The sequence below is a fragment of the Kogia breviceps genome, chromosome 1 (assembly GCF_026419965.1).
Source record: "Kogia breviceps isolate mKogBre1 chromosome 1, mKogBre1 haplotype 1, whole genome shotgun sequence".
NCBI classification, from domain to species: domain Eukaryota; kingdom Metazoa; phylum Chordata; class Mammalia; order Artiodactyla; family Physeteridae; genus Kogia; species Kogia breviceps.
The window spans coordinates 159,406,198-159,982,913 of NC_081310.1; the positions used below are offsets into that span (position 1 = coordinate 159,406,198).

The window sequence follows — 576,716 nt, forward strand, 5'->3', positions numbered from 1 at the left end:
CCTGGAAGGTTTCAAACAGGGAAATGATAAGATCTAATGAACATATTTAAAAGATCACTCTATTATAAGGATAACAGATGTAGGTGCAAACATGAAATTGGGGAGATTAGTTAAGGAGCTTTAGCAGTGGTCTAGGAAAAAGGTGATGGTGGCAGTGAAGATACTGAGAAATGGTCAGATCTGGAATATATTTTGAAAATAGAATTGGAATTTCAGATATATACTGGAGGTTGAGCTAGCAAAACTTGCTGATAATTTGGATGTGGGCTATGAAAGAAAGCACAGAATCAAGGAAGAAAAGCAATGAAGGCCTGAACAAGGCATCCTCTATTTGTGTTATGAGATGTTCAATACACAGTCATCGTTTTACACTGAGACACAACTGTGATTGTGGCTTAGAAACTCTTTGACTGAAACAGTTGTCTATTTGTCATTATGTGTTCATGTGGGGTATCTTAGCTTTCTCCATGTACATGAACCTTCTAAGAGCAGGACACTGTACTAGGTCTTTCAGAAAAGTTGCATCATTTAACTTACCCTAAACCTTAGGAGTTAATATCCCCATTTTACAGAGAAGGAAACTAAGACTTAATTTATGATTTCACTGAGGTTACATATTTAGTAATGGGCTGAGCTGAGACTTGAAGTCAAATTTTACTCTAAAGCCCATGCTCTTGTCACTGCAATAATTCAAAGGTACAGAATCAGAATTCCCCAAACTTTTCTCCTCATTAATTGAAGCCTCTGTTGACCTTCATGTGCCCTACTTTAGAGCCCAAGGCTGGCAAACAGGACAGCTTTGTTCTTTCTGTAGCCCATCTGCAGACTTGCCTTGCGATTGAGGGCAAGCTTCTTAATTTGATGGTGTCTCAGCATTCCCCCATGTTAAAGCAGGACTTGTAATTAGTGATGGAGACAATTCTTTGAAATCTGCAGATGAAAGGACCTGCAGCCTTCAGTGTAAATATTTTCTTTCCCATGGTGTTCTTTTTGTTTTGTATAGCTTCTGGGGCCCTTCATAAGGAAAGGAAAAAAAAAAAAAGAAAGAAAAAGGAAGGAGATAGGACAAGTGTAAAACTGTATTTGCTTGCTTGCTACAAGCCAGTGGAACTCTGGGGACATAAATGTAATAATCTCCCTTACTCTACAGAACTCAAGAAACATTACTAATAAATGAATAAATTTTATTCAAAGAAACTTTAAGGTAGGCCTTTTTTTTTTTTTCCCAATATTCAGGTTCCTTTAATAGTCCCACTGAAGATGTTTTTTTTTTTTTTTTTTTTTTTGGCTCCGGACACGCAGGCTCAGCGGCCATGGCTCACGGGCCCAAGCCGCTCCGCAGCACGTGGGATCCTCCCAGACCGGGGCACGAACCCATGTCCCCTGCATCGGCAGGTGGACTCTCAACCACTGCGCCACCAGGGAAGCCCCACACTGAAGATCTTTAAAAATGATTTCTATTTTGTTTCTGGCTTCTTAAATCCTAAATAATCTCCAGAAGGAGCTAACGCTTATGTAGTGTCTGCTGTGTGCCAGGTATCAGGCTAACTGCTTTCACATGAAACCTCGTTTAATCATCATAATAGCACTATTGGGTAGGTGCTATTATTACCTTCAATTTAAAGGAGAGGAAACCATGGCTTGGTATAGTTCTTTGACTTGTCCAAGGCCACATAATTAGGAAGTTGGACTAAGCTGGGTCGTCCCAGTTCTAAATTCAGGCTCTTCCCAGCACACCCCCTTGCCTTGAAAAATTAGCAATGACGACAATTTTGAACTGTGCTATCACAGTTTGGGTGTGTGTGGCATTTAAAAATCTCTTACTGCTTGTTCTTTCCAGTCCCTGGCACAGGGACATTTATTTGTGTAGCACAATTGTTGTTATTGTGCAGCCTCACATATTTTTTCTGCCCTGGGCAAACATGAACAATAATGGGCTATATTTGTGAAACCAGCAGCTTGGAAGCATGAGCTCCAGATTACCATTACAATTGTAGTATATATTTTTTTCTTTTTTTTATAGCTTAGCACTATTTATATAGAAGGGCTTTCTCAAAGTCTCATGCCAATAAACTGGTTCTTTGTATACTCAGAGGGCTCCTCACAGTTTTCTTTCCCCCATAGTTTCGATCAATCAGCCTGCATTTCTAAAAGCTGACATCACAGACATGCAGTGTTCATGAAGAGCTGATATGACAGTCATCTCCCAAAGTTGGAAAATAAAGAAATAAAAGTAGCAGTGGTTTCTCTTAAGGATGGATTGGGGAGGGGCTGTGGAGTTAGAGTAGGGTAGAAAGATGGAAAGATAGGCTGATGACAAAGCTGTTCATGATCTAAGTTCTCTTCTTCAAGATCATCTTGGGTTTAGGATTCTATAAATCCATAGCCTCATCTTCAGCTTTCCATGGTCAAAAGCTCCATATTATGAAGTCTTCTTGGGAGTGATCAATGTCTGCAGGACACCAGCAACATGCCCTAGTAAAAAGCACATTTGAGTCAGAACACCTATGTATAATTCTTAGCCTTGTCGCTATGAATTTGTACAAATTCCTCTTCTGTAAAATAAAATTAATAGTAACCCCTATAGTGAGGATTAAATGAAATAACGTACGTGAGAGCAGCAATTGTTGGCTATCAGTAACCAGAAGTAAGTCATCGCACACAACTTTACCTAGGGAAACAATGACAGGGATATATGTGTCAGCTGTTCAAAGCACTCCTTTCTAATAGTTAATGTATCTGCAAAACTGACTTAGTAATTGGAGGTTGTTTGACAGGTAGAGTATTAAATGGTGATGTTGAAGAATGGTATCCTTATAGGGACTTCCCTGGTGGTCCAGTGGTTAAGACTTCACCACAGAGGGTGAGGGTTCAATCCCTGGTGGAGGAGCTAAGAGTCCACATGCCTCGTGGCCAAAAAACCAAAACATAAAAAAAACAGAAGCAATACTGTAACAAATTCAATAAAGACTTTAAAAATGGTCCACATTAAAAAAAATGGTATCCTTATATTAATAGCTGCCACTTACTGAACACCCATTTCAGGCCAGGCTCTTTGATAAGACATTTATGCATGATTTCTAGACCTTACACCATCCCTACAAGGTAGGTATTATTATCTCCAATGTACACATGAAGAATATGAAGCTTACAGACCCAGAGACATTAAGTTGCCGTACAAAAAACAGATAAGTCCTTTTTGTCTGCTCCATGAAGCTCATTCTTTTTATAATGAATTAGATCATAACATGTCTTCTATTAGCTATAATTTACCCTCCTAAAATAGATCTGGGATATGACCCAGTGCTTTGATGAGATCTGGGACACGAATTTGCAAACTCTCATTGGTGTGTCATCTAAAAAAACATCCAGTCCCGGAAGTTCTAGGCCTTTTCCAGAGTTTGGACCATCACTCCCATCCCCCACTATGTCAAGTTTTTAATTTAAACCAGAACCAATGAGCAAAGAAGGTAGCCAATACAAATTATTGGTGGTCTGGAAGGGAGCCTGGGGAAATTCCCATACAAGTAGTCTTCCCTTGTTTAGGGGTCTGATTATCATTATTATTTTAACCAAGGCCCAAACCTGCTCTAATATGGTTTGGAGGAGTCTCCTTGAATAACAGGTGAATTTGTACTCCCAGTAGCAATTTATTCCATGACTTTAAAATTTCTTAACTAAATCCAGGTATCTACTACATCTTTAGGTATTTCCATATATGTTATCTCATTCATCCTCAAAATAACCCTAAGGTCGTACAATTAGTAAATAGTTGAGACAGGATTGGAATCTGGATGTTTCTGATGTCCAAGCCCTGTTTATTCCACTATGGTATACTTCTTTGGTTATTGGCTGTATAACCTTGGGAAAATCACTTAATGTCTATGACCTTCAGTTACCTCATCAGTAAAGTGGGTATGATGATTACTACCTTTCATAGTTGTTAAGTTCAAAAGTGTTAATATAAATTAGAAAATTAAAGTAGAAACATCAGTGGTGGTTATAGCTGATAAATGTACCAGGTGGAAAAGGAGTAATTTAAAACATTATTTCCCCTTCTCCCTTAAGTTAAAAAGAATAACAGCAAAAAGAGGCCAAAGGAGACTCTCATGAGTAAGTTGTTGCTCACCAGACCTGCATGGTTGGCTCTTCGTTGTCTGGACCTTGTAAAAACGGGGTCTGAATACAGTCAGGAATTTCTGAGGGCATTTCTGGGATGGTTTGTCTGTGGTGGTAAAGGTCTAAAACCTTACATGGGGCTAACTCCATCCTTGGCCTTGTTCATTTGGCCCTCCTGTGTGTCAAACGGGGACTACTACAAGAATGCTAACAGGGGTGTGGGCCTGATAGAGTTATGGTTTGTTGTTGTGGGAAGCCACCATGACTGAGAAAGAAGGACCCATTCCGGGCAAAGACATTTATTGAGGCCTACTCTGTGCTAGGCCAGATTGTGAGAGGGATGTCGTTGTTAGTCAGCCCTCTATTCTCATGGATTTTACAATCTAGTGGGGGTATAGAAAAGCCCTCAACTAACTCTTAAAAACAAGGCAGAGTGTAAGGATCATATCAGAGCAACTAAGAGGTGGGGTGGGATTTCCTAGAAGGTTTCTTGAAATAGGTGGCATATAAGCCAAGCCTTTAAGGATGAGGATTTCAAGTAACTGATCGGTTATTTCAACTGAAGAAGGCAGCATGAGAAAGTGTAGGCTGTGTTATGTTTAACCTGGCAGGAACTAAGGCCTTGTACTTAGTACATAACACATTCTAGTGTCTGAGGGAACAGAAATATATCAGAAACAGTCCTTGCCATTGAGGAGCTCTCAGTCTAGTGGGTAGACAGATGTAAAGTCATTAGAGTGATGATGACTTCATAAGGTAGAGAAGAAATGTTAAAAAACAACTCCGACTTGGGAGGTCAGGAGATGCTTTGCAAAGGAGGTGATACTTGAGTTGTGTCTTGAGAAAGCAGGAGGGGTTTGCCAGGTGGACTAAGGGAGGAATTGGAGTGCTGCAGGCCCCTGAGCTCTTTTATTGAACAGTCTGAGTATGGTAGGCAGCAAGTGGGCTAGGAGAGTATTCTTTCCCCTTCCCACCTAGATTTTCATTTAAGAGTCTTCTCTTTCGATATGACCCCCTAATAGCCGATGGTTAAAATGAAAAGTATTGGAGTCTGACCTGGATGCTAATCCACCAGCTATCTAATCAGCTTTACGACCTTACGTATGACACATATTTGTGTTTCCGTTTCCTCATCTGAACAACTCATTTATGTCTCAGTTCCTTCACTTATACAATTTAAAAATAAAGCATCCAGCACAGACTCTGGCATATGTAAAGTACAGCTGTTATTTCCTATCATTATCTCATTTAGTCCTCATAAGCAACTTGGGCTTTGGGTATAATTTCCCCCATTCTTCCGAAGCAGAAGCTTAGAGTGGGTAGGTGACTTGCTTAAAGTTCCCAGGACAATCTGGAGTTGTCTCTGCCTCACAGCTCCTGCGACTTAATTTCATCTCCGCGCCGGGTTTTCTCAGGCGGCCCCAGCTGCAGGCTCCAGTCCTGCGGCAAAAACTCCGGCGCCATGATTTGGGAGCCGCCGCGGCCTGCGCCCAGAGGGCGGGGCCAGGCGGGGCCAGGCGGGGCCAGGAGGGGCCAGGCGGGGCCAGGCGGGGCCAGGCGGGGCCAGGCTGGGCGGGGCGGGCGAGAGGAGGGAAGTTGTCGAAGTTAGGGGAGACGCCCGCCCACCCGCCCGGGCCTCGCCTCCGGCTGCTCCCTCCGCCTCTTCCCCGCCCCGAGCCCCCGTCAGCCAGTCCTTCCTTCCCCTCCCGTGCATGATGGAAACACCATGGCTGCGGCGGCCCAGCTCTCTCTGACACAGGTAACGCCGCCCGCCGGTCCGCCTGGCTCGGACGGCCGGTATCCCCGGCCCCCTCCCCCACAGTCCTATGGTTCACCGACCTGGCAGTTTTTCTCCGCCCCTGACGGGGTGGCCGATACTGAGAGCGAACGCGCGCGCGTGTGAGTGTGAGTGTGTGTGTGTGTGTGAGAGAGTGTGAGTGTGACGGGGGGAAGGACGCCATCCCGAGACGGCAGCTCAGCCGCGGCAGCCGCGACCCCGCCCCGGCCGGTCGGCACCGCAGCCCCGCCCCACGCGGCGCCCCCTCCTCCTGACCCTGCCGTGCCCCCCGCCCCCTTGGTGTGTGCCCGCTCCTCTCACTCCAGTTCGCCTTCACCCACCCAGGAAGTTTCCTCCTTCTAGGCCAGAAGCACCCCAGGTGAGCTCCTGTTGAGCTCTCGCGGATCAGCCTCATCCTCGGGTCAGCCCTTGCCCCACACGAGGCGCGCCCTCGGGACAGGCAGAGTCACCTTCCTGAGCCAGGCGCTCAGGGTCGCCTCCAAGCCAGTCTTTCCTCTCTAAACCGGCCTTTTCCCAGCGGAGTCCGACGAAAACCCTTCTCCAGCAGTTTTCTCCAGTCAGTCTCTCTTCCACATAAGTCTCATTCTACCAGAGCGCGTACTTACCTTGCTAGCCCCTTCCTGGATTCAGCCTCTTCTCCTCCTGATCAGGTTTCCTGCTGGGTCAGATCCTCCGATTCAGTCTTTCAGTTCTGCTACCACTCCTACCCGGTGGGTTCTCTTTCGCTGTCCAAGCGGAAAACAGGGAAACATCCTTGAACAGGTGTGATGGTCCCACTAGTCTTGGTTCTGGGAAGGACTTAAGAGGTCACGTGTACTGGGGGAATCGTCACCAAAACCTGTTCTTTTCTCTTGCCATTCTGCTTCCTTCAGAGTCAGTCCTCGTGCTTCCCAGAAAACCGCTCAGCATCACTCTGGGAGCCTGTTCCTCCCTCTCTGTAAAGAAAGCCAATTGTAATCTTCCCGTGATGTCCTGAATGGTGAGGGGGATGTGCACCTGTCAGTCCCTTCCCGCTTTTTTGACCAGATCTCACCCCAACCTTACCATCTCAGCCTGTTCCCTGCAGAGCTGGTGGCCATGGATTTCTCCGTTGGGGCCCACACCAACCTTCCTGCCTGCCCTCCACCTTGTAGTCTCCTTGGCCTGGATTTGTCAGGGCATCTAAGGCAGAACACCGGGATAGGCTATACATTGGGGCGGGAGAGTTTCCTGTGTTGGGATCAAGAGACTTTGGGGGTCTTTTGCCTAACATTCGAGGATAGAGATACTGAGTGAAAAATGTTCTCCCTAGGAACCAGGAATGACGTTAATAACTTGTGCCTCAGGTAAAATAACTAACTTCAGCTTGCAGGAATTTTCAGCTTCATAAGTGAAGTCTGTTTCTTTCCCAGTTTATTTGGTGTTGCTTATCCTATTTTGACAAGCAGATATTGGGGAAGAATACTTGGAAAATGGTGATTTAATCTTCGTAGCGAATCTCTTTGGAAGTGTCCTCCTGAAAACTCAGATTCAGGGAATGGCAACATTGACTTTTGGGTGTTCACTTTTTAATAGTCTAGTTAGTGATATGCATTAAGCAAGATCCTGTTGGCAGGCTGTTGCTCTGGCTCTGTTGGCCAATTCCAGCGGGAGTTCTCCCCTCTTGAAGATTTTGTTCCTCCGAGCACTTCTATAGATTTGCTTCTTAGTTGTGTGCATACTTTATTCTCTCCCTGGATAAGAGCATGTTTTCAGTTTCTGTTTACTATCATCTCTGGATATTTTTTTCAGACTCTGTCAATTTTATAGACAGTTAAGTAATTTAAATATGTTCCTCTGGTTATATATTTAAATATTAACATCTACACAAAGTAAATACTGAATCAGGAGTATTATCCTTCATTGTTTCACATATAAGAGAACAAACACTGATGGTTCATTTATACTGAATAGCCAAATAAGTCAATTTAGAATATTTTGATTTTAAGACATTAAGAGGCAATAAGGTATGTTGTAAAGGCACAGGAAAAAGAAACTTCCCAAGTGTTAATATACTCTAATGTGCCTCCTTGTTATTTAAAAACTTGGCTGATTTGTGTTTTTTAATTTAATTTTTTAATTGAGGCAAATAAACTGAGATAACAGTGCACCCTGGTTTCACATTCATTATTGATTTGTTTATGTCACCATCACCCCCCTGCCCCAACACACATTTAGACATAGCTATACTCAAGTGAGATCCTCCAGGGCAGTGACATCTTTCAACTCATCTGTTTCCTTCAGTGCCCATCTGGAAGAAAGTGATTAATAACTATTTGTCTTATGAATGACTGAAAATTCAAAAGGGCTGTATGACAGTTACAAAGATTAAACTGATGCTGAAGTTAGTTTCTGCCTCTGATCATGAGATGATCATAGTTTTGGAGTAGGTTCATTCATTCAACCAATATTTGTTAAGTACCTTTTATGTGCTATGTACTGTACTGGGATTGTCTTGTATATAATTTTTTGCCTTTATCAACCAAGCAAAACTGACAGTTGTGGGAAAAACACCTGAAAAATATTTTAATTTACTCTTTCCTTCCTCTTTCTCCTGCCTGTCAACCAATCCTCCAACTCCCCAACCACCAAAATAAATTATGTAAATTATCATGGTCTAGCTTCTAGACAGGCTAGACTATTAGAATAAAGAAATGTTATTTCATTCCCAGCTCTGCCAGGAGCTAACTGTATGGCATTAAGTTTCCAGGCCTCAGTTTTCTTAGCTTTAATATTCATTCAACAAATATGTACTGACCATTTATTATGTACTAGGAATTATTCTAGGTGTTGAGGATATACTAATGAACAAAATAGATGACAATTCTTGGAGCTTGGAGACAAAAAAAACATGGAGCTTACATTCTAGTTGGAGAGTTTGAATTAGCTGATCTAAGGACCTTTCCAGAGAACATTCTTTTTATAGATCATATTCTATGATTTGGAGATCTAGTGGTGACTTTCCTATGGTACTTTAGTGCTATATAGCTTAGTGGTTTTTTTAAAAAAGATTAATTTATTTACTTATTTATTTATGGCTGCGTTGGGTCTTGGTTACTGCATACAGGCTTCCTCTAGTTGCAGCTAGCGGGGCCTATTCTTAGTTTCAGTGCACGGGCTTCTCATTGTGGTGGCTTCTCTTGTTGCGGAGCACAGGCTCTTGGTGCGTGGGCTTCAGTAGTTGTGGCGCATGGGCTTAGTTGCTTCGCAGCATGTGGGATCTTCCCGGACCAGGGATCGAACCCGTATCCCCTGCATTGGCAGGCGGATTCTTAACCACTGCACCACCAGGGAAGTCCAGCCTTAGTGTTTTTTAATTTTAGTTTTCTTCGCTAGGTATTCTATTCTTGTCAATAAGAAGTAAAACTTGAGTGAGAAAGATCTTGTGGTTTTTGCTTACAGTGTTAGATTACAAAAAGATATTAATGCTTCCTCTTTTTAAACTTTGCTGATTGCCCATTTCTTCCTTAGGCTGTATCTCTAATAATAATGATAATAATACTATTAGCTTCCCTTTGGGTGTTACTGTATGCCAAGAATTTTACTTCACTTAACTTAAGACTCCATTTTACAAATGAGGGAAATAATTTACATAAATTAGTAAGTGATAGATCTAAGATTTGAACCAAAGTCTGTAGGACTTCAAAATCTGTCCACTGTACTTCTCTGTGTACTACATGCTCGGCATATCCATTGCTCCCTTGTATTTTTTATTCGTTTTTTCAGTATTTGCCTTGTTTTCCTAATTAGGTACTAAACTTCCTGAGTATGGAAGCATTATCTTTTGCCTCTGAATCTCCAGTAGCTTTCATGGCTTCTTCTCCCCCCCACCCCGGTACGTGGGCCTCTCACTGTTGTGGCCTCTCCCATTGCAGAGCACAGGCTCCGGACGCGTGCAGGCTCAGCGGCCATGGCTCATGGGCCTAGCGGCATATGGGATCCTCCCGGACCGGGGCACGATCCCGTGTCCCCTGCATCGGCAGGCAGACTCTTAACCACTGCGCTACCAGGGAAGCCCATGGTTTCTTGACAGTACAATTGTGGGCACACAAGTACTGCTCTTGATGATGAGGAAGGTTTTATTTTTTTGAAAGATGGCATAATATGAGTATTTTAAATAATCATCAGTTCAGCTTTTTACTGAAGTTTTATTGTTTTAATTTAGCAAGGATTCTTTTTTTAATAATAAAAAAGCCTTTAGAATGGGACTTAATTAAAACAGTCTTAATTTTTGATCAAAAACAATACATGCTATAAGGATACTTTTTTTTTAATGCTTTCTTTAAATTGCAAGAGTGATAAAAAACTGCATTACAGAAAATTTTAAATTGGAGGGAAAAAAATCTCCCATAATTTCAGTTTTTGGTGTTTATTTTCAATTTCATTAAAGTAGACAGTATGTGTTAATATGGGTATCACCTTTGCGGTCTGGTTTAACAGTTATGATGGTAAATACAGGGCAGAGTGTGAAAATTACAACATGTTCTCAGAAGCAGAAAAGGAGTATTTATTCAACATGACATATCATTTGAGTTCCTACTATGGGAAAGGCACAATAATGATATTTTTCTGTTTTGCCTGCAATTACAGTCCAGTATATTCAGGAAATCTTGTTTCCTTGAGCAGTATTTAACAGTTTTCAAAAATGGCTTGGAATGTTCAGCATTTGGGAGGAGCTGTCACAGTTAAAATTAATTAGGAACAGTTGGTTTGTCCAATAGAGTGTATTCTTTTGTTTTCACTCTATTTGCAGACAGAACAATGATAACAGACTAACATGTAGTAGAAAAAGATTGAGCATCTTTATTTAGTAACGAATCATAGTTCTAATCCCCTCTCTCACTAATAGTCTAATTTAAGGTCTCAATCTAAGGTGTTTTACTTGCTCTTCAAGGAATTTTAAACACAGTTATATGCTTCTTTGTTTTGTGAATTTTGGACTTAATAAAATTGGAACTCTGGAAACCAAAATCAGGAAAATGGCTTAAGCAAGAGAAGGGATGGGAGAGGGAGGTATGTAGGGAGGGAGGGGAGGAAAGATCCATTGATAGAGGTCTGGGTAATTTGGAGAATTGGTAGAAATAAATGAAAAATTAATCTAGGCAGAGTTCGTTAGGCAAACCCATATACTAAAATTTCATTTTAAAGTAGTGGAACTCTCATCAACAAGATAAAATATTAAGTCTTCATTAAAAATTACATTTATTAGAAGCTTTTATTAATCTGAGGGATGTTGTAATTTGAATGCTGTATTACAGTACAGTGGAAACATTTTATTTAGACAAATAATCTAATCCACTTAAGCATCATAGAAAAAAGACTGGAAGAAAAAAACACCAAGATTTTATGATAGCATGTTTATAATTTTTACTTACCTTCTTTTCAACAGTGAGCATGTATTTCTTCTGTAATCAGCCAACTTAGCATTTCTATGTGACAACGTTTTTGAAAATTCATGCTTTTAAATTAAAATCAATAACTATATGTAATATTGATATCAACTATACTTCAATTAAAAAAAATAAATAGCTATATGTTAAGTAAAAATTTGTGTTCTAAGATGGCATCTATATTCACATTTTATCTTAAACATTCCCATCTTTGGGTTTAGAGAAATTGGCCAGAAGAATGATAAAAATTATTATTACAATTGGTTTGGAGAATTCAGTCAGAGGACTAATTTATAATTTTGTGTGCTGCTTTATAATTTATGAAGTATTTTATGCTCTCTCATTTGATCTTCACAATAATCAGTAAGCTAGACTATTATTATCATTATTTCAAATTAGAGAATACTGAGGCTCAGAATTTTGACTTAGGTTTATGCTGGCTCTTTTACTTACTGACTGTAAAACTTATGTTAAAAAAAAATTCACACATACCAGTGAAAGTCTCCATCCTGCTCTTGGCCTTCAATCCCATTCCAAGAGGCAGTCATTCTTGATGTTTCTTGTGTGTATTTCCAGCAACAGTCTGTGATGTAGATGCAAAAAATATATATATATATATATATATATATACACACATATATGCACAAACACACACATATATAAGATATGCTATATATATAGTGTGAGTATATGTATATTTCTTTTGAATAAGGTGCATATTTTGTGGCTTATTATTATTTAGCATAATTGATCTAGGAGATTGTTCTATATGAGCACATACAGATTTCCCTCATTATTTCCAACACTTGAGAATATTCCTTTATATGAATATACTGTAATTTAACTAGCCACCTAATGATAGACTTTTATATTGTTTCTGATCTTTCGTTTTTACCAACAGTGCTGCAGTGAATATTCTTTTATACATCTTTGTGCACATGTGTATGTGCATTAATTTTTAGTAGGTATAATTTGGGGCCAAAGGATATTTAAATTTGGATAGATACTGCCAGTTTACATTCAAAAAGGTTATACCATCAACAGTGTTTGTGCCTTTTCCCCATCAACATGGTATATTATCAAGTTTAGGTCATTGTTAACCTGGTATATAATAATGATGTTTGTTGAAAGTTGGGCTCATGCACTGTGCTTCCCTATCACATAAAAGTGAGCTTTTTAATATTTTGTACAAAAGTAAGATAGAAGTGAGGTATAAGAAACTTTGTGATATAAATAATGCTTTAATGAATTGCAAGTGCAATTAAAAAATAATGGTTGGTACTACAAAGCTCCAATAATCAAAACAGTATGGTACTGGCACAAAAACAGACACATAGATCAATGGAACAGAATAGAGAGCCCAGAAATAAACCCATGCACTTACGGTCAGTTAACCTATGACAAAGGAGGCAAGAATATACAATTGAGAAAAGACAATCTCTTCAGTAAGTGGTGCTGGGAAAACTGGACATCTACATGTAAAAGAATGAAATTAGAGCATTCTCTAACACCATATACAAAAATAAACTCAAATGGATTAAAGACCTAAATGTAAGACATAAAACCATAAAACTAGAAGAAAATATAGGCAGGACACTCTTTGACGTAAATTGTAGCAACATTTTTTTGGATCTGTATCCTAAAGCAAAGGAAATAAAAGCAAAAATAAACAAATGGACCTAATTAAACATAAAGCTTTTGCACAGCAAAGGAAACCATCAACAAAACAAAAAGACAACCTACTGAATGGGAGAAAATATTTGCAAATGATATGACTGATAAGGGGTTTATATCCAGCATATATAGATAGCTCATAACTCAACATCAAGAAAACAACCAACCTGATTAAAAAATGGACAGAAGAACTGAATAGGCATTTTTGCAAAGAGGACATGCAGATGGCCAACAGGCACATGAAAGGATGCTCAACATTGCTAATCATAAGGGACAATGCAAATCAAAACCATAATGAGATATCACACACTTGTCAGAGTGACTGTCATCAAAAAGAACACAAATAACATGTTGTTGAGGATGTGGAGAAAAGGGAACCTCCATACACTGTTGGATGTAAATTGATGTAGCCACTGTGAAAAACAGTATGGAGGTTTCTCAAAAAATTAAAAATAGAACTACCGTGTAACCCAGCAATTCCATTCCTGGGTGTATATCCAAAAAAACACAAAAACACTAATTTGAAAAGATACATGCACCCCAATGTTCGTAGCAACATTATTTACAATTGTCAAGATATGGAAGCAACCTGTGTCCATCAACAGGTGACTGGATAAAGAAGATGTGGTATGTATGTATGTGTGTGTATATATATATACACACACATATATACACACACACACACACACACACACACACACACACAATGGAAATATTACTCAGCCATAAAAAAGAATGAAATTTTGCCATTTGTAGCAACATGGATGGACTTGGAGGGTATTATGCTAAGTGAAATAAATCAGACAGAGAAAGACAAATACTGTATGATAGCACTTTTACATGGAATCTAAAAAATACAACAAGCTAGTGAATATAACAAAAAGAAGCAGAGTCACAGATATAAAGAAGAAACTAGTGGTTCAGTGAGGAGAGGGAAGGGGGAGGGGCAATATACTGGTAGGGGATTAAGAGGTACAAAATATTATGTATAAAATAAGCTACAAGGATATATTGTACAACATGGGGAATATTGCCAGTATTTCATAATAACTATAAATGGAGTGTAACCTTTAAAAATTATGAATCACTATATTGTACAATTGTAACTGATACTGTACATCAAGAACACTTCAATTAAAAAAAAAGAAAAAATAATAAAGGTTGGAGCTCTTTTAAAAACCTGTTTTTACGCAGTACAACTATGCAAAGAAAAGTAAGCCTCACTTCCTCTTTAGATTGGGAATTTTGTAATGGGGATTTAACAGTACCAGGAGTTTCCCATCTGAAATAATCAAGCTGCTTATTTCTTGTTATGTCTTCCGTAAAAATTTGGCCAAGAACATACTTTTGGGGGGAAAACTTCTATTTTTTTTTTTTTTTGGTGGTACGCGGGCCTTCCACCATTGTGGCCTCTCCTGTTGCGGAGCACAGGCTCCGGACGCACAGGCTCAGCGGCCATGGCTCACGGGCCCAGCTGCCCCGCAGCATGTGGGATCTTCCCGGACCGGGGCACGAACCCGTGTCCCCTGCATCGGCAGGCGGATTCTCAACCACTGCACCACCAGGGAAGCCCAAAACTTCTATATTATAATACTTTTTTTTTAAGATCACAGCTTCTCAACCTTGGCACTGTTGACATTTTTGGCCAGATAATTCTTTTGTGTGGGGGGCTGTCCTGTGCATTGTGGGATGTTTTGCAGCGTCCTTATCCACAAGATGCTAGTAGCACTCTTCCCAGCTGGGGCCATCAAAATATTTCCAGACATTGCCAAATATTTCCTGGGGCACAAAATTGCCCCAAGTTGAGAATCACTGATTTAAATATACTTTTTAAAGTTAGTGATACACTAAGGCATTTGGGAATTACAGAAATATGTGCTTTATTGGGATAGGGACAGAAGGAATAGTTTATCTTCATATTTTAATTTCTAAACCTGCCATGAGCCATGAATGACTAATTGTGCATGGATATTGAGCTTAAAAAAATGATAAAACAACTGAAAATTGTGAACTTAATTTTATGTGTGATTTCTCTGCCTTTCTTAGCGTGGTCTTATTTTAGTTGTGGAACAATTCTATCTAGTGGGCTAAATATTAATGCAAAGATCCTGGAAGGAAAACGTTCTTATGCCACTATTGAGAAGGAAGAGGACTGATGTTATGTAAACTACTAAGCAGTAGGTACTTTTAGGTGATTTACATATATTATTTCACTTAATATTCACAGCCTTTCTATGAGTAGGGATTAATCTTCTGCATTACTTACTCAGGGTTGTGTTGTGAGTGGTAGATTTGAGATTTGAACCTGGGCATATCATAAAAATGAATATTCACATGATATTACATTCCTCTATTGTTATGTAAATGAGCAAATTACTCAGAGAGTGGGATCTGTGTGTGAGTGTGTGTGTGTGTGTGTGTGTGTGTGTGTGAGAGAGAGAGAGAGAGAGAGAGAGAGAGACAGAGAAGAGTTCAGTTTGGGGATAATAATTATTAATAATAATGCATGTTGAGAACTTATGATTTGTCAGGCACTGTTTTCAATAATCCTTACAACCTGTTAACCAGATCATCCTTATTATTCTTGTTTTATAAAGAGAGAAAACTTAGGCACACAGGTGAAGTGACTTGTTCAAGGTCAAGCTACTGCTAAGTGGTAGAGCCAGGGTCATAACCTAGGTAGTGTAAACAGCTTATATAAATTGAACAAGTCTGTATTTCTGAGGGCAACATAGCTCTGACAGAACTAATTAATGGTGCCATTCCTTGGTTATAGCTGAACATATGTTCTAGGCTGCAACATCTTACAAAATCAACTTTTCATTGCATAGACCACATCTCTAAAAAGTGATTGTTGTACCAAGTTATAGTGGAGGGTTTTTGTAGACATGATAGAAGGTAGTTTTACATTTTGCTACCTCTAGGAATTTATTGCTTATGAAAACCTAAGCTTATTTAGGTTAGTATACGTCACGCCAGTATTTATGTTTAAGCTAATAGTCTCTTGGACATGGTAGTTTGGACTTGGAGTTCCTTCAGTATCATATTACTAAAGATCATACCATGTATCAGAGAAAATTTTCCCTAAAAAACAAACTATTTTACTAAGTAAAATAGAACTGCTAGGTCTGGGGATTTCTGGTGCTCCAGATATGAACAATTGTTGAGAGCTAGGGTGAAAAAATGGGAGTCTTGGGCTTTGCAGTCAGAATGTCTTAGGTTTCAATCTTTTATTTGATTGTGTAACAAGTTTCTTAGCCTCTTTCTTTTTTTACCTATAAAATGGCAAATAAACTTAACCTGCGGGATTTGTTGTGAAGAATATGTGAAATGTTTATAAATGTCTTGGATCAGTTGAAATGGTAGCAGCTATTAACAACAACAACAACTACTACTATGATCATTAGCCAAATGTTTATAATAGCTAGATTTTAGTTATTTATAGGGCTGTTAATTTTTATGTAATGTGACACTTAATTAAAATTTTCATAAATCACTGATACCAAGGATTATTGGTAACTTCATTCCATCTTGTATTCACTAGGTACAACACAGTTACATCATTATGCATATACTAAAAATATGAAGCTTACATGTATTAAAGGTGCCTCCATTATTGTTGGTCCACCCTCTTTTATTTCAGAAAACATTTACTGAATGCCTCCTGTGTCCCCACTGTGTTAGGTCTTGGACATACAAAGAGAATAAGACCTAGGTTCATGCACTGAAGTACCTTTTAGTCTTTTAGGGAGATAAACATTGACTCTGGGGTGATGAGTACTATGATACAGGATGGTAGAAGAAAGGCACTTGGGTGCTGTGGAGTATCCTGATTTATGATGAAACTTTTTGTGGTAATTTAGTTTTTAATTTTTCAGTGTTTTACAGTGTCCAAGATTGCTACTGTGGATGACATTTATTTATTTACTTATTTGGCTCTACCGGGTCTTAGTTGCGGCAGGCAGGATCTAGTTCCCAGACCAGGGATCAAACCTGGACCCCCTGCATTGGGAGCAAGGAGTCTCAACCACTGGACCACCAGGGAAGTCCCAACATTTTAAATTGTACTTAAAAGGACAACATAAAACCATAGGAATATTTGATTCAAGTCAAATTGTATTTTGGTGCATCAGGTCCACATTGGCAAAATATCATGTCCATTTTCTTGTAATTTATTCTCTGCTTTTTCTTTGTAATAAAGCAAGCATTTTTTAACCTAGAGCACAAGACATTAGGAAGGGGTTTCAAGGATAGGCTGAAAGGATCTTTGACCTGCTCTAAAATAGTATGTAAAATAGTAAGAGTATCACGATTTTTTATAGTGGGGAGGACACTAGACTTAGTACAAGACAAACCTGGATTTGAATTCTCCCTCTGCCACTTGTACTCTCTCTGGGTGACCATGGCAAGTTACTTAAACTCTCTGACTTCCTTTTCCTTATGTATGATGTATATACATTGTTGGAATGTAAGAAACATTGAATAAATAGCAGTGCTGTTATTATTATTGGTACTTATATACAGAATTCATATGAATATTAAAAATTTTCTTATTTCCAAAATTCTTCACTCATTAAAAAAACTTGTAACATGCAGAAATATAGCAAGAAAAGCATGGATCACCATCTACGCCATTCTTTAAATTTTTGGTTTTTTTCTTTACATTTTTTTCTCTTTACATGTTTTTTTTTAAACATTGTTGTAACCTCTCTCTTGCATTCTCTCTGTCTCACACACATACACACACACATACATACATATATACACATATGTATAGCTTTATATTATATTTTTTTAACTTAACATATAGGTGTTTTCTTCCTATGTAGTCTTCATAGCATCTTTTTTGTTTGTTTTTTTTCCGTCTTTACTGGAGTATAATCGCTTACAATGTTGTTAGTTTCTGCTGTACAACAAAGTGAATCAGCTATATGTATACATATGTTCCCATATCCCCTCACTCTTGAGCCTCCCTCCCACCCCTCTAGGTCATCATAAAGCATCAAGCTGATCTCCCTGTGCATAGCATCTTTTTAATGTCTTTGGAATAGATTCATTGATTGGATGTTTTATAGTTAATCAAGCCCTAATGACTACAGATCTTTTATATATCAATTATAATCAACGGTGTTGCAAATAACCTTTGATATGCCATTTGCTGAATTCTTTTTTGTAGAGTTATAAATAGTATTGACTACAATTGAGTTATTTTTCTGTGTATACCTTTGAATTTTGAAGTTAAACTTGAGTGATTTTCGTTTAGTTCATAAGATCTTGAATGGCAAAGCAGACAGCAGCAGTAATTTACTCAAGAGCAATAATCTCAAAAAACTACTGTGAAGGAATTAAGTTGAGTATATTTAATTTGGCTGCAAAGACCATTTAAAGATTATAAAGTTCACTTGGCATGGGAACTTGGCATTAAAAGTTGTGAGCCTGAAGAAGATTGAATGATTTCAGTTTGCATACCTCTTCTTTTGCAGGCTAGGTTGCTTTCATTCTTAGTCCGTTCTCTACATTCTGTTCTTTGTTTTTTGCTTTTGTTTTTTTCTGGCACACTTTTAGGCAGGGCCATGTAAGATCTGGGGGTAGATGGGACCATCTGGCACTTTAGAACAATTCAGAAACTTAACTCTGTTGATTGTACTTTGAGCTAGACTTGCCTGAAATGTCCTGGTTTGTCTCTGTGCTTGGCAGGGTTTTTCTTTTATACCCTCATAGCTTTTTACAACTACTTTCTTTCTTATTTTAGTATAGACATTTTACGAGTACTAGTGTTTACAGATTGAGGTAAACAAGACTTATTTTCCTTTAACCTAACCAAAAAATTAATTATCTTTTGAACTATATCTGCATTTAGAAATATGAGCCGTATCAAATACTTTTATTTTATTTATTTTTTAAAAACTTTAAAAATATATTTTAATTTATTTTTGGTTGCGTTGGGTCTTTGTTGCTGCACGTGGGCTTTCTCTAGTTGCGGTGAGCGGGGCGAGCGGGGGCTACTCTTTGTTGTGCTGCGTGGGCTTTTCATTGTGGTGGCTTCTCTTGTTGCGGAGCGCGGGCTCTGGGCACGTGGGCTTCAGTAGTTGCAGCATGCGGGCTCAATAGTTTTGGTTCTCAGGCTCTAGAGTGCAGCCCCAGTAGTTGTGGTTCACAGGCTTAGTTGCTCTGCGGCATGTGGGATCTTCCTGGACCAGGGATCGAACCCGTGTCCCCTGCATTGGCAGGTGCTCAGCTGCTGCACCACCAGGGAAGTCCTCAAGTACTTTTTTTTTTTTTATATTTATTTTTGGCTGTGTTGGGTCTTCGTTGCTGAGTACGGGTTTCCTCTAGTTGCAGTGAGCGGGGGCTACTCTTCGTTGCAGTGCACGGACTTCTCAGTGTGGTTCCTTCTCTTGTTGCAAAGCATGGGCTCTAGGTGCCCAGGCTTCAGTAGTGGTTGCATGAGGGCTCTAGAGCGCAGGCTCAGTAGTTGTGATGCACGGGCTTAGTTGCTCTGTGGCATGTGGGATCTTCCTGGACCAAGGCTCAAACACATGTCCCCTGCATTGGCAGGCAGATTCTTAACCATTGTGCTAACCAGGGAAGCCCCAGTCCTCAAGTACTTTTTAAAAAAAAAATAAATTTATTTATTTATTTTTGGCTGTGTTGGGTCTTCGTTTCTGTGCGAGAGCTTTCTCCAGTTGTGGAGAGCTGGGGCCACTCTTCATCGCGGTGCATGGGCCTCTCTTGTTGTGGAGCACAGGCTCCAGACGCTCAGGCTCAGTAGTTGTGGCTCACAGGCTTAGTTGCCCTGCGACATGTGGGATCTTCCCAGACTAGGGCTCGAACCCCTGTCCCCTGAATTGGCAGGCAGATTCCCAACCACTGTGCCACCAGGGAAGCCCCTCAAGTACTTTTAATAAAAGTACTAGAGGTACTGAATTTATAAAAATGTTTAGAAATTGTTTAGTTGTTAAGAGATGTTCTTTGAGCTTCCTGCCTTATTATTTCATTCTTTTTATTTTTTCTTTGGCTGCGTTGGGTCTTCGTTGCTAAGCGTGGGCTTCCTCTAGTTGCGGCGAGTGGGAGCTACTCTTTTTTGTGGTGTGCGGGCTTCTCATTGCGGTGGCTTCTCTTGTGGCAGAGCATGGGCTGTAGGTGCGCAGGCTTAAGTAGTTGTAGTACACGGGCTCAGTAGTTGAGTCATGTGGGCCTTGGAATGCGTGGGCTTCAGTAGTTGTGGTGCACAGGCTCAGTAGTTGTGGCTCACGGGCTTTAGAGCACAGGCTCAGTGTTGTGGCTCATGGGCTTAGTTGCTCTGCGGCATGTGGGATCTTCCCGGACCAGGGGTTGAACCCCTGTCCCCTGCATTGGCAGGCGGATTCTTAACCACTGTGCTACCAGGGAAGTCCTATTTCTTTAAAATTAAAAAAAAATTACTTTTTAAACAGCCATATTGATGTACGATTCACATATTTTACAATTTATCCATTTAAAATGTACAATTCAGTGGTTTTTAGTCTGTTTATAGTCATGTGCAACCATCACCATGGTCAATTTTAGAGCATTTGTATCACGTGAAAAAGTAATCTCTTACCCTTTAGGTATCATCTCTTCTCCATGCTTCCCCCAGCCCTAAGCAACCACTAATCTACTTTCTGTCTCAATAGATTTTCCTATTCTGGACTTTGCATGAATGTAATCACATAATACGTGGACTCTTGTTACTAGATTCTTTCACTTAACATAATGTTTTTGAAGTTTATCCAAGTGTAACAAGTATCAGTACTTCATTGCTTTTTATGGCCGAATAATACTCAGTTTTATTGTTAAACCACATTTTGTTTATCCATTGATGGGCATTTAGGTTGTTTCCACCTTTTGGCTATTATACATAATCCTGCTATAAACATTCATGTATAAGTTTTTGTGTGGATACATGTTTTCATTTCTGCTGGCTATATCATGTCATATAGTAACTCTATGTTTAATTGCTTGAGGAACTGCCAGACTATTTCCAAAGCAGCTGTACCATTTTATATTCCCACCAGCAGTGTGTGAGGATGAGGATTTCTCCACATCCTCTCAAATAATTGTTACTATCTGATTGTTCAATTCTGGCCATCCTAGTAGGTGTGAAATAGTATCTCATTGTGTTTTTGATTTGCATTTCCCTGATGACAAATGATGTCCAGCACCTTTTCATATGCTTGTCAGCCATTTGTGTATCTCCTCTGGAAAAATGTCCATTCTCATCCTTTGTCCATTGTTTGTCTTTTTATTATTGAGTTGTGAGAGTTCTATATATATTCTAGATAAAAGTTCCTAATGAAATAGGTGATGTGCAAATATTTTCTCTCATTCTGTGGATTGTTTTTTTACTCTCTTGATAATGTCCTCTGATGTATAAAACTTCAATATTTTATGAGCCCGTTTTTTTTCTTTTGTTACTTGTGCTTTTTCTGTGATATTTAAGAATCCCTTGGCAAATCTCAAGTCATGAAGATTTATCCCTATATTTTCTTCTAAGGGTTTTATAATTTTAGCTTTTACACTTAGGTCTTTGATCTGTTTTAAGTTAATTTTTATATATGATGTAAGGTACTACATTATTTTGCATGGATATACGACTGTCACAGCACCATTTGTTGAAAAGACTATTCTTTCCACATTGAATGATCTTGTAAAAATCATTTGACTCTTAATTCTATTCCGTTGATCTGTATGTCTCTCCATGTGTGGTATATATACTGTCTTGATTACAGTTGCTTTATGGTAAGTTTTGAAATTGGAAAGTGCTAGTCCTTTAACTTGTTTTTCTTTTTCATGATTGTTTGGCTATTCCATGTTTCTTGCAATTCCTTATGAATTTTTGAATCAGCTTGCCAGTTTCTACAAAGAAGTCATTTGGAATTCTCATAGAGATTGCACTGACTTTGTGATTAGTGGGAGTAATGCTATCTTAACAATGTTAAGTCTCCTGATCCATGAACATGGAATTTTTTTTCCATTTATTATATAATTTTGTTCAACAATGTCTCGTTTTTAGAGTATGAGTTTTGTACTTCTTTGTTAAATTCATTCTTAAATATTTTGTTCTTTTTGACTTACTCTTATTTGAATGGAATTGATTTCTTAATTGCATTTTTACATTGTATATTGCAAGTATATAAAAATACAAATAATTTTTGTATATTGTCCTTGTATTTTGCAACTTTCCTGAACTCATTTGTTAGTTCTAATAGTTTTTTAGTAGATTCCTTGGGAATTTTTATATATTAGGGCATGTCATCTGTGAATAGAAATAGTTTTACCTCCTCTTTTCCAATCTGGATGCCTTTTATTTCTTGTTCTTGTCTAATTTCCCTGGCTAGAACCTCCAGTACAATGTTGCATAGAAGTGTCGAGAGTGAACATTATTGTCTTGTTCCTGACCTTTGGGAGAAAGCATGCATATGTGTGTGTGTGTGTGTGTGTGTGTGTGTGTGTATTTTTTTTTATTTGAAAGAGGTTTAATTCACATTTTGGTTATGTAGCTCAGGGTTTCATGAGAGTGGTCCTGTACTATCAGTGTTACCTGAGAACTTCTTAGAAATGTAAATTCTTAGACCTCAGCCCAGTCCTATTCCGAATCAGAATCAGAAGTGCAAGGGATGGGGAATTACTTAGCTTTTTGCATGGTAAATGTAGTTCATATTTTAAAAAACTAATAATGCTACTAATGAGTAATACATATAGGGTTTTAAATATATGAAGCATGTAATATTCACAAAGACTGCTTATAGTAGGTATTCCCTCCCTCCTTCCCTTTCTTCCATGGAAACAACTCAGAGAGGTTGTCAGTTTCCTATTTTGGGGAGTGGTTAAAAGAGTGAGCTCTGGCATTGTTCTTTTTTTTTTTTTAAATTTCAAAATCATTTATTGAACTTTATTTTCATTAATAAAATATCTCATTCTAGCAAATCATCAAACAGTAAGTAGAAAACAGGTTAATAAAACTAGTTTTCTTTTGATATAGTTAAATATATCTATCTATTTATTTATTTATTTTAACATCTTTATTGGAGTGTAATTGCTTTACAATGGTGTGTTAGTTTCTGCTTTACAACAAAGTGAATCAGTTATACATATACATATGTTCCCATATCTCTTCCCTCTTGCGTCTCCCTCCCTCCCGCCCTCCGTATCCCACCCCTCTAGGTGGTCACAAAGCACCGAGCTGATGTCCCTGTGCTATGTGGCTGCTTCCCACTAGCTATCTATTCTACGTTTGGTAGTGTATATATGTCCATGCCACTCTCTCACTTTTTCACAGCCTACCCTTACCCCTCCTGACATCCTCAAGTCCATTCTCTAGTAGGTCTGCAACTCCATTCCTGTGTTACCCCTAGGTTCTTCATGACCTTTTTTTTTTCTTAGATTCCATATATATGTGTTAGCATATGGTATTTGTTTTTCTCTTCTGACTTACTTCACTCTGTATGACAGGTGGCTTGGAATTCTAGTTCTGCCATTTGCTAGCTGTGTAAATTTGGGCAAGTCATTTAATCTCTTTGTGTTTAAGAGTCTTCATATGTAAGGTGTAAGAGTGTCCATAGCATTGTGAAAGTTAGATGAGATAATACAAGTGAAGTGCTGAGAATAGTGCCTGGTCCATAGTAAGTCCTTAATAAATATAAATATTTGCAATTACAATTATTATTGGTTAAGAGCACCCAGCCATGGTGCATTTCTCATAACTTTCTGCTATATGTTTCTTGCTGTACCTGAAATTCATTCCTTTCCTTTGCTTCATTCATTTGACAAATACTCAGTACCTACTATCTGCAAAGCACTGGTGTCCGTATTATGACATTACATAGTGAGCAAGACAAGTCACTGGCACCGTGGGTTAATGTTTCTAGTCAGGGAGACCTATAGAAACAAATAGATAATAAATATGTCAGATAGTGATAAAGAGCTAGGAAGAACAATAGAACAAGATGAGGGAAGAGAGTACCATAAGGTGGCACTTTAGATAGGGTGGTCAGAAAGGCCTCTCTGAGGATGTTATATTTGATCAGAGATCTGAATGAAATAAGAAGTGAGACATATGAATGACTATCTGTGGGGATGTTCCAGGTAGAGGGAACACCAAGTACAAGAGCCTTGAGATAGGAGTGCTCTTTGCAGTTGCTTGACTGGTTCCTTTATGATTTAGTTTAGGTGTCACTTGTAAGTGACTTCCTCAGCTTTTTCTTAGTTTGTTATGAAATAATTCAGACATGGCTTTTCTTTGTATGTCTCCCTTAGGTGTCACTGATGCCATAGCAACTGTGTTTGCTCCCTCTTGATGTACTTATTACAATGAATTGTTAGTCTTTTTTTTCCACTGGACTGAGTTCTCAATGGTCAGGGATGATAGTTTCTTATTGATACTAATTTTATTATTCCCAGTATCTAGGCATATAGATGTACAATAGACGTCTAAGTGAATGAGTAATGAATGAACAACCAAGTTTCTTGCCTTCTTATTTCCTCAGTATATTTCTCTCTCTACTTGTTTCTACCTGGTAATAATGATAGTAAGTACAATTTATTTGAATACTTTTTTGTTTGTCTGGCAGTCAGTTTTTAGTGCATCAAATACATGTTTGTATTTAGCCATTGTGTTATAATTTTTCTCTTTTTTTTCCTCTATCTTAAGACTAAGGTCCAGGAGGGGAAAGAAGTTGTTCTGTTTGTTCATCTCTGTATCAGAAGCGCCTAGTATAGTAACATATCAGCAATTGTTTGAATGAGTGATACGTTAGTATGCTAATACATTGAGTCTTCTACTGAATCACGTAGACTATATAGCATAAACCCTATTTGTATAATATTCCAATAAACCCTGTACTAGGAGCTTTAAGCAAAATAGGTCATATTAGGTATTCTTAACCCTCCTAACTGCTTTCCCTCAGTAGCACCAATGTTCATATAAGTGCTCCAACTAAAGTTATATTTTCTCAACTAGAAATTGAGACATGTGGTCCAGTAATTATACAGAATACTTGAAATTCAGACTGGATGAGTATTTTTTTAATACATCTTTATTGGAGCATAATTGCTTTACAATGTTGTGTTACTTTCTGCTCTACAACAAAGTGAATCAGCTGTATGCATACATATATCCCCATATCCCCTCACTCTTTAGCCTCCCTCCCACCCTCCCTATCCCTCCCCTCTAGGTGTTCACAAAGCACCGAGCTGATCTCCCTGTGCTATGCGGCTGCTTCCCATTAGCTATCTATTTTACATTTGATAGTGTATATATGTCAGTGCTCCTCTCTCACTACGCCCCAGCCACCCCTTCCCCTGCTGTGTCCTCAAGTCTGTTCTCAACGTCTGCATCTTTATTCCTGCCCTACCACTAGGTTCATCAGTACCATTTTTCTAGATTCCATATATATGTGTTAGCATACGGTATTTGTTTTTCTCTTTCTGACTTCCTTCACTCTGTATGACAGACTCTAGGTCCATCCACCTCACTAGAAATAACTGAATTTCGTTCCTTTTTATGGCTGAGTAATATTCCATTGTATATATGTGCCACATCTTCTTTGTCCATTCATCTGTCGATGGACATTTAGGTTGTTTCCATGTCCTGGTTATTGTAAACTGTGCTGCAGTGAACATTGTGTTACATGTCTCTGTTTTTTTTTTTTTTTTTTTTTTTTTTGCGGTACACGGGCCTCTCTTTGCTGTGGCCTCTCCTGCTGTGGAGCACAGGCTCTGGATGCGCAGGCTCAGTGGCCATGGCTCACAGGCCTAGCCGCGCCGCGGCATGTGGGATCTTCCCGGACCAGGGCACAAACCCATGTCCCTTGCATCGGCAGACGGACTCTCAACCACTGAGCCACCAGGGAAGCCCTTGTTTCTAGATTTTTTGATGATGGCCATTCTGACCATGTATGATACCTCAGTGTCGTTTTGATTTGCATTTCTCTAATGATTAGTGATATTGAGCATCTTTTCACGTGTTGGTTGGCCATATGTATGTCTTCTTAGGAGAAACGTCTATTTAGGTCTTCTGCCCATTTTTGGATTGGGTTGTTTGTTTTTTTGATTTTGAGCTGCATGAGCTGCTTTTATATTTCGGAGATTAATCCTTTGTCAGTTGCTTTGTTTGCAAATATTTTCTCCCATTCTGAGGGTTGTCTTTTCATCTAGTTTATGTTTTTTTTTGTTGTGCAAAAGCTTTTAAGTTTCATTAGGTCTCATTTGTTTATTTTTGTTTTTATTTCCATTTCTCTAGGAGGTGGGTCAAAAAGGATCTTGCTGTGATTTATGTCATAGAGTGTTCTGCCTATGTTTTCCTCTAAGAGTTTGATAGTGACTGGCCTTACATTTAGGTCTTTAACAGACTGGATGAGTATTATCTCTGTACACATGTGCCAAAATTATCCCTTCTTCCAATTCCACTGTAGAAATTCTTGTTCCTACTATCTTTCAGATAGACGTTAAGCAATTGCAGATTCTGGTCAAGGTAATTCTCTACGGAGACTGCATGAATGATTAGTAGACAACCCCCAGAGCAATATTTAAAAGAGGAGTTTGCTAAGTAGGCCAAATAACAGATTGGTGGAATGTGTATAATTGAAGGTAACACACTGCTAGTATTTTACTAAACTATGGATTGAAACGCAATAGATCTTTTCACATTATGTTATTGGTAAGCTGACAGTATTTTTCAGTCAAAGGTTCAATTTGACTGAAAAAAAATGCTTTGTATTTCCTGGCTTTTCAGTTTATTTCCAGGAAAAGACAATGAAACACTTACAAAGATGGTTCATCATATGGAAGTTGGTCAATACAACACTTTAATAGAATGAAGGAAAAAAAATTGTGATTATCTCGATGCAGAAAATGCATTGACAAAATTCACCACCCTTTCATGATTAAATTATTCAATAAACTAGAAATAGAAGGGAACTTCCTCAACATGATAAAGTTCATATATGAAAAACCCACAGCTAGCATCATACTGAATGGTGAAAGATTAAAAGCATTTCCCCTATGATCAGGAGCAAGATGAGGATGCCTGCTTTTTCCACTTCTTTTCAACATAGTAGTGGAGGTTCTAGCCAGAGCAGTTAGGCAAGAAAAAGAAACAAAAGGCATTCCAATTAGAAAGGGAGAAGTAAAATTATTTGTTTGTCAATAACATGATTTTTAAAAAAATTATTGTGGTAAATAACATGAGATCTACTCCCGTAACAAAATTTTAAGTATTTAGTAGTGTTGTTAGCTATAACCACAGTGTTGTATAGCAAATCTCTGGAATATGTGTTCTTTGATAACCCAGTATCAATTCTTTTGGATAAACACCAAGAAGTGGGATTGATGGATCATATGGCAGTTCTATTTTTAATTTTTTGAGGAGCCTCCATACTGTTATTTTTTTTATATGAAGAAAATCCTAAAGATTCCACAAACACACTTTTAGATCTGACAAACAAATTTAGCAAAGTTGCAGAATACAAAATCAACACACAGCCGTATTTTTATACACTAGAAGTAAACAATTCAGAAAGGAAATTAAGAAAACAATTCCATTTATAGTACCATCAAAAAGAATAAAGTACTTAAGAATAAATTTAACCAAGGAAGGCTTGTACAATGAAAACTGCAAAACATTGCTTTGACTTAATGTTTAATTAAGAGGGAAAATGGTGGGTAAATGTGTGCAGTAGTGATACTACAGGGAAAATGGTGGATAAATGTATGTAATTGTGGGTTAATAATAAATTATTCTTTTAAATTATCTTTATTTTGATATTAAGTTGTGTTAAATAGAAGGTGGCCCTTACAACTAAAGGTGTTTTAGAATTGGAAAATATGGTAATACCTCTCTGTTATGGAGGTTCAGATGATACAATGCATATGAAAGATGCTAGTAAGATGATGGTAAAGGTAATAACATTGATAATAAAGGAAACAAACCTAAGAATTAAGAGCAAAAGTCCTGCAATCAGACTTCTTGGATTTGAATGCCGGTGCCAACTCTTAAATAGGTATGGGAATTTGAGTCAGCTACTCAACTTATTGATGTCTCATTTTCCTCATCTGTAAAATGGATAGAATAGTTTGTGCCTTGTCAGGATAAATGGACTCAATGGGTAAAGTGGTTAAGACTAGTACCTGGTGTATAGGAAATACTCAAAAAGGATTCAGTATATGTTATTTACTATGAAGCTGTAAAATGACGTTTGTGTATATATGATTTTAAAATGTAGTGTATTTAAGTTCATACTTTATAATTTAACTTGCCTTATTTATTTATTTATTAAATTTCAGCATGCTTGTTTACCTTCAGCTAGCACAGGTCTACTTAACTAATCGTATTATTAGTTCTGGCCTATTAATCATCCCGCTCAATTGGGTGTCAACAGTAATCTCTGAGGGTTTGCCCTCTCGTATTTTGTAAGTTATTACATTGATGAAAATTCTTTTTACCAAGTTCTTTTCTGTTTTGGAAAGGAAAAATGGAATAACTAATAAACATGGAAAAAATGTTTTCTCAATTCATTTTAAGAAATTGATTTATTTAGGAAATGATGTTTACTTCAAATTATACTTGAGATAAAAAGGTTGTGTGGATATATTTTTGAAAATGTTAGGTCTATAATATGAAAAGAATTGAAATAGCAAACATTTCTGTTGGTTTATATTCTTTGGTTGGGTCTATATGGCTCCAAGTACCAGTCAAGAAGTATAAAACTCACTTTATCAGCCAGTTTTATTCATTTTTACGTTAGAACTTTTTTGTGCAAGTAATAGGAAATGGCAGTTCTATCTTAAGTGGAAAGGAAATATGTTAGTTTATGTAATCGATAGGTCCAGGAGTAGAGCTGGCTTCAGATGTGTTAGCATCACAGTGATACCACTACTCAATTTTTCCTGCATATCTTGTCTCCAGTCTCAGGTAGGCTTTCCCATTATAGCACTAAAATGAGCACTAAAACTTCAGGTTTGTATACTTTATAACTCCAAATCTGTTGGAAAAGAGAGCCTCTTTTCTGGTAGCTCCCACAAAAGAACTGTGATTTTTCTCTGATTGGACTCAAGTCACATTTCTACTTGGAATAGTTGTTATGGAAAGTGGGTTGAAGAGTAGGTTTGGCAGAAAAATTTGAGGTTACTGATTGTTGTGGGTTGAATTGTGTCCCCCCCTCCCAATTTATATGTTGAAGTCTTAACCTCCCAGTGCCTCAGAATGTGACTTTATTTGGAAATAGAGTTGTTATAGATATAATTAGTTAAGATGAGGTAATACTGGAGCAGGGTGGGCTGCTAATCCAAAATCACTGGTGTCCACATCAAAAGGAGGAATTTGGACACAGACACACACACAGGGAGAATGTCATGTGGAGATTGGAGTTAAGCTGTCACATGCCAAGGAACTACCAGAAATAGGAGAGAAGACTGGAGCAGATCCTTCCCTAGTACCTTCAGAGGGAGCTTGACCCTGCCAGCATCTTGTTTTTGGACTTCTGGCCTCCAGACTGTGAGACAATAAATTTCTGTTCTCCAAAGCCACTCAGTTTGTGGTACTTTTTTATGGTAACCCTAGCAAACTAATAACAGTGATCATGAATTTATAGTTAACCAGTGTGTCCTGTTGAGTGACTTTTTTAGTGGCAGCCTTAAAGAAGGAGGATAGATGGGTTCATCCAGGTTTGGATTTTTGCTATCCTGGTGTGTTCTAAAAGAGGAACAAGGGAATTTAGGTTAATGACAAGAGGCTTATTGATATGATGCACCGTAAAATATAAACTGAATGATGAGGAAAGTAAAGCAAAGAGGCGGTCCGCTCTGATGGGTCACAGTCGAAATAAAAGGGTCCATAGATAAGAGGCCTTATAAAGGTCAAAGGATGATAACTTGAAAGAGAAGGTTATGGTTGGAGAACAAGATGCTTGAAATAGTGGTTTGGGATATAGAGCAGCTTTGGATAACGGTAAAAGGGCCAGGAGTGATGTTACTATGAGAGTAACAGGATGACTGGGCCATAATATATCCATGTTGGTGGTACATTGTATAACTCTGTTTTGGAGAGACCACTGGTGTTAAGGACGTCAAGGAAGTAAGTAGCCAGGTTGTTGGATGGGTTGTCCAAGTCCATGGTGAAATCATCCAGTTTGATGGAGGTTTAGGGTAGAGAGGAAGACAATGAGCCATGTGCCAAAGCCTTAGATGAGTGAAGTAGAGAGACCAGGAGGTTAAAATATAACAGTGGTAAGGAAAGGGAGACACTAATTTTGCTGAAAAGAGAAGAGCCTCAAAAGAGTAGAGCTTTATTTTTTCTTTGTTTTTAAAGCAAAGATAATGTGGACAAGCTGCACAGGTGAGCAAAGAGGGTTTTAATCCCATTTCTAGAACCTGAGATAGGCAGGAGGTTAAAACTGGACAGCAGCCATTTGAGAGGGCTTCAAGGGAGGTGAGAGATTGTTTCATTTAGAGCAGGGGGTTGGAGGTAACATTCTGAGAAAAGACTGTCAGGCTTTCTCTTCAGGAGAGGACCAGCTGTTATTTCATGTAGGGAGGTGGAGGTTACATTCTCAGAAGAGGTTGAGGAAGAAAGGACTTGCTGACTTCCTTTTGTGCTAGACTGGTAAAGCCCTTGAGAGCAAGGAATGTATAATTCATCACTGTGCCTGTCTCAATCTTTGGCAAGTAATAGGTTGTCAATAAATGTTGAATCAATTAATTTATACTCCCAGCAATATTTGAGAATTTACTGTAAGAAGGAATTTCACTAATGATCATTTTATTCAACTCATATTTTTTGAGGACTGTAGGTATTGCAGATTTGATGGTGAGCGAGATAGATGTGATTTTCTGCTCTCATGGAATAAATATTATAGTGAGGGCAACAACAACAAGAAAGCAAACAGGCAAAATGAAAACAAGTTGTAACAGGTCTCTGAAGGAAACAAGCAAGGCTGAAGTAGAAAATTTTAAAAATGGCCTACTTTATGATGATCCAAAAAAGTCTCTGACTGGGTAACATTTAAGCTGAGTCCTAAAGAAAATGAAGACACCACCTGTGCTTTTCAGGAACAGAGAATGACATGTGAAAAGACTGAATTGGGACAGAGCTCTTTTAGAAGAACTGAAATATCAGAGTGAAGTTAATGGCCTTAAGTGAGTCTGGAGAGGTGAGCAGAGGCTGGATCATGCAGGGACTCAAAGCCACATCAAGGAGTTTGGATTTAATTTTTTGTCAAATGAGAAGCCATTGAGGGGTTTAAACAGAAGAATGTTATATTATTTATATTTACATATACTCTGCAATCTGTGTGGAGAGAATAGAGAGAAAAGAATAAAAGCAGAGAGGATGGATTAAAGGTTCTAATAGTCAAGATGAGATATTAACTACGATACAGAGAGAGGTGGATGAGTTCAACATATGTTTTGGAATTAGAGTTGATAGCATTTGCATATGATAGATTGAAAATTGAGAATGAGGGATATGCTGACTCTGAGGTATTCGGCTTGTGCACCTACATAGTTGTTGGTGGGAGAGGAATAGACTTTTGGAGGAAAAAAACACAAGTTCTATTAGATGTTTGGGAGACATCCAAGTGGAGATGTAAAGTAGATGGTATATAAGTTGAGAGTTCAGAGAAGACGTCAGAACTAAAGATATCAATTGATATTCATCAACATAAGTATAGTATTTGAACCATGGGAATTGATGTGATCATCTGGTTGCCCAGATGTGTAGAAAAAAGACAGGAGAGATGAGGCTGTGAATATCCTTTGTAAAAAGTAGGGACTTCCCCGGTGGTCCAGTGGGTAAGACTCCAAGCTCCCAATGCAGGGGGCCGGGTTCGATCCCTGGTTGGGGAACCAGATCCCCTATGCATGCTGCAACTAAGAGTTCTCATGCCGCAACTAGGATCCCACCTGCCACAACTAAGACCCGGTGCAGCCAAAAATAAATAAATTAAAAATAAATATTAAAAAAGGGTAAAGTGCTGTAAAACGCAGGAAGTGGTTATTTTGTTTCACTTGTTCCTTATTTGAATTTTTATAAATCCACATATTAGTTATTCATGCTTAAAAATAATGCTTCTCCCAGTGATTTCTGTTTATTTTGGGCTGGCTAGAATGACTTACATAGGACTCACTGTCTTCTGATGAGAGACCCAAACTAGTCTTTGTATTCATTCTTTGACACTTTGCCACCCAGATTTTTGGTCAGGTTGAATTGGATTTAACAAAAGCTAGTCCATTGTTGATTTGAGTTGCTGGTATGGTCTCTTTACACCCATTGTTTTTCAGTAGTATACAGCTGTACTGTCTTTTGAAGTTCTTCTGTCTACTTAAAGTCCCTTTAATCTTTCAATTCTGATAATCTACAAAGCAAATGTATTCTTGTATTCAGAGTTTGAAAGCTTTCTTTAGAATACTGTTCTTAGAGTGTTCCTAGGTCTTTGCCTGCTAACTATGTTATCAATTTATAAGGGTTTGTTATGGAACAAGCATGAGGTGTTAGCATGTTTGCAGAATGGAGCATTGCAACTTTTACTAGACTATAAGCAGTTTAGAGGGCAGGAGCCCTGTATGATTTTTGTAACCCCAGATATCTGAGCCTATTGTTCTATACTTAGAAGGCATCCAGTACATGTTTATTAAATTATTAAGTGAGTTATGAATAACAGAGCTTAGGGTTCATACTGTTCATTCTCTAAGGGAACTGCTCAGATGGCTGCTTGTGTTTTCTTGGGCTCCTCCCCACCAGCTCTAACAGTGAGGACTGCTCAGATGACTTCTTTTCTCTACCCTCTATACCCAGCTCCTTTTTAGTTTCTTTATTACTGACTTGCTCTTGACTCTCCAGACAGCTTCTGATTGCTATTTCCTTTGTCAGTTTGGATCACTGTCGCTCCTCTATTTTTTCATTCTTGTCTTCTTCCTTTTACTGTTTGTTTCTACCCTGTTTTCCTTTGTATTGTGAAATACACAAGTCTTTTTTAGACATCACAATCCTGTTGTCAGAAGGTTTTAATCTCCTTCCCTGCAAGCCGGTCACATGATGTAAACATATGTGTGTCAAAGCACAGGCTCTGCTGGTTGTATTCAGTTGGTACTCTGGTCGTAGGAGTTGCTATTCCATTATTAGCAGGGTGGTCGGGGTGGTATTGGAGGAACTGAAAGGATGTAGGGCTAGTTCCCCTTCCGGTTCCTCAGATCTCTTGAAAATGGAGTATTAGAAGGCTGAGTTCTAAAAAGCTGAAGTTTTGTGTGTGAATATGTCAAATACACTTGCATGGCAAATTACCCAGAAAATCGTGTGCTTTATAATGCTTACTTTTTTTTAATGTTCACTAGTACTGAGTTGTTAATCGTTTCTTAAATTTTTAGAGAGACTAAAACTAAAAAGATTTTGAGGGCTTCCCTGGTGGCGCAGTGGTTGAGAATCCGCCTGCCGATGCAGGGGACACGGGTTCGTGCCCTGGTCCGGGAGGATCCCACATGCCGCGGCTGGGCCCGTGAGCCGTGGCCGCTGGGCTTGCGCGTCCGGAGCCTGTGCTCCGCAATGGGAGAGGCCGTGACAGTGAGAGGCCCGCGTACCGCAAAAAAAAAAAAAAAAAAAAAAAAAAAAAGATTTTGAGTGGTTTGTTTGAAAGAATAAAATCTATTCCTTTGTCTCCTTTTCACTACCTAGACTTCTATATCTGTTTGCCTTTATACACAGTATTCTTTTTGTCTGGATTGCCACCTTCTCTCTACTTCATCATGGTCTTCGACACCGCCTTTTCGTGGGAATTTGCAAAAAGTAGTACAGAGAGGTCCCATATACCCTTCATCCAGTTGTCCCTAATTGTTGTAACACCTTGTATTCTTATAGTACAAGAGCAAAATCAGGAAATTGACATTGGCACAATTCACACACTTTATGCAAATGTCATCAGATTTATAGATACTTATTTGTGTGTATATGTGTTGTTCTGTGCATATGCAGTGTTTTCATGTGTGGATTCATGTAGCTATAACCATAATTAAGATAAAGAACTGTTCCATGCCAAAGATCCTTTGTGCTACTCCTTTATATTCATACTCACTCCCCTCTTTCTTTATTTATTCTTTGGTTATTCTCTGTATCACAGGACCTTGTGATTAACTGAGAAAAAGATTGCCATTTTGTTTTAGAGGATGTCTGTCTATTTTTACCTTTTCCACATTGTACTATAACCATTTACAATAAGCCTGATACTATTTAAAGTTTCAGTTCATTTTGTGCACAATAGAATCATAGACTCTCAAAGTCATATAATCCAGCACCTCCTCCCACCACATAACCCCTGCTAACATGAAACTAAAAGTTTCATGTGAAGCAACTCTTGATACTTGTTTATTAACCTGTGAATTTCCCTAATAACCAGGACATCTTCTTTCCCCGCCCCCCCCCCCCGCCCCCACTACCTGGTATACTTTGGTGTTAGATTACCTATGTGTTAACTTTTGCTAGATTATGCTGCACTAAGAAACAACCCAAAATATGAGTAGCTTATAATAAAAAAGGTTTGTTTATTGCTCACATTATAGGTTCCCTAGTAATCAGCTATGGTTCTACTCCACGATTCTTTTTCATTTCAGGATCCAGGCCGAAGGAGCACCCCCTATTTGTGACTTACTGTTCTCTTGGCAGAGAGAAAAGAGCAAGAGCTGGTGGAAACACACAATAGTTCTTAAAACTTCTACTTGGAACTGGAACGTTCTCATATTTCATTGGCCAAAGTAAGTCACATGGCCAAGCCAACAGTAGGGTATCCAGAGAGAGGCACTACAAGTCACATGGCAACAGGCAGGACTGTTAATACTCTTGTAAGAGGAGAATAAATGATTGAGGATTATAATACAACCTACCAGACCTTAGGATGGTATAACTTTTTTTCTTAGTAAAAAAAATATTTTTCTGCCCTGCAGCAGGCATATAGGATCTTAGTTCCCTGACCAGGGATTGAACCCTCACCTTGCATTGGAAGCACAAGAGTCTTAACCACTGGACCGCCAGGGAAGTCTTAGTAAAATTTGTTATACTTGATTTTTTCTTAATAAGAATAACAGCTCCACCCTTTTCTTTTTTTTTTTTTTTTTTTGGTTTTCGCTGCATTAGTTAGGATCACAGTGGCTTAAACAAGAGAGAATTTATCTCTCTCAAGTAACTGTCCAAGTAAGATAAGTGGTATAGGGCTAATATGGCAGCTTCATGATAGTGTCAGAGAACTGAGCCCTTTTCTCTATTGCTCTTTTATTCTCAACCATGTTTGCCATCTCTCAGTCTGGGTAGCTGCTCCATGTTTCACCACCAAATCTGTCCTATGGACAGCTGGAAGAAGGACCGTGAGGTAGAACGCATTCTCCTTCCCTGTAGGTACACAACCTGGGAGTTGGGCTATTATTTCCTTTTACATTTCATTGAGGGGATCTGGAATTGCAAGAGAGGATGAGAAATATAGCTTTAGGTAGATGTCCAACATGTTCAAGATTTAGGGGTATTATTACTAAAGAAAGAAGAGAGTAAAGGATGTTAGGGAACAATTAGCCATCTCTTTTAAATTCAGTTAATTTAATTCATACGAAACCTATGAAGAATAGGTGTCGTTAGCACTTTACAGATAAGGATGCAGGCTTTGCAAAGAGGTGAAATAAGTTGTTCAAGATCATACACCTAAGAAGTAGTGGAATGGGCTTTGAATTTAGGCCTGATACCAAAATGTGTCTTTTTTTTTTTTTACAAAACTATATTGGCATTCCAACATCTCTTATTTTCAAGCACTTAACATTTTTTTCAGAGTAGTAATAAATAGCTATTGACTCTTTAGAAGGAATTCTTCTTACATTTATGAATATTTTACTTTATGACAGCTGATAGGTGGTTATGATCTAGCCAATGAATAAATAATTGCTTTAAATTATAATAGTGTTAGAATTTTTAAAAGTCAGATTTTGATAACTTTAGTTTAAAAGTTTTCCTTTAGAAATTAATTTAGTTACTAAAAATTTATATGTAACTTTGCATACTGATGTCAGATTTTTACATTTTTCCCCCAACTGAAAATAGCTTTATTGTTTTATTCTAATTATAAAAGTAGGAAGTACTTATTATAAGAAACGTTTTCAGAGAACACAGAGTAGTATAAAGAAGAATGTAAAAATCATAATTCCATTATACAGAGATAATTGCTGTTACCATTTTAGCTATGCCTCTCAAAATTTTTTCTCTGTGCATTCATTATGTGTGTTGTGTACGTGTGATTTTTTTAATCTAAAATGATCATATTTCAGTTAAAAAGAAAAGCCAATTTTACCAAGATACACCAAACACACTCTTTGATCATCTTACTTGAAGAGTAAATTGGCAGTTTGGATGGCTTTTTCCATTCTCACTTAGCTGTATCGTATTAGTATGGTTAATTAGCACAGGCTGTACTTAACTTAGTCACTTAGTGAGCTAATGCCTTCTCAAATGTATTTATGTAGTAACCAGTGAATCTATAATGTGATGATTAATAAGGTACAGTCTGGAGTTCAGAATTTCTTACTACTTATGAAGTTTTTCTGGGTACTAAAAATTCAACTGAATTGTCTTTAAATAACTCTTTGTTATTGATGGAATGTATTTCATTTGCTTTCTCTAGCAAAGTATTTATACCCTTCTCTGGGAGTAGGGTGAATATGTAAGCTTTTATTCAAACTGGGACATGTTTGAGAATGAAAGGGACATTACAAATATTTAAAGTTTTATATGTTTTTTGACTTTTTTTTTTGGCCATCAAAATGGTTTTATTACATTGGTAGATTAGTAAAATAGTTCTGTTTTCAAAAATAAAATTTTATAAAATATTTGTTCTATAGTACAACAAAATAAAGTCTTTACATTGATTATGAGAATATTTAAAAACAAAAGCAGAATAGTTATTCTGGGTAATAGTCATATTTTTTGTCAGCTTCTTAGACATCTGTCTCTAATGTTGTGTCAGTAATACTTTTCTGAACAATGTCATTATTTTCCAGTGTAGTTTAACTAGTTTTAATTTTTTTTCATAAAATTATCTGCAGCATTTTTCAAAGTTACATTTTATGGTGTGTAGTTGTTAACCCTTACCGTTGACTCTTCTCTGTAACCAGTGCTATATATATATATTTTTTGGCCATGCTGCTTGGCTTGTGGGATCTTAGTTTCCCGACCAGGGACTGAACCCAGGCCTACTGCAGTGAAAGCACCAAGTCCTAACCACTGGACCACCAGGAAATTCCCAGCAGTGCTATTTTTAATTGCTAACATACTCTCTCTATATGTTGTGAACTACCTGGCTACCTCAGGAACAATTTTGCTAAATGGAGAATATTGTTAATTCTAATTTTTTTCTTCCTGAAAACTGTAAATTTATCAGCCCCAGTATTTTCACAGGCATTGTCTTTTTGCCTCTATTAAAGGTACTCTTTGACAAATTTTTTTTTTTTTATAAAATACTCATTCACACCATTCCATTACACACATTATTGATGGAGTATATTCTTTTTTTTTTAACATCTTTATTGGAGTATAATTGCTTTACAATGGTGTGTTAGTTTCTGCTTTACAACAAAGAGAATCAGTTATACATATACATATGTTCCCATATCTCTTCCCTCTTGTGTCTCCCTCCCTCCCACCCTCCCTATCCTACCCCTCTAGGTGGTCACAAAGCACTGAGCTGATCTCCCTGTGCCATGTGGCTGCTTCCCACTAGCTATCCACCCTACGTTTGGTAGTGTATATATGTCCATGCCACTCTCTCACTTCGTCACAGCTTACCCTTCCCCCTCCCCATATCCTCAAGTCCATGCTCTAGTAGGTCTGTGTTTTATTCCCGTCCTACCCCTAGTCTCTTCATGATATTTTTTTTCCTTAGATTGCATATATATGTGTTAGCATATGGTATTTGTTTTTCTTCTTCTGACTTACTTCACTCTGTATGACAGACTCCAGGTCTATCCACCTCACTACAAATAACTCAGTTTCATTTCTTTTTATGGCTGAGTAATATTCCATTGTATAGTGCCACATCTTCTTTATCCATTCATCTGTTGATGGACACTTGGTTTGCTTCCATGTCCTGGCTATTGTAAATAGAGCTGCAATGAACATTTTGGTACATGACTCGTTTTGAATTATGGTTTTCTCAGGGTATATGCCCAGTAGTGGAATTGCTGGATCGTATGGTAGTTCTATTTGTAGTTTTTTAAGGAACCTCCATACTGTTCTCCATAATGGCTGTATCAATTTACATTCCCACCAGCAGTGCAAGAGTGTTCCCTTTTCTCCACACCCTCTCCAGCATTTATTGTTTCTAGATTTTTTGATGGTGGCCATTCTGACCAGTGTGAGATGATATCTCATTGTAGTTTTGATTTGCATTTCTCTAATGATTAATGATGTTGAGCATTCTTTCATGTGTTTATTGGCAATCTGTATATCTTCTTTGGAGAAATGTCTGTTTAGGTCTTCTGCACATTTTTGGATTGGGTTGTTTGTTTTTTTGTTATTGAGCTGCATGAGTTGCTTATAAATTTTGGAGATTAATCCTTTGTCAGCTGCTTCATTTGCAACTATTTTCTCCCATACTGAGGGTTGTCTTTTGGTCTTGTTCATGGTATCCTTTGCTGTGCAAAAGCTTTTAAGTTTCATTAGGTCCCATTTGTTTATTTTTGTTTTTATTTCCATTTCTCTAGGAGGTGGGTCAAAAGATCTTGCTGTGATTTATGTCATAGAGTGTTCTGCCTATGTTTTCCTCTAAGAGTTTGATAGTGTCTGGCCTTACATTTAGGTCTTTAACTCATTTTGAGTTTATTTTTGTGTATGGTGTTAGGGAGTGTTCTAATTTCATACTTTTACATGTACCAGTACAGTTTTCCCAGCACCACTTATTGAAGAGGCTGTCTTTTCTCCACTGTATATTCTTGCCTCCTTTATCAAGGATAAGGTGACCATATGTGTGTGTGTTTATCTCTGGGCTTTCTATCCTGTTCCATTGATACATATTTCTGTTTTTGTGCCAGTACCATACTGTCTTGATTACTGTAGCTTTGTAGTATAGTCTGAAGTCAGGGAGCCTGATTCCTCCAGCTCCATTTTTCATTCTCAAGATTGCTTTGGCTATTCGAGGTCTTTTGTGTTTCCATACAAATTGTGAAATTTTTTGTTCTAGTTCTGTAAAAAATGCCAGTGGTGGTTTGTTAGGGATTGCATTGAATCTGTAGATTGCTTTGGGTAGTAGAGTCATTTTCACAATGTTGATTCTTGCAATCCAAGAACATGGTATATCTCTCCATCTATTTGTATCATCTTTAATTTCTTTCATCAGTGTCTTATAATTTTCTGCATTCAGGTCTTTTGTCTCCTTAGGTAGGTTTATTCCTACATATTTTATTCTTTTCGTTGCAGTGGTAAATGGGAGTGTTTTCTTAATTTCACTCTCAAATTTTTCATCATTAGTATATAAGAATGCCAGAGATTTCTGTGCATTAATTTTGTATCCTGCTGCTTTACCAAATTCATTGATTAGCTCTAGTAGTTTTCTGGTAGCATCCTTAGGATTCTTTATGTGTAGTATCATGTCATCTGCAAACAGTGTAAACTTTACTTCTTCTTTTCTGATTTGGATTCCTTTTATTTCTTTTTCTTCTCTGATTGCCGTGGCTAAAACTTCCAAAACTGTGCTGATTAATAGTGGTGAGAGTGGACAACCTTGTCTTGCTCCTGATCTTAAAGGAAATGGTTTAAGTTTTTCACCACTTAGAATGATGTTGCCTGTGGGTTTGTCATATATGGCCTTTATTATGCTGAGGAAAGTTCCCTCTATGCCTACTTTCTGCAGGGTTTTTATCATAAATGGGTGTTGAATTTTGTCAAAAGCTTTCTCTGCATCTATTGAGATGATCATATGGTTTTGCTCCTTCAGTTTGTTGATATGGTGTATCATGTTGATTGATTTGCATATATTGAAGAATCCTTGTATTCCTGGAATAAACCCCACTTGATCATGGTGTATGATCCCTTTAATGTGCTGTTGGATTCTGTTTGCTAGTATTTTGTTGAGGATTTTTGCATCTGTGTTCATCAGTGATATTGACCTGTAGTTTTCTTTCTTTTTTTTTTTTTTTAAACATCTTTATTAGAGTATAACTGTTTTACAATAGTGTGTTAGTTTTTCCTTTACAACAAAGTGAATCAGTTATACATATACATATGTTCCCATATCTCTTCCCTCTTGCATCACCCTCTCTCCCACCCTCCCTATCCCACCCCTCTATGACCTGTAGTTTTCTTTCTTTGTGACATCTTTGTCTGGTTTTGGTATCAGGGTTATGGTGGCCTCATAGAATGAGTTTGGGAGTGTCCCTCCCTCTGCTATCTTTTGGAAGAGTTTGAGAAGGATAGGTGTTAGCTCTTCTCTAAACGTTTGATAGAATTTGCCTGTGAAGCCATCTGGTGCTGGGCTTTTGTTTGTTGGAAGATTTTAAATCACAGTTTCAATTTCAGTGCTTGTAATTGGTCTGTACATATTTTCTGTTTCTTCCTGGTTCAGTCTCAGCAGCTTGTACATTTCTAAGAATTTGTCCATTTCTTTCAGTTTGTCCATTTTATTGGCATACAGTTGCTTGTAGTAATCTCTAATCTTTTGTATTTCTGCAGTGTCCATTGTTACTTCTCCTTTTTCATTTCTAATTCTATTGATTTGAGTCTTCTTCCTTTTTTTCTTGATGAGTCTGGCTAATGGTTTATAAATTTTGTTTATCTTCTCAAAGAACCAGCTTTTAGTTTTATTGATCTTTGCTATCATTTCCTTCATTTCTTTTTCATTTATTTATGATCTGATCTTTATGATTTTGTTCCTTCTGCTAAATTTGGGGGTTTTTTGTTCTTTCTCTAATTGCTTTAGGTGCAAAGTTAGGTTGTTTATTCGAGATGTTTCCTGTTTCTTAAGGTAGGATTGTATTACTATAAACTTCCCTCTTAGAATTGCTTTTGCTGCATCCCATAGGTTTTGGGTTGTCGTGTCTCCATTGTCATTTGTTTCTAAGTATTTTTTGATTTCCTCTTTGATTTCTTCAGTGATCACTTCGTTATTAAGTAGTGTATTGTTTAGCCTCAATGTGTTTGTATTTTTTACAGGTCTTTTCCTGTAATTGATATCTACTGTCATAGCGTTGTGGTCGGAAAAGATACTTGATACGATTTCAATTTTCTTAAGTTTACCAAGGCTAGATTTGTGACCCAAGACATGATCTATCCTGGAGAATGTTCCATAAGCACTTGAGAAAAATGTGTGTTCTGTTGTTTTCGGATGGAATGTCCTATAAGTAAATTAAGTCCATCTTGTTTAATGTATCATTTAAAACTTGTGTTTCCTTATTTATTTTCATTTTGGATGATCTGTCCATTGGTGAAAGTGGGGTGTTAAAGTCCCCTACTATGATTGTGTTACTCTCGATTTCCTCTTTTATGACTGTTAATATTTGCTTTATGTATTGTGGTCCTCCTATGTTGGGTGCATAAATATTTACAATTGTTATATCTTCTTCATGGATCGATCCCTTGATCATTATGTAGTGTCCTTTGTCTCTTGTAATAGTTTTTATTTTAAAGTCTATTTTGTCTGATATGAGAATTGCTACTCCAGCTTTCTTCTGATTTCCATTGGCATGGAGTATCTTTTTCCATCCCCTCACTTTCAGTCTGTATGTGTCCCAAGGTCTGAAGTGGGTCTCTTGTAGGCAGCATATATATAGATCTTGTTTTTGTATCCATTCAGCCAGTCTGTGTCTTTTGGTGGGGGCATTTAATCCATTTACATTTAAGGTAGTTATCGATATGTATGTTCCTATTACCGTTTACTTAATTGTTTTGGGTTGTTCTTGTAGGTCTTTTCCTTCTCTTGTGTTTCTTGCCTAGAGAAGTTTCTTTAGCATTTGTTGTAAAGCTGGTTCGGTGGTGCTGAACTCTCTCAGCTTTTGCTTGTCTGTGAAGATTTTAATTTCTCCATCAAATCTGAATGAGATCCTTTCTGGGTAGAGTAATCTTGGCTGTAGGTTTTTCTGCTTCATCACTTTCAATATGTCCTCCCACTCCCTTCTGGCTTGCAGAGTTTCTGCAGAAAGATCAGCTGTTAACCTTATGGGGATTCCCTTGTGTGTTATTTGTTGTTTTTCCCTTGCTGCTTTTAATATGTTTTCTTTTTATTTAAGTTTTGCTAGTTTGATTAATATGTGTCTTGGTGTGTTTCTCCTTGGATTTATCCTGTATGGGACTCTCTGTGCTTCCTGGTCTTGATTAACTATTTCCTTTCCCATATTAGGGAAGTTTTCAACTATAATCTCTTCAAATATTTTCTCAGTCCCTTTCTTTTTCTCTTCTTCTTCTGGGACCCCTATAATTTGAATGTTGGTGTGTTTAATGTTGTCCCAGAGGCCTCTGAGACTGTCCTCAATTCTTCTCATTCTTTTTTCTTTATTCTGCTCTGCAGTAGTTATTTCCAATATTTTATCTTCCAGGTCACTTATCCGTTCTTCTGCCTCAGTTATTCTGCTATTGATCCCATCTAGAGTATTTTTCATTTCATTTATTGTGTTGCTCATCGTTGCTTGCTTCCTCTTTATTTCTTCTAGATCTTTGTTAAATGTTTCTTGCATTTTGTCTATTCTATTTCCAAGATTTTGCATCATCTTTACTATCATTATTCTGAATTCTTTTTCAGGTAGACCACCTATTTCCTCTTCATTTGTTAGGTCTGGTGGGTTTTTACCTTGCTCCTTCATCTGCTGTGTGTTTTTCTGTCTTTTCATTTTGCTTACTGTTTGGGGTCTCCTTTTTGCAGGCTGCAGGGTTCGTAGTTCCCTTTGTTTTTGGTGTCTGTCCTCAGTGGCTAAGGTTGGTTCAGTGGGTTGAGTAGGTTTCCTGGTTGGGGGGACTAGGGCCTGTGTTCTGGTGGATGAGGCTGGATCTTGTCTTTCTGGTGGGAAGGTCCACATCTGGTGGTGTGTTTTGGGGTGTCTGTAGCCTTATTATGATTTTAGGCAGCTTCTCTGCTAATGGATGGGGCTGTAGTACTGTCTTGCTCTTTGTTGGGCATAGGGTGTCCAGCACTGTTCGTTGCTGGTCCTTGAGTGAAGCTGGGTCTTGGTGTTGAGATGGAGATCTTTGGGAGATTTTTGCCGGTTGATATTACGTGGGGCTGATAGGTCTCTTGTGGACCAGTGTCCTGAAGTTGGTCTCCCACCTCAGAGACACAGCCCTGACACCTGGCTGGAGCACCAAGTGCCTTTAATCCACCCAGCTCAGAATAAAAGGGAGAAAAAATAGAAAGGAAAGGAAAGGAAGGAAGGAAGGAAGGAAGAAAGGAGGAAAGGAAGGAAGGGAGGAAGAAAGGAAGAAAGAAAGAAAGAAGATAAAGTAGGATAAAATAAAGTTATTAAAATAAAAATAATTATTAAGAAGAAAAATTTTTTTAAGTAAATAAAAAACAGTGGGTCGGTCAGAACCGGAGGACAAATGATGAAAAGAAAGCTATACAGACAGAATCTCACACAGCAGCACACACATACACACTCACAAAAAGAGAAAAAGGGGAAAATAATAATATATCTTGTTCCCAAAGTCCAAATAATAATATGTCTTGCTCCCAAAGTCCACCTCCTCAACTTGGGATCATTCGCTGTCTATTCAGGTATTCAACAGATGCAGGGCACTTCAAGTTGATTGTGGAGATTTAATCCGCTCCTTCTGAGGCTGCTGGGAGAGACCTCCCCCTCACCTCTTTGTTCGCACAGCTCCTGGGGTTCAGCTTTGGACTTTGCCCCGCCTCTGCGCGTAGGTCGCTCGAGGGCATCTGCTCTTCGAGCAGACATACAGGATTAAAGGAGCAGCTGATTTGGGGTATCTGGCTCACGCCGGTGTGGGGGCAGGGTACGGTGTGGGGGCAGGGTACGGATGCGGGGCAAGCCTGCAGCTGCAGAGGCTGCTGTGACGTTGCACCAGCCTGAGGCGCACCGTGCATTCTCCCGGGGAAGTTGTCCCTGGATCACGGTACCCTGGCAGTGGCAGGCTACACAGGCTCCAGGAGGGGAGCTGTGGATAGTGACCTGTGCTCGCACACAGGCTTCTTGGTGGCGGCAGCGGCAGCCTTAGCGTCTTATGCCCGTCTCTGGTGTCCACACTGATAGCTGCGGCTCGCACCCGTTTCTGGAGCTCCTTTACGCGCCGTGCTTAACTCTCCTCGCACGCCAGGAAACAAAGAGGCAAGAAAAAGTCTCTTGTCTCTTCGGCAGCTCCACACCCGTCTCTGGGGCTCCTTTAAGCGGCGCGCTTAATCCCCTCTCCTTGCGTCCCAGGAAGCAAAGAGGGAAGAAAATGTCTCTTGTCTCTTCAGCAGCTCCAGACTTCTCCCGGACTTCCTCCCGGCTAGCCATGGTGCACTAACCCCTTCAGGCTGTGTTCACGCAGCCAACCCCAGTCCTCTCCCGGCTTACTACGGAAGCCCGAGCCTCAGCTCCCAGCCCCCACCGCCCGTCTCGTCTCGGCGGGTGAGCAGGGACTGGTGAGTGCTGGTCGGCACCGATCCTCTGTGGGAATCTCTCCACTTTGCCCTCCGCATCCTGTTACTGCACTCTCCTCCGTGGCTCTGAAGCTTCCTCCTCTGCCACTCGCTGTCTCCGCCCGTGAAGGGGCTTCCTAGTGTGTGGGAACCTTTCCTCCTTCACAGCTTCCTCCCACTGGTGCAGGTCCCGTCCTTATTCTTTTGTCTCTGTTTATTCTTTTTTCTTTTGCCCTACCCAGGTACGTGGGGAGTTTCTTGCCATTTGGAAGGTCTGAGGTCTTCTGCTAGCGTTCAGTGGGTGTTCTATAGGAGCAGTTCCACGTGTAGATGTATTTCTGATGTATCTGTGGGGAGGAAGGTGATCTCCACATTCTACTCTTCCGCCATCTTCTCTCTCCTGTCCTGACAAATTTTTAATAAGACAAATCTTGTCATATAATTTGTCCCTATTTATGATTATTTTACATAGCATATATACATATACATATGATTTATGTTCCACTAAATTTAGTTGCTGTGAAATCATAGACTCTCAGTAATTTCATGTCATTCCAGTACAGAATATACATTTATCCAGTTAAAAATAGGAAGACTTTTGATGGAACTTCTAGAATTCATTACAAAGTATAATGATAGAATTTCAAAATTAAATCTTGTATTCTGTTTGAACTCTCATCATTTAATTTGTTTAGTACTTCCCTTGCTTTTGAGGGATATGTTTCAATGTCTTGGCAAACTTTCTTTCTAATAATTTGTATTTGCTGAAAGCTTCAGTAGCTGAAGTTTAAAAATTTTTTAAATTTTTATTCATTAACTTTAATCTTTGATTAAAAATTTCCCACTGATTTTGAACAATATGCAACCAGTCATTAGAGGACTTGTTTTCAAAAAGATTCAATACTGAGACACTTAGGTTGGATCTGTAAAGTCAGTCTTTCAAAGATTCTAGCCTTTAAAATCTGATGACAGGTTGCAAGTAGGGAACATGTATTGCCATGTTTAAGTATTTTTTTTGTTTTCAATACCATTTTTATACTTAAAATTTAAACCAGGGATATGTGAAAACACTTGTAAATTTTGGCATTTGCAGCTAACTCATTAATGAGTGATGATGCCGCTATAGCTCTATGATAAATAGAAGTAGCCTTAAAATTTTTATGCAAATTGTCTATCTATCCATTTATTAGAGAAATGAAAATTTAGTACTTAATTTTATGTTAAACATATAATTTCTTCTCTTTAGCTCATTATTCCTGAAAGGGCTTACTGGATAAAAAAAAAGAAAAAAAGATTGTCAAACAACAAAATAAGTAAACAGTTGTAGACTTATACCATGCAATAAATGACAAAACCATCTCGAGTTTTTAGACTGTTGACTCCTCACACATACTTCATTTGCGCCTAACCTGTAATTTCTCACTTACTTGGCTGGCTAGTGGCCTGATGGATCTTGCAGGTCATTGCACATGTTACTATACTGACTGGCACATCAGTCAGTAGCACCAGGAGCCAGCAGAAGCAGCAGTGTAAAATATTTCTTGAACAGTCTCGAACGGATATAAGGAGATACCTGTCCATGGTTGCTTGTGTCTGAGGATACTTTTTCACTGAGTCTTTTGCATGGTGTCCTTGAAAAGGTGTTAGTTATGTTTTATTTGTAAAGAGTCAGGAAAAAAGTGGAATTACCGTTAGTCCTCTTTACAATTTCATCACTTGTTCAGTGGTTAGAGCACTTAGACACTACTAGCTTGGCCAGAAGTTAGATGTATACAGTAGAGGTGTACTAAATTCATCCTGGTTTATTTTAGTGTAGTGATTAATAAAAAATAGTTCATTTAAGAAAGTGAGAAATCTGAGACAAGTGGTAAACTGGATGGGATGCTGAGACAACAGATTGTACTGTCCTGAGCAAACCTGGGCATATGGGAAACAGCATGGTAATGTGAAAGAGGATGGAGCTTAGAGTGAGACAGTCCTGCATTTAAGTCCAGTCTCCGCCATTTAAAAGCTTGGACAAGTAACCTCTCTAAGACTAGGTGTATTAGGGTTCTCCAGAAAAACAGAACCAGCAGGACAGACACACACACACACTGATTGATTAATTTTAAGGAATTGGCTCATGTGATTGTGGAGACTGGCAAGTCCTAAATCTGCAGGGCAGGCTGGAGACCTAGGGAAGAGTTGATTTTGCAGCTGAGTCTGAAGGCGTTCTGGAGGCAGAATTCCTTCTTCCTTGGGGGGGCCTCAGTCATTTCTCTCTTAGGGCTTTCAACTGGCTGGATGAGGCCTACCCACATTATAGAGGCTAACTGCTTTACTCAAAGTTTATGGCTTTAAATGTTCATCACGTCTTAAAAAAATACGTTTATAGTAACATGTAGACTGGTGTTTGACCAAACAACTGGGTAGTTAATGGCTCTTGAATCTGTCCCCTTTTCCATCCTTGTTTTCTTTACTTTTAGCATGGCAGTTGAACAAGTTGTCTTCTATAACACTTTATAATCTTATCTGTAATCCTTATCACCATTCAGAACTCCTTACTATTCTCTTCAAACATAACTGAGATTTCTGTTGATTGCATGCATTTTTGCATGCTGTTACCTTTGTATAGAATCACCCTCTCCCCTTCTCCCTTACACCTCAAATTTCTGTACTGATGTCAACGCTATGAAGCCTTCCTGAACTTCCTTCCTGGTTCCAGAACACTCTTCACATTCATGTACAGGCTAACCTGAGCCTTCAAACATTGATACTCCTAAGCTGCCTTTCAGTTGAGATAATATATATCTGTTCATCAGCTGACCAAGGAACCCTTTGAACTGTGGTATGAATTGAATAGCACTCCCTTCCTGCAAGCGTTTCAGATCTGATATCAATATCATCTTTTTGTTCATTAGTTTGTATATTCATTTGATTATTTTACTGAAGTGGTTTTTGAATCATATTCATAGGTACCTTGGGCACTTGGTAGAGGATGAATGCTTAAGGCTTTGGGCTTTTCAGTTCGTCTTTAGCCAAATCATTTCACTCCTAATTTGTTATGTGTTGGGTTTCTGAGTAAAATTTTGCATGAGGGAAAGAGTTCTGATGTCAAAAGTAATTTTAAAATTCTTGTTTTATTTCTTGTCTACCTGATTCTTGGTAATCCATGTGGCTGCCTTTATTCAATTTCCCTTCCTGCCCCCAGAAAGAAACAATACCAAACTTTTGAAATCAAGGATATTTTAATCGTATTTATCTTTATTTCATATATCTGTTGGATGAATGCAAATATATTAATAGAAGTCATTGAATAGCATTTAATTTCTAATTATTTATTTATTTTAGTTATCAAGTGGGAATCCTCTATATGAAAAATACTATAGACAGGTAAGATGTTTGTTTCTTTGTCTTCTTAGATCGAACATAGATAGAATATACTTTCAACTCCTGATTGTATATATGCAGATTACCATCCAGCTGAATAAATTTGACATTTCTTGTTTTCATTTTCTTGTGCTTTAATCTCCTGCTTTGATTAATGCTTTTAACAAGCTCCCAGAAAAATGAAGGAAAGATAATTAAGCCCAAACACTTAATTGTCTTAAATATCTATCTTAAAAATCCATGTGGCATTAGATACATTCATCCAGATATAAACATCCAAATTAATTTATAAGCTAAATAGAAATGACTTTTATGTTGTTTTTAAGACTTATTAAAGTTTAATTTTCATGAAGTTAAAACCATGACTCTCATACAAATATAAAATGAACGTGTGTCAAGGATTTTTTTCAACTCATTAATTATTGGGAGAACCAGTGAGATGTAAAAATGGGAATATGAGTTACAGAGATTTATATTCTCTATCAGAGAAAATTAATTTCATTGGTATGGATAAGAATCATTTGCATTGCTATCAGGTTTATATAATTTAACCTCTACCCCTACAGAGTGTAAAGTAGCCGAGTTGATAGAAAGTCAAAGGTGCAAACCATAGATCAGATTATCTAATCTCCTGGAAGTGTAGACAGTCTTATTTATCAGATCATTTTTCTTGATAATCTCTTCACCTTGTGATCATAATTACAGAAAAGGCTGGTCTCCTTATACAAAGAAACTGGGTAATCTACATATTGCAGCAAGTGTTAATGAACCAAGTTCATTAACAAATTAACAAATTTGCAAGTTAATGTGTGACTTGTAAATCTAAAGCCATACACTTACTATTTAACAACTTCTAAGGCCAGCTGATTAATTTCTGCTTGATATTTCTAAAGAATCTCAGATTGTACCTTTAATTAATTTATTTATTTTTGCGGTTCGCGGGCCTCTCACTGTTGTTGGCTCTCCCGTTGTGGAGTACAGGCTCGGGACGCGCAGGGATGCGCAGGCTCAGCGGCCATGGCTCACGGGCCCATCCCGCGGCATGTGGGATCTTCCCAGACTGGGGCACGAACCCGTGTCCCCTGCATCGGCAGGTGGACTCTCAACCACTGCGCCACCAGGGAAGCCCCAGATTGTACTTTCTAAAGCCTCCGTTATTTATTCTTCTGTTTTAAGGCTAGGATCCAAACTTTAGAAATTCTCTTTTTCATATTTCACATGCAGTATAAATTTGAGTGCATTTACCTCATCTTGAAGTTTCCCGTGTCTGCTAAGTTTTCTAGCCTGCTAAGTGACCTTGCTTTACTGCTTGAGTGACTGGGATCATACAAACCATGTTGCCGGCCAGTCTTCTTGTGGGGCCTTTGTAGACATTAGTTGTACATAAAGTCAATCCCTGATCCTTAATGGTGGCTTGTTCTACCTGAATAAAAGAGAATCATTCTCAAATGTGGTCTTGTTTTTGTACAATTGGTTTACTCAACTATAACCTGATAAAAAGGAGAATAAATTGTTATTTAACTTATTTGATAACTATATGGCCATACAAAGTAAGGACATTCAGTTAAAGGATTTGTTTTTGATTTCTGAAGCGTCAGTGAGAATCAAATACCATTGAAAACTATTTCATTCAGTTTACAAAAACAGCGCCTACTAAATTGAGGGATTGATCTAGAGTAAGAAAGGGCTTTTCCACATATCCATTAGAAAATAAAATAGTAAAAATAATACCAACAATATTCCACGTAAATAATCATAATTGAATTTTCCTTAACACTTCATTCAGCCCTGTGTACTTAATTCTTGTTCCCCTGACTCTTGGGTCAGGAGTCTGCTTTCAAGAGATATATCTACTTCCAGAATGCAGAGTCCTGGAATTTTGACTTGGTCTACCAGTAGAGTCTGAAAGTTGTCTAAGTGATGTCAGCCCAGAAGTCTTTATCCAAAAGTCTATATTTTGAAGTGTTAATAGTTCAGAGTATGTGGTATCGTACTTTCCATGAGACTGAGACTTTCTTTGTTAACAACACAGATTGTGGCCTTTAGCTTATGGCAGAGCCTTTAGGCAGGCATCAGAGTACAACAGAAACTGCCTGTAGATGACAAAGACTAAATGGCTGTGTTTAATTATTATAATAACCAAAAGAATGGAAGATAGTAAAATTATTTATTGGAATACACTACATAAATATGTCATAAGAGCTTGGTCTGGGTTTCCCTTTCCCCTCAGTGCCTCTGTTTCTAGGCTATGGGGGGGTAGTTGTTCCTTTTTTATCCCACCCTGGTCAAGGGGTAGGCAAAGAAAAGGAGTTGTGGAGAATTCTAGAGGCAGAGTTCCCAACCCTTTCTGTACCTCCTTGTTACCCCAGATTTGGATTGGGCAATTCTTTCCTTTTTGCTGAGTACCTGATTTATCCCATGTTCTAGCACTTGAAAGAAAGGATTTCTCTTTTGCTTCTTTGCTGGGATTGGTCTGTCTGAAATGTTTTGTATATGATTTAGCAAACAATCTTTTAACTAAAGTGGAAGAACAGCTAGCTCACAAATATCCTTGTATCATGTTACTATTCCCATGACTTTTAAAAATTTACTTTTCATTTTTACAAATAGAACTTTACTTTAGGAAATCTCTATGGAAGTGAGAGTCGTTATTTTTTTTTGAACTGTTTTTTTGTTCTTGGTGACCTCATTCTGTCTTAAAGGAAAGTCCCCATCAGTTAAAATGATGCGTTTCCCTTAATGTGCTTTAGGAACTTAGCAGTTTAAAAAATTTTTTAAAGTTTATAATGCAGTCACTGTTGGTTTTAGAGCTGATATTGCCTTGATTTTTTTAAAATGTGTTGCAGTTTCTTAAGAGTAAGTATAAAAGCAGAAGTTAATTATTTAAAGATATTTGAAAAAAACCAGATAACTGTGCAGCTATTCCCATTTATCAGAAGACCTCTCCAGGAACTATTGCCCTTTTCCTCTATTGTCATTTAAGTTTATTGGAATTTAAATGGCAGCTATAGAAGACTTGGAATCAGAAGACATGTATTAATGTTATGACTCCACTAATCTGTTCTACTTCCTCTGAGTTTCAGGGTTTTTTTTGGTTTTGTTTTGTTTTCTTGTTTGTTTTTGTTTTTTAATTTGGCCACGCTCTGTGGCTTGTGGGATCTATGTTCCCTGACCAGGGATTGAACCCGGGCCCTTGCAGTGAAAGCACTGAGTCCTAGCCACTGGACTGCCAGGGAATTCCCTGAGCTTCAGTTTTATCATGTGTGTAATGGGCATGATAAAAAAACACTTTGTAGATTGACAGTGCTTTCTAGATGGTACTCTTCTCATATGGGTCTCCAATATTCCATGGCCTTTGTTAGTCAAAGGATTCCTGTTCCCTTTTTGAAAAAGTCAGTTCCCAAGTTACAGGGAGAAAGGCAGGTAAATAATCATAATTTTGTCTTTATGTTTGTTGTCAGCTTATGGTTTGTATCTTTTCAGGTTGATACGGGCAATACTGGAAGGGTATTGGCTTCTGATGCTGCTGTATTCCTGAAAAAATCAGGACTTCCAGACCTGATACTTGGAAAGGTAGTATTTGTTCATTGTAACTAGATATAATGACTATTTATTAGTGTAGATAAATTGGGTGCAAATTCAGAAAGATAACCATTAAGAAACTTAGAATTTAGAACTGTCATGGAAGCAGTTACAGTAATGCAGTGGAGGGAATTTCTGGTGTAGTGATTTACCCTCTTGAAAAATAAGGTGTTTTTCAGATTTTTAGAAAACAAATTACTTTTTAGTAGGATGAAATGAGGAAGTAATAGTACCTTTGAGTGATGTGGGGAGAAACATGCAGACTGGGAACCTTGCCACCCACTCAGAATTGGCTCTTTCCCTACTTCCTCTATTAGAACTGTCTCTGTGTTTAATATGTGGTAAATAGAGTAGGGGGTGAGAGGCTTAGGAAGGAGCACAGAGAGGTGCAAGAGTCCCTCTCTTGGCTTGATCTCCTTACAAATCCTTATATATGATAATGATATGTATTCAAACCCTGAAAAATAATCATTATTAATAATTTAATTATTCACAAATAAACATTAACTATTTCAGCTTACCCATAAGAAAGAATATCATCTTAATAAGGATCTAAAATCAAGGTAGCATGTTCTAGTAGAAAGAGTATTGGACTTGGAGTTAGAACCTGGGTTAATAAAAAAAGTCATTGGACTGGAAGTTAGAATATGGTCTTCAGTTCTTTCCCTGATGCCTGGGATGTTCTTGAGTAAGTCACTTAACCTCACTGGACCTTAGTATCTTTGTGTAGGGTTGCACTAAGTGATCTTTAAGGTTTCTTTCCACTTTTAATTCTATGATTCTTAAATCTGACTACCAAAGAGCGTGAGGTTGTAAATTGCAGGGATTTAATTTATCTTTAAGGTGATTTTTGTTAAAATATAGATTGATACTTTTTTTTTCTCTAAATTTCAGATCTGGGATTTAGCTGACACAGATGGCAAAGGTATCCTGAACAAACAAGTAAGATTCAGAGATTGACATGAAAAATTTTTGAGTGATTCAGAATAAAAAATAGCCAGCAATTTTTTGTATTTTTAAACTAAAAATTGGTTTTTACCAAAATGAGGGTTTTGCAAGGGCAAGTGTTACAACAGTGAAAATATTTCCAGTCAGTAGGCATTAAAATAACTAATTCCCAAAGGTTAGTGTTAGTTTGGTGACATTTAGTTCTCTTGGAGTGTTGTAGTCTGTTTGGGCTGCTGTAACGAAATATCACAAACTGGTTGGCTTGTAAACAGCATAAATTTATTGCTCACAGTTCTGGAGGCTGGAAGTCTGAGATAGGGTGCCAGCATGGTTCTAGTGAGAGCTTTCTTCTAGGTTGCAGCCTTCTTCTTTATTCTTACATGGCAGAATGTGCTAGCGATTTCTCTGAATGCTTTTTTGTAAGGTACTTATCCCATTCATGAGGGCTCCATCCTGATGGTTTATGCACTTTCCAGAGGCTCTACCTCCTAATGACTCTACCATTATTTTGGAGATTTTGAATTTCAATATATGAATTTGGGGGGACACATTCAAACAATAACATGGGATTTATTTTTCTTAGTTATTCAGGGAGACTGCTCTTTGTATCTTATTAATTAAGTTTCTTATGTGTACAGGGTTATAAATAAAAGTGGATTTTATTTTACTTTATTATTTTTCTTTAAATTTATTTATTTATTTATTTATTTTTGTCTGCACTGGGTCTTCATTGCTGTGTGCGGGCTTTCTCTAGTTGCGACGAGTGGGGGCTACTCTTCACTGCTGCGCACAGGCAGTGGCTTCTCTTGTTGCGGAGCACGGGCTCTAGGCACGCGGGCTTCAGTAGCTGTGGCACGCAGGCTCAGTAGTTGTGGCTCGTGGGCTCTAGAGTGCAGGCTCGGTAGTTGTGGCGCACGGGCTCAGTTGCTCTGTGGCATGTGGGATCTTCCTGGACCAGGGCTCGAACCCATGTCCCTTGCATTGCATTGGCAGGCAGATTGTTAACCACTGTGCCACCAGGGAAGTCCCAAAGTGGATTTTATTATTCATGTGTTAAGATGGTATTGTGCATTTGAAGGGAAGCTCTTGGCTAATCAAACCTGAGTACAGTGTATTCTGGTCTAGGTCTTATCTCTGACATATAAACCAAAAAATGGTTTACAAGCCAGAAGTAAACCTTAGACCAGAAATATGTGAAAGTGGTTGTGGGCATTGGACACCATCAGAGAACTCTAAAGTTCTGCTTGTTGGGGATGGATTTCAGAGTTCTACAGGATTAAATTCAAAGCTTGCTACATGCTAATACATTGGCTGAGCACTACTACTCAAAGCTAATTTTCCCTATGGGGCTAGCTGAAGCTAACTCAGAAAAGGGATGGGAAAAATTAGATGAGGGGGTCAGAATACCCAGTCTCTTATTTAAGGTTCCAAGGTTAGATTGTGGTCCTCATTGGACCCCTGGGCAGAAGGGCCAGTTTGGTACATTGGAGACATTGGAAAACTAAATTCACATGGGCATCCAGGGTGCTCTGTACTCAGTCAGCAAATATTTGCTGAGTACCTGTTTTGAGCCAGGTTTTGGCAATGCAGGGGTGAACGTGACAGGATGTGGTCCCTATCTTCATGAACTTACAGTAAAATAAATTCTTCACTGCTGTTCCTAGACTTTGGATGTTTAGTTTGAGTTGTCTTTGTTATATCCAGGTGGCTGGATTTATGGATCTGCAGTTATAAACTTTGATGTTTACATTGGAGGAATAGATTTTTGAATTAACATACGAAATTAAGAAAATAAACCAATACTTACTGAGTTTCTATGTGCCAAAAATGATAGTGTTTTCTTCCTATAGTGTGGTTTAAATTTTGTTCCTTACAATACATTGCAGGGTAGATATTAGCCCCCCTTTTAAAGAGTTTTTAAAAATTTGCCCAAGGCCTCACAACCCGTAGCAGAGCTAGAATTCAGTGCAATACTATTTCACTTCAGAGCCCATCCATACTATGGGAGTGGACCTGATAACCTAATAGTAATTGAGTCTCATTAGAATGAGAAGAGAAAAAGGGTTATAAAAGAGTTCAGCATTTAAAGGATGGAAGGAGACATTGATTTCAAAAATAGATGTTTGAAAGGTCAGAGGAGAACTAGGAGAGCTTTATGAAACTATGCCAGTAGAGGAGAGCTTCAGGGAGGATCATACTGTCCAGGCTGCCAAAAGAACAAGTAGCGGATGTTTCCCTGGTGGCGCAGTGGTTAAGAATCTGCCTGCCAATGCAGGGGACGTGGGTTCGAGCCCTGGTCCAGGAAGAGCCCACATGCTGCGGAGCAACTAAGCCCATGTGCCACAACTACTGAGCCTGCACTCTAGAGCCTGGGAGCCAAAACTACTGAGCCCATGTGACACAACTACTGAGCCCACGCACCACAACTACTGAAGCCTGTGCGCCTATAGCGCGTGCTCTGCAGCAAGAGAAGACACTGCAATGAGAAGCCCACGCACCGCAATGAAGAGTAGCCCCTGCTCGCCGCAACTAGAGAAAGCCCGTGCACAGCAATGAAGACCCAGTGCAGCCAAAAATAAATTTAAAAAATTAATTAAAAAAAAATTTTAAAAAAAGAACAAGTAGGATGAAGCTTTTTTAAAAAAAATTTATTTTAGAGTCTGTTGTATTTGGTAGCTAGGAGTTTATTTGTGACATAGGCAGTTGTTTCTCTAGCTAATGGTAGGAGTTGAAACCTGATTGCATAGAAGCTTGTGTGGTGAATGAAAAGAGAAGGGGTGATCTTGAAATAGCATTTTTTCAAGAAATTTATTAGTGAAGGCAAGGTATTGTATAAACAGACAACGTGCCAGTTTCTAGGAATAGGTTAAGTATTGAGTAAAAAGGTTGTAGGTGAGAACAGATGTGAGAAAAGCAGTAAAGGGTTGATTGCATCAGCAACTGTACTGGAGTATTGACAAGTTGCAAGTAATCATAACTAGAGTAAAGGGTTTTGTTATGCTTATTCTCAGACCTGATTTTAACTCAGAACAGCTGAAAACAAGTTGCTTCAGTGTCATTCCAAGGCTTCAAATGCCAAAAACCCAAGGACCTTTGGGAGAGATTTACAAATATTTTGAAGTCAAGCAGTTATATAATTGTTTTAGATGTTGCATAGTTATTCTTTGTAGTTTTTCTGGAATAACAGTGACTGAGTCACTTGAATGATTGGTCTAGTGTTAAAATTTATAATCTTAAATCCAAAGATGACTTTTTTTTTTTTTTTTTGCGGTACGCGGGGACTCTCACTGTTGTGGCCTCTCCCGTTGCGGAGCACAGGCTCTGGACGTGCAGCCTCAGCGGCCATGGCTCACAGGCCTAGCCGCGCCGTGGCATGTGGGATCCTCCCAGACTGGGGCATGAACCCGTGTCCCCTGCATCAGCAGGCAGACTCTCAACCACTGTGCCACCAGGGAAGCCCCAGAGATGACTTTTGATCACCTTTTATTTATTTTCTTCTAGGTGCTATTTTCTTCTAGACTTTTTTTCAAGATACTTTTTCTCACTTAAATTATAAAAATCATTTAACACCTTTAAATATTCTTTGAAACATGATTATTAATTTTGGTATACTTCCAAATATATATATTTATCAGTATATCAGCTTATTTAATTATATTCCCATTTATATTAATATATTTTGCTATTTATAATATTAGGAATATCTTTGTACATAGATCTCTTCTTGATTTTAGAGCAAGTATTTTTCAAGCAAATGTGCTGTTATATTCGCTGCAACAAAAAATCTTGGAGTAGTTGTGAATTGTTTTATATTTTCAGATTAAAGGTATGTGTGTAGATAGATGGATGGATGGATGAATGGATAGATAGATAATGCTCTTAACATTCATCCTTTTCTTTCTCAGGAATTCTTTGTTGCTTTGCATCTTGTGGCATGTGCCCAGAATGGATTGGAGGTTTCACTGAGTAGTTTGAACCTGGCTGTTCCTCCACCAAGATTTGTAAGAAATGCTTTTAAATTTAAATTGTATTTTAAAAAATGATACCACATGATTTGAAAATTAAAATTTACTGTATTAAAAAATTTTTCCCTCAACTCCTATCACTCAGCTACCCGATTTTCTTTCTTATGGCTACTGCTGTTATTAGTTTCTTGTGTATCTTCCAGTTATTATATGTGTATATAAAGACATATAAATACCTATATCCTCAGTTTACATTAATTGTAGCATACTATACACATGATTCTATGCCTTTTAAAATAACTTGATAGTTTCCGAGATCTTTACATAAAAGCTTCCTCATTCTGTTTTACAGCTGGATAGTATTTCCGTGCTTCTGTTTACCTTAATTTATTTAACTTCCTATTGGTAGGCTTTTAGGTTGCTTCCAGTCTTTTATTATTTAAAACATGCTGCAGTGAATAATAACCTTGAATCTGTGTCACTTTGCATGTGCAGAAATATATGTGTAACTTCTCAGAAGTGGAATTGCTGTTTCAAAAGTTTATGCATTGTAATCTTCACATATAATATCTACTTGTCTTCCATAGTGGTTGTATTAGTTCACAGTCCCACCAGCAATTGGTTGAGTGTACTTCTGCTAACATACTGTTGTCAAACTTTTGGTCCTTGTCAATTTGATAGGTGACAAATGGAATATCAGTGTAGTTTTAATTTGTCCTTTTGGTTTTATGGAGTGAAGTTGAGTAGTTTTTCTCATGCTTATGAGCCATTTACATTGCCTTTATGTGAAATGTCTGTTTGTAACCTTTGTGCATTTTTCTTTGGTTGTTTGTCTTTTCTTATTGAATTCTAGAGACTTTTTATATATTAGGGAAACAGTTCTTTGTCTATATGAGTTACAAATATTTTTTCCCAGTTTGCCATTTGTCTTTTGACTTTGTGGTGATTTTTTTTTTCCATAAAGAAGTCATTGTTTTTAATGTAAATGAATTATTAGGATTTAAGTTTTTTAATGGTTTCTTCGTTCACATTTACATTAGTCCTGATGTAAGGTATGTGTATGGATTCAAATTTATGTTTCAAGATGGCTACCTTTTAGACTTAATACAGTTTATTGAATAATCAATCTTTTCCATACTGATTTGAAATGCTGCCTCAATCATGTGCTGAATTCTCACATGTATTTTGTTTTTTTTCTGGATTTTTTCTGTTCATACCCATTGATCTGTTTATCCATATGCTGATCTCACATTGTTTCAACTATCATATTTGATAATTGTTTCAATTTATATCTGATAGGGCTAGTCCTCCCCACCCTACTGCTTTTTTTCAGAAGTTTCACAGCTCTTCTTGCTTGTTTTTAAATTCAGTATTTTAGTATTTGGTCTGAGTATTATGAATTTAACTTCAGTTTTGAGAATTTCTGTACTTTGAGGTTTAGTTGTGGAGTCAGAGGGTTAATTTAGGGATTTGTTGCCTAACTATACTATTATAAAAAATTTTCAAACATATTAATCTGTCTCTACAAGCAAATAAACATAATAACTTGGACATGGTGTTGATAGGTTCATGTACTTGTAACTTAGAAATCTTAAGTTGAGTTCTTGTTCCAGTCAGCTTTCCTTAAATAGTATAGGGGAAAAGTGATCAGTTAACAGGGCCATAAATATTTTTGTTACATTCAGATATCTTTATCTTTATTTCAGTTGTAATAGGATTTCTTCTATAAGACTTACATGTTTTAGTTAGTGCTCCACAGTCATTTAGTCATTTACTTAGCTCCACTAACTCAGCTTACTCAGTTTTTGTTTCATTTGTACTCAGATGAAGGTCTAATAGAGTTAATGTAAAATAGTGTCCTTTGTGCATTGAGATCCAACATTTTGTCTGAGTATTTTTAAATCCAAAGATTATCTTCTCTTCATTGTTTATTGATGTGAGGATTTCAGCCCTTCGTGTGCTATATTTTCCTTTTTAGCATGATACCAGTAGTCCTTTGCTAATCAGCAGAACTTCTGCAGCTGAGCTCCCATGGGCTGTAAAAGTAAGTAAACTTTGTAACTGTTCTCTCTTTTACTTCACTTTACTTCCTACATACATAATCCTTTCCCCCTACTTCCAAAATATATTGCAGTCTGCATTAGACTTTCATTTTTTACTGTGGAGGAAATACTGGTACTAGAAATTGCTTGAGGGATGTCACAGCTCTGTCAGTCATTTTACGACAGTTAGTATTGGCTTAATCTCATTTCTGTTATAGTGTAAACTAAAAATGGTGATCTCATAATCTTGTATTAACTAAAATATTTGATGAATAGGTAGTATACCCCACTGGTACTATTTCTTGTTTGAAAAATTCTACTTAACTAGATATTCTCTTTATGGCTCTAAAACACTTCTTTATGAAATCTTTTTCTAAAATGGGTGTTTTGCATTACAGTTATTTGGAGGCACCAAAATGGTTATAGCTATCTTATCAAATTTTAAAAATCGTAATTTAAAAATAGAATATAGCAGATCAAATAACCTGTAATAGATGTGTACAGTTTTGTCTGAAAACCATTTTGGTTTGTATGCCTGTGTATGCTTGTATGCTGTTAACTTTAAAGATCTGGCCTTGACTTGGAAAATCATGAACAATAGTTTTTTATGTTATACAAATAACTTTCTGGGATTTTTAGAAAATACCTTGTTATTGATAAAAAGAAATTTTGCTTTGGGAAAAATGGGGGAAACTTGATGTCTATTTCTGTGGCAATGATTTCGTTTTTTTTTTTTTTTAAATTTGTTTGAGTTTGAAATGTAACTAAATACCATGTTTAGAAAGTCATAGAATGTCACTAACTAGCTGTGTGTTCTTATAAAAGTTACGGTTTTGCTTTGGATCTGTTTGAGTGAGAGGGTTGGACTAGATGCTCTTCTCAAAGCCCTTTGATCACTAAAATCTTTTGATTTTAGAAAGGCAAAGATAGTATTCCAGCTACAAAAGGGATGGAGGGGATTCTAGACTTTTGAGTGGTATAACTTTTAAATTATTATTTACTATAATATATTTTGATGAAAGTGAAAAATGTTTTTTAAATGATAGTTTTAAAAATGTCTATTCTTTGAGGACTCGATTTTTAAAACTGCAGTTAAATTCCTTTCACCATTATTTAACTTTGATCTTTTTTGTATTATAGTCTGAAGATAAGGCCAAATATGATGCAATTTTTGATAGTTTAAACCCAGTGAATGGATTTCTGTCTGGTGATAAAGTGAAACCAGTGTTGCTCAACTCTAAGTTACCTGTGGATACTCTTGGAAGAGTAAGATATTAAACTCTAAATGTAACCTTTATGTATTTTAATTTTTTATCTACCAGGAACACTTAAAAATACATAGACCTTATTTTGAAGTTGTATTATAGAATTTTTTGTGTTTTGACTTAATATATAAAATTATTGCCAATTTATTTCTTTGGTTATTCCCTCTAACATATGAGTGTTTGAAATTAGCTATATATAATCCTTTTAGGTAGGTCCTTTTTTCTTTGAGCTGTATGCTCTGACCTTCTAATTCCTTGATTTAATTTCCAGGGACCATCAGTATTCTGCATCTGCCATTTACTCTGTGGCTGTATCATACAGCCTGGTTAAAGCAATAGTTTCATCTCTGAAATCGTAAATTCTACTCTCTGAAGAGAACTTCTTGTCTTTCGAGATTTCTTTCCTAGATACTTGCAAGACTAATTCTTTGACCTCATCAAGACCTTTATTTATTTATTTTTATTAATTAAAAAAATTATTTATTTATTTATTTTGGGGTGCGTTGGGTCTTTGTTGCTGCTTGTGAGCTTTCTCTAGTTGTGGTGAGCGGGGTCTACTCTTCGTTGCAGTGCACGGACTTCTCATTGTGGTGGCTTCTCTTGTTGTGGAGCATGGGCTCTAGGTACATGGGCTTCAATAGTTGCAGCACACGGGCTCAGTAGTTGTGGCTCAAGGGCTCTAGAGCGCAGGCTCAGTAGTTGTGGCGCACAGGCTTAGTTGCTCTGTGGCATGTGGGATCTTCCAGGACCAGGGCTCGAACCCGTGTCCCCTGCATTGGCAGGTGGATTCTTAACCACTGCGCCACCAGGAAGCCCGACCTCATCAAGACCTTTAAATCAGACTCTTTTATTTTCCCCATCTTTTGAATTTACTGTTTTCTTCATCTGTCTTGGATTTTTTGGGTCCACTGTTTCATGTCAGTATCCTTATCTTCCTTTGCCATGTTTTCTAACTTTTCTCCTGCCTGGTGAAAATCTAACCTTGCATGAAGCTAATTATCTGCCTTCTCTCGGGTTGCATTCAGACTACTGAGAAAGTCTAGGAAGATTGGTATCATCATAATTTCATGATCTTCAGCTGGATTTTCCATACTGCAGCCACTCTTGTGCTGTTTCCATCATGATTTCTCAATACCCCTCTTTATATTTCAAACCTTATCTACTCTCATTAAACCTCTGGTCCTTTCTTTAATTCCTTGCTTAGTCAGACTACATGGGGTCAAATCCTGGTTACACCATTTCTTAACTGTATGACCTTGGGCATATCATTAGAAAACCATGTCTCAGTTTTCTAATCTTTAAAATTAGCATGGCTCCCAGTTTGTAGGGTTATACAAATTAAATGTGATAATGTATATAAAGTACTTAGCACAGTGCTCAGTACATACTCTTTGAACGCTAGCTGCCATGATCATGATGATAACGACTTGCCACCACAACACCAATACTACTGGATCAGTGTTGTATAGTTTAGGTGCTCAATAAATATAATAAATATTAATTTAAAAGCTATTTTCTAATATTGTTTTTCATTAATTACTTTTCTATTGTGTGATCTGTGTGAGATTTCTAAACTATAAATATAATCGTGTTATTTTTTACTTAACAGTTACCCTCTTAGGTAGCTTCCCATTGCATTTAGGAAAAAGTCTAAACTCCAAGGCCTTCAGTGACCAGACACTTGCTTATTTTCACTCCTGTCTCTTAGCAGTATACCTTCTCTTCCTGTCCCAAGTAAAATTTTGTTGAATATCTTAAATACCTTCATTTCAAGGATTTAACATAGTTTATAGCTGGTCTAAAGCTATGGATTCTACTCTAGAGTTAGACCAAATATACCAGGGCCTTTTATATTTTATATTTATTTTGTATGCCCTGGACATTAGTTGGCTAATGATTAATAATACAGGGTTCATTGGACACTTATTTCAGATGATTAGAGGTTCTGTATTATAGGGAAAACACTAATGGACTTGGTTGGAAGTCTTCACATTGAAAACTGATTCTGTTACTTAATAATAGTTGTATGATCCTAGATAAGTCATGCAGCCTCAGATCTAAAGAGGTTTTATAGTACTACATGGAGTTGTTGCATGAATTAACTGAGATGTTGTTTTTGAAAAGCATTATAGTTGTTTAAAGTACTGTGTTACATAATTGTTTTCTTAACTTGAGAGGAACAAAATATTTTCTTTAAAAATTTGCAAAGGAATTTCTGTTTAAAAATACTTGGTATTAAGAATTATTTCTTTTTACAGTAATGTTAATATAGCATATAATAGTGATTTAATAAAATGGTCAGCATAATTGAAATTTCTCAGAGAAACAGATGTTATAATGTTTAGGCAAAACTTTTTCCTCCATTTAGGTATTGGATGTATAGAGTTAGCATGTGAAATGAAAGAATGTTAATCTTTCCTAATTCTTTTCTTTTTAAGGTTTGGGAGTTGAGTGATATTGACCATGATGGAATGCTTGACAGAGATGAGTTTGCAGTTGTAAGTAACATAATGCTTTTGAAATCTTAAACATCTTAATGGTTTTCTCAAGTGAAAATTTCCCCTTTTTGTTTATCTTTAGAGGTAAACCACATTTCTCTTAAAATTGATTGTATGACTGTATTTACCTAGAAAATTTATAGGTAGTCAATAAATATTATTAAACAAATGGATAATGAATGTTTTTGCCATCTTCATTTTATTTGACTTTAAGGTACATAAGAATACATGCTTTGGATAATGTACTCTAAAGATGCTGAATATAATCTTTTGAATCCCAATGTGACCAGGCATCTCAGTATCTACTTCTGCTGTGGAATGACTTTACTTCAAATATATACCTGAATTTTCACATTTATTTGATTAAAGGAAAAGATGAATAACATAATAGATTCACGTGATTTATGAAGGCAGAGAAAGTTTTGACATCTTATCTCAAGACATGTTATCCTTAGTAACTGGTTAGTTAATTCTGCATAGAGTTGTTTTCATGGCTTCCTGAAAGGTTAGATAAAACTCTGCTGTGAACTCATGAACAGTAAATCTCTAATCCCCCCGTGAATCTCTTATTTGGAAATTAATCTTTTCAAATTTTCTCTATTTTGCTAAGAAATAGTTCATTTCTTTGACTTACAGATTTGCCACAGATTTGTACTATTCTTTAATCTCTTCTGGGTTTATGGTTGGGTTCCTTTCTGTTTCCAAATCTTATGTATTTTTGCTTCTTCTCATTCTTTGTTTAATTGGATTTTTTCTGGCCTATTGATCTTTTAAAAGAGCCATCTTTTGGATTTATTTATCTTTTCTATTATGTTTTGACTTTCTATTTCATTCTTTTCTACTGTTATCTTAATTCCTTCTTTCCAGTTTGTTTTGATTTACGTTTTAAAAACTTTCTGAAGATAAGTACTAAGTCCCTTTGTTTTTTATCATCTTTAATATTGAAAACATTTAAAGGACGTATTTTCCTCTAAATACAGATTTAGGTGGATTCCATAGATATTGGTACAAAGTGTTCTCCTTTTCACTCCTTTTTAGATATTTTTAAATTTTCCTTGGTCATCTGTTTAGGAATATGCTTTTTAATTTCAAAGTAGTTAAGTTTGTTCGGTTTTTGTTACCTTTGTATATACTTTCAGCTTGATTAGATTTTGGCTGGTGAATGTGGTCTTTAAAATTTTGTTAAGGTTTTCTTTGTTGCCAAGGTTGCAATCTGTTTTTACATGTTTCCTGGATATGTCAACATTTCTGTTCAGAAGATATTAGACTTCTGTAAATCCATTATACTGATTTTATTGACTATACTTCAGTTTCTCTTTGTCCTCACTTTTCTTTTTTTTGCCCTTTCACAAATTTTCTGTTTATATCCTAGGAGCGAAACAAAATAGGCAGAACACATCTTATCACATTTGAAAAAATATATACAGAAATAGAAATTTTTTTCCTTATAAAAACAAAAATTAAAAATTTCAGAGGAGCATTTGTATAAGCTTAGTTAAGCTAGATAGACAATAGCATTATCTTCATTTGATAAAACAGTAGTATTTCCTGAGGTAAGTGAGTAAACACAGTTTACCTTATGCCCTGAAGCCTTCTCCTAGGCAACTTTTTTTTTTGTAATGAAAGTAAATTTTCATTAAAAGAATAATTTAAGAATAAACACACATTTGTAGGAAATCACTACTTTAAAAATTAATGAACATCCATATAGCTTCTCCTAGATTTACTAGTTTTAACCATTTTGCTACATTGGATTTCCTTCTATGTGCATTCCTCAGAAATTTTTTCCAACTTTATCCTACTTAGTGCCTTTAATTTTGAATTCCAGCTTGTGTGATATTAATACTGCTTCTGCTCTCTTTTTATTTGGATTACTTGATATTTCTAATGCTTAAAATGTATCTCTTAAAAATATCACTGCCGATTTTAATTTTTTACCTAATTTGACAGTTTTTGTCTTTTAAGATAATGAGCTGTGCAATGATTTTATTCCCCCTACCAGATCCTATTTATTTTACATTATTATTTTCTCTGTTTTCCTCTTCCTTATTGTTGCTGGTTATCAAGTTGTGATTCATTCATTTCCCCCCTCTAATTAATTTAGAATTTCTTTATAATGTCTATTCCATTAATGGTTAATACACTCTTCCTTGATTTGAAAAAAAGATTGTTAGCCCTCATTCAAGTAAAATCAGACCGTTAGATTATTTTCACTTCTTTCTCCTTCGCCTCCCAACCTCAGAAGATTTTAGAACATTTTTTTAACTAAAATTCTAGATTTTACTCAGTTAATTTAATTCTTTTGGTTCTAGGATTTCCTTTGTCAATTTTAATTTGATTTACTTTTGTCCGTATTAATAGTCTCACTAGCATTCTTCTGGTAGAATTTGCCTGATAAATCTTTCTCCATCTTTTTACTTTTGTGACTGAGGCAATATATAGTCCATACTATTTAAAAAAATTTTAATTACTACAACATAGCCAATGTAACTGAGCCTGCAAATCATTGATCTTTATTTATAAGCATCACTATTTTTAAAAACTGAATTTTAAGGGTTTCTTTGAAAATTGAAGTAATTTTTAAAATGCTTTTGCAACAGTGAATAACTAAACTCTATAAACATTTTAAATTAAGTAAATAAGTAAGGATAATGTACTTATTCATATGATCAGTTCTTTTGGATTATGACAATTTATACTTTGTCAATTTTTGGTTTGTTGAAGTATAACATAGTATTTTTTCCTTTCTTGTTATGTATTATTTTACTAATTATTCGAAACTATTGGACATGAGGGTATTTATGCTTAAGATTTAACTCTAAAATTCTTACCCATTTAAAAAAATTTATTTATTTATTTGGCTTGTGGGGTCTTAGTTTCAGCATGCGGGATCTTCATTGTGGCATGCGGAGTCTTTCATTGTGGCGCGTGGGCTCTTTGTTCCAGTATGTGGACTTCTCTCTAGTTGTGGCACGTGGGCTCAGCAGTTGCACTCATAGGCTCTCTAGTTGTGGCACACGGGCTCTTTAGTTGTGGCGTGCAGGTGCCAGAGTGCGCAGGCTCAGTAGTTGTGGCATGTGGGCTCTCTAGTTGTGACACATGAGCTCTAGAGCGAATGGGCTTAGTTGTTGTGGCATGTGAGCTTAGTTGTCCCACGGCATGTGGGATCTTAGTGGGAATGAACCTGCGTCACCTGCATTGGCAGGTGGATTCTTAACTACTGGACCACAGGGAAGTCCTCTTACCCATTTTCTTTTAATATTTATTTATTTACTTGGCTGAGCTGGGTCTTAGTTGCGGCACATAGGATCTTCATTGATGCATGCGTGGTCTTTGTTGTGGCACGTGGGATCTTTAGTTGTGGCATGTGGGCTCTTAGTTGTGGCATGCGGGATCTTTTTAGTTGTGGCATGTGAACTCTTCATTGTGGCATGTGAACTCTTAGTTGTGGCATGTGAGATCTAGTTTCCTGACCAGGAATTGGGCCCCCTGCATTGTGAGCATGGAGTCTTAAGCACTGAACAACCAGGGAAGTCCCCCCATTTTCTTTTAGATAAAATGGTGCTTTATGTTTGTTTTAAAGACCCAGTATCTGCTCTGTGTTTATTATATTTTATTTAAAAAAAAATTTTTATTGAGGGACTTCCCTGGTGGTCCAGTGGCTAAGACTCCATGCTCCTAATGCAGGGGGCCTGGGTTCGATCCCTGGTCAGGGAACTAGATCCCACATGCCACAGCTAAGAGTTCTCATGCCTCAACTAAAGATCCCACATGCCACAACAGAGATCTCACACTGGCAATGAAGATCCCACGGGCCGCAGCTAAGACCCGGCGCAGCCAAATAAATAAATAAGTATTAAAAAAGAATTTTTTATTGAAATCTAGTTGATTTACAATGTTGTGTTAGTTTCAGGTGTACAGCAATGTGAATCAGTTATACATATATATATATATAAATATATATGTTCTTTTTCAACATTCTCTTCCATTACAGGTTATTACAAGATATTGAATATAGTTCCCTATGCTATACAGTAGGCCCCTGTTGGTTATCTATTTTATATATAGTAGTATGTATATTTTAATCCTAATTAAAACTCCTAATTTATACCCCCGCCTTTGGTAACCGTAAGTTTATTTTCTATGTCTGTGAGTCTGTTTTTGTTTTGTAAATAAGTTCATTTGTATCATTTTTTTAGATTCCAGATATAAGTGATATCATATGATATTTGTCTTCGTCTAACTTACTTCACTTAGTATGATAATCTCTAGGTCCATCTATATCACTGCACATGGCATTATTTCATTCTTTTTTTAATGGCTGAATAATATTCCATTGTATATGTACACCACATCTTCCTTATCCATTCATCTGTCAGTAGACACTTAGGTTGCTTCCATGTCTTGGCTATTTTAAATAGTGCTGCAGTGAACATTGGGGTGCACGCATCTTTTCAAATTAAGTTTTTCTCCAGATATGTGCCCAGTAGTGGGATTGTAGGATCATATGGTAGCTCTATTTTTAGTTTTTAAGGAATCTCCATACTGTTCTCTGGAATGGCTGTACCAGTTTACATTTCCACAAACAGTGTAGGAGGTTTGTTGTTGGATATTACGTCCAGTGTGAGGTGATACCTCATTGTAGTTTTCATTTGCATTTCTCTAATAATTAGTGATGTTGAGCATCTTTAAATGTGCCTTTTGGCCATTTGTATGTCTTCTTTGGAGAAATGTCTATTTATGTCTTCTACTCATTTTCTGATTGGGTTGTTTTTTCTTTGATATTGAGCTATGTGAACTGTTTGTATATTTTAGAGATTAATCCCTTGTTGGTCACATCGTTTGCAAATATTTTCTCCGATTCCATAGGTTGTCTTTTTGTTTTGTTTCTGGTTTCTTTTGCTGTGCAAAAGCTTTTAAGTTTCATTAGGTCCCATTTGTTTATTTTTGATTTTATTTCCATTACTCCAGAAGATGGATCCAACAAGATACTGCTGCGATTCGTGTCAGAGTGTTCTGCCTATGTTTTCCCCTAGGAGTTTATGGTTTCAGGTCTTACATTTAGTTCTTTAATCCATTTTGAGTTTATTTTTGTGTATGGTATGGTGTTAGAGAATGTTCTGATTTTTTAAAAAAATTATTTAATTAATTTATTTATATCTGCGTCAGGTCTTCATTGCAGCACGTGGGCTTCTCTCTAGTTGTGGTGTGTGGGCTTCTCTCTAGTTGCAGCATATAGGCTTTTTTCTAGTTGTGGTATGTGGGTTTTCTCTCTCTAGTGGCATGCGGGCTCCAGAGTGCATGGGCTCTGTAGTTTGCGGCATGCAGGCTCTCTTGTTGAGGCACATGAGCTCAGTAGTTGTGGTGTGTGGGCTTAGTTGCCCTGAGGCATGTGGGATCTTGGTCCCCAACCAAGAATTGAACCTGTGTCCCCTGCCTTGGAAAGTGGATTCTTTACCACTGGACCACCAGGGAAGTCCTGAGAATGTTTTAATTTCATTCTTTTATTTGTAGGTGTCCAGTTTTCCCAGCACCACTTATTGAAGAGACTGTCTTTTCTCCATTGCATATTCTTGCTTCCTTTGTTGTAGATTAGCTGACCGTATGTGTATGAGTTTATTTCTGGGCCTTCTACCCTGTTCCATTGATCTATATTTTTGTTTTTATGCCAGTACCATACCGTTTTGATTGCTGTAGCTTTGTTGTATAGTGTAAACTCAGGGAGCCTGGTTCCTCCAGCTCTGTTTTTCTTTCTCAAGATTGTTTTGGCTATTCGGGGTCTTTTGTATTTCCATATAAATTAAAAAATTTTTTGTTCTAGTTCTGTAAAAAATGCCTTTGGTGATTTGATAGGGATTGCATTGAATCTGTAGATTGCCTTGGGTAGTACAGTCATTTTAACAATATTGATTCTTCCAATCCAAGAGCATGGTATATGTTTCCATTTATTTGTGTCATCTTTGATTTCTTTCATCAGATACTTACAGTTTTTGGATTACAGGTTTTTTGCCTCCTTAAGTAGTTTTATTCCTGGTATTTTATTCTTTTTGATGCAGTAGTAAATGGAACTGTTTCCTTAATTTCTCTTTCTAACCTTTCTTTGTTAGTGTACAGAAATGCAATGGATTCATCCTGTGTATTAATTTTGTATCCTGCACCTTTACTGAATTCATTGATGAGCTGTAGTAATTTTCTGGTAGTGTCTTTAGGATTTTTCTATGATAAATGTATGATATGTATGATATGATGTCATCTGTAAACAGTGACAGTTTTACTCCTTCTTTTCCAGTATGAATTCCTTTTATTTCTTTTTCTTTTCTGATTGCTGTGGCTAGGATTTCCAAAACTGTGTTGAATAATAGTGGTGAGAATGGACATCCTTGTCTTTTTCCTGATCTTAGAGGAAATGCTTTCAGCTTTTCACCATTGAGTGTGATGTTGCCTGTGAATTTGTCATATATGGCCTTTATTATGTTGAGGTAGGTCCCTGCTATGCCCACTTTCTGGAGAGTTTTTATCATAAATGGATGTTGAATTTCATCAAAAGCTATTTTGGCATCTATTAAGCTGATCATATGGGTTTTAGTCTTCCATTTGTAATGTGGTGTATCACACTGATTGATTTGTGTATATTGAAAAATCCTTGCATCCCTGGGATAAATCCCACTTCATCATGGTATATGATCCTTTTAATGTATTGTTGGATTTGGTTTAATAGTATTTTGTTGAGGATTTTTGTGTTCATCAGTGATATAGGCCTGTAATTTTCTTTTATTATTTATTTATTTATTATTTTGGCTGCTCCAGGTCTTAGTTGCAGAATGTGGGATTTTCATTGCAGCATGCAGTCTTCTTAGTTATGGCATGCGGACTCTTAGTTGCAGCATGCAGACTTCTTAGTTGTGGCATGTGAACTCTTAGTTGCAGCATGCATGCGGGATCTAGTTCCCCGACCAGGGATCGAACCTGGGCCCCCTGCATTGGGAACATGGAGTCTTACCCACTGGACCACAAGGCAAGTCCTGTAAGTTTCTTTTTTTGTGGTATCTTCATCTGGTTTAGGTATCAGGGTGATGGTGGTCTCATAGAATGAGTTTGGAAGTGTTCCTTCCTCTGCAATTTTTTCGAATAGTTTCAGAAGCATAGGTGTTAACTCTTCTTTGAATTTTTGATAGAATTCACCTATGAAGCTCTCTGGTCTTGGACTTTGTTGGGAGTTTTTCAATAACAGATTCAATTTCAGTACTTGTATTTGGTCTGTTCATATTTTCTATTTCTTGCTGGTTCAGTCGTTGGAGATTGTACCTTTCCAATAATTTGTCCATTTCTTCTAGGTCGTCCATTTTATTGGCATATAGTTGCTTGTAGTAGTCTTTTATGGTCCTTTGTATTTCTGTCTTGCCTGTTGTAATTTGTCTTGTTTCATTTCTAATTTTATTGATTTGTGCCCTGTTCCTTTTTTTCTTGATGAGTGGCTAAAGTTTTATCAATTTTGTTTATGTTTTCAAAGAACTAGGTTTTAGTTCTGTTGATTTTTTTTTTCTTTTGGTCTCTATTTATTTCTGCTCTGATCTTTATGATTTCTTTCCTTCTACTAACGTTGGGTTTTGTTTGTTCTGATTTCTCTAGTTGCTTTAGGTGTAAGGTTAGGTTGTTTATTTGAGATTTTTCTTGTTTCCTGAGGTAAGCTTGTATTGCTGTAGACTTCTCTCATAGAACTGCCTTTGCTGCATCCGATAGGTTTTAGATCATCATGTTTTCATTTTCATTTGTCTCTAGATATTTTTTAATTTCCTCTTTGTTTTCTTCAGTGATCCGTTGGTTGTTTAGTCCCATACTGTTTAGCCTTCATTTGTTTGTGTTTTTGGCAGTTTTTTTCTTGTAGTTGATTTCTAATCTCATAGGGTTGTGATTGGAAAGATGCTTGATACAATTTCAGTTTTCTTAAATTTACCGAGGCTTGCTTTGTAGCCCAGCATGTGATCTATCCTGGAGAATGTTCCATGCGCACTTGAGAAGAAATTGTAATCTGCTGTTATTGGATGGGATGTCCTATAAATATCAATGAAATCTATCTGGTCTATTGTGTCATTTAAAGCTTCTGTTTCCTTATTTATTTTCATTTTGGATGATACGTCCATTGGTGTTAAAGTCCCCCACTATTATTGTATTACTGTCAATTTCCTCTTTTATCACTGTTAGCAGTTGCTTTATGTATTGAGGTGCTTCTATGTTGGGTGCATATATATTTATAATTGTTATATCTTCTTGGATTGATCCCCTGGTCATTATGTAGTGTCCTTCCTGGTTTCTTGTAACATTCTTTATTTTAAAACCTATTTTGTCTGATTTGAGTATTGCTACTCCAGATTTCCTCTGATTCCCGTTTACAGGGAATACCTTTTTTTATCCTCTCACTTTCAGACTGTATGTGTCTGTAGATCTGAAGTGGGTCTCTTGTAGATAGCATATATTTGGGTCTTGTTTTTGTATCCATTCAGCCAGTCTGTGTCTTTTGGTTTGGAGCTTTTAATCCATTTTCATTTAAGGTAATTATTGATTTGTATGTTCTTACTGCCGTTTTGTTAATTGTTTTGGGTTTGTCTTTGTAGGTCTTTTTTTTGCCTTTCCTCTTTTGTTCTCATCTCTCTTGTGATTTGATGACCTTCCTTAGTGTTGTGCTTGGATTCCTTTTTTCTTACATGTGTGTATATCTATTATAGATTTTTGGTTTGTTGTTACCATGAGGATTTGGTATAGCAGTCTATATATATTTCCATGATTGTTTTAAGTTGCTGATCTTTTTATTTCAAGTGCATTTCAGATATCCTGCTATTGTATTCTCCTCTTCTCGCAATTTTTGTTTTAGATATCATATTTGTGTGTGGATGATTTCCTACCTTTACTGTAGGTTTGCTTTAACCCATTTTGTAATTTTCTTGTTTCTCATTTTGGCCTTTTCTTTTCCACCTAGAGAAGTTCCTTTAGCATTTTTCATAAAGCTGGTTTGGTGGTGCTGAATTCTTTTAGCTTTTGCTTGTCTGTAAAGCTTTTGATTTCTCCATCAAATCTGAAAAAGAGCCTTGCTGGGTAGAGTATTCTCAGTTGTAGGTTTTTCTTTTTCATCACTTTAAAGGTATCATGCCACTCCCTCTGGGCTGCAGAATTTCTGCTGAAAAGTCAGCTGATAACCTTATGGGGATTCTCTTGTATGTTATTTGTTGCTTTTCACTTGTTGCTTTTAATATTTTTTCTTTCTCTTTAATTTTTGTCAATTTGATTACTATGTGTCTTGGCATGTTCCTCCTTGGGTTGATGCTGTGTGGTACTCTCTGCGCTTCCTGGACTTGGGTGACTACTTCCTTTCCCGTGTTAGGAAAGTTTTCAGCTATTGTCTCTTCAGGTATCTTCTCAGGCCCTTTCTCTCTCTTCTCCTTCTGGGACCCCTGTAATGTTAATGTTGGTGCATTTGATGTTGTCCCAGAGGTCTCTTAAACTGTTTTCATTTCTTTTCAGACTTTGTTCTTTATTCTGTTCTGTGGCAGTGATTTCTAGCACCCTGTCTTCTAGCTCCCTTATCCATTCTTTTGCCTCATTTATTCTTCTGTTGATTCCTTCTAGTTTATTTTTTATTTCAATTATTGTATTCTTCAACTCTGGTTGTTCTTTATTTTTTCTAATTCTTTGTTAAAAACTTCTAACTTCTCACTTTGTGCATTCTTTTTCTGAGTTCTTGGATCATCTTTACGATCATTGCTCTGAACTCTTTCTTGGGTAGATTGCCTATCTCCACGTCACTTAGTTGTTTTTCTGGGGTTTTATCTTGTTCCTTTGTCTGGAACATATTCCTCTGCCATCTCATTTTGTCTAAGGTTCTATTTGTATTTTTATATATGTGGAAGGTTAATTATGTTTCTTGACCTTGGAGAAGTGGCCCTCTGTAGGGGAGGTCCTATGTGTCCCAGCAGTATACCCCCCTCTCATCACCCAATGACCAGGGACCAGCTGGTCCCAGGGTAGGTTCTGACCTTTGTTTGCAGGCTCAGTTCCACAGGCACTGGGACTGTATATTTCTTGCTTCTGGTGTCTGCCTGCTGGTGGGTGAGGCTGGTCTAGCTTCCTTGTGGGAGAGGCAGATCCCTGCCCGCTGATAGGTGGAGTTGGATCTTGGCCCCTTGGAGGGCAAGGCCATGTCAAGGGTCATGTCTGGATTGGCCCTCTGGTGGGCAGGGCCATGTCAAGGGGCATGTCTGGAGGTGGCTGTGGTCTCAGGAAGTCTTTAGGCAGCCTGTCTGTTGATGGGTGGGACTGTGTTCCTGCCCTGTTGGTTGTTTGGCCTGAGACATCCCAGCACTGGAACCTATAGGCTATTGGGTGGGGCCAGGTCTTGGTGTTAATGTCCCAAGTAAGATGTCAGCCTTCACTCCTGGGTATGTTCGCCACCAGCTTTGATGTCCCAAGAGAGAGTCATAGCCACCACCCACCTCTGCACAAGACCATCCAAGACCAACAGGTAGGTCTGGCCTGGGCTCCTATGAATTCACTGCATTTGCCTTGGTTCCTGGTAATAAGACCTTGTGTGCATCCTTCAAGAGTGAAGTTTCTGTTTTCCCCAGTCCTATAGAGTTCCTACGATCAAGACCCGCTGACCTTCAAAGCCAAGTGCTCTGGGGGCTCCTCCTCCCGATGCCAGACCCCCAGGCTGGGGAGCCTCTTGTGGGGCTCAGAACTCTCACTCCTGTGGGAGAACTTCTGTGATATAATTATCTCCAGTTTGTGGGTCACCCACCTAGGGGGTATGGGATTTGATTATATCGCAAGTGTGCCACTGCTACCATCTTGTTGTGACTTCCTCTTGGTCTTTGGATGTAGCATATCTTTTTTTGGTAGGTTCCAGTCTTTATTATTGATGATTGTTCAGCAGTTAGTTGTGATTTTGGTGTTCTCATGGGAGGAGTGAGCTCAAGGTCTTCTACTCCACCATCTTGTCTTATTTTCCTCACTGGGCGCCCCAGCAGGAATAGCACAGAGGTCCCAAGAGCGCTGCTACCAGGTCTTGTTAATGCAGCTTGTCTACAGTCATCTTTGGTAAATGCTGAGAAAATAGAGAGTAAACCATGTGGGAGCATTCAGAAAAAGGAAGGCTCTGTGCTGCTATTTAAGAAAAAAACATCCTGGATAAAAGTCAGCATGGCCCTTCTCAGATGTTGGGGTGTATACAGGAGCTCTTTTCTCCTGCACATGTGGCCACATGCAGGCATTTGTCCCAAAGCCAAAGTGTATGTTTATTTTTTGAATGGGAATACATAAAATTGAAGTTAATGAGAAATTCTAATTTGGTTTCTTGAATTACAATATGGATTTTTAGAAAGAATAACTTCTTATTTCACTAATGAACCAAAACTTGGTTGAACCTGAGTCTTTATGTTCAAGACTTATCTTTAAAAATTCTCAACCAAACCAAATTCTTTCTTTCCTTTTATAGCGTAGATGGGATTTTTGGTCGGTTTACTTTTTTAATTGGAATAAATAAAATTGAAGTTAATGAGATATTCTAACTTGTATAACTTCTCTTGCCTTGTGAACCTTTAATGAATGGTCCTTATTTCTTTTCAAATGTAAATGCTTTTTTATATTCTCTGAAACTTAGTGGTTTAATTAAAAATCCAGAATCTAGAATATCTTGGAGGTGTTTTGGGTTTTTTTAAACTGAATTTGTGAAGGTCAAGCCTTAGCATGCTTTGGGTTTTCTGCCCACAACTAAAATGACTTTTTTTTTTTTCTTTTTTTTCGGTATGTGGGCCTCTCACTGTTGTGGCCTCTCTTGTTGCAGAGCACAGGTTTCGGATGCGCAGGCTCAGGGGCCGTGGCTCACAGGCCTAGCCAGTCCGCGGCATGTGGGATCTTCCCAGATCGGGGCACGAACCTGTGTCCCCTGCATTGGCAGGCAGACTCTCAACCACTGTGCCACCAGGGAAGCCCTAAAATGACTTTTGAAGACTTACTTTCAGGAATCATTTCTGTAGTTCATAAAATGACTTTTGAGAGGGGCATGTGTGTGTGTATACACACAAAAATAAAGTGGATTTAAAAAATAATTTCTATATCCTTGAATGTTGATTTTTTTAAATGTCTGTGACTATTATTGGTATTCTATTTGCTCATTGATGAATTCTATGATTCGAGAATAAGGATATTGGAAATACATCTTCCTGAGTTTTACTTCTGACTTAGCTTAGGGGAGAGTCTCTGACGGCATTAAGGGGACATTTTGCAAATGGGCCAAATTTTCCTCTCTGGTATTTGTTTGAAAACTCAAAATGTATATAAAATTATGGTATTGGTATTGAACCAAGGGAAGTGACTAATAATCATGTTAAAGTTTATTGTTCCCTTTGTTGGGATGAGTTCCACCAGTATGCAGTCCTATTCTATGAAATAGTTCTTTGTTTTATTGAGCTGGAAACCATGGCTTTCAAACTTAAAGGGAAGACCCCTAAATCTAGTAATTTACTGTTTGGTAAATGAGCTTATGCTTATGCTTTTTCATAGATTTTTAGAGTTGGACAACATTCTGTAAATTAGCTCCTCTAAGCAGATCAGTTAGTGGCAGAGCCAGGGCTAAGCCTGGGCCTTCTAGATCATGCTGGGGTTTTTTGTTTGTTTGTTTTTGTTTTGCTGCCTTGGGTCTTTGTTGCTGCATGTGGGCTGTTCTCTAGTTGCGGCAGGTGGGGGCTACTGTTTGTTGCGGTGCATGGGCTTCTCATTGCAGTGGCTTCTCTTGTTACGGAGCATGGGCTGTAGGTGTGCTTCAGTGGTTGTAACATGAGAGCCCTAGAGGTGCGTGGGCTTCAGTAGTTGTGGTGCGTGGGCTTTGTAGTTGTGGCTAGTAGGTTCTAGAGCACAGCCTCAGTAGTTGTGATGCACAGGCTTAGTTGCTGTGCTGCATGTGGGATCTTTCCGGACCAGGGATTGAACCCATGTCCCCTGCATTGGCAGGTGGATTCTTAACCACTGTGGCACCAGGGAAGTCCCAATCATGCTGGGTTTTTTTGTTTTTTAAAAAATAAACTTTAAATTTTGGAATGGTTTTAAATTTACAGAAAAGTTGCAGATAGAGTACAGAGATTTCCTCAGTACCCCTCACCCCACTTCCCCTACTATTACCATATTACATTGCCATGGTACATATGTCAAAACTAAAACCAACATTGGTACATTACTGTTAATTGAACTCTAGGCTTTATATGCATTTCACCAGTGTTTCCTTTATGTCCCAGGATCCCTTCTAGGCTACCACACTACATTTAATTGCTGTGTCTACTTAGTCTCTCTAGTCTATGATAGTTTCTCAGTGTTGCTTTTTTTTTTTTTTTTAAATAACTTTGACATTGTCTAGGAGTACTAGCTGGGTATGTCTGGTGTTTTTCTCATGATTAGACTGGGGGTATGGGTTTTTGGAAAGAGTACCACAGATGTAGAATATCTTTCTCATTGCATTTATCAGGGGTGGGGGATTACATGTCCACATGCCTTCAGTGGTGATGTTAACCTTCATCACTTGGTTAAGGTGGTGTTCACCAGGTTTCTTCACTATAATTTCCCTCTTATCCTTCTCTACTCTTTGGAGAGGTAGACTCATGCTGCTTTTACCTTGTATTCTGTCTTCCTATCTATCTATTGGTTTTTACATTCTTACAAAGTCTTAAATTTTTCTGTCAGGTAAGTTCTTAGACTGAAAGTGGTCTAAATTTTTGTCAGTAGCATTTGTTGGATCCTCATTATGTGAAGAGTTTTTGGCACTTGGAGATTTATTACACATCTCTCTTTCTCTCTTTCTCAACATGTTCACATTGCACTGAAATTAACTTTTTACATGTTTGCTGCTTCTTCTGTTGGGTTGTAAAAATGAGAGATCTCTTCACTTCTGTATTTGTAATGCCTAGCGCAGTGTCTGCTGGCTAGAAATTTTTCAGTAAATGTTTTGTTGAACTAAATTGATGAAGGAAACCTGTATTACTTGGAAAACACAACAAACATCTGATACTTTCATCCTAGTTTGCTATTATTAGAAATTAAAACTGGGAGTTCAGCTGACTGAGTAGACCAAGGAGCAAGCAAAACTCCTTAGGAAACTCCTAAAATACTGGTTCTCAAAGTATGGTCTCCCATAAACAATGTCAACATCACCAGTTAACTTATTAGAAATGCAAATTATCAGGCCATACCTCAAACCAACTGAATAAGAATCTCGGGGGTTGTGTCAAAAAACCTGTGTTTTAACAAGCCCTCCAGGTGATTCCAATGTCCAGAAATTTGAGAAATACTCCCTAAAAGCATAGAGGATGAAAAAAAATCAGAGAAAGAGAACAGCTAGTGGTAATTGACTGCAGCAGTGAAACTAGTCCCCTCTTTTCCTGATGTCTCTCTCCATGAGTAAGCTTAGGTTTATTTTTGATGCATTTACCTTGAAATCATCAAAAAGACATATGAAATGCTTCTTAGTTAAATGTCTATCTCTAGCTGTGCAAATGCATTTGCTAGTACATTTCAGTTTAAACACTAGTTGCTGGCCACCGTTTTTTTTTTTTTTTGGCAGGCGTTGTACATTATTTGATTTAGTTGCTGTATTTGTTTCAATGACATGCTTTGATTAGGATAAAGTACAATATAATAAGAAAACAAACAAAATCATAATTCAACCGTATACTGTTCACTTTTTCTATTTTATTTGGTGGAAAAATTTTTGACTTCAGTTTTGTCAGGAAAATTATTTTCAAGGCAACATGAACTTAGTAATATATTTTTTTAACTTTCAAAAACTGTGTTGTCTGTTGGCAGCAGATGGCTGACATAGCTTTTTTGCTTCAAGTGTCCACTTTTCCAGGAAATAACTCCCATCTGTAGCAAGAGGAATGCTGACCTTTAATGTGCATGTTAGTCACTTCTTTTAGCTCAGTGCCAAGCTAATAATATTACATATATTGTGAATTTGTTTGAGAGTATGTGTTAACCAGATTGTTTTCTTTCTGGAGTTTCAAGCTTTTGGAAATAGGAAGTTTGTGGGGTTTTTTGTATTTAGTAATTTAAAATAATTTTAATAGGTAATACATTCTTGTGGTTCAGAAATCAGTACAATATAAGAAGATATTCAGTGGAAAAAGATGTTAGTCCCATCCTTGTCCTTAACTGCTCCATTTATACCTACTCTATATATTCTTATTTATCCTTCCTTTCTTGTTTATCCTCCTAGAATTTCTTAATGGAAACAGAAACAGATATGAATAATTATTATCCCCTTACCATAAAGGTTACACACTATTATTATACATACACACTGTTCACTGCTATACTTTTTTCATGTTAACATAGTATCTTGGATATCTTTTCACATAGAGGGCTCCATGATTCTTTTTCTGGTCAGCTTTATTAAGGACTACTTTACATACAATGAACTGCATTCAATTAAAGTATATAATTTGATGAGTTTTGACAATTGTATATATCTGTGAAGGTACCGCCGAAGTTAAGATACAGAATATTTCCCATGGATTTGCTTTTTCTTGGGTGGGTGGGTGGTTGGTTTGTTTGATAGTATTTCATTGTATGCGTATACCATCGTTTTTTAAACCAGTCTTTGCTGATGAGCACTTGGGTGCTGATACAAACAATTTTATAATTAAAAACCTATTTCATACAGCATTTCCTATGCAAGCAGGTAGAGGATATCTGAGGATAGACTCCCAGATGTCAGATTGCTGAGCCAAAAGGGAAATAAATAATTTGGTAGATGTTGCCAAAATACCCTTCAGCAGTCTTGGTACCAGTTTGAGATCTCACTAGCAATGTACGAGAGTGCCTGTTTGCCCAGTCTAGCTAACAAATTGTGTTATGAAACTTTGGACTTTTGCCATTAGAAGGAAAATGGTATTTTCATATAGTTTTAACTTGCCGTTTTCTTGGGAGTGAAAGTGAGCATATTTTTATAAGTTAAAGGATGGGCCATTTGTGATATATACTTTTCTATAAGGTATCTGTTAATACTCTTAGCCCATTTTCCTACTGCATTTTGTGTTTTTTTTTCTGTTAATATCTAAGTATTCTTTATATATTAGGGAAGTTAATTCTTTCTTTGCAAATATTTTTTTTTCCTCTTTTTTTTTTTTTTTTTTTTTTTTTTTTTTTTTTTTTTTTTGCGGTACGCATGCCTCTCACTGCTGTGACCTCTCCCATTGCGGAGCACAGGCTCTGGACACGCAGGCTCAGCGGCCATGGCTCACGGGCCCAGCTGCTCCGTGGCATGTGGGATCTTCCCAGACCCGGGCTCAAACCCATGTCTCCTGCATCGGCAGGCAGACTCTCAACCACTGCGCCACCAGGGAAGCCCTGCAAATATTTTTTTTTCCCAGGTTGTTTTCTTTTGACATTACAAGACCTTTACTTGAAGGGTGTGTGTCTAAGTTTTTACTGCTTAGGATATCTTCCTAAAAGTTGCTTAGTTTTGATTTATTTCCTTTTCTCTGTCCTTCCTTTCATCTCTCCCTCTTTTCCTCTTTCTTTTCTTCCCAGCCTAATTTCTTAATAAAAGGATTTGAGGCAGCTTGAAGATGCTTTTTTGTTGAACAATAATCAGTTCGTGGGTGGATGTTGTTAAATGATTTTAATATATATGACCCTGGTTCATCTGTTTTGAAGGCCATGTTTTTGGTATACTGTGCATTGGAGAAAGAACCTGTGCCAGTGTCCTTGCCTCCAGCCTTGGTGCCACCTTCTAAGAGGAAAACGGTCAGTATATCACGCTCTGTGCGGTTGATCCCCTCTTCAACATCAGCCAAGGAACCTTACCACTCCTTACCACCTGTAGGCATTTTACCTACCAAAGCACCGTTAAGACAGGTATAGATTTATCAGTGTTAAAGGACTTTTTTAAAAAAACAAAATGCATGGCATTTAACAGTTGATTGCTTGATGAAGATAGAAGGAGCAATCAAAGGGATCAAAAATTCAGAGCTCCCTCTGGTTGAACCTATATAATGTGATGTCCTAGAGAAGACATAATCCTCTCCTGCATTTGGCCTTACTTAGGTCATATGGATGTTTCATTGGCTTTGCCTTGATCTACCTGGAATTAAAGTTGGAGAAAAAAGATACTCCATGTTAATCTGGCATGCTTGCCCTGGCAAAGTTAATAGATGTTTTGTTTGTTTAGCTCTAGTTAACTCTTGATTCTTTGGGATCAAATTTTCCAATTTGGGGTTGTTCAAGGCCTTTTTTTTCCTACAACCTGCTTCTTGGTAGGTTGAGTAATGGAAAATAAGGACACAATATGCAAATCAGCCAGTTTGGCTACAGTTAAGAATGGGGAATGAAACTATAAAAAAATGGAGATTTAGAATTATCTGAATCTTTTGTTTATGTAGATTCTCCTAGTTACGCATCTTAATGTGGTCATTCATAAGTCAAGAGTTAACTGTGCTTGAATTTACTCATTACTTAAAAAAAAGTAAAATGGGCATCTTTAAGTATAGTCCCTATAGCTAACCTGTATTTTTACTCTGTAATTTTCTCTTCATCACAGCATTTCAATTGGGGTGTGATGGAAGTGACGCACTGTTGCTATAGTTAGTGGGGTAGAATTGCACAGAATTTGTGAAAGTTACTGTCATGGGCTGAAAGAGGGACACTTCAAAGTTTGTTTCATTTTGGTGGAAATACTATATATATATTTTTTTCCTGTAGTGGGTTGTATCCCCTGCAGAAAAAGCTAAATATGATGAAATCTTCTTGAAAACTGATAAAGATATGGATGGATTTGTGTCTGGATTGGAAGTCCGTGAAATCTTCCTGAAGACAGGTTTACCTTCTGCCTTACTAGCCCATATTTGGTAAGACTTTATTTAAGTTGATTTAAAAAACAAATATGGTTTGTATCAACTCTAGTTTTGTAGATTCTTATTTTTAGGCATTTGTAAGTAGGACAGTTTTTGTTTAGAATTCTTTGTAGAGAAAAATTTAAGTCTGATGATTTCTTCTGGATAGTGGACAAAAGCTTGAGAATGGGTTACCTATAGTTTTATTAGATTGACGGTGTCAGTTAATGGTTATTAGAATGTTAACATCCAGCATTGGTTTATATCAGCTAATTAAACTTCAGTTTTTAAAGGAGAATCCAAAATTCTGAAATTGAAACAATATAAAACAAACCCAGAATCTTCAAGGTATACTTGTATAATTCTTTCTATAGGGTATATGTACACTTTTATACTTTTACGTGGGAACTATACACTTGGTCCTTAAAATTGACAAACTTTAGTGTCTCTAGTGAATTTCACATTAAATGAGATAATATAATGAAAATGCTTTCTATAGTGTGCCTGCTGCCAGTCCACCTGACTATACCGAGGTTAGTTATCATTAGGTTTTCAAGGGGCAGCAAACATTAGAAGTGGAACCATATAGTTGCAAAGAGGAACTTAGAAAAGAACAAAGGACAGCAGGTCTGCCTTAAAAGGAACAAGAACCCAAGACTGGGAAAGATTAAATATATGTAACTAGTGATAGCTGCCACTTTCAAGTACCTAGGCTAGGCACTATGCTGAATAAATGGCTGCTGTCATGGGCTTGCCATTATGCCCAGACTTTGAAGTGCATAGGCTAGATACTGTGCTGAATAAATGGCAGCTGTCATGGGTTTGCCATTATGCCCAGACTTTTTATGTACTTTGTCTTTAATTCTCACAGTAACCTTGCAAGATAGATGTAATCTCCACTTTATAGATGAAGAAACTAAGGCTTGGAGAGGTTAAAAAATGTGGCCAGTGTCACAAGAAGAAATAAGTAGAAAAGCTGGAATTTAAGGTTTCTTTGACACCGTAGCCCATAGTCTTTTCATCAGGCCACTTTGGTTTTCAATGAATCAAACAGATCAGGACTTTAGAAAGCTGACCTTAAAAAAAAGCGGTCGGGGTGGGGGGAAGCAAATAGAATAAAACATTTGCTGTTTCTCTTCAAGTGATTTTTGTAAAGGTTTCCAGATTGCTGCCTTCTCTCCACACGTGATCTCCATTTGCAGCTGTTATTTTTCTTTGACGGTGATCCCGACATCCTCCTACTTCAAAAGTTGTAGGAAACAAGCTGACATGGAGTATTTTGCTTGTTTTAGAATCATTCTAATGCCACTAACGAACCAAATTTGTTGAAACTTAGGTTTCATTTTTAACATGTTTTAATGTTGAAAATGTTGGGCGTAGAGAATGTTGGAATTCTTTGGCCCACCACAGCTTTTACTCCGTAGCGGTTCTGGAAATTGGTAAGAAAGCACAGAGCAAACCCAAATTAGAGGGCCCTGCTCAGCACCAAGGTGAACAATCTCTTTTTCTTACCATTTTAGCCGATATCTCTCTTCTAACATTTGTGAGTTTTTGGCTAGCCATAAGTTGGTATGACTTTATTTTGTAATTCAATTGGTGATTATTTCAAAGCTACATAGTCATATTAATTTTCCCCTGGATTTTTAGAATGGTAATTGTGACATTCACATACTGTTCATTTTGTTTATTTGTACAGGGCATTATGTGACACAAAGGACTGTGGGAAGCTTTCAAAAGATCAGTTTGCCTTGGCTTTTCACTTAATCAATCAAAAGTTAACAAAGGGCATTGATCCTCCTCACATTCTTACTCCTGAGATGATTCCACCATCAGATAGGGCCACTTTACAAAAGGTAAGACAACTTAAAAGAAAACTTTAATGCATTAACAGAAAAGAACAAATGCTATGTCAGGTGACAGAATCGATTTGTATGGAATAGTGGAGAAAATGTATCTGGCTAGAAACAGAGCAATATACTGTTTGCGGTTTAATTTGTGCCTATAAATATGTTAGAATACCTTGTATGATATCCTTGGGCTACAGTTCCTTTATCCCACCATTCATCACACATATGACAACCATACTTTCCAGTCTTAAAACTGGAAAATGCGGTCTTGTTTTTCCCCTGTGGATTTGTGAATTAATTTTTATGAATAGAGTGTAAATTTTAAATGAAACCTATAAGAATTAAATTACTGCATTTCATTTGATAATTCACTCTTGGAGAAAACAATACAGATTTGAAAACAAAATCTAGGAGATTATGATTGCTTGTTGTCAATTTTACATAAAAAAAAAAAAAGAAAAGAAAAACTTGTTGAGAAAAGTCTGTGTGGCTTTTGCCATATAGATGACCCTCTATTCCTGAGCATACAACCGAATTTCATATCTGAACAGCTAGAAACAGGTTTTAGCTACTTTTGGTTCTGGCCAGCTGTGGGAATTTTCAAAACTACATGTTTCAGTAATGCTGTACCTTGATTTTTCTCTTCTCATCTAGAAACCCTTCCTAATATTGTGGTTTATAATATCTTGGCCTTATAATAGAGCTTTAAAAGGACTTGCATGCTCCAGTGGCTGTTTGCCCTCCATACTTTGTGTCTTTAAGTATCTTGTGACCTACAAAGTAACATGGATGTGGTGATTCTTCAGAGTTACATATATAGGAGTTGTCACATATTTGGTATCAGGAGAGTTCTCTTTAAAATGTCGGTAGAATGTCTTGCATTAATTTTTTCACATAGGTTAAAAAATCCCATTTTAACAAATCTAGTAACAGTCAAAAGTGGATTTTTTTCTAAGTCAACTAAATGGAAATTTATAGCCACTAAGTATAGAAGTTACTTATAAGAGTTTTTATTCTTATTTTCACATTAAGTAACTACTTGATTTTATCTGCTTTGTGAGTGTTTTGGGGGGAGCATTTTGTGAATTTCTGAGATTTCTTTTGATGTAGGACATGGGTTCCCTAAGTTGTAGAGGAGGCTAAAAGTGATGCCACCCAGAAAGATAAAGGTTACAAATTTGTATTTATGCCTCCTGCTCTAACTGTATCTCAGTTATGGAACTCTGTGTTGTTTCATCTTTCACCTATGTAGACTGCTCTTTTTCCTTGCTGCCTTCATTTTATACCCACAGAGTCTCCCACCAACACAAAGTACACATACAGCAGAACTTTCTGAAGCAAATTGTTTGTTCATTGAAGTCTCTGTAACATTAGTAGGCACTTTGAGTTGCATCTGCTATACAGAATTTTCAATTAAGTAGATTTACTGAAGTCCATTCACTAGAGCATAGATACTTTCGTCCATGTCAGATATCAGTATTATTCATTAAAATGGGATTTTATCACTGTTGTTTTATCTATAACCAAAAATTTTAACCTTAAAAATTAAAATTTGTGTTTGTTTTGTCTTTCAAATAATCTCTTTTCTCTTTATAATCTAATTTTTTTAGAACTGCATTTTTTTGCAGCTTTGACTAATCCTTTTTTGAATGTTGCTTTCCTTTCTGTGTTTTTTCTAGTTTGGACTATTTTTTCCATTCTGCAGCACTCTGCTTTTCGCCTTTCTTGTACTGTCAGTTTCTTAACTCTACTCTCTCAAGGTTAGAGCTTTACTTTATGCCTTTTTTAGCATTACTGTTTTTGGTTTACAAGATACATTTTGAAATTAGAGGTTGTTTATGCCTCAAAGTTAATGCAGAGAAAATACCTAAACAGCATGCTTTTGTTACATGTCTGTCACTTGGTCCTCATGTGCATTTTAACTTGCCTTCCCTAAGCTCTCTGATCCACTAAAATCACCGAAGTGGAATTTTTGTGTAATACACAAAACAAGGTGAGAGAAAATATTTTGCAAGAAGGGGGCATGGTAGATTTTTCTTCATATGCCCTTCTTATACTTTATATACTGTTAGCCGAACTTTTTCTGTGCTTCCTGATTGCATGTTATTTTATTGCTCTAGAACAGGAGTTTACTTTTTGTGTCAGCAATTGAGAGTGACACAAGTACACTTATCAGTACCAACTAAGTACACTAATCTTCATTCTGGAGTCATCTATGGTATTACCTTATAACTTGTTTGAAGTTAAACTTATTTGTCTCACTCTTTTTATTTGATGATATTTTTAATAGTGAAAGACTGTCAAATGTGAGTCACTTTTTTTGAGTTAGAGTGACAGAACAGGTATGGGAGTCCTGAGTTTCTTGGTTTGATTGCACCTCTGATAGCAAATTTCTCAGTAGCACTTATGTGATGTAAGTTACTCTTGGTGATAAAAGTGAGACTAAGTGCTAATTTTTCATTTTGTTCGCCTTTCAAGTTGTCTGGCCAGGCTTAATTAGCTCATAAGTCAAGTTTGGGCAGAGTTAAAATCCTAGTAAATACTTGTCACATTCAGAAACCCACTTTAAAATTTCTGACTTTTTAGAATGATAAGGGTCTATGTGTCAGTGAAACACATAATAGTAAAACATAGTAAGAGGCATATTTGGTACAAATCTGTAATTAATATAAAATTGAGAATAGCATTAATTGAATCCTAATGGATGAGTTTTGGTATTGATAGTCAAAACAAAACAAAACATATGAGGACGGTTATGCAGTATAGCATAAAGAAATATAGAAGGAATTATTTGCCACATTTTATTGATATACCTGTTTATCAAGTCGGCTTTTAGGGTGATGGTTTCATTTACCTAAATGATCTTAATATGCAGGTGCCAAGGGGCATAATGTGAAATAGCACTTGAATTTGATTAGAAGTCTCCTGATCAATATAGCCCTATTAGCTAGCTGGGTTCAACTTTAAGCACGTCATTTAATATGTTTCCTTAGCTCTAAAATGGGGTTAATAATAATATCTGCCCTACCTACAGACCAGTTTTCAGATTAGTACTTAGTAAATTTGTAAACCATTATATAAATGTGAGCAGATAGGATACTGTGAACTTTTAGGTTTCTTCTTCTGTTGTGCAAGTTGGTGACATACCTTAAGTTCACAGCAACATAAGTATACTACTAAGTTTTATGTTCTGCTAATAAGGTCCTCAATATATCTTAGTTTTACATGTTTAGGCCTCAGTTTTAACATTTGCTGATGATGATCATCCTGTTATTTGTCAGTTTGGTTGTAGCATTGGGTGTAGGTCAAGTGTTTGAAGGAGCAGTTATCTTTTTGCCTTGACTTCAGCCAGCTATATAAGGCATCAAAAATGGTTCACAAAGGGGACTGAGCCAGGGTGGAAGCAAGTCATTGGGAGCCTTTCCAACTTTCAAGAGCATATTCTGTTGAGGAAGTTAAGTATAATAATAGCTCACATTTATAAAATAACATAAAGTTTGTAGAGGGACTTCATATGCAATATTTATTTAATTTTTAAAGTGGGCAGGGCAGAGATTATTTCCCTGTTTTGCAGTGAAGATCATGCAGCTAGTAAAACAGCAGAGCCCAGAATAAACCCAGCTAGGTTTTCTAAATACAGATACCATTCAGAGACTAATTTTGACACCTCCCATTATTAAAAGAAAACCATATGTAAAGGATGTCATATAAGACAGTTTCATGTATGGTGATATTAATATTTACTATGGAACATGCTGAGTGGTTGGTTTTACTTTAAATAGACACTGAAAGCATTTAATAAAAGTAAATACTTGTTGAATTAAATAAAATCAACCACCATTTATTTAATACAATTACAAATAAATCACAATTCACCTCCCCAAGAAATTTATGTTTCAGTGGAGGAATTAGTTTATAAATCTGATATCTGCTTTACTGCAACATTCTAGACAGGCTAAGATCATGCGATGAAGACATTGGGATCTCAAGTGGTGGTATATATTATAGAACAACAGCTTTTAGAGAGTTTAAGGGAAAATGTCTCAGTATATAACTACCTCTGTGTGTGTGTATAAAATTGCACAAGATAGTGTTTTCTTAAGTGAATTAAAAGTGTTAGTAATACCATAAAATATGTATCCATATAGTGCTTTTAAACATTTTTAATGCTTTGCCACATGCAATTTTATAGTAATAATGTTATAATTGTGAACTCTTTGTTTTTAGAACATCATAGGATCAAGTCCAGTTGCAGATTTCTCTGCTATTAAGGAGCTAGATACCCTTAACAATGAAATAGTTGACCTACAGAGGTATGTAAAGTAAAATTATACCTGACTATATAAATACATGCACACTTTTCTGTTTCTAATGTATATCTTGGGTAAGTACTACTTTATTTGGTTAAGTACTATGGTTCTTAAAATGGGAATCGTTGTACCTTATTAAATCTAAGGCAAATAGAAAGCCCAGAGATAAACCCATGCTTATATGGTCACCTAATTTACGACACAGGAAGCAAGAACATACAGTGGAGAAAAGACAGCCTCTTCGGTAAATGGTGCTGGGAAAACTGGACAGCTAGCTACATGTAAAAGAATGAAATTAGAACACTACCTAACACCATACACAAAAATAAACTCTAAATGGATTAAAGACCTAAATGTAAGACCAGACACTATAAAACTCATAGAGGAAAACATAGGAAAAACTCTCTGACATAAACCACATCAAGATCTTTTTTGACCCACCTCTTAGAGTAATGAAAATAAAAACGAAAATAAACAAATGGGACCTCTTAGAGTAATGAAAATAAAAATGAAAATAAACAAAAGGGACCTAATGAAACTTAAAAGCTTTTGCACAGCAAAGGAAACCATAAACAAGAGGAAAAGACAACCCTCAGAATGGGAGAAAATATTTGCAAATGAAGCAACAGACAAAGGATTAATTTCTGATATATACAAACAGCTCATGGAGCTCAATATCAAAGAAACAAACAATACAATTAAAAAATGGGCAGAAGACCTAAATAGGCATTTCACCGAAGAAGACATACAGATGGCCAAGAGGCACATGAAAAGATGCTCAACATCACTAATTATTAGAGAAATGCAGATAAAAACTACAATGAGGTATCACCTCACACTAGTTAGAATGGCCATTATCAAAAAATCTAGAAACAATAAATGCTGGAAAGGGTGTGGAGAAAAGGGAACCCTCCTGCACTGTTGGTAGGAATGTAAATTGATACAACCACTATGGAGAACAGTACGGAGGTTCCTTAAAAAACTAAAACTAGAACTACCATATGACCCAGCAATCCCTCTACTGGGCATATACCCTGAGAAAACCATAATTCAGAGAGAGACATGTACCACAATGTTTACTGCAGCACAGTTTACAATAGCCAGGACATGGAAACAACCTAAATGTCCATTGACAGATGAATGGATAAAGAAGATGTGGCACATGTATACAATGGAATATTATTCAGCCATAAAAAGGAACGAATTTGAGTTATTTGTAGTGAGGTGGATAGACCTAGAGTCTGTCATACATAGTGAAGTAAGTCAGAAAGAGAAAAACAAATATCATATGCTAACACACATATATGGAATCTAAAAAAAAAAAAAAGGGGTTCTGAAGAACTTACCAGCAGTACAGGAATAAAGACACAGACATAGAGAATGTACTTGAGGACACGGGGAGGGGGAAGGGTAAGCTGGGACAAAGTGAGAGAGTGGCATGGACTTGGACATATATACACTACTAAATGTAAAATAGATAACTAGTGGGAAGCAGCCACAGGGAGATGAGCTCGGTGCATTGTGACCACCTAGAGGTGTGGGATAGAAGGGTAGGAGGGAGACACAAGAGGGAGGAGATGTGGGAATATATGTATATGTATGGCTGATTCACTTTGTTATAAAGCACAAACTAACACACCATTGTAAAGCAATTATACTCCAATAATGTGTTTAAAAAAATAATAAATAAATCTAAGGCAACCTTTAACTGCAGGATGCACTATTATGTAGCACTGAAAATAGAAAAAAACACTGCCAAATAAACAATGGCATTCCAACAACTATAAGGTACTATTTGATTCTGGATAGTGAAATAGGTATCAATATATCTTGGAACGAATGAAGTACAGTTTTCTTTTTTTTTGAAGTTTTTTTAAAATTTATTTTTGTTGAAGTATAGTTGATTTACAATGTTGTGTTAGTTTCAGGTGTAAAGCAGAGTGGTTCAGTTGTACATATATATACCTATTCTTTTTAAGATTCTTTTCCCTTATAGCTTATAACAAAATATTGAGTGTAGTTCGCTGTGCTATATAGTAGGTGCTTGTTGGTTATCTATTTTATATAGAGTAGTGTTTATATGTTAGTCCCAAACTCCTAATTTGCCCCTCCCTTTCCCCGAAATACAGTTTTCCTTCAACTTCAGACATTTGAATAACAATAGGAAAAAATTATTATTTAATACATTGTATGGAAGGAATGTTAAATGCAGACACCATGCCAAGAGCTTTCATAACTTGTTATCTCATTTGATCCTCACAAAAACCTTGTAACTTGAGATGGATATTACTGTTCTGTTTTATAGGTACGGAGTTAAGATGCTTAGGTTATTTTACCCAAAGTCATACAAACCTGTAAGCAGTAGAAGTCATACCTGATCTCAGGACTGCTTGATTTGGAGTTGGATTTTCTTTCTTATACTCACGTACTGTGTAGAAACAGACTTGAATACAATTAGATTTGAATCTAAATACAGCAGGTCCTTTTGGTATTTCCTAATTCCCTTGTTCCTTAGAAACTTTTTATAGTAATACTCATTGTAAAAATGACCTCCTAAAATTACTTTTTAAAAAGTGAGACCATTTTTCCATCCACAGGACATTGGATTTAAATATCATTTGACTTACACAAACATTTTTTTTTATCCTTCACAACACTTTAAAGCAGATAATGGCTGATACTTTTTGTTGATGATATTGAGACATAAGGGGATTAAATGATTTAGCAGGGTTATATGGCAAGAACTTGGGAAAGATCTTTCCTCATCCATGAGACTACGTTGAGATTATTGTAGAGAAACTTAATTATGATTTTTTTCAGTTGCAGGAAAGAACTCAACCTAGACTAAGTGAGTGAATTTATTTACTTGTCAAACTAAGACCTCCTAGAGGTAGGGATGGCTTAAAGCATAGCTTCGTATTGGGGCTCAAATGATATAATCAGTTCTCTTGCTCTCTCCATTTCTTGTTTCCACTTCCACTGCATGGTTCCATTCTCAGATAGGCTTTCCTGTTATGTTGTCAAAGGGGTTATTGCACATCTGAGTCTCATGTACCTATTACTTCAGATCTAGTGGAGTTACTCTCTTGTGGCGGTTCCTGAACAAATCCTAAGCTTCAATCTGATTGGACTGGTTTACGGTCCTACCTACTGAAACAGTCAGTGGCCAAGGTTGTATTGTTTGCTGATTTGTCATGAGCTCTGTCCTGGGCTGCCGGGTCGGGGGTGGGGAGCTAGTTTGCCACCGAGACCACATGGAGGAGGGGGTATCCCCACATGAAAATTCTGCCAGAAGGAGGAATGAATTCTGAGAGTAAATGTCTATAAAAAACAGTATAGCTTCAAATCCACAGTAATTTTAGTGATCACCCTTAGTATCATCTGCCAGTTTGAACAATATGTCTTGACATTCTGTAACCTTAGTCTGGGCACCTTTTAAAACGGGATTGTTTAGTTTTGACTTATCTGCCTTCTACTGAATTCTACCAAATTCTATTTCCAGCTCAAAAATTGGCCTTTGCCTATTACATAAAGCTTTTAGTATTGGAATCAAAAAACAAAGAAACAAAAACAAACCCTTGGAGATTACATAATCCAATTTCTTTTTTACTCACGGGGGAAAAAAATCAAAGTCATACATCAGGTCAGCAAAAGTACTGGCTGGCACCCAAACCTGGTTGTATAGTTCTAGTTCTACATTTTTTTCTATTATATGAGACAGCTTTTCATTAAGATTTAGAACATTTTTACTTTGGTTTGAAGAAAAAGTAAACATTTGATTACTCAGTCTATAATGGTGTATAGACTTCATTTCATATGGTCTATAAACAGTCCATTAGCATTTTTGCTTGCCTTATGAGAAATGTGCATTTAATAGTAGCTAGATTTGGGGCTTCCCTGGTGGTGCAGTGGTTGAGAATCTGCCTGCCAATGCAGGGGACACGGGTTCGAGCCCTGGTCTGGGAAGATCCCACATGCCGTGGAGCAGCTAGACTCATGAGCCACAACTACTGAGCCTACGCGTCTGGAGCCTGTGCTACGCAACGAGAGAGGCCACGATAGTGAGAGGCCCGTGCACCGCAATGAAGAGTGGCCCCCACTTGCCGCAACTAGAGAAAGCCCTCACACAGAAACAAAGACCCAACACAGCCAAAAATAAATAAATAAATTAATTAATTTAAAAAATTTTTAAAAATAGTAACTAGATTTGAAAATACTTGTCATCTGTGCTTCTCAAGCCTATAAAAATAGACACATACCCCAGTATTCTAGGGCTTGCTTGATTTCAACAGTAGTTATTTTGCTTATGAAATGTTTTTGTAATGAGTTTTAATAGGAAGTAGAGCATCGTACATAAAGTGTTCTTGCCGATACAAACACTTGTAATACAGTAAGTCCCCTACATACAAACCTTCAAGTTGCAAACTTTCAAAGATGTGAACATGTGTTCACATGTCCAATCACATAAGTTAGTTAACGTGTCTGGCATACATTGACATGTGTGTGCATCCTCTACAAGTGGTTGTGCTTTTGTGTACTTTACAGTACTTATAGAGTACAGTAGTACAGTATCTTTATTTAAAGCCCAGGATGTCTGGAAGCAAGTGTAAAAGCAGCAGTGATGTAGCTGGTACTGTCAACAGCCCTTGTATGCCAGCTGTTGTACTGTACTACTGTACTTTCAAGGTAGTGTACTGTAAGATTAAAAATGTTTTCTTTATTTTGTGTGGTTTTTTTTGTTTTTTATGTATTTGTGTGAAAAGTATTATAAACTTGTTACAGTACAGTACTATATAGCTGATTGTGTTAGCTGGGTACGTAGGCTAACTTTGTTGGTCTTATGAACAAATTGGACTTACGAATGTGCTCTCGGAATGGAACTTGTTCGTATGTAAGGGACGTACTGTATTAGTTACATTTTGATAAACTGAGATTTCACTAACTTCTAGCTACCATAATGTTAAGTTGTACTAGTGGCAGTCTTATATAGTGAATTACAGCTAAACATTAAAAAATCTAACATTTTGTGACTGTCTTATTAAGAAAATCATAATGCTTCAAAACCTTATTAAGCTTTAAGTTGTAGTCACATTTTATAAATGTGTAATACGTTTATACTTGACACTTGTGAAAATATTTTCCCTAGGCTTTTATTTTAGGTGAGATCTACAGTGTAGGCAAACTTCCATCATCTGTCAACTTCAGTAATGTCATAATAAGGCTCATCTACCCATGCTAAAATTATGGTCGTTAAAATTCAGTTTTGTAAATGGTTGTATTAAGTCATTACCACCAAGTCTTTAACACATTACATTATAAACCTTGGCTTTTGTTACTGTGAATGACTATTTTTTCTGTGCAATGATATTACTCTTTAGCCTTTAAATCTTTTATTAATATATCAGGCAGTGACGTATATAACTACAAAGCAGGAAAAAAGAATTTAAACAGATTTTGTTTGTGGCTTTTACTAAATTGTCATCTGACAGAAGATTAGCTCCTTCTTATTTGTTTGGTTTTCAGATGAAGATATTTAATTTTAGTCCAGGAATCAAACCTGCAAATAAACAACATACATAATATGGTACTGTAATGAGAATGTAATGAATATGGTGCTTTACAAGATTTGCCTTTTCCCCCTGAGTGATGGTTATAATACATACTCATAAAAATTCGGAAAACACGGAAAAGCATAATGAAGAAAGGAATGTTTATTTTATTTTATTTATTTACTTTTGGCTGCGTTGGGTCTTCGTTGCTGCACGCGGGCTTTCTCTAGCTGCGGCAAGCAGGGGCTACTCTTCGTTGTGGTGTGCGGTCTCTAAGCTCACAGGCTTCAGTAGTTGTGACATGTGGGCTTAGTAGTTGTGGCTCACGGGCTCTAGAGCACAGGCTCAGTAGTTGTGGTGCACAGGCTTAGTTGCTCCATGGCATGTGGGCTCTTCCTGGACCAGGGCTTGAACCTGTGTCCCCTGCATTGGCAGGTGGATTCTTAACCACTCTGCCACCAGGGAAGCCCCAGGAATGTTTCTTAGAATAATAATTTGTTCTGAGCATTGCAAATCAATGGAGGTATTAAAAAACTATATATAACCTCAAGAGTTGGTTGGGTAAAGAATGTTCTTTGTTATCAGTCAGAAAATGAGATGTTGTTTTCTTCCCTAGTTCACCAAATTGTTTCTAGTTGAAAATATAGGACATTGGGAGCTTGAGGCAGGATGACTTTCTGTCATTTGTTTCTTTAAATTTTTTTATATGATCCCTTCAACATTTGTTATATAGGGATTTAATTATATAAATCAGATTAAATTAGTATAATATTTTTAACTTAAGGGAAAGCAATGGTTTTAAAATAATCTTATCAAATACTTGGATCTCTCACCTGAGCTGAACCACCTATATTTTTCATTGCCCAACTAGTGTTTTCATCTGAATGTTTAGTAGGACCTGACTTACTAATTTTTCCCTGACCACTATCCTTGTCTCTTTTATTTCTCTTTCTCAGTGACATCACCATTTATTGTCACTCAAGCTAGAAACCTGAGATTTTTCTTCTCAATTTTATTCTTCTATTTTTGAGATGTTTCTTGAAATCATTCCTACCTCTTCATCTCCTTTGCCTGATCAACTCCTCCTCATCCTTCAGATCTCACCTTAGATGTTATTTCCTCTGGAAGCCTTCCCCTTCCCAACCCCCATACCTATCAAATCTTATTTAAGAGCCTATCTTACATAGTTTTTAAATTTACACTTGTCATAGCATAATTGTCTGTTTTATTTCGATATCTCACTAGACTGTGTACTTCTTAATCATAGGGACTATTTGCTTGCTCACTGTTTATCCCTACTGCTTAGCTTATGTAATAGATACAATATATGTAGCTTATATAATAGATATATAGAGAAAATAATTTGTTCAGTATTGCTGAAATCTGTCCTGTCCTTTCTGCTTTTTCTGTCTAGTTTTAACCCTTACCTCAGTTCACTTTTCTGAGTATGGTGTAAAATCTCTTCTTTCACAGTGTTCTCTTGGCATCCTGACCATTCTTCTGTCTTAGCTACTTCCCACAATAAAGTAGGATCATCTCCCACTTTGATACTGTAAAGCAGCAGTCCCCAGCCTTTTTGGCACCAGGGACTGGTTTTGTGGAAGACAGTTTTTCCACGGACTCAGGGTGTGGGGTTAGGGGGGATGGTTTTGGAATGATTCAAGTGCATTACGTTTATTGTGTACTTTATTTCTATTATTATTACATTGTAATATAGAAGGAAATAATTATACAGCTCAACATAATGCAGAATCAGTGGGAGCCCTGAGCTTGTTTTCCTGCAGCTTGATGGTCCCATCTGGGGGTGATGGGAGACAGTGACACCCGACGTGTGTTGCTTACGTCCAGTCTACTCTGTAATCTTGTTTTTGTTGCTGTCACTGCAGAAAACCCTGCTTCACAAAGATAGGGTGTTGGAAATGGAACCAGCCTTTTCATTGCTTTTTGTGGCAATCTCAGGATATTCCGCCTTAGCTTTCATCCAGAACGTATGGAGATTTGAAGTTGTCTCAAACATACTTTTAAGGCCACCATCATTTGCCATCTCAACCAGTTGATCCTTTTCTAGCACAGACAAAGTTGATTCACCTGGCTTATTCACAAATGGGTCGCAGATCCATTCCTTCCCAGTTTGGGGGTCTTTTGTGGTTGGGAAGTAATGCTCAGAGTCTTTTGAAAGCTGAGATAGGTGATCATACACCAGCTGGGAGAAAGAAGGCCCTGGCTCAGTCTCTTTCAAAATCTCTGCCAATGTTTGAAACATGTCAAAAATCCCAGTGTTCACTCATCGCCCCCATAATTCAAGTTTGGCTTTGAATGTAGCCACTTTTTCTGCCAACTTGAACACAGTTGTCGTTCTCCCCTGAAGTGACAGATTGAGTTGGTTGAGCAGGTTGAATATGTCACACAAGTAAGCAAGTTTTGTGACCCATTCTGTGGCACTGAAATGTGCTTCCAGTGGTGACTGTTTTTCTAAAAAAAATCTCTGGAGCAGCTCTCTTAACACAGAAGCTCTGGCCAGTGATCTACCTTTAGAAAGCCATCTCACTTCTGTGTATAAGAGAAGATGTGTGTGCTCTGTGTCCATCTTGCAGAGCTGTGCGAACAAACGTGAGTTAAGGGCATGTACCTTACTTTGGTTGATAATTTTAATGATATCCTGCAAAACACTGTTAAGCTCAGGTGACATTTTCCCACTACCCAGCGTTTCCCTATGGATGACAGAGTGCGTAGACTCACATTCAGAAACAACCCCTTTGACCCGAGTAGTGAAACCAGAAGGCTGTCCAGTCATGGCAGCTGTTCCGCCCATGCATATACCGACACAAAATGACCCATTCAGTTTTCCTGATATGTAATCATTCAAAGACTTGAATAGTTCTGCAGCTGTGGTGTTGGTTGGCAACGAAAGTGCACATAACATATCCTCATGCACATCCTCCTGAAAAATATATCACACAGAAACAAGCATTGTTGCCTTGTTGTCAACATTGGGAGACTTGTCAACCTGTATTGCATACCACAGTCATTAATCCTCTCTAACAATTGTGCCGCAATATACTCTGCTGTTTCATCAATTTGTCTAGTTAGGGTGCTAGCTGAAAGAGGAACACGTGCCACCTTTTGAACTGCAGCCCCTCCTAAAATTTCATGACAGATGTCCTTAGCAGCAGGCAGGATCACCTCTTCACCAATAGTAAAAGGCTTCTTAGCTTTAGCAATGCGTTTAGCCACTAAGAATGATGCTCTCAGTGCAGACACATTTGATGAAGTGGTGGCCTTCAATAATTGCTTCTGTTTTTCATGTTCACATTTTTTCCTTTTGAAAAACTCCAAAGGCTTGTTTGTTTTTTTGTTTTGTTTTGTTTTGGTTTTTTTTGCGGTACGCGGGCCTCTCACTGCTGTGGCCTCTCCCGTTGCGGAGCACAGGCTCCGGACGCGCAGGCCCAGCGGCCATGGCTCACGGGCCCAGCCGCTCCGCGGCATGTGAGATCTTCCCAGACCGGGGCACGAACCCATGTCCCCTGCATCGGCAGGCGGACTCTCAACGACTGCGCCACCAGGGAAGCCCAAAAGCCTTGTTTTTTAATGCAGGTGCTTGGTCTCCATGTGGCAAAGCAGTTTTGAAGGTTTCATGGCTGCATTGGGTAACTGGTCGCCACATATTATACAAAGCGGGCTTGGAGAATGTCAATCACCTGTTGCAATGAACCCGTAATTTAAGTAGGATTCTTGGTGTTTTCTTTTAAATACAGTTTTCTTTTTGTTGGTAGTCTTACAGTTTTCTGCTGTTTCATCATTGGGTCTTTCCCCCTTTTCAAAGCTCTCTAGTGACATTTGTTTTTTACTCATTTTGGGTAGGGTTAGCTTGTGGGCTTACCACAACTGTGACCGAGACAAGTGTGCAGTGCGGGAAAGAGGTAAATAAAATAATGGGCGGTCCAAGCACGGACTGAAATAAGTGTCAGATTCTGACTTAAAGCCTGCCACCAGGTGCAGCTGTACAATTGAAGTACATCAACTCACTTGCCACTATAAAACCTGCCACCACATGCAGCTTAATTGTCACTTCCCACTCACTGATAGGGGTTTTTTTGTTTTGTTTTTTGCGGTACGCGGGCCTCTCACTCTTGTGGCCTCTCCCGTTGCAGAGCACAGGCTCTGGACATGCAGGCTCAGCGGCCATGGCTTATGGGCCTAGCCACTCCGCATCATGTGGGATCTTCCCAGACTGGGGCACGAACCCGTGTCCCCTGAATTGGCAGGCGGACTCTCAACCACTGTGCCACGAGGGAAGCCCCACTGTTAAGGTTTTGATATGAGTCTGCAAACGATTTATTATAGTCTCTGTGCAGTCAAACCCTCTGCTAATGATAATCTGTATTTGCAGCCGCTCCCCAGTGCTAGCATCACCACCTCAACTCCACCTCAGATCATCAGGCATTAGATTCTTATAAGGAGCGCGCAACCTAGATACCTCAAATGCGCAGTTCACAGTAGGGTTCGTGCTCGTAGGAGAACCTAATGCTGTCGCTGATCTGACAGGAGGCGGGGCTCAGGCATTAATGCAAGTGATGGGGAGCAGCTGGAAATAGAGATGAAGCTTTGCTGGCTTGCCTGCCGCTCACCTCCTGCTGTGCGGCCTGTTTCCTAACAGGCTACAGACCGGTACCAGTCTGTGGCCTGGGGGTTGGGGACCCTTACTGCAAAGCTCCTAAAACAGATACCATGTGTTTGCTCTTGTACTCTCTCTCAGTGTTCAACATAGTGCTCTAATGGACCATTTCAGTTTCATTCCTCTTCTCTAGCCGTATGGTGGGTGGGCTTATTACCTCTCAGCTCAACGTGCCACCAGTTTTTATTCTTCTGTGCCTCTGATCCTACTCTTCCCCTTTGCCTGAGCACACCTTTTACCTTGTAAAGTTTTATTCCTGCTTTAAGGCCCAGCTTAAATATCATCTCCTTTGTCAAACCTTCCCTGAAACCTTGATTGCTAGTTCCTCTTTCCTTTCTACTTACAGAGTCTTAATTCCTTTATAATAGTACTCACCACATTTTAGTGTGATCTTTTTCTTTTTTTTAAGTTTTTGGCTGCATTAGGTCTTGCTTACTGCCCATGGGCTTTCTCTAGTTGTGGTGAGCAGGGGGCTACTCTTCGTTGCAGGGTGGGGGCTCCTCATTGCAGTGGCTTCTCTTGCTGTGTAGCATGGGCTCTCGGCACGAGGGCTTCAGCAGTTGCAGCACGCGGGCTCAGTAATTGCGGGAAGTGGACCCTAGAGCACAGGGTCAGTAGATGTGGTGCATGGGCTTAGTTGCTCCACAGCATGTGGGATCTTCCCAGACCAGGGATCGAACTGTGTCCCCTGCATTGACAGGTGGATTCTTAACCACTGTGCCACCAGGGAAGTCCTGATCTTTTTTTTTAATGTGTCTTTTTTTGGTTTTAATTTGAACTCCTTCAGGACAGGGTCTCTGTCTTATTCATTTGGATATGTCTAGAAATTAATGCACACAGTGCCTGACACCACAAAATTTCAGGACAGGTTAGTTGGTTGAATGAATAAATCAAAGTTTGTTATAAATATTAGAATATTTTCCAGACTTAATTCCTGCAAAGTTTATGGCAGACTACAAACCATCACTAAATGTTGAAATAAAGCAAATGATCATATGAATAACAGCTTATTTTGAAGACTATAGAAGAAGATTTTGTAGGCAAGAGGATTTTTAATCTTGAAGGTTAATGGACTGATTTTTCGTATTTTGCCAACCTGTTCTTGTGTCAGGGATTTCCTTTGAGAATCTGATAAAGGCTATTAGACTCTGCCTCCAGAAAAAAAGAACATGTTTATCCATGTACACCGTTTTGCATTTATTTCGGGAGTTCCTGGACCCTTAAAAACTATCCATGGACCAATTTTTAAGAACCCTTGTTCTGAAAGTAAAGTGGCTCAAATAGAGAAGTTCGTGGCAGTGAAAAGGCAAAACATACCAAGAAATTGCTTTAGTCTCTTAGATAGTGTGGTGGTGGTGGATTATGCTGAGGCAGTAGTTAATATTTATTTGTCTTCTACCAGCTTCTACTTCCTTCCTGTCTTCTGTCCTTTTAGCAAGAACATCAGGAAGTAAAAGCTACATCCTGTCAGGCCAGTTTGTTATCCTGGTCTTGGGCCAGTAAACAGGATAGATGATTACAATAATAGTTATTTGGCATTGTGCTATTCCTGCTTTATATAAATTCTCTTATTCAATTCTTGCAACACGGCTGAAGGGTAAGCAGTTTTATTCTGATTTTTGAGATGAGGGATGGACAAGTTTTCTAAAAAGTTTTCCTTGATATCCACTTCAGCTCAGAGAACACTCAATATCCTTCTCTCCGAACACTTAAAATACTGAATTATATTTCTTTCCCCAGTAGTCTCTGAGCTCTGTGTGATAGTACCGTCTCTTAAAATTTCTAATTAGGCAGTATAGTGTAGTATTATTTCAGAGCATGGGTGTTGTAACCAGATTGCCTGGTTTGATTCCTGACATGACTTAGACAAGTTACTTAACTATCTGTGCCTCAGTTTCTTCATCTGTAAAATAGAAATATGAATAATCCCATGTAAAATGCTTAGTACGGTTCCTGGAACATGGTAAATTCTCAATGCATGTTAGTAATCATCATCATCATCCTCAAAACCTAGCTCAGCACTTAGAGCACAGCATTCACTGAAAGGTGCTCTGCAGACATTGGTTGGAATAGCTGAATGAGCACTCTCTTCCCTAGTTGGAGACTGCAACTCTGTAGCTTGGCAGCCAGAATCTGTGTTCCTAAATATATAGATCTCTACCTCAATCGTATACAAGAACTGATTTTTTTAAAAAATGTTTCAGGCAATGTTAGCATATGGTTTGAATTTTTTTTTTAATTATGTTTTTAGTTTAGTTTAGTTCAAATACTGTGAGAAAACATTAGCTCTGGAGAGAGCATTGCTTATACTGTCGAATCTGGAATTCTTTTGCTTATAAAATCCAACGTGATCTGTTTCTGGCCCTGTGATACTGATACTAGAAGGTCTCAATTGTGACTACCTCAGCAATGGCGTTACTGATTGAGTAATCAAAGCTCTACATTGTAGTATGTGTTTGTTTGGTAATAAGGAGGCACCTTAATTCATTTTCACGTAAAGTACATGGCTCATCATTTAAAACCTCTGCTTAGGGAGACTTCCCTTATTTGAAACCCTCTTTGCTCAAGTCTGAGTCTGTGCTAATATAGTAGCCACTAGCCACATGTGGCTATTGAGCACTTGAAATATGGCTAATCCAAATTAAGATGTGCTATTAGTATAAAATATACTGGATTTCAAAAGAAGAATGTAAATATTTTGGATATCTTGGATTAAATAAAACATTAAAATAAATTTCACTTGTTTCTTTTTAATATATAGCTATTCGATCATTTAAGATTACATGTGTGTCATATTTCTCTTGGACTGCTCTGGTCTGAATCAGTTGTTTTCTATAAAAATTACGTTTTATTTGCTTGTATTATTTTGTGGCACTGGTAGCTTATTAAGGGGTACTTACCTCTTTTAAGAGAGCAATACTTTTTAGAATGTGTTTCAGTTTGTCTTTGGGAAACAAAAATATCTACCAAGAAATTTCAGCTCCTGAAGGATTTAGGAGTCAGTCTCTACCAACATACTTAAGTCCTAACTGCCATCACTCTGGATGCTTGATTACAACTTTCCAAAAAGCCAGTAAATGTTCTACTTTTATACTAGTAAATTGTATGATGATGATGATTGCCGACATTTACTAAGCACTTATTGTGTGGTAGGAATTGTGCCAAAGTATTTCTAGATAGAATATAAATTAGTCATCCCCATCAACTTTATTATCCCTTTTTTTTAAATTACGAAAACCAAGTTCTAGTCTTACATTTCTTTTCTTTGAGTTTTTTCATCTCATTTTGTCCTACTAGATAAGTAGAATAAATTAATTATTTGGGGTTTGCAAAATAAACTTTCATTTCTCCTTTTAAAAAGTGAAACATCTAATTTTGGATTCTGCCACTGACAGGCCAGTGGTCATGTGAACCACACCCCAAAGTTTGTGTTTTCTCCTGATTCCAGTTAGGCTTTCAACAGTTTATGCCCATGAATACATTCGGACTTTTTTTTTTTTCAAAACTAAAGCTCATTAAAAAAAGCCAGCCTCTTAGAACTAAAAAGTTTAGTTTTTCCCATAGGACCGAATGCACTTAAACTTTTATAGCAATTATCTTTTTTTTCTTTAAAGTCTTTATTGAATTTGTTACAATATTTTAATTTATTTATTTATTTACTTTTGGCTGCATTGAGTCTTCATTGCTGCGCACAGACTTTCTCTAGTTGTGGCAAGTGGGGGCTGCTCTTCATTGCGGTGCTCAGGCTCTAGGCGCGCAGGCTTCAGTAGTTGTGGCACACAGGCTGAGTTGCTCTGTAGCATGTGGGATCTTCCCAGACCAGGGCTCGAACCCACGTCCCCTGCATTGGCAGGTGGATTCTTAACCACTGCGCCACCAGGGAAGTCCCTATAGCAGTTATCTTAACAGTTTTATAATTAATGGCTATGTTTGTTTTCCCAGCAAACTGTAAGTAGGGGCCCTGGTTTAATCTTTTTTGGCATGTAGTAGATACTCAATAGCTGTTTGTTGAAAGAGTGAAATAATACATAATTATATAATGATTATATATTTAAGGCAAAGAAATTAAAAACTTAAGGTACAAATCAATGTCTTTACTCTCAAACTTTAAGTTTTTATCAACTAAATATGAATTCTTAGAGTGAAAGATCATCTAACTTTCAGACTGGTTTGAATTACACGCCAGAATTTTCTTATCAACTGTCTGTAGTTGTTACTCTAATCTAGCTCAAGACTTCTGACAGTTCCCAAGATAAGCAGAGTCAGAGTGTTCTATTGCCTTTCTAGCAATTGTCATCAGCTTTCTCAGTAATAAGAGCCTCTGCTTCCTCTCTTCCCCCACAGAGCAGAAGCCAGCAGAGAAAGAAGAGCTATGTTGTTAAATAATGCCATTCAGAGTTTAAAAAAGCACAACTCAGAAATCTTTGGGGACTCCCATCGCCAGTGAACTAAAAGTCTGTGTGTCTTTACCCAGTACTGAAGTTCTTTTATAATCTTACCCTGATCTACCATTCCAGCTTTATTTACCACACATGAACCCTCCATCTTAGATAAATTAGTCTGCTGTCTAGAATTTTCTCACCTCTGTGCTTTCTTTTTTATTAATTTTTTCACTGTGGTAAAATATACATAGCATAAAGTTGACCATTTTAGCCATTTTTAAGCATATATAGATCAGTGGCATAGGTGTATTTACGTTGTTACACAGCTGTCACCGTTCATCTCCAGAATTTTATCATCCCAAACTGAATGATTTAATTGGACTGGATATCAACTTAACTTCGATGGTATACAAAATCCTACTTCTGTAAATTCTGTCCCTTCCACTTTATGTTGTTGATGTCATAAATTACATCTTTATACATCATATATCCACTAACATAGCTTTATAATTATTTTTTATGCATTTGTCTTTTAAATCTTATAGAAAATATAAAGGGGAGTTGTAAACCAAAATTACAATAGTACTAGTTTTTGGTTTTGTCCATGTATCTACCTTTACTGGAGATCTTTATACCTTCGTATGGCTTCAAGTTACTGTCTAGTAGCCTCCTTTCATTTCAATCTGAAGGACTCCCTTTAGCATCTCTTATAGCACAAGTCTAATGGTAATGAAATCCTCAGCTTTTGTTTATCTGGGAATATCTTAATTTTTCCCTCTTTTCTGAAGGACAGTTTTTCCAGATAGAGTATTTTCAGTTGACAGTTTCTTTTTTATTTCAGCATTTTAAATATGTCATCCCACTGCCTTCCAGCCTTCAAGGTTTCTGATGAGAAATCCAATGATAACCTTAGTTTTGATCCCATGTACATGAAAAGCCTTTCCTTTCTTATTGCTTTCAAAATTCTGTCTTTGTCTTTCAACAATTTGATTATAATTGTCTCTGTGAGTTTCTGTGGGTTTTCCTGCTTGGCGTTCATTGAGCTTCTTGGGTTGTAGATGTGTGTATTTCATCAAATTTGGGAAGTTTTCTTCTTGGTTTACCTATTAGTCTGCCATTGTACTGACATCCTTTTTGCTTTCTTGCATAAGCTCTCCCTTGCATTTGAAATTCTATTTTTCTACCCAACATTGATCTTTCCTTCAAGGCTTAACTGAAGCCCCATCTTAACCAAGTCTTCAAGGTTCTCTGTCACAAAGCATTCCCAGGCTGGAATAATTTCTTTTGAAATACCATATGATAAATATACCACTTACTGCCTGCACAGCTTATTTTTGCAATTCCATAATCCTGCCTTCACTGATACCAAGGAAGCCTTTTCAGACCCTCTCCAGAGTCAGGTACCCGTCTTCTGTGTTCCCACAGCACCTTGTACTTACCTGTTGTAGAACCCAGTACCCTGCATTGCAGTTATCTTTTTATGTTCTCCTGCCCAACCCCTCACATACACTTAATGGAAAGTGTCTGTCTCATTATTTTTTTTGTATCACTAAAGTACAGCACAGTGACAGTTATGTAGTAGAATTCAGTATTTGTTTGTTAAATCAATACGTAGGTTTTAAAGTTGCATAAGGATATATTGGGTACCGTTGTGTATTCTCGTTTTTACTCCTCACAACAATCTTTGTGTATGATATGTAAAGTAGATATTACCTTCAATTTACTTTAAGGAGTTAGCTCACACAGTTGTGGAGCTGGCAAGTCTAAAATCTCTAGAACAGGATGATAAGCTGGAGACTCAGGTAAAAGTTCATGTTGTAGCTCAAGTCTGAAGACAGTTTGGAAATAGAATTGCCTCTTCCTTGGAGAAGCCTCCGTTTTTTTTCTCTTAAGGCCTTAAACTATTGGGTAAGACCCACCACACTATGGAGGGTATCTACTTTACTCAAAGTCTGCTGATTTAAATGTTAATTTTATCTAAAAAAATACCTCTATAGCAACATCCAGACTGGTGTTTGACCAAATATTTGGGTACCATGGCCTAGCCAAGTTAGTACATAAAATTAACTATCACAGAGGGTGATAGCCAGGGCTTAAGCCCTTCCAAATTTCTGTCTCCTGCCTTTCACCTCTGCTTCTTTGTATGAAAATTTTATTATTCTTTAGACAGAGACAGCAAATGCCAACAACATCTTGACCTACATTTGCCCATCTTCATCATTTCACAGGGATGATTTTTCTTAAGAATGAATGAAATAATCTATGTAAAGTACTTATCACATAACACCTATCATATAGTAAGTACTTAATAAGTTCTAGTTTCAATAATTGTTATTGTAGTAGATATGGTAGTGGTAATAGTGGTTTTCCATTAATTCCAAATAAAGGCATCCTAGATAAAGATTTTAACCACCTTGGCTTTGATCATGGGCCCAATCTTGAGGTAATTCCTGTGATTATGAGGTGGGAAGCTGTGACTGGTTAAGCTTTGGTCAGGAGCTAATCCCTGGCCAGTTATTACTCAGAGAGTTTGAGTCTGTAAAAAGATGGCATTTTCTACTTGACCTATATGTGTAGAAAGATAATAGGGAGAGAGGAGCAGTCTCCTAAAAGAAAGATTGCTGAGTACTAGGAGAAGGGAGGGTCAACCAGAACAAATAGGTGTTGCTACAGTGATTTAACAAAGATGACCTGTGATGAAACCAGTATTTGAATTCTGGACTATATTTTACTCCAAGTCTTATGCTTTGAAAATCATATAGTAAGTTTCTAAAAGTAGACAGCAATTATTTTGATTATTAAGATAAGATCAATGTTTTATAAACTGTCTTATACCCCATAATTCCTTTTAACATATTTAAAAATTACTCCATCAATATTATTTAAAATTCTAAGTAGTGTTAATATTATGAGTAAAACAAAACCATAGCATAGGCTCAAAGCCTGCTTTTTTCTTAATTACTTGATATCTTGTACATTTCACCTTACAGATCTTAAGATGGTAGAGATATCAGCATCTGCAGAGTGAAAAATAATAGAGTCAGAAAAACCATTTCATGGTAGAGCCAGACTAGAATCCTGGTCTCCAATCTTGTGAGTGGCTTTTGCCTACTTCATAGTAGGTTTATGCAGTTATCAACTTCAGGCTTCTGAAAGCTTAGCTTGGGCTTTGCATTTCTTCCTGGTTCAGATACTAGGTTCCGTGGAATCAGAGCAGTCAACTTTTGGAACACCAGGGAGCTCTTTCTCTGGCCTTTCTTTATAGCTTTGGTATTTGTGGATTCCTCAGAATGTGCTATCATCTTGGAAGTGAATAGGGCCAAAGAGATAGTCTAAAATGGAGGGTGTATAGGATCATTTCCCATTTTTAGAAGTTACTAAGGTAAAGGCAATAGCTTTTCCTGATGTCCAAGATAAGCGGCAAAATGATCACACACCTGTTTTGAAGTATATGTCTGTCTTATCCACGTATATTGGTGGGCTTCTTAGGAAACTGCATCTAAATGTCTTTTTATTGTGGCACAGAATCTTGAAAAGAATTAAAATTTTAAATTACTAATGTTAAACAGAATGCTTGGATATTCGTGTATTGACTAATGTATCCATCACCTTTAGAAAAATACACTTGTTGTTTGAAAGAGAGGAGGATGTAAAGAACATGGTCAACCATCGTTAGTGTACCTAAATGTGTGTTTAGATATTTTTACTTGCCTGAAATGAAGAGGATAGCTATAGAGGTTAAGTGTCTATGGAATACCACAGTGTAACAATTTGGTATCTCTGAAATTATAATCTAAATTAATGAGAAAATTGTTTGATTTTCAGTCTGGTTTATAGGACAGATTTTCATTAATAATGTTTTTTATTGAAAGTAATATAACTGGTCATTTTATTATTTTTAAAGTTTTCTGTTTAGTACTTATGTTATACTACTTGGTTTTGGTAATAAAAGGACTTATGAGACCAGAATTTTACTAGATAAAAGTGGATTGAAAGTTAAGCTTAATTGATCTCAGACTAAGAGAAATTAATCCCTAAAGATTCCCATATTTTATTTAGTTGAGAATGGTCTTCAGGATGTTTGACATCACCACCACTCCACACCCCTGCCACACCCAAAATTATGAAGAGAAGTTTGTACTTTCTAAGCTTCCTCCATTTTAGCCAAACATAGACTGTTTGCTGGTTAGAGCTGAGAGTCCTTTGTAATCTGTTTTCTTTTTTCACTAAGTGAGCTTACTTCTTTTGCTCTCCCATTCTTTTGTCTTGGCTGTGTTAAGTCAGCTCACTGCCTTCTTGCAGCCCTGTTTTCCTGCATGCACACTTTATCTTCTGAGCAGACACAGTGACAGCAGTTAACAGGGGAGCAAGAAAGGATTGAGTACAAACATGCACATTAGTGTGTGCAGTTTTGGTCTATGATACCATGTTGCGTCTTCTGTTTTTGTCATTATCTACTTTCAGAAAGGAGGAGCTGAGCTGATATTGGCCTAGTGTAGAATGCCTGAGGATTTGGGATGAAGGGAGGAGGCTGGTGTTTCATGTGACTAATCTTTGACATGCTGCGGCAGGACTGAAAACACTCTTCTGCTCACAGAAGGAGGAAAGAAAAAATTTCCAAGATCGCACTTGCAGAATTTGTGGAGTGTATTTAGATATTTCTTCCTGTGTTTTTCTAGTTTTCAATTTTATAAGGATTGGAAGTGGGGAATGAGCTTTGCTTAATAAGTAGATTGAGTTATTATGGGAGTAACGGGCTGCAGCAATGATTCACATGGTAAGAGAATGTTTAAAATCTCCACTGACATCTTGACCCACGTTTTGACCCATCTGACAAACGGTTAGTGAGCGCCTTGGCCATCTCAAGTATTTAAAAGTAACAGTATACAAATAGATTTATTATTGTGCTTTTTTCCCTCCCATATAAATCTTAAGAGCATTGCACCTGCATATCCAAAACAGTTGATTTTTGTCTGCATTTAAAATCTCACCTTAAAAAAGGTGAGAAATATAAATGTAGCATGTAGTTGTCCCTTAAGTATCTCCTTTGGTGTAATTTTCTCACTTTACTTTATGCCTCAGCTTAATGGAGGCTGAGCCTCTGTTTGGGTTATGTCTGGGATGAAACTGAAATATAGTCATGAAGCTCTAAGAAGAAACTCTGCAGTACTAATTTGGAGGACTTATTGAATGGCATCCTCCCTTCTTATTGCCTTCTTTTACCTTTCCCCCACCCCAAAAATGTATTGCTGCAGAAATCTATGGCTTTTTTCTCTCATTTTGTGGAAAAAGAAAGTGAAAGGAGTGGGGGTGGGGTGGGTAGATTTCAGTACAAACGGGCATTTAAATTTATTATGTAAAAAAAAAAATAGCTCTGTTTTGTAATTCTGAATCTAAGGTTGCTTAAGATTCACTTTAGGAATCCAGCTCTGATGGAAGCGTGTAAGACTTTAGATAATGATGTTTCAAATTAAAAGTGGATCCTAACATGTTTGACCTGAAGAGTAGAAAGAGATAAATGCTAATGTGATTCTTTTTTTACTTAGTGTACATTGTCGTATATATTTGATCAATTGGTATTTATGGGTGGTCCTAAAATAGCTTTTGAGCAGATTGGTATTTAATAGAGCAAATGGCCTGTGTTTTGACAATCTTTTTCTATTTTCTCTGTTGTTTCATTCTAAAATTGGTGCACACAAGTGAGATTTAAGAGGAAATTAACACTTTAGTAAATGTCCTTTTCCCTAATATTGTTGACTGTTTCTATTAGCCATTTTCATTTTATTTGACAGTGATACTTAAGGGTTAAGCTTCAGAGCTGATGCAACTCCTCCTTTTTTTCACCAGCAATTTTCATTGGACAGCATTTCCATAGCAACAGTGAGATCAGTGAAACCTGAGTGTTTTCATTGATTATTTTTCTCCTCTTCCTTTTTTAATCTATTCTCTCCACCACATTTTAGTGAGAAAGCGATTTTTTTTTTTTTTACAAACAGAGCTTATATTGATTTCTATTCCATAAATAATTAAAAGAGGGTAGAAAAATCTGCCCTTCATTTAAAAATTGAATGTTTCACTATGTATTTAAAAAATGATTCAGGATTAGGAGCATGGATAACCATACCGGCTGTAACTGATGTTCTCAAATATTCTTGCATTGTTTGCTGGTCTTCTAGGGAAAAGAATAATGTGGAACAGGACCTTAAGGAGAAAGAAGATACTATTAAACAGAGAACAAGCGAGGTTCAGGTATGTGAACTGTAAAATTCAGTATTCCATATCTGATTTAGGAGGATTCATTTTAAATGTATGGGGTCGTTTACTATGTGATGGTTGTGGTATTGATGAGTAGGTCAAGGGAATGCCTATTATTTATGTGATATAAATCTTTATCTTTTGCAAAATGATTATTTTTCTCCTAATTCTGGCCTGCAAAGATTACACTACAGTGATCAAGCAGTATATTTCAGTGTAAATTTCTAGCTTTAAAGGTATTTTAAGATGATATTTATCTGTATATTATATCCTTAAAGGTAAGTTTGAATGACTTATGATATAAATATTATTACGCTAATAAAACTGAATGAGTGAGATCATCATCATCATCATGAAAACGCAGATTGCTTTTTCATGGGTGTGAGATTTTGTTAGCTAGGAGACCTAGTATTTTAAAGGACTGTCTCTCATAATACTTATAGGGTGGGAAATGATATGGAACAATTTACAGTAGTATTTTGTAAGTTGCTTAGTAGCCAGTATATCTTAAACTTTGGCATAAAGAGATTTAATTCATTTTCACTAAGTGCTAAGTAGCTTCATTTTACAAATAGAAAAGACAATAAAACTTCAGTTTCTGATTGGGAAATGATGCAAAAGAGGTATTTCAAACATTAAAAATACAGAAAATTGGGCAGTGTTGCATTTAGAGCAGTAAGCAATGCATGTGATCATGTTATTGGAGCACCGTTTCTTAAATGCCACACCAGCACATACAGGAGGTTGGATGTCGAAGCACTGGTAGCAGTTGCCAGTAAGAGCTCATGGATGGGCATTTCTTAACATGTTACTTGTAAGTTGGATTTCCTTGTCCTGATAGTTTGAAATGGGCAAAAGCTCTAAAATTGTTAGATCCATTATTTTGTTTTAATGTAGCACATTCACCAGAGATTGTCTGACAGGTGGACCATACTAGGGTGGGGAGAATGATTTACTGAGGGGCTGAGGAAGAAGCCAGAGAGAGAGACTTCTTATTAGAAGTTGACTCTATTATTGTACTTATTATTCTGGAATTTTCTTAAAGGTGATACAAAGTGAAGAGATCATCACTAATATATTTCTCTTTGTGGTAGTGAGATATGGAATGGTTACCTCAATTACATTATTTTTGTTCAATTTTTGAGCTTCTTAAGAAATGCAAAAGAGTCATAGACTTTAAGCAGTTATTGCTGAAAATAGCTTAAGAATGGAAGATAAAATAATCTCAAAAAAGTTTTCTCAATCTGAAGCGATAGATATAGTTACTGATATAATATTGGACAGCTTCTAAATTTAGCTAGATAATGTTTCAAAGTACAAAGGTTTTGCAGTAGACAATATTTTTTTATTTGTGTACATCCATCTATGGTTTTTCACTATTGCATCTTTTGAGGATGTGCATTTTAAATAGCCTCTTTGGGAGAACACTAAAATTTACATTGTTCTTTTCAGGCTAAATTGGCTACCCTCAAATATTTGATTTCTTTTATTTATAGAAGTTTTGTTATCAGTCAAAATTGCTTTGTTATATGCTTATCCTTCTTTTACTTAGTGGTGATGGTAAGGTATATGTTAATTCTTAAGCTTTGCTGAATCCAAAATGTGTGCTTGGCAGAGGAAGTCTAAATTGTTGAATTTTTTTGCATAAGGTGCTGTAAATAAAAGATACCTTGGGGTATGGTTAGTATAGGCCGAGTTCTAATGGTTGAGTGTGCAAGTTCATTGAAAAAAAAATAGGATTAAAGCTTTGCATTAGTAGATTCATTACTCATTCCACCCCAATACAGGTGTTGTATTGTCCATGGTAATGAGATACTAGATTAAGAATAACATGGATAATTGACATCTACAAGTAATTAAAACTTTTCATTTTCGTGATTATTTTCAATTTTGTGGAGCAAGACAACTTACCTGAAAATGATAACAAGTATATTGTATTACCTATTGAGTTAACTCTGATTTAGCCATTGGTAATGAGGCACAGACTAGGAATAACATGAATAATTAAGATCTGTAACTAACATGAACTCCTAATACTTATTTTCTAATTTCTCTGGCAAAAGGCAGTTTACTAGAGCTTATTAATAACTATCAGAATCAAAGAACTTCACTGCTTCTTTCTGACCCCACTTTCTAATGTAGGTGCTAATGAATAAAGCCAAAATGAAGACATCAAGGGAGAAGTAAGGGAATATTGACCATCAATAAATGTGTTTCTGCCTAATCCAAACTTGGCTTTTCTGAGTATTCTTGCTTTTCTCCATATTTATAAAGTCACAGATAGTGATTATATGAGCTCATATCTCAAGCACAGAAACCAAACTTTCAAAGCCTCTTTAGATGTGACCAAAGTGCCAAAAGATTAGGGTTTTTTTTTAGCATTTATATAGTCTTCCTAATTCAGTTAAATTAGAAAATCTGCTACATAATTAATTTCTACATATTTGTTTCCTGTATGTATTCCCATTAATTACCATCTTGAAAACTTACAGTTCAAGACTTTTTTCTTAAAGAGCAAACCAGCGATTAACTTCCTATTTTATGTCGTAAGATGATCACTTAACTCATATGATGTACACTGCTAGTTTGTCAAGTTCCATGGAGAAAATTAGGCCCAAAATGATCCAAGGAGGGGAAGCTGTAAAAGGATGTTCTATCTCAAATGTTTATGGTTTGAGCTTTGTGTTGTTGTTACAGGGAGAAGGTAGACCCACATTCTTTCCTACCTTAAACTGCATATGTACAGTTTTATTAAAAATTTTCTTCAGGTAGTCAACACATATTTAGGAATTCACCCTCTCATATGTATGCTTTTCAGTTTTGCATAGAAGTTTATAGGAAATGACTTGGTATCAGACAAACTTAATTCAGTTCCTAGTTCTGTCTCTTCCAAGGTTTGAGATCCTAAGGAAGAAATTCAACCACTCTACACATTAGTTTTCTCTTCTGTAACATGAGATAATAAAAATACCAAACAGAGTTTGCTGTTAGAATAAAATGATATAATGCAGGTAAAGTGCCTTAGAGTGATTGGCACAAGGTAAGCGTTCAGTATATGTTCTAATTAGTAGTAGTATTCTATATCTTACTGTCATCTCTTTGTTACTCTCCCTTCATCGTCATGCTATTTCTTCTCTGACTTCTATCTTCACATGGCTATCTGCATATAGGACTAACCAATTTGAAAATACCTTTTTTGTTGTTGTTGCTGTCACTTTTGCTACCAGCCTATTTTTCTCTATTGTTTCTTTGTGTGGCCCTTTTCCCCCTTCCTAGCTTTTCAGTAACCCTACTTAGTTTCCTGTTCACCCATACCATTGTGCTTAATTTATCTCCCCAGGACTAAGAATAATTTTAAGGCCAAATCCATTGGTCCTTCCTACATTGGTTACTGATTTCTTGGGTTGCATTCTCCTAGATATTCATAGACCTACCTCTTTGACCTTTTGCTTCTGTTGCCTTTGCCAAGGACTGACGGACACACTCTGACCCCCTCTTTCCTCCCTTTTCCACACCCCCTGTCATCCATATACTGATAACTCACAAATATTTGTCAAGCCCTCAGTTCTCTTGAGTGCCAGTCTGACATCTCCAGTTAGGCATTTTGAGGTTTATCATTTCAAAGCCAGTATATCTAAAATTAGTCTCATCTTGTTGAAAAAAATTGGCTTCAAGTTTTGAACTTTCCTGTTTCTGTCAGTGTTTTTCTTTCTCACTACTGCCACCCCATCACCTAACATCTGAAATTTTGATGTCAGATATAAGTGCTTATTCCATCCTCCTGCCTTTCTTCCTAAACCAATTTTAGTTATGACTCTCAGTTGTGAAAATCTTTACTGCTGCCCACTGCCACTGTTAATAATGGGAGGATGTCATCCTCATGGATATATTGGAACTGGAAAAAAAAATTATAGGCCATTCTCTTGTACTACTTATTTTTTGATTGCCTGCCTCTGAACTGTGCACCATACACATGCTCTTTTTTATTCCCACCCTTATACCTTTTGTTGTTGCAATCTAGAATGTTCCTTACTTCCCTGCTTATGTGAATTCTACCCATGCCTTAAAGTCCAGCTCAAACTCACCACTTTTCTAAACTTTCTCTTCTCTGTCCCTTCAGTCTATACCTGTCTTCCCTGTGTTGGAATTCCCAGAGGAGTGTGTATACACTTATATGGCACGTTCAGTACGTTATCTTATTGTACTATTTTAATGTGTATGTATATAGATTCCAATATCTTACAGCTTATACTGTGAGCTCCTTAAGCTTAGAAATTGTACCTTGGATCTTATTTTTCACTATGTATGATAATATATTCTTAGATGGAGGTAAATTTAAGGAAAATATTGACAGTAGAAATGAATAAACTTCCATTTTGTGCATGAAATTTAAAACAGGACAACACACACCCAGAAACCACAGGCAGAATGGATTGGGAGCACAGTTGCTATCATGAAGAGTCAGACATTTCCATATCGTTCATATTACCTTCATGAGAGAGAAGCTCCCAATTATTTAAACTTTATCAGTAAAGATTTAGTAGTTCATAGTAATTGCCCATATTTTTTTTCCCTAGATGAAGAAGGATGGCTTATTTTGGGTAGAAATAAAATTAGATACATGAGCTCAACATTCTTTTCCTGGCAATAATGTTCTTAGAACATGCTGAGAAGCATATGATTGAGAAATAAAGGCAGGCTGTTAGTAGGGTTTTCTAACACCTACCCTAGTTTAATAGACTCCCTTTCTGGTCTTTGACTTAAACATCTTGCTCTATAGTTGATACTTTTTTATATGAAGGATATTCCTAGGGGCTTCCCTTGTGGTGCAGTGGTTAAGAATCCTCCTGCCAATGCAGGGGACACGGGTTCAAGCCTTGGTCCGGGAATATCCCACATGCCGCGGAGCAACTAAGCCCATGTGCCACAACTACTGAGCCTGTGCTCTAGAGCCCGTGAGCCACAACTACTGAGCCCATGTACCACAACTGCTGAAGCCCACGTGCCTAGAGCCCATGCTCCACAACAAGAGAAGCCACCCCAATGAGAACACGCTGCAACGAAGACTAGCCCTCGCTCACCCCAACTAGAGAAAGCCCACATGCAGCAACGAAGACCCAACACAGCCAAAAATAAATAAATTTTTTTAAAAAGAGAGAATATTCCTATAACTTCCATTTTGAGAATTAGGCCAACGTAACGAATGTACCTGATTATTTCTAGTTTTGGATTAGTCTGTAGAATTTTTTTTTTAATCACTTAAATAGCATTTTCTGTAAGATTACCAAAATACTTCAAATTATCTTTGTTCTTTTTAATAATTCTTCAAGTATGGATATACTAGTGTACAAGTATAGATATACTGTATATATGGTTTGGGTTTTTTTTAGGTTTTATTCATAAATTAGTGTCCTGTTGTTTATTTTTTACTCTGTATTTATGTGAAACAGATACAAATATATTCATGTTTCATAGATTTACCTGTTTAGTTGTACAACTGACTTGGGTTGCTAAAATGAATTATTTTATTCTTTTTTTTTTTGCGGTATGCGGGCCTCTCACTGTTGTAGCCTCTCCTATTGCAGAGCACAGGCTCCAGACGTGCAGGCTCAGCGGCCATGGCTCACGGTCTAGCCGCTCTGCGGCATGTGGGATCTTCCCGGACCAGGGCACGAACCCGTGTCGCCTGCATCGGCAGGCGGACTCTCAACCACTGCGCCACCAGGGAAGCCCCTGAATTATTTTATTCTTAAATATAGCAGAGAATTTTTATGTATTTGTTTAAATTTTATTTCCACTACCGCCTGTAGCACTTCAGGGAATATGGAGGAATGGGGACAAATTTATCATTTTCTTTAACTTGTGTGATTTCTAGAAAATAGGACACTTTCCTTGAAATTTATTTTTATTTTTCTTATTTTTTTGAAATTTATTTTAAAATAAAGCCAAGATCCCAGTTCAAGGAGCCCTTCATTCCTGGATGAGGAACCTTGGATGTGGCTTGCTTTGGTATTTTTCTAAAACAGACCTTAGCAACGCATTACAGTAGTCTTGTTCACTTTTTCCTTGCCATTTTCTAATTGCTGCTATCCTCTTTTGTTGTTGATGACACAGGTGAGCAAGTAGAGCATGATCATGGAAAGTAGAGCGTAACTAGGAAGGCATCTGCAAATGTCTTTAGTCACTCACTTGTTGAGATGGCATTTGATAGTAACTGAGGTTGTGCACTAATTCAGGAGAGGATTTTCCCAAAGGACTACCTTAAGATTAAAAGATAGTTATCCTAGTTTAGTGGAAGACACTGTTTGCTAAGAGAACCTGCTGCTGCCCTAGTCAAGGGTGGGCAGGAGGTGGGGGTAGGGAGGGAGATGTACATCTGTTGCCTTTACTTAGTCTCAGGATAAGCAAGTCTGTACCAAAATAAAATAGCCAAGTATATTTGGATATTGAAATTTTTGTGAAAACTCATTACAGTGGTGGTAGTCTTACCAGGTAATTTTACAGTGAAGTTTGATTCTTATTCTTGTCCACGTGTATGTTTGCATTTGTTCATTTTGATTTTGTGCAGTTTACTAAGTTTGCTTACTGAAAAAGAAGACCTTTGTGTGTGTGGATTAATGTTGGAATTTTTTTTTAGAGAAGATCGTTTTCATATTTAGATGAGACATGGAGAAACATTAATTACAATTAATTTTAATATGGACATCTATCCAGCTTAAAATATATCACTAATGTGAGGTAGTTTCTCAGTAACCTTTCGCTTAAGGCCTGTGCTTTTGTGTTACTATGTGGATTTTTACTATAGCTAAGAAGTGAGGTTGGGAAATTTGAGTGAATGTGTTTGCTCTTTGGAAGAGAAAGGGCAAGAATGAGTAAATATTATATTGGCTTGTTTATTCCTTTTCGTCTTGCATAAACTTTTCTTCTAGGGGTGCGTTTAAAGTGATTCTCTAAAAATGCAAGTTTTGAAATCTGTTTCATTTTATTAAAGGAAACCAGCATCAATCCCACTATTGGTAGTTCGTACATAAATATTCAGTTACGTCGGAATATTTTTATATTGGTATGAAACCATGAGAGGTATGTGATACTTAAAAAACGGCAAACTTGACATTTTATCATTGTAAAGGTAGTATGGGTCCCTAGTAGTCATGTAAAATAAAGAAAAATATAAAAAGAAAGAAACCCTACAATTTCATGTTCCAGGGAGAGCCATTGTTAACATTTTGCTATATTTTCTATGAATGTATATAAATGGCTTTATATTTATTTGCCATCATACTGTATATGCCTTTGTATTCAACTTTTAATTTTTATTATTTTTTATTTTTTGGCTGCGTTGGGTCCTCGTTGCTGCACGTGGGCTTTCTCTCGTTATGGCGAGTGGGAGCAACTCTTCGTTGCAGTGCACAGGCTTCTCCTGCGGTGCCTTCTTTTGTTGCGGAGCACGGGCTCTAGGTGCGCAGGCTTCAGTAGTTGCCACGGGCCCTAGAGTGTGCAGGCTTCAGTAGCCGTGGCTCGCGGGCTCTAGAGTGCAGGCTCCATAGTTGTGGCGCACGGGCTTAGTTGCTGCACAGCATGTGGGATCTTCCCAGACCAGGGATCGAACCCATGTCACCTGCCTTGGCAGATGGATTGTTAACCACTGTGCCACCAGGGAAGTCCCTGTATTGAACTTTTAAAAATTAGCATTATGTCCTAGACATTTTCTTACATTACGTGACCCTTTTAAGGCAAATTTTATTTTTCTTAATTGTACTTACAATGTAAGTAGAGACATCATAATTACATCTATTTATAGAGACTAGGTATTATTAGTGATGTGAAGTCCAAGATTTTTCTTCGGCGTTTGGGAGAGGGTAGGAAATTAGAATATTCGAAGATGGGAATAAGTAACATATTTTTCCTATTCCTATTAAGCATTTCTTAGAAAATGCTTTTTGAATCAGTATATCATTATATATAAACCATATAATAATTTTATGAACAGAGTATTGACAGTGGATTGTTTTCCCAAATATAAAATTACTTTAGATCTGCAGGTGGCATGCTTTCAAAATATTTTATAATTGAATTATGAGAATTTTTCAAACCACTGTAGTTTTTCAAGCTACTGCGTTAAAGTGAAGCTGTTACTATGCCTTCCTGAAGTGTAAGAATAGAATAGAATATAAATGTAAAAAAAGAAATTCATAAGTTTAAAAGCATGAGAAAGATATATGCCACAGTGACATGCTAAATCAATAAAGATTATTTCCATATAATGGAAATTTTATTATTAAAAAAATTTTTTTTAAGTTTTTGGCTGCGCCACGTGGGATGTGGCATCTTAATTCCCCGACTAGGAGTTGAACCCGGGTCCCCTGCATTGGAAGTATGGACTCTTAACCACTGGACCGCCAGGGAAGTCCCTGGAAATTTTAAATGTCAAATCAGTCTTGGTCTATTGACTGTACAAATATTGAATCAGTATAGAAATTTAGATATTATTTTAATTTAACAAAATGCATTTATTATAGGTCAGTTAGAGGCTAGTTAATATTTTGCTATAGTTTAAATGCAGAGTGAAGCTTTCCCCTAGTATGTTGAAAGAACATAAAGCCCTTTCTGTCAGCCTCAGGCACGTTTCCCACTAGTTTCTCCCAGATACTAGAATCCTTGTGATAGTTACGAATCATTGCCTAATTAATCGTCTGGAATGTGAGGTATTGTACTAGATTGTGGAACCTCTAAGAAAGATGAGGCATCAGCTCTGTCCTTCAGAAGGTTATTATTTAGAGGTAACTATAATACAGTGTAGTAAGGGTCATAATAGAGGTTAGGTACAAACTGCTGTAAGAGCACAGGTAAAGGAACTTCAAGGTGGGTCAGAGGATATTAAATTTGGCTGGGCCTTGAAGAATGAAAAGTGAGCTTCCAGATAGCAATGGTGTGGAAGGGCATTCAAGGCAGAGCAGGTGGTGTAGGAAAGGCACACGGACATTGAAGTCTATTGTCTATTGGAGAAAGAGGAGGGTCTATTGAGGATGGGGCACAGGTGACCATGAAGAAGAGGGGGTAGTAAAAGAGGAAGGATAATGAGGGGCCCAGAATTGAAGGTTCTAAGGTATCTTGTAGCCTGTTTTACTTTATCCTATAGATAAGAGGGAACCATTGTATATTTTTGAAATAGAGTAATTAAAGAAATCTCCTTTACAATGAGTTATTTTTTAAGAAAGTTAGACATTTGGAATAGGAAGAAACAAAGGCAAAAAAAATTATGAATCAGGAGAGGGACAATGAAAACTAGCATGTGTCTTTTGAGAGCCAATGTGAGGTGCATATCTAAAGGTGTATCTCCATTTTGAGTGTGGATCGGTTAACAGTGTAAGCAAGGTTAAAATTTTAGGCATAAAAAAAATTTAGGCATTCTGCTAAATAAATAATAAAGTACTAGCAGAGCTCACCATTATGAATCTGTAATCACCTAGACTTATGGAATGTTAGCCCAAGAAGAGTCTTTCATTGATCATCCATTGTGTTGGCTCTTTTAAGGGAATTTTTTAAGGAAAGCAGCATGGTAGTAGTTGCACTTTTAAATTAATCAGTTGGTTGAGAAAATATAAGTTAAAAAGCAGTTATTAAAAACATTGTTCAGTGTCTTATTTAATCACAGAAGCATCTGCATATATTTGAAAAATAGTGGCACATGTGTGAAACATTTAGTCTACAGTGTGTAGCGTAGCATATAGCAGAGCTCAGACTCTGGAACGAGAAATGAGAACCTACTGTATTGCACAGGGAACTCTTACTCAATGCTCTGTGGTGACCTAAATGAGAAGGAAATCCAAAAAAAGAGGGGATATGTGTATATGTATAGCTGATTTACTTTGCTGTACAGTATAAACTAACACAATATTGTAAAGCAACTATACTCCAATAAAAATTTTAAAAAACCTAGTTTGAATTTATCACTTGCTTAATTGTATCTTTGAACAAGTTACTTGCTCATCTGTGCCTCAGTTTTTTCATGTGTAAAATGTGAATAATAGTATCTACCTCATAGATTTGTCATATGGGGTGTAAATGAGTATAACAGTACCTAGCACAATATAAGGGTCATTGAAAATGTTTGCTATCATGATGATGATGCTATCTTGTATAAGTCATGCAATCATTCACAGACCTTCTGATAAGTTTTTCTTCTATTTTCTTAGATTCTTATTCTGATGAATGATCATGGGGGTCTTTGAATAGTATGTTATTTAAAGGATATTGTTACTTTTAGAAGCTTGTGTTCACAATTTTACTTCACTCTCTTCGAGATCTCTGCCCACCTCATGCAGACACATGCCTTAGGAGTTATCAATCCATTCTTCTTTCTCACCCGTGGTTCCTGGAGACAATCAAGTCCTAATTCCCTATGGAATCCTTTGTATATAATGAATTAACCTCTCTTCTGTGCAGTGGTACTAGTAATTTACCATTCTTCAGAGAATTGGGAAAATAGTCATTCAAATGATCTTCTCTGGTTCAAATGAGGAACTCCAATTGTCAGAGTATATGTAAATTTGGACATCTTGGCTGCTGTGTTTCATAGTGGTAATGATAATGGCAAGGTTGCATTCATCTGTCTCTCAACTATCCCTTGTACAGAGATTTCCCATTGTATTTTTTTTAAATCTCTGTATCCATTTTTTTTTTTTAACTAAATTTATTTATTTATTATTTTTGGCTGTGTTGGGTCTTTGTTGCTGCACGCGGGCTTTCTCTAATTGTGGCGAGCAGGGGCTACTCTTTGTTGCAGTGCGCTGGCTTCTCTTGTTGCGGAGCACAGGCTCTAGGTGCATGGGCTTCAGTGGTTGTGGCACGTGGGCTCTAGAGTGAAGGCTCGATAGTTGTGGCGCACGGGCTTAGTTGCTCCACGGCATGTGGGATCTTCCTGGACCAGGACTTGAACCTGTGTCCCCTGCATTGGCAGGCAGATTCTTAACCACTGAGCCACCAGGGAAGCCCCTAATCTCTGTATCCTTTATCATTAAGCATAAGGTCTAGCACATAGATGAATAAATGAACATGTCATTTTCAAAATCGTTTATCTTTTTTTTGTTTTAAGAAATTCTTTCTTACACTGAGATCTGTATTTTCTTCTGCACATTTTAAAGTTTTGTCTTTCACATTAGGTCTGTAATATACCTGGAATTAATTTTTCTGTTTGGTATGATTTAGAGACTTATAATTTTTTTCTTCTTGCCATACGGGTATGCCCAGCATTATTTACTGAATAGTTAGTTCTCTTTTCCTCTGGTCAATTTTAATGTCATGCCTTCTCATCATTTTTTCTGTATATACCTAGATCTGTGTCTAAGTTCTCTTTTATCTTCCTTTGATCTATTTGTCTATCCTTGCATCAAACCAAGCTGTCTTAGTTATTTTAGCTTTCCAGTAATTCATAATATCTTATAGGGTAAGTCCTTTTTACATTTTATAATGCTGTTTTTGGTTTTTTTCTTTGTTCTTCCAAATATGTTTTAGAATATGTTCTTCCAAAGCTTTTCAGGTTCCTTGGAAAATCTTGTTAGGATTTTCATTGGAGTGTATAGATTAATTAGGAGAGAATTAACATCTTTATTATGTTACTCATCACTCACTAAATAGTAATGAAGTACCTCCTGCATACTGGGAACTGGGAATATAGCAGTGAACAAAATTCGCAAATATCCCTGGGCTCATGGAGCTTGCATTCTAGTAGAAGGAAATATGTTCTATTACTCATAGTAGCCAAAACTAGGATCAGTCTAAATGTCCATCAAATGTATATCCATACAATGGAATACTACTCAGCAATAAAAAGGAACAAACTACGTATACATGCAGTAACATGGATGAATCTCAAAATATACTGGGTAGGGCTTCCCTGGTGGCGCAGTGGTTGCGAGTCTGCCTGCCGATGCAGGGGACACGGGTTCGTGCCATGGTCTGGGAGGATCCCACATGCCGCGGAGCAGCTGGGCCCGTGAGCCATGGCCGCTGAGCCTGTGCTTCCGGAGCCTGTGCTCCACAACAGGAGAGGCCACAGCAGTGAGAGGCCCGCGTACCACACACACAAAAAAAACAATAAAAATATATACTGGGTATAAGAATACAATAGGGCTTCCCTGGTGGCGCATTGGTTGAGAGTCCGCCTGCCGATGCAGGGGACACGGGTTCGTGCCCCGGTCCAGGAGGATCCCACATGCCGCGGAGTGGCTGGGCCCGTGAGCCATGGCTGCTGAGCCTGCACGTCCGGAGCCTGTGCTCCGCAGCGGGAGAGGCCACAACAGTGAGAGGCCCGTGTACCGCAAAAAAAAAAAAAAAAGAATACAGTAGACTACAAAACAAAAAAGAAAGAATACAGTAGACTACACATTACCATAGACTACATATTATATGATTCTATTTATATGAAATGTCTATAAAAGGTAAAATTATAGCAACAGAAAGCAGGTCACTGGTTGCCTGGGGCTTGAAATGGGGATGAGAATTGACTCCTAAATGGTATGAAGGAACTTTTTAGATTGTGGAAGTGTTATAAAACTGAATTGTGGTGATCATTGCACAACTGTATATATTTACTAAAACTCACTGAATTGTATCCTTAAAAGGGGCAACTTTTATGGTTGTATAAATTATATCTCATAAAGCTATTTAATTATTTTATGCCAACTCAGATGTAACTTGAAAACATGCTAAGTCGCAAAGAAGCCAGCCACAAAAAGACACGTTATATGAGTCCATTCATATGAAATATCTAGAACAGACAAAGCTATAGAGATAAAAAGTAGATTGGTGGTTGCCTAGGGCTGGGGTGATTGGGAGGGAAATAGGGAGTGACTTGCTAACGGGTATGGGGTTTCTTTTTGCAGTGACAAAAATGTTCTAAAATTGTTGTGGTCATGGTTCCACAACTCTGTAAATATACTAAAAAGCATTGACTTGTACACTTTAAATGGGTGAATTGTATGGTATGTGAATTATCTCAATAAAGCTCTTCTAGAAAATAAATAAAATTATATGCTGTATATGAAGGAGAATCAGTGGAGGGAGATGGTGGTGGGTGGTGGTGAGGAAGGCCTCACTGAGAAGTTAACAGTTGAGCAAAGATTTCAAAGAAATGGGGGATTGAGGCATGTGGATACTTGGGGGAAAAACTTTCTAGGAAGAGGGGATCATCAGTGAAAGATCCTGAGAAGGGAACATATCTGACATGTTTGAGAAGCAGCAGTAAGGCCAGTGTGGCTGAAATAGAGTGGCAAGGGAGAGAGCAATAGGAAATGAAGCTGGGAGATGGGATCACGTGGGGCCATTGTAAAGACTTGGGTTTTTACAGTAAGGGAGATGGTGAGTCAGTGCAGAGTTTTGCGTAGAGGAGTGACATCATCTGACATAGGTGTTTAACAGTGGCTGCTGTGCTGAAAATAAACTGAAAGGTAGCATGCGTGGAATAAGGGAAACCAATTAGAAGGCAGCAGTCTAGGAGAGAGAGAAAAGTGACTGGGACCAAGGTTGAAGAAAAACGTGGCCAGTTTTTAAAGTATATTTTGAAGGAAGGAGCAAAAAATTTGCTGACAGATTGGAGATGATATTGTGAGAGAAAGAGAAGAGTCAAAGAAGATGCTATATTTTTTGGCTAGAGAAAATGAGAGGGAGGAAGATGGAGGATAAAACAGATGGGGTGGGGGAGATGCCAGGAGTTCTGTTTTTGATATGTTAAAGAAGCCCATCAGACATCCAAGGATGGATTTGAGTAAGCGAATTGAATTTCTAAATCTGGAATCTAGGAAAGAAGTCCTCAAGTAAAGATTGTATTAAAAGCTATGAATCCTCCAATCCATCAACACACTATACTTAATAGGATGAGACCTTACTTTCCCTTAAGGTAGGCTTTTATAAATTGTTAACCTTCCCCTGCCTCCAAAGATAATAAATACGTTAATTTTCCTGTATTTCAGGATCTTCAAGATGAAGTTCAAAGGGAGAATACGAATCTGCAAAAACTGCAGGCCCAGAAACAGCAAGTACAGGAACTCCTTGATGGGCTGGATGAGCAGAAAGCTCAGCTGGAGGAGCAACTGCAGGAAGTCAGAAAGAAGTGTGCTGAGGAGGCCCAGCTGGTAAAGTCTGGCGGTTTACTGCTGCCTGTGTCTATAGTTTAGTTGCTTTTGCTGGCTTAAGATGGAAACATTCTCTGCTTCTTGTTGCTTTTATTGTTAGGTGGCAGTCTAGTCAACATGAAGTTCAGGGAATTGAAGGAGATGGGGCATGTTTCATCCAGAAATTACAGGGGAAATAGGACGCTTCATATATTTTTTTTCCAAATTTTAGTTGGAGGTATGGTACCTATGCCTTCCACTCTCCTCTGTCAGTCCCCTGATTGCCCTTTTCTACAAAAAATACATCAAAGAACCACCAAAATAGTAAACTAAACAAATAAGCATAATGCATTATGGAATATTTTCATGACATTTCTTTTTTTAATCCCCCTTTCTTCTCATTCACCTCCATGTTATAGATCTCATCCCTTAAAGCTGAATTAACTAGTCAAGAATCACAGATTTCCACTTATGAAGAAGAGCTGGCCAAAGCTAGGGAAGAGCTGAGTCGCCTACAGCAAGAAACAGCAGAGTTGGAGGAGAGTGTGGAGTCAGGGAAGGCCCAACTGGGACCTCTTCAGCAGCACCTGCAAGATTCACAGCAGGAAATAAGTTCAGTAAGTCTTTGTGGCAGTGAAAAATACACTCAAATGGGCACTCACATACCCTTTTAGTAAATAATATTTTCTCGATCTGCTTCTTCTCCCTCTGCCTAGTTTATTTTTCATTTTCAGTCATTTTATATGAATAGGCTTCTTGTCACCTGTCATAAGTTAAAACTGTCACGTATCTTGTACATCTTATGGTTATCACTGGAGTCTGGTTGAGTGTGCAGGATTTGTAGTTAGATGGTTTAGGTTTAAATGCTGGCTCTGCCACTTATTGCCTCAATCTTCTCAGTATCAGATTCCTCATCTTTAAAATTGGAGGACTGGGGGGACTTACTTGGTGGCGCAGTGGTTAAGAATCCACCTGCTAGGGCTTCCCTGGTGGCACAGTGGTTGAGAATCCGCCTGCCGATGCAGGGGACACGGGTTCGTGCCCCGGTCCGGGAAGATCCCACATGCCGCGGAGCGGCTGGGCCCGTGAGCCATGGCCGCTGAGCCTGCACGTCCGGAGCCTGTGCTCCGCAATGGGAGAGGCCACAACAGTGAGAGGCCCGCGAACCACAAAAAACAACAAACAAACAAACAAACAAAAAAAGAATCCACCTGCCAGTGCAGGGAACACAGGTTCAAGCCCTGGTCTGGGAAGATCCCACATGCTGCAGAGAAACTAGAATCTTCCTGTGTGTCACAACTACTGAGCCTGCGCTCTAGAGCCCACGAGCCACAACTACTGAGCCCACATGCCACAACTACTGAAGCCCATGTGCCTAGAGCCCCAGCTCCACAGCAAGAGAAGCCACTGCAATGAGAAGCCCGTGCACTGCAACAAAGAGTAACCCCCACTCGCCACAACTAGAGAAAGTCCATGCACAGCAATGAAGACCCAACGCAGCCAAAAATAAATTTATTTTAAAAAAAAATTGGAGAATTGGGAATTCCCTGGTGGTCGAGTGGTTAGGACTCTGCCCTTTCACTGCCGAGGGCCCAGGTTTAACCCCTGGTTGGGGAACTAAGATATCCTGTAAGCTGTGTGGCGTGGCCAAATTTTAAAAAATAAATAAAATTGGAGACTTAACAGTACTCCTCTACCTCCTAGAGCTGCTTGTAAAGTTTCAATGAGGCAAAACCAGTGAGACATTTGAGCACAGTGTTTGGTAAATAAGTGCTCAGTATGTGTTGCTTATTTTTTATAAATAATAACCCAGTGCCTTCCCTTTTGGGATTCTTATCTTAAAATCAGTTTTGCTCATTTAGAGACCTGTATTTTTTGTAATTAGGCAATTGTTCTTTATATAGATAAATATGCAGTGTTATGGTAGGTCCAGAACATAGATCCTTCGCTATCCTGTTTCTTGACTTCCCTAAATGGAGAATAATATTTTATAGAATGATGGCAAGATGGTTAGATGTGCATAGAGATAATGTAGCCCATTCCTTTCATTTTGAATTTGAACAAATTGAAGCCAAGGAAGGTTAAGTAACTTGCCTATGGTTACATAGCCTTTAAAAGAGCCACAGCCTAAAATTCAGATCTTCTAAAACCTGGTCAGTTAATTATTATACATAATGAAGTCCTTCCCCTTGATATGCTTCCCTCCCGCCTCTTGTCTGGCAGGTGAATACCTGCTTACTCATCTTGCAAGACATAGCTTAACCTCTTATTTCTTTGTGGCATTTTCTGAACCCTGTCTTTATTGGACATTGTACTTCTGTTATAGCAATCATAACATTTCCCCCTGCACATTTGTTTATGTGTCTATCTCCCTCAGTAAATGGAGCTTTTTGGTCTAGAAACATACATTTTTATCCTAACATTTAGCGTAATTCTTGTCCCAGTGTAGGTACTCAATAAACAGGTAGGAAACACAAAAGAAAGTCATCCTAGTGGGAATGATACCAGATAAATGGACAGTCTTTAAAATAGTTTTCTTTGAATTTTTTAAAAAACCTGTTGTTTAAAGTATAATTTATAGACCATAAAATTAACCAGTTTTTCAGTGCTGTTTCTACTCTGCCACCAAATACCACAACAGTCTCTGTCATTGGAAATCGAAATGAACACGGTGCACTGGGCGGTGTTTCCCTTTCTTTTTTCCTTCAGTAATAAGAAACACGATTGCACAGTCACTCATAAAATGTTCGTTACTCTCCCCACCCCGCAACATCCTGATTTTTAGTTTAAACTGTTAGCTTGAAGCATTAGGCATTTCAACAATAAAAAAAAAATTCTCTTTCCAGTATACCTTCAATTTTTTATCTCTTATAAATATTCATTTGAATATTTCCATTTGTGGTGGAAGTTTGCTGATTTACTGGAAGTTGATTCTGTGCCCCGGAAATGTCACTTGGGTGTCCCTGCTGGGCTAAAATGCAAAGTCCAAGTGCTAATTTTTGAACCCAGAGTTCTGTGTAAGATCCAAAAAAAAAAAAAAATTAACCAGTTTTAAGGATCCAAGTCAATGATTTTCAGTAAATTTAGAGTTGCTCAAACATCCCAATCCAGTTTTAGAACATTTCCATCACTCCCAAAAGATCCTTGTGTCCATTTATAGTCAGTCCCCACTCTTACCCCTAGGTAACTACTAATCTACATTTTGCTTCTATAAATTTGCCTTTTCTGAACGTTTCATATAGAGAAAATCAAGCACTGTGTGGTCTTTTTCATGTGGTTTCTTTCACTTAGCATAATGTTTTTGAGGCTCATCCATGTTGTAGCATGTAACAACATTACAGTCCATTGTATAAGGTATTTTGTTTATCCATTCATCAATTAATGGGCATTTGGATCCTTTCCACTTGTTGACTATTACAAATAATGCTGCTTTGAATTTTGTATTTGCATACAATTCTTTGTGTGGACGTATGTCTTCATTTCTCTTGGATATGAAACTTGTTTATATTGTAAAGTTATGTTAAACTTTTTTTTTAACTTTAAATTGCCAAACTTTTCCGAAGTGGCTGTACCATTTTATGCTCCCTCTAGCAGTGTATGAGGGTTCCAGTTTCTCCACATTCTTACCAACACTTATTGTCTTTTTGATTATAGTCATTCCTGTAGGTGTAAAGTGGTACTTCATAGTTTTTAATTTGTAATTCTCTTATGACTGGAGATGTTGATCATCTTTTCATGTGCTTATTAGCCATTTGTATATCCTTCTGGATGAAACATCTGTTTAAGTCCCTTGCCCATTTTTAAAAAAAATGGGTTCTTATTATTATTAAATTATAAGAGTTTTTAAAAATGTGTATGTATTCTGGAGATAAGTCCTTTATCAGATAGTTAGTTGATTTGCAAATAGTTTCTCCCAGTCTCTGGCTTGTCTTTTCATTTTCTTTTCTTTGACTTTTTTGAAAGAGGATTTCTTTCAAAGGAAGGAGCATAAATGAGAAAAAGAGAAAGGACTCCGGATATTATAAATTATCAGAGAGAAAATAAAACAGTGTTTTTGAGCATGGAAAATAGTTTCAGCAGGCTGTACTACCAAGTGTGCCAGAATATATTTGGTATCTGTGAAAGGAATTAGATCCTTGTGTCTGATCTCCAAACCTTAAGAATAAACATACCAAACTGTTACACTTGACTCAGTGACTATATGTCTTTCCACAGAGGGCCTATAAAAAAGGAGCTGCTCTCGAAAGCTTAACTGTAGCTTTTCTGGGAAAAGAAATAACTAAAGAAAAATTTTCTGACTTGCTGAATTTTTATTTTTATTTTTTACCTTGTATTTGCAAGAAAACAAAGAACCTTTGACCTTAACTCTATGTAACTTACTTATACAATATATACTATTTATCCAAGTATTTCTGGCACTCTAAATGTTTATTGTACTTTTCTTGCACAATTTGCAAAGAGCTTGTGTTAGTTGTTTGATTTTTTTTTTTTTTTTTTCCGTGTCCTCTTAAGTTTACATAGAGAGTAAGGCTTAGTGACAGGTGCATGGGAGAACCAGACACAGGAAAGCCTAGTTGTGTTCACGATTCTATTGATTATCTCAGAAATAACTATAAGGAACAAACTGTTCTAAATAGAACTTTCTGATAGGCAAGTATTTCACCCTACTGTTTCATCTGTATGATGGCTATTATTTTAGTATTAATGTTTTAAATTTTAAACTGCAAGGTAGTAGTGGGCATTAAAATTGATTTAATGGTCATGATAAATTTTTTTAATGAAATAAGGGAGAACAGGAAATATCAGCATGCATTACACGCAATAAGGGTAAGTATTACTTCGTGGAACTTGTTTTACCACTGTATGTGCGTGTGTGTGTGTATAATTATATATATGATGTATACGTCTATATATGTGTGTTTATGTATATAAATACACACAGAGAGACATGTTCAAACATATATATTTACTGAGTCAGGGAATCTATTTCTTTCTATGGATTAAAGTAAAAGTAAGTTTATAAGCCACTGCTCTGTAACACTAGAAATATACAAGGTCTATGCTGTGTAATAATAAATATGTAGTATTTTTGGATTGTTAGTTTAAATCCTAAATACAATGCAGTTTGGTAGATATGTACATATATGCTTACTGATGCCCACTGTTTAAATTTATAAGCATAATAGTTGCGTTTTTCAGTGAACGTATATTTTTTACCGCGGGCCTCTCACTGTTGTGGGCTCTCCCGTTGTGGAGCACAGGCTCCAGACGCGCAGGCTCAGCGGCCATGGCTCACGGGCCCAGCCGCTCCGTGGCATGTGGGATCTTCCGGGACCCGGGCACGAACCCGTGTCCCCTGCATCGGCAGGCGGATTCTCAACCACTGCGCCACCAGGGAAGCCCTCAGTGAATGTATATTAAGCACTTACAGTATGCATCATTGTGCTAGATGTTGGAGATACGAAGTTGATAACAAAAATTGTGGTCTCTACCCTCAGGCTCAAGTCTTTAACTTTTTAAAAATAGAGTGAATCAGTGGAAAAGGAACAGGAAAATTTAATTGCTATAATAGTGAGAAATGCAGTGTGCCAGGCACTTTTACACACATTGTCCATCTTTTACATAGGCCTTTACATTTTACGGAGTTCTTTCAAATCTATCTTTTGCTCCACTTAACAGTCATCTATGGAGATAGTTCTTACTACCCTTATGGATTAAGAAATGGAGGCTTAGAGAGGTTACTTTGACTAAGATCACCTAACTAGAAGGTGATAGAGCTAGATTTACATCTGTCTCCCAGTCCAGATGTTCATTTCCCAGGTTGTGACCCTGAAAAGACCTTTGGTAAATTACAGATTCCAAATTGAGCAACTTAAAAACCTTATGGGGAATGTTAGGGGAATAAGATTAGGGAACAGAGCCTTGATTTACAAAATGTCAATTAGTAATTTTTATATTTGCTAAAAACAGAAAATACAACATGCTAATAAAGAGGACTCCAATATAATTAAAATGTACATATTTTTGTGAAAATGGGTGCTATTCAGTAAAATTCCATTTATTATTCTTTTTCACTAGAAGCATTTTTTGATTCTGCTATCTCAGTTTCTTTGAGGTATATGTAAATTTGTTTTTATTGTAGACGTTGGTATAAATAAGCATTTTTTCCTTCCTCTGGTGCCCCACATTTTTCTTTTTATATATATTACAATTTATTGCATACCACTATTTGTCCCACTGTTGTCCGAGGTATATAAAGTCACTTGGCTATTGAGATTTTAAAAAGTCCTTTATTTAACCTGTTTGGCATACCTTAGATTTAGAGACTACTTCCTAGGGCTCGAGCCCATTAATAAGTAATGCCAGAGGATAGGACACTAGCTTATTTCACCTTTGTCTTCACTTCTCTTCTTCCCAGTAGGAGTATGGATGGCTCCAAAGTCTTGTGTACTCTCCCTCAACTTCTTTCTCTCCCCTAAAGCTTCATCACAAAATCTTCTCTTGCTCTGCCACTGTGCTATCTTTTTCCTAGTACCCTGACCTTTTTTCTAATTATATTCTAAAGGACTGCCAATTTGCAGATATTTGAATTAAAATTCTTAGAGCATCAGAAGATGTACAAAAAGCAAATCCATATATATTGGAATTTCAAGAGGAGAACTTGCTGGTATGGATTACTAAGTCATGCTGCATTCCTTAATGGAAGCAAATTTATCCTTGACCAAGTCTAAGCATATAGTTATTTTTACATTACTTGTCTTTCTATTAATAAATTCTGTTTTGTATTTCTACTTTGTGTTGACAGATGCAAATGAAACTGATGGAAATGAAAGAGCTGGAAAACCATAATAATCAATTAAATTGGTGCAGTAGTCCACACAACATTCTTGTGAATGGTGCTACAGATTATTGCAGTCTCAGCACCAGCAGCAGTGAAACAGCCAATCTTAATGAGCACACTGAAGGCCAGAGCAACCTAGAGTCTGAGTCCATACACCAGGAGTCTCCAGTGAGTCTAATAGTTCCTTAAATTTCATAATCAACTTCAGAAAAAAAAAATTGATTCAGATCGAAGTTTTGTTGACATCATACCTAATGTAAATATGTGGCCTTGCCTCATCTGAGACAGTTGAGAGGCGGAGAATGGGTTCTAACAGTTTTAACTAGTGTAAAAATATAATTTTAACTGATCTATTGTTATAGAGCATGTTTTCAGAATAGTAGTTCTATAGATAGTAACTTTTAAAAATAGTTTTTAAGTATTCTTGCCCAAAGCTGAAAGCAATTCTTTATTTCATAACATTGAGGACATTTATTTACTGGTTTTTTGGGAAAACACCAACTAATGCAAGAGTGCTGCTGTTATGTATGAGAGCTACAGAGACAAAAGACCTTTAACCCCGTCTTCAAGCTGCACACAGTCTAGTCATGTAACACTGTGTTAAAAGGCTGTGATAAAGTAAGCATAGGATATTCAGGTAGGACAGCTTGGAGGAGGCTCAGAGAAGATGTCATAGGGAACCTCTTTACAAGTGGCCATTGAAGTGAGAAGGGGTTAAGCAACAGAGAAGGTGGTACATTCCTAGCAGAGGAAACAGCATTAGTATAGGTATGAAATGGGAGAAAACATGCTGCACAGGATCATGAGAAGTTTTTGGAGGATATTTTGTGATGGTGGGGAATGTATTGGTAGGAGATGAGGCTCTCTCCTAGGGGGTTACCTGCATTACGTCTGGTACTTTTTATCAAGATAGAGATGTCTGTGCCCCACTTCAAACTTGTTGAACTAGAGTTTCTGGGTTGGAGCCAGGTACATATATTTTAAAAACAAATTCCATGGGTGATTATGATGTATACCTAGATAAAAATGACCACTTGTAGGTCAGAAAGGACCAGAGAGTAGGAAGTTTGGATTCATCTTGAAGCACTGGGGAATTCATGTTATTACAGTGAGTAGCTATTGAAGAATTTTTAAGCAAGAAGTGACAGGATTGAGTTTACCTTTTAAAAAATGTGGATAGGGAATTCCCTGTTGGTCCAGTGGTTAGGACTCGGCGCTTTCACTGCCGTGGCCCAGGTTCAAGTCCAGGTCAGGGAACTAAGAGCCTATAAGCCGTGCAGTGCAGCCAAAAAAAAAAAAGTGGATAATAGATTGAAGAGTAGGACTGGACACATAGCCATATGGTAAGAGACTGTTGGAATGGTCTGTGTGAGAATTGTTTTAACCTAGACTTAACCAGTAACAGGAGGGATGATGATGAGAAGAATACAAATTTGAGAGATATTAAGGATATAAAATTAACAGACTTAATATTATTTAGACAGTGCAGTCTTGGATATATTATACAATATTTTTTTAAACACAAAATGGAGATTACTAGGTTATCCTTCAAAGACATAGGGTGATATGAAATGGAGATTGCCCTTTCACTTCTTAGATCAGAAATTTAGATCCAGAAAACAATGGGAAGCCATTGAAGGACTTTTAACCAGCGTCATGATCAGATTCACATTTTATATCTATTGCTTTGGCTACCATAAGAAGGTAGATGGGAAGGACACATATTGGAGGCAGAAGGCAGTTGGAAGGTTATTACTACAGTAACACGGACCAGAAATGATACTGTAAATGAATGATAGTAACAGTGAGGATGGAAAAGAAAGGAAGGATTTAAGAAAGAGATAGGAGGTAGACTCAGCAAGACTTGGAATATAGCTGGGGGATGACCAAAGGGAAGTAGTTAAGAAAGACCTGAAGTTTTCTGACCTTGAGTGGCTTTGATGCTTGGTAATATACCATTTTCTTAAGAAAGATTATGGGAGAAGTCATTCACTGAATATGTTCTGCTTGTATTTTAAAATTTTCTAGTAATTTTTGACTATTCTTTGTCAGTTTCCCCTGCCAAGTAGAAAATACATTGTAAGTCTATGAAGAATTAATATTTTGTAGGCAAGAAGCAGTCCTGAAATACCGCCTTCTGGTGTGACTGATGAAAACGAAGTGATGACTACAGTTGTTAAGGAAAAAGTTTGTCCTGAATTTAATAGTGACAGACATTCAAAAGAGGTAAAAATAATTTTATAAGTAAATGTTTTTAACATTGTCTTCTCAAGATGGGCTGTACACTATTTTAGGCTAAGGAAAGAGAAAAATGTGTTAAGTGGACTTTATGACCACAAAAATATTTGTTATGTTACCATCAGTTGATTTTTCAAACATGTTATTTTATTTTTAAATGTTACCTTTTAAAACTTTGGTTTCTAAAACTTTTTTTTAATTTAAAATTATTTTTAGGAAGATCCATTTAATGTAGAATCAAGTTCACTGACAAATCCAGTTGCAGATTCAAACTTGGATTTTTTCCAGTGTGATCCTTTTGTTGGCAGTAAGTACTCTTATATTTGTATTATAGATTTACCAAAAAGGGTTTTAATACATAAGCTGTATAGGAATTTGGGCTTTAGTTTTGAGAGCCTACTAGTTATAACAAAAGTAGAAGGGAGAGTGAGGTTTCATATAGTCAGATTTTAGTGTTTGTCCCCTTCAGGCAACTAAGTCCTGGAACTAATAAGCTTTTGCTTATGTCTCAGGGACCCCTAATTAAGAGTATGTTTCTTCTTCAGAATAGGAGCCCGAAGAAAGAGAGGAGATTGGGCACTCTTAAGTCAACTGGCAATTATTTACCAAAAGTGCCAACACCATGCTTTTAAAAGAGTGGAAATTGTAGTAGTTAGTAGCCCAATCACTGCTCTTAAGGTGCCTACAGTCTTACTGAAGAAATATGAGTTTAATAAATTAAAATGTTTGATGTAAGCTACGTTAAATACCATTTGTGTCAAAGTTCTTTTTGCTTTTTACTTATTTCCAAACTCACCTTGTGAAACTGATAGGTCAGTTTTAAAGATGGGAAACTGAGGTACATAAGTGGAATAATTTGTTTAGAGTCACAGCAGAAATGAGCTTAGAAATTAGAACTCTTTTTAAAAAAATTCTTTATTGATAAAGTGTTAAAAGATATATAAATTGAGCATTTAAAGTATACAATTAAATTGTTTGAGTACATTCACAGAGTTGTATAATCCTCACTAAAATCTAATTTGGGAACATTTTTTATCACCCCATAGAGCAACTCCATACCCATTATAAGTCACTTACCATTCCCCTATCCCCCAGCTTTAGGCAACCACTAGTCTACTTTCTGTCTCTGTAGATGTGCATACTTATGGAATTACACAATACATGTTTATGTCTGGCTTCTTTCATTTAGACTGATATTTTCAAGGGTTACTCATGTTGTAGTATGTTTCAATATTTCATTTCTTTTTATCGAATATTATTACATTGGATGGATATACCACGTTTTACTTATTCATTGGTTGATGGACATTTGGGTTGTTTCCACTTTTTTGGCTCTTTTGAATAATGCTATTTTGAACATTTATATACAACTTTTTGTGTGGATATATGTTTACATTTCTCTGGGGTAGATATCAGATCATAGTACTCTATTTAATCATTTGAGGAACTGCCAAACTCTTTTCCAAAGTGTCTGTACCATTATACATTCCCACCAGTATTGTATGTGGGTTGCAGTTTCTCCATATCTTTGCCAACACTTGTCACAGTCTATCCTTTTGATTATAGCCATCATAGTGAGTGTGAAATGGTATCTTATTTGGGTTTGATTTGTATTTCCTAATGACTAACATTGTTGAACATCTTTCTTTGTGATTATTGACCATCCATATATCTTCTTTGGAGAAACATTTATTCAGATCATTTGCCCTTTTTAAAATTGGGTTGTTTGTCTTTTTATTGTTGATTTGTAAGAGTTCTTTACATATTCTGAATATAAATCCCTTATCAAGCATATGCTTTGCAACTGTTTTCTTGTGTTCATTGTTGTCTTAATTTTGATGAAGTCTAACTTACCTATTTAAAAATTTTTTTTCACTCGTGCTTTTGATTTCATATCTAAGGTCCAAAGTCATGAAGATTTACTTTTTCTGCTAAGAGCTTTATAGTTTTAGCTGTTATATTTAGGTATTTGATCCATTTTGAGTTAATTTTGTATATGGTGTGAGATAGGGGTCCAACTTTAGTCTTTTGCATGTGGATATTCAGTGTCCCAGCACCATTTGTTGAAAAGACAATTCTTTAACCCCATTGAATCGTCTTGGAACTCTTTTATCAAAAATCAAATGACAATAAATGTTTAAGGATTTATTTCTAGACTCTTCAATTCTATAAGCACATTTTTTTTTTTTTACCTCAGTGAAACTTAGTGTCTTTGTTTCTAAAGTGTTGATGGTAATACCTATCCAGTAATCCATTGAAAAGTAGAGATTTTATTAGTAAAATTCTTGCTGTCATGCCTGTCTTTTCCCCTCCATCTGTAACCTGACCTTGTGGTCAAGAGGTAAGTATAGTTGGCTTTAATTCAGATTTGCCCCTTTTATGAGGTGTATTGATGTTCTGCCCTTACTATTACTTTTAAAAAATATTTCCTAAAGGTGGATGGCATTCATTGTTTTATCTACTTTGAGGTAGAGTTAATGAAACAAACTTTGCTTTAAGAAACTTTGCTTTTGTTTTAAAGTTACCCTTTAAGTAATGGTTCCACAACAGTGAATATTGTGATTTTAATTTCTGCTTATTTATTTTATCACAGATGATCCTTTCAAGGATGATCCTTTTGGGAAAATTGGTTAGTATATTATTGAGGTCCTTCTTAGCTTTAATTTGATTCTACTTAATTATAAGCTTATGTTATATTTAGGAATAAGATCTCACAGTTGGGTAGTTATAGGAAATGGACTTCCTTTTTATTCAGTTTTAAAATTGACCCAAGCCCTCACTAAGATGTTGTATGTGCCTGGCATTTTCAGAGAAAAATTGGTAGACACTTCTGAATTTGCTTAATAAACTGTTAGCTGTACTTTATAAAAAAAGATATTAGTGCTTGTACTTTGATGCTTTTAATAGTATTTACACTGATTTCTCCTTATTAGCCAAAGATTAAATAAACAAAATGATCTACATTACTACAGGGTTTAGAACTTTTGTTTTCCTAGATTAAAGCCTATTTGAGTGAATGGGGGAAGAGTAAAGATCTTAAAGAATTACTAAGTGTTAAGCTTTTTAAGATATTCTTTCTCTGGAATTTTTGCATTAGAATAAAGCAAATCTTGTGTACCATTTAGTTATGCTTCCCAAAGCTGTTCCAAACTATTGGCTATTACCCTTGAGCTCAGAGGGAGAAATACATTTAGAAGTTTTTGTTGTTTCTTTAGTTATGATAGCATAGAATAAGGGTCTCAAAATGGGATCACTTGATATTATATGCTAATTAAAAAATAAGTTTATTAGGTGAAAGACTCTGTCTTTTACCAAAACCACAAAGGAAACTGTGATTCTGTCCCCACCCCCAAAATTAAAATCACCAGTTTAGAGGAATTATTTAATCCTAGCATATAGGCAACATTTGTGTAGTAAGTGTTGGAATTACTGATTTGCTTTGAATGAATGATGAACAAGTAGGAAAGAATGTTAATTAAAGCTATTTAACTAGATGCAACTGCCTATACTTTTTTCTGACAAAATAAGTAGTCAAAATATAAAGTACCTAACTTAGTTTCTACAGGAGTTCAAAATGCCTTTTAATTAAGTCAGTTGTCCTGCCTTTGGTGACAGGAAATTTAGAGTAACAATTTTGTAATCTCTTATATTTGTGTTGTATTTTCTTAGATCCATTTGGAGGTGATCCTTTCAAAGGTTCAGATCCATTTGCATCTGACTGTTTCTTCAAGCAATCTTCTACTGATCCTTTTGCCACTTCAAGTACTGACCCTTTCAGTGCAGCCAGCAATAGCAGTAATACATCGGTAAGTAGGAGGGTTAAAAAATGTTAAATGGATAACAGATGTTCTGAAAGAGTTTCTTTTTTCCTTTTTTAAGAGCAGACAGTTTATTGAGCAGAAAACTAGTGAAATAACAAGACCATTAATCACTGCTAGATAGTAAATTCCTTGAGGGTAGGAACTATATCTTATAAAATATTTAGCACACACGCCCTGCCTGTACTGTGGTTAAGTGGTCAATAAATATATGTTAACTTTGGTTTAATGGTCAGAGAAGAAGTAGGGAAAGAGACAAATGTAGAAAAAAAATGATAAAAACGATTTACCTATAAAGTCATACACGATTTGAGTCATCTTTCAAATCTGAAGGATATAAATAATTCAGTACTCTAGACAAGAAAATTATTTGCCAAACTGCCACTAACTCCTGGGAATGAGAATCAGACACCTTCCTGGTAGATCCTTTTCCTTCCACATGGCAATATCAGGCATATACGTTACAAGTGAAGAACTAATTGGCCAAGTCTATTTTGTCTTTAAGAGAATGGGTATACAGTGGATCTTTTGGATTCTGTCTGCAAATGAGTTTCTTGAAATACACAGTGATGAAAGAATCCTCTTGTAGATTACTTCTGATGGACCATATAAAAATTTCAGTCTTGGGCTTCCCTGGTGGTGCAGTGTTTGAGAGTCCGCCTGCCGATGCAGGAGACATGGGTTCGTGCCCTGGTCTGGGAAGATCCCACATGCTGCGGAGCAGCTAGGCTGTGAGCCATGGCTGCTGAGCCTGCGCGTCCGGAGCCTTTGCTCCACAATGGGAGAGGCCACAACAGTGAGAGGCCAGTGTACCACAAAAAATAAATAAATAAATAAATAAATTTCAGTCTCATCAAACCCATCTAGTTTTTGATTCAGACTGGTATTTCACACCTTGATCACCCATTGGAATTGACTAGAATAACTCATGTCATCCAAATATCAAGTCCACCCTTCAAAGGACCAAATTTTATCCCATTGGGGATATTAAAAATAACTGATTGGGCTTCCCTGGTGGCACAGTGGTTGAGAGTCCGCCTGCCGATGCAGGGGACACGGGTTCGTGCCCCGGTCCGGGAAGATCCCACGTGCCGTGGAGCGGCTGGGCCCGTGAGCCATGGCCGCTGAGCCTGCACGCGTCCGGAGCCTGTCCTCCGCAACGGGAGGGGCCACAGCGGTGAGAGTCCCGCGTACCGCAAAAAAAAATAATAATAACTGATTAAAAATCCATAAGCCAGTGTTCAGTAAAGCTTTTTTAAAATGTTTGGTATTTATTATGGAAATAATGAAATCAATTTAAAAGGAACAGCATTGATTTTAAAAAAATCATTTCTGTTATTTTATAGACATATCTGGAGTGTTATTCTTGTAAAGAAGTATAAATTCCCACTAAATGTCAGACTCTCTTGATAACATATACATAGAACAACAATTACTATTTAATAACCATGAACTATGATCCCAGTACTTCTGTGTGCTTCACAGTCATAATTTCTAATCTTCACATCAATCTTGCAAAGTAGGTGTTGGTGTCCCTGTTTTAATAATAAGGGCACCGGGACTCAGAAAAATTAACTAAGTTCAGACAACTAAGTGCTTTATCATCTGGAGGCTTTGAAAACAAAACCTTTATGTTATGGATATTTAAACACATGCAAAATAGAGTAACATAATGAAATATTTTAACTTGCATGTATCTATCACCCAATTGCAATAATTATGAATGGTTTTGGAGGGCTTTTTAATTGCTTTTTTTCATGTTTGTTTGGTTTGTTTTAAAGTTTTTATTTGAAGGCTTATTTTTTGAGGCAGGATATTTCACATCTGTAAGTAAACCAGACCTAGAAAGGGAACAGTTGATTGACAGGCATGTGAAGCAAAAATTTTGTCTTTTAATACTCTTAGATTAAGAAAACTTCCTTAAAAGAGTAATTGATTCTTTTAAAGATAATAGACTTTGGTGTTCTTGAATTACTTCCTTACTGTATTCTAATACAGTATTCAGTACTGTATTTATTCAGCTACTTGGCCAGCAACTGTTTTTTTCCACTGATGTAAAACTGATGTAAAATGCCTGTGTAACTAAATATTTGTGGTTTCCACAGGCTACTGGATACTCTGTTTTCCTACAACACTTAGTTTGCAGTGTGGGCCCATTTGCCAAATTTTTCTCAAATTGGCTGCAACCTGAATTCTTTTCCTCTCACCTTATTTTAGCCTCTCATTATCCACTCTTATTGTTTAAAGAACAAGAAAGCCAAAGCAGCTCTTCCTCATTTAAAAATAAACAAGTTTCTTTTGTTCCTCTTCCCTGGTGAAACTTTTCTACCCTTCATTCTACTTACGTTTTCCCTTTTCTCCCCAGGTTTTGAAAGCAAAAATGCCCTTGCTGACAGCTCTTAATTTCTCCATTCAAAACTAAACACCAAATTGGCAATATAACAATAGTTACTTTTATCTAATCTCTTCTATGCTCCAGGCATGGTGCTAAATTCTTTTCATGTGTTACCTCATTTAAGCATCACAGTAATCCTATGAGGCTCATGTTTCATCCTCATTTTAAAGATAAAGATCAATAAATGAGAGGTTAAGTGTAAGTTAGTAAGTGATACAACTAAATTCAGACCGTGGTCTATCTGACCAAAATCTAAGGTCTTCACCACTATAGTCTAAAATTTAAACTCATTTCTTCCTAGCTACAAACCCCTGTTTTTTGTCATCTTCCTTCTTTTCAAATGGGCCTCTGTTAATGCCTCTAGACATGAATCTCTCCCCACAAATCTTTCCTATTCCTTTAAGGATGGTCTCTGTTCTCAGAGGGACATAATTTTAAAAACCAAACCAAAAAAACAAGTGCCATTTCCTACTATTCTAGCTAGTCTATGCTAGCTACTGTGTACGTGCTAAGTCATACTGTGAAATGAGGGAGTGGATGGCTGATGCAGAAGAGAGAATTTCAGTGATAAATTAGGTGACTTTGTAGGAGGATTTTGGAACATTAATTCTATAAAATTATACCATCTGTATTTTAGTCATGAAAATTACTTTTGTGTACTAAATTGCCTAATTATCAAACTGAACATAACATAAAGAGTTTTGTGGCCACTAATTCCCTCATGGGCTGCACAGTCCATCCTGTTCCCCTTGCTGTCCCAGTGGCCTTTTAGGTTGGTTGCACAGTGTATGATAAAGGAATAGAAATAAAACCTGACGCACAGGTAGACATACTTTTTCTGTTTCTCTCAGTGATGGTACATAAAATCTGCAAGCTATTGTTAAAAATCAGGGCTGTTAGTTTTTCCTTCTCTCAAAGTTTAGAGAAGCAGTAATAGTTGGTGACTTTAGTTATCGTGTCTGTGACTGTCTCTCACACTGGCATTTTAACTATTATATTAGGAACCATGGAGAGTTACTTTGCTATATAGACCAACTTGATATTTTTCCCTCTTGATTGCTATTTATTCATTCAGCAGATAATCAGAGTATAAGGTAGTGTGTTCATTTTATAAAAATGTAAGTTAAGCATCAGTTAAAATAAGTACTATCATTTTCAGTTCTGAAAACATCACTAGTATTTACTTCTTTCTGCTAATAGTTTTGTTTTAATGGGTCCTGTTTTATAAAAAGAGAATATACTCTTAAGTCCCAGTTAGCATTGCTTCTCTCTTTTCAAATACATGTTTTACTTGAGCTCTCCAATATCCTTTGACATTCAATTGTTAATACCCAATTTCTTGATGATTAGAAGTAGATCCTGGGGCTTCCCTGATGGCGCAGTGGTTGAGAATCCGCCTGCCGATGCAGGGGACACGGGTTCGTGCCCCGGTCCGGGAAGATCCCACATGCCGCGGAGTGGCTGGGCCCGGGAGCCATGGCCGCTGAGCCTGCGCGTCCGGAGCCTGTGCTCCGCAAAGGGAGAGGCCACAACAGTGAGAGGCCCACGTACCGCGGAGAAAAAAAGAAATAGATCCTGTAATACAGATGACATTGCTAATCATGAGTCAGAGTAGGAGATAAATATTCCAAAACTCTTTTGAGTCAGAGTAGGAGATAAATATTCCAAAACTCTTTTCATGCCCCTTTTATTTAACTGTATGCCAAGGCTTTTGGCTGGCCTCTTAAAAAGAGCCCGATGCCAGAAGGTTAGTTCAGTTATCTTCTTAAATATACATTTTGTTTTACTATGATTTAAAAACAAAGTAAAGTAGGAAGACAATTCAATAGTTAGAATCACTGGCTTCTGGTGAAGTCCTCACTCTTTGTAGCCTCTCACCCTTGCCATTTGATCCAGATTTTTACATGGCTTATTATTGAAAGCAGCTGAATTTTTTTAGCAGAAAGCTCTCTCCCTCGCTCAAGTTTTCTCTCTCTGCCTCCCCCTCTCTTTCTGTCTCACACATTAACATTAGAGGAAGCTGAGTAAAGGGCATATGAGAAGTCTCTGTATTATTAGGGATGGGATTGTGATTGGAGAGGGGCACATGAAGACTTTTGAGATGTTAGTTTCCTGGGAGGTGATTGCATAGGTGTTCACTTGATACTTATTTATTAAACTGTACATAATGTTCCATACATTTTTCTGAATGTATGTTATGTTTCACAGTAAAAGATTAGAAAATGACATGTATCATTTCAATTTAATAAATTTGCAAATCATTAGGGGTAAACATTTGCTCCTAACTGATTTAGAGTTTGTAAAGAATATTTTCTTTGGTGTGGCAGTGAGGTCTCAGCCCTGAAATGTTGCCTCTCTGAGTCATGACTTGTGTAATTTGTTTAGGTGGAAACATTAGAGCACAATGATCCTTTTGCTCCTGGTGGGACGGCTGTGGTTGCAGCCAGCGATTTGGGTAAGGAGATAATTTATCAGTCTCTTTCAACAGTAAACACCACTCTCTCTTTAAGCATCTTTCTTTTCGTGTCCAAATATATTCACCCAGTTTACTTATTTATGGTGTTAAAATTATCGCATAGCTATATCCTGTTGCATTCTACCAATAGTAAGAATGGTGTTTTTGTATCACTTTCTACTTATCATTCATTATCTCATTTATTGTGCTTATTAAACAGCTTACTATGTACTCTAGCCAATGTCAGTAAGACCAATAAAAACCCTTTTTGCTTTATAAAAGGCAGCGTTGCTTGGCAGTTTCAAACTCAGCATTGATTCTTATGGATCTTTACCTAAATTTAAAAATTAGTGGCTTCCCATAAGTACTGATATTACCTTTACAAATAGTACTTAGGTCCTGTTAATAAGACAGAGAACTAAATGTTATTCTGGTACCCAGTTTTCATGCTTTATTTATGGAATCTAATTTTCCATTTATCCTTTTTTTTTCTTTTTTTTTTTACTTGTATATTTATTTATTAACATCTTTATTGGAGTATAATTGCTTTACAGTAGTATGTTAGTTTCTGCTGTATAACAAAGTGAAGCAGCTATACATATACATATATCCCCATATCTCCTCCCTCTTGGGTCTCCCTCCCACCCTCCCTATCCCACCACTCTAGGTGGCCACAAAGCACCGATCTGATCTCCCTGTGCTATGTGGCTGCTTCCCACTAGCTATTTTACATTTTGTACTGTATATATGTCAGTTATACTTCTCTCACTTTGTCCCAGCTTACCCTTCCCCCTCCCCATATCCTGAAGTCCATTCTCTACAGCTGTATCTTTATTCCTGCCCTCCCCCTAGGTTTTTCAGGACCTTTTATTTTTTTTTCTAGATTCCATATATATGTGTTAGCATACAGTATTTGTCTTTCTCTTTCTGACTTACTTCACTCTGTATGACAGACTCTAGGTCCCTCCACCTCACTACAGATAACTCAATTTTATTGATTTTCATGGCTGAGTAATATTCCATTGTATATATGTGCCACACCTTCTTTATCCATTCATCTATTGATGGACACTTAGGTTGCTTCCATGTCCTGGTTATTGTAAACAGAGCTGCAGTGAACATTGTGGTATATGACTCTTTTTGAATTATGGTTTTCTCAGGGTATATGCCCAGTAGTGGGATTGCTGGGTCATATGGTAATTCTACTTTTAGTTTTTTAAGGAACCTCCATACTGTTCTCCATAGTGACTGTATCAATTTATATTCCCACCAACAGTGTAAGAGGGTTCCCTTTTCTCCACACCCTCTCCAGCATTTATTATTTGTAGACTTTTTGATGATGGCCATTCTGACTGGTGTGAGGTGATACCTCACTGCAATTTTGATTTGCATTTCACTAATGATTATTGATGTTGAGCATCCTTTCATGTGTTTGCTGGCGATCTGTATATCTTCTTTGGAGAAATGTCTCTTTAGGTCTTATGCCCATTTTTGGATTTGGTTGTTTGTTCTTTTGACATTGAGCTGCATGAGCTCCTTTTACATTTTGAAGATTAATCCTTTGTCCATTCATTTGTTTGCAAACATTTCCTCCCATTCTGAGTATTGTTTTCTCATCGTGCTTATGGTTTCTTTTGCCGTACAAAAGCTTTTCAGTTTCATTAGGTCCCATTTGTTTATATTTGTTTTTATTTCCATTTTTCTAGGAGGTGGGTCAAAAAGGATCTTGCTGTGATTTATGTCAAAGAGTGTTCTTCCTATATTTTCCTCTAAGAGTTTTATAGTGTCTGGCCTTACATTTAGGTTGTTAATCCATTTGGAGATTATTTTTGTGTATGATGTTAGGAAATGTTCTAATTTCATTCTTTTACATGTAGCTGTCCAGTTTTCCCAGCACCACTTATCAAAGAGGCTGTCTTTTCTCCATTGTATATTCTTGCCTCCTTTATCAAAAATAAGGTGACCATATGTGTGTGGGTTTATATCTGGGCTTTCTATCCTGTTCCATTGATCTATATTTCTGTTTTTGTGCCAGTAACATACTGCCTTGATTACTGTAGCTTTATAGTATAGTCTGAAGTCTGGGAGCCTGATTCCTACAGCTCCATTATTCTTTCTCAAGATTGTTTGGCTATTCGGGGTCTTTTGTGTTTCCATACAAATTGTGAAATTATTTGTTCTAGTTCTGAGAAAAATGCCATCGGTAGTTTGATAGGGATTGCCCTGAATCTGTAGATTGCTTTGGACAGTACAGTTATTTTCACAACGTTGATTTCTCCAATCCAAGAACATGGTATTATCTCTCCATCTGTTTGTATCATCATTAATTTCTTTCATCAGTGTCTCATAGTTTTCTGCATACAGGTCTTTTGACTGCTAAGGTAGGTTTATTCCTAGGAATTTTATTCTTGTTTCAATGGTAAATGAGAGTGTTTCCTTAATTTCTCTTTCAGATTTTTCATCATTAGTGTATAGGAATGCAAGAGATTTCTGTGCATTAATTTTGTATCCTGCTACTTTACCACATTCAGTGATTAGCTCTAGTAGTTTTCTTGTAACTTCTTTAGGATTCTCTATGTATAGTGTCATGTCATCTGCAGACAGTGACAGCTTTACTTCTTCTTTTCTGATTTGGATTCCTTTTATTTCTTTTCCTTCTCTGATTGCCATGGCTAAAACTCCCAAAACTGTGTTGAATAATAATGGTGAGAGTGGACAACCTTGTCTTGCTCCTGATCTTAGAAGAAATGTTTTCAGTTTTTCTCCATTGAGAATGATGTTGTCTGTGCGTTTGTCATATATGGCCTTTATGATCTTGAGGTAAGTTCCCTCTATGCCTACTTTTTGGAGGGTTTTTATCATAAATGGGTGTTGAATTTTGTCAAAAGCTTTTTCTGCATCTAGTGAGATGATAATATGGTATTTCTCCTTCAGTTTGTTACTATGGTTTATCACATTGATTGATTTGCATATACTGAAGAATCCTTGCATTCCTGTGATAAACCCCACTTGATCATGGTGTATGATCCTTTTAATGTGTTGTGGGATTCTGTTTGCTAGTATTTTGTTGAGGATTTTTGCATCTGTGTTCATCAGTGATATTGGCCTGTAATTTTCCTTCTTGTGACATCTTTGTCTAGTTTTGGTATCACAGTGATGGTGGCCACGTAAAATGAGTTCGGGAGTGTTCCTCCCTCTTCTATATTTTGGAAGAGTTTGAGAAGGATAGGTGTTACCTCTTCTCTAAATGTTTGATAGAATTAGCCTGTGAAGCCATCTGGTCCTGGGTTTTTCTTTGTTGGAAGGTTTTTAATCACAGTCTCAATTTCAGTGCTTGTGATTGGTCTGTTTATATTTCCTGTTTCTTCCTGGTTCAGTCTCAGAAGGTTGTGCTTTTCTAAGAATTTGTCCATTTCTTCCAGGTTGTCCATTTTATTAGCATAGAGTTGCTTGTAGTAATCTCTCAGGGTCCTTTGTATTTCTGCAGTGTCAGTTGTTACTTCTCCTTTTTCATTTCCAATTCTGTTGATCTGAGTCTTCTCCCTTTTTTTCTTGATGAGTCTGGCTAATGGTTTATCAATTTTATTTATCTTCTCAAAGGACCAGCTTTTAGTTTTATTGATCTTTGCTATCGTTTCCATCATATCTTATTCATTTATTTCTGATCTGATCTTTATGATTTCTTTCCTTCTGCTAACTTTGGGGTTTTTGTGTTCTTCTTTCGCTGATTACTTTAGGTGTAAGGTTAGGTTGTTTATTTGAGATGTTTCTTGTTTCTTGAGGTAGGATTGTACTGCTGTAAACCTCCCTCTTAGAAATGCTTTTGCTGCATCCCTAGGTTTTGGGTCGTCATGTTTTCATTGTCATTTGTTTGTCAGTACTTTTTGTTTTCCTTTTTGATTTCTTCAGTGATCTCTTGGTTATGTAGTAGTGTATTGTTTAGCCTCCATGTGTTTGTATTTTTTACAGATTTTTTTCCTGTAATTGATATCTACTCTCATAGCATTGTGATCAGAAAAGATAGTTGATACAATTTCAGTTTTCTTAAATTTACCAAGGCTGGATTTGTGACCCAAGATATGGTCTATCCTGGAGAATGTTCCATGAGCACTTGAGAAGAAAGTGTATTCTGTTGGTTTTGGATGGAATGTCCTATAAATATCAATTAAGTCCATCTTGTTTAATGTATCACTTAAAGCTTGTGTTTCCTTATTTATTTTCATTTTGGATGATCTGTCCATTGGTGAAAGTGGGGTGTTAAAAGTCCCCTGCTATGATTGTGTTACTGTCAATTTCCCTTTTATGGCTGTTAGCATTTGCCTTATGTATTGTGGTGCTCCTATGTTGGGTGCATAAATATTTCCAGTTGTTATATCTTCTTCTTGGATTGATCCCTTGGTCATTATATAGTGTCCTTCTTTCTCTGTTTTACTGGTCTTTATTTAAAGTCTATTTTGTCTGATGTGAGAATTGCTACTCCAGCTTTCTTGTGATTTGCATTTGCATGCGATATCTTTTTCCATCCCCTCACTTTCAGTCTGTATGTGTCTCTTGGTCTGAAGTGGGTCTCTTGTAGACAGCATATATATGGGTCTTGTATTTGTAACCATTCAGCCAATCTGTGTCTTTTGGTTGGAGCATTTAATCCATTTACATTTAAGGTAGTTATCGATTTGCATGTTCCTATTACCATATTCTTAATTGGTTTGGGTTTGTTATTGTAGGTCTTTTCCTTCTCTTGTGTTTCCTCCCTAGAGAAGTTCCTTTAGCATTTGTTGTAAAGCTGGTTTGGTGGTGCTGAATTCTCTTAGCTTTTGCTTGTCTGTAAAGGTTTTAATTTCTCGGTCAAATCTGAATGAGATCCTTGCTGGGTGGAGTACTCTTGGTGGTAGGTTTTTCCCTTTCATCACTTTAAATATGTCCTGCCACTCCCTTCTGGCTTGCAGAGTTTCTGCTGAAAGATCAACTGTTAACCTTGTGGGGATTCCCTTGTATGTTATTTGTTGCTTTTCCCCTGCTGCTTTTAATATTTTTTCTTTGTATTTAATTTTTATAGTTTGATTAATATGTGTCTTGGTGTGTTTCTCCTTGGATTTATCCTGTGTGGGACTCTGCATTTCCTGGACTTGAGTGGCTACCGCCTTTCCCATATTAGGGAAGTTTTCAACTATAATCTCTTCAAATATTTTCTCAGTCCCCTTCTTTTTCTCTTCTTCTTCTGGGACCCCTAAAATTCAAATGTTGGTGCATTTAATGTTGTCCCAGAGGTCTCTGAGACTGTCCTCAATTCTTTTCATTCTTTTTTCTTTATTCTGCTCTGCGGTAGTTACTTCCACTATTTTATCTTCCAGGTCACTTATCTGTTCTTCTGCCTCAGTTATTCTGCTATTGATTCCTTCTAGAGAATCTTAAATTTCATTTATTGTGTGGTTCATCATTGTTTGTTTGCTCTTTAGTTCTTCTAGGTCCTTGTGAAACGTTTCTTGTATTTTCTCCATTCTATTTCCAAGATTTTGGATCATCTTTACTATCATTACTCTCAATTCTTTTTCAGGTAGACTGCCTATTTGCTCTTCATTTGTTTGGTCTGCTGGGTTTTTACCTTGCTCCTTCATCTGCTGTGTGTTTCTCTGTCTTCTCATTTTGCTTAACTTACTGTGTTTGTGGTCTCCTTTTCACAGGCTGCAGCTTCGTAGTTCCCACTGTTTTTGGTGTCTGCCCTGAGTGGCTAAGGGTAGTTCAGTGGGTTGTGTAGGCTTCCTGGTGGAGGGGACTGGTGCCTGTGTTCTGGTGGATGAGGCTGGATCTTGTCTTTCTGGTTGGCAGAACCGCATCTGGTGGTGTGTTTTGGGGTGTCTGTGAACTTATTATGATTTTAGGCAGCCTCTCTGCTAGTGGGTGGGTTTGTGTTCCTGTCTTGCTAGTTGTTTGGCATGTGGTGTCCAGCACTGTAGCTTGCTGGTTGCTGAGTGGAGCTGGGTCTTAGCATTGAGATGGAGATCTCTGGGAGAGCTTTCGCTTTTTGACATTACTTGGAGCCAGGAGGTCTTTTGTGGACCAATGTCCTGAACTCGGCTTTCCCACCTCAGAGGTACAGGTCTGACACCCAGCAGGAGCACCAAGATCCTGTCAGCCACATGGCTCAGAAGAAAAGGGAGGAAAAAGAGAATGAAAGAAAGAAAAATAAAATAAAGTTATTAAAATAAAATATTATTAGTAAAAAAAAAATTAAAAAGTAATTTAAAAAAAGAAGGAATAGAGCCACCAAACCAATAAACAAATCCACCAATGATAACCAGTGCTAAAAACTATACTAAACAAACAAACAAACAGAAGTCAGACAGAACCCTAGGACAAATGGTAAAAGCAAATCTATACAAACAAAATCACACAAAGAAGCATACACATACACACTCACAGAAAGGGAAAAAGGAAAAAAAAAAAAAAAAATATATATATATATATATATATGTATTTAAAAAAACAAAGGAAGAGAGCCACCAAATCAATAAACAAATCTACCAGTGATAATAAACTCTAAATACTAAACTAAGATAAATATAAAACCAAAAACAAATTAGATGCAGAAATCAAACCCCAAGTCTACAGGTGCTCCCAAAGTCCGCTGCCTCAATTTTGGGATGATTCGTTGTCTACTCAGGTATTCCAGAGATGCAGGGTACATCAAGTTGACTGTGGAGATTTAATCTGCTGCTCCTGAGGCTGCTGGGAGAAATTTCCCTTTCTCTTCTTTGTTCGCACAGCTCCTGGGGTTCAGCTTTGGGTTTGGCCCTGCCTCTGTGTGTAGGTCACCTGAGGGCGTCTATTCTTTGCTCAGACAGGACGGGGTTAAAGTAACAGTTGATTGGGGGGGCTCTGGCTCACTCAGGCAGGGGGGAGGGAGGGGTATGGAATGCAGGGCGAGCCTGGGGCAGCAGAGGCCAGAGTTGACATTGCAACAGCCTGAGGCATGCTGTGTGTTCTACCGGGGAAGTTGTCCCTGGATCACGGGACCCTGGCAGTGGCGGGCTGCACAGGCTCCTGGGAGGGGAGGTGTGGATAGTGACCTGTGCTTGCACACAGGCTTCTTGGTGGCTGCAACAGCAGCCTTAGCATCTCATGCCTGTCTCTCGGGTCTGTGCTGATAGCCACGGCTAACGCCCGTCTCTGGAGTTCCTTTAGGTGGTGCTCTGAATCCCCTCTCCTCGTGCACCCCACAACAATGGTCTCTTGCCTCTCAGGCAGGTCCAGACTTTGTCCTGGACTTCCTCCTGGCTAGCTGTTGCCCACTAGCCCCCTTCAGGTGTGTTCACGCAGCCAACCCTAGTGCTCTCCCTGAGATCTGACCCCCCAAAGCCCGAGCCTCTGCTCCCAGCCCCCACCCGTCCCGGCGGGTGAGCATACAAGCCTCTCAGGGTGGTGAGTGCTGGTCAGCACTGATCCTCTGTGCGGGAATCTCTCCACTTTGCCCTCTGCACCCCTGTTGCTGCACTCTCCTCCGTGGCTCCGAAGCTTCGCCCCCTACCACCCCCCATCTCTGCCATTGAAGGGGCTTCCTAGTGTGTGGAAACTTTTCCTCCTTCACAGCTCCTTCCCAGAGGTGCAGGTCCTGTCCCTATTCTTTTGTTTCTGTTTTTTCTTCTTTCTTTTGCTCTACCCAGGTATGTGGGGAGTTTCTTGCCTTTTGGAAAGTCTGAAGTCTTCTGCCAGCGTTCAGTAGGTGTTCTGTAGGAGTTATTCCACATGTAGATGTATTTCTGATGTATTCGTAGGGAGGAAGGTGATCTCCACGTCTTACTCCTCTGCCATCTTGAAGGTCTCCTATCCATGTATCCTTTTAATAACCTTTTAAATAATATTCCCATTTTAAAAATCAGGAAACTGAAGACCAGAACATTAAGTAACTTGATCAAGATTTACAGTTTACTAGATTTGAACCAGGTAAAGCCAAAATTCAAACCTAAATCTGAAAGAGTCTAAAAGCTTTTTCAACTAAGTAACTGTTTCTTTCTCACTATTCATTTGGAAATAAAACAGACCAGCTGTTGGGTAGGAGAGCAGGGAATTATGGGGAAATAGACTCAAACATGTAAATACTTCAAAAATAATGACTTATTTTTCCAGATGAAAATAGAGTGAGTTATTCAGTACAGAAATTTGCTGATTGTGACAAATTGAGGATTATGAGTGTACAGAAAGATAAGTAGAAATGACTTCACAATTTGGATTTCTTGTGCAAATTGTAACAAGATGAGATTTAACAGTGTGAATTATTTGTTTTCAGCTTGAAAATTAACTTCCAACAGGAGCAGCTAGAAGAAGGAATGTAAAAAAGCAGATATGTAGAAAATAAGATTTAATGTAGTGCTGGGTTTTGATTTAAACCAAAATTTAGAATGACAGCAAATAAGATTTCTAAAAGGCTTATTGTAACAAAAGTAGTTAAATTATATCTTTTTAAAGTACATGTGCTCTTTCAGATTCTCATTATTGAAATGATGAATTAATACATTGCTAGGGATGTTATATGATTAGAAAGTGTAACCTAAGAGAATAAAATGAGAGGTTAATACATTTTAATTAACTCTTGATTGCCCACAGGAAGGAATGGTAAGTGCCATGAGAATTCATTAAAGCTGCAAAAATTTAAAGGAAAGGGAGATTGCCTCCATTTAGGGCAAATCATGAATGTTTTCAGAGCAGAAGGTGGCCTTTGTGGTTTACCTTGAAAGATTGGGCTACATAATTAGATACAGAGAGTAGTGAAGAAAGCAAAGAGAGTAACATGAGCAAGGAATGGAGGTAGGACATATAGGGCATGTTCAAAGAAAAACAGACATTTTGATAAAGCTTATTTATAGATAGAGGAATAGGTTAAGACTGAAATGGTAGATTGCCATCTCACTGTAGGTTTCTATTGCCTTTATTGGTCTCATCTTTCAGTTCCAGATCCTAGCTCATTTCCTGTAAAGTGGTAGAGTAAAGGACTATAATAGCCTGGAAGGGGGCTAAGGTTTGTTGTTGTTTATCATCATAGTAATAGATACCATTTATTGAGCACTTACTTAGTTCCGGCACTCCATGTGCTAACCAGTTTCCTGTATTTGGTCTCGTTTAATTCTCACAGCAACTACCTGAGAAAACTGGTATTATGTTTATTGTACAGACAAGGAAAATCAAGAAATGGAGAGATGAAGCCAGTTCACAAGGTTAAAGAAGTAGTAACAGATTGACTCACATTCAGATGTTGTCTCTGGTTTTCCACCAGCCTCTTTGGTCATTCCTTCTGTCTCCTTTGCTGATTCTTCCTCTTTTCCCCAACTTCTTTATGTTGTGTTGCTCCAGGTGTCAGGCTGTGGACTTCTTTTCTTCTCTGTCTCTACTCCTGGGGATCTCATCTGGTTTCATGGTTTTACATACTCTCTATATGCTGATTTTTAACTCTAGCCACATTTTTCCTCTGAACTCTAGACTCATATATCCAACTACCTATCCATATCTCCACTCAAATAGCTCATAGATATATCTAACACAACATGTCTAACACCAGACACCTAATCTTCCTCCCCAAACCTGCTTCTCTTGAACCTTTCCCCGTCTTAATTAATGGTAATTTCATCTTTAACACTGCTAAGACCTAAAACCTTAGAATCATCCTTGGTTCTTTTTTTTCCTCTTACTCTGTCTCTAATGTATCAGGAAATCTTCTTGACTTCCTATCAAGTTCTACCTTCAAATTATGTACAGTAAAAACCTTACAATGGCCTAAACCTTTCTAATAATATCTCATCATTATTCCCTTTACTTGCTCTGCTCCAGCCACACTGACCTTCTTACTGTTGCTCAAAAAACAGGCTCGTGAACCTTAGGCCCTTTGTTCTTAGCTGTTCCCCATTCCTAGGATGATTTTTCTTCATATAGCCACATGATGATCTCCATAACCTCTAAAAAATCTTTGCCAAAATGTCACCTCATCTAGCCCAGCACTCGCACCATATTGTTCCCTACTCTTTCTTATTTTATTTTGGCTTATTACTTTCCAGCGTACTATATAAATTACTTCGTTTTTCTCTTATCTGTCTTTTCCTCCTCCTCCCATTAGAGTTTGAGGTCTACAGGAACTTAACTCTTTTTATTCACTGATGTATCCCAAGAACTTTAAACCATACCTGGGTACATAGTATTACTTAATGAATGGGTGAATCAATTACCATCCTCACAGAGCGTGTGAAAGGAGTTCAGTGGATGAGGATCTTTGTAGGGGGAGGGACACATTTATTTTTTCTGGTAAGTGGGTTTTTTAACATTGTGGTAAAATATACATGACTTAAATTTACCATTTTAACCATTTTTAAGTATACAGTTAGTGGTATTAAGTACCTTCACATTGTTGTGCAACCATTACATTCATCTATCTCCAGAACTTTTTTCATCTTCTAAAACTGAAACTCTGTACCAGTTAAACAAGAACTCCCCATTTCCCCTTCCCACCAGGCCCTGGCAACTACCATTTACTTACTGTGTTTATGAATTTGACTACTCTAGGTACCTCACATAAGTGGAATCGTATAGTATTTGTCTTTTTGTGTATTGGGCTTATTTCACTTGGCATAATTTCCTCAAGATTCATCCATGTTGTAGCATGTACCAGAATTTCTTTCGTTTTTAAGACTGAATAATATTCTATTATATGAATATACCACGTTTTGTTTGTCTGTTCATCCATCAATAGACACTTGGGTTGCTTCCACTTTTTGACTATTATGAATAATGCTCCTATTCATATGAGTGTACAAATACCTATTCAAGTCCCTGGTCTTAGTTCTTTTGGGTATATACCAAGAATTGCTAGATCATATGGTAATTGTATTTTTAATTTTTTGAGAAGCCACTGTACTGTTTTCCATGCCTTACTATTTTACATTCCCATCAGTAGTGCACAAGGGTTCCAAGTTCTTTACATCCTTGCCAACACTAACTATTTTCTGGTTTTTTGATAATAGCTGTTTTAATGGGTGTGAAGTGGCAGCTCATTAATTTGATTTGCATTTCCCTAATGATGAATGATTTTGATCTTTTTGTATGCATATTGGCCATTTGTATATCTTTGAAGAAATGTCTGTTCAGGTACTTGGCACATTTTTAAAAATTAGTTGTTTGCTTTTTGTTGTTGCATTGTAGGAATTTTTATACACTCTGGGTATTAACCCCTTAGGAGACATACGATTTGCAGATATTTTCTCCCATATCATAGGTTGCCTTTTCATTCTGTTGATACTGTCTGTTGGTGCACAAAACTTTAAAATTTTGATGTAGTCCAGTTTATCTACTTTTTCTTTTGCTGCCTATGCTTTTAGTGTCCTATCCAAGAAAGTATTGCTAAATCCAGTGTTGTGAAGCTTTCACCTAAGTTTTCTTCTAAGAGTTTTTAGTTTTAGATCTTACATTTAGGTCTTTGATCCATTTTGAGTTAGTTTTACTTCATTCTTTTTCATGTGGATATCCAGTGTTCCCAACACCACTTGTCATTTCCCCACAAATATGAGTGGTTTTGACATATTTGTAGAAAACCATTTGACTATACATACAGGGGTTTATTTCTGGGCTGTCTGTTCTGTTCCATTGACCTGAATGTCTTAAGGCTAGTACTGTTTTGATTATGATAACTTTGTAATAAGTTTTGAAATCAGAAAGTTTGAGACCTGTAACTTTCTTATTCTTCTTCAAGAATGTTTTTGCTATTCAGGGTCACCTGAGATTCCATATGAATTTGAGGATGAATTTTCTATTTCTGCAAACAAATGTCATAGGGATTTTCACAGTGCTTACATTGAATCTGTGGATTGCTTTGGATGATATTAATGTCTTAACAATACAAAGTCTTCCAATCCATGAATGTGGGCCATTTTTCCATTTATCTGTATCTACATTCTTTCAGAATGTTTTATAGTTATCAGTATACAAGTCCTCCTTGGCTAATTCCTAAGTATTTTATTCTTTTTGATGCTATTGTAAATGGCATTGTTTTTTTAATTTCCTTTACAGATTGTTCAGATTATCAGTGTATAGAAATGCTACTGATTTTTTGTGCATTGATTTTGTATCCTGCTACCTTGCTCAAGTCATTTATTCTAAACAGGTTTTTTGTTTGTTTGTTTGTTTGTAGAATCTTTAGGGTTTTCTGCATGTAAGATCATGTCACCTGCAAACAGAGATAATTTTACTTCTTCCTTTCCAGTTTGGATGCCTTTTTTTCCCCCTTGCCTAATTGCTCTGGCTAGGATTTCTATCTTGAAAAGAAGTGGTGAAGGTGAGCATCCTTGTCTTGTTAAAAATTTTAGAGAAAAAGCTTTCAATCTCACACCATTGGTATGATGTTCAGTGTTGGCTTTTCATATATGGTCTTTATTATGTTGAAGTAGTTTTCTTCTTTTCATAGTTTGCTCAGTGTTTTATCATGAAAGGATTTTGAATTTTGTCAAATGCTTTTTCTGCATCAATTGAGATGATCACATGGGGTTTTTTCCCCTTCATTCTGTTAATGTGGTGTATTACATTAGTTGATTTTCCTATGTTGAACTATCTTTACATACAAAATGAGAGCCTGTATCTTCCTCACCGATGATCTAGCTGACATCGTGATTTGAATGAGGATCTTAGAACTAAAACTCTTTAGAATTAAATGGGCTTCGTGTTACTGGTGTCTGGGGCTGAGTTATACAGACTTTCCACAGAGTCAGAAATATCAGAGGTCTGAACGTTCTTTCTCTTTCTTTTTTTTTTTTTCAAAGCTATATACAAGGTCATCCAAACTTTGTTTTTGCATTTTTCTCATTTAATCTTTAAAATGGTTATATGAGACAGGTGCTATTCTTTCTCACTTTAATAATGAGGAAAATGAGACTCTGACCAAGCAGTTTGCCCAAGATAACAATAACTGTAGCAATGCTCAGTTTCTAATCCATGTCTTATTTCAGAGCTCATGCTGTTAAACACTTTGTTACCATGCCTCTGCCTTATATCTTCTCATCCACTTCTGACAATGCAAAAATTGGCGTAGGTTGATGCCACAGATTTTTTTCTCTCTCAAACTTACATTACTGCCTTTGTTAGAGCAGAAGGAACCTTAGACATGCTATGGACCAGAGTTTTCACATTATTTTCCACGACCAGCTTCCAGAGAGGTCTTCATGGAATTGGCAGAATCTAGTTTCATTATTTTTTAAGTGTCTTTGAATTTTTAAAAACTGCAAGTTAATTAGGTATATGCATTCATATCTGTTACAAACCAGATTTTAACATATTGGAATGCACTAGTGCTTTAAAGAACTATCAAGTTAAGTGTTTTTTGTGCAAACCTCTGAATAAACGTTTATTTAAACCACGCTGAGATTACGAGACTGTTCTTCAGAACTGTATATTATAGCTACTTTCTTGGATGAATTATGTTTTTCAAATGGAGCAACCAAAACCAAGTACAGAAATAAGTTTGATCCCTGACTTTAAACATTTGTGTTAATCAAAATTGCTTCATTGTTGCTGTGATAAATAAATGTTATAAATTTGAACTTAAAAATGACTTCAGAGGGCTTCCCTGGTGGCGCAGTTGTTACGAATCCACCTGCCAATGCAGGGGACACAGGTTCGAGCCCTGGTCCGGGAAGATCCCACATGCTGCGGAGCATCTAAGCCTGTGTGCCTCAACTACTGAGCCTGCACTCTAGAGCCCACAAGCCACAACTACTGAAGCCCTAGTGCATAGAGCCCGTGCTCAGCAACAAGAGAAGCCACCGCAATGAGAAGCCCATGCACCGCAAGGAAGAGCAGCCCCCGCTCACTGGAACTAGACAAAACCCGCGTGCAGCAACAAAGACCCAACGCAGCCAAATATAAGTAAATAAATTTTAAAAAATGAATTTAGAGTTACCTCTTAAAATCCATCTTACTTGTTTTATATGTTGGAATTCCATTTAAGGTTTGAAAACTATTATCTAGTCTGATTTCTTGATATATGGAAGGGAAGCTGAGCCCCAGGACCACATATCAATTTACTTCTGAATCCGTGTTGATTGATTTTTCCACTATATTATCCTGTCTCTTTACTTATTTACTATGTAAATGAAAAAATTAAGTTATCTGTGGAACCCAGAATTTGATGAAGTGTTCTGAGAGCATGGGGGAAACAAATGAAAAATGTTAGGTAAATAAATGAAAGAATTTTAGTAAGAAATGTATAAAATGTCTATAAAAGGACTCTTTGGGGTTGAGGGAGAAAAATTCAAACTTCAACCTTATTGGGCTCTTATTCCAACAGCAACAAAAAATAATTAGGAAAAAAAGTCGGTTTTTTGAAGCAAACACAGGCAGTGACTTTGGAGATTATCAAGCTTTTTGGTCTCAGGACCCCTTTTAAAAATAAATGAAGGGGCTTCCCTGGTGGCGCAGTGGTTGAGGGTCCGCCTGCCGATGCAGGGGACGCGGGTTCATGCCTCAGTCCGGGAGGATCCCACGTGCCGCGGAGCAGCTGGGCCATGGCCAAGCCTGCGCGTGCAGAGCCTGTGCTCCGCAACGGGAGAGGCCACAGCAGTGAGAGGCCCGCGTACCGCAAAAAAAAAGAAAAAAAAAGAAAAAAAAAAGTTACCATTGGGCTTCCCTGGTGGCGCAGTGGTTGAGGGTACGCCTGCCAATGCAGGGGACATGGGTTCGAGCCCTGGCCTGGGAAGATCCCACATGCCACGGAGCAACTAAGCCCGTGTGCCACAGCTACAGAGCCCGCGGTGCCTATATAGCCCGTGCTCCACAACAAGAGAAGCCACTGCAGTGAGAAGCCCATGCACCGCAAAGAAGAGTAGCCCCTGCTTGCCGCAACCGGAGAGAGCCCGCACGCAGCAACGAAGACCCAATGCAGCCAAAAATAAAAATAATTTTTAAAAATATTTTAAAAAAATAAATGAAGACCCTCAAAGAGCTTTTGCTTATATGGGTCTTATTTATCAGTCTTTACTATATTAGAAGTTAAAACTGAGAAATTAAAATTTTTAAATTCATTTAAAAGCAAAAACAATAAACCGATTACATATTAACATAAATAACATATTTTTCAAGAAAAATAACTCCAAACCAAAAAAAACTGTGAGAAGAGTAGCATTGTTTATACATTTTTGCAAAGCTCTTTGAATGCCTGGCTTGGCAGAAGACAGCTGAATCCTCATATCTACTTCTGCATTCAGTGTGCTGCACTATGTGTTTTGCTTGAAGCATGTGAAATGAAGAAGATCTACCTCACACAGATATGAGGCTGGAAAAGGAACAAGTATTTTAATAACCTTTTCAGATAATTGTGGATATTCTTCTTTGATACTGTACCAAAATTCAACAGATGTTAAATTCAAAGTTAGTTACAATATGGAATATGAAACTGTTACCAATGAACTTTTCACACTCTATTAAACTCCATTAGTCTTTCTTCCACATTGAATGAACTTTTTATCCATATATGATTTTGTAACATGCATTGATCATTTGGAATTTTCACTGAGTTATGCATGTCTTCCAAATGTTGACACATTTCATTTTAAATAGTTTTTTAAATCATCTTTATTGATATCACCATCCATCTCATGAGTGTCTTTTAAGTATTGGTATAATGTTAAGCTTACAAGGCAGATAAAACTTTTCAAGGTTCCAGATTTTACTTGAAAGCTTGAATTTTCATCATCCGCAACAAATACTTTCAGCTGTTTTCCTTAAAGTGACAGATTCACTTTATTTAGGAAGAAGTGTTGCCCAATACCTAAATCTGAATAACTGTTGTTATCTGTCACTTCTTGCAAGTAAAAATGGTGTTCCATGAAAAAAAGCAGCTGGTTCACCTTGTTTCTCAGACAATCATGTGCTTTTCCTCCTGATAACTGATTATATTTTGGTACTCAGCAGAAGTGCTTTGTGTATATTTCTAATTTTGTCTTCCATAGTTTTTAAAAGAACCTAAGGGTCACAATTTATTTTAAATTAATAGTTTTTATTGATTCATTAAGAACAGACGTTCATAAGTGCAACTGGCCTTTTTTCCCCCTGCGAGTTTGTGAAGGTGAACAGTACAGTTACTACCAACCAGTACAGTTTGGTGCTGCTGCCTTGATTCCCACTAAAGCACCCACCACTTTTTTTTTTTTTTAACCCACCACTGGTTTCGCAACACTGTTGCAGATAAAACAGTGAGAAAGATAAATAACATCTTCATATTCTGAAAATAGTTTTGACCTTACAGACCTCCCATAAGGGGTCTTGGGGGACTTTCGGAGTGCGTGGACCACACTTTGAGAACTGCTGATCTAATATGTTCTAAAACATTTTCCTGTTGCCCTACATTGTGCTGGTCTCTGTTCCCTCAGGCCAGTTTGCTCCCAGGACGTATCTGGGACAGATGTCTCCTTTTATTCAGAACAAGAGCAAGAGAAATAATCTCAATGTTCTGGAGAAAAAACTGAAGAGCGAGGCTATCTTTTTAGTCCCGTATTTAGGCTGGTGCTGCTGCTCTTCTCTTTTTTTTTTTTTTTTTTTTTTTTTGCGGTACGCAGGCCTCTCACTGTTGTGGCCTCTCCCGTTGCGGAGCACAGGCTCTGGATGCTCAGGCTCAGCGGCCATGGCTCACGGGCCTAGCTGCTCCTCATGGGCCTAGCCGCTCGCTCTGTGGCATGTGGGATCTTCCCGGACCGGGGCATGAACTGGTGTCCCCTGCATCAGCAGGCGGACTCTCAAACACTGCGCCACCAGGGAAGCCCTGCTCTTAATACACACTTCCTGTGGTGGTGTTGTCCAGTTCTGTGCCTTCAACTACATCCTGTTTCCTGATGACGCCTAGATTTTGTTCTCTATGCCTGAACTTACAGTACTTTCAAGTTGCCTGCTGGATATTTCTCCTTAGGTGTCAAGCTCAACAAGGCTTAAAGTTAATAGTCATCTTTTCCAATTAGTCTCTCCTTCAAAGTATAGTATAAATAATAACAAAGAGCCAAGCTTTACCTCCTTCTACATTCTACTTTATGTACTAATGACACTATTATTGGCCCTCATCCAGTCATCCTAGACTTTTTCTTGTATCATTCCTCATCTCCAATAAATTGCCAAGTCTTGTTCTTTTACCCGCAATTGGACCCTGATCGTCTGTTCCTCATTATACTCAGCTTTGTTTGGGTCTTCATCATGTTTTACCTGGACTATGATATCAGGTCACCTCCAGTCTCTTTACTTGCTGATCTTGCATGACTGCCAGAATTGTCTTTGTTAACATTTGATCATATTACTAACCACAAATCTAATCACTAGCCCTGTGCTCCATATATATGTGTGTGGGTATATATATAATTTTTATCATTTATATTTATATATTATATGCTATTTATATTGTAAACATTTATATATCATATATTATTATATACTTTAAAATATATTGTCTGTTATATTTATATTATTTATATGTGTATATATATATATTTGATGGTCTTTTACTTAATGTGTGACAGATATATGTCTGAAAGTAAAGTTGTCCACCTTATGAAATGTAAAACAGTACTAAACATCTGGATATCCCATCTCTGCTAATAGCGCTACCGTCTACTCCGTTACCCAAGCAGAGACCTGCGAGTCATCCCAGGTTGCATCCCTACTCTCCCATCCGAGAACTTTCGACACATAGCAAAGGCTTACAGATTGACTGCTGAAAAAATGAATAAATGATTTGTCTCAAATCTGCTACATTGTCATAAGATTTTGAATTCAATGGAAACATAAACAGTCTAGAAAGGAGTTGTCATCAATAGGACATGGATGCTTGAGTCCAGCTGCCTGAACTTACTCAGATAACATTGCTAGTTCCTTAGGTTTTCTAAGTCTCAGTTCCTTAACTATAAAGTGAGGTTAATAATTACACCTCAGGCTTTATTGGGTAGATGAAATGAGATAATGTATGTTAAAGTATTTATTGTGGTTCCTGTTGCAATAAATGGTAGGTGTTATTATTGCTGCTACTGTGGTTTCCAAATGCAGACTAGATACTTGTAATATACTCTTCATCAGTTCCAAATGAAATAGAGACAAGGGAGAGGGAGAGAGTGAGTGAGTGAGTGAGTGTGTGTGTGTGTGTGTGTGTGTGTGTGTGTGTGTTGCTAGCTGTTTTCCTGGAAAGGATTCTTTTAGTCTACAATTGTTTTCTATTCTCTTTAATTTTTAAAGTTCTTTTTATTTGACAAATGAAAGCTGGACTTTTTTTTTTTTTTTTTAGTTTTCATGGTTAACTTGGTACATATGTATTTTCCCCCAACTTATATATAAGCTCTTAACATATTTATTTAGTTTACTTGTTCATAAACTCTCAACATCTGAAAACCACAGAGGCTCAGAGAGGTGGCATTACATACCCAAGGTCACAAACACAGGACATTTACCTTCCTTACTCACATCTCTATACCCCTGTCCTTTTTCACTGGGAAATTTAGTCAGCAAAAAGATTAATCCCACAGAACAGGAGAATTGTAAGCTTTCAAAATAAATTAGAAACATAAGGGTAAATTTTTGTTATTAAAAATTAATCACTCTACACCTACCTCTAAAATATTGTAGTTATGATGGTAATAGAAGGATGTTAAATATTTTTTAAATTTTGTCTCAATTATTTTAGCATTTCCTCCTGGTGATAGACACATTGCACACTAATAAAACTAAAGAAAGCAAATTCAGGTCACTCAGTTTCTACATATATTTTATTTTGACTTGTAAATGTTCTTTTTATGCTTCATTATAAATGAGATTAGTTTTGGTGCCAGAAAATTTTTTGCATGGAATATTTTACTAACTCCTAACTGAGAAAATGCAAAATCTTTCCAATTCTTTTTGTTTGTTTGTTTGTTTGTTTTGTTTTGTTTTGTTTTTTTTTTTTGCAGTTCGCGGGCCTCTCACTGTTGTGGCCTCTCCCACTGCAGAGCACAGGCTCCGGACGTGCAGGCTCAGCGGCCATGGCTCACGGGCCCAGCCACTCTGCGGCATGTGGGATCTTCCCGGACTGGGGCACGAGCCCATGTCCCCTGCATCGACAGGCGGACTCTCAACCACTGCGCCACCAGGGAAGCCCCCTCTTTTTTTTTTTGATAATCTTCTGTTATTTGCTGCCAGCTACCTGTACAAATGAAAATTGCATTGATGGTGACTATCAAGAATTTGAAGAATTCTTTTTTATTATTTTTTAAACTTTTTGGCTGCACTGTGTGATATGCGGGATCTTAGTTCCCTGACCAGGGATTGAACCCACACCCCCTGCAGTGGAAGCGAGGAGTCTAAACCTCTGGACCACCAGGGAAGTCCCTCCAATTCTTAATTAAAGCTTTATAACATTCTGAGGATATAGAAGGGAACTCATGGTGTCCCCAGAGCATCTTTGACACAGGCAATGACTCAGGCTAAGCATGCAGATGTTCATATATTTTACAATTCTTAGCCTCTGCTTTCTTTCATGTTTCTTCTCTAATTTTCTCCATTTCCACAAACCACAGGTCATGAATGTTTCTTCAAGGCCACTTAATTTTTGAATGGAAAAATGTGTGTGCATGAGCAGGTGTATATTTGGGTATAGTGAGTGTATATCTCTGTCTCCTCCCACCTCCTTTCTGTCCACAAGTAAAAGTGTGAAAGCTTTTTTATAAAGTCTTTTTTGCCCCTTCCACATAAATCTAGGTGTTATTTCTCCTTTACTCTCTTTGAACTTTAACACTTACTGTGTAGCAGTTGTGTACATGTATATCACTCAGTTAAATCATGAGTTCCTTGAAGGTAGATGTTGTGTCTTATTTCCCCCTAAATCCCTAGTACCTAGGCTTGAACATAAAAGATGCTTACTAAATGTGAATGGATTAGTGGGTCAGTGAGTGAGTGAACTAATTGAGGACCACCTTGAGAAAGTAGATCCTTTACTAATGACTATGATTCACAAGTATCTCTTGAAGGTTTTCTGTGAGCTTGAGCTTAATTATTTTATGGATTGTGAATGGGTCATGGAGAAAAAAAAGCTTTCTTCTTCCTCTCAGGATTCTCTGGTAGACAGCTGTACTTTGGGATTATTTGTGAGCCTTAAGGTTTCCCTTATTCCTTGTTGGTCAGCTGGTTGTACTGAGAAATGTTATGGTATCTGTTTGAAATATGCTTAGTAACTAGATGGTTTCTGTCCTTTTTATCCTTTAATATTTTCAACAAATATGAGTGTTCTTGACCTTGAGGATACAGTAGTGAACAAAACAATGTTCCTGTCTTTTTTAGAGCTTATGTAAACAAATATATAACATGTCAGGTATGATGATTGCTATGAATTAAATGAGGGTAAAGGGGTAAAAAGTGATATGCCTAAAATGTAGCTTTATCATTCCCACCTCACAAAAAATCATGTCAGCATAGTATCTCAAATATGTAAGGAAAAAAAATACCAGGGAAAAAAGCTGGTAAAAAAGTATGCTAGGGCTTCCCTGGTGGCACAGTGGTTGAGGGTCTGCCTGCCGATGCAGGGAACGCGGCTTCATGCCCCGGTCCGGGAGGACCCCACATGCCGTGGAGCGGCTGGGCCCGTGAGCCATGGCTGCTGAGCCTGCGCGTCTGGAGCCTGTGCTCTGCAACAGGAGAGGCCACAGCAGTGAGAGGCCCGTGTACTGCAAAGAAAAAAAAAAAAAAGTATGCTAAAATATTGGTACAGGTTCTTTCTTTCCTCCTCTCTCTTTCTTTCTTTCCTTTCTTTTAAACTGAAGTGTAATTGACAAGCATTATGTTAATTTCAGGTGTGCAACATAATGATTCAACATTTGTGTGCATTGCAAAATGATCACCTCAATAAGTCTGTTTACCATCTATCACCATACAGAGTTACAAATTTTTTTCCTTGTGATGAGAACTTTTAAGATTTACTTTCTTAGCAACTTTCAAGTTTACAATACAATATTACTAACTTTAGTCCCCATGCTGTACATTACATACCCATGACTTATTTATTTTATGACTGGCAGTTTGTACCTCTTGACCCCTTCATCCACATTGCCCATTCCTCAACCCCTCTCCTCAGGATTATTTCCGCTAATCACATTATAGATGATATTTTTAAATTATGCTTTTATGTATTTCTCCAAAGTGATCATTACCTTTATGCTTGGGGAGAAGAGGGTGCTAATCAGATTACCTTTGCATTCAAAGTCTGATTCTGCTGACCCATGGCTCCTGTGTGCCTAAAGAAAAAGAAAGCCACCTACTGAGTTCCTCTCCCAGTATTTCTGGGACTCCTCAGCAGGCGTCTTACACATAATGTGAACAAGTTCATGCTCAGTGAGTCCTTCCAGTTTCTGGACAGGTCTCTGCTTCATATCAACCATGATATATATCTGAGAAAGTTCTTTCCAAAGTCTTATTTTCCCAAATTAGGCAAAAGTGCTTTGTCATTCATCTAGGATAATTCTCCAGTGTTCGGACCAATGCTGAATAGGTCATTTCTTATGATGAAGGATGTATAGAAAAACTCTAAGGAGACCTTCAAGATGGCGGAGGAGTAAGACATGGAGATCACCTTCCTCCCCACAAATACATCAGAAATACATCTACATGTGGAACAACTCCTACAGAACACCTACTGAATGCTGGCAAAAGACTGTAGACTTCCCAAAAGCTGTGTGGCTGACAGGGTCTTCGTGCTCCAGCTGGGTGTCAGACCTGTGCTTCTAGGTGGGAGAGCCAAGTTCAGGACATTGGTCCACCAGAGACCTCCCGGCTCCACGTAATATCAAACGGCAAAAGCTCTCCCAGAGATCTCCATCTCAACACTAAGACTCAGCTCCCCTCAATGACCAGCAAGCTACAGTGCTGGACACCACATGCCAAACAACTAGCAAGACAGGAACGCAAACCCACCCACTAGCAGAGAGGCTGCCTAAAATCATAATAAGTTCACAGATACCCCAAAACACATCACCGGATGCGGTTCTGCCAACCAGAAAGACAAGATCCAGCCTCATCCACCAGAACACAGGCACCATTCCCCTCCACCAGGAAACCTACACAACCCACTGAACCATCCTTAGCCACTCAGGGCAGACACCAAAAACAGTGGGAACTACGAAGCTGCAGCCTGTGAAAAGGAGACCACAAACACAGTAAGTTAAGCAAAATGAGAAGACAGAGAAACACACAGCAGATGAAGGAGCAAGGTAAAAACCCAGCAGACCAAACAAATGAAGAGCAAATAGGCAGTCTACCTGAAAAAGAATTGAGAGTAATGATAGTAAAGATGATCCAAAATCTTGGAAATATAATGGAGAAAATACAAGAAACGTTTCACAAGGACCTAGAAGAACTAAAGAGCAAACAAACAATGATGAACCACACAATAAATGAAATTTAAGATTCTCTAGAAGGAATCAATAGCAGAATAACTGAGGCAGAAGAACAGATAAGTGACCTGGAAGATAAAATAGTGGAAGTAACTACCGCAGAGCAGAATAAAGAAAAAAGAATGAAAAGAATTGAGGACAGTCTCAGAGACCTCTGGGACAACATTAAATGCACCAACATTTGAATTTTAGGGGTCCCAGAAGAAGAAGAGAAAAAGAAGGGGACTGAGAAAATATTTGAAGAGATTATAGTTGAAAACTTCCCTAATATGGGAAAGGCGGTAGCCACTCAAGTCCAGGAAATGCAGAGTCCCACACAGGATAAATCCAAGGAGAAACACACCAAGACACATATTAATCAAACTATAAAAATTAAATACAAAGAAAAAATATTAAAAGCAGCAGGGGAAAAGCAACAAATAACATACAAGGGAATCCCCACAAGGTTAACAGTTGATCTTTCAGCAGAAACTCTGCAAACCAGAAGGGAGTGGCAGGACATATTTAAAGTGATGAAAGGGAAAAACCTACCACCAAGAGTACTCCACCCAGCAAGGATCTCATTCAGATTTGACCGAGAAATTAAAACCTTTACAGACAAGCAAAAGCTAAGAGAATTCAGCACCACCAAACCAGCTTTACAACAAATGCTAAAGGAACTTCTCTAGGGAGGAAACACAAGAGAAGGAAAAGACCTACAATAACAAACCCAAACCAATTAAGAATATGGTAATAGGAACATGCATATCGATAACTACTTTAAATGTAAATGGATTAAATGCTCCAACCAAAAGACATAGACTGGCTGAATGGATACAAAAACAAGACCCATATATATGCTGTCTACAAGAGACCCACTTCAGACCTAGGGACACATACAGACTGAAAGTGAGGTGATGGGAAAAGATATTCCATGCAAATGGAAATCATAAGAAAGGTGGAGTAGCATTTCTCATATCAGACAAAATAGAATTTAAAAGAAAGACTAGTACACGAGACAACAACACTACATAATGATCAAGCAATCAATCCAAGAAGTAGATATAACAGTTGTAAATATTTATGCACCCAGTATAGGAGCACCACAATATGTAAGGCATATGCTACAGCCATAAAAGGGGAAATCGACAGTAACACAATCATAGTAGGGGACTAACACCCCACTTTCACCAATGGACAAATCATCCAAATGAAATTAAATAAGGAAACACAAGCTTTAAATGACACATTAGACAAGATGGACTTAATTGATATTTATAGGACATTCCATCCAAAACCAACAGAATACACTTTCTTCTCAAGTGCTCATGGAACATTCTCCAGGATAGATCATATCCTGAGTCACAAATCAAGCCTGGTAAATTTAAGAAAACTGAAATCGTATCAAGTATCTTTTCTGACCACAACGCTGTGAGACTAGTTATCAATTACAGGAAAAAAATCTGTAAAAAATACAAACACACGGAGGCTAAACAATATGCTACTAAATAACCAAGAGATCACTGAAGAAATCAAAGAGGAAATCAAAAAATACCTACAAACAAATGACAATGAAAACACGACGACCCAAAACCTATGGGATGCAGCAAAAGCATTTCTGAGGTAAAAAGAAGCATGTCAAATAAACAACCTAACCGTACACCTAAAGCAATTAGGGAAAGAAGAACACAAAAACCCCAAAGTTAGCAGAAGGAAAGAAATCATAAAGATCAGACCAGAAATAAATGAAAAAGAAATGAAGGAAACAATAGCAAAGATCAATAAAACTAAAAGTTGGTTCTTTGAGAAGATAAACAAAATTGATAAACTATTAGCCAGACTCATCAAGAAAAAAAGGGAGAAGACTCAAATCAGTAGAATTACAAACGAAAAAGAGAAGTAACAACTGACACTGCAGAAATACAAAGGATCATGAGAGATTACTACAACCAACTCTGTGCCAGTAAAATGGACAGCCTGGAAGAAATGGACAAATTCTTAGAAAAGCACAAACTTCCAAGGCTGAAGCAGGAAGAAATAGAAAATATAAACAGACCAATCACAAGCACTGAAATTGAGACTGTGATTAAAAATCTTCCAGCAAACAAAAGCCCAGCACCAGATGGCTTCACAGGTCAATTCTCTCACACAGTTAGAGAAGAGCTAACACCTATCCTTCTCAAACTCTTCCAAAATATAGAAGAGGTAGGAACACTCCTAAACTCATTCTATGGGGCCACCATCATCATGATATCAAAACCAGACAAAGATGTCTCAAAGAAAGAAAGCTACAGGCCAATATCACTGATGAACATAGATGCAAAAATCCTCAACAAAATACTAGCAAACAGAATCCCACAACACATTAAAAGGATCATACACGATGATCAAGTGGGGTTTATCACAGGAATGCAAGGATTCTTCAGTATATGCAAATCAATCAATGTGATAAACCATATTAACAAATTGAAGGAGGAAAACCATATTATCATCTCACTAGATGCAGAAAAAGCTTTTGACAAAATTCAACACCCATTTATGATAAAAACCCTCCAGAAAGTAGGCATAGAGGGAACTTCCCTCAACATCATAAAGGCCATATATGACAAATGCACAGACAACATCATTCTCAATGGTGAAAAACTTAAACCATTTCCTCTAAGATCAGGAGCAAGACAAGGTTGTCCACTCTCACCACTATTATTAGCATAGTTTTGGAAGTTTTAGCCACGGCAATCAGAGAAGAAAAAGAAATAAAAGGAATCCAAATCAGAAAAGAAGAAGTGAAGCTGTTTGCAGATGACATGATACTATACATAGAGAATCCTAAAGATGCTACCAGAAAACTAGTAGAGCTAATCACTGAATGTGGTAAAGTAGCAGGATACAACATTAATGCACAGAAATCTCTTGCATTCCTATACACTAATGATGAAAAATCTGAAAGAGAAATTAAGGAAACACTCTCATTTACCATTGCAACAAAAAGAATAAAATTCCTAGGAATAAACCTACCTTAGCAGTCAAAAGACCTGTATGCAGAAAACTATAAGACACTAATGAAAGAAATTAAAGATGATACAAACAGATGGAGAGATATACCATGTTCTTGGATTGGAAGAATCAACATTGTGAAAATAACTGTACTGTCCAAAGCAATCTACAGATTCGGTGCAATCCCTGACAAACTACCAATGGCATTTTTCACAGAACTAGAACAAAAAAATCTGACAGTTTGTATGGAAACACAAAAGACCCCGAATAGCCAAACAATCTTGAGAAAGAATAACGGAGCTGTAGGAATCAGGCTCCCAGACTTCAGACTATACTATAAAGCTACAGTAATCAAGGCAGTATGTTACTGGCACAAAAACAGAAATATAGATCAATGGAACAGGATAGAAAGCCCAGATATAAACCTACACACATATGGTCACCTTATTTTTGATAAAGGAGGCAAGAATATACAATGGAGAAAAGACAGCCTCTTTGATAAGTGGTGCTGGGAAAACTGGACAGCTACATGTAAAAGAATGAAATTAGAACACTCCCTAACATCATACACAAAAATAAACTCAAAATGGATTGAAGACCTAAATGTAAGGCCACAGACTATAAAACTCTTAGAGGAAACATAGACAGAACACTCTATGACATAAATCACAGCAAGATCCTTTTTGACCCACCTCCTAAAGAAATGGAGATAAAAACAAATATAAACAAATGGGACCTAATGAAACTTAAAAGCTTGTGCACAGCAAAGGAAACCATAAACAAGATGAAAATACAACCCTCAGAATGGGAGGAAATGTTTGCAAACGAATCAATGGACAAAGGATAATCTTCAAAATATACAAGGAGTTCATGCAGCTCAATATTAAAAGAACAAACAACTGAAATCAAAAATGGGCAGAAGACCTAAATAGACATTTCTCCAAAGAAGATATACATCTTGCCAGAAAACACATGAAAGGATGCTCAACATCAGTAAGCATTAGAGAAATGCAAATCAAAATTGCAATGAGGTATCACCTCACACCAGTCAGAATGGCCATCATCAAAAAATCTACAAACAGTAAATTCTGGAGAGGGTGTGGCGAAAAGGGAACCCTCTTACACTGTTGGTGGGAATGTAAATTGATACAGCCACTATGGAGAACAGTATGGAGTTTCCTTAAAAAACTAAAAATAGAACTACTATACGACCTAGCACTCCCACTACTGGGCATATACCCTGAGAAAACCATAATTCAAAGAGTCATGCACCACAGTGTTCATTCCAGCCCTATTTACAATAACCAGGACATGGAAGCAACCTAAGTGTCCATCAACAGATGAATGGATAAAGAAGGTGTGGCACGTATATGCAATGGAATATTATTCAGCCATAAAAAGAAACGAAATTGAGTTATTTGTAGTGAGGTGGATGGACCTAGAGTCTGTCATACAGAGTGAAGTAAGTCAGAAAGAGAAAAACAAATGCCGTATGCTAACACATATATATGGAATCTAAAAAGAAAAGTTCTGGAGAACCTAAGGGCAGGACAGGAATAAAGATGCAGACATAGAGAATGGTCTTGAGGACACGGGGAGGGGGAAGGGTAAGCTGGGACAAAGTGAGAGAGTGGCATGGACATACATATACTACCAAATGTAAAATAGCTAGCTAGCGGGAAGCAGCCACATAGCACAGGGAGATCAGCTTTGTGTCCACCTGGAGGGGTGGGATAGGGAGGGTGGGAGGGAGACGCAAGAAGGAGGAGATATGGGGATATATGTATATATGTAGCTGATTCACTTTGTTATACAGCAGAAACTAACACACCATTGTAAAGCAATTATATTCCAATAAAGATGTTAAAAAAAACCTCTAGTAACCTACATGTAGCATATTCTTCATATACAAGTGTCATGTTTTTTAGTGTCTTTTACAATGTACACTTCATAATATTTCAGTCAAACCTGACCTAACTCAGCAGTGTTGTCACATGTATTATGACTGCTTGTAAAAGGTGTGGTACCATGGCAGAACAAAAGCATGAAGCAGATTTTTCAGTCCGTCAAGTGAAATGAGCCCAACTCCTTTTCCATCGTTACCCTTATACCATTCAGGAGAGCGTCTGCATCGTGCTCAGGCTGTGCCTCAGCTGCCACTGCACCAGGAATTACAGGAACAGGAGGAGAAAGAAGGGAAAGCCTGAAACAGCACCCGTGATTAGGCAGGGCCTGAGGCTGTGGGACGCAGCAGATATGTAGTAATACACAACCATCTTTTATGGCTAAAGCTGTAGGATTTCCTGTAGCTCTGGACTCTCAACATCCTCTTCAGGTTCAGTTACTGGTGTGTCCCTAAAGGACTGATTTTCTCTGTGCTTCTGTGTACCTCATGACTGTCGTGGTGACAAGACAAAGATAATGTATATCTTCCTTGCCCCTCTTCTGTTTATGTCCATGCTGTACTCACTGTTAGAGGTAAGGGCACACTTTACACATTTAAATGAGTGGGTGAGCACACTTTGTCCTAAAACTAATTTCATGTAAAGATGAGTTAAGGAAGAACAAGGAGCGTTTTTCTGTGCCTCTTTGCTCTGTCTTACCCTCTCTTTTGAGATTCACTTTCTTCTTCCTTTGTTTCTTTCTGCTTTCCTATATCAAGCAGCAATTCCTATAAATATTCTTTGACCTTATTGGTAGTCTTTATGCCTGAACAGACAAAACCTATTTCAAAGTAAGTCTGTTCCAGCTGAAAATGTTAGTCTATTTGTTAAGTGCACTGTGATGGAACAGATAACTTCTCATGCCTGTGGAGCAGGGATTAAATACTGCTTTTGCAATTACTGTTCCTTATGCCTGGAATAGATTTCTCTCCCCTACCTCCATCTATGCAGACTCCATCCCTTATTTAAAAGACCTAAGTCAAATGTAATGGCTTATTTAATGCTTTTCCCGATTCTCCCAGACAGTTAATGGCTTCTACTACAGGTTTTTTATACCTCTCTAATAGCTCATTTAAGATTATTTTATTATTGTTTGTGTATATGTCTGTCACTATACTATGAGCTTTTCAGACATAGGAACTCTATCTTCTTATTTTCTTCAGTTTTATATACGGCCAGTGAATCTTTTTTGACTATTCGTTCTTTATTGGATAAGTGTTATTCCTTGTTTTTAAGGCCCTTACAATCTAGTAGGGGTGATGTATCAATCACAGATAACTATAATACAAACTAGAATGCTGTCAGTGCCACAAAGAAGGAAGAAATCACTTCTTGCTGTGTGAATTAGAGACACCTAGGTTATTCTAGGCTTTGTGGATATGGCAGTATTTGAAATGGACCTTGAAGAGTGTGTGTGAAATGTAGCATTAATGGTGTGTAGTTTTTTTTTTTTTACTTCATGATGTCTTTATTAGAAATAGTTTAAGCACACGGGAGCTATATTATTTGACGTGTATTCCAAAGCCTTAATTAAACACTTTACCTAGAGTTAGTTCACCTGTTTTTAGTTCTTAAATCATTCATCAGTGTGCTAAGCTGTCTGTGGACTTAAATTCAGGGACTCATATTTGGCATTAGATATTTTTCATTTGTCTGAATGTTACTAACCAAAAGAGGACATGAAATTTGATGTCTTTCTGTCCTATTGCATCGATTTTCTTTATTCATTTTAGCCACAGACCCCTTTGCTTCTGTTTTTGGAAATGAATCATTTGAAGATGGATTTGCCGACTTCAGCACATTGTCAAAGGTAATCTGCAGTAATTAGTTGGAAAGTAAACTATACTGTGTTTCCACCAAAGGAGTGATCCTTCCTTTCTATTTTACAACCTGACCCTCACAGAGATTGCAACTTGAATTCAGTAAGGCACAGCAAACATTGATTTCAGTCAGAAATGAAATATAAGATGTAATCAAAGTAGACATTTCTGTGCACAAAGACAATGGTGATGGTACAGATAATTATAATTTTCTACTGGCAGGTTTGCTCAACAACTTTAAGAGTCTTCTGTCTTTTTAAATATGTTTCTTCCAATTGAACTACATTTTCCCCCTGTTGACTATCTGGGTCAATAGCTGTAAAATCTGGGCATTCATTCTATCCTCTCTGTACTGGTTGCTTGATTTTATGTTCTAAGACTGTTAAGGTTAGTATTAAGATAATTAATAGCCCAGCACTATTAGGTAGTGGACTATATGTCCACTGCCTATTTTCCAATGTAGCCCTAGGATTGATTCAGGACAAAAGAGTAAAATTAGTGTATATGTCACACTGTCTCTATCACTGGTTCTCAACTGGGTGTTACTCCCCCCACCCCCACCCCCCAGGAAACATTTGGCAATGTCTAGAGACATTTTCGGTTGTCACAGCTGAGGAGGAGGGCTGTTCATATCTAGTGGACAGAGACCAGGGATGTTGTGCAACACCCTGTCCAGCACCACAACACAGAGCTATATCCAGCCCAAAATGTCAGCATGCTCCTTTAGAGAAACACTGGCCTAAACTGTAATATCCAATTCATTATAGAAAAGTGAATCTTTCATTACTCCATGTATTAGAGAGGCCAGGTCTTCAGACCCACAATAAGACTTATGTCATGGGATCAGTTTGCTTTAAAAAAAATTGACTTTCAGGTTGTCTTTAATGTTTTTTAAGATGCCATTTTCTTTGACTTTAGTATTAAATCTTTCCTATATTTAAGTGCATTGACAAGTGTGGAATCGGTAGTTTTTCCTTTATCATTTGGATCAGATATTCACTTGAGGAAAAATATATTAGTCCCTTTATAAAGGGCCTCAATGGTTTTGTATCACCTGAATGTTAATAAACCTTTAATCCAGAGTTGGCTTGTTTTGGTATGATCTGTTGCTCTTAATGAGTAGTGATGTTATAATCACTACTCATATAGAACAATTTAAAAAAATTTTTCCATTTTGGTTCTGAATGCAAAGGTTAAAATGTTAGTGCTCTCAGAATTGAAATAAATAAAGCTGCATAATACTGAAGATCACTCTTCCAAATTCTCCATAACCACGTACAGTTTGGTTGGCATAATATATATAACCATGAGTAATTTCTTTTCAAACAAAGGTCAACAATGAAGATCCTTTTGGTTCAGCCACATCAAGCTCCATCAGCAACATGGTCATTACAAAAAATATGCTTGAGGAAACATCCATCAAAAATGAAGATGTACCGCCAGCACTTCCACCAAAGATTGGAACTCCAACAAGACCCTGCCCACCACCACCTGGTATGAGAGTTGATACCTTTCCTAAATCAACGACTTCCTTTTTCTTTCTGAAAAGTATGTGTGGGTCTTATTTGTAGACTTTATTTAAAGGGCCTTAAACAAAACAAGTCCAAAAACACAGCAGAAGCCTGCTGCTATCATCTGTTCTGGCCTTAATGCAGAATTACAGATATGTGCCTAAGAAACCAGCCTGTGTAACTGTCATGAACTATTTTTCTAGCAAGAGCTAATTTCTCTTTAAATCATTTTAGAGAGGCAGTAAATGAAAAAAGGAAAGTACCAACGAAATCTCTTACTTTTTGGAAGCTCATTGATTACCATTTGAACAACAGTTTCCTGCGCTTTGGTATTTTAATAAATTTCTGTAAGCGAAGATTAATTCGAAGTCCTTTTCTTTTTCCTGCTAAATGTGAAGTCTTCCTTAAGTCCTTTAATGTGAGAATATATGGCCTTTTTGGTATCCAGAATTCAGCTTTTCGGTATCAGAATTTTAAAAGAAAGTATTGTTTTTCTTGAAGGAAAATATTATTTTACATGACTTAATAAGAGACTCCTTTATTTTATAAAAGTGATGTTTTTGGTCTAGAAAAAAATTCTTACTATTCTTATTTTTTTTGTTTTGTTTAGCACTAAACAAAAGAAAGGGGTTTTGTTTGTTTGTTTGTTTTTAATGACGATAATAAAGTTCATGAGAAGCAGCAAAAATGCAATCCCCTGAATAGTTGTAGTGCTACTTGCGAGAAGACACATCTGGTACATTATTGTTTTAATCATATATCATTCTGTGGTAAATTTTCAGCCTCAATAGTTCTAGAATATTATTCTTGCCTTTTCATAATAGCCTCCCTATGGTATTTCTTGGGCAGACTTTTTTTTCTTCTTTGACTTAAAGAATTGCAAATAAAATTGTTAATACCCAACTACCTATTGAAAAATCAGGTGAACAAGTTATTTTTATCTTTTAAGGAAAAGTAGCCTGTATCATATATCACTAGAGAAAAAGGTTGTCAGAATATATTTTTTTAAATGATAGTTAATTTGCTCATTTAAGTTTTATACCAGTAAGGTACCAATAGTGAGGTTACTTAGGATTTAAAAATCCTAAGTAAACTAATATACTAGTGCTGCAACTAAATCTAAGACTTCAGCAAAGTGAGTATATATCACTGTAGAAAAATCAAGGAAAGAAGGATGGTTTGTTGAACTGCAGCTTAAAGATCTGGGTTCTAATTCTGGATATTCTCTGACTAGGTCTATGATCTTGAGTGTGTAACTTCATATGTCTGAACCTCAGCTATCTGAGCTATTAGATGGTGGCATTAATCCTAATGTTGCCTACCTTCGCAGGATTGTGGAAGGATCCTTTGAGATATGAGATATGAGCACCTTTTGTAAGCTGCTACAGTGCCAGAAAGAATCTGTTGTTATGATTGCTCTTACCAGCTTAACACATCTTTAGGAAAAAATATATATTTGAAGATATTTTAGCACCTGTTCTTATCCTTTCTTCAGGAAGTACTGAGTTTAAGTCTTTAAAATTAGAAAACTTGTTTGAAAATGGTGCTGAATTAATGAGCAACAGTATGCTGTTTGGTAAAAGATTTAGTTGATCAGCAGCCACAAAGATTTAGGACCTGGGCTTCAAAGCATTCTCTTTATTCTTCAGTTTGAAATATTGTAATAGCAAGAAATAGGTGGGCTTTACCAAGGTAGTTTTTAATTTCATGCTCCCAGGTGTTACATATAGATCCAGAGAAAAATCAGAAGAATATTAGCATTTTTCAAAGCTCATCTGCCCTTCCTGCCACTAGTGGATAACTGAATCAGGCAGAGGTTATCACAGCAGAGGCCGTTTTTGGCATTCTTTGTCATTCTCCTGCTGTTTTGTCCATTCCTCTCTCTTTTCTTGGGAACATGCTGCTTTGGAGAAGAGAAGGTCAACTCTCTGGGCAGATAAGATTCCTGGCCCATTTCCCCCCTTTTGCTATTTTTCCATTTAGCAACATAGAGCTGGAATGTATTTGAGAGGTTGTGTGTGAAAATTTGAGGACAGAGTGTTGGTTGTGATAGTTTAAGACCATATTAAGAATGTGTTTGAGGTATTGACCCCCATTCCCCACCCCCAGCTCTTTAATGCTCCCTGTGTTCATGTTCTTGTGTGTTTGTGTTTGCCATATTTGCTGGTTGAGTTAATTGTAATGATTTTGATCCAGGGAAAAGACCCATCAACAAATCGGATTCTTCTGATCCCTTTAAACTGAATGATCCATTTCAGCCTTTCCCAGGCAATGATAGCCCCAAAGAAAAAGATCCTGATATGTTTTGTGATCCATTCACTTCTTCCTCTTCTACTACTACCACTACCAATAAAGAGGCTGACGCAAGCAATTTTGCTAACTTCAGTGCTGTAAGTACTGTGGATGGGCTGTTTCGGGGAAAATCTTTCCATTTACAGTTTAAAGAGTTTTCAAAGATTATTTTGGAGTCTGCCAAATTTGCATTATTTCAACTAATTTACCAACATGTTAAAAATGATCTTTATTTTTCCCCCAACCAAAAAATCTCTGTTTGATTCTGTTTGCTGGTTCTAAAAGTATTTCATTGCTCAAATGATTTTTGTAGTCTTAATTCTTGGGATATATACCAGTTGTTTTGCAAAACCCTTCTCTTGATCTTGGTAAACAATATAAATAAAATTCTGACAGTTATTATTTTGCAAATTGTTATGGATGATAATGGGCCATTTAGAGAGTCATTTGCTGTCTGCCCTCTGGATGAATAATGCCAATAATTAGTTTGTGTATTTGTAACTGTGTTTGTGTGTTTGCATATAAAGCCTTGATGATTTCTGGAGACCAGTCAACAACTATGAGAGCATAGGGCCAGGAATTCTTTGAATTGAAAATAAAACTCTGGTTTCATATAATAGTGTTCCTAAAAAGTAAATGTTGGTTTTATTAAATAAATATGATTGTTAAGAGCTAAACAATCTTTAATTATTTGGGGGGCTCTAATTCACTAGCATTCCATATTTACTCTGCATCCTCCCAGAGCTGACTAACATAGGCAGGCCAGTAAAGACAATAGAAGAATGCTGTGACAAGACCATAGGCAGGGTCTATAAGATCACAGAAATGGGACAACCAACTTGAAGTGTCACTCTGGAGGGACATTAAGCAGTGATATGTATTCCATCATTATTTAGATAAAAACAAGCCTTTTTTTTTTTTTTTAATTCTCAGAGTAACTAACAGTGTTTCATTTTCCCAGATGTTTTTTCAGGTAAAATGACCTTCATTATCACTGTCTATTTTACAACAAAGCAGTTTTCCTCTACTTAATACCTTAAGCACTTGAGATGATTTTAGAAATAAGAGATCTAGTGGCCAGGTGACTGACCACAATCTGCCTAATGTCTCCCTCAGTGTAGCATTGGGTCCCTCAACCCGTCACTTTATCCCTGCAGCCATTTCTAGTTAGAAAGGAGGTAGGCAGGAATCTGTATGCAACTAAGAATTAGTCTCAGCTACCCAGCTTTTGAATCTGTACTCTTAAGTTTCAGTGGCTTCCTCTGAATGTAAAGGAGCAGAATAGGAATCAGTATTTTGAATACTGGAAAACGGAGTGTCAGAATTATACTGCCTTTTATTAGATGGAATTTGAGTTGTTTCAAGCAGAGAATCCAGAATTGCTCTTCTTAGTATAATCCTCTTAATATAAAATAACCTTCTGGCAGTTTGTGGCATTTAATATCTTAAATATGATTTCAGCAAGTCAAAACCTGGTTGGAATGAGTCTTGAACAATAGCTAAGGCATTTTGCTTATTTCATATTCCAGAATCTCAGTATGGTATAATATTAAGCAGCTCATAATAAAAATGTCTTCTTTTTTTAATTATGAAAGATTTGTTAAGTATTATAAGTTTCAAAGGCCCTCTAATTCCCTAGGGAAAAAGCTACCATTTTCAAAAAGCCTGACAGTTTCTTTCACTTCATCCTATTATGGTATTCCTCTATATGACAGGACTTGAAACCGGGTAGAATTTTTTAGTTATCTGCCACGGTGGCTCTTTCGGGTGGATAAGTGTATTTCCTTGACTTAATAATTACCAGCATTAAGGTTTTATTTAGACTAGGTCAAAAAGTTCTCAATGTCTACTGAATTCTTTATAATGCTTTAAAAAATTGATTAGGTTCACATCTTATTTAGTATATCCAGTACTCTTATTTTCTGTATAACAAAATTTATGTATGTATAGATATTCTTTGCTTCATAATTTTTCTATACCTGAAGGGCTAGGATAAGGTAGGAAATCACCAGTGGGATTAAGTTGAAAATGATTTATCATGTGAGGATGCTCATTGAAGTTGAAGTAGTAAGTATTTCACATTAGATAAAAATGCTAGCCCTCTCCTGTTTTTAAATCTCCTGATTCACCTTAAGAATTTCCACTTTTTAAAAAAATGATGTTTTAATGTTCAGTTTTGTAGACTATCTGTAGACTGCATTAATTTTTAAGATTAAATCATATTTTAATAACTGATTAAATGTGTTTTCAGAAAAAAAAAATTAACAAGTAACAGGACTATTTACAGAGTCCTTCAGAAGGTGAAACAAATAGTTAAATAGCATTTCATAAAAGTTCTTGTGTTTGTTCTGCTCATGAATTTATTCGTTTGTTCATTTATCTTTTAAATGGCAGTATCCCTCTGAAGAAGATATGATTGAGTGGGCCAAGAGGGAAAGTGAGAGAGAGGAAGAGCAGAGGCTTGCTCGACTGAATCAGCAAGAGCAAGAAGACTTAGAACTGGCTATTGCACTCAGCAAATCTGAAATATCAGAAGCATGAAGAATTTTCCTGTTCTTTGTCAATCACACAATACTCTTCTTCCTGAATACTGAAGCTATTTACAGTGTGTATCAAAACTACCTATGAGCATGGGAATACAAAAGGTTTGAGATTCCTGTAAATGTGACAAAAGTTTTTGTTTTTTTTAAACTCCATTTCAGATTTGTCCTTTTTTTCCCCCTGTAAAAGCGGTAACCCGGATAACTTCACCTAGGCCCCCGTTCTGGTGTTCATTTAGTGTGAGCTTTTGCCTGCCTGTGCTACTTTTACTTGGAAAGCTAGAGCACCCAAGCTTCTGCCTTCTGGAATATAGAGAAATAGTTTCATCCCTTTGCTCCCCTTGTTCTGTAGTTACTCTGATGATAGCCAGTGGGGTTCTTAAAGTTGGCAGTATTCTCCCCTAATTTAAATGGTTGAAAGAGAGGAAGGGAAAGAACATTCTATTTCTTTTATGATAGAGCAAATTGGCTAGTTTAAAGTACATGTTTGTATCTCCTTACAATCAAAATACTGTTCAATTTGTTTTTTATAGACAAGAAAAAATATTTTGCATAAATTGACTCCACTATCGAAAAAGGGATGCTTTAGATTGAACCATTATAGCTTCAGACTCAATCTTTTCCTAAATAAAAACTTTGAAGCCTCATGTGTGAAATATATTTAAAATTTTCTTCTCTGGATTTAGGGAATTTTAGATAAACACATACCTCTCCATAATTTTAAGCACTAGAGAGCAGAGAAAAATTACCACTTAAAATATACCCATCAATATAAGGTAAGCAAAAATCTTAACCTGGCAGCCATTCTGCCACTGCCATGGCACTGTCCTCTTTAGTTCATGGTAGGTTTATTTTTCTACTTTTGCAGAAGAAACTTTAGCAAGCTAGAACTGGAAGGTACTTTAACTTTTTGTATACATATATTTTTTTTTTCTTTAATGAAGTTTCAGTTACTTGAAATGTAAAAACATTCACTGAATACAACTGAAAAAAGTGACATGTATTAAATCATATTATTGCTTTTTGTCCATTTTTGTGGATTAAAATAGCTTATTTTCTTTGTGTTTTTCACCTACAAAAAATTGGCAGGCTAGCAAAAAAGTTTTTTGGTTTTTTTAATTGGGAGAGAAGAGACCTGCCAAATTATCGAAGCTCTTTATGTGTTAAAAGCCTATCTCCTGTAAAATTGACCTAGCAGACAAGCTGAATTTAAAATGGACTGTGAAGTAGGCTGTAAATTGTAATCTTAATTTTTTTTTAACATGAGTCAGTGATTTAGATAATGTATTGAAAACCAAGATAAAGGAAAATGCACCTAAAAACTAATTAAATATCTCTGTGGTTACCCAGTCAAGGTGGTATTGATCTGTGTTACTCAATCAACAAGTTAAGAGTAACTTGTTGCCTAGCCTAGGAATAAATTCCAAAATATCCAGTTCATTTCATCTTGAAATGGTGCTTTTTTTCTCTCCACACACAATTGGATTGCTGCAGTTTAAAACAAATTTGAACCACTTTCTTGCACTGCTAGCTTTTTTCTACTTTTATAGATTAAAACATTTCAGCATAAAAGTCATACATATGAAGCAAGGGCTGAATCATAATCACAGGGGTTTAATTTTGATAAACTAATCCAGTTATAAGGATATACTGCAAAAGTTGATTGAGAAAGTAGTATTGGGAGTTGTGAATGGTAGTGAGTTTTGGGTTTTTTTCTTCACCTTACACTTTAGGAAAAAGGTAAGTTGACTTGAACAACCTTCTTTTGCACTGGGAAAATGAACAGATGTTTGAAATGGTTTTAAAATATTTTTTTTAATTAAAAGGACACTCTGGAAAGTACTAAATATCTGTAACTTATAAACACCAACTTTTGATGTAATTAAGTGTACCTTAATCTTATGTGTGTTTAACTGGATTACATAGATTCTTATCTTTTATTAAAATATGTATACTCAGTGGACCAATGTAATATTAAAGTATGTATATATCTTTTATATATATATATATATATATATATATATATATATATATATATATAAATCTCCATGCTCACTTGTGTAGGATGAATGTCTTAGAGTCATTTATGATTATATTTTATGTTGTTGACTCTGGCTCCAGAGCCTGTGCTTGTAAAGGACAGATAAGTATTCCTGAGAGCTAAGTGGCACTACTTACGCAGTTTTAACCTCTTCTACCTACTTGTTCAGGTTTATTTGAGTTCTCTTTATAGAATTTTCTCTTATGTTTCAAACTTCTAAACTGTAGCCTGTAATTATGAGAACAATAAACTTTAAGTTATAATAAACCATACTATCCATACATCCTATCTGAAATGGAGTTTTGCATGGTTCTCTGTTATGTCCATGCTGTGTCCAAGGAGGGGTAGGCATACAATCAGCACAGATTAATATGTGTAAAGTGCTTGAGACAGTACCTGGTATAGAATAAAATACTCAATAAATGTTAACTATTTTTTAGTTGACATGTCCTGTTTTTTGAAAGAAAGATAGGAAACGGGTATGCATAGAGACAGTGCCTGAAACGTGGGTGGTGTCTATATATTTGTTGAATGAGGATTTGTGACACGGACTCTAGGAGGGCACTGTGGCGTGAAAAATTCAGACAACCCTGGTCGGCCATTTTTAGGAAAGATGACTTTGACAAAGTTACTTAGCCTCCCTGAGCCTCATTTTCCTTTTCTGATGAACATCATAATACCCAACTCACAGGATTGTTCTGAATGATTTGAGTTTAACAGCCTTTTAATATTTATTTTAATCAAATAAATGCAGCCATGTTATTATTAAGAGTGAAAATAGCTATTGGTTATTGAATGCACTTAGAAGCCCTAAGTAGTACTATTATTATCGCCTGTTTTAGAAATAGGAAAAATGAGGCTCAAAAAAGTTAAAATAATATGCTTCAGATAATACTGCTAATAAGTAGATGAGCCAGGAATTGAACTCTGGTCTCTCTGATTCTAAAACATGATACTCTTTCCAGTTTACCGTGCTTTGTCTCTTTTGTGTGAAAAAAATATTGCCTATAGGAAATGCTAGGAACAGGGCATGATAAATAATAACAGATAACATATATTGAGCTTCAGGCAGAATCCTTAGTGCTTTATGTATATTATTTCATTTCATCCTTAGAAAAGTAACCCTGTGATGTATAGGTACTATTTTTGTCTCCATTTTACAGAGGAGGTGCCCTAATTAGGCCACAGTTAGGTAGCTAGTAAGTGACAGAGCTGGAATATGAACCCAGGAGACTGGCTCTACCATTTTGACCACTGCTCTCTATTCCTGTTAAAGGTGAGAAGCCAGAGGAGAACTATCATAAACAGAATAATCCATGTAATCTCTGCTCTTGAGGATTAATGAAATAAACCTACTACATAGCACGTGGCATTTTATAAAACATTTTCTAATTCATTTTCATATTTAATCTTTACCAGGATTTAGAACAGTTTTTGACACATGAAAGCACTCAGCCATTGTAAGTTACCAATATTATGATAAATGATAAATCGGAACATAGGGGAGATAACCAACCTTTCTTTTATTAAATTTTAAAACCACAAAAGCTGGCAAAAACAAAAAATAATTTATTAGTGCTGGCAAAGCTCTGGAAAGAATACATTAAAAGGTAGGCAAAGAGTAGATTTTGGAGAGTTTCCCACACAGATGGAGGGATGGCATTCTAGGCAGAGGCCATGGTTGTATAAAGAAAATGTGGTAGGACATGACATAGTGTGCTAGCAAACAGCAAGTATTGAAGTAGTTCAGTGTAACTAGAGTAGGTTTGTGCACAAAAGAGTAAAGTATTTGTGTTTGTGTGTAAGAAAGTTCTCACTGGTAGTGATTTGGAGGATTGCTTTAGAAGGAAACCAGGTAAGGCAGGGAGAGCAGGTGAAGGCTGATGGAGTCATTCAGGTGAGATGGTAGGTACCTAAAATATGGCTGTGGCTGAGGCCCGAGAAAAAGGGATTGATTTAAGAGAATTATCAGGCCTTAGAGTCTGATTAGATATGGGTGGTGAGGGGAAGGGAGTGGTTGCAAACTTCAGCAAGCATCAGGATCACCTGGAGGGCTTGTTAAAGTACAGATTGTGGACCCCATCCCCAAAGTTTGTGATGTCAGTAGGTCTAGAGTGGGACCTAAGAATCTGAATTTCTGACAAGTTCCCAGGTAATGCTGAAGTTGCTGGCCCAGGGACCTCGCTTTGAGAACCATTAGAATAGAGACTGACTTCCAGGTCTCTCTGTTCTCCTGCACGTCTTATTAGATGTACTCATTTAGCTTGCAGTTCTGTTGCACCTTGTCATTCTGTACTTGACCTGCCGCTTCTGCTTCATAGTGTAAAGCACCTCTAATCTTTCTTGTGGATAAAGAGAGTTTTTAAAAATAATAATTGCAGGCTAACAGCACTTACTATGTGCCAGTACTATTTGAAACACTTTAATATACAGTCCCCAACTTAATGATGGTTCAACTTATGATTTTTTTACTTTATGATGGTACAAAAGTAATGCATATTCAGTAGGAAACATACCTTGACTTTTGAATTTTGCTCTTTTCCCAGGCCAGCAATGTGCTGTACAATCCTCTCTCATGATACTGGGCAGCAGCCGCAGCTCCCAGTCAGCCGCACAATCACAAGGGTGAACATCCAGTACACTTACAGCCACCCAGTACCCAGACAACTGTTCTGCTTTTCACTTTTACTACAATATTCAGTAAGTTACATGAGATAGTCAACACGTTATTATAAAATAGGCTTTGCATTAGGTGATTTTGCCCACCTGTAGGTTAATGTGAAGTGTTCTGAGTATGTTTAAGGTAGACTAGGCCAAGCTCTGATGTGGAAGCATAGCTGTATTAAATGCATTTCTGACTTATGATATTTTCAATTTATGATGGGTTTATGGGGATATAATCCCATCGTAAGTCAAGGAAGATCTATATGCTGATTCATTTTAATGTCCATAACAATCCTTTAAGTTAGGTACAGTTATTTGCAGTTTACAGATCAGAAAGCTGAGGTACAGAAAGGCTAAACAACTTGCCCAAATCATAGAGCTAAAAAGTATCAGAGCTAGGATTCAAACCCAGGCAGTCTAGATCCAGAACCCATGCTCAATCACTCTGCTCTACTGAAGAAAACTTATATTAAAATACTTTTGATGTATGGCTCAATATTGTACCTCTTACTGCCAGGAAGCCCTTTATTATCTGAGTTTGGGGAATGCACAGAGAAGATCATTATCATTCCGTTCACCTTTGCTAAGGTGTATTGTGTTCTGGGTACTGTGCTGGGTCAGAGACAGAGAAAACTCATATGAGGCCATCAGTGGTATAGTGGGGGAGATAGACATTACTTACAGTTAATTTCACAACACTGCACATTGAAGATTATGATAGGAGTGCTGGGACACCCAGAGGAAGGAGAGAGTAGTTCTGGCTGAGAGGACTGGGGAAGGCTTCCCAGACCAGGTGTCCCTAGGACACAGTATTCTGCTCCTAGCATTAGTAAAAGTGTAGATGGCAACTGTCAAAATTAAAACAAAACAACAACCATAAAAACACAGCTTTCACAAGGCCACATCATTTGATGTCAGAGCTCTGTTGACTGAAAAAGCCTGCCAGACAGTCTCCCAGGAAGCCTCATTTAAGTGACATTCATTACTTAGTGAATTCAACCTTATCCAAGGTCTGACCTTCAAGTTTAGAAACCTGATTTTCATCAGTAGAAGAGAGACAAAGCTCCCATTAAGCAAGTTCACAGGGACTGATGTAAAGACCAAAATGTCAGTTTCCAGTAGAAGTTGCTGTAGGGCTTGAAGTGCTCACAATTGGTTGAATAAGACTCCTCCTCCCTGCCAGTGCTTGGATGCCTCCTACCTTTGAGGTTCCTCACTCTCTGCACCCAGGGCTGCCTGGCCCCTCTGATGAACACATTTTTTAGACTAATATGTTTGATCAGGTTACAGTCTGGTTTGGCTGGTTGGGTAGCTATAAAGTCTCTTAGGGGTGACTTTGCATATCTTTTCTTTCATCATGTATGTAGACTCTGTATTTAACTCCTTCTAAGGCAGACTTTCCCCAGTTTATGAGTTCTTAGTGAAACATCTCACTCCCTGGGCTCTGACTTCACCCTTTCATTGATCATGTCATTTATTGAGTGTATATGTGCCAGGCCTTCTCCCTGACTCATCCTCCTCCAAACCATCAACATGACCTAACAATTCTGCCTTTTAAGTATCTCTCAAATCTGTCCTCTCCATCCCCAGTGCCACTCCCCCAATTCAGGTCTTCATCATCTCTCTTCAGGCTTTTGCCAAAGCTTTCTAATCTCCTTGCCGCCAATCTCTTGTTTTTCTCTCTGCTTCCAGACCATCCTCCGTGTTGCAGTCAGATTCTTCTAGAATCGAAATCTGCCCTATCACTCCTGTAATAAAACATGCCACAGATTCCCATCACATTCAGGTTAAAATCCTAACCCCTTAGAAAGCTCTTCCTTCATAACCTTAATTTCTGATTGATATTTAATCAGTAATGGCTTGAACATGTAAGCTGGGTTTTTTTTTTCCTCTTTAAACAAATCTTGAGAAAATGCTACCTTAAGGAAATAAAGGCACTCTAATATGATTGTAGCATATGGAATTCTTTGGGGATGTGCATAATTTTACTCTCTAACTTGATGTTTTTCAATAAGCAGGTTGTAATTCCTTAGTTGGGTTGTGAAATCAGTTTAGTAAATTGAGCAACATGGAAAAAACATAACCAGAGTAGTACAGGCATACCTTGGAGATAGTGCGTGTTCAGTTCCAGACCATTGCAGTAAAGTGAATATTACAGTAAAGTGAGTCACACATTTCCCAGTGCATATAAAAGTTGTGTTTACACTACATTGTAGTCTATTAAGTGTGCAGTAGCATTATGTCTAAGAAAACAATGTACCTACTTTAATTTAAAAATACTTTATTGCTTAAAAAATGCCAAAATAATTACAGCAGTTACATTGAAGATCCCTGATCACAGATCACCTTAACAAGTGTAATAATAATGAAACGTTTGATATTCCAAGAATTACCATATATACTAATATGTCTAAAATGGATAGCTAATAAGAACCTGCTGTGTAAAAAAATAAAATTCAAAAATTCAAAAAAAAAGAATTACCAAACTGTGACACAGAGACATAAAGTGAGCAAATGCTGTAGAAAAATTGTGCCAATAGACTTGCTCAATGCAGGGTTGCCACAAACCTTTAATTTGTAAAAAGTGCAATATCTGCAAAGTGCAGTGAAGCAAAGCACAATAAAATGAGGTATGCCTGTAAAGCAGAATGAACACTCATGTACCAATAATCAGCTTCAATAAATACCAGTTCACATCCAATCTTATTTTATCTATATTCCTACACACTTCCCTTTCATGTCATGTTGAAGCAAACCTTATATTTCATTTGTAGATTTTTCAGTATGTTACTGATCAGCATTTTAAAAATTATGAAATAGAATTTGTTATTGAATACATACTGGGTCACAAGATAAAATGAAAGCCACTGATTTATTTATTTATTTATTTTGTGATACGCAGGCCTCTCACTGTTGTGGCCTTCCCCATTGCGGAGTACAGGCTCCGGACGCGCAGGTTCAGTGGCCGTGGCTCACGGGCCCAGCCGCTCCGCGGCATGTGGGATCTTCCCAGACCAGGGCATGAACCCACGTCCCCTGCATCGGCAGGCGGACTCTCAACCACTGCACCACCAGGGAAGCCCCTGATGTTTAAAATTATCTCTTTTCAAGTAAGAAATGTGGGTCCTACTGTTGTGTATTTGGGTTATTAATGTAAAGGATTACCTTGTGGAGGGAAGGTGTCTCTTTGCTGGAAGACCCCAGCATTTTTTCTTCCCCACTGCAATAAGTGTATAGAATGTGTTCAGTTGCCCAAGACCTAAGGGCTTAGTTTCAGCCTCTCCTTTCTGTTTCCTCTGGAGTCAAAACTTGAGAAGACTGAGTTATTTTGTAAAAACGAAAAGAGACAAGGAAAAATAGCTGACACTTGCTGAGGACCTTCTCTGAGCCTGGCACTAAGGCGCTTAGTATACATTACCCTACTTAATGCTCACAACACTATAACAGATAGAAAACATGAGGTATATAGAGATGGAAGTGACTTGGCCAAGACCCCAGCCCAGGTGCCTTGGCTCTGAGACCTACTCTTCCAGCACACCAGGCTGCCTTTTGCATCCCTGGCCTTAAAAGCAGCCCTTTGAGCGTAAGCATCAATAGAGATCAAACAGAGCAACCCTGGGCCCTAAGCAAGAACTAATGTTCTCAAAGAAAACCCTGATGCATCGCAGCTTCCTGAGAAGGTTCCTGGCCTTACTGTTTGCTAGCTGTGTGACTCTGGGTAAATCTCTTAACCTCTCTGATCATCAGTGGACCAGCATTGGGGAGCATCAGGTGTGTGAACAGCACTACTGAGGGGAGACGTAGCTGCCCAAACCTGACTCCCAGCCCACCTGAGGTCCAGCTCACCTGAGTTGCCCTCACAGTTGGCTGACAGGTTGCCGTCCTGATGCTGCCGCTGGCCCTTTGTGTGACCTTGGACAAATCTCTGGCTGTCCTGGGTGGGCCTCAGTTTCTCCCTGTGAATACTGATGAGTCTCAACGGCTCTGGACGGTAGTGGTCTTGCCCTGATTACTCAGGTCTGCTCGTGGGACAACGACGTCGTTGCCAGGCAGGGTTGTTGTGAGGATTAAAATGATGGATATAAAGTTTCCATTCCTGTTACACGGCAGATACTCACCAAGTAAGAGCTGTCATGTCTGTGTTTAAGAAGACAGAAAAGGAAAATATTTTAGGAAAATGTCTATATAAGATTAAATTAAGGGAATAAACTTCAGTTATCTTGAAAGTTTATTGATACTAAATGTTCCCCACTGATTCTGGATAAAACTATCACACACACTGTGTGTCCAACACTATTCTCTTTTGTTTGCATTAACTCATTTAGTCCTCACAACCCTGTGATAGGTGTTATTATTATCCTCATTTTACAGATGAGAAAGCTGAAGCACAGAGAGGTTAAGTAACTTGCCTGAAGTCACAGGCAGCTATCAAGTGGTGAGGCCAAGATTCTAACCCAGGCAGTCTGGCTCCAGAGCAAGGGAAAGAATAAAACCTGCTGTACCTTGGGATTGCTATGAGATTCAGAATAAGCTAAGATTTGGGAAAGTGGTTCATAAATGCTGTGTGTATTCTAAGAGCTTGTGTAGCAGGCAGACTGGGGCTGGGGTTAAGATACAGACTCTAGTCTGGCTGCTTGGGTTGAGTTCTAGCTCCTGCCACTTAACTAGCCTTTGTTATCTTGAGCAGATTGCTTAATCCTCTGCTTCACTTTCTCAACTAAAAATTGGGGTTGTAAAAGGACATACCTGATAGGATTATTTTGAGGATGAAATGAGTTGGTACATGTGAAGGGTTTAGAATAATGCCAAAGTTCTAAGCAAATGAAGATAAAGAAGAACATGATGATGAAGATGTCCAGATGTCAAAGAAAACAGGAAAGAATACTTGAAGTTTGAGAACCCTTGGATTGAATCCCAGTCCCTAATATTTTTGGACGTGCTGCTTAGCTTGCGGGAATCTTAGTTCCCTGACCAGGGATTGAACCTGAACCCCCCAGCAGTGGAAGCACCGAGTCCTAACTGCTGAACTGCCAGAGAATTGCCCCCAGTTCCTAATTCGATCTCAGGAACATTTCTAAACTTCTGACTCAAATATTCTCAAAACAAGAGTTTCCCAGATTAGAGGTAGTATATGTAAAAGCCCTCAGCATAGTGCCTGCCACTGAGTAGAAACTTGATAAATATTAGGTTCTTCTTCATTCTCTCAACACTGAACATCTACTATGTATAACAGTGGTGCTAGGCTCCATGGAAGACACAAATGTGAGACATTCTCTGTACCTTCAGATAGAAATCTGAAGAGAGACTAATATGGTCGTTGATAACCAATATAAGGATTAAAAAATATATAGTGCTAAATGCTCTGAGAGAAAAATGTAATCTCTGAAGAAGGAGGTAGTCCTCCACTGGGGAGATACAGGATGGCTTTCTGTTGGAAGTGGTGTTGGTTGTGGGCTTGGAGGCTGGGTGGGACTTTAATTCCACCCAGGATTAGAATGGGCTTGGGGCCTATAGGAGACCAGGCTTCTGAGGCCCTGTGGTATTCATGTCTGTGAGCCTAGGAGGAAGTTGGCTATCTGCGGTGCCCAATGCTGACAAACTGGGCAAAGTTCTGTGAGCTGAGGAGTTTGGGCCCATGGGTGCACTGTAACTGGAATTTCCAGATCTGGAAGCTCTAGCTTTGTGGTCAGATAGGCAGCATTCGCGGGCCCTTGTTGATCTGCCTAGACCATGACATGAGTGCTCAGAGAGAGGGGGAAAGGTGGTATTTTCTCTGCTGCTTACCAAGGAAAAGTGAGAGAAACTGCCCAGATGATCCTTGAGGCTTCTGCCCTCTGCTTTGCCCAGGCCTCCCACTCCATGCCCCACCCACCTGCAAACCACAGGCAGGGCTGGGAGAGAGCAGCAGTTGGGGCAGACAGATCTGGGTGTGAAGCTTGATCTTAGGGAAGTCAGTTAACCCCTCTGAACCTCAGTTTCATCAACTGTGAAATGGGGGAGAGTATTTAATAACGTGAAATTAAATGAGAATTTGTGTAAAACACCTGGCTTAGGGCTTGGCACATTACAATTAGTCACCGTTTATTGACACATGATTTGTGTTGCACAAGACCTAGGATACAGACCCAGCCCAAAAGGAGACAGCAATGGTCCCATTGCCACCCTGTCCCTGATCTGTGTTCAACCCCCATACTCCCTCACAGAGAGAGGTCTCCAGGGACCCCTGAATCCATCCTACACACTGGACCTCGGAGTGATCCTTCTCAAATACCTCCGCAAGGTACTCCCTTGCTCTTTGCCTTTAGTTGAGCCTCCCATGGAAGCCTGCTAGACTGCACTGCCAGGGGCTAACCTTGCTCCAGAGCTGATTCTTCTACTTGTTAGTTGTTTAAAAAGAAAGTAAATACGTACATGACCTAAGGCAAAATACGGGGGTTTCAAAGAAGGTGCGAACTGGAGACAGGCTCATCCTCCTCTGTCCCCCGTTCTCTGCTGGGAATCAGAGGTCTGTGGACAGGGTCACGTTCCAGTGCCTCGCCTGATCAGCAGCCTCCACTGCCAGGCCCAAGCAGCTCCTTCCTGTCTGTCCGCCCCCTTGCCTGCCCCTCCTGCTCTGTGCCCTGCACCTGGGGGCAGTCCCAAGCCCCTGAGCCCATCCAGGTACAGCCCTGGCAAGGCAGGTTTTCCACTTAGGCAGGTGGGAAAGGCATTGGTGACAACATCACCCATCGATACGGAGGACGGGCTCTATACTGGAAGTGGAGGGGCCTGTTGGGGTCGGTCCTGGTGCTGCCACTGGCCCTCTGTGTGACCTTGGACAAATTCCTGGCCTTCCTGGGTGGGCCTCAGTTTCTCCTTGTGAATACTGATGAGTCTTGACGGCTCTGGACGGTAGTGGTCTTGCTCTGGTTCCCCAGGTCCGCTCCCGGGACACCGACGTCCTTGCCAGGCAGGGAGGCGCCCGGCCGCGGCGGGGAGGAGCCACGGGTCTTGCCCCGCCCAACCCGTCCGGGTGCTGCCGCCGGAGCCGCCGCTACCGCCACAGCCGCCACAAGGGGCCGCCCGCGCCTCCATCCAAGTCCGGCCCGCGTCCATGGCCTTTCTGACCGCCTGGAAGGGGGCGGCCTCCGGGGAAAGCGACCGCAGGTACCAGGCGGGGGCGGGGACTCGGCGGGAGGCACTGATGGGACTGAGGGGCGTCTGGAGAACAGCCGACGGGAGGGGCAGCTGACGGTACACAGCCGGAGACAGCAGTGTGCGGGCTGCTGGCCGCGGGGTAACGGCCGAAGGGCCCGGGGAGGGGCAGCCCAGCCCCTCTCACCCCAGCCCCCCCACGTATCCCTTGCTCGCGTATTATGGCCCCCAGACGGGCTGGGCCTGGGGGTGAAGAGATACACCCCCAACACCCAGGTCCCACCCGAGCCCCGCTTCCGGTGCCGCAACCTGTGAGCCACACCTGTGAGGGCAACTCAGGTGAGCTGGACCTCGGTCGGGCTGGGAGTCAGGTTTGGGCAGCTGCGTCTCCGTCTCGCCTTAGCAGTGTTGCTCACGCCCCTGATCCTCCCCAGCATTGCATGAGCAGAGATAGGGGCACGTGTGCCCGGACAGGTGAGAGCAGATATACTATCCCCCGCCAGGGGTTGTCCACATCTGGGGGCAGCAGTGTGGAGGGAAACCCTGCGTCCCAGTGCCTGTCCGTGGTGGAACTGTGTGCACCACAGCTCCTCCAAGGTCAGCCCTTCAGGGATGTGTCATTGCCTCCTGTGTGTCACCTCCAACTCTCAGCTGTCCCCACCTCCTGGGTGAGTTGGTGTCTCCAGATGTGTTCTCATGAGAAAGAGGAGACGGGACAGCCCTGACCTCTCTTCTGAGCTGTGACCCCCAGTTTCTTTCCTTTATATATTTAAAGTTCACCCTGCTACTCCCTGGAGGTGGGCAATCTAACTGCCTTCCCAACACCTCCATCGGACTGTCACATGGGCACATCAAAATCGGCAAGCCCCAAATCAAACTTCACATCTTCACCCCCAAACCTGTTCCTCCTCCTGTGTCCCCATGGCATAGTCATCACCCAGCTGCCCAATCCCGGAACTTGGGAGTCATCCCTCTCACCTCCCTCCCTCTCCTCCACCCTGGTCTCCAAGTTCTGCTGATTTTATCTTTTTGATGTCTCTCAAAGCTGTTTGTTCCCCCTGGACTATTGCAATAGCCCCTAACTTTTCCATTTCCTCCACTCTCCCCCTTACCATGCATCCTTCAGACTTGTCTTTTCTAAAGCACAAACAAGACCATGTCATTTTTCTGCTTTAAAGTTCTTCTATGGCTCTCTATCACAGAGGTGAAAGGTCAAGGCTCTCCAGGGGAGAAGCTGTGACCTGCCCAGGCCCGCTTCCCATCACTCTCTGACCCTCACTCTGGTCCAGCAAGAACGACTGGCTTTGTAGGGCTCTCACAACTGTGCTGGGCTGCTCAGGGCTACCTCTGCCTGGAATGCCATCCTCCATTCACCCTATAAGATGCAACTTTAGGTGACCTTTTTCTTATTAAAAAACTTTTTTTTGACTTTTAAAATAAATTTTTTAATTCAAGGGTAGCACATACAGAGAAAAGTTTACACATTGTAAGTGTACAGCTCAATGACTCTTCACAAAGTAACCAGCACCCATGTAACCAGCACCCAGATTAAGACACAGATTATTACCAGCCCCCAGAGTCTCCCTTGTGCCCCTCCCAGCTGCAAGCCCCCAAAGGTAAACTATTGATACTATCCTAACTTTTAATACCATAGGTTTGATTTGTCTGGGGTTTTTTGTTTTTGTGGTTTTTTTGTTTGTGTGTTTTAATTGAAGTATAGTTGATTTACAATGTTGTATTAATCAGCAAAGTGATTCAGTTATCCATATGTGTATATATATATATATATATATATATATTCTTTTTTAGATTCTTTTCCATTATACATTATTATAAGATACTGAATATAGTTTCCTATTCTATACAATAGGACCTTGTTGTTTATTTTATATACAGTAGTTTGTATCTGCTAATCCCAAACTCTGAATTTATCCCCCCCCCCTTTCCCCTTTGGTAACCATAAGTTTGTTTTCTATGTCTGTGAATCTATTTCTGTTTTGTAAATAAGTTCATTTGTATCATACTTTAGATTCCACATATAAGTGATATTATATGGTATGTGTCTTTCTCTGTCTTACTTTAGGTGACTTTTTTTAGAGAACCTTTCTGACCCCACCCCGAGTCAGGCTCAGAGGCTTTCTGGGCTCCAGCATCTTTGCTTCCCTCTCATGGCTCTCATTCAGTTTTTCAGCAAACATTGTTGGGCACATACCATGTTCCAGGCATTGTACTAGGTGCTGTGGATGTGTTACTTAAGACATACAAGCCCCTGCTCTTAGGAGACCACGTTCTAGTGGGAAAGACAGATTAAACAACTCGGCAAATAAACAAGTAAGCACCAGAAACAGATGCTGTGTAAGGCTTAAAATAGAGCCATGTGATGGACAGTAAAATCCATCTTGCCCAGAGCATTCCCTGCAGTGAGGATAGCTCCTGTCAAAGCCTGAGATGTGTCTGAGGAGCAGAAAGGTGTGTGTGTTGTTGAGGATCCCTGCCTGTTGGGATCCAGGAGGCAGGCTGCCCAGAAGAGGGCCGAGTTTGGATTTCATTGTGTGTTGGGAGCCACTAGAGGGCGTTAAAGAGGGGAATCACATATTTAAAGATGATCCAGGGCTTCCCCTGGTGGCGCAGTGGTTGAGAATCCGCCTGCCGATGCAGGGGACGTGGGTTCATGCCCCGGTCCGGGAAGATTCCACGTGCCGCGGAGCGGCTGGGCCCGTGAGCCATGGCCACTGGGCCTGCGCGTCCGGAGCCTGTGCTCCGCAACGGGAGAGGCCACAACAGTGAGAGGCCCGCGTACCGCAAAAAAAAAAAAAAAAAAAGATGATCCAGCTACCCCATGGAGAAAGGATTTTAACGCTGGGGCATGGTCACCCCTTTCTGTCTCCCCACTGCATATGGAGAGGGGATGGGGTTCATCTGCCCCCATGTCCCTGAAGCCCAGCACTGAATGCTTCGGTTTTGATGAGAACCTGGGGGAATGATTTCTGAGGAGGGTGAGATCACAGTTGGGGTGCTGAGGAGTGGCTGAGTTTACATGGATTTCTTGCCTGCCTGCCCTCCTGTAAGAACCCAGCTGTGCTCTGTCCTGCAGGCACCCTGCATGCTGGAGTGTAGGTGAAGGCCTGAACACATGTACCTTTCTACTTCAGCTGGAACTTGCTGGACACAAATACCCAGAGAATTCTGACTCCCAGTTGCCCTCACAAGATCTCACGCCTGGGGCAACAAACCAGGTCTCCTGGGCTTCCCTGGTGGCGCACTGGTTGAGAGTCCGCCTGACGATGTAGGGGATGTGGGTTCGTGCCACGGTCTGGGAAGATCCCACATGCCGCGGAGTGGCTGAGCCCATGAGCCATGGCCGCTGAGCCTGCGCGTCCGGAGCCTGTGCTCCGCAACGGGAGAGGCCACAACTGTGACAGGACCGCGTACTGGAAAAAAAAAAACAGGTCTCCTTTCTCTCAGCTCGGGACCTGACTTCTCCACCCTCAGGCCTCACCCACCACGCTGCCTGTCTCCTACAGCCTGGCTGAGGGGTGAAGGGCTTGGGAGGGTGCTCGGCCCCTGCTCTGCCACTTACATACTGGCTCTATACCCTGATTCAGTCGCCTGACCCATGTGAGCCTTAGTTTACTCAGCTATAAAATAGTAGCTACTTACCAAGTGGCGGAAGACCTGGTAAAGCCACATTGGTAGAGGACCTAACAAAGAGCCACCGAGCATATTCGGTGACCAATAAATGTGAGTTCACTGGTACGAGGGAATCTTCCTTCTGAGGTATTTGCATTGAATAGAGGGGATTCAGAAAGGTTTGGGAGCCAATGGTGGGACTCCAGGCACCAGGACTGGGTAGTCAGGGACTGTTAGGAGAGGGAAATGATGCCTGTGCATCTTAAGATGAGGATGGCCACCTACTCGGCCTACAAACAGGGTCCCTTCCCAGTCATACCAGTAGCCCCTGCCCCCACCCCATGGCTGCTCCCATAAGAGACAGCACCAGGAGCAGAGGGGGAAGTGCAGGCAGGCAGAACGCTTTTTTAAAATTAATTAATTCATTTCTTTATTTATTTTGGCTGTGTTGGGTCTTCGTTGCTGCGTGCAGGCTTTCTCTAGTTGCGGTGAACGGGGGCTGCTCTTCATTGTGGTGCGCGGGCTTCTCACTGCGGTGGCTTCTCTTGTTGCCAAGCACAGGCTCTAAGTGAGTGGGCTTCAGTATCTGTGGCACGTGGTCTCAGTAGTTGTGGCTCGCGGGCTCCAGAGTGCAGGCTCAGTAGTTGTGGCCCACGGACTCTAGAGAGCAGGCTCACTGGTTGTGGAGCACGGGCTTAGTTGCTCCGCAGCATGTGGAATCTTCCTGAACCAGGGCTGGAACCCATGTCCCCTGCATTGGCAGGTGGATTCTCAACCACTGCACCACCAGGGAAGTCCAGGCAGAATGCTTTTGAGAGAGTAACTCAGTGGCAGAGCTTGTGAGATGGAGGGGCAGCCCCAAGAATGGAGGGGCCCTGCTGAAGAGGCTGGGGGCCTGCTGGGCTGTTGTTGACGGATTTCTTGCTCTTGGTTTGAGTCTGAGCTCAAGGAGCTCTCAGATGCCTCCAGGTAGGGAGTTTCGAATTTGGTGACTGGAATCCTTGGGCAGCTATGGATAGGGTCCCTTCCTTGGGACTGGATGTGGACTCAAGGCCAGTGCTGAGTTTTCACCTCTAGGATTCTCAGATCCTGTGAGTTGAGGCATCTGTGATCACCAGACTCATGATTTAAAATTCCAAATTTCTACGATGTTGAAGCTACTGACCCCAGGATTCTGATTTACCCCCTGTTGCTAAGGGCAGCTGCATGGGGTAGGAGAGGGCTCTGGTGTGGGAGGCACAATGTGGTCCCTCAGATCCTCAACCCCTAGTGAGGATACCATGGAAAAACTCCAAGTAACCTTTGTCCCCCTTCGTCAGTTATGGAGGGATTCTGACTTGGGATAGTTTTGGTCCTTTCTTGAGGTCAATGGAAAATCGATTATTTAGGTTGCAATTTCAGTTCTGCCAGCATGCCACATTTCCTGAAACCTCTTCAATCTGTAGCTCTAGTTGCTTGAGTTGCTTTGTCCTTCCCCTGAAAATTTCTGCCTCTCAGCTCAGTTTCTCTCTATGGTCAGCTGTATTCTCTCCTAATGCTCACCTACTTCTCTACTCAATGCAAGACGTGACTGCTAGCAGTTTCCAAGCTCACGTCCTGGGACAGTAAGACAAAGCAGTGAAAAGTCCTCTGGAGCCACACAAGTTGATTTTGAATCCTGACTCTGGGCTTTTCTACCAGTGTGACTTTGGACAGGTTGTTTAACTTCTCTGCGCCTCAGTTTCTTCATCTGTAAAGTGAGGGTAATGGTAGGACTTGCCTCACAGGGTTGTTGTGAGGACTGCATGAAGTAGTTTATGCTAAGCACAGAGGACTGTCCTTGACACATAGTTGGTGCTATACCCAGGAGTGTTACTGATTATTATGGTTAGTCTCCCCAGGCCAGGAGAGGAAGGGGCTTCTCCACCAGCTCTAATATGGAAAAGCTCAGGGAAGTATTCCAATTGGCTCTTCTTTAACCAACCACTGTGTCCTGAGAGGTGGGGTCAAGGAAGAGAACACACCTCCCATTCAGCCACTGGGGCAGGAGAGGAGAGGAGGAGAAACAGTTCTCTAAAAACAAGTGGGTGGCAAGGGAGGGTTCAGGGTGGGGAGGGTTGTAGCATCCATGTGGCCACACGGCAGGCCTTAAAATAAAGCCATAGTTTCATGAAGTACCCAAATTATGATTTCCTTGGAGCACCACTGCCCATCTGTCTCAGTCTTCCAGCTGTTGTTGACCCACTGGGAGCTGGGAACTAGTCCCTTATGAACCCCTCTTGGGACCTGTGCCACCCACCACCCCCTGCGATTGTGGCTTTGCCAGCCCCAGTCCCATTCTCTCCATGACTACCACCACCTCCCTGGCCTGGAGAGGGTATATAGGCTCTTTGCTTTATCAGCCCATCCCAAGGGTGGGACAGACCTTTCCCCTAATTCCCTACCACTTGACTAGGACCAGGCTGTAACTTTTAAGGCCACCTTGGGATGCACGGAATGAGCAACTGAGTTTTATGATTCTATGGCTCCTCTCCAAGCCCTTCAACCATCCTGGAAGGAGCCTTCCTGCAGAACTTCCACTTCTGGGAGGGCCCAATGTATGTCTTCCAGCATCTTCCCTCCTGAGAAAGGAGGAAATTTCTGCCTTAACCAAGACAACCAAGCCTTCCTTTCCTTTCTCAAGATCAGCCCTTTCCCAGGTGAACAGCAGTGCAGAAATCTACTGCTTTCAGGTAAAATCCTTTGCCCAGCCTACTAACTGGCTGGTTATATTATAACCCGACAATTATATTAGGAATTATGACAGTGGGTGGGACATCAGGCATCCGTCCAGGTAGACCTGGGTCAGGTCTATTCCGTTTGATTTCCTTTTTCCCCCATCAGACAAAGTTTGTCCGTGCATGTTCCCGTCCACAGCCTCAGGTGTTCCCCTTACCCCCTCACAGAGTCGCCCTACAAGTACCCACCCCTTGCAAAAATTCATCTCCAGCTAAGAAACAGCCTCCCCCAGACAGAGCATCCAAGTGTCAGATTGAAGTAACTCTGCTCTCTTTCCAAGAAAATTGGTGGGTGGGTACTTCCTTTACATCAGTGACTGAAGGGCACACCCAAGCACTGTCCCTGAGTGCAGCCCAGGCCAGTCAAAGGGGGATGGCGGCTCCCCAGGCTCTGAGGACAGCACTGCACTCAAATCGTCACTGCTCTCCACCTGCACTTGCCCCTGCTCCCTCCAGCCACAGCTTCTCTCCCCGACACACTCTTAACTAAGCCCCTGCCTCCAGAAGACCCTGTGCCCTTCAACTCTGCTGCCTCAGTGATCTGCAATAACAGTGAGATCTGCCCTTGGCTGTGCCCTGACTTGACATGCATCATCACCTTCGATGCACCACAACTCTGACCAGGGGCCCTGTTGTCTCCAATTCTAATAGATGAGGAAATTGAAGCCTCCTCATACTTTCTCAAATGCATAGACATTGGGGTTTTCTTTTTAGTACTGGATGTGTAATTTTGTATTCTGCTTTTTTCATATTTTTCCACCTTTTCAAAAACTCATTCATGCAATAAATATTTACTGAGCACCTACTGTGTGCCAGGCACTGTTCTGGGCACTGCAAATATGTTAGAGAACAAAGCTGGAAAAAAAAAACAAACTCTTCTCTTGTGGAGTGTAGAATTTAGTAGGGAGAGACAGAGACTAAACAAATAAGCTAAATATACAGGATGTCAGATAACAAGTGCTATGGAAAAAATAATGCAGGGCAAAGGAATTGGGAGAATGAGGGTGATGGTTCCATTTTAAATAGAATGGTCAGGGAAGGCCTCACAGAGAAGGTAACATTTGAGCTAAGTCCTGAAGGAGGTGAGGGACTAATCATGTGAATATCTGCAGGAAGAGCATTCCAGGCACAGGGAACAGGAAGTGCAAAGGCACACTCCCGAGGTGGGAGCGTGCCTGACATATTTGAAGAAGAGCAAGGAGGCCGGTGTGGCTGAATAAGAGAGTAAAGGGAGATGATATCAGAGAGAGAGATGGGGGTGCAGGGCATCCAGGCCTGGTGGCCATGGGAAGACTTTAACTTTTGCACTGAGCACCATGGGAAGCCAGTGCAAAGGTGTGAACAGGAGCATGACATGATCTGATCAAGTGGGTCTGGTGCTGTGTAGAGAGTAGACAATAAGGGGACAAGGGTAAGAGCAGAGAAAACAGGAGACAATGCAGTAATCCAGGCAAATAAATTCTCTATAAATTTAATATCTGCAGAATAGTTCACCCTGCAAATTCACTATAATTCACTGAACTAATTTCTTATTTTTAAAATTTATTTATTTATTTATTTATTTTTGGCTGCTTTGGGTCTTTGTTGCTGCACACAGGCTTTCTCTAGTTGCGGTGAGCGGGGGCTACTCGTCATTGCGGTGCATGGGATTCTCATTGCAGGCTTCTCTTGTTGCGGAGCACAGGCTCTAGGTGCGCGGGCTTCAGTAGTTGTGGCTCGCGGGCTCTAGAGTGCAGGCTCAGTAGTTGTGGCACACGGGGACCAGGGCTCGAATCCGTGTCCCCTGCACTGGCAGGCGGATTCTCAACCACTGCGCCACCAGGGAAGTCCCTGAACTAATTCCTTATTGATGGGCATTTAGGTTATTTCCAGCTGTATCTTTATTATAGGAAACACTATGATGAACATCAATGTACAATAAATCTTTGTGTCTGTGATTATTTCTTAAGACATGTTTGCTACCCAGGTGTTACTGGTCATCTTTCTGAGGCTTTCAGCCCATAATTCCAGTTGCCCTTCAGAAAGATAGTGCCACTTTCTACTCCCACCAACAGTGAGTGAGGTAGCACATTTGCCCTGAGGGCATGTAGTATGTGTCCAGTGGATGCTGCTCTGTCCTTGTGGACCTGGCCAGGTCTGGGTGCACATCATAGGGGAAATGTCTCTTCTCTGGACAGCCTTGCATAGTTCCAAAGCTCTTTTGGGTTCATTTGCTTATTTAATGCTCACGACAATCTTGTTATCCCTGCTTTATGGGTGAGGAAACTAAAGCTCAAAGAATAATGATAAGGCCCCATTCCAAGAGCTTTATGTATTTTATCTCGTTTAATCCTTACAGCAACCCAGTGAGGTTGGTGCCATCAACAACCTCATTTCAGAGATGAAGTGCAGGGTGTCAGAGGTGGGGTTTAAGCCCTGGCTTGCAAACCCACTCTCTGAACTGCTCCCTGCCCTGCCTCGAGCTAGTAGGGTGACTGACTTGCTTGGGGCTGCAGAGCAAGGACATGGTGGGGCAGGAGTCTAGCCAGATCTTCCTGGTCCTGCAGCCCAAGTTCTAACCTCTGACGGGATGCCACTCGATGCCAGAAACCCTTCATTAGCATTCTGTATCTTCTTTTCATTCAGAATTGTTCTTGGTCCTTTGTGCCTGATTGGAGGCTCCTTTCTTAGACCCACGCTTGGCAGCTCCTGGAGACCAGACTTTCATAAAAGAGCTCAGATCCCAGAACTGAGAACATCAGAGCAGGGAGGGCCCTTGACTTCCTGGTGCAATCTTGTCTCCCTTTTATATTTGGTGGGGAGAGAGAAACTAAGGGCCAGAGTGAGGCAGTAACTTGTCTGAGGTTCACAGCTAGTAGGGCCAGAGTCCTTGAGGAGGAAGGGGGCCGGCCCAAGGAGCAGGGCTCGTGCTCCCTAAGGGCCTCTCTCCAGGGAATATTGAAGAACTGTGACTGGTTCAGCCCTCTTCCAGGGCCCTTTGTGGATGGGCCTGTTTACTTGTGAATTATTAACGAGCCCAAGCCTGTAACCTGCTGGGTGGGGCTCACTCACTTTAAGAAAACCTGCTTTACAGTCACCAGCTCAGCTGGGCTGGGAGGGCTCCAGGGTCTGAGGTGGGTAGTTCTGGGCTTTAGAGACAGTGGGGGTGGGGCTGGGGGTGGAGGCCTTCTCCAGGGAGAGGTCTGGAGAAAGGCACAGAGAATAGGGAAGGGGACAAGGGGTCACCCAAGTAATGCTCAGTAAGCATTACTGCCAGCATCCCTCAGAGATTGGCACTATTATCCCAGGTTTACAGATGGAAGACTGAGATTCAGAGAGGAGAACTGATTTCACAGCTTAAGCTCCTTCTACAATGGCATCACTTTTCACATGCTCACACCCCTATTTCGGTGACACACACACACACACACACACACATTTCCACACATTTTCTCTACAGGATAGAATTGAGACCTGGTTTAAGATATGGCTAGAACTGAGTCCAAGTCACACTTGGTCCAACCCTCAGTCTTCTCATCTGTAGGATGGGAGATAAAGCTACTATGGAGCTTTCTGGAGCATTCTGAGGAGGTTTCACTAAACAGATACTTATTGAAGGCCTTCTTCTTCTTCTTTTTTTTTTAAAAGTTTTTTAAAATTTGGCCACGCTATGCAGCTTTCAGGATCTTAGTTCCCTGACCAGGGATCAAACCCGGGCCCCGACAGTGAAAGCACCAAGTCTTAACCACTGGACCACCAGGGAATTTCCTGAAGGCCTTCTTAAGCTGAGAGATGGTATTGGTGAAAACAGTCTATATTGAGACGTCTCAGGGCCACTGAGAAGTGCAGTGAGCCCAGTGGTTTGTTCTTGCAGGCTGGGGAGAAGATGAGAGAGGAAAACAGGCCTCGCATCTCCCAGGCACAAAGCACCAGGAAAAAAGGTCCCCTGGCAGGGGAGGAAGGAACCCAGGACTCAGGATGCTCTCCTGATCCCCTGGGAATGAGCAGGTGACCTGAGCAGGGTCACCGGGGCTGGGGCTAGGCAGGAGCTCTTGGGGGCTGGGAACTACCCAGGTAGAACCCTCAGGAGGAGTGGGCCACTCTGATGCTCTGACTCACCAGGCGAGTGGCCCCAGCATCACTGCCACCGCTGTGGCATGGGCAGAGTTCCAGCTCTGAAGGCAAAGCTGAGCCTCAGTTTTCATCTGTAGAAGGGGAAAATAATAGCATCTACCTTGGCACTGTCACCACCATTGTCAGAGCACTTATGTAACACCGTAAGCACATGCTAGGTACCATTCCGGGCATTTTACACATATAAATGCTTAATCCTCACAATGACCCTTTGAAACAGGCAGTACTTCCATCTTACTGATGAGGAAACTGAGGCTCAGAGAGGTGGTTAAAAGTGTGCATTAAACGAGATAATCCACGTTACATACTTAACATGTGTGGCACATAATAAGCCTTCGATGAATATCAGTCATTATTATAATCATTACCTCAGAGGAAAATGGTAAAGTGCTAGGCTCAGTGTTAAAGTTTTTGGTGATTAGTTAGGCACTGATACAGAGATGTCTGACTAGGCCCTACCCTCCAGAAGGTCCCAGTCTGATAGCAGAGACAGTCACATACAAACCTCACTCCACCCCCACCATACACAGATGGTGTTCACCCAGGGTGATAGGGGAGATCAAAGTGGGTTAGAGCAGTGTGTGCCCAGGAAGCCCCTGACCCATCTAGGGAGGAAGGGCTTCCTGGAAGAGGAGGCATCTGAACTGAAACCTGCAGGGTGAGTAGGAGCTTTCACACAGGGCAGGATTTTAATAAATGTTGGCCAAATACAGTAAAGATTTACTTTGAAGCTAATGTAGCATAAACCTTCAGAACTCCTTACTCACCTGGCCCCTCCCAAGGCTCTGGGAGGACCCTGGCAATTTTATATTGGTAAATTTGTATTCTTTTTTTAAAAAAGAAGCCTTTCAATTGTAAGCTTTTGGATCATCCCTTGGTTAAATGAATGAATAATATGTGACAAGGAAGAAGGTGTGTTCCATGCAGAGGGAACAGCATGTGCAAATGCCTAGAGACCTGAAAGTGCCTGTCATGTGACAAGACACCACCCCCACCCCCCCACCGCCAGCCTCCTCACCCAGGCTCCTCTTTACACACAGTGCTGGTCTTCTCACCAGCTTCACAAACTCCAGCTGTCCTCAGTGTACCTTTGCTCACTTACATGCTTTTTCACCCATGTACCCATCTGGTACATCCTTTCTACAACTTCATTGTGTATAAATAATACAAACTTCAAGGCTCAACTCTGTCCACCTTCTCCAGGAAGCCCCCAGCCTATATAGCACTCTCCCTTATCTGGACTTCTGTAGATGACAGTGGATGTTATCATATCCCACTCCTTGTAGTTAATTATCTTTTCCATGCCTATGTCAGAATCCCAGAGGTGGGATGACCCTTGCTAGTGAGCACCTGGCCTCTGCTCACATATGGACAGCATAAGAACTCACTAGCTTTCCAGGCAACCTGTTTAGATTTAAACAGTAATCCCCTAAACCTCTCCCCTCTGCCATGAGGCCCAATCTGCCTGGCTCTCCCAGGACCTAGTCCAAGCCCTCTTTCTAGCATGGCTGCTTCTACAGACTCCTCCTGTTTCCTTTTCTAACATCCTGGAGCTCAGGGCAGATCCAGGGGTGCTGGAGTCCCTCCTCCTTCTGTCCCCTGCCTTTGTGAAGGGACAGCTCTAATGGCAGCCACGTGCTCTGATGAGTCATGATTAAGAGCATCTGGGGCCTGGACGTGGTAGTTGGTTAACTCTTCATGGGCCAGTGGCTCTTCTGCCAGGAGACCAGGTCGGCTTCAACCCTGGTCCTAGACATATCCCTTAGGGCCGGGCACACAGTAGGCATCTGAGAAGTGTTATGGGTGACCCCACATAGGCCCTGGGGATTCAGGGGAGAGGGGACCCAGAGGGCAAGTGTGTGCACCTTGGAGTCAGGAGGGTTGAGTTCCAATCACGACTTGCCATTTTTTAGGTGAACGGCCTTGGGCAAGTCACATGAACTCTGTGCCTTAGTTTCCCCATCTGTAAAATGGCAGCTATGGGGACTATTTGAGGAGGCGAGTGTGAACTGTTGGCCAGCAGTGAGTGCTAAACCGCGTTATTTTCTGTCTTCTGGTTTCCTGCAAACACAGTCAAGCTGTGGACAAGGGAGTGGGATTAAAATCCAAGCCTGACTCTGGAGGCCATGTCTTTCTTTGCATGAATGCCCCCCACCGATGCAGTAGGATGATGAAGGGCTCGGTCGGGGCGGTGAGAGTGGCAGGGAGGTGGGCCTCAGGCCTAGGCGAGCTTCCCGGGACCACACTGCTGGGGCTCCTTGAGGAAGGAGCGAGCCCCCGCTCCCGGGGTCATGGGCCGGGCACACCTTGGGCGTCCCGGGGTCTTACCCGTCAGAGCGGAGGTGGGGCGGGGGTGCCTTCTGCTGGCGGGCCGGCCCCAAGCAGCCCCCTCCCGCTGCTGGGCCCGCGTCTGCGGTCGGCCGCGGGCGGGCGGCGGCCTGGCCCCACTGCGCAGGTGGGCAGACCGAGGCCCGGCCCTCCCCCTCCGCCTTCCCCGCCCCCGGCGCGCCCCTCCCCGGCCGCCGCGTCCGCGGCTCGGCGGCACAGCGCCCGCTCGGGGTTCCGGCGGCAGCACCTGGGCCGCGGCTGGCGTCCGCGGGGGCACGCTGTCCGCCCCCCTCGGCGATGACCACGGCCGGCGCCGTGCCCGCGAGGTAAGTGCGCTGCGGAGCGGCCCCGGAGGGCGCGGGCGGCGCCGGGCCTGGCCTCCTCCGAGGCCCGCACTGCGGCTTCCAGCCTCTGCCGGGCGGCACTGCGACCCCCGCCCCCCACCCCGGCCTCCGGGTGCCGCCGCCGCCGCCTCCGGGGAGCGGGGAGGGGGCTGCGCGGGGACGGTGGAGGGCACCCTGGGTCGGTCGGTCACTCCCCGCTGGGTCCCAACTTGGTTAGGAAGCTGTGGCCACAGCCGGGTCAGAGCCTTCTTCCTCCGCTCGTGGCCTTTACACCTCCACACCTGTGGGTGGGCTCTTATTGTCACTTCCGTTACAGGTGAGGAAACTGAGCAGTAGCTCTTAAATGACTTGTGTTAGGTCTCCCAGGAGGTGAGAAGTGAGCCTGGGATTTGAACCCAGCGATGCCAGACAGTACATCTTTGGGGATATTCGGAGGAGTTAAAAGACTAAGATAGGAACCGGCCCGGCCCACCGGGCACAACAGGAACAGGGGTGGTAAAGGTGGGTGTTGTCACTTGCAACGTGGCACTTCTTCTCATCCCCACCCCATCCCGTTGAGGAACCCTGTAGGACTCCTACACCGCCCCTGTAGCAGTGACAGCTGCCAGCTGCTGGGAGACCTGGAGCAACTCTTTGTCATTCCTGGACCCCCGTGGATAGGGGCTGGGAGCCCTGCTGCTGGGAGCCGGCACTGCTAGGGGGTTGCTGGGTGGAGATCCTGCGCAGGTGAGCTGGGAGGGCTGCCGTTCTGCCTGGAGCCTCACTACCAGGGACAATATTTGCCTAGGGCTTCAGGGCTAACACATGAACAGGGAGGTGACTCGGCTGGTGCCAGCTGTCAGCTGGAGGCCTCCACAGGGCCTGTGTGTGTCCCAGGCTGAGGGCTTGGAAGTTGGGTGGCCGGTGGACACCGTGGCCTGGGGGAGGGTTGCCTGGTGAGTCAGGCAGTGTTTTGTATGACATCGACCAAGTCCTTCATCCTCCCTAGACTTCTGGTCCCTCCTTTGGAAAATACAGGGAGGCTGGGCTGGCTGCTCCCTTCCTTCTCTGGGCTGGTCTTTGTAAATCTGGAAGCTGGTTAAATCCCTTCTGCCCAGTCCTGAGCACCACCCCACTGGGCCAGAAAAATGGTTTCCAGGAGAGAAAGCAGGCATGGAGCAGGGCACCTATCAAAGAATCCTGAACTCCCAGACTAGAACCCTCATTCATCCTTCTTCCTTGCACACTCACATCCCTGACCGAGTCCTCTCTACAACCCAGGGCTCCTCTGACCCCTCCTTGGGCCTCCAGGGCAATGAGCTTGCCCTTCTAGCATTGGCAGGTCGTCCTCACACTAAACCATACCTACCCACCTGCGTGCCCTCCAGGTCCATCTGTCCCTGGCCCTGGTCAGTGCCATTCTGGTGGGGTCTGAGCAGAGCAGGGGCAAAGCAGTTCCACCTTCACCATAGACACTCATTCAGTCAGTCAGCAAACACTCCCAGGCCTGCTCTGGGCCCGGCCCCATGTGTGAGGCACAGTGGTGAAAAGACCAACATTTAAATCTCCTCCACTTTAAAAATTATGAAATATTTTCAGCCTTCAGAAGAATATCGCAAATAATAAAATGAACTCCATGCCCTTGCCAGCAAGCTTTTTCAGATGTTAACATTGTGCCCTGTTTATTTCATATTATTTGTAAGAAATCATCCCTGTGGACCAGCCCACCCTTCCCTCTACAGAGATAGTCACCGTCCTGAATTTTGGTTTTATCATTTCTCTGTCTGTTTTTATTCTTTTGCTGAGTATGTATAAGCCTAAAAAATACATAGTTCTTTAAATTTTTTCTGTAAATGGAGTCATATAGCATAGATCATTCTGCAGCTTGCTTTTTCTCACTCAGCTTCAGGTTACTGAGATTTAGCTCTCTTGATCCTTGAAGCCCCGGTCCCCACTTGCCTTGAAGTGTGATATGCCACCTGGTGTAGAGACCATCATTTATTTATTTATCCAGCCTTCTTGGTGAACACTGAGGTGGTTCCCAGTGTCTTGCTATTCAAACAATGAATATTCTTGAATGTTTGTCCTTTGCACGTATGTGAGTGTTCTTCCAGGTTGCTGGGTAGGAGTGGAATTGCTGGGATTTTACAGGATATGTGCACTCAATCTTTTAAAGTTACTTAGTTTCATTATAAAAGTGGTGCTGCTCGGTAAAAGAAATGATGGAAATACATAATCTTTGGGGAAAAAAATTGCTAACGTTTCCTGAATACTTCTTATTGTGCTTTCCACAGTCTCAGTCATTCTTCCCAGCAACCCTGGGACGTAGGTCATTCCCATTTCATTGATGAGGAAACGGAGGCTCATAGAGGTTAAAGAACCTTCCCACGTTTCTCCAACAAGCGATTGCTGAGCTGCAGCTTGAGTCCAGGGTTGTCTGCTTTCAAAACTCCACGCTACCTAGGCCACACCACATCACTCCCTGCCACGTGGTACTCGCTTTATGCACAGCTAAGCGGGACTCTGGGATCAGAGTCACAATCGTATTTGCAATTTAGAAAGGTCACTGTGGAAGTGACAGGTCCCCATGGACAGGTTGCCTTACCCCCTGAGCCAAAAGATCCCTGTGAATGCTGGAAGGAAGTAAAAGCCAGCTCTGATTCCAGTCTGCTCTCTGAGTGACTGCCTCGCCCTGCCTCCACTGCCCCACCCATCTCACCCTGACTGGGGTCGGGGTAGGAGGGTTTCCTGTCTCCAGCGGAGAAGAGGGTCCCCCAGCTCTGCCCATCAGACACTAAGGTAGTGGTTTCCAGGCAGACCACCGTGGGGAGGTGGGAGGGAAGGGGGGTGGGGTGGCCCTCTTCTCACTTTGGTACACTAAAGTTCCTGGAGTTAGTCGTCACCAGCCATGCTCCACGCTTCACCCTGCTCAGCATCCTCCCCATACCAGAGTTTCCACCTGGCACAGCAAAAAGGCCACCATCAGCACTTGGGAGGCCAGGAATATTTTGGCCTGGGCCGCGGCAGGGTGGCTTGGAGCAGAAAGGCCTTAAAGACATGGGGACAGCCTGCAGAGAAGTGGAGACCTCAGTCACAGCCAGGGGAAGGGGAACGGTTTGGCAGGTTGCTTTTGCAGAAAGTATTTCTGTCTTCTCCCAGGTTCCTGGGAGGAGGACGTCAGGTTCCTGTCTTCACTTATCTATCAAATGCGGATAAGAACATCTGGCTCTTGGGGCTGGTGGGGGACTGAGTGAAATAATGCAGTCATCAATTTAGATAACTTGAAGTGATATTCTCGTAGTGGTGATAGGTGTTTGTTCATGCTATTATTAGGTCAAATGGGGCCAGTGTCCCCAGCCTGCCTGAGCTCCCCAGCCAGCTGGGGTGCCCCCATCCCACCCGTCCACTTACAGGCCTTCCCGAGCCTCTGTCTTCTCCACCTGCCCCATGATGGCCTGTGCCCCCTCCTCACTATGGTATCATGCCTCCAGCCCTTTGCTCACACTCTTTTCCTCTTCTGGGACTTCCTTCTCCATCTTGTCCTCAATTCAGGGCCATCTAATCCAGAAAGCTTCCTTGACGGCACCCCCCTCACTTCCGGGCCTCCCCAGCCCCCAGTGACTCCCATGGTCACAGCCCTGATAGCTCTGGCCGTCACTGTAGCCCTCAAGGGCAGGCCCATGTCTGGGTCCAGTTTCTTTCCCCAGAGTCCAGCACCAGGCCTGGCCCAGAGCCAGAGATGGGTGGATATTTGTGGCAGGGAAGAAATCAGCTCCAGGGCTGCCCCAAAGCAGCTGCCCGTCTGGAGAGGTCACCGCAGACCCACCTCATGACAGTTAAGGGGAAGTGGTGCTGGGGCTGCCAGGGGAGGGACTATGTGCCTCTGTGCTGTCTGTCCATCTGTCTGTGCATCTTTCTTTCCAGGTAGACCAACGAGGCGGAATCTCTTTCTTGATGGGGTTGGAGGTGGGGGTGAGAGCGGGGTGTGCGCAGAAGTGGGAGGTAGGCTCTCAACTCTGGAATTGTTTAGAGATGGGCAGAAGCCAGGACAATGGACTTGACTTCCTGGGGCTAAGCTGGTGGGCACTGGCTCGGGCAGAAACTTGGGTTAGAACCCACACTTAGAAGTGTGACCTTGGCCAAGTCACCTCTCTTCTGTGCCTCAGTCTCCTCATCTGCAGTGGAGATAATAACCCCACTCCACAAGGCTTTGTGAGGGCTCACAGAGAACACGCCAGTTCAATGCCTGGGGCAGTAGGTACTCACTGCTTTTTCATTGATTCATGCAACAGAGACAATGGAATGAACACCGCTCACTAGGCTAAGCCCTGGGTGCCAAGGAAGACTCTGCCCCTGCCTCATGAAGAGTGGGGCAGAGGCTGCTTCCAGTGGGGCCTTTTTGGCCCTGGAAAGGAACTTGATCTTTATCCTAAGAGTAAGACAGTGAAGGATTTCAAATCCGGAAGTGACTTGGTCAGATTTCGGTTTTTTTTTTTTTTTTTCTTTTGTGGTACGCGGGCCTCTCACTGCTGTGGCCTCTCCCGTTGCGGAGCACAGGCTCCGGACGCGCAGGCCCAGCGGCCATGGCTCACGGGCCCAGCCACTCCGCGACATGTGGGATCTTCCCAGACCGGGGCACGAACCCATGTCCCCTGCATTGGCAGGCGGACTCTCAACCACTGCGCCACCAGGGAAGCCCAGATTTCGGTTTTAAAAAGATAATTTTGGCTAAATATGAGAGGGACAGAGTAAAGGGAATAATGCTTCCTACATTATCCCTTAGAAAAACTACCTAGAGGCTGAATGAGTTACAACATACATCCTTTAAAATGCTTCCTGAGTGCCCACAGAAGTAACAAGTCCTCTCAAGCCAAGAATTAAGAGAGAGCTGAAATCAGGCTGGTAAATAAGATGAAACCACAGCAACCTGAGGGTATTTACAAATTCCAAAAACCTAGAATCTTGAGTTTTAATGACACTTAAGAAATGGGAAATAAGGACTTGAGGCTACCCAACGACAGTGTGAAGAGTTGGAACTTAGCCTCCCTACCACCTCACGTGAATCTGCCACCTTCAAAGGGCATCCTCAGCAAATAGGGGCATTGACTAGAAAAAAACACCCACCCACCACAAAGGGAGACGACAGTTCTTGTGGGGGCAAAGAGGCTCCCTAGACAATTATACATGTTGGTCTGCCCTCACACAAATTTCAGGTTTGAATATACACTACCTCTGTGGTCCTGGAAATGCTAAACTAAAAAAAGTAACATAAATGGTCTTGGGGGTGGTAGCACCCCAGGGAACCTGGCTGAGGTAAATGAAAATCCTCTCTGGAGGAATGGATTCTCATTTCAAGATCCCTTTGGGATCAGTCAAATAGGAGCTCATGGTAAAATTACAAAACACACAAGGAAACAAGTCACTGTGAGCAATAGATACCAGAAGCAAGAAATAGCAGAATTAAGAGTCTAAGATCCTAGAGTGATCAGATATTGATTATAACTGTGTTTAAAATGTGTAAAGAAATCAAAGATAGACTTGCAACAATACACAGGGAACAAAATACTGCCCAAAATGACCAAGCAGATTTGAAAAAGAACCAAGTGGAATTTCTGAGATGAAAAATAAAACCACTGAAATTAAAAACTCAGTAGAGGATAAGTAGCAGATGAGACCCACTTAAAGAGAATTAGCGAAGTGAAAGATCTAAAGAAATTACTTAGAATCTAACAGAGAGGGTGAACGAGATGGCAAAGGAGAGAGAGAAGAGGCATGAAAAACAATCAAATGGGATAACAGAGAGAGAAGAGTTAGGAATGGACAGGAGTAGAGGAGGGGTCTCCATCAGACGTGGGTACAGATGGTAGTGGCCTGGACTGGGGGGCACTGGGTGCAGATGGAAGTGGATTAAGAGATATTCAGGAGGTAGAACTGATAGGGCTTATTGATGGAGTAGATGACGGAGGCCAGGGGGAGGATGTGTCAAGGATGACTATTTCTGACTTGAGAAACTTGGTCGAGGGGTACTATTTATTGAGATGGCAAATCTGGAGAACAGATTTGGGAGAACAAACAAGAGTTCAGTTTTGACCAAAACATGTTTCATTTTGCCTGGGAAGTTCTGTTGATACATCACAGAGGAGGAGATATTAGAGCTGGGCCTTAAGATAGGTGTAGAAGTTTACCTGGTGGAGAAAGAACTTTTATTAACTTTGGGGGAAAAGTATCTCCTTTCAGTAAGATCATCGAGACACTTTTTAGAACCTTCTCTACTTAGTAGCGACCCCCTGAGAAGAGACATTCATAAGACCATCAGACAGGACTTTTGGGATCATCTCTCATCTTCCAGATGGGAAGCTGAGGCTCAGAAAGGTCAGGGATTTGCTCTCCTAGCCCAAGACTCTCCATCCATCCATCCATTCATTCATTCACTGACTTAACCTATATTTATCAGAAGCCCATTTTGTACCAGATACTAGGTGCCGGTGATACAGCGGTGAACAAAACAAAGATTCCTGCTCTCAGGAAGCTTATAAGTGGAGGGAAGCAGACAGTAAACACAAAAATAAGTAAAAAAATATATATGTCAGAGGGTGATAAGAGCTATCAAGAAGTGTAAGGACTGGAAGGAGGTCGGGTGTACTGGAGGTGCCATTGGGAAGGTGGCCCTTGAATATAAAAGACCCTGGGCAGCTCTTACAGGGTGGCTGCCCACTATGGCCCATTGTGACAGCGCCTGTGGGGTTCTAGAGTGCAGGCCTGAGGAGGCCAGGAGAAGGCCTAGAGAAGGAGGAGGAAGAAAAGAGCTGAAGTGGGATTTAGTGGGTAGGCTGTGCCCCCCAGTGGGGGCACGAAAGTCCAATGGGTCAGAAGGGCCACAAAGACTCCTTTTACCCTTGTGAGAGGTAAGATAAATTTATTCCTGAGGTTTCCTTGCACCAACCCACCACATCCCATCCTCAGCCCCTCCCCACGATCTCAGATGACACCACCCCCTTCTGCTCCCCCTCCCACCTTTAGGAACACTTAGAGGTAGGTCCAAATTGTCCTGTGTCTTAGTACAGAGTGGGCAGCCTGGAGGAGCTCATGACAGGCATCCAAGGACCGCCAGGGATTTCGAGTGGGCCTTGTGTGGCTCTGTTCCAGCCAGGACAGTCGAGCCTCTCAACTGAGGCTCTGTTGAGAGCTCCCAGGTCATGCGTGTGTCTCTCCCATCAGGACTCCTGTGAGCAGCCTCCATGAGTCTCTGGACCAGTGCATGACCGCCCTGGACCTCTTCCTCACCAACCAGTTCTCAGAAGCACTCAGCTACCTCAAGCCCAGGTGAGGTTTAAGCCCAGGTTGGGGATGGAGGGTGTGTGTGTGTGTGTGTGTGTGTGTGTGTGTGTGTGTGTGTGTGTGTGTGTGTGTGTGTGTGTGTGTGTACGTACGTACACATGTAAGTGTAGGGATGGGGATGCCAGATGTGTGTGTGTGTGTGTGTGTGTACGCACACATGTAAGTGTAAGTGTAGGGATGGGGATGCCAGATGTGTGTGTGTGTGTGTGTGTGTGTGTGTGTGTACGCACACATGTAAGTGTAGGGATGGGGATGCCAGACGGAGAACCAGAGGTTTTATCTGAGAGGAACCCTGTGTAACTCAATGCCTTCAGCCTTCTGGGTCACTATGACCCCTGAGAATCCCATAAAAATGGCTCAGGGTCCCCATTCCACAGCCAGGAACAGCCAGGCCCTCCCCAAGGTCACTGTGACTTCCTTCCCCTCAGGTCTTGCAGCTTCTTCCACTTTGATTTCTTATTCCCACTGAATCCAGCTCTAAAACAGTCCCTTTTTGTTATTTTCCTCCAAAGCGCTGAAGACTTGAGTTGCTTTTACCCAAGGCTTTAGGGCAATGATGACAGTAGTTTAGCCATTTCTTCTAGTGTCGACTGCCTTATTTCTTTTTTTGGCTGCATTGCGCACAGGCTTTCTCTAGTTGCGGTGTGTGGGCTTCTCATTGTGGTGGCTTCTCTTGTTACAGAGCACAGGCTCTAGGCACATGGGCTTCAGTAGTTGCAGCACGCGGGCTCAGCGGTTGTGGCACTCGGCCCCTAGAGCTTGCAGGCTTCAGTAGTTGCGGTGCGTGGGCTCTAGGGTGCATGGGCTTCAGTAATTGTGGCTTGTGGGCTCTAGAGCGCAGGCTCAGTAGTTGTGGCACACGGGCTTAGTTACTCTGTGGTATGTGGGATCTTCCCTGACCAGGGATTGAACCTGGGTCCCCTGCATTGGCAGGCAGATTTGTAACCACTGCGCCACCAGGGAATTCCCTGCCTTATTTCTAAATAATATGCTTAGAGTGCTCTTTCTTTACTTACCACTTTTTTCAATTTTTTAAAAACTGAAATTAAGTTGAGATATAATTCACATACCATAAAATTCACTCTTGTGACTTTTTGCTTTTACACATCGCCTGATGGTTGACAAGAATTTAGCTTTCTTATACCCCTGCCTCACCTCCCTTCCCTCCTTCTATCATTATATCACAATATATGGCTAAATCAGTAATCGGTGTTTTCATTATTATAACTATGTAATTATGCTCATTGCAGAGACAATTCTTACTTATAAGATTACATTTTCTTTCTGGAGTTAATAATTGTCTTGTTTTTTTCATTTGCCTGATTTGCTATACGCTTATCCTGAACTCTTTATAACTACTCCAAGTCATGAGGTTTTCCGTAAATACTCAGGCATATCAGGTAAGCCCTCAGTCCCTCTTTTTCCTGGAAACCTCTCCCCTGGAGGACAGACCTGTTTACTGGCCACCTTCCAGGCAGCTCCTGGAATCCCCTTTGCTTCTCTCCTGTTTGCTTGGCCTGGCTTTTTCTCTCTCATATCTGTATCCTCCCTCATTTTACTAGAGCATGTCCTCTAGAAATTTCCAAAGAGAGAGTTGCATGAATATGATCTTTCCCCCTCAGAATTTTGAAGGCGTTGTTTTCTGCCCTGTTTTCTGGTATGTACCATAGCCGGGAGAATCCTAATTCTTCTTACATGGCATGGGGTCTTTTTTCCTTCTCCAGAGATGTTTAGGATCTTCTCTTTTATTCCTGCAAATCTGAAATTTCACAATGATGTGCCAGAATATAGGTCTTTTTACTTGGCATTTTTGTTTGTTTGTTTTGGCTGTGCTGGGTCTTCGTTGCTGCACACGGGCTTCCTTTAGTTGCAGCGAGCGGGGGCTACTCTTCATTACAGTGTGCGGGCTTTACATTGCAGTGGCTTCTCTTGTTGCCAAGCACGGGCTCTAGGCACGTGGGCTTCAGTAGTTGCAGCACATGGGCTCAGTAGTTGTGGCTCGTGGGCCCTAGAGCGCAGGCTCAGTAGTTGTGGCGCACGGGTTTAGTTACTCCGTGGCATGTGGGATCTTCCCGGACCAGGGCTCGAACCTGTGTCCCCTGGTTAGCAGGTGGATTCCCAACCACTGCATCAACGGGGAAGCCCCCTTTGTATTTTTTTATTTGGAAACTGAGTTCTAGGAAATTCTCTCGTATGATCCTTCCATGTTCTGTTTCCCTTTCCTGGGCTTTGTTTAAGGCAGGTATTGGACTTCCTGGATCAGTTCTCTTCTAAGATATTTATCCGCACACCACCCCCCTCGCATTTCTTTATCTCTTTTCCTCTTATTTATGGAGGAGTTCCTCAACCTTATCATTAAATCCAGTGACTTTTCTTTCTTGTGTGTAATCATATGATTAATTCCCTAGTACTCTTCAGTGTTCTCTGAATGTTCTTTTTTTCCTAAAACATCTTATTCTTTGTTTATGAGTGCACTGTGTTCTTTATATGTATATTTAAAAATATGAGTGTCCTGAGGATAGGACCTGGCATGTAGCAAGCCCTCTAATAAGTATTTATTGTTGTTATTACTATTATCGCAGAATATTATCTCTTTTAAAAATATTTTATTCTTTCTCTGCATAATCTTGGCTTTCTCCAGATTTCCTTTTTCTGTGTAATGGGGGGAGTACTCTCCTCCTGATAGGGCGGGGGGCGCTACCCTGAAATGCCCGATGTTCCCTGGCTGTCTGTCTGGTCATATTTAAGAGCACATTCACCCAAAGGCCAACTGGAAAGTCTGGGCCAAGAAGCCTTGTAATTGGTGGGATCAGCTTTTGGATGATCTGGCAGAGAGCCGGCCCCAGATGTTAGCTTTTCCAGAGAAGAATCCTCCATTCCTCAATCTGGACAGAGAGCCCCTGGCTGCCTGAGTTCTGGGACTGGGATAGGGGCGAGGGGCCAGGGGTCTAATCATGTCTGCTGCCTGCTTGCCTGATCCCCTCTTTTCAGCTCTAGGTTGTCCTTTGCCACAACTGGTTCCCCCAGGTCCCCAGGGAAAGCAAGTGCTGGGGTAGGGGGATGGCTTTCCCCAAGCCCCAAGTCAGGCCTGTTCAGTTTCTCTAGACCTGACTGACCCATCAATCTCCTGTCTGGGGTCAGTGGTCCAGCTTCTGAGCGGGGCAGCTCCAGGGCTTGGTGGTCCTGAGTCGCACGATAGTTCCCTCCGCGAGCAGTCCTCACACCTCATCCTCACCCTCTGGGGGGATCCGGCTTGAGGTATGGCATGGCCGGGTCTGCTCAGGAGTGGGGCCACTGCCTGAGGCAGGCCAGGCCCCATCTTGCCCCATCACCGAACATCCAGGTTCCCCTCCCAGTGCTTTCAGAAGGCTCCCCGGCTCCCCTTCCCTCCTGGTCACTGCCCGGCCTGAAGTGGCTCCTCTCTGCCACTGCCCCCTCAACGCCCTCCTCCCGCCCTCAGCTCCCTCCTCGCTGAGGGGCTGCCTCACCTTCCCTCACCTCAGGAGGGCCCTCTACTAGGGGTCCCACAACTCAGGCCCCTGAGAGGCAACGCCTGCCCTGAAGGAAGCACCACAGAGAGAACAGGCTTCCTGTGAGGCCACCTTTCATCTCACACGTGAGGCACTGTAACGTCTCTCTCTCATGACTCCTGCCCCATTCCGGAAAAGGGTCTTTGCTGTCTTTTGAGTTGAAGCTCTTCCTCCCCAAACAGTGGATGTCATGAGCACACTCCCCGCCCCTTCTTGTGACAACTAAATAATGTTTCCAGAAATTGCCAGCTGTCAGGAGAGGGGTGGGCAGATTCAGTAAAAATACCTCCCCATCTCTGTTAAGAACCACTGGTCTAGATAAAATAACTCTTGCTTAAAAATGGTCTCCTCTCCCCACTCGCAGCCACTGAAGCTGTGAAGGATGCTGGGGGTCAATGTTACCCACTGCTCCCCATGGCACGCATGGTGTCTCGTTTCACTGTTGCCCACACTTTGCCCTTGGGGAGTAACTGGGCTCTCCAAGCCTCTCCCCGCCCTCCACCCTGTTCCCCCAGCTTCTGTTTTCCCTTTTTCACTTCTTTCTTTTTTTGTCCCCAAACTAACACCAGAACCTGCATGTTATACTACTTTGTTTTTTGTTTGTTTTACAGCAGGTTCTTATTAGTTATCTGTTTTATACAGATTGGTGTATATATGTCACCATATAGACACAATTTGCTTTCCCTTTTTCACTTCTTTGAGTAGCTTCTAGTTTATTTTACTTCACGCTGTGTGTGTCCCTGAGCACCGTCTCTGGAACATGGTAGCTACACTACTCATTTGATGAAAAAAATGGTCATGGTTATTAAGCCGCAGGACCATCCAGCATGCATATCTGGATGTAACATGCACATCCAGCCCCACTCAGCTCCACAGCCCACACTTTGCCTCCTGGGCCATCTCGGATCTCAAGCAGGTGGAGTTTCCCTGGCACAAGGCCTCACACCTGCCGCCTCTTCCAGGAGGAAGGGAAAGAGGTAGAACAGGTGTGTGGGGCCGAGGGAGGGTGGTGTGCCCCTGCCCTGTCCGGGATTCCTCTGAGGGAGGAAGCAAAGTCCCCTGCTGAGAGGAGAAGGGGCCAGGCTGGTGCTGGGCTGGGGAGGTGACAGGGACTGGGCAGAAGTTTATGAGTGGCATGATGGGCCGAGGTCGGGGGCCCCCCGCTCAGAGCGTGCCTGTCTGCGAGGCTGGCGGCTTCCTCCTGCCTTGCTTAGTGGCAGCGCTGCGGAGAAAGGAGGCAGTCGCACGACTCCTCACCAGGGCGGCGGGAGTTGGCAGGCCAGCAGTGAGGGTTTTGACAAGAGAGTGGCTGGTATGAGGAAGCTCAGCTGGGGGGTCAAGGAGAGAGGACAGGCTGGAGGTGGGGGGATGGCGCAGTGGGAGTGATGAGAGAGAGCTCACGGGCGGAAGGCGGGGAGTCTGTGGCTGGGAGGGTGGGTGGTATCGTGCAGGATTGCAGAAGCAGAGCTGGTCTGTGGGCTGATGGGGAGGTCAAGGTGTGACCCATGGGATGGGGTAGTTGGGCGCCTGGGGCCGGTTCACTCAGCAGCACCTCAGGAGTGCCCTCGTGTGGCCGGCGGCGGGCCTGGTGCTGGGGCTGCAGTACCGAGCGGGGCGTGGGCCATTCTCAGCCGTTCTCAGGGTTCCTCACAGCACCAGTGAAACAATAATGGCTTTAGGACCAGCCACATACCTTCCGGGGTGCACTGCAACGTGAAAATGTGGAATTCTTTGTTCAAAAATTATTATGGGGGCTTCCCTCATGGTGCAGTGGTTGAGAGTCCGCCTTCCGATGCAGGGGACACGGGTTTGTGCCCCGGTCTGGGAAGATCCCACATGCCACAGAGCGGCTGGGCCTGTGAGCCATGGCCGCTGAGCCTGCGCGTCCGGAGCCTGTGCTCTGCAGTGGGAGAGGCCACAGCAGTGAGAGGCCTGTGTACCGAAAAAAAAAAAAAAAAATTATTAAGCGTTTCAAAACGATGACAGCAGAGCATCAAACCAAGCGTGGAGCCCTGTGTGACTGCACATATCGCACACCCGTGAAGCCAGCCCCGGAAGTCTTCCTGGAGGAAGTGACATTTAAGTTGAGAGAGGTTGGATGAGAAGGAGTCAGCCAGATGGAGAGGGCATTTCCAGGCAAAGGAACAGCCGGTGCCAAGGCCTGGCAGTGAACAAGGGTCTAGTGTATTTGAGGAAGACAGATCGTCAGCCTGGCTGGGGTAGGGAGAGCTGGGGCAGGTCCCAGAAGGGAGAGGGCAGGGTGATGGAAGGTGGACTGGAGATATGAGTCCCCTAGAAAGTGGTTGGGCTGGAGAGGACAGCGAGGTGGGTCTGAGAGGCGTGGGGGGATTTCATGAGGGTGAAGGAAAGTGGCTTGGAGGCAGGGGGTCTGTCTCTGAGACAGGCTGCAGGGGGGCATCCTCGCCCGGAGAGGTCCTCGGGAAGTAAAGCCTTAGGCTGCGACTGCAGGGGGGTCCCTAGGAAAGAGCGTGGGGTTTGGGTCAGAGTCAATCATCCTGATGGTGAGGACAGGATGGCTGACAAGTAGCTGACAAGGGACTGAGCCCTGGCTACTGGCAGAGGAGGGAAGGGCTGGAGGCCGCTGGGCTTAACAGACCTCCAGGTGGCCAAGGAGTCCCCGGTCCCAACACCCTGCTCTTCCGATGGCTCTTCCAGTGCCCTCCCCATCTTGACAGCTGGTCTAGGCCTGGCAGGTGAGACCCCACTGGGCATGATGTCCTAGAGGTGGGTCTAGCTCAGAGGTGAGGGGCTCGTTGCTTCTAGGGGTCTGGTCGCCATATGTACAACAAGGACTTTGTGGAGTGCAGACTAAACTTGGGGTGCCTGAGGTCTGGGGGGTTGTTATACCTCAGTGCCCTAAATCCCAGTTCAGACTGGAGTTGGGGGCTTCCACGTCATGGGCTGTGGGGGGACTAGGATTCCCAGCTGCAGGTGCCTGTCGGGGCCTTGGGCCTCAGACTAGAAATTCCACTTCACCTGCCAGCTGCCCAGGCGGGGCCCTCCCTCCTACTGGGCTGGGCAGGTGGGGCTGAATCCCCGGCCTGGGACCTGGGGGTGAGGAGGGTGAGAGTTGGAGAGGCCCGGGGGAAGGGGATTATCTGGGAATTGGGTCTGTGTGCTGCCCGGGAAACCCTTCCTCAGGGAGAAAGTTTTTATGTAGGGCAATGACCCTTGACCCTGGCAGGACACAGAGGGACTCAGACTCACATTCATTGAGCATCGGTGTTATGGCCCTGGCCTGGGTACCCTACTTAAGCCACCCAAAGTCCTGGGAGAGAAGGGTTATTGTATCCATTTTACAGAGGAAAAGCCTGAGGCGCAGAGAGGCTACAAGACTCATGAGGATCACACAGCTGGTGACTGGTGAGGCCAGGATTCCAACCTGTGTCTGAGAGACTCTGAAGCCTGAGTTCTGTCCCCACTGCAGACTGTGGCCTCCTTTCCACAAGCCACTGCCCTCAGATAAGCAGTTGTAGCAGAGACCTGGGAGGTGTCCCGACAGCTGCCGGGACTGGTCTCCTTCATGAACCTTTGACTTCCAAGGATAATATCACCTGAAAATCCCCCAGAAGTAAAAAAGCAACTTAATTTACAGAGGTGTTTTATGAATGAGGAATGGGTGAAGTCTTACAATAGAATAGATGGTCTATAAACCTTAGTTATCTCTCTCCCCTGAAGTTCCCAGCGTAAGCCTGGCACTGAGGAGTTTGGAAAATAATTAATAAGGGGGTGTAGGGAAGGGAGCAAAAAATCGCTGCAGCATCTACTGTGTGCCAGGCAAGGGTAATCTCCAGCCAGACCCACATGGACTCGGGTGGGCCAGCATTATTGTCCCCATTTTGCAGAAGCATAAATCAAGGCCCAGATACGTTGTGACTTCCCCATGTACAGAGGGGGACTGGCATTGGTCCCATCCTTCCTTGCCTGTTGCTCTCTGCATGTGTTAGACTAAATGCCACCCCTCTCCCCGCCAACACCCTTTAGATGTGAGGTCTGGGGCTGTGGCGGAGACTGGAGACAGGACGGGGAGGCTTCCTGAGACCGGCTCGCTCAGCCCTGTCACGTTGGTGCTGAGTCAGAGATAAATCTCACACAAGCTCTGTCCTTGAGGTGCCCACAGTCTGGGAGAGAGCTGAGCCTCGGCTGATATAAGTTCAGTGTGACCTGTGCTTCAGTTATAGACACATGCTCCCTTTGGGAGGGAGCCCTGGATTCCCAGTGGCCTTTGAGGCATTTGAGGGCCTTGACAGATGAGTCAGGGGTTGCGGGGGTGGGGGATGGGCATTTCAGGCTGAGGGAACAGCAAGGACAACGGCCTGCAGGAGGGAACATGTTAGCTTTTCTTGAGGGGACTGTGTGTGGTTCAGTGTGGTATAGTCTTGAATGTGACCAGATGGTGGGTCAGAGGCAGAAGTGATAAGAGGGCTGGGCTGGAGAGGTGGGCAGGGCCTGTGATGTGTGGTGCCTTGGGCCCCCAGCATTGTCTCATGGGATGTGGAATTCATGGGAGGGCTCAACCAGAGAGCAACAGGATGAGATGATGGTGTGGGGAGAGGCAGGAGGTGGCCAGGTCAGTGAGGTCCCGGGATCAAGGATGGGCAAGCCCGAGGTGGGGCTTGAGGAGAGAAGAGACCCCACAGACAGGACCTGCGGTAGGTGGGGCAGCAGGTGAGAGGCAGGCCCTGGCGTAGGGGAGTACCGCCTCAGGCCAACACACTGCTGAGCTCTTTCGGAGTCCTTACGGCAGCCTTGCTGCTGCCGTCCATATGGAATGGGTGAGAAACCGAGGCTCAGATTTGGAGAGTCACTTAGAGCCACTGAGCAGGAAGAAGAGGAGCTGGGTTCCGAGGCCTTCTGAGCAGCAATGGAAGGGTCAGCCCTTGGCGAGTCCCTTCCCCTCTCTGGACCTGTGTTTCCTCCCATGTGGGATGGGGGAGGGGACGGTGGGTGATGACACAGGGTCAGCTACCTTGGAGTTCTAGGAGTTTATGCTCTCGTGTCCCTTCTGTCTGGCAGAACCAAGGAGAGCATGTACCACTCACTGACGTATGCCACCATCCTGGAGATGCAGGCCATGATGACCTTTGATCCCCAGGACATCCTACTTGCCAGCAACATGTTGAAGGAGGCTCAGTCGCTCTGTCAGAGGTCACGGCCGGGGGTGTGGACAGGGATGAGGGGTTGTGAGGACCATCCTTCTGTGACCTTGACCTATCCCAGTGCCTAACATGCCACTATTAGTCCTACTCCTTTTGCCTAAAAAAAGGTGTCCCCAAGTGCTAAAAGCCGTCCCTGTTAGCACTGCCTCAGGAGCTGTGTTGTCTGAGCCAGTCATGGAGGGCTTCCAGGGGCCAGGCTGGATTGGGAGGAGACAAATCCTGGCTCTGTCACGTAATAACTCGCTGACCTTGGGCAAGCCCCTTTCTGGTCTGAACTTTCCTCATCTGTGAAATGGGTGTGATGACAGGGTTGTTGTGGGGATTGAATGAGGACATCAGCTATGGGACCTGGTGCATAGTTTGTGTTCAGCACACGTTAACTGCCTGAACACGTGAATGAATAGACCCTCAGGGTTCGTGCACAGGTGGAGTCATCATTCACTGGGACACACTCCTGCCTGCCCTAGGCCAGGCCCTGTGTTGGGCACTGGCCACCCAGGGAATCATCAGACCCCGGCCCCTCTGACGCCGGAACTGCCTGATCTGGGAGACAGGCACAGACAATAACATCCCAGCCCGATGCAGGGAGGCTCATGGGGTCGTGGGGGTCCACCTGGAGGAGCAAGAAAGGCCTCCTGGAGGAGGTGATGCCAGAGCCGGGTCCTGTAGGGTGACTAGGAACTGGCCAGGGTAGAGCGGGCAGGGGAGGGGGCTCCATGCAGAGGCAACAGCAGGGGCAAGGGTGTGAGAAGGCCTGGACTGGGGGGAGTTGCCAGGAGTTTAGTGTGTGGAGTCCTACGGGAGGGTCAGGAGATGCTGTTGGAGACGCCCGGGCCCTTTGTTCACTCTCCCTGAATGACCTGAGACCCTGTTTTCCTCTTCAGGCACCGGAGGAAGTCTTCTGTAACAGATTCCTTCAGCAGCCTGTTGCACCGCCCCACTATGGACCAGTTCACAGAAGGTGTGGCATCTGGGATGTCCTCTCAACTCTGCTGATGCCAGGCAGCCCGGTTCCAGGCCCAGGAAGGGGTGGGAAGGGGCAGCTGTCCTCCCAGTTGTCACCCAGGGGGCCAGGCCCTGCCCTAGACACTGGGACACAGATGGGTCAGACCTGACGCCTTTTGAGGACTGGTCTCAGGTGGGGGTGGGGTGGGGTGAGGGCGGGGGAGCAGGTGAGACTCACTTACCTGATGGTATTACCTGCTGGAAATTGGGTAAGAAAATGCTGTCCCACGGTCCGGGAACTTTGCTCTTCAGGTCAGTGTGGGCTTAGGACTGTGTGTGCAGTTAGGTTTACTGGTTTAATTATCTTAGTGATCTCACGTGCTCCTGAGGGGAATGTGGTCCTAGAGGCTGACACACTGAGATGAAACATCTGGGGGCCGTGGAAGAGAAGGTCTGGGTCGCCAGAGCCATGTGGCATCTTCGTGCCGTGACCACATGTGGCAGTCCTGGAGACAGCAGCAGCCAACCATGAACAATTTGGGGCCCTTTAGTGCAGGGGCGAATGGCCCTCCCCACCTCGAGAGCCCTTTGCAGGTTCCAGTGCGAAACAGTGCTTATGATGGTGCCACTCTCTCCTTCCTACCTTCCATGGCTCCCTGCTGCCCACAGGACCAAATCTGCAAGCCTCCACCAGTGTTTAAGACCCTTTACAGTCAGACTTCTGCCCCTCATCTTTCCTTGTCCCCTAAATCTCTCCCTGCTCCACCGCATTTCAACCTTCTGTGGCTCAGCTGTCCCCCAGGCACCTGAGTTGTTTGGCTTTCCTGGGCCTCTGCTGAGAAAGCTCCTCCTGCCTCATCCTTCCATCCCATGTTCAACTCAAATGGCCCAACTCAGGTGTCTTCTTCTGGAAGTCTTTCCTGACTCCTCGGGCTGTGTTAGTTCTCCTTCCTTACTCCTGCAGCCTGCAGCTTCCCTGGGTTTATCCATTCATCCCAGCACTGTAGGGGTGTTGGTGCACAGCACCTACAGTGACACCCGGAGGACAAGAGAACAAGGCCCAGGGCCCTGTGCTGACGTTCTCGGGGGTGGGGTTGGGGGTGTGAGCTAATTCAGGGCAATGGTGCGTGCCCCCAAGGAATCTGGTGATGGGGATTCGGGAGGTGGCAGGCAGGTGCTGACTCAGGCTTCTTTTGTCTTGTGGGAAATGGGATGAGGAGGATTTGGCCCAAGCCTCCTGCCAAGAGTCCCAGGAGGCCACAGGGCTTTGGTTTTCTCCCTGCAGTGGAAATCCACGCTGAGGTCTGCTACGCAGAGTGTCTGCTGCAGAGAGCAGCCCTGACCTTCCTGCAGGTAGGAACCCTCTTCTTGTATAAGCAGCCTGGGGGTTTCAGTAGATGGATCTTAGCCTGAAGGGTCTAGAGCAGGCATGCCCAGCCCCCCTGGGGTTGAGGTGAGGACTGAGGCTCCATCACCCGAACACTCCTGGCCCTGGGCAGGCTCAGTGGCAGAGGTGATGGGTCCTACCCCTCCACACAGAGCACACGCGTTCCCACCCACTACCAGGATGTGCTTCCACTGCGTGACTGCTGCTTCCCTGATGTTTTTATGTCACGGGGGTGACAGAGCCTGCTTTACATTTGACTCATTCAGCAGACTAATCTGAATGACTCAAACGTGATTCATTCAAGAACTTGACTTGTAGAATCTGCAACATACCAGGCTTTGTATGTACATTACAGGCATGTTGTTTTTACATACCTTATACACATTGCATGTTTGTTTTTACCTACATTTCTATGTATTATTTAATCAGCACCTCACAGGCCTATCATGGGGAGGATTAGTGGGGGAGGAATCACCTTCCTAGGGTCACATGATTAGCAAATGGCAGAGCTTGGATTTGAACCAGGTCTGGCCAACTCAGAGCCCATGCACCTCACCATAGTGGAAATTATGAGAACCATCACGTCATAATTTTACCAAAAAGCCTGGATTATAATTATAAAATATGATCATCATGTAAATAGGTGTACTGGGGTGGAGAGGCACATATAAATTTTATTGTTGGGGTACTTTTTTTTTTTGTTAGTGATTTTTCTATCTTTTTGGCCCTCAGATGATTAGAATTGGATTAATCTTAATTCTTCGTTAGGATCACTGTAATAATTGCACCATGAATGGCCTTTTATTTACATTGTTTGTGTATTACACATAATAAATAATCACCCATGAACCCCCCCACCCAACCGGAGAACAGAACCCTGCTGGCACATCTCCTTGCCCTCGGCCTCCCTTCCCCCAGGGGAAACCACTACCTAGAGTTTGTATTTATCATCCCCCGCCCTATTTTTAAAAAATGGTTTCCTCAGTTTCTGTTCATGTCTGAACAGCATATTGTTAGGTTTTAGTTGCCTTTGAGCTTCTTAAGGCCTCCAGCTGTGTGGGACTTGCTTTCTTCACCCAATCATACGTGGCTGTGTAATACTGCCTTCTATGAATATACCAGTTCGTTTATTCATTATCCTGCTGAAGGATATCTGGGTTGTTTCTGGTTCTTGGCTACTATGAACGGTGATTCTGTGAGCATTCTTGAAGATGTTCATCCATTTCTCTTGGGTGCATACCTGGGAGTGGAACTGTCAGGTGGACTGTAGGTATTGGTGCTTTTTTTTTTGGCTGCACTGTGTGGCATGCGGGATCTTAGTTCTGGAACCAGGGTTCGAACTCGTGCCCCCTCTAGTGGAAGCACGGAGTCATAATCACTGGACCGCCAGGGAAGTCCCCAGGTACTGGCGCTTTGAATTACAAATGTGATAAATATCTGCTTGTTGTAAAAAAAAAAAAAACAAAAACACAAATAATCCAAAAATGAACGTCTCTCTTCCTTCCCCACAGTTCCTCCACTGTTAACCGGTGGGAGCATCTCCTCCAGGCCTTTCTCCAAACACATAGTATATGTACACATGAGCCTGGTAAAGGAGGTTGTGGTCAAGCCCTGGGCATTGTGGAGGTCTTGTTTGGCAAGCAAGACCCTCATCTCAAGTACCAGGGGTAGAGTGGGGAGGCCTCTGACCCCACCCACGCGGGGCCCCTCATAAAGCTGGGCCCAGGGAGGGCCAGGCAGTATCCAGAGCCTTGTATGATCCCTCTCAAGCCTGTGGCTACCCACCCAGTCCCGGCTCTTAGCATCTCTCCCCCCTGCAGGACGAGAACATGGTGAGCTTCATCAAGGGTGGCATCAAAGTTCGAAACAGCTACCAGACCTACAAGTGAGTGGGGCTGGCCTGGGGGGCCTGAGGCCACAGCATCTACTGCCCTGTGCCCCTCAGGCTGCTTTGTGGGAGGTAGAGGGCACTGGCTGAAGGCAGGAAACCTAGAATGCTGTGTGACCTCAGGTAGATTTCTGCACCCTCAGGACTTCAGTTTTCTGGAATATTATTCCCCTGGGTGTATCTGTTCATTTGGTCCACCTGAGAGCTGACTCTGTGCCTGACCCTGAGCTAGGGGAAAACAAGGCACATATTCTGTACAAACAGCTCGGTCTGGTGGGGGTGGGAGAAAGACACAGGAACAGTCATTTTGAGGATAGCAGCAGGACTCCTACACACCTGTAAAGGCCCCATCCAAATGCCGCTTTCCCCATGAAGCCTTCCTTGAACCCTCCAGTACACAGGGATGATGCTTACATAATACACACCACCTTTCCAAACTGGGAGCTCCTCCAGAGCCAGATTATTTCCATGCCGTCTCAGCACTGGGCCACACGTAGGCCGTGTTTATGGAGCAAAGAATGAAGACTCAGTCCAGAGCACTTCTGCCCAATGTGGTCCCGCAATCCTTACTTATCTACAAGTCCAAAATCAGAAAAGCTCTGAAAATAATTAACCCTCCTCCCACTGCCCCAAGTTTGGCATTGAAACTCCTTTTCCATTAAAAGTTGACTTGAATTGCCTTGAGACTATCATCTTTATTTTCCCCACTTTAATGTAACTATTCCCCTGCAGAGAGATTGTGAGGTTTTTTTCCAGGTATTACTGGGGTATAGCACACTGTGCAGTATATGGACACCACACTGCTTTGTGGGTCCTGCTGGAATTGTTCAGGGAAACCAGACTGTGTTCTGGCCCTTGTAGTCTCCCTACCAGCTGCCAAGAGTGATGTTTTCAAAGCACAAACCTTGTCAGGTCAGTCAGTCCCTGCCAACTCCTGAGACCCCCCTCCCCTCTTGCTCTTAGAATAAAGTCCTGGGTCCTGCTGAGTCATTCCTGGGAGGTCCCCCTGTCCTCCTAGCCATAGCTCCTGTCCCAACGAGCCTCAGACATTTGGGCCTTCCCTCAGGTTTTCAAACATGCCAGATTTCTACCTCAGGGCCCTGGGACACGCTGTCCTCTCTGCCAGGAACACTTTGTGCCAGGCTAACTCCTCATCCCTCAGTTTTCAGCTCAAGTGTCAGCTCCTTGAGGAAACCTTCCCAGAACCCCAAACTAGGTTAGGCTCCAGGGTTCCTCCTCATCCTCACAGTGACTCGATAGGGGTCTGTCTCTAAGAGTGGGAGAGTTGTGAGGACAACAGCTTGATGGCTTTGCTCCCTGCTGTCCTCCGGTGCTTGGCACAGAGAAACCAAGTCCGTGAGCGGATGCCCTCAAGATGCTCGTGGCCTGGAAGGGAGGCATGTACATCTTTAAAGCCCCTGTCCTGCCCCAGGCAGACTGGGATAGGGTCTCTGAGCTATTGGTGACCAGAAGAAAGAGGGTTGCATTCCAACCAAGAGACTCCAGGAAGACTTCCTCGTGGAGGTGGTGTTGGAGTGAACCCAGTGGTTCCCAATTGGGGGCAGTTTTACCTCCCGTGAGACGTTTGGTGGTGTCTGGAGACATTTGGATTGTTATACTGGGGGAGGTTGCTCCTGGCATCTAGTGGGTAGAGGCCAGGGTTGCTGCCGAACATCCTAGGACTCACAGGACGGCCTCCCGCCCCCACCTGAACAAAGAAATTATCCAGTTATCCAGCCTAAAATGCTAGTAGTGCCGAGATTGAGAAACTGTTCTAGACAGGATGCAGAGCACGAGCAAATGCCTAGACGTTGGACAAGGCGGGTGTGCTGGGCTGATACAGCTGAAATTCAAGAGCAAGCAGTGTGCCATCGTAAGATGGGAGATGGGGCTAGAAATTCCTCAAATTATCAGCTCTCCGGATTGCCAGACGGTTACAGATCCACCACCAGGGAGTTCTGAGATCAGCTAGGAGTATAGGAGCAACTTGGGCCCAGCTGGAAGGGGAACCAGCCCCCCAAATGTGGCTGAAACAGGCTTTGCATCCCTCTGCAGGGAGCTAGACAGCCTCGTGCAGTCCTCACAGTACTGCAAGGGAGAGAACCACAGGCACTTTGAAGGAGGAGTGAAGCTCGGAGTGGGAGCCTTCAACCTGGTGAGTGGGCATGCCCTCCCCACATCCACAGCGTCTGGGTTCAAGATTAATCTCCCCTGCCCATCCCTGCCCTACACATGGTCTCTGCCGAGCTACTATCCCGGGCCCCAGTGATGAAGCAGAGGCGTGGCCAGCCTGGGGGCTCACAGCTGGGGTGGAGATGGGGGCTTGCCGTGGCTTCAGAGTCCCTTCTGTGCGTTTCTCCCCAAGGCAAATTGAAAGCTTGAAATCCACTATAGTGGCAGTATTTACAGCACCAGAAACTGACAAACACAATACAGCAGGGCCTTTTCTTTCCTGGAGGGCTGGTGGTTAAACATTGACCAGTGTCAGGGAAGGAGACAGGCCTGGAAACAGCTGATGACCCACAGGGAACAGAGAGCCAGGACTCCTTCCTGGGGGAGCCCGTGAAGGTTTCATGGAGGGGAGAGTATTTTAGCTGGATCTGGAAGGATCCATTAGTGGGGGCAGTTTTCCAGGCAGGAAGGGCATTCTAGGCAGAGAGAACAGTGTGAGCTGAGGCAGGGAGGCTCAGAAGAGTTGTGCCGGCTCCTGGGAGGAGGAGCAGCTGCTCTCTGATGATTCAGACTCCTGGCCCTGGGTGGCCAGGGACTTACCCAAAAGTGTGAGTGTGGCAGGGGGTGGCTCTCTCCCCTCTAGGCAAAGCCTGTACTGATGGGGGTCCCTGCCCCTCTCTGGGTTCCAGATTCCCCATATGTAAAATGGGAGCAGTGATCCCGGCCCAAGTGCTGGGAAATACAAGCTGCCAAGTGCATCAGATACTTTAGCAGATGTGTAGCTGGACTGTCTGCAGTTCGAGAACTGGCTCCACCTCTGATGAGCTGTGGTGCCTCGGACATATCCTGTCACTTATCTGTGCCTCTGTTTCTCTGTCTGCTGAAAGGGGTTAGTAATCCCTTCTTTGCAGGACTGTTCTGAGGATCAAATGCAATGACAGAGCCCCTGGTACAAAGTAGGGATTCAGTGTAATAACAATAGCTAACTGCTAGGTGCAGGCCCTATTATGTGCTTCACATATATCAATTTGATCCATCTGGTAGGGGCTATTATTATTTCCATTTTACAGATGAGGAAACAGGCAGAGAGAAGAAATGTAACTGTCTGAGCTGGGAGCGGTGAGACTAGGATTTAGACGCAGTCTGCTCCTATATGTCACTCTGTAGTGCCTCTCTATCTGGGGAAGTTGGCTTTTGGAAACCTAGGGCCTCCTCATGGGCATTCCAGAGACAGGGCCTGCACCTCTGGGATCACCCCCCAGGACTCTGGAGGCTTGGAGATTGGGAGGGTCAGTCCCCACCTCTTCACGTGTCCACCTGCCTCTTCCTGCAGACGCTGTCCATGCTTCCTACCAGGATCCTGCGGCTGCTAGAGTTCGTGGGGTTTTCAGGAAACAAGGTAACCACCTTTCTTCTGGGGAACCCAACCTGCTCAGCCCCAGGGCTGGAGCTCAGCTGGACAGGGTGACGCTGAGGGGCTGCGGGGCCCGAGTGCCAGTCCTAGCTCAGCACCCCCCTCAGTGTGCGGCCCTGGACAAGGCTCAGACCTCTCTGGACCTCAGTCTCCTCTCCTGCAAATGGGGCCATTGATCCCTGCCAGGCCCTTCCCAGGGTAGAAAGGATCTAGGGTAAGGGTGGGTATGAAGAGCAGCTCCTGGGGTCCTTCAGGGTCCTGAGGCCATATTCTCTGAGTCTGGCAGGTGTCAGGAACCTGGTCCTTCTCCCCTCAGAAGACCTTGAGCAAGTTCCTTCCCTTGGGACCATTTTCTGGTCTGGGAGATGCCCAAGGGAAGCCCTACTATGTATTGGGCCTTGAGGTAGAAACCAGAGGACTCAAGCACCCAGAGGCTTTACTGAGGGCAGGAACCTGAGTGCCAGGTAGCAGATCAGGGAGGGCTCCCTGGTGGAGGAGGCCTGATGTGGTACAAGAAGCATTAACCTGGAAGTCAGGAGCCCTGGGTCAGTCCAGCCTCATCCATCCTCTTCTCCCTGTGAGTCTGAGCAAGGCCTGCCCTCCTCTGGGCCTCTTTTTTTTATAAAACAAGGGAGCTTTTTTTTTTTTTTTTTTTTACATCAGGTCAATGTTTCTCCAACTTGGACTTTCTCCGTCCCTTCCTGATTTTTGTCATGTCCACACACCTCTATATTATTACTTATGTATCATTTTTCTCAAATATGATACATATTTTTTACTTAAATTTATTTAAAGGAAACATTACTACACAGAAAACCCGTATTATGTGGCACGATAAGAACATAATCATAACAATTAGCACTACGAGAACTGAGCAATCTTACGAAAGCCCTGTCTGTGTCCTGAGCCTGTGGTTAGGATTATCTGCCTCCTTGTCATTCCTACTCCCCCAGCAGACTTGGGGCTGCTCAGGGCCTTGATGCCTACCATGGGGACTGAGCAAGTGAATAAAGGGGGGAATGGGGAAGGGGCTATTGAGGAGGTAGGGGACACCCACGCCTTTGCCCTGGCTGTGGCAGCGGTGTCCCTTGCCCTCAGGAAGATGGCTGAGGCACCGAGAGGGGCAGCCCCTTGTTCGAGGTTGCACAGCCTGGGAGCAGCTGACCCGGCCTCCAGGGCTCCAGACTCGGAGTCCAGCACTCTCTGGTCCCTTCTGTGGCGTTGCCCTCACACCTGTCCAGTGACCTCCCAGGCCCCTCTTCCCCACCCCCACCCCGGGTCCCGTGGTGGACCCTGGGGAGCTCAGGCCTTGCTGGCCTCAGCCAGTCCCCGTCTTTCCTCCAGGACTACGGGCTGCTGCAGCTGGAGGAGGGGGCATCGGGGCACAGCTTCCGTGCCGTGCTCTGTGTCATGCTGCTGCTGTGCTACCACACCTTCCTCACCTTTGTGCTCGGTAGGAGCGTGCTCGGGGCGAGTGCTGGGGCCTCTGGGCTTTGGTTGGCTCTAAGGGCAGGGGGTGAGAGGGCAAGGGGCTGCAGACCCTGCTCGGGCCCCCAGGACTGGGGATGGGACACTGAAACCAGAAACAGCAGAGCTGAGTCAACTGTCCTGGGGCCTGGCCTGCTGACCACTCGCTTCCTCACAGTGTGACTGGGTTCCAACCCCAGTTTTCTCATCTGTGAAATGGGGGTGGGTCATGCCCACCTTAGAGACGGTGTGAGGATGCTGTAGGCTGTACTCTCTAATTCAGTCCTCACATCACCCTGAAGATAGAAGAGTTATCATCCCCATTTCACAGAGAGGAAACGGAGACCCTGAGGAGCCCCTGGTAGGTTGCTGGGAGGAGGATCACCAGGGAGGATGGTGACGTGTCCTATTGTCCCCCCACCTCCTTCAGGCACTGGGAACGTCAACATCGCGGAGGCAGAGAAGCTCTTGAGACCCTACCTGAAGCGATACCCTAAGGTGAGCCCTACCTCCTGGCAGATACTCCCAGCCCACGTGTGCCTTGTGGACCCACACGGACCCACATGCGTGTTGTTGCAGGGCTCCATCTTCCTGTTCTTTGCGGGGCGGATTGAAGCCATTAAAGGCAATGTTGACGCGGTGAGTAGTGGGGGTCGGAGCCAGTGCTGGAGGGCCCTTGGGTCTCCCAGGCCAGTAGGAAAACAGATACACACAGACGAACTCGGGGACAGGGCAGACTGGGAGGAGGGCCCCAAGAGAGGACTTAGGAGAGAGTGGGGGCAGGAGAGGCACTTCTGACTGAGACAGTCTGGGAAGACGAGGGAGGAGTTGGCATTTGTGGTGAGTAGGATTTGAACGGGAGATGGAGGGCTACGGTATCCTTGAGTAAGGCAGAGAGGTGGGAAGACCCGCTGTCCAGGGCAGGGCAACAGGCTGGAACCTGGTGCCATGGGGTGAGGCAGGCACCTTGAGGGTCTGGTTAAGGAGTCTGGGCTCTGTAGGTGGGAGGGAGCTGTCAAAGGGGTGAGAGAGGGGAGGGTCACGGTCCAGGCAGAATCCCCAGCATTAAGCCAAGGCCCAGGACAGACTCCGTGACCTGGAGTTCTGGCGTCTCCCGCTGGTCCTGGATGTGGTTCCTCAGGCAGCAGGCCAGATGCCCCAGGTCCAGGTCACTTCGTGGGAGCTTCTGGAACCTTTGGAGATTGCTCTGAGGCATAGACGTTATTATATCACTTTAAGACTAGCACTTTCCACTGCCTGTTATCCCTCCATTATAGCTCTGTCCCACCCTTTCATTTTGTGCTGCAAGACCAGAGTCCCCAGGAGGGGCAGTAGCTGGGCCCAAGGTCGTGTAAGACTTAGGCGGTAGAACCAGGACTGGAGGCCACAACTTCTGTCTCCCCGATTCTGCCCCTCGCCCCCTCCCTGAGCCTGGCACAGGGCTGGACCACTGTGCACGGCAGGAGGCTGGGGCTGCTGTGGAGCTGGGTGGGGATAGAGGGTGCAGAGAGCAGGGCGGGGGCGGGCCAGGGGATGCCCACTGAGGCTGACCGGCAGGTGCCCACAGGCCATCCGGCGGTTCGAGGAGTGCTGTGAGGCCCAGCAGCACTGGAAGCAGTTCCACCACATGTGCTACTGGGAGCTGATGTGGTGCTTCACCTACAAGAGCCAGTGGAAGATGGCCTACTTCTACGCAGACCTGCTCAGCAAGGAGAACTCCTGGTCCAAGGTGGGCTGACACCATGTGCCGGGGGCACGGAGGGACCAGGCCAACCCAGACTGGCCATGAGCCCCCAGAGCAAGGGCCAAACCCCTAACTAAACACAGATGTCTCAGCTGGAATTTAACCAAAACCACAAATTCTACTAGGCCTCAGGGTTGGAAGAAACTAAAGACCATGAGGAACAGATGACCTTTAGAACTACAGTGTGTTGAGATTTTTAGTCACAAGGGACAGAAGTGTGTTGTGATTCACATGGTCTATATAAGTGTCGCCCAACAGAACTTTCCATCACCGTGGAAATGCTCTATTTCTTTTTTAAAAATTAATTTATTAATTTAGTTTTGGCTGCGTTGGGTCTTCGTTGCTATGTGCAGTCTTTCTCTAGCTGCGGCGAGTGGGGGCCGCTCTTCGTTGCGGTGTGCGGGCTTCTCATTGCAGGGGCTTCTCTTGTTGCGGAGCATGGGCTTTAGGTGCGCGGGCTTCAGTAGTTGTGGCACGCAGGCTCAGTAATTGTGGCGCACAGGCTTAGTTGCTCTGCGGCATGTGGGATCTTCCCGGACCAGGGCTCGAACCCGTGTCCCATGCATTGGCAGGCTGATTCTTAACCACTGCGCCTCCAGGGAAGTCCCAGAAATGCTCTATTTCTGCACTGTCCAGTGTTGTAGCCCCTAGCCATATGTGCACACCGAGCACTCGAAATGTGCCTACTGCAATTGGGAAACTGGATGTCTTCAATGTTATTCCATTTTAACTAATTTAAATGTAAAAAGTCACATGGAGCTAGTGGACATAGTACCTGACTATGCGGGTGTAAACACAAAAGGCTCATTGGTTCATATAACTGAAAATTCTAGGCACATCTGACTTCAGGTAGGGCTGAATTCAGGAATTCAAATTATGTCGTCTGGGCTTGTTTTTTCCACCTGGGACTGTGCTCTCCTCTATGGCATCTTGGTCGTACAGGCAGGTTCTCTCCATGTGCCAGCAGGGTGGCTACGGGCTGCCTGCCCCTAACTCACATCTTCCCTTTGGTTTCAACCAGAGTCCCTGGATAGAGCCTCATTGGTCTGGCATAGATCACAAGTCAATGCCTGGAAACAGGGGTGGGAGGACCCCTCATGGATTGGGAGTAGGAGATGGGAGGTTCCCCAGAAGAAAAATGAGGTGATGCCCCAGAATAAGTGTGGATGGGGGTGGGCATTAAAGAGATGCCATGTAGGCAAAATGAAGCAAAACAGATGCTCAGCACAGCATCTTATAGCTTATAACATCATGGTAAGTGATGAAATAAGTATCAGGCGTTATCATCATAGTAACGATAGCACGGACTTCCGAACCAAGGGCCTTAGAGTCATCTAGATCATCACAGAGCATCTGGTAGTGTCAAATCCATAGCACTTATGTCTCAATGACCTTAAATCCCTATTTCTCATCTCTCCCCCACCTCTGCATGAAAGTCCCTTTTCAGTCCCCCTGCCTGGGGCCCAAGCTGAAAGGGAACTCTCTGGGTGTGGGCAGGTGGGGCCGGCAGGAGGAGTGGGCTTTCACGGAGTTCTGTGTGCCCAGGCGTTATCTCCGTCAGGCCCAGGAGGGACACTGAGGCTTAGAGAGGGTGTGTGACTTCCCTGGGCCACACAGCTGCTGTGAGGATCAGAGGGAGGACGAGGCCTCCAGGTGTCAGGGAGTCTGGCTTCCTGAGTTGGCTCAGTCTCCAGCTCTGTGACTTTGGGGAGGTCAGCCCCTCTTTCTGTGCAACGCTTTCCTCAGAAGGGTTTCCTGTGAAAGTAGGGGTCGTGGCACCCCGAGTTCTGGGGCTTCATTCATCCCTAATCTCCAGCACTTGGCCACCAGAGTCCACCAACTTCCAGCTCTAGGAAGTTGGCCTGTGGCCACTGCCATACGTGCCGGTCCCCCGCTCAGCATTCTGTGCCTGTACTAGGCCGAGTGGTCCCTTTGGGCCCGTCACGGTTCCCTCGGCGCTCGCGGCTTGGGTGACCAGAAACCCGATGGTGACGACCGTGTGCTCGGTGCCGTAACGGGGGAATCTGAGGGGAGCTCGGAGGCATCCCTGGGCAGCCCAGCCCAGGGGACAAGGAAGGCTTCTGGAAAAGATGTCTGAGCTGAACCTTGAAGGAGGAGGAATTAGGGTGGCAGAGGGGAGGAAGTGGAAGTTCTCTCCCCAAACCGAGAGAACTGCAGGGCCGTAGGGTTTGTGGGTGGGAGTGCAGAGGGACTGTGGAGGGACCGTCCCCCTCTAAGCCACTCGCTGTAAGCTTCTTGAGGACAAGGACTGTCTGATATCACAGAGCCTGGTAGAATAATCCAGCAAAATAAATATGTGGACTCAATAGGCAAACAGATAACTCTGGGAGACAGGAGTCCCATCAGGGAAGGTGGCTGCAGTGTTCCATCAGTGTGGCCCCATAACGTCCCCTGGTAACTTGGATGTCCATGGGTCTCACAACTCTAGGTCGCTGCGTCCATCCTAATTCCTGTGGACTCAGTGAGGGTGCCTTGTCCCAGGGGAGTAGGAGAAGGCTCTTAGAGGAAGCCAGCAGACAAGCCTGGCAGAGAAAGGACAGTGGCATCCCAGGCAGCGGGACAGCACAGGCAAAGGCCTGAGGTGAGTTCAAGGAATGATGGGGAAGAGTGGCCAGAAAAAGGGGAGCCAGAAAAGCAGGTCACAAGGGCCCTGAGTGGCTGTTAGGGCTTCAGTCTGACAGTGGGGGAGCCCATGCTTGTGGCTTAGATTTGTGCTTCTAAGAAACCCCTCCTGCAGTCTCTGGGCACGCTCACACGCCGGGTCCTGTTCTAGGGCAGGACAGACACAAATGAACCAAGCAAAGATCCCCTCAAGGCTCATGTTCTAGTGGGAAGAGAGAGAGACAAGAAACACACAAATAGAGGATGTACAGTGTAAGATAACGTCAGGTTCCGGGAAGTGCGATGAAGAAAAATCGGGTAAGGTACGGGTGCAGGGTGTGATGAACTGTGTGGTCAGGGGAGGCCTGTCTGAGAAGACACCAGGATGGAGTGAAGGAGCAAGCCTTGTGGGCATCTCCGTGAAGAACAGTCCAGGCAGAGGGCATTGGTAGATATTAGGGCAAGAGGGGGAGAAAGCTGAAGCCGTGAGTTGATGTGTTCTGGAAGCAGCCCGGAGGCCAATGTGACTAGAGTGATACGAGTGAGGGGGCAACAGTGGAGGGGAACTGGAGAGGAAGCGGGGAGGACTGCACAGGGTCTCGCAGGCCGTGACAGGGCATTTGGATGTTCTCCTAAGTGCGATGGGATACCGTGAGACGATGTCTAGGAGGGACTGATGTGATCTGCTTCTAAAAGGTCAGAGTGGCAGGTGGTGTGGAAAATGGCTTGCTGGGGCAGGAGGGGGAGCAGGAGATGGGTTAGGAAACCACGTGGACTAGGACGCTAGAAAGACATCCCTAGTGGCCCGAAGCAGGGAGATGCTGTGGAGGCTGGTGCAATAATGGAGGTGAGGGCTAGGGCAAGGCCAGTGGGACTTCGGAGCGGTATAGGAGGTAAAATCATGAGGGCTTGGTGGCTCACTACCAGGGCCGGGGAGAGGGAGAAGGCACAGATGACACTGGGAGGTTAAAGATGGGATGGGGAACAGATTTCACAGAGGGGAGCTTCTTCTCAGCATACCCCACAAAGACCAGCTTTTCCTCATGTTGTGAAGGGCAGGAGTAGCCCTGGGCTTCAGCATGGGTGGGGCTCCCAGGTGGAGGTTGCTTCCCACCTTCTCCTAAGACTAGACTCCAGGGTGTCCTGCTCCCTTTCCTCCTCCACCTGCTACACTTGTTTGCTGGGTAGCTGCCCCAGGTGGCAGGAGCTGTGGTTCAAGACTTGGCCACTGGAGGGCAGCACAGAGCCAGACTCCCCTGACACAAGACTTCAGGCAAAGGGGAGCAGATTTCAGGGATGGATCTTTGGCGGGGGGCGGGGGGGGGTTGTGACAGCTGTCAGTGGTGGCTGTGGATCCAGTGGGCAGACCCTTGAAGCCACACAAACCTGGGGTCACTCCCAGCTCTGCTCCTAGCAGCTCTGCTGTCCCAGGAAGTAGAGGTGGGGTACGGATCCCTTTCTGGCATTGTCTTTGGGATCAAGTGAGGTGACGTATGTAGAGTGCCTGGCACACAGCAAGGCAGTTTCACCAAGGAGCCCTGAGCTGAGCCCTGACCCAGGGCCCTGTTTATTCTTCTGGCCTCACACCTCTTCTTGTACACATCCCATGCTTTACGCCAGTGATTCGTATCCTATGTACACACGTCTCTGCCCTCCCTGGCTTTGATCAGGCTGTTCCCCTTGCCTGGAAAGGCCCTTTTTCTGTCTCTGTGAATCTTCCCATTGGCCTTCAAGGGCCCAGTCTGAAGTGGCTGCTTCCCTGAAGCCCGTGCTGCCCCTTCTTTGTGTCTCCATCCTATCCTCAGCGCCACCCCGTGCATCCTCTAGTTGCTTGAGCCGGCCCTCCTGCCTCGGAGTGGAGAGGGCAGCTGCTTAGACATGGCCCTTCGTGGATTTAACTCCTAGCTCAAATCCTCAAGCTGCTTCGGCTTCCTTGCCCAGTTTCTCCCCTGGGGCTTGGGGATAAAATAGTATCAGCTACTATGCTGGGCCATAGTGAGGTTCCAGTAAGGTACTGGTGCCAGTTCAGGACTGCGATTGGAGGGCGGGTTGCTCACACCTGACTGTTGCTCTCGCACAGGCCACCTACATCTACATGAAGGCCGCCTACCTCAGCATGTTTGGGAAGGAGGACTGCAAGCCGTTCGGGGATGACGAAGTGGAGTTGTTCAGGTGGGTCCAACCGTTGCAGCCCATCGTAGGCCCTGCCCACAGCCAGCCTGAGCTGAGGGAGGTGGCGGGGTTCTTGTCTCCCCGACAGTCCCCCACAGTCACCCACCCCACCTGCTGCCGCTGGTGAGAGCCCTTTGAATCCATTCAGAGGTTTTCTTTCACAAAGGTGGATTTGTCAACGTTCTTTCCACTGAACCTCTTTCACCTGGAGTGTAGGACAGATGTGGACACTGAGGTCCAGAGAGGTTCCTTCTGCTGAGTTAACCTGATCCACTCAGAAAAGCAGAGTTGGAATCACATAAACAGGATAAAATCTAGCCTCTGCCATTCGTTAGCTGTGTCACCTTGGACGATTTCAGGATCTGTAAAATGGGAATAACAACCTCCGCCTTTGCAGTGTTGTTTTGCGAATCAAATAGAGAACAGATTTAAAGAGCCTGGGGTGGGGCCTGGAGCCGATAAATGGCGGCTGTTTTTATTCTTATCTGCACTACTGTGTTTGCCTTCTGTGAAGGGCCTAGAGCAGGGCTCAGCCATGGCAGGCTGAGGATGGAGCCTAGGGCTTTCCTTCAGTCATGGTGAGGGTGGGCCCCAACATGCAACATGCTAGGTGACCCCAGCGTCCTGGGCTGTCACAGTCACAGGGTGTTTATCATTTACTGAGTAACTTTGTGTCTCCATCTTATGTAACTCTTCCAGAAGATCTGTGAGGGTAAGAATCTGTGGGGGAGGAAGAGCAATTTTTTCTCCATCCTTCTAGGTTCTTGGCTGAGACCCTCATAATATTAACAGGAGAAAAGCAAACAGAAGTTTAGTAACTCCTGTATACATGGGAGAGACTCAGGAAAACTGAGTTAACTCTGAAATGGCCCGAGCCATTTACCTTAAGCGCCATCTCCAGCTAAAGGACAAAAGAAGATTTGGGGGGATAGGGAGCCAGTTGTGGGAGGTTTTCAGGTAAAAGAGGGTATGTGGTTGTTATGCAGATTTGATTTAAGTCTCTGCCTCCTCCACTGATAAGTTTCTGGAGATTTAGTTATCCTCCTCTTCCTGGTACAGAGAGAGATAACCTTACAAATGGAGATTTCCCTTATAAATGTAAATGTCTCATACAAAAAGGTAACTTCTAGGTTTTCAGAGCTTTTTGTGTGTCTGCTGTTTCTTAAAAATAATCATCCTAAAATAATCTTTTTGCCAAAAAAGCATATTTGGGGGTAACAACTTCTCCCTTTCATATCATTGTCTCCATTTTAGCGATGAGAAAGCAGGCCCAGAGAGGTTCCACAGTGAATAAGCAGGGGAGGTGTTTGGTGGGGGACCTCACAACTAGGTCCAGCTGTTTGCTGGGCCTGGACAGCTCAGGTCTGAAGGTCACAGCCATACCCCCATGACTGTGGCAGAGATCGAGGGTAAGGCGGAGCTGGGTGGGGTGGGTGAGGCCCCAGATGTGGAGGCTTGCCCAGCTGCATACCACAGTTTACCGTACCCTTGGGAACAGCTGAGGAGGCCACACACAACTCACGTGGCCAAAGTTAATGAAGGGTTTGTGCTGTGTGGTCTTGGGCAGGTCCTTCCCTATATGAGTTTTAATCTCCTCTGTGAAAGTAGGGTCAGACTTCCACTGGGCCCTTAGGAAATGGGGGCTGGGAGTAGAGAGGGACAACTACAAGGCAGAGCAGGCCTGGGGGGTTCGTGTACATTCTCACCTCTGCCTTCTGCTGCGGAGGAGCCCCTTGCCGAGCCCTAGGACGTGCTCGGGTCTTGGCGCAGGGCCTGTGAAATAAGGCCGTAGCCACAGGCTATGTATGAGTCCAACACTCTCATCATATAGGTGGGGAAACTGAGGCCCAGAGAGGGGCCAAGCAGAGGCCAGGCAGGCTGGGGACTCTGTCCTTTCTAGCATTTTCTCGCCCTCTCCCCGCCCTCCTCATCTCTTCCACAGAGCTGTGCCGGGCCTGAAACTCAAGATTGCTGGGAAATCTCTACCCACAGAGAAGTTTGCCATCCGGAAGTCCAGACGCTACCTCTCCCCCAAACCTATCTCATTGCCCATCCCTGCTCTGGTGGGTAGGAGGGTCTTGACTGGCCCTGAACTCCAGTTTGGGATTGTGGGGATGAGCTGAGAGCCAGGGATATAGCCACTGGCCCCGGGGGAATGTGGATGAGGGAAGAAGACCTCATGCCTCAGGGGCCTGGAGAGGATTTCACAATTCACCTGGTACCCGGTGGGGGACACAGATGAGCTGGAGCCTGCCTCAACCTCTGAGAAAGCACTGGTCTACTAGGGATGGGGGTGGGGAGACAGGTGAGCCGGCTGCAGGCACCTCAAGGCAGAAAGAGCAGCCCCCCCAGACAGCCCCACACCCCTTGTCACACAATTAGAATTGTTGTTTACACTGTCCCGCCCTCACTGGACCAAGATTTTCTGAGGCTGGGACCATGTTATATTACAGTCAACTCTGAAATAACAGCAGTTGCTGGCATTGTTATTGGGCACTTGCTGTGCTCAAGGCTCCTTATACCCATTGCCTATGGCCTCATTTGATCCTCACAACAAACCCTCTTAGTAGGTGCTGGTGGCATCTCCATTTTACAGAAGGGGATAATAAGGCCTAATAGATAAGTAGGAAGATAAAATATCTAGTAAGTAGATAAGATATAAGTAGAAAAATGAAATAACTTGTCCAAGTCCCATAGCTAGTGAGTTAGCCAGAATTTGAACCCAGGTAGTCTGGTTCCAGAGCCCCTATTCTGAACCACGGTTTTGATGCTAATTCCATGCATGATTTGAGCAGGCATCAGAGAAGTTTCTAATTTGTTAAGAGTCCTTGGCATTCAAATAATAAGGCAGCCAGAAAGATAGAAAGGGTGCTGCTTCAGAGACCTGGCTCTGCTATTCACTAATTGTGTGACCCTATGTAGGGTCCCCTTTCCCTTAATGTAAATAATAATATATTCCTTGCCCATTTCATAGGGCAGTTATGAGAATCAGCTGATAAAACATGTTAAACACTTTAGAAATCAAAAAGTTCAAAATTTATGTAGAATTTATTTAGAGCTTGTATCCTGAATATCTTTAAATAAAATTTGAGCTATTTTACAGTTTAAAATATACAATAAAGCTATTATCAAATGGGGGCATATGTTGTAAGGAAGGGCAGGGGAAGCAACTATACCAGAAATTTAGGGGAGAATTTCCGAAACTATAATCTGCAAAATGCTATTTGTGCATAAAATGATTTCTGTGATTAAATAAATTTGGGAAAGACTGGCCTAAACAAATTTTATATACTGTAGACCTTCTTGGAGCCTTTATATGCTAATCTGCATGGTAGGTCTCCAAGGAGAAGCTTGAAGATGCAGTTTTTCCCTAACTTATTTGGCCACAGAACAATCTTTTAATGGAACACTTGCTAACTTGAGACCATATAACAACTTGATAAAACCTTGTCTAAACTTAAGATCCCTCCCTGGAACATAACAAAAGCCATAACAAAAGTCTTTCTAGAACTTTATGTATACAAATCACTTTCACATCCATTGCCTGGTTTGATAGTTTAGGAAAGGCTAATCTAAGCTAACAGAATTACTAGAATGAAAATTTAATTTAGCATTCTGAACTTCCTGGCAGTTAAGGCAAATAAAGGCATCAGATATGTTTCATAGATGGATACTCAAGCTCAGTGCCTTGGCGAAATAGGAGAGAAGGTAACGTGGTCTTAAGCTCCTGAAGTGCTTAAGTAAATTATGGTTCCTCCAAAATAGGAGGCCCTATTAGCTGGAGCAAGGAGGAGGACTGCCTGGAGAGTGTCGGGCGTGACCTGGTCCTCAAAGAATGGGAAGAGTGTGGACACAGAGAGATTGGGAGAGGGCAGAGTAGTGCCCCAGGAAGCCATGAGCAGAAAAGTAACTGAAAACTATCGGCAGCTATGAACAGAAGAGTGAGAATATGGTTCCATCTTAAATTCTCACTGGGGTAAGGAGAGATCTCAATAGTAAGTAAGAGATAAGACTCCCCATAACTCCCTCAAGTCCACAGCTTCAAAGGCTGGGCTGAGACTTCTAGAGTTAGAAGGGCCTTTAGTGATCCTCTGATCTGAGCTACCCATTTTACAGATGGGGAAACTTGAGGCCCCACTGGGGAGGAAACCTGGGACTGACTTGCTCCCCTGCCCCCAGGAAATGATGTACATTTGGAATGGCTACGCTGTGATTGGGAAGCAGCCGGAACTCACAGACGGGATACTTGAGATTATCACCAAGGCTGAAGAGTTGCTGGAAAAGGGCCCAGGTGACTACCCCCAGGCCCTTGAACCTGCCAGGCTGGGTCAGACCACAGGTCTTTACAGTTGAAGATTCCCTCTACCAAAAATGTCCTTCCTCACTTCTCTACCCTGGTAATTGTCCTTTGCCTTTCCAGACTGAGCTTCAGTGGCAGCTCCTCCAAGAAGCTGTCCCTTATCCCCCAGGTAGGGTCAGGGCCTCTTCTGGGCTCCCACAACCCCCGGGCTTCCTTCAATCAGTCCTGGTATCACTATATTGTCATCATCTCAGTATCTGTCTTTCTTCCCCAGATGTGAGCTCCCTGAGGATGGGGACCATGTGTGAGCCGCCTCTGTCTCCCCAGGGCCCAGCACAGAGTAGGGGCTCCATGAGTAACTGCTGAAAAAATGAACAAACCTGTCATCTTCCCTCACTCCCCTATTCTCAGAGAATGAGTACTCAGTGGATGATGAGTGCTTGGTGAAGCTGCTGAAAGGTCTGTGTCTGAAATATCTGGGCCGTGTCCAGGAGGCCGAGGAGAATTTCAGGAGCATCTCTGCCAAGTAAGTGCCTCTGTGGCTGCTTCCGCTCCAGATGGCCTACTGCTGGGCCCACGGCTCCAGGGCAGCATTTTCTGGGTTTCTCTTTCCTCATGCACACATGCACAGTGCCTGACTCTGGACTAACCCTACTCACTCCACATGTACTAGTGTCTATCCTGTGCCAGAACCCTTGCTGGGCACAGATCATTCCCACGTTGTCCTCTAGGGCCACCAGATTTTCCAACTACAGGAGCCCATCTGCAATGAGTTGCATGTGAATGGTGCCCCCCTGGAGTTTGTAATTTATCAACTCTGCCCTTGGGGAGTGCAGAGACGTTAGAGAGAGACAGACAGCTACAGGCAACTCAATCTGGTATGGTGAGGGCTGTGCTAGAGGAAAGCAGAGGACAGCAGGTGCCAGGAGGAGGGACCTAAACCTAATAATGCTAGATACCAGGAAAGGCTTTCCAGGGATGCCACTTAAATTGGGAAGTTTATCAGGCAGAGAAAGCAAGAAGGAGGAGTTTTAAGTAGAGTAGGTAGAGCATGTGCAAATGCCTGGACACAGGAAAGACACCTGAGGTTGGGTGACAGTGGTCAGGTCCTTCCCTGCCTGGGTGAGGTTGTAGAGGGAAAGGGTTGCAGATGAAATAAAGGGGGGGTTGGGGACTGAGGTGGGGATGGGCTAACTAAGGACATGACATGAGCCATAGGTTGTCAGGGACTTGGGGCCCCAGGTGCAGAGGATCGGAAAGCTTTGCTGTGGATCTTAAGCCTTTCTAGGGTGAGGTAGTGGGAACCCTCCCAAATTGGAATTCAGATCAGAAAACCCCACAAGACCATGAGTTGGATCCCCCCATTCGGGAGAGGCTGAGGAGGAGTCTGAAGGATGTGCCTGAAGGATGTCTCAAGAGCAGAGCCTGTAAGCCATGTTTTCCTCTGTGCTGCAGTGAAAAGAGGATTAAATATGACCACTACTTGATCCCAAATGCCCTGCTGGAGCTGGCCCTGCTGTTTATGGAGCAAGGCAGAAATGAAGAGGCTGTCAAACTCTTGGAAACTGCCAAGTAAGACATGATTGGCCTTGGTCTGTCCTTTGTTCCCCATTGAGTGCAGGGTATGGGCAGAGGAGGCCAGGTAGCAGTGAGGGAGGAGGGTGCTGGCAGAGGCAGTATAGGCAGCCCAGAGGCTGGGCCTATGTACCTGGGGAACCCAGCTCTCACCTGGCGTAGGGAGGCTTCTTCCTCAATTTACCACTGAGGAATTGAAATCCCAGCATCAGGGACTCAGTTACCCAGAGTCACACCACAAGCTAGCTGCAGGGCTGGTGTGAAGATGCAGGTCTCCTGCCTTCCAGCCCTTGGATCTACCTCTTGAAACCACTCCTTCAAGCTCAGGGACCCAACAACAGGACCAAGAGTGGCACCAGAGGGCATGATAACAGGTAATCCCTATTAGTCAGGGCCCAACTCTTTCTTTAGACAGAGGTAGGGATCTAAGCCTCTAAAAATATTCCTTGGCTAGTGGGCTTCCACAGTTCAGACTAAAGGAAAAGCACTTCCTGGAGCAGCCTCATGTGTCGGATTCTCTGGTTTCTTCCAGGCAAAATTATAAGAATTATTCCATGGAATCAAGGACACATTTTCGAATCCAGGCAGCCACACTCCAAGCCAAGTCTTCCCTAGAGAATGGCAACAGATCCATGGTTTCATCAATGCCCCTGTAGTTTTGTGCAGCATTCCCAGGCTGGAAGACAGAGGCAGCTGGACAGAGCTCCTGGAAACATTTCAAAAAGATCCCATCCCCCTGCCCTGCCGTTGGGGTCCACGGGTGCTCCAGTGCGATGACACGACATAGGTATCTGTGCCGAAGCGAAGCTGGCATTTTCACCAGTGTGGCCAAGGGTCTTTGCCAAAGACAGAGTGCCTGGAGCCCCCTGCCTGCCCTATCACATATACGGGTACTTGTTTTTCACTGTGACGTTTAAGAGAATGTATAAACAGTTTACATTTTCCTTAGAAATACATTGATGGGATCAAAGTTGGCTTTGGAAAAAACTACCAACCAACCACCTGTAAATCATTGTTTTAACCCATACTGATGTGGAGGTAAATCTATGATGCCAAGGGCCAAAGTGCTTTTCAGACTTCAGCGAGGTCTCAGCTTCCAGGGCTGGAAGGACCCAAAGGAGGACCTGCACCGCAGGGTTTGAGGTTTCTGGGGGTTGGACATAGAGGTTTCACACACTCCCACTACCTTACTTCTTACACGCCCTTTGTAACAACTTTCCAATTTTAAAAAAATCAAACACGTCTTTTTAGTGAGATAATTTTGAGTCCATCTGTAGAAAAAAAAAAAAAATCAATCTTTGCCACTAAGGAATAGCAATACCGAGGCCTGAAAGAAGGAGGAACCCTGTGGCCCTTTCTGTGCCAAAGCCAAGAAGCTTGGCAGGTAAAGTTCCTCAGATACTAGTCTGCTATATGCCAAATTGAAACCACTGGGAATGATTTATGAAACATAAAAATCTTCTGTACTTCCCTTCGAGGTACACTTATTTACTGACAGCGTTTTTCTTAGAAACAGAATGGTTATTCTTGGCCTGTTAGTGTGTTTCAGATTTTTCAGTTAAGAGAAAAGATATATTTAAGTAATAAAACTTATACACTTTAAGAGATCATGCAACATCTATTTCAGTAAAATATGTTGTTGCTTGAATTCTTAGGCTGGGCAGAAAGTTTGAATCAGAAGTCATATGGCTCAGGCATGTTTTCTTTAGCTAACATAATGTTTTAAAATTTTTAGAATAAGTTACTAACATTTTAAGATGGGGAGATTTCACAAATAAATCTGGTTTCTGGCATCTTATTTTAATAATCTGGCAATATTGGGCCTCATTCCCACAAGGCAACAATCAGTTGGAGCTGAGTAGAGGCTCTTTTCAACACTTATAATCTTTCTGGCGCCTAAAAGCATCTGAATTTGCACCCAGTGGGACTGTTAAAGTGAGGACTCAAGTTCAATGACCAACAAACACCAGGTTTTACCATTCACAATCTAACAACAGCATACTTCAACTTAACCATTTTCCTGGTAAAAATATTCATCTGTGAAAATGTGATTCCTCAGGCACATGAATGCAGTTTCTGTAAAGGAAGAACCACAAGACAACTTTTCCAGTCTTCCAGCCTGCTGTATTTAGCAAACACTTGTGAGCATTTGCCAGAAGCTAGGTGGTTTAATCTATTAATATACAACCAAGCTTCCTGTGACTGATGCTGAATGAAGTTATGGGTTTTAGGTAAAGCATATTCTCATTAGGAAAACAAAGCCGAAAACCCTCATCCAAGATTCTTTTGCACTTAGTGTACTGTTACAGCAGAAATGCTATGAAAGGAAGATTCCATATTTATTTTGTTAGAACTAGATAAAAGAATGCTTTCCACAGAGGGCAAGTCCTTTGCAAGCTCTCTCTCCTCCACAGCCTGAATGCTGGGAGCCCAGCCTATTTCCAGGTTGTCGGGCAGCCTATTTCCAGGTGAAAGGGGTGAAGTAGAGCCAGGCTGCTGAATGAAGGTGGCCTGTTGTCCTCCCTCACATATTTGAATGCTACCTATTGCAGTATAAAAGCAGCACCGGTCACAGGATACCAAACATGTAATTTGCAAAATTGCCGCTTACAAAACCCTTTCATCTCAATGTTCATTCTAGGTGCTTTTATTTTTAAATTTTTATGCCAGGATGGTTTCCTAGTTGTTGCTATTTCCTGATGGGCTTCATTAATTAGCCTCTGTCACCTTTACCTCTGGCTGCAGTCTGGCTATGAGTTCTGTCTCCTTTATTCTACCTGCAGCTTGAGCTAGTCCATCAAAAACATGTATGTGAGGGAGTTCCTTGGTGGTCCAGTGGTTAGGACTCAGTGCTTTTACTGCCGTGGCCCAGGGTCAGTCCCTGGTGGGGGAACTGAGATCCCGCAGGCCGAGTGGCGTGGCCAAAAACAAACAAAAAATGTATGTGAAGGTGAAAATGCTGGGTGTCTGACACCACCATATCCTTGTGCAGAGGCCTCTGAACGTGAAAATTCTGTCATGGGCTTCTCATTGCGTCTTGAGCCGTTTCTGGTCACTGCTTCTCTAACACTGCAGACCTTTCCAGCACATCTGCCCTGGAGAGGCACCTGATCAGGTGAGGAGAGTCTTGGCCTAGAAATAAGGAGACCTGAATTCTAGTCCTTGTTTTGCTAACTGCCTTTCAGAGTGACCTTGGGAAAGTCATGGACCCTCTAAAAATTAGTTAATTTGGACTAGATTAAGGCTCTTTGCTGCTGTCAACAGTTCTAATTCTGGTCAAGTCTGTCTCTGGGCTTTTGTCTCCAAAAAGAGGCAACAGATATATACTTTCCTACCTTTTGTCAAAGCCTTGTGCCACCAGGCTGCTTACCAGAAGTGATGATAGCCTTCCTCCCAGGACACCCAGAGAGCAAATAATCCTCATTTCGGGAAAGTCTGAATCCTGTGCCACACAGAGGAATTCAGTTGTTAGGAAACAGCAACTGTGTAACATGCTCTGAATAGGCTCTTGACAACAGAAAGTCTACCTCTGCCTCTCACTGGTCCCAGGCCTTGGACTGGCAGGGTAGCTTCCAGCACTGTGCTGGTCCCTATCAGCTCTCCCATATGTTGGCAGGATTCCCTATGCCTTATCTCTCAAGTCAGAATGGGAGTGTTTCCAAGACAGCTGTCGTCATTCACAGCAAAAAAGCCACGACCTGACAGCAAAGCCAGGACCCTAAAAGGCCAACGCCAACCAAACACTAGGCTGAGGTCCAGGTGGGAGATTCCCAGCAACTGAAGGGAGCATCAGGAGGATTTTAAAAAGCCCCAGCCTGCTGAGTGCTTGAATCATTCGACGGGGGAATAAAATCCAAAGACAATTTTCTCTGGAGTTACTCCCAAGTTTATCTCTTCTAAGATGACAGGGAGTGGACAACAGTCTTCTTCTCTGCTTCAAATATAAACCCCAACAGTATGCCTTTTCAACAGTTTTCTTATGTCCTTAGCACCATCACACTAATTCAGTAATAAGTGAGAGGTGCCTGGATTCTGAAAACCAAGCAGCAAATGGGAACTTCTCACCCTCGCCCTCAGACGCAGCTTTCCAAGGTTGGAAAGTGCCTTTCTTGGGTTAGCACAGCTCTGTGGAAATCTGGTACAAAGTTCATCACTGTCCAACAGGGTAAGTCATTCCACAAACAAGGAGCCTCATTTAGGGGCTTGAAAAATCCATTTCGAAGTAAGCAATTTATGAGTTGCTTCTACTGTCTAGTCAGCTCTTAAGTGACAAAATATAATAGAGCCCTTTGGTAAGACATGCAATTACAGAAGATCGCTATGGACTTCTAAAAACTGACGTTGAAGTTTAATCACATCACAGCTAACACCTCACAGATGACTGGATAGGATGGTTTTGTTGTTCTTCACGTCCCAAACAAACACTTCATAACACCGGATACCATATGCCCTCGGTGGAGTAATACTAGCTAATATTAAGTGCTACTTACCAGTTGTGATTCTAAGTACCTTACATTTGAAGTGGAGCTATTACTGCCATTTTACAGATGAGAGAACTGAGACATAGGTTAAATAACTTGCCTTAAGACCACACAGCTATTATGCATCAGAAATATTTGAAGTCAGGCAGCTGAACTCTAAAGCTCATGCTTTCCTGAACTGCTGGTCAAGCTTTCAAATTATCAGCTTAAAGTCGGATCTGACTTACATTGACTCTTGGGCCACTGTTAAGTATGGAAAAGGTACTGGCTGGTAACTCAAAACATTAGAAATCCTCGGCGTGGAGCACATGGAACATATGCTTGTGTGGCATGGTTCCCCTGTGGCACTTGGCATCATGAGCTAGGGACAGGGTCTATCTTGGACAAAGGCAATCCTTAAGCAACCATATTGCTCATAAGATTATCAGGATGTTGAAGGAAAAGGCATGATCTAATCCCCAGCTGGATAGGCAGAGTTCCAGTCAGCTACCCCCGAGATGGGAAGTGAACAGATGCAGAGGCTCAGGCCTGGACTGAGGCTTGAGTCCAAACCATAGGCTAAAAGAGGTTTTAGTGTAAGACAATAAGAGGTAGGAACAGTGACAAACTGGGAAGCATATGATGCTGAAGGCACTCTTAGAATTTTAAGTTTAAGCACCTAAGAGTGCTGGCTGGCCAAACATATCACACCTGTGGGTCAAAGTGGTCCATGGGCCAGAAATCTGTCACCCTTGGGCTAAAGGTGACTTTCAGACAACTATCTATGGAAAAGAGGTGGTGAACAAATTCATAAGAGAAAAGCCTGATCTAAAAATATCAACTTTAAATTCTATTAATTACATGGGATAATAGTGGATAAAAGTACAGACTGAATTCAAATTATTCTGCTGCTTTGAGAATCAGTTTACTCTTCTATAAAATGGGGCCAATGCCAACTGCTTCACAGGGCTGCTGAGAATAGAAAGAAATCAACTAAGCAAATAGCCCAGCACAGTCCTTGGTATATTAAGGTAAATGTATTGGCCCACACATACTGTGGGAAGGCAGTGGTGAGTTTGGCCTAGGGGATGACTGAATCAATGGCTCTAGTGCATCCATTAGGCCTTCTCCATCTCTTGGCTTTGCTCTTGTGTTATTCTCTTGAACTGACTGCTCTGAGTGGCAGTTCAGACCTTACATCCTCACAGCTCTGTGACAAGAAAAGGGCTCCTTTTCCTACCTCCAGTATGAAAAATCCCCAGATAAGGACTCTGATTAGTCTGACTTGGCTTGAATGTCCATCCCTTAGGCCAGTGGTTCCCCAGATCAGCATTAGATATCAGGGAATTTTTTGGAAATGCAAATTATCAGCCCCCCTCCCCCTGATGCAGGGGTGAGGCTGAACCACCTGAACAAGTCCTCCAGGTGGATCTGATGCACACTGAAGCCTGAGAGCCACTGCCTTGGAAAGGGAATGAGGTACTACAATGGGTCTATCTTGGATTACATGCTCAGTTGGGAGTTATTACTGAAAAAGATGGGGTACTAGGCAGACAAAAACATGTATCCAATATGTCCTTTCTTTCAAAAGTTGATATACAGGAACTATGACCTGCCAACATTCTCAGGGGAAGGGGAGGATGAGGGCAGTACTGGTTAGAGACAAGGCTTATTAGAAAGCTGCCCATTCAGGAAGAGTTCTGCCTTTGTCCTTCTCCTTGCAACCCTCAACAATCTAAGACCCCAATTTTCCAAAGGGAACCTCCTTGACGGTGGCTCCCACTCCATCACAAATGCTCAGATTCCTTAGGGCTTCTCTTCTTCCCTGCTTTCTCCTTGCCTTCACTTAATAAATATCTGTTGAGCACCTAAATGTCCTGCTCTCATGAAAGTAAACAAATTAGAGCCATGGAGTAAATAAACAGGGGCTGTTGGTCCAGAGGGTAAGAAACCAGCCATCAAACAATCTGGGGAAGTGAACTACAGGATGGAACTACAAAAGATCTGAGACAGGAAAGAGCTTGGCATTTTAGAAAGCACACAAAGTCTAGAAAGTAGAGTGCTATGAAAGGAGAGAGGCAGAAAGTCTACTGTCTCCATTAAGAAGCTTGGATTTTATTCTCCACACAATGGGAAGCAATTAAAAGTTCTAAGCAGATGAATGACATCATCCAATTTACTCAAAACTATTTTAAATGCTGTGTGAAGAATGTACTATATAGGTTTAAACATGGAAGTTGGGAGGCCAGTGCCATGCCAAAGGCCAACAGCACCAATTGCTTCTGCTTCATGAGAATTGCCATTACAATACCTCCTGTTCCCTGCACCAGCTACCACACTTAGGGGGACAAAAATACTTTCAATATGCTGCTAAGTGATAATCAGGCTCTAAGAGTCAATGTAAGTTGGCATTTCTTGTTCTTTACTCTTCATGAGAAATCAGCAACCCAGTTTATCAAAAATCCAAACCCATAAACATGATTTCTTACTTCAAAGATATCTTCAATGCCATTAACACAGTTTCAGAAATAAATAATCCTGAGAACAAGGCTTGCAAAAATGACCAACCTGACAATGCCATTAGTACCCATCTCACTACTGAAAAGAATGGTTATTATTCCTCATATCAAAATAACATCATGGACAGTGATTATCAAGGGCCATGAGGACAAATGGTTTGTGAAAAACAACTTCCCTTCACTGCATACCCTAAAATTGTAGCCATTAACTTACCTGTCTGCTTGAGTTCAGCTACCCTCATGGAAAGATCATTATTCTGCACTATCTCAAAGGTGAAGGACTGCTGTGATCCTGGAATTGGCAGAATGTAGCTCATCCCCATACCTCTGGTATGGATAGTGCTGGAAGCCAATCTGATAGCACAGTCCAGGCTTCCCAATTCACACAACGCCTAAGACTCGCTTTCGGATCCTGAATGACTAGATTAACTACTGTATGGCCCCCCAGAGAAAAGCTGAGCCCATCACTTGCTTAGCCAAGTACATCTTCTCGTAAGCATTCATCACTATGACCAGACACTCTTGAGGTAAACCGTTACCTTTTTCAACTTCTTTTTCTCAGCACGAAGAAATCTAGATTAGCACTGCTGTTACACACTGATAAGAATGTATTCAAAGTAAACAGGCACTGCTCATCCTTTGATCACAATCAGTTTTTTTTAAAATTATTTATTTTTGGCTGCATTGGGTCTTCGTTGCGGCATGTGGGCTTTCTCTAGTTGTGGTGAGCGGGGGGCTACTCTTTCTTGCAGTGTGCGGGCTTCTCACTGTGGTGGCTTCTCTTGTGGAGCACGGGCTCTAGGCGTGCGGGCTTCAGTAGTTGTGGCATTCGGGCTCAGTAGTTGTGGCTCGCAGGCTCTAGAGCGCAAGCTCAGTAGTTGTGGCACATGGGCTTAGTTGCTCCACGGCATGTGGGAATCTTCCCGGACCAGGGCTCGAACCTGTGTCCCCTGCATTAGCAGGAGGATTCTTAACCACTGCACCACCAGGGAAGTCCCCACAATCACTTTTAAATGCCTAAAATCTGTACCTTATTGATAATGCTGCTTCATTCATATGCGGAGGAAACCAAACTTCCTGTGGAAAGCATCCAAAGATGACTAAATTTTCCAGGGGACAGTTAGGTTTCTCAAAGAACAAAAACGTAAAAGAATGTTAGCATCTCTTGTTTCCATAAAAAAATTTATGAAATGGTAGATGGTTTCAGTCTATCAGTAACATTAAATAGATAGATGCAGTTATTATCCTGGGCTAATGCCCATTGTTTAGTGTGATAAGGCAAACAAGAACAATGTGGACAATTAAGATGTGCAGGTAAATCCAAACCCCTTTTGTAAAATTTTACTGAAGCCTCTAACAAAAATTTTATGGGGCTTCCCTGGTGGTGCAGTAGTTGAGAGTCTGCCTGCCAATGCAGGGGACACAAGTTCGTGCCCCGGTCCTGGAAGATCCCACATGCTGCGGAGCGGCTGGGCCCGTGAGCCACGGCCGCTGAGCCTGCGCGTCCAGACCCTGTGCTCTGCAATGGGAGAGGCCACAACAGTGAGAGGCCCGCGTACCGAAAAAAAAAAAAAAATTATGGATCAGGAAATGGGTTGTAAAGGGATTCATCTGGAATTTCATCCATGCTAAAGAGCAAGGAAACAGCCAAAGGATAAATGGAAAAGCAAAGTCTGGATACTTTTATCAGGACAATCAATATCTGAATAAACACCCAGCACTGCTGTTTTTAGATCCAGAGGCTCTCAGAAAAAGAATTACAAAGTATATTTAAATTAATATTCCCCAGATACATGTGGCCTCATCCATTTACTAACTTCTATATGTTATTTTAATATAAACATTGTTACAATGTAACTCTTCGAAGCTTAAAAAAAAGATGTTATTTTTCTCTAGTTAAAAATAGTACTAGGGCTTTCCTGGTGGCGCAGTGGTTAAGAATCCGCCTGCCAATGCAGGGGACACGAGTTCGAGCCCTGGTCTGGAAAGATCCCACATGACGCGGAGCAACTAAGCCCATGTGCCACAATTACTGAGCCTGCGCTCTAGAGCCCACGAGCCACAAGTACTGAAGCCCGTGCACCTAGAGCCTGAGCTGCACAACGAAGAGAAGCCCCTGCCTGACGCAACTAGAGAAAGCCATGCACAAAAACAAAGACCCAATGCAGCCAAAAATAAATTTATATTTTAAAAAATAGTACTTTAATGGAGAGAACAGTCCAGTTAACTTTCCCTAAATATATAAAATGAACTTACTACATCTTTCAAACCACTCAGAAAAAGTACTGTTTTAAGGCGTCTTATATAATGTAATCAAGCATTTAGTTACTCCTCCCATTAAACCCTTATGTTTCACTTGAATTACTACAAACTAAAGTCCTCTCTAAATCTGAATTATGAGCATTTAACCACTGCCTGGCCATAAGCAAAAACCTATTCTGACAATACAGAACTGAGAAAAAATTCTTTCAGAGACCATTTCTTGATCTTAGGTAAATCACCTAACAGTGGGTCAATCACTAATGACAAATGCAAAGATGGAAATTTTCGTAGTTGGACATTTTTACTCCACACTTTTTAATTTAATGATGGCAAAATACTTAGAAAGTGGGACCAAGGGGGAAGAAATTATAAGAAATTCAGCTATGTCCTCAAAAGAATGCAGTCAGAATAAGACTGCATAGGACACTGATGGCTCTCATGCCCATGCCTCACATGATGGGGACATCTGAACCAGGCCTGTGTCTTAGGGAAGTCTAGCTGAGTGTAAGACTAGAACAGGGGAGTTACATAGGGTATAGAAGGAGGGGTTACAAACTATCTTCACTAACTTTTTCCATATCCAGTAAAAGAATAGATGATCTTTAAATTCAGGTGGGTAAATTTAGTATTACTTCAGGAGATACGAACCAAAATCCACCAATTCTCATGTCCACCAATTTCAAAATTAAAGGCTTAAAAAAATTAGCTGATTAGCTCTGATGCATTTAACATGCAAGTGTCATCAGCTGACTCTGAGAAACTGATTGCTAGCCAATGCCTTTGTTAGCAAACATGGCCACCAATTGCCTACATTTGCAAATTATGCCAAAGAAACTTACCTTCTTTCCTGTTTGCCATTTTCAGTCTCAGGACCATAGGCAGTTCTGCTTTGGACTCCTTTATTGTTATTCATTTTTTAAAATGCATGGTTCCAGAGGGAAAAAAAAAAAAAAAAATTAAAAAAAAAAAAATGCATGGTTCCTTAAGAAGCTTTGTTCACAGAAAATTTGTTACCTCAATGCTCACTATATTCTGTTTTATATTACACAGACACCGAAAATAGTTGGAGAGTCTTCTAATACCTGAGATGTCTTATAAAGAACACTCATAGCATTTAAAAGGTTTGTGTGAACCAAACTACAAGTATCTGAAAGTACTTCAAATTGTTCGGTTTACATTTAAAAGAGTAAGATTCTTTTATTTTTTCCTGGTCAGGCTTTCCAGACATCTCAAATCCTACAGCCAAGCCTGAACATATCTTGCCCAAATCCAAATATGTTGTACCTATTATTTGGCTTAAGAAAATTTAGAAGCTATCAAGCTTCTAAATTTATGATTAGATGGTATTAAATGCCAAGCCATAAAAAATACTTCCCCAAAAGTATATATACCTAGAAATTTTTAAGTAATTAAATTTATACATGTGTTTTAAAGAAAGGATTAGAATATTCTTATGTAATCAATTCTACCTTTAGCCCTTTACAACTGTATTATAACTTTATTTAACTTGGTAAAAGCCAAAACTGATGGTTCTTAACATGGTATGTGGAGATCAAAATTAAAGAATACAAAATACCTTAAAAAAAAAAAGCATTCAGGCTCAATCCTGGTTGCTTCAATATTACTGCCAAACTTCTGTGAAAGAAGCCTTGTAATAAAGACTAACAGCAACATAGAAGATGATTTTTTAAAAAAAGTTCATTCACCAATTTTAACAATCTAGAAAAAAAGAAAGTGACTATAATACTTGATGACAGACATCATGTTTAAGTAGAAAACACAAAGATAAAAAAAGTAATACTGCTGAAAATATTGCACAACTTCAGGTGTTTCCTCCAAATTTGCTTTATGTAATTGGATATAAATTAATGAACAAAAACTTAAGCAAGATACATGTAACAATTTAACAGAACCTGATAATCTAATTTCTTTCAATTTTTCTCAAACTCATCATGGGGCTCATAAGAAAATTAACCAACATGGATACTGCTACAGTTGAATGTCAAATCTTTAAGTGCTTATGACATACTAAATTCTTCTATAATGCAATTATGAGGAACCCTTCGAGAGACTTGTGTTTTGTATGTAGAAAAGTGTTAAAATCAAATACTCAGTATAAAATAAGAAGAAACATTTCTGATTTGTTGGGTTGAGATTGCTTCTCCTTTTTCTAATGAATGATTTTTTAGCTGTAATATCACTGAGTTGAACAAATATGTCACCTTCGAATACATAAAGAAAAATAAACACATGCTAAATGGATAAAACATTACAACTACATCTTTACTAGACCATCTCTACCTCTAACACTTCAGAAGCTTAGAGATTCAGTGTTCTTATATTAACTGCAAGAAAAAGATAAAAGAGAAATTCCTTCTTTTTTGAGATCACAACTATGAAGTCATGTGGTTATACAAATTCTGCATTTGTGTGCAAAACATGAAACACATTTATCTTAATTCTCCCTGCTTAGAATTGTCAGTCAACTAGCAGGACTGTCCTTCCAACAGAAACAGAGATGTGTTTTATATAACTTCAGTAACCTCAGCACTACAATAAGAAGAGATGCAGTATCCTTTTGCTATGTTCAAGACAACAGGGAAGGAGGTCACAGGAAAGAATAAATCAAAATTGTTACAACTGAGAAACTTTTCTCAGTTTAACCATGGTGCCACGTTTATTTTTACATAAGCATGGTGGCATAATTCAAGCTCAATAAATCAGAATTCTTAATATTTAAAATTTACCTTGACTTTTAATTATCACCATATTAACAACCAAAATAATTAGGTGAAACACATAAGAAAGGGTAATATTAAACCCCACTTTACTAGAGTTGGTTTCTTGACACATTAACTCATTTTTTTATAGAAAAGGGATAGTGCATCTCAGTTTGCTTACAAGCTAGGATATCACTTTGAATTCTGCATTTCCTAACTGCAAACAGATATAGCACTTATAACAGGTTATAAATAAACTGGTTTTCAAGCACAGAGCCAGCCCCAACGATAATAATACACTATTTAAAAAGACCTAAGGCAATGAATTCCATTTCCAATGGAAAAAAAGAACTGTGCAAACAAGCTTAAAACTACTTTTTTTGTGCCAGTGTTATAAAATGTAGCTTTTAATAAAACCTTGACCCAAATGCCAGCAACTTGAGAAAAGAATTTGGGTGGAGGGAAGAAGAAAGTTATTTCATTTAGGAAAAAACAACCACTAACTTTTTCCTAATCTTCAACATACACAATTTAAACATATACAGCTGCTGTATAACACTTTACACAATTCCTATGTACTGGAGCAATAACAAGATCTAAATACAATTATATTTTTGAACACTGGGTCAAGGCTTTACATAAAAATACCTTCCTACTTTTCCCCCTAAGTTTCTAAAATATCACATACATTTTTCCCCCAACATCTGCAGCCATTCAGGATTTTTTAGGAAACTTTTGTGCATGATCTTAATTCCTAATCCCTGGCTCTTTGGGCTCAGTGACAAAAGATCAAAACCACCAAAAATGATGGTTCACTTGAAGTCAGATGAGAGACCCTGGCTCAATTAGTCTCGTAGGACGAAAGCAGTGCTGCATCAACTGGCTCCATGCAGGAGGGGCACGTGAAGGATCTCATCAACCAGTCATCTATACAGTCCAGGTGATAGATGTGCATGCACGGCAGAAATCGAATTGGGTCCCCATAAACAAAGTCCATCATACAGATCACACACCTGTTGAGGGTGAGGGAGAGAAATAAGAAAGCATTTTTAGAGAAGTGATCCATCTAGAATACTCTTTAAAATCCCCATTTCGAAGACAGTGTTAATATGAACAGAGGAAAATGGCTTGCCTGTCACTCTACACCTAAGCATCCAGATTGAATTTTTTCCTAATAAGTGTTATACAGCCACAATCTCTTATTTCAATCACCTGGGAATTTGAAGAGTTTGAGAGCAATCAACAGGGCAAAGAGAAAGGTATCACATAGGGATCAAGTCCACTGCTAGAATTTTACTTGTAAAACAGCTACATATTACAGAAGAAACCTTAAGGAGAATGTGAAACTTTAGTACGTAGGAAACCATGTTAGATTAATTTCATTTGAACTGCTTTTTTAGTGTAAGCCCGTATAGTTTTCACTTTAATAACTGTATGTAGATACAGAACCACTGATTTCAGCCTACTTACTGGGCTGCTACAGGCTGAAGTTCTCTTCAATAACCCCAGTTTCAAGCTCACTGCCCTCTTCTACAGGTTCAAGAAGCAACCCAATTCGGGAGAGTCAATATTCTAGATAGGTTATAATCTTAAGTACTAGCCCTAAATGGTGTGCTACAGCTCAAACAGCCAAACACAACATAGTAAATTACTTTATGTCTATGTTGGTAAAGACCATTCTCAACCTAAAAGGAGAATGGCTGTCCTCATTAGGGATTCTCAGACAATAATGAGCTCTGAGGACAAAATCTCCCTTATATTTAACTCATCAGGCTTAGTACAATTATTCTACAAGTTAAGAAATGGATAAGATTTTCCTCATATCACTAAAACCCTTACCAAACCATTTTAATGGCTACATAACCTACCAAAGTATTCCTCTACTGTTATTTTTCACTAAATAAAACTATGGTGACTATCTTTATGCATAAAACCCTAGGGATTGAAGTGAGGTACATATTTTAGGATAGATCTCTAGAATTAACTGTTTCAAAGGGTTTAGATCTAAAGGTCCTTGACACCCTGCGAATGGCTTTCCCAATTGATTAGGCCACCAGCAATGCTGGTACTAGTTCACAGTTATTACACAGGTAAATCATTTTTAACTGAAATTAACTGTCATCCAAATGGACAGAGGCAACATATAAAATGGTCAGGATTCACACCATTATTTATTTCTTAGCTATTTTTATATGAAAAGTCTTCTTAATTGCTACATCTAAACATTTCCTTGTAAGAACTGATGAAACATCTGACTTCCAAAATGCAGGAGAGTATTTTTAAAAATCAGATCTCTGAAAACAGATCTTTGAAATATGTATAAATTAAAACTTACTCCCGGATTTTTTTTTCTGATCCATCTCTTCCAGGGTCATAAACTCCTTTAGGCAGATGCTGTATAAGGCCTATTCTTTGAGCTATCCTAATTTGTTCCTCTTCAGTCAGCTGAGTTGCTAGGCGAGTCTGGCTAGGTGTTGGATGATAGACCGGAACTGGAACTTGTTCCTAAATTTTTTTAAATGGAGAAAAGAATTATTTTTTTAAAATTTGTTTTCTGGGGTAGTGTTTTCCTTTTGTTTCTTCCTTTTTTGGCTGGGGGAGGGGGCCTTGGGGAGAAGGAGACTGGACAAGTATGCAGTAGCATTAGTTTCTGTTTTACCCTCCCTTAACTTTAGCATATCTGACCTACGTTTAAAGGATACTGAAACACAGTTTTACAGAAAAACTGGAATGGAATGTCACTTGAAGTATTTCTACAGGAAAACCATATAACACAGACATATTCATTCCTGATACACAGAAAGATAAATCAATGTAACTAATTAATTAACCAAATGGACTGTATTGAATATTCTGTAGGCCACAATGGAGTTTTGTGGCCTCAGTGTATCATTATTTACATTAGAATTGGCCATTATAGATTCTTCTTATTTGCAAACTTATTCTTTCTTTCCATAGAGACAACAATCTTAAAATTAATTTATTATTTATTTGGAAAGACTGGACATTATTGCAATAAACTTCTGTAAAATTTCTTTTAGGCTTTTGGATACATATTTAGATATGATAATCCAGTGAGCCAAATGAGGCCACCTTCCTTCCAAATGAAATATACATCCAAGGACTCAACCAACCATGGATCATGTAGTACTGTAGTATTTGTTGAAAAAAAGAACGCTACTTTAGGTAAGATACTCAGAAAAAAATCTCTCTGATGAGACATCTGGGAAGAGACCTCAATGAATACGAGGGAAATAGTGCATCTCTGACCTAATGATTTCATTGTGGCTAAAACCATTTTTGAGCCACCTAATATGGTGTTTCAGAAAACATCTCTACTGAATAAACTGAGACATAACACTTTCAATCCATGTATGATGTTTTCATGGGAAAATTTACATTAAATCACAACTACCAGTCACATTATATTAGAAAATGTTATTTTCATTCATCCTGTAGGATCACCCATGATTTCTACAATTTAAGCACTCATTTACAATGACAGCCAACATTTGCAAGTATGAGATTATGCCTCCAGGAATAATTGCTAAATTTGTGTTACGCTTTAAAAAAAAATTATGTGAAATAACCTCCATAAGCATTCAGAACTAGCATCAGTTGGAGCTGTTTTGAGCCAATGGCTTCTGGGGTTCAAAATAAAATAATCAAGAATGCACCCATAATTAGAGACTTCATAAGGGCTCAAGTATAAATATCTTTTTCAAAGAGAAATTTTAGAGGAAAGTCTCAGATACATATAAAGTAGGCTCAAATACTGAAATATCTAATTCAAGGAAAAAGGCACTTCACTACAATGTCTCTTAAAGATACCATTATGTCCCTTTAAATTAGCCTTATTCTTATAAACCCCTTTTCAGACAGTAGTTATTATTGAGTTTCTTGTCAAAGGCAGTTCAACTTAAGACTTTAAATATTTCTTTTCTCTGAGATTCAGAACAAATCTGTAATTAAAGATTTCAAAACACAGTAAATCCTTTATCAAATAATTAAGATTACATTCTCTGGTAAAATGTCAGTAGTTCAAAGTTTCATGTTTTACGAATTTCCACATAAAATCATTAATGGTTACTTTCATACTTCTAGCTCATGATTTAGGAAACAATAACCAAGAATGTGAGTGCTTATCAGAACTATATTCTTCATCCAAATATTTATTTAGCTCATATTACATGCAAAGAAGATTTATTATTAAGTACAGTTCTTGGATCCAGATAACCTTGGGTTAAAGTCACTTCTCTGCCACTTAACAGAGTGACGTGTTGAAGTGATTTAACCTATCTAGATTACCCTACCTTACATGGTTGCTATAAGACTTAAATGAGAAAGATGGTGAACCTTGGAATGGCAGGAACTCATAAATAGTAGCTATTATAACTATTAACACTGCATTCGAAGAGCTGTGTTTATTACTGCAACCCAATTAGCTGTTTCCTGTTTCATGCTTGTCCATCTTACTGGCTTTATTCTCGCTATCCCCTCTAGTTTCCCCTGAAGGTCCCTTGGTCCAAATTCTACCTCATCTAGCAGCTTGTTGACCTAAAGCTTTCCCCAATCCTCATCCCTACCACCCAATATTGACAGACTCTGCCTCTAGCTTCAGCTTAATTACATAGGTTTCTACCTATAAAAGAATTAAGACGATTATACAGAATACAGTAAAACTTTAACAAGTGCAGTCAGTCATCAAGTGAGAAGAGACTGTCAATTCTTCTAGCTTTCAAAGAGGAAGTGAAGTATAAAACTGACTGCATTTCAGGACTTCCCTGGTGGTGCAGTGGTTAAGAATCCGCCTGCCAATGCAGGGGACATGGGTTCGAGCCCTGGTCTGGGAAGATCCCACATGCCACAGAGCAACTAAGCCCATGCACCACAACTACTGCGCCTGCGCACTAGAGCCTGAGAGCCACAACTACTGAGCCCGTGTGTCACAACTACTGAAGTCCGCGTGCCTAGAGCCCATGCTACGCAACAAGAGAAGCCACTGCAATGAGAAGCCCGTGCACCGCAACGAAGAGTAGCCCCTGCTCACTGCAACTTGAGATAGCCCGTGTGCAGCAACGAAGACCCAATGCAGCCAAAAATTAATTAACTAATTAAAAACTGTATTTCTTTAGTACAGTATGAAAACTTTCTTTCAGCCCTATATATCTACACCACTGTGACTACAGGCAATTTTTCTTTATAAAAAGTTATGTTTTTAACAAATATTTCCTTTTAAACAAGTCTGTATATATACAAAAATTTTCAGTTTGTAGGTCAAACTCAGAGAATCTTTTATGCACTAGAAAAATAACTTTGTTGACCAGGCTTTATAGTGCATATAAAAGTTACATGACCCTTCTGTTATTAAAGATCATAAAAATTGCTGTTGCACCTCTGGTTTAGAAATTCACCTCTTTAAGGTTTTATAACCTAGCAGACTAACTTTCGATGCAGAAAAGTTTCATAGTTCAGAGTCAAAAAGGCTGTCCCTGCTCTGCTACTTATTAGTCATAAGACCTTGACCAAGTTATTTACTTAACCTCTATTAGACTCAGTTTCTCTATGTGTAAAGTACCAGGACTACTGTAAGAATTAAAAGAGACTTGTAACTGCTGTGCCAGTACAGCATGAGACACACATACAAAAGCTCATTAAATAAATGTTAGCTAAATAAATGTTAGCTACTACAATATTATTCTGTTTCTACTAGTATGTGACTATAGAAAAGCATTGCAATGTTTAAGAAATGGACTGAAAAAAAAAAAGAAATGGACTGAATTTTCTATTTTGTATGTCAGTTATAACTCAATAAAGCTGAAAATGAAATAAAACAATTTTTTTTTAAAAAGAAGAAATGGACTAGACTATGACGGAGGTAAGTAAAATTTGTCAAAAAAGAATCTTAGAAATTCACTTAAAAACAACTCTCTCATTTTATAGGCCCAAGCTTCCCTACAGTCAGTCACAAAATTACTGACAATGTTGGAATTAGAATTCTGGTCTCCCTTTTAACCTGGTAATTTCCACTACATCATGCTTGGTTGCTGGATAGGAAGGAGATTCTCCAAGTTAAATGATTTGGACTTTGTCCATTTATATTACATTGAAATGACATTTTAAGAAAGCCATCAAAATAAAGAATTTCTAATAAAGTTATAAAGATTTTTCATCTGCAATAAAGGTTTTCTAATTTCAACAACTTCTAAAATTTAAGAATTTCAAAGAGCATCAAATCCATTTTGAAACTGCCCCGTAAAATATATTCTATTGCTGATAGAAAAATAGAATCCCACACCCCAACTCCTACCTGGGGTACCTTTGCAGAATCCTAGGAATCAATAGAACACCGTTTTAAAAACACTGCTACTTATGAATATGGGATTTTCAGTCTGAAAAATTAAATTATAAGATTTGAGTCTGATACTTCCTGTAGTGAGTAAGTTATTCTAACCCTCTGCTTTCTCTCCAACATCAAATGACTCTGGTTTGCAGACTTGAAGCTAACTATTATTGCCCCTGGCTTTGGTCCTATCTTTCTGGCTTGTCTCTGAATACAAGAAACTCTTCGGCCTCTATTGTAACCCCTGCCAGCTCAGATTTTCAACCCTTGAGTTATGATTTCCAGTCTAGACTACCTTTCATTATTCTCAGTCCCAGACCAACTGACCAGTCTTGATGAGCTGCCATCCACATCAAGATATGACTCATACGGAAGTCAGTGGAACAATTAGTATAAGACTGTGGGTAATGAGGTACTTCTTAATCCTTGAACATACCTACTACAAACAAAAAGACCTATACTACAAACAAAAAGACTTTAACTGTCTCTAAGCGTGTGCTTTTTAAGAGGCTAGACTTCTTTGGTCTTGTGGTTCACATATGAGTACAGAGAACACAGAAAGCAGAACAGAAAAGGAAAGCTCTACCTTACGAAGAAGCATATTAATAGAAAAACAAAACCCCTATCTCTTATTCATATTATGGATGTATTTTCTTCTTTGGTATTTTTGTTAAAAAGAAACCCTCTAGATATTTTAAGTGATTCACCATTCTAATTTCAGTTTATATGCAACTTTTCAGAAACCCTCTATAGGGAAGAAAATGACTAAGAACTCCTGATATTTTAAAGATAGCCTCACCCTTCTTACCACACACACCTAGTTTTAATTCCCATCATACTTATTAAAAATGACCTTACATATGAATTAATATTTAGTAACTAGAAATCCAATGGTATTTTCTAGGTGGCAAAATGTAAACTTGTTTCTCCTGTCAGCTAGAAGACACTGAATGGAAGATTGGACAGGGATATAAAAACAGTACTGTTTAAAAGATCTGGACTCTGGGACAGTTCTCAGTATTCCCTAACTGATGGCTCACTGTGCCTAAACTCTTTGTGTGAACAGTACGATTTATGCTGAATACCTGTTTTCCCTCTGGGAGTCTAGAATTTTGGTATATGTTAGGCAGTGGCTCAGTACTTTGGGCTTCCCTGGTAGGTAACACTTCAAACATGTTGGCACAATTCAGTGCTGGAGAATTAAGCACATTCTGTGTGACTCCACTAGGAGAGAACTCTTAGAAGCCTGTGCCTTTCCTATGCACCTTTTCCCTTTACCAATTTTGATTTGCGGTCTTTTGCAGTAATAAATCATAGCTGTGATTACAATTATATGCTAAGAACTATGAGTCCTCCAATGGAATTGAAGATCATTCTAGATAACGTTAAGAGTGATAGGGGGAATTTCCTGGCGGTCCAGTGGTTACGGCTCTGCGCTTCCACTGCAGGGGGCTCAGGTTTGGCACTTACCTGCCTCCCCCACCCAAAAAAAGAGTGATGGATAGTGCCTGCATTGACTCCTTTGTTTTCAAGCAGTTTATTTGGTGATGTTCATTAGAAATGCTCCTTTGTGGACTCCCCTGGTGGTCCAGTGGTAAGACTCCACACTTCCACTGCGGAGTGGAAGTGGAGAAGGCATGGGTTTGATCCCTGGTTGGGGAACTAAGATCCCTCATGCTGTGTGGCATGGCCACAAAAAAAAAAAAAAAAAAAATGCTCCTTTGTTAAAAATCTGTGTTTTGACGATGGCAGTTACACAGTACTTCTGTTTTACTCCTTTTTTCAAAGCAAGTTTGAAGGAACTAATATTTTGAACATTTATTATTTAGCACAGAGAAAAACACCTTTGACATAGAAGGGTTATATGCTGAACTGTGTCCCCCAAAATTCTTATGCTGAAGTTCTGACCCCCAGAACCTCATGTGATGGTATCTGGAGTCACAAATGTGACTGTTTTTGTCCTGGTCTCTTCTCCTGCCCTATACTCCTCACCAAAACTATGTCCATGTTGACAGCTAAAACTACCACCTAGATATAAATGATTCACAAATTTATATTCCAGTCTAGATCTCGCTTTTAAACTCCAGGCTCTACTTTGACAGTTCTAATTCGATGTCCAAAAATGAACTCCCCTCCAAAACCGGGTCCTCTTCCCTATCTCAGTAAATGACACAACCACCTTTCTAGTTCTGGAAGACAGAAACATCCTTGGTACCTCCCTTCTCTTCACCTTCCCATATTTAATACATCACCGGGTTCTAGTGAATTTATTTTCTATTGAAATGCTGATGGAATCTGTTCATTTCTTTCCATGTCTATTGCCAGTACTCCAGTCTAAGTTCCCATTTCTTTCCTGGTGTATAATACTAGCTAGGAAAATCTCAATTCATTCTCTACCCAGAAGTTACAGCAATCTTTCCAAAACAAATCCAACCCTATGCCCTCCTCAACATACTTTAAAACTCCTTCAATAGCTTCCCACTGCTCTTAGGATGTAGTCCAAAGTCCTTAACAAGACCTCCAAAGCCCTGCATAGTCTGGTTACCTACCTACCTACCACTCACCTTCTCCTTCCTCATCTAACAACTCACTCACTGCTTTCTAGCCTCACTGGCCTTCTTTCAGATCCTTTAAAGAAGCATGATCTCACTTATGTGAAGTCATAGCACCTGCTGTATTCTCTGCATGAAACACTCTCCTCCACCATCACTCTGCTTAAATACCTCTTTTTTTCTTCCTTCTGAGCTCAGTTCAACTTTTATTTTTTCAGAAATCTTCCCTAACTAACCATTCTCCTCTATTATAGGCTCTTATACAACAAGTAACTTTCCTTCATAGCATTTGTCATATTTGTAATTTTATATTTAGTTATAGTAATTTAAATGTTGTCTTTCCCATCAGACTGTAAGATCAATAAGAATTGTGTCTGTTTTTGCTCCTCACTGAATGGATAGATGAATAAATGACCTACTAAAAATGTTACCTACTAATAGCTAAAAATAGTCACCCATTAACTTACTCCCATGTTCCTTCTCATTTCAGTTTTTCTATACTTATTGAAGTTAGTATACATGCTATAACACTGGGATTACAGTTGTTTTTGCTTTGCTAAGTATATTCTTTAAGAATGACTGATAATAATAGTATCTCCACCAATCCCTCCAAAAAGTGAACCCTAAATACGATTTTGAAGACCTGTGGAAAATAACGTTTACAAATTAATCATTTACAATGTACAAGGGCACTTAGTACAAAATGAATGGGTTTATGAAAATCTAAATCACCAATGTAGTAAATTGCTAATTAATATAAATGCTGGCAACCTTCAAGGGTGGTTCAGTTGTCTGCCCTCACCTCTATCTCTATGTCTATGAATATGATTCATGAAGTATTTTGTCTCTGGGCTAAAAAGGTGATTGCGTGACTATTTTATTAATGTATTCCTTCACCACTAGACTATAAGCTTGATAAAGGCAGGGATTATGTCTGTTTTCTCACCAATATATACTATTTACCTAGCACAGTATCTTTCACATAGTAGGGATTCAAACATTACTGGATAACTGAATGATTTAAATCAAAGCACTCATGTTCCTGTAATCCATGTCATATATTCTTATCAGGATTTTGTAAACATGCTATGAAAATTTTGCTAAGGATTTGGATTATGCCACAATAAAAACAAAAAGGAAAACCTGATATAAATTACAACCAACATTCCTTCTCCAAGTTATAACCTGGTTTGTTGCCTCTCTGAAATTTCAACCTACCTTTCTATCCCACAGTAACTTCAATTTGTCCAAAATCAAACTAACTATCTCCTTCTACTTCCACAATCCTTCTCAAGCTCAGAATTTCTATGCCCACTATCTAGGTTAATAATAGAAAAGTATAGTGGAAGGAACACAGACATATCATGGAATTTCAGCCTCTGGCACTTATCAGGTATGTGACCATAGGCAAGTTACTTAATACCTCTAAGCCTAAGGTTCCTCATCAGAAAAATGAATAGAATACCTATCTTAAAAGAAGGTTATAGGGCTTCCCTGGTGGCGCAGTGGTTGAGAGTCCGCCTGCCGATGCAGGGGACACGGGTTCTTGCCCCGGTCCGGGACGATCCCACATGCCGCAGAGCGGCTAGGCCTGTGAGCCATGGCCGCTGAGCCTGCGCATCTGGAGCCTGTGCTCCGCAACAGGAGAGGCCACAACAGTGAGAGGCCCGCGTACCGCAAAAAAAAAAAAAAAAGAATGTTACAAGGAATAACTAAGAAAATGTACCAACCACGATAGGAGCTCAAATATCTGGGCCTTCCTATAATGACATCATTAGTCATCCAAGGTACAAATCTCTTCCCCCTTTCCCTTTATCCCCAGCATCTACTTAAATGCCTTCTCTAACTACCATTTTCTCAATGTTGATAGAAGACATACATGTACCTGCCCTGTGAGTTTAAATTTTGAGAAAGAGGGAAGTCACAGTAAGAGAAGCAAATATATTTCAAGTAAATTTAAACATTTTTTTTTCCTTTTTACTGCTTTAATTCTCCACGTCTTCATGCAAAAAACAAACAAAAACAACAACAAAAAACCCCAAAGAGAATCCAAGCAAAAGCATTTGCCTTACAGAAAGAAAAAAATTTAAATGAAAATGTGTTAGGCAAAGAAATGCAGCATCATGGAGAGGGGTAGAATAGACAAGGAACAAAGGATTACAAAATGTGCTGAGGCAGAGCAAAGGGTAAAGACAGGGTCAGTCACACAAAAAAGCAAGGTTTGACCTTCTGATGAGGAAAATCTCTAAAGTGTTCCAATTGTTGATTAATAAATAATGAATCATCTATAAAATGATGGATGTTATAAAAAATAAAATGGGTCCCAATCTCAGAGTTTACAAGTCAAGAAAGAAACAGATCAAAGTGTGAACTTGTCTATCTGAAAGGCACTGCATTAAAAGTTGGACCCAGGTTAGGGAATATGATATAATTTCAGAAACTAAATAAAACAATGCAGTGGGGAAGTGCCTAAATAATGTGCTGAGGCTGGAAATAGTACAAGTCTGGTTTGTGGTGAAGGAAAAATAAAGTCACTGCCAAAGAATGCAGCTTGTCACCAAAAGCTGTATCCTTTCCTCCAGAAGAGTCAGCTCTTCTGATTTTCTCCTTACAGCCCTACGAACTGCTTCTGGCACCACCCCCTTCCCAGCTGCAGTTTCCTAATGGGAATGTTTTTTTCTGAACTTTGCCAGACTGAAACGTAAGGCCATAAAATGGAGGATTTGAAATAAATGATCTCAATGCATATTCTAACTCTGATGTTCAATGAATCTTGACCCAAAACCCCCAAACCAAACAAACAAACAAAACCCCAAAGACTAGCATTAATGCAATTCGTGAACCATAAAGGATAACAATTATACATAGAGGGGAAAAAAACCAGCATCCCATCAATGACACTGACAAAGGATATGTTTTATTTAATGAGATCAAACCAAAGTGATCTGCATGGAAAAAGAGCATTGCTTCCAGGGAGGCATTTTGGCATTTATTTGTTTGCTTATTTTTTAAAGAAATGAAAAAGTTGGCTTCTTTTATTCATTACATAAATATTCACTGAGCACTTGTTATACAGGGTTATATACAGTATCCTAATTGGTGGAGAGCTGGTAGGCGTCATCACCACAGGCACTCAACATTAGCAAGTCATAAATCCATCTAAAGGTCAAGACAACTGAAATCAAGGTCACATTTTGAGCCTAGGCACAAATTACAATATTTCTTGAATACTCAACCATATTTCAGATGCTGCTTTAGGCAAAGGAGATACAGTGGTGACCAAGACAGATGAGTTCTGTCCTTACAAAGCCTAAATCCCCTACAGTAGGGGGATACAGAGATATAGCAAACAAGAGAAGATGATTACCTCACTCATGGCCCCTACTATATCCCTAAATTGCCCATGACCTGGCAACTCCTGGGACAGGCATACATTCCAGTGAACCCATGGGCTAGTCAACATCTGATGACTTGCAACATCCTGACTGGTAAAGAGAGAATGAATCAACAGACTGTCTTCTCTTGGAATTAGAATTGGAAAACTGAATTAACTGACCTGAAAAGTCACTGAGCAGCAAATACAAGATGTGTAAACTGAGGTTTGAGGAAATTGTTTGTATTAAAGACAGACTAGAAATGCTAAGTGAAGCAGACATTAGGAAAGCCCACAAATGAAAAATCCTGAAGGCTCTGGGTAAGAAAAATGGGAGAAAGTGGCTGCCTTGGTTCCTTGACAGCTGTCTGATTCTAATCCATGTGTATATCGTTAAAAATAAAGCATGTTTCCTCTGAGTTAATTTTGTCTAAAATAAGAGTCTCCTAAGCACCACCACTATTTTCTTTACTGAATGAGACCTAAATTAGACCACCTTTTCCTTCTCATCAAGCAAACTGGTTTCCCAAGGGGAAATGGTACCCACTTACTAACAAAGAATTGCCTTACCAGTGGGGCAGATCTCCAGGGTAGTTGTGGGCCTAGAGATATCCCAATCTGACTCAGTGCATGAGTTATTGTTGGAACCACTTCTTTGCTACAGCCAAAAAATACTGGATTTTTTCTCATTTAAGCATCCTATCTTTGAATTTTACCAGTTCAAAGAATAAGAATATACATTTCAATAACTATCTTTCATCCTTAAATGGAAGATTCAAATATATGACTACTTGAAAGCTAACAGTAATAAGCCCAAGAATTCTTTGCAAAACCAGAGTCAGAATATATACAGCCTTTAAGGAGTTAAAAGATGAAAGCTTAAAAAGGTGTTAATTCCAAAAAGAATATGTTTGTAGTAGCCAAGCGTTGTCTTTGGAGCTCAGGAAGTCTGTTATTGCATTTACTGCACTAAGTTCTCTAACAGATACCTTCCCCCCTCTTTCTAAGGGTTATTTTCTGAAGGGCTAACATCATCAAAAAAAAATTAATTCCCTCTGAGAACTGGTGAACTTCAGTTGTAAGAATTCTGCAAAACATTTTTTTTTAATTTTTAAATTTTATTTTATTTTTGGCTGCACTGGGTCTTTGTTGTTGTGTGTGGGTTTTCTCTAGTTGCGGCAAGCAAGGGCTACTCTTTGTTGTAGTGTGTGGGTCTCTCATTGTGGTGGCTTCTCTTGTTGTGGAACACAGGCTCTAGGCGTACAGGCTTCAGTCATTGTGACTTGTGAGCTCTAGAGTACAGGCTCAGTAGTTGTGGCGCACGGGCTTAGTTGGTCCACAGCATGTGGGATCCTCCTGGACCAGGGCTCGAACCCGTGTCCCCTGCACTGGCAGGCGGATTCTTAACCACTGTGCCACCAGGGAAGCCCCTGCAAAACTCTTTAGGAGGTGTATTTCTTGGATTCTAACAGCTTTTTGCTGCTATTGTTGAAGTGTAGTTGATTTACAATATTATATTGGGTTCAAGTGTACAGCAGAGTCATTCAATATTTTTATAGATTATACTCCATTTAACCTTATTACAAAACAATGACTATATTTCCCTGTGCTGTACAATATATCCTTGTTGTTATTTTATACAATAGTAGTTCTTTGGCGACTTACAACTTAGCATGTTTTACCCATGTTGTAGCATTTATCAAAACCTCATTCTTTTTTATTGCCAAATAATACTGCACTGTATGTATATACCACATTTTGTTTAGTCATTAGTTAGTTGATGGACATTTGGGTTGTTTCCACTTCTTGGCTATCATGAATACACCGCTATGAGCATTTGTGTACAAGTTTCTGTGTGGGCATGTTTTCAATCTTGGGTATACACCTAGGAGCAGAATTGCTGGGTCATATGGTAATTCTATTTCAATCTTTTGAGCAACTGCCAAACTGTTTTCCAAAGCGCTTGTACCATTGTACATTCCCACCAGAAGTGTACGATGGTTACTTCCAATTTCTCCACATCATTGCCAAATCTTATTTTCTGTTTCTGTTTTTTGTTTGTTTGTTCAAATTATAGCCACCCTAGTGGTTTTGATTTGCATTTCCCTGATGGCAAATGGTGTTAAACAACTTTTCATGTACTGGTGGCCATTTGTATATCTTCTTTGGAGAAATGTCTATCCAGATCTGTTACTCCTTTTTAAAACTGGGATTTTTATCTTCACTGAGTTGTAAAGAGTTCTGTATATATCCTGAACATAAGTTCCTTATCAGATAGATGATCTGCAAATACTTTCTTGCATCCTATGGATGGATTGTCTTTTCACTTTGCTGGTGTCCTTTGAAGCACAAGTTTTTAATTTGATGATATCCACCCAATTTATTTTTTGGTCAGTTGTGCTTTTTGTATCATATCTAAGAAGGCTTTACCTAATCCAAGGTCAAGAAGACATTTATATTTAAGAGTTTCATAGTTTTAGCTCTTACTAAAACTATAGTATAGGTATATGAACCACTGAGTTTATTTTTGTATATGGTGAGAGGAAGGGGTCCAACCTCATTCTTTGTATGTGAATATGCAGGTGTCCCAGCACCAACTGTTGAAAATTGTTTTGAAAAGGCCTATGTTTTAAAGTGAGTTTTCCCAGAAGCCTAGTGAAATATTTCAGGGAGGAGGTTAAAGGAGTAAGGATTTTATAAGACTGCTTATTTAAGCAAACGGGATCTCTTCAGGAGGTGTAAAAAAAAAAATTAGTCTGACCAAGTATGTTTTCTATATCCTCTAGTCAAATGAGCTGCTGAAACGTCTACCATAGCTGGTTCTTATTTTCTAATGGACTATGCGTTTAATACCATATCCCTGGGACTTCCCTGGTGGTCCAGTGGGTAAGACTCCATGCTCCCAGTGCAGGGGACCTGGGTTCGATCCCTGGTCAAGGAACTAGATCCTGCATGCATGCTGCAACTAAGAGTCCACATGCTGCAACTAAAGATCCTGCGTGCCACAACTGAGACCCGGCACAGACTAAATAAGTAAGTAAATAAATAAATAAATATTTTTTTAAAGCATGATCCATAAAAAAAATACTGATCAACCAGTCTTAATGAAAATGAAAATTTAAAAAAATACCATATCCCTAATACTTGCCTTCTAATTGTTCATGCTGTTTCATGTAACATAGCCTAACATAGAAAACAAAGAAAAATTATAATTGTCTTACGGTGATCCTCTTTAAGACACGGACACCTTGGATCTCAACACTGAGATTGTATTAAATCAATACTGAGATGCTGATACTTGTCCACTAGATTGCTCAGATTATGCTGAGTATCAGCACCTACAAGTCTTAAACTAGAAAATCAGGTTTAGTCTTTAGCAAGCTCAATTTCAGGGGTCAGGTCATCAGGAAATCTCTAACTAGTAAGCAGAATATGGAATACAGAGTGCTTAAGTCCTTTTGCTAATGAACCTAAAAAAAAAAAAAAAAAAAAAAAGGCTTCCTAATACAAATATAAGTAAAACGAAAGTTAAGATTACTAGAGAGATACTAATGTTCCCAAATGTAAAGTTGCCCTAAGAAAAGCTATCTACCCATCAGCCAGCTATTTACAACTTATTTTCAAACTGAAACTGTCAGCACACTACTTTTTCATAAAAGCTCCCCTGGTACAATTTCTAGATGAGAAACACATCTCAACATCTCCTCTACCCCTACAACCATCAAGAATCATGAAACTTATCCTGGAATATCAAGAAATAACCTGAATGTACAGGAGAGTAATATGGTCTTAATAGATTTATAGATTTAATGGTTTTTAAAAATTGGAGCTTTCAAAACTACAGTAACATGAGAAAATGCTTGTAAAATGACACTGAGTAAACACTAAAAGTATGCAAAAAATATTAGAGAGTAATATTATACATATTTTAAAATATTTGCATTTGGGGAAAAAAGCATAAAACTCAGTACCCTTTAGGTAGTTACCACCCATTCCTCCTTTTCTCCAGCCTGTTTCTATGGACACCTATTCTAGATACTTCATATAAATGGAATCACAGACTACATACATGACTTTTTTTTGGTGTCTAGCTTCTTTCACTGAGCATTATATATTTGAGCTTCGTCCATGCTGTAGTATGTATTATAAAGTCCAAATTTAAGATATAGTGAACCAGTCATACATAATTCTTTTGAGTTTCTTGCATGTAGGGCACTATTATTAGCTAAACAAATTTGGTTTCAACAATGCAACTTGGAGTGCAAAGGTATACAAATCAGTGGAAATTAACTTTGTTTTTTATACGTAAAATTGTAAAACTACAAAGAAAAAGGATTGTTAAATTTCACAATATCTTTTTAAAGTATACAAACCACTTCTAGTTTAGAATTATGTAATGAAATCCAATGATACACGCTGTGTACCATAAGTCAGGAAAACATGGCTCAGTGTGGTGTTACAAAATAGCTGTGTGACCCTGTCACACCCATTCAGTCAAATATCCAAGAGTATAGGACATCAAATGTTCTTAAATTTTTGTTCTTAATATTAAATACCTGGCACTGAGGGATCACTGTTTAATAGTACCTGGCAGCAGCAGACAAGATATAATGAAGAAGGCAATGAAAGAAAGTAAGAACAGAAGTTTGAGATGATAGACGAGAGGTTGTTAATTGAGATCTGGGCTTAAGGGGGGTACATAAATTCCTTGAAATTGTATGCAAAAATCTGTGCCTCTTCCCAGGAAGAGGACTTATGGTTTTCAGCTTCCCAACTTATTAAATAATGAAAGGGTTAAGAGACACTTCTGTGAACTTACTTGGATGGTTGCCACAGAAACAGAAAAACCAGTTGAAGGAATATAAGGAAACATTTCAAACAAAGAGATAAAAGAAATCCTGGTTTTTGACACCTGAACACCCAGTCCTTCAAGAAGCCATCTCACAAAACTGTAACCAAAAGTTAGCTGTCTCACCTCAAGCCTCCTCTAGCACCTGTCTCCCATATGACTTTGTACTGTTTCATGTTTGATCTTATACCTGGCCCATGGTACCTAACAGTGAGAGTGACCTCCCAGACCCATGAAAGTTAACTGAAAAAATTATAACCACTTTCAGGTGCCTTAAGTCAGTGCAAACAAATTTATAATTTAGACTTAATGAATTTTTCTATTTTATGTTAAAATTACACATTCTATAACTAAAAAACAACATTAGAAAACTGAAATTCTTTGGAAATTAGGCAGTAATGCCTTCTCATAGAGCTTCTGAACCCCAAATGCAGTTTTTGCCCTAAAAAGGACTCCTTGCCCTTCACTTCAGATGGGCTACATCTATTTAACCTTGAATGGAGGGTCCTAATTTGAGGCTACCAAAAAATAGTCTTAATTCTTCACTATCAAAAGGTGATTTCTGAAAGTGACTTTTGACTGACAAACATGTAGTTTAAGGAGTTTTCCTGGCTATTGTTTCCAACTTTGGTCTAGTGACTCCCTTACCTCCATCTAGTTTATTGTCCTGGATGGATCTACCTAGATGTGGTATTTTAATTCCCGCTTATTTGAGCAAGTGAGTCTCCACACATCAGCTCTTTAACCTGAATATTAAAGTTCAGTCTGCTGGCCCAAAAATGGACCACCTAGCTCTCTGTATCCAGATCATTTGGACCACTTAACTTTTAGAGTCAAACATACAGTCCTGCTCACATGTGCACCTATCTCCAGTTAGTCTTTTCATCTTGTTAAAATAGAGGCACTATCAAAAGAATGGCAATGACCTAAATGTCCATCAAATAGGGAACTGGTTAAATAAATAACAGTACACACAATGAATACTATGCAGCCCTAGAGAAGAATGAAGCTTTTTATGTACTGATAACGGAAACAGCTTCAAGATACAGTGTGGAAAAAAAAAGCAACATGCAGAATTGTTTTGTACAGTGGGCTACTTTTTGTGTAAAGGGGTCAAGGAGGACTATTTGTATTTGTTTGCATGTGTATAAAATCTCTTGAAGGATATACAAAAAACATTAATTTTAGTTGCCTATTGGATGTGGAACTGAGTGGCTAGAGAACAAATAAGATGTCTCATCCATACTTTTCTAGAATTTGACCACATGAATATATTATTTAAAATCATTAAAAAATAAATTTAAAGATTGTTTTCTTTTTTTCACATCTTTATTGGAGTATAACTGTTTTACAATGGTGTGTTAGTTTCTGCTTTACAACAAAGTGAATCAGTTATACATACACATATGTTCCCATATCTCTTCCCTCTTGCGTCTCCCTCCCTCCCACCCTCCCTAACCCACCCCTCTAGGTGGTCACAAACCACCTAGCTGATCTCCCTGTCCTATGTGACTGCTTCCCACTAGCTATCCACCCTACGTCTGGTATTGTATATATGTCCATGCCACTCTCTCACTTTGTCACAGCTTACCCTTCCCCCTCCCCATATCCTCAAGGCCATGCTCTAGTAGGTCTGTGTTTTATTCCCGTCCTACCCCTAGGCTCTTCATAACATTTTTTTTTCGTGGATTCCATATAAATGTGTTAGCACACAGTATTTGTTTTTCTCCTTCTGACATACTTCACTCTGTATGACAGACTCCAGGTCCATCCACCTCACTACAAATAACTCAGTTTCATTTCCTTTCATGGCTGAGTAATATTCCATTGTATATATGTGCCATATCTTCTTTATCCATTCATCTGTTGATGGACACTTACGTTGCTTCCATGTCCTGGCTATTGTAAATAGAGCTGCACTACAGATTTTTGCTGCTCTCCCTATTCAACTTCTTTTCACTGCATCCTTCCCATCAGCTTATAAACGTAAGTCTTTCTCATTAAAACAAACTAATCCACCGTTGATTCCACATCTAATTATTGCCCTATTCCTATACCCCTCCCCTGCTTCACAGACGATCTTCTCCCAAAATAATCTGTTCTTGATGTTTCTATATCTTAATCTCCTAGAAAAATTCTTACCATACAATCCATTACTAAGTTCTGCTGTTTCTGTCTCTCAAATATCAATAGAATTCATCTATAACTCTTCATCTCTATTGCTAACACCCTAAACAATATCTGCTAATGCAGTGGCTTCCTAAATAGTATATATACTCTTTGTTCTCAGAGACCTTCTTTAAAAATACAAATCTAATTTAATTTACATAATACCCCCCTCCCAACCCCACCTAAAATCCTTCATTGGCTAGCTTTCCTCTGTTCTAGGATAAAGTCCAAAATCCTTAATAAAGATAATAAATGGGGCTTCCCTGGTGGCGCAGTGGTTGAGAATCCGCCTGCCGATGCAGGGGACGCGGGTTCGTGCCCCGGTCCGGGAAGATCCCACATGCCACGGAGCGGCTGGGCCCGTGAGCGATGGCCGCTAAGCCTGCGTGTCCGGAGCCTGTGCTCCTCCTCAACGGGAGAGGCCACGACAGTGAGAGGCACGCGTATCACAAAAAAAAAATAAATAAATAAAAAATAAATGTAAAGAACCTGGCACAAGCATCTTAATGACTATTCCCAGGGTACAAACATGTACCCACTTCTCTAAAATGCTCTTTTTAGAGGCAAGTTTGAATTCCTAAGGGATTTTGTTTGAAATGCCAGACATAAAAAATATTTTAAATGTATTTCATAATCTTATCTTTTTGGTACAATATCTTGGAGTCTTTTTCTGGACTGCAGGTCATGACCACTGTGGATTATAAAATAAGTTTTAGAGGGTCAAAGCTAGGACTTTTTAGAAAATGAAACAGAATATACAGAATATATAATAGTGGGCTTCCCTGGTGGCACAGTGGTTGAGAGTCCGCCTGCCGATGCAGGGGACACGGGTTTGTGCCCTGGTCCGGGAAGATCCCACATGCCGCAGAGCGGCTGAGCCCGTGAGCCATGGCCGCTGAGCCTGTGCGTTCGGAGCCTGTGCTCCGCAATGGGAGAGGCCACAACAGTGAGAGGCCTGCGTAACGCCAAAAAAAAAAATATATATATATATATATATATATATATATATATATATGTGTGTATATATATATATACACACATATATATATATATAATAGTAAGGGTCAATACTGTTTTATGAAACTTGTTTCCATTTTTACAAACTGAAACATGGTATAAAATGTATTTTTTCTATTTTGAGTTGCCAAAAAAATATCTGAACCCATGGTCTAAGCAATTTGAGATTATGATATAACTGTTTTCCAATGATACAATTTTTTTCATCTATGACTAAGAAATTATACTTCAAGTTCATTTTCAATAGGTTTCAGAATTTCAGCCATTTTAAAATGGCTCTATTTCACACTACCTAATCTTAAATGAGGTCTGATAATTACCTAACAGTGTTGCAACAGCAAAATTTAACTGAATACCTATACCACACACCTATCAGAACTCTGTGGCTCAAACCCCAAAGGCTTTGCGGTTTCTGGCAGCAGATATGAGCTCATTACCTGCAACTCAGACACTGCCTCTCAGGGATTCTTAACCTTCTTTGTGGCATGGAAACCTTGACCAATCTGATGAAAAGTCATGGATCCCTTCGCAGACAGTGCTTTTGAATGGATACATAAGATTACCAAGGAAATTAGTTACACTGAAATACAGTTCTATTCTTGACCATGTAAGGATCTGTGGACCTAAGGGTAAGTATTCATCAATCTAAAGATTACACTGAGTTTAAAAATTTATATGTAAGAAGTCCTAGGTAACTAAAGCACATTTTAAGAAATACAAAGCATTTTTTTTTTTTTTTTTTTTTTTTGTGGTACGCGGGCCTCTCACTGTCGTGGCCTCTCACTGTCGTGGCCTCTCCCGTTGCGGAGCACAGGCTCCGGATGCGCAGGCTCAGTGGCCATGGCTCACGGGCCTAGCCGCTCCGCGGCATGTGGGATCTTCCCGGACCGGGGCACGAACCCGTGGCCCCTGCATTGGCAGGCGGATTCTCAACCACTGCACCACCAGGGAAGTCCTACAAAGCATTTTGAGAAACAGTATCTAGGAACTAGAGAAAATTCCAGATAATGAAACACAGTGGGGTATGGGAGCTGTATGTGAAAAATGAAATACTGATAAGCTTACCTCAATATTAAGGAAGGTTTCTTCCCTTTCTCTATTTCTCTACTCTCATGTATATATGGACTTCCTGCTAAAATCAACTTTATTTACTTAAGCAAATTTCTGCAACAGAAACTCTAAAAATAATTTTCTGAACCTTAAAAAAAAGTACAAGGTGCCCATGTATCCAAATCCCCAAACAGTTTATTCACAAATAAAAATGTTGCTCTACTCATAGGTACTACCTTTGGGCTCTCTTCTATTGGCAGCTGCTAGGAAATATTATGACAAGCCTAATTATCTGATTTTCCAATATGCAGAAAATAGAAGAGTTACTGTAAGGGGAGCTGCACTAACAGTAGATGAAGAACCATCAGACAGTGGGAAGACAAATGAGAAAAAAAAATTATAAAATGCTGGTACAAGAATTAAAAGCAGAAGGACTTCCCTGGTGGTGCAGTGGATAAGACTCCACACTCCCAATGCAGGGGCCCTGGGTTTGGTCCCTGGGCAGGGAACTAGATCCCACATGCATGCCTCAACTAAGAGTTCACATGACACAACTAAGAAGCTTGAGTGTCACAACTAAGGAGCTGCTGAGCCACAACTAAGGACCCAGCGAGCTGCAACTAAGACCTGGTGCAGCCAAATAAATAAATAAATATTTTTTAAAAAAAGAAAAGAATTAAAAGCAGAATAGATTTTATTCAGTAACACAAATATCCTTACATAATAAGACTCTGGGGCACCATTCTATCACCTACAGAGAATAATAAACTAATCCTTCTAATATGTTTTGAATCAGTAAAATGAGATGAAAATCTGCTCAGAAGTCAGTATTTCAGTGATTTATGGGGGAAGGAGTGAGAATGAAAAGGGAGCATTGTGAAGTTTGAAAAGACCCAGCTGTGAATCAGTCTTAGTTAAGACAGTGTTACCAAAGACAGTGTTCTGGAATTTAAAAAAAGTTAAAAATGTAAAACATATTTTAGAAGGTTTCTATCCAAAACTTATCTATCCAAAATAAATTGTTTGAATTGGAAAATTTCACTTATATCTAATTGCAGTTGCATTTTCTACAACTGGATCCATTCAATTCTCCTGTGTGATTACAATACCCCATCTTTTAAGTCTTATTTTTTAAGTCTCCTTGCTCCTTCATCACCCTGAACAGACTACTTATCAGTACCTATGGCTTCAGGGCCCTCTTAAGCTTCAAATCTACTTCTATTACTTCTACATTTAAAAAAATATCACAGGGCTTCCCTGGTGGCACAGTGAAGAATGTGCCTGCCAAGGCAGGGGACACGGGTCTGAGCCCTGGTCCAGGAAGATCCCACATGCTGCGGAGCAACTAAGCCCCGTGAGCCACAACTACAGAGCCTGTGCTCTAGAGCCCGCAAGCCACAACGACTGAGCCCACGTGCCACAACTACTAAAGTCTGTGTGCCTAGAGCCCGTGCTCCGCAACAAGAAAAGCCACCGCAATGAGAAGCCAGCACACCACAACGAAGAGTAGCCCCTGCTCGACACAACTGAAGAAAGCCTGTGTGCAGCAATGAAGACCCAACGCAGCCAAAAAATAAATAAATTTAAAAAAAATCACAGTAAAAGGCAAGAAACTAGGATACAAATGACTAGTGGAGATAATGCTAAAAAAACCACATTCACACTATACTATAAATTAGCCTCAATCAGGAATTGGTGCCTTAATATCAATTAATGGCAAATGTACAATGTTTGATTTGAGAGAGAAAGGTTAGACAGGGAGCCCAGATCACCTAAGGGAGAAAAGAAAAGTGAAAGGGGGATCACCAATTGAGGATAGAAAAGAGGACACTGGAACACCAAAAACACACTTGGGTAACTTTAGCATTTTACTGACAGTGGTGTGTATTTTCAAATGACAAAATAGATGTTATGCACAGGGATGTTTCTGTCAATTTAGCAGAACACTGCTGTGCTATATGAAACTTACCTTTATATGATTTAGGAGATATTTTTAGAAGACCCACTTTATTATAAAGGAGTCTCATTACCTCAATTATCACTGTATAAAGCACTTTATTCCAATATTCCATTCTTCTGACAGATTCACTCTACTAGAAAAGGACTCCCAGGTCCCCATGACTGCCTTTGAGTCAAATCTAGTGTTAACATATCTATTTTGATTCTTCTACTATTCCTCTGCCACACTGTGCAATTACCTCTACCATCTAAAACTCAATTCTCATAGCTGACTAGCTCTACTGCTAAACCTATTTCTTCATCTATAAGATGGGAATAACATTCACTTTCATGTAATTATTATGAAAATTAAGAACTTCCAGTTTCTGATCTAGCATGTAAGCTTAGAAGTCACCACACTACCCTAACAAAAAAAATCAACAACTCTTCTTAGATCGGTCAGAGATGTGAGGTCACAGAGCAAACTGCTGACCCCAAAACTTGAGAGACAGAGAGATGGATACAGAAAATCACAACTTACCAGAGCAGAAACCTGTCAGCAGAACCAGTGCTGGGGTAGGAAAACCTGAACTGTAATTCTGCTGGGGACTGTATGATTACTAGGGGTTCAGTGTGAACAAGTCTGAGTTAAAAACTCCAGGGGGGTGGGCTTCCCTGGTGGCGCAGTGGTTGAGAGTCCGCCTGCCGATGCAGGGGACATGGGTTTGTGCCCCGATCCGGGAAAAGATCCCACATGCCGCGGAGCGGCTGGGCCCGTGAGCCATGGCCGTTGAGCCTGTGCGTCCGGAGCCTGTGCTCCGCAACAGGTGAAGCCACAACAGTGAGAGGCCCGCGTACCGCCAAAAAAAAAAAAAAAAAAAAAAAAAAAAACATTTCAGGGGGACCCCACAGTAAATTTGTAAGTTTTATTTCCATGAGCTTTACCAGGTCCTCCCAGTGAGTATCAGAGAAAAATTCCCCTCATGCTCCCAAGAGGAGGAGTGGGAAAGGAACCATTTTGATATATGCCAGAGCATTCTATTCTTCTTCACCTAAGGGGGTAGAGGTGGACACTGAGAAGCACTGGGAATTGCAAATTAAAACAAGCAAACAAAAACACCACTTACACCTATTAGAACGGTGAAAATTCAAAACACTTGACAGTATCAAATGCTGGTGAGGATGTGGATGGAGCAACAGGAACTCTCCCTTACTGCTGGTGGGAATGCAAATGGCACAGCCACTTTGAAAGACAGTTTGGCAGTTTCTTACCAAACATACTCTTAACCATATACAATCCAGCAATTATGCTCCTTGGTATTTACCTAAAGGAGTTGAAAACTTATATCCATCCCAAAACCTGCACATGGATGTTAACAACAGCTTCAATCATAATTGCCAAAACTTGGAAGCAACCAAGATATGCTTTAGTAGGTAAACGGATAAACTTGTGGAGCATCAAGACAATGGAATACTATTCAGTACTAAAAAGAAATGAGTTATTAAGCCATGGATAGACATGGAAGAAACTTCATTGCACATTACTATGTGAAAGAAGCCAATGTGAAAAGGCTACATGCTGTTTGATTCTAAATATATGACATTCTGGAAAAGAAAAACTATGGAGACAGTAAAAGATCAGTGGTTGCCAGGCGTTAGGAGGAAGGGATGAATATGTGGAGCACAGAGGATTTTTTAGGCAGGCAAAATATTCTGTATGATATTATATATAACAGAGAATCCATGTCATTGTACATTTGTCCAAACTCATAGAGTATACAACACCAAGCGTGAACCTTAATGTAAACTATGGATTTTGGATAATAATGATATTTTAGTGTAGATTCATTTAAAAAAAGTTAAATGTGGTCGTATCAAAATCCCAGTTGATTTATTTTCAGAAATTGACAATTGATCCTAAAATTCATATGGAATTATAAGGGACTAAGAATAGCCAAAATAATGTTGAATAACAAGAACAAAGTCTGAAGATTCACACCTCCTGATTTCAAAACTTACTACAAAACTAGTGTAGGACTAGCATTAAGAATAGACATGTAGGGACGTCCCTGCTGGTGCAGTGCTTAAGAATCCGCCTGCCAATGCAGGGGACACGGGTTCGATCCCTGCTCCGCGAAGATCCCACATGCCACAGAGCAACAAAGCCTGTGTGCCACAGCTACTGAGCCTGTGCTCTAGAGCCCATGAGCCACAGCTACTGAGCCTGTGTGCCACAACTACTGAAGCCCACGTGCCTAGAGCCCGTGCTCCTCAACAAGAGAAGCCACTGCAATGAGAAGCCTGTGCACTGCAATGAAGAGTAGCCCCCACTCACCGCAAATAGAGAAAGCCTGCACACAGCAACGAAGACCCAACGCAGACAAAAATAAACAAATAAAATTTAAATTAAAAAAAAAAAAACCAGAATAGACATGTAGGGACTTCCTTGGTGGTGAGGTGGTTAGGAATCCGCCTGCCAATACAGGGGACACAGGTTTGATCCCTGGTCCAGGAAGATCCCACATGCTGCAGGGCAACTAAGTCCGTGTGCCACAACTACTGAGCCTGCACTCTAGAGCCTGCACACCACAACTACTGAAGCCCACATGCCTATAGCCAGTGCTCCACAACAAGAGAAGCCAAGAGCAGACATGTAGATCAATGGAACATAACTGAAGAGTCCAGAAATAACCCCTTAACACTTAACGGACAATTGATTTGGGGCACAACAATGGGGAAATATTGAACAAATGGTGCTCTGACAGGATAGTCACATTCAAAATAATAAATTTGGGCTTTCCTTACACTACACACAAAAATTAATTCTTAAAAGAAAACACAGGAGTAAATCTTTGTGAATGTGGGTTAGGCAAAATTTTCTTAGACACAACACCAAAAGCTCAAGTGACAAAAGAAAAACTAAATTGGATCCACCAGAATTAGCAATTTTTGTGCTCAAGTAACACCATCAAGAAAGTGAAAAGACCATAGCAAAGGAAACCATAAACAAAACAAAAAGATAACCCACTGAATGGGAGAAAATATATGCAAAGAAAGTGACCTACAGGGATTAATCTCCAAAATATACAAACAGCCCATGCAGTTCAGTATCAAAAAAAAGCAACCCAATCGAAAAACAGTTGGAAGATCTAAACAGACATTTCTCCAAAAAAGATATACAGATGGCCAGAAAGCACATGAAAAGATGCTCAACAGGGCTTCCTTGGTGGCACAGTGGTTAAGAATCTGCCTGCCAATGCAGGGGACGTGGGTTCAAGCCCTGGTCCGGGAAGATCCCACATGCCATACAGCAACTAAGCCCGTGCACCACAACTACTGAGCCTGCACTCTAGAGCCTGCGAGCCACAACTACTGAAGCCAGCGCACCTAGAGGCCATGCTCCGAAACAAGAGAAGCCACCGCAATGAGAAGCCCACACACTGCAACGAAGACCACGACTAGAGAAAGCCCGCGTGCAAAGACCCAATGCAGCCAAAAATAAATAAATAAATACATTTTTTTAAAACAAAGATGCTCAACATCACTAATTATTAGAGAGATGAAAATCAAAACTACAATGAGGTATCACCTCACACCGGTCAGAACGGCCACCACCAAAAAACCTACAAACAATAAATGCTGGAGAGGGTGTGGAGAAAAGGGAATCCTCCTACTCTGTTGGTGGGAATGTAAATTGGTACAGCCACTATGGAGAACAGTATGGCGGTTCTTTTTTTTTTTTAACATCTTTATTGGAGTATAATGGCTTTACAATGTTGTGTTAGTTTCTGCTGCATAACAAAGTGAATCAGCTATATGTATACATATATCCCCAAATGCCCTCCCTCTTGCATCTCCCTCCCACCCTCCCCATCTGACTCCTCTAGGTGGTCACAAAACACCAAGCTGATTTCCCTGTGTGATGCAGTTGCTTCCCACTAGCTACCTATTTTATATTTGGTAGTGTATGTATGTCAATGCTACTCTCTTACTTTGTCCCAGCTTACCCTTCCCCCTCCCCATGTCCTCAAGTCCATTCTCTACATCTGCGTCTTTATTCCTGTATCGCCCCTAGGTTTGTCAGAACCTTTTTTTTTTAAGATTCAGTATGGCGGTTCCTTAAGAAACTAAAAATAGAGCTACCATATGATAAGCAATCCTACTCCTGGGCATATATCCAGAGAAAACCATAACTGGAAAAGACATGGAAGCAACCTAAATGTCCATGAACAGAGGAATGGATAAAGAAGATGTGGTACATATGTACAATGGAATATTACTCAGGCATAAAAAAGAATGAAATAATGCCATTTGCAACATGGATGGACCTAGAGATTGTCACACTGAGTGATATAAGTCACACAGAGAAAGACAAATATCATATGATAGTGGTTATACGTGGAAACTAAAAAAATGTTACAAATGAACTTATTTACAAACAGAAATAGAGTCACAGATGTAAAAAGTGAATTTATGGTTACCGGGGGGAAAAGGGGGGAGGGATAAATTGGGAGATTGGGATTGACATATACACATATATATAAAATAGATAACTAATAGGGACCTACTGTATAGCAAATGGAACTCTACTCGTAAATACTCTGTAATGACCTATATGGAAAAAGAATTTTAAAAAGAGTGGATATATGTATATGTATAACTGATACACTTCACTCTACAGCAGAAAGTAACACAACATTGTAAATCAACTATACTCCCATAAAAATTAAACCACCACCCCCAAACTAGTCTATCTGTAGGAACAAGCAGGAGAGATCACTCACAAAGATCTAATAATGATATTTGAAGGTTTTTTTGCAGAAATGATGGAAAAGTACAAATAAAACATGAAATTGAACAGAGTATGCTTGTTAGGGTCTCTAGAAGCAGAAAACAGCTTTATAGGGTATAATTACAAAAGCTACTGGCTTTTTGTTTGCATTCGCTTCCAAAGATTCTGACAAGTCTTAAAACAGTCTCAGAGTAGACGACTATCGCTGTCTTTATTCATCCAAAATTCTGAAATTCTCATCACCAAAACAACTGTCAGTTTGCTCCCAGTAACGTTATGTTCTTCTGAAAAATACCACTTCATACCCTTTCTCTGAGCGCTTTCAATGGAAGGATTATTCATGTCATATATGTTCTCTATCTGTAATTAACTAAGAGGAAAGGACATAAAGATTTAAAGGAAGGTAAACTCATGGTTATCAAGGAGGAAGGGGGGAGGGGATAAAGGAGGAGATTGGAATTGACAATAGATAACTAATAAGGACCTACTGTGTAACACAGGGAACTCTACTCAACACTCTGTAATGACCTATATGGGAAAAGAATTTTAAGAAGAGTGGATATACGTATAACTGATTCACAGCAGGAACTAACACAACATTGTTAATCAACTATACTCCAACAAAAATTAATTTTTAAAAAGTGAAAAGACAGTCCACAAAACAGGAAAAAACTTGCAAATCTCATATCTGACGAGGGATCAGAATATATAAAGAACTCTTACAACTCAATAAGGATCTGAATAGACATTTCTCCAAAGATGTACAAATGGCCAAGAAGCACATGAAAAGATGCTCAACATGAGCCTTTACGGAAATGCAATCAAAACCACATGAAGACTTCCCTGGTGGCTCAGTGTTAATAATCTGCCTGCCAATGCAGGGGATTCGAGCCCTGGTCTGGGAAGATCCCACATGCCACGAAGCAACTAAGCCTGTGTGCCACAACTACTGAGCCCGCGCTCTAGAGCCTGCGAGCCACAACTACTGAAGCCCGCATGCCTAGAGGCTGTGCTCTGCAACGAGAAGCCACCGCAATGGGAAGCCCACGCACTGCAATGAAGAGTAGCTCCCGCTCACTGCAACGAGAGAGAGCCCGCGCGCAAAAACGAAGACCCAACACAGCCAAAAATAAATAAACAAATAAGTTAATTAATTTTTTTTAAAAAAACTCCAAAACCACAATGAGATACCACTTCATAGGCACTAGAATGGCTATAATTTTTTTAAAAAAGATAATAAGTTTTGGTGATGATGTGCAGCAATTGGAACCCTTGTGCACTACTGGTGGGAATGTAAAACCATACTACAAGTGTTTTGGAAAACAGTTTGGCAGTCCCTCAAAAGGTTAAACATGGAATTATGTGACACAGCAATTCTACTAGGAAGTGTATAACCAAGAGATATGAAAACATATCTGTACAAAAACTTGCACACAAATAAATGTTTATAAAAGCATTCATGAGAGCCAAAAAATGGAAGCCCAAATGTTCATCAATGAAGAATGGCTAAACAAAATGTGGTTGATCCACACAATGAAATACTTCACAATAAAAGAAATGAAGTCCTGATACATGCTACAACATAGATGAATCTTGAAAACAGTAAGAGACCAGCGACAAAAGACCACATATTAGTATGCATACTGGTATGCACTTCTCATTGGGGAAATGCAAATTAAAACCACAATGAAACACTTCTACACACTTATCAGAGTGTCTAAAATAAAAGACTGACAATAGCAGGTGCTGGTAAGGATGTAGAGCAAACAGAACTCTTCTATATAGCTGACAGGAGTGTAAACTGGTGAAACCACTTTGGCAACTTATTCTGAAATGCATCCAAAAATAGGATGGACTGATAAAGTGACTGGGTATGTGTTAAAACAAATATAGCAAAATGTTAACTACAGTCTAAGTGGTAGGAATATGAGTATTCAAATAATTCTGTCAACTTTTGTTTTTGAAATTTCCATAATAAAATACTGTGGGAAAAACTAAATATATATCTGTTCCATTACCCAGCATTTCCACTCCTGAATATAAACCAAATAGGTATTTACATATATTTTTAAAAATGTTCACAGCACATTCATACAGTCAAAAACTAACACAACCCAAATATGTATTAATAGTAAAATGGATTTTAAAAGTATATTTATACAACTGAATCCTCTACAGCAATGAAATATAATATAAGCTACTGCCACTAATACGGAGCATCATAACTGAATTTCACAAACAATGCTGAACAAATTATTTAAGTTCAAAACTGGGCAAAACAAATAGAAGGTGGTAAGAGGTCAGAACAGTAGTTACCTTTGGGGAAGGGGTATTGACTGTTAGGGTAGATACGAGGGAGCCTTTTGGGGGGTTGGACATTGGCTATATCTTGATGTTGGTTATCATATGTAAAAGGTCACTGGACTATATAGTTAAGATGTTATTTATACTATTAAAGATATACTCTTTATTGTACATAAGCAATAAAAAGGTTTTACACACATACGCACATATTATACTTTAACTGTACAACATTATACAACTCCCTCTAAATTAATGCTCACCACCTACCGATTATTTTTCCAGCTCCAAGCTCCCCAACTCATAGTTTAATCAGGGCAGTTCTTTTGCTTTTATTATTTTTTACATTGATGTTCATCATTTGATGTCTTCAGAAGCTAAAGAGTTATTTTGTGATTCACTGCCCTATCATAAATTGATCCTCCAACTTAAAAAGTCTCAAGTTTAATACTTGATTATATTGTTTCACACTGAATAAATGCTTCATGTATATACATTAATCTTGTCTCCTTAAAGTGGTAGCTCCTTAAGGGTAAAGGACTCATTTCTCCTTTCACCTTGGTGCCCAACACATACCTACTGACGGATAGAAGAAATGAAGTATGAAGTGTTGAAGTGTCCGGGTTTTTATCCTTAAAGCCTTGCTACTCAGTTTACGGTAAACTGCTTTTTTTTGCCACATATATAAGAATAAATTGTTATACACAATTACATGTAATTTTAACTAATTGGATCAATTATAAAAGTCTCATTCTTCTTAAAGCCATTCAGTTTCATTAGAATTCAGAAAGTTTTAATAAATTTAGGAACTAATATATCTGGAGGATTGCTTTCTTCATTCCCACACCTTCATATCCCTTACTTACCTTACTGTATGCTCTCTGGATTAAGTAACAAGATAATTACTCAACTGCCCCTGGGAGCACACTCCATGTTGGGTATTTAATTAAAAGATAGGTATATGTGCATTCATATTAAAATGAACTCAAAGTTTTCTGTTTTTTTGGTTTTCTTTTGCGTTACGCGGGCCTCTCACTGTTGTGGCCTCTCCCGTTGCAGAGCACAGGCTCCTGACGTGCAGGCTCAACGGCCATGGCTCACGGGCCCAGCTGCTCCGTGGCATGTGGGATCTCCCCGGACCAGGGCACGAACCCGTGTCCCCTGCATCCGCAGGCGGACTCTCAGCCACTGAGCCACCAGGGAAGCCCTCAAAGTATTTTTAATTGGTTACAATAAGGAACTCTTCTAAGACTTGAAAAGCAACATGCCATAAAGTCAAATTGAATATCAAAACCAAAAAGGTCAGGCAGATTCTCCAAGAGAAGCAAATATATTTAGTTCTCCCTTATCACTTTACTTTTCAACTGCATGTAGCAATTTCTTCTGCCATTAAAAACACACACACTTTGGCTATCTATATGCTAGCTTTTCCTCACATCTTTCACTCACATTTCCACTCTTGAGTCTTTAGTATCTTTACCACCTCACTCTTGGTTTTTTTTGGTTTTTTTTTGTGTGTGTGGTATGCGGGCCCCTCACTGCTGTGGCCTCTCCCGTTGAGGAGCGCAGGCTCCGGACGCGCAGGCCCAGCGGCCACGGCTCACGGGCCCAGCCGCTCCGCGGCATGTACCACCTCACTCTTGATTCCATTTACATCACAACTGCAAAAATCCTGAATACTGAACAGGTTAACAATATCACAAATATTTGTTAAATTCAATATTAAAAGTTACTGACGAGGAACCAACTTCTGGAAATGTGTTACAGCCTATTTTTTAATAATCTATTGATACAGGACAGAAACACATAATCCCTAACTCTTTGCTTGAAGAAAGGTAATACACAGAAGATAATTACATTCAGAAGTGGCTTGAGGCAAGATGACAAAGAAATACAACATCTAATTCCAACTGTATTTACAGTCATCCTCCTTTCACTTCCTTCCTCATTTCTAGAAATTTTGAACTGGCTGAGACAGTAAAGACAGAAAGAAGTGGTACAAGTTGAAGAAAAAAAGTCAGGGAAAACCTATAGTAGCCATTCTGTGACAATTTTTCTATGTAGAAGGAACCAAATAAAATTAAGATCTTTAAAAAAAAATCCCCTTCTACCTATAGTATTATGATTTTTAAAAGATCTAAATTTTACAAAAATATATACTAGAAAGTGCTAACTAAAAAATATTTTAAGAAAGTCAAGTTCTCAGATCTTATGTACCAAGTACTCATTACCCCTATCTTCTCAAGTTACCCTATAATTGGCTCTAGAATTAAACTGACACACAGACTGTCCTACTCTTAAAGGTGCTCATACATTCTTAATGGCAAAGAATCAGCCTTAATTAAAGGACATCCAGAGGGGTAGATCATGCATAAACAAACAAAACCCTTGTAACAATGGTTACAAATAAATAAGCAAAGATATTTGCTTAGTTATTAAAAAAAGAAGAGGCAAACTGTGCTACACAAAACACAGACCAAACTCAAATGAAAACGAGGTAAACAGATTAACTTTCCCAAAGCTTATGCACATTATAATTTAGAAGTGATAGGACAAAACTGAATATAGTCAGATAAAATAGTTAATGTGGGAGAGAAAAATAGCAGAACCCTTTAAAGTACAAAAGCCAAACACTAAAGCACAGGATTCTGGGAACAATTTATAAAGAATCGAACAACCATAAGACTTCACACTCACAGAAAAACACAATAACTGATTTTCACATTTACTCAAGTATTTGAGTGCCTGCTATGTGAAAAGCACAGTTCTAGCAATGCAAGGATGAATCATCAGACTTGGATTCTAGTAGGGTACAGGCAACATTGTTACAAATAATTAAAATCAAATAGGAAGGGTAAAGAAGTGTCCTAAGAATGGTAAACAAAGTGCTAAATAAGTTCAGATTAAGAAGTTATTCATGTTGGGGGAGATCAGAAAAGGACTCATAACATTTGAGCTGGACATTGCAAGCTAAAATTTATATCAGGAATGATTTAGAGGAGTATTCTGGGCAACAGGAATAGAATGAGCAAAGGCAGAGGCTGGAAAGCAGAAGGCATATACAGAACATAGCAAACTTCAGTCTGACTAGAGTATAGGTTTTATATAAGACTACGAAAAGCTGGAAAAGTATAAAAGAAGCCAGATCATAACTCTGAATGCTACGACAGATCTTCAGTGATGAGTCGGGAAGAATCATTAAGGATTAAGAGGCAAGGGAATATGATTTGGATAGAATTTACTGAACAATAAATGGTTGGGGATGAAATGCATGGAAGAGGAGACATCAAATAGGTAATAATTGTGAGAGGTCATGAAAACCTCAGTTCCAGTGGTGACAGTGTAAGAGGGAGAAGGCAGAGTTCTAAGTTAGATACCAGGTGTCTACAATGTGTAAGGTACCATTCCACTCCACTGAGAAACTTTTAAAATCTTAACACATCATTCTCACTTTTAAGGAAACAGTAATCTGTTAAAATAATAAATGTTAAAGCACCGAGAGCTAATAAGATAATATATGATCTCCACATAAATATTACAAACAGAAAATACTGCACTTGAAGAAATCAGGAGAGGGGAAAAAATGGTCAGTGGAGGCTTTATTAAAGAGGTTAGAGTTGATCTGCACCTCAATGAAAAGGTAAAATTTCAAGAGGGGAGGGATAAAATTTCACACAAAGGGAGTTTTTTTTAAGTGAAATAATTTGTTTAATAAGAGCAAGATATGTGAGATACATTGAGGTAATTTCCAACAAAATAGTAAACAAAACACTAATACATTCAAAAAAAATTCAACTACCTGAACTTAACTTCATAAAGATACCAGAAAAACAAGGTATTATTACTATTACAGATCTAAATGCTTAAAAATGAGTATTTCCTTATATTCTAGATCTTTAAACGAGAGGGGTTTCTTTTAAGGAGTTCTATAGGAGAGACCAAGCCTTAAAAAAAAAAAGTAACCTTCAGTCAGTTTGAAATATCCAAAATGTTATGTTTTGTTATTTGTGAAAGAAGTTCTTCAAGACACAACATAATCTGATAAACTCTCTTCATATTTTACACGTTAAGTGATATGAACCAGGATATGAACTCAGACCCCTCTGATTCCAAAACCAGAGCTACACTTGCACTCAGTGCTGTATTACCAATAATTTTTCTTCTGATTTTAAAATCTCAAATGTATTAATCACAAAGTGCACGGCAGAACGAAGAGGTAAGTAAATCTCAAACTATATAACTACTGCAAAAGTGAGAGATACCACTTTATTTATATATGTATATATATATTCAGATTAAAGTACTGTAAAGTGCTTTTCTGTTGTCAATGAATATTAATTTAACAGAGTGCCACTCCTGAATTAGCCATGAGAAATGGGGGTCTTAGAGTGACTAGTTAGTGGTTTCTCAATCTGTTCACTTACACTTTTCAAAGCTGGGCTACCTACCTGGCCCTTTCCTCTTATCAACCTTCATTCCTCAGCCTTTCATGACTTATCCTCCCTCTCACAACCCTTCTAAGGCTGCCCTTGATGGGCAGATTTCCTCTGTATTCTTTTTAAACATTCAGGAAGGAAAGAGTAGATGGCATGCCAAATTTCTTTGTTTTTTACCTTCTAATTCAAGAAAAGCTCTAACCTCTTCCCTCCAATTTCTTTAAGGACAAAGATTTAAGTTCTTTCTCACAAAATAAACATTTTGTTATAGAATATAAACAAGGTGAAAAAACCCTATTTTATCAATAATTATTTTAAACCAATTCCTATATTTAATATTATTGGGATTTGATTTTTAGGATTGATTCCTTAAAAATGATCCATTGGGCTTCCCTGGTGGCGCAGTGGTTGAGAATCCGCCTGCCGATGCAGGAGACACGGGTTCGTGCCCCTGTCCGGGAAGATCCCACATGCTGCGGGGCGCCTGGGCCCGTGAGCCATGGCCGCTAAGCCTGCGCGTCCGGAGCCTGTGCTCCGCAACGGGAGAGACCACAACAGTGAGAGGCCCGCCTACTGAAAAAAAAAAAGGAAAATGGCACTAGGAATGTGCATAATTCTTATAAAACACTCTACTGCACTTGCCTCAAAATAAATATATTAATTCATTTAAAAGAAATTCAGTCATTCAACCAACAACTGAGTGCCTAATGTGTGCCAGGCACTATTTAGGCACTTGGGAAACAACAATTTTTTAAAAACTCCCCTTTCCTCAGGGAGTTTACCACCTAGCAGGAGGAGACAGATAATAAACAATAAATATAATAAGTAAAGATAATGTGTTAGAAAGTGATAAATGCTACGGGAAAAAAATAGAACAGGGTAAGCGAGAATTCCAGGGTGCCAACGCAAGTGCACTTTTAAATAGGGTGGTCAGAGAAGGTGTAAGAAGGTGTCATTTGACTAAAAACTTGAAGGTAAGGGAGTCAGCCATGATGATACCTGGGGGAAGAGTACTCAAGGCACAGAAAAAAAACAGAGTAAAGGTCCTGGAGTATCCTAGAAACAAGGAGGCCAGAGGAAGCCAGCAAAGGGCAGAGCAGTAAGAGGTGTCATAAGAGCTATGTATGGGAGCAGAGGTTATATAGATCATGTAGGGTTTATGGGACACTAAGGAATTTGGCTTTTACTTTGAACGAAATGAGGATCCACAGAAAGTTGAGTAGAGTGTCATGATCTGTTTCACCATAGTCACTCTGGATGATGGGTTAAGCACAGACTAAAGGGAGGGTAAGGGTGAAAGCAGAGAGACCAGTTAAGAGGCTAGGCTACAAAAGAAACCCAGGAGAGAAATACGTACTTCCCATCAACTTTGACCACAGTAGTGCAGTGCTTACATTTAAGCACTTACATTTAAGCAAATAGATAAAACAAATCTCAGATCCTGCTAATAAGAAATAATTGGATCTTACAGAAGTTTTTTATATAGAGCTCTTGGCATATGATACATTGTACATCTTTTCTTTTAACCCTCACTACAGAGAAATACCAAATGTGTTCCTTTATAATCAGTTATTCCCTCCATGAATTTTTAAAAAATCCTACTGTAACTGAGACTATTCTTTAAGGAAATAAGCCAATATTTCTGTAGCTCTGTCAATTATACACTATTTTTGAAGAAAAAAATAAGTCACTTCTATCCACTGAAAATATAAATCATTTACCTTGCATTAGTATTTCTCAGACCACCTGATTTACATTCCTAAAAACTTCAATTCCTTCAGGTAAGACAAATTTCTACAAAAGTTTCTCTTTTTAATGCTTCTATCTTTAAAGAAATTACTTCTTTCAAATTGATGCCAAATTTGCATATCAGTTTCTGGGTCGTTCATTTCAGGAAATGGCAACCACAAAAAACTCCCGCTGTCACAAACATGTTTCAAACAACTTTCCTTCATGACACCAAAAAAACTCTTATCATCTTATCCTCCTGGAAAAGGCAAATACAATTCCCATAAATTCTAAAGAAGTTATTCTTAACACTGCATTTATCATAAGGATGAAAGAGTGTAGAAAGTCAAAGATATTTGACTTGCCTTTCTAGGAAACATGGAAGGAGATTTTGAAATAAAAACTCATGCCTCTAAAAAATTTTACTTATGAAACTGAAATAAGCACAATGTCCTATAGCATTTATGAAGGAAACCAAGAGTGAAATATAAACTATTTACTTGCTTCAAAGACTCAGAAAAACATCTAGACTTAGCTTGGATTTTTTAAGAGACTTCCCTTGTGACAATTCTTTGGAAGAAATGGGTGTGTAAATTTACAAAACAACTGAATTCAAATTCATTAATTCACTCAACATTTAAGTGCTTATGTGCCAGAAATTACACTAAGCAAGGGGGACACAGTCCCTGTTCTCAAGGGCTTACAGTCTTCACTTACTCCAGTTACTAAGCATCTACTATGAGCCAGATGCTGAGTATACAACGAACAGGAAACACAGGGTCCCTACCTGCATGCAGCTTATACTGGAGAAGGAGGGAAATGCCTCAAGAATGAGACACACATCTAACTAAACAAGGATAACACTCAAGTGTTAAATGGGCTGCTAATGAAAGTGTGTACATTTCCTTCGGGGGGACACAAAGAAGGGAGTAATGGATTCAGGGTGAGAAGGAGGGGAATGTAGGGACTTCAGATACAGTTGAGTCCTCAAAGAGGATTACGTGTTCACCTTCTGACCTTGGGGGAAGGGCTCCAAACAGAGGGGGCAAATGGAGCTAAGGCAGAGATGTGTGAACAGGCTGTTGTATTTGATAGGCCTGGAATATAAATGTGACAGAGAAATCATGGAGACTTCTCTATGCCACAATTAAAAGACTGGACTTTATTGGCATATATGAAAGGCTCCTGAGGGTTTTATTCAGAAAACCAGCATATGTGATCAGGTTTTTCTGGTGTGGTGAGACACTGATTTACATAGGAATGAGAAAAGAATAACACTAGATAATGATGTCACCACATGAAACAACAAAGGAGACTGCCCAGTTTGAAAATTAAACCCCATTCATGAAAAAAATTAAGCCACTTAACTAACCAAGCCCTTCTGGGGGAAAAGTTTTTAATCAGCATCATTTAAAATGGAAAAAGTAAAGGAAAGGTTTATATATATTACGGATTATAACATCTACATATCTGTTTTGAGTTTTCTAAAGCAGTCTTTAGCTCTTTATTAATTGTGTAAAGATATGTGGAGCTGCTGATTGCTGTACAAAAAGCAGTGAAGCTATTTAGAAGACAAGTCTTTGATACAAAGGGAGAACCACGAGTAACAGAAGGTATTTCTCAAGTAAGGTTTGAAGGTTTCCAAAGTTCAAGATAAGCAAGTTCTCTTAAGTCAGCGCGTTTAAAAGGTGTGTCATAGGGGTGGAGCAAAAGGAGGGATTAAAAATTAATATAAACATATATAAAAACAAGTAACTCGATGTTGCTGGAACCAAAATCACTACTTGGAAATCTTCTCCCAAGCAGAGGGAGAAATGAACGCCTACCAGATCCAATGAATACAGACAGGAGGGAGGAGAGGATGATCAGACTTGAAAGTATAAATGGGGGGGGAGGCAGTAACTACCTATCCAGAACCCAAAATCCAGCCGGCGATGCGATGAGGAAATCACCTCCAAACCTCACAGTTCAGACATAAAGGCAGGAAAATATCACTTCCAAACTCCACCATCTAACCACCAGCCACAGGCCAAGGGGATATCACACATACTCGAATCCCAGAACTCAAGGACAAGTACCATCCCCACGCAGTGCTTGAGGAGAGGTGAAGGATTCCCCCTATCCTGAGGGCGGGGAGCTATCACCCTCATATCCAGCCCTAAGGGGGTCAGTGCCCCTCAGGCCAGGTATTGCCGAGGCCAGGAGCAGTGACAGCCCCGAAGATCCCACAATCTCAGCCAGAGCTGCCTCTACTCCTCGCACCCCCGTTGCCCAACACACACCCTCCCCTACCTGATATGGCGGCGGCGGCTCCTGATCCGGCTCCGTCCCCTCGCCAAAGCTAGCCCGGTCGGACTGAGACTCGTGAAGCAGGGAGATGTCATCCGAAGTGGGGGACTTGAGGCAGTTCCCCATCTTCCGGGGCTGGGCTGTGTGATCTGGGGGAGGAAGAAAGCAGTAGCGGGGTCGTTCGCACGCTCCGCGGTCAGCCTCGGTCAGCGAGGTGGGGTCGGGCGGCAGGCCGGGGCTCAGGCGGCGACGGCTAACCCGCTCCCCGGCGCCGCCGAAGAGCCGCTCATGCCAGACCCCGGGGTTGGGGGCTTAAGGCTGGGCCGCGAGTTCCCTGGGGTCGCGGCGGTAGCCTCCTACGAGGCGGCGGCGGCGGCGATGGGGGGGGGGGGGCGGGGAGACGAAGCACTTCCCCACCCCGCCCCCCCGCGGGGCGGCGGCGGCCACGGAGCTGCTGGGCCTAATCCAGGTCAGGAGGGGGGGGACGCGGCCGTCGCGGCTCCCTCAGCTGCTGCCTCAGCTGCTGCTGCCCCCGCCGACGCCGGAGCCGCAGCCGCGGGCCTCATCCTACTCCGCCTGAAAGCGGCGGCGGCGGCCAGAACGAGGCCAGCTGCGGCCCTGCGTCACGCCGCCGTGCGTGCTCTGGTCCCGCCCCCGGCGCTGGGAGGCGTGGGCGGCTCTCAGCTGCGCGTCCCCCTCACCCAGCCTCTCTCGCCTTCTCCAGTCCTCAGCAGCTGTTCCTGGGCCTGCGTCAGTTTCTGCTTCTCTGACAGTCTGAGACGTGATTCCGAAACCTCTCTTGCGTCTCCCGTGCCTCCACAGACGCACTGCGCCCACCTCGCTTGTCTCAGCTCTTACCTGTGCGCTGTTTTGACAGCCTTCTCACCACCTTCAACCAAGTGATCTATCTTTAAACCCATATCTGAATGGATCACTCCCATGATTAAAATGTTAAAAGGTTTACCATTTATCCCTTCAGAATAGAGTCCAAACTCACAAATGAACCTTCCCTACTTCCCCAGTCACTTCCTAAACCTCCTACATCACAGCCGGAAAGATTCTTCTACCAATTGTTCTATTTCTTTCCATTCCCACCACCATAGTACAAGCTATCATCATTTTTCTACTGTAATACTTTGAAGTCTTTCCCCTGCATTCACCATTGCTCCCATTCAATCCACTATTTGTACAGTTGAGTTATCTTTTTTAAATGTAAATATGATCATGTCAATCCCCTAGGGAGAATTTAAGCCTTTTAAAACCTTCAATGGCTTCCCAATGCTGTTATGACTAAGTATTAATTGTTAAATTGTTTACAAATCTGGCTACCTCTCCAATCTCAGCGGCATTGTTTCCTGCATATTCTAAACTCTAGGGTGTCTAAATAAAGTAGTTTCAGTTATCTAGAGGACTAGTCTCTCTGGCTGAGGCCTTTACCCATATTTTTTCTCTGGCAGAAACTCACTTCTTCCCACTCCTGACCTTCTACCTCCCATTAAGCTAAACTTTATCCCCACTTGTCTTCCTGGACTCAACTTTGGTGCCACTGGGAAACCTCTCCTAACCCTCCAGTCTGGGTTAGTTGCTTCCTCTGTGCTCTCAGTCCCTGAGCTTCTCTCTGTCACAGCCTGATCAAGCTGAATCATCTGTACCTCCTCTGTGCAAGGCCTGGCACATTGCCTAAGGCAGTGTAGGCTTTCTTCTTGGTTGAATGAACAAAGAACTCAAGAAGCAATGTATGTAAAGGAAGGAAATAAGAAAGATGAGAATGTTCCTAATAGTCATTCATTCAACAAGAGACTAAAATTGGGTCTTGATTCCATTTCTTTCATTCATCATTTACTGATTTTTTTTTTCCCTAGACCCTATGTTAGGCACTAGGGAAACCTGGCTAGTTCCTGATGGAGCCCAAAATCCAGCTGGGAAGACAAGTAAACAGATGAGTTCTTCTGTCACCCACCACCAAAGGTTTTTAGAGAGCACAGAAGGGAGTGATTAGACCATTGGGTGAGGATCAGAAAGGATTCTTGGAAGCAAAACTGTGTCAAACTGGCATGGGCCTAAGTGCTCTAACTTTGGAGTCCCTATTCTATAAAATCACATATTTTATTTAAATGCACTCATATCTCATATTGAATATAACCATTTTGCTATTTGCCCTCTTTTCCAAGACTTGCCTTCCTTCCTATTAATGGCTCCCACCTAAATAGGTGTGTCCCTAATACCATGTTTTTTATCAGAATCTTTCACACATCCCCAAGAATAATTACTTAATTCTCTGGCTTGGACAAATAAAATTATTGGATCATTTGGGAGGAAATTTTCAGGCATGTGCCTCTTTTCTCCTATTGCCATTTTCCTTGTCCCCTATGAACTATTGTGACAACTTCTTAATGAAGCCCTTGCCTCTGCACCATCAATCCATTCTTCACACTACTGCCATGAAAAATGTAATCAGAGAGCATTCCTAGACTTGTGGTTCAGAAATTTAGCATGGCATTAAGGCCTTGAACCATTTGGTCCCATCCTGATCTCCCATATGACTCTGACTCCAACCAGGCATCCTATATTCCAGCCATATCACACTACTTACCATGCCCTCAGTTTTCACTGAGCTTTTCCACTTCTGATCTTTTGCAATACTGTTCCCTTCTGTTGAAATCCAACTATCTTTTAAGACCCTCCTTAAATACTACCTTCTTCATGTAGCTGACCTTTATTTCACTTAGCTGGAATATATATAACTATGTAAAATAAACGGGATCTATTATTGTATTATAGTGTGTATATCTATATAACGTATGTGAATATTTTAACATAATTCATATATGTAAACAGATATGTATGTATATGTGTGTGTGTATATATATATATATATATAAAATCATAACTTCCATTTATTAGCCTGAGCCTTGAAAGGTTAATGTTGATATTCCTGTTTTATAGGAATAGAAACATGGCTATTCAGGGGTAAAGCCAAGATTTGAATTATATACCAGTTGCCTTTATTAGGTTGTGGAAGGGAACTACAACTTTTTTTCATCCTGATATTCCTTTCTCAGTGTATAAAAACAAGAAAATAGGGGAAGACTTATCTTGAATGCCTTTAGCATCTACATGTACCTTTGTAAGGAAGTAGTTATTCAATGATCTTTCTTCCTAATCCAGATTTAGAAAGGAACCCTTGGGAAGTATCCTGTAGACTAGAGAATGTGATCTAATCACAAAACATAATTTTAAATAAAAAAAGTAACCAAGACTATTGAAGTGACAAAGACTCTCCTAGACCCAACTCTAGTCAGGCTCCTCTAAGCCCTCAAGGCCCTAACCTTGGGTTCTGTGCTTAGCCCACTTATTCCAGTTTTAGCAAGATTCTAGCTGAGTTAGTTTAGCCAGAATCCCCCTCCCTCAGTATCTGACCACCTTGGCCTGCCTTCAGCAGAAATCCTTTCAATGGGTTTAGCCAGAATTCCCTTTTAACCCTGATGTTTCCTCTTTGTAATTTTCCATCCACTTTCTTCCACCCTATTCCTTGCCCATAAATCCCCACTTGTCCTTTTTGTATAATACAGAGTGAAGTCCAGTTCTATACTGAGGTTTCTCTTCCCCTTTTGCAATAGGTCCTGAATAAAGTTTGCCTTCACTGCTTTAACTTGTCTGGTTCTGGTTTTCTCTGACAGCAGGAGATCTAATGCAGAAGCCGATATGAAAATCTAGTACCCTCTGTTGAGCCAGATTTTTAAAAATAGTCTCTATCTTTTTAGACCAGTTTTAGGTTCACATCAAAATTGAGCAGAAGGTACACAGATTTACCATATACCCCTGCCCCTTACATGCATAGCCTCTCCCATTATCAACACCCTGCACCAGAGTGGTAAATTTGTTACATTGATAAGCTATCACACAAAATCCTAGCTTAAGTTAGGGTTCACTCTCAGTGTTGTACATTCTATGGGTTTAGACAAATGTATAATGATGTGTATCTTTCATTATAGCATCATACAGAATAGTTTCACTGCCCTAAAAATCTTCTGTGCTCAGCCTATTCATTCTTCCCTTGCCCCTAACCCCTGGTAACCACTGATTTCTTAACAGACTCCACAGTTTTACCTTTTCCAAAATGTCATATATTTAGAATCATACAGCATGTAGTCTTTTCACATTGGCTTCTTTCACTTAAATGAAAACTAAGGTTCCTCTGTTTCTATCCATGGCTTGATAACTAATTTCTTTTTAGCACTGAATAATATTCCACTCTCTAGATGTCCCACAGTTGATTTATTCATTTATCTACTGAAGGACGTTTTAGTTGCTTCCAAGTTTTGGCAATTATGAATAAAACTGCTATAAATATCTGTGCATAGGGTTTTTTCCCCAATTTTTTTTATTGTAGTAAAATACACTTAACCTAAAATTTACCACCTTAACCATTTTTAAGTGTACAGTTCAGTATTTAATACGTTCATAATATTTTGCAGCCATTACCACCGTTTATCTTCAGAATGCTTTTCATCTTGTAAAACCAAAACTACCCATTAAACAATAACTATCCTTTTTCCCCCTCCCCTCAGCTCCTGGCAATTACCATCCTACTTTCTGTCTCTATGATTTTGACCACTCGAAGTATCTTATATAAGTATAATCATACAGCATTTGTCCTTTTGTGACTGGCTTATTTCATTTAGCATAATGTCTTCAAGGTTCATCCATGATATAGCATATTGCAGAATTTCCTTCCTTTTTAGTGCTGAGTGCTGTAATATTCCATTATATGTATATACCACATTTTGCTTATCCATTCAGTCATTGATGGACACTTGGGTTGCTTCCACATTTTAGCTACTATCATGCTGCTATGAACCTGGATGTACAAATATCTATTCAAGACCCTAATTTCAATTCTTTGATTATACACCCAGAGTGGAATTGCTTTATTATATGGTAATTCTATGTTTAATTTTTTGAGGAACTGTCATACTGTTTTTTCTCGATAGCTGTACCATTTTACATTCCCTCAAATAGTATGTTTGCAGGTTTTTATGTGAGCATAAGTTTTCAACTAATTTGGATAGTACCAAGGAACACAATTGCTGGATTGTATGGTAAAAGTGTGCTTAGTTTTGTAAGAAGCTACTAAACTGTCTTCCAAAGTGGCTGTACCATTTTGCATCCCCACCAGCTATGAATGAGTGTTCCTGTAGCTCCATATTCTCACCAGCTTTTGATGTTGTCAGTGTTTGGGTTTTGTCTATTCTAATAGGTACATAGTAGTATCTCATTGTTATTTGATTTCCATTTCCCTTAAATTTTCCTTTCATATGCTTATTTGCCATCTGTATATTTTAGTTGGTGAGGTATCTGTTGAAGTTTTGGCCCATTTTTTTGTTGTTGTTGTTTTGTTTTGGTTTGTTTTTTTTTTTTTTTGCGATATGCGAGCCTCTCACTGCTGTGGCCTCTCCCGTTGTGGAGCGCAGGCTCCGGACCCGCAGGCTCAGCAGCCATGGCTCACGGGGCCCAGCCACTCCGCGGGGCACGAACCCGCGTCCCCTGCATTAGCAGGCGGACTCTCAACCACTGTGCCACCAGGGAAGCCCCTGGCCCATTTTTTAAAAGGGTTGTTTATTTTCTTGCTGTTGAGTTATAAGAGTTCTTATATATTTTAGAGGACAGTCCATTATCAGATATGTGTTTTGCAAATATTTCTTCTCAGTCTGAAGCTTGTATTTTCATTCTTTTGAAAGCATCTTCTGCCCAGCAGAAAATTTTAATTCTAATGAAGTCCAGCTTATCAATTCTTTCTTTCATGGATTGTATCTAAAAAATCATCACCAAACCCAAAATAATCTAGATTTTTCTCTTGTGTTATCTTCTAGGACTTTTATATATTTGTATTTTACATTTAGATGTGATCCATTTTGAGTTAATTTTTGTGAAGTGTGTAAGGCCTGTTTCTAGATCCATTTTTTCACATGTGGGTGTCCATTTGTTCTAGTACTATTTTTTGAAAAGATTATCTTTTCTCCATTGTATTGCCTTTGCTCCTTTGTTAAAGATCAGTTGACTATACTTATGTGGGACTATCTGGTCTCTTATTATGTTCCATTAATCTGTTTGTCTATTCTTTCATCAATAACATACCTGTCTTCATTATTGCAACTTTATAGTAAGTCTTGAAGTTGGGTAGCATCAATCCTCCAACTTGTTCTTCTTTTTCAATAATCTATTGGCTATTCTGGGTCTTTTTGCCTCTCCATATAAATGTTAGAATCAGTTTGCTGATAACCTCTAAATAACTTGCTGGGATTTTCATTGGGATTGCATTGAATCTATAGATCAAGTTGGGAAGAACTGACATCTTGACAATATTGAGTCTTCCTATCCATGAATATGGACTATCTCTCCATTCACTTAGTTCTTCTTAGATTTCCTTAACCAAAATTTTGTAGTTTTTCTCATATAGTTCTTATACATATTTTATTAGGTATGTATCTAAGTATTTCATTTTGAGGAGTGCTAATGTTAAGTGATATTGTGTTTTTAATTTCAAATTCCACTTGTTCATTGCTGGTTTTATAGGAAAGCAATTGACTTTTGTATGTTAACACTGTATCCTCAATCTTACTATAATCACTTATTAGTTCCAGGAGGGGTTTTTTGTTGATTCTTTTGAATTTTCTATAGAGATAATCATGTCTTCTATTAACAAAATCAGTTTGATTTCCTCCTTCTCAATCTGTATAACTTTGATTTCCTTTTCTTTTTTTAAAACTTTTAATTTTATATTGGAGTATAGCTGATTAACAATGTGATAGTTTCAGGTGCACAGCAAAGGGACTCAGCCATAAATATACATGTGTCCATTCTCCCCTAATTATTTCTTTTTCTTGTCTTATTGCATTAACTAGGACTTCCAGGACAATGCTAAAAAGCAGTGGTGAGAGGGTACATCCTTTCCTTCTTTATCTCAGTGGAAAATCTCACTAATGTTGGAATCTCACCATTCAGTATAGTGCTACTGCAGGTTGTTTTGTAGATATTCTTTATCCCATTGAGGAAGTTCCCCTCTAGTCCTAGTTTACCAGGAGTGTTTATCATGTATGGGTGCTGGATTTTGTCAAATGCTTTTCCTACATCTATTAATAAGATCATGTGATTTTTCTTCTTGAGACTGTTAAGGTTGTGATGTAATGGATTATATTAATTGATTTCCAAATGTTGAACGAGCCTTGCATACCTGGAGTAAATGTCACTTGGTATATAATTCTTTTTATACATTGTTAGATTCTATTTACTAATATTTTGTTGAGGACTTTTTACATCTATGTTCATGAGAGAGACTGGTCAGTTTTCTTTTCTGGTAATGTCTTTCTCTGGTTTTGGTAATTATAGTAATGCTGGACTCATAGGATGAATTAGAAACTATTCCTGCTGCTCTATCTTCTGAAAAACACTGAGAGAATTGGCATAATTTCTTACTTAAATGTTTATTTCATTTTATTTTTTCAAATTTATTTTTATTTTTGGCTGCATTGGATGTTTGTTGCTGCTCATGGGCTTTCTCTAGTTGTGGCAAGTGGGGGCTACTCTTGGTTGCAGTACGTGGGCCTCTCATTGTGGTGGCTTCTCTTGTTGCAGAACACAAGCTCTAGGTGTACGGGCTTCAGGAGCTGTGGCGTGTGGACTCAGTAGTTGTGGCACACGGGCTTATTTGCTCCGCGGCATGTGGGATCTTCCCAGAGCAGGGTTTGAATCCCTGTTCCCTTCATTGGCAGGCAGATTCTTAGCCACTGCACCACCAGGGAAGCCCCTTAACCATTTTTAAGTGTACAGTTCAGTGGTTTTAAATACCTTCACATTGTTGTACAGCCATCACCACCATCCATTCCCATACCTCTTTTCATCTGGTAAAACTGAAACTTAATAGGTATAGTGATACTTATTAAAAATAATTCTCCAGTTATCACTGTGCACAGGCATTCCAATTTCTCCACATCCTTGTCAACACTTGTTCTTTTCTGTATTTTTGATAGAAGCCATCCCAACTAGTGTGAGGTCATATCACATTATATGTTTTATTTAATATTTATTTTTGTTTATTTATTTGGTTGCGCCAGACCTTAGTTGAGGCTTGCTGGCTTCTTTTGTTGTTGTTGTTTTTATAATCTTTTTTTTTGAATTTTATTTTATTTATTTTTTTTATACAGCAGGTTCTTATTAGTTATCTATTTTATTTTTATTTATTTATTTATTTTTCTTTGCAGTATGTGGGCCTCTCACGTTGTGGCCTCTCCTGTTGCAGAGCACAGGCTCCAGACGTGCAGACTCCACGGCCATGGCTCATGGGCCCAGCTGCTCCACGGCATGTGGGATCTTCCTAGACCGGGGCACGAACCCGTGTCCCCTGCATTGACAGGCAGACTCTCAACCACTGCACCACCAGGGAAGCCCAGTTATCTATTTTATACATATTAGTGTATATATGTCAATCACAATCTCACAATTCATCCCACAACCCCTCCCCCCGCTGGCTGGCTTCTTTAATTGCTGCACCTGGGCTCCTTAGTTGCAGCTTGCGGGCTCCTTAGCTGCAGTTTGCCAGCTTCTTAGTTGTGGCATGCATGTGGGATCTAGTTCCTTGACCAGGGATCAAACCCAGGCCCCCTGCATTGGGAGCGTAGAGTCTTAACCCCTACGCCACCAAGGAGGTCCCCACATTATAGTTTTGATTTACATTTTCCTAATGATCAGCAATGCTGATTATCTTTTTGTGTGCTTCTTGGCTATTTGTATATCTTCTTCGGAGAAAGGTCTATTCAAGTACTTTGCCCATTTTTGAATCAGGTTGCTTTTTTATTGTTGAGTTTTAGAAGTTCTCTATATATTCTATATATTAATGCCTTATCAGATAAATGATTTGCAGATATTTTCTCCCATTCTTTTGTTTTCCTTTTTACTCTGCTATAGTGCCTTTTGATGCACAAAATTTTAAATTTTTCATAAAGTACAGTTTGTCTGATTTTTCTTTTGTTATTTATGTTCTTAATTCATAGCTAAGAAATCATTTCCAAGTTCAATGTTGTGAAGATTTTGTCCTATGTTTTCTTCTAAGAGTTTTCTTCTTTTAGGTTTTACATTTAGGTCCATGATCCATTTGGAATTTTTTAAAATTATGTTAGCTAAAAATCCAACTTCATTATTTTGCATATGTATATCCATTTTTCCCAGAGTTATTTGTTGAAAAGACTGTTCTTTCCCCATTGAATGATCTAGGGACTCTTGTCAAAAATCATTTGACCATATACGTGATAGTTTATTTCTGGGCTCTCTATTCTATTCCACTGGTCTATATGTCTGTATTTATGACAGTACCACACTGTTTTGGTTACTGTAGCTTTTTGGTTACTGTAAGTTTTGAAATCAAGAAGTGTGAGTCCTCCAGTTTTGTTCTTCTTTTTCAAGATTGTTTTGACTATTTTGGCCTCTTGAGATGTCATGTGAATTTTAATATGCTTTTTTTGCAAAAAGAAGCTGTTGGTATTTTGGTAGGGATTACATTGAATCTGTAAATTGCTTTGGATAATATTGACATTTAAACAATATTAAATCTTCCATTCCATAAATTTGAGATGTGTTTCCATTTATTTATGTCTTACTTAATTTCTTTCAGCAATCTTTTATAGTTTTCATTATACTTAACCTTCTTGGTTAATTCTTAAGTATTTTACTCTTTTTGATGCTATTGTAAGAGGATTTTCTTTGTAACTTCCTTTTCAAATTGTTCATTCTTAGTATGTAGAAATGCAACTGATTTTTGTGTTGACTTCGTATCCTGCTTTTTTGATGAATTAATTAATTAGTTCTAACAGGTGTTTTGGGGGGGAGAATCTTTAGGATTTTCTACATATAAGATTATACCATCTGCAAATAGAGATGCTTTTACTTCATTCTTTCCAATTTGGATGCTTCTATTTCTTTTTCCTTGCCTAATTGCTCTGGCTACCACTTCCAGTACTATGTTGAATAGAAGTGGTGAAAGTGGGCATCCGTCCTTACCTTGTTCCTGATCTTAGATGAAAAGCTTTCAGTTTTCACCATTGAATATGATGTTAGCTGTGGGTTTTCATATACAGCTTTTGTTATATTGGGGTCATTTCCTTGTATTCTTAAGTTTGAGTGTTCTTTATCATGAAAGGGTGTTGAATTTGACAAATGCTTTATCTGTGCCACTTGATATGATCATGTGGGTTTCTCCCCCTTCATTCTGTTAATGTGATGTATTGTATTGATTAATTTTCATATAATGAGACATCCTTGCATTCCAGGAATAAATAGCATCTGGTCATGGTGTACAATCCTTTTAATACGTTGCTGAATTTGCTTTGCCAGTGTTTTGTTGAGGATTTTTGTATCAATGTTCGTAAGGGATATTGATCTTTAGTTTTCTAATAGTATCTTTGTCTGGCTCTGGTATCAGGGTAATGCTGGCCTCACAGAATGAGTTAAGAAGTGTTTCCTCCTCTTCAATTTTTTGCAAAAGTTTGGGAAGGATTGGTGTTTGTTCTTTTTAAAATGTTTGGTAGAATTCACCAATGAAGGCATCAGTTAGGGGGTTTTCCTTTGTAGGGAGATTTTTGGTTATGAATTCAATCTCTTTACTCGTTATACATCTATTCAGATTTTCTGTTTATTTGTGATTTAGTCTTGGGTTATTTTTCTAGTAATTTGACCATTTCATCTTGGTAATACAATTTGTTGCTATATACTTGTTGATAGTAATCTCTTATAATCCTTGTTATTTCTGTAGAATCTGTAGTTATGTCCCCACTTTCATTTCTGATTTTAGTAATTTGAGTCTTTTCTCTTTCTTTTTGGTCCCTTTAGCTAGAGGTTTGTCAATTTTGTTGATTTTTTTGAAGAAGCAACTTTTTGTTTCATTGATTTTTTTTCCCATTGTTTGTATATTCTGTTTCATTTATCTCTGCTTTATCTTTAGTATTTCCTTTTCTTCCTGCTAGCTTTGGGTTTAATTTTTTCTTCTTTTTCTAGTTCCTTAAGTTGTACTGTTAAATTGTTGATTTGAGATCTTTAATTTTTTTAATGTGTTTATAGCTATAAATTTTCCTCTTAAAACTGATTTCACGGGCTTCCCTGGTGGTGCAGTGGTTGAAAGTCCGCCTGCCGATGCAGGGGACACGGGTTCGTGCCCCGGTCCGGGAAGATCCCACATGCCGTGGAGCGGCTGGGCCCGTGAGCCATGGCCAGTGAGCCTGCACATCCGGAGCCTGTGCTCCGCAACGGGAGAGGCCACAACGGTGAGAGGCCCGCGTACCGCAAAAAAAAAAAAAAAAAAAAAAAAACAACTGATTTCACTGAGCCCTATAAGTTTTGGTATGTGTGTTTTGCCAACTATTGTTGTAGAGCATACTATTTTTTTAAATAAGCTGCTTCTCTTTCCACTGTTTATTATTAATGTACAAAATATACAAAACCAAAAGAAAATACTCATCCTCAAATCCATTGTGGCTCTAACCCAGGACTGTGCACAAAATCCAACCAATGCACTGTTGTCTTAGAAAACAACTGATGCTGAGACAAGTGAAGGAGAGGGCTGTGAGAGGGCAAGTCATCTTATTGAATCCACCCAGGAAAGCACTTGGGCATTCAGAGGTGGCTGACAAGGCAAGGGAGCTGGAGGCCTCACACTGACAAGGTTCCAGGTGGAAGCCAGGAGCATGCTAACTCCCAGAGGAGTGCAAGTAGTGTGACTGTCAGGCCCAGCACACTGGGCTTCAGCTGATAGAAAGCTGGTCTCACTGAAGTGTTTTACAGTTTCCAGAATGAGCTGTAGACCACCATCAATGGCCTCACCTATGCAAGCTGAAACTTTCACTGGATGCCAGTATGAATTTGCCATCATTGAACCTAGCAGACCCATGATGCAAACTTGGGTATTCACAGAAGATTGCAAAGTCTTACTTGAGAAAGGGCTCAGAATGTAAAGCTTGTGTCAGGGGAGGAGTAGACATGATGTGTATTCCAGAACTCAAATCCAGCTGGATTGAGCCTTCTCAGTGCATTAGGATACACAATACCCCTTTTGCCATCTCCCCACCCCATAAGGAAGAATGAACTTGACTGGGATGATTTCATAAGTGCAGCTGATCCTGCATCAGAGTTCTGTGTGCATGTGGAGGACCCACAATAGAAGAGTAGAGGTGTTCTCCAGGATAACCAGCTTTAGGTTCCCAGGCATAAAGGGTAATACCAGAAAGGGGCTAGGGATACAGGGCAAATCTCCTCAAAAAGTGAAAGCAACTGGGTCTCCTCTTAAGCAGTCCAAGGTACAGAATGTGTCCAGTCTGTCTCCTCCCCAGACTGGAGGAAAATATGTACATCAACGTGCACCAGTGATCAGAAAACCCACAGGAACCCAGGCAGGTGGGCCCTGAGGGGGCCAGCTCATCAGCTGGGGAAAGGGGAAAATGGGCCTCACAGAAGCCATAAAAGTGTGGAAGGAGCAAGGCTACAGTCCATAGGGGTGTGTGTGGATGGGGTGGGCAGGTGGTTCTCTAGGGCAGGAGGGGCCATTGACACTCTGGTGGTAGAAGGTACAGTTGTTCTCATAGCAGCAGTTGCTATGAGAACATCATGACATGTCAACAAACAGGGCAGTTTGACATGTCTCCTCCATGGCTGTGGCCTCCATCATGCCCTTGGTGACCCCCTCCTCCATGGCCAGGGACATCATAGCCACGGTACTTACGAGGGGGTGGCCTTCAATGGTCGTGGCCTCAGTGACCAGGTACATAATGAGGCCAGTGGCCATGGGCCCCCCCCATATCCAGGGCCTTCATGGGGCTGATGTCCATCACCAGCACCCATTCCTCCACCAGGGCCTTTATGGAGACCATGCCCACCGCCTCCAACCGTGCCCCCACCAGGGCCCCCTTGTCCATTTGGGGGTCCTCCTCCAGAGCAACCTCCTCTGGTCCCTCAGAATGGAAGAGGAGCAAGAGGTTCATTTCCTCCTTGGCCACCACGGCCTCTATGGGATCGTCCAAGACCTGGTCCTGGTACCCCCAGCGTCAGGCCACCCTGCATGGGGACACCTGGGTCATCCTAGAAGGGATTGCAGTGCCCCCAGGGAGGGGGTGGGGGACCCAGGAGACGTGGACCACTGGCCCACCAGGGCCCCCAGGGCCTCCATGGGGACCTGGCATAGGTCCCCTAGGTCTAGGGGGGGCAGTGCTGTATGCCCTTGTGGGCTCCCGGGGCCTCCCGGTAGAAAACCATTGGCTATCAGATCAGGGCCTAAGAGTCTGTGTGGCACCGGCATCTGCTTGACCTTGTCTGAATAGTCTGTTTGCTTCAGCAATTCCTCTGCAGGATGACTGTTAGGGCTACCCATGATGGAGGGAGGATCTCCTGCACATTGATGCCTCCTCCTCCAGAACACTGGGGGCTCTTCCCGGCACCCATGTTTTCCGTAAGATCGTGCAGAACAGAAAGCAACTTGGAAACACTTACCCATCGGGTGCACCACAGCCCACCCAACCTAATAGGCTCCCGGGTCTCAACATACGGGGTTTTATCCATGGAACCTTCCTCATCTAGCAGGATGAATTTTGGAGGGATAGGCTCGGAGGGCTCAGGCTTAGGATTGTGAGGACTTTCCTTGCTCAGGACGAGCTCCTGAAGGCTCCCCTTCTCCTGCTCAGCCTGGAGGTACTGATCCTGGCTACTGCTTCCGGGGTGATGAGAGGAGAGGGCAGCACCAGGAGCCGGGGGCAAACCAGTGCACACTCTTCTCCATGTTGCTGTCGCTCAGACACCGGGCTACCTCACACGCGTGTTGGTCTGACAGTATCTCTCACTTAGCTGACTCGCCAGAGTCCTTGGTCTTATTCACATTTACTCATTCAGTTTCATTCAGTTCAAAATAGAAATACTCTCTGTTTGCCCTCCTCAGGTCACGTCACAGTTTTCCTCTTCCTGACCTTCCGGGTCAGCTGGCTAGGATCTCCACCAGCTTTGCATCCCAAGCTCCTGGTTCCAAAGAGGCAGTATCCATGAGTTCTGGGACTTCAACAGGGGGAACCGGGGTCCCTGGACGTTCTGTGTCCATAGCCTCAGAAGGAGGTGCTGGCTCTAGGGAAGAAGGTTTGCTGTGCTTGGTTCTGTGCTTGTCTTCCATTCAAACGGGCTTGAGTTGGCAGCTGTGGGTGACAGCACCTTCTTCTTCTTCTTAATTTTGATGCCTGGAACAGGTGCTGAATTTAACTCATCCAGAAAGCCCAGGCCCTCCATAGGCTATGGTGGGATGATCTTCACTTTGATCTCTCTGATGGCATTGGGTGTCGTGTTGAGTGGCTTGTATTTCTTCTCTGCAGGGGGTGCAGCATCTCCTGGGGCAGCTGTGGAACTCTGACACTTGAGGGAGATGGGTTTAAGGTTGTACTTGTCAGAAACCACCACTGCACTGGCATCCTTCTTTACAGGCACCAAAGGCAGGGTCTCCAGCTCTAGCCTAGTGGAAAGGAATGTGACATGACTGGACACCATGGTTAAGAGAGACCTGGGCTTCTCCTTCTTCTTCTCTGGGGCCTCCTCAGTCTGAGCCTCAGCCTTCACCTCAGTCAAAGGTCACTCAGGAGAGGTGGTTCAACTCTCTCCCTCTTCTTTCCATTTCTTCTTATCTTTCTCAGCAGGCTGGGTGCTGCTCTGGGAGTGGATGACAGTCATTCAGTCGCTGATAAGGACTGAGGCCAATTTCCAGAGCTCTTCATCCTTACTTGACTTGCTCAGTTGCTTCGCCAGTTTGGCTGTGTTGTGCTGCTTGAGATGGTCAACAGTGAGTGGTAGATGCTGCAGCGTCAGCAGAATTTGCTGCAAGAGGGGAATGTTGTTGGTTGTCTTTGAATATGTCAGCCAATTGTTAAGAAACTTGTAACTACCAACGTCAGTAAACTTGACCAATATTTCTAGTGAACAGGTCTGCAGGAGAGTGTTCAAGTAAATACGACTCACTATCTTTCGTGCTTCCTTTATCATACTGAAGATCTTCGAAATCCCATCACACTCTTGACTTCCCCATGTCAGTTAAGGAAGCTATCTAGCTTCCTTAAGCTTAAGGAGGCTCTTTGGGGTCTATGGGACCTGAACCCATGATCGAGGTTTTATCAGGTTTGGGGTGGAGGGGGTTAAAATTTGGGGAAAAGAAAAGAAAAAGAAAACAACCAACCAGAACCCCAAACTCAATTAGTTGTGGGGCCTCATTGGATCAAAAAGTCTCTTTAAAAAAAACTAAGGTCAGCTCCATATTCATCCCCCCCTCCCACCACCAACTCCATTTAGGGAGTGGGGTTGTAGAAAAAAAGTTCTGAGTGGATTCAAAAAAGTAAATGCTGGATGAGTGAATTCGGGTGTGTTTGGGAAGGGAGGGTTGTTAATTATTTTTGAAGCTACGTGGTGATGGTCCTTCAGCCACAGATTTCAAGTCCCGGGCAGAGTGGGCTGGTGGGGTGGGCCAGATAGGTGGGAAGGGGCAGAAGACACAAGTGGTTGGGCTTGGGGCTGCTGTTTTCCCTCCCCTGACACCCTCAGGTTCCTTTCAAGGTCTTCGACATTGCTGTGGTTTGTTTCTTTTTTTCCTCGTGGCCGTCCTGTCTTTGAGAAAATTCAAACCTCTAAAAGAACCCCAGAATCGAGCTTTCTATTTTTCCCTTCAATTCCATCAGAAGGAAAATGGTGGTGGGGGGGGCGGGAAATAGGGATGCCAGACCTTTAAATCCCCTGGAATTTAGCTATATGGGTAGGAGCTTGCAACAGGGTGGGATGTGCAGCAACAACTGCCTGCCTCTTTGTCTGCACCTCTGTGATCAGAAGCAAGTCTTCCCCCAGAAGTTGTAAGCAAGACTTCAATAGACTCCTGAGTTCCAAGTAGTTACATGAGGCAGATTCTGCTAGTGAAGTTTTTGTCTAGGTGAGGAGAAAGAATCCTGGTGCTTTCTACTTTGCCATCTTTCCAGAATCCCCTCTTGCTAACATTTTGTCCTCTGAAGCAGGAATTGTGGTGATTACAATCTTTACAGTAAAACCAGGAGCTAAAACTGCCAGCAGTCCTCTTTAGGAGTTTCATTCTAAAGGAAAATTTTAAATAAAAAATAAATACATAGGGCTTCCCTGGTGGCGCAGTGGGTAAGAATCCACCTGCCAATGCAGGGGACACGGGTTTGAGCCCTGGCCCGGGAAGATCCCACATGCCGCGGAGCAACAAAGCCCGTGAGCCACAGCTACGGAGCCCCTCATGCCACAACTACTGAAGCCCACGTGCCTAGAGCCGGTGCTCTACAGCAAGAGAAGCCACAGCAATGAGAAGCCCGCGCACCTCAATGAAGAGTAATTCCCTCTTGCCACAGCTAGAGAAAGCCTGAGCAGCAATGAAGACCCAACGCAGCCAAAAATATAAATAAATAAATATACATATATTTCACTGACAGACGATCTCAGAAACAACGATCTAAATGTTTGATCATAGGGAACTATTAAATAATTGTGTATTTACTCCAAGAGGTATTTTCTAAAATGGTCACTCTAGGGCTTCCGTGGTGGCGCTGTGGTTGAGAATCCGCCTGCCGATGCAGGGGACACGGGTTTGTGCCCCGGTCCGGGAAGATCCCACATGCCGTGGAGCGGCCTTGCCCGTGAGCCATGGCCGCTGAGCCTGCGCGTCCGGAGCCTGTGCTCCACAACGGGAGAGGCCACAACAGTGAGAGGCCCGCGTACCACACACACACAAAAATAAATAAAATAAAATAAAATGGTCACTCTCTACATTACTTTCTGTTCTGCTTTAATTTGCTTTATAGCACTCGACATTTGCATTGTTTGTTGTATGTCTCTCTCACTGGCATTAAGTCCTCAAGGTAAGAGCTTTGGCATATTCATTACTGAATCCTTGTCATCTAAAATAGAACCTGGCGGGGCTTCCCTGGTGGCCCAGTGGTTGGGAGTCCGCCTGCCAATGCAGGGGACATGGGTTCACGTCCCGGTCCGGGAAGATCCCACATGCCGCAGAGCGGCTGGGCCCGTGAGCCATGGCCGCTGAGCCTGCGCGTCCGGAGCCTGTGCTCCGCAACGGGAGAGGCCACAACAGTGAGAGGCCCACGTACCACACAAAAAAATAATAATAAATAAAAATAAAACAGAACCTGGCAAATTATAAGAACTAAGTAAATATTTGTTGGGTATATGCATGAATGAAACATGAAATTTTGGGGGGACATACTATTTAGTAAAAAGTGCAAAAAATAAAATGAAATGTATTCTTCCATTAAAACAATAAAAAAAGACACACGTTGACAGAGTTTGGAATTTAGGAACTTGGAGACAATGGTCACCAAGGTTATGTGGAGAAATGAAAACAGTTTATACGATACAAGACAGGATTGTCGGCAATGTTTTCTCCCCCTCTTTCTCTTTATTCCTGGTATTAGTGTTTCAAAATGGTCTGTGCACTGGAAAAAACCAACTTTTAAAAAAAGTCATTTTCCTGAGGCAGATGAAAGTATGGATAGAATATTATGCTTACCAAACTTATTCGTGACAAATTGGGCTCTATATTCCAGGTAGGAAAGAACAGTCTCTGGAGCTTTCAGAGAGAGGAAAATAAAGGCAAAGAAGGAGAATGATTTGCTTAGTGTTTGAAGAGTAAGTCACAGAATACTTTATAATTAAAGGATGTGGGGAGCAGGGGACAGAAACTAGCTTCTCTGGTCTGAAACTAGCTTCCACAGGCTCTATTCTGCATTTAACAATAGAACACCAATAACTAGCCAAAGCCGGAACATAGAGTCACACATTCTGTACATGTCACAAAGGTGCCAGAGGCAGGAAACAAGTGGCAGCTGTTATTCAGACCCTGCTCTACTCTCCAAGCCACTGAAACCTGGTCTGAGCCTGTATCTGCCCAGAGGATGTACATTTTTCTAATTCTCACACAGGCATTGCAGGGGACAGGTATTGGAATGGGTCTTTGACTTAGCATGTTGGAGCCTGTTGCTGAGTAAAATACCTCTCTGTTGAACCACATCAATCTCCACTCCACTAAGGACTAAGGTCAGGCTTAATATGTAGCCTTCAAATAACTATATGGAAAGGCAGGGTGAATATTTATGACACACAGTCTGTTACCCAGACTTGCACACACGTTGGAAAACTGAAGTTTATATGCTGGATGTAAATATAGAACATTAAATGACCTTATCTTCCTCTGATCCTATTGCCATGATTCAATGAAGAAACAGGGTGGGAGGGTTGCAAATAGAAACAGAGAAAGAAAAGCTTTGGAGTCACAACTCTTAGAATCAATAGGAAAAACATTAGGTTGAAATGAAGTCTCCAATCACCTTCTCCTTATATACCTCTCTGACTACCTCAGGAAAAACACATTAAAATAATTTCAGGCTTGTACTCCTCGCATTCTCCACATCAATCACATGAACTCCTAAATGTTTCCCAAACATACCATGCTCTCTCACCCTGCCTCATCTTGGCCCATGCCTAGAAAGTCTTTCACTGTCTTCCCTTCTCAGCAAATTCTCTTCAGCTTTTAAAACTCAGCTCGAAGCTCATTTCTCTAGCAAGCCTTCCCGATAGTCCCTCTTTTCCATTGTAGATATTCCCTCCATCTTCAGTGTTCCCCCAGCATTTGGCATAACTCTCTATTAGTATCTAGCATTACCTGTGAACATATCTACTAACCTCATTAGACTGTGGGCTATCCTAGAATAGAAGATAATGTTTATATCCTGCTCAGCATCTAACATGGTACCTAACAGACAGTGACATTTCAGAAATGTTTCTTGGATCATGAACGAATGAAAGAATGAATGAGTGCTATGACCCATGCATGCATCTGAAGGCAGAAGATCTGGGTTCAACTCTTTGTTTTACTGCTAACTTTCTTTATGTGGCAGATTAAATATGGCCACAGATTCTCTGATGCTCCTTCTATTAAGAGATGATGTCCATATACTTTCCCCTTGAATCTGAGCAGAGTCTGTAACTGCTTTAGATAATAAATAAAATATGGCAGAAATGACATTGCCAATTTCCAAGCCCAGGACTTAAAAAACTGGAAGCTTCCATTTCCTATCTCTTGGAACACTGCCTCTTGGATCCCTTGGGTGTCATGTAAAATGTTTGACATCCCTTCTGGACACAGTTCATGAACAGGCTTTGAGACTACATGCAGAAGAGAAGGGCCTGACTGAGCCCAGCCTTCAAGAGAGGGACAAAGAGAAGGCTAAATCTAGCCTTCCAGTTATCCTTGCCAATGTCTCAGTCATGAGAGTGAAGCTATCTTGGATCCTTCAGACCAGCCCAACTGCCAGCTGAATATCAACTGACCCCAGTTCACTTCATGTGGAGCTGAAGAACTGGTCATTCAGGCTTACCTCAAATATTGACACACAAAATTGAGAGATATAATGATTTTTTTAAGCTACTAAGTTTTAGAGTGGTTTGTTAGGCAACAACTGATAACCACAACAGAAGTTGATAACTGGGAATTGGGCACTTCTATAACCCCAAACCCCAAACATGTGACATTGGCTTTGAGACCGGGCAATGTGTGGGGACTTGAAGGGCCTTGAGGCATCTGTCAGTGAAAGCTAGAAAGACTTGGAGGAGGTGTTAGTGATCGCTTTCAGAATAGTAAAGGAATTGTTACTGGAAGCTAGACAAAGGTTTAGCAACAAGGTTACTTGTGGTAACATGGAAAATAGAAAGGTACCTAATGAATTTGAGGATCTGTTTGGCGAGTTTCCAGGCAGAAAGTCCAAAGTGTCAGCTGGCTTCTTCTAGCTATTTATAATGAAATATGAGAAGAGAGAGGTAAACTAAAAAAGGACCCAGGATAGTATTTCCAGGCAGCACAAGAATCTCAATGGAAAAAAATGGCCTCATAGTAAAGATCAGCTCTAAGGTGTTGCCAGCAAAATGAGACCACAGGGTAAAGACAAGTCGAGGATGCAACTGTAAAATCCTTTGTTAAGACCTCAGAAAGATTTTTTTAATTGAGGTAACATTGGTTGATAACAGTCATGTGCATAACATTATATTTAGACTTCTATATACACCACAGCATACTTACCACCAAAAGTTTAGTTTCCATTTACCACGTACAGTTGATCCCCTTTACTCATTTCACCCTCCCCCCATACCTCTTCCCCTCTGGAAACCACTACTTTGTTCTCTATATCTATGTGCTTGTTTTTATTTTACTTTTTAAAAATATTCCACATATGAATGAAATCATAAGTTGTTTGTCTTTTTCTCTGATTCATTTCACTTAGCCTAATACCCTCAACCTCCATGCATGTTGTGGTGAATGGCAAGATTTCATCTTTTTTATGACCGAGTAGTATTCCACTGTGTGTGTGTGTGTGTGTGTGTGTGTGTGTGTGTGTGTATGTATACCACATCTTCTTTATCCATTCTTCTGTTGATGGGCACTTAGGCTGTTTCCATATCTTAGCTATCATACATAATGCTGTAATGAACATAGGGGTACGTGTATCTTTTCTAATTAGTGTTTTCATATTCTTTGGATAAATACCCAATAGTAGAATAGCTGATCATATTATAGTTATATTCTTAATTTTTTGAGGAAGCTCAATACTGTTTTCCACATGGCTGTACCAGTTTATATTCTCACCATCAGTGTAGGTCAGAAAGATTTAAGGCAGTGTCTCATAGATGCTTTCAAAGTTATTCCTAGTGGAAAAAAATTCTTTCTGTGGATCTTAATGCTGTGCCTCATGGACCCTCTGTGTTAAACAACAGGGTTTCTAAGAGTCTTAAGGGTGTTGTTCCACCACAGGTTCACAGGAGACCCAAGGTCGAGAAAGGCTACCTGAAAGATTTGTGGGTGTGTTTTTTGGATAATGGAGTAGAGTATAATTTGATACACAGAAAACCCCCCCCCCCAAATTTTAAAAGGATTACGTTAGCTTGGCCTGAAGCTCACAGAGACAGTACGAAATGAAAAGAGGTCTTTGGACTCCCAGTCTACTATGGGCAGAGATCAGGCTGAGAAAACTACTCAACTATAAAAATGGGCTATTTCTTATGGAAAAAGAATGGTGACTCAGAGGGCAGAACCAAAAGTCACAGAGACTCATTCCCAGGGAGCAGAACTAGGCCTTAATTAAAGCATTGGCATCATGTGTTTGGCTAGATTTCAGAATTTCTAAGCATCAGTGACTGCTTTGTGCTCCCAATCCTTCAACTCATCACCCCACCCCACCCTCTTTTGAAAAGGAGTGTCTACAGCAGTTACCTTATGCCAGTCTCACCATTGTAGTTGGGTATATATGGGGAAGGTAACTTTTCTCTTTTGTTCAGAGATTTTCAATGGAAAGGAACAGTGCTCAAGAAACTACACCCTAGGAACTACATCTGAGGAAACTCATCCACATCTGGAACTTATTCAGATGATGAGATCATGGACCTTGATCCTGAGCCTAACATTGTAATAGGTTGAGTTTGGGGGGGTAGGTCCTTTGAGGAAGTGAATGTATTTTGCTGTGGGAAGAATGTGAATACTTTGTGGCCAGAGGGCAGACGGTGACAGATTAAAAATGGCTGTAAATTCTTAGATTCTCCTCCCATTGCCAGTGGGGTCTATGTCTCCTCCTCTGGAGTCTGGTTGGGCTCTATGATTGTTTTGACCAAGAGAACACTGCAGAGGTGACACTGTGCTAGTTTCCAAGCCCAGGTCTTAAGAGACTGGTAACTTCCATTTCCTGTCTCCTGGGAACATTTTCTCTTTGAGCCCTGAGATACCATATACTGTGCTGGAGATATCACATTGAGACACTCTGGAAGGAGAGAGGGGGCCAAATGAAGCCAAGGCTCAAGACGTTGGGTGAAGCCAAACAAATACCATGGAGAGATCTCACTTGACTCCACGTGGAGCAGAAGAAGCAACTAGCCTATAGTCTTGACTAGATTCCTGACTCATAAAATTGTGAGAAATAATATAATGTTTGTTGATTTAAGCTGCTGAACTTTAGGATACTTTGTTACACAACAGTAGATAACTGAGATCTCCATGACCTTGGGTCAGTCTCCTCTCTAGAACTACTTCTTCAACTTGGGCAGTGTTGGGCTAGGTTAGGTGAGCTCTAAGGTTCTTAATAGCTCTGATTTTCAGTTCTGATGCAGTTGAAGGCAGTTGAACTACACCAGATGACATTTGGACATCTGTTGAATGACCAGCAGGACATAGAACATATATAATTAGGTATCCAATAAATATTTGAATGAGTTTTGAAGAACAAAGAACTGGGTAAGTAGAAGTGAAGGGAGGGACATTTCAGGCAGAATGAACAACAGGTACAAAAATGCAAAACCCTGGACAGCTTAGGAAACTGAAAGCATTTCAGAATTGTCGAAGTAGCAAGTACAAGGGAGAATGGGGGAGATGAAGCTGGAAAGACAGACAAGGGCCAGATGATGGAGGGACTTGTGTGCCTGGCCAAGCGTTTTAGGCTTTTCTACAGACTCAGGGAGACCTCTGAAGGAAAATTATCACTGAATCCTTAGTCAGATAAATGATGTTTTTCTTCTTTTTATACATATAGAAACTGAGGCTTTGTCCCTTGCCCAAGATCACATTATTAATAGGTGGTTGATCCAGGATTTGAATCCATGTCTAACAGCTTTGAAACAATATTTTAAAAGACTTCAGAAGTTAATATAACTTTATTTTAAAAATTATTTTGAACATATTCTACATGACTGAAATTGTATTAAGTAGAAGAAATGCAAAAGTAAATGTCACAAGCAATATGAATTACTTAGGATTAATTTTCCTTGTGAGAAATAGAAAGAATGATTAATTTTCCTTGGAGAAGTGAATAAAGTTTCCTAGAAAAGAGGACGTTTGTTTTTTCGTTATTCATTTGTTATTATTTTAAACCAGAGCTAACATTCACTGAGCTCAAACTACGTACCTGCCATTGTTCTAAGCATTTAACGCATGTTATTGATACCTCACAACAACCCTGTGAAACAGGTAATGTTATTTTCTACTTTTATTTCTACAGCAAAGAGAGCTTAGGTAACATGTTCAAGTCACACATTTAGTAATCCTGGGTTGGATCCTGGTGAGTCAGACATCATGTTTTAACCATAAGTAGGGACATTTAAACTGGCCCTTAAGACAGGGAGATTTGTGGAACAAAGGGCATTTAAGAGAGAAAAACAAATGCAAATACCTGATGGTATGAAAGTTCACTGTGTTCTAAGAATAGGATTTCTGGGAAGTTTAGGGAAATTTAGAGAAAGAACATTGTGTGTGTGTGTGTGTGTGTGTGTGTGTGTGTGTGTGTGTGTGTGTGGTAGGAAGTGGAGAGAGAGGGTTACAGGAGAATGATAGAAGAGGGTGCTAGAAATGTATTGGGTTGCCCAAAAAGTTCCTTTGGTTTTAAAATAAAAATAAAAGACACATTTTTCATTTTCACCAAGAACTTTATTGAACAACGTATTCCCCATTTTGTTCCACTACCTTCTGTCATTTTTCAGGCAACTTCATAATTCCATCATCCCAAAACTTTTTATCTTTTTGAACAAAGAACTCTTCCAGATGCCTTTTACAGTTTCCAGGGAATTGAAATTTTTTTCATTAAGAGAATTTTGTAAAGACCGAAAGAAATGGAAATCTGAAGGTGCAATGTCTTGTGAATACAGTGGATGAATCAGAACTTCCCAGCCAAGCTGTAACAGTTTTTGCCTGGTCATCAAAGAAACATCTAGGCTTGCATTATCCTGATGGAAGATTATGCGTTTTCTGTTGACTAATTCCGGACGCTTTTTGTCGAGCGCTGCTTTCAGCTGGTCTAATTGGGAGCAGTACTTGTTGGAATTAATCGTTTGGTTTTCCAGAAGAAGTTCATAGAGGACTCCCTTCCAATCCCACCATATATACAACATCACCTTCTTTGGATGAAGACCGGCCTTTGGTGTGGTTGGTGGTGGTTCATTTCGCTTGTCCCACGATCTCTTCCGTTCCATATTATTGTACAATATCCACTTTTCATCATCTGTCACAATTTGTTTTAAAAATGGAACATTTTTGTTACATTTAAGTAGAGAATCGCATGCAGAAATACGGTCAAGAAGGTTTTTTTCACTTAACTTACGTGGAACCCAAACCTCAAACTGCTTAACATAACCAAGCTGGTGCAAATGATTTTCACTGCTTGATTTGGATATTTTGAGTATGTCGGCTATCTCTCGCTTGGTATAATGTTGATTGTTCTCAATTAATGTCTCGATTTGATCGTTATCAACTTCGACTGGTCTACACGACTGTGGAGCATAGTCCAGCGAGAAATCTCTAGCACGAAAATTTGCAAACCACTTTTGACACTTTCAATAAGTCACAGCACCTTCTCCATACACTGCATAAATCTTTTTTTGCATTTCAGTTGTGTTTTTACCTTTCTTGAAATAATAAAGCATAAAATGCCAAAATGTTGCTTTTCTCCCTCCATTTTCAATATTTAAATGGCTACACAAAAATTCACCAATTTTGATAAGTTTTTTCAAAATGCTTGCTGATATGACAGATGTCACAATACTATCTAACAAAATTGTTTAGAATAAAGTTAAAGACAACTAAGTGTTACTAGAGCCATCTTATGGAAAAAAACGAATGAACCTTTTGGCCAACCCAGTAGTTTGTGGCCAGGTAAGAAGGCCTGGATGCTAGACAAAAGAGTTTGGACTTGATCTTGTAGGCTATGCAGAGGCATTGAAGTTGCTTTTCTTCTTTTGTTCTTTTTTATTGTTTTTTCATAAATTTTATTTATTTATTTATTTTTGGCTGAGTTGGATCTTTGTTGCTGTATGTGGGCTTTCTCAAGTTGCGGTAAGTGGGGGCTACTCTTCGTTGTGGTGCATGGGCTTCTCACTGCAGTGACCTCTCTTGTTGCAGAGCACGGGTTCTAGGCATGCGGGCTTCAGTAGTTGTGGTGCATGGGCTCAGCAGTTGTAGCTCGCGGGCTCTAGAGCGCAGGCCCAGCAGTTGTGGTGCACGGGCTTAGTTGCTCCACAGCATGTGGGATCTTCCCGGACCAGGGATGGAACCCGAATCCGCAGGTGGATTCTTAACCACGGTGCCACCAGGGAATCCCTCTTTTGTTCTTTTTTAATCAAAGGAATGCCATGATTATGTCTGTGTTTTAGAAAGAGTAATCTGATGGCAAGGAAAAATGGACTGAATGGAAGAGGCTGGAGGAATACAGAAGGGAGTCAGGACTCAGTTGCAGTGTCTGATATTAAGACCTGAACTAGGATGATGGTAGCGAGGTTGGAGGAAAGGGAACAGAGGAACATGTGGACTAGTGCTTATTTTCATAGCTCATGTCTATTTCCCTTTGGGCATAATATTTTGAAAGATGATTAAATGCTGCTGGTTTTGCTTGGAGAGAGTATTTGGAAAGTCAGGAACTCTGCTTACAACTCAGTGGTCTTCCACACAGGGCAAATCAGATACATTGAGACCATAAGAGGATACACATACCAAAAATGTTCAGACACTTTAGTGTTTTCCTGGCCTTCCCATTTGTGAAACTATGCCATCTATAGCTTTGTTAAGTAACTTGCAGTCAGCACACAAACACATGATAAAAAGACTTCAGTTAAGGAAATTTAAATGAAAATGATATGTTTAAAAAAATTTTTATTTTTAAAAAAGTAATAAAAATAATATATTCACATTATTTATAAGGTCAAAAATGCTATAATGCTTATGATGAAAATTCCTAATCTCCAGCTCCACCCATTCTTAACCTCAATACCCCTGCCCAAACTCTTTTAGCTATTTCTTCTAGTATTTACTTCCATTAAAAAAAAATATAGTTATACTGATTCTTTTTGATTTATCAGTTTTAGACTTTATCTTTTGAATTCCTATTTTGGAAGATGAGGATTCATTTCTTCCATCACCGTAGGCCCCTATTTCCTTTCCCTTATGTAGTTAAAATAAAACTTTTGACTAATTCAAAATTCATTTTTTGAATTAGTGTTAAGCATTGGTTGCTGCTAAGCTAAGTTCTGTACTATAATTATATTTCCTTTTTTGTATGTACTTTTCTTACTGGAGACGTTAATAATTTTATTTTTTCATTTGCTTAGTTCTCTATGTCACTATTTTCTACATTAACAAATATATCAGATAATGTATCTGTTCCATTTATTTTCGTGATGATGTAAGTCCTGGAGTCCTCTATTCTCCTGTTCCAATCTTTTTACATGCTAAACAGTGGTTATCCTAGGATTCCCTTTTAAAATCATCATGAGGATTCTCTTTGACTCTCTCCTGTGTTATATTTCCTATTTCTTTTTTTTTTAAAAATCTCATTTTTTTTTTTTTTTCTTTCTCTCTCTTTTATTTTTAAACTCCCTCATTTTGGTGGCACATATCCTGTAGTAGCTTTCTGGAAAAGAGGTATGAGAAGTAATTTTTTTTTTTAAGACTTTGCAAGTCTCAATGTGCCTTAATTTTACCTTCACACTTGATTGGTAGTTCTCCGGATATAGAATTCTAGTTTGAAAAAAAATTTTGCACAGAACTTTTAAGGCATTGCTACTTTGTATCTTAGTTTCTAGTATTTGTTGTTGAGAAATTTAATGTCATTTCAAACTCTCTCAATCCCTTGCATGATATCATTATTTTCCCCTGGAAGTCTGAGCGTATTTTTTTTAATCTCCTAGTGTTCAGAAATTTCTTAATGATGCACCTTGACATAGTTTTTGTTTTTGTTATTTAAAATCATTGTGCTCAGCCCTTGATAAGCCTTTACAAACTGGAAATATGTATTCTTTAGTCTGGAAATTTTTTCTTGTATTCTTTCTTTAATAATTTTTCTTTTCTTTTCTCTTCTTCTGTCTTTTTGCTTTCTCATTTTGAAACTCACGTTGTTTAGATGTTAGATCTCCTGAATTGTTTTTTCAGTTTCCTTATCTCTTCTATTGTCAAAATCTGTCTTTTTGTTCTGTTTTTTGGGGGCAATTTCTTTAATTTTAATTTCCAACCATTGCATTGATTTTTAAAAATTTACTGCTATCATGTTTTTAATTTTCATGAGTTCTTAGTCTTTTATTATTCCTTTTTTTAAAAAAAAAGAAAGCCTCCTAGTCTTGTTTCATGAATGCAACATCTATTCTTATCTAAGTTCATTGATGATCATTAAAAATTTTTTTCTTCTGTTTCCTAATTTATTTCCTTTGAGTTTCATTTTCTGTTTGTTTCTTTTGGCATTTCTCATTTTGGAGTCTCTTTTCCAATACTTGGTGAAATTTTTCAGCCCTTCATATTTAGCAGTAAGTTACTAAAAAGTCAGTTGGAAGCTCTGTGTGAATAGATGGAATTTTTTTTTTTTAATTTTTGTGGCTGCTGGGTTGGGGATCTTACTTCCCCCACCAGTGATCAAACCTGGGCCCCTGCATTGGAAGCATGGAGTCTTAACCACTGGACCACCAGGGAAGTCCCAAGATGGAATTTGTTGATTGGTGGCTTCACTGTAGAGTAATATGGAGGCTACCTGACCATTTTGCTGGGTCACAATATGAATACAAAATATCAGTATTTGTAGTTCTTTTTTCTGAAGCTGGTCAGTTTCTCCAGTCTCTTCTCTTGGGTAACAGAGGCAGGTGTGACTGCCTGGCTATCCAAGTACTCTAAGCTGAGTAGGACAAGGGAGCCAAAGGCCTCACTATTCAGTAGGTAGACATTCACTTAATTCCCGTTTTCACCTGGCATGTCTCTCCCCCTACTATAGGGCCTAACTTATCTGGGCTTTGGCCTCTCAGGCTCAATTTTTCCTTTGATCAAATATCTGGTCTACTGCCAGGGTAGGGAGATATACCAGTCTGGTTGGTTCAGCTGGGGAAGGGACCTGCAAGTCTAACTTCTCTCTTCACAGACTTTCAACCAATCTCCACACCTCACCCCTGCCTTCCACAATTCTCTGTGCCTCAAATTACTGAGCCTTTCTCAAGAGGCAGTACAATGTAGTTGTTAAGGGAATAATCTTTGAACCCAGATAGGCTGGGCTTGAAATTTGGCTATGTGACCTTGGACAAATTATTTGAACTCATGCTTCAGTTTCTTCTTTTGTAAAATGGTAAAAATAATAGTATCGGGCTTCCCTGGTGGCGCAGTGGTTGAGAGTCCGCCTGCCGATGCAGGGGACACGGGTTCGTGCCCCGATCCGGGAGGATCCCACATGCCGCGGAGCGGCTGGGCCCGTGAGCCATGGCCGCTGAGCCTGTGCGTCCGGAGCCTGTGCTCCGCAATGGGAGAGGCCACAACAGTGAGAGGCCCGAGTACCACAAAAAAAAATAATAATAAAAAAAAATAATAGTATCTACCTCAAAGGATGTTGTGAGGATTAAATGAGCTTATATATGTAAAATGCTTAGAACAATGCCTGCCATCTACTAAGATATGTGATAAGATATTATTCTTATTCATTTCTATAGCTTCCCACTGGATTCTCCCCTCATCATACTTCAACTTTCTCAACTTTGTTAACTTTTCCCACATCTAAAAATGTGTCCACTGATGACTTCTCTTGCATTCTCTTTAATTGTGAGTTGATACCTTTAAAACAATCATTTCTTCTCTTTTTATTGATGTTTTGGGAGAGAAAAAGAGATAAGCACATATATAGATTATAATATACACATATTATATATAAAACATATGTGTTACATATAATATATGATATATTACATATAAAACATATTATTTATATGTTATTATGTTAGAACTGGCTCAATTAGTCAAAATTGAAAGCATTGAAATTACAATATCAATGTTGATAAGATTTTGGAAAAATAGGGAACTCATTCATTATTTATTTATTTTTTTCTGGGTAAACTGCATTCTTTTTTTAAAAATTATTTATTTATTTATTTATTTATTTTTAGCATCTTTATTGGATTATAATTGCTTTACAATGGTGTGTTAGTTTCTGCTTTATAACAAAATGAATCAGCTATACATATACGTATACATATATCCCCATATCTCTTCCCTCTTGTGTCTCCCTCCCTCCCACCCTCCCTATCCCACCCTTCTAGGTGGACACAAAGCGCCGAGCTGATCTCCCTGTGCTATGCAGCTGCTTCCCACTAGCTATCTCTTTTACATTTGGTAGCGTATATATGTCCAAGCCACTCTCTCACTTCGTCCCAACTTAGCCTTACCCCTCCCTGTGTCCTCAAGTCCATTCTCTACGTCTGCATCTTTATTTCTGCCCTGCCCCTAGGTTCTTCAGAACCTTTTTTTTTCTTAGATTCCATATATATGTGTTAGCATATGGTATTTGTTTCTCTTTCTGACTTACTTCACTCTGTATGAAAGACTCTAGGTCCATCCACCTCACTACAAATAACTCAATTTCATTTCTTTTTATGGCTGAGTAATATTCCATTGTATATATGTGCCACACCTTCTTTAACCATTCATCTGTCGATGGACAGTTAGGTTGCTTCCATGTCCTGGCTATTGTAAATAGAGCTGCAACGAACATTTTGTACATGACTCTTTTTGAGTTATGGTTTTTTCAGGGTATATGTCCAGTAGTGGGATTGCTGGGTCATATGGGAGTTCTATTTTTAGTTTCTTAAGGAACCTCCATACATTCTCCATAGTGGCTGTATCAGTTTACATTCCCACCAACAGTGCAAGAGGGTTCCCTTTTCTCCACACCCTCTCCAGCATTTATTGTTTGTAGATTTTTTGATGATGGCCATTCTGACTGGTGTGAGGTGATACCTCATTGTAGTTTTGATTTGCATTTCTCTAATGATTAGTGATGTTGAGCATCCTTTCATGTGTTTGTTGGCAATCTATATATCTTCTTTGGAGAAATGTCTATTTAGGTCTTTGGCCCATTTTTGGATTGGGTTGTTTGTTTTTTTGGTATTGAGCTTCATGAGCTGCTTGTAAATTTTGCAGATTAATCCTTTGTCAGTTGCTTCATTTGCAAATATTTTCTCCCATTTTGAGGGTTGTCTTTTCATCTTGTTTATGGTTTCCTTTGCTGTGCAAAAGCTTTTAACTTTCATTAGGTCCCATTTGTTTATTTTTGTTTTTATTTCCATTTCTCTAGGAGGTGGGTCAAAAAGGATCTTGCTGTGATTTATGTCATAGAGTATTCTGCCTATGTTTTCCTCTAAGAGTTTTATCATGTCTGGGCTTACATTTAGGTCTTTAATCCATTTTGAGTTTGTTTTTGTGTATGGTGTTAAGGAGTGTTCTAATTTCATTGTTTTACATGTAGCTGTCCAGTTTCCCCAGCACCACTTATTGAAGAGGCTATCTCTTCTCCATTGTATATTCTTGCCTCCTTTATCAAAATTAAGGTGACCATATGTGCATGGGTTTATCTCTGGGCTTTTGATCCTGTTCCATTGCTCTATATTTCTGTTTTTGTGTCAGTATCATACTGTCTTGATTACTGTAGCTTTGTAGTATAGTCTGAAGTCCAGGAGCCTGATTCTTCCAGCTCCATTTCTCTTTCTTAAGATTGCTTTTGGGGCTTCCCTGGTGGCGCAGTGGTTGAGAGTCCGCCTGCCTATGCAGGGGACACGGGTTTGTTCTCCGGTCCGGGAAGATCCCACATGCCGCAGAGTGTCTGGGCCCGTGAGCCATGGCTGCTGAGCCTGAGCGTCCGGAGCCTGCGCTCCGCAATGGGAGAGGCCACAACATTGAGAGGCCCACGTACCACAAAAAAAAAAAAAAAAAGATTGCTTTGGCTATTTGGGATCTTTTGTGTTCCTGTACAAATTGTGTAATTTTTTGTTCTAATTCTGTGAAAAATGCCAGTGGTAGTTGGATAGGGATTGCATTTAATCTGTAGATTGCTTTGGGTAGTAGAGTCATTATCACAATGTTGATTCTTCCAATCCAAGAACATGGTATATCTCTCCATCTTTTTGTATCATCTTTAATTTCTTTCATCAGTGTCTTATAGTTTTATGCATACAGGTCTTTTGTCTCCTTAGGTAGGTTTATTCCTAGGTATTTTATTCTTTTTGTTGCAATGGTAAATGGGAGTGTTTCCTTAATTTCTCTTTCAGATTTTTCTCATTAGTGTATTGGAATGCAAGAGATTTCTGTGCATTAATTTTGTATCCTGCTACTTTACCAAATTCATTGATTAAGTCTAGTAGTTTTCTGGTAGCATCTTTAGGATTCTCTATGTATAGTATCAAGTCATCTGCAAACGACAGTTTTACTTCTTATCTTCCCATTTGGATTCCTTTTATTTCTTTTTCTTCTCTGATTGCTGTGGCTAAAACTTCCAAAACTATGTGGAATAAGAGTGGTGATAGTGGACAACCTTGTCTTGTTCCTGATCTTAGTGGAAATGTTTTCATTTTTTCACCATTGAGAATGATGTTGACTGTGGGTTTGTCATATGTGGCCTTTATTATGTTGAGGTAAGTTCCCTCTATGCCTACTTTCTGGAGGGTTTATATAATAAATGGGTGTTGAATTTTGTTGAAAGCTTTCTCTGCGTCTATTGAGATGATCATATGGTTTTTCTCCTTCAATTTGCTAATATGGTTTATCACATTGATTGTTTGTGTATATTGAAGAATACTTGCATTCTTGGGGTAAACCCCACTTGATCATGGTGTATGATCTTTTTAATGTGCTGTTGGATTCTGTTTGCTAGTATTTTGTTGAGGATTTTTGCATCTATGTTCATCAGTGATATTGGCCTGTAGTTTTCTTTCTTTGTGACGTCTTTGTCTGGTTTTGGTATCAGGGTGATGGTGGCCTCATAGAATGAGTTTGGGAGTGTTCCTCCCTCTGCTATGTTTTGGAAGAGTTTGAGAAGGATAGGTGCTAGCTCCTCTCCAAAAGTTTGATAAAATTCGCCCATGAAGCCATCTGGTCCTGGGTTTTTGCCTGTCAGAAGATTTCCAATCACAGTTTCAATTTCAGTGCTTATGATTGATCTGTTTATATTTTCCAACTCCCCCTGGTTCAGTATTGGAAGGTTGTGCCCCTCCAAGAACATGTCCATTTCTTCCAGGTTGTCCATTCTACTGGCACATAGTTGCCTGTCATAATCACTCACAATCCTTTGTATCTCTGCAGTGTCTGTTTTTACCTCTCCTTTTTTATCTCTAATTCCATTGATCTGAGTCCCTCCTCTTTTTTCTTGATGAGTCTGGCTAATGGCCTATCAATTCCGTTTATTTTCTCAGAGAAGCAGCCTCTAGTTTCATTGATCTTTGCCAACATTTCCTTCACTTCTTTTTCATTTATTTCTGGTCTCTTCCCTATGATTTCTTTCCTTCTGCCAACACTGTTTTTTTTTTTTTTTTTTTTTTTTGGTTCTTCTTTCTCTAATTGCTTCAGGTGTTTAATTGAGATGTTTCTTGTCTCTTGAGGCAGGACCGCATTGCCACAGACCTCCCTCCTAGAACTGCTTTTGCTGCATACCACAGGCCCTGGGTCATCACGTTTTCATTGTCATCCATTTCCAGGTATTTCTTAACCTCCTCCTTGATTTCCTCAGTGATCTCTTGGTCATTTAGCAGTGCACTGTTAGCCTCCATGTGTTTGTATTGTTTACAGATCTTTTCCTGTAACTGATATCTAGTCTCATAGCATTGTGGTTGGAAAAGATACGTGATATGATTTCAACCTTCTTAAATTTGCCAAGGCCTGATTTGCCACAGAAGATATGGTCTATCCTGGAGAATGCTCCATGAGCACTGGAGAAGAAAGTGTATTTTATGGTTTGGGGATGGAATGTCCTATAAATATCAATCAAGTCCATCTTGTTTAATGTAACATTTAAAGCTTGTGTTTCCTTATTTATTTTCATTTTGGATGATCTGTCCATTGGTGAAAGCAGGGTGTTAAAGTCCCCTACTATTTTTGTGTTACTGTCGATTTCCCCTTCCATGGCCATTAGCATCGGCCTCATGTACCATGGTGCGCCTATGTTGGGTGCACAAATATTTACAATTGTTATATCTTCTTCTGGGACTGATCCCTTAATCATCATGTAGTGTCCTTCCTTGTCTCTTGTAGTAGTCTTTATTTTAAAGTCTATTTTTTCTGATATGAGAATTGTTACTCCAGCTTTCCTTTGATTTCCATTTGCATGGAATATCTTTTTCCATCCCCTCACTTTCAGTCTGCATGTGTCCCCAGGTGTAAAGTGGGTGTCTTGTAGACAGCATATACATGGGTGTTGTTTTTGTATCCATTCAGCCAGTCTATGTCTCTTGGTTGGAGCATTTAATCCATTGACATTTAAGGTAGTTATTGATATGTATGTTCCTATTACCATTTTCTTAACGTTTTGGGTTTTTTATTGTAGGTCTTTTCCTTCTCATGTGTTTCCTGCCTAGAGAAGCCCCTTTAGCATTTGTTGTAAAGCTGGTTTGGTGGTGCTGAATTCTCTTAGCATTGGCTTGTCTGTAAAGGTTTTAATTTTTTTGTCGAATCTGAATGAGATCCTTGCTGGGTAGAGTAATCTTGGCTGTAGGTTTTTCCGTTTCATCACTTTAAATATGTCCTGCCACTCCCCTCTGGACTGCAGAGTCTCCGCCAAAAGACCAGCTATAAACCCCATGGGGATTCCCTGGTATGTTATTTGTTGCTTTTCCCTTGCTGCTTTCAATATTCTTTCTCTGTATTCAATTTTTGATAATTTGATTAATATGTGTCTTGGCGCGTTTCTCCTTGGATTTATCCTGCATGGGACTCCGTGCTTCCTGGACCTGATTGACTATTTCCTCTCTCATATTAGGAAGCTTTCAACTATAATCTCTTCAAATATTTTCTAGAACCTTTTCTTTCTCTTCTTCCTCTGGGACCCCCATAAGTCGAATGTTGGTACCTTTAATGTTGTCCCAGAAGTCTCTGAGACCGTCCTCAATTCTTTTCATTCTTTTTTCTTTATTCTGCTCTGTCGTAGTTATTTCCACTATTTTATCTTCCAGGTCACTTATCCATTCTTCTGCTTCAGTTACTCTGCTATTGATTCCTTCCAGAGAATTTTTAACTTCATTTATTCTGTTGTTCATCATTGTTTGTTTGCTCTTTTGTTCTTCTAGGTCCTGCCTAAATGTTTCTTGTATTTTCTCCATTCTATTTCCAAGATTTTGGACCATCCTCACCATCGTTACTCTGAATTCTTTTTCAGGTAGGCTGCCTATCTCCTCTTCATTTGTTTGGTCTGGTGGGTTTTTACCTTGCTCCTTCATCTGCTGCATATTTCTCTGTCTTCTCATTTGCTTAACTTACTGTGTTTGGGGTCTCTTTTTCACAGGCTGCAGGTTTGTAGTTCCCATTGTTTTTGGTGTCTGTCCCCGGTAGGTAAGGTTTGTTCAGTGGGTTGTGTAGGCTTCCTGGTGGAGGGGACTGGTGCCTGTGTTCTGGTGGATGAGGCTGGATCTTGTCTTTCTGGTGGGCAGGACCACGTCTGGTGGTGTTTTGGGATGTCTGTGACCTTATTATGATTTTAGGCAGACCCTTTGCTAATGGGTGGGGTTGTGTTCCTGTCTTGCTAGTTGTTTGTCATGGGGCATCCAGCACTGTCGCTTGCTGGTCATTGAGTGGAGTTGGGTCTTAGCATTGAGATGGAGATCTCTGGGAGAGCTTTCACCGTTTGATGTTACATGGAGCTGGGAGGTCTCTGGTGGACCAATGTCCTGAGCTTGGCTCTCCCACCTCAGAGGCTCAGGCCTGACACCTGGCTGGACCACCAAGATCCTGTCAGCCACACAGCTCAGAAGAAAAAGGAAGAAAAAGAAAGAAAGGAAAAATAAAAAAAAAAAATAACGTTAATAAAATAAAAAAATTTAAAAATTATTAAAAATTAAAAAGTAATTTTAAAAAGAAAGAAAGAAGAGAGCAACCAAACCAAAAAACAAATCCACCAATGATAACAAGTGCTAAAAAGTACACTAAAAAAAACCCCCCAAAACCAAAAAAATAACAAACAAAAACCAGACAGACAGAACCCTAGGACAAATGGTAAAAGCAAAGCTATACAGACAAAATTACACAAAGAAGTATACACATACAAACTCACAAAAAGAGAAAAAGGAAAAAATATATATATTTTTAAAAAGGAACAGAGTAACCAAATCAATAAACAAATCTACCAGTGATAATAAGCTCTAAATACTAAATTAAGATAAACATACAACCAGAAACAAATTAAACGCAGAAAGCAAATCCCAAGTCTACAGTTGCTCCCAAAGTCCACCACCTCAACTTTGGGATGATTCATTGTCTGTACAGGTATTCCAGAGATGCAGTGTACATGCAGTTGATTGTGGAGATTTAATCCATTGCTTCTGAGGCTGCTGGAAGAGATTTCCCTTTCTCGTCTTTTTTTGCTCAGCTCCTGGGGTTCAGCTTGGATTTGGCCGCGCCTCTGCATGTAGGTCGCCTGAGGATGTGTGTTCTTTGATCAGACAGGATGGGGTTAAAGTAACAGCTGATTCGGGGGCTCTGGCTTACTCAGGCCGGGGGGAGGGAGGGGTATGGAATGCAAGGCTAGCCTGCGGTGGCAGACACCAGAGTGACATTGCACCAGCCTGAGGCGCACCATGTGTTCTCTTGGGGAAGTTGTCCCTGGATCACGGGACCCTGGCAGTGGTGGGCTGCACAGGCTCCCGGGAGGGGAGGTGTGGCTAGTGACCTGTGCTTGCACACAGGCTTCTTGGTGCCTACAGCAGCAGCCTTAGCAGTTCATACCCATCTCTGGTGTCCACGTTGATAGCCGCAGCTCGTGCCCGACTCTGGAGCTCGTTTAGGTGGTGCTCTGAATCCCCTCTCCTGGTGCACCCCCAAACAATGGTCTCTTGCCTCTTAGGCAGATCCAGACATTTTCCCCGACTCCCTCTCGGCTAGCTGTGGTGCACCAGCCCCATTCAGGCTGTGTTCATGCAGCCAACCCCAGTCCTCTCTCTGGGATTTGTCTTCCGAAGCCCGAGCCTCAGCTCCCAGTCCCGACCTGTCCCGGCAGGTGAGCAGACAAGCCTCTCTGGCCAGTGAGTGCTGGTCAGCACTGATCCTCTGTGGGGGAATCTCTCTGCTTTGCCCTCTGCACCCCTGTTGCTGCACTCTCCTCCGTGGCTCTGAAGCTTCCCGCCCGCCCCCCACTCACGCCCATCTCCACCAATGAAGGGGCTTCCTAGAGCGTAGAAACTCTTCCTCCTTCACAGCTCCCTCCCAGAGGTGCAGGTCCTGTCCCTATTCTTTTGTCTCTGCTTTTCTTTTTTCTTTTGCCCTTCCCAAGTACGAGGGGAGTTTCTTGTCTTTTGGGAAGTCTGAGGTCTTCTGCCAGCGTTCAGTAGGTGTTCTGTAGGAGTTGTTCCACATGTAGATGTATTTCTGATGTCTTTGTGGGGAGGAAGGTGATCTCCACATCTTGCTCCTCTGCCATCTTGAAGGTCCCCCTCATTCATTACTGTTATCAACATAAATTAATATAATTCCTTTGGAATACAGAAATCTATATTGAGTCATAAAAATACTTTGACCTTTAACTGATTATCCTATGAAAATTTTAGAGGAAAAATTTAATAAACAAAAATGTTATTAATTTTAATGAAAAATTAAAGGCAATGAAAATTTCTAACAATCTCAAGATGTTAAAATACAGTAGATGTCTAGTTTGAGATGCTAATATTATATAGTAATTATTTTCCAACATGGATTACATTAACAATTAAATATTATAATATAACACTAAGTGCAAAGAAAATACAAACATATGTTCACTGTGGGTAAGCAATGTAAACTTTATATGCTATAAAGGGAATATACAAAAATAGAACCAGTTGTTTTAACAAGGTAGAATTAGGAAGGTTTTGTTTTTCTTTTTAAAAAATTCCTTTTATGTTGCAATAAAAATGTTTTTATAATTAAAAAAAAAACCTCTCAAGCCTAAAACTGACAAAAATCATAGTGATTGTGTCTACCAGACCCCTTAGATGAAGGTGAAAACTAAACCATTCAGCCAAACATCTGAAAGTTTCAGAACAGCCAGGTCTTTGATGTTGGGTAGACTAAACAACCAGATGTTTGACTGAAGTTTTCTATTTTCATCTGAAGGCTGACATCATGTAACTATAGCCTGAGTGCATTACTGTTGTCAGTCACCATAAAGTTCAGTGAGTTGTTAACATGGCCCCCATGCAGCTCTCCTGGCCTTCCTCATTTGGTACTCACAAATATCATCTTTAACTTGCTCTTTGCTTTAAGGTGTTATATAACTCTGATTATTCTTCATCGTCTAAAGAATAAAGGCTTAACCTTTCATAATGTGGCCTCAACTGGCATCCCCAGCCCCATCTGTCATCATTTCATTCCCTCACAAGGTCTATATGCTCTAGATGCTAGAAATATAGACCCTAACCCTCAAGATACTCATACTTGTATTATTATTATTATTATCTTTGGCTAGAGAACATTAGTGTTATCATTCATTGAGCTATTATGCTCCAGAGTGCTAGGGCTTAGTATATACTATTGAGTTTAACCTTCACCATAACTTTCTGTGGCATTATTTCCATTTTACCAGTAGAGAAAGAGAAGCTACAGAGGTTAAGGATCTTGCCCCAAATTATATAACCAGTAAATTACAGAGCCAGGACTCAGTCTATTGGATTCCAAAGCTTATACTCTTAATCACAACACCACTGAGACATGTTTACTAATAAATTTACTAAGGTATTATGGTGGCTGTGTGGTAGTATGGAGATAATGAGGTCTATAAAATGGCAGTAGATAAAGTAGAAATAGGCAAAGGTTTAGTCCAGGTACCATTTATAGAAGGTCTAGTATGTTCTGGACCCTATCCTAAGTACTAGGGACACAAAAAAGTCAAATATCATCTTTGCCCTGAAGGAGAAATCAGTTTAATAAGGGTGTTAAGAATCCAAAATTAGGTGGAAAATTCAGGTGGTTCCAGAAATGGAGCCCAAAGAAGTGATGGTGTCATATATGCCCAGGGCTTGGCTGGGGTACAGAGTCACTGGGTAAAAGCTCCAGGAAGAGGAGGAAGGAAATAGAGAGCTCCCCAGATACCAAGGAATCTGGGAAGAAGTGCCCAGAGAGATCTGAAACACATGACAGGCACAACTGTTTAAAACAATAATGAAGATTTATTTATTTTGCTAGTTCCTGTTGTTGCCTCTACTGGTCATCAGGGATTCGGACTGTGTCAGACACAGTCCCTCCCAGTAGTGGTCTTTGGGGTTGGCTCATTCTTTCTACAAATAAGTATGGAGAAGATACTATGTTTGAGGCTTTGTTCTAGGCACTGGGGATACAACAGTAAACAAAACAGACATGCCTTCATGGAGCTTACGTTCTATTAGGGAGAGACAGACAAATAAATATGTAAAATATATAGTATTTTAGAAGGTGATGAGAGTCAGGAAGAAAACTAAAGAAGAGAAGGGGGGCAGGAAGTATCAATGAGATAGAAAGATCAGGAAAGGTCCCTCTAGGAAGGTGATATTTGAGCAAAGACCTTGTATTTTCACAAAAAGGAGAGTATTCTAGGTAGAGGAAAGAGCAAGTGCAAAGGGCCTGAGTCTGAAGTGTGCTTGGTGTGATCCAAGAACAGCAAAAAGGCCAGTGTAACTGGGAAAGATTAAGTATTATAAGAACTTTGACTCTTATTCTGAGAGAGACTGGTAGCCATTGGATGGTTTTTGAACAAAGAAGTGTTATGAACTGCTTTATGATGTCACATTTTTATCCTGGTTGCTGTGCTGAAAATAGACTGAAGAAGGATAAGGGTGGAGGTAGGGAAACCAGTTAGGTGGTATTGTAGGGGAGACATTATGGTGGCTAGGATCAGGATGATAGCAGTAGAGGTACTGAGTGATCTCATTCTGAATATACTGTATTTTAAAGGAAGAGCTTGTAAAGTTTGCTGATGGATCAAATTGAGGTGTGAAAGAGTGAAGTCAAGGATGACACCAATGTTTTACCCTAAGGAAATGGAAAGGTGGAATTGTAATTTACTTTGGTGAATAAGACTGAGGAAGAAGCAGGTTTTAAGTGAAAGATCTGGAGCTTAGTTTGGACATGTATATTAAATATTCATGTGGAGATGATGAGTAAGCAATTGGATTATATGGGTCTGGAGTTCAGGGGAGAGGTCCAGTCTAGAGATAAAAATTTGGGATTCATCAGCATGTAGATGATTATTTGAAGCTACATGAGGTCATCAAGGGAGTATATACAAGAAAAACGTCCAAGGACTGAGCTCTGGGCACTCCAAGATTTAGAGGTCAGGACATAAGGAACCAGAATAAAAGACTGAGGAAGAATTATTAAAATTAGAAAGAAAACTAGAAGAGGGTAGATTTTAAGAATCAAAAGAAAGCAATGTTTCTTGGAAAGGGAGTGATCAACTCAGTTATGTACTGCTGAGAATTGACTGTTGGGCTTAACAATATGGAGGTCATTGGTGACCTTGATGAGAAATTCCTATGGAATGTTGGGGGCATAGCCAGACTGGAAATTTAAGTGAGAATTAGAGGAAAAGAAGAGACACAGTGAGATTAGATAAGACTTTTGAGGACTCTTTCAGTAAAGCAGCAAATAGGGTTGAAGTTGGAAGGGGATATGGAGTTAGGACAGGGATAGGAACTTAATATGGGAGAAATATCAGCATTTGTGTGTGTGCTTATAGGAATGTTCTAGTTTAGGGTTTCTCAACTTTGGCACTACTGACATTTTGGGCTGAATAATTTTTTGTTGTGGAGAGCTGTCTTTTGCATTGTAAGATTCGAGGTATAACATCCCTGGCATTCTATCCACTTGATGCCAGTAGCATCCCCCCATCTCCCCAGTTGTGATAACGATATGGGTCTCTATGCATTGCCAAATGTTCCCTGAGAGGTGGAGGGAAGGGAATGGGCAAAATCACCCGTGGTTGAGAACCACTGACTTAGTAGAAAATAAAAATATTGGTGATGCTGGATAGAAAATTGGAGAATTGCTAGGGCAATATCCTTGAGTTAATGAGAAGGTATGGGACCTATGGCACAAGAAGAGGGATGAGTCCACTAGTTTTATGGACTGTGAATCCACATTAACAGAGAAAGCAGAGGTTATGGGCACAGATGCAGCTGGGTGGCTAGATGTGGTGGTAGAAATCTAAGGAAGTTCTCTTCTAGTCATCTTTGCTTTCTCAATAAAATAAGCAGCAGAGTAGGCAGCTAAAATTGAGCACATGAAAGGTGTTGGAGGCTTTAAGAGATGGAAGATCATCTAGGAGAATGAAAGACAAAATAGATTAGTGAAATGTATTGTGATTGCTGAGCAGCTTTGCTGTTCAGCAGTAAAGAGCCATTAAGAGTACAGTAGGGCTAGTTGACTTTGTCGTGTTTTTTTCTCCAGCCGCACTTAAAGGTCTTGGTGCACAGAATAAACTGAGCTGGGTATGGGCACGGTTGTAGCCTTACCAAAAAAATATCATGAAATGAAGTGGGGCAAGGGAGTTGATAGAATATATAAGGGAGTGATTATAATCATGGACCATGAAATTTAAGCTGGGTAGGGAGCGAAATGAGGACATGAAAGGGGTGAGGGACAGTGAAAAGGTGGTAGGAACATCAGTGGAATATGTCAATCATCAGTGGAATATAAGTGGGACTGAAAGATTGCTGGAGTTGGAGTATTAAATAAGATGAGCTGGAAATATAGTCAGTCAGAGATTGAGATGTTTGAAAGTGAAAGTATGGAGGGGTGTATTTATTTGTAAGGATAGGGTCTAGGGTATGACCATGTCGGTGAGATTTGGGCTGGGGTGGAAAATGGAGTCACAAAGGCAGATACACAGAGCCATAGAGTATCAGAGTTCAGGAGATGAGGAGTGACAGCAAGACCTTACTGTAGTAATTAACATAAACATTTACCAATTTCCACCCTGCCTTGGATGATTAGCTTAAACTCTTTGTGATAACATTATTTCTCTTCCCAGTGACTGATTTAGGGGTGGCTGAGAAGATGAGGGCAAGTCTGGGATATGTTTCCTTTCTTTTTTAAAAGTTTTTTTTAAAACTATTTGTTTATTTATTTATTTTTAATTAAAAATTTTTTTTTGTCTGCGTCGGGTCTTAGCTGTGGCACGCGGGATCTTTGTTGAGTCATGTGGGATCTTTCATTTTGGAGCACGGGCTTCTCTCTAGTGTGGCGTGTGGGTTTTCTCTTCTCTAGCAGTGGTGCACAAGCTCCAGACCACGTGGGCTGTGTAGTTTGCGGCATGCAGGCTCTCTAGCTGAGGCACACGAGCTCAGTAGTTGTGGCATACGGGCTTAGTCGCCCCATGGCATGTGGGATCTTAGTTCCCTGATTAAGGGTTGAACTCGTGTCTCCTGCATTAGAAGGCAGATTCTTTACCACTGAACCATCAGGGAAGTCCCTGGGATATGTTTCCTTATTCTGAAGAAACAGAAAGTTCCTCTTTGTCTGGATTATGTGATGCCTGAAACTTTTTAGCCATCCTGTTAGCAGCCAGAGGATAAAGTTAACACTGAAGATGGCAGAGAGAGGGAAAGAACATAGGTTCTTGATGATACCATTGAACCACTATATCAACAAATCCTGGAGCTGCCCTACCCAAAGACTTTTTATTTTGAGAAATAATAAATTCTCTTATTGTTTAAGTCAGTTTGCATTAGGTTTCTGTTATTTGCAGCCAAAGCATCTGACAACACTATCCCTGAGGAGAACCCTGCCTGTGGGAGAGCCAGACATAGAAAAAAACACATCTCAGTATGTCAAGTGCTGCCCTGGAGGAAAACCAGGGGACCGTGAGAGCCTTGTGTCAGTTCCTGACCAGATTGAGAGTTAGAGAAGCCTTTCCAAGGAAGAGTAGTTCTTAAAGGTCAATAAGAGTTTTCTGGGCAAAAGGAGGTTCCTGAGGAGAGAGAGCTGAATATGTGATGGGGTAATGGTAAAAGAAAGCTCAGACCTGTTTGTAGTTTTACAGCCAGCAGAAATTCCAGTTGACCTCAACAAAAATACTAGCAATAGTAGATACATACTTACCAATCAAAAAGGTAACACATTAGAGGTTCGTTAGTTGCCTATCCAGCGTCTACCTTCCCTCCCCTCTTCCTAATCATACTCATATTTTCCTCTGGGAGCTACTCCTTCCTCCTTGTGTGGTTAACTCCAATCCCAGTTCTAGAGGTGACTCTGACTGACAGAAGCCAAGTAGACTAATCTTAAGCCCCTTGACACAGTGATTTGTTCTAGTAAATCAGGTATAAATCAGTCAAATCTGGCAGTTTCTGGCTACAGAAACTGTAGTTTGGGACTTTTATTCATTAGTTTTGAGAAGCAATGCTCTCTCCCTCTGCATGTGAGCAAGAAAGGATTACAGGCTACATGCATGGAGGTCAGAGATGAGACAACTGAAGAGCAATTGAGGAAAAGCCCTGAATGAACTGCCCTGGAATCCACCCTATTGTTCGACTTTCAGTTACATTTGGCAATAAATCTTTTCACTAGGTTAAGCCGATTTGAATTTAATTTTCTATTACTTGAAACTGAATTGATTTCAATTTGAAACACATATACACAGAATCAGTATGTTCATTTATAACTTACATTATATTTTATGTTAGCTGGTACATGAACAATTCATACCATAATATATTTTGTATTTTTCATTTCTCAGACAGATAGATGAAATACAGGATGTCCAGTTCCACATCAGATGTCTGCGGACCCTAATGGCTTGGAATGGGATACATGGATATAACTGGAGAAGAGGACAGGAGACAGTATTTTATCCTAAAGATAAAGGAGAGTCAAGAGTAAACAAAAGGTAATAATCATGGTTTTGAAGATAAGTCTTTTCAAAAGGGAAATTCATTTTCCTTGTTTTTTTTGTCATTAAAATTCTTATTGATTTCAAGATCAACCCATTCATTCAATAGCTATTTATTAAGCATTTACTATGTGCCAGTCACTGTTGTAGGAACTTAGGATATAACAGTGAACAAAACAGAAAAATAATCCTGCCATCACAGAGCTTATGTCCTTTTCAGGCCAAATGGTATCCTCTCTAAGATATCTGCCTGAATTTTATAAATCATAATTAATATCTCCTTCTGCTTTTATGGCATGTTGTACCACTGTAATTACACTTAAGTTCTGCTACAAGGTAGAGGTATTTTTCAGATATCAAATATCTCCCTCCCTAGACCAAGGGAATCTTGGGATCAGGGTCTATGCTGTAATCTGTCTCCCAAGCACAGAGCTGGTTCAGAGCAGGTGCCATTGGGTATTTGTTAAATGAGCAAATAACTCTGTCTATAGTCCTATAGGGGCAGCCCACATGGTGCATCTCTCACTGCAGCCTCTGCCAGGTATTTGGAACTGCTGGACTTAGGCGATCTAGGAGTTGTATAGAAATGACATTCTTAATGAGTGATTATTACTGATAAGTGATAATAATAAAGTTCATTTGCATGACTATGGGCATAATAGGAAATGAAAGTCTAGATAATTCTATTATGAAATTCAAATAGCTGGGACTTCCCTGGTAGCACAATGGTTAAGAATCCGCCTGCCGATGCAAGGGACATGGGTTTGATCCCTGGTCTGGGAAGATCCCTCATGCTGCAGAGTGACTAAGCCCATGGGGCCTCTACTAAGCCTGTGCTCTAGAGACCATGAGCCACAATTACTGAAGCCCGCATGCTGCAACTACTGAAGCCCATGTGCCTAAAACCCACGCTCCACAACAGGAGAAGCCACCACAATGAGAAGCCCTTGAGCAGCAATGAAGACCCAGTGCAGCCAAAAATAAATAAATTATTTAATTAATTTTTAAAAAAGAAATATCTTAAAAAAAGAAATTCATATAGCTGTCCAGCTTAATAAGTGTAAATGGCTCTTTGATGAAAAAGTGGAACAATAGCAGTGAAAACAGTGAGTGCAAGTATGAAAATATTTCTTTGGTTAAAACTTAAACAACCCAGGATTGGTTCAAGATGGCAGAGTAGAAGGATGTGTGCTTACTCCCTACTGAGAGAGCAACGGAATCACAACTAACTGTTGAACAATCATCAACAGGAAGACACTGGAACTCAACAAAAAAATACCCCACATCCAAAGACAAAGGAGGAGCCACAATGAGATGGTAGGAGGGGAGCAATCACAATAAAATCAAATCCCATAACTGCTGGATGGGTGACTCACAAACTGGAGAACAATTATACCACAGAAGTCCACCCAGTGGAGTGAGGTTCTGAGCCCCACATCAGGCTTCCCAACCTGGGGGTCCAGCAATGAGATGGGGAATTCCCAGAGAATCAAACTTTGAAGGCTACTGGGATTTGATTGCAGAACTTCAACAGGACTGGGGGAAACAGAGACTCCACTCTTGGAGGGCACATACAATGCTTCAGGACCCAGGGGGAAAGAGCAGTGACCCCATAGAAGACTGAACCAGACCTACCTGCTACTGTTGGAGGGTCTCCTGCAGAGGCGGGGGACAGCTGTGGCTCACCACAGGAACAAGGACACTGGCAGAACAAGTTCTGGGAAGTACTCCTTGGTGTGAGCCCTCCCAGAGTCTGCCATTAGACCCACCAAAGGGCCTGTAGGCTCCAGGGCTGGGTCACCTCAGGCCAAACAACCAACAGGGAAGGAACTGAGCCCTACACATCAGCAGACGAGTGGATTAAAGTTTTACTGTGCTCTGCCCACCAGAGCAACACCCAGCTCTACCTACCACCAGTCCCTCCCATCAAGAAGCCTGCACAAGCCTCTTAGAGAGCCTCATCCACCAGAGGGCAGACAGCAGAAGCAAGAAGAACTACAATCCTGCAGCCTACTAAACAAAAACCACATTCACAAAAGATAGACAGCATGAAAAGGCAGAGGTCTATGTACCAGATGAAGGAGCAAGATAAAACCCTAGAAAAACAATTAAATGAAGTGGAGATAGGCAACATTCCAGAAAAAGAATTCAGAATAATGATAGTGGAGATGATCCAGGACCTTGGAAAAAGAATGGAGGCAAAGATCGAGAAGATGCAAGAAATGTTTAACAAAGACTTAGAAGAATTAGAGAACAAACACCTAGAAGAATTAAAGAACAAACAAACAGAGATGAACAATACAATAACTGAAATGAAAAATACACTGGAAGAAATCAATAGTAGAATAACTGAGGCAGAAGAACGGATAAGTGACCTGGAAGACAGAATGGTGGAATTCACTGCCACGGAACAGAATAAAGAAAAAAGAATGAAGAGAAATGAAGACAGCCTAAGAGACCTCTGGGACAGCATTAAATGCACCAACATTCGCCCTATAGTGGTCCCAGAAGGAGAAGAGAGAGAGAAAGGACCTGAGAAAGTATTTGAAGAGATTATAGTCGAAAACTTCCCTAACATGGAAAAGGAAATAGCCACCCAAGTCCAGGAAGCACAGAGACTCCCAGGCAGGATAAACCCAAGGAGAAACATGCTGAGACACATAGTAATCAAACTGATAAAAATTAAAGGCAAAGAAAAATTACTAAAAGCAACAAGGGAAAAATGACAACATACAAGGGAACTCCCATAAGGTTAACAGCTGATTTCTTAGCAGAAATGCTACAAGCCAGAAGGGAGTGGCATGATATATTTAAAGTTATGAAAGGGAAGAACCTACAACCAAGATTACTCTACCCGGCAAGGATCTCATTCAGATTTGACAGAGAAATCAAAAGCTTTACAGACAAGCAAAAGCTAAGAGAATTCAGCACCACCAAACCAACTCTACAACAAATGCTAAAGAAACTTCTCTAAGTGGGAAACACAAGAGAAGAAAAGGAACTACAAAAACAAACCCAAAACAATTAAGAAAATGGTCATAGGAACATACATATCAATAATTACCTTAAATGTGAATGGATTAAATGCTACAACCAAAATACACAGGTTTACTGAATGGATACAAAAACAAGGCCCATGTATAAGCTATCTACAAGAAACCCACTTCACAGTTAGGGACACATACAGACTGAAAGTGAAGGGGTGGAAAAAGATATTCCATGCAAAAGGAAATCACAAGAAAACTTGAGTAGCAATACTCATATCAGATAAAATAGACTTTAAAAAATTTATTTATTTATTTTTGGCTGGGTTGGGTCTTCGTTGATCTATGCAGGCTTTCTCTAGTTGTGGCGAGTGGGGACTACTCTTTGTTGCAGTGCCTGGGCTTCTCATTGTGGTGGCTTCTCTTGCTGTGCTTGTGTGGAGCACCAGCTCTAGGCGCTTGGGCTTCAGTAATTGTGGCCTGCAGGCTCAGTAGTTGTGGCGCATGGGCTTAGCTGCTCTGCAGCATGTGGGATCTTCCCTGACCAGGGCTCGAACCCATGTACCCTGCCTTGGCAGGCAGATTCTTAACCACTGCACCACCAGGGAAGTCCTAAAATAGATTTTAAAATAAAGACTGTTATAAGAGATAAGGAAGGACACTACATAATGATCAATGGATCAATCCAAGAAGAAGATATAACAATTATAAATATTTATGCACACAGCATAGGAGCACCTCAATACATAAGGCAAATGCTAACATCCATAAAAGGGGAAACCGACAGTAACACAATAATAGTGGGTGACTTTAACACCCCACTTAAACCAAAAGACAGATCATCCAGATGGAAAATAAGGAAATACAAGCTTTAAATGACACAATAGACCAGTTAGATTTAATTGATATTTATAGGGCATTCCATCCAAAACCAGCAGATTACATTTTCTTCTCAAGTGCACATGGAACATTCTCCAAGATAGTTCACATCTTGGGTCACAAAACAAGCCTCAATAAATTTAAGAAAATTGAAATCATATCAAGCATCTTTTCTGACAACAACAATGCTATGAGATCAGAAATAAATTATAGGGGAAAAAAACCATAAAAACACAAACACATGGAGGCTAAACAATACAAGACTAAATAACCAAGAGATCACTGAAGAAATCAAAGAGGAAATTTAAAAATACCTAGAGACAAATGACAATGAAAACATGACAATCCAAAACCTATGGGATGCAGCAAAAGTAGTTCTAAGAGGGAAGTTTATAGCAATACAATCCTACTTCAAGAAACAAGAAAAACCTCAAATAAACAATCTAACCTTATATCTAAAGCAACCAGAGAAAGAAGAACTAAGAAAACACAAATTCAGTAGAAGGAAAGAAATCATAAAGATCAGAGCAGAAATAAATGACATAGTAGCAAATAAAACAATAGCAAAGATCAATAAAACTAAAAGCTGGTTCTTTGAGAAGATAAACAAAATTGATAAACCTTTAGCCAGACTCATCAAGAAAAAGAGGGAGAGGACTCAAATCAATAAAATTAGAAATGAAAAAGGAGAAGTTACAACAGACACTGCAGAAATATGAAGCATCCTAAGAGACTACTACAAGCAACTCTATGCCAATAAAATGGACAACCTGGAAGAAATGGACAAATTGTTAGAAAAGTGTAACCTTCCAAGACTGAACCAGGAAGAAACAGAAAATATGAACAGACCAATCACAAGCAATGAAATTGAAACTGTGATTAAAAATCTTCCAACAAACAAAAGTGTAGGACCAAATGGCTTCACAGGTGAATTCTATCAAACATTTAGAGAAGAGCTAACACCCATCCTTCTCAAACTCTTCCATAAAATTACAGAGGGAGGAGCACTCCCAAACTGATTCTATGAGGCCACCATCACCTTGATACAAAAAAGAGGCAAAGATACTACAAGAAAAGAAAATTACAGACCAATATCACTGATGCATATAGATGCAAAAAACCTCAACAAAATATTAGCAAACAGAATCCAACAACACATTCAAAGGATCAGACATCATGATCAAGTGGGATTTATGCCAGAGATGCATGGATTCTTCAATATATGCAAATCAATCAATGTGATACACCATATTAACAAATTGAAGAATAAAAACCATATGATCAACTGAAAAAATGCAGAAAAAGATCTGACAAATTTCAACACCAATTTATGATAAAAACTCTCCAGAAAGTGGACATAGAGGGAATCTACATAAATGTAATAAAGGCTGTATATGACAAACCGAGAGCAAACATCATTCTCAATGGTGAAAAACTGAAAGCATTTCCTCGAAGATCAGGAACAGGACAAGGATGTCCACTCTCACCACTCTTATGCAACATAGTTTTGCAAGTCTTAGCCACGGCAATCAGAGAACAAAAGGAATACAAATTGGAAAAGAAGAAGTAAAACTGTCACTGTTTGCAGATGACAATGATACTATACATAGATAATCCTAAAGATGCTACCAGAAAACTACTAGACTTAATCAATGAATTTGGTAAAGTTCTAGGATACAAAATTAATGCACAGAAATCTCTTGCATTCCTATACACTAACAACAAAAGATCAGAAAGAGAAATTAAGGAAACAATCCCACTCACCATTGCAACAAAAAGAAAAAATACCTAGGAATAAACCTACCTAAGGAGGTAAAAGACCTGTACTCAGAAAACTATAAGACACTGATGAAAGAAATCAAAGATGACACAAACAGATGGTGAGATATACCATGTTCTTGGATTGGAAGAATCAACATTGTGAAAATGACTACAGTACCCAAAGCAATCTGCAGATTCAATGCAATCCCTTTCAAATTACCAATGGCATTTTTTACAGAACTAGAACAAAAAATCTTAAAATTTGTATGGAGACACAAAAGACCCCGAATTGCCAAAGCAATCTTGAGGGAAGAAATGGAGCTGGAGGAATCAGACTCCCTGACTTCAGACTATACTACAAAGCTACAGTCATCAAGACAATATGGTACTGGCACAAAAACAGAAATATCAATCAATGGGACAGGATAGAAAGCCCAGAGATAAACCCATGGAACTATGGTCAACTAATCTATGATAATGGAGGTAATGATATACAGTGGAGAAAAGACAGTCTCTTCAATAAGTGATGCTGGGAAAACTGGACCTCTACGTGTAAAAGGATGAAATTAGAACACTCTCAACCACCATACACAGAAAATAAACTCAAAATGGATTAAAAACCTAAATGTAAGGCCAGACACTATAAAACTCTTAGAGGAAAACATAGGCAGAACACTCTTTGACAAAAATCACAGCAAGATCTTTTTTGACCCACCTCCTAGAGTAATGGAAATAAAAACAAAAATAAATAAATGGGACCTAATGAAACTTAAAAACTTTTGTATAGCAAAGGAAACCATAAACAAGACGAAAAGACAACCCTCAGAATGGGAGAAAATATTTGCAAATGAATCAATGGACAAAGGATTAATCTCCAAAATATATAAACAGATCATGCAGCTCAGTATTAAAAAACAAAGAATCCAATCCAAAAATGGGCAGAAGACCTAAATAGACATTTCTCCAAAGAAGACATACAGGTGGCCAAGAGGCACATGAAAAGCTGCTCAACATCACTAATTACCAGAGAAATGCAAATCAAAACTACAATGAGGTATCACCTCACACCAGTTAGAATGGGCATCATCAGAAAATCTACAAACAACAAATGCTGGAGAGGTTTTGGAGAAAAGGGCACCGTCTCGCACTGTTGGTGGACGTAAATTAATACAACCACTATAGAGAACAGTATGGAGGTTCCTTAAAAAACTAAAAATAGAATTACCATATGACTCAGCAATCCCACTACTGGGCATATACCCTGAGAAAACCATAATTCAAAAAGACACATGCACCCCAGTATTCATTGCAGCTCTATTTACAATAGTCAGGTCATGGAAGCAACCTAAATGCCCATTGACAGATGAATGGATTTAGAAGATGTGGTACATATATACAGTGGAATATTACTCAACCATAAAAGGAGTGAAATTGGGTCATATGTAGAGACTTGGGTGGACTGTCCTACAGAGTAAAGTAAGTCAGAAAGGGAAAAACAAGTATCGTATATAACACATATATGTGGTATCTAGAAAAATGGTACTGATGAACCAGTTTGCAAGGCAGAAATAGAGACACAGACCTAGAGAACAAACGTATGGACACTGGGAAAGTGGGGAGAGGTGGTGGTGGGATGAATTGGGAGATTGGGATTGACATAATATACACTAATATGTATAAAATAGATAACTAAAAGGAACCTGCTGTATAAAATATAAATAAATAAATAAAAACTTAAATGACCCAATAACTGGGTCATATATGCACTTGAGTACTTTATAAATTATTGTAATTTAGGGGCAAAGACCTCTGATTTTCCTAAAAACAAACAAAAAAAAGAATTACTGTAAAGATGCAAAGCAATTGTTTCTGCTCGATGTCAAACGGTTGCTGTTTTATTGCTACACGGTCAACAGAGGGAGCCCATGTTACAAAACCTAATAACATAATTTCCTTATAGAATGTTTTAGAAAGCCAATAGAAGAAACAGAAAGAAAAAGAAGAAATAGAATAAAGGAGTTTAGGTATTGGACAATATGGTTTTAAACTTTATCGGGAATCTGGAATCTCTCTTACAAAACTGAGTTTGGGGAAGGATGTTAATAACAGGTATTTCAAAATAGCATATATGTAGTAGTTTTTTTAGAAAAGCAGTTTATATACTGCCAGAGTGATCCTTTATCTTTAAAGTACACAATTATATTACTGTCCTGCTTAAAACTCTCCAATGGCATCTTTATCATTCCTTTGACAAATATAACCTTATGGAATTGTGAAGATTAAAGGAGATGATAAATAGCATAGTGCCTGGTACAATAAATTCTCATTAAATTCTTAGTATTATTTTTCACCACTGTGTCTTTTATTGTAGTGATCCTTCAGACTAGAATGTTTTCTGAACTGTCCTATTCCTACTCTAGATTTTGTCTTGTTAACTCCCTTCTTATCCTATAGGTTTCAGGATCCCAGTAGTCTTGTCTCATTCACAGTCTGAATGCTCTTCTGTTACTTATCACACCATATTGTAGTAATCTGTTCACAAAGGTGTCTTTCTGACTTGAGAGCAGAGGCCAGATCTCATAAAGTGTTCTGTCTCTAATGCATAGCAATAAGGTGTCCAACATTCTAGGTTTCCCTGGGACTGCTCCAGTTTTAGCACTGAAAGCCCCATGTCTGCGGAACCCCACATTTCCAGGCAAACTGAACAATTAGTCACTTTGTCACAGGTCCTGAAACATAATGATATTCAATCAATAAATTTGTTTACCTAAGCAATTATCTTTGGTGAGTCATTTTTGCTTCATGGGCTTAAATTTCTCCAAATATAACTAAAAAGTTTAAACAAAATAATATTTAAGGCCCTTTTAAACTCTGACATTTTAGAATTGGATGTCACGTTTATGGCCAGCCCACCTTCATCATTTTATGTTATTTACAATACTAAGGAAGTATTAACTAGGTACCCTCTATTTTTTTTTTAAAGCACTGCTGAAAATACTCATGATAAATTAAATGAAAAGAGTAAGATATGTATGTTTTATACATGGTGTGATACCAATTTTGTAAAATGTGTATATTTTTATGTTTTAGAGAAGAAAAGGGAATAGAATTATGAATATATTTTTTATTGTGGAAAATTTTTCATACTGTTTGAATTTTCAAACATCTCTACAATGATCATTGGATTTTACAGTCAGCAAACAGTACCTACAAAACACCGGTGTTTTTGTTGATGGGGCAGTGGGTATACTTTAAATAATTATTTTTCAGAAAATTGTTACCTTTGTGTGAAGTTGTTGGCAAAAGTTAAGTAACTGCTCACATGATTTCTTTAGGACAGTGCTTCTAAAACCTTAATGTAGGTCTGGGACAGGTCTGCGATTCTGCATTTCTAACAAACTTCCAGATGATGTCAGTGCTTCTGGTCTGTGGACCACATTTTCAGTAGCAGACTCCAGTGTACATGAATTCGAATCCACATTTGACCATTAATTACAAAATTTTTATCCTGTGCCTTTGGTAGTGCTTTCCAAAATGACACACTGGGGCTATAGAAGGTTTCTCCTAATTCAACTTTTTGAGAACTGGGGAAATCAATACTTTGGGAACCTCTGTGAACTCTCTGAAGTACAGTATAGTGGTTGGGAATTCCAGCCTGAGAGTTAGTTGTCTTTTGTAAACAAGAAGTCAAATGCAGCAAAACATATCAGACCAACCAAAATACCACAGCACTATGTTGATAGATGTTACATTATTCAAAATAGACTAACTGCCCCCTCTTCTATGTCCCTCATGGAGTTCCTAGTACAGTTGTGTTTGAAAGCAGAAATGAGTTTAAGTATATAATAATAGCTAACATTTGAGTACTTTCTGTAGGTTTAAAGCACTGGTTCTCAAGTCTCAGTGTGTGTGAGACTTATCTGGAGAAGTAGCTGAAATGTAGATTCTTGAACTGTATCCTCAGAAATTCTGATTCTGGGCAGTGGAGTTGAAGAATCTTCATTTTTAACAGGCATCCAGATGACTCTAATGTAGATGTCTCTGGACCTTCTGTAAAGCAGCACCAGTTTTAAACGTAAGAAGAAAAATACTACAACCTATAGTAAGAAATACACTTACATCATGATTTAGTTCACACACACATTTACATACATGTATATCTGAAACAAAATTTCATACAATAATACTAACCCTTACTATGTGTTATATAGCCTGATATTTTCTATTTTATTCAATTTCATTACTAAAACATTGCCCATGACCAACTACATTGATTTCACATCATTTATCTCATTTGAGCCTCACATCAGTGCTGTAAGGTAAGCACCCTTAACTGCATCTTTCTTTATCTGGAAACTTACTATGCCCAATGTTACGCATCTGGTATATGGCAGAGGTGGAATTCAAATTCAGAATGCCTGGCCTTAAATGGCCCTGACCTGCCCTCACCCTCACACAGACATTCTGAAAAAGCCCAGCAGCCCTCTAATTTGGGAGTACATTCAGATAACCTCAGGTTTCCCCAGTTGAATCCTATCACCTTTGAATACCAATTTGAAATTTCTATGAGAAAAAGAATTTGACTCAACTTGGACCAGGTGTGAACTCTGATCTGTTCTGCTGTAGTCAAAAGGATGCTGAGGAGGAGTCACCTAATACAGCCATTGCCAACAAACCCCTAAAGAAAGGGCTGAAGCTGGGTGAGATTTCAAAGAAGGGGCAAAGGGCTTGGCAGTCACATAGAAACACATTTACCGCATTTCTCCTCCTTTGAGAAGGGGGATTTTCTGTCTCCCTCCCCAGAAAGGTCCTCACTGCAGTACCATACCACTATAATCCACATCTCTGCCATCTCACAACCTCCTGCCAAATGTCTGCCCTCTTCACCTCCCCATACACAGCAGGGATAATCCTGAAAGTTCTCACCTGAGGCAAAGGAGAATGTCAAAATGAAAAGGGCATCTTCTTCAGTCTTTGTGACTGAGGACAGTGATTGACTTTCTGGGTCAATAAATATCTTAGGATAATTCAACAGTAGGTGATTCCTCTCCATGTTTGAAATTGTCACTGTTTTCCCCTTCATATCCGGATCCCAGCAGCAGGTTTTCGCCTAAGATTCTGAAAACTTGATACTGTTGATTACATCATTCAAACTTTGTATCCAAGACACTATTTTAACCTTTTGAAAAATGAAAAATTGAAAAATTTCTCTCAAAAGTTGTTGGATAAAGAAAAAAAGCATTATTAGCCTTCTTATAAAGTATTCAAAATGGAAAATTAATGTGGCAGTTCTTTAACACATGTTCCTTTCTTCTGTTAATGTAGACACACACCTCTTATGAAGACCAGCTATGGAAGTTTGAACTATGAAACTAGAAACATAAGACTAAATAAATCAAAAGGTTATAGAAGCATATGGAATTTTTAAATGCCTAAATCCTTTTTGGACAAATCAAAGAGTGCTTTCATCTCAATCCTTTGTTTTCTTCCCACCTTGAAAGATCGACAGTTTCTTTGATTAAAAGAATTGATTTAAGTGTTTTTTAAAAGAATATTTTTAAGATTTTACGTTCTGTTATTTTCAGTATTCTTAAAAGTTTAAAAGTATTTTCTGTCTTTAACATGGCAAAATAAAGATTGATCTTTAACTTGCCTTATAAATAGAATGTTAATAATCGTTATTTCTAATTAAACTCTAAAATTCTTTTAGAAATAAAAACGATCTCTAAATCCTAATTCAGCAAGCATTTTCCTTTTCTTCCCAATCTTTTCAAGGCTTTATATGCTATGATTTTGTATAATGATAATCCTGGTGAATATAAAATGTTAATTTGTACCTTTCCCCCTTGATGACAACAATAACAACAACAATAAAGGTGCTGTCTTTTGCAGAAGTTTATTTGCTTGGGCACAATTATTATAAATATCACTTCTAAGTGTTTCAGGTATTGTTACCATGTCTCATACTCTTTCATATGGAAGCATTTTGATCTGCATTATTTAAGATGAGTACTATTTTAACAAACATTCTTTTGTTCATTATTATTCATATTTCCGTGAGTGAATATAGCATCTACATCCTGCCAAAGTAATGACAAAAGTCAACCCAACAAGCATCTGAAAAGTAATAATACATTTCTAGTTCCAATAGGTAAACACTTTAAACAGTATTACTGTTACTTTAATAAATAAAAGCTGGCATTTCTCTTAGAAAATCAATGTCTCAGGAAATAAATGTTTCACACAAAAAAATTAACAAATGAAACTCTTTTAGGAAGAAAGAGGTAAATATACAGTTGAATCCTATCTTAATGGTAGATGTGGAGAGGGAATAATTGTATTTAAGGTTAAGCCTAAGCCAAAAATTGAATGTACTCAAAATTACCCTTTAAAATGCTAAGTCAAGGGCTTCCCTGGTGGCGCAGTGGTTGAGAGTCCGCCTGCCGATGCAGGAGACGCGGGTTCGTGCCCTGGTCCGGGAAGATCCCACGTGCCGCGGAGCGGCTGGGCCCGTGAGCCGTGGCCGCTGCGCCTGCGCGTCGGGAGCCTGTGCTCCGCAACGGGAGAGGCCACAACAGTGAGAGGCCCGCATACCGCAAAAAAAAAGCTAAGTCAAGTACTGTATACACCACTTTTTTTGGTATATAATCCTATAGAATATCAATGTATAAGACACATATCAAATATGAAGAATATAATTCCAACAGGACTTGGAAATTAAATAATTTAGATACTCCACTGTTTGAAAGACTGCAAGTTAGTGAAGATTCCAACTTGTTGTTCTTCCTATAACTGATTTTATCAGTTCCTCTTTTTATCATCCAGGAAAGCATACAACTTATTTTCTTCTCTTTTTTAAAAAAATTATTTTATTTTATTTTTGGCTGCGTTGGGTCTTCGTTGCTGCGTGCAGGCTTTTCTCTGGTTGCGGTGAGCAGGGGCTACTCTTTGTTGTGGTGCGCAGGCTTCTCATTGCAGTGGCTTCTCTTGTTACAGAGCACGGGCTCTAGGCATGTGGGCTTCAGTAGTTGTGGCACACGGGCTCAGTAGTTGTGGCTTGCGGGCTCCAGAACATAGGCTCAGTAGCTGCGGCTCATAAGCTTAGTTGCTCCACGGCATGTGGATCTTCCCGGAGCAGGGCTCGAACCCGTGTCCCCTGCATTAGCAGGTGGATTCTTAACCACTGTGCCGCCAGGGAAGTCCACAATTATTTTCAATGCAACTGCATATGCTACTATTTTGTTTGATTTCTATGAAGAAATTTGTTTTGTTATGTTTCAAAATCTCTTGTTTGCTTAATTTAGTAAGTTAAATGCCACTTTCATTGTATTTTTGTTGGTCTAGCTTTCGTATGTGTGTGTGTAAGAATAACACCAGCAAAGAGAGAAGCATGTTGGTATAATCCTAATAAAAATAGTGTTGCCAAGACTGGAACAAAGACGCTTTTGTGTTTTTGAATAGAAGAGCTAAAAAATAAGAATCTAAAACAATAATTATTTTCCCTCGGAAATTAGAAACCCTGCAAATGAAGCATAATTCTAAAAATGCAGGAGTTACAAAAATAATCAGACTTAACACTCAAAAATACATCTTTAGCAGTTTCCAGGAAAGGAACAAAATATTTTAATACTTGATATACCTATCTGAGGAGACATAAACCAGTGGGCAAGTTTAGATCTCCTTAAGAATATTGGTTTCCTGGGATTTTCTTTGTCACTTTGTTTTGTTAAAGCACACAATGTCATTTATGACAATCTAAATTTAGGAGAAGTGACAGGAAAATAGTATTTACCCTTTAAAATGAAAACTTTCTATATCTTGAATTTTAAAAATTTCAATTTTGACTTTGGGTATAGAAAAACATTTCAATACTCTTCTACTGTTTATTTTTTTTCCAAAACATCTTTCTCTTAAAAAAAATATTTTATGTTACCTATTGCCTATAGAATCTTAGCATTCAAAGCTCTCCAGAGTGTGGCTGCAGTCTATTTTTCCAGTCTTATCTCCCATCATTCTGTCCCTTACCATACTCCGGCTCATGCCACATTAGACTACAACTTAATCTTCAAACAAGCTTCCTGTTCCCTTTGCTGCATAATGATGACTCTTCTGCCTGTGTTGCTCTTCTCCTACTTCACTGTCAAGTAAAACACTGGTCATAGATCAAGATTCAGCTCAGCTTGTTTCTATTATACTAGAGAAAGTTCTTAAATGATTTCCCTGCAGTCCATCTTGCGTATCACTTCTAGGCCAATCTTATTAAAACTATTGTTTTATCCTTTTTTATCATCTACCAACTGGGGCTTCTAGTTCAAGATGGTAAACTAAACAATTATGTTATAGATGTGGGAAATACAGCATTCCTAAATACTTCAACATGTGACTCTTAAGCATGAGGACATTCTCTTACATTATCACAATAAAATTATCACACATGAAATTTAACATTGATACAATATTATTATCTTATAGTTTATATTCAAATTTCCCCAACTGTCCTGATAATATTCTTTATAGCTCTGTGTATGTGTTTATGTGTGTGTGATGTGTGTGTGTGTTTGTGTGTGTGTGTGTGTGTGTGTGTGTGTGGGAGAGAGAGAGAGAGAGAGATCCAGGATCCAATCAGGTATCACGTTAGTTGACATGTTTCTTTATTCTCATTTAATAAAGAACAATTCCTTAGCCTTTCACTAGTCTTTCACGACATTGCCATTCTTTTTTTTTTTTTTTTTTTGCGGTACGCGGGCCTCTCACTGTTGTGGTCTCTCCCGTTGCGGAGCACAGGCTCCGGATGCGCAGGCTCAGCGGCCATGGCTCACGGGCCCAGCCGCTCTGCGGCATGTGGGATATTCTCGGACTGGGGCACGAACCCGTATCCCCTGCATCGGCAGGCGGATTCTCAACCACTGCACCACCAGGGAAGCCCGACATTGCCATTCTTGAAGAATCCAGGCCAATTCTATTATAGACTATCCTTTAATTTGGATTTATTTTATTGTCTTCTCATGATTACACTCAGATTATTTTGGAGGGGCATCCAGAATACTATATAGGAATTGTTGTGTCCTCCTCTGTACAAACCTATCTGGAGGCAAACAATGTCAAATGGTCGCATTTTGGGTGATATAATTTTGATCACTTGGTTTGCTGATTTTTAGATTTTTTTCATCATAAAAGTACTTTCTTCCCTTTTTATACATAATCTGTGAGTGATTCTTTGAGACTGTGAATCTCATGTCCTCAATGATCTTAAACCTAATGTTTTAGTGTACATTGACTTGTTGCATAAATCAACTATTGCTAAAAAGTTTGCAAAATGGTGATGTCCTAAGTTTATCGTTCTTTCTGCATTTATTGCTTGGCTTTCTGTCATGATCTCCTTTAAATTTTTAAAAAGTTATCAGTATGTACTCATGGATTCTTTTTTATTCAATATGTTATAGCCTATTATTATTCATTTTGATTTCAAATTTTCCCGAATTTGACCAGTGGGAGCCCCTACAAGCCGGCTCAGGTATCCATTTGTCCTCGTCCCATCAATTTATGAGTACTTCATTACTTTAAGTACAAGAAAATGTTCCAGGTTCAGTTTTTACTTTCCTTGCCCCAGCCCTAGAATTAGCCACTTCTTTTTTTTTTTTTTTTTTTTTTTTTTTTTTTTTAGCCACTTCTTAAAGGAATGTTGTTTCCATTGAGTGGCGAATAGTTTTTAGAAATCAATATCTGGGCATTAACTGTGCTCTCTGTGCTTGGAATGAGGTATCAGTATTAACATATACAGTATGAACATATATAGTATGAATATGCTAATACTAATAATAGTATTAGAGGTATCTAAATAAATACCCACACAAGCACACAATACATATACATACATATGGATTCCTCTAATTCCAACCCAATACCACACAACATGATTTTTTCTTTCTTCTGTGGTCCTAATCTGCATGAAGATTAGCTAAGGTCCCATTAAAGAAGTGATATTTGGAATGAAATCAGAATAATATTTAGAAGCCAGCCATGCAAAACTCTAGAAGCAGATCTTTAAAAGCAGAGGGAACAACACAAAGGCCTTAGGCAGAAATAAGTGTGATATATTTGAGAAGCAGAATAGCCAGAGTGGCTGGATCATACTGAGCTACAGGAAGGTGGTTTGAAATGAAGTCAATGAGGTAGGCAGTAATAGTTGCTTCATATAAAGCTGTAAAGGATATGGTAAGGAGTTGGGAATTAATTTTAGCACAATAGAAAGACACCAAAAGTTTTTGAGAAGGTGATTGCGATAATCTGATTTATGTTTCAAAATATTACTCTGGATGTTGTATAGAGAATAAATTGTTCAAGCACAAGGGAGATAAAGCAGGGGGATAGTTATAAGACTTGCAGTAATGTAGGCAAGATGAAATTATGAATTAGAGTAGCAACAGATGAGATAGAAGAGAATATCTTGAGATAAACTTTGAAGGTGGAACTAATTGGACTAATTCTGTATTCTCAGATGGTTTTTATACATCTACTATGAGCTATACATTGTGCTAAGTCCTGGGGATAGAAACACTAAAAAGAGATAAGCCTTACTTTTAATGAACTCATAATTTAGCAGTGGTGATAGATACACAAATAAATTGTTTGTATGTGTGATAAGAGATCAATTTTAGTTCTAGAACTTGAAGCCATACAAGGGTACACTTTATAAATGTCATGGTACTGTTGTACATGTTCAATAAAGTGACAGCTGTGCAATACCACTTAGTATCTCAAATCAGGAACATACTTTTGAATTGCCTAAATACAATCTGTAGAATTAAAAACAAAATAATAAGCCATCCACAGTTATATTGTCAAAAGTTTTACACTTACTACTTGATTCAACAGTAAATATCTAGAATGGGATATTGAAAGTGATTTCAGATTCTCATCCTGTTGTACTCTATTGGGAAGGTTTCTCGAGTAGTAGGCGACTGGCTAAAGGTGGGTACAACCAGGACCAGAATAGCAAGTAAAGTTCTACCACAGTTTCTGTAGTTTTCACTTTTTTGTCTTTGTCAGTTAAAAATGAACAGTGGGAATTAAATATTTATATTTACATATACACAAGGTATGCTGTGAAAACATATTTGCTTACAAACATAAAAATACTTGTTAACTAGTTTGATAAGAAAATAATCTATAAAAAGTATATAGCAAAAATATTAATACTCTGTCCCTGGAAAGATCAATTCCATATTTAATATTACAAACAAAACCAGTTTTGGGTTTCTTGAATTCCTTATCTAGAAATGGTTGAAAAGAAAGGCAGAAAAAGTTATTTTTAGTCTCAACATGGCTTTGAAAAGATTAACTTAAAAAAACAAGAATGGGACTTCCCTGGTGGCGCAGTGGTTAAGAATACGCCTGCTAATGCAGGGGACACAGGTTTGATCCCTAGTCTGGGAAGATCCTACATGCCGCAGAGCAACTAAGCCCGTGTGCCACAACTACTGAGCCCATGTGCCACAACTACTGAAGCCCGTGCGCCTAGAGTCCATGGTCTGCTACAAGAGAAGCCACCGCAATGAGAAGCCCGTGCATTGCAAAGAAGAGTGGTCCCTGCTCGCCGCAACTAGAGAAAGCCCGTGTGCAGCAACTAAGACCCAACGCGGCCAAAAATAAATAAATAAATAAATTTATTTTTAAAAAACCAAGAACATTGAAACACCTAAGTCCAGAATGAGTCCAAATACTTGACCACACAGAATATTATCATCTTTAGGAGTAGGAGTAATTATAAAGGCTTTACAAGCAGTTTTTCATCTGCAAATACAGTAGACGTTTTGGTATTTTGGCCACTGGCAAACAAAGGCTGTAGCATCAGTAAAGTTTTGAGTTGCTTCACTTTTGTGGATTCAATTCAGTGTATTTAAGGTTAACTACAGTTGACATCAAAACTTTCAGACAGGGCTTCCCTGGTGGCACACTGGTTGAGAGTCCGCCTGCCGATGCAGGGGACGTGGGTTCGTGCCCCGGTCCAGGAAGATCCCACGTGCCGCGGAGCGGCTGGGCCCGTGAGCCATGGCCGTTGAGCCTGCGCGTCCAGAGCCTGTGCTCCGCAACGGGAGAGGGGGGGGAAAAAAAAAAAAAACTTTCAGACAGGCAAAAATTCATATTTTTTTTTTATTGGGGTATGGTTGTTTTACAATGTTTTGTTAGTTTCTACTGTACAGCGAAGTGGAGTTCCCTGTGCTATACAGCAGGTTCTCATTAGTTATCTATTTTACACATATTAGTGTATATATGTCAATCCCAATCTCCCAATTCATCCCACCCCCCACTTTCCCCACTTAGTGTCCATATATTTGTTCTCTACATCTGTGTCTCTATTTCTGCCTTGCAAACCAGTTCACCTGTACCATTTTTCTAGATTCCACATATATGTGTTAATATACAATATTTGTTTTTCTCTTTCTGACTTACAAAAATTTGCATTTTACATAAACTCCCTATGATTCTATTTAGAATAACAGTAGGCAATGATTTTAGAAGATAAAAGTTATTTCACAACCTATGACTTCAGCTTGGCAAACAGCTTAGGTTCCAAAACTGATCCATTTCTACTAAAATAAAAGCCCTCACAAAAGAATATGTTTGTGTATAGAGAAACATATTTAAAAGGAATCAGATAATTTAAAAAATATTTTATATATATTTATTTATTTTAATCAAGTTATATGTGACATACAATAATATATTAGTTTCAGATATAAAACAGTGATTCAATATTTTTATACATTATGAAATAATCACCATGATAAGCCCAGTTACCATCTGCCACCATGCAAAGTTGTTACAATATCATTACCTATATTCCCTATGTGTACATTACATACTGTGACTTATTTATTTTATAGCCGGAATTTTGTACCTCTTAATCTCCTTCACCTATTTCACCCATCCTTCCACTCCCTTCCCCTCTGGCAACCACCGGTTTTTCCTCTTTATCTATGAGTCTGTTTCTGTTTTGTTTTGTTTGTTCATCTGTTTCATTTTTTAGATTCCACATATGAGTGAAATCATACAGTATCTCTCTTTCTCTGACTTATTTCACTAAACATAATACCCTCTAGTTCATCAATATTGTCAGAAATGGCAAGATTTCATTCTTTTTTATGGCTGAGTAGTATTCTATTACATATATATATGCATGCCATATCTTCTTTACCTATTCATCTATTGATGTGCACTTAAGTTGCTTCTATATCTTCACTATTGTAAATAATGCTGCAATGAATACTGCAGTGCATGTATCTTTTTGAATTGGCGTTTTTGTTTTCTTCAGATATATATCCAGGAGTGGAATTGCTGGATCATATGGTATTTCTTTTCTTCATTTTTTAAGAATCCTCCACTCTGTTTTCCACAGTGGTTACTCCAATTTACATTCCTACCAACCTTGCATGAGGGTGCCCTTTTCTCTACATCCTCACCAACACTTGTTGTTTCTTGTCCTTTTGATAACAGCCATTCTGATAGGTGTGAGGTGGTGTTTCATTGTGGTTTTGATTTGCATTTCCTGGATGATTAGTTATGTTTACCACCTTTTCAGGTGCTTGTTGGCCTTCTGTATGTCTCCTTTGAAAAATGCCTATTCAGGTCTTCTGCCCATTTTTTAATCAAATTGTTTGGGCTTTTTTGATATTGAGTTGCATGAGCTCTTTGCATATCAACCGCTTATGGGACATATCTTTTGAAAATATCTTCTCCCATTCATTAGGTTGCCTTTTCACTTTGTTGGTGGTTTCCTTTGATATGCAAAAGCTTTTAAGTTTGATGTAGTCCCACTTGTTTATTTTTGCTTTTGTTTCCCTTGCCTAAGGAGACATATCCAAAAAAAATATTGCTAAGACTGATGTCAAAGAGTGTACCACTTATATTTTCTTCTAAGACTTTTATGGTCTCAGGTCTTACATTTAAGTCTTCAATTCATTTGAGTTCATTTTTATATATGGAATCAGGTAATTTTTGAAGCATCCTTTGTGTTTCCTTTAAATTTGTCTTGAAATGACCATAAGATTAGCTTCATGGAAAGGATTAACCAGCTTCTTGGTCTAAGGCTACCAGGATAATTTGTCTAAGGCTAGAAAGGTACCAACATGATGTAAACTGTAAGGAGAGAAGGAGAAGATGCAGGCTTTTCCTGGCAGTGGGTAGCTAAAACTCAAATAATTCTTAGAAAATGACATGATGGCAGCTTTTCTTGTCGTTTTCTTTTCTCGTTGATGAAGAAAGACATTCCCACTCTTGAAGTTTCCTTATAACCCAGACAAGTTCATGGAAACCTTGATCTACGTTCATCCTAATCTTTGCTGACACCTCCACAGTATGTTACCTGAAGTTGTGGGCTAACTGCTATTCTTCCTATGTTACCTGTCTATGATGATCCAGGTCTGCTTTATTACCAATTAAAATCATTGGAACTCATCATGATCCTTTACTCTGAGAGTTTGTCTTTGAAATTCACAGATTTGTTCAAAACTGCCTCTATGCATGTCTGAAAAGAGCAGTAGGAAACCCTCATCAGTTCTCAGGACTGTTCTCTTATAGCTCCAAGCTTCTCGTCCTACTGTATCTAGAACATCTAGCTGGGCTGCTTTGTCATCTATCACACACACACAAAGCAGATGGTTGGCTCACAATCTGTTACAAAAAAGGACTGTATGAATCAGGTGGGGAGCGCCAACTTGACCAAGCCACCCCACCATCCACCACCAACTGGTACTTCTGGCCAGAGCCATTAGGTCAGTGCGCCACTGCCACCAGGATGCTCAGAGTCCAGCCTGGCCACTGAGCTGCCACCTGACCTAGGTCTAGCTGTGGGGACATGTGTGGCCTGCAGGCGTCCAGGGTCTGGTGGCATCACAGCACTCCTGGGGCTGGCCGGTCAGGCCCAAGGGGTGGAGAAGCGGGGTGACCTCAGGGGCCAGGAGCATCAGGGGCCAGGGTCTCGCTCCCCTACACCTCTCTGTAGCACCCGCCCACAGTTCATTTCAATATATGTGTGATGAACAGATAATAATAGTTAACAATAATAACAACAACTGAATTCAGTACTAGATAAAATGTCGGTACAAAGGAAGAAGGAATTGACTGTGCCAGATGCAGGGAGTGGTTATTGAAGTCTTCATAAAGGATACAGAGAGCTGTCCCTTTCTTTTTCCCATTGAGATATAATTGACATATTCCATTGTGTAACATTAAGGTGTACAACACGTTGACTTGATATACTTCTATATTGCAAAATGATTACCACCGTGGCATTAGCTAATACCTCTGTCATCTCACATACTACCATTTCTTTTTTTTTTTTTTAAATTTATTTATTTTTGGCTGCGTTGGGTCTTTGTTGCTGCACACAAGCTTGCTTTCTCTCCTTGCGGGGAGTGGGGACTGCTCTTTGTTGCGGTGCGCGGGCTTCTCATTGCCATGGCTTTTCCTGTTGTGGAGCTTGGGCTCTAGGCATGCAGGCTTCAGTAGTTGTGGCACTTGGACTTCAGTAGTTGTGGCTCACAGGCTCTAGAGTGCAGGCTCAGTAGTTGTGGCTCACTGGCTTAGTTGCTCTGTGGCATGTGGGATCTTCCTGGACCAGGAATCGAACCCGTGTCCCCTGCATTGGCAGGGGGATTCTTAACCACTGCGTCACCAGGGGAGTCCCTACCATTTCTTTTTTATGGTGAGATTGTTGACAATCTCTCTTAGCGACTTTCAAGTATATAATACAAATTATTAACTATAATCACCATGTGGTACATTAGATCCCCAAAACATATTCTTCTTGTAACTGGAAGTTTTTACCCTCTGACCACAGAGAGCTATCTTATAAAGGCCAAAGGAGTGGGGAGTAAAATAAGCATAAGTGCATGAAACAGCCTGATGAATTCCAGGACTGCTTAGCATGACAGGAACCTAGAGTTTAAGAATGGGATTAGTGTCAGGTGGAAGCAATTGAGGGGTTTTAAGTGAGGAGAGATAATGTTAGATTTGCATTTATGAAACATCACTCTGGCTTTATAAGGAAGAAGATAGATTTGAGGAATGCTAAACAAGAGTTAGGAGGGACTTACACTTTTAGCCATGAGGTAGTAACAGGGACTAGATTTACCTTTCCACTTAACTAGAAAACCAGACAAAATATGTGAAACAATGTTTCAGACATTGGGCAACAGGCCTTGCCAGACTGTGAACCCTGAGAAATGGGAAATTAATGAAGCAAACCCCTTGATTTCCTCAACTTATTCCCTGGAGGAAGTTTCTACACTGCAGTAGAGGGAATGGAAATTCAGTCTGGTGGTCTTGCTGAGTTGAGAAGATAGATACTGGAGTTTTTGGAGGTGAAGGCAGCTATTATTAGCCAAGCAGAGTGCCAGAGAGGAGGGAACTGCACAAAGAAAGAGCTTTGGAGATCTGCAGGGGGTTCCCCCTGAGTCTTTTGATGAGCATTAATTTGTGAATGCAAATGAGGACACTATCTGAGGCTGGGGAAAGTGTGTTAGAAAGCAGTAGGCCAAACAATTCCCACATTCACCTAGGGCTGGGAATATTTTGTGTGCAAAGCTGGAGTGGGGAGCCATCATAATATATAAGGCATCAGATAGAGTTCTCAGAAGAGGAATGTCTTAGTTGTGGAGCTTTATTAGGACTAGAGTAAAGGCTCATCTGGATGCAACCTAACAAATCTTTCTTTTTTTTTTTTGAGAAAATATCAATATTTGTTTACTCTGGGAATTCACATATGACTTTTTATTATAACTTTTATGGTACTTTTCTGTATTTTAAAATACAAAAACAAGGAAACCAGATAAGATTGTTTTTCCCAAAGAACACAGTTTGTTATGTTTTTTTATTTTTTTAAATCTATAGGCTGCTGCTGAAGATATTATCATGATATTCAGTGAGCATTTAACAGTTTCTTGAAGCCATAGAATTTAATGGAGCAGCTTTGGGAGATGTTCTGTTTTGTTTCCAGCTTTATTGAATTGAATATATTATATATAATATATATATCATATACATATAATATATATTATATATCATATTCAAATATAATAGAATATATTATAATTGAATAATTATTGAAAACAATTTTAATATAATAAAATTGCATGTATTTAACGAACAGCTTATGGAGCTCAATATCAATAAAACAAACACTCCCAACTAAAAAATGGGCAAAAGACCTAAATAGACATTTCACCAAAGAAGACATACAGATGGCCAACAAACACATGAAAAGATGCTCAACATCACTAATTATTAGAGAAATGAAAATCAAAACTACAATGAGGTATCACCTAACACCAGTCAGAATGGCCATTATCAAAAAATCTAGAAACAATAAATGCTAGAAAGGGTGTGGTGAAAAGGGAACCCTCCTGCACTGTTGGTGGGAATGTAAATAGATACAACCACTATGGAGAACAGTACGGAGGTTCCTTAAAAAATTAAAAATAGAACTACCATATGACCCAGCAATCCCACTACTGGGCATATACCCTGAGAAATCCATAATTCTAAAAGAGAGACATGTACTACAATGTTCATTGCAGCACTATTTACAATAGCCAGGACATGGAAGCAACCTAAATGTCCATCGACAGATGAATGGATAAAGTATGTGTGGCACATATATACAATGGAATATTACTCAGCCATAAAAAGAAATGAAACTGAGTTATTTGCAGGGAGATGGATGGACCTAGAGTCTGTCATACAGAGAGAAGTAAGTCAGAAAGAGGAAAACAAATACCATATGCTAACACATATATATGGAATCTAAAAAAAAAAAATGGTACTGATGAACCTAATGGCAGGGCAGGAATAAAGACGTAGACATAGAGAACGGACTTGAGGACATGGGGTGGGGAGGGGGAAGCTGGGATGAAGTGAGAGTAGCATCGACAAATATACACTACCAAATGTGAAATAGCTAGTGGGAAGCAGCAGCATAGCACAGGGAGATCAGCTCAGTGCTTTGTGACCACCTAGAGGGGTGGGATAGGGGGGGTGGGAGGGAGGCTCAAGAGGGAGGGGATGTGGGGATATATGTATACATATAGCTGATTCACTTTGTTGTAGAAACTAACACAGTATTGTGAAACAGTTATACTCCAATAAAGATCTATTAGAAAACTGTATATATTTAAAGTGTATATGATAGATTTGACATATAAATATTGAAACATTGTAAAATATTTACCACAATTAATTTAATCAACATGTCCACCACCTTAATAGTTACCCTTTTTTGAGTGTGTATGGTGAGAAAGCTTAAGATCTTCTCTCTTAACAAATTTCAAGTATACAATACAGTATTATTAACTACAGTCACCATGCTGTACGTTAGATTTTTAGAGCTTATTCACCTTATAACTGAAAGTTTGTACCCTTTGACCAACATCTCACCATTTCCCCAATCCTTGGCAACTGCCATTCTACTCTCTCTTTCTATAAATGTGACTTCTTTTCTTTAGAGTTCAAGTATAAGTGATACCACATAGTAATTGGATTTCTCTACCTGGCTTATTTCACTTAGCATAATGGCCTCCAGATTCGTCCACATTGTGGCAAATGGCAAGATTTTCTTATTTTTTGTAACTGAATAATATTTCATTATTGTGTGTGTGTATATATATATATATATATGTATATATACACCATATTTTTTGTCCATTTATTCATTAATGAGTACTTAGGTTGTTTCCATCTCTTGGCTATTGTAAATAATGCTGCAATGAACATGGAGGCACAGATAGCTCTTCAAGACATTTATTTTTGGATATATATACAGAATTGGGATTGTTGGATCATGTGGTAGTTCTATTTTTAATTTTTTGAGGAAACTACATACTGTTTTCCATAATGGCCGTCATAATTTACATTATTATTACTCTACCAACAGTGCACAAGTTCTCTATTCTCCATATCTTCACCAACATTTGTTTTGTGTTGTCTTTTTGATAATAGCCCTTCTAATAGGAAGGAGGTGATATCTCACTGTGGTTTTGACTTGCATTTTCCTGATGATTAGTGATGCTGAGCATCTTTTCATGTACCATTGGCCATTTGTGTGTCTTCTTTAGAAAAATGCCTATTCAGGTCCTTTGCTAATTTAAAAATTCTGATTATTTGTTTTTTGCTATGGAGTTATATGAGTTCCTTATATATATTTAGATATTTATCTCTTATTAGATATATGGTTTGCAAATATTTTCCCCCATTCCACAGGTTGCCTTTTCATTTTGTTATTGGTTTCTTTTGCTGTGCAAAATCCTTTTCGCTTGATGTAGTGTCACTTGTTTGCTTTTGCTTTTGTTGCCTATGCTTTTGGTGTCAAATACAAAATACCACTGCCACGATCAACATCAAGGAATTTTTACCCTGTGTTTTCTTCTAGGAGTTTCGACAGTTTCCAGTCTTACATTAAGTCTTTAATCTTTGTGAGTGGTGTAAGATAGAGGTCTGGGTTCATTCTTTTGCATGTGAATATCCAGCTTTCCTAACACTATTCATTAAAGAGACTGTCCTTTCCCCATTGTATGTTCTTTGTGCCCTTGTCAATGATTAGTTGGTGGGCTCATTTGTGGCTTTTCTATTTCATTCCATTGTTCTAAGTGTCTGTTTTTATGCCAGTACCATAGTGTTGTGATTACTATAACTTTGTAATATAATTTGACATCAGAAAGTGTGATACCTCCACCTTTGTTTTTCTTTCTTAAGATTGCTTTGGCTATTTAGAGTCTTTTGTGGTTCCATATAAATTTTAGGGTTTTTTTTCTGTGTCTGTGAAATATGCCATTGGAATTTTAATAAAGATTACATTGAATCTGTAGATCCCTCTGGGGAACATGGGTGCTTTATTGATATTAATTCTTCCAATCCATTTGTGTCTTGTTCAGTTTTTTTTAATCAGTGTCTTACAGTTTTCAGTGTACAAGTCTTTCACCTCCTTGGTTACGTTTATTCCTAAGTATTTTATTGTCTTTAATGTGACTGTAAATGGAACTGCTTTCTTTTCTTTCTTTTCTTTTTTTTTTTTTTGCTGTACGTGGGCCTCTCCCATTGCAGAGCACAGGCTCCGGACGCACAGGCTCAGCAGCCATGGCTCACGGGCCCAGCCACTCCACAGCATGTGGGATCCTCCACACTGGGGCACGAACCCGTATCCCCTGCATCGGCAGGCGGACTCTCAACCACAGTGCCACCAGGGAAGCCCGGAACTGCTTTCTTAATGTCTCTTTCAGATCGTTTATCATTAGCATATCAAAATGCAAGTGATTTTTGTATGTTGATTTAGTATCCTGCAACTTTACTGAATCTGTTTATTAGTTCTAACAGTTTTTTTTTTTGGTAGTCTTTAGGGTTTTCTATATATAATATCATGTCATCTACAAATAGAGACAATTTCCCTCTTCCTTTCCCATTTGGATACCTTTATTTCTTTTTCTTTCCTAATTTCTCTGGCCAGGACTTCTAGACGTATGCTGAATAAAAGTGGTGAGAATGGGCATCATTGTGTTATTCCTGATCTTACAGTAAAAGCTTTCAGCTTTTCACCATTGAGTATGATGTTAGCTGTGAGCTTGTGGTATACGGTCTTTATTATGTTGAGGTATATTCCCTCAATACTCACTTTGGTGACAGTTTTTATCATGAATGGATGTTAAATTTTATCAGATGCTTTTTCTGCATTGATTGAGATGGTCATATGATTTTTATCCTTAATTTTGTTAATGTGATATATCACGTTTACTGATTTGTGGATATTGAACCATCATTGCATCCCCAGAATAAATTCCACTTGATTATGGTTTACTATTACTTTAATGTATTGTTGAATTTGGTTGGCTAATATTTTGCTGAGGATTTTTGCATCTATGTGCATCAGGGATGTTGGTCTGTAATTTTCTTTTCTTGTAATATCCTTGTCTGGCTTTGGTATCAGGGTGATGCTGGCCTTGCAAGTTGAGTATGGAAGTGTTCCATCTACTTTAAATTTTTTGGAAGAGTTTGAGAAGGATTGGCATTAATTTCTCTGTAAATGTTTGGTACAATTTACCAGGTATACCAACTTGTCCTGGACTTTTCCTTTTTTTGGGAGATTTTTGATTACTAATTTAATCTTCTTACTAGTTATAGATCTATTCATACTTTCTATTTCTTCATGATTCAGTTTTTTCTAAAATTAAATAAAATTTTATTTAAAAATTTTTATTGAGGCATAGTTGGTTTATAATATTATATTAGTTTCAGGTATACAACATAGTGATTCAAAATTTTTATCTATTTGATGTTGGCAGGTTATATTTCTAAGAATTTATCTGTTTCTGTTAGGTTGTCCAATTTGTTGTCATATAATTGTTCATAATAGTCTTTTATGCTCCTTTGTATTTCTGCAGTATCAGTTGTAATGTCTTCTCTTTCATTTCTGATTTTATTGATTTGAATCTTCTCTTTTTTCTTAGTTAGTCAAGATGAAAGTTTGTCAATTTTGTTTGTTCTTCTTTAAAACAGCTCAGTTTCATTGATTTTTTTTCCTACTATTTTTCTGGTCCATATATTGATCATTTTTCTGCTCTGATCTTCATTATTTTCTTTCTTCTGCTATCTTTGGCCTTAATTTGTTCTTTTTCTAGTTCCTTGAGGTGTAAAATTAGCTAAATAAACTAAAATATGTATTCCTCTGATGATGGATGGATAATTTCAAATGAAGTCTTTGAATTCACAGATTTTTTTCTTCAGCTTGATTAAGTCTATTGTTGATGCTCTCTATCACATTTTTAATTTTATTCATTCTATTTTTCAGCTGCAGAATTAAAAAAATAATTTCTCTTTCTTTGCTAAACCTCTTATTTTGTTCACATATTGTTTTCATGATTTCATTGAGTTGTGTGATCTCTTGTAACTGAGTTTCCTTAAAACAATTATTTTGAGGGACTTCCCTGGAGGTCCAGTGGTTAAGACTCCATTCTTCCACTTCAGGGGGCACAGGTTTGATCCCTGGTCAGGGAATTAAGTTTCTACATGCCATGCAGCTTGGCCCAAAAAACAAAAATAAACAATTATTTTGAATTCTTTGCCAGGCAAGTTGTTGATCTCCATTTCTTTGGGGCTGGTTACTAGAAAATTATTGTATTCCTTTGGTGGTATACTATTTCTTTGATTTTTTCATATTTCTTGAAGTCTTGCATTGCTTTCTTCACATTTGAAGAAGTCACCTCCTCCAATATTTACTGACTGGCTTCAGGAGAGAGATACCTTCATTTGTTAGTCCAGCAAGGAATTCTGAAGCTTTTATAGATCTTTTCTATGGATGTGCCCAGTCTACACTTCTTGCTCTCTCTTAGGGGAGAATTCTTAAGATTGCATGCCTTTTCTCAATCCTGCAAAGATAGGCTGGGTGCTGAGGGCCTCCTTTTTTACCCCCTTGGGCAGTGCCCTGAAATACTCAAGTTTATGAGCATTCTCCCAGTCCCACAGAGTTGGGATCACTTTCTGTGCTTGTTTGCTAGACATCTGCAAGGGCTAGCTCTCACTGTCCATAGGAGCTCATGCTGGGAACCAGCCATGGGGAGGTTGTGAGTATAGGGGAAATGCACAGAGAGTTGAGGGTTCTCATGATCCAGTTAAGATAAGGCATTTCCAGTGTCTCATGGTTGGCCTTTTAGATAGAATCCACAGATCAGTTGGTAGGAAGAAGTGTGAAGCTGTTAGTTGTGTCCCTTTGATATATTCCAAGTACATCAAAGGGACACAACTGTGTCCCTGTGCTCCTTGCCTCTCCCAATCACACAGTCTTGCAGATCACCTCAGTAATCTGAGTTAGGCAAGAAAGAAGTGGACCTCTTGGGCAGCATCCAGCACAGCTGGGAGAGGCAGGCACTCACTCACATGGTCTCCCTTCCTCCTGCAGGAAAAATCACAGGCTGTGGGGGTCTTTCTGGCACCAAGTCCTGCCACCCTGAGGTAGAGGCGACATGGGCAAAGTGAAATTCTTTCTCTAACCCTCTTCAATATATTTATTTCAGAATTTTGTTTCTTCGATAGTGTTTTGGAACTTCTCCACTGGATTCCTGGACTCTCACAAAGGTACCTTCATCTGTGGGTGATTGCTTAAGTTGATGTGGAGCCCCAAATCTGCATATAAATGCCCCTGCAATCCAGGGCACAATATTTTTTAAAATTTGTTTTTATTTATTTAAAATTTTTTTCCTGTTTTATTGAGATGTAATTGATATATTAGTTTAAGGTGTACAGCATAATGATTTCATACATGTATGTATTGCAAAATGGTTGCCACAATAAGTAACATCCATCAACACACAGTGTTATTTTTCTTGTGATGAAAACTTTTAAGGTCTACTCTCTTAGCAACATTCAAATATATAATACAGTGTTGTTAACTAAAGTCACCATGTTGTACACTATATCCCAGAAATTATTTATCTTATAAGTGTAAGTTTGTACCTTTTGACCAACTTCACCCATTACCTCCACCCCTCATCCTTAGCCTCTGGCAACCAGTAATCTGTCCTTTGTTTCTATGAGTTTTGCTTTTTGAAATTCCACATATAAGTGAGATCACACAGTATTTGTCTTTCTCTTATTTCTCTTAGCGTGATGCTCTTGAGGTCCATCTATGTTGTCACAAATGGCAAGATGTCCACTATATAGTCCTACACACTATTCCATTGTGTATATATACCAAATTTTCCTTTTCCATTCATCTGTTGATGGACACTTGTTTCAGTGTCTTAGTTATTGTAAATAATGCTACAATGAATATAAGGATGCAAATACCTCTTTGAGATAGTGTTTTCATTTCCTTTGGATATGTACCCAGAAGAATTGCTGGACCACATGGTAGTTCTACTTTTAATTTTTTGAGGAATCTCCATACTGTTTTCCATAATGGCTGCACCTATTTACATTCCCTCCAACAGTGCACAAGTGTTCCTTTTTCTCCACATCCTTGCTAACACCTGTTATCTCTTGGTGTTTTTTTTTTTTTTAAACAGTTCGCCCATTTTTTTTTTTAAGATGTTGGGGGTAGGAGTTTATTAATTTTATTTATTTATTTTTGCTGTGTTGGGTCTTCATTTCTGTGCGAGGGCTTTCTCTAATTGTGGCAAGTGGGGACCACTCTTCATCGCGGTGCGCGGGCCTCTCACTATCGCAGCCTCTCTTGTTGCAGAGCACAGGCTCCAGACACGCAGGCTCAGTAGTTGTGGCTCATGGGCCTAGTTGCTCCATGGCATGTGGGATCTTCCCAGACCAGGGCTCAAACCCATGTCCCCTGCATTAGCAGGCAGATTCTCAACCACTGCACCACCAGGGAAGCCCTATCTCTTGTTTTTTTTGATGACAACCATTCTAAAAGGTGTGAGGTAACATCTCATTATGGTTTTGATTTCAGTTTCTCTGATGATTAGTTATACTGAGGAACTATTCATGTGTCTGTTGGCCATTTGTATGTCTTCTTTGGGAAAATATTTGTCCTGGTCCTCTGCCACGGCTCACTCTTGAACTGTTACATAGGTGAAAATCCAAGTTATCCAGGGGCAAAACAAGAGCTGAAAGAGCCAAACAGACACTTCATCTGTTGTCTACCACAGTGGAGACAGATTTAACCTATAAAGACTAACTTGATCTGAATAAGAGGAAAAGCTCTAGCTCGATAAATAGGGCTAATTTGAATCACTACAATATAATTGAGTGGTGGCTCCTCAACCACATCCCAAATTTAAGCTTGTTCTCAGACCCAGAGCCCTTTGGTTAAAAGATGGCCTTTGATGAAGGACCCCGCTACTCTGCTAAAAATTGACACTGTAAATCTTCCTCCTAGGCTTCCCCCGCAAATATTTGCAACCATTTGCCAGTGTGACAGTGCATTAGGCTAAGGGAAATAACCAGATTTTAAAAATGGATTACTAGATAATTGTTGTGAACTAACACTAATTACTGGAGTTCTAAAATGTCACCGTAGTCCACTAGTCAAATAGGGGTTTATGGAGCTCAGGCCACTAATGTAGTTGTGGTTTGGGTCCATCTCAGTGGCTCCAGTAAATTCCAAACCAAATCCATGGTTCTCTCTCCAGTTCCAGAAAGCATAATTGGAATAGACGTGCTTAACAAAATCTCCGTATACGTTCTCTAACCCATGGAATGAGAGCTATTATGGTAGCAAAACCCAAGTGGAAGGCACTAGAAGTGCTTCCCCATACCAAAATAATAAACCAAAAGCAATACCACATAGAGACAATGGAGAGATTAATGTTGCTTGAAGGATGCAGGGATGGTGATTCGTGCCACATCTTCTTTCAACTTGCCTATTTGGTCTGTGCAGAAGACAGATAGATCCTAGAAAATGAAAGTGGATTGTTCCAAACAACTTATTCATGTAGTCCCTCTAATTACAGCTACTGTTTGGGTGTTGTTTCATTGCTGCAAAATATCAACACTTTCCCTTGTATCTGCTATCTGGCATTCCTTTGGCAAATACTTTTTTTCCCCTTTATTCCTGTTAGTATGACCACACGATGCAGTTTTGTTTCATCTGGAAGGATCAGCACCACACCTTCACTGTTCCACCCCAGGGTTATATTATTTTTCTAACCCCCTGTCATAATCTAGTCCAAATGGGTCTTGATCTTCTTCATTACACAAGAATGGATACCACAGGATATTTGTGGTACCATGCAGACTGGACATAATGAGTAAAAATTAGTAACTATCCTAGATAATTTGATAAGATATATGCACGTCAGAGGGTGGAAATAAGTTCCACAAAATTCAAGGGCCTGTTGCCTCAGTAAGTTCTGGGCATCCAGTGGTCTGGAGCATGTCCAGATGCTCCAAGAAGAAAAACTAGTTGCTGCATCTGACTCCTCCAACCACTAAGAAAGAGGCACAATGGATATTGGAGGCAACATAAACCTCATTTGGGTGTGCTACTTTTATTCACTAAATAAATTGAAGGAGTTCCAATTCTGAGTATTGCCCAGAAGAACAGAAGGCTCTGCAGCAGGTACAGGTTACCAAGTTAGTTTTTCTGTCCCTTGGGCCATATGGTCAAGCAGATCCATGTTATTTGAAGTGTCTGGCAGATAGGGATACTGTATGAAGACTTAGCAGGCAAATATAGATTGATCAGAGTTTATAGGATTCCAAACAAAGCTATGTTATAACCTGCCAATAATTATTCTCCTTTTGGAAACACCACCTAGCTTGCCATTAGACTAGTAGAGACTTACCATGTGACCATGGCCACCAAGTTACCTTTGAGTTGAGCTGCTCACCATGAACTGGATGTTCTCTGATTCACTAATACATAAAGTTAGGAATACAGATCTATACTAGATCAAAAATGGCATTAAAACATAGAAAATTGAATTTGAGTGGATTCTGAAGGCATAAAGGAATTGTATGAGGAAATGGTTAATATACTTGTGTCTCTTACTGCTGCTGCACGGTCTTCTCTCTTTCAACATATATCTATGACTTGTCACCAGTTGACTGAGGAAGAAAATCCTTGACCCTGGTTCACAGATAGTTCTGCATGGTATGCCAGCATCAGCTAAAAATTCACAGCTGGAGTACCATAGCCCTGCTCATGTATGGCTCTGATGGGCAGTAGTGAAAGACAGTCTCAGTAGGCATAACTCTCAGCAGTGACCTATCTGTATAGCCTGGAAGAACAAATGTCCAGACTGTATAGATTTTCACTGATTCATTGGCAGTGGCTAATGATTTGGCTGGATGGTTGCAGACTTGTAAGGAGTACAAGGAGTCTTAGGAAGATATATGTAGGTAAATTTCTCTGAATGGGCACAAAATGTGAAGATAAATTTGAGTCCCTTGTAAATGCTCCCCAAAGGGCAATATCAGATAAAGACGTTAATAATCAAATGGACAAGATGATCTGTTCCATGGATGTTAGTCAGCCTCTTCCAACAGCTACCCTTGTCCTTGCCCAATGGACTTGGGAATAAAATTGCCATGTTGGAAGGGATGAAAGTTACTCGTGGGCTTAGGAACATGGACTTCCACTCACTAAGGCTGACATGACTACAGCCACTTCTGAGAGCCCCATCTGCCAACAGCAGAGACTAACACTGATTTCCCATTCCCTGGGGGGAGTATGAGTCAGCCACTTGGCAACAGGTTGATTACATCAGACCACTTCTACCAAGAGAAAGACATCACCTGTGTTCTCACTGGACTATACACTCACTTTGGATATGGATTTGCCTTTCTAGACCACCGTGCTTCTCCCATTACCACCATCCCTGGATTTCAGGGTACCACATTCACCATCATGGTATCTGAAAATATTGTTTCTGAGCAGAAAATAATTTTACTTAACATCAAATGAGGTATGTCAGTAAGGTCATGCTCATGGAATTAACTCTTCTTACCATTTTTCCCATTACCCAAAACAAGAACCGATAGAATGGTATGGAGGTTGGTGGGGGGCACTTTTTGAAGACCCAGTTTTAGTGGCAATACTTTTCATGGCCCAGAGAGATAATATCCTCCAGGATGTGGTATATGTTCAGGTACTAAGATATGGTGCTGTTTGTCTCTTGGCTAGGATTCTCAGGTCCAAGAGAGAAGGGTGAAAATGAGAGTGACTCTTCTATTACTCCTGGTAATCCAGCAGTGAATACTTTACTTTCTGTCTCAGCTGTGACCATTTGACAAGTTACAAAAATGATGGTAGTAGTTAAGGACATTTCACTCCTACTTTGAAATGAATATATACCAGTTCTTTTTCTTTTCTTCTCCTATTTCATTCCCCTAATAGCACATGTGAATAGTGGATAACTTTATATTTCATTATTTAGGTTACAGAATATCCATGGAGATCTGTCTCACTAGAAGAGAAACATCACTCAAAGATGGATAAAGTGACATAGGGGACTTTGTATCCTCCACTGGGGAGAGTGTTGGTGTATTGTTTATTATAGGAGGGATCTTGCATCATGGAACATAAGAACATGATTGCTATTTTGTTATACAGAAGTTTTAATATTGTTAAAGTGTAAATGAATGCCAAACTGATGAGTGGACTGAGGTGGTTTGTACTCTGTTAACTCAATAAGCTCAAATTATGTTCCCCAGTATCCTTTTCCCTGTATGATTCCAGGTTAGAGTTGGCCAAGAGAGGAATCTGTGCGACATTTGGAAGGCAGAATTTAAGTAGAAGCCATTTCTCTGTGAAGGTCATCATGCTTAGATGTGGCAACAGCAGAGAGGACAGTGGGTTCCAAATTGCCCTCACTCTCCTCTGTCGTGTTTCCAGTCCTTCTTCCCAATGTCCAGCTTTTCCTCCTAACTGCTGACCCTATTGACAAACAATGGCCCCAGGGTCACCACCAGAGAGTTGGCAAAATACTATCAAGGCAGTAGCTACTCAGAGGCACATCTTCCTGTAGATATTCTCACAAGCCTTTCCCCCACCCCACTCCCTCCACTCCACAGTCTCACTGTGGCAGTTGGACAAGGTGGCTGGTGATTTCTCTGATTCTCCGACTTCTCTCCTAAACTTACTTCACTTCCCCAGCTTCTCCTACAACGTGTAAGATATAATTCTTGTAATAAATCCCTTTTCTCATACATGATAGTGGTTCATTTTCCCACATCAAAACTTGACTGGTATGAATAGAGAAATTCCTGATGGACTTTGAGCCTGTTCTGTCTGTTCCTGAAGCCCAGTTACAACCTTGTGTTCCCTGTATTTATTTGCTTAACCATTATTTGATTCTATTTACAAAATAAAAAATTTTTCCTAAGCTAATTTGCATTGGTTTCCAGGTATTTGTGATTAAAAAAAAAAAAACTGAAACCAACACCCTATGGCAATGTTAATTATGGATCTCTTGTATTTCTTCATGCCTGTGAGCAGAGACACAGACTGCCAAACTCTTTTCAAGGATGTTTATGTAGCAAAGAGTCTTGGAATATATTGTGGCTTCCTATGGTACAAAGGGCGCGTATGCTTACTGCCCATTATAAAATATCTGTTTCCCTCACTCAGTGTTCCTTTCCCGTTATGCAATCCACTGTGCAGGTATTATTTGGGCCTCTTCTTACTCTTCCCCGTAGGAACTGGGGTTCAGGAAATGAGGCAAAAATGATGATACTTTGGCTATTGCTATTGTTATGACTGTCCTTTGTCGCTGACCTAAGGGATATGAAACTGTTGCAGGTTAACTTGTCAGCTGGTATGGATGGTGAAATCTCAGATCCTTCACATTTCTTGAAAATAAGATTATTTTAGACTGGTGTAATTTCATATGAACTGCTCATTAGGCTATTCGAATAGAACAATGTATATACCTATGATACAAAGTAACATTTTAATAAACAAGTAAATGTATTAGGTTTTGAAGAAATAAACTCAGTGTATTGTTACATTACAGTGTAACAATTACTTTAAATGCATAGATCTCTTTATTTCTCATTTGTAATGACAAGAATTTGGTTAGGATGCTTTGGTTATAGTAACAGAAAATTCTACTTTATGCAAAAAAGTTAATTTATTTAAAAATTACAAGGGTACCTTACCCAAACTAAGAAAAACAGTTAAAAACAGGGCTCAGGGATGGTGGCTAGTAACAGAAATCAAATCTTGTTAGCTTAAGCAAAAAGGGGAATTTATAGTTAGGATACAAGGTTGCCTTACTAAGCCAAGGGCGGGAAACATGAAGGGCTGGAAACATGAAGGGCTGGAACAAGGGAATGGAGCACTGTTAGAAAGCCGGGAATCACATTCTCCTGATCTCTCATCTCTATTCTTCACTTTGCAAATATTTCACTGCTCTCTCACTGCAGATTTCCTGTTTTATTTCTTTCTAAACCACAGGGTGGGACATGGCAACTCATAGTTACCTAATTTATGTTTCCTCTATTCCAGAGATTAGTCAGACCAAGGCTAGAATCTCTTGTCTTCAACCTTAAATTCCTAGGAAAGTTTTAGAATCTTACCAGATTTAGAGATTACTTTCTTCTCCGAGATAGTTAGATAGAAGTTGGTAGAACACCAAGAGACAGAGACCAATTCAAAATACTTTTTACCGCTCCTTACAAACCTTGAGCTGAATTAGCTTATTTTGATTTAGGAATGGATACAGAGAGATGTTCTCACAACCCATGAGATGTTCTCACAACTATAACCAGTAGAAATGTCCAGGTGCTTCAACAGAGAGAGGTGTTCTAATACTTTTTAATATTCCCCCTAGGAGGGAAATGATCGACCTGGATAATGCTACTACCATATTTGAGACAAGTTTCTTTTCACTTATTGTAATAGGCATGATTTATCTCTTGGGAAGATATGCACAGGTCCTGGTATGAGTATTTTAAGCACAAAAGGTAATATTATATTTTGTTAATTGTTTCTCCCAAGAGAAAGAAAAACAGAGACTAATTACATGAAGAGTATTTGTGAGAAAGAGATTAAAAGAGATTAATTACAGGGTGGGTGTCAGAAATCCCTCAGTACCATAAATAGAAATTTGACCAAGGGTCTCTCAAATTAGAGAGGAATTCTGGTTCATCTAGCTTGAGTCACATGTCTATGAACATAGCTGCTCACATCTTCATCATAGTGGGGTAAGGGTTAGAGGGCTATTCTGAGAAACAGACATGGGAAAATTATTTTCTGTATTCTTCACAGTGTTCCAGGCTCCCCTAGAGGAGCAAAGTTCTATTGCTTACGAAAGTCATGGCATAATAAGATTTAAATGGTAGGTGATTTATGTATTTAAAATTCAGAATAGCTGACGGAAGTATTCTGCCCAGCCTTACCCACATTGAAATAAAACTGAAAATGTCAAAGTATAAAGAAATGCTGCAAATGTTCTATTAAAAATGTATTTGTGCTGAAGATTTCTTAAAGTATTTCTCTTACGTGTTGAAATACATTCCTATTATTTATTATGTCCTTTGATGAGATACAAGGAGTTAATGTTTATGATATTGCTCTAGTTCTTCCTGTAATTTTGTTTCTAGAAATAATTGGCGGGCTTCCCTGGTGGCGCAGTGGTTGAGCATCCGCCTGCTCATGCAGGGGACATGGGTTCGTACCCCGGTCTGGGAGGATCCCACATGCTGTGGAGTGGCTGGGCCCGTGAGCCATGGCTGCTGAGCCTGCGCGTCTGGAGCCTGTGCTCCCCAACGGGAGAGGCCACAACGGTGAGAGGCCCATGTACCGCAAAAAAAATAATAATAAATAAAAAAATAAAAATAAAAAATAGAAATAATTGGCAAGGGAAGTAGGACCACTCTATGGCAAAGATCAAGAAAAGCAATATTAGCATGGACATGTTAAGAGACTCAGAAGCTGGTAATTCAGTTTTAACTTTACATGATTTCAGTGTACACAAAGTTTCAAAAGAAAAAAGTCATTCAATATTATGTTGAAGGTTTTTTATTTCAACCTCTGTGTTTCTTCGTGTAAATATTCCCTTAATGTTGTCATCTTTTTGATCATCATAAAGTGTCATATTTAGTACATTTCCAGTACATTCTCTTCTAATGGAATGGTTGACAAGTATGAAAATACTTTCTCCATTACAGGCTCCCTGAGAAAAGGCATTGGAGGGCTCTTTTTCACTAGGGAGTCATCAGAAAACCAGTCATCAGCTACTTCTATACTTTGGCTGTAATAAGAATCAGATGGTAACGTTGATAAGCTTAAGGTAACACTGCTGGGATTTGTTGCCGAGCTAGTCTCTGAGGGGTCACAAATGACCTTTTTTGTTGCAAGGCAGAATTCATCTTTAGAATAATCTTTAATTGCTGTAAAACAATTAGATTTACTATGAATATTACATATTCATGAGCCAGATCTTAATTATAAGGATAATGTTACTTTCTAAAATTCAAACTCTTCTTAGGGTTTTAATGAACAGGATGATACAACAGTGAAAATGCTAAGTTGCTATTATCATCCATACAATGATAAATATGTAATGGGGAATCAGCAATACTTTCATGATAATCAAGAGTACAAAAATCTATTCTAAATAAAATTAACCTGTTTTAACAGGAGAAGATTCTAAACAGGCTAGAAAGCTCAGTTCTGGAATGTCACTTAAAATCAGAGATGGCAGACAGTTTCATAACTGTTTATAGCTAAATATTGTCTTATTTAAAAAATAAATTTTAAAATGCCTCCTTAAGCAGGTAGACTACAAAATGTTTGATCCACGGTGGGAAGGGCCTATGAGTTGGCTTTATACCAATTAAAGTAACAGCTAACATTCACATAGTGCCTTACAATTTACAAAGCAGCTCGATATACTTCCAGATCTCATTTATCCTCTCAGTTATTCTTCAAGGTAGTTATTAGCCCTACTTCACAAAAGATATGACTGAGACTGAGACTTAAAGGAATGAGTCACCAAAATCAGATACAAAATGGACTTCAATCTAGATTTGTGTTACTCTAAGTCCCATGCTTCTCCCACTACATTATTTATGCTGCACAGTTGTAAATAAAAAATGTTAAGTTTTAGAGAAGATCACATTTACACAATATCCTAAAATATCTTTTACAATATTTTACATGTTAATTTTTGATATGAATATATAACATTAATTGTTAAAGCTGTTTTAAATGCCTTATTACATTTTATATTCAGCATTTCTAAAATTATGTAGGAGGGTAATGTTTTGAGGCACTAAGTCAATATCTAAAGGGTTACAAAACACTCATGTCTTTTAACTCTCCATCATTACTGTATGGCATTGACTATGATACCTTTGGATATAAAGAAGGGACAAAAATTAAAATTTCACATTTTAATTTAAGACAAGACATTATAAATTTTGTTTTCTAAAAAATATATGCCCATTCATATCCTAATAAATGTTTCCCTTGAATTTTTATGATTTTAAAAAATAGTTAGATATTTAGGATATATTTAGGATAGCCTCTTGATTCTTTAAAATGTGAATTGCTGTAAGTTGATTACAATTTGTTGAGAGAAAGTACCTTTTATATGTGCTGTTTCCTTTTTTCTTTGCTCCTCCTACATAAAAAAAATGTTATTTGTGTTTTAAAAATTAATAGTCTTTAAACAATTTGATATATATTTATATAAGAATAATATATTCTAACATCATAATAAATTTTTGATAGAATCATATTTTCCATGATATGAATTTATTTTACCAAACTATATTGACAGGAAAGAAAAAGTGTTGACGTATCATCTGAAAAGAATGTGAATTGGTTCAAGAAGGCAGTCTCCAGGATAGGGAATGAAGGGTGAAATAGAGTTCAACAGGATTATTTCTCTCCATTCTCACTAACTTAGAGTCACTTGGTTAAAACCAGAGAGGGCTAAAAAAGTAATTACAATTCCTAGACTTGCTCATTCTACTAACTAATAACAACAAAAAAGTGAATTCTGGCAGAAGGCTTTTATAAAAATGCAACTATTCTTTTGAAGCAAGTAAAACATTTGATCAAACAATACATTCCAGATGTGTTCTGGGAAGTGTGGTGGTGTAGTAGTTCTCAAACAGGGCATCAGAATCACCTGGTGTGTTTATTAAAATGCTGATTCTTGGACATAATATTAGACCCTACTAAAACAGATTTTCTGGCAGTAGGGTTTAGGAGTATGCTGTGTAACACACTCCTCAAGCAGTTCTGATTCAGTTTTTCCTTAGACCACTAAATAAACAATGAGCTAGTGCATAGGGTGTTTGGTATGCTGTGGGTGAAGACAGAGATATAACACTGTCTCTTGTGTTATAGGGGAACAGTGTGGGTATTCTATGCTAATTTTCATTGTCTTGTTCACTGAAAAAGGCTTGCTTAGGATATACATATATATAGGGTATACATATATATGGGATATACATAGATATAGGATAACACATAAGTACTTTTTTTTTTTACAACTTACTTTACTTTTTGGTCAATTTCAACTTTTATTAATATAAATGCCAGTATAGGCTCCTGACTTACCTTGCCTAGACTTAGGACCAATTCAATTTGTGACTCCTGTACAAATTATATTAGAACATTGCTTCTCACACTTTCATGTGCCTATGTATCACCTGGGGGAACTTGTTAAAATGCATATTCTAATGGGGGAGCTTGTTAAAATGCATATTCTAACTCAGTAGGTTTGGGGTGGGGTCTGAGATTTTGCATTTCTAACAGGCTCCTAGGTAATGCTGATATTGTTGGCCTGGGAACCACAGAGTAAGGTCCTAGACTGATTAAAATTCTACCCAAACTAAGGGAATGACAAAATGGGCATTCTTATATATTGCTACATACAAATAGGTATAATTTTTCTGGAGGGCAATTTAACAAATCCATTTCTAGAAATTTATTATGCCAGGTAAATAATTTTGGATTTGTATAAATATTCATTTATCAGAATGTTCATTATAACACTGTTTAGCATTTTTAAAACCTACAATTTAAAATTCTAAAAGTAAGGAAATCTTTAAATATGTTAGGATATGTGGATATTAATACAATGAGTATTCTTTCAAAATGATATTATAGTATCAGAAGTAAGTAAAGACAAAAAATGATGGGGATGTATAAAAAAGACAGAGGAATAATCTTAAACAAGTGGCTTACTGGTTAAATTTAGGAAAATTTGAGCATCAAAATAATGATAGTAATGGATTATAATCTGCTGAATAAAATAGAAATCCATGAGTCTATACTAATAATAAATAAATAAAATAAGGAAGAGGTTAGGGCTTCTTTCTCACAGTAGAAAGCCAAAGGACAAATATGGATGGGAGCAGCAGAATTAGAAAATCATCATCTTGTTACAGTTTTGTATAGATTAGCTCAAGTAATAATTTCTATAGCTAGTAAGTAGAGTTTGATGAAGAGGAGGATATTACATGTTTTCAAAGTGTCACCACACAGCTTGTTTATTAACTGTAAGGGTAAAAACAGAAATAATTCAGTGAGGAAAGAACAGATATCATCTTGATTATGTGATCAACTAAAATCACCAGTGAAGAGCAGATGTACACTGTATGCCTTCAGATGTGATAAACTGCAAGGAAAAGTCACACTGAGGAACAGTCTATGATCTATAAAATAACTGGCTTGTATTCTTCAAAAATGTCAATATCATTGAAAGACAAAGAAAGGAAATTTTAAAATATTTTGAACTAAATAATTATGAAAACAAAACATAAAATTTGTGGGGGGCAACAAAAGAAGGCCTTAGAGGAAAATTTAAACATTAACTGTTTATATTATAAAAGAACAAAAGTCTAAGAATAATAAAGCAGAAAACTCCAGGCAAGACTGATTTAGGAAAAGACAAATATAATCAGGAATAAAAAGAGTACCATCACTAAAGAGTTTATAGATTTTAGAAGCATAGTAAGAAGAAAATACTAAAAACTTTCTGCCAATAAACTAAACAACTTAGGTAAAATGGACAAATTTACTGAAAAAAAATTCTAAAACATACAAAATATCAATATTTTCTATGTTCCACATCTGTTAAAGGAGATAAGTTCATAGTCAAGAATTTTCTCTTGAAGAAAATTCCAGACCTTGATGACTTCATTGGTGAATTCTAGAAAAAAGTTTGAGAAATCAATATAGCTAATTCTATACAAAAACTTTTCAGAAAGTAGAGGAGCAGGAACCATTTCCCTATTGTTTTGTGATGAGAATAAAACTGTGATACTGAAATCTAACCAATATTACAAGAGAAGAAAATTATAAAATAATATCCCTTGTTAACATACATGCAAAAATTATTTAAAATATATTAGTAAATCAAATCCAGTAGGGTTTATTCCAGGAATACAGGGTTGATTTAACATTTGAAATTCAATGTAATTCACATTAACAAAATAAAAGAGAAAACCCATGTGAACAATTTTAAAAGATGCAGGAAAAGCATTTTGATATTGCTGGCAATATCAGCAACCCTTCATGGCAAAACAAACAGACAAACCTCTCAGGAAACTAGGAATAGAAGGGAATTTCCTCAATCTAACTATATGCATCTACAAAAATTCTATAGCTAATTTCCTATTTAATGATGAAAAGCTGAATGTATTCTTTTTTTTTTTTTTTTTTTTTTTTTTTTTTGTGGTACGCGGGCTTCTCACTGTTGTGGCCTCTCCTGTTGCGGAGCACAGGCTCCGGACGCGCATGCTCAGCGGCCATGGCTCACGGGCCCAGCCGCTCCGCGGCATGTGGGATCTTCCCGGACCGGGGCACGAACCCGTATCCCCTGCATCAGCAGGCGGACTCTCAACCACTGCGCCACCAGGGAAGCCCCAAGCTGAATGTATTCTAAGATCAGAATATAAAAAGGATATCTGTAAGATGAGAAAATAAAATAAAAGCATAAACATTGGAAAAGAAATAAAACTGATGTTTTCACAGATCTCATGCTTGTACATGAAGAAAACCTTTTGTGGTCCTCAAAAAAACTACTAGAATAAATAAATTTATTTATAAAGGTCATAGAACACAGGTCAACTGTAGTAAAGATGGCAATTCATTACAAACTAATGTATAAACTAAATGTAACTCTTGGGACTTCCCCGGCATTCCAGCGGTTAAGACTCCACGTTTCCACTGCAGGGGGCATGGGTTCAATCCCTGGTCGGGAAACTAAGACTCCCGTGTGGTGTGGGGTATGCTGCGTGGTGCAGCCAAAAAAGAAAAAAAAAAAAAGGTAATTTTCATCATGATCTCAACAAGATTTTTTCCAGCTAAAGTTTACCTTAAAATGTATATGGACATGCAAAAGAATAAGAAAACCTAAAACAATGTTGAAAAAGAAGAATGAAATTGGAGAAATCGTACTGCTCAATTTTATAATTTATTATACAGCTAGAGTGTGATATTGGTAGAGATAGACACACAGGTCAATAAACCAGATAGAGAATGCAGAAACAGACTAACACATATATGCCCAACAGATTTTTCACAAAAGTTGCAAAAACAATTCAATGGAAGATGATAGACTTTTCAATAAATAGTGGTGGAATAATATGACATCAATACCCCCCAAAATGAATTTTGATTTAAACCTCACACTTTATACAAAAATTAACTAAAAATGGATCAGAGATAGAAATATAAAATGTAAAACGATAATAGCCAAAAAAATCTTGAAAAAGAAGAACAAAGTTGGAGAACTTACTGATATCAAAACTTACTACAAAGCTATAGCAATGAAGACAGTGTGGTATTGGTATAAGGATAGATATAGAGATCAACGGAATAGAACTAAGATTCCAGAAGTAAATGCTCATATTTACAGTCAGTTGATTTTTGACACAAGTGCTAAGACAATTTGATAGGAAAAGAATACTCTTTTCAACAAATGGTGTTGGGACAACTAGGTTTATACATGCAAATAAGTGAAGTTGGACCTATACCTCATACTATATACAAAAAACTAACTCAAAATGGATCAGACACTTAAATATAAAAGCTAAAACTATTAAATTCTTAGAAGAAAACAGAGATATAAATCTTTATGACCTCAATTAAGGAATGATTATAGATATGACACCAAAGACACAGCAACAAAAGAAAAAAATAGGTAAACTGGACTCAAGAAAATTAAAAACATTGGTTCTTCAAACAACGCCATAAGAAGAAAAGACAACTCATGAAATGGGAGAAAATTTTTACAAATCATATATCTGATATAGGATAAGTATCTAGAATACATAAAGAATACTTAAAACTCAACAACAAAAAGACAAATAGCCCAAATTAAAAAAATGGACAAACTTTGAATAGATATTTCTCTAAAGAAGATATACAAATATCCAATAAGCACATGAAGGTATTTTCAATGTCATTAGGCTTTAAGGAAATGTATATCAAAACCATGACTGGGCTTCCCTGGTAGCGCAGTGGTTGAGAGTCCGCCTGCCAATGCAGGGGACGTGGGTTTGTGCCCCGGTCCAGGAGGATGCCACGTGCTGCGGAGTGGCTGGGCCTGTGAGCCGTGGCTACTGGGCCTGTGCGTCCAGAGCCTGTGCTCCACGGCGGGAGAGGCCACAGCAGTGAGAGGCCCGTGTACCGCAAAAAAACACCATAAAACCCAAAAAACCATGACAAGATACCACTTGATGCCCACTAGGATAACTATAATAAAAAGGACAGGTTAAAAACAAGGGTTAACAAGGGTGTCACAAAATATAATCTTCATATACTGCTTGTGGGGATATAAAATGGTGCAGGCACTTTGGAAAACAGTCTGGCAAGTCTTCAAAGATTAGACATTGAGTTACCATGTGACACAGTGTTTCCATTCCTTGGTATATACCCAAGAGAAATGAAAACATATACCCACACAAAAACTTGTATACGAATATACATAGTGACATTATTCATAATAGTCAAGAAGTGGAAATGACTCAAATGTCCTTCAACTGATAAATGGATAAACAAAATGTGATATATCCACATACAATGGAATATTATTCGGCCATGAAAAAGAATAAGATATTGATATATGCAATAACACAGATGGACCTTGAAAACATTATGCTAGGGCTTCCCTGGTGGCTCAGTGGTTGGAAGTCTGCCTGCCAATGCAGGGGACACGGGTTCGTGCCCCGGCCCAGGAGGATCCCACATGCCGCGGAGCAGCTGGGCCTGTGAGCCATGGCCGCTGAGCCTGTGCGTCCGGAGGCTGTGCTCCGCAACGGGAGAGGCCACAGCAGTGAGAGGCCCACGTACCAAAAAAAAAAAACAAAACAAAACATTATGCTAAATGAAAAGGCAGATACAAGACACCTTATATTGTATATTTCTATTTATAAGAAATTCCAGAATAGGCAAATCTATAGGTACAGAAAGTATAGATTAGTGGTTGTCTAGGCCTAGGAGTGTTGGAGGAAAATGGAAGGGCAGTGATTGCTAAAGGTACAAGGTTTCTTTTTGAGGTGATAAAGGTGTCATAAACTGATTGTGAAGATGGTTCTATAACTCTGTGAATATCTAAAAACTACTGAATTAGACACTTTAAAAAGGCAAATTGTATGGTATGTGAACTATATCTCAATAAAGCTGTTAAATATATAACAAAGCAACCTAAAACTAAGAAACTTTTAGAAGAGAACTTAGAAACTAATCCTTGTGACCTAGGGTTAGACTAAGAGTTATTGGACATGACACTTAAAGCATGATTCAAAAAGGAAAAATATACAACTCAACAACAAGGAAGCAAACAACCCAATTAAAAATGGGCAGAAGGCCTAAACAGACATTTCTCCAAAGAAGAAATACAGATGGCTAATAGTAACATGAAAGATGCTCAACAGTGCTAATATTAGAGAAATGCAAATCAATTACAATGAGGTACCACCTCTCACCAGTCAGAATGGCCATCATTTAAAAGTCTACAAATAACAAATGCTGGAGAGAATATGGAGAAAAGAGAACCTTCCTACACTGTTGGTGGGGATGTAAGTCAGTGCAGCCACTATGGAGAACAGTATGGAGGTTCCTCAGAAAACTAAAAATAGAATTACCATATGATCCAGCAATCCCACTCCTGGGCATGTATCTGGGCAAAACTATGATTCAAAAAAATACATGCACCTATGTTCATAGCAGTACTATTCACAATAGCCAAGACATGGAAACAACCTAAATGTCCACTGACAGATGAATAGATAAAGAAAATGTGGTATATATATATATATATATATATATATATATATATATATATATATATATAATGGAATACTACTCAGCCATAAAAAAGAACAAAATATAAAGCCATTTGCAGCAACATGGACGCAACTAGAGATTATCATACTAAGTGAAGTAGTCAAAAAGAGAAAGAGAAATACCATATGATATCACTTATATGTGGAATCTAAAATATGACACAAATGAACCTATCTATGAAACAGAAACAGAATCACAGACATAGAGAACAGACTAGTGGTTACCAAGGGGGAAGGGGTTGGGGGAGGAGTGGAGTAGGAGGTTGAGGTTAGCAGATGTAAGCTTTCATATGTAGAATGGATTAACAAGGTCCTACTGTACAGCACAGAGAACTATATTCAATATCCTATGGTAAACTGTAATGGAAAAGAATATTTAAAAAAAAGAATGTCTATATATGTATAAATGAATCACTTTGCTGTACAGCAGATTAATACAACATTGTAAATCAACCATCCTTCAATAAAAACAAAACAAAAAGGTAAAATGGATAAATTGGACTTTACCAAAATTAAAACTTATGCTGTTTTTCATTTTGAGAGGATGAAAACACAAGTCATCAAATGGGAGAAAATATTTGTAAATCACATATCTGACAAAAAGACTTGTATCCAGAATATACTTTCTAAATTAAATAGAAAGATAATCCAATTAGAAAATGCACAAGAGACTTGAAGAGACTCTTCACCAAAGAAGATATATGGATGGCAAAAAAATTAAAAATATGAAAAGCTGTTCAACATCACTACCCGTTAAAGAAATGCAAATTAAAATCACTAAACACATTTAAATGGCTAAAGTTTAAAATGCTGCTAAGTACCAAATGATAAACAGGATGCAAAAACATGATTCTCTTATACATTACTGGTGGATATGTAATATGGTACAATCTGGAAATTTCTTTAAAAATTAAACATATTTACCACATAATCTAGGAACTGCATTCCGGGGAATTTATTTTAGAGAAACTAAAACTAATGTTTTCCAAAAAGTCTATACACAAACGATCGTGGCATCTTATTTTGTAATAGCTCCTAAATGGAAACAACCCAACTATTCCTCAGTGGATAAATGGTTAAACAAACTGTGATATATCCACACAACGTTACACCATTCAGCAACAAAAAAGGAAAAAACTATTGATACATGCAATGATATGGAGGGATCTTAAGGGCATTATGCTAAGTGAAAAAAAGCCAAGCTCAAAAGGCCATATGCTATATGATTCCATTTATATAACATTCTAGAAATGAAGTAATTATAGCGATGGAGAACAGATCAGTGGTTGCCAGAGGTTAGGGAAAGGGAGGGGGGAGTGACTATAAAAGGTAGTATGAGGGAGTTCCTTTATGGTGATGGAACAATTCTTCTGTATGTTGATTGTCGTGGTGGTTATATAAACCTATACCTATGATAAAATGCCATAGAATTATATATAAAAACAACAAAAAGTGAGTACATGCATAAACCGGTAATCTTTGAGTTAGGTCTGTAGCCTAAATTTCCTGGTTTTGATAATGTATACTTAAGTATAAAGTATACTTTTCATAAAGTATACTTATATAAGATGTCATTGGGGGAAGTGGGTGATGGGTATACAGGACATCTTTGTAATTTTTCTGCAACTTTTTGGTCTGTAATTCAGAATAAGATAAGATAAATCAATTGTATTTATATTTACTAACAACAAAGAGTTGGAAAATAAAATTTTAAAGTCAATACTATTTACCATAGCATAAAAATAACTATAAATAAAACTAAAACAAATGTGAAGGACTTCTATACTGAAAACCATGAACTAAAATAAAAGAACACCTCAACAAATTAAATTAATAAATTTAAATTAAAGAAGTCAATAAAAGTAGAGTGGGACTTTCCTGGTGGCACAGTGGTTAAGAATCTGCCTGCCAATGCAGGGGACACGGGTTTGACCCCTTGTCCGGGAAGATCCCACATGCTGTGGAGCAACTAAGCCTGTGTGCCGCAACTACTAAGCTTGCACTCTACAGCCTGCGAGCTGCAACTACTGAGCCCACGTGCCACAACTACTGAAGCCCGTGTGCTCTAGGGTCCACGTGCCACAACTACAGAGCCTGCATGCTGCAACTACTGAAGCCCACACACCTAGAGCCCGTGCTCCACAACAAGAGAAGCCACCTCAATGAGAAGCCCATGCACTGCAATGAAGCATAGTCCTTGCTCGCTACAACTAGAGAAAGCCCATGCACAGCAACAAAGACCCAATGCAGCCAAAAAAAAAAAAAACACTAGAAAAAAAAAAGTAGAGTAATATTATCCTCATAGAAGAATCAATATTAAGATATCCATTCTCCCTAAATTGATTTATAGATTCAATGGCAGTTCAATAAAAATTCAAGCAGGCCGTTTTGAAAAACTAAACAAGCTGCTTTCTAAATTATATGGAAAAACAAAGTACCTAGAATAGCCAAAATATTATTGAACAAAGAAGAATAAAGTTGATTCCATGACATAAAGCTACAATAATCAAGATAGTATAGTATTGTTTAAGGACAAATAGTTCACTGAAAAAAAAAAATAGAGTTCAGCAAATAAGCCAACACATATACAATAGATTGATTTTCATTCAAAGTGACTAATTGGTTCAATGGGGAAAGTATCTTTTCAACAAAATTTTCTGGAACAACTGGATATCATCATAGAAAATGATGAAACTTGACTTCTACCTTATAGACCTAAACATAGAACTCAACACTATAGAGCAAAGATAAAAGAAAATATAGAATATTTTTGCAAACTTAGATAAATATTTGTTAGACAGGATACAGATTTCTTTTAAAAGAAAAAATCATAGATTGGTCTTTATCAACATTAAAAGTTTCTGCCTACCAACTGATACCATTATAAAAATGAACAGACAAGCCACGGTCTGGAAAAAAACATTCACAACATATATATCTTACAATAGACTAATTCCAAATTGTATTAAGAACCCCTACAAGTCATTAAGTTAAAAAACAAACAAAACAAAACCACTAAAAAAATTTTTTAAATAAGCAAAAACTTGAAAAGGCAGGTCACAAAAAAATAAAAAATATGCAACTGGCCAATGAATACATGAAAAGGTGCTCAACACCTTTCGTTATCAGAAAAATGTAAATTAAATGCCATTACACATCCATTAAAATGGCTAAAATGTAAAAATACTAATAACACCAAATGTTGGCAAGGATGTGAAGCAACTGGAACACTCATTTGTTGTTGACAGGAGTGAAATAAGGTATAACCACTTTGGAAACTTGTTTGGCAGTTTCTTATAAGGATACACATATGTCTACCCAAGCCCCACCAATTCCATGGTCAGGTATTTTTCCAAGAAAAATGAAAATGTATGTTTACTAAAAGTACATAAATATTTACAGCAGTCTTATTCATACTAGTCAAAAACTGGAAACAACACTAATGTCCATCAATAAGAGAATATATAAACATGTTATTGTATATTCATACAATGGAATACTACTTATTAATAGAAAGAACAAAGTTTTAACACATACAGTAACATGGGTGAATCCCCAAAATTTGTATTAGTGAAAGCCATATGTAGAAGTATATATCATACAATTCTCTTTGTTGAAATCTAGGAACAGATTAAAACTAAACTTTGTTGATATAAATCAGAAAGTGCTTACATGGGATGGTTAGAGGAATTGACTGGAAGGGGACATGAGGGAACTTTTTCAGATGATAAAAATATTCTGCATCTTGTTTTTGGTGTTGTTTAAATGTATATACCATTTTCAGGATTTACTGAGTGGAATATCTAAGGTCTTGCATTCTATTGTAGGTAATTATACTTTAATAAAATATTTTAAAAATCATATCAATTTCACTTCAGTGTTATTCTTCCCCCAAATCCATAACCCCAGTATAATAATGAGAAAAACATCAGATAAATCCAAATTGAGGAATATTTTACAAAATATATGGCCAGTACTCCTCAAAACTGTAAAGCTCAGGTAAAACAAGGAGACTGAGATACAGTCACAGAGCAGAAGAAATTAGAGACAAATGCAATGCGGTATCCTGGATTAGGTCTTGAAAGAGCAAAAGTAAATTCATGTAAGAACTTGTGAACCCAAATAGTCTGAAGGTTGTTTAATAGTGATGTAACGATGTTGGTTTCTTAGTTTTGACAAATGTATCATGGTAAAATGATTTTTAACGTCAGGGAAAAATGGGTAAAGTACAAGATAACTCTATACTGTATTACCTTTGCAACTTTCCTGTAAGTCAAAAACCATTCAAAAATACTTTACTTAAAAATCATACCGTAAAAGCATAAACATATAAAATTTCCTGTAATAAAAGCTAGCATAGGGTAGAAGAAGGTTGGATTGGGAGTTTGGAATTAGCAGATGCAAACTGGTATATATAGAATGGATAAACAGCAAGGTCCTACTGTATAGCAGAGGGAACCAGAATCAATATCCTGTGATAAGCCATAATGGAAAAGAATATGAAAAAGAATGTATATATATGTATAACTGAGTCACTTTGCTGTACAGCAGAAATTAACACAACATTGTAATTCAACTATACTTCAATAAAAAATAAAATTTGAAAAAGCTAGTATAAGATGTACAAGGCTTTTATAAAAGTAATTGTAAAGCTTTATTGAAAGATATTAAAGATAACATACATAAATACAGAGAAACAACATGTTCATGGATTAGAAAACTTAATATTATAAAGAATCAGCTTTTCCCAAATTGATCTAAAACTGCACTGCAGTTCCCCTCAAAATTCCAAAAGAATTTCAGTAAACGCTACTAGGTTGTTGGGCAAACATATGGAAAAAAGTGAAATTGGCTTGCTATTTACACCAAACACAGAAATCAATTCTAGATTGATTAAAGATCTATGTAGTCAAAACTATAAAACTCTTAGATGGCAACATAGAGGAGTATCTTTATGACTTTGGAGTAAGGAAGGAAATAAATTTTAAAGGAAAAGGCTGATAAATTAGGTTACCTTAAAAATTAAAGAATGTTTGGTTCATCAAAACACACCATAAAATAGTGAAACAAAAACAGAAACAGATTCACAGACATAGAAAACAAACTTATGACTACCAAGAGGGAAAAGTGGGGGGGGAGGGATAAATTAAGAGTATGGGGTTAACAGATATACACCACTATATATAAAATAGATAGACAACGAGGATTTCATGAATAGCACAGGGAACTATATTCAATATCTTCTAATAACCCATAATGGAAAAGAATCTGCAAAATAATACATATATTATGTATGTAAAAGCTGAATCACTTTGCTGTACACCTGAAACTAACACAATATTGTAAATCAACTATACTTCAATTTTAAAAAATAGTGAAAATAAAAGCCACAAAATGAAGATATCAAAATGAACATAACTGACAAAGGATTAGGTATCCATATTAATATAATCCATTTATATTAATATAAAACTTTTATAATAAAAAGGCTAATAGGAAAAGAGGTAAAAGATTTGAACAGATGTTTTATGTAACAGAAAACCATAATGGCCAATGAACTTTAGAAAAGACAATCACCTCAGGTTTTAGCAGGAAAATATAAATTAAAATTATAGTGAGATATCAAGAGAATGAGAAGACAAGCCACAGGCTGGGTAAAAGTGTTTGCAAAAGACATACATGATAAAAGACTGTTATTAAAAATATACAAATAACTCTTAAACCTCAACAATAAGAAAACAAACAACCCAATTAAAAAATGAGCAAAAGATCTGAACAGACACCTCACCTAAGAAGATATACAGATGGCAAGTAAACATATGAAAAGATTATCAGCATCATATATTATTAGGGAAAGGGAAAATTAAAACAACAAAAAACTACTATATGCCTATTATAATGGGAAAAATCCAAAACACTGATGTCACCAAGTGCTGGGGAGGATGTGGAACAACAGGAACTCTCACTTGTTGCTGGGGATGCAAAATGGTACAGCCACTTTGGCAGACAGTTTGGCAACAGAACTAAACACCTCTTACCATTTGATCCAGCAATCATGGTCTTGGTAGTTACCCAAATGAGTTGAAAATATATGTCCACCCAAAAACCTCCACATGAATGTTTATAGCAGCTTTATTCATAATTGCCCAAACTTGAAAGCAACCAAGATGTCCTTCAGTAAGTGAGTGGAAAAATAAATTGAAGTAGATCCATACAATGGAATATTATTCAGCACCAAAAAGAAATGTACTATCAAGCCTTGAAAAGACAGAGAGAACTTTAAATGCATATTAATAAGAGAAAGAAGCCCCCAAAGCCTACATACTGTATGATTCCAACTATATGACATTCTGGAAAAGGCAAAACTATGGAAACAGCTAAACAATCACTGCTTGGAGGGAAGGATGAACAGGGATGGAACAAGAAGATTTTTAGGGTAGTAAAACTGTTGTGTCTGATACTATGATGGTGCATACATCTCTGTCTCTCTGTCTCTTTGTTCCTGTTTCTGTGTGTGTGTGTGTGTGTGTGTGTGTGTCTGTCTGTGTCTGTCTGTCTGTCTGTCTCTCTCTCTCTATATATATATATAGAGAGAGATATGTCAAAACGCATAGAATGTAGGATTCAAGAGTGAATATTAATGTAAACAATGGACTTCAGGTGATGATGTGTCAGTGTAGGTTCATTAGTTGTAACAAATGTACCCCTCTCGTGCACGATGTTGATAGTGGAGGAGGCTGCACTTGTTTGGGGGCAAGAAGTAAATGACAACTCTATATTTTTTTCTCAATTTTGTTGTGAACCTAAAACTGCTTGAAAAAATTACGTCTATTAAGAAAAAACTACAGTGAGATACTATTACACATCCATCAGATTGTTAAAAATCTAGGAGCTTAAAAACATCAGTATTTGTTGATATGGGGCAATCCTAGCAATTATGAATGCCTGAGGGGAGTGTATATTGACAGAACTACTTTGGAAAATAATTTGAAGTTGTCTAATAATATTAAACATGCACAAATCCCATGAGTCAGTGATTCTACTGTTAGGTACATTCCCTATGGAAATTTCTGTTAAAAAAACGAAATGAAAACAACTCAAATGTCTATAACATAAAATTTGATATATTAATACAATGGAATATGATATAACAATAAAAAATGATGAATGATGGGTATATGCACCAACCTGGATGAGTCTCAGAAATGTAATAGAAAAAGGGAAGACTATATTAGACATGGAGTCCAAAACATATAAAATTTAATAATGCATTGTTTAGCTATATCATAGTTTTAAATTTCTACTGGTGTCTCCCTTGTTTTACTTTGTCCATACAACTCTTTTGATGCCATATAACAGAAAGTTAATTATGTGTCTGCCTTTCCCACTTGTACTACACTAGCACTTTTAAGGTAGGGTTCATATCTTACTATCCTCAACAGGTAGGGCCCAGAGCTCAGAATGTAATGAAGCCTTAATAAACCCTTATAAATTTCAATTAATATTTTGTATTTAATTTCAATTAGTTGGTTTGGTTAGGTTATTTGGTCATCTGAGTATCCTCTTATCTCCAAATCTCTTTCTTCTGATAGGCTTGGCAATTTTTGCTTTTTTAAAAAAATGCCATTTATCTTCATCCCTGTAACAATTCCAATATGGGGAATACAGGTTCTTAGGCTAGAGAAACAGAGAAGAAACTGTAGAAGGAGACATTTTCATTTAGTCTTTCAGTTTCCTGTAAAATAAACTCTAACTAGTTTGGGTAATTTAAATTTAGCTTCTTGTTATTGTCCCTCAAATTTAAAAATGATAGTGGATAATTTAAATAATTTAAAGACAACGTTAATGATATGGTGTCAAAAGAAATTATTTGAAAACATTGCTATAAAATATTACACACTACCTGTAATTGGAAATTTCCAGTATGAAAATTTCGAGAAATAAAAACACACTGAGAATGAGATTTAATCTTTGCCTTTGATGGTCTTTGTCTGCATCTCTCATCAATTGTTTTAAATTTGGAATCTTGAAATATTTCTCTGAAAAATATTTTATAGAGAATATTATTAAACATGAATTATAAAACAAAATTATTCTGTTTCCAACAGTTCTACATAAACGTTTTAGAATCAGAATATATTATATATTTATTTTTTAAAGCACAAATTAACTTATATATTCCCTTTTCATATGTTACTGATTTCATTACACCTATTTTGATCATAGAACATAAATTAAGCTACTTCTTCGCAGGGTTAATATTTCCAGTTTGAAGATTAGCCATCAGTTTTTGATAACCTTCTCTCTGGTTGTGAGATAATTAATCGACTTTAATGTCAATTAGTCTTTTCATAGATTTTCCTTTAATGGCAAAGGAAATTAAATGAAATGGAACTCAGTGGCCAATTTTATATTTAATAATGTCTCTGGCAAAAGTAAGTAGAAGGAAACTGAATTGAAACTAATGACTTACAAGGGAAGAGTACCTGTGATCTTTATGCATGCAGCCACAAGTAATTTTGAGAGAGGGTTAGAAATAATGAAGCAGCAAGTAAACTGATCAAAGCTGATCAAAGACAGGTAAGTATAAAGGAATGTGGTTTATAATAGTAATTCTAAACTTAACAATTTAAAAAATAATGCTGATTGCCTTTTCTTCTTTCCGAGGTACTAGAAATTTTCCAAATTAATTCAAGAGATCATATTATGTTACTTATTGTGGTATTAACAATTAAAATTCATTCATTTATTGAATTCAATTGACAACAAATATTTACCGAGTACTTACTATGCACCATGCATTATTCTGGATGTTGTATATACAGTGGCAGGGGGAAAAAAGCACAGCCACTATACTCATGGAACTGTCATTGCTCTCATGGAGCTTAAACACTAGCAAGGAAGACAGGTATTAATAAAACAATCACAAGAAAATGAAAAATTACAACTGTGGAAAGTATTATCAAGGAAAGCTACCTGCTACTCTGTGAGTATATAAGAAAGGGAATTAAGTTGGTTAGAGAGGTCAGGGAAGGCTTTTCTGAGGATGAGATGATTGAATTAGGCATCTGAAGAAATGGGAGTAGTTATTAGATAGAGTGTAGTGGAGGAGGGGAGTTGTAGGAGAATATTCTAGTCAGAGAGAATATCAAGTGCAAAGACCTAGTGGCCAGATTAGGACAGTGTAGCAGAAGCACAGAAAGCAAGAGGGAAGGTGGAGATGAAACTGGAGCGTATGCATGGGCAGACCACATAGGGCCTTAAAAGTCATGTGACTTTGTCTTCATCCTGAAAGCAATAGCAGGTCCTTTATAATGTAGTGGGATTGGGGTGGAAGGGTGGGGTGACTTGATCAGATTTGCATTTGGAAAATATCTGGCTGAAGTGCGAAGAAGAGATTAAATGAGGAGTATAGTGAAGATAAAGGGTCAGTTATAACTCTGTAGGACTATGTGAGGGATAATGATAAGTTGGATAAGGTAGTGGCAATGATAATTGAGAGAAATGGATAGATTTGAGTAATTAATGAATTAAAATAAATAGAACTTGGTGATAGTTCAAATTTAGTAGGGGTGGGAAAGAGAGAGGGAGATATCAAGCATGTCTACCGTCTTTCAAGGAAAAAAAACAAACCAAAACAATCCTTCCTTGACCTCACATTTTCTTCCAGTTTCTGCCCCTTTCAGCAACTCCCCAACATCAAAAAAAAAAAAAAAAAAAAAAAAGCTTCTTAAAAGGATGTGTATACTTGTCTGAATTTTCTCTTGTACTTTACACAAAAATAAGCTTCTGAACACATCACTCCACCAAAACTGTTCAAGGCTACCAATAACTTCCATGTTACTATTCCAAAACTTATTTCTCTATCCTCATCTTTCTCAACATTTAACATAACTGGTCATTGCCTCCTTCTTGAAACATTTTCTAATTTTGACTTCCTTGACACCACACGTTTCTGCTTTTCCTTCTCAGATGTTGTTGATTCTTCCTTCTTTTTTCTATATGTCTAATATTGGTGAGCTGAAGACCACTCCTATGTTCTTCTCTTTAAACAATCACTCCCTCGTTAGTCTCATCCAGTTGTATGACTTTTTTTAAAAATTGGAGTATAACTGCCTTATAATGTTGTGTTAGTTTCTGCTGTACAATGAAGTGAATCAGCTATATGTATACATATATCCCTTCCGTCTTGGACCTTCCTCCCTCCCACCCCCATCCCACCCATCTAGGTCATCACAGAGCACCGAGCTGAGCTTCCTGTGCTTTACAGCAGGTTCCCATTAGCTATCTATTTTACACATGGTAGTGTATATATGTCTATCTTAATCTTCCAATTCGTCCCACACTCCCATTCCCCCCATGTCTACCCATCGGTTCTTGTGTCTGCATCTCTATTCCTGCCCACAAATAGGCTCATCTGTATCATTTTTCTAGATTCTACATATACTAGTTAATATACAATATTTGTTTTTTCTCTTTCTGACCCACTTCACTCTGTATGACAGACTCTAGGTCCATCCACACCTCTACAAATGACCCAATTTCGTTCCTTTTTATGTATGACTGAGTAATATTACATTGTATATATGTACCACATCTTCTTTATCCATTCTTCTGTCGATGGACTTTTAGGTTGTTTCCATCTCTTGGCTATTGTAAATAGTGCTCCAATGAACACAGGGGTACATGTGTCCTTTTGAATTATGGTTTACTCAGGGTATATCCCAGTAGTGGGATTGCTGGGTCATATGGTAGTTCTATTTTAAGTTTTTAAAGGAACCATCATACTGTTCTCCACAGTGGCTGTATCAATTTACATTCCCACCAAGAGGGCAAGAGGTCCTTTTTCTCCACACCCTCTCCAGCATTTATTGTTTGTACATTTTTTGATGATGGTCATTCTGACCAGTGTGAGGTGATACCTCATTGTAGTTTTGATTTGCATTTCTCTAATAATTAGTGATGTTGAGCATCTTTTCATGTGCCTCTTGGCCATTTGTATGTCTTCTTTGGAGAGATGTTTGTTTAGTTCTTCTGCCCATTTTTTGATGGGGTTGTTTGTTTTTTTGATATTGAGCTGCATGAGCTGTTTGTATATTTTGGAGATTAATCCTTTGTCCATTGCTTCATTTACAAATATCTTCTCCCACTCTGAGGGTAGTCTTTTCGTCTCGTTTATGGTTTCCTTTGTTGTTAAGTTTAATTAAGTCCCATTTGTTTATTTTTGTTTTTATTTTCATTACTCTAGGAGGTGGGTCAAAAAAGATCTTGCTGTGATTTTTGCCAAAGAGTGTTTTTCTTATGTTTCCCTCTAAGAGTTTTACAGTGTCCAATCTTACATTTAGGTGTTTAATCCATTTTGAGTTTATTTTTGTGTATGGTGTTAGGGAATGTTATAATTTCATTCTTTTATATGTGGCTGTCCACTTTTCCCAGCACCACTTATTGAAGAGACTGTCTTTTCTCCATTGTATACTCTTGTCTCTTTTGTCATAGATTAGGTGATCACAGGTGCGTGGGTTTTTCTCTGGGCTTTCTATCCTGTACATTTGATCTCTATTTCTGTTTTTGTGCCAGTACCATATTGTCTTGATTACTGTAGCTTTGTAGTATAATTTGAAGTAAGGGAACCTGATTCCTCCAGCTCCACTTTTCTTTCTCAAGATTTCTTTGCCTATTTGGGGTCTTTTGTGTTTCCATACAAACTGTAAATTTTTTTGTTCTAATTCTGTGAAGAATGCCATTGGTAATTTGATAGGGATTGCATTGAATCTGTAGATTGCTTTGGGTAGTACAGTTATTTTCAAAATATTGATTCTTCCAATCCAAGAACATGGTATATTTCTCCACCTGTTTGTGTCACCTTGATTTCTTTTATCAGTGTTTTATAGTTTTCTGCGTACAGGTCTTTTGCCTCCTTAGGTAGGTTTATTCCTAGGTATTTTATTGTTTTTATTGCAATGGTAAATGGGATTGTTTCCTTAAATTCTCTTTGTGATCTTTTGTTGTTAGTGTAGAGGAGTGGAAGAGATTCCTGTGCATTAATTTTGTATGCTGCAACTTTACCAAATTCATTGATTAGCTCTAGCAGCTTTCTGGTGGCATCTTTAGGATATTCTATGTATGGTATCATGTCATTTGCAAACAATGACAGTTTAACATCTTTTTTTCCAATTTGTATTCCTTTTATTTCTTTTCTTCTCTGATTGCCATGCCTAAGACTTCCAAAACTATGTTGAAAAAGAGTGGTGAGAGTGGACATCCTTCTCTTGTTCCTGATCTTCGAGGAAATGCTTTCAGTTTTTCACCATTGAGAATGATGTTTGCTGTGGGTTTGTTGTATTCAGCCTTTATTACTTTCAGATAGGTTCCCTCTATGTCAACTTTCTGGAGAGTTATCATCATAAATCGGTGTTGAATTTTGTCAAAAGCTTTTTCTACATCTATTGAGATGATCATATGGTCTTTATTCTTTAATTTGTTAATATGGTGTATCACATTGGTTGATTTGCATATATTGAAGAATCCTTGCATCCTTAGGATAAATCCCACTTGAGCATGGTGTATGATCCTTTGAATGTGTTGTTGGATTCTGTTTGCTAATATTTTGTTGAGGATTTTTGCATCTATATTCATCAGTGATATTGGTCTGTAATTTTCTTTCTTTGTGATATTTTTAGTTTTGTAATCAGGGTGATGTTGGCCTTGTAGAATGAGCTTGGGAGTGCTCCTCCTTCTGCAATTTTTTGGAAGAGTTTGAGAAGGATAGGTGTTAGCTCTTCTCTAAATGTTTGATAGAATTCACCTGTGAAGCCATCTGGTCCTGCACTTTTGTTTGTTGGAAGATCTTTAATTACTGTTTCAATTTCATTACTTGTGGTTGGTCTGTTTATATTTTCTAATTCTTCCTGGTTCAGTCTTGGAAAGTTGTACCTTTCCAAGAATTTGTCTATTTCTTCCAGATTGTCCATTTTATTGGCATATAGTTGCTTATAGTAGTCTCTTATGATCCTTTGTATTTCTGTGGTGTCAGTTGTAATTTCTCCTTTTTCATTTGTAATTTTATTGAGCCCTCTCCCTTTTTTTTTTTTTTTTTGATGAGTCTGGCTAAAGATTTATCAATTTTGTTTATCTTCTCAAAGAATCAGCTTTTAGTTTTGTTGATCTTTGCTATTGTTTTCTTTGTTACTATGTCATTTATTTCTGCTCTGATCTTTATGATTTCTTTCCTTCTACTGACTTTGGTTTTGTTTGTTTGTTTGTTATTTTTTCTCTAGTTGCTTTAGGTGTAAGGTTAAATTTTTTATTTGAGATTTTTCTTGTTTCTTTAGGTGAGATTGAATTGCTATAGACTTCCCTCTTAGAACTGCTTTTTTTCATTGTCATCTGTTTCTATGTATTTTTAAATTTCCTCTGATTTCTTCAGTGATCTCTTGCTTATTTAGCAGCACACTGTTTAGCCTCCATGTATTTGTGTTTTTACAGTTTTTTTCCCTGTAATTGATTTCTAATCTCATAGCATTGTGGTCAGAAAAGATGCTTGACATGATTTCAATTTTCTTAAATTTACTGAGGCTTGATTTGTGACCTTGGAAAATGTGATCTATCCTGGAGAATGTTCCATGTGCACCTGAGAAGAAAGTGTATTCTGCCACTTTCAAGTGGAATGTCCTATAAATATCAGTTAAATCTATTTGGTCTATTGTGTCATCTAAAGCTTGTATTTCCTTATTTTCAATCTGGATGATCTGTCTTTTGGTTTAAGTGGGGTGTTAAAGTCCCACACTATTGTTGTGTTACTGTCAATTTCCCCTTTTATGGCTGTTAGCATTTGCCTTATGTATTGAGGTGCTCCTAGGTTGGGTGCATAAATATTTATCATTGTTATATCTTCTTCTTGTATTAATCCTTTGATCATTATGTAGTATCCTTCCTTATTGCTTGTAACAGTATTTTAAAGTCTATTTTATCCGATATGAAATTGCTACTCCATCTTTCTTTTTTTTTTTTTTTTTTTTTTTTTTGCGGTATGCGGGCCTCTCACTGTTGTGGCCTCTCCCGTTGTGGAGCACAGGCTCTGGACGCACAGGCCTAGCGGCCATGGCTCACGGGCTTAGTTGCTCCGCGGCATGTGGGATCTTCCCAGACCAGGGCACGAACCCGTGTCTCCTGCATCGGCAGGCGGATTCTCAACCACTGCGCCACCAGGGAAGCCCCAACTACTCCATCTTTCTTGTGATTTCCTTTTGCATGGAATATCTTTTTCCATCTTGTCACTTTCAGTCTGTATGTGTCCCTAGGTGTGAAGAGAGTCTCTTGTAGACAGCATATATATGGGTCTTGTTTTTGTATCCATGCAGCCAGTCTGTGTCTTTTGGTTGTAGCATTTAATCCATTCACATTTAAGGTAATTTTTAAATTTTTTTCGGTACATGGGCCTCTCACTGCTGTGGCCTCTCCTGTTGTGGAGCACAGGCTCTGGACACGCAGGCTCAGCAGCCATGGGTCACAGGCCTAGCTGGTCCATGGCATGTGGGATCCTCCCGGACCGGGGCATGAACCCGTGTCCCCTACATTGGCAGGCGGACTCTCAACCACTGAGCCACCAGGGAAGCCCTAAGGTAATTATTGATATGTATGTTCCTATTACATTTTCTTAATTGTTTTGGGTTTGTTTTTGTAGTTCCTTTTCTTCTCTTGTGTTTCCCACTTAGAGAATTTCTTTTAGCATTTGTTATAAAGCTGGTTTGGTGGTGCTGAGCTCTCTTAGCTTTTGCTTGTCTGTAAAGGTTTTAATTTCTCCATCGAATCTGAATGAGATCCTTGTCAGGTAGAGTAATCTTGGTTGTAGGTTTTTCCCTTTCATCATTTTAAATATGTCATGCCACTCCCTTCTGGTTTGTAGAATTTCTGCTGAGAAATCAGCTGTTAACCTTATGGGAGTTCCCTTGTATGTTATTTGTCATTTTTCCCTTGTTGCTTTTAATAATTTTTCTTTGCCTTTAATATTTGTCAGTTCAATTACTATGTGTCTTGGCATGTGTCTCTTGGGTTTATCCTGCCTGGGACTCTCTGCACTTCCTGGGGTTGAGTGGCTAATTCCTTTTCCATGTTAGGGAAGTTTTCAACTATAATCTCTTCAAATGTTTTCTCAGACCCTTTCTCTTTCTATTCTTCTTCTGGGACCCCTATAATTCAAATGTTGGTGCATTTATTGTTGTCCCAGTGGTCTCGAAGATTGTCTTCAATTCTTTTCATTCTTTTTTCTTTATTCGCTCCTTGGCAGTTATTTCCACTATTCTATTTTCCAGCTCACTTATTCGTTCTTCTGCCTTGATTATTCTGCTATTGGTTCCTACTAGTGTATTTTTCATTTTAGTTATTGTGTTGTTCATCACTGTTTGTTTGTTCTTTAGTTCTTCTAGGCTTTTGTTAAACATTTCTTGTATTTTCTTGATCTGTGCCTCCATTCTATTTCCAAGATTTTGGATCATCTTTGCTATCATTACTCTGAATTCTTTTTCAGGTAGGTCCCTATTTCCTCTTCATTTGTTTGGCCTTGTAGGTTTTTACCTTGCTTCTCCATATGTAACATATTTTTTTTGTTGTCTCATATTTTTTGATGGGTGGAATTGTGTCTTACTGGTTGTTTGGTCTGAGGCTTCCAACACTGGAGTTCGCAGACACTTGGGAAGAGCTGGGTCTTGGTGGTGAGATGAGGACCTCTGGGAGACCTCACTCTGATTAATATTCCCTGGAGTCTGAGGTTCTCTGTTAGTCCAGTGGTTTGGACTTGGTGCTCCCACCACAGGAGCTCAGACACAATACCCCAAGCCCATGAACCAAGATCCTGGAAGCCACATGGCATGGCAAAAAAAAGAAAAAAAAGAGCGGAACAATAATAAGGAATAAAAATTAAATAGGGGCTTCCCTGGTGGTGCAGTGGTTGAGAATCCACCTGCCGATGCAGGGGACACGGGTTTGTGTCCTGGTCTGGGAAGATCCCACATGCTGTAGAGCGGCTGGGTCCGTGAGCCATGGCCACTGAGCCTGTGAGTCCAGAGCCTGTGCTCTGTAACAGGAGAGGCCACAGCAGTGAGAGGCCCACATACCACAACACACACACACACACACACACACACACACACACACACACACACACGCACACACACACAAAATTAAATAAATTTAGAACACTAACAGATATATTAGAAAAAATAAAAATATAAATGAAACAACAACTGAAAGGTAAAACAGAACCACAATAGTAGGAAAAAAAGAGGGGTCAGAAAAGGCCTTGGCTGTGTGGGGAGAGGCTTAAGGGGCAGGGTTTAGGTGGGGGGTAGTGTCTGGGCTCAGTACACACATGGCTGGAAAAGGCCCTGGTGGGAATGGGGGGCAGGGCTTAGGCTCAGCATGGCTGGAGGGGGCTCGGATTGCCTCTGGCCTCAGAGTGTGGAAGATCATGCCCGGGACCCCAGCAGGCTTGCTGGGGCATAAGTGTCGGGGGGGACACTAGTCCCATTCCCTCTGATCTTCAGATCCCCTAGGGTACCTCCCTGTTCACCTCTACTCTTTCCCCTTCTCTCATTCCCACATCCCCAGGACCCATGTGGATGGAGGGTCCTCAGAAGGTGGAGACCCAGACCTGGGACCCCAGCATGCTCCCCAGGGCCCGAGTGGGCAGGGGAAATGCTGGCCGCATTCCCCTCTGATCCTCCAAACCCCTGAGGGTCTCTCCCTGTCCCTGTTAATCCCCTTGTGGTGAATGGGTCTCTCCAGGCATGGGAACCCCTTCCCTCTCCCAGCCACCCCTCAGGGGTGCCAGTACCATCTCACCTCCACTCCTCTTCCTCTCTTTCTCCCCTCAACATCCTACCCAGTCACTTGGGGGTTCCTCCCATCCCCTTGGGTGTCAAGGCCACCCACCAGCGTCTGGTAGGTGCCCTAGTTGTGAGGAGATGCAAACTCCATGTCCTCCTACTCCACCATCTTGACTCCATGCCCCCCAGTTGTATGATTTTATATACCCTCTATACATTGATAACCTAAATCTTCAGCCCTGATTTCTCCCCTGAAGTTCACACATGTATATCTGACTGTCTAACATTTTTACTTGGATGTCTCATAGGTTTTCAAACTTACATCCAAAATACAACTCCTAGTTTACCACCACTCCCTCAACTTGTTTCCCTCCCAATCACCTCCTCATCTCAGTAAATGGCATGATTAACTACTCAGTTGCTCATGATAAACATGTAGGTATTAGCATTAACTCTGCCATTTCACTTATCTTTCCTTACCTCATCCAATCCATCAATAAGACCTGCTAACTTTACCTGCAAAACTACCCCAAGTCCAGCCCCTTCTCTTCATCTTCTCTACTTCCATATTAGTCTAAAGACACAATCATCCTTAACATGGACTGTGCAGTAGCCTCCTAACTTGCCTCTCCGCTTTTACTCTTGCTCCATTAACATACAGGATTCATAGAGACATAAGAAAAATCTTTTAAAAATATGAACTCTCATACATTGCTGATGGGAATGTACATCCATCTTGGAAAACTGTTTAGTAGTTTCTTATAAAGCTAATCATACTATCCACCAATTCCACTCTTACCCAAGGGGAGTGAAAGCACATGTACAAAAAGATTAGAATGTTCACAGCAGCCTTATTTCCTAAGGGCTAAAAGTTGGAAATGACCTAAATGTCCATTAACAGAAAAATGGATAAAGAAACTGAGGTAAATTCATACAATGTAATACTGCTCATTAATCAAAAGAATGAACAGATAAATGCAACAGCATAAATGAATCTCAAAAATATTACATTAAGTGAAAAAAGCAGACATAAAAAGTCCATTTATATGAAGTTCAAGAATAGGTAAAATTAATATATGGTGATAAAAATCAGAATAATGACTGCCTCTGGGTAGGAGGTGGGGAGAAATTCCTGGAAAGCAGAATGAGGGATCCTTACAGGATGATGGAAAATTTCTATCTCTTGACTGGGGTTGTGATTACATGGGAATATATTTGTTGAAATTCAACATCATATATTTAAAATCTATATCTCAAATTTTTAAGTGTTATTAAAATGTAAATCATCTATAGGTGGCATTGTAGTCTTTAAAATGGGGATGATATTACTGCAACTTCATGGGGCAGTTATGAGGTCTAAATGAGATAACTACATATAAAGCACTTAGAACAGTGCACAGTAAACACTTGATTTTAGCTATTATTATGATGATAATGTCATTCCCTTGCTTAAAATCTTCTGATGGCAGAAATAATAAAATCTAAACTCCATGTTTTAGCCTACAAATTCCTGTGTGATTTGACCCTTATCTCCCTCTTTAATCTCATCATTATTTCCCTCTCACTTCAGTCTACTCACACTGACTCTCTTTCTGTTTACTGAACAATACCAAGATCATTCCTACTTGGAGTTTCTGTACTTGCTATCCCATTAGCTTAGAAAAAAGCTCTTCCACAGGGTCGTCACATGTCTGGCTTCTTTTTTTAACCTAAGTCTCAGATTAAATACTACCCACTTGAAGAGACATTCCCTGACCACTTTAATTGTTAATTATCTGTCTCCTCCCAGTGGCACTGCAAGTCTGTGAAAGAATGAATTAGTGAATTATTTCTGGTTTTCTGACTTGTGCAAATGGATAGATAGTATGTATTCATTTGCTGAAATAGGGAATACTGGAAGAGTGTGTGGGAAGACAGTACTACAATTTAAATTTTTTAACATGAGCCAAAGCAAATACTGAACCAATTAAATAATAAAAAACACCAAATTTGGGGGTTGAAAGGAACTGAGGTATCAAGTATCTTTTTTCCAACTCTGGCAAAAGACTACATTTAGACCATACTAGAGAGTCTGTCAGCTCTCTTCTTAAACATCTCCTAAAGAAAGAGAGTCTTTTTCTCTCAGTAATGGTTTTAACCTCTAAATTATTAGTCAAAATTTAAAAAATTTTCTACCCTTCTATTATAATTCAAACCCATGTCTACTACAGAATAAAATAGATCTCGTTATTCCTTAAAATTTTAATGCATGAAGATTGCTATTATACTGCTCGGACTATTATACTACTAGGACTTCTCTTTTCAGGCTACTCTAAACATGTAAAGTTTTCTCTCCCCAATCAAATTACAGAATAAATATCATTATAGTTATTTAAATTTAAAACCATTTGAGGAAATCTTTCACTGAATTTTTAAAAGAAAAAAAAGTCAAATGTTCTAATAAATCTTACCTTCGTTTGCAAATCAGGAACCACAAAGCTGATGCCAAAGCAAAGAAACCAATTCCCAAAGTAACAGCACCAGCAGCCAGAAAATAGGTTAAAAAAACCTATACAAATAAATTATAAAAGATTATTTGAGGCATGTACCTTCATTCTCTATGTAAAATTAAATGACATAATAACTTAACACATAATGTAGTGTTAATAACACATAATGTGTGTTAATACACATTAACACCCATAAAAACACACATAATGTGCATTAATAACACATAATGTAGTGTCTAAGACATTAATGAGGCGGTTGTAGCCTCTCCCGTTGCGGAGCACATGCTCCGGACGTGCAGGCTCAGAGACCATGGCTCACGGGCCCAGCCGCTCCACAGTATGTGGGATCTTCCCAGACTGGGGCACAAACCCGTGTCCCCTGCATCGGCAGGTGGACTCTCAACCACTGCGCCACCAGGGAAGCCCTGCTTGTTTTTATACAGCTGTCACCTCCTTTCTTCTTATCTAGTTGTCTCCCTTTCCAGTCCAGCTGTGAATTTTTATGCTACTTTTCCAGTATCACTCTTTGCAGTCCTTCAACATAAGAGGATTTCCATTTTAAGATTTTTATTATCAATCACTACAAGGAGGTAGATGAGGGTAGTAAAGAACAAATATGAGGAATTTTTAAAGATCTTAGAAATCTTTAAACATTTTATCTCTACTTTTTCTCAGGAACAGTAAAAGATCATAGCCAAAAGCTAAATAAAAGCAATGTAAATAATGATATATCACAGGTTTATAACTGGAAAAGCCTACAGGAATTATATGGTATAACTCCTTCATTTTACAGATGATTAAACTGAGGCCCAGGTGAAAGCAGTAATTGAAGTAAGGTCATGCAGCAAATTAAAGGCAGTCCTCTGTTTTTTTTCTATTATCGTATCCCTGCTACCAAGCATCTTAATACTGGTATGTATTAAAAAGAATTAAGAATAAAGAAAGCATGAGATATTTATAGTTAGGTTGGTCAAGTATTCATTAAGATTCTGAAATCTGCTACCTAAGCATAAAGCAAGCTGTAGAAAGCTTTCACAGAAGGCTGTATAGAATTTGAAGGACCTTAAGACAACTTAGGAGAATATTATTTGGGGAAAAAGAGGTTTAAAAGTATAAAACTAATAGAAGATCTTTATGTGTGAACATATTATAAGTTCCACTAAGGGTATGACGTGATAAAGACTTTGTTGTTCCCATACTTTTGTTGTTTTCTAAGTAATTTCCAACTTTATAGATGGTGCCTCTCAAATCTTAGTTTTCTTTGGGTTCAGAGATATCTACATTTGGAAATTAATTAACGGTACAAAAAAGTTACATGAGGCTATTTATCAAAGTGATACAATATGAAAAAACACCTCCAATTTTCATTTTTATGTATGAAAAAATGTAGATATTTTGGACCAGATAATTTGTTGTGAGGAAATGTCCTGTGCATTGTGCCGAAGATATCTCCAGGCATTACCAAATGCATTCTGAGGGGCAGAACTGCCCTCAGTTGAGGATCACAGGCATAGTGGTATAGGAAATATCAGATAGTATTAAACGATAAAAGCAAGATAGATAAAACACATATTTTTTAAAAATTTAAAGATATAGTTGTACTCAGATATAAGATAAATATTTCTATGGACAAAAGAAGAAAAGCAAGACGTAGAAATAAGTAGGAGCTAAAACAACAAGCATGCTAGGCACTGAGATCTGGAAGCAGGAATTAACTAGAGGAAGCAGAGAATGTCAGTGAGAGAATTCCCAGACCAAGCCATCCTCTGGCGTGGTGAATGATCAACTCAAAAAAGAACCAAGGATGAATCTTGGAAATTATAAATTTAAAAATTTTAAGATGGAGTACATGTTTCTTTAAATACAAAGAATTGATGAAATGAAAGATAATACTGAGAGAGTCACCCAATTACATAAAAAAGTGAAAAATATGATAAATTATGAGACTTGGAAAAGATTAGCATATAGGATAAAACTAACAGGGATACCAAAAGAGAGAATAGAGAAGTAGCAGAGAAGCAATATTAAGGGATACAACCTAAAAAGGTTTTTTCTTTTCCTTTTTAAAAATTAATTTATTTATTTTTGGCTGCATTGGGTCTTCGTTGCTGCATGCGGGCTTTCTCTAGTTGCAGTAAGCTGGGTCTACTCTTTGTTGCAGTGCGCAGGCTTCTCATTGTGGTGGCTTCTCTTGTTGCGAAGCACAGGTTCTAGGCACGCGGGCTTCAGTAGTTGTGGCATGCAGGCTCAGTAGTTGTGGCACATGGGCTTATTTGCTCCGCAGCATGTGGGATCTTCACAGACCAGAGATTGAACCCATGTCCCCTACATTGGCAGGTGGATTCTTAACCACTGCACCACCAGGGAAACCCAGAAGGTTTTTGCTTTAAAAAACTTTTTTTCAATTTACACATACTAAAATTCACTTGTGTGTATGCAGTTCTGTAAGTTTTGACAAATATAAAAAGTATTTAATCACCACCACAACCAACTTACAGAAAACTTCCATCACCCCCAAACATTTCCTTGTACAGCCTCTTAGTAGTCAAGTACTAACTGCTGGCAACCACTGATTATTTTCCATCCCTATTCTCTATCCTTATGTTTTTGCCTTTTCCAGAATTTCGTTTAAATAGAATAATACAGCATGTTGTCTTTTGAGTCTGGCTTTTTAAACTTAGCATAATGCATTTGAGATTCAGCCATGTTGTTGCATGTATCAGTAGTTTGTTTCTTTTTATTGCTGAGGAACATTACATTTTATAGATGGACCACAGTTTATTCCCCAGCTAAGAGACGTTTGGTTGTTTCCAGTTTGGGGTTGTTAGGAATAAGGCATAGTATACATTTGCATACAGTTGCTTATTTGATCATAAGTTTTTATTTCAGTAGGGTCATATAGCAAGTATATATTCAAATTTATAAGAAACTACCAAACTGCTTTCCAAAGTGGCTGTTCTGTCTTGCTTCCCGACAAGCAAATACAACAGTTTCAGTTGCTCTGTATCATGGCTACCACTTGATATTGTCAGTTTCATTTCAGCCACCCTAATAGATGCACAGTGGTATCTTCCTTAAAAAAAGGAAAAGAAAAAACCTTTTTAAGCTGCATCTCTTAATATTGCTTCTCTGCTACTTCTCTAATCTCTCTTTTGGGACCCCTGTTTTAATTTACATTTCCTTAGTGAATAATTATGTTGAGCATCTTTCCACATGCTTATTTGCCATCCATATATCCTTTTTTTTGGGGGGGGGGGGTATGCGGGCCTCTCACTGTTGTGGCCTCTCCCGTTGTGGAGCACAGACTCCGGATGCACAGGCTCAGCGGCCATGGCTCATGGGCCCAGCTGATCCACGGCATGTGGGATCTTCCCGGACCGGGGCATGAACCTGTGTCCCCTGCATCGGCAGGTGGATTCTCAACCACTGTGCCACCAGGGAAGCCCCATCCATATATCTTATTCAGTGAAGTATTTGTTCAAATCTTTGCTGATTTTTTAGAATTCTTTATATATTCTGGATACAAATCCTTGGTCAGATACATGATTTGGAAATATTTTCTCCCAGCTGTGGCTTGTCTTTTCAATTCTCTTAATAGTGTCTTTCACAGAGCAAAACTTTTTAATTTTAGTGATATCCAATTTATCAACGTTTTTCTTTTATGGTTTGTGCTATGGGCAGTATCTAAGAACCCTTTGCAGGTCACAAAGATTTTCTTCTATGTTTTCCTATAAAATATTTCTAGTTTTATGTTTTACATTTAATTCATGATTCATTTTGAATTAATTTTTCCATAAGGTGAGAAGTAGGTGTCAAGTTTTTTTGTTTTTTCTTTTGTTTTGGGATATGTGTATTCAGTGGTTCCAACACTATTTGATGAAAAGACCATCCTTTCTTCATAGAGTTGCTGTTGCACCCTTGTCAAAAATCAATTAGCTATATTTGTGTCTGTCTATTTCTGGAATCTCTATTCTGTCCCTTTGGTATACGTTGTCTATTCTTTCACCAATAACAACAATAATAATAATCTAATATTTATACAGCAAATACTATATGTCAGGCACGTTCAAAGTGATTCACTCATTTAAATTCAAAGATATTCACTCATTTAATTCTCACAACTCTATAAGCTAAGTATTATTATTTCCCCACTTTACAGATTAGGAAACAGATGAGGCAAAAATGAGTTTAAAAAAAATGAGGTTAAGTAACTTGCTCAAAGGCATACAACCAATAAATGAGGGAACAATAGTAATTTAAAAATTGCTAAAGTCCTTCTTTACCTAGTATAGTCAATGAATATCTTTAGATATTGTTAGAAAAACAGTTAAGTATAAATGTTAAATATTTAAGGGTATCATAAAAGAGGATATCTAAATGGCCAATAAGTATATGAAAACTTCATTAATAATCACAGAAATGCAAACGAAACCACAACGAGTCAATACAACAACCCTGTACGATGCCTAAAATGAAAAAGATGGAAAATATCAAGTGCTGTCAAGGTGGCAGAGTAACATGAATTCTCATTCACTGTTGGTGTGAATGTAATTTTCTATAATACTCTGGAAAACTGTTTGGCACTATTATTAAAGCTGAACATATACATACCCTATGACCCAGCAATTCTTAGACATATACCAAACTGAAGTACATATATATTTTCTTAAAAATATATGCTAGAATGTTGATAGAATCACTTTTATGTGTGTATGTTGATAGAGACACAAACCAGAAACTACCCAAAGGCCCACTGATAGTTAAACGGATAGATTTTAAAAGTTTAGTTGATTTAAGGAAGCAAAATGTTCTATAACAATGGGAAAGAATAGAGTACAACTATGCACAACAAAGTGGATACATTTCAAAAATAATGTTGGGCAAAAGAAGGCAAACAAAGACATCAGTGGGGAGTTCAGGGATGCTGGTAATTAACATACTGCTTCTTGAACAGGGTCCTGGTTATACAGATGTGTTCAGTGAAAATTCAAGCTTACCACTTATGACTTATGAATAAACTAGATCTATATGTATCATCATAAATAGAACTGAAAAACCTAGTGTTCAGTGAATAAAGCGATTTCCATAAATTTATATTCAATTATTCTAATCACATACTGATTCCACTTATGCACATTAAAAGAAAACACAAAATAATACTTTTTAAAAAACAATGTGACAGAAGTATTAAAATACACCATACTCATGATATTAGTTGTGTCTGGGAAGGAAATGAGGGGAATGGGACTATGGATTGAATATAAACTTAAGACTTTATCTGTAATGTTTTCTTTAAAAAATTAAAAATCTGAAGTTTATATGACCAAAAAATATTTATTTAGTAGAAGATTACATGAATGTTTGTTATTCTTTGTCCTTTTCTTTTTACTTTTCTTGTTTTCTCAAATATAAAAAATATAAAAACAATAGGATCTCAATTTTGTAAAAATAAAAAAGGGAGAAACATACTTTTATGTTTTATTATGAAAATAACCAATATTGGCTACTCCTGGGGTAAGGGCTTAGTTATAATTTTCCACTCCAGACCTTTCTGTACATTCAGATTTTCTAGACTGTGAATCTTAGGAAAAATCAGGAACAAAAATTTTTAAGCTTCATATGTGATTCTTTTTTTTTTTTTTTTTTCCGGACGCACAGGCTCAGTGGCCATGGCTCACGGGCCCAGCCGCTCCATGGCATGTGGGATCTTCCCGGACCGGGGCACGAACCTGTGTCCCCTACATTGGCAGGCGGATTCTCAACCACTGCGCCACCAGGGAAGCCCCGATATGTGATTCTTGACTCCTTTACTTAGTACAAGTCTCATTGTAGCAACTTCTCTATTGTTATCACTGTGTTTACAGCCTACTTATCTTTCTCCTCCTTAAGATCTCTGCCCTTCTCTTTATCCTTTTTGTAATTCTCCATTAGGGAAGAAAATAGGTGTGATTGGTAAAACACCATTCTAGTCCCTGGTTTAAATGGGCCATTTATATCTCAGGGGAATTCCAGTGAGCTATAGAGAATATGAAAGTTCCCAAACCACTTTAACAAGAGAAAGACAAATTACATATTTTCTAATACCTCCAACAAATCACACTTTATCTATAAATGTTTGACTCTATGATCATTAAGATCCCCTCTCACTTTGAAGATTTAGTCAATATATAAGTTAAAGAAACACCATATACAGAGGTAGGATTTTTACTTTCTTGACTCTGCCCTTAAGTATGCTATCTAAAGTAATGACTCTTCACTTTCAAGTTACTTTATTATATGATCCTGTTTCTTCATCTTTAATAATTGCTATAATAAATAGTCTACTTATTGGTTTACTGTCTATTGTCTGTCTTCTTCTACCGAAGATAATTCTTTTTCACTCTGGTATTCTTAGAGTTTAGAATAATGACTGGTTACTCAAAAATGATTGACTATTCAATGAATAAATGATAGGCACTGTGCTAGATGTTAGTATCAGAAAAATGAATAATAAAAGTATATGAATTTTTTCTTTTTTCTTTTTTTTTTTTTGGCTGTGCCACTCAGCATGTGGATCTTAGTTCCCCGACCAGAGATCAAATCTGCACCCCCAGCAGTAGAAGTGTGGAGTCTTAACCACTGGACCATCAGGGAAGTCCCTAGGTATGTGGTTTAGTAGGAAGTTCATATATGTGAAAAAGAATAAGTGCAATTTAAAAGGTATTATAGGCATTATCATGGAAGAAATAAATACAAAATATGGATACAGGAGTATCTGTAAAAAGATAGGAGAAAATTTTTTTTAAACTCCATAGTCTAGTTAAACATGGTTTGAGAACTTTCTATTGCCAAACTCTTGCCAAGAATTGGTGACTGAGGACTTCTCTGGTGGCACAGTGTTTGAGAGTCCACTGCCAAGGCAGGGAACACAGGTTTGACCCCTGTTCTGGGAGGATACCACATGCTGCGGAGCAACTAAGCCCATGAGCCACAACTACTAAGCCCATGCGCCACAACTACTGAAGCCCACATGCCCTAGAGCCTGTGCTTTGCAACAAGAGAAGCCACTGCAATGAGAAGCCCGCACACCATAACAAAGAGTAGTCCCTGCTCATCACAGCTAGAGAAAGCCCACATGCAGCAATGAAGACCCAACACAGCCAATAAATAAATAAATAAACGAACAACAACAACAAAAGAATTGGTGACTGAAAGATAAGTAACACATAGTCATAGAGTTTAAAATCTGGAGGGTACAACATTTAAACAGAATATTCGTTACAATATTCTAATTGCTATGATAATGACCTGTTGACAGCACTACGACAACAGAGGCACTTTGACTAAGTGCAGGAACAGTTTCTGAGAGAACACCTGAACTAAATCTTACAGAATGAGTAAGAGATAGCTAGCCAAAGATATTAAGTCCTAAACCAGGGTATGACCTTTCACCTTAAGATAAAACTTTCTCTCTAAGCACAGTAACCTCCAGCTTACAGTTGATCCTTTTCTTACCATTTGCAGTCAAAACTCTTAAAATGAGAATTTCTACTTCACAACTTCTATTCCCAAGGTCACTAATAACTTCATTAACAAAAAATTGAAAGGTCACTATTGACCATTCTCTCTCTCTCTTACCTTGGCATAAGTAAAATAAATTCACTTGGTTTTTTTTCCCATTTCTCTGTCTATAATGTTATTGCCTTTATAGGTTCCTCTTCCTCAGTCTGTCCATCCTTTAACCTATCTATCTATAGCTAGATATACACATATCCTTTAACATATCTACATATGGATATATATATAGATATATAAAGGATATAGATAAATATAGACATGGATATAGATGTTACTTATCTGTATCTATGCCTATATCTTTAACCAGAATTACTATATATTTGTGTCAGGAGTAGTTTCAGATTATCTTTTGTAGTGATTCCAGAACTGAATGTTCGGTTTTATTTTTTGAGTATTCAGTACCTGATTATTATGCTCTCCTAGGGTTTTGCCAGATTTCGTCTCAGGTTTACTCCAGTTCAACAAATGCTTATTGAACACCAAATATGTGTGAGATACTGTTTGAGACACCAAGGGAGGGATAAAAGGCCATTGAAGTAAGAATGAATCCTTACTCTGAGGTTTAAAAATCTATAATGAAAATATAAGCAGGGCTCATATGTAACTGGTATAAAAAGTTGACCACACTGATTTTTTTTTTAGTTGGTGGATGCTCTGATTGAATACAAAGCTAACTAGGAAGAACTTGTACTTGGAAGAGAGACTTATTATGCTGGTTGGATTTTAATGTTATTTTTTGAAAAATGGGAGTCATATTATCTGTCTCACATAATTAGAATAAGGAATAAATAAGATAATGTTGCAAGGAATTACTAACATAGTAAAGAAGATGACATCTCAAAAAGCATGCATATACCAGGCCATAAAGCAAGACTCAACAGTTTTATAGGATTATTACAGATACCACATTCTCTGACAATAATACAATTAATTTTAAAGTAGTAACCTAATACATACTCTAGGAAAAGCTGCCATACATGGAAATTTTTAATCACACTGTAAATAACTCTTGCATTAAAGAAGAAATCAATGGAAATTTGGAAATTACACAAAACTAATCAATAATGAAGCATTATGTATAAATGCTTGCAGCAACAAAGCTGAAGACAAATTCAAGGGGGAAAAAAGAGCTGAAAAAAAATGAGCTTAGCATTCAAATTGTCAGTTGAAAAAGACAAGCAAAGTGAGTCCAAATAATGTGGAGGAAGGAATAAAAAAGAACAGAAATTAGTGAAAAAATATTAAGATTTTAGGTAAACACTAACAAGATTAACAAATCTCTAGTAAGAGTAACCAAATTTTAAAAAAGAAGGCACAGGTAGACAATTTCAAAGATGAAGAAAGAACATAATTACAGTTACAACAGAAATTAAAATAAGAAAATACTTTCAACAAATTTATGCTAGTATATTCTAAAACTTATACTAAACTATATATACCTAAAACGTGACTTACAAAAAATAACTCAAGAATAGAAAACCTAAATGAACATGTATCCATTAAACTGAATCAACAGTTACAAAATTTCCCCCAAAGAAAACAGCAGGCCCCAATAACTTTACAATTTCTACTGTATACCCATGATTCAAGTATTTCTTATCTTATACAAGCCCTTCCAGAGAACAGAAAGAGGTTTCTGGCTGTTTGTCCAAATGTATTTTCCTCTTCTTCCCAGGCAAAAAGCTAGACTACATGTCCCAGCTTCCCATACCATTAGGTGAAGCCATGCGACTGAGTTCTGACCAATGGAATTTGAATGGAAGTGATGTCATAAAAACCTCCCAAGCACCTTTCTCCATGTTCTTTCTCCCTTTAGGCTTGACTGGGATGGAGATGAACCCCAGGGAACTTTGGAAGCCATGTGTCATCATGGATGTAATTGACATTTACAGAACACTCAACCCAAATGAAATGAAACACAACATATCAGGATTTGTGGGATGCCACTAAAGCAGTATGTAGGGGAAAATCAATACCAAAAAACTGCAGTATTAGGGAAAAAAATGTGTGAATAACCTTAAAAACTAAAATCAGTAGAGCAAATTAAGCCCAAAGTAAAGAAAAGAGAAAAATCTAAAGACCAAGTGAAAACCAATGAAATAGAAAACAGAAAAACAATAAAGAAAATCAGTGAAACAAAAACCTGATTCTTTGAGATCTATATAATTGATAAACTTCTAGCTGGACTGACCAATAAAAAGAAAAAAGGCACAAATTATCAATATCATAAATAAGAGGGCTTCCCTGGTGGTGCAGTGGTTAAGAATCTGCCTGCCAATGCAGGGGACGTGGGTTTGAGCCCTGGTCCAGGGAGATCCCACATGCTGTAGTTTGTGCTCCACAACTACTGAGCCTGCACCCTAGAGCCCACAAGCCACAACTACTGAGCCTGCATGCCACAACCACTGAAGCCCACACATCTAGAGCCCGTGTTCTACAACAAGAGAAGCCACTGCAATGAGAAGCCCATGCACCACAACAAACAGTAGCCCCTGCTTGCCACAACTAAAGAAAGCCCAAGCCCAGCAACAGAGACCCAACACAGACAAAAATAAATAAATAAATTTATTTTTAAAAAAGAAATGAGAGACGTGACATTACTACAGATTCTACAGATATTAAAAGAATAATAAGGCAATATTATGAATAATTTTTTGCTAATAAATCTAACAACTTAGATGAAAGGGAAAATTCCTTAAAATATATAAATTTTCAAAGTTCATTCAAGAAGAAATAGATAACATAGATAGACACACATCTATTAAATAAATTGAAATTGTAGTTAAAATTCTTAAAAAGAAACTCCATGTCCAGGTGCTTCATTGGTAAATTCTACCAAACACTTTAAGGGAAAAAATAGTATTAATTCTACACAAATGCTGCCAAAAATTTGAAGACAAGAGAATTCTTTTTTGATTTATACTATGAGGCTGACATTACCCTGATACCAAAGCCAGGGGAAAAAAGAGGGAGAAAGAGAGAGAGAGAGAGAGAGAGAGAGAGAGAGAAATGAGAGAGAGAAAGAGAGGAAATTACAAACTGAACAGATATGCAAAATGCATCTGTGGACACAAATGCAAAATTCTAAACAATATTTTAGCAAATTAAGTCCAACATTATATTAAAAGGATAATACATCATGACCAAGTGGGGTTTATCACAAGAAAACAGGGTTGGTTTACCATGAAAAAATCAATCAATGCAATTCACCAGATTAAGAAGTTAGAAAAGAAAATCCACGTGATCAATATGGATCTGTGTCAATAGACATGAAAAATTTTGAAACATCCATTCCTGATTTAAAAAAAAAAAGGTCTCAGAAACTAGGATAGAAGGGAATCTCTATCCTAGTTATCAGGTTCCCCAACCTGAGAAAAGTCATTTATTGAAAACATCAGACTTAATGGTGAAAGATTGAATGCTTTCCTCCTAAAATCAGTAACAATACAGGGATGTCCACTCTTACAACTTCTGTTCAACACTACACTGAAGGGTCTAGCCAGTGCAACCAGGTATGAAAAAGAAATAAAAGGCATCTAGAGTAAAATGGAAAAAATAAGAGTTATATTCTCAGTGCTTAGGTCTGAATGTTTCTGTGCCCCCCAAATTCATATGTTGAAATCGTAATGCCCAATGTGATGGTTGTAGGAGGTGGGGCTTTCAAGAAGTGGTTAGGTCATGAGAGTGGAGACCTTGTGAAAGGGATTAGTGCTCTTATGAAAAAGATCTCACAGAGCTCCCTAGCCCCTTCCACCACTTGAGAACACATCAAGAAGCAAGAAGAGGGCTCTTACCAGACACAAAACTTGATCATTTTGGCCCCCTGATATCAGAATTACAGCTTCCAGAACTGTGAGAAATAAATTTCTGTTGTTTATAATACATCCAGTGTGTGGTATTATGTTATAGCAGCTCTAATTGACTAAGACACACAGACAACATGATCATCTATGTAGAAAATCCTGTGGAATTTTAAATAAACTAGTACAAATATTAAGTGAGTTTAATAAGATTGCAGGATACAAGAACAATATACCAAAATAAAAATGTCTTCTGGTACTGTTAATTCCTAGAAGAAAACAGAAAAAAATGTTTCATGACATTAGTCTTTGCAATTATTTCATGAATATGACACCAAAAGCATAGATTAAAAAAGTAAAAATAGACAAGTGGGACTATATCAAACTAAAAAGTTTCTGCACAGCAAAGGAAACAATCAACAGAGTGATCAGGCAACATACAGAATGGAAAAAATATTTACAAACCATAAGAGGTCGATTTCCAAAATATAAAAGCTACAACTCAATGGCAAAAAAACTAATAACCCAACTTAAAAATGGGCTAAAGACTTGAATAGACATTTCTCCAAAGAAGACACATAAATGGCCAATAGGCATATGAAAATATGTTCAACATCTCTAATGCTTAGGGAAATGTAAATCAAAACCATAACAAGATATAACCTCACACCAGTTAGAATGACTATTTTCAACAACAACAACACACAAAAGGATACAAAGAAATTGGAACTCTTGTACACTGTTGGTGGAAATGCAAAGTGGTGCAGCTCCTATGGAAAACAGTATTGAGATTCCTCAAAAAATTAAAATTAGAACTACCATATGATTCAGCAATCCCACTATGGATATTTATCCAAAAGAAATAAAAACAAGATCTCAAAGAAACATTAGCACTCCAATGTTCAGTACAGCACTATTCACAATAGCTAAAATGTGTAAAAAACCCCTAAACATCCACTAGCGTATGAATGGATAAAGAAAATGTAGTATGTACATACAGCCTTAAAAAAGAATGAAATCCTGCAAAATATAACAACATGGATGAATCTGAAGGACATTATCCTAAGTGAAATAAGTCAGTCACATTAGGACAAATACTGTGTAATTCCATTTATATGAGGTACAATCAAACTCATAGAAACAGAGTGGTGGTTGCCAGGGGCTGGAGGAAGGAAGGAAATGAAGAGCTGCTAATCAATGGGCATAAAGTCTTAACTATGCAAGATGGATAAGTTCTAGAGGTCTGCTGTACAACACTGTGCCTATAGTTACCAGTACTGTGTTACACACTTAAAAATTTATGAGGGTAGATTTCATGTTAAGTGTTCTTACCACAATAAAATAAAAAAATTTTTAAAGATAAAACAAAAAGAAAAGTCTTTCTATATACTATCAGAAACAATTGGAAGGGCAGAAGTTGAGACACAGAGGTAGAGAACAAATGTATGGACACCAAGGGGGGAAAAGCCGTGGGTGGGTGGGGATGGTGATGTGATGATTGGGTGATTGGGATTGACATGTATACACTGATGTGTATAAAATTGATGACTAATAAGAACCTGCTGTATAAAAAAGTAAATAAAATAAAATTCAAAAATTAAAAAAAAAAAGAAGTGCCATAATATTTGCCTTCTTTCTGTTTAGGATAAGAAAAAACAGAAAACAATTGGAAACTGAAATGCTCAAAAATTACCATTTGCAACAGCATAAAAATATGAAATACTTAGGGATAAATCTGATAAAAGATGTGAAAAGCCTGCACATAGGCAACTACAAAATATTGCTAAGAGGAATTAAGGATGACCTAAATAAAAAGAGACACATACCTTGCTCACGGGTTGAAAGACATACTACTATTCTGATATTAATTCTCCCTAAATTGATCTATAGTTTCAATGCAATCCCAATCAAAATTCCAGTAGGCTTTTTTATAAAAATGGATAAGGTGGTTCTAAAATTCAGATGGAAATGCAAAAGACCAGGAATAGTTAAAACACCTCTAAAAAAAGAAAAGGTTGGAGGGATAACTACCTGATTTAAAGACTTATTATAATTAAAATAGTAATCAAAACAGCATGGTATTGACAACCAGGGCACTTACCAGGCACTGGTGGGGGACTTCAGAGACCTAAAGGGATGGGAGGAATCCCCATGCAACTGGGTGGGATGTTGGGGAGAAGGAGGGGGGAAGGAAAAGTGGAGGCAGGATGGGACTGGTGCCACTGAGGGGCAGCTGGGGAAGAGGAGGGGTTCCAACTCACAGCGAGGGAATCAGCTGGGACAAGGAGAGACATTTGGGAGATTGGGGGATTGGAGGGGAATGTGCCAGCATTTCCCATGCCAGCTGAGGCCCCAGCAAGCCTGCTGAGGTTCCGGGCCTGAACCTCTGCTCTCTGGGGACTCATCAACCCACGCAGGTCCTGAGACTAAGCATGGCCCCCAAGGCCTTTTACAGTCATGCAGCTCCTGAGCCTAAGCCCACCCCCCCAACACACCCCATCCCCACCACCAAGGCTTTTTCTGGGTTTTTTTTTCACTTTGTGGTTCTGTTTTCCTTTGTTCTTGTTTGCTTTGTTGTTCATTCATTTTTATTTTTTCTAATATATTTTTTATTTCTCTAATTTAATTTATTTTTTATTCTTTGTTATTGTTCTGCTCCTTTTTCCTTGTTACTTGTTTTTTTTTCAGTGCTGCATGACTTGTGGGTCTTGGTTCCCAGGCTGGGGGACAGGCCAGAGCTCCTGTGGTGGAAGCAAGAAGTCCAAACTGGTGGACTAACAGAAAAACTCAGACCCCAGGGAATATTAATTGGAATGAGGTCTCCCGGAGGTTCTCATCTCAGCACCAAGATGCAGCTCTATCCCACTGCCTGCAAACTCCAGGGCTGGATGCCTCAGGCCAAACAACCAACAAGACAAGGACACAGCTCTACCCATCAAAAAAAAATGAGACAACAAAAAAATATGTTACAGACAAAGGAGCAAGGTAAAAGCCTACAAGATCAAATAAATGAAAAGGAAATAGGCAACCTACCTGAAACAGAATTCAGAGTAATGATAGTAAAGATGATTCAAAATCTCAGAAATAGAATTGAGGCACAGATCACGAAAATACAAGAGATGTTTAACAAGGACTTAGAAGAACTAAAGAACAAACAAACAGTGATGAACAACACAATAACTGAAATGTAAAATACACTAGAAGGAAACAATTGCAGAATAACTGAAGCAGAAGAACGAAAAGTGAGCTGGAAGAGGGGAGGCGAGAAGATGGCGGAAGAGTAAGACACGGGGATCACCTTCCTCCTCATAGATACATCAGAAATACATCTACACGTGGAACTTCTCATATAGAACACCCACCGAACGCTGGCAGAAGACCTCAGACCTCCCAAAAGGCAAGAAACTCCCCATGTACCTGGGTAGGGCAAAAGAAAAAATAAACAGAGACAAAGAATAGGGACGGGACCTGCACCAGTGGGAGGGAGCCGTGAAGGAGGGAAGGTTCCCACACACTAGAAGCCCCTTCTCGGGCGGAGACTGCGGGCGGCGGAGGGGGGAAGCTTCGGAACCGCGGAGGAGAGCGCAGCAACAGGGTGCGGAGGACAAAGTGGAGAGGTTCCGCAGAGGATCGGTGCCGACCAGCACTCACCAGCCTGAAAGGCTTGTCTGCTCACCCACTGGTGCGGGCGGGGCTGGGAGCTGAGCCTCGGGCTTCAGTTGGATCCCAGGGAAAGGTCTGGAGTTGGCAGAGTGAAAACAGCCTGAAGGGGTTAGTGCACCACGGCTAGCCGGGAGGGAGTCCAGGAGAAGTATGGAGCTGCCAAAGAGGCAAGGGACCTTTTCTTCCTTCTTTGCTTCCTGGTGCAGGAGGAGAGGGGTTTAAGCGCACCTCTTAAAGGAGCTCCAGAAACGGGCGCGGAGCAACCGAAGAGACAAGAGACTTTTTCTTGCCTCTTTGCTTCCTGGGGTGCGAGGAGAGGGGATTAAGGGCACCGCGTAAAGGAGCTCCAGAAACGGGCGCGAGCCGTGGCTGTCGCCATGGACAACAGAGACGTGTGTGGGACGCTAGAGTTGCTGCTGCCACCACCAAGAGGCCTGTGTGCGAACACAGGTCACTCTCCACACCGCCCCTCCCGGGAGCCCATGCAGCCCACCACTGCCAGGGCCCCGTGATCCAGGGACAGCTTCCCCGGGAAAACGCACAGTGCGCCACGGGCCAGTGCAGCGTCACGCAGGCCTCTGCCGTCGCAGGCTCGCCCCGCATCCATGCCCCTCCCTCCCCCCGGCCTGAGTGAGCCAGAGCGCCTGAATCAGCTGCTCCTTTAACCCCGTCCTGTCTGAGCAAAGGGCAGACGCCCTTGGACGACCTACACGCAGAGGCGGGGCCAAGTCCAAAGCTGAACCCCAGGAGCTGTGCGAACAAAGAGGAGAGGGGGAGGTCTCTCCCAGCAGCCTCAGAAGCAGCGGATTAAAGCTCCACAGTCAACTTGAAGTGCCCTGCAACTGTGGAAAACCTGAATAGACAGCGAAACATCCCAAGTTGAGGAGGTGGACTTTGGGAGCAAGATATACTATTATTTTCCCCTTTTGTCTTTTTGTGAGTGTGTATGTGTGTGCTGCTGTGTGAGATTTTGTCTGTATACCTTTGTTTTCACCATTTGTCCTAGGGTTAGACCGACCCGTTTTTGGTTTTTTTTTTTTTCTTCAATAGAAATTTTTCTTCTGAATAATTATTTTTTATTTTAATAACTATATTTTATCCTACTTTATTTTGTCTTCTCCCTTTCTTTCTTCCTTTCTTCCCTCCTTTCTTTCCTACTTCCCTCCTTTCTTCCTTCCTCCCTTCCTTCCTTCTTCCCTTCCTTTCTTCCTTCCTTCCTTCCCTCCCTCCCTCCTTCCTTCCTTCCTTTCTTTCCTTTCTATTTTTTCTCCCTTTTATTTTGAGCCATGTGGATTAAAGGCTCTTGGCACTCCAGCCAGGTGTCAAGGCTGTGTCTCTGAGGTAGGAGAACCAACCTCAGGACACTGGTCCACAAGAGACCTCCCAGCTACACGCAATATCAAATGGCAAAAATCTCCCAGAGTTCTCCATCTCAACACCAAGACCCAGCTTCACTCAAGGACCAGCAACGAACAGTGCTGGACACCCTATCCCCAACAAAGAACAAGACAGGTCTACAGCCCCATCCATTAGCAGAGAGGCTGCCTAAAATCATAATAAGGCTACCAACATCCCCAAACACACCACTAGAAGTGGACTTGCCCACCAGGAAGATAAGATCCAGCCTCATCCACCAGAACAGAGGCACTAGTCCCCCCAACCAGGAAACCTACTCAATCCACTGAACCAACCTCAGCCACTGGGGACAGCCACCAAAAACAGAGAGAACTACGAACCTGCAGCCTGCAAAAAGGAGACCCCAAACACAGTAAGATAAGCAAAATGAGAAGACAGAAAAACACACAGTGGTGAAGGAGCAAGATAAAAACATACCAGACCTAACAAATGAAGAGGTAATAGGCACTCTACCTGAAAAAGAATTCAGAATAATGATAGTAAAGGTGATTCAAAATCTTGGAAATAGAATAGACAAATTGCAAGAAACAGTTAACAAGGACCTAGAAGAAATAAAGAGGAAGCAAGCAATGATGAGCAACACAATAAATGAAATGAAAAATACTCTAGATGGGATCAATAGCAGAATAACTGAGGCAGAAGTACGGATAAGTGACCTGGAAGATAAAATAATGGAAATAACTACTGAATGAAAAGAACTGAGGACAGTCTCAGAGACCTCTGGGACAACATTAAACACACCAACATTCGAATTATAGGGGTCCCAGAAGAAGAAGGGAAAAAGAAAGGGACTGAGAAAATATTTGAAGAGATTATAGTTGAAAACTTCCCTAATATAGGAAAGGAAATAGTCAATCAAGTCCAGGAAGCACAGAGAGTCCCATACAGGATAAACCCAAGGATAAACACGCCAAGACACATAATAATCAAACTGTCAAAAATTAAATACAAAGAAAACATATTAAAAGCAGCAAAGGAAAAACAACAAATAACACACAAGGGAATCCCCATAAGGTTAACATCTGATCTTTCAGCAGAAACTCTACAAGCCAGAAGGGAGTGGCAGGACATATTTAAAGTGATGAAGGAAAAAAACCTACAACCAAGATTACTCTACCCAGCAAGGATCTCATTCAGATTTGATGGAGAAATTAAAACCTTTACAGACAAGCAAAAGCTGAGAGAGTTCAGCACTACCAAACCAGCTCTACAACAAATCCTAAAGGAAATTCTCTATGCAAGAAACACAAGAGAAGGAAAAGACCTACAAGAACAACCCAAAACAATTAAGTAAATGGTAATAGGAATATACATATCGATAATTATGTTAAATGTAAATGGATTAAATGCTCCCACCAAAAGACACAGACTGGCTGAATGGATACAAAAACAGGACCCATATATATGCTGTCTACAAGAGACCCACTTCAGACCTAGGGACACTTACAGACTGAAAGTGAGGGGATGGAAAAAGATATTGCATGCAAATGGAAATCAGAAGAAAGCTGGAGTAGCAATTCTCATATCAGACAAAATAGACTTTAAAATAAAAACTATTACAAGAGACAAAGAAGGACACTACATAATGATCAAGGGATCGATCCATGAAGAAGATATGACAATTGTAAATATTTATGCACCCAACATAGGCGCACCTCAATACATAAGGCAAATACTAACAGCCATAAAAGGGGAAATCTACAGTAACACAATCATAGTAGGGGACTTTAACACCCCACTTTCACCAATGGACAGATAACCCAAAATGAAAATAAATAAGGAAACACAAGCTTTAAATTATACATTACAGAAGATGGACTTACTTGATATTTATAGGACATTCCATCCAAAAACAACAGAATACACATTTTTCTCAAGTGCTCATGGAATATTCTCCAGGATAGATCATATCTTGGGGCACAAATCTAGCCTTGGCAAATTTAAGAAAATTGAAATCGTATCAAGTATCTTTTCTGACCAAAACGCTATGAGACTAGATATCAATTACAGGAAAAGATCTATAAAAAATACAAACACATGGAGGCTAAACAATACACTACTTAATAACGAAGTGATCACTGAAGAAATCAAAGAGGAAATCAAAAAGTACTTAGAAACAAATGACAATGGAGACACGATGACCCAAAACCTATGGGATACAGCAAAAGCAGTTCTAAGAGGGAAGTTTATAGCAATACAATCATACCTTAAGAAACAGGAAGCATCTCGAATAAACAACTTAACTTTGCACCTAAAGCAATTAGAGAAGGAAGAACAAAAATCCCTCAAATTTAGCAGAAGGAAAGAAATCATAAAGATCATATCAGAAATAAATGAAAAAGAAATGAAGGAAACAATAGCAAACATCAATAAAAGTAAAAGCTGGTTCTTTGAGAAGATAAATAAAATTGATAAACCATTAGCCAGACTCATCAAGAAAAAAAGGGAGAAGACTCAAATCAATAGAATTAGAAATGAAAAAGGAGATGTAACAACTGACTCTGCAGAAATACAAAAGATTATTAGAGATTACTTCAAGCAACTCTATGCCAATAAAATGGACAACCTGGAAGAAATGGACAAATTCTTAGAAATGCACAACCTGCCAAGACTGAACCAGGAAGAAATAGAAAATATGAACAGACCAATCACAAGCACTGAAATTGAAACTGTGATTCAAAATCTTCCAACAAACAAAAGCCCAGGACCAGATGGCTTCACAGGCGAATTCTATCAAACATTTAGAGAAGAGCTAACACCTATCCTTCTCAAACTCTTCCAAAACATAGCAGAGGGAGGAACACTCCCAAACTCATTCTATGAGGCCACCATCACCCTGATACCAAAACCAGACAAAAACGTCACAAAGAAAGAAAACTATAGGCCAATATCACTGATGAACATAGATGCAAAAATCCTCAACAAAATATTAGCAAACAGAATCCAACAGCACATTAAAAGGATCATACACCATGATCAAGTGGGGTTTATTCCAGGAATGCAAGAATTCTTCAATATACGCAAATCAATCAATGTGATACACCATATCAACAAACTGAAGGAGAAAAACCATATGATCATCTCAATAGATGCAGAGAAAACTTTTGACAAAATTCAACATCCATTTATGATAAAAACCCTGCAGAAAGTAGGCATAGAGCGAACTTTCCTCAACATAACAAAGGCCATATATGACAAACCCACAGCCAGCATTGTTCTCAATGGTGAAAAACTGAAACCATTTCCACTAAGATCAGAAACAAGACAAGGTTGCCCACTCTCACCACTCTTATTCAACATAGTTTTGGAAGTTCTAGCCACAGCAATTAGAGAAAATAAAGAAATAAAAGGAATCCAAATAGGAAAAGAAGAAGTAAAGCTGTCACTGTTTGCAGATGACATGATACTATACATAGAGAATACTAAGGATGCTACCAGAAAACTACTAGAACTAATCAATGAATTTGGTAAAGTAGCAGGATACAAAATTAAAGCACAGAAATCTCTGGCATTCTTATACAATAATGATGAAAAATCTGAGAATGAAATTAAGAAAACACTCCCATTTACCATTGCAACAAATAGAATAAAATATCTAGGAATAAACCTACCTAAGGAGACAAAAGACTTGTATGCAGAAAACTATAAGACACTGATGAAAGAAATTAAAGATGATACAAAAAGATGGAGAGATATACCATGTTCATGGATTGGAAGAATCAACATAGTGAAAATGACTCTATTACCCAAAGCAATTTACAGATTCAATGCAATCCCTATCAAATTACCACTGGCATTTTTTACAGAACTAGAACAAAGAATTTCACAATTTGTATGGAAACACAAAAGACCCCGAATAGCCAAAGCAATCTTGAGAAAGAAAAATGGAGCTGGAGGAATCAGGCTCCCTGACTTCAGACTATACTACAAGGCCACAGTAATCAAGACAGTATGGTACTGGCACAAAAACAGAAATATAGATCAATGGAACAGGATAGAAAGCCCAGAGATAAACCCACACACATATGGTCACCTTATCTTTGATAAAGGAGGGAAGGAAACACAGTGGGGAAAAGACAGCCTCTTCAATAAGTGGTGCTGGGATAACTGGACAGCTACCTGTAGAAGTATGAAATTAGAACACTCCCTAACACCATACACAAAAATAAACTCAAAATGGGTTAAAGACCTAAATGTAAGGCCAGACACTATCAAACTCTTAGAGGAAAACATAGGCAGAACACTCTATGACATCAATCACAGCAAGATCCTTTTTGACCCATCTCCTAGAGAAATTGAAATAAAAACAAAAATAAACAAATGGATCTAATGAAACTTAAAAGCTTTTGCACAGCAAAGGATACCATAAACAAGACCAAAAGACAACCCTCAGAATGGGAGAAAATATTTGCAAATGAAGCAACTGACAAAGGGTTAATATCCAAAATTTATAAGCAACTCATGCAGCTCAATAACAAAAAAACAAACAACCCAATCCAAAAATGGGCAGAAGAACTAAATAGACATTTCTCCAAAGAAGATATACAGATAGCCAACAAACACATGAAAGAATGCTCAACATCATTAATCATTAGAGAAATGCAAATCAAAACTACAATGAGATATCATCTCACACCGGCCAGATTGGCCATCATCAAAAACTCTAGAAACAATAAATGCTGGAGAGGGTGTGGAGAAAAGGGAATACTCTTGCACTGCTGGTGGGAATGTAAAATGATACAGCCACTATGGAGAACAGTATGGAGGTTCCTTAAAAAACTACAAATAGAACTACCATATGACCCAGCAATCTCACTACTGGGCATATACCCTGAGAAAACCATAATTCAAAAAGAGTCATGTACCAAAATGTTTATTGCAGCTCTATTTACGATAGCCAGGACATGGAAGCAACCTAAGTGTCCATCAACAGATGAATGGATAAAGAAGATGTGGCACATATATACAATGGAATATTACTCAGCCATAAAAAGAAATGAAACTGAGTTATTTGTAATGAGGTGGATAGACCTGGAGTCTGTCATACAGAGTGAAGTAAGTCAGAAGGAGAAAAACAAATACCGTATGCTAACACATATATATGGAATCTAAAAAAAAAAAAAATGTCATGAAGAGATTAGTGGTAGGATGGGAATAAAACACAGACCTACTAGGGCATGAACTTGAGGATATGGGGAGGGGGAAGGGTAAGCTGTGACGATGTGAGAGAGTGGCAGGGACATATACACACTACCAAATGTAAATTAGATAGCTAGTGGGAAGCTGCAGCATAGCATAGGGAGTGCACCTCTGTGCTTTGTGACCACCTAGAGGGGTGGGATAGGGAGGGTGGGAGGGAGGGTGACTAAAGAGGGAAGAGTTATGGGAACATATGTATATGTATAACTGATTCACTTTGTTGTAAAGGAGAAACTAACACACTATTGTAAAACAGTTATACTCAAATAAAGATGTTAAACAACAACAACAACAAAAAAGAACCTACTGTATAGCACAGGGATCTCTACTCAATACTCTGTAATGACCTATATGGGAAAAGAAACTAAAAAAGAGTGGATACATGTATATGTATAACTGATTCACTTTGCTGTATGGCAGAAACTAACACAACATTTTATATCAAGTATAATCCAATAAAAATTAAATTTAAAAAAGAACTTGCATCCAGAATATATAAAGAAATCTCAAAACTCAACAGTAAAAGAAAACTCAACAGTGACAGAATGAACAAACCAATAAAAATAAGCAAATTCTATGAACATACCCTTTACCAAACAACATATATATACGACAAATAAGTGTATGAGAAGATTCCCCACATAATTAGGACAGTGAAAATTAAGGATTGACCATACCAAAGATTGGCAAGGAATTGGAACTCTCATACCTTGCTGGTGGGAATGTACAATGGTACAATCACTTTGGAAAGTAGTTTGACAGTTTCACGAAAATTTAAACATATGCCTACCAGGTTACTCAGCCATTCTATTCCTATATATTTATCCAAGAGAAAAAGAAATATACATCCATACAATTTTCATAGCAGCTTTATTTGTAACAGTCAAAAACTGTGTGTTAGGCAGAATTCTAAGTTGGTTCCAAGATTCCTGCATGTATTCCCCTGGTATACATGCACCTACCTTCTCCCAGTTATTAAAAAAGTACTAATCTAGGTACTACTTCGAAAGGATTGTGCAGATGTTATTTAGGTCCCAAATCAGTTGAGTTTAAGATAGGGAGATGACCTGAGGGCCCTGACCTAATCACCTGAGCCCTTTAAATCTGGGTCTAGTGGTCAGACTGGTAAAGTCAGGGATTTGAAGCATGAGGGGGATTCATGTACGAAAAGTTCTCTGCTACTGGTTTGAAGATGGAGGAGGCCGTGTGGCAAAGAATGAAGACAGCCTCTAGCAGCTGAGAGAGACCCCTAACTGACAGCCAGCAAGAAAATGGGGACTGCAGTTCTACAGCTAGAAGAAACTAAATGTAGTGAACAACCTAAATGAGCTCGGAAGTGGCTTTTTCCCCAGAGCCACAAAAAAGAAATGCAGCCTGGCAGACACCTTGATTTCAGCCTTATAATACCATAAGCAGAGAAATTTGGCCACAGTGTGCCTGGACTTTTGCCCTACATAACTAAAAACTAATAAATGGGTGTTGTTTTAAGCAGCTAAGATTGTAGTAACATGTTATGCAGCAATAGAAAACTACCACAAACTAGAAACTCAAGTGACAATCAACAGATAAATGGATAAACAAGTTGTAACATATTCATACAATGTAAAACTCTCATCAGTAAAGAGAAATAAACTATTGATACATGCAACATGAATACATTTTAAAATTCTGCTGTGAGAAAAAAGCCCCAAAAAAGTCTACATATTATATGATCTCATTTTCATAAAACTTTACAATGTAAAGTTTTATGCAAACTAATGTACAGTGACAGAAAGCGGATGAGTGATTGCTTGGAGATGGGGGACACAGAAGGGTGGGAAGGGGGGATTACAAAAGGGTACACAGATACTTTTGGGGTAATGAAGAGGCTCATTATCTTGATTGTGATGATGTATATTTATACATATGTCAAAACTTTGTCAAAAGTGTCAAAAATGTGTTTCAATTATTCCTCAAGAAGTTTTTTAAAGTAAAAATTAAATTATAATATTTTAAAAGAAAAGATGAAGGAAAATTTGAACACACTGAAAATGAAATTAAATGCTACATGTTAAAAAATAAATAGAAGAGTCTCTGGGAACTTTCTTTTTGCTTGTTTTTAGAGCCATTTAAATTCTAATGAAAGACGGATCTGAAACCTTGCTAAAGTAATTATAGTGGATATTCATTATTTGTGGATTCCGTATTTGTGAATTCATTACACACTAACATTTATTTGTAATACAAAAATCAACACTCACAGTGCTTTTGTAGTTGTTTACAGATGTGCATATGGGCAGTGGTGAAAATTTTGAGTTGAAGGGCATGTTTTTAACTGAGGTCAAACAAGGCAACATTCTGCCTTTTTGCTGCAGCTCTCATACTATAAACAATAGTCCTTTTTGTGATTTATTTAGTGCCATGATTTTTGCATTTTTGCAATTTTTATTGGTGAGTTCGCTGTTTAAAATGGTCCCCGAGCATAATGCAGAACACTGTCTAGTGTTCCTAAGTGCAAGATGGTTGTGATATGCCTTAAAGAGAAAATGTGTGTGCTAGATAAATTTTGCTCAGCTATGAGTTATATTGCTGCTGTCAGCTGTGAGTTCAATGTTAATGAATCAGCACTATACCTTATGAAGTATCTTTAAACAAAAGCACACACAGAATAATATAATACATTCATTGTTTGATGAAAATGTTATAATCAGAGGCTTGCAGGAACCTAACCCTGTATTTTCCCCTAGGAGTAATGTTTAAGTATTTGTTAATTCAGTTTTCAGAGCAACTTTATAGAACCTAAATACCATGAATAAGGAGAATTTTGTTTTCAATGAACTATAGATCTAGATCCTATAATCTAGGCTTATATGGGTAGTCAGAGGCTTTAGAAATAATCATTTCTCTGATAACTTCTGCTTTGCCTAATTTTTATTTCAGTAAATTAAATCCAATAAATTATAAATTTTTTTCACTGCTGTGGCCTCTCCCGTTGCGGAGCACAGGCTCCGGACACACAGGCTCAGCGGCCATGGCTCACGGGCCCAGCTGCGCCGCGGCATGTGGGATCTTCCTGGACCGGGGCACAAACCTGTGTTCCCTGCATCGGCAGGTGGGCTCTCAACCACTGTGCCACCAGGGAAGCCCCCAATAAATTATATAGATTTTTTGCACTTATTCTCCACTGTAGATACTCTAATTTTCCTCCTTTACACTGAAGTTTTCAATCCTATCTACTATCCTTAATTTCAGATGACCTCTATCCATTTCATGCTTTAAAGCATGAATTTCCTCTTACTTAAAAGCATTTTAAAATGTTATAAACCTTATAGTTACAGGAATTGCATAAAACTCCTTCCTCATATAAAACAAGATGATATTCCAACTTTCCTTCTTAAATTTACTTTTAAATAACTTGGTTCAGTTTTTACATGAATTGACAAGAAACGTTATTGTATTTGCTATAAAATTTTTATTGGGGATGCATTTTGCCATATCACCAAATAGACTCTTAATAAAAATCCTATGTGAAAAATAGGATTTTCAAAGGCAACAAAAGCAAAAATAAAAAAGTGAGACTACATCAAACCAAAAAGCTTCTGCACAGCAAAGGAAACCATCAACAAAATGAAAAGGCTTGTAAAAATTGGGAGAAAATATTTGCAAATATGATAAGGGGTTAATATCCAAAATATATAAAGAACTCATATAACTCAACAGTAAAAAAACACAATTTGATCAAAAAATGGGCAGATGATCTGAATGATGGCCAACAGGTACATGAAAAAGTGTTCAACATCACTAATCATCAAGGAAATGCAAATCTAAACCACAATGGGGATATCACCTCACACCTGTCAGAATGGCTATTATCAAAAAGACAAGAAATAACAAGTGTTGGTGAGGATGTGGAGAAAAGGGAACCCTTGTGCACGGTTTTGGGGAGTGTAAATTGGTGCAGCCAGTATGAAAAACAGTATGGAGTTTCCTCTAAAAATTAAAAATAGAACTGTCATATGATCCAGCTATTCCACTTCTGGGTATTATCCAAAGGAAACAAAAACAATAACTCGGGCTTCCCTGGTGGCGCAGTGGTTGAGAGTCTGCATGCCGATGCAGGGGATACGGGTTCGTGCCCCGGTCTGGGAAGATCCCACATGCCGCGGAGCGGCTGGGCCCGTGAGCCATGGCTGCTGAGCCTGCGCGTCTGGAGCCTGTGCTCCGCAATGGGAGAGGCCACACAGTGAGAGGCCCGCGTACTGCAAAAAAAACCCAAAAAAACAAAAAACAAACAATAACTCAAAAATATGTATGCACCTCTCTGCTCACTGCAGCATTATTTACAATAGCCAAGACATGGAAGTAACCTAAGTATCCATTAATGAATAAATGGATAAAGAAAATACTGCATATATACATACACACACATGCACACACACGCACACACACACACACACACACGATGGAATATTATTCAGCCATAAAAAGAAGGAAATCTTTCCACTTGTGACAACATGGACAGGACTTGAGGGTATTATGTGAAGTGAGATAAATCAGACAAAGACAAATACCATATAATATCACTTACATGTAAAATCTAAACAAAACAAAACAAACAAAAGCAAAAACCAGAACTCATAGATACAGAGAACAGATTGGTGGTTGCCAGAGGTGGGGGGTGGGATGGAAGGTGGGTGAAATGGATGAAGGTGGTCATAAGGTACAAACTCCAGTTATAAAATAAGTAAGTCCTGGGGATGTAATATATAGCATGGTAACTATAGTTAATTATACTGTCTTGTATATTTGAAAGTTACTAAGAGAGTAAATCTTAAAAAGTTCTCATCATAAGAAAAAAAAATCTGTGCCTAAAAAAATTATTATTATTTTTTGTCAAGGATAATAATGTAGTTGACCATGTTTCCTTTTACATTTTGCCTTCTAGGAAGCTCAGAGTTAAATTTTAGGTTAAATATAGTTAGTATGAAGACTTTCTATTTCAAAAAAATATTTTGCCAATTCTGAACCTTTACTCCTTATTTCTATTATGTTATTGAATGTGTTCTTGCTATAAGACCTTGTGGTAAGTTGTGTTGCATTCTTGACATAAAAGACCAGTACATGACTTTGAGCTTCCCTGGTGGTGCGGTGGTTAAGAATCCACCTGCCACTGCAGGGGACACTGGTTTGAGCCCTGGTCCAGGAAGATCCCACATGCCGTGGAACAACTAAACCCGTGTGCCACAACTACTGAGCCTGTGTTCTAGAGCCCGTGAGCCACAACAACTGAAGCCCGAGCTCCTAGAGCCTGTGCTCTGCAACAAGAGAAGCCACCACAATGAGAAGCCTGACACTGCAACAAAGAGTAGCCCCCGCTCACCACAACTAGAGAAGGCCCATGAGCAGCAACAAAGACCCAATGCAGCCAAAAATAAATAAATAAAATTTTAAAATTAAAAGAAAAAAAAAAAAGGCCAGTACATGACTTAAAGCTAATGCCCTAGCCTTATCATCACAAACCAGGAGGAACAGTTTAATATCAAATATGCCAAAATCAATATTTCTACTTAGGGAAAATGCTTTCCACTTTCCAATGGATAATACTAACTAATTTTATTCATTAGATCTGTAACTTTTGCATTGGGTGGGTAAGTTTTACAGCTAGCTCATCCTGAAGGTTTATCTGGACATAATATTAAAAATCAGATGGGCAGAAGTTATAAGCAAGTCTTTAATGACTGATGCCAATGATAACAACAATTCTTTCAGAAAAGATTTCAGCCCCAAACAATCTATTCCATGTTCAATAACAAAACAACAGCAACAAGCAAACAAAAAATAAGAACCCTTTGATACTTAAATAAAGTGTAGTCATCATTGTAGATACTCTTGGGACTCATCTGCTTTTGAAGATGGGCTAGCCCTAGGGGGAAAAGTACCAGATTTCAAAGCAGAAATTCTGAGCTAAATTCTGATTCTGCCTCTTGATGTCTATCTTGGCTAGGGTTGGGGGGAAGGTTGGAAAGATTAAATTAGGTAATAAAATTAAAAACATATTTTCGGACTTACTTCACTTCAGTGTGATATTCTCTAGGTCTATCCATGTTGTTGCAAGTGGCAATATTCTTTTTTATGTCTGAGAAATATTCCATTATGTATATATATACTATTTCTACTTAAACCAATCATCTGCTGATGGGCACTTGGGTTGTTTCCATGTCTTGACTATCATATATAGTGCTGCTATGAGCATTCAGATGCATGTATCTTTTAGAACTAGAGTTTTCATCTTTTCACTCTGCCCAGGAGTGAGATTGCTGGGTTTACTTTAGTTTTTTAAGGAAACTCCATACTGTTTTCCACAGTGGTTGCACCAATCTACATTCCCATCAACAGTATAGGAGGGTTCCCTTTTATCCATACCCTCTCCAGCTTATATTATTTGTAGACTTTTTGATGATAGCCATTCTGACAGGTGGGAGGTGATACCTCATTGTGCCTTTGATTTTCATATCTCTGATAATTAGTGATGTTGAACATTTTTTCATGTGCCGTTAGCCATCTGTATGTCTTCTTTTGAGAGATGTCTATTTAGGTCTTCTACCCATGTTTTACTTGGATAGTTTGTTTATTGAGTTGAATGAGCTGTTTGCATATTTTGGATATTAACTCCCTGTCTGTCATATCTTTTGCAAATGATTTTTTCCCATTCCATAGGTTGTCTTTGTTTTGTTGATAGTTTCCTTTGTTGTGCAAAGGCTTCTAAGTTTCATTAGGTCCCATTTGTTTATTTTTGTTTTTAATTCTTTTGCCTTGTGACATTGATGTAAGAAAATATTGCTATGGTTTATGTCAGAGAATGTTTTGCCCATGTTCTCTTCTAGAAGTTTAATCGTTTCATGTCTTATATTTAAGTCTTTAAACCACTTTGAGTTTATTTTTGTGTATGGTATGAGGGAGTGTTCTAACTTCATGATTTACATTTGGCTGTCCAGCTTTCCCAACACCACTTGCTGAAGAGACTGTCTCTTCTCCATTGTATATTTTTGCCTCCTTTGTCATAGATTGATTGACCTTAGGTGTGTGGGTTTATATTGGGGCTTTCTACTCTGTTCCATTGAGCTGTATGTCTGTTTTTGTGCCAATAACAAGCTGTTTTGATTATGCAGCTTTGTAGTATTAAGTGTGAAAGGGTTATGCCTCTAGTTTTGTTCTTTTTCCCCCAGGATTGCTTTGGCAATTATGAGTCTTTTGTGGTTCCATATAAATTTTAGGATTATTTTTTCTAGTTCTGTGAAAAAATGTCATAGGTATTTTGATAGAGATCATGTTAAATTTGTAGATTGCTTTGGGAAGTCTGGCCATTTTAACAACGTTGATTTTCCAATCCATAAGCATGGGATATCTTTCCATTTCTTTGAATCACCTTCAATTTCCTTATCATGTTTTTATAGTTTTCAGCATATAGATCTTTCACCTCCTTGATTAACTTTCTTCCTAGGTATTTTATATTTTTGATGCTTTTTTTTTTTTTTTTTTTTTTGGCTGCGTTGGGTCTTCTGTTGCTGTGCACGGGATTTCTCTAGTTGTAATGAGCAGGGACTACTCTTCGTTGTGGTGTGAGGGCTTTTTATTGTGGTGGCTTCTCTTGTTGTGGAGCACAGGCTCTAGGCACACAGGCTTAAGTAGTGGTGGCACACGGGCTTCAGTAGTTATGGCTTTGGGGCTCTAGAGCGCAGGCTCAGCAGTTGTGGCTCATGGGCTTAGCTGCTCCACGGCATGTGGGATCATCCCAGACCAGAGCTTGAACCCATGTCCCCTGCATTGGCAGGTGGACTCTTAACCACTGCACTACCAGGGAAGCCCTTTAATGCAATTTTAAGTGGGGTTGTTTTTTTTGCTTTCTCCTTCTGATATTTCATTGTTAGTGTAAAGAAATGCCACAGATTTCTGTATATTATTATTGTAGCCTGCTACTTTGCTCAATTAATTTATTAGTTGTAATAGTTTTTGTGGGGAGAATTTAGGGTTCTTTCTATAGAGTATCATGTCATCTGCAAAGAGTGACAGTTTTACCTCTTCCCTTCCAATTTGGATATCTTTTATTTCTTTTTCTTGTCTGATTGCTGTGGCTAGGAATTCCAATACTATGATGAATAGAATTCATAAGAGTGGGCATCCTTGTCTTGTTCCTGATTTTAAAGGAAAGGCTTTCAGCTTTTTGCTGTTGAGTATTATGTTGCCTGTGGGTTTGTCATAAATGGCTTTTAATGTGTTGAGATATGTTCCCTTATACCCACTTTGGTAAGAGTTTTTTGTTTGTTTGTTTGTTTTTTGTAAAGATCCAAACTACCTGATGGCTTTCAGAGGAAGGGTTTTTATTTTTTAATTATTTATTTATTTGGCTGTATTGAGTCTTCATTGTTGCGTGCAGGCTTTCTCTAATTGCAGCGAGTGGGGACTAATATTTGTTGTGGTGCATGGGCTTCTTATTGCAGTGGCTTCTCTTGTTGTGGAGCACAGGCTCTAGGCACACAGGCTTCAGTAGTTGTGGCACGTGGGCTCAGTAGTTGTGGCGCATGGGCTTAGTTGCTCTGTGTCATGAGGGATCTTCCTGGACCAGGGATCAAACGTGGTGTCCCCTGCATTGGCAGGTGAATTCTTAACAACCGCGCCACCAGGGAAGTCCTGTGGTAAGAGTTTTTATCATGAATGGATGTTGAATTTTGTCACATGTTTTTTGTCTATTGAGATGATCTAGTGGTTTTTGTCTTTCCTTTTGTTAATGTGATGTATCATACTGGTTGATTTGTGTTATGTTGAACCACCCTTGAGACTCTGGAATGAATCCAACTTGATCATGGTGTATGGTCCTTTTTGTGTATCATTGGATTCAGTTTGCTAACATTTTTTTGAAAACTTTTGCATCTATATTCATCAGAGATATTGGCTTGTAATTTCCTTTTTTGTAGTGTCTTTGTCTGGTTTTGTTATCAGGGTGGTTATGGCTTCATAGAATGATTTGGGAGTGTTCCCTCCTCTTCAATCTTTTGGAATAGTTTGAGAAGCTCAGGTATAAATTCTTTTTATGTTTGGTAGAATTCCCTAGTGAAGCATCCAGTCCTGGACTTTGTTTTCAGGGAGTTTTTGTTTTTTTACAGATTCTATTTCACTTCTAGTGTTTCTTCTTGACTCAATTTTGGCAGGCTGTATGTTTCTAGAAATTTGTCAATTTTTTCTAGGTTGCCCAATTTGTTGGCATATAACTGTTCACAGTACTCTCTTATGATTTTTTGTATTTCTGTGGTATTGGTTGTTATTTCTCCTCTTTCATTTCTTATTTTGTTTATTTGGGTCCTCTCTCTTTTCTTCTTCTCTTTACTTCTTTTAGAATTCAATATCAAGAAACAGTCTTTTTAGACCAACTGACAATGTGTTCATTTGTCAGATATGAGAATTATATACCCAGTGTTTCCTTGCCTTGAATACAAGAAAGTTCAAACTAAAATTTATGCTTGATTATGTGAATTATGTTAACTAAAATTTTAAAATTATGACTCTTCTATTTCTCCTTCCATTTTTAACTTTTATATCTTAATCAGTTCTACTATATAACTTTTACTGAAAGCTACTTTAAATCTTTTCTGAAAGTAAGTAAGTTATACATTTCTTAAATTTGTTGGAACTTTGTTAGTACTTCAAAGAAAAGGGCCCCATACTATTCACTTTTGTGTCCCTGGGAACTTTAAAATTTATCCTTAAATTTTGCTTGCAGCATAGTACACAATAGAGATTGAACTATGAATGGCTCATATTATCATTTGAAGAACTGCTACACAATGGGAATGGAATTCATTAATTCCATAATTATTTACTGAGCACGTACCATGTGCCAGACACCATTTTGAAGCCAATGATAGTGTGATGAACAAGATGAGGGTCCTGGGACTCATATTTTAGTAGGAGAGGACAAATAATAAACACATAAGCAAATACTTTCAGAGAGTAATAAAGGTCTTGAAGAAATCACCTGAGAACCTGGTGGAAGTTGGAAAGGATACCTCAAGATAATGTGTATTTTCATACTACCATCCATGAAAAGATCTGAATTGTCAATTTGAAAGGGATACTGCCTATATCACCAGCTCAATCTTTGGGGGTACTTTTTTAAAAACAATGCTAAAGAGTCTTGTTTAAGGATTTAGAAGTAGAAGATCTTGAACATTGTATCATTAGAGCATGAAAATAACACAAGCAATTATGTTATTTAAGCTCATTATGCAAACAACACAACAGTCTGTTGACTTTCACTAAGGTAGTCTTCTATTTTTATCTCTTAAGTTTCCTCTGCATTTTCCTAGGTTCTCTTCACTATAACCTTTCTAACAAAAGATGAGTGGATCGTAAGCCAAAAGATAAACATGTATCACCGGCTAGGATAAGTACTTAAGTTTTAGTTTCCCTGATGTGAATTAGATAGGTGTAATATCATTGAGGCCATTGTTTTCTCTTCTTCATGCAATTGCAGCATCCTCTGGTGGGCATTATTTTATTTAATAGCTTTTGAGAAAAGCCTTTACAGTTTTTGAGAAACAGCTTTTATGACATTTAGCACAGAAATAAAATATTATAGTGTTTCATTATTTTCACTAAATTACCAACTTCACAAAGTATTGTTAGTGTCAAATTTAAACAAGCATCTGAGAGATATGCAATTACATAAGTACAAATAATAATGACACTACTACAAATAAATGGTAATACATTATTCTGGAAAATCTTCAGTTGAATTTTGAGGGGAAAACAAAAATTTATCGTGAGATTTAAATTCTCTAATTGTGCCCTATCCTTTTATATATTTTGACTCCTATCCCATGGTACATTTATTAGCTATTCAGAAAAACTAAAAAGCACAACTGAAAAAGGTAAAATAAGTTATTTAATATAATTTTTTATTCAATGGGACAAAAAATTATTTGTTTCTAATGAGTAATACAAAATCAATGAAATAAAACAGCATAATTTATAAAAACAAATAGCAAAGATTCTTAGTTTTTATTTTATTTATTCATTTATTTATTCAAAAAATATTTTAACATCTTTATTGGAGTATAACTGTTTTACAATGGTGTGTTAGTTACTGCTTTACAACAAAGTGAATCAGTTATACATATACATATGTTCCCATATCTCTTCCCTCATGTCTCCCTCCCTCCCACCTCCCTATCCCACCCCTCTAGGTGGTCACAACGCACCGAGCTGATCTCCCTGGGCTGTGCAGCTGCTTCCCACCAGCTATCTATTTTACATTTGGTAGTGTATATACGTCCATGCCACTCTCTCACTTTGTCACAGCTTACCCTTCACCCTCCCCATATCCTCAAGTCCATGCTCTAGTAGGTCTATGATTTATTCCCATCCTAACTCTAGTCTCTTCATGACATTTTTTTTTTTAGATTCCATATATATGTGTTAGCATACGATATTTGTTTTTCTCCTTCTGACTTACATCACTCTGTATGACAGACTCCAGGTCTATCCACCTCATTACAAATAACTCAGTTTCATTTCTTTTTATGGCTGAGTAATATTCCATTGTATATATGTGCCACATCTTCCTTATCCATTCATCTGTTGATGGACACTTAGGTTGCTTCCATGTCCGGGCTGTTGTAAATAGACCTGCAATGAACATTTTGGTACATGACTCTTTTTGAATTATGGTTTTCTCAGGGTATATGCCCAGTAGTGGGATTGCAGTGTCGTATGGTAGTTCTATTTGTAGTTTTTTAAGGAACCTCCATACTGTTCTCCATAGTGGCTGTGTCAATTTACATTCCCACCAGCAGTGCAAGAGTATTCCCTTTTCTCCACACCCTCTCCAGCATTTATTGTTTCTAGAGTTTTTGATGATGGCCATTCTGACTGGTGTGAGATGATATCTCATTGTAGTTTTGATTTGCATTTCTCTAACGTTTAATGATGTTGAGCATTCTTTCATGTGTTTGTTGGCAATCTGTATATCTTCTTTGAAGAAATGTCTATTCAGTTCTTCTGCCCATTTTTGGATTGGGTTTTTTTTTGTTGTTGTTGTTGTTATTGAGCTGCATGAGTTGCTTATAAATTTTGGAGATTAATCCTTTGTCAGTTGCTTTATTTGCAACTATTTTCTCCCATTCTGAGGGTTGTCTTTTGGTCTTGCTTATGTTTTCCTTTGCTGTGCAAAAGCTTTAAGTTTCATTAGGTCCCATTTGTTTATTTTTGTTTTTATTTCCATTTCTCTAGGAGATGGGTCAAAAAGGATCTTGCTGTGATTTATGTCATAGAGTGTTCTGCCTATGTTTTCCTCTAAGAGTTTGATAGTGTCTGGCCTTATATGTAGGTCTTTAACCCATTTTGAGTATATTTTTGTGTATGGTGTTAGGGAGTTTTCTAATTTCATACTTTTATATGTACCTGTCCAGTTTTCCCAGCACCACTTATTGAAGAGGCTGTCTTTTCTCCACTGTGTTTCCTTCCCTCCTTTATCAAAGATAAGGTGACCATATGTGTGTGGCTTTATCTCTGGGCTTTCTATCCTGTTCCATTGATCTATATTTCTGTTTTTGTGCCAGTACCATACTGTCTGGATTACTGTAGCTTTGTAGTATAGTCTGAAGTCAGGGAGCCTGATTCCTCTAGCTCCATTTTTCGTTCTCAAGATTGCTTTGGCTATTCGGGGTCTTTTGTGTTTCCATACAAATTGTGAAATTTTTTGTTCTAGTTCTGTAAAAAATGCCAGTGGTAGTTTGATAGGGATTGCATTGAATCTGTAGATTGCTTTGGGTAGTAGAGTCATTTTCACAATGTTGATTCTTCCAATCCAAGAACATGGTATATCTCTCCATCTATTTGTATCATCTTTAATTTCTTTCATCAGTGTCTTATAATTTTCTGCATACAGGTCTTTTGTCTCCTTAGGTAAGTTTATTCCTAGATATTTTATTCTTTTTGTTGCAGTGGTAAATGGGAGTGTTTTCTTAATTTCACTTTCAGATTTTTCATCATTCATGTATAAGAATGCCAGAGATTTCTGTGCATTAATTTTGTATCCTGCTACTTTACCAAATTCATTGATTAGTTCTAGTAGTTTTCTGGTAGCATCCTTAGGATTCTCTATGCATAATATCATGTCACCTGCAAACAGTGACAGCTTTACTTCTTCTTTTCCTATTTGGATTCCTTTTCTTCTCTGATTGCTGTGGCTAGAACTTCCAAAACTATGTTGAATAAGAATGGTGAGAGTGGGCAACCTTGTCTTGTTCCTGATCTTAGTACAAATGGTTTCAGTTTTTCACCATTGAGAATGATGCTGGCTGTGGGTTTGTCATACATGGCCTTTGTTATGTTGAGGAAAGTTCGCTCTATGCCTACTTTCTGCAGGGTTTTTATCATAAATGGGTGCTGAATTTTTTCAAAAGTTTTCTCTGCGTCTATTGAGATGATCATATGGTTTTTCTCCTTCAGTTTGTTGATATGGTGTATCACATTGATTGATTTGTGTATATTGAAGAATCCTTGCATTCCTGGAATAAACCCCACTTGATCATGGTGTATGACCCTTTTAATGTGCTGTTGGATTCTGTTTGCTAATATTTTGTTGAGGATTTTTGCATCTATGTTCATCAGTGATATTGGCCTATAGTTTTCTTTCTTTGTGACGTCTTTGTCTGGTTTTGGTATCAAGGTGATGGTGGCCTCATAGAATGAGTTTGGGAGTGTTCCTCCCTCTGCTATGTTTTGGAAGAGTTTGAGAAGGATAGGTGTTAGCTCTTCTCTAAATGTTTGATAGAATTCGCCTGTGAAGCCATCTGGTCCTGGGCTTGTTTGTTGGAAGATTTTTAAGCACAGTTTCAATTTCAGTGCTTGTGATTGGTCTGTTCATATTTTCTATTTCTTCCTGGTTCAGTCTCGGCAGGTTGTGCATTTCTAAGAATTTGTCCATTTCTTCCAGGTTGTCCATTTTATTGGCATACAGTTGCTTGTAGTAATCTCTAATCATCTTTTGTATTTCTGCCTTCGTTTTTATAGGATGCTTTACAACTCAATCTCATAAATAGGTACTGATAATCTATAATAGAACATATAAGAAAAGTTGGAGATTAGTGCTTTTTCATTTCTGTAATCTATTTCCTTCTAGTTATAGGTGTTGCTGCTTTCCAAGGAGAACCTGTAATAAGGAAAAGGGTCTCAAGAGAACAAAGACAAAGTCGTGATAGTGGGATTAATTCGAAACCCATCCCAGAGTCCTGAGATTCCAATATCAGAGATAGGGATAGAATGCCAGGAGAGTAAATTATGCCTGGCTAACACATCATAAATGCTTATTATAACAAATAACTGAAGAGAAGGTGGGACTTAAGTCAGAACTTAATGGATGCATAAGCTAAGAGTAAGTATAAAAGAAAGAGGGACCCAAATGCTTATGAATCAAGAGGGGTACTCCAGAGTTGCCAAATTCTAACCAGAGGCTCAATTACAGCTGCTGTCTGGGCACAGAGAACAAAACCATGAGTATAAGATAAGTGCTTAGCCAGCCTAGACGAGTCACTAGGGCATTCTTTTTCTTTAATTGAAGTATAGTTGACATAGAATATCATGTTAGTCTCAGGTATACAACAGAGTGATTCAACATTTATACAGTATGAATTTATCACCACAATAACTCTAGTATCCATCTGTCACCATACAAAGTTATTGCAATATTATTGACTATATTCCCTATGCTGTACATTACATCTCTGTGACTTATTTTATAACTAGAAGTTTGTACCTCTTAATCCCCTTCACCTATTTCACCCAACCACCTCCCCCTACTCCCCTCTGGGGGCCACCAATTTGTTCTCTGTATTTATAAGTCTGTTTTTGTCTTGTTTTGTGTGTTCATTTCTTTTCTTTTTTAGATTCCACATATAAGTGAAATCATATGGTATTTGTCTTTCTATCTGACATATATATCACTTAGCATAATACCCTCTAGATCCATCCATATTGTTGCAAATGCCAAGATTTCACTCTTTTTATGGTTGAGTAATATTCCACTTTATATATATATATATATTCCACTTTATATATATACATATATAATATATATGTATACTACACACACACACACACACACACACACACCACATCTTATCCATTCATTTATTAATGGGCTCTTAGGTTGCTTCCATATCTTGGTTATTATAAATAATGCTGCAATGAATATAGGGGTACATATATTTTTTGAATTGGGTTTTCATTTTCTTAACCAGGGCATTCTTATGTTACTTTTAAGATCTCTCGAATGGCTGCTAGTGTTTGGCATTTTCAAGTTTATAAATCTCTGCTATCCTAAGCTGTCACTTTATCTAAGATTGGTGCTCTGATTGCCACCTAAAATGTGACTGTTTACTTTCCTGAAGTTTCTATTCTAAACTGTTACTGAACTGACTGAACTCCACTTTCATAGCTCCATGAAATTTTATCACTGAAAGTACTACTACTTTTTTTCCCCATTCCTTTCTAATCCTGAAAAGAAACTCTGAAATAAAATAAGCATATATGTTAAGCTCATTATACAGTATGAAATGATCAAATATATGACTATAAATTAATTTAACCTCCTCAAAACTGCAAAAGAATAAAAAGGAAAAAATAGACTAATCTTTTCTACAGCAGAAACTTCCAAACCTTAGAGAATCAGGTCAATACAATCAGCAAACCTTATTGCAAGCAACCTTATAGATATAACTGTTTATATTAAATATGTTTTATATAATTCTATTCATGAAAGAATAGAATTATAAAAACTCAGTTTTGAGGACCTTGCTAGAGGCTGGTCAGTTCCCTTTCTTGAGGAGCAAATGAAATTCAAACCCCCAACAACCTCCCTTACAGAGCTCTCACACTTCAAATCACTGTACACTCACCCTAACTGCTCCAGGGCCAGGTAACAGACAACCAAGAACAGCCCCTATGTTCCAAAGCCTATGAAATTATTCAAACCAGCCCACCTTAAGCCTCCTTACCCTGCCTCACCCTATTCCTTCTCACAGAAATCAAAACAGAGGCACTTGCCTACTGTCCCCAACCCTCCCTCTGCCTTGTGATCTACCCTGGTACTTCCCCTGAGTGGGCCTGTGTGGCATACTGCTTCTTTCTAGGGAGCTGTGAGTATAATAAACTGTAAAAGTCTTTCTGGTTTCTCTCTTTTGATCTGAATCTGGCCTCACATACCTCAATCAAGGTAATATGGATAAAACAAGTGTCAATAGGGAATTCCCTGGCGGTCTAGTGGTTGGGACTTAGCGTTTTCACTGCTGGCCCCGGGTTCAACCCCTGGTCAGGGAATTAAGATCCCACAAGCCGGCTGCACGGCATGGCCAAACAAACAAACAAGTGTCAGTAATAGTTGTCAATAGGGTCTATAGCTCTATCATAGACAACTATGTCCTGTTACTTGGGAGCTGCCACAAATCAGCAAAAGTGACTGTACATTACCCATGTAACTACCATTTTATTTTAGCACATTTCCAGTGATGCATGTATTAACCTAATAATGCTGAACCTGAAACTTTACCATTTGATCTTTTATTATCAAAAAATTCTATTCTTAAGGTTGATTTTTAAAATGGCAATATTAATAAACAAAGAAAAATCTTTCAACAATATAAACTATCTTTTGAAGAAACTGTTACAAAGAAATAACCATGTTGGATAAGCAAGGCAACAAGGTAGAAGGACTAACTGAAATCTAACGTAAAAGTAAGCACAAATGAAGAAAAACTTCCTACCATCCCTTGCACTGGAACAAAATCTTTTGGTATTGAGAGATGACTGTATGGACATTATGCAGAAATTGACCTACATGCAAGAAAACTTGAAACATTGCATACGTCAAGCCAGGAAATGTTAAATTAAACAATTTAATAAATTGAACCACCAGCATAGTTATAATACTTGATCTTTTTTTCCCCCGGTTATCCTGTGATCCCCATCAGGAGATGTAATAGCTAATGAGCTGGGCTGCTAGAGCTGAAGTTACTTTTTAAATCTGCTATTTTCACAAGTATACTATTACTTGTACTAGAAGTAAATCTAGGTGTAGAATTAAAAAAAACAGTCTGGGAAATACTAGTAGGGTTGGTCACACACTCACCTAATGTATTTCACTTTGCTTTGTTGATGTTCTTCATCTCATCCCCAAAAAAGATCTCTAAAATAATTACAACTTGAAAAGGAAGACACTAGCCATTATCTTTTTAGTGTTCCTATTAATAATATTCCAGTGCCATTCTACCTTATCTAGATGTAAAGTAAATCGAAGATTGACAGCAAGTTGTGGTTTACTTCCTACTCAGAGTTGTAAGTGTCTACAACCAGACTAAGTTTTCATCATAAAATAGTTTTATGTCCATCAACAGAGGAATGGATAAAGAAGATGTGGTACATATATACAATGGAATATTAGCCATAAAAAAGGAGCAAAATAGTGCCATTTGCAGAGACGTGGATAGACCTAGAGACTGTCATACAGAGTGAAGTAAGTCAGAAAGAGAAAAACAAATATCATATAAAGTCACTTATATGTGGAATCTAGAAAAATGGTACAGATGAACTTATTTGCAAAGCAGAAATAGAGACACAGATGTAGAGAAAAAATTTATGGACACCAAGGGGGGCAGGGTGGTGGAATGAATTGGGATACTGGGATTTACATATATACACTACAATGTATAAAATAGATAACTAATGAGAACCTACTGTACAGCACAGGGAACTCTATTCAGTGCTCTGTGGTGACCTAAATGGGAAGGAAATCTAAAAAAAGGGGGACATATGTATATGTATAACTGATTCACTTTGCTGTACAGCAGAAACTAAACAAAATTGTAAAGCAACTATACTCCAATAAGAATTAATTTAAAAAATAAACAGTTTTAGAGAAAACAAAAAAAAAGCTTCTGCTTGCCGCACATACTTCTTTTTTTCCCCTCCCTTCACCAGTTTTTTAGGCATAGATAATTTTTTTCACTGACTTTGATCTATACTCCAAAGCCCCCAGCCTCACTCATTACATTCTGACTGTTAGGTTTTGTCACCTTATTAATCTCTTTCATTTTTGAAGTTTTCCAGATATAAAAATTAAATGCTGTTTCTTAAACATTATAAACTAAAGCCAATATTAAAAAAAATAGATATCTACCTTGTCTGAGAAAAGATAGAAATTATAGATTGTAAAAATTCTTATTAACACTAAATTTTTAAAATTGTGTTAATCTGAAGGACTTAAAATTCAGTCAAAATGTTAAATCTCGGGGCTTCCCTGGTGGCGCAGTGGTTGAGAGTCCGCCTGCCGATGCAGGGGACACGGGTTCGTGCCCTGGTCTGGGAGGATCCCACATGCCGTGGAGCGGCTGGGCCCGTGAGCCATGGCCGCTGAGCCTGTGCGTCCGGAGCCTGTGCGTCCGGAGCCTGTGCTCCGCAATGGGAGAGGCCGCAACAGTGAGAGGCCCACGTACCACAAAAAAAAAAAAAAAAAAAGTTAAATCTCCCAGTTTTCTGGGTTTTTATACTTTAGTTATAAATTCCACTAAAATTCTTAGTTGTGCTGCCCAGATCTGGGTGGGTTAAAAATAATGACCAATAATGTCCACAGATCATCAACTAAAAACTGCTAAAGATAATTAAATGGTTTAAGAAGTTTCCTACTTCTTGTACTATGTCACAAAACTTCTATTCATAAATTTAATCATGACTCTCACAGCTTACACTATGTATAATTGTGAATGACTTTCATCTTATTAAATATACTTTTACTCATCTTCTTCTAATCGGATACATTCCTACATTGATGTTAAAATAAAATACTTTACTGACTGGAGGCTGATGCCACCAAAATGGTGAAATAAGAGTTTTCTACCATCTTCCCCTCAAAGAACACCAATTTTGACAACCACCATGGATGAGACTGCCTTTGTGGAAGTCTGGAAGTCCAGTTGAGAAGTTCCAGCAAGTCGTTGGAGGGAAAAAAAAAAAAATCTGAGATTGAATGCATTGAAGAAGGTAAAAGGAACAGTTTTACTTTATCCCCAGGGCAGCACAGTTCAGTGCTAAGAGAGATCTTCTTGGTCCATGATTTCTCCCATGGGAAAAAGTGAGAGTATGTGAGTAAGCACCCAGATTTCCCTAATTGTTCAGGATGCTGCCAAATAGGCCCATTTCTCCCTTGAATACTGTCATGAACTATACAACAGAGGGTCAGAGAGGGGCTGAAAGAATGACACCCAGGGCTCCGAATACAACATAACAAAGGGACACAGATCCTACTAACCACTTCATGAACTCCATCAGGAAGCCTGCACACAATCCACTGGTGATGCCATTTTTGAGGATACAACAGCTGGCCCATGGAAAGCCCAAACACTCTGCAGGCCTCATCCACACCCTGACACCCCAAAGCCAGTTCCCTGTGCATGCCCTCAGAAGTGAGAGCAGGTCTTTGCAGATGGCAAGTGAGCACATGCAGAATGCTGGCCTGACTCTGTAGGATTGAAAGAAAGCACACAAACAAGCATTCAACATTGCCCTAAGGAAAGAAAATGGAAAGTTGTCAGTACCTGACCTGACCTTGCAGTATTAAGAAAAGACACACAGACTTAAGAATTCCCCACTAGAAGGGAAAAAGAAGTGCGGAACATAGAGGAGGACTGAGAGAGCCTCAGAATCCCTAATAGGTCAGAGAGAAGGTATTTATCTCTTGAGGCCAGTCAGTTAAGACTAGAAGAGGCAATTATTTCTTCAAATGTTAAGATAGCAACACAAAACTTCCAGGAACAAGAAAAAATGAAGAAAATGTGACACTATCAAAAGAATGCAATGATTTCTAGTAACCAACCCAAAGAAATGGATCTATGCAATTTGCATGAGAAAGGATCCAAAATTCTAACACCCCCTTACACCAATGGACAGATCATACAGACAGAAAATAAACAAGGAAATACAAGCTTTAAATGACACAATAGATCAGATATTTTCATTGATATTTATAGGACGTTCCATCCGAAAGTGGCAGAATACACTTTCTTCTCAAGTGCACATGGAACATTCTCCAGGATACATCACATCTTGGGTCACAAATCAAGCCTCGGAAAATTTAAGAAAATTAAAATTGTATCAAGCATCTTTTCTGACCACAACGCTATGAGATTAAAAATCAAATACAGGAAACAAACTGTAAAAACACAAACATATGGAGGCCAAACAGTGTGCTACTAAATAACCAAGAGATCACTGAAGAAATCAAAGAGGAAATCAAAAAATACACAGAAACAAATGACAACGAAAACACAATGACCCAAAACCTAAGGGATGCAACAAAAGAATTGCAAGAGGGAAGTTTATAGCAATTCAATCTCACTTCAAGAAACAAGAAAAATCTCAACAAACAATCTAAACTTACACCTAAAGCAACAAGAGAAAGAAGAACTAAGAAAACCCAGTCAGTAGAAGGAAAGAAATCATAAAGATCAGATAAGAAATAAATGAAATAGAAATGAAGAAAACAATAGCCAAGATCAATAAAATTAAAAGTTATTTCTTTGAGAAAATAAACAAAATTAATAAACGTTTAACCAGACTCATCAAGAAAAAGAGGGAGAGGACTCAAATCAATAAAATTAGAAAAGAAAAAGGAGAAATCACAACTGACACCACAGAAATAGAAAGGATTATAAGAGACTACTACAAACAACTATATGCCAATAAAATGGACAACCTGGAAAAAATGGACAAGTTCTTGGAATGGTATAATTTTCCAAAACTGAACCAGGAAGAATTAGAAAACATAAACAGAGCAATCACAAGTAATGAAATTGAAACTGTAATTAAAAATCTTCCAACAAACAAATGTTCAGGACCAGATGGCTTCACAGGTGAATTATATCAAACATTTACAGAACAGCTAACACCCATCCTTCTCAAACTCTTCCAAAAAACTGCAGAGGGAGGAACACTCCCAAATTCATTCTACAAGGCCACGATCACCCTGATACCAAAATCAAAGATATAACAAAAAAAGAAAATTATAGATCAATATCACTAATGACATAGGTTCAAAAATCCTCAACAAATTACTAGCAAACAGAATCCAACAACACATTCAAAGGATCATACACCATGCTCAAGTGGGATTTCTCCCTGGGATGCAAGGATTCTTCATTATACGCAAATCAATCAATGTGATACACCACTTAACAAAATTAAAGAATAAAAACAATATCATCATCTCAATAGATGCAGAAAAAGCTTTTGACAAAATTCAACACCCATTTATGATAAAAACTCTCCAGAGAACGGGCATAGAGGGAAACTACATCAATGTAATAAAGGTTGTGTATGACAAACTCACAGCAAACATCATTCTCAAGGGTGAAAAACTGAAAGCATTTCCTCTAAGATCAGAAACAAGACAAGGATGTCCACTCTCACCACTCTTATGCAACATAGTTTTGGAAGTCTTAGCCATGACAATCAGAGAAGAAAAGAAATGAAAGGACTACAAATTGGAAAAGAAGAAGTAAAACTGTCACTGTTTGCAGATGACAATGACACTATACATAGAAAATCCCAAATATGCTACCAGAAAAGTGCTAGAACTAATCAATGAATTTGGTAAGGTTGCAAGATACAAAATTAATGCACAGAAATTTCTTGCATTCCTATACACTAACAATGAAAGATCACAAGGAGAATTTAAGGAATCAATCCCATTTACCACTGCAACAAAAAGAATAAAATACCTAGGAATAAACCTACCTAAGGAGTCAAAACACCTGTATGCAGAAAACTATAAAACACTGATGAAAGAAATCAAAGATGACACAATCAGATGGACAAATATACCATGTTCTTGGACTGGAAGAACCAATATTGTGAAAATAACTACCCAAAGCAATCTACAGATTCAGTGCAATCCTTATCAAATTACCAATGGCATTCTTCACAGAATTAGGAAAAAAAATTACAATTTGTATGGAAACACAAAAGACCCTGAATAGCCAAAGCAATTTTGAGAAAGAAAAATGGAGCTGGAGGAATCAGACTCCCTGACTTCAGATGGTACTACAAAGCTTTAGTAATCAAGACAGTATAGTACTGGCACAAAAACAGAAATATAGATCAATAGTACAGGATAGAAACCCCAGAGATAAACCTACACACCTATGGTCACCTAATCTATGACAAAGGAGACAAGAATATACAATGATGAAATGACAGTGTCTTCAATAACTGGTGCTGGGAAAACAGGACAGCTACATGTAAAAGAATGAAATTAGAACACTACTTAACACCATACACAAAAAAATAAACTCATAATGGATTAAAGACCTAAATGTAAGACCAACCAGACACTTTAAAACTCTTAGAGGAAAACACAGGGAGAACACTCTTTGACATAAATCACAACAATATTTTTTTGGATCTGTCTCCTAGAGTAATGGAAATAAAAACAAAACTACAAATGGGACCTCATTAAACTTAAAAGCTTTTGCATAGCAAAGAAAACTGTAAACAAAATGAAAAGACAACCCACAGAATGGGAGAAAATATTTGCAAACAAAGCAATGGACAAGGATTAATCTCCAAAATATACAAACAGCTCATGTAGCTCAATATCAAAAAAACAAACAACCCAATCGAAAAATGGGCAGAAGACCTAAACAGACATTTCTCCAAAGAAGACATACAGATGGCCAAGAGGCACATAGAAAGATGCTCAATATCACTAATCATTAGAGAAATGCAAATCAAAACTACAATGAGGTATCACCTCACACCAGTCAGAATGGCCATCATCAAAAACTCTAGAAACAATAAATGCTGGAGAGGGTGTGGAGAAAAGAGAATACTCTTGCACTGCTGCTGGGAATGTAAATTGATACAGCCACTATGGAGAACAGTATGGAGGTTCCTTAAAAAACTACAAATAGAACTACCACATGACCCAGCAATCCCATTACTGGGTATATATCCTGAGAAAAACAAAAATTCAAAAAGTTTCATGTACCCCAATGTTCATTGCAGCACTATTTACAATAGCCAGGACATGGAAGCAGCCTAAATGTCCATTGACAGATGAATGGATAAAGAAGATGTGGCACATATATACAATGGAATATTACTTAGTCATAGAAAGGAACGAAATTGAGTTATTTGTAGTGAGGTGGATGGACCTATAGACTGTCATACAGCATGCAGTTAGTCAGAAAGATAAAAACAAATACTGTATGCTAATGCATATATATGGAATCTAAAAAAAAAAAATACGGTACTGATGAACCTAGTGGCAGGGCAGGAATAAAGATGCAGATGTAAGGAATGGACTTGAGGACACGCAGTGGGGGGAGGGGGAAGCTGGAACCAAGTGAGAGATTAGCATTGACATATATACACTAACAAATGTAAAATAGATAGCTAGTAGGAAGATGCTGCATAGCACAGGGGGATCAGCTCAATGCTTTGTGACAACCTAGAGGGGTGAGATAGGAAGAATGGGAGGTAGACTCAAAGGGAGGGGATATGGGGATATATGTATACATATAGCTGATTCAGTTTGTTGTACAGCATAAACTAACACAACATTGTATAGCAATTATACTCTAAAAAAGATGTAATAAAAAAGATGTGGTACATATATACAATGGAATATCACTCAGCATAAAAAGGAACAAAATTGGGTCATTTGTAGAGATGTGGATGGGTTTAGAGTCTGTCATACAGAGTGAAGTAAGCCAGAAGGAGAAAAACAAATATTGTATTATAACACATACATGTGGAATCCAGAGAAATGGTACAGATGAACCTATTTGCAGGGAAGAAATACAGATGCAGACGTAGAGAACGGACATGTCGACACCAGGGGGGAAGGGGAGGGTGGGATGAATTGGAAGATTAGGGTGGAAATATATACACTACCATGTGTAAAATAGACAGCTAGTGGGAACATGCTGTAAAGCACAGGAAGCTCAGCTCCATGCTCTGTGACAACCTAGATAGGTGGGATGCGTGTCATAGGAGGGAGATCCAAGAGGGGGGCATATTGGTATACATATAGCGATTTACTTCATTGTACAGCAGAAACTAACATAATATTGTAAAGCAATATTAATAATAACAATAATGAAAAAACTAGAAGAGGCAATTATTTCTTAAAATGAGAAAACAGCAACACAAAACTTCAAGGAACATGAAAGAATAAAGAAAACATGACACCATCAAAAGAACACAATAATTTCTAGTAACAACCCCAAAGAAATGGAGTTATGCAATTTGCATTATAAAGAATTCAAAATGTTGTTTTAAGGAAGTTCAATGAGTTACAAAAAACACAGAGAGACAATTCAATGAAATCAGGAAAACAATACATAAACAAAATGGGAAGTTTAACAGAGAGATAGAAATCATAAAACAAAACCAAGAACTCTGGAGTTGAAGAACACAATAAAGGAAACGCAAAATGCACTAGAGAACGTTAAGGGCATACTTAATCAAGCAGAAGAAAGAATATATGAAGTAGAAGACAGGTCATTTGAAATTATCCAGTCAGAAAAGAACAAAGAAAAAAAATGAAAAGGAGTGAAGATAGCCTACATGAACTTGAGATACCATTAAGAGAAACAATCTATGAATTACTGGATTCTCAGAAAGAGAAGATAGAGAGAAAGGTGTAGGAAGCTTATTTAAAGAAATAATGGATGAGAACTTCCCATATTTGGGGAGAGACTCAGATATCCAAGTTCATGAAGCTTATAGGTCCCAAACTGAAATCAACCCAACTCAAAAATATCTTCTCCAAGTCACATTATAATTAAACTGTCTGCAATCAAAACTAGATGAGAGAATTTTAAAAGAAGCAAGAGAAAAAATTTCTTACCTACAAGGGCCCATAAAGCTATCAGTGAATTTCCCAGCAGAAACTTTGCAAGCTAGGAGAGAGTGGGATGATATATTCAAAGTACTGAAAAAAAAAAAAAAGAACCTACCAAGAATAATTTAATTGACAAAGTTGTCTTTCAGAAATAAAGAACAAATAAAAACTTTCTCAGACAAACAAATGCTGAGGGAATTCATCACCACTAGACCTGACTTACAAGTAATGCTAAAAGGAGTTCAAGTTGAAATGAAAAGACACTATAGAATAACATGAAAACATATGAATATATAAAACACAATGGTAAAGGTAATATACAGTCACAATCAGAATATTCCAATACTGTAATATAGTGGTGTGTTAATCATTCAACTCTAGGATAAAGGTTAAAACAAAAGTACTAAAAATAATGAATAATGCTTAATGAATACAGAATATAAAAAGACGTAAGTTGTGACAACAAAAACATAAAATGTGGGAGGGGGAGTAAAAGTGTACAGTTGTTGTACATAACTGAAGTTAAGTTCAGATCAACTTAAAATAAATTGCTATATCTTTAACATGTTTTATGTAAGTTGCATGGTAACCACAAAGGAAAAACCTACAGTAGTAGCAAGAGAAGAAGAAAGGAACAAGGGAACTAAAAAATAGCCAGAAAACGATAAGATGACATTTGTAAATCCATACCAATCAGTAATTACTTTAAAGTAAATGGATTAACTTCCCCATTCAAAAGGCAAAGCATGACTCAATGGATAAAAGAAAGAAAAAAAGACCCAATTATATGCTACCTAAAAGAAACACTTCAGGGACTTCCTTGGTGGTCCAGTGGTTGGGACTCTGCACTTCCAGTGCAGGGGGCACAGGTTTGATCCTTGGTCAGGGAACTAGGATCCCGCATGCCACATGGTGCAGCCAAAATAATAATAATAATAATAAGGAAAAAGAAACACTTCAGCTTCAAGGACATTCATCAAAGTGAAGGGATAGAAAAATATATTCCAAGCAAATGGAAACCAAAAGAGATAACCCTTGCTCTCTTTTGCAAGCTACACTTATATCAAACAAAATAGACTTTAAGTCAAAAACTGTAACAAGAGACAAAATAAGTCATTATATAATGATAAAATGATCAATTCATCAAGAGGATATAACAATTGCATACATGCATGCACTCAACATGGAAGCACCTAAATATATTAAGCAAATACTAAGGGAGAAATAGACAACAATACAATAATAGTTAAGGGACATCAAAACCCCATTTCCAACAATGGATAGATCATCCAAACTAAAAAACAATTTCAAAAACATGGAACATGAACTGTATATTAGACCAAATAAACCTGACATAGAAATAACATTTCATCCAACTACAGCAAAATACATATTTTTCTGAATAGCACATGGAACACTCCCCAGGTTAAAAAATATATTGGGCCACAAACAGATCTTAATGAATTTAATATTAAAATCATGGTAAGGTTAGTTCAGTGGCTTGTGTAGGCTTCCTGGTGGAGGGGACTGGTGCCTGTGTTTGCTGGATGAGGTGGGTCTTGTCTTTCTGGTGGGCAGGACCACGTCCAGTGGTATGTTTTGGGGTATCTCTGAACTTATTATTTTTAGGCAGCCTCTCTGGTAATGGGCAGGGTTGTGCTCCTGTCTCGCTATTTGTTTGGCATGGGGCATCCAGCACTGGAGCTTGCTGGCCGTTGGGTGGAGCTGGGTTTTAGCATTGAGATGGAGATCTCTGGGAGAGGTCTTGCCAATTGATATCACATAGGGCTGGGAGGTCTCTGGTGGTCAAATGTCCTCTACTCGGTTCTCCCACCTCAGAGGCTCAGGCCTGACACCAGGCTGGAGCACAAAGATTCTCTCAGCCACATGGCTCAGAAGATAAAAACAAAGAAAAAATAAATTAAAAATAAAATAATTAAAATTAAAAAATTATTAAAATAAAAAAGTAATTATAATAAAAAAGGAAAAAGAAAAAAGAGAGCAACCAAAGCAAAAAAGAAATCCACCAATGATAACAAGTGCTAAAAACTATACTAAGATAAACATAAAAATCAGAATCAAGTCAGTCGCAGACAGCAAACCCCAAGTCTACAGTTGCTCCCAAAGTCCACCACCTCAATTTTGCAATGATTTGTTGTCTATTCAGGTATTCCACAGATGCAGGGTACATCAAGTTGATTGTGGGGTTTTAATCTACTGCTCCTGAGGCTGCATGGAGAAATTTCTCTTTCTCTTCCTTGTTTGCACAGCTCCTAGAGTTCAGCTTTGGTTTTGGCCCCACCTCTGCATGTAGGTTGCCCTCAGGCATCTATTCCCCACCCAGACAGGAGGTGGTTAAAGCACCAGCTCATTAGGGGGCTCTTGCTCAGTCATGCTGGGGGGAGGGAGCGGTAAGGTAGTTATAATTGGAATGTGGAGCGAGCCTGCAGCGGCAGAGGCCGGCATGATGTTGCAACAGCCTGAGGCACACCGTGTATTCTCCCAGGGAAATTGTCCCTGGATCACAGGCCCCTGCATGCTGCACAGGCTCCCAGGGGGGTGTGGATAGTGACCGGTGCTTGCACATAGGGTTCTTGGTGGCTGCAGAAGCAGTGTTAGCATTTCATGCCCGTCTCTAGTGTCCGAACTAATAGCCGTGGCTCGCGCCCATCTCTGGAGCTTGTTTAGTCGGTGCTCTGCCTTCTGTAGGCAGACAGGGAAGGAATCCCCTCTCCTCGCACACCCTGAAACAATGGTTTCTTGACTCTTAGGCAGTTCCAGATTTGTCCTGGACTTCCCCCTGGGTAGCTGTGGCACACTAGTCCCCTTCAGGCTGTGTTCACACAGCCAACCCCAGTCCTCTCCCTGGGATCTGACCTCCAAAGCCTGAGCCTCGGCTCCCAGCCCCCAACCGCCCTGGCAGATGAGCACAACAAGCCTCTCAGGCTGGTGAGTGCTGGTTGGCAGCGATCCTCTGTGTGGGAATGTCTCCACTTTGCCCTCTGCACCCCTGTTGCTGCACTCTCCCCCGTGGCTCTGAAGCTCCCCCCCCCCGCCCACCCTGCCTTCTCTGCTAGCGAAGGGGCTTCCTAGCGTGTGGAAACTTTTCCTCCTTCACAGCTCCCTCCCAGAGGTGCAGGCCCCATCCCTATTCTTTTATCTCTGCTTTTTCTTTTGCCCTACTCAGGTACTTGGGGATTTTCTTGCCTTTTGGGAAGTCTGAGGTCTTCTGCCAGCATTCTGTAGGTGTTCCACATGTAAATGTATTTTTGATGTATTTGTGGGGAGGAAGGTCATCTCCATGTCTTAGTCCTCCGCCATCTTGAAGGTCCTAAAAGACTTATTAAGCCCCATCTATAGATTGAAATCTCTCAAGAATTTTCTCTTACAGAGTGTGAAGAAAGAAGATATTGATATATGATGGATTTCTTTGCTATAATTGGCCTAATGACTATGAAGATGGATCTAATACCAGTAGGATTAAAAAGCTAATAATAAACAGACCACTTAAATATTTACTTCCAAAGCACAAGTGAATCTTTGATGGTTAGAATTAAGCAACATGGATGTTATTTTACTACTGAAATCTAGTGCTTTACTTTCCCTTCAGAATTTGGGAAAGTGATGACTAATAATAAACTTGTCCAAAGATGAGTTATCTTACACAGTAAGAGTTCTTTATAGTTGAACTGTTACATGAGTTTCTATGTAAACAGTATAATATTTAATAGGCATGCAATAATCCACAAAATTCAGAGGGGCAAAAATCGAAGTCTTAGTTATTTTAATAGTTTGACTACTGGTGGCAAAAACCTTAACCTAGATGCTTTCTAGTAATTTTATTTCAATTCTATGATGTTTTAAAAATAAATTCAGCATTATTTACTCAGTTGTAGTCTAATTTACACATGCCATCCAAGCCGTCACTACTATGGATGTGGTCCATCTTGGTTTCACCTAGGCTGTTGGTACAATAACTGATGTCCTTATAGTATCTTCTTTCTGTATAGGCATTGTCTGATGTTGAAAGTTCAGTCTTACTCTCCATCTAGCAGTCCACCCTAAAGTCCTATACTACAGGGTCACTTTGCCTCTCTCTCATGATTAAGATCCCTTGGTCATTACCATCTTTCTCCTTCAATTCTCATTTCCCTTCCTCTCTTTAGCATATGGGAATTTTACATTTCCTCCTCATCAAGCCAGGGACTCAGGCTGTACCCTACTCTTTCCCACTGAGAGGTGCCACTCCACCATTTTTCTGGTTCCTCACTCTCTCAATTTCTAAATAATGCTGGATGCTGCTCTTAGTCCACTACCTATTAGAAATCTAGCCAAAACAAGAGTATGTATCTGCACTCCTTTTTGATTCCTCAATTCACACACACACACACACACACAGGTGCACACACACAATTTACACTATTCCTTGAAGCAGGGTGAAAGGGGAACTCTGTATCACTCTATATCTTCTTCCAAACTCTCTTTTCTCTTCACTCCACTTTTAAATTCTCCAGCAGCTTTAAGACAAACCAGTTCTTATACTCTCTTTTTGCTCCCATTTGTTTTCATTTTTAAAAAATATTTATTTATTTATTTTGGCTGCCCTGGGTCTTAGTTGTGGCACACGCAGACTTCTTAATTGCAGCATGCGAACTCTTAGCTGTGGCATGCATACAGGATCTAGTTCCCTGACCAGGGATGGAACCCGGGCCCCCCACATTGGGAGTGTGGAGTCCCACCCACTGGAACATTAGGGAAGTCCTTTCCATTTGTTTTTTATCTCGTGCATAGTATAGTGCCCTTTGAACTCAGGAATTTATAATCCAATGTTTCTTCTCTTGGTGATCAACAGAAAAAAAAAAACCCAGAACACTCCTTTCAATATTCTATTAATCTGCTGCAAGTTAACATTCATATATTTTCATCCTAATTCTGTTAGAATTCTGAGATGGTCACTAAGATTCCTTTCCTCTGGTGTACATGCCCTGTATAATCCTCTCTCCTTGGATGCAGGTGGGACCTGTAAATATGATGGGATACTAATTCTGTGGTTAGGTTATATTATATGGCACAGGTCAAGAGATTTTGCAGATATAATTAAGACTTATTATTAGTTGACTTTAAGTTAATCAAAAGGGAGATTATCTTGAGTGATCCCCACCTAATCAGGTGAACTCTAAAGAGGAATTAGAGGTCACAGTTAGAATAAGTTAGAGAGAGTCTCCTGTTAGCCTTGAAGGAGCAATTTGCAATTTTGTAGAGAGGGCCATGTAGTATGGAATGGTAGGTAGTCAACCACTAGGAGATGAGAATGGCCCTTGTTGGCAGACAGCATGAAAATAGGGATTTAAATCCTACAGCTGTAAGGGACTGAATTCTGCCAAGAATCAATAAATGTGGAAGAGGACTCCAAGACTTGAATGAGATAACAGCCCCACTCAAGACTGATTTCAGACTTGTGGGACCCTAAACAGAGAATCTAGCTAACCCAGGCCCAGAGTTCTGACTTACCATAACTGTGTAATAACATATTTGTGTTTCCCACTGAAGTTGCAATTTTGTAGTTTAAAAGAAAAGAATATATTTATGAGAAGACTACAATTTTCTAGCCTTAAGTAATATATTCAACTTTTAGAAGACTGTCATTAATTCTCCCATAAATGTACTGATTACTCTGTATATATATTTGCATTATTTGAATGTGATCTAGTAAGAAATGTGATGTTGACTTTAGATCACATTTCTAGATTTACATGTTGCTTGTTTACAAGAATATTTTTTACCTTAGATACCTGTCTCTTTTGTGATGCATTCCTGTCACTTATCAATTTAAATATACCATATAAAACTTCTGATTCTTTTGTGACATTTTCCATTTGGCCTTAAAAACATTATTTTGTAGATCTGGGTGAAATTCTTTCAAAATGTTCTGAAGATTCTATCATATGACTATATTTAAATCTCATAATCTTTGCCAATTTAAATGAACATAGGAATTTTTTCTTGAACAAATTCTCAAGCTGCTGCTCTACTTTTGCATTTTAAAATAGACTGAGTAACTGTTTGAAAATCTGTTACTCACTTTATTACAAAGGTTCTTGAATTACCTTATGTATGCTTGTTCAATTACAATCAAACCTACATTTTCTATAACTTGGTGACTCTTTTGCACTTAGGTTGGATTTTTGTTTAACAGAGATTAGTAAGGATGAAGAATCTTTACTTTCCCTTTGGGGTAAATTTGGTAAATTCTGAGAATACTTGCCAAGAGTTTCAACCATTTATCAAACTACTTTAAAACCATAATCCTCCATGACATGCTTTAAATAAAACACTATGGGGTTTTTTCCTTTATTTTCCTGTTTAACACATAAAACATTTTTAAGTGCAGTGATTTAAATGGATCATATGGTTTCTATCATCTGAAACTTCTGATGATTATCTTTGAGTTAAGAAATGTTAGCAATACAGTAAAAACATAATATCTTTTTAATTTTTAGTTTGAAATGATTGTTTTCATTGTCCTAAAAATAGTTGGTTAAATTTAATACTGAGATACTTTATTCCCACAAGATTTTCTTAATGCTTTTACCAACCATATGTCAGAGCACATAGTTAATATTTATTAAAGTTAGTTGAATTGGTATTCTTTTCAACTGCTTACTTAGGTAAAGTAATTTAAAATTCCTTCATAGTATGTAATCTGATACATCTTATATGTATTTCTTCAAACTTCTTATAATTCTAAGCAATATTTTTTTTTGCTGTTAAAGCAGAACTTTCTTTTTTTCTTTTTAGCTTTTTAAAATAGATATTTTAATTTCACTGACTTTTTTTGTTTACCATATTAAATGATTCTTAAAATATTTTCAAATAAAAGTTTTTGTTGCCAATTCTTGCCTTTGTTTCATATTTTCTGTTGAAACTCTGCTTTTCTAACATCCATAAAATAATTTTTCTTCCCAGCCCTTTAATAAATTAAATTCTTTATTTATTTAAGTGTGGCCTGCTCTGAATTTGAAGATGGTAGCTGTCCAATATAAGTAGTTTAGTTCAGCACTGATATTGATTCCCTTTTATTTGACCTGAAAATCATAGTAAAATATAACCATAATTAAGCAGATGTTTTAAATCACTTTGTTATTTGATATTAAATCATTTATTATGATAATTAAAATTACTTTGAAAAATTCTAAGAATTAGTAAAAAAATCCTATTAGAAAGAATCTGCTGAAGAATGTAGTAAGAAAATTAATCATAAAATGAAGCTGCCTCAGTAATGTGAAATAACTATACTACCCAAGGCAATCTACAGATTCAATGAAATCCCTATCAAATTACCAATGGCATTTTTTGCAGATCTAGAACAAAAAATCTTAAATTTTGTATGGAAACACAAAAGACCCTAAATAGCCAAACTAATCTTAAGAAAGAGAAACAGAGCTGGAGGAATCAGGCTTCCTGACTTCAAACTATACTATAAAGCTGCAGTAATCAAAGCAGTGTGGTACTGGCACAAAGACAGACTTATAGATCAATGGAACAGGATAGAAAGCCCAGAAGTAAACACACGCACCTATGGTCAATTAATCTATGACAAAGGGAGCAAGACCATACAGTGGGGAAAAGATAGACTCTTCAATAAGTGGTGGGTGCTTGGAAAATTGGACAGCTACATGTAAAAGAATGAAATTAGAACATTCTCTAAAACTGTACACAAAAATAAACTAAAAGTGGATTAAAGACCTAAATGTAAGACTGGATACTATAAAACGCTTAGAGGAAAACATAGGCAGAACACTCTCTGACATAAATCGCAACCATATCTTTTTGGATCCACCTCTTAGAGTAACAAAAATAAAAATAAACAAATGGGACCTAGTTAAACTTAAAAGCTTTTGCACAGCAAAGGAAACCATAAACAAAATGAAAAGTCAACCCACAGAATGGGAGAAAATATTTGCAAATGATGCAACCAACAAGAATTAATCTCCAAAATATACAAACAGCCCATATAGCTCAATATCAAAAAAACCAAACAAACAAACAACCAAATCAAAAAATGGGTGGAAGACCTAAATAGAAATTTCTCCAAAGAAGACATACGGATGGCCAACAAACACATGCAAAGATGCTCAACATCACTAATTATTAGAGACATGCAAATCAAAACTACAATGAGGTATCACCTCACACTGATCAGAATGGCCATCACCAAAAAATCTACAAACAGTAAATGCTGGAGAGGGTGTGGAGAAAAGGGAACCCTCTTACACTGTTGGTGGGAATGTAAATTGATACAGCCACTATGGAGAACAGTATGGAGTTTCCTTAAAAGGCTAAAAATAGAACTACCATATGACACACCAATACCATTACTGGGCATATACCCAGAGAAAACCATAATTCAAAAAGATACATGCACCCCAATGTTCATTGCAGCACTGTCTACAATAGCCAGGACATGGACACAACCTAAATGCCCATCAACATGGATAAAGAAGATGTAGTACATATATACAATAGAATATTACTCAGCCATAAAAAGGAAAAAAACTGTGTCATTTGCAGAAACACGGATGGACTAGAGACTGTCATAGAGAGTGAAGTCAGTCAGAAAGAGAAAAACAAATATCGTATAAGTCACTTATATGCAGAATCTAGAAAAATGATACAGATGAACTTCTTTGCAAAGCAGAAATAGAGACACAGATGTAGAGAACAAACATATGGATCCCAAGGGGGGAAGGGAGGGTAGGATGAATTGGAAGATTGGGACTGACATATATACACTACTTTGTATCAAATAGATAACTAATGAGAACCTACTGTAGAGCACAGGGAACTCAATACTTTGACCTAAATGGGAAGGAAATCCAAAAAAGACAGGATATATGTATACATATAGCTGATTCACTTTGCTGTACAGCAGAAACTAACAGAAACTAACACAACATTGTAAAGCAACTATACTCCAATTTTAAAAAAAAGGAGAAGATGTAGTACATATATACAGTGGAATATTACTCAGCCATAAAAAAGAATGTAAACACAAAAGGTATGCCATTTGCAGCACCATGGATAGACCTAGAGATTATCATACTAAGTGAAGTAAGTCAGATAGAGAAAGACAAATATCACATGATATCCCTTATATGTGGAATCTAAAAAAATGATACAAATGAACTTATTTATAAAACATGAACAGACTTACAGACATAGAAAACAAACTTATGGTTACCAAAGGGGAAAGGTGTGGGGGGAGGGTAAATCAGAGGTTTAGGTTTAATATATACACAGTACTATATATAAAATAGATAATCAACAAGGACCTACTGCATAGCACAGGGAACTCTACTCAATATTCTATAATAATCTATATGGGAAAAGAATCTTAAAAAGAATAGATATATGCACATGTATAACTGAATCACTTTGCTACACCCCTGAAACTAACACAACATTGTATATCAACTATACTCCAATATAAAATAAAATTTTTTTTAAATGAAGCTGCCTTATAAAATCTGATTCCATTAGCTTAATTTAGGAAAGTAATGATCAAAATCACCTCATCTATCAAATGGAAATAATGATAGTATTTACCTCATTAAGGATTGTGAGAATAAGATAATGCATATAAAGTGCTTGGTATAGTATCTAGCATTCTAAAAGCTTAATAAATGCTAGCTATAATCATTCTCCATGCCCTGCTCCACCTCCATCCCAGATCAGTCCCAAACTGCTTCACCTCTGAAATTTTAACTCCTATATTCTACTCTTTGGCCATAATATGCTTTTCTCTGATCATTATCTCAGCCTTTACTTGCTTAATACCACTGTAATTTTAATTTTACCTCATTGATATTTCCAAACCCTTTATCTTATCATTTTCCCCAAATTTATTACCACTCCTTGGCTTTACTTCCAGTCCTACTTCTTTCCCTGTCCAATATATGACCCTGTAGTCCACAAGTCTAACTGCACTTCCTTGGGTTTTGTTAAACCCTAGAAGTGTATCTGTCACAGGATCTGAAGCCAGAAAAACTTTGGATATAAATTCTGACTGTTATTTACTATCTGTAAAAGATGAGCCTCTTTCTTTTTAAAAAATTTTTCAGGGCTTCCCTGGTGGCTCAGTGGTTGAGAGTCTGCCTGCCGATGCAGGGGACATGGGTTCGTGCCCTGGTCCAGGAAGATCCCACATGCCGCAGAGCACCTAGGACCGTGAGCCATGGCCACTGAGCCTGTGTGTCCAGAGCCTGTGCTCCGCAACGGGAGAGGCCACAACAGTGAGAGGCCCACGTACCGCAAAAAAAAAAAAAAAAATTCGGATAACTTTTTATTACACAGAGCATGATATACCTATATTGGGGATAAAAATGCCATAACTATTGACAAGGTTATAATAAAAGTGCCTTGAATTCATTACTATTATTACAATTATACCTTACATTTATCTAGGACTTTACAATGTACAAAGCACTTTCACATACACTGTTGAAATTAGCCTCTCTTGATATGATATATATAATGATGATTGTTAGAATCAAATGCAATAATGTATATAAAGCATTTACCATACAGGCTATCATATTAGACTTTTGATAAATCTTAGTTCCTTTTCCTCATTCTTTTCAGTAACTCTTCCAAAATTTCAGCTCTTTATTCAAATTCTCATTTAATTGCTTCCTCGCACTACCCCAGCAGATGATCTAATTTCCTATTTCATAGAGAAAATTGGAACCATTAGGCTGAAACTCCTTTCATTTCTTCCATACCACTTATAAATTAATCTGCATCAGTACCCATCTTTATCTCTTTCTTTCCAGGCTCAGTGGAGACTCCCCCTTCTATCTATGACTTAAGGTTCCACCTGAGCTCAGAAATCATTAATCATCACTTCTCTCTTCCTTCTGTACTATTCCTTTGCTACCCATCTATTGATCTTTTCCCTTAACATATAAATATACTATACAAATCCCTTCCATCTTCAAGACAAATAAACCCTTTATCATTCTTCATAACCAAGCATCTTGGAAGAGATGTTCACTCTCACTACTCGGCTTTCTCACTTCCCAACTCACTCTAATATTACTTTTGCCCATACAGTTCTTCCAAAGCTGCTCTCACTAAGGTCAACATTGATCTCCATATTACCATGATCAATGGACACATTTCTGCAGTTATGACACTGTTGACTGTTCCATCATTCTTGTAATCCTTCTCTTCCTTGACTTCTATGCCATAATTTTCTTCAGGTTTCCAGTTCTTGCTTTAGTCTTCTTGTCAGGCTCATCTTCTAATGCCTATCTCCCAAATGTCATAGTTCCCCTAAGATTCTATTTTAAATCTTTGTGTTTTTTCTCACATTAGTTGGGTGATCCAACTGAATCTACAGCTTTAACTATAATACTTATATGCTGAGGACTTATTACACTTTCTTTCTAGTTCAGATATCTAGTACAAGCTCCAGAATTTTTTACTCAATCTTTTACTCCTCCTAAATGTCCCATAAACACCTCAAATTCAATGTATTGAAAACTGAACTCAAATTTACTTCTTCACATATAGGACACATTTTAGCCAATAATAAGCAACCATCTTCCACACAATTACCAAGGTCTTTCTCAATCCATGTTCTTTATCTGAGCACAGAGAATTATTTAAGTGACTATTTTCTCAATTTGTCCAAGGATCAGTACATAATTAATACTATTCCAGATGCATAGGAAATTAATTCATTGCATATAATAGATACCTTAGGGCACAAGGGCTTAATTCTCTCATAGAACTCAGTTGAGATAGGTGCTCATTTACCTTCTATTATCTATGCACCAAATTATGTAGCTTTTACGTCTATCTCTGGTATCCTCCACTCCTCCTTCTCTCACTTTTGTTAGTTTATGCTCTCATACTTTTCCATTTGACTGCTACAATAGCCTACAAACCTGGTTTGGCCCAAATCTAACTCTCTAATTTGATTTCCTAACACTTTCCTTTAGGCTCGTTATGCAACAGCCATACTATGCTACATGTACCTCCCTGAATATGATGCAGTCTCCTGAGCTAAAGTCTCTGCCTTCGCTGTATCCTCTCTGGTATCCCTTCAATCAAGCTAATGTTTTTTTCTTTAATTACACAAGAGAATGATGAGTACACATTCTGTATAAAGGATTCACACAACACAAAAATATACAGAGTAAAAAGTTAAGTATTTCTTTATCTTGCCCTGTCTCCTCCAAATTACACACACGCACACACACACACTTCCCACTCCACAGGTAACTGTTATTAACAGTCTGGTTTGTATGCTTCCAGACTAAATTCTGTTTATTCATTAACAGTAAGCTGAAGTAATTTCCTTCTGAAGCTCTGACTTTCAAAGACAGGGTGAATTAATTCCTCCTATTTGCTTCTTTAAAACCTTGCATTTGCCTTTATCTGAGTATAATGATGTACTTTAGTTGTTTAAGTTTTTGTTTATACCCAGCCTGAATTGTAAAATCCTAAGAGTGGAGCTTTCTTTTTGGTCTTTATGTTCTCCAGTTTGTCACAGTGCTTCATACATTTTTGTTGAAGTAGAAATTACACGGTCTTTGTTCTCACTATGGTCTAGTGGGGAGACAAATCATTCTAGGGGGAGGAGTAGGGTATTAAGGAATCAGGTTTAGGAACATCTTCCAGGTAATGTGTGATTCCTATAAGTGTGAATAGAAGTAGACTAGAAGAAATGGGAATGTGTTCCACAAATAGAGTGACATCACAAATATTAATGTGTGCTTAAAATCTGAAAAAGACACCAGAGAGCAGACAGCAGAAGCAAGAACTACAATCCTGCAGCCTGTAGAACAAAAACCACATTCACAGAAAGACAGACAAGATGAAAAAGCAGAGGGCTATCTACCAGATGAAGGAACAAGATAAAACCCCAGAAAAACAACTAAATGAAGTGGAGATAGGCAACCTTACAGAAAAAGAATTCAGAATAATGATAGTGAAGATGATCCAGGACCTCAGGAAAAAAAATGGAGGCAAAGATTGAGAAGATGCAAGAAATGTTTAACAAAGACCTAGAGAAATTAAAGAAAAAACAGAGATGAACAATACAATAACTGAAATGAAAACTACACTAGAAGGAATCAATAGCAGAATAACTGAGGCAGAAGAATGGGTAAGTGACCTGGAAGACAGAATGGTGGAATTCACTGCTGCAGAACAGAATAAAGAAAAAAGAATGAAAAGAAATGAAGACACCCTAAGAGACCTCTGGGACAACATTAAATGCAACAACATCTGCATTATAGGGGTCCCAGAAGGAGAAGAGAGAGAGAAAAGACCAGAGAAAATATTTGAAGAAATTATAGTCAAAAACTTACCTAACATGGGAAAGGAAATAGCCACCCACGTCCAGGAAGTGCAGCGAGTCCCTTACAGGACAAACCCAAGGAGAAACATGCCAAGACACAATAAACAAATTGGCAAAAATTAAAGACAAAGAAAAATTATTGAAACCAGCAAGGGAAAAATGACAAATAACATACAAGGGAACTCCCATAAGGTTAACAGCTGATTTCTCAGCAGAAACTCTACAAGCCAGAAGGGAGTAGCATGATATACATAAAGTGATGAAAGGGAAGAACCTACAACCAAGATTACTCCACCTGGCAAGGATCTCATTCAGATTTGATGGAGAAATCAAAAGCTTTACAGACAAGCAAAAGCTAAGAGAATTCAGCACCACCAAACCAGCTCTACAACAAATGTTAAAGAAGTTCTCTAAGTGAGAAACACAAGAGAAGAAAAGGACATACAAAAACAAACTCAAAACAGTTAAGAAAATGGGAATAGGAACATACAGATCGATAATTACCTTAAACGTGAATGGATTAAATGCTCCAATCAAAAGACACAGGCTTGCTGAATGGATACAAAAACAAGACCCATATATATGCTGTCTAGAAGAGACCCACTTCAGATCTAGGGAAACATACAAAGTGAAAGTGAGGGGATGGAAAAATATATTCCATGCAAATGGAAATCAAAAGAAAGCTGGAGTAGCAATACTCATATCAGATAAAATAGACTTTAAAATAAAGAATGTTACAAGAGACAAGGAAGGACACTATATAATGATCAAGGGATCAATCCAAGAAGAAGATATAACAGTTATAAAAATATATGCACCTTTATCCATTCATCTGATGATGGACACTTAGGTTGCTTCCATCTCCTGGCTATTGTAAATAGAGCTGCAATGGACATTTTGGTACATGACTCTTTTTGAATTATGGTTTTCTCAGGGTATATGGATAAAGAAGACGTGGCACATATATACAATGGAATATTACTCAGCCATAAAAAGAAATGAAATTGAGTTATTTGTAGTGAGATGGATGGACCTAGAGTCTGTCATACAGAGTGAAGTAAGTCAGAAAGAGAAAAACAAATACCATATGCTAACACATATATACGGAATCTAAGAAAAAAAAAGGTCACGAAGAACCTAGGGGTAAGACGGGAATAAAGACACAGACTTACTAGAGAATGGGCCTGAGGATATGGGGCGGGGGAAGGGTAAGCTGTGACAAAGTGAGAGAGTGGCATGGACATGTATACACTACCAAACATAAAATAGATAGCTAATGGGAAACAGCCGCATAGCACAGGGAGATCAGCTCGGTGCTTTGTGACCACCTAGAGGGGTGGGATAGGGAGGGTGGGAGGGAGGGAGATGCAAGAGGGAAGAGATATGGGAACATATGTATATGTATAACTGATTCACTTTGTTATAAAGCAGAAACTAACACACCATTGTAAAGCAATTATACTCCAATAAAGATGTTAAAATATATGTATATATATGCACCTAAAATAGGAGCACCTCAATACATAAGGCAACTGCTAACAGCTATAAAAGAGGAAATTGACAGTAACACAATAATAGTGGGGAACTTTAACATCTCACTTACACCAATGAATGTATCATCCAAAATGAAAATAAATAAGGAAACTGAAGCTTTAAATGACACAATAGACCAGATAGATTTAATTAATATTTATAGGACATTCAATCCAAAAACAGTAGATTACAATTTCTTCCGAAGTGCGCATGGAACATTCTCCAGGACAGATCACATCTTGGGTCACAAATCAAGCCTCAGTAATTTTAAGAAAATTGAAATCATATCAAGCATCTTTTATGACCACAACACTGTGAGTTTAGAAATGAATTACAGGGGAAAAAACATAAAAAACACAAATGCACGGAGGCTAAACAATACGTTATTAAATAACCAAGAGATCACTGAAGAAATCAAAGAGGAAATCAAAATTTACCTAGAGACAAATCACCATGAAAACACGAGCCAAAACCGATGGGATGCAGCAAAAGCAGACCCAAGAGGGAAGTTTATAGCTTTACAAGCCTACCACAAGAAACAAGAAAAATCTCAAATAAACAATCTAACCCTACACCTAAAGGAACTAGAGAAAGAAGAACAAACAAAACCCAAAGTTAGCAGAAGGAAAGAAATCATACAGATCAGAGCAGAAATAAATGAAATAGAAACAAAGAAAACAATAGAAAAGATCAATAAAACTAAAAAAGCTGGTATTTTGAGAAGATAAACTAAAAAACTAAAAGTTGGTATTTTGAGAAGATAAACAAAATTGATAAACCATTAGCCAGACTCATGAAGAAAAAGAGGGAGAGGACTCAAATCAATAAAATTAGAAATGAAAAAGGAGAAGTTACAACAGACACTTCAGAAATACAAAGCATCCTAAGAGACTACGACAAGCAACTCTATGCCAATAAAATGGACAACCTGGAAGAAATGGACAAATTCTTAGAAAGGTATAACCTTCCAAGACTGAACCAGGAAGAAACAAAAAATATGAACAGACCAATCACAAGTAATGAAATTGAAACTTGATTAAAAATCTTCCAACAAACAAAAGCCCAGGACCAGATGGCTTCACAGGTGAGTTCTATCAAACAGTTACAGAAGAGCTAACACCCATCCTTCTCAAACTCTTCCAAAAAATTGCAGAGGAAGGAACACCCTCAAACTCATTCTATGAGGCTACCATCACCCTGATACCAAAACCAGACAAAGATACTACAAAAAAAGAAAATTACAGACCAATATCCCTGATGAATATAGATGTAAAAATCCTCAACAATACTAGCAAACAGAATCCAACAACACATTAAAAGGATCATACACCATATCAAGTGGAATTTATCCAGGGATGCAAGGATTCTTCAATATATGCAAATCAATCAATGTGATACATCATATTAACAAACTGAAGAAGAGAAACCATATGATCATCTCAATAGATGCAGAAAAAGCTTTTGACAAAATTCAACACCCATTTATGATAAAAACTCTCCAGAAAGTGGGCATAGAGGGAACCTACCTCAACATAATAAAGGCCATATAGGACAAACCCACAGCAAACATCAATGTCAATGTTGAAAAACTGAAAGCACTTCTTCGAAGATCAGGAACAAGACAACGATGTCCACTCTCACCACTATTATTCAACATAGTTTTGGAAGTCCTAGCCACAGCAATCAGAGAAGAAAAAGAAATAAAAGGAATACAAATTGGAAAAGAAGAAGTAAAACTGTCACTGTTTGCAGATGACATGATACTATACATAGAGAATCCTAAAGATGCCACCAGAAAACTACTAGAGCTAATCAATGCATTTGGTAAAGTTGCAGTATACAAAAAAATGCACAGAAATCTCTTACATTCCTATACACTAATGATGAAAAATCAGAAAGAGAAATTAAGGAAACACTCCCATTTAGCACTGCAAGAAAAAGAATTAAATACCAAGGAATAAACCTACCTAGGGAGACAAAAGACCTGTATGCAGAAAACTATAACAAACTGCTGTAAGAAATTAAAGATTATAACAACAGATGGAGAAATATACCATGTTCTTGGATTGAAAGAATCAATAATGTGAAAATGACTCCACTACCCAAAGCAATCTACAGATTCAGTGCAATCCCTATCAAATAACCAATGGCATTTTTTATGGAACTGGAACAAAATATCTTAAAATTTGTATGGAGAGACAAAAGACCCCAAATAGCCAAAGCAATCTTGAGGGAAAAAAATGGAGTTGGAGGAATCAGACTCCCTAACTTCAGACTCTACTACAAAGCTATAGTAATCAAGACAATATGGTACTGGCACAAAAACAGAAACATATATCAATGGAACAAGATAGAAAGCCCAGAGGTAAACCCACATACCTATGGTCAACTAATCTATGACAAAGGAGGCAAGAATATGCAATGGAGAAAAAACAGTCTCTTCAATAAGTGGTGCTGGGTAAACTGGACAGCTACGTGTAAAAGAATGAAATTAGAACACTCCCTAACACCATACACAAAAATAAACTCAAAATGGATTGGAGACCTAAATGGACACTGGAAAACATAGGAAGAACACTCTTTGACATGAATCACAGCAAGATCTTTATTGATCCATCTCCTAGAGTACTGGAAATAAAAACAAAAATAAACAAATGGGACTTAATGAAACTTAAAAGCTTTTACACAGCAAAGGAAACCATAAACAAGATGAAAAGACAACCCTCAGAATGGGAGAAAATTTTTGCAAATGAATCCATGGACAAAGGATTAATCTCCAAAATATATAAATAGCTCATGCAGCTCAATATTAAAAAAACAAACAACCCAATCCAAAAATGGGCAGAAGAACTAAATAGACACTTCACCAAAGAAGACATACAGATGGCCAAGAAGCACATGAAAAGCTGCTCAACATCACTAGTAATTAGAGAAATGCAAATCAAAACTACATTGAGGTATCACCTCACACCACTTAGAATGGGCAACATCAGAAAATCTACAACAACAAATGCTGGAGAGGGTGTGGAGAAAAGGGAACCCTCTTGCACTCTTGGTGGGAATGTAAATTGATGCAGCCACTATGGAGAACAGTATGGAGGTTCCTTAAAAAACTAAAAATAGAATTACCATATGACCCAGCAATCCCACTACTGGCATATACCCAGAGAAAACGATAATTCAAAAATACACATGTACCCCAATGTTCATTGCGGCACTATTTACAATAGTCAGGTCATGGAAGCAACCTAAATGCCCATCAACAGACAAATGGATAAAGAAGATGTGGTAAATATATACAATGGAATATTACTCAGCCATTAAAAGGAACGAAATTGGGTCATTTGTTGAGATGTGGATGCATCTAGACTGTCATACCGAGTGAAGTAAGTCAGAAAGAGAAAAACTAATATCGTATATTAATGCATATATGTGCAACCTAGAAAAATCATACAGATGAACTGGTTTGCAGGGCAGAAATTGAGACACAGATGTAGAGAACGAACGTATGGACACCAAGGGGAGAAAGCCGTGGGGGAGTGGGGGTGGCGGTGTGATGAATTGGGCGATTGGGATTGACACGTATACACTGATGTGTATAAAATGGATGACTAATAAGAACCTGCTGTATAAAATAAATAAATAAATAAATAAAATCTTAAAAAGAGGTACCTAATTATTATGATACAACATTGTTATATTAACATATTCAAAATTTTAAAGTATTTTTTATGATCTAGAGTCTTAACATCACTCTACTTATAATCTCTAATTATTATCTCTAGATTACAGAGAAAGAAATTAAGGCTTAATGAATGTTTCAGACATCATCAGTGCCCAGCTCATATCCCCCTGTGCCACCCTGGAGGCTACCTGCAGCTTCATATGTCAATTTCCATTAAGGCTATGCCAATGGCTTCCTATCTCAACCATTTGTCTTTCTGCCTGTGCGTTTTCTCTAGCAGCAGGCACATGCTACTCAAAGGAAGGCTGCCTAGGGAAGTACCAGAGAATTAACAATGCCAGGAGTAACCCTCAACCACTGAGGGAAGGGAATTAGTACCCTGATCCTTATCTCAGGGTCTTAGTTGTAGGAGAACCCAATTTAAGATAAAGAAGTTGGTTAAATTCATACATAGCTAATAAATAGTGAGTGTAAGACCATCTGACTCTACATAACCCACACTCTACAATATTTATATCACCTCCTATTGTTTTGAACTTTCTTTTTCCTGCTGCTCAGGCCCACAGTTAAATTTATATGTGGCATAAACTCAGAGAAGAGTGGGGCTATAAAAGTTCAAGAGTAGAATACTAGTTTTGAATACACATTCTTGACAGTGAATAAAATGAACTACATTTTGAAAAACATATTTGATGGATTATAATAATGAAAAATATATTCAAGTAGAATTGGTTGCATTTTTCATTTTCTATGCTATACAGGCATACTTATTTTATTGTGCTTCACAGATACTGCACTTTTTTTACAAATTGAAGGTTTGTGGCAACCCTGTATTGTCAGGTGATGGTCAGCATTTTTAAAGCTGTTTTATTTTTATTTTATTTTGGCCACACCTCACAGCACGTGGGATCCTAGCCCCCCAACCAGGGATCAGACCTGTGCCCCCTGCCATGGAAGCTCGGATTCTTAACCACTGGACCACCAGGGAAGTCCAGCGTTTTTAGCAATAAAGTATTTTTTAATTAGGTTATGTACATTGTTTTCTTAGACATAATGCTATTGCACACTTAATAGACTACAGCATAGTGTAAACACAGCTTTTATATACATGGGAAACCAAAAAATTCGTGTTACTCACTTTATTGCCATATTCACTTATTGCGCTGGTCTGAAACTGAACCTGCAATATCTCAGAGGTATACCTTGTATTATGTCCTAAGGGTCAGCAAACTTTAATTTTGGGAATAAATCAGTCATAGATATTACTTTATACCCTGAAAGTTTACACTTCATTTCCATCACAGCCCCTGCAAAAGTAAGGTCACACATGAAAGAAAGGTTCTTGACCACCACTTTAATTAGCTCGTGGTAGGAAATTAGCTTCTTTCCAGAGTGTTCAGATGTAAGGAAGAGGAAAAGAGGGTTATCTCACTATTCCAAAGACCATTCTGGAACGGCCAGAATAGGGCAACTCTTTAAATTTAGAGTTAGCACTTTGCTTATCATTTTAAGAACATTCTCACCTTTCCCTCACAAACGTGGCAAGGGGCTCCTCATCACAAACCAGAGGAGTCAACTAAAGCACAGGCTCTTTCAGGAACTCTAGGTCAGAGAGGGGAGTCAACTCCAAAATTCTAAAGCCCAGTGGCTGCCAAAGAAAGGGAGCAAAAGAAAATACGGGCGACAATGGGCGCCAGGTCGTTAACTCACACCTGCAATAGGAGACTCCACTGAAGACGCCAACCTCCTCAACAGCTAGAGGTGCAGAGGCATTTTTTTCAGAGGGTTTGCAGCTTGCTGGGACGGCAGAAAGGGAGAAAAAGACGAGATCCTCTAGGGCAAGAGAGGAGCAGTAAAACCCACAACCGCAACCGCCGTCGCTTTTGGGGACTGGGCGGTGCCTCCACGGCCGGCGGGAAGGCGGAGCCTCACAGCCGGAAATAAGAGCCCGACCGGCCGAAAGACTGGGCCCAGCACGCAGCGCCAAGACCAACCGTGAAGGCGAGGAACCTGGGGCCGGGAGGTTGGAAGCTGGAATGGTTGGCTCATTCAGAATGGTTGGCTCAAGTTGGCACCAGCACCTGGGCTGATGTTATCCGAGGGAAGGGGATCAAGCCTTCTAATGTGCTCCCAGACGGCTCCGAGTCCATTTTCGCAGTCCCCGTTCTGGCCTTTGGTTCCTTTGAGGTAACTCGCCCCTGCCGCCTGCCAAACGCCAATGGTCTGTCAAGCCCTTCCGAGTCCCTATCCTGGGAGCTTCGCCTTTCCCAGCCACCCCACACCTACCTATTACCCGACCCCACCGCCAACTCCCACCACCCCACCACACACTCACCCCCTCCCATAGCGAGGATAGAGAGCCTTAAGCTGGGTCTTCCCAGAGCACTCAGTATATTTTAGTCACTTACCGTTAGTGTTTAATTCAGGAGCATGTAATAGATTTTTGTGCATCCAAGTCCTGAAAAAAATTAAAGGTCAAAAGGTTGATTTTGGTTTTTGCCAACTTTGGCATATTAATTTCAGTAATTTTTTTCAACCAGCATCTGGCACTGAACATCAGTCTATCAAATCCTGTGGAAATGAAGCATGTTTTTTGCTATCTAGGAGCATCCAAGATAGGTAAAAATACTGAATTCAGCGTATTAATACTTCTTCATATGTATCGAATTCAATGAGAATTTATTAAATAGCTATTATGTATTAAGCTCTGTGCTAGGTTTTGGTCTTAGGAAGTTGAATCAATCTTTGTCTTACAGATCTGAGCTTACAGTCTAGGTGAGGGAAAGGGACAGAGCACAAAACAATTATCTTTAAAGGTATAAGATGAATACTGGTAAATGCTACTCACAGATTCAGAACAAGTGGGAGTACAGGAAACAGAGAATTGAATTATATGTCTAGAGGGAATTGGAAAAATCTTTGTAGAGGAGGTAACTTGTGAAGTATTCCCTGGAAGAGAAGGGGTTGTTTCCAAGTGGAGTTCTGGCTTAAGGTTTGAACTTTCTAACAGATCTCACTTGAGGGCTTTGCTCCATTTTCTCTTATTTTCTCTTGCTTTCCAGTGCACTTTGCCATCTACCCACCAGCTCATGTTCTGTTTTCTTGGAAGTAGCCAAGCCAGGTATTTCACTTACAAACAATACTTACCTCTTATTAAAATACTTATTTCTGCATAGACAGTCCTTGTAAAGAATTTTCTTTCTCTTTATTTTTGTAGAATTTGTTTTAGCCAAGTCAACAAAGCACAGTTCCTGTGGCCCATATCCTAGAACACAAAAATAGTCTCACCATGTAGAAACAGATATTTAAAATGGTATTCATTAAAATGAGATCCCACCTGTAATAGAAAACAGAAAGTGGATGCAAAAGAAATGTAATCTGGCAGAGCTTGTTCTTGCCCTCCATTTCCTTAGGAATGTATATTTGTGGGTCAAGTATTGCTAATGGGAATATGCTTCTGGCTTTAGTGTCTAGCCATATGGGTTATTAGTAATATTGAAAAACAATCAGCATAGCTCATTACAAGAGTAGTAGTCATGAAAAAAAAAAAAACTTACCTCTAGGGTGGATGCCTTCTTACCAATGAACAAAGTTATCTTGGGCAGAAAATTAATGACTATCCTATATTAGTAACAGAAATGAACATTTACTGGTTACCTTCTGTGTCAGGTGCTTTACATTTTTACAAGGACCCTATGAAAGAGATATTATCCTCACTTTGTAGATGTGGAAATTGAGACTGAGCAACATAGTAAATAACTTGCCAAAAGTTACAAATACATGAGAATCCAAGACTCTCAGATTCCTAAGCCAATGAACTCTTTCCACTATTTCACACTGTCTTTACAGCAATGGAGGCATTAAAAAGGGTAGGTTAAAAACCCTACCCTACCAAGTGGAGTATCTGGGCTATAAATACAGGTCTGTCTGATTCCAAGGCCTATACCTGTGTACTTCTATATATTTTCAGACTTGGCTTCTAAGTTCATTTAGCCCCATTTATGGCATGGAGGAAAAGAAGAGAACATCTAGTGAAATAGGCAGTGTTCTAACTAACAAGCCCAGGCTGGCATTTAGTACCTGTAAACAGTTAGAAAAACATTATATATACTGGTGAAAATAAATGAACCATTTTTAATATATATAAAATGTAGATTTACTTCTTTACTACTTCTTTCATTCATATTTTTTCATGTTCTTTCATTCATTAATGCAATAAATTTCATTGATCTCTTACTTCGTGTGAGACATAGGATCAATCAGACAAAAGTCCCTATCTTCATGGAGTTTACATTCTGGTTGGAGATGCAGGCAATAAACAAGATAAATATAAATCAGGAAAGTATGTTGCATGTTAGATGTTCAGTGTTAAATAGAAAAGTGAAGTAGTGAATGGAGATAGGATGTATGTGGTAGGGTTTGTTTAATTTTTACGTAGGGTGGCCAAGGAGGACCTTATCTGAAGGAGATAAGAGAAAGAGTCAAGCCGATATCTATGGGAAGTGCATTCCAAGAGATGGACTATCAAGTGCAGTGACCTTGAGCCCAGCGTGTCAGGAACAGAGTATGGGAGAGGTAGATAGTAAGATGAGGTTGGAGTGATAAAGAAAGGGGGTTCAGATCATGAAGGGCCTTGTGGGTCATAATGAAGACTTTGACTTTTATTCTGAGATAAAACTGTTAAAGGATATTGAACTGATGAGTAACCTGATTTGCCTCATTTTGTTGTCATTGTAAAATACACATGACATAAAATTTACCATCTTACCGGTTTTTAAGTGTGCAGTTCAGTAGTATTAAATACATTAACATTGTTGTGCAGCTATCACCATCATCCATCCCCATAACTCTTTTCATCTTGTAAAACTGACACTTTCCATGGCCACTGAGCCTGTGCGTCTGGAGCCTGTGCTCTGCAACGGGAGAGGCCACAACTGTGAGAGGCCCGCGTACCGCAAAAAACAAAAACAAAAACAAAAAAACTGACACTTCATACCTATTAAACAGTAACTTCCCATTCTCTCCCCTTAGGCCCTGCCAACCACTATTACACTTTCTTTCTTTATGATTTTGAATAAGTACCTCATATAAGTGGAATTGTATAGTATTTTTTATGTGTGACTGGCTTATTTCGTTTGGCATAATGTCTCCAAGGTTTAACCTTGTTGTAATATATGGTAGAATTTCCTTCCTTTTTAAGGTTGAAAAATATTCCATTGTATGTATATACCACATTTCTTTATCCAGTCATATGTTGATAGACATTTAGGTTGTTTCTGGATCTCAGCTACTGAGAATAATAATACCATGAACATTGGTGTACAAATATCTCTTTGAGATCCTTCTTTCATTTCCTTTGGATATATACCCAGAAGGGAAATTGCTGAATCATGTGGTAATTCTATTTTTAACTTTTTGAGGACCCTTCATACCGTTTTCCACAGTGGCAGAGCCATTTTGTATTCCCAGCAACAGTGCACGAAGGTACCAATTTCTCCACATCCTCGCCAACACTTGTTTTCTGGTGGTATTTTGTTTGTTTTTAATTAGCCATCCTACTGGTGTGAGGTAGTATCTCACTAGTTTTGATTTGCATTTCCCTAATGGTCAGTGATGTTGAGATCTTTTCATATACATTTGGTCATTTGTATATTTCTTTGCAGAAATGTTGATATTCAAGTCTTTTGCCCATTTTTGAACTGGATTGTTTGTTTTTTTGTTGTTGAATTTAAGGAGTTCTCTAATCTGGATATAAATCCTTTATCACAGGGGTCCCCAACCCCCTGTTAGGAGCCAGGCCACACAGCAGGAGGTGAGTGGCGGGTGAGCGAGTGAAGCTTCATCTGCTGCTCCCCGTCACTCACTCGCATTACCACCTGAACCATCCCTACTGCCCCCCCCACCCACATGGGTCCATGGAAAAATTGTCTTCCATGAAAGCGGTCCCTGGTGCCAAAAAGGTTGGGGACCGCTGGTTTATCAGACAGATGATTTGCAAATATTTTCTCCCATTTTAAGGGTTGTTTTTTTACTCCCTGGATAGTGTCTTTTGATTTACAAAAAGGATTTGATGTGCAAAAAGATTGGTATTAGTTCTTCTTTAAATGTTTGGTGGAATTCACCAGTGGAGCCATCAAGTCCAGGGCTTTTCTTTATTGGGAGATTTTTTTTTTTTTTTTTTTTTTGCGGTACGCGGGCCTCTCACTGTTGTGGCCTCTCCCTTTGCAGAGCACAGGCTCCGGACGCGCAGGCTCAGTGGCCATGGCTCATGGGCCTAGGCGCTCCACGGCATGTGGGATCTTCCTGGACCGGGGCATGAACCCGTGTCCCCTGCATCGGCAGGCAGACTCTCAACCACTGTGCCACCAGGGAAGCCCTGTTGGGAGATTTTTGATTACGGTTTCAATCTCCTTACTAGTTATAGGTCTGTTCAGATTTTCTATTTCTTTGTGTTTTAGTCTTGGTAGGTTTTGTGTTTCTAGAAATTCATCCACTTCATCTAGGTTAACCAAATTTTGGCCATACAGTATTTTATAGTACTCTCTTATAATATTTTTATTTCTGCAGAATCTGTAATAATGTCCCACTTCTATTTCTGATTTTAGCAATTTGAGTCTTCTCTCTTTTTTCTTAGTTCATCTACCTAAAGGTTCGTCAATTTTGTTGATCTTTTTGAAGAATTTACCTTTGGTTTCATTGATTTCTCTATTTTTATATTCTCTATTTTGTTTATCTCTGCTCTCATCTTTATTATTTCCTTCCTTCAGCTAGATTTTGAGTTTTTTGTTCCTTATCTAGTTCCTCAAGCTTTAAAGTTAGGTTGTTGATTTCAGATCTTTCTTGCTTTTTAATGTAAGTATTTATAACTATAATTTCCTGCTTAGCACTGCTTTCTCTGCATCCCATAAGATTCAGTATGTTGTGGTTTTGTTTTCATTTGTCTCTAAGTATTTTCAAATTCCTTTGTGATTTCTTCTTTGATCCATTGGTTGTTTAAAAGTGTGTTGTTTGATTTCCACAATTTTGTGAATTTTTCAATTTTCGTTTTGTTATTTATTTTTATTTCATGCTGTTGGACAAAGAAGATGCTTTGTATGATGTCTATCTTTTAAAATCTATTGAGACTCATTTTGTGGCTTTAACATATAGTCAATGCTGGAAAATGTTCTGTGTGCACTTGAGAAGATTGAGTATGCTGTTGTTGATGTATGAACTGTTCTATATACATCTGTTAGATCTAGTTGAGTTATTGTGTTGGTTATGTCCTCTGTTTCCTTATTTATATTCTGTCTGGTTGTTCTACCCATTATTGTGAGAGAGGTATTGAAGTCTCCAATTATCATTGTACACATGTATATTTCTCCCTCTGTCAGTTTTTGCCTCATATATTTTGATGGTCTGTCATTAGGTGCATAAATATTTATACTTGTTATATTTTCTTGCTGTTTTGAACCTTTTGTTAATACATAATTTCCTTTTTGTCTCAAACATTTTTTTTTTTTTTTTTTTTTTTTTTTTTTTTTTTTGCGTTATGCCGGCCTCTCACCGCTGTGGCCTCTCCTGCTGCGGAGCACAGGCTCGGACGCGCAGGCTCAGTGGCCATGGCTCACGGGCCCAGCTGCTCCGCGGCCTGTGGGATCTTCCCAGACCGGGGCAGGAACCCATGTGCCTTGCATCGGCAGGCGGACTCTCAACCACCACACCACCAGGGAAGCCCTCTCAAACTTTTTTGATTTGAAGTCTATTTTGTCTGTTATTAGTATAGCCACTCCTGCTCTCTTTTAGTTAATATTTGCATGAAATATATTCTTCCCTACTTTCACTTTCAACCTGTTTGTGTCTTTGGATCTGGAGTCTCTTTTAAACAGCATATAGTTGTGTCATGTATTTTTAATCCATTCTACCATTCTCTGTCTTTTGATTGGAGAGTTTAATCCATTACATTTAAAGTAATTACTAATAAGGAGGGATTTATTTCTGTCTCTGGGCTATTTGTTTTCTATATGCCCTATAGTTTTTACCTCCCACATTTTCTGCATTCCTGTCATTTTAGTGTTTAGTTGATTTTTGTAGTGAAATGGTAAAATTACTTCTTAATTTTCTTTTGGATATATTCTATAGCTATTTTCTTTGCTGATACTGTGGAGATCACATTTAACATCCTAATGTTATAAACTTCTAATTTGAATTTATAGCAGCTTAACTTCAGTAACATACAAAAGCTCTGCTTTCTTACATCTTCATCCCCACTCCTTTTGGTTGTTAATGTCACAAAATTCCATCTTTATACATTGTGTGCCTCAAAACATAAACTAATAATTCTTTTAAATGTGTTAGTCTTCTAAGTTATGTAGATAGCAAAATGTAGAGATACAAACCAAAGTTACAGTAGTACTTGCTTTTACACTGTTTTATCTTTCAAGGTATTTGTTTCTTAAATTACGTAGAAAACAAAAAGTGCAGTTACAGACCATTGTTACAATAATACTAGCTTAAATTGCCCATGTATTTGTTTTTATTGATATCTTTATTTCTCCTCACAGCTTCAAGTTACTGTCTAATATCCTTTCATAACGCCTTGCAGGATTCCCTGAGCATTTCTTGCTGGCAAGTCTAGTGATCCTGAACTAGCTCAGCTTTGGTTAATCTGGAAATGTCTTGATTTCTACTTCACTTTTCTTTTTTATTTTATTCTTTTTTAAAAAATTTCTTGGCCATGCCACACAGAATGTGGGATCTTAGTTCCCCAACCAGGGATTGAACCCATGCCCCCTGCATTGGAAGTGCGGAGTCCTAACCACTGGACTGCCAAGGAAGTCCCTCTACTTCACTTTTAAAGGACAGTTTTGACAACTGTAGGATTCTTCATTGACTTTTTTTTTTCTTTTAGTGCTTTAAATATACTGGCTCACTGCCTCTGGTCTCCAAAGTTTCTGATGAGAAATATTCTTGTTATCTTATTGAATCTTCCTTGTATGTGATAATTTGCTTATGATTTGCTGCTTTGAAGATTCACTCTATCTTTTGAAAGTTTGATTATGATGTGTCTTGACGTGGGTCTCTTTGAGCTCATCTTACTTGGGTTCATTGAGCTTCTTGGCTGTCTATATTCATGTCTTTCCTCAAATTTGAATTTCATCCATTATTTCTTCAAGTATTCTCTCTGCCATTTTCTATCCCTCTTCTCCTTTTGGGACTCTCATTATGGGTGTGTTGGTTTGCTTGTTGATGTCTCACAGGTCCCTTAGGTTCTGTTTACTGTTCTTCAGTTTTCTTTCTTTCTGTTCCTCAAACTCGATAATTTCTCTTGTCCTATCTTCAAGTTCACTGATTTTTTTTCTTTCTGCTTGCTCAATCAAATCTGCCTTTGAATCTCTCTAATGAATGCTTCATTTTAGTTATTGTGCTTTTCAGCCTCAGAATTTATTTATTTACTTTAGCTTCTTTTTAGGTTTTCTTTTCTTTCTTTTTTTTTTGTGGTATGTGGGCCTCTCACTGTTGTGGCCTCTCCCATTGCGGAGCACAGGCTCCAGATGCGCAGGCTCAGTGGCCATGGCTCACGGGCCCAGCCGCTCCACGGCATGTGGGATCTTCCCAGACCGGGGCACAAACACATGTCCCCTGCATCAACAGGCGGACTCTCAACCACTGCACCACCAGGGAAGCCCTCTCTTTATTTTTTTTTAAAAAATTTTCCATTGCTTTTATTTATTTATTTATTTTTAATTGCAGTATAATTGCTTTACAATCTTGTGTTAGTTTCTGCTGCACAGTGAAGTGAATCAGCCATATGCATACAAACATCCCCTCCCGCTTGGAACTCCTCTACCTCCATCCCACCCAACTAGGCCATCACAGAACACCAGGCTGTGCTCCCTGTGCTATACAGCAGGTTCCCACTAGTTATGTTTTACACATGGTAGTGTATTTATGTCAAACCTAATCTCCCAATTCATCCCACCCTTCCCTTCCCACCTGTGTCCACATGTCCATTCTCTACATCTGCCTTTCTATTCCTGCCTTGTGAATAGGTTAATCTGTACCATCTTTCTAGATTCCACGTATATGCATTAATATACAATATTTGTTTTTCTCTTTCTGACTTACTTCACTCTGTATTACAGACTCTAGGTCCATCCATGTCTCTACAAATGACCCATATCATTTCTTTTTATGGCTGAGTAATATTCCATTATATATATATGTACCACATCTTTATCCATTCATCTGTCAATGGACATCTACATGGTTTCCATATCCTGGCTGTTGCAAATAGTGCTGCAACGAACTTGGGGGTGCATGTGTCCTTTTGAATTATGGTTTTCTCAGGGTATATGCCCAGTAATGGAACTGCTGGGTCATATGATAGTTCTATTTTTAGTTTTTTAAGGAACCTCCATACTATTCTCCATAGTGGCTGTATCAGTTTACATTCCCACCAGCAGTGTAAGAGGGTTCCCTTTCTCTCCAGCATTTATTGCTTGTACACTTTCTGATGATGTTCATTCTGACTAGTGTGAGGTGATACCTCATTGTAGTTTTTTTTTTGTGTGTGTGTGGTACATGGGCCTCTCACTGTTGTGGCCTCTCCCTTTGCGGAGCGCAGGCTCCGGACGCACAGGCTCAGCGGCCATGGCTCACGGGCCCAGCCGCTCCGCGGCATGTGGGATCCTCCCAGACCAGGGCACGAACCCATGTCCCCTGCATCGACAGGCGGACTCCCAACCACTGTGCCACCAGGGAAGCCCCTCATTGTAGTTTTGATTTGCATTTCTCTAATAATTAGTGATGTTGAGCATCTTTTCATGTGTTTGTTGGCCATCGGTATGACTTCTTTGGAGAAATGTCTATTTAGGACTTCCACCCATTTTTTGATTGGGTTGTTCAGGTTTTTTTGATATTGAGCTGTATGGGCTGTTTGTATATTTTGGAGATTAATCCTATGTCTGCTGCTTCATTAGCGAATATTTTCTCCCATTCTGTGGGTTATCTTTTTGTCTTATTTATGGTTTCCTTTGCTGTGCAAGAGCTTTTAAGTTTAATTAGGTCCCATTCGTTTATTTTTGTTTTTATTTTCTTTATTATAGGAGGTGGGTCATAAAAGATCTTTCTGTGATTTATGTCAAAGAGTGTTTCTCCTATGTTTCCTCTAAGAGTTTTTTTTTAAATTAATTTATTTTATTTTTGGCTGCATTGGGTCTTCATTGCTGTGCCGGCTTTTTCTAGTTGCGGCGAGCAGGGGCTACTCTTCGTTGCAGTGCGCGGGCTTCTCATTGCGGTGGCTTCTCTTGTTGCAGAGCACAGTCTCTAGGAGCATGCGCTTCAGCAGTTCTGGCTGTCGGGCCCTAGAGAGCAGGCTCAGTAGTTGTGGTGCACGGGCTTTGTTGCTCCGCGGCATGTGGGATCCTCCCGGACCAGGGCTCGAACCCGTGTCTCCTGCATTGGCAGGCAGACTCTCAACCACTGCGCCACCAGGGAAACCACCTCTAAGAGTTTTATACAGTCTGGTTGGTCTTACATTTAGGTCTTTAATTCATTTTGAGTTTATTTGTGTGTATGCTGTTAGGTAGTGTTCTAATTTCATTCTTTTACATGTAGTTGTCCAGTTTTCCCAGCACCATTTTTTGAAGAGGCTGTCTTTTCTCCATTGTATATTCTTGCCTCCTTTGTCATAGATTAGGTGACCATAGGTGCATGGGTTTATCTCTGGGCTTTCTATCCTGTACCATTGATCTATATTTCTGTTTTTGTGCCAGTACCACACTTTCTTGATTATGGTAGCTTTGAAGTATAGTCTGAAATCAGGGGAGCCAGATTCCTCCAGCTCCATTTTTCTTTCTCAAGATTGTTTTGACTATTTGGGGTCTTTTGTGTTTCCATACGAATTGTATAATTTTTTTGTTCTAATTCTGTGAAAAATGTCATTGGTAATTTGATAGAGATTGTGTTGAGCCTGTAGATTGCTTTGGGTAGTTATAATCATTTTCACAATATTCATTCTTCCAATCCAGGAGCATGATATATCTCTTCATCTATCTGTGTCATCTTTAATTTCTTTCATCAATGTTTTATCATTTTTCTGTGTACAGGTCTTTTGCCTCCTTAGGTAGGTTTATACCTAGCTATTTGATTCTTTTTGTTGTAATCGTAAATGGGATTGTTCTTTAAATTCTCTTTGTGATCTTTCATTGTTAGTGTATAGGAAAGCAAGAGAATTCTGAGCATTAATTTTGTATCCTTGAACCTTACCAAATTCATTGATTAGTTCTAGTAGTTTTCTGGTGGGATCTTTAGGATTTTCTATGTATATATCATGTCATCTGCAAACAGGGACAGTTTTACTTCTTCTTTTCCAATTTGTAGTCATTTTATTTCTTTTTCTTCTCTGATTGCCATGATTAAGACTTCCTATACTGTGCTGAGTAATAGTGGTGAGAGTGGATATCCTTGTCTTGTTCCTGATCTTAGAGGAAATGCTTTTGGTTTTTCACTATTGAGAATGATGTTTGCTGTGGGTTTGTCGTATACGGCCTTTATTATGTTGAGGTGGGTTCCCTCTATGCCCATTTTTCTGGAGAGTTTTTATCATAAATGGGTGTTGAATTTTGTGAAAAGCTTTTTCTTCATCTATTGAGATGGTCATATGGTTTTTGTTCTTTAATTTGTTAATATGGTATATCATATTTATTGTTTTGCATATATTGAAGAATTCTTGTATCTCTGGGATAAATCCCGCTTGATCATTTTAATGTGTTGTTGGATTCTGTTTGCTAGTATTTTCTTGAGGATTTTTGTATCTATGTTCATCAGTGATATTGGGCTGTAATTTTCTTTTCTTGTGATATCTTTGTCTGGTTTTGGTATCAGGGTGATGGTGGCCTCATAGAACGAGTTTAGGAGTGTTCCTCCCTCTGCAATTTTTTGGAAGAGTTTGAGAAAGATATGTATTAGCTCTTCTCTAAATGTTTGATAGAATTTGCCTGTGAAGCCATCTGGTCCTGGGCTTTTGTTTGTTGGAAGATTTTTAATTACAGTTTCAATTTCACTGCTTGTGATTGGTCTATTTATATTTTCTAATTCTTCCTGGTTCAATCTTGGAAAGTTGTACCTTTCCAAGAATTTGTTCATTTCTTCCAGGTTGTCCATTTTATTGGCATGTAGTTGCTTGTAGTATTCTCTTATGATCTTTTGTATTTCTACAGTGTCAGTTGTAATATACTTTTTCATTTCTAATTTTATTGATATGCATCCTGTCCCTCTTTTTCTTGATGAGTCTGGCTAAAGGTTTCTCAATTTTATCTTCTCTAAGAACCAGGTTTTAATTTTATTGATCTTTACTATTGTTCTCTTTCTTTCTATTTCTTTTATTTCTGCTCTGATCTTTATGATTTCTTTCCTTCTACTAACTTTGGGTTTTCTTTGTTCTTCTTTTTCTCATTTCTTTAGGTGTAAGGTTAGATTGTTTATTTGATATTTTTCTTGTTTCTTGTGGTGAGCTTGAATTGCTATAAACTTCCCTCTTAGAACTGCTTTTGCTGCATTCCATAGGTTTTGGATCATCATGTTTTTGTTGTCGTTTGTTTCTAGGTATTTTTTGATTTCTTCTTTGATTTATTTTGTGATCTTTTTGGTATTTATCAGAGCACTGTTTAGCCTCCATGTGTTTGTGTTTTTTACAGTTTTTTTTTCGTGTATTTGATTTCTAATTTCATAGCGTTCTGGTTGGAAAAGATGGCTGATATGATTTCAATATTCTTAAATTTTCCAAGGCTTGATCTGTGACCCAAAGTAGAGTATGTTCCATGTGCACTTGAGAAGAAAGTGTATTCTTCTGCTCCCAGGTAGGATGTCCTATAAATATCAATTAAGTCTGTCTGGTCTACTGTGTCATTTAAAGCTTGTGTTTCCTTATTTATTTTCTTTTTGGATGATCTGCCTTTTAGTGTAAATGGGGTGTTAAAGTCCCCCACTATTATTGTGTTACTGTCGATTTCCCTTTTATGGTGGTTAGCATTTTCCTTATGTATTGATGTGCTCCTATGTTGGGTGCATAAATATTTATAATTGTTATGTTTTCTTCGTGGATTGATCCCTTGATCTTTATGTAGTGTCCTTCCTTATCTCTTGTAACAGTCTTTATTTTAAAGTCTATTTTATCTGATATCATTACTGCTACTCCAGCTTTCTTGTGATTTCTATTTGCATGGAATATCTTTTTCCATCCCCTCACTTTCAGTCTGTATGTAGCCCTAGGTCTGAAGTGGGACTCTTATAGACAGCATAAATATGGGTCTTGTTTTTGTATCCATTCAGCCAGTTTGTGTCTTTTTGTCGGAACATTTAATCCATATACATTCAAGGTGATTATTGATATGTATGCTCCTATTACCATTCTATTAATTGTTTTGGGTTTGTATTTGTGGGTCTTTTTCTCCTCTTGTGTTTCCTGCCTAGAGAAGTTCCTTTAGCATTTGTTGTAAAGCTAGTTTGGTGGTGCTGAATTCTCTTAGCTTTTACTTTTCTGTAAAGCTTTTGATTTCTCCATCAAATCTGAATGAGATCCTTGTTGGGTAATCTTGGTTGTAGGCTCTTCCCTTTCATTACTTTAAACATATCCTGCCACTCCCATCTGGCCTGCAGAATTTCTGCTGAAAAATCAGCTGATAACCTTATGGGGATTCCCTTGTATGTTATTTGTTGATTTTCCCTTGCTGCTTTTAATATTTTTTCTTTGAATTTAATTTTTGTTAGTTTGATTAATATGTGTCTTGGTGTGTTTCTCCTAGGGTTTATCCTTTATTGGACTCTCTGTGCTTCCTGGACTTGGGTGGCTATTTCCTTTCCCATGTTAGGGAATTTTTCAACTATAATCTCTTCAAATATTTTCTCATGCCCTTTCTCTTTCTCTTCTTCTTCTGGGACCCCTATCATTCAAACGTTGTTGTGTTTAGTGTTGTCCCAGAGGTCTCTGAGGCTGTCCTCTATTCTTTTCATTCCTTTTTCTTTATTCTGCTCTCCAACATTTATTTCCACCATTTTATCTTCCAGCTCACTTATTCGTTCTTCTGCCTCAGTTATTCTGCTATTGATTCCTTCTAGAGTATTTTTAATTTCAGTTATTTTGTTCTTTATCACTGTTTGTTTGCTCTTTAGTTCTTCTAGGTCCTTGTTAAATGTCTTTTGTATTTTCTCCATTCCGTTTCTGAAATTTTGCATCATCTTTACTATCATTACTCTGAATTCTTTTTCAGGTAGTTTGCCTATTTCCTCTTCATTTATTTGGTCTTGTAGGTTTTACCTTGCTTCTTTGTCTGTAACATATTTTTTGTCATCTCATTTTTTATGGGTGGGGCTGTATTCCTGTCTTACTGGTTTTTTGGCCTGAGGCATCCAGCACTGGAGTTTGCAGGCAGTTGGGTAGAGCCAGGTCTTGGTACAGAGATGAGGAACCTCAGAAGACTCACTCTGATTAATATTCCCTGCAGTCTGAGTTTCTCTGTTAGTCCCACAGTTTGGACTCAGCACCCCCCCCCCAGGAGCTCAGGCCTGACCCCCAGCCTGGGAACCAGGATCCTGCAAGCCATGCAGCATGGCAAAAGAAAAGAAAAAAACAGGAGCGGTACGATAACAATGAACAAAAAATAAAATAAAATTAGAAAGATTAAAAAATGTTGGGAAAAATAAAAATATAATTAAAACAACTACAAGGTAAAACAGAAGCACAATAGAAAAAGAAAGAAAAAAAAAGAAAAAGGGAACAAGCCAAAAGGAGCAGAACAATAAAAAGGTATAAAGAATAAAATAAAATCAGAAAAATAAAGGATTTATTAGAAAAAAACAAAAATATAAATGAATCAGCAACAACAAGGTAAAACAGAACCACACCCTAAAAGAAGAAGAAAAAAAAAAAAAAGAGGATAAAAGAAAAAAAAAAGGCTGGAAAAGGCCTTGGCTGTGGGGGCAGAGCCTTAGTGGGGGGTAGAATGTAGGCAGGGGTGGGGTTTAGGTTGGGGTGGGGCCTAGGATTAGTACCTGCATGGCAGGGGTGGTGGTGGGGGAGGCAGCACAGCCTGAGGGGATCCTTGGAGCATGGACTTCCGGAGTTTGGAGGTAAGGCTCTGGGTGAGGGCGTTTGGGCAGGGTTTAGGCCCAGCGCAGTTGAAGGAGTCTCATAGGGGGTCTCGGAGTGCCGCGTGTAGAGGTAGGTCCCTGAGTGGGCATGTAGAAGTGGGGCTTAGGCTCTGCGCTGCTGGAGGTAGCCTCCGCCGGCTGAGGATTGGGCCCAGGAGCCCAACAGCCTACCCAGTGCCCAAGTGGGCAGGGAGAGCACTGGCCACATTCCCTTCTGTTCCTCCACCTCCCGTGACGGTCTCCCCCATCCCTGCTGAACCCCTAACAGTGGATGGGCCCCACCAGGTGTGAGAACTCCTCTCTTCCCCCAGCCACCCCTCAAGGGTGCTGGATGGTCCCATCACTCCCGCCTTTACTTTTGCTCCCCCTGCCCTCCCTCCCACTCCCTCAGGACTCACACAGCTGGAGGGGGCCTCAGTGGGCAGAGGATCAGGCCTGGATCTCAGCAGTCTCCCCAAGGCCCAAGTGGGCAACGGAAATGCTGACCATGCTCCCTTCTGATCCTCTGCCCTCCCAGCGGCCCCCCTTTCCCCTTCTTGGCATGGGATCCCTTCCCCTCCCCCAACCACCCCTCAGGGGTGCTGATGGCATCTGGCCTCCACTTCTCTTCCCCCCTCTCTACCCACCACATCCTACTCAGTCACTGGGGATTCCTCCTGTCCCCTTAGGTGTCCATGGTCCCCAGCAGTGCCTGGTAGGTGCCCTAGTTGTGCGGAGACACGAACTCCACATCCTTCTCGTCTGCCATCTTGACCTCTATCTCTTTATTGATATTTCCTTTTTTTAAAAATAATTTATTTTATTTATTTATTTTTCACTGTGTTAGATCTTCGTTGCTATGCACAGGCTTTCTCTAGTTGCGGTGAGTGGGGGCTACTCTTCATTGCAGTGTGCAGGCTTCTCTTGTTGCAGAACACAAGCTCTAGGCTCATGGCCTTCAGTAGTTGTGGCATGCGGGCTCAGTAGTTTTAGCTTGCAGGCTCAGTAGTTATGGCTCGCGGGTTCTAGAGCACAGGCTCAGTAGTTGTGGCACACAGGTTCAGTTGCTCCATGGTATGTGGGATCTTCCCAGACTAGGGATTGAACCCATGTCCCCTGCATTGGCAGGCGGATTCTTAACCACTGTGCCACCAGGGAAGTCTTAATATTTCCATTTTTACCACATGTTGTTTTCTTGACTTTCCACATCTTCCTTTAGTTCTATGAGCATCTGTTAGACAGATGTTTAAAAATCTTTGTCTAATATATCTGCCATTAAGTCTTATTCAGGGACAGATTCTGTTGGTTCATTTTTTTCCTTTTAATGGACCACAGATTCCTGTTTGTTTGTATGTTTTGTGATTTTTTTTGTTGAACATTGGACATTTGAATCCAAAAAATGTGGTAACACTGAAAATCAGATTTTCCCCCTTTCCCAGTGTTTGCTGGGGGGGGGGTTGTTTTGTTTTGTTGTTGTTGTTGTAGGCTGTTTCTATGCCAAGGAGCAGGCTGACATGTAAACTTAGTATGTTCCTAGGTCTTTTCTGAGCCTTTCCCTGTGCATTCACTGTCATGTTGTAATTTTCCCCATATATGCAATTGTTTTTGAATGTTTAATCTTTAATGTCTGGCTCCTGAAAAGGGGAAAGCAAAAAAATGGAGAGCAGAAATCAGAACACAGATCCCCAATATTTGGAGGACAGAGTTCTTTTTACCCATTCTGCCTCCCGCATGCTATGTGCAAGTTGCTCCAGGAACTCCTGCACAGCTGCCTACCATGTGTCTGGGGGTGAGGAAAAGGTAGCTGCTACTCTGTTAAGAGCTGAAATCGACTGAAATTAATCACATTTTACTGGCCAAGCCTTGCCCTGGAAGGTGCAAGCCTTTAAAACTCCAGGGTTTCAAAAGAGTTATATTAGATTCTGACAGTGCAATTGCCGTTTGGGTGGAGATGCAGATTCCTGGTGCTTCCTACTCTGCCATCTTCCCAGACTCCTCTTTTCATTATGTTTTAACAGGATAATTTGGCTGCTCTGCTGAGAATATACTGAACCAGAGCAAGGAGGAAGCATGGATATCAGTTATGAGGTAAGTAATCCAGGTAAAAGATCCTCAACAGGAGATCAGAGTAGGTATAAGACTAAAGCAAGGATAATTACTGCCCTGTAAGGGGATTACTTCCTGCCAGGTCACCTGGCTGTGTCTCGTGACTAATGGCCATTGTCCTTTTCAAGATAGGTAATTCTACAGTTTTTTCCTTTCCCTTTTCTCTTTGGGGTGATGATAGCTTGGCTACTGTTAAATTTGGGATTAATGAACTATCCTTTGTGCTTTTCCTATATCTACATCTTATAAATATTCCTTTATAAATTAACCTTTGAATTATCTTTTTGAAGTGTGCCATTTGTTTCTTGTTGAGACCCTAATTGATACATGAATTCTTCAGTTTGGAATACAATATTTTAAGTACTCACATTAAATCAAGCTTGTTAATTATGTCCAAATACTTTATATTACTGCATTAAAAAATCTATGATCTATTAGTTACTGACAGAACTATGTTTAAATCTCCCATTATTACTATCATACCCTGTGTCTTTAAGAACTGGGATTCTCAGTATGGAAGAGAGGAAATAGAAAAGTAATATAGAAAACAGAAGAGGTCACATAAAAACACTATAGTATTAAATTTGAATTGGAAGTATTCATATGAAATGTGAGGTGTCATGTGTGTGTATATGTGTATGTACATATACATATCTGTATGTGTCTTAGCTCTATCCACCAAAAAGGAGTAGAAAATGTCCAACCCAATAATAATGAGCAACCCTAGCACCCACATTCCCAGATTATAGTCTAGAATTAACATTTGCCATTCAAAGAAACCAGGGCATTCTAGAAAAATGGTTTATTCAGAAATGCACAAGATGAATCTGGAATATCTTATCATTACTAGATAGCAAGGAAGCTATCAAAGACTACTAAGATTAAATGAAGAAGATACAGGCCTAAACTTGAAGAGGCTCCAACTGGCCAGATATGGGACAAACTGAGCTTCAGTAAGGATCATGATCACAATAGATTTAAACTCATAGAATCCATGGGTTCATTGTGATAAAAAAATTAGTCACTTTCAGAGAATGATAGGAAACAAATTTGTTACTTGGAAACTGGCAAAGGGAAAGATTGAGAATTTATCCTGCCTTTCCTACATGAACTGTATCATTTGGTAACCAAATAATAGATTAAGAGAAGCATCACTTTAAAGAAGTATTTCAACTAATAAAAAGAAAATGTTAGAATTAGAATATCAGCATTTTGGAAGTCTCAGTGAATTAGTGGCTAAAAGCATTCAGCAGCAATAGTTGTTAAATCACAGTCAGACATGATGTGCCTCTTAATGAAAGACCACAGCACTACCTGTGGTCTTGCCGACGTGAATAAACCTGAGTCTGTTCAAGCCTCAGGATCCAGCTGCCAACTTGAAGGAAATACAAGAGTCAGAGGAATGCTGAATTGCATGTTCCTCTGAACCAGTTTCAAGGGTGCTCACATTAAAATAATTCAGTAAGCTACACATTCATGTATTATTCTTGATCTGTGTTTTATTTTACAGAGGAAAAAAAGAATTTAAAAAATCTCACACTATGCTTCATAGAATTGCTTGTTTTTCCTTGTAGTTCTCTCAGTTTTGTCATATATAAATAATAAATAAATAAGTAAATACATGTGCATAGAGAGAAAGAGCTAAGGGGGTATGGGGGAAGAGGGCAATTTATTAGGAGCATACAAGACTTTTTAAAAAAAATTTATTTGTCTGCGCTGGATCTTAGTTGCAGCATGTAGGATCTTTGTTGCCTCATGCGGGATCTAGTTCAAACCCGGGCCCCCTGCATTGGGAACATGGAGTCTTAGCCGCTGGACCACCAGGAAAGTCCCAACATACAAGTTTAGAATTATTAAATCTTCTGGTAAATTGTGTTATGATTCTCTATGTTGTTAATGTTTTTTCCCCCTTGAAGTCTATTTTTTATATTAATATGATGACATCTGCTTTCTTGTTGTTAATATTTTCCTGTTATATCTTTGTCCATCCATTTAGTTTTTAACCTTACTATATTACTTGGTTTTAGATGTGTCTCTAGTAAGCCAGATATTGCTACATTTTGTTTTCCATCCAGTCTGTCAATCTTTGTTTTTTAACTGAAGTTTTATATACCTTTATGTACTGTGATTACTGATATACTTGGATTTGTCTTACCAGCTTATTTTGTGTTATCTATGATCCTATTTTTTAGTGTTTTCTTTTTCTGCTTTCTTTGCAACTTTTGGGTTTTTTTCGTTTTATTTTTTTGCCCACTACTATTTTCAAAAGTATATACTCTATTTCTAATATTTTAGAGATTACTTTTTATATTTTAATATTTATACTTAACATATCAAAGACTAAAATTATTCAGTATTCTTATCCTTTTCCCAAACAACACAGGAATGCTAGAATACTTGAATTCAGATCAAAACCTCCTGATTAAATACAATTTTTTTCCTATACTTTAGTTCTGCTTTTTTTAATCCCTAATGATGATGTTATTATTTTATAATATCAATATGTGTTTAGAATTACCTTTTAAGGTAAGGAGAATTTACTACTCTTTTTAGATTTAGAATTATTTATCCCTTATTACATATAATTCATCTCACATTTCAGAGACCTTCCATCTGTGAATACTTGAAGTTTCTTCTTTAGAATTTCTTTTACTGAGGATCTGTTGGTGACAAATTCTCTCAATTCTTATATGTTTGAAATTATCTTTAGTTTGAATTTGTTCTTAAATGATATTTTCACCAAAATGGCAGTTTTAGGTTGAAACTTCTTTTCTCTATACTCGTTCAGCTTTTGTTGTTACTGTTAAGAAATCATCTGTCAGTATAATAGTTCTTCTGTAGGCAGTATGGTTTTTTCCTCTAGCTACATTCAGGATTTTCTATTCCACAGTTTCACTATAAGGTACCTAAGTAAAGATTTTCTGTTTATCATGCTTGGTATTTGATGGGATTCCTGAACTTATAGATTGACATATTTTATAAGTTCTGGAAAATTCTAAGGCATTATCTTTTAAAACATTGCTATTTCTCCATTCTCCCTATCCTCTCCTCCTGAAACTGATTAGATGCACATTAGGTCTTCTCAATCTATCCTTCATTTGTCTTAATCAGTTTCATTTCTTCCCATGCTAAATTTAAAATAATTCCTTCAAATTCATCTTCCTAGTCTTCATTTTGAGTTAACATTTTCCATTTCTAGAAATCTGTTTTTTCCATGTTATGTTTGTTTGTTTGTTTGTTTGTTTTTTTAATAACTAATGTCCGTGGTTTACTTTAGACTTCACTCTTTGTTTTGTACATTTTATGATTTTTGACAAATGTGCAATAACCTGTATCCACCATTACAGAACTATACACAGGAGTTTCTCTGCCTTTAAAATTCTGGGCTTCAGGGGGCTTCCCTGGTGATGCAGTGGTTGAGGGTCCGCCTGCTGATGCAGGGGACACAGGTTCGTGCCCCAGTCCGGGAGGATCCCACATGCAGCGGGGTGGCTGGACCCATGAGCCATGGCCACTGGGCCTGCGCGTCCAGAGCCTGTGCTCCGCAACGGGAGAGGCCACAGCGGTGAGAGACCCGCGTACCGCAAAGAAACAAACAAAAAACATTTCGGGCTTCACCCATCCTTTTCTCCCTCCCCGCAACCTCTGGCAACCACTGATCTTTTGACCGTCTCCACACTTTTGCCTTTTCCTAAGTTTCATATAGCTGCAATCATATAATATGCATGTAGCCTTTGCAGATTGGCTTTTTTTCACTTAGCAATATGCATTTAAGCTTCTTCCATTTATTTTCATGGCTTCATAGCCTTTTCTTTTTATTGCTGAATGCTATTCCTTTGTACGGATATACCATAGTTTGTTTATTCATTCACCTATTGAAAAACATCTTGGTTGATGTCAAGTTTTGGCAATTATAAAAGAAACTGTTATAAACATCCATGTGCAGGTTTTTATGTGGACATAACTTTTCAGTTCCTATGCGTAAATACCAAAGAGCATGATTACTAGATCACTGTATGGTAAAAGTATGTTTAGTTTTGTAAGAAACTGCCAAATATCCTGCTAGGAACAAATGAGAATTCCAGTTGATCTGCATCGTCAACAACTTTGGTTTTTCAGTATTTGGATTTTAGCCATTTGAATAGGTGTGTAGTGGTATCTTATTATTGTTCTAATTTAAAATTCCCTGATGACATGGAATGTGTAGCATCTTTTCATATGCTTATTTGCCATGTGTTTATCTTCATTGTTTAATCATAGTTGTTTTGTTTTGCTTTTTAACCAATGCCTACTAACTCTTGTCCTCCTGTGTCTATTTACATTGTCCTTTTTATTCTTTTTTATTTTTTCAGCTTTTGATGATTTAGTCTTTTTCCTTGTATGTCCAATTATTTATTTATTTATTTATTTATACATCTTTATTGGAGTATAATTGCTTTACAATGGTGTGTTAGTTTCTGCTTTATAACAAAGTGAATCAGTTATACATATACACATGTTCCCATATCTCTGTTGTTGTAGATTTTCTGATGTTGCTCATTCTAACTGGTGTGAGGTGATACCTCATTGTATTTTTGACTTGCATTTCTCTAATGATTAATGATGTTGAGCATTCTTTCATGTGTTTGTTGGCAATCTGTATATCTTCTTCAGAGAAATGTCTATTTAGGTCTTCTGCCCATTTTTGGATTGGGTTGTTTCTTTTTTTTGTTATTGAGCTGCATGAGCTGCTTGTAAATTTTGGAGATTAATCCTTTGTCAGTTTTGCTTCATTTGTAAATATTTTCTCCCATTCTCAGGGTTGTCTTTTAGTCTTGTTTATGGTTTCCTTTGCGGTGCAAAAACTTTTAAGTTTCATTAGCTCCCATTTGTTTATTTTTGTTTTTATTTTCATTTCTCAAGGAGGTGGGTCAAAAAGGATCTTGCTGTGATTTATGTCATAGAGTGTTCGGCCTATGTTTTCCTCTAAGAGTTTGATAGTTTCTGGCCTTACATTTAGGTCTTTAATCCATTTTGAGCTTATTTTTGTGTATGGTGTTAGGGAGTGTTCTAATCTCATACTTTTACATGTACCTGTCCAGTTTTCCCAGCACCAATTATTGAAGAGGCTGTCTTTTCTCCACTGTATATTCTTGCCTCCTTTATCAAAGATAAGGTGACCATATGTGCGTGGCTTTATCTCTGGGCTTTCTATCCTGTTCCATTGATCTATATTTCTGTTTGTGCCAGTACCATACTGTCTGGATTACTGTAGCTTTGTAGTATAGTCTGAAGTAAGAGGGCCTGATTCCTCTAGCTCCGTTTTTCGTTCTCAAGATTGCTTTGGCTATTCGGGGTCTTTTGTGTTTCCATACAAATTGTGAATTTTTTTTGTTCTAGTTCTGTTAAAAATGCCAGTGGTAATTTGAAAGGGATTGCGTTGAATCTGTAGATGGCTTTGGGAAGTAGAGTCATTTTCACAATGTTGATTCTTCTAATCCAAGAACATGATATATCTCTCCACCTATTTGTATCATTTTAATTTCTTTCATGAGCATCTTATAATTTTCTGCATACAGGTCTTTTGTCTCCTTAGGTAGGTTTATTCCTAGATATTATATTCTTTTTGTTGCAATGGTAAATGGGAGTGTTTTCTTAATTTCACTTTCAGATTTTTCATCATTCGTGTATAAGAATGCCAGAGATTTCTGTGCATTAATTTTGTATCCTGCTACTTTACCAAATTCATTGATTAGCTCTCATAGTTTTCTGGTAGCATCTTTAGGATTCTCTATGTGTAGTATCATGTCATCTGCAAACAGTGACAGCTTTACTTCTTCTTTTCTGATTTGGATTCCATTTATTTCCTTTTCTTCTCTGATTTCTGTGGCTAGAACTTCCAAAACTAGGTTGAATAAGAGTGGTGAGAGTGGGCAACCTTGTCTTGTTCCTGATCTTAGTGGAAATGCTTTCAGTTTTTTACCATTGAGGACGATGCTGGCTGTGGGTTTGTCATATGTGGCCTTTATTATGTTGAGGAAAGTTCCCTCTATGCCTACTTTCTGTAGGGTTTTTATCAAAAATTGGTGTTGAATTTTGTCGAAAGCTTTCTCTGCATCTACTGAGATGATCATATGGTTTTTCTCCTTCAATTTGGTAATATGGTGTATCACGTTGATTGATTTGCATATATTGAAGAATCCTTGCATTCCTGGAATAAACCCCACTTGATCATGGTGTATGATCATTTTAATGTGCTGTTGGATTCTGTTTGCTAGTATTTTATTGAGGATTTTTGTATCTATGTTCATCAGTGATACTGGCCTGTAGTTTTCTTTTTTTCTGACATCCTTGTCTGGTTTTGGTATCAGGGTAATGGTGACCTCGTAGAATGAGTTTGGTAGTGTTCCTCCCTCTGCTATATTTTGGAAGAGTTTGAGAAGGATAGGTGTTAGCTCTTTCCTACTGTTTGATAGAATTTGCCTGTGAAGCCATCTGGTCCTGGGCTTTTGTTTGTTGGAAGATTTTTAAGCACAGTTTCAATTTCAGTGCTTGTGATTGGTTTGTTCATATTTTCTATTTCTTCCTGATTCAGTCTTGGCATGTTTTGCATTTCTAAGAATTTGTCCATTTTTTCCAGGTTGTTCATTTTATTGGCATAGAGTTGCTTGTAGTAATCTTTCATGATCTTTTGTATTTCTGCAGTGTTAGTTGTTCCTTCTTCTTTTTCATTTCTAATTCTATTGATTTGAGTCTTCTGCCTTTTTTTCTTGATGAGTCTTGCTAATGGTTTATCAATTTTGTTTATCTTCTCAAAGATAAACAAAACAGATTTTACTTTTATTGATCTTTGCTATCGTTTCCTTCATTTCTTTTTCATTTATTTCTGATATGATCTTTATGATTTCTTTCCTTCTGCTAACTTTGGGGTGTTTTTGGTCTTCTTTCTCTAATTGCTTTAGGTGCAAGATTAGTTTGTTTATTCGAGATGTTTCCTATTTCTTAAGGTAGGATTGTATTGCTATAAACTTCCCTCTTAGAACTGCTTTTGCTGCATCCCATAGGTTTTAGGTCGTCGTGTTTCCATTGTCATTTGTTTCTAGTTATTTTTTGATTTCCTCTTTGATTTCTTCAGTGTTCACTTCGTTATTAAGTAGTGTATTGTTTAACCTCCATGTGTTTGTATTTTTTACAGGTCTTTTCCTGTAATTGATATCTAGTCTCATAGCGTGGTAGGAGAAGATACTTGATATGATTTCAATTTTCTTAAATTTACCAAGGCTTGATTTGTGACCCAAGATATGATCTGTCCTGGAGAATGTTCCATGAGCACTTGAGAAAAATGTGTATTCTGTTGTTTTTGGATGGAATGTCCTATAAATATCAATTAAGTCCATCTTGTTTAATGTATCATTTAAAACTTGTGTTTCCTTATTTATTTTCATTTTGGATGATCTGTTCATTGGTAAAAGTGGGGTGTTAAAGTCCCCTACTATGAATGTGTAACTGTCGTTTTCCCCTTTTATGGCCGTTAGTATTTGCCTTAGGTATTGAGGTGCTCCTATGTTCTGTGCATAAATATTTATAATTGTTATATCTTCTTTTTGGATCAATCCTTTGATCATTATGTAGTGTCCTTCTTTATCTCATGTTATAGTTTTTATTTTAAAGTCTATTTTGTCTGATATGAGAATTGCTACTCCAGCTTTCTTCTGATTTCCATTTGCATGGGATATCTTTTTCCATCCCCTCTTTCAGTCTGTATGTGTCCCTAGGTCTGAAGTGGGTCTCTTGTAGACTGCATATATGTGGGTCTTGATTTTGTATCCATTCAGCCAGTCTGTGTCTTTTGGTGGGAGCATTTAATCCATTTACATTTAAGGTAATTATCGATATGTATGTTCCTATTACCATTTACTTAATTGTTCTTGTAGGTCTTTTCCTTCTCTTGTGTTTCTTGCCTAGAGAAGTTCCTTTAGCATTTGTTGTAAAGCTGGTTTGGTGGTGCTGAACTCTCTCAGCTTTTGCTTGTCTGTAAAGGTTTTAATTTCTTCATCAAATCTGAATGAGATCCTTGCTGGGTAGAGTAATCTTGGTTGTTGGTTTTTTTCCTTCATCACTTTAAATATGTCCTGCCACTCCCTTCTGGCTTGCAGAGTTTCTGCTGAAAAATCAGCTGTTAACCTTATGGGGATTCCCTTGTGTGTTATTTGTTGTTTTTACCTTGCTGCTTTTAATATGTTTTCTTTTTATTTAATTTTTGACAGTTTGATTCATATGTGTCTTGGCGTGTTTCTCTTTGGATTTATTCCGTATGGGACTCTCTGTGCTTCCTGGACTTTATTAACTATTTCCGTTCCCATATTAGGGAAGTTTTAAACTATAATCTCTTCAAATATTTTCTCAGTCCCTTTCTTTTTCTCTTCTTCTTCTGGGACCCCTATAATTTGAATGTTGGTGCGTTTAGTGTTGTCCCTGAGGTCTCTGAGACTGTCCTCAGTTCTTTTCATTCTTTTTTCTTTATGCTGTTCTGCAGTAGTTATTTCCACTATTTTGTCTTCCAGGTCACTTATCCATTCTTCTGCCTCAGTTATTCTACTACTGATCCCTTCTAGAGTATTTTTAATTTCATTTATTGTGTTGTTCATCATTGCTTGTTTCCTCTTTAGTTCTTCTAGGTCCTTGTTAAATGTTTCTTGCATTTTCTCTATTCTATTTCCAAGATTTTGGGTCATCTTTACTATCATTATTCTGAATTCTTTTTCAGGTAGACTGCCTATTTCCTCTTCATTTGTTAGGTCTGGTGAGTTTTTCTCTTGCTCTTTCGTCTGCTGTGTGTTTTTCTGTCTTCTCATTTTGCTTATCTTACTGTGTTTGGGGTCTCCTTTTGGCTGGCTGCAGGTTCGTAGTTCCCATTGTTTTTGGTGTCTGTTCCCAGTGGCTAAGCGTGGTTCAGTGGGTTGTGTAGTCTTCCTGGTGGAGGGGACTAGTGCCTGTGTTCTGGTGGACTTGGCTGGATTTGTCTTTCTGGTGGGCAGGTCCACGTCTGGTGGTGTGTTTTGGGGTGTCTGTGGCCTTATCATCATTTTAGGCAGCCTCTCTGCTAATGGGTGGGGTTGTGTTTCTGTAATGCTAGTTGTTTGGCATAGGGTGTCCAGCACTGTAGCTTGCTGGTCGTTGAGTGAAGCTGGGTCTTGGTGTTGAGATGGAGATCTCTAGGAGATTTCGCCATTTGACATTACGTGAAGCTGGCAGGTCTCTTGCGGACCAGTGTCCTGAAGTTGGCTCTCTCACCTCAGAGGCACAGCAGTGACTCCTGGCTGGAGCACCAAGAGCCTTTCATCCACACAGCTCAGAATAAAAGGGAGAAAAAGTAGAAAGAAGGAAAGAAAGAGGATAAAAGAGAGTAAGATAAAATAATTTCAAAAGAATTAAGAAAAAAAATTTTTAAAGAAAAACAGAAAACGAACAGACAGAACCCTAGGACAAATGGTTAAAGCAAAGCTATATAGACAAAATCTCACACAGAAGCATACACATACACACTCACAAAAAGAGGAAAAGGGGAAAAAATAATAAATCTTGCTCTCAAAATCCACCTCCTCAATTTGGGATGATTCATTGTCTATTCAGGTATTTTACCGAGGCAGGGTACATCAAGTTGATTGCGGAGATTTAATCCGCTGCTCCTGAGGCTGCTCGGAGAAACTTCCCTTTCTCTTCTTTGTTCACACAGCTCCTGGGGCTCAGCTTTGGATTTGGCCCCGCCTCTGCGTGTAGGTCACCAGAGGGCGTCTGTTCTTCACTCAGACAGGATGGGGTTAAAGGAGCAGTGGATTTGGTGGCTCTGGCTCACTCAGCCTGGGGGGAGGAAGGGGCATGGAGTGCAGGGCAAGCCTGCGACAGCAGAGGCCAGCGTGATGTTGCACCAGGCTGAGGTGTGCTGTGCGTTCTTCCAGGGATGTTGTCCCTGGATTACGGGACCCTGGCAGTGGCGGGCTGCAGAAGCTCCCAGGAGGGGCAGTGTGGATAGTGACTTGTGCTTGCACACAGGCTTCTTGGTGTTGGCAGCAGCAGCCTTAGCATCTCATGCTCGTCTCTGGGGTCCACACTGTTGGCCATGGCTCACGCCCGTCTCTGGAGCTCCTTTAAGTGGCGCACTTAATCCCCTCTCCTCACGCACCAGGAAACAAAGGGAAGAAAATGTCTTTTGCCTCTTTGGCAGCTCCAGACTTTTCCCCGGACTCCCTCCCAGCTAGCCGTGGTTCACTAACCCCTTCAGGCTGTGTTCACACCGCCAACCCCAATCCTCTCCCGGCATCTGACCGAAGCCCAAGCCTCAGCTCCCAGCACCCCCCCCCCATCCTGACGGGTGAGCAGACAAACCTCTCGGGCTGGTGAGTGCAGGTCGGCGCTGATCCTCTGTGGGGGAATCGCTCTACTTTGCCCTCTGCACCCCTGTTGCTGTGCTCTCCTCCGTGGCTCCAAAGCCTCCCCCCTCCACCACCCACAGTCTCCATGCACAAAGGGGCTTCCAAGTGTGTGGAAACCTTTCCTCCTCCTTCACAGCTCCCTCCCACTGGTGCAGGTCCCATCCCTATTCTTTTGTCTCTGTTTATTCTTTTTTCTTTTGTCCTACCCAGGTACATGGGGGTTTTCTTGCCTTTTTGGAGGTCTGAGGTCTTCTACCAGCGTTCAGTGGGTGTTCTGTAGGAGTTGTTTCAAGTGTAGATGTATTTCTGATGTATATGTGGGGAGAAAGTTGATCTCCACGTCTTACTCGTCCTCCATCTTCCCTCGACTCCATGTTTGTTGTTTTAAAAAATATTACTTGCCCTTTGTCCATATTCTGGATCCCTTATTTTTTAAAAAATTATACTAAACAGGGGTTGGGGCTTGGTCAATATGGCAGAGTAGGAAGACCCTGAGCTCACCTCCTCTCATGGGCACACTAAAATTACAACTATTTACAAAGCAACTATTGATGAGAAAGAGCAAAATCTAGCAGAAAAGATCTTTTACAACTAAAGATACAAAAAAGGATCGACGAGATGGGTAAGAGGGACAGAGTCATGGTATTGGCAAGATCCATACCCCCAGGTAGGTGACCCATAAACAGGTGGTTAATTACAACAATAGAGGTTCTTCCCACAGAGCAATGGATCTGAGCCCCACGCCAGCTCCCCAGCCCAGGGGTCTTTCACTGGGAAGACAATTCCCAAGAACATTTGGCTTGGCCAGCAGGGCTTACTTTCAGGCTATGGGAAATAGAGACTCCACTCTGCACCCACAAAATCACACACTCCAAGACCCAGGGCAGAAGCAAAAATTTGAAAGGAGCCTGGGTCAGACCCACCTGCTGATCTTGGGGAGTCTCTGGAGAGGCAGGAGTGAACTGGAGCACATCCTGGTGACATAGACACTGGTGACAGCCATTTTTAGGAGCTCATTCTACCATGTAGACACTGGTACTGGCAAGCACAATTTTGGAATCCTCCCTCTAGTTTATCAGCACCAGGACCTGTCCCCATCCACCAGCCTATTAGCACCAGTACTGGGATGCCTCAGGCCAGGCAACTAGTTAGGCAGGGACACAGCCACACCCATCAGAAGGCAGGCTACCTTAAGACCCTCTGAGCCCATAGCTACCCTGGGGCACATCCCTGTCCACCACAGGACCAGGACCCTGCCTCACAGTGTGAAGGCACTAGCCCTGGGACTCCCAGGTGACTGTAGCCAGAGAACCCAGGACCCAGCCTGTCCACCAGCAGGTTAACACCAACTCTGAGATACTTTGGACTCAGCCAGCTGACCCAGGATCCAACCCCACTCATCATTAGGCTAACACCAACTTTGGCACACCCTGAAACCCCCAGCCAACCATGTCAGGAAACAGCCCCAACCACCAGAAGGCCAACACTAGATCTGGGAACACTGGCCATGCAACCACCTATGTCAGAACCTGGCTCTGCCCACCAGTGAGCCAGAACTAGCTCTGGGATCTACGAGGTTTCTGCATCCAGCTGCCTTGATGTGGCCCTGACAACCAGCAGCTGGCAGGCTCCATGCAAGAGAGGGCCTGGCAACCAATGAGACCAAGGCACAGCCACATCTACCAGACCACTCACAGTAGTCAGCACACCACAACAGAAGGACCCATGTAGCCCACATAAGGAGCACCCCTAGAGCATATGGCTCTGATGACCAGAGGGGAATGTGCTGCTGGGATGCATAGCATGTCTCCTACCAAAAAAATCTGTAATAGATAACACACAAAAAAAGAAAGGAACAAAAATGAACTAGAGAAGCAAGCCGAAAGCAATGAACAAAATGTCAATACCTATCAATAATTACTTTAAATGTAGATGATCTAAATGCTCCAATCAAAACACATAGTTTGGCTGAATGGATACAAAAACAAGACTCATATATATGCTGCCTGTAAGAGACTAACTTCAGATCTAAAGTCATATACAGACAGAAAGTGAGCTGATGGAAAAAGGTATTCCATGCAAATGGAAATCAAAAGAAATTCGGGTAGCAATACTTATATCAGGCAAAATAAACTTCAAAACAAAAACTATAACAAGAAACAAAGAAGGACATTACATAATGATCAAGGGATCAAACAAGAAACAAAGGACATTACATAATGATCAAGGGATCAATCCAAGAATTTATAACAAGTGTAAATATGTATGCAACCAACATAGGAGCACCTAATACATAAAGCAAATACTAACAGACATAAATAGGGAAACTGCCCTGTGGAGGTCAGAGATAGCAGGGTCCAGGTGCTCAGCCCCACCATGCTCCAGGGACACAGAACAAAGGATCAGAGCTGGGGGAGGGGGAGCCCTATCCACCCACCCCCACTGAGTCAGGGGCTGCAGGCTTCCCACGGCAGGTCACAGTAGTCCTGTGGGAAGCCCCATCTCCAGGCACAAGACGGCCCTGAAACTCCATGGCAACCCTCGGGCAGCAGACTCAGGGGGCTCAGACAAGGGGAGTCTGACACCAGATCATCTCCCACACCTCACCCCAGTCTGCAAGGGGGCAGGCGTGGGACCCACCCCCTCAGGTTATGGAGGGGACACTGAGACTCAGGGAGACGCCAGAGGGTGTTATGGGGTCACCTAGGGTGCAGGATAGTGTGGGGCTGGACCCAGACAGGTGCTATCTGGACCTCACCCTCAATGGGAGTAAACACACACACACACACACACACACTTGCTACCACACACGCATGAACACGAACACATGAACACACACACACAGACCCAGGCATGCCTGCAGTTGCATACCCGGCCCCTCCTCCACCTCCTGGCCCTGCAACCAGAGCCCTGGTCCGGGCACCAGACACCTCAGCTGTGGAACATAACCCAGGGCTGCAACTCAAGGCTGCCTCCCATCTGCCCCCTTGCAGACTGGGGTGAGGTGTGGGAGATGATCAGGTGTCAGAGCTCCCCTGTCTGAGCCCCCTGATTCTGCTACCCGAGGGCCACCATGGAGTTTCAGGGCCATCTTGTGCCTGGAGATGGGGCTTCCCACAGGACTCTCATGACCTGCCATGGGAAGTCTGCAGACCCTGACTCAGCAGAGGGTCTGGGATGGGGCTCCCCTTCCCCCATCTCTGATTCTTTGCTCTGAGTCCCCAGAGCATGGTGGGGCTGAGCATCTGGACCCTGCTGTCTCTGACCTCCAGAGGGCCCCAGGCTGCCATCACTGTCTCCTGATGGGTGCCCTGGCCTCCCCACATCCCCTGAGCTGGCCCTGGCAGCTCTTAACCATTCACAGTGGCCTCCCCAGAAATCAGCTATTTGGAGTCAGCAGCTGAGGGCTGCTCTCCCAGACGATTCTCAGAAACCCTCCAAGTCGCCCAAGGGAGGACCCAACAGGGCTGGCCTGTGTGTGCATACGTGCATGTCGTCCTGTGTCCAGCAGCTGGGCTTCCCTCTCAGGGCAGGATCTGGGGTGTCCTCATCTGTTCCCAACATACAATAATTGTAATGTACTTTAACACTCCACTTACATCAATGGACAGATAATCCAGACAGAAAATCAATAAGGAAACACTGACCTTAAATGACACATTAGCCCACATGTACTTAGTATATATGGAACTTTTCATCCCAAAGCAGCAGAATACAGATTCTTTTCTAGTGCACATGGAACATTCTCCAGGATAGATCACATGCTAGGGCACATAACAAGTCTCACATTTAAGAAGATTGAAATCATATCAAGCACTTTTCCTGAACAAAATGATATGAGGCTAGAAATCAAGTATAAGGGAAAAAAACTGCAAAAAACACAAACACGTGGAGGCTAAACAATATGCCACTAAACAACCAATGGGTCACTAAAGAAATCAAAGAGAAATTAAAAACTACTTGGAAACAAATTAAACGAACATAATGATATAAAATTTATGGGACACAGAAAAAAGAGTTCTAAGAGGGAAGTTTATAAATGCCTACCTCACGAAGCAAGAAAGATCTTAAATAAACAATCTAACCTTACCCCTAAAAGAGCTACAAAAAGAAGAACAAACAAAACTCAAACTTAGTAAAATGAAATAAAGAAAGATCAGAGCAGAAATAAATGAGAGACTAAAAAACATATAAAAGATAAAGCTAAAAGCTAGTTTTTTGAAAAAATAAACAAGATTGATAACTGACCTTTAACTAGTCTCGTCAAGAAAAAAGAGGACCTAGGGCTTCCCTGGTGGCGCAGTGGTTGAGAATCCGCCTGCCGATGCAGGGGTCACGGGTTCGTGCCCTGGTCCGGGAAGATCCCACATGCCGCGGAGCAACTAAGCCCGTGAGCCATGGCCGCTAGGCCTGCGCGTCCGGAGCCTGTGCTCCGCAACGGGAGAGGCCACAGCAGTGAGAGGCCCACATACCACAAAAAAAAAAAAAAAAAAAAAAAAAGAAAAGAAAAAAGAGGACCTAAATAAATAAAATCAAAAATGAAAGAGAAGTTACAAACCAACACCACAGAAATACAAAGGTTCATAAGAGATTACTTTGAACAATTATATGTGTAAAACAGACACCTAGAAAGAATGGATAAATTCCTAGAAATGTGAAATCTCCCAAGACAAAATCAAGAAGAAATTGAAAATATGAACAGACCAATTACCAGTAATGAAATTGAATCAGTAATTTTAAAAACTCCTAAAAAAACAAAAGTCCTGGATTAAACAGCTTCACAAGTGAATTCTGCCAAACATTTAAAGAAGAGTTTATTTCTGGGACACAGAAATAAACCCATGCTTATATGGTCAATTACTCTATGACAAAAGAGGCAGGAATCTACAATAGGGAAAAGATAGCCCCTTGAATAAATAGGGTTGGGAAAACAAGACAGCTAGATGCTGAAGAATCAAACTGGACTACTTATTCACACGATATACAAAAGTAAACTTAAAATGGATTAAACACTTAAATGTAAGTCCTGAAACCATAAAACTCCTAGAAATAAACATAGGCAGTACACTCTTTGACATCAAGCATAGCAATATTTTGGAAGATCTATCTCATCAGGCAAAGAAACAAAAGCAAAATTAAACAAATGGGACTACATACAACTAAAAAGGTTTTGCACAACAAAGGAGACTATCAACAAAATTAAAAGGCAGCCTACTAAATGGGGAAGATATTTCAAATGATATACCTAATAAGGGGTAAATATCTAAAATTTACAAAAAGTTGGGCTTCCCTGGTGGCGCAGTGGTCGAGAATCCGCCTGCCAATGCAGGGGACACGGGTTCATGCCCCGGTCTGGGAAGATCCCACGTGCCGCGGAGCGTCTGGGCCAATGAGCCATGGCCACTGAGCCTGCACGTCCGGAGCCTGTGCTCCACAATGGGAGAGGCCACAACAGTGAGAGGCCCGTGTACCACAAAAAAATAAAAATAAAAATAAATAAATAAAATATACAAAAAGCTCATACATCTCAACATCAAAAAACCCAAACCCCTGATTAAAAAATGGGCACAACAGCTGAATAGACATTATTCTGAACAAGAAAAATACAGATGGCCAACAGGCACATGAAAAGATGCTCAATATTACTAGTAATCAGAGCAATGAAAATCAAAACCACAACAAGTTACCACCTCACACCTGTCAAAATGGCTATCATCAAAAACCAACAAATAACAAGTGTTGGCAAAGATATGAAGAAATGGGAACCCTTGTGAATTGTTTGTAGGATTATAAATTGATATAGTCACTATGGAACACAGTATGGAGGTTTCTCAAAAATTAAAAATAAATCTGCAGTAGGATCCAGCATGTTCACTTCTGGGTATTTACCCAAAGAAAACAAAAACACTATTTTGAAAAGATATATGCATGCATGTAATCAATGTTCATTACAACATTATTTTAAATAGCCAAGATATGGAAACAATCTAAGTGTCCAATGATAGATTAATGAATAAAAAAGAATATATATGTATGTATACACAAACATAATGGAATACTACTCGGCCATAAAAAAAAGAAATCCTGCCATTTGCAACAACACGGATGGATCTATAGGGTATTAGGCTAAATTAATAAATCAGACCTGGAAAGTCAAATTCCTTATGATCTCACATATATGAAATTACAAACCAAAACAAAGAAACAAAACAAAATGAAAACAGACTCATAGATACAGATGGGTTGTTGCCAGAGGGGAGGGGAGTGGGGAGAGCTGAAATAGGTGAAGGGGACTAAGAAGTACAAATCTCCAGTTATAAAATAAGCCATGGAGATGTAATATATACAGCATAAGGAATATGGTAATATTGTAATAACTTTGTATGGGGACAGATGGTTACTAGACTTATAGTTGTGGTCATTTCATAATGTATACAAATGTCAAATCACTATGTAGTGTATATGAAGCTAGCATAATATTGTATGTCAACCATATTTTAATTTAATAAAAAGGTATTCAACTTACACCAGAGAAGCCCCCCCACTGGAGTGAAGGTTCTGAGCCCCATGTCAGGCTTCCAAACCTGGGGGTCCGGCAACGGAAGGAGGAATTCCTAGAGAAGCAGACTTTGACGGCTAGTGGGATTTGATTGCAGGACTTCGACAGGATGGGGGGAAACAGAGATTCTGCTCTTGGAGGGCACACACAAAGTAGTGTGTGCATTGGGACACAGGGGAAGGACCAGTGACCCCATAGGAGACTGAACCAGACCTACCTGCTAGTGTTGGAGGGTCTCCTGCAGAGGCAGGGGGTGGCTGTGCCTCACCATGAGGACAAGGATACTGGCAGCAGAAGTTCTGGAAAGTACTACTTTGTGTGAGCCCTCCCAGAGCCCGCCATTAGTCCCACAAAAGAGCATGGCTAGAATCCAGTGTTGGGTCACCTCAGGCCAAACAACCAAAAGGGAGGGAACCCAGCCCCACCCACCAGCAGACAGGCAGATTAAAGTTTTACTGAGCTCTGCCGAGCAGAGCAACAGCCAGCTCTATCCACCACCAGTACCTCCCATCAGGGAACTTCCACAAGCCTCTTAGATAGCCTCATCCACCAGACAGCAGAAACAAGAAGAACGACAATCCTAGGGCCTGTGGAACAAAAACCACATTCACAGGAAGATAGAGAAGATGAAAAGGCAGAGGGCTATATACCAGATGAAGGAACAAGATAAAACCCTAGAAAAACAACCAAATGAAATGGAGATAGGCAATCTTCCAGAAAAAGAATTCAGAACAATGATAGTGAAGATGATCCAGGCCTTCAGAAAAAGAATGGAAGCAAAGATCGAGAAGATGCAAGAAATGTTTAACAAAGATCTAGAAGAATTAAAGAACAAACAAACAGAGATGAACAATACAATAACTGAAATGAAAAATACACTAGAAGGAATCAATAGCAGAATAACTGAGGCAGAAGAATGGATAAGTGACCTGGAAGACAGAATGGTGGAATTCACTGCTGTGGAACAGAATAAAGAAAAAAGAATGAAAAGAAATGAAGACAGCCTAAGAGACCTCTGGGACAACAATAAATGCAACAACATTCGGATTATAGTGGTCACAGAAGACGAGAGAGAGAAAGGACCTGAGAAGATATTTGAAGAGATTATAGTTGAAAACTTTCCTAACATAGGAAAGGAAATGGCCACCCAAGTCCAGGAAGCACAGACAGTTCCATACAGGATAAATCCAAGGAGAAACATGCTGAGACACATAGTAATCAAACTGGCAAAAATTAAAGACAAAGAAAAATTACTGAAAGGAGCAAGGGAAAAATGACAAATAACATACAAGGGAACTCCCATAAGGTTAACAGCTGATTTCTCAGCAGAAACTCTACAAGCCAGAAGGGAATGGCATGATATACTTAAAGTGATGAAAGGGAAGAACCTACAGCCAAGATTACTCTACCCAGCAAGTATCTCATTCAGATTCGATGGATAAATCAAAAGCTTTACAGACCAGCAAAAACTAAGAGAATTCAGCACCACCAAACCAGCTCTACAACAAATGCTAAAGGAAGTTCTCTAAGTGGGAAACACAAGAGAAGAAAGGGACCTACAAAAACAAACCCAAAACAGTTAAGAAAATGGGAATAGGAACATACAGATCGATAATTACCTTAAACGTGGATTAAAAGCTCCAATCAAAAGACACAGGCATGCGGAATGGATACAAAAAACAAGACCCGTATATATGCTGTCTTCAAGACACCCACTTCAGACCTAGGGATACAGACAGACTGAAAGTGAGGAGATGCAAAAAGACATTCCATGCAAATGGAAATCAAAAGAAAGCTGGAGTAGCAATACTCATATCAGAAAAAATAGACTTTAAAATAAAGAATGTTATAAGAGACAAGGAAGAACACTACATAATGATCAAGGGATCAATCCACGAAGAAGATATAACAATTATAAATATATATGCACCCAACATAGGAGCACCTCAATACATAAGGCAACTGCTAACAGCTCTAAAACAGGAAATTGACAGTAACACATTAATAGTGGGAGACTTTAAAATGTCACTTACACCAATGGACAGATCATCCAAACAGAAAATTAATAAGAAAACACAAGCTTTAAATGACACAATAGACCAGATAGATTTAATTGATATTTATAGGACAGTCCATTCAAAAACAGCAGATTATACTTTCTCAAGAGGGCATGGAACATTCTCCAGGATAGATCATATCTTGTGTCACAAATCAACCCTCAATAAACTTAAGAAAATTGAAATCATATCAAGCATCTTCTCTCCACAATGCTATGAGATTAGAAATCAATTACAGGGGGGAAAAAAAGTAAAAAACACAAACACATGGAGGCTAAACAATACACTACTAAATAATCAAGAGATCACTGAATAAATCAAAAAATACCTAGAGACAAATGACAATGAAATCATGATGATCCAAAACCTATGGGATGCAGCAAAAGTAGTTCTAAGAGGGAACTTTATAGCTATACAAGCTTACCACAAGAAACAAGAAAAATCTCAAATAAACAATCTAACCTTACACCAAAAGGAACTAGAGAAAGAAGAACAAACAAAACCCAAAGTTAGCAGAAGGAAAGAAATCATAAAGATCAGAGCAGAAATAAATTTAATAGAAACAAAGAAAACAACAGCAAAGAGCAATAAAACTAAAAACTCGTTCTTTGAGAAGATAAACAAAATTGATAAACCATTAGCCAGACTCATCAAGAAAAAGAGGGAGAGGACTCAAATCAATAAAATTAGAAATGAGAAAGGAGAAGTTACAACAGACACTTCAGAAATACAAAGCATCCTAAGAGACTACTACAAGCAACTCTATGCCAATAAAATGGACAACCTGGAAGAAATGGACAAATTCTTAGAAAGGTAAAACCTTCCAAGACTGAACCAGGAAGAAATAAAAAATATGAACAGGGCTTCCCTGGTGGCACAGTGGTTGAGAGTCCGCCTGCTGATGCAGGGGACGCGGTTCGTGCCCCGGTCCGGGAAGATCCCACATGCCGCAGAGTGGCTGGGCCTGTGAGCCATGGCTGCTGAGCCTGCACATCTGGAGACTGTGCTCCGCAACAGGAGAGGCCACAACAGTGAGAGGCCCGTGTACTGAAAAAGAAAAAAAAAAAAAAAAATATATATATATATATATATATATACATATATATGTATGAACAGAACAATCACAAGTAATGAAATTGAAACTGTGATTAAAAATCTTCCAAAAGGGCTTCCCTGGTGGCGCAGTGGTTGAGAGTCCTCCTGCCGATGCAGGGGACACGGGTTTGTGCCCCAGTCTGGGAGGATCCCACGTGCCGCGGAGCGGCTGGGCCTGTGAGCCATGGCCGCTGAGCCTGCGCGTCCGGAGCCTGTGCTCTGCAACGGGAGAGGCCACGACAGTGAGAGGCCTGCGTACTGCAAAAAAAAAAAAAAAAAAAAAAAAATCTTCCAACAAAAAAAAGTCCAGGACCAGATGGCTTCACAGGTGAATTCTATCAAGCATTTAGAGAAGAGCTAATACCCATCCTTCTCAAATTCTTCCAAAAAATTGCAGACAAAGGAAAACTCCCAAACTCATTCTATGAGGCCACCATCACCCTGATACCAAAATCAGGCAAAGAAAATTACAGACCAATATCACTAATGAACTCAAGTGGGATTTATCCCAGGGATGCAAGGATTCTTCAATATATGCAAATCAATCAATGTAATACACCATATTAACAAATTAAAGAATAAAAACCATATGATCATCTCAATAGATGCAGAAAAAGCTTTTAACAAAATTCAACACCAATTTACGATAAAAACTCTCCAGAAAGTGGGCATAGAGGGAACCTACCTCAACATAATAAAGGCCATATATGACAAACCCACAGACAACACCATTCTCAATGGTGAAAAACTGAAAGCATTTCCTCTAAGATCAGGAAAAAGACAAGGATGTCCACTCTCACCACTATTATTCAACATAGTTTTGGAATTCCTAGCCATGGCAATCAGAGAAGAAAAAGAAATAAAATGACTACAAATTGGAAAAAAAGTAAAACTGTCACTGTATGCAGAATACATGCTACTATACACAGAGAATCCTAAAGATGCCACCAGAAAACTACTAGAGCTAATCAATGAATTTGGTAATGTTGCAGGATACAAAATTAATGCACAGAAATCTCTTGCATTCCCATACACTAATGATGAAAAATCTGAAAGGGAAATTAAAGAAACACTCCCATTTATCACTGCAACAAAAAGAATAAAATACCTGGGAATAAACCTACCTAAGGAGACAAAAGACCTGTATGCAAAAAACTATAAGACCCTGATGAAAGAAATTAAAGATGATACCAACAGATGGAGAGATATGCCATGTTCTCGGATTGGAAGAATTAATATTGTGAAAATGACTCTACTACCCAAAGCAATCTACAGATTCAGTGCAATACCTATCAACTTACCAATGGCATTTTTTACAGAACTAGAACAAAAAAATCTTAAAATTTGTATGGAGACACAAAAGACCCCAAATAGCCAAAGCAGTCTTGAAGGAAAATAAAACGGAGCTGGAGGAATCAGACTCCCTGACTTCAGACTCTACTACAAAGCTACAGTAATCAAGACAATATGGTACTGGCACAGAAACAGAAATATAGATCAATGGAACAGGATAGAAAGCCCAGGTATAAACCCATGCACCTATGGTCAACTAATCTATGAAAAAGGAGACAAGGATATACAATAGAGAAAAGACAGTCTCTTCAATAAGTGGTGCTGGGAAAACTGGACAGCTACATGTAAAAGAATGAAATTAGAACATTTCCTAATACCATACACAAAAATAAAGTCAAAATGGATTAGAGACCTAAATGTAAGACCGGACACTATAAAAGTCTTAGAGGAAAAACACTCTTTGACATAAATCACAGCAAGATATTTTTTGATCCATCTCCTTGAGTTATGGAAATAAAAACAAAAATTTAAAAATGAGACCTAATGAAACTTAAAAGCTTTTGCATAGCAAAAGAAACCATAAATGAGACAAAAAGACAACCCTCAGAATGGGAGAAAATCTTTGCAAATGAATCATCGGACAAAGATTAATCTCCAAAATACATAAACAGCACATGCAGCTCAATATTAAAAAAAACAAACAACCCAATCCAAAAAGGGGCAGAAAACCTAAATAGACATTTCTCCAAAGAAGACATACAGATGGCCAAGAAGCACATGAAAAGCTTCTCAACATCACTAATTATTAGGGAAATGCAAATCAAAACTACAATGAGGTATCACCTCACACCAGTTAGAATGGACATTATAAGAAAATCTACAAACAACAAATGCTGGAGATGGTGTGGAGAAAAGGGTACCTACCCTCTTGCACTGTTTGTGAGAATGTAAGTTGATACAGCCACTATAGAGAACAATATGGAGGTTCCTTAAAAAACTAAAAATAGAATTACCATATGACCCACCAATCTCACTACTGGGGATATACCCAGAGAAAACCATAATTCAAAAAGACACATGCACCCCAGTGTTCATTACAGCACTATTTACAATAGCCAGGTCATGGAAGCAACCTAAATGCCTATTGTCAGACAAATGGATAAAGAAGTTGTGGTACATATGTACAGTGGAATATTACTCAGCCATAAAATGGAATGAAATTGGGTCATTTGTAGAGATGTGGATGGATCTAGAGGCTGTCATACAGAGTGAAGTAAGTCAGAAAGAGAAAAACAAATATCACATATATGTGGAACATAGAAAATGGTACAGACGAACTGGTGTAGAGCAGAAACTGAGACACAGAAGTAGAGAAAAAAACGTATGGACACCAAGTGGGGAGAGCGGCAGAGGGTCAGTGGTGGTGTGATGAATTGAGAGATTGGGATTGATATGTATACAGTAATGTGTATAAAATGGATGACTAATAAGAATCTGCTGTATAAAAATAAATTAAATTTTTTATAAAAAGATATTCACATTGGAAAAAAAGTAACACCATATGTATTTGAATGTGAAATGATCTTATATATAGAAAATCCTAAAATTTTTGAACACACATGAAAAAGCTATTAGAGCTAATAAAATAGTTTAACAAGGTTGTAGATACAAGATCAATATACAAAAATCAATTGTATTTCTATACTCTAGCAATGAACAATCTGAAAATTAAGAAAATTTCATTTACAATGACATCAAACAGAATAAAAGAACTAAATAAATGGAAAAACATCCCATATGTTTGGATTGGAATATTTAATATTGTTAGATGTTTATACTCTTCAAATTGGTCTACAGATGGAGAGCAATCTCTAACAAAATCCTAGTTTCCTTTTTTGCAGAAATTGATAAGTTGATAACTAAAATTCATTTACAAATGCAGAGAACTCAGAATAATCAAAGTAATCTTGATAAACAGGAACAAAGTTCAAGTACTTGCTCTTCCCAATTTAAAAACTTACTACCCATTCACAGGGAACTGGTTGGAATAAACTGGTAAACTGTGGTACAATGGAATACTATACCACCATTAAAAACTTGAGAATAGCTGTATAACTGATGTTATACTGATGAATAACACATGAATAAATGAAATGTAGTATACCCAAACAATGGAATATTATTCAGCCAGAAAAAGGAATGGAGTAGAGATACATGCCACAACATGGATGAACCTTAAAAACATTATTACACAGAAGAATCCAAACATGAAAAGCTACATATTGTATGATTAAATTTATGTGAAATATCTGGATGGAAAAGGCAAATCTATAGAGACAGAAAATAGATTAGTGGTTGTCTAGGTGGTGTGGGGGATGACTGCTAATTGGTTCAAGATTTCTTTTGAGGGTGATGAAATATTCTAAACTTAGATTGTATGATAGTTACCAAGTCTATGAATACATTAAATCTATTGAATTGTATACTTTAAATAGGTGAATTGAATCATGTATAAATTATATTTCAAAAAAACTTTTTAAGCAACCTGAGGAGAAAAAGAAAAGAAAGAAAACACATATATTAGAATTTGAGAAACGCAGCTAAAGCAGTGATTAGAGGGAAATTTGGAAATAAGAAATGTCTTAAATACATGTTTGACTCCAATGTAAGAAAAAGCAAATTACACCTAAAGCAAGAAGAAGAAGGAAATAAAGAAAAGAAAATAATGAATGAAATTGCTAAGAGGAAAACATGGAAAAGTCAGTGAAAACAAAAGCAGGTACTTTGAAAGAATCAATAGGATGTGTAAACCTCTAACAAGATTGATCAAGAACAAACAGAAAGAAGACATAAATTACCAATATTCAGAATGAAGAGAGAAAAATACTACAGACCTTAAAGGAGAATATAATGAACAGCTTAATGATGATAAACATGATAACTTAGGTCAAATTGATAAATTCCTTGAAAGGAACTAACAAAGCTCACTCAGGAATAAATATATAATGTGAATAGCCATATATCTATCTAATAAATTTTAATTTTTAATTAAAAATATTCCACAAAGAAAATTGTAGGCTCAGATGACTCTACTGGTGAATTCTATCAATCATTTAAAGAGGAAATAATGCCAATTCTTCACAAATTCTTTCAGAACGCAGAAGAGGAGGTAACTTTGCAACAAATTTTTAAAATTAATTAATTAACTAATTTGGCTGTGCCAGGTCTTAGTTGTGGCACATGGGATCTTCTTTGCTGCGTGCGAGATCTCTGTTGTGGCATGCAGGATCTTTTTTTTTTTTTTTTAAGTGGCAGCATGTGGGATCTAGTTCCCAGATCAGGGATCAAAATCAGGCCCCCTGCATTGGGAGCATGGAGTCTTAACTACTGGACCACCAGGGAAGTCCCCTAATTCATTTTATGAGATCAGCATACCCTGAAACCAAAACCAGTAAAACATGTTAGAAGAAAACTACAGACCAGTATTCCTCATGAACACAGTTGCAAAAATCCTTAAAATATTAACAGAAAATATAATCCAGTGTTATATACCAAGGATATTGCATCATAAATAAGCAAGGTTTATCTCAAGAATGCAAGATTGGTTAAACATTTGAAAATCAATCATTCACAGCAATCAGAGAAGAAAAAGAAATAAAAGGAATCCAAAGTGAAAAGGAAGAAGTAAAACTGTCACTGTTTGCAGATGACATGATACTATACATAGGAAATCCTAAAGACACCATCAGAAAATTACTAGAGCTCATCAATAAATTCAGTAAAGTTGCAGGATACAAAATTAATATACAGAAATCTGTTGCATTTCTATACACTAATGGCAAAATATCAGAAAGAGAAATTAAGGAAACAATCCCATTTACCATCACATCAAAAAGAATTAAATACCCAGGAATAAACCTACCTAAGGAAGCAAAAGACCTGTACTCTGAAAACTATAATACCCTGATGAAAGAAATTGAAGATGACATAAACAGATGGAAAGATATACTGTGTTCTTGGATTGAAGAATCTATATTGTTAAAATGACCATGCAAACCAAGGCAAGCTACAGATTCAGTGTAATCCCTATCAAATTATCAATGGCATTTTTCATAGAAATAGAACAAATAATTTTAAAATTTGTATGGAAATACAAAAGACCACAAATAGCCAAAACATCTGAGTAAAAAGAATGGAGCTGGAGGAATCGTGGTTCCTGATTTCAGTCTATACTATTAAAGCTACAGTCATCAAAACATTATGGTACTCTCACAGACATAGAAAACAAACTTATGGTAACAAAAGGGGAAAACAAAGGAAGGATAAATTGGGATTAACATATACACACTACTATATAAAAAATAGATAACCAACAAGGACCTACTGTGTAGTACAGGCAACTATACTCAATATTTTATAATAACCTATAAAGGGAAAGAATGTGAAAAGAATATATGTAAATATATATGTATATTTATATAACTGAATCACTGATCCACTGTGCTATACAACTGAAACTAACACAACATTGTAAATCAACTATACTTCAATTTTAAAAAGAAACAGTATCGTACTGGAACAAAAAGAGACACAAAGATCAATGGAACAGGATAGAGAGCCCAGAAATAAACCCATGCATCAGTGGTCAATTAATCTACAACAAAGGAGGCAAGAATTATACAATGGAGAAAAGACAGTCTCTTCAGTAAGTGGTGATGGGAAAATTGGACAGCTACATGTACAAGAATGAAATTAGAACATTCTCTAAGACCATATACAAAAATAAACTTGAAATGGATTAACAACCTAAGTGTAAGGCCATATACTATAATACTCCTAGAGGAAAACATAAGCAGAACACTCTTTGACATAAGTCACAACAATTTTTAAAAATCCATCTCCTAGAGTAATATAAATAAAAACAAAAATAAACAAATGGGACCCAATCAAACTTAAGAGCTTTTGCACAACAAAGGAAACCATAAACAAAGCAAAAAGACAACCTACAGAATGAGTGGACATATTTGCAAACAATGTAATCAGCAAGGGATTAATTTACAAAGTATACAAACAACTCATATAGCTCAATATCAGAAAAACAACCAAAACAAAAAATGGACAGAAGACCTAAGTAGACATTTTTTCAAAGAAAACATACAAATGACCAACAGGCACATGAAAAGATGCTCAACATCACTAATTATTAGAGAAATGCAAATCAAAACTACAATGAGGTATCACTTCACACCAGTCAGAATGGCCATCATAAAAAGTCTACAAATAATAAATGCTGGAGAGGGTGTGGAGAAAAGGGATCCATCGTATTCTGTTGGTGGGAATGGAAATTGATATGGCCACTATGGAGAATAGTATGGAGGTTCCATAAGAAACCAAAAATAGAGTTACCATATGATCCAGCAATCCCATTCCTGGCCATATATCCAGAAAAGATGAAAACCATAATTTGAAAAGATACATGCCCCCAATGATCATTGCAGCACTATTTACAATAGCCAAGACATGGAAGCAACCTAAATGTCCATCAGTAGATGAATGGATAAAAAAGATGTGGTATGTATATATAATGGAATATTACTCAGCCATAAAAAGAATGAAATAATGCCATTTTCAGCAATGTGAATAAACCTAGAGATTATCATACTAAGTGAAGTAAGTCAGAGAAAGACAAATATCATATGACATCACTTATATATGGGATCTAAAAAAATGATATAAATTAACTTATGTACAAAGCAGAAGTAGATTCATTGACATAAAAAACAAATTTATGGTTACCACAGGGGAAGGGGGGAAGGGATAAATTAGGAGTTTGGGATTAACAGGTACACACTACTATATATAACATAGATAAACAGCAAAGACCTACTGTATAGCACAGGGAACTATATTCAATATCTTGTAATAACCTGTAATGGAAAAGTATCTGAAAAGGATTTAAATATATATATATGACAATCTCTTTGCTGTACACCCAAAACTAACACAACATTGTAAATAAGCTACTTCAATTATTTAAAAAACAATCATTTTTATTCAGGAGAGAAAAATTTTAAGTAAACAATCATTTTAGCAGAGTAATTAAAGGCTTTGTTAAAATTTCCTATCCATAACAGGTATCTTGATAGATAGCTGTGAAAAATCTACAGCTAACATACTGGATGCTTTCACCCTAAGATTAGGAACAAGGCAAGGATACCCATTCTTATTACTTCTGTTCAACATTGCACTGGAAGTCCTATTCAATTCAAAAAGGTAATAAATGGAAACAGAAGGCATGCAGATTGGAAAGAAAGAAATTAACCTATTACAGATGGAGGGATAGTCTATGTAGAAAATCTCAAAGAATCTATGGAAAGCTACTAAAACTAATAAATGAATATAGTAAGGTCAAAGGATACAAGACCAACATACAAAACTAAATTTTATTTATATATATTATCAATGAAGAGTTTGAAATTGAAACTTTAAAAACACAATTTATAATAGTATAAAAATAAATAGGGATAAATCTAACAAAATATGTGCAAGATTTATAAGCTAAAAAGTGCAAGATATTGATAGAAAATTTTAAATATCAAAATAAATGGAGAGATGACATTTTCATGAATCATAAGACTCAGCATAGTTAAAATGCCATTTTCCTGAAATTGATGTATATTCAAAGTAATCTCAACCAAAATCTCAGTAAAATTTCTAAAAAGATATTGACAAGCTGATTCTAAAATTTATATAGAAGAGAAATGTAAACATAGTTTTAAACAAAGATCTGTATGTGAGTATGTATAGCAGCTTCATTCACTACAGGTAAAAATTGGAAACAGCTGGTGAATTGCTCAACCGTGAGTAGATAAACAAATGATACTACATCCCTATCATGGAATTCTACCCAGATATAAAAAGGAACAAATCACTACTTTTTGTAACAATATGGATGAATCTCTAAAAAATCATGCCAGGTAAGGGAAAAGATCCAGGTACAAAAGTTTGTATACTACATGATTTTGAAAAAGAAGAACAAAGTGAAGGACTCACAGTCTCTGATTTCTTGACTTACAGTAAAGCTACAGTAATTAAAACAGTGTGGTAATGACCTAAGAATAGATATAGATCAAGGGAATAGAATGGATATTTCAGGAATAGACTCACATATATATGGTTATATCAAGAAAAGTGCCAAGGTAATTCAGTGGAGGAAGATAAACTTTTCCATATATGTTGGCACAATTGAACATCTGTGTGCAAGAGAATTGATTTTTTAAAATAAATTTATTTACTTATTTATTTATTTTTGGCTGCATTGGGTCTTTGTTGCTGCGCACGGGCTTTCTCTAGTTGCGGTGAGCAGGGGCTACCCTTCATTGCCATGCATGGCCTTCTCATTGCGGTGGCTTCTCTTGTTGCAGAGCAAAGGCTCTGGGCACACAGGCTTCAGTAGTTGTGGCATGCAGGCTCAGCAGTTGTGGCTTGCAGGCCTAGAGCACAGGCTCAGTAGTTGTGGCACATGGGCTTAATTGCTCCGCAGGATGTGGGATCTTTCCGGACCAGGGATCCAACTTGTGTCCACTGCATTGGCAGGCATATTCTTAACCACTGTGCCACGAGAGAAGTCCCAAGAATTGATTTCAAACTTTAATTCATACCATATACAAAATTTTACATAAAATGAATCATAGACGAAACTGTAAGAGCTAAAACTATTCCAAAAATTCTAGAATAAAACCTTCATGAATTTAGATTAGGCAAATATTTCTTGGGAAACAAAAGCATAAACCATAAAAGAAAAATAGATAAATTGGACTATTTCAAATTTAAAAACTTTTGCTCATTGAAAGATAATATTAAGAAAATGGAAAGACAAGCCACAGATGGTGAGAAAAATATTCATAAAACACATATCTGATAAAGAACTTGTGCCCATTCAATAATAAGGTGCAAAATCCAATTTTTAAATATGGGCAAAAGTTTTATATAAATATGACAGAGGATATATAAGTGGCAAATGAGCACATAAAAATTTGCTTAAAATCCATAGTCATTAGGGAAATGCAAATTGAAGCCTCGATGAGATACCACTATCCATCTACATTAAAATGGCTAAAAAACAAAAAACAAAAAATACCAAGTAATTGCAAGGGTACAGAATTCTCCTACTTACCAATGGCAATAGAGAATAGTACACTCACTTTGGAAAATAGTTTGGCAGTTTCTTAGAGAGTTAAATATAGGCTTACTAGCAACTGTCTTCATAGGTCTTAAGAGAGAAACAAATACAGGTGTACCCAAAGAACTGTTCATGTAGCAGTTTTACTCATTATAGATAAAACTAGAAATAATTCAATGTACATCAGCAGTGAATGTATAATCAAATCATGCTGTCTGTATCCATGTCATGAAATACTACCCTGCAATAAAAAGGAATGAACCACTAATTTATGCAACAATATGGATGAATCACTAAAGCATCATGTTAAGAGAAAGAATCCAAATGCAAAGGCTACATACTGTATGATTTTATTGATGTGACATTCTGGAAAAGACATGACTCCTGTCTCCCATTCTTGCTACCTTCTCCTGTAATGATCCGTCTGCATTCCACTCAGGTTCCAACATCCTAAGCCAAGCCACCCTTCCATGAAAATGCCTTTCTCACTCTACTCAGGATCTGACATTCTTCATAGGGTTGTTCTTCCACAGGAACATACTTCCCACCCTACTTGGGCTTTAACACCCTGTGTTGAGGAGTCAGCTCTCTGCAGATATTCTCACTGTGCTCAGATTTAGATGCCTCATGCTGGACCCCTCACCTGAATAGAAGTCCTCACCCTGCTTAAGGTCTTACATCCCTTGTCAGCCTCTTCTATCTTTTTTTGTTATTCTTTTCAAGCTCTGACATTCTACACCTAACAGATCTCCTATAAGGATACCCTCCTCACCCCACGTGGCCTTCATTATCTCAGTTTGGGATGCTCTCTCCACATGGTCACCAATAGAATTTTATTCTCTTTGGAAGATGGAAGACAAATATCATTGTAAAACTACAGAAAATAAGTAACTTGCCCAAGATATTACAAATTAAACCAGTTGCCCTGATTTTTTAAACTCTGATTACCTTTCTGAAAATTAATTGTTTTCAAGTATCACCATTAAGAGTTTATACTGAGATTTATAAGATTTAATGTTTTTGAGATATCTGTAGGATTTTCAGGATGTGTAGTCTATGATTTGGAAATGCTTGTCTGGAAATTTATATTGGGGGCAGTCATCAGTGTATGGGTCATAGTTGAAACCACTGGTATGGATGATATTACTCAAGGAGAGCAAGAAGACTGGGAATAGAACTGTATTAGTTTCCTATTACTGCTGTAACAAAACTTATTGGCTTATGGCAACACAAATTTATGATATTATAGTTCTAGAGTTTGAAACTCCTCAAATGGATGCCAGTAGGACTGTGTTACTTCTGGAGGCTTTAGAAGAGAATTTGTTTGTTTTTAGCTTCTGAAGGCTACCATCATTCTTTGGCTCCTGGCCCCACATTACGTAGCTGTGTCCCTTTGCCTTTGCCATCACATGGCAGTTTCTCCAACTTTTCCCTCTTGCCTCACTCTTATATGGAGTATAAGAGTATAAGTATAAGAGCATAAGTATATACCCTTGTGAGTATATTGGGCCCATCAGGATAATTCAGCATAATATACACATCACAATATCCTTAATTTAATCATATTGCAAAGTCTCTTTTGCCATGCAAGGCAACATATTAATAGGTTCTAAGGATTATGACATGAACATCTTTGAGAGAGGTCATTTTTCTCACCTATCACTAGGAAACTGAAGAAAATTTAAGATTAAAGAGCCCACAAAGGCTTCTTTGTATTGACAGAACTATCACTCTACCAGTTATCCAGATATAAACCTTAGTTATCTTTGACTCCATCCTTCACCTTATCTTCTACTCCCACTCCCATTCAGTGACAAGTTTTGTTCATTATTTTTTAGTGATGTATTTGAAGTCCACTCATTTTTCATTCCAGATGTCACTACAGTTGTTCAGATGCTAAGTACCTTATGCCTGAAATACTGTGATAGTGTTATTGCTCTCTGTGTGTTTTTCTTTTCCCCTTTTGGTTCCGTCTAACCACCAATGTGAGAATAATCTTCATAAAACATTGCTTTGGCCATTTTACCTCTGCTATTTAAAAGTATTCCATGGTATTCAAAGCCTCTATAGTCCAGCCTCTACAAAACTATTCTACTCAACTACAGTTAAATTTGGCTCCAAACATATGACATGCACATGTACACTATGCGTCCCACTTTGATTTTCCTATCTGTACTCTTGTCAGTCTGTCTTACCTTATCAACCTTTCCTTTAAGCCTGAACTATCATTCACCCACTACTAATTAGCTCTCATCTTAAGTTCTATAGCATTTAGAGTATACATGTCACTACTTGAAATTAGTATATACAACATTGTATTATAAACTTTGTTTTTATGTATATAACATGATGATTTAGGATGCTACTTTCCTGAATTAACTTTGCCAAGGGACTTCCCTGGTGGTGCAGTGGTTAAGAATCCGCCTGCCAATGCAGGAGACACAGGTTTGATCCCTGGTCCAGGAAGATCCCACATGCCATGCAGGAACTAAGGCTGTGCACCACAACTACTGAGCCTGCACTCTAGAGCCCCCAATCCACAACTACTGAGCCTATGTGCCACAACTACTGAGCTCATGCACCACAACTACAGAAGCCCACATGCTGTAGGATCCATGTGCCGCAACTACTGAGCCCACATGCTGCAACTACTGAAGATTATTCGCCTAGAGCCCATGCTCCACAACAAGAGGGGCCACTGCAATGAGAAGCCTGTGCACTAAAATGAAGAGTAGCCCCCCACTTGCCACAACTAGAGAAAGCCTGCACACAGCAATGAAGACCCAGTGCAGTGAAAAAATAATAAATAATAAATTTGCCCAGACTTTTCTCTTTCCCCCTTAAACTGTGAACTGGAGATTATCTTATTTGAAAATTGATGAGCCACTCAAGCAATTGAGATCCTGATTGGCCCTGGCCTGGTATAGCTAAGGAATGGAAAAAGGAGTAGGAGAATGATGGTAGGATCTTAAAAAGATGGGGATTCAGTCACCCTGCTGGAATCCCCTTCCTAGAGGACATCCATTGAACAACAGTACTCTAGCCTCAAGAGGATTCAGATGGACTGTTGGTAGTGGGGCCTATGGATGTAAAAAGAAGTGGATAATATATAAGTTAACTGAGGACACTGTGCTACTTCTGAGGAAAATCCTAAGAGATGAGATTGTAGTCGTAACTACTACTCAGAGGAGAAGACTGTTGTGTATCTTAGGACCTGTGACACCAAGAAGAGGGAGCACTGGGGTGTTCATTTGGTTTTGACAAAGAAACTGTAAACGAAAAGGCCTATTTTGACCATAGGGGACTTGGACAAATGGCAGAAGAGAAGGACCTGAGCTCACCTCCTCTCATGAAAACTGCAAAATCACAACTAACTGCTGAAAAATCATCAGCAAAAAAGACTGGAATGTACCAAAAAAGATATTCTACTTCCAAAGACAAAGAAGTCACAGAAAGATGGTAGGAGAGGCACATTTGCAAAACAGTCAAATCCAATACCTGTTGGGTGGGCGACCCACAAACTGGAAAATAATTACATCACAGGAGTGAGAGCTCTGAACCCCATGATGGGCTCCCCAGTCTGGGGGTCTGGCATTGGGAGGAGGAGCCCACAGAGCACTTGGCTTTGAAGGCCAGCAGGGCTTGATCGCAGGAACTCCACAGGACTGTGGGAAAAAGAAACTCCAATCTTGGAGGGCACATACAAAGTCTCATGTGCACTGGGACCCAGGGGAAACAGCAGTGACTCCATAGGAGCCTGGGCCAGACCTATCTGCTGGTGTTAGAGGGTCTCCTGGGGAGGCAGGGGGCAGCTGTGGCTCACTGTGGGGACAAGGACACTGATGGCATAGGTACTGGGGAGTACTCATTGGCATGAGCTGTCCTGGAGGCCACCATTCCCCCCCCCCAACACCTAGCCCCACCCAATAGCCTGTAGACTCCAGGGCTGGGACACCTCAGACCAAACAACCCACAGGGCAAGAACACAGCCCCACCCATCAGTAGACAGGTTGCTTAAAGTCTTCCAGAACCCACAGCTCTAAACACACCCCTTGACACAGCCCTGCCCACTCCACCAACCAGTGGGCAGGCACCAGTGCCTCCCATCAGGCAGCCTGCAAAAGCCTCTTATACCAGCCTTACCCACCAGGGAGCAGACACCAGAAGCAAGAGGAGCTACATCCTGCAGGCTGTGGGACTGCAAACAAAAAAGTTAGACAAAATGAGGTGGCAGAGGAATATGTTACAGAAAAAGGAACAAAGTCAAACCCCAGAAGAACAACTAAGTGAAGTGGAGATAGGAAATATACCTGAAGAAGAATTCAGAGTAATGATAGTAAAGATGATCCAAGATCTCAGAAAAAGAATGGAGGCACAGACTGAGAAGATTCAAGAAATGTTTAACAAAGAGCTAGAAGATATAAATAACAAACAAACAGATTTGAACAATACAATAACTGAAATGAAAAATACACTAGAAAGAATCAATAGCAAAATAAATGAGGCAGAAGAGCAGAAAAGTGAGCTGGAAGACAGAATGGTGGAAATCACTGCTTCAGAACAGAATAAAAAAAAAAAGAATGAAAAGAAATGGGACAGTTTAAAGAGACCTCTGGACAACAGTAAATGTACCAGCATTCGCATTATAGGGGTCCTAGAAGGAGAAGAGAGAGAGAAAGGGCCTGAGAAGATACCTGAAGAGATAATAGCTGAAAACTTTCCTAACATGGGAAAGGAAGTAGTCTCCCAAGTCCAGGAAGCACAGAGAGCCCCATACAGGATAAACCCAAGGAGAAACATGCCAAGACACATAGTAATCAAATTGACAAAAATTAAAGAGAAAGAGAAAATATTAAAAGCAACAAGGGAAAAGCAACAAACAACATACCAGGGAACTCCCATAGAGTTATTAGCTGACTTCTCAGGAGAAACTCTGCAGGCCAGAAGGGAGTGGCACATATATTTAAAGTGATGAAAGGAAAAAACCTACAACCAAGAATACTCTGCCCAGCAAGGCTCTCATTTAGAGTCCATGGAGAAATCAAAAGCTTTTCAGACAAGCAAAAGCTAAGAGAATTTAGTGCCACCAAACCAGCTTTACAACAAATGCTAAAGGAACTTCTCTAAGTGGAAAAGAAAATGACACAACTAGAAACAAGAAAATTATGCATGGGAAAGCTCACCAATAAAGGCAAACATACAGTAAAGGCAGGAAATCATCCACACACAAATATGATATTAAAACCAGCAACCATGAGAAGAGGAGAGTACAAATGCAAGATACTGAAAATGCATTTGAAATTAAGAAACCAGAAACTTAAACAATCTTGTATATATATAGACTGCTATATCAAAATATCATGGTAACTGCAAACCAAAAATCTACAATAGATATACACACAAAAAAGAAAAAGGAATCCAAACACAACACTAAAAATAGTCATCAAATCACAAGAGAAAAGAACAAAAGAGGAAGGGAAGAAAAAAGTCCTACACAAACAAACCCAAAACAATTAACAAAATGGCAATAAGAACATACATATCAGGGCTTTCCTGGTGGCACAGTGGTTGAGAGTCCACCTGCTGATGCAGGGGATGCGGGTTCATGCCCTGGTCCGGGGGGATCCCATGAGCTGCAGACCGGCTGGGCCCGTGAGCCATGGCCACTGAGCCTGCATGTCTGGAGCCTGTGCTCCACAACAGGGAGAGACCACAGCAGTGAGAGGCCCACGTACTGCAAAAAAAAGAAAAAAAAAAAAAAAAAAAGAACATACATATCAGTAATTACTTTAAATGTAAATGAGTTAAATGTTCCAACCAAAAGACTGGCTGAATGGATACAAAAATCATTTGACCATATATTCATGGGTTATTTCAGGTCTTTCTAGTCTATTTCATTGGTTTATATGTCTGTCAATATGCTAGTAAAACGTTAGCAAATACTGTTTTCATTATTGTAGCTTTGTAGGAAATTTTGAAATCAAGTAGTATTAAGTTCTCCAGCTTTGTTCTTCTTTTACAAGACTGTTTTGGCTATTCAGGGTTCCTTGCGATTCCATATGAGTTTTAGATGTGTTTTCCTATTTCTGTAAAAAATAGAAAATTTTAAATTTCATTTTAATAGAGGTTATACTGAGTCTGTAGATTGCTTTGGGTAGTATTGACCTCTAAACAATATTGTCTTCCAATTCATGAAGATGGAATTCATTTCCATTTATTGATGTCTTCTTTAATTTCTCTCAGTAATGTTTTAGATTTTTCATTGTACAAGTTTCTTGATAAGTTAATTTCTATATTTTTTGAGGCTATTGTAAATGGAATTTCCCTTTCAGATTGTCCATTATTAGTGTGTAGAAATACAACTGATTTTTGCATGTTGACAAAAAATAAAATAAAATAAAAGGCCTATACAAATGTAATCACATTTTGTCTATTTCTTTTTCATACACTGTTTTTCTGTTGTTGTTGATAGAGGTGTTGGTAGTTATACTAAACCAATGATTGTCAATAGAGTCTTAGTATTTGTCACTCATAGAAATGTCACTCATATCTTCCACATGATGTGTCATGGGAAGAATCTGACAAGGTGAGAAGCCTATAAAGTTAGTCTTTACCTTGTGATTTCAAATTAGGAGACAGCAGTGCCACTTGTAAATGGAGCTCTATTTGGTATTCTCCTGTTACTTGGATGAGTGTGTCAGAATGAAAAAAGATTACCACATGTGTAACTAAAGGACAAGTGATAAACTTTCTGGACAGTCCTATAATAGGACTATTTTGAGTATGGCAAAACCCTATTTTGATGTAAAACTAGTAGGTTTCAAATTTTTTAATTGCATAAAATACAAGGTCATAATATTGTAAGACTTCTGAAATGAAATAGAGGTAAGCTTGTGCAGCTAATGTCCCATAGATACAGGTCTGTTTACACCATTCAAATCCATCCAGATACTGGTGTGGTACTGGCAGTTGTTTATTCTGGCTGAAATATTGACAGAAATAATTATGGGTTCTGTGTTTATTTGGAACTTCTGGACAGCTGCAGTAATTCCAGGAATCTCCTCTTTAGTTGACACTGAGTTTTTACACTGATCTGGGGAGATAGGCCCAGGAGAATATGGGACTTTGGAGACCCACACTCTCCCCTACTGATCTCTCTAATGATATTGACTGCTTTTTCCTTTTATGACTTCTGCCTTTGGTCCATATTCCCTTCCTATACCCCCCTACCACCCTCTCTCCCACACATAAACAACGATAAGAATTTTAATTTCCCTGCCAGCCTAGTGGTTATGATTCCGGGCTTTCACTGCCTCAGCCCGGGTTCAATCCCTGGTTGGGGAACTGAGATCCCGCATGCCACACAGCACTGCCAAAAAATATATATATATTTTTAGCTTGTCCATGTTTGAGAACAGGGGCTGGGAGAAGACTGGAGCCAATTCCCAATTGTATTCTATTCAAATTTATCTTATTGTGGGCCTCATTATCATTGACTTTTATTATATTTGAAATTAAGTTTCTAAGAAAAGAACTGAAATTACATAAAAAGTAATCATTGTTTAATTGTTAGTTCTAAAATATTTGAGTTTTTTTTTCTGAAAATCTAACAGTTTCTTTGCAAATTTGGGAATTATGGGGGGTGGTGTGATATAATAGAAAGAGTGCCAAACTACAAGTCAGAAGAATTGGTGCTATTCCCAGTTCAACAAGTGTTAGTTAAGTATTTATGATAGGCCACACACTAAACTAAATGTTTTTCCTGCTACTAGCAGCTAAGATATCCTAATTTTGATATGAAATTTCATCTCATTTAATCTAACTTGACTCATTGGCAGAATGAGAGTAACTCTCTCAAATATCAAAATAAAATTCTTTTTTGTCTTTAACCTATCTCTTTCCAAGTCGTTGAGTCTCTTGGCACATGAAGTGAAAGCACACCACATCAGCTCCTGAGCTGCAAAGAAAATTGTTCTCACCACACTGAGCAGGGATCAAAATAAAATTCTTTAGATGATTGCTAATAGGAAAATAATGCAGATAATAGAATTCGATATTTTTTCTTGAGTCTACAATTTTAATGTTAGTTACTTGTGATCCCAATTAATATTTTGAAAGAATCCTAACCCTGAATATTAATTATTTAGTTAAATTATTAGTTTCAGTGATTGAAAGGAAAAAAATTAATAATCCATTTTCCTTCAACTTACTAGCAAATAAATTGACCTCTCTGAAGTAGCTCTTTGTGCTGTCTGAATTTTCTGGCTAACAACCAGTCTTACACATCAGGTTATGCCATATAAATCTGAACTAGACTGGAATAAATTTGTATTCATTCATCCAATAACTTTATTGATGAACCTCTATCACCAGAAACATTTCTAGAAACTATACATACTAATTCTAATCTTCATAAAATAGTTAGGTATTTGACATAGGAAGAAACTCCATCTACAGTCTGTCCTCAGTACTGAGGCTTTTATCTTTATTTGTATATATATCTATATATTATAAAGTTCATATATCTAAACCTTATACATATATCTATATTCTTTTTGAATATATGTATATCATATGAACTATAATAACATGTATTATATTAATATATAATGATATATGCTGCACATTATATATAATTAATATTTATTTCAATATAAAACATATATTTATATATTATATAATATAAAAATAATAACTATGCAATATATTTTTATAATTATATATACATAATTAATATGTTTTGGACCCTGGTTTTCAAACAGACAGCAAGATTGCTCTAATATTTTTAAAAATTTCCAAACTTGGACTAATTCCAGAGTCCTCATTCTTTTTATTGCCACATTGCTTCTTACTGAGAACATTATAAAACTATGAAAACAAAACAAAAGTGAAAGAAGCTTCACTGGCAAGTTTCATGCATTGCTTAGTGAATTCTAGAATGGTAAACTATTTTGTAAAACTGTCACTTTCTTAAATAATTAATACATTACCTTATGACTCAGCAATTTCACTCCTAAGTATTTACTGAAGAGAAATGAAACTTTTCATAAAATGAAATGTCCACAAAAGGATTTGTAAAAGAATATTAATATCAGCCTTATTCATGATAGCCAAAGAAATAGCCAACAATCCAAATATCCATCAAAAAATTAATTAATTAATTAATTGTGGTGTATTTGTAACATGAAATACTACTTGATAGTAAAAATGGATGAATTACTGATACATGCATGAATGTGGATAATCTCCTAGACATTATGTTACTACAAGTAGGAAATTCTGTTTACATGATGTTCAAAACTAGACAAAACTAATCTTCGGTGATAGAAGTGAGAGCAGTAGTTGCTTCTGGAGGTGGGAGAACAGACTGGGAAGAAACATGAGGAAATTTTTAGGGTTATAGAAGTGTTCTATATCTTGACTGGAGTTATGGCTTCATGAGTATACACTTATTAACTCATCAAACTATCCTCTTACGATCTGTGTATTTTATTTTATAAAAGTATACCTCAACAGGAAAAGAACTGAGGGAAAAACTAATGAGCAGTTGTTCTTCCCAACCCTATTTCACATCATGCCTTCATTTATTTATTCAACAATAAATAAACAATAAAGTTATTCAATACTGTTCTAGGTGCTAGGGATACAGTGAATAAAATATTAAAAACCCTTCTCTCAGTATACATGCATTGTAATGGGGGAACAGACAATAACAAGATAAATACATATATTTATCTTTAGATATACCATATATTTAAGATAGTGATAAGAATTAAAGCAGGGAAGAGGATATGAAGGCATTGGGAAAAAGCTGAAAATGTTGATAGGTTGGTCAGGAAAGACCACACTGAGGAGGTAGCTTTAGAGTCAAGGCCTAAAGAAAGTGAGGGAAGTAACTATGTTACTTCTTGGGGAACTGTATTTCAGGAAGAAGGAAAAGTAGATGCAAATGGCCCTGAAGACTGAAGCATCTTTGACATGTCAAGGAACAACAAGGAGGGCAGTGTGGCTGGGGTGGAGTGAGAAAAAGGTAGAATTGTTGAATATAATGTTAGAATAGTAAAGAGGGGGAGGTCTAGATCATGAAGGCCATCTAGCTCATAGTAGGGACTTAGGTTTTACTATGAGTGAGATGAAAATTCATTGAAGTGTTTTAAAGAGTATTTATCTGGCTATATGCAGATTAATAGGATTACTCTGCTGGTGTATTGAGAATAGATACTGGGAGGTGGGAACTGGGTTAAGGAAGAAGAGCAGAAGCAAAGAGATCACTTAAGGGAGAATATTAAAATAGCTCAGATAAGAGATGATGACAGTTCGGACCAGGATGGTAACAATGGAGATTGTAAAAATAATAAAAGTCTGGATATATTTTAAAGATGGAGTCAATATAATTTGCTATCTAACTGAATATGAGATATAAGAGAAAGGAGTCAGAAGATGACAACAAATATTTTATCTGTATAAATGCAATTATGGAATTGCCAGGAGGAGTTGGTTTGAGGATTTTTTTTTTTTTTTTTTTTTTTTTTTTTTTTTTTTTTTTTGGTGGTACGCGGGCCTCTCACTGTTGCGGCCTCTCCCATTGTGGAGCACAGGCTCCGGATGCGCAGGCTCAGCGGCCATGGCTCACGGGCCCAGCCGCTCCACGGCATGTGGGATCCTCCCAGACCGAGGCACGAACCCGTGTCCCCTGCATCGGCAGGCGGATTCTCAACCACTGCGCCACCAGGGAAGCCCGGTTTGAGGATTTTTTGATGAAAAAATTAATCAGTTGATCTAAAAAGAAATGGAAGATTTTATTCGAGCTGAATTGAGGATTATAACCCTGGGAACAGCTTCTCTGAAATCTCCGAGAACTGTTCTGCCGGTTAGAGATCAAAGCAGTTATATAAGTTTTTGAGACACAGGGCTGTACGTTAAACGTTGTATTATTGACGAGTTATACACAATCTAGCGAGTAGTGGGTCATGGGTCATCATAGCCCCTTACAAGATTAAGAGGGAATGTTATCTCTTTAGGAGTTGTCTCCTTGGTGCTAGGAGAATATTGTTCTTTATGGTTAAGCAGGTATTTCTGCTGATGGGGAAGATTTGGTCCATGCATTGATATAATGCAGATACATAATGTACAATAGAGGGAAAAGAGAAAGCCAAAGGGCAGAAAAAAAAATTTTATGCTTAAATTTTTCTTGTATTGCCATAAAATATGAATTTTATTTCACAGGGTGAATATCAAGGCTAGTTTTTAATACATTAATTTTGAGATGCTATTAAACATCCAAGTGAAGATGCGAAGTAGGCAATTAGATAAGAAGGTCTGGAGTTCAAGGGAGAGGTCTAGGCTTGAGTTATGAAAAATATGTGGTGTCAGGGTAGGAGAACCTGAACTGTAATTGATGAATTGCTGGAGGCTCAATGTGGGCAAGTCTGAGAGTTAAAAACTCCAGGGGTCAAAGTCATAGGGGAGAACCTACAATGTTGCTGTATTTCTCTCCTAGAGTTCCACCAAGTTCCCACAGCAAATATCGGAGAAAACAAATCCCTTCATGTTTCCAGCAGGAGGAGGGGAAAAGGAACAAGTGTGAAATATGCCAGATCATTCCGTTCTTCTTGACAAGACCTGATATCAGGGAAAACTGGTTAATCAGAGCCTAATCTGCTGGGATATTATCAGAACCTAACTCTCCTGGGGGAAGGAGAATGCTCAACTCCATCTCCCTCTAGCCATTCTGCCTCACCCAAGAGGGAAAAAACATGAGATACACTTCTGAAATTCACAGTCCAATGGCATAGGCTCACTAAAAGACGGAGACCTAATCACAGGATTATAGAATGTTTCCCCTCCCCTGACACCTTACTAGCACATTACTAAAGTTCTCTTTATAGCAATTCTTTTTACCTAGCGTATCATGTCTGGCTATCAAGAAAAAAAGTTATACGTATACTAAAAGACAAAAAACACACTTTGAAGGCACAGAGCAAGAATCAGAATGAGCTATGGCAGGGACTTTGTAATTATCAGAATGGTAATTTAAAACAACAGTGATTAATATTCTAAGGGCTCTATGTAAATCAACTATACTCCAATAAAAAATTTTAGAAAACATGCTAAGGGCTCTAATTGATAAAGTAGACAGCATGCAAGCACAGATATGCAAAGTAAGCAGAGAGATGAAAATCCTAAGAAAGAACCAAAAATAAATGCTAAAGATCGAAAACACTATAACAGAAATGAAGAATGCCTTTGATGGGTTTATTAGTGGACTAGACATGACAAAGGAGATAATCTCTAAACTTGAGGATATATCAATAGAAACTTCCAAAACTAAAAAGAAAAGAGTAAAAAGCCTGCAAAAAACCCAGAATATTCAAGGACTGTGGGACAAGTACAGAAGCTATAAAGTATGTGTAATGGAAATACTAGAAGAAGAAAGAGAAAGGAACAGAAGATGCGTTTAAGATAATAATGACTAAGATCTTCCCCCAAATTAATGTCAGGCACCAAATCACAGATCCAGGAACTCAGACAACATCAAGCAGGATGAATGCCAAGAAACTACACCTAAGCATATTTTTTCAAATTATAGAAAATCAAAGATAAAGAAGAAATCCTGAAAGAAACCAGAGGCAGGGTGGGGGGTGGGAAAACCTTACCTATAAAAGGACAAAGATAAATTACATTAAACTTCTACTCAGAAACCATGCAAGCAAGAAGAGAGTGGAGAGAAACATATGAAGCATTAAGAGAAAAGAAAAAACTACTGCAAATTTAGCAGTTTATCCTGCAAATTTATCCTTCAAAAATGAAGGAGAAATAAAAACTTTCTCAGACAAACAAAAATTGAGAAAATCTGTTGCTAGTAGATCTGCCTTGCAAGAAATGTTAAAAGAAGTTCTTTAGAAAGAAGGAAAATCATATAGAGCAGAAACTCAGATCTACATTAAGAAAGGGAGATCATCAGAGAAGGAATAAGGAATAATTTAAAATTTTTATTTTTCTTATTCTTAATTGATCTAATAGATAACATTTCATTCAAAATAATACCAACAATGTGTTTAATTATGTGTATGCTTATATATAAGTACAATTACTAAAACAATGATACAAAGGATGGGAGGGAGGAAATAGGGTTATTTTGTTGTGCTATAGTACTCACACTACCAATGAAGTGTTACAACATCGTTTGAAACTGGACTTAGATGTTAATGTGTATTCCAAATTCTAAAGTAACCATGAAAAACACATTTTTAAGTATAACTGATGTGCTAATAAAGAGAAAATTAAGGGAATTCCCTGGTGGTCTAGCGGTTAAGACTCCAGGCTCTCACTGCCGAGGGCCTAAGTTCAATCCCTGGTTGGGGAAATAAGATCCCCCAAGCCGGGCAGTGTGGCAAAAAAAAAGAGAGAGAGAGAGAGAGAGAGAAAATGGAATCATATAAAATGCTCAGTTAAAACAATGTATGAGAATGCCTCTATTTTTCCATATCCTCACAAATATGGTACTATATTAAACTTTTTTTGTCACTATAAGAAAACTATCACAGTGTAGTTCTAGTTTATTTTTCTTATTATGAGGAAAAAATTTTAATAATGTGTTTGAAGTACTTATATTTTATTTCTGTGAGCTGTCTGTTGCTTGGAGACTTTTTAAGGGAAAAAAAATGAATTTCAGAACGTTTTTTGAATGATATTGTAGACCAGAAAATACTTCTGTCATTTAATTTTAGATTATTTTGAAAAAGAAATTCCAAAAAAGAATTGGGAAGATTTGTAAAGAACAATTATTCTACTTATATATGATGGCTGCAGTGACCTAACTATTTATGTAACACAGAACAAAATTGAACAATTTCTATCAAAACTCTAGTACATTTATCTTCATAATAGATGAGTCAGAGAATTTATGTCTAAAAGACATGTTGGAATGACATCAGCTAGATGGCAAAATAGGAATTCCTAGTCCTTGTTTCCTCACAAATACACAGATTTAACAATAACATAAGTAACAAAATAAGCTTATGAGCAGTATATAATTCAGTTAAGAAGTTACAGTACTTCAGACAAGCACAAGGCTGAGATCAGCTGCACTGAGACAGGTTAAACAGAGCGATTTTTCTTTACCTGTATCACAACAAAGCACAAAGAGAGATTCTGACTCCTCTTTTTTGGGGGGACAGAGAAAAAGTAGGGCAAACTTCCAACATCCCTGGCCTTCCAGTAGACTCCCAGAGGGACCAGCTTTAGTCTCATTTCATGTGGAGCACGGAAAGAACTGGTATGGTCCAGATGTCTCAGGTAGCTTAAGGAACGGACAGCATTTTTTGCAGCTGGCATGGCTCTGCAAGACTGGAAAAAGGCATGTAACTGAGGCTTCTCTCCCAGAACGGAGGGGAAAGAGTGGAGCATGCCCCCAAAGTTACCAGTCTTTCAGTGCACTGCCCAAGGGGTTGGTTTCTACTTCACCTCACACAGAAGACTGACATAATTGACATAGATCCTGCAAGATGCACAGCGTGGCCAAAAAAATAATAATAATTTTTTTAAAAAACAGTTGGTTTTTAAAAAAGATTTTAAAAATTGACAAACCCTTAGCTAAACTAAGAAAAAAAGAGAAAACTAAAATAAACAAAATCAGAAATGAAAGAGTAGACATTACAACTGATGCCACAGAAATTTTGTGTGTGTGTGTGTGTGGTATGCGGGCCTCTCACTGTTGTGGCCTCTCGCATTGCGGAGCACAGGCTCTGGATGTGCAGGCTCAGTGGTCATGGCTCATGGGCCTAGCCACTCCGCAACAAGTGGGGTCTTCCTGGACCAGGGCACAAACCCGTGTCCCCTGCATCGGCAGGTGGACTCTCAACCACTGCACCACCAGGGAAACCCTGATGCCACAGAAATTTAAAAGTTTATAAGAAAATATGATGAACAATTATATGCAATCAAATTGGATAACCTAAAAGAAATGGCTAAATTCCTAGAAACAACTAATCCACCAAGACAGAATCATTATGGTTTAGAAAAGTTGAACAGACCAATATCAAATAAGGAGGTTTCATTGCTAATAAAAAAAAAATCTCCCAACAAAGAAAAGCCCAGAACCAGATGGCTTCACTGGTGAAGTCTACCAAACATATAATAATTTTAAAAAATTTATTCATTTGTTTATTTTTGGTTGTGTTGGGTCTTCATTGCTGTGCACGGGCTTTCTCTAGTTGCACGAGCAGGGGCTTCTCACTCTGGTGGCTTCTCTTGTTGCAGAGCATGGGCTCTAGGTGCACAGGCTTCAGTAGTTGTGGAACGTGGGCTCAGTAGTTGTGGCTCATGGGCTTAGTTGCTCCGTGGCATATGGGAATCTTCCTGGAAACAGGGATCAATCCCATGTCCCCTGCATTGGCAGACAGATTCCTAACCACTGTGCCACCAGGGAAATCCCAACATTTAATAATTAACACCAGTCCTTCTTAAACTTTCCAAAAATTTAGGAAGAAGGAACACTTCCAATCTCATTTTATGAAGCCAGCATTACTCTGATACCCAAGTCAGACAAATACTACAAGAAAACTACAGACCAATATCCCTAATGAATGTAGATGTAAAAATTCTGAAAACAAACAAACAAAAAACACTAGCTAATTAAAAGGATCATACATCATGACCAAGGGGATTGATCCCTGAGGTGTAAGGATGGTTCAACATATGCAAATGAGTTAATGTGATTCACCAAATTAACAGATTGAGGAATAAAAATCACATTATCATCTCAATAAAGGCAGAAGAAGCATTTGACAAAATTTAACACCTTTTCATGGTAAAAGCTCCCCACAAAGTAAGTACAGAAGGCATTTAATTCAACATAGTAAAGGACAAATATGAAAATCCCATAGCTAACATACTCAACAGTGACAAACTAAAAGCCTTTCCTCTAAGATCAGGAAAAATGCAAGGATGTCCACTCTCTCCACTTCTATTCAACATAATCCTGGAAGTCATAGCCTGAAAAATTAAGCAAGAGAAAGAAATAAAAGACACCCACATCAGAAAGGAAAAAGTAAAATTATTTCTATTTGCAAATGACATGATCTAATGTATAGAAAATCCTAAGGACTCCACAAAAAAAAAACTATTAGAACTAATAAATGAATACAATAAAGTTACAGGGTACAAAATCAACATACAAATATCGGTTGTACATCTATACACTAGGAACAAATTATCTGAAATGGAAATTAAGAAAACAATCTCATTTACAATAGTGTCAGAAAGAATAAAATACATAGGAATAAACTTGACCAAAGATTAAAGATTTGTACTATAGAAACTATAAATTATTGAAGAAAGAAATTCAAGAAGACACAAATGAATGGAAACACTTCCCATGTTTATGGATTGGAAGACTTGATATTGTTAAAATGTCCATATTACCCAAAGCAATCTACAGATATGATGCAATCTCTATCAAAATCCCAAAGACAGTTTTCTAAAAAATAGAAAAAACAATCCTGAAATTCATATGAACCACAAAAGACCCCAATTGTCAAAGTAATCTTGAGGAAAAAGAACAAAGCTGGAGTATCACTCATCTAGATGTTAAAATATATTACAAAGCAATAGTAATTAAAACAGTATGACTGGCATAATAGCACATATATTTGGAACAATGGAACATAATAGAGTCTAGAAATAAACCCATGGATATATGATGAATTGATCTTTGACAAGGGAGCCAAGAACATACAATGGGAAAAGAACAGTCTAATCAACAAATAATGTTGGGAAAACTAGATATTCACATGCAAAAGAACAAAATTGAACTCTTATACCATATTCAAAAATCAACTCAAAATGAATTAATGACTTAAATGTTAAGACCTGGAAATTTTTTTTTTTTTTTGTGGTATGCGGGCCTCTCACTGTTGTGGCCTCTCCCGTTGCGGAGCACAGGCTTCGGACGCACAGGCTCAGCGGCCATGGCTCAAGGGCCCAGCCGCTCCATGGCATGTGGGATCTTCCCGGACCAGGGCACGAACCCGTGTCCCCTGCATCGGCAGGCGGATTCTCAACCACTGTGCCACCAGGGAAGCCCAAGACCTGGAAATTTAAAACTCCTAGAAGAAAGCATAGGAGAAAAGCTTTATAACAGTGAGCTTGGCAATGATTGATATATGATACTGATATGGATATAACACCAGAAAGCAAAAGTAACAAAAACGAAAAAAGCCAAGTGGGACTACATAAAACTAAAAAGCTTCTGCACAGCAAAAGCAAACAAAAACAAACAAACAAAAACCCCCAAACCAAAAAACAATCTACAGAGTGACAAGGCAACCTACAGAATATAAAATATTTGCAAACCATATATCTGGTAGGAGATTCATATCTAAAATATACAAGGAACTTTCACAACATAACAGCAAAAAAACCCAAATAACATATTTCTCAAATGGGCAAAGGACTTGAATGGATATTTCTCCAAAGAAGACATACAAATGGCCAACAGGTATATGGAAATGTGCTTAATATTACTAATCATCAGGAAAATGCAAATCAGCATCACAATGAGATATCACCTCTCACTTGTTAGGATGGCTATCATCAAGAAATTGGGACGCTTACATACTGTTGGTGGTAATGTAAACTGGTGCAACCACTGTGCGAAACAGTATGGAGATTCCTCAAAAAAATTAAAATAGAATTACTATATGATTTAGCAATCCTACTTCTGGGTATATGTCAAAGAGAATTGAAATCTGGATCTCACATGAACACTCCAGTGTTCATTGCAGCACTATTCACAAGAGTCAAGATGTGGGAAAAACCTAAATGTCCATGAACACATGAATGGATAAAGAAAATGTGTTATATACATACAATGGAATATTATTCAACCTTAAAACAGGAAGAGAATCCTGGAACAACATGGATAAACCTGGAGGGCATTATGCAAGTGAAATAAGCCAGTCACAGAGAGACAAATACAGAATGATTCCACTTTTATGAGCTATCTAAAATAGTAAAACTCATAGAAACAGAGAGCACAGAGGTGGTTACTAGGGACAGAAGGGAGGGGAAATGGGAAATATTGTTCAACGGGTATCAAGCTTCAGTTACACAAGATGAATACATTCTAGAGATCTATTGTCCAACATTGTACCTATAGTTAACAATACTGTATTATGCACTTAAAATTTGTTAACAGGGTAGATCTCATATTGTGTCCCTACCATAAATTTTTTTTTAATTTTAAAAGACTTGTAAAGAATTTTAAGCTATAGTATTTAATAAAAGAAAATAATGATTAAGAGGATAGTAATGCTTGGGCTTCCCTGGTGGCACAGTGGTTAAGAATCCACCTGCTAATGCAGGGGACATGGGTTCGAGTCCTGGTCCAGGAAGATCCCACATGCCACGGAGCAACTAAGCCTGTGAGCCACAACTACTGAGCCTGTGCTCTGCAACAAGAGAAGCCACCACAATGAGAAGCCTGCGCACCGCAACAAGGAGTAGCCCCACTCGCCGCAACTAGAGAAAGCCCGCGTGCAGCAACAAAAACTCAACACAGCCAAAAATAAACAAATAAATAAATTTATTTTAAAAAAGAAGATATTAATTCTTAAGAGAGTTACCATTAAGGAAATTTGCTTTCTATTTATGTTCTATTCTTAGTTATAGCTATCTAGGATTAATATACCTTGCATTCCTATACTTTTACAGTATTATATAACTGGAAGAATTTTGTCTTAAACTACAATAATCTTAAACTTAGTGCATTAAAAATTGCATATAAAAAATTAAAGTTTTTTAACACAACATTGTAAATCAACTATGCTCCACTAAAAATTTGAAAATAAATTTAACAGTTTTAATTTGGCATACCTTTGGACTTCCAGTAAACATATTTTTAAATTCCATTTTAATCTCGATTAAAATCTCTGATATTTATCTGATTTTCTAAGAAGCAGGTTTGTGTTGTGACAAGAATTCGGGCTTTTAAGACTTAGGTTAAAATTATGACTTCTTATTAGCTGTGTAACCTTGGTGACTTATATAATTGCTCAGTCTTGATTTTCCCTATGTGCAAAGTAGAAATAATAGGACCAACTCAAAAGATTGTTGGAAGGATTGTATTAGATAATGTACCTAAATGCCTAGCCTATAGTGAGATCTACCATTAAATGTAATTGTGAACTCTAAATTCCGAAACTTAAAAAGAAAATACTACAGAAAGACACTTTCATAATCTTTTTGAAAAATCACATTAATTACACCAATGATTTTTCTGTATATCCTCTGAAGAAGTCATTAAAACATTTCATGATTAAGACTTTTCTAATTAAAATACCACCATATGTACTATAATTTCCTATTAGTCAATAAATATTTAAATCCTTCCTATGAAAATAATATATACTTTTTGATTTGATATTGTCAGAGCTTGATGCGTTTTGGTATGTCTCCTCTAATATTTGGCAATTACCAGTATTTTTCATTCTACCTCAGAAAAATAAATTTTAAAATAAGTGGTTCATAGCCAGTGAGTGATTAAACTTAAATTTACAGAACATTTTTTCGTTTTTAAAAACCTACTCTGGGGGCTTCTCTGGTGGCGCAGTGGTTGAGAGTCCGCCTGCAGATGCAGGGGACACGGGTTGGTGCCCCGGTCCGAGAATATCCCACATGCCGCGGAGCGGCTGGGCCCGTGAGCCATGGCTGCTGAGCCTGCGCGTCCGGAGCCTGTGCTCCGCAACGGGAGAGGCCACAACAGTGAGAGGCCCACGTACACGAAAAAAAGACAAAAACCTACTCTGTATCATTTCTCATATTTTAACAGATCCTGATCTTAAATCAATATAAAATTTTAGTAGCATACACATTTATATTTATATATGTTAACATACATACACATACCATACACACTAAAATATAATCTATTTGGTATATTTAGAACCAACTGGCCAGTTTGAAATTTTATATAAACATTTAATGAAGAAAATGCTTTAAAAAGAAAAAGTAACAATGCTGGAGTTGGTTCAAGAGTTTATTTATATACTTGAAGCACTTTGAAAGAGCCTGAGGAAGATTACTTGACAATGTTTTACTTCATTAACCTAAAGTTCATTTTAAAACTTTCATTTTTTTTCATGAATACTTTCATTTTCAATACCTTCAAATAAATGTTTGCACAGCTCAGCTATTTGATAAATATCCACAAGATGGTGCCGTGGTTAACATGTTAACATGGGAATTTGAAAATAGGAAGGGAGAAAAGTGTTTGACACACTATTGTATATGACAAAATTACCACCAAATATTCATTTGTTTTCCATAATAACACTCATTTATACATTTCACATGTTCAAATTATTATATTTTAGTATTAACATGTTTATTCATTGTAAACATATATTTCTTCAAAGGGAATATTAAACGATGAAATGCTATTCAAAGTTGCTAAAAGAGACATAAATTAGACCTTTTATATTTTACAAATTAATGGATATGTTTTTAATGATCTCTTGTTCTATTTTTACTGCCAAAATTAAGAATAATATGGTGTCCAATTAATTAGCATCAGTTAATCTTATATATAGGCTAGGTCTTTGCTATGAACTGAATTGTGTCCCCCCAGAATTCATATGTTGAAGGTTTAACCCCAGAGTGTGATGGTATTTGACGATGGGGCTTTAGGGAGATAATTAGGTTTTGATGAGATAATAAAGGGGGCCCTCCTGATGGAATAAATGCCCTTATAAGAAGAGACACCAGAGAGCTTGTTCTCTCTCTCCACCATGTGAGGACACAACCAGAAGGTGGCCTTCTGTAAGCCAGGAATAATTCTCACCAGAAACTGATTATACTAACACCCTGATTTTGGACTTCAAGCCTCTAGAACTGTGATAAAATAAATGTCTGTTGTTTAAGCTACTCAGTCTACGGTACTTTGTTAAGACAGCTTGAGCAGACTAAAACAGTCTTAAACAACAAAAATTACTAAAACAGTCTTAAACAACAAAAATTACCAAAACTGCAGAAAAAAATTATTAAAAAATAAAGTGTGTTTGCACAGTTGATGGAAACTCATATAGTTTATAACAATTAACTATTATTTATAGTTAACCATATATAATTGACTTTTGTTTTTTTGGTTTTTTTGGCTGCATTGGGTCTTCATTGTTGTGAGCAGGCTTTCTCTAGCTGTGGCGAGTGCAGGCTACTCTTAGTTGCAGTGCACGGGCTTCTAATTGTGGTGGCTTCTTTTGTTGCAGAGTATAGGCTCTAGGCATGCAGGCTTCAGTAGTTGCAGCACACGGGCTCAGTAGTTGCGGCACATGGGCCCTAGAGCACATAGGCTTCAGTAGTTGCGGCATATGGGCTTAGTAGTTGTGGCGTGTGGGCTCAGTGGTTGTGACTTGAGGGCTCTAGAGCACAGGCTCAGTAGTTGTGATGCACAAGCTTAGTTGCTCCGTGACATGTGGGATCTTCCCAGACTAGGGATCGAACTCATGTCCCCTGCATCGGCAGGCAGTCTTAACCACCCACCACCAGGGAAGTCCCTATAATTGTTAACAATATTTAAGGCTCTTCCAATTTGAGTTCACCATAGCTGTAGTAATAATGATTTTGTTGATAAAATATCTAATATAATCATTTTAAGGATGTATTTTGAAGGAAAACCTAAGGGAGAATTTGATGAGTGGGTGGGGAGAATTTGCCCAAATGGGCAGTGAATACAGTGAAATTTAAGAAAGCAGCTCAAGAGGGAAGCTAGGAAATGGGAAAAAGTGAAGTGAAAACTTTGTGAAAATACTATGATTGGATTTCCTACAAACACCTAAAAGTCATTATTTTAAAAAAATTATCACTGAACTCTTATTTCTTTGAATTTTTCTATTATGGTGTGCAATTATTATTAGTTAGCTCTGCTTGAAACTTGAAGTCTTCTTTGATTTCCCTAGGTATTTTACATGACTTATCCATCACAAGATTTTGCCATTCCTTTATCTGTTTAATAGGTCTAATATATTTTCTACCTGATTTCTGAATTACTTATCCAAAAACCTATAAAAAGAACCTTAATTACTTATTTTAAAAACTTACATACTCTCCCAGATTTTAATCTAGTAGCCTACTTCCAACATAATCTGTTGCTTAAGAATTGCCTTTCATAAATTCTGTTTTGGTGATGTAACTATTCAAAAATCTTGTTTTCTTTTGGACTTATTCTGAATTTTGCAACCCTTCAATTACTGCCTCTTTCCTCCTGTCTTCCAATAGTCATTTCTCATTATTCATCATCAAATCATATGTTCATCTAATGCAGACACTGGTTAAAAAAAAACATTTGAACAGTATGAGTAATCAATATCTTTTAAAAAAATTAACCTCTTCCCTTTCTTTTCACTCTTTCTCTTTCTTCCTTCCTTCCTTCCTTCCTTTCTTTCTTTTGGCTGACGGCTTCTTAGTTGCAGCATGCAGACTCTTAGTTGCAGCATGAAGGTTTCTTAGTTGAGGAATGTGGACTCTTAGTTGTGGCATGCATGAGGGATCTAGTTCCCTGACCAGGGATCAAACCCGGGCCCCCTGCATTGGGAGCATGGTGTCTTACCTACTGGGCCACCAGGGAAGTCCCTGTTATCTTTTGAAAAAACTTATTTTGAAATACTTTCAAGCCTAAAAAAGAGTAGCAAGAATAGTACAAAGTTTTGTATATCTTTCCATCAAATTCACTAAATTTTACTGTTTTGCTAGTTTTTAAATTATCACTCTTTTCTTTCACCCTCTCTACATACACACATATATGCATTTCTCAATTTTCTGTTGTGGTAAAATGCACTTGACATAAAATTTACCAATCTTAACCATTTTTAGGTGTATAGTTCAGGGGTATTAAATAATTCATAATGTTGTGCAACCATCACATGCTATGGAGATGGAGCTATGGAGATGGGGAGCTCCCCATCTCCATAGCTCTTTTCATCTTGTAAGATTGAAACACTATACCTATTAAACAATAACTCCCCATTCTACTCTCCTCCCAGCACCTGGAAACCACCATTCCTTCTGTCTGTAATTTTCACTACTCTAAGCATCTCATATAAGTATAATCATAACATGTTTATCTTTCTGTGACTAACATTTCAATTAGCATGATGTTCTCAAGATTCATCCATGTTGTAGCAAATTTCAGAAATTTTTTACTTTTTAAGGCTGATTAATATTCTACTGTATGTATGTACCACATTTTGTTTATCCATTTATCAATTGATAGACACTTGGATTGCTTCCACATTGTAGCTAATGTGAATAACAATACTATGAACATGGGTGTACAAATAACTCTTCAAGACCCTGCTTTCAATTCTTTTGGTTATATGCCCAAAGTGGAATTGCTAGATCATAAATACATATGTATTTGTATATATTTAATTTCTTGAGTCTTTCGAGGGTGGGAGTTATAAACATAATGCCCCTAAATACTTTTGTGTGTTTCTCCTAAGAACGAGAAAATATATGATTATATATCCAATTACAATAGCAAAATTGGGGAAATTTTACACTGATACATTAGTATTATCTAATGTAGTGTCCATATTCAATTTTTGGCAGTTATTTCAGCAATGTCATTTTGCATTTTCCCTATGATTCAGGATCCAGTCCAGGATTACACATGGCATTTTGTTGCTATGTCCATTTAGTCTCCTTTAATATAGAACGGTCTTTCAAATTTTCTTTGTCTTTCATGATATTGATATTTTTGAATAGTATAGGCTAGTTGTTTTGCAGAATATCCTTAAGTATTTTTTATGTTTCCTCACAATTAAATTCAGGTTATTCATTTTAGTCATATAATGATGATGTCAGCTTGTCCCATTACATTACATTTGTTACATTGTCAATTAAATTGGTTGTTTGTTTTTCCTATGCTACTTTTTTTGGGTACAAATCAGAAGATATATATATATATTCTCTCATTTCCCCTTATTTCTTTCATAAAAGATAGCATATTATATTTGCTCTTCTTACAGTTTGCTTTTTCTCACTTTATAGTACATCCTGAAAATCTTTGCCTTTCAGTTTAAACAGATCTTCCTGATACTCTATTGTGTGAATATACTATAATTTATTTAACCAACCTCCTATATATAAGCATTTAAGATTTTTCAGTATTCTGTAATTACAAATAATGGAGCAATAAATAGCCTAGGGCATATGTATTTTCATATCTTTGGAGATGTATTTTAAGAGTATATTTTTACAGATGGGTTTGCTGGTCAAATTATAGAAGATATACATATATGTAACTTGTTAGATATTGCCATATTCACCTCTGTAGAGAATGCATTATTTTTCATTCTCATCAGCAATGTATGAAAGTGCTTCTTTCCTCAAAGCCTCACCAATACAGTGTGTCAAAAAGCTTGTGAGGTTTGGCGAATCTGGTAGGTGAGAAATGGTATCACAGTGTAGTTTTTAGCTGGAAGGACTCCTTTTAGTATTGCTTGTAGTACAGGTCTACTAGTGATGAATTCTCTCAGTTTTTGTTTATCTGGGAGTGTCTTAAGTTCTCCTTCAATTTTTTTTTGTGTGTGTGTGGTATGCGGGCCTCTCATAGTGGTGGCCTCTCCCGTTGTGGAGCACAGGCTCCGGACGCGCAGGCTCAGCGGCCATGGCTCATGGGCTCAGCCACTCCGCGGCATGTGGGATCTTCCCAGGCCAGGGCATGAACCCATGTCCCCTGCATCAGCAGAGAGATTCTCAACCACTGCGCCACCAGGGAAGCCCTCTCCTTCAATTTTGAAGAATCGTTTCACAGGCTATAGAATTTTTGTTTGACAGTCTTTTTTTTTTTGAGTGCTTTGAATATGTTGCCTCATGACTTCTGGCTTCCATGATTTCTGATTAGAAATTAGCTATTTATCTTATTTATGATACTTTAACCTGATGAGTTACATCTCCCTTGCTGCTTTCAAGATTCTCTTTGTCTTTCAACAGTTTGATTTTGAAGTGTCTGGGTGTAGATCTCTTTGAGTTTATTCTACCAGAAATCTATTCTGCTGTGTAGATTAATGTTTTTCATCAAGTTTGGGATGAGTTGGGGCATTATTTCTTCAAATATTCCTTATGCTCTTTTTCTCTTGCTTTTTCTTGTGGGACTTCAATTATGCATATGTTGATATGCCTGATAGTATTCCACATGTCTCTGAAACTCTGTTCATTTTTGTTCATTCTTTTTTCTTTCTGTTCCTTAGACTGGATAATCTCAATTATGCATTCTCATATGCATACTGTTATATATGTATAATGCATAATGCATAAGTGTAGTCCAAGAAGGCAAGGAGAGAGAGAAAGGAGCAGAAAAAAATACTTGAAGAAATTTTGGCCAAAGATTTCCTAAATTTGGTGAAAAACATTAATCAGCACCTCAGAGAAACTAAACAAACTCCAGTTTAGGATAAACTCAAAGATATCCACACCCAGACATAATAATTGGTTTCTATAAACTAGGATTATTGTTTCTTTGGCAACACAATTTCCTAAAATATTCAGTAGGTTTCTGATATACTTCCAGACAGTTCTACATGCTAATAATCAGTGTAAGTTGTTTTTTTGAGACTAACTTATTTACTTTTTTTTGGGGGGGGGGTCTGGGCAAGATCTATCTCTTCCTCATTTAAAGGCAGTTATTTTGAGTCCAACTAAGTTAATAACAGGCTTGGGTGGGAAGACTTCACCCTTAATCTAATCTTTGCAGTTGTTCTAACTGCCATTTTGTGGAAGAGAAGTATTAATGGAAGAAGCTTGAGAAAAATCTGGAGCCAAGTACTCATGTTTGGTGGAATATAAGTAGTTGGAGTTTTCCAACCCTGCTAGGTATGAGTCATCCTAGATTGTAGTCCACAGGTAGGGAGGATCTCCCTTAAGAGAACTGAATTGTTTTTCATCTATGCTTGAAAATTGGCCAATTCTTGTCTGAAGAGACTTCTTTCTTGTAATATCTTGCTGTAAGCATCAAGGAATACATACTATACCCTAGTATTTTGTAACTTATTCATCTAGAGCTCCAGGTTCTAATAGTACATAATTTTACTTCCAAGATAACAGAGACAACAATTTTACCAAATGTCTTTCCACAGTATATGAAAATAATTAAATTTCCAGCATGCAGTTGTTTCCTTTCCATCTACTAAACAAATGCAGATGCTGCACATTTGAGTAATTTTGCTTATAGCATCATCCATTACGGATACCAAATACTCTATCAATCTGGGTTTGCTCCAGATAGGAGAAAGAAGACTAGATATTGCAAGCAGGAAGAAATTTATTTCAAGCAGGAAGGAATTTAATACAGGGAATTAGGTGCTTACAAAATCTTTGGAGAGTTAAAGGAGTGGCTTCTTGAATAAGCAATCTGGGACTACTGCCAGAATAAGTCTGAAGTGATACACTAGAGGACAACTACCACAACTACCACAGCATCTATGCTTTAAGAAGCTGCTGCCACAGAGGTCTCTTGCAATCAACAAGGCAAAGAACGAGTGTCTAAGACAGCAAACTAGAGATTACCAACTATAAATTCAGATGCAGAAACATTGCCATGACTATTGTTTCTTTACCCACAGGGTAACAGACACTGGAATGCTTTTTCAGAGGGCTGCACATTTACAAAACTTGCTTTCTAGCAGCAACAGACCAGAACTACAGCTAAATGGCATCTATCTCACTTTCACCTTGTAAATCTCATTTGGGTATATTCTATTGGTAGAACCTAACTCATAACCAGAAACCTAGCTGCAAAGGAGTCTGGGAAATATAGTTTTTACAGCTTTCCATCCTCTACAAATACATAAAGAGAGAAATTGAGGTTGAGCGAACTATCCAAAATATCTACCATAGTCCATTAACGTGACTAATTTCAATAATTTTTTTTTACATTACTAAGTTCCATTACATTATATCACATTTTAAAAATACACTGTTGGATTCAGTTAGCTAATATTTAAGATTTTTACAGGCATTTTTTCATAAATGAAATCTGCTTGCAAGTTTCTTGTACTATCCTTGTTTGGGTGCTCTGTCAAGGTTATCCTTGTCTCATAAAAATAATTCATGTTCTCTCTTTTCCTATATTCTATTCTCTAATACTTTCAAAAAATGCTACTCTTTGACACAGGCATTTGGAGAGGGGAAATAGGGAAGGGAGTTTAGATGAAAGGTTGGGAAGGGAAGTATACAACCAAAACCACAGAAGTACAGAAAGTCATAAGAGAATATTATGAACAGTTATATGCCAACAAATTGGACAACATAGAAAAAAATGGACAAGTTTATAGAAATATACAGCCAATCAAAGTTGAATCAAGAAGAAACAGATAATCTGAACAGACAAATCACTAGAAGTAAAATAGAACCTGTAATAAGAAAAAAAAAAAAAACTCCCTGCAAACAAAAGTCCAGGACTGAACAGCTTCACTGGGGAATTCTACCAAACATACAAAGAAGAACTTATACCTATCTTTCTCAAACTATTCTAAAAGGTTGAAGAAGACAGTTCACTCCCAAATTCATTTTATGAAGCCACCATCACCCTGATACCAAAACCATACAAAGACACTACAAAAAAGGAAATTACAGGCCAATATCTTTGATGAATATAGATGCAAAAATCCTCAAAAAAATATTAGCAAACCGAATCCAACAATACATAAAAAGGATCATACACCATGATCAAGTTAGACTCATTCCAGGGTCTCAAGTATGGTTCAACGTATAAAAATCAATCAGTGTGATACACCAAATTAACAAAAGGAAAGACAAAACCACATGACCATCTCAATACATGAAGAAAAAGCATTTGACAAAATTCACCATCCATTCATGATAAAAACTTTCACCAAAGTGGGTATAGAGAAAACATATCTCAACATAATAAAAGCCATTTATGACAAACCCACAGCCAACATAATGCTCAAAAGTGAAAAGGTGAAAATCTTCCCACTAAATTCAGGAACGAGACAAGAATGCCCACTCTCATCACTTCTATTCAACACAGTATTGAAAGTCCTAGCCACAGCAATCAGACAAGAAAAAGAAATAAAGTGTATCCAAATTGGAAAGGAAGAGGCAAAACTGTCACTGTTTGCAGATGACATGATACTCTATAGAGTGAACACTAAAGTCTCCTCACAAAAACTATTACAACTAATAAATTAATTCAACAAGGTAGAAAGATACAAGTATAATATATAAAAATCTGTGGCATTTCTGGCTTAATATCATCAAAACAAACAACCCAATAAAAAAATGGGCAGAAGACCTAAATAGACATTTCTTCAAAGAAGACATACAGATGGCCAAGAGGCACATGAAAAGATAATTATTAGAGAACTGCTAATTATTAGAGAAATGCAAATCAAAACTACAATGAGATATTACCTCATGCCAGTTAAAATGGCTATCATCAAAAAAATCCATAAACAGTGAATGCTGGAGAGGGTGTGGATAAAAGGGAAGCATCCTACACTGTTGGTGGGAATGTAAATTGGTATAGCCACTATGAAGAACAGTATGGAGGTTCCTTAAAAAGCAAAAAATAGAGCTACCATATGATCCTGCAATACCACTCCTGGGCATATATCTGGAGAAAAACATGGTCCAAAAGGATTCATGCACCCCAATGTTCATTGTGGTAGAGTTTACAATAACCAAGACATGGAAGCAACCTAAATGTCCATTGACAGAGGAATGGATAAAGAAGATGTGGTACATATATACAATGGACTATTACTTGGCCATTAAAAAGAATGAAATAATGTCATTTGCAGTAACATGGACAGACCTAGAGATTGTCATACTGACTGAAGTAAGTCAGACAGAGAAAGAGAAATGTCATGTGATATTGCTTATATGTGGAATCTGAAAAGAAAAGATACAAAGGATGTATTTACAAAACAGAAACAGACTCAGAGACTTAGAGAATGAACTTACGGTTACCAGGGGGTAAGGGATAGTTAGGGAGTTTGGGATTGACGTGTATACACTGCTATATTTAAAATGGCTAACTGAGGGACAGAGTTAAGATGGTGAAGTAGGAGGACACAGAGGTCATATCTCCTCACAACTAGGATGCCTACCAGGCACAGATGGGGAACTATGGACACCTAAGAGGAAAGGAGGAACCCCTGAGCAACTGAGCAGGACGTGGGGGGAGGGAGGGGGAAGAAGAAGTGGAGCCAGGATGGGACTAGCACTGCTGAGGGGAGACTGGGGGATGAGAGGGGTTTCCATACACAGAAGGGCTCACCCACAGTGAGGGGAGCAACAGGGATGGGGAGAGATCCTAGGGAGATTGGAGGATCAGAAGGGAACACAGCCATCATTTCCCCCACCCACTTGGACCCCAGAGAGCTGGCTGAGGTCCCGGGCCAGATCCTCTGCCCCCCAAGACCCCCTAAACCCTACTCCTGCATCCCCACCCAGGGCCTTACCTCCAAACTCTACACTCAGAGGCCCCTTCTGTCCATGCTGACTTTTCCAGCTACACAGGTCCTGAGCCTAGGCTCTGCCCCCACCCTAAGCACCCCCGCCACCTAAGCCCCACACCCTGCCTAAGCTCCACCCCCACAGCCAAAGCATTTTCTGGCCTGTTTTTCTTTCTTTCTTTCTTTTTTTTTTTTTTGAGGTTGTGGTTCTATTTAACTTGTTGTTGTTTCATTTATATATTTTTTTCTAATAAATTTTTTATTTTTCTAATTTTATTTTATTTTTTATTCTTTGTTATAGTTCTGCTCCTTTTGGTTTGTTCTCCCCACCCACCCCATTTTCTTTCTGTTGTGGCTCTGTTTGACCTTGTTGATTTTCTTTCACTTATATTTTTATTTTTTCTAATATAATTTTTATTTTTCTAATTTTCTTTTATTTTAAATTCCTGTGATTGTACTGCTCCCTTTTTTTTCTATTGCTGCACCACATGGTTTGCAGAATCTTCGTTCTCAGGCAAGGAGCTGGGTCTGAGCTCCTGTGGTGGGTGCACAAAGTCCAAACCACTAGACTAACTGAGAACCTCAGACCCCAGGGAATATTGATCAGAGTGAGGTCTCCTGGAGGTCCTCCTCTTGGCACCAAGACCCAACTGCCAGCAAGTTCCAGTGCTGGATGCCTCAGGCCAAATAACCAATAAGAGAGGGACACAGCCCCATCTCCATCAAAGAAATTAGATGACAAAAAAATATGTCACAGAAGAAGGAGCAAGGAAAAACCTACAAGACCAAATAAATGAAGAGAAAATAGGCAACCTATCTGAAAAAGAATTCAGAGTAATGATAGTAAAGATGATCCAAACTCTCGGAAATAGAATGGAGGTATGGATGGGGAAAATATAAGAAACATTTAACAAAGACCTGGAAGAACTAAAGAACAAGCAAACAGTGATGAACAATACAATAACTGAAATGAAAAATACACTAGAAGGAATCAATATCAGAATAACTGAGGCAGAAGAATGAATAAGTGAGCTGTAAGGTAGAATGCTGGAAATAACTGCTGAGGAGCAGAATAAAGAAAAAAGAATGAAAAGAATTGAGGACAGTCTCAGAGACCACTGGGACAACATTAAATGTACAAACATTTCAATTATAAGGGTCCCAGAAAAAGAAGAAAAAGAAAAAGTGTCTGAGGAAACATTTGAAGAGATTACAGTTGAAAACTTCCCTAACATGGGAAAGGAAATAGCCATCCAAGATGAGGAAGTGCAAAGAGTCCTATACAGGATAAGCCCTAGGAGAAACACACAAAGACACATATTAATCAAACTAAAAAAAATTAAATTCAAAGAAAAAACATTAAAAGCAGCAAGGGAAAAGCAACCAATAACATACAAGGGAATCCCCATAAGGTTATCAGCTGATTTTTCAGCAGAAACTCTGAAGGCCAGAAGGGAGTGGCAGGATATATTTAAAGTGATGAAAGGGAAAAGCCTATAACCAAGATTACTCTTCCCAACAAGGATCTCATTCAGCTTCGATGGAGAAATCAAAAGGTTTACAGAAAAGCAAAAGCTAAGAGAATTCAGCACCACCAAACTAGCTTTACAACAAATGCTAAAGGAACTTCCCTAGGCAGGAAACACAAGAGAAGAAAAAGACCCACAAAAACACAAAACAATTGAGAAAATGATAATAGGAACATACATATTGACAATTACCTTGAATGTAAATGTACTAAATGCTCCAACCAAAAGACATAGACTGGCTGAATGGATACAAAAACAAGACCCATATATATGCTGCCTATGTGTCCCTCACTTCACACCTAGGGACACATACAGACTGAAAGTGAGGGGGAAAAAGGTATTCCATGCAAATGGAAATCAAAGAAAGCTGGAGTAGCAATACTCATATTAGATAAAATAGACTTTAAAATAAAGACTGTTACAAGAGATAAGGAAGGACACTACGTAATAATCAAGGGATCAATCAAAAAGAAGATATAATAATTGTAAATATTTATGCACCCAACATAGGAGCACCTCAATACATAGGCAAATGCTAACAGCCATAAAAGGGGAAATCGACAGTAACACAATAATAGTGGGGAACTTTAACACCCCACTTACACCAATGGACAGATCATAAAGAAAGAAAATAAATAAGGAAACACAGCTTTAAATGACACAGTAGTCCAAATAGATTTAATTGCTATTTATACGGCATTCCACCTGAAAGTGGCAGAGTACACTTTCTTCTCAAGTGCACCCGGAACATTCTCCAGTATAGATCACATCTTGGGTCACAAATCAAGCCTTGGTAAGTTTAAGAAAACTGAAATCATATCGAGTATCTTTTCTGATCACAACACTATGAGATTAGAAATCAATTACAGGAAGAAAAGTGTAAAAAAAACCCCAAATACATGGAGGCTAAACAGTGCATTACTAAATAACCAAGAGACCACTGAAGAAATCAAAAAGGAAATTTAAAAATACATAGAAACAAATGAGAACAAAACCATGATGATCCAAAACCTATGGTATGCAGCAAAAGCAGTTTTAAGGGGGAAGATTATAACAATTCAATCTCACCTCGGGAAACAAGAAAAATCTCAAACAATTTAACCTTACACCAAAAGCAACTAAAAGAAGAAGAAACCCCAAAGTTAGTAGAAGGAAAGAAATCATAAAGATCAGATAAGAAATAAAGGAAAAAGAAATGAAGGAAATGATAGCAAAGATCAATAAAACTAAAAGTTGGTTCTTTGAGAAGATAAACAAAATTGATAAACCTTTAGCCAGACTTATCAAGAAAAAAAGGGAGAGGAGGGACTTCTCTGGTGGTGCAGTGGTTAAGAATCCGGCTGTCAATTCAGGGGACATGGGTTCGAGCCCTAGTCCGGGAAGATCCCACATGCCACAGAGCAACCAAGCTTGTGCACCACAACTGCTGAGCCTGCGCTCTAGAGCCCTCAAGCCACAACTACTGAGCCCTCATGCCACAACTACTGAAGCCCATGCACCTAGAGCCCATGCTACACATCAAGAGAAGGCACTGCAGTAAGAAACCCGCACACTGCAATGAAGAGTAGCCCCCACTCAACACAACTAGAGAAGGCCTGTGCACAGCAATGAAGACAAAATGTATCCTAAAATAATAAATAAATAAATTTTTTTAAAAGGGAGAGGATGCAAATCAATAAAACTAGAAATAAAAAAGGAGAGATTGCAACTCACAACGCAGAAATACAAAAGATCGTAAGAGACTACTACAAGCAACTATATGGCAATAAAATGGACAACCTGGAAGAAATGGGCAAATTCTTGGAAAGGTACAACTTTCCAAGACTGAACCAGGAAGAATTAGAAAATATAAACAGACATATAACCAGTAATGAAATTGAACTGTAATTAAAGATCTTCCAACAAACAAAAGTGCAGGACTGGATGGCTTCAAAGGTGAATTCTATCAAACATTTGAAGAAGAGCTAACACCTATCCTTCTCAAACTCTTCCAAAAAACTGTAGAGGGAGGAATATTCCTAAACTCGTTCTACAAGGCCACCATCACCCTGATGCCAAAACCAGACAAAGAAAATCACAGACTAATATCACTAATGAACATAGACACAAAAATCCTCAATTAAGTACTAGCAAACAGAATCGAACAACACATTCAAAGGATCATACACCATGCTCAAGTGGGATTTATCCCAGGGATGCAAGGATTCTTCAATATATGCAAATCAACCAATGTGATACACCATATTAACAAATTAAAGAATAAAAACTATATGATCATCTCAATAGATGCAGAAAAAACTTTTGACAAAATTCAACACCGATTTATGATAAAAACTCTCCAGAAAGCGGTCATAGAGGGAACCTACCTCAACATAATAAAGGCCATATATGGCAAGCCCACAGCAAACATCATTCTCAATGGTGAAAAAAATGAAAGCACTTCCTCGAAGATCAGGAACAAGACAAGGATGTTTACTCTCACCACTCTTATTCAACATAGTTTTGGAAGTCCTAGTCACATCAGTCAGAGAAGGAAAAGAACTAAAATGACTACAAATTGGAAAAGAAGTAAAATTGTCACTGTTTGCAGATGACATTATACTATAACATAGAAAGTCCTAAAGATGCCACCAGAAAACTATTAGAACTAATCAATGGATTTGGTAAAGTTGCGGGAGAGAAAATTAATGCATAGAAATCTCTTGCATTCCTATACACTAACAATGAAAGATCAGAAAGAGAAATTAAGCAAACAATCACATTTACCATTGCAACAAAAAGAATAAAATACTTAGGAATAAATCTACCTGAGGAGGTAAAAGATCTCTACTCAGAAAACTATAGAACACTGATGAAAGAAATCAAAGATGACACAAACAGGAGAAGTATACCATGTTCTTGGATTGGAAGAATCAATATTGTGAAAATTACTATACTATCCAAGGCAATCTACAGATTCAATGCAATCCCTATCAAATTACCACTGGCATTTTTCATAGAATTAGAACAAAAATGTTTACAATTTGTATGGAAACACAGAAGACCCTAAATTGCCAAAGAAATCTTGAGAAAGAAAAACAGGGCTGGAGGAATCAGGCTCCCTGACTTCAGACTATACTACAAAGCTACAGTAATCAAAATCATATGGTACAGGCACAAAAACAGAAATATAGATCAATGGTACAGTATAGAAACCCCAGAGATAAACCCATGCACCTATAGTTACCTAATCTATGACAAAGAAGGCAATAACATACAATGGAGAAAAGACAGCCTCTTCAATAAGTGTTGCTGGGAAAACCAACAGCTACATGTAAAAGAATGAAATTAGAACACTCCCTAACACCATACACAAAAATAAACTCAAAATGGATTAAAGACCTAAATGTAAAGCCAGACACTATAAAACTCTTAAAGCAAAACATAGGAAAAACGCTCTGACATAATTCACAGCAAGATCTTCTTTGACCCCCTTCCTAGAGTAAAGAAAATAAAAACAAAAATAAGCAATTGAGACCTAGTGAAACTTAAAAGCCTTTTCACCACAAAGGAAACCATAAACAATATAAAATTAGAACCCCAGCTCCTGAGGTAGTGGTTCAGGAATCCTACTGGGCTACTAGGACCATAACTCCATGAGATGTAGCAGTTTGAGCCCTCCCTAACTTTGTGGCAATAATAGTGTGGTGTCATAGCTACTGAGAACATGAGAAGAGTAGTCTGAAGTTGTGCATCCTTTTGATAGTTGGCACTTCATTACTCTGATGGTCATCATGAAGGCAGGAGGTGAAGATATTATTTCACCCACAGATATCCCTGGATGAGAAGAAGTGGATGAGGATGGCTTCCTTTTAGCTGAGCTGCTGGCTGTATATGCTGGGAGCTGGTAGCCTGACTTGAGAAATCTGGCGTGTTTGTTTATTTAGAATAAATTGCCAAGAAAATTCTCTTTCCTGTGGAGTTGACATAGGAGAAGAGATGCTACAAAGATACAAAGAAAAGGCAAAGATGAACCCTGCTAGGAAATCTCTCCTCCCTTGAAGTTCTTTTGCATTTGTGCTACCTCCACCCTGGAGAACTTACTCCCCAGGCAGGCAGAGGTCAACTCATCCATCCCCCACCTCTGGCTAACCCTGCCACAAGTGCCTCCAACTGTCACACCTTCCCTTGTGAGCTTCATCTCTGGTTGCATCCATTCATATTTCCAGCCACGTTCTTCAGGCTCTTACACCCTGGCCCTCAGGGATCCCTCTTCCTTGAGCTCGTAGCACTTACTGTTCTCTCAACACTAATTTAGCAAAGCTGCCTGGAATTAACTCCCAAGAGAGCAGGGTGCTCTGCCTGTGTGAGTTTCCCATCACCAGTTTGTTAGGCAATTTCCTAACAAATTGCCACCAACTTAATGGTTTAAGACAACAGAAATTTGTTATCTTACAGTCCTGGTCAGAAGTCTGAAATGGGTCAAAGTCAAGGTATGGGCAGAGCTGCATCCCTTCTGCATGTTCGAAGGGAGAATCTGTCCCTTGCCTCTTCTGTCTTCTCCAAGCTTCCCTCACTTCTTGGCTTGTGGCCAAGGAGTTGTCATTTCAACAATCGATTTAGGATATTGCATAAACTTAGTTGATAAAGTAGCAGCAGGGTTTGAGAGGACTGACCCCAATTTTGTAAGAAGTTCTACTGTGGATAAAACGTTGTCAAATAGCATTGCATTCTACAGAGAAATTGTCTATGAAAACAAGAGTCAATATATACAGGAAACTTCACTGTTGTCTTACTTTAAGAAATTGCCACAGGCATCCCAACTTCTAGCAACTACCTGCTTGATCAGTCAGCGGCCATCAGCATCAAAGCAAGACCCTCTGCCAGCAAAAAGATTACAACTCGCTGAAGGCTCAGATGATGGTTGGCATTTTTTAGTGATAACCTATTTTTAAATTAAGGTAGGTGCATTGTTGTTTTAAACATAATGCTGTTGCACACTTAATAAACTACGGCATAGTATAAACATAACTTTTATGTGGAATGGGAACCAGAAAAATTGTGTGACTTGCTTTATTGCAATATTTGCTTTATCGTGGTGGTCTGGAACTGAACCCACAATATTGCTTAAGTGTACCCGTACTTGATGAATATTTTTTCTCTTGCTACTTTCAAGATTTTCTCTTAGTACCTCTAGCTTTTCGAGCTTCTTGAAAGTCTAAATCAATGTTTTCTTCTTTTAATCAAATTTGTGAAGGTTTCAGCCATTATTTTTCAAATAATTGTTCTGCCCCTTTCTCCCTCTCTTCTCCTCTGAGACTTCCACTATATGTATGTTGGTACACTTGATATTGTTCCACAGGTCTCTGAAGCCCTGTTAATCTTTATTCAATGTTTTACTCTGTATTCTTAAATTTGTATTATTTCTATGGATCTAGCTGATGTTCACTGATTTTTTTTTTGACACAAATATGCAGCTGAACAAAATGAATTTTACATTTAATTATTTTACTTTTCAATTCTAAAATTACCATTTACTTCTTTTAAATAATTCCTGCTTATATTGATATTCCCTATTTGTTCAGTAATTGTCATTCTATTTTCCTTTAATCTTTAAATACTTTGAAATTATTTCGTGCTAAATGCAACATTATAACACACCTAAAATCAGTTTTTGTAGGCTGCATTTTTCCTGAGAATGGGTCATATTTTCCTGTTTGTGTGAGAATGCAAGCAGTCCCATGCAGGAATTCCACATTCTCACTACTATTCAGCAGGTTTTCACAAACATTTCTCACTTTGTTAATTCCCTCTGGTCTGTGAAGATTTTTTTTTCAATTTTGTCCAGTTTTAAGTTGTTTTGTGGTGAAAACTTTTGTCAAACTTTTCATTCTGCTGCAACTAGAAGTCTTTCCCTCTGAATTCTACTACACACTATGAAATAAACGTTGTTGTTACTGTTGCTATCAGGCAATTTTCATTTAGATTTCTCTACATGTTTATATATATTCACTATTTCTTTATGTATTGTAGACTACCCTGCTGGGGTCATTTTTCCTATTTCTAAAATGAACCCTCTAGAAGATTTTTAGTTTAGGTTTCTTGGTAGGTAACTCTTATAAATGTTGCCAATCTAAAAGCATGTTTTAAAGAAAACCATTATTCTTGAAATAAAATTTTGCTATACAACTTTAGAAGGTTATTTTTTTCTAGGCACTTTGAAGATATTATTCCATTTCTTCTCTTCCATGATTGCTTCTGAGAGGTCTTCTTTCTGGCCCTATGTATTACTCCTTTATAAGTGGCCTGTCCTTTTTTTTTCTGGCTACTTTTAAGATTTATCTTTTTCATCTATGTTGTTTTTTCCAAGTTTCTCAGTAATATATCTAGGAGTGGATTTTTTTGTTTTTGCTTATCCTGTGTGGTACATGTTATTGTTCTTATATCTGGATAATCATGTATTTTATTAATTCTGGAAAATTCCAAGCTGTAATCTCTTTAAATGTTACATCTCCTCCATTCTTTTTTGGAATCTCCTTAGACATATTTTAGTTCTTAAATTCTTCTTCCTATTTTCCTTTTTACTCTTTGTGACTCATTCTTGGAAATTGCCTTATATCCATCTTCCCATTTCAAGTCTATTGTCTACATTTTTCTGTAGCTAGTCTGTCACTTAACTCATCAACTAATTTATAAAATTTTCTTTTAGTTTTCATTTCTAGAAGTTTTATTTACTTTCAAATTTGCCCAATCATTTTGATTGTTTCTTGTTTATTGACATTTTAGAAATATCATGTTAATAATTTCCTTATTTTATATTCTTTATCACATCTTCTAATATATAAAGTTCCTGAAGGTCTAAATTTGTTATCATTTTGCTGACTCTTACTCATGGTAACTTTTTCCTTGTGTGTTTGGTATTTTGAGTTCATATAATTTATTGAATTCAATACATAGAACCATGAAAGTCTAAATTAGAATTTCCAAAGAGGAAAGCAAGTTATTATGCTTGCTTCTAATAATAACCAGGGATGCTATAAATATGGACCACTTTACCCCATTCATGAACTCTAGTTAATTATTGGAGTCTCAAGTTCAGCTCTTTTACTTTGGGTTGATATTTTGCCTCCCAATATTAGTGTTGTCATTGGCATTTAACTCCAATGGAAACTCGTAACCTCTCACAATTCACATTTCATATTACTGTGTCTTTATTTTGGCTCTAGGAAATTTCTTTCACTTTATTGAATGCCCAGCAAAGCTTTTAAAAAAATACTTGTATTTTATTCAGGATGCCATTATAATGTAACAGGCAAACTATTTAGAGTGTATAATCCAACATTTTGCTGGAAACAGACCTTTCATGTATTAATTTTTTCAGAAGAATTGAATGATGTATTTCACTCCCCCAAAATTAATTTTGATTGTGAGTATATTAAATGTACAAATTAATAAAAGGATAAATAGCTTTTTTCTATGCTTAAGTAAGATATTTTTTCCATTGAATTAGTGTCTTTTACATCCATCAGCCTTATGCTTTTCAACATAATTCTTACATTTCTTATCAAGTTCATAACTAGAAATTCTTCGGGTTTGTTTTTTGAAAAAACATTTGTTTTGTGATGGTTGTCATCATAATGGTTTTATTATCATATATAGTGAAACTTTGTAATTTTGCATATTTATTTTGTAACCGACTAACTTAGTAAAGTTGTTCATATTTCTAAAAATCTTCAGTCTATTCTCTTACATTCTTTAGATTTTTTATCATATCATTTGCAAATAATAATACTTTTGCCTCTTCCTTTCCAAATTAGTACCTTTTATTTTGTACTTTTGTCTCTATGCTTTAGCTATGACTATCACAAACCTTCATGTTCCTGCACCAAAACTTTCAAAGCTATGATATCTGTGTAGTATATATTTAAACTTGGAATAAAACAATTGACTAAAATTATCTATAAGCAGATGTTTTAGTCCTTTACATACTATTAGAGGGGCATGTTATACCAACAATAAGTTGTTTTTACATTTGTTTTATTTTTGGCCCCAGCTTCCAAGTGATTAAATTAATTGCATCCTGAATTTGATCTCTAGAGAGACTCATGGGTCGGAATCACAAAAAAATATCCTCTGCTCTCCTCAAAAATGCACCATATTGTGTGGAGAAATGGTAACCCTCCTACACCATTGGTGGGAATGTATATTGGTACAGCCACTATGGAGAATCGTATAAATATCCCTTTAAAAACTAAAGATAAATGTATCATTTGATCCAGCCATCCCACTTCTGGGTGTATATCTGTAGAAAACCATAATTTGAAAAGATACATGCAACCCAAAGTTCACTGCAGCACTATTTACAATAGCCAAGACACAAAAGCCACCTAAATGTCCATTGACAGAGGAATGGACAAAGAAATGGTACATATATACAATGGAATATTATTCAACCATAAAAAAGAATGAAATAGGGCTTCCCTGGTGGTGCGGTGGTCGAGAGTCTGCCTGCCGATGCAGGGGATACAGGTTTGTGCCCTGGTCCGGGAAGATCCCACAAGCCACGGAGTGGCTAGGCCCATGAGCCATAGCTGCTGAGCCTGCGCGTCCGGAGCCTGTGCTCCACAACAGGAGAGGCCACAACAATGAGAGGCCCTTGTACTATAAAAAAAGAAGAAAAAAAAAAGAATGAAATAATGCCATTTGCAGCAACGTGGATGCACCTAGAGATTACCATACTAAGTGAAGTAAGTTAGACAGAGAAAGACAAATATGATATCATTTATATGTGGAATCTAAAAAAATGAACTTATTTACAAAACCAAAACAGACTCACAGACTTAGAAAACAAACTCATGGTTACCAAAGGGCAAAGGTGGTGGGGAGGGATAAATTAGGAGGTTGGGATTAACATACACGCCCTACTATATATAACATAGGTAATCAACAAGGACCTACTGTGTAGCACAGGGAACAATACTCTGTAATAACCTACATGGGAAAAGAATCTGAAAAAGAGGGCTTCCCTGGTGGCGCAGTGGTTGAGAATCCACCTGCCGATGCAGGGGACACGGGTTCGTGCCCTGGTCCGGGAAGATCCCACATGCCGCGGAGCAACTAAGCCCGTGAGCCATGGCCGCTAGGCCTGCGCGTCCGGAGCCTGTGCTCCGCAACGGGAGAGGCCACAACAGTGAGAGGCCCGCATACCGGAAAAAAAAAAAAAAAAAAAAAAGAATCTGAAAAAGAATAGATATATGAATATGTATAACTAAATCACTTTGCTGTATACCTGAAACTAACACAACATTGTAAATCAACTATACTCCAATATAAAATAAAAATTTTTTAAATGCACTATAGCAAATGATTTTAATGTTTTCAGTAATGTCTAAATTGCTTTCAGGCACCAAAAGGAGTATCTTAGAGGACTTTCTGGCAAGATGGCAAAGTAGAAGGAAATGAGCTCACCCCTTCTTATGAAAACACTGAAATCACAATTAACTTCTGAGCAATGATTTACAAAAAACAAACAAAAACCACTGGAACCTACCAATAAAGATAGCCTACAACCAAAGACAAAGAAGAAGCCACAATGAGGCAACGAGATGGTAGGAGGGATGCAATCACGATAAAGTCAAATCCCATACCCGCCAGGTGGGCAACCCACAAACTGTAAAATAATTATACCACAGAAGTTCTCCCACAGGAGTGAAAGTCCTGAGCCTCATGTCAGACTTCCCAGCATGGGGGTCTGGCAATGGGAGGAGAAGCCCTCAGAAAATCTGGCTTTGAAGGCCAGAGGGGTTTGATCACAGGAATTCCACAGGACTGGGAGAAACAGAAACTCTGCTCTTGGAGGGTGCACACAGGTCTGGTATGTACAAGGACCAAGGGGAAAAAAAGCAGTGACCTCATTAGAGATTGGGCCAGACCTACCTCCTAGTATTGAAGGGTCTCCTGGGGAGGTGGGGGCTGGCTATGGCTCACTGCGGGGGGGAAAAGACACTGGCAGTGGCAGATCTTGTGAGTACTCTTTGGCAGAAGCCCCCCTGGAGGCCACCATTGCCCTCCCAAGACCTAGCCCCACCCAACAGCCTGTAGGCTCCAGTGCTGGGATGCCTTAGGCCAAACAACCAACAGAGGCCCACCCATTATCAGACAGGCTGCTTAAACTCTTCCTGAGCACAGCCCTGCCCACCAGAGACACAAGACCCAGCTCTACCCACCAGCAGGCAGGAACCAGGCCTTCCCATCAGGAAGCCTGCACAAGCCACTTAGACAGCCTGACCCACCAGAGGGCAGACAACAGAAGCAAGAACTACAACCCTGCAGCCTGTGGAATGGAAACTGCAATCACAGAAAGTTTGACAAGATGATATAGCAGAGGAATATATCCCATGTGAAAGAACAAAATAAAACCCCAGAAGAACAACTAAATGAAGTGGAGATAGGAAATCTACCAGAAAAAGAATTCAGAGTAATGATAGTGAAGATAATTCAGGACCTCGGAAAAACAATGGAGGCAAAGATCGAGAAGATGCAAGAAATGTTTAACAAAGACCTAGAAGAATTAAAGAACAAACAAACAGAGATGAACAATACAATAACTGAAATGAAAACTACACTAGGAGGAATCAATAGCAGAATAACTGAGGCAGAAGAACGGGTAAGTGACCTGGAAGACAGAATGGTGGAAATCACTGCCATGAAACAGAATAAAGAAAAAAAAATGAAAAGTAATGAAGACAGTCTAAGAGAACTCTGGGACAATGTGAAATGCACCAATATTTGCATTATAGGGGTCCCAGAAGGAGAAGAGAGAGAGAAAGGACCTGAGGAAATATTTGAAGAGATAATAGCTGAAAACTTCCTTAACATGGGAAAGGAAATAGCAACCCAAGTCCAGGAAGCACAGAGAGTCCCAGGCAGGATAAACTCAAGGAGGAACACGCTGAGACACATAGTGATCAAACTGACAAAAATTGAAGACAAAGAAAAATATTAAAAGCAATAAGAGAAATGCAACAAATAACATACAAGGGAACTCCCATAAAGTTATCAGCTGACTTCTCAGCAGAAACTCTGCAGGCCAGAAGGGAGTGGCATGATATATTTAAAGTGATGAAAGGGAAAACATACAACCAAGAATACTCTACCCAGCAAGGCTCTCATTCATATTTGACAGAGAAATCAAAATCTTTACAGACAAGCAAAAACTGAGAGAATTCTGCCCCACCAGACCAGCTTTCAACAAATGCTAAAGGAACTTCTCTAGGTGGAAAAGAAAAGGCTAGAAACAAGAAAATTATGAATGGAAAAGCTCACCAGTATAGGCAAACATAAAATAAAGGTAGGAAATCATCTGCACACAAATATGACATCAAAATCAGCAATTGTGAGAAGAGAGCATGAATGCAGGATATTGGAAATACATTTGAAATTAAAAGACCAGCAACTTAAAAAAATCTTGTTTATATATAGACTGCTATATGAAATCCTCATGGTAACTGCAAACTGAAAATCTACAATAGATACACACACAAAAAAGAAAAAAGAATCCAAACACAACACTTAAATTAGTCATCAAATCACAAGAGAAGAGAACAAAAGACAAAGGGAAGAAAAAAGATCTACAAAAACAAATCCAAGACAATTAAGAAAATACATATCGATAATTACCTTAAATTTAAATGGATTAAATGCTCCAACCAAAAGACATAGACTGACTGAATGGATACAAAAACAAGACCCGTATATATGCTGTCAACAAAAGACACACTTCAGACCTAGAGACACACACAGACTGAAAGTGAGGGGATGGAAAAAGGTATTCCATGCAAATGGAAATCACAAGAAAGCTGGAGTAGCAATACTCATATCAGACAAAATAGACTTTAAAATAAAGACTGTTACAAGAGACAAAGAAGAACACTACATAATGATCAAGGGATCAATCCAAGAAGAAGATGTAACAATTGTAAATATATGTATCCCCACATAGGAGCACCCCAATAAGACATATACCAACAACCATAAAATGAGAAATTGACAGTAATACAATAACAGTGGGGGATTTTAACACCCCATTTTAATCAATAGACAGTTCATCCAGACAGAAAAATATGCAAACACGAGCCTTAAATGACATATTAGACCAGAGAGACTTAATTGATATTTATAGAGCATTCCACCCATAAAACAGCAGAATATACTTTCTTCTTCCAAGTGCACATGGAACATTCTCCAGGATAGATCACATCTTGGGCCACAAATCAAGTCTTGGTAAATTTAAGAAAATAGAAATCATATTGAGCATCTTTTCTGATCACAACTCTATGAGATTAGAAATCAACTACAAGAAAAAAACTGTAAAAAAACAAAAATACATGGAGACTAAACAATAGACTAATAAACAACCAATGGATCACTGAATAAATCAAAGAGGAAATAAAAAACATACCTAGAGACAAATGAAAATGAAAGCACGAAGATCCAAAACCTATGGGACATGGCAATAGCAGCTCTAAGAGGGAATTTTATAGCAATACAATCTTTCCTCAAGAAACAAGAAAAATCACAAATAAACAACCTATCCTTACACCTAAAGCAACTAGAGAAAGAGGATTGTCTTAATCTTCAAGAGCACTATTAAATAACCCTGTATGTTTCTTTTCTCCAGAGTAATATAGTATTCTTTAACCTTTATTAGTAATTCCTATTTCTCAACCCTTTCATCATTTTCATTACTATCTCTAAAAGCCCTGTTTTTCTGAGGTTATAGGATGTGTTGTTAGCTCACAATGGTCTAATAAGTATCTATCCAGTGTAAAGAGGAATAATTATAGATTTTTGCCACATATTATCCTCTGGATGCTGAGATTTTATTTGCATTTTTAACAGCTTTAATTAATTACTCATTTTCATGTTGTGATACTTTGTTCTTTAATCTTTTTCAGTCATACTTGCACATAGCCTGTGTTCAATAAGAAGAACTTGTTCTTTTCTTTGGATAATGTCATTAGAAAGAATTAATTGACCTTTATTAGAAGAAGGAAACCATTATATGTTGTGTCTGGAATTCAGCTAACACTCTCTGCACCTAATCTCTTTTGACAATAGATAGTGGATAACATAGACATGTTGACTTGATAATTAAGCAATAAAATGAGTGTTTATTAAAAATGAATATTTATTAAAGACAATAATAAGAATCATAGGTGTTTTTTAAACTAGAGGCAGTCTTTGGTCATTAAAAGTTAGTGGTAGCAGTCTTCCCTGGTGGGGCAGTGGTTAAGAATCCGCCTGCCAATGCAGGGGACATGGGTTCAAGCCCTGGTCCAGGAAGATCCCACATGCCACGGAGCCACTAAGCCTGTGCGCCACAACTACTGAGCCTGTGCTCTAGAGCCCGCATACCACAACTACTGAGCCCACATGCCACAACTACTGAAGCCTGCTCATCTAGAGCCCAGGCTCCGCAACAAGAGAAGCCACTGCAATGAGAAGCATGCGCACAGCAACAAGGAGTAGCCCCCGCTGGCCACAACTAGTGAAAGCCCACGCACAGCAACGAAGACCCAACACAGCCAAAAATAAATAAATAAATTTTTAAAAAAATTAGTGGTAAGCCCTAGAGAAATGGCTAATTATATTACTGAGGCAAGAAATTTACAACATGAACCAGAAAGTAAGAAAGTAGTGCTGGAAAGTAAGAAAGTACTCAAACAAATACCCAGAATAATGGGGTTATATAAAAAGGATGCAGTAGCTGCCTGAAAGTGTTCCCAATAGCTGAAACAATTTGAATAACAAAATTAATGAAGTAGCATTGGATTATAACCCAAAGCCTAAAATAAATATCTATAAGTCCATATTGATATAAATAAATGTTTGAATAAATGAATACATGGGGGAGAATAGACAATTATCTCATGAAGAAGAATTCCAAAAAAATTATGTAGATAATTCACCTTTAAAGAGATGAAGCATAAATCCCCACTTTATAAGTGTAGGCTGCACATAGTGACTTTCTTCCAAAGAATAAATTATGGAAAGAGATTTTTTTAAAGGAGAGAGAGTGATTTTACAGTGGAGAATCCTGACAAACATTTCAAGCCAGGTGACCAATGCTGGCATCAACAGTGATAAGTCATATTGATAGTATTCATAGTAGTCATATTGGATATGATATGATGAGCAGGGCACTTTACCTGTGTGGTCTTCCTCCCCAAAACCCATAACCTCAGTCTATTCGTGAGAAAAACATCAGACAAATTCCACAAAATACCTGGCAGTACTCTTCAAAATGGTCAAGGTCATAAAAAACAAGCAAATTCTGAGAAACTATCACAACCAAGAGGAGCCTAAGGAGACATGACAACTAAATATAATGTGGTATCCTGAATGAGATTCTGGATCAGAAAGAGGACATTAGGGGAAAATGCAGGAAATCTGAGTAAACTATGGCCTTTACTTAATAATAATGTATCAATTTTGTCTCATTAATTGTGACAAATGTACCATACTAACAATTTAAGATGTTAATAATAGGGGAAACTGGGAGTGGGACATATCTCTCTGTACTATCATTGTCATAATTCAGTATATCTAAAATTGTTATAAAATGAACAGTTTATTTAATAAATAAGTTTCTAAAAAGCTGGTAGTAGGGCTTGTTTCTTTCAACTTTGGTATATAAATGACTATGTTGAATAAACACTGATAGTGTCCCAATCAAGTTTGATAAAGAAAAATGAGAAGAGATGGCTCATTAGTTTAAAAAGGTAATCGAGATTTTAAAAGATATCAACAGACTGGAATGACAGACTGATCTCCAATAGGTTACATTTCATAAAGTTAAATTATTTTGAATTTATGTCCAGAAATCAATTGCACAAGTAAATTATGTTTGTCAGCTGCAGCATATGTGAAAAAAAAATCTTAGAGGCTTTATTTTATGATGAACTTGGTGTAAAGTCTATAAATTTTTCCTGTCTAAAAAAGTCATTATTCATCTACTTAAACAGTATTTACAATGAAAGGTAATGCTGCTACTCTGTTATGGCCAAAATATTACTTTTTTTTTTTGGCTGCATTGGGTCTTCATTGCTGCGCGGGCTTTCTCTAGTTGCGGCGAGCCAAGACTACTCTTTGTTGTGGTGTGCGGGCTTCTCGTTGCTGTGGCTCCTCTTGTTGCGGAGCACAGGCTCTAGGCACGCGGGCTTCAGTAGTTGTGGCACACAGGCTCAGCAGTTGTGGCTCACGGGCTCTAGAGCACAGGCTCAGTTGTTGTGGTGCACGGGCTTAGTTGCTCCGCGGCATGTGGGATCTTCCTGGACCAGGGCTCAAACCCGTGTCCCCTGCATTGGCAGGCGGATTCTTAACCACTGTTCCACCAGGGAAGCCCCCAGATACTTCTTGAATATGGAATTTGGTTTGGGAATGCTGCACTTTAAATGATACAAGACAGATTGGAGCATGTCCAAAGGAGAAAAAGTAGAAATGCGAGGAAACTCCACTTTATATGTGAAGAAATTTTGAAGGAAATGGAATGTTTAGCTTGGGTCAGGGGAAATTAGAATATAATCAGTTTTTTCACATATTTGAAGAGCAGCAGTACTAAAGGTTAATTTTATATGACTTCAGAAGATAAGATATACATATAGGATAAAAGCTTGAAGGAGAAACATTTCAAGAAAAATGTAATTTCTGAAAATAAAATTGTCTATCTCAATATGGGTTCCCTGTCGCTGGAGGTATTTAGGTAAAATCTCTATGATAATAGAGATTTGTTGAAGAACTTCATCAGGAATTCAAGTATTTATGTGGAGTTTTAGTAGAAAGTAGTTAATACACACTTAGCCTTTATATTTTTTTGACATTTTATTCAATTAAAAAATTTCAAAATACACTATTATTTTCTGATGCCAGTTACTCTTCTAAAGACTTCATATAAGGCATTGAGGAAGCAGCATAGCATATAGTGGATAAGATTATACATAGCCTTTGGAGCAATTGTCTGAGTTTAGGTCTGGTTCCACCATTCACTAGCTTTGTGACCTTGAGCAAGTTGCTTAACTTCAATGTGTTGGAAGTTTTGCCCAGCCAAAAGCAATGTGTTTCCTTGTTTGTAAGATGAGAATAGTAGTACTTACCTCATGATATTATTATAAGGATTTAATGATTTCATATTTGTAAAGTGTTTAGAATAATAACTGGTACTTTGTAAGTATAATAAAAGTGTTCAAAAATAATGAGGATTTTTACTGAAAGTTTTAAGAGGCTCTAGGGTTAAGACTGAACTCTGTATTTTATATGGTACATTTACAAGTTAAATACAGTTTTTCTTCTGATTTAGACCTTTTGGTTGGTCCTGTTTTGTTATATTTTTAAATAAGAGGGAATCTTTTCAAGCTACAATTTAAAAATAATAAGTCTAATAAGATCAGTAAACCAATGGTCCTCTGCTATGTAGATGTTTATATTTACATTAAAAGCTTACTTACTTTATGCTATATTATTTTCCCCCACATTTACTCAATATCAAGTTTAAATTCCAAAGTGTTTCTCGCCTAACTTATTTTAAGGCCTGCCTTTCATCACTTTCTTTTTGCTCATCCCAAATACAGCAGTACCCTTGCTTAATCAACTTAACTTATGCATCTGGAATTGCAACATAAAGGTCCCAAAACAGCACTTGAGAAACTATGATTTATACTTAATGTGTTACAGGTGGCTTCTTAAGAGAAATGCTTATTTCTAGTGTCATTAAAATGATAAATTTCTAAATCCTTAAACTGCATTTCTGTTAAAAGTTTACTGTGGTACATTTTCTTCCAAACTTGGTTTTGCATACACATTCCCAAATAATACTTTTGACCTTATGTTTATAAGAGCAAATTACCATTAAAATCCTTGTAGAAGTAGATGAATATTAACAAATTTAGCAACAGGATTTCCTGCTATTAAATCATAAGTTATTTAGACTAAACTGTACCATATTTTACAACATGTTCTAGGAATTGTCTGGTAAAAAATTTACATCAGATCACTATCAAAACCAATATGAATGTAATGGATGAGGCAATCTCAAATATAAATTAAAATATACAACTTTATAGATTTTGATATGTGACATTACATTGTTATTGAGAGGTTGGCAGCCAATTTATATCTTTTGAGAATTTTAGCTTCAATTTCTAATTTAAAAAGAAAAAGGTTTACAATGGAATAAATACAATACCATGTCTTGAAAATGCATTTGACTATACTTTTGCTAAATTAATGTTTTACAATTTAGAAGTTACTTTAAAAATGAATACAGAGACCAAAAACATGGTTTCCAGTAAGCTTTGGTGTGATACTGAAAACATCTTTTGTTGATTTAAAGATAAAAAGTGTTTTGTACTGCATTAATACTGCTAAGCTGAATTTTAGGTATACCTGCACAGATTGTCAACTGAATGCCCATCATTTTGGTACAAGACAATTAATCCTGTATAACTCTGTGATATTTTAGGAATATACTGTTTGTTAATGATTAAATGAAGATGGTTATTTTCAAATTTTTAAATACGATAACTTTAAAAATGCTATGAAGACAGTCGTTTCTATACTTTCTAATGTTTAATGTCATTGTATTCCTGATGAATGAGCATAAGAATGAGCTATGGTAGCCTGATTTGCCCATTTTTATTTCTCTCATGGTTACTCTTTAAAATATATATATATATTTATTTATTTGTTTGTTTAGGCTGCACCAGGTCTTCCTTGCAGCATGCGGACTTAGTTGCATGCAGACTTCTTAGTTTCAGCATGCATGTGGGATCTAGTTCCCCAACCAGGGATTGAAACAGGCCCCATGCATTGGGAGCATGGAGTCTTACCCACTGGACCACCAGGGAAGTCCCCCTCTCATGGTTATTCATAAAGAAGGATTGTAGATCTACTGATTGCTAGGCCTGTCTTGGAGAAAATCATCTGCCCACTACTCAAATCACTTAGCTACTAAAATTGTTTCTTGGAATATGAACAACTTTCTATATTTTAATGTCTCCTTGAAGGAAGAAAATTTAGTGCCATCCTTGTAGTGTTCAAGTCAGAAATTATAGAGTTGTGTCATTTGAGCCTGTGGACTATAAATAAGCCCCAAACTCTACTACTAAACATGTAGAATAAACTCAATACTGTAGCCTACAAGCATTTTCCTTCACTGTTCTCTTGTTCAATCACTACAAAAACTTTTATTGTGCCTAATTTATGTCAGACTCTATACTATGTATTAATAATTTTTTTAAAAAACAAAAAGTTTGTTTTCAAGGACTTTACAATTTAGTGAGATTTGAAATACAGTTTGTTTGAAAATGCTATGGTAGATTACCAAAAGAACATAGCAAAGAGGTACCTAATTGTGCCTGAGATGGCTTGGGAAGGTTTTTTTGGTAAGTTACTGATTGAATTAAGACTTAAAATTTTATGTAAATTATTAGGGAAAACTTGGGGCAGGACAAGAAGATAAAAAGGATATTTCAGGCAGAAAACAGCATTTGCAAAGGAGTTTCAAGAGTGTGTGGTATATTATAATTTTAAAAACCCTGAATATTTAGGCATGGCAAGTAAACAGGAGCCTATTGGTAGAATGAAGAAATATTTCTGGAAAGGCAAGGTCTAGGTCAAGAAGGGTCTTCAATAAAATCCTATAACTTAAAATTTTATTCTGAATATGACATATGGTCAGGCTGCTTAATGGTAGCCATACTACAATTTTCATGAAGCTATAATATACATATAGCAAAATGCATTGTGTACAACTCTACAAAATTTTAATATATAAACACCTTTTTAACTATCACCCAGATTAAGATATAAATCATTTCCAGCATTCCAGGTTCTCTCACATCCCTTCTCTTTCTATAACCACCCCTCACCCAGGTAATGAGTATCCTAATTTATATTATCATTAATTAGTTTTGCCTGTTCCTGTACTCTTTTTAGACTCTCTTCTTTCACTCAACATAACATTTGTGAGATTCACCCATGTTAATGCATGTAGTACTAAGTTTATTTTCTCATTGCTGTGTAGTCTCTTGTACGATTTTATCACAGTTGCTTATCCACTCTACTGCTCACTAACATTTACATTGTTTCCAATTTTTTGCTACAATAAAACAGAAGTACTATAAACATTCTTTGCATATGTTGATATGCTGCTTGCATTCTTTGATAGATGTATGCATTCTATTCCTTTGGGAGGATTCTCTTGGAATGAAATTGAATGTCTAGGTTTAGTAGATAATGCCAAGAAGCTTTTCTAAAGTGGTGTAAATGTACATGCTCACTAGCAATGTATGAGTAAGTTGATCCACATCTTCATCAGTACCTGATTATTATTATTTTTTTTTATAAATTTATTTTTTTTTGGCTGCATTGGGCCTTTGTTGAGGTGCACGAGCTTCTCATCGTGGTGGCTTCTCTTGTTGTGGAGCACGGGCTCTAGGCGTGCAGGCTTCAGTAGTTGTGGCACACGGGCTTAGTTGCTCCGTGGCATGTGGAATCTTCCCAGACCAGGGATCGAACCCATGTGCTCTGCATTGGCAGGAGGATTCTTAACCACTGTGCCACCAGGGAAGCCCCAGTACCTGATTATTTTTAGTCGTTTTCTCTCTTTTCTTCTTTTTCTTCTTTTTTTTTTTTTTTTTTTGGCTCCACCCGCACAGCTTCTGGGAATCCGAGCCAGGGATCAAACCCATGCCCCTTGTAAAGGAAGAGCGGGGCCCTAATCACTGGACCACAAGGGAATTCCCTAGTCTTTTATCATTACTAGCTATTCTGGTGGATGCAAAGTGATATTTCATTGTAGTTTTAAATTGCATTTCCCTGACAATAATGATATTGATCCTTATTGGCCATTTGGATATCTTCTTTTAGAAATACTTGTTCAATTCTTTTGTCAATTTTTAAGTTAAAATTATTTTTTCCCTCTATCTTATTTGCAGGAGCTTTTTGTAAACTCAGGATACAAGTACTTTGTTAGATGTATTTCTTGTGAATATCTTCTCTGGACGGTAACCTTCTTTTTCAGTGTTTTTGATGAACTGAAGTTTTTAACGAAGTTCAATTTATTAATTTTTATTTTAGAGATTTTAGAGTTAGTGTTTCTTTGTGTCCTGTTTAAATCTTTGCCTATCACAAGGTCATAAAGATATTATCTTATGTTTTCCTCTATAAATTTAATTGTTTTAGCCTTCACATTGAGATTCACAATTCATCTCAACTAATTCTTATGGATGGTAGGAATTAGGGGTTAAAGTTTCATTGTTTCTCAGATATCCACTTTATCTAGCAACATTGTTTAAAAAAATCTCCCCCCACTTAACTGCAGTTATGCCTTCATTGTAAATCAGGTGACTGTATATATGTGACTCTATTTCTGAACTCTCTACTCTGTACCAATATTGGTCTGTATGTCTATTGTCGTATTTCAGACTGCCATAACAAATTACCATTGACTGCGTGGCTTAAAAGACAAATATGTATTTCTCACAGTTCTGGAGGCTGGGAAGTTCAAGATCAACATGCCTACAGATCCAGTGTCTGGTGAGAGCCCACTTCCTAGTTTGCAGTTGGCTGTCTTCTCATTGTATCCTCACATGGTGAAGAGGAGAGAGAGAGAGAGCAAGTTCTTCTGTCTCTTTTTTTTTTTTTTTTTTTTTTGCGGTATGCGGGCCTCTCACTGTTGTGGCCTCTCCCGTTGCGGAGCACAGGCTCCGGACGCGCAGGCTCAGCGGCCATGGCTCACGGGCTTAGTTGCTCCGCGGCATGTGGGATCTTCCCAGACCAGGGCACGAACCCGTGTCCCCTGCATCGGCAGGCGGATTCTCAACCACTGCGCCACCAGGGAAGCCCTTCTGTCTCTTTTAATAAGGGCACTAATCCCATCCCTGAAGGTTCCATCCTCAAGCTCTAACTACCCCAAGGGCCCTACCTCCTAATAATATCACATTGGAGGTTCAGATTTCAACATATAAATTTTGGAGAGACACAAATAACTATTCTTTTGCCAATACCAAAGTGTAGTAATTACTTTACCTTTATAGTAAGTCTTCAAATCTTGTTGTTCTTATTCAGGATTATCTTGGCTATCCCAAGTCCTTTGCTTTTCCATATAAATTTTAGAATCAGTTTGTCAATTACTACAAAATTGAGGCCTTCTGGGATTTTGATTGGGGCTGAATTTAATATATAGATAAAACTGTGGGGAATTGACATCTTAATAATAGTAAGGTTTTTTTCCTTCATGAACATGTATTATCTCTCTTTTTATGAAGGTCTTTTTAACATTTCTGTAGGCAGTGTTTTGGACTTTACAGTGTAGAGGTCTTTCACAACTTTTGTTAGATTTATTCCTAGGAATTGAATTTTTTCATGTTATTGTCAATGGTATAACTTCATAAATTTCACTTTCCATTATTTGTAGCTAGCATATAGAAATACAATTAATTTTTATATATTAACCTTGTATCTAACTACCTTGCTAAATTCAGTTATTTTTGTAGGTTTTCTTGGGTTTTCTATATATATAATCATATTATCTGCAAGTAATGCAACTTTTATTTCCTTTCCAATCTTCGTACATTAATTTTTTTTTTTTAGTACTGGCTAGAACCTCTAGTATAATACAGACATACATTGGGAATATTGCAGGTTTGGTTTCAAACTACCACAATAAAGCAACTATCTCAATAAAGCAAGTCACACAAATTTTTTAGTTTCCCAGTACATATAAAAGTTATGTTTACACAATAGTGTAATCTATTAAGTGTGAAAGAGCATTATGTCTAAACAAAACCTATATGGATACCTTAATTTAAAAATACTTTATTGTTTAAAAAATGCTAACAATCATCTGACAAGGCAGGGTTACCTTCAAGCTGGCAACATAAAACAAGTTGGTGAGTATTTACTCTTCCACTATAGTCTGAAAGACTTTGTTAATATTGGTATTATTTCTTTCGTTAAATGTTAGGAATAATTTACCAGTGAAGCCATATATTCCTAGAACTTTCTTTGTGGGAAAAGTTTTAATTTTGAGCACAATTTCTTTAACAGATATAAGACCATTCCGATTTTGTTCCCTTTTTTCCTTCCTTCTTTTTTCTTTCCTTTATATATTTTGAAGTTATGTTTTTAGGTACTTATATTTAGGATTGTTGTGTGTTCCTTTGAATCAATACTTTAAACATTATCAAATGTCTCCCTTTATATCTAGCAATACATTTTGCCTTAAAGTTTACTTTTTCTCACATTAATATAGCTGTGATAGTTTTCTTTTGGCTAGGGTTTATTTTCAACCTTTATCTGTTCTTATCTTTACAGCATGTCTCCTATAAACAGTATATATTTGGGTGCTGTTTTTTCAGTCATTCTGACAATATTTGTCTTTTAATCAGAATGTCCCTATACACTTAAGTACTGATATATTTAGATTTAAAAGCTATCGTATTTTTTGTTTCCTATTTGCCTCATCCAGTCTTTGTTTTCTTACTTCTCCTTTCCTATGGTAGTCATCATCATCTTCTTCTTCTTTTGGACCAATGAATTTTTAGTTACACATTTTATGAAACTGTTGTATTAAGGATCACTTTGGAACAGGGTTTCCCCAACCTCAGCACTATTGACATTTTGGACCAGATAATTCTTTCTTGTGGAGGCTGTCTTGTGCATTAAATGATATTCAGCAACGTCCCTAACATGTACCCAGTGGCAGCACCTTTCCCTCCACAAGTTTTGACATCCAAAAAATTTCAAGACATTACCAAATATTCCCTGGGGTAGCCAAATCAACCCTAGTTGAGAACCACTGTTCTAGATTAGTGCTGTCCAACAGAAATATAATAAAGCCACAGATGTAATTTAAAATGTTCTAGTAGCCACATTAACAAAGCAAACAAAGAGAAGTGAAATTACTTTAAAGAATGTTTTTATTTAACAAAATATACCCAAGGTATTATTTCATAATGTAATCAATATAAAAATTGTTAAAGATATTCTACATTCTTTTTTCATACTATGTCTTCCAAATCTGTGTTTTACTCTTACAATACATCTCAATTTGAACTGGCCACATCAAGTACTTAATAGCAACATATGGCTAGTAGCTACCAAATGGACAATACTCTAGAGACCTCTGTATTTATCCTTGACTTATAATCGTTAGTAGGTAAGTCAATAAATACAGTCAAAAGTAAATCAAGGGCTTCCCTGGTGGCGCAGTGGTTGAGAGTCCGCCTGCCGATGCAGGAGACACGGGTTCGTGCCCTGGTCCGGGAGGATCCCACATGCCGCGGAGCGGCTGGGCCCGTGAGCCATGGCTGCTGGGCCTGTGCGTCCGGAGCCTGTGCCCCGCAGCGGGAGAGGCCACAACAGTGAGAGGCCCGCATACCGAAAAAAAAAAAAAAAAAAAAGTAAATCAAAACTTCTACCACAATAGAAGAATCTTACAATAGTTTAACTCCATCTATCTCCCATCTTCCCCATGTGGCATTGTTATCATTTATTTTATTTCTATATATGTAATAAACCCCACAAGACAATACTATTGTTAGTGTTGTCTTTTGAAAAAAATCTGTATGCTTTTGCACTAACCCATGTATTTACACTTCACTCCATTCTGCAACTCTGTATTTCTTCTGGGATAATTTTCCTTCAGCCTGAAGAGCTTTTAGGATTTATTGTTGTGTGAGTCTCCTGGCAACAAATTCTTTTAGGTTGCTTTCTGTCTTTATTTTACTTCATTTTGAAGAATATTTTTGCTGGGTACAGAATTCTAGGTTGGGAGCTATTTTCTTTTAGCAATTTAATTATTGCCATTCCATGATATTTTCACCTTCTGCTGAAAGTCAATTAGAAATCTATTGTTACCCTTTTAAAGGGAATGCTTCCTTTTCTCTGGATGCTTTTAAGATTTTAAGTTTCCTTCCTCTGATTTCAGCAATTTTACTAAATTGTATCTGGGAATGATTATCTTTGCATCTACCCTGAAGCTCTTGGATCTGTGTATTGCTATCTTTTTATCAATTTTGGAAAGTCCTGATCATTATCTCTTCAAATATTGCTTCAGCCCCATTTTTTTCTCTTCTCCATTAATGACTCCAATTATATGTGTGTTAGACTACTTGACTGTGTATATAAGTCTTTTGTTACTCTTCTGTTTTTCTCACTCTTTTTTCTTTCTGCGCTTCAGTATAGATATTTTCATTGGACCTGTTTTTGAGTTCACGAGTCTTTCTAGTCTGCTTTTAAATGCAATTAATGAGTTTATTATTTCAGTTATAATATTTTTCATTTCTGAATTATCCATTTGATGATACTTTTTATGAATTTTAGCTCACTTGAAGTTCTCAACATTTTCACCTACTTTTTAAAAACCTCATCTTTAAGTTTTAAAAACATATTTGTAATAGTGACTTTAAACTCCTGTCTGCTAATTTCAACATGTGGATCATTTCTGGTTTTGACTTTATTTGTTTGTTACCTTGATTATTAGTGTCTCTTTTTTTTCTCTTTATATGTATTGTAATTTTTAATTATATGCAGACATTGTGTTAATAGACCATAGAGAATACTGGTGATGTAATTTTTTTCCAGAGATATTTCACTCTTCTCTGCTAAATAAAGGAGTAAGGTGAAGATTACCTCAGTACAATCTGGATTGAGCTAGGTTGGAGCTGAGTTTCAGTTTTAATGAAACTCAATCCACCTCTGAGGTGGCCCTTTTGAGCTTTCAACTGAAAGCTAGGTAGGTCTTCAGTACTGACCTACTGTGGGAGAAGCCTGAAACACCATTGGAGATTCATCCAGAAGTTTGGATATCATGAAACCACAAAAGATTTTACTCTACCTTTTCAATTTAACCCCATCCTCAAGTGTGACCTTCCCAGGTTGTTGATTGAAAGCCAAGTGAGTTTCTGTCTCCTTAGTCCTGAAATTTCTTTGGAAATTCCTTTGAAAACTTTGTAGTTTTGAACTTAATTCTTTTTTTCTCTTCACATGCATGTTTTAAATCTAGCAAATTTCTTGAGAGGGATATCCGTTGTGTTTGTTGCAGGCCCATTCACTTTAGCAAGACTCTTTGTCTTTTAAGCACCATGAAATTTTACTCTGCCTCCCTGGCCCAGGCCCACCAGCTTCCTGATTCACTCTGTCAGAAAATCCCATGTGATAAACTGGTTGCACATTTGGGGTACCTCTAAATTCCAATCCATTATGCCAGCTGTCAAATGGCTTTCTGTTTCTTTTTCTCCCAAGGGAGTCCCTCTGACTAGGCCAAGCCCAATTCCTCAGTCTGTGCCTGGAATTAGCAAGTACAATGAGGAAATAAAACAGTTGGCTATTGTCAGCTTACCTGGAGAGGGCTCTGCCTTCTGAAATTTTAATTCATCTAAATGAACATCGATGTATTTTAAAATATGATTTTTTTGTAATTTATCCATTTTTTTCTAGTTGTTGCAGCAGAACTTTGGTCTATCCTTCCCACTATATCCTATCTACAAGTGGAATTATCTTTTTTTTTTTTTAAATTTATTTTTTTGGTGGTACACGGACCTCTCACTGCTGTGGCCTCTCCCTTTGCGGAGCACAGGCTCCGGACGCGCAGGCTCAGCGGCCATGGCTCACAGGCCCAGCCGCTCCACGGCATGCGGGATCCTCCCAGACCGGGGCACGAACCCGCGTCCCCCGCATCCGCAGGTGGACTCTCAACCAGGGAAGCCCTGGAATTATCTTTTTCATTTAAAGTTAATTTTCGTGGTTACTAATTAAATTGAGTTCTTTTCATGTATTTATGGGCATTGGATTTCCCTTTTTTGTGAAGTATATGTCTTTTACCTGTTTTTTCTACTAGGTTGTCTACTTTTTGATGGTTTGAAGATTTTTATATATTTTTTCTATAATGAGTCCTTTGTGAGTTTCATGTGTTGCAAATATATTCCCTTCCTCTGTGGCTTTTCCCCCTTTTCTGTGGATATGTAATATATCATAATTAAAAAGGTTTGAAAATATTTTGGAAATGTTGAAATTAAGATTCCTGTGGACCACAAAAGTGGGACTTTCTAGGCCATGGTTATGGATTGGGGAGTATATTTGATGTTTTTTATGCATTGCCTCAGATTTTTCACTAGTCTTCCTGGCCCTCAGCTGCTTGCTCAGCCCCAGCTACTGCCTCCATGACCAGTTCTACAGACTCCAATGATCCAAGTGGTTTCACAACTGAATCTTGAAGTCTCTGACTCCTGCCACAAATTCCAGACTCAGATGAAGGATTATGGCACAGAGTATGATATCTTGCTTATACAAAAAGTACAGGAGAGGCCAAGGGACTGGAAAGTATAGGGTAATTAACCCTGTGAGGGGCAAATTTTGACTATGGGGGAGAGGACACAGGAGTGGCCAGCCAGTAAATTCTCTCTTCATTCTTTTTCAATAGATTTTTCTAAGGCATGGTGTTTCTGTAATACCTGCTTGGAGATGTCCTGTTTGGGTAAATTTCTGTTTGGGTAACTTTGACAAGTAATGGCCAGTTTAGTAATATACCACATTATATTTGCTACCAACTTTCCCCTACCTCACTGCCCTTTTCCTCACTCTTACATTAGTGCTTCAGCTTTGCCTCATAATTTGTTTTCTAGGGAACCCAGGTTAATACAGCCTGTTAGTTAGTAGCCGTTCCTTCTCACCTGTAAATTCTATCTACTCTGAAGTATCCAATGTTATTTTCAGGTCCTGTTAAAATGCTGCCTCTTCTATTTTACTTCCTGGATTCTTTTTATTTATTTCTTTTTTTCACTCAACTCTCAAAGAACTTTTCCCCCTTCCTTTACTATGATACTTACCATTTTCTACCTTGTAATATAATGGTAACCTTTTTACTAAACAAGCTGAACCTGGTACAGTGCTAACAGAAAGTAATTTTTTTCTTTCCCACTGATTCCTTCAAGACTGCTCTCTCAACTTTTTCTTCCCCATCCCTGGATGATACCTCAGGAGGTCCCGTGGCTTTGCAGGTCACTTTGCAGTATTTTTTAAAAAAACTCCCCCAATCAGATAAATGAAGTCTCTTTTTTGAAACTAAAAATGTCCAAACTCTCCTACTTCAAACTCTCATACAATTTAAACTGCTTTACCCAGCTTGACCTCTATCAGATGTAAAATCCTGTGATGGAAAGAGTAACATAATTGACTTCTACTTTACCACTTTGCACTTTCACTCCTTCTCCCCCATTCACTAGACTATATCCAGACTGGAACAAGGGAGAGAGAGGACAGGTAAGAGGCAGAAAAATCTCACTTAACTAATATAGTTATAATCTTCCTTCAGGGTCTTCTTTATGGCATTTACACAATCATTGGCTCTATCTTTCATAGAGTGCTTTTGTGGGCTTTTTCATGGACACTTCTTTCCAATTCCTGGGGAATCTCTCTATAATACTCAATGTCTCTTTCATTTTATTGATTACAACTTCCCTGAACCTTAGTTTCTGGCAGTCCACCCATCTGTTGAAGTCACCTCACCCTCAAAGCAGTCCTTTTGTATGGAGTCCCTCTAAAGAAGACCTAATCAGGCTCACTGGCACCCTTCTAGTACAGTGATAAGGATTGAAGCCAGACTTCAGTAAGTTGGCCACAAGATTTTCTTACAGTGATTCTGCGTTTAGTGCCTTGACATTCAATAAATGTTAAATTTTGCTATTCAGGGACCCTCTGAATTCCTCAGTGCCTCCAGCAGAATTCAAGGTGTGACACAAAACTCTCAGCTTTGGGGAAGAGTTCCCCTCTCTTGCAATACTATTTTACTGCAAACATCTTCTTTGGGACCAACAGAAGTAATCTTGTGATGCCATTTGTCCCTGTTTATATCAATCATTATATCAATCACTACAAAGAGCCCAGGTCTCTTATGTCATCCCTCTTACCTCTGAGTATAATCTCCATTGGACTATGTACATGTCATTACCTGACTTCTTTCCAACCAAGCTCTGTCACTGACTACCATAATGACACCCTAGACCTTGTCTTACCTATAACTAAACTTCCTATAATGCTGGTTTCAAGCATTCTACTCTCCAACCATCATCTGTCTTTCTACTCACTCCTCTGGAATCCTAACTCTGGTAATTCTCAAAGCCCCCTGAGAATTATAACCTATTGTTCCTATGACCTTTTAATTGTCCTTCATCGCACTTATGACCTCAAACCATTCTTACCTAATTTAAACTCCATAGCCAATGATTATAATTATTTTCTTCAACCCACTTGCTTCTCTCTCACTCATATTCCCTTGGCAAAACTGGTTAAATTCAACTCTCTTTTTACCCTTGGACTACACTCACATCACTAAATGTGACTTGAGAAAAATACATAATTTATACTGACTGCTCTCACTTTAAATTCATAATCACTAATCTCAAGGGACCCTCAATGCTATTCAGAAATCATACTATATTATTCTAGTATGGGTAGTAGAAAAGTTTTTGCTCTTCTACTTTCCTAGAAAACTATTCATACCTCCTGTTTCCTCAGATCTCCAACTACTCCTCCCCCTTTTGCACTTTTCGTGTAATAATTCTACTTCCTATTTTACTGAAAAATTTGAAGCAATCAGAACAGAACTTCCACAACTCCCAATACACTCTCCTGGTTTCTCTCTGACTATTCCTTCTCCTTCTCTTTTGCTGATTCCTCTTCATTTCCCTGACCTCAAATATTGGAAGGTCTCAGTGCAGAAACATTTTACTTCCTCTATTTTTCTCTTTAACTGTATACTTTCAGGCATCTCATCCAATCTAATATCTTTTAAATATCATGTATATGCTGACAACCTCCAAATTTATATTTCCAGCCAGGCTTTCTCCCCTGAACCCCAGACTCATGTATATCCAACTGTCTACCCATCATCTCCATCTGGATATATGATAGGCATCTCATATTTTATACCTTACCCCCAAACCTGCTTCTACTACAGTCTTTCCAATCTCAGTTCTATTTGTTCAAACCTAAAACCTTGGAGGCAAATCCTACTGGCTTTCTCTTTAAAACATCTAGAATCTGATTATTTATCACTACCACCACTGCTACCATCCTGGTCCAAGTTACCTTAATCTCTTGCCCAGATTATTGCAATGGCATCCTAACTGGTCTCTCTGTTTCTGTCCTTGTCTTTGTCATCCTTGTCAGCATAGCAGCCACAGTCATAGTGTTAAAATAGAAGTCAGATCATATTACTTTCCTCCTCAAAACTCAAATGGCGGGCTTCCCTGGTGGCGCAGTGGTTGAGAATCCGCCTGCCGATGCAGGGGTCACGGGTTCGTGCCCTGGTCCGGGAAGATCCCACATGCCGCGGAGCAACTAAGCCCGTGAGCCATGGCCGCTAGGCCTGCGCGTCCGGAGCCTGCGCTCCGCAACGGGAGAGGCCACAACAGTGAGAGGCCCGCATACCACAAAAAAAAAAAAAAAAAAAAAAAAAAAAACTCAAATGGCTTCTTCTTGTCTCAGTTAGGGTAAGAGTCCTAACAATACTCTCCAAGGCTATCCATTATCTGTTTTATTGTCTCCCTTCTGATGTCATCTCTTCCTATTTTCTCCTCATTCTACTAATCCTACCATACTAGCTTCATTGCTTTTCTTTTCTTTTTTTAAAATTTATTTATTTTTGGCTGCATTGGGTCTTCATTGCTGCATGCAGGCTTTCTCTAGTTGTGGCAAGCGACGGCTACTCTTTGTTGCAGTGCGCGGGCTTCTCATTGCGGTGGCTTCTCTTGTTGCAGAGCACAGGCTCTCGGAGCGTGGACTTCAGTAGTTGTGGCATGCGGGCTCTAGAGTGCAGGATCAGTAGTTGGGGCGCACGGGCTTAGTTGCTCCACGGCATGTGGGATATTCCCGGATGAGGGCTCTAACCTGTGTCCCCTGCATTGGCAGGCAGATTCTTAACCACTGTGCCACCAGGGAAGTCCCATTGCTTTTCTTTGAATATGCCCATGACAGGCATCCTCCTGCCTGAGGGTCTTTGCACTTATTTCTCCCTTTGCCTTAACCCATATATTAATACTGGTTCATATTTTTAGGTGTTTTCTTAAATTTCACCTCATTGAGACCGTCCATAATCACCCTATTTAAATTTGCAACTCCTTCAACACTCTTTCCCTTTGCTATTTTATTTTCCTCATAGCACTTGACATCTTATAGCATACCACATATTTTATTTGTATATTTTGTGTTTTCATTCTCTCTACTAGAATGTAAGATCTATGAGGGTAGAAGTTTTATCTGATTTGTTCTTTACTATATCCCTAGAGTCTAGAAAAGTGCTGAAAAAATGATAGGCACCAAGTACATATTTATTGACTACCCACGGGATGCCAGACTTTTACTAGTTGTTGAGCATATTACTGTGAACAGACCATCATTCCTATCCTCGAGAAGCCTATGGCCTAATTCAGGAAACCAACTTTAAACACAAAATTATCCAAATAAATATTCAACTACATAAGTACCATTAAACAAAAGTACTGGTTGATATAAGGTCATTAAACAAGGGACCATCCAACCTGCTCTAACGAGTCAGGAAGGTTTTCCCTTATGAAATGATATTTAAGTTGATACCTGACTGATGAGATAACAAAGCATAACAAATAGAAGGAATAGCATATACAAAAGCCCTGAAGGAAGAAACAGCTTGCCCTCTTCACAGAACTACAAAATCCCTAATGTTACTGGAATATAGTGGTTGAGAGTATTTTCAATTTGTGTTTCTCTGAAAGCAGAGTCAGAGACACAGTCTTGGATGCAGGTAGTTTATTTGGGAGGCAGGTAGTTTATTTAGGAGGTAATCCCAGGAACCAGAAAGGAAGGAGTGAGTAAAGTGAAATAGAGAAAAAGGAAATCAAATATAAGGATGTGTTACTGAGGTTTTTTTGTAATCCACTTTAAAGAGACTTGAGCATTTATCCACAAACCCCACACCTTATCAATTGAGAGTTGCCCCAGATAGAGGTTAAATTCCCCACTCATCTGTACTGTGCTTGCTAAATGTTCTGAGGAAGCTTCCATGGTGTCTGGAGAAGGCCTAAGGATAGAATGCAGACTTATTTGAGTAGGACATTGGCAATAAGAAGTGAACTGGAATGATGTAACACAAATATAGCTAAAATCAGAGATACATTCTGAATATGTGATATGGGTGGTACCAGAGATATCTGCTACAGAAGGGAAGAGTACCATTGCTATAATAATTACTATTTTAAATTAAGAATGGAGTTGCCTCAGAACAAGAACAGCTAAATTTGGAATCATTGTATTTCAGTGCTTAACTTCTTTCCTTCTCAAAATCAAATTCAGTTTTTGGTCTAGTTAGGATGCAGTGAGAATATTTATTACATTTATATTTGTTGACTTCCTATTACATGAACTGCCCTCATGGAATTTATAGTTTATTTGGGGAGATAAGACAATTTTGTAATACATACAAATTGGTGAATGACTCAGAATAAAATAGAAAAAATAAAGTGCCTCAAATTTAAAGACGTGGAGTGTTCAAGAAGGTAAAATATTCCTAACCTCATTCTTAAAATATTAAATTGTTATTACTATAGGAAGTGGGGTACTTTGTGTATTTGACACCAGAAATGGATCATTTTGCTAACATATTCCTCCTCTAGATGACAAAATTATTTTTAGTGAAAAATCAGAAAATAAAATGAATAATCATAATGGCCAGGAAAAAAAGACAGACAGTGAAAATCTTCTTTTTTATTGAGATACAACTGACATCTAACATTATATTAGTATCAAGTATATAACACAATGATTCAATATTTGTATATATTATGAAATGATCACTGCAATAAGTCTCATTAACATCCATCACCACATATAGTTAAAAAATTTTTTTTCTTGTGATGAGAACTTTGGAGATCTATTCTCTTAACAACTTTCTAATATAAAATACAGTATTAACTATAGTCATCATGCTGTACATTACATCCCCATGACTTATTTATTTTATAAGTGGAAGTTTAAAGTTACCTTTTGACCACTTTCACCTTTTTTTTTTTTTTTTTTTTTTTGCGGTATGTGGGCCTCTCACTGTTGTGGCCTCTCCCGTTGCGGAGCACAGGCTCCGGATGCGCAGGCTCAGAGGCCACGGCTCACGGGCCCAGCCACTCCGCGGCATGTGGGATCTTCCCAGACCAGGGCATGAACCCGTGTCCCCTGCATCGGCAGGTGGACTCTCAACCACTGAGCCACCAGGGAAGCCCTCACCTATTTTTCATACCCCCCATCCCCTGCTTATGACAATCACCAATCTGTTCTCTGTATCTATGAGTTCATTTATTTGTGGATTTGTTTGTTTGTTTAGATTCCACATATAAGTGAGACCATATGGTATTTGTCTTTCTCCGTCTGACTTATTTCAGTCAGCAAATGCCCTCAAGGTCTATATATGTTGTTGTAATTGGCAAGATTTCCTTTTTATGACTGAATAATATTCCATTGTGTATATATATTGCATTTTCTTAATCCAGTCATCCATCAGTGGACACTAGGTTTGTTTCCATATTATGGCTATTGTAAATAATGCTGCAATAAACATAGGGTGCATATAATCTTTTTGAGTTAGCATTTTTGTTTCCTGCAGATAAATACCCAGAAGTGGAATTGCTGAATCATATGGTAGTTCTATTTTTAATATTTTGAGGAAACTCCATACTGTTTTCCATAGTGGCTGCACCAGTTTACATTCCCAACAAAAGCGCACAGGATTCCCTTTTCTCCACATCCTCACCAGCACTTGTTATTTCTTATCTTTTTGATAGTAGCCATTCTAACAGGAGTGAGGTGATATCTCACTGTAGTTTTGATTTGCATTTTCCTGATGATTAGAGATGTTGAACACATTTTCATGTACCTGTTGGCCATCTGTATGTCTTCTTTAGAAAAATGTCTATTCAAATCCTCTGTCTATACTTTATTTAGATTGTTGATTTTTTGCTGTTGAGTTGTATGAGTTCTTTATATGTTTTGGATATTAACTCCTTATCAGATATACGATTTGCAAATATTTTCTCCCATTCCATACGTTGCCTTTTCTTTTTGCTGATGGTTTCATTTTCTGTGTAGAAGCTTTTCTGTTTGATGTAGTCCCACTTGTTTATTTTTGCTTTTGTTGCCTTTGCTTTTGGTATCAGATCCAAAAAAATCATTGCCAAGACAGATGTCAAGGATTTCACTGCCTATGTTTTCTTCTAGGAGTTTTATGGTTTTAGGTATTATGTTCAAGTCTTTAATCCATTTTTAGTTGATTTTTGATATGATATAAAGCAATGGTCTAGTTTCTTTCTTTTGCCTGTGGCTGTCCAGTTTTCTCAACACCATTTATTGAAGAGACTGTCCTTTTCCCATTGTATATCCTTGGATCCTTTTTTGTAAATTAATTGACCATATGTGCATGGATTGAAAATCTTCTTTTATTGAAAACAAAAAATAAAAAAGTAAATATTATAGCACAAAAAAGAAAAATAAAAGATTAATACTTTTAAATTTATTTTTAAAATTTATTAATTTACTTATTTATTTTTGGCTGCGTTGGATCTTCATTGCTGCATGCAGGCTTTCTCTAGTTGCGGTGAGTGAGGGCTACTCTTTGTTGTGGTGCACGGGTTTCTCATTGCAGTGTCTTGTTGCAGAGCACGGGCTCTAGGTGCACAGGCTTCAGTAGTTGTGGCACACAGACTCAGTTGTTGTGGCATACAGGTTTAGTTGCTCCATGGCATGTGGGATCTTCCTGGACCAGGGCTCAAACCCATGTCCCCTGCATTGGCAGGCAGATTCTTAACCACTGAGCCACCAGGGAAGTCCCTAATTAATTTAGTTTTAAAGGGGAAAGAAACTTATACTTACATAATATTTTGTAATACATTTTTCAATAATGAATAACATTTTGTTTTTAAGGTTTAATGTCTGCATATTTGCCCATGACTTCATCAAAATTGATCTTCTTCACATACTCATATTCAGTAGAGAATGTATAAAGATTTGTCAATCTATTTTTACTCACTGATTGAAGAAATCTTTTTATTGACTTTAATTTAGAAAAGTTTCTTTCAAGTGAAGCAACATATCTACAAAAAGTTAGGAAAAGGCTTAAACAAAAAGGATAAGCTTGGCAGAGATTTACAAAAATCCTATTTTACAATAAATTATTGAAATTATACATCTTTGCTTCTTCAGGATTGATTTTAGCAGCTTTCAAATGTTTCTGCATTTAAATTTGAAGTAGTAAACACAAATAAAAACTCCATATAATGATGTAAACTGACAGAATTGAAGAAATCAATTTCCTTTCTTCATCTTTACAATCACTGTCTTATTATTTATATCAAATTTACTGTCTAAATGCAGAAATATGTAGTAGCACAGGGGTTGGAGATAAGAACGACATATGTAGTGAACTCAAGCAGTTCTGAACCATTATGAACTTACTCTAAAAACAAATGTGTAGCTGAGTCTGAGTGTGTTTGAAGCTGATTCCAAGTTAATTTCCATGTAGAATACAATGTTTAAATGATTTTAAAATGTGCTAATTGGGGAGAGGGGTATATTGGGAGTTTGGGATTGATGTGTACACACTGCTGTATTTAAAATAGATAACCAACAAGGACCTACTGTAAAAATAAATAAATAGAAACAAAAAAAAGAAGAATACAAAAAATGTGCTAATTGGAAGCTTATGTATATATTATTAAAACAATTATTTAGAACTTAGACTAACAAAAGTTTTGGGGGACAGGATATTTTATCATTGATATGGTTTAGAAGTGCTGATATATGATGATAATAAAAGGCAGATCTACCTTTAGTCAGTTTTTAATTATTGTTTTTAATTCTCTACACTTAGTTCACCTCCTTATTGCCTTCATTCAGAGCAAACTACTCCCACTGTCCCATCCTTGGTACACCACTAACTCTAGATAGGTTTTAAACTTTATCCTAAACTATATCCTTATTTCTGAGATTTAGACTTAAAAGACCAGTGTATTAGGCCCAACTAGGAATTTGCATGAATTGTTTTCCATAAAGTTTGGGGAAAGGAGTCATAAAAGCAGTAGGGTGAAAAGAAAAATTAGGAATACAACATGGAGTTTGTCTTAGAGAATGGGTCTAACTAATGGACTTAGGTTTGAAGCCCTTGGGTACTCTAACAAGATATGGAACAGGCTATTTTTAGAAAATACTCTGGGAGAATTTGGGTCACAGTCAGCACTGCTTCATTCCCAGGTTTATAAAGTGTGGAAGAGAAGCATTCTCTTCTCTTCTGGCCTAAATATTGCCTATTGAAACTCTAAGAAATCCAACAGTATTTTGGCAGCTAAAGAATTTTAGCAGCTAAAGGATTTTAGCCTATTGGTACTAGCAGCCTTGGGAGCATCAGGAAGCAGTGCCTTTGAAATAGACATCAAAATATTCAAGATGAGCCTCAGGACTAGTGTCAGTGAAGAGGCATCATTAAATAATTTCATGAGCAGTTGGAGGTCAGGAGATTTCACTGAAGGGGGCTTGGCAGGAGAGTATGACATGACAGGTGGTAGCAGAAGGACTCTTCATGATCTTACATGAGATACTCTCAGACTTCCAGACATAACTGGGTGAGATTTTGGAGGTGAGAGATTAGAGATCCTATAATAATAATAATAATAAATAAAACAACAAAAAGCCATTTTGAGTACCTAGGTATATGCAAAATTTCTTTCTTTTCATGGGATCATTCCAATGCTACAAACATGCCCTAGTATTCCATCTTTAAAAACCTTCTCTTGACACTAAATTCACCTTCAGTCACCACCTCATTTCTTTCCTCCATTTCACAGCAAAATTCTCTTAAGTTGTCAAACCTACTGTCCATTCTTCCTCATCTCCCGTTTATTCTTCTTCCCACTTCATTCCAGCTTCTGCCCTTATCACTTCACTGAAACTACTCTTGTCAATGTTATCAACAACCTTAGTATTACCAACTGCAATGAATAGTTCTCTTTCCTCATTTTACTTGACCTCCCTGCAGTATTCAACACTTTTCTTCTTGAACTTTTAAAAAAATCTTTTGACATCACTGTATCCTGATTTTTCCCTCTACCTCTCTGGTTCCTCCTGCTCAGGCTTTTTTTTTTTTTTTTTTTGCAGATTCTTCTTGTACTTGAGCATGAAGTGTTGGAGTGTTCCTCGAGTCAATTTATTCAGTCCCAAAACTGTAAGGCTAAATTTCATATCCAGCTTTGACCTCTTTTCTGTGTTTAAGACACTCATATCAACCATTTATTTGATTTTTCCATTGTATATATCAAATAAGCTTCTCAAGTTGAACAGATCCAAAACTGAACTTCTGCTATTCCCTGCCTCTCCTTCCCCCAAAACCCTGTTCTTTCTCAGTTTTCCTCATAGTAAGCACTCAGTATAAATTAGTAGAATGAATGAATGAAATTCTAAAAGTGTTCTAAATAATAAAGTCTATTACTAAAAAAGAAAAGGCCTCTCATGATGCTTGGTATATGAAAGGTGTCCAATAAGTGCTCTGTGTAATCACTGTTATCATCATTGTAATTAATAATAATGTAGCTGATGCTTCCAGTTTGCACTAGTTTATGGTCACAAATACAATCTTATTTACGATAATCATCCTTGTTTTGATAGAAGCCGTTTATAGCATAGAGGGGAAGCATTTGAGCTTTAGAGAAAAGCAGACTGAGATTAAAAGCCTGGCTCTGAAATTCTATATTCTTTACATTCTTTATTATTTACCTTGCCTCTCTAATATACTTGCTACTTACTTTGCCTTCCTCATTTTTAAGATGGGGCTGAAAATAGCACCTACAATAATTGTCAGAGTGAAATGAGGCAATGTAAATATTCATTCAGATCTTTGGTGAGGCTGGTGGTGGACTCTGGGAGGGCTCACACCGGGGAGTGATTCCCAGAGCTTCCGCTGCCAGTGTCCTTGTCCTCGTGGTGAGACACAGCTGCCCCCCTCCCCCGGCTTCTGCGGGAGACCAACACTAGCAGGATTGTTTTGGCTGG

The 576,716-nt window shown here is 38.9% G+C and overlaps 4 protein-coding genes, 1 long non-coding RNA gene and 2 pseudogenes across 13 annotated transcripts; 2 read left to right on the forward strand and 5 right to left on the reverse strand.

The window, feature by feature from the left end:
* Positions 1-5,684: 5,684 nt before the first annotated feature.
* On the forward strand, positions 5,685-174,626 carry EPS15 (epidermal growth factor receptor pathway substrate 15). Of its 3 annotated transcripts, none has more exons than XM_059064028.2 (25): positions 5,685-5,878; positions 47,928-47,969; positions 51,450-51,539; positions 52,443-52,490; positions 56,402-56,497; positions 58,440-58,505; positions 59,644-59,769; positions 62,207-62,266; positions 78,962-79,051; positions 80,006-80,151; positions 81,833-81,989; positions 86,211-86,296; positions 107,076-107,148; positions 121,125-121,286; positions 121,685-121,882; positions 128,071-128,274; positions 130,216-130,332; positions 130,561-130,651; positions 132,938-132,973; positions 134,014-134,150; positions 138,943-139,012; positions 168,074-168,150; positions 169,492-169,654; positions 171,868-172,061; positions 174,358-174,626. In XM_059064028.2, the coding sequence occupies exons 1-25, from the start codon at positions 5,846-5,848 to the stop codon at positions 174,502-174,504; spliced, it is 2,709 nt and encodes a 902-aa protein (XP_058920011.1). In that variant the 5' UTR covers positions 5,685-5,845; the 3' UTR covers positions 174,505-174,626. The 3 variants fall into 3 exon arrangements, with proteins under 3 accessions (XP_058920011.1, XP_058920001.1, XP_058920020.1); XM_059064018.2 differs by having other exon boundaries at positions 5,712-5,878; positions 78,962-79,162; XM_059064037.2 differs by lacking the exons at positions 58,440-58,505; positions 59,644-59,769 and having other exon boundaries at positions 5,735-5,878; positions 78,962-79,162.
* A 3,419-nt stretch (positions 174,627-178,045) lies between these two features.
* LOC136792175 (uncharacterized) lies at positions 178,046-199,281 on the reverse strand. The gene is made up of 3 exons (XR_010835621.1): positions 199,170-199,281; positions 183,055-183,345; positions 178,046-180,956 (listed from the first exon to the last, which is right to left on the reverse strand). It is a non-coding gene; the product is annotated as an uncharacterized lncRNA (long non-coding RNA).
* On the forward strand, positions 186,198-238,253 carry TTC39A (tetratricopeptide repeat domain 39A). Of its 7 annotated transcripts, none has more exons than XM_059064126.2 (18): positions 186,198-186,354; positions 206,711-206,815; positions 215,398-215,529; positions 216,425-216,501; positions 217,771-217,838; positions 219,693-219,757; positions 221,816-221,915; positions 223,266-223,331; positions 224,691-224,799; positions 225,244-225,311; positions 225,393-225,452; positions 226,381-226,542; positions 231,260-231,351; positions 233,294-233,414; positions 235,531-235,642; positions 236,063-236,177; positions 237,107-237,223; positions 237,759-238,253. In XM_059064126.2, exons 1-18 carry the CDS (start codon positions 186,302-186,304, stop codon positions 237,880-237,882), a joined length of 1,746 nt encoding a protein of 581 aa, XP_058920109.1. In that variant the 5' UTR covers positions 186,198-186,301; the 3' UTR covers positions 237,883-238,253. The 7 variants fall into 7 exon arrangements, with proteins under 7 accessions (XP_058920109.1, XP_058920160.1, XP_066864117.1 ...); XM_067007984.1 differs by lacking the exon at positions 186,198-186,354 and adding an exon at positions 187,911-187,958; XM_059064134.2 differs by lacking the exon at positions 186,198-186,354 and adding an exon at positions 199,365-199,495.
* Positions 238,254-247,945: 9,692 nt separating this feature from the next.
* RNF11 (ring finger protein 11) lies at positions 247,946-288,851 on the reverse strand. Its single transcript, XM_059064406.2, has 3 exons — positions 288,028-288,851; positions 251,523-251,692; positions 247,946-250,200 (listed from the first exon to the last, which is right to left on the reverse strand). Exons 1-3 carry the CDS (start codon positions 288,148-288,150, stop codon positions 250,029-250,031), a joined length of 465 nt encoding a protein of 154 aa, XP_058920389.1. The 5' UTR covers positions 288,151-288,851; the 3' UTR covers positions 247,946-250,028.
* An 11,696-nt stretch (positions 288,852-300,547) lies between these two features.
* LOC131765105 (serine/threonine-protein phosphatase 1 regulatory subunit 10 pseudogene) lies at positions 300,548-303,190 on the reverse strand (annotated as a pseudogene).
* A 47,477-nt stretch (positions 303,191-350,667) lies between these two features.
* Positions 350,668-351,349, reverse strand: LOC131765176 (ras-related protein R-Ras2 pseudogene; annotated as a pseudogene).
* A 16,664-nt stretch (positions 351,350-368,013) lies between these two features.
* C1H1orf185 (chromosome 1 C1orf185 homolog) lies at positions 368,014-397,113 on the reverse strand. Its single transcript, XM_067025867.1, is given in 6 exon segments — positions 368,014-368,139; positions 368,142-368,410; positions 369,609-369,645; positions 384,234-384,369; positions 395,604-395,701; positions 397,105-397,113. Coding segments are annotated over 6 exon segments (675 nt in total).
* Positions 397,114-576,716: the final 179,603 nt, after the last annotated feature.

Excerpts from the sequence above, each read along its gene's own strand:
- EPS15 (XM_059064018.2), top strand. The coding sequence starts at position 5,846 with ATGGCTGCGGCGGCCCAGCTCTCTCTGACACAG. Across the intron at positions 79,163-80,005 it reads CCAAAGCACCGTTAAGACAG|TGGGTTGTATCCCCTGCAGA; the intron begins GTATAGATTTAT and ends TTTTTCCTGTAG. Across the intron at positions 81,990-86,210 it reads ATAGGGCCACTTTACAAAAG|AACATCATAGGATCAAGTCC; the intron begins GTAAGACAACTT and ends CTTTGTTTTTAG.
- TTC39A (XM_059064126.2), top strand. The coding sequence starts at position 186,302 with ATGGCCTTTCTGACCGCCTGGAAGGGGGCGGCCTCCGGGGAAAGCGAC. Across the intron at positions 216,502-217,770 it reads TATGGACCAGTTCACAGAAG|TGGAAATCCACGCTGAGGTC; the intron begins GTGTGGCATCTG and ends TTCTCCCTGCAG. Across the intron at positions 231,352-233,293 it reads GACGAAGTGGAGTTGTTCAG|AGCTGTGCCGGGCCTGAAAC; the intron begins GTGGGTCCAACC and ends TCTCTTCCACAG.
- RNF11 (XM_059064406.2), bottom strand. The coding sequence starts at position 288,150 with ATGGGGAACTGCCTCAAGTCCCCCACTTCGGATGACATCTCCCTGCTT. Across the intron at positions 251,693-288,027 it reads AGCCGCCGCCGCCATATCAG|GAACAAGTTCCAGTTCCGGT; the intron begins GTAGGGGAGGGT and ends AAAAAAATTTAG. Across the intron at positions 250,201-251,522 it reads TCAGAAAAAAAAATCCGGGA|GTGTGTGATCTGTATGATGG; the intron begins GTAAGTTTTAAT and ends CACCCTCAACAG.